The 576,716-nt window shown below is 35.7% G+C and overlaps 7 protein-coding genes across 18 annotated transcripts; 3 read left to right on the top strand and 4 right to left on the bottom strand.

Annotated features, from left to right (window-relative positions):
• The first annotated feature begins 152,961 nt into the window (after positions 1 to 152,961).
• On the top strand, positions 152,962 to 175,175 carry LOC149788037 (uncharacterized). Its single transcript, XM_089973507.1, has 4 exons — positions 152,962 to 153,100; positions 153,981 to 154,074; positions 159,576 to 171,216; positions 175,065 to 175,175. Exons 1-4 carry the CDS (start codon positions 152,962 to 152,964, stop codon positions 175,173 to 175,175), a joined length of 11,985 nt encoding a protein of 3,994 aa, XP_089829633.1.
• A 36,805-nt stretch (positions 175,176 to 211,980) lies between these two features.
• On the bottom strand, positions 211,981 to 229,359 carry LOC149788036 (uncharacterized). 5 transcript variants are annotated; one of them, XM_089974323.1, is made up of 2 exons: positions 229,196 to 229,359; positions 211,981 to 215,581 (listed from the first exon to the last, which is right to left on the bottom strand). In XM_089974323.1, exon 2 carries the CDS (start codon positions 215,559 to 215,561, stop codon positions 213,450 to 213,452), a length of 2,112 nt encoding a protein of 703 aa, XP_089830449.1. In that variant the 5' UTR covers positions 215,562 to 215,581; positions 229,196 to 229,359; the 3' UTR covers positions 211,981 to 213,449. The 5 variants fall into 5 exon arrangements, with proteins under 5 accessions (XP_089830449.1, XP_089830450.1, XP_089830451.1 ...); XM_089974324.1 differs by lacking the exon at positions 229,196 to 229,359 and adding an exon at positions 227,687 to 228,514; XM_089974325.1 differs by lacking the exon at positions 229,196 to 229,359 and adding an exon at positions 226,244 to 226,568.
• A 3,134-nt stretch (positions 229,360 to 232,493) lies between these two features.
• Positions 232,494 to 281,439, top strand: LOC149788035 (uncharacterized). 5 transcript variants are annotated; one of them, XM_089974319.1, is made up of 18 exons: positions 232,494 to 232,580; positions 236,588 to 236,654; positions 237,605 to 237,743; positions 242,876 to 242,938; positions 246,850 to 246,928; positions 248,339 to 248,507; positions 250,111 to 250,181; positions 252,727 to 254,404; positions 255,025 to 255,600; positions 257,286 to 257,417; positions 259,874 to 259,955; positions 264,585 to 264,708; positions 267,027 to 267,125; positions 270,399 to 270,637; positions 271,150 to 271,282; positions 273,428 to 273,519; positions 274,895 to 274,974; positions 281,272 to 281,439. In XM_089974319.1, exons 3-18 carry the CDS (start codon positions 237,611 to 237,613, stop codon positions 281,344 to 281,346), a joined length of 3,825 nt encoding a protein of 1,274 aa, XP_089830445.1. In that variant the 5' UTR covers positions 232,494 to 232,580; positions 236,588 to 236,654; positions 237,605 to 237,610; the 3' UTR covers positions 281,347 to 281,439. The 5 variants fall into 5 exon arrangements, with proteins under 5 accessions (XP_089830445.1, XP_089830441.1, XP_089830444.1 ...); XM_089974315.1 differs by having other exon boundaries at positions 257,280 to 257,417; XM_089974316.1 differs by lacking the exon at positions 232,494 to 232,580 and adding an exon at positions 233,563 to 233,669 and having other exon boundaries at positions 257,280 to 257,417.
• Positions 281,440 to 283,607: 2,168 nt separating this feature from the next.
• LOC149788034 (importin-9-like) lies at positions 283,608 to 371,130 on the bottom strand. Its single transcript, XM_089974314.1, has 25 exons — positions 370,986 to 371,130; positions 362,784 to 362,932; positions 348,809 to 349,010; positions 348,391 to 348,479; positions 343,450 to 343,536; positions 342,232 to 342,351; positions 337,328 to 337,428; positions 336,270 to 336,328; positions 332,986 to 333,137; positions 330,787 to 330,885; positions 329,497 to 329,603; positions 328,831 to 328,970; positions 324,526 to 324,604; positions 318,875 to 319,103; positions 311,836 to 311,914; positions 309,146 to 309,294; positions 304,366 to 304,494; positions 301,519 to 301,591; positions 300,293 to 300,495; positions 298,069 to 298,235; positions 296,760 to 296,893; positions 295,452 to 295,579; positions 288,326 to 288,425; positions 287,812 to 287,888; positions 283,608 to 285,733 (listed from the first exon to the last, which is right to left on the bottom strand). The coding sequence occupies exons 1-25, from the start codon at positions 371,116 to 371,118 to the stop codon at positions 285,617 to 285,619; spliced, it is 3,102 nt and encodes a 1,033-aa protein (XP_089830440.1). The 5' UTR covers positions 371,119 to 371,130; the 3' UTR covers positions 283,608 to 285,616.
• Positions 371,131 to 371,324: 194 nt separating this feature from the next.
• LOC149788033 (dolichyl-diphosphooligosaccharide--protein glycosyltransferase subunit 1-like) lies at positions 371,325 to 394,929 on the top strand. The gene is made up of 10 exons (XM_089974313.1): positions 371,325 to 371,677; positions 374,041 to 374,105; positions 374,859 to 375,168; positions 380,088 to 380,294; positions 383,902 to 384,094; positions 387,109 to 387,208; positions 388,934 to 389,072; positions 391,207 to 391,326; positions 391,844 to 392,089; positions 394,125 to 394,929. The coding sequence occupies exons 1-10, from the start codon at positions 371,429 to 371,431 to the stop codon at positions 394,305 to 394,307; spliced, it is 1,812 nt and encodes a 603-aa protein (XP_089830439.1). The 5' UTR covers positions 371,325 to 371,428; the 3' UTR covers positions 394,308 to 394,929.
• Positions 394,930 to 398,815: 3,886 nt separating this feature from the next.
• LOC149788032 (uncharacterized) lies at positions 398,816 to 454,926 on the bottom strand. The gene is made up of 7 exons (XM_089974312.1): positions 454,773 to 454,926; positions 443,503 to 443,645; positions 429,688 to 429,908; positions 427,121 to 427,323; positions 425,773 to 425,916; positions 423,956 to 424,096; positions 398,816 to 420,861 (listed from the first exon to the last, which is right to left on the bottom strand). The coding sequence occupies exons 1-7, from the start codon at positions 454,881 to 454,883 to the stop codon at positions 409,360 to 409,362; spliced, it is 12,465 nt and encodes a 4,154-aa protein (XP_089830438.1). The 5' UTR covers positions 454,884 to 454,926; the 3' UTR covers positions 398,816 to 409,359.
• Positions 454,927 to 471,706: 16,780 nt separating this feature from the next.
• LOC149788031 (neuroglian-like) lies at positions 471,707 to 573,505 on the bottom strand. 4 transcript variants are annotated; one of them, XM_089974308.1, is made up of 27 exons: positions 573,428 to 573,505; positions 571,933 to 572,001; positions 569,435 to 569,540; positions 565,677 to 565,896; positions 563,025 to 563,175; positions 560,416 to 560,544; positions 556,615 to 556,717; positions 554,634 to 554,821; positions 550,694 to 550,825; positions 548,905 to 549,066; positions 548,280 to 548,461; positions 546,946 to 547,042; positions 545,204 to 545,491; positions 536,009 to 536,379; positions 534,529 to 534,763; positions 532,415 to 532,554; positions 528,903 to 529,131; positions 523,395 to 523,523; positions 521,487 to 521,669; positions 518,893 to 519,012; positions 517,212 to 517,370; positions 512,904 to 513,044; positions 506,795 to 506,888; positions 505,462 to 505,491; positions 493,216 to 493,233; positions 476,661 to 476,867; positions 471,707 to 473,956 (listed from the first exon to the last, which is right to left on the bottom strand). In XM_089974308.1, exons 2-27 carry the CDS (start codon positions 571,988 to 571,990, stop codon positions 473,710 to 473,712), a joined length of 4,119 nt encoding a protein of 1,372 aa, XP_089830434.1. In that variant the 5' UTR covers positions 571,991 to 572,001; positions 573,428 to 573,505; the 3' UTR covers positions 471,707 to 473,709. The 4 variants fall into 4 exon arrangements, with proteins under 4 accessions (XP_089830434.1, XP_089830435.1, XP_089830436.1 ...); XM_089974309.1 differs by lacking the exon at positions 493,216 to 493,233; XM_089974310.1 differs by lacking the exon at positions 505,462 to 505,491.
• Between the last annotated feature and the right edge of the window lie 3,211 nt (positions 573,506 to 576,716).

Genomic DNA, 576,716 nt, shown 5'->3' with positions numbered 1-576,716 from the left:
GAGTCTCAGAAGAGGATGAAGAGGAAGAAGTACTGCAGGTATCAAAAAGAGCTTCGTTGACTCACCATTTAAAATTCCAATCTTGTTATTATGCCAGCCATAAAGTGCAGTGTATTTTCTTGTCTGTCTGCATTAGCAGTTTTGTTTCTGCACTGTAACTTGAATTGTCCACCATCTGTAGTTACTACATTTTTTGGCTGGCTTGCACTTGGTGTAAGGAATAACTCTATTTATTTCAGGGTCAAAGGTCAGGGTCACTGAATAAAAAAAGAATTGTGCTTTCCTTACCATAAGCTGGGTTATCACTCATCCATAGTTACCAAAATTTGTGGCTAGCATGTACTTTCAATCAGGAAGAAGCTTATTGATTTTGGAGTCAAAAGGGCAAAGATTGAGGTCACTGACTGACAGAAGAAAAAGTTTTTCTCTGTATAGTAATAAGTTCTACATCACAGACCTTGACTGAACTTCAGGGATGGCTTGCACTTGGGGTTAAGAAGAACATTGTCGATTTAAAGATCATTGGTCAGTGTCACTGTGGCTAAAACTATAAAATTGTTTGCACACAATAATATCATGTCTAATTTATCATACCAGCATTGAGTTCAGGGTCAGAAGGTCAAATGTCATTGTCAGTGTACTGAAAGAAAACTGGTTTCCACACAGTAACATTTGTTCTATATCACATATATGGTTCAGGTCATTAACTTGTGTTGTCCACCATCTGTACTTACAAAACTTTGTGTATAGCTTGGATATGGGGTAAGGAGCAACACTTTTGATTTTAGGGTGAGAAGGTCAAAATCACTATGACCAGAAGATCCTAAAATTGTGTCTGCACAGTAACAGTAGTATTCCACCATCTACAGTTACAAGTCTTTGCAGCTATCTAAGAAAGAACCCTATTGATTTAGGGGTCAGACATCAAGGTCACTGCAGTGTGACAGTAAAAATTAACCAAACTTGGAATAAAGATGGACCCTATCAATTTTGGGGTGAAAATGTCAAAGGTCAAGGTCACACTGACTGAAAGAAAATGTGGTTTCTGTGCAATAAATCAAATTCTCCATATTAACTGTTGCCAGACTTTATGGATGGCTTGCATTTGGGGTAATAAAGAAATATATTGAATTTAGGGTCAAAAGGGTAAAGGGCAAAACCACTGACTGAGAGAGGAAAAATGGCTTGCACACACTACCTCTAGTTCTCCACTGTCTACAGTTACCAAACTTATTGATGTCTTACACTTGATATGAAGATAATTCTTCATTATTTTGGAGTCTGAAGGTCAAAGGTTCAGGTCATTGTGGCTTTAATAAAAGAATTGGTTTGTGCACAATAACTTTAAGTTTATCATCTTCTGTGATTAAATAACTTTGTGACTGGCTTACTCTTGGGATAAGGAAGAAGCATGTCAGTATTGAAATAAAATGTCAGGGTCACTGTGGCAGAAAGAATAAACATGGTTTGCATAGAATAACATCACTTCTATATCACTAACTGGGATTAAACTTTATTAATGGCTTGCAAATGGGATTATTTTGGGATTAAAATATTAAAGACAAAGGTTAATGTGACTAATAAAAAAGTGGTTTCTGCACATAAATGTCAGATATCTACATAGAGTGCTGTTAAACACGTGGGTAGTATATAATGTGCCATTCTATCTTGTTTAACTGACAACAGCCTGATTAACTTGGAGATCTTCTTATATTAAGTAGAACTGACAGGCACTGATACATGTTCATGTTCTGGTGGTCTTCGTAATTCCTAGTCCACTTATCATTAGTAAACCATCAGATCATGCATAGTATTTCTTGTTTTGTTCCAAGTGATGTCTTTGGCTTAAAAAGTGTGAAAGTTGCAGTTTGTTTTGTGAAGTGAAAGGTCATTAGAACAATAACAATAAATAATAACAATAATGATAATAATAATAATAATGACTTTGTTTAAAGAACAAACTAATTTGATCAACTGACCAATTTTCCCATATTTGTACAATTGTGGTGTCTTTAGACTGCAAGGCTAAATAAATACTTGATCTTTTGCTACTATAAAATGGGTATAAGGCATTAAAAATATAGTAAATATAGGATTCATAAAAAGATTAGAAGTGAACCTGTGCAAGACATTACAGGTGAGTCCATGAAAGGACATTGTTTTAAAGAGTATTACTAATTACACAAAATCATATAAATGATTGTTTCTGTAGATATTGACAAAGAAGCATCTTAAAACCATTGTTTGAGCCAGCTGACCATATATAGAGCAGAATGGCTTCAGAAAAAACAAAATTCTTCTTACAAAGCTCTGAATTTCGTTTAGGTTAGTGTAAATTGTTGTTTGAGATGGATCTTAGTTCATGCATATGTTCTTTTCCCGAAATGTAAAATTACTTTTAAGATAATCAGAACCCAACCCATGTAAGGATTTGTAAACTCCTTTTGAAGTTGAGTTCCCTGCTAATATGGAAGCCATTCACAGGTTTTAAATAAAATTGTTGATGGTGAATCTAAATTAACATGAAGAAAAACCATAGCTGCTCTTTTTTGTTTATTTCAGTCATCTCTCTTGATTTTCTCTGTCACTGTTACCTAAGACAGAACTGCAGTATCCCAGATATGGCATGATATATGCATTATGGAATATTTTCTGTTCTGTTGGAGCCAGAATTGTATTCTGTTCAAGAGATAAAGCAGTGCGTTTAGTACTTTTTATGACCTTATCACTTGTTTTTTTTAAAGCTGAAGATATTGCCAGTCAAGATGCCAGGTTAAGCTCTTCATTGTGCAGACTGTTCTGTATCTGTTTCTTTTAACATTACTTTCTTCTTCTTAGCTTTTACATACTCCTGACTACCTATGATCATTGCTTTTGACTTGACTGCATTTATTTTTCATTGTGTTCATGCCAGTTATTTTCTCTAAGAATATTATGATTCAGTACTAAGCACATGGCTAGATGATCTAATGTTATGGTTGAGTCATTTACAAACATGTTAGCCATGGATTGCTCAGTGTGATATGGTAAAGTGTTGATGCACAGTAGAAAGAGCAATGGTCCAAGAGCTGATCCACCTTACTTTATGAGTTTCTTATCTGAATGTTTATTTAAAGTAGCTTCAAGATAGGACTGAAACCATGTTAAATGTTCATTGTTAGCTTGATGTATGCTGGGTTTTGTGATTAACAAGAAGTCAAGAATACTGCACCTACCAGGTTATCTTGATCAAAAGCTATTAACCAATCATCCACTTTCTGTTACTGTTGTGTGATATGAATGCCCTTTATGAAAGCCTCATTGTCATGAATGTAGTAAATTAAAAGATTCCAGTTAGTTTCTAAATTCATAAAATTACAAACATATTTTTCTAGTATTTTCAAAAGTGTTGATAAAACTGATATAGCTAAGTAGTTATTGACTGCTCCGGTGGCCTAAGTGGTTAGAGCATCCATGTCAGATGTGAGACGTTACAGATTCGAACCCCAGCTGAGTCATACCAAAGACTTCTAAAAACAGTACTAACATCTGCCTCACTAGGCACTCAAAATAATAGGCTAGTTTTTTGACTGGTCAGCTTTGTATCAAGATAATATGACTTGGTGGGATATGATGTTACAAGTCTGCAGCATGATGCCCCAATGCTAGACATTATTATAAACTGCCAAACTGCAGACATCATAGTGATATTACTGAAAATAAATTGTTAAAAATCCAAATCACACACACATGCACACACTTATTTATATCAGAAAGATCTCCCTTCATTTGTATTGGAGTTACTTTTGCCAGCTTTAGACTATTTGGAAAAATGCCTGTATTAATACTCAGATTGAAGATGCACATAAGTGAGGGTGCAATAACTTGCTATGAGAGTTTGATTAATATAGCAATTATATAATCTAAACCTATAGATGTTTTGAAGTCAAGTTATCAGATTCATTTAAAATGCATTCTAGACTTATTTGAGGCATTTTGAAGAACTTTTCTTTGCCAAGTTTTGAGGAAATATGCAGTTAATTCATCACTTGAATTTTTTTTACGATCTGTGAGATTTACAAGTTTTTGTCTGTTTCTGTTCACAAAGTAATCATTAACTCATTCAGCCCCAGCACTGTTATCAGTGTCAATGCTTCTATGCCTCAGCAGCACCAAGCTGTGTCTAGCTGCTTGTGCCCCAGATAGTTTTTTATCTGTTTGAAAAATTTTGCAAACATCATGCACATGTATTCACTCTTACCTTAATTTCTCTTCTCATATAAATACAAAAATCCACGAAATTTTCACCAATTATTCCAAATGAATTTGTCTACACAGTGATGTATTATTTTTCCTATTTGTCCAAGTCTTTCACAACTTACCTATGCACTATTTACAAAATTATGTACCAATGTGGGTATGTGAGAAAGCTTGCCAGTAGCTTCTCGTGGGTCAGTGGTTCTTTCCGGGATTTTCTTGGGTTCTTCCTCCACCATTAATACTGCTTGCCATGTATAGCCTATCGTGTGCTGAAACATGGCATTAAACCCTACAACAACAACAACAAAATTATGTGCAAAATGTTTAGAAATATCATGTCATCAGCCCTTAATTTCATTGAAATAAACCAGGAAAATTTAATTTGTGATATGGTTTGAAACATTTTGCACATAAATTTACTTGGCATTGTTCACATCCAGTTGTTGGTTCCAATCGAACTTTGTTCAGTGAACACATTTTGCAGGTTTTTTTCTTTGGCATGACCACTGGCCAGTGTTGACCTTGCTGAATTGGGGGTTGAACTTCTACTTCTCTTTTCCACTTACCTACAAATCCTCCAAGTAGTTGATGTGCAAGCTTCATTCTAAACTCCAACTGGGGTCTAGCTCATTCCCTGTTGTTTTGGTGATGATAGTATGGTTCCCCGAGTCTTTCATCAGCAAAAATGAATTTACTATTGAAATGTTGAAAAGGAAAAGAACCCAGATACTTCCACCATTTCAAGGACTTTCTACCAGTGCTGTAAGTTGCTCGCATTCGATCTGCATGGTCTACTCCATTCATGTACATGTTGTACAGTTTGACTGGGAGTGGACATGGAATATCCTTGATGGAACCATCTTTCTGCTTCTGGCTAACATGTGACCTTACCATCACAGTTTGTACACAGTACAGTGATATTCTTATCATGCCAAACTGTAATTCTCATGTCTCCTTTCTGTTTAATTATGCTTTGGCCCTGCTCCCTCAGCTTTAATTTGTGTCATCCAGATGGAAGACAATTTCGATTTGATCGAACTGTTCCGCAGCTTTACATACCTTTTTGTCGAAACTGAAGAAATGGGTCTGGAGATGTAAAAAAGAAACTGTCGGTGTAGACATGGTGTCCAAGATGAAACAAAGGTTCCATCAAATCAAGAACAACTCTTGTAAGAGATTCAATTCTGGATTGTTATCAGTCCTTCCAGTATAAACCTGAAAGACCCCAGCATATCCATTATGAGAATCCACTCAAACCCATAGTTTAATGCCTCTCTTGGTCAGTTTTAAAGGCACATACTGCTTAAACCCCAGTCATCCTGAAAATCCAATGATTGCTTCATCAATGGACACCTCATGATGTGGGTTGTATCCTCTAGTGCATGTGTTGCAAATATGCTCTAATATTGGTCAAATGTGGGCAATCTTGTCATGACCAGGTGTTTTTCGAGGTCGGTTGTTGTTGGTGTCAGTCAAATGAAAATATTTCTGTAGATTTTTAATCTTGCATGCCTAATTTTCAGTTTAATGCAGGAAGGATGGAAAAGTTTGTCCTAATACTAATACATATCTTGGGCTTGTGCTGGAAAAACTCCCATAACAACATGAGCCCCAATCAGAGCTTTTATCTCATCTGGTGTTGCTGGATACCACGTTTTGTTTGGTGATACCAGTATGCCTTTTTGGGCATATGCATTGGTTTCGTTTGCAATGTCCGAGTACAGTTCTTCTGAAAATAACAAATGAAAAAAATCAATTTCTCTTTTCTCCTTGTCCGTGTTTGTTGTAGGTCTGGGATTTGGTCCACTAAAATCATTGATTTGGACAGACCGAAGATGATTGCTCCAATCTGCTATATCAGCAAGAAATGTATCCTCATCACTACCAGCATCCTCTTCTGATGATTCAGTCTTGGAAACTTCTATGTCCGAATCTAAATCTCGCAAAATATCCAACTGCTGAGCATATCTTTCCTCTGCTTGCTTAATATTTCTTAGATCAAACCTGAGAAACTCCTCATTTTTGTTCTCATCGTTATCAAAAATCACTCTTATGTCTGCCATCATTTTTGATTTCTCATGAACAGACCACATGTAGTGAAACTGCTCTCAGATGGCTTCTGAACAATTCAAATTTCCACAAAGTAAAGTAAACTCATATCTGATTGGTTTAATAGATGTTTAGTTCTAGGAAATAAACATTTGTAACCAATCAGAGACGTTGTATCTAACACACATTCACCACGACTGGAGATGGGATCAGCCATTGAATGCAGTACACAAACCATGACTGCAGGCAGGATCGGCCATTGAATGCAGAAACCAGATCATATGTACAGACGGGATGAGGGCTGAATGAGTTAAGAGTGCAATTTTTAGGGCATCTTATTGAATATTGCCATTTTCATCACAGATACATGTAAATGGGAGGTTATTGACATATTTGCTTTTTAAGCTGTTGAAAAGAGTTTTAGGGTTTTCATAATACTGTCTGATTATTCAGTGGAATTGTAAGTTTTCCTTGCCTTTTTGAATCATTGACTTGACTCTGTTTCTCCATGATTTATAATTGTTGATATCTTTTAATTAACTGTTCATTGTCTGGTGACCGGGCTCCAGTCATAGAGTACCAGGCACTGGTCAGTTCCTAGGTTACTGGTGAGTGTATGGTGATCATTGACCTGTCAGTTTATCCTAATGACTGGTCAGAACTGACCACTGGTCATCTCATACTGGTTGCCGATATTTCACCTGTCATTACTTAATGCATAAAGTACTGTACATGTATGTGAAAAATCTATGAATCACAAATATGGATTACATGTTAGAAAATTTATGTATCTTTGACATCCTGTTAGAAAACACAAATAACTTGTATGTAAAAAAAATTGTTAGTCCTCGTTTGATCTATATCCCATTCCATTGTCAACAAACACGTGTCACTAAACAATTCACTGAGATATTCATTGTTGTCAGTAGTATTGCTTTATAGTTGTTCACATGCCATGTGTACATGGTCTAGATTTTGGTCAGCTGGAGACATCTATCATCTTGCCGAGGCTACCAAGGGGATGAGGCTGTTAATAGGGAAATGAAAACCAGTGAACAGATCAAAAAGTTTAACAAATATCTTTGCAACCAAATATGAATGGTTTCAAAAGATTTGAAATTTAATTTGCATTTTATTCCACCTTTGGTAACATTTTTCCTGCAAAATAGAAACTTTCAGTGCACAATAAAAGGATTCCAATCACTTTGGAAAATGCAACAGTCGATCAGATTCCATTGTTTTTATTTAAGTTTGGTGCTGACTTCGTTGATGAAAGGTGCTTTGTTTTTATTGAAGATAGTAGTTGGCCTGCTTTGATAAAGGGTGTTTGTGTTATAAAAGTCATTGCTAAATGCAAAGGACAAAACAAGTGCAGGTTTGTGGTGGTAACATCAAATAATTGTAGAACATTGATTGAGACCGATATTTTTTTCATTTGCTTAGTATTTTTACAGAACAATCAGTGCTTCAAAGGTTATCAGTTTTCTTTAAAGTTTCAGCAAAACTATTTTCTTGGGTACATTTTGTATATAAAAAAGAGACCCACCCAAAACAAAAAAGCAGTCATTTGATCAATTGTAGCCATTCCTGTTTATGCCTTTGGAGGTTGATCGATTGTAGATAATCTGGACTATCTGGGTGTATCACAGCATACAGTATATATTGTATATACAAGTTTACATTGCCAAACAATGTCGCTAAGAAATTATCATATGGTATATTTTGTTGTTAATAAGTTAAATAAACAGCAATTTGCGATATTGGCAAAGCCCAGCACCATCCCTGATTTATCCTTTTAAACTACTTGTTGGATTGCCATGACTATCTGGGTGCATCACAGCATACCCAAGCCAGGTGTCTGCATAAGCGGATTATGATGTTAAAATGCACTGTTAAGATGCATTTGTCAATAGGAACAAACAATTTGTTTACATAACAAGAGATCAATTCCAGTGCATTTTGTATCCATGTTAGCAGCTTCCTTTCATTTTGCCTTTGAATTTTTCCACCCCAAACCCAAGATTGAAACTGTCTTTGCATACTATTATTAACACCCAAGATTGTGTATACATGTTTACACTGCCAAAAAATGTCGCAAAAAAATCATTATATGGTATATTTTGTCACCATTAGGTTAAAAAAATAGCAATTTGCTACATTTGCGAAGCCCAGCACCATCCCTTGGATTGCCATGCAACTTGCACTCACATTCATTGCATGGTATATTTGGTCTTAGATAAAAATGGTTCTACTCAGACATCCAGTATGAACATCTTTTTAATGCTACTACTCCTGAATTGATGGTTATATCAATATGAAAATGGTTCCAAAGTCTAGTATCCATTATGGCTGCCGTGGCAGCCATTTTGAAAATCTTGCTATCACTACTCCTGAACAAAAAGTCATCTTGATATGGGTTTTCATCAGTATACTTATTATTATGTACAATTAGTCATAATGGAAATAGCACTGATCTGATGTCTAATATGGCGACCACAAATTCTTACTTCTTTTGAATGGGTGGCCATTTCTACATGGGGGTTTTCACCTGAAGACTTCTTAGAATATCTCCTTGGTCCTAAATTGAAATTGGTGCTGATCTGATGTCCAGTATGGCTGCCACAGCAGTAATCTTAAAAATCTTTTTATTGCTGCTTTTTCAGAATGGATGGTCATATCAACATAGGATTTTAACCATATTCTTCTTTCAAAGTTTGTAAAATGGTGTTTATTTGTCCTTTTTACTGGTCTGACATGTTTTGAAGTTTGAAAAGATCCATCTGCTGTAATATTTTATGTCATATACACAACTCACACTCAGTGCTGGATTTAGGACAAATGAGGCCCTGTGCTAATTAAGTTATGAGTTGAAAAACATTTGAAAAATTCATCGTAAAAAATTTTTGTGCCAGGAAGATGGGGCCCTCTGGCCAACGGGGCCCTGTGCTTAAGCACACCTAAGCACACTGTAAAGCGCTTTGCTAAACATCTGGCACCCTTTTTTTTTTGTAAAGGCATAGACTGGTCTGCTAACTAACAAGCTTGTCAATAAATCTGTGAGGCAGAATTCATATTTGAAGAAACCTATCTGTTTTCTTGGGAATAGTCATATACAGTTGCTGTAAATAACAAACAATGAAAGTACTTATATGCAGCAGTCATCTTTTTAAGGATATTCTCAAATTTATATGAGTAGAATTAAAGAGATGATAATAAAAATGGGAAAGGCAACTTTATATTTTTTATTTAAGTTTTTAATGAACCAAAAAGTGTAATCCATGTATAGGTGAGCATAAAACGTAATTTGGTGAAAAAAAGGCATAATGCTTACAACTTGAAAACAAAGTGAATGCTGCATTATCAAGCACTGGCAGAAAATTTGTATACATTGAATGGGTACCCTATGGCTCATTTATTACCTGGGTAATTATGAAAGGGTGGGTACCCATTGACAGCTTTAATCTAGTTGGTTATGATCAAAATGGTGCCAGTCAGACTTCCAGTGTGCTTCCACAATGGCCATCTTGAAAATCTTGCTATGGCTGCTTCTTCTAAATGGCTTGTCATATAAATAAACATAATGTCTTGTTGGTCCTAAGTAGAAATGTGCAAATGCTTCTCCAAAATTGAAAGTGGTATCAAGATGGGGTTTGCACAAGAACACTTCTTATGGTCTCTTATTTCATCCTGTGATGTCTTGTTCATCCTAGAAATGGTACCAATGTGATATCCATGGCAGATGATTGACAATCTTGTTAATGCTGAAGAATATCAGAGATGGTTTGAAACTCTGGTTAGTAAAAGGAAGAAAATGGTCTCATCTTCAGTTCCTGGATATTCTTTGAATACTATTGATGTTATTCTTTTGGATATTGTCTGAGTATTTTCGGTATTCTGGTGTTGTAATCGGGAAAGGAATTTACCCTTTTATGGTTGTTGCTTTGGTTCAAGTGTCTAAAATGCAGCAAGAGGTGAATTCTGGTTAACACCACCATATTATCAAAATCAAGGTCATCTGGAAGGCAGGCAAAATGGGATAGATTGAGAGAAGTAAGTAGAATAAAAGATTTGAAGATTTGGGATATAATTTAGACAACTTGCTTCATTATATTGCTGGTTGAGAAGTTTTGGGCACACAAAACATTACCCATGAGAAACACTAGACGTTTGGCCTGATGTGTAATACTAAAGTCCTAGATAGACAAGTTGGCATAGATGGTGGTGTTTAAGATATTGATTATTATGATTATAATTTTCTTAATTCAATCAAACTTTGCAACAGCCAGGGCAGAGAGAAAGAATAGAATTGTTTTCTGTTGCATCACCTAGTTGTAGCCAATCCGATTTAAATGAAAAAGATGGTAGTTATGGAAATACGAACTTCTAAGTGTGTTGACAAAAAAATGTTAAATTCCTTCTGTGACATAAAATTGTCTTAAAAATGTTTGGACATGATGTACTGATCAAAAACAAATCTGAGGGTAAGAGCATCAGCCTACATAAAGTTGTGAATTTCACATGGGAATGTGAGGAACAAGAATCTATGAGCATATAAGGTTGTGGTTAGACCAGAGTTTCCTGTTGATATGAAATAACTATGAAACATGTTATTAGGGTCTAGTCAGGATGTTTCTCTACAACAAATGCACATAAAGAAGTATGGTAAAAATTAATGTTGAGGAATATGTCAGACAGTCATTATTTTCTTGTTTGTTTCAACCTTATTTGGTCAATGCACAACCAGGGTTGGCATCATTGCCAACCGTTGTTAGCAGCAAGGTTTTTTGGCTTTACTGTTTCAAAACTGCAGCAAAATGAACCCAACATAGATGTCCTAGTACAGTTGATTAGCATTTTCACCATGTCCAGATGCTGATGTGCAGGTGCATTTCATCATGTTCGTAGCAAGTAGCGGATGGTGTCATGCATAAGCAGATACAACATTAGATAAGAATCTTAAATGAGGCTTACGAGGTCTAATTGATCCCAAATGAAAATGTCTTGGTTCAGACATCCAGTATGACCAACACAGGAGCCATCTTGAAATTTGTGTTAATACTACTTGTCCTGTATGGATCAGATCCCATCAACATGGTGTTTTCACTAAAGACTTCTTTTGAGGCTTGGTTCTAAATGAAAATGGTGTTATTGGGGTGTCTAATATGGCTGCCACAGGAACCATCTTGAAAATCTTGATATTACTACTCCTCCTCAATGACTGGTGATATCAGCATCGGGTTTTCACTACATTTCTTACCAGTCTAGTTGGTCTTAAAATGGTGCCAATATGATATCTAATGTTACTAATGTTACTGGCATAGCTGTCACCATAAATATCTTAGTATAACATCTTCCCCTGAATGAAAAATCATACTGAGGTGATTTTCATCAAAATATTTAATTTGATATCTAGTTGACTCTAAATGAAAGTGGCGCTCAGCAGACATCCATTATGGTTGCAACAATGAATATATTGAAAATCTTGTCACTAATTTTCCAGAATGAATGGTCATAATGGCATAAGGTTTTCCTGATGGTGTTTAGTGTGTTCTAAGTAAAAAATGATGCTAAGCTTTCAACCAATTTGGCAGCTGTAGCAGCTGATTCAAAATCTTGTCACTTAAGAATATCAGAGATGGGTTTGGCACTCAACAGTTAAAGAAAAGAAATAGTCTTGTCTTGATTTAATTGAAATTCTTTTCAGGCAGTGAAGTGTCAGTCCTTTTGAGGGCCTCTTGTTTGTGATTAAAAGACTTAACAATTGATAAGAATATCTACTGAAACTCTATCTTGGTGAATGTTTTAAGACCAGTGAAGGGTTTGTAAAGTTAATGTGATGAAATTTAACAACATTCCTGGCCACAGCTTCAAAAGTATTGGTACCAACAACTTGGCCATTTGTTAAAGGAGAAGTATGAAAGCAGTTGATTAGACCACTTATATTATTTTAAATCTGCACAATAAATGTGAAACAGGTATGTGAAGTTTTATTGTTACACAAGTTGAAGATTAAAGGGAAATAGCTGTAGATATGCATGACTTTTTTATGCTGCATTGTCCAGACTTGTTGAATGAAGATAGTCAATTTAGGTCATGAAGAAAAAAACATAGACAATGCTTTATTAAGATTGTTTATTTCACAAACTATGCCTTAATTAGGCTGTTGATAATGAGACTGTTTTTGCTTGCAGTGGTTTCAAAGAGTCACATATTGCTGTAAGTTTAAATAAAAGACCGGTGTTTATCATTGGATAGACAGTTTCACAAGGAACAAAGCATGGTTAAATAATCAAGAGGATATTCCATCAAGATATTAGTATAAGAAGTTAGCAACAGACTGTACGTCAATACTGTTAGCAACAGACTGTCAGTCAGTACTGAGAAAGATTGTTGCAACCAGTTAATGTTGCCTTTTAGGCAGACCAATTTCTGTTTGTTTATAGTCTGGTACTTTCACCATCTGCATAATCTTCCATCTGAACACACCAACATATTACATGTACAAGCTAGGTTTGCATTGGTTTTATGCTGTGAACTGATCAATCAAAAGAGCCAAATATTATTTGAGAGGTGCTTATTCTTGTGCACTCAGCCATCTGTGTGTTGGCCACTATCACAGTTTCATCTGTTAAGTGTAATTGCACTGATAAACTGTGTTATTGGATGTTAAAAAGCTGTCACTTCAGTACCTATCTTTACTGTAGGATGGATCTGCCATTCTTTGAGGTGCAAGAACAACATATTCTAATGAAAATTTGAATGGAACAAATTAGCAACAACAGTACATGTTTTCTTAAAGTATAGGAGACGAAAAAATGATCACAGTTTTTATACAAACACCAGCTGAAAGGCATAAAGAATAACTGTGTATGTGTAACTTCATTATATGGAAGCAGTCGTTCTTGATTATTTCTGTTAGATGGATAGTGATAAAACTAAAATGACTCAATAGATATGTCAATCTTTTGACAGGATCATCAGCATCAGTCAGGTGAACCATTAGACACATCTGGTGGTGCAGAAACAAAAGAGAGGAAAGTTTTTGGAAAGGAAGATATTGTGGGGAAGGTATGGATATTATTGACTGATACTGTTCAATTGAAAATGCCTTGAGTCGTTAAGTTAATGCATTATTTCTTTTCTTAGATGCACCAAGTCTGTACATATATGGTCTTTGTTCTGACAGATTATTCACTGACTGTGTTGCATGGTTTCTAAACCCAGTATCATGATAAAAGCTCAAATAGTACTGGCAACCAACCCTTTTATATGCATATTCAACAAAACTTTTTAGTTTGTCATCTGGTTTACTCCAGTCTATTTAATGTTCATGGTACTGCAGTATATAGCTGTTGATACATGAATGTGTGATTCCCTTTTGTTAGAGCATGCAGTTTTTACAATCTTGATTTTATTTCCTCTGTAAGTGCCTCGGGATCCCATGAGATGGAATTGGTCACGTGATGAGCCAGTGAATGGTCCAGCATCAAGGAGTCAGTACTTTGTGTTTTTCTAGAGGTTTAAATTTTCGCAATTCCAGTAATTTACAGCTGAACTTTCATGCAAATTTGAAATTAGCACGGGGCAGAAACTTTCTCTACCATTTTAAAGGCATTATACAGTCATAACTATATCGTACCTCATTGCTTCATCGTTTTTGAGTGTCGTCTCTTGCACAGCTTTGCACAATGGCGGAATCATGACAAAGCCAAAGGTATCCTGTTATTACGGGGCATGGACTATTGCAAGAAATATTGCAAAATAGAGCCAAGCAGCATTTAGCTGATAAAGCCAAAGATTTCTCCATCACAGTTGCAGCAAAACGCAATGATTCCCGAAGGGGAACAACTATGCCAAATGATAGCCCTTTAGTGGCATCAAAATCAAGGAGAAATCCTGTATCTACAGATAAGGGGACTACGCCATTACTGACAAGAGTTTGTCACATGACTGAAATCTCGAGATTAATGTGCTCATAAAAGGATTTTTTAGAGAACTTTTTCTACGTAGGCCATGTTTGCTAAGATATGGCATAACCTGGGTTGTGAGAACTGTGCTTCAGCATGTGGAAAAAATGTTTCCCTTGGGGAACATTTCTTTGAAACAAGTGACTCAGAAACTAGTAAACATGTTGGCCTTATTGGCCAGAGATACCAGACTTTGCATGTTATAAATATTGATGATATTACTATTTTTTCTGATAGAGTTGTTGTCAAAAATAGGGACCTTTTGAAGCAAAGTAAACCTAGTCAACATCTATCAGAAATTACTTTTTCTGTGTATCATGATAAAAGACTATGTAGAGTTGAAACCTTACAAGAATACATCAGTAGAACTTCTTCCCTTCAGGGAAATGAGAAAAACATATTGATAACCATACAACCTCCTTTTAGAGGTGTTGCTAAAAGCACCATAGCTAGATGGATCAAGACTGTTATGAAGGAGGCAGGGATTGATACATCCATTTTCAGGGCCCACTGCACTAGAGCTGCATCAAGCACTGCTGCAGCTAAAATGAAACTGTCTTTGCATACTGTTATTAAGACTGTAAGATGGAGTAATGATTGCACTTTCCGCAAGTTCTATCATAAACCTGTATCGGATAGCTTAGATTTCAGCAGTGCTGTGCTTGGGAAGTCCCAGCTACTACAAATTTTGATTAAATCTCAGATGCTTATATATTGTTCTTTATAATTTTATCTAGTATCACAAATATACATTTTACTTTATTTTTTCTTCATTGTTGTGCTTGGATGCATAAACTCTGAAATCTCATGGGATCCCGAGGCACATAAAGGGGAAATAAAATTTCACAATTAAACACGACTTACCAAAGTCGCAGTCTGATTGGGATTTTATGAACCTGTAAGTGTCTGAGGGATCACATGCCCACCCATATGCAAATTAATTATGTTCATGCATATCCCACCCTATTGTTGTTCTCTGAGGCATCAAGCTTAAATATTGCTCTAAAGACTGGCTCATCACGTGACCAATTCCATCTCATGTGATCCCTCAGGCACTTACAGATTCATAACATCCCAATCAACCTGCGATTTTGGTAAGTCTTGTGTAGGTGACGCTGTACACTTTCGTATTTTGCATCATTATCATCATCATCAGTCTCATGACCTAGTGTGGTCGTTGAGGCACTGTGCTGCTGAACATCTGACCAGTTCCCTCCACTTGTCTCGATCATGTGCCAATGCCTGTGTCTCCGTAAAACATTTCCTGGTCCATTCTGTGATGTTGTCAGTCCACTTTTTTCTCTGTCTACCTCTCCTTCTGCCACCCTGGACGCTGCCCTGCAGGACTATTGTGGATAGACTGTTGGCTCTAGTGACATGGCCATACCATTTCAGCTTTCTCTTTTTGACAGTGGTGAGGAGGTCCTCATATTGGCCTACTTCGCGCCTGATGGTGTTACGCACTTCTTCATTTGTGATGTGGTCCATGTAAGAGATGCCAAGGATGGTTCTGTAGCATCTCATTTCAAGTGACTGGATTCTTCGTTGTAATTCTGCTGTCAGGGTCCATGCCTCACATGAGTACAAAAAGACTGAGATGACTAGAGCTTGCAATAGTCTGATTTTAGTTTTCAGACAGATATTCTTGTCTCTCCAGATGGGTCTTAGCTTTGACAAAGCTGCCATTGTTTGTGCTGCTCTTGACAAAATTTCTGCTCTTGATCCCTCTTCAGTGATTATGGAACCAAGATATTTGAACTGGCTCACTGTTTCCAGTTCATGTCCTCTGACTTTAATCTTGGCTGAGATTTGTTTGCCACTATTTGTCATCAGTTTTGTCTTCTCAGCGCTTATCTCCATGTCAAATCTGGAAGATATTTCATCCAGGTTCTTCACTAAGGTGGCTAGCTTGTCTTCACTGCCTGCCAGCCCATCAATGTCGTCTGCAAAGCAGAGGTTGGTGATGTTACGCCCTCCAATGCTGACTGTCCCACAGTGGTTTTCCAGGGCTTCGCTCATGATGCGCTCTAAGTAGATGTTGAAAAGTGTGGGTGACAGGAGACAGCCTTGACGCACTCCCACTGTTGTCTGGAACCAGTCCCCAACAGCACCTTGGGCAATTACTGCACTGGTAGCCTTGGCATACAGCTGCTTGATGGTATTGGTTAGCTTTTGACCCATGTTATACTTCTTCATTGTGGCCCACAGTGCCTCATGCCACACTCTGTCAAAGACCTTTTTGAAATCTATGAACACATGATAGATGTCTTGTTGGTGTTTTGAGTACTTTTCGCACAGAACCCTGAGATTGAATATTTGTTCTGTTGTGCTTCTTCCACTCTGGAACCCAGCCTGTTCTTCAGCGATTATTTCTTCTGACACTGTATTTTGTACAAGGTTAGAATTTTAAAGAAACATAATTTCCCTGGCTTTCCTCACTGGTTATACTGGCTATTTAAAGATAACCTTGTATATCTTAGCTATAATTGAAAGAACCTTTAATTCCCTTTATTTTGGTGTATGATTGATGGGTGTAATATGGGTTATAGAGTATCCATTATGAGAATCTGCTCAAACCCATAGTTTAATGCCTCTCTTGGTCAGTTTTAAAGGCACATACTGTTTAAAGCCCAGTCATCCTGAAAATCCAACGATTGCTTCATCAATGGACACCTCATGATGTGGGTTGTATCCTCTAGTGCATGTGTTGCAAATATGCTCTAATATTGGTCAAATGTGGGCCATCTTGTCATGACCAGGTGTTTTTCGAGGTGGGTTGTTGTTGGTGTCAGTCAAATGAAAATATTTCTGTAGATTTTTAATCTTGCATGCCTAATTTTCAGTTTAATGCAGGAAGGATGGAAAAGTTTGTCCTAATACTAATACATATCTTGGGCTTGTGCTGGAAAAACTCCCATAACAACATGAGCCCCAATCAGAGCTTTTATCTCGTCTGGTGTTGTTGGATACCACGTTTTGTTTGGTGATACCAGTATGCCTTTTTGGGCATATGCATTGGTTTCGTTTGCAATGTCCGAGTACAGTTCTTCTGGAAATAACAAATGAAAAAAATCAATTTCTCTTTTCTCCTTGTCCATGTTTGTTGTAGGTCTGGGATTTGGTTCACTAAAATCATCGATTTGGACAGACCGAAGATGATCGCTCCAATCTGCTATATCGGCAAGAACTGTATCCTCATCACTACCAGCATCCTCTTCTGATGATTCAATCTTGGAAACTTCTATGTCCAAATCTAAATCTCGCAAAATATCCAACTGCTGAGCATATCTTTCCTCTGCTTGCTTAATATTTCTTAGATCAAACCTGAGAAACTCCTCATTTTTGTTCTCATCATTATCAAAAATCACTCTTACGTCTGCCATCATTTTTGATTTCTCATGAACAGACCACATGTAGTGAAACTGCTCTCAAATGGCTTCTGAAGAATTCAAATTTCCACAAAGTAAAGTAAAATCATATCTGATTGGTTTAATAGATGTTTAGTTCTAGGAAAAAAACATTTGTAACCAATCAGAGATGTTGTATCTAACACACAATCACCACGACTGGAGATGGGATCAGCCATTGAATGCAGTACACAAACCATGACTGCAGGCGGGATCGGCCATTGAATGCAGAAACCAGATCATATGTACAGGCGGGATCAGGGCTGAATGAGTTAAGAGTGCAATTTCTAGGGCATCTTATTGAATATTGCCATTTTCATCACAGATACATGTAAATGGGAGGTTATTGACATGTTTGCTTTTTAAGCTGTTGAAAAGAGTTTTAGGGTTTTCATAATACTGTCTGATTATTCAGTGGAATTGTAAGTTTTCCTTGCCTTTTTGAATCATTGACTTGACTCTGTTTCTCCATGATTTATAATTGTTGATATCTTTTAATTAACTGTTCATTGTCTGGTGACCGGGCTCCAGTCATAGAGTACCAGGCACTGGTCAGTTCCTAGGTTACTGGTGAGTGTATGGTGATCATTGACCTGTCAGTTTATCCTAGTGACTGGTCAGAACTGACCACTGGTCATCTCATACTGGTTGCCGATATTTCACCTGTCATTACTTAATGCATAAAGTACTGTACATGTATGTGAAAAATCCATGAATTACAAATATGGATTACATGTTAGAAAATTTATGTATCTTTGACATCTTGTTAGAAAACACAAATAACTTGTATGTAAAAAAAAATTGTTAGTCCTCGTTTGATCTATATCCCATTCCATTGTCAACAAACACGTGTCACTAAACAATTCACTGAGATATTCATTGTTGTCAGTAGTATTGCTTTATAGTTGGTCGCATGCCATGTGTACATGGTCTAGATTTTGGTCAGCTGGAGACATCTATCATCTTGCTGAGGCTACCAAGGGGATGAGGCTGTTAATAGGAAGTGAAAACTAGTGAACAGATTAAAAAGTTTAACAAATATCTTTGCAACCAAATATGAATGGTTTCAAAAGATTTGAAATTTAATTTGCATTTTATTCCACCTTTGGTAACATTTTTCCTGCAAAATAGAAACTTTCAGTGCACAATAAAAGGATTCCAATCACTTTGGAAAATGCAACAATCGATCAGATTCCATTGTTTTTATTTAAGTTTGGTGCTGACTTCGTTGATGAAAGGTGCTTTGTTTTTATTGAAGATAGTAGTTGGCCTGCTTTGATAAAGGGTGTTTGTGTTATTAAAGTCATTGCTAAATGCAAAGGACAAAACAAGTGCAGGTTTGTGGTGGTAACATCAAATAATTGTAGAACATTGATTGAGACTGATATTTTTTTCATTTGCTTAGTATTATTACAGAACAATCAGTGCTTCAGAGGTAATCAGTTTTCTTTAAAGTTTCAGCAAAACTATTTTCTTGGGTACATTTTGTGTATAAAAAAAGAGACCCACCCAAAACAAAAAAGCAGTCATTTGATCAATTGTAGCCATTCCTGTTTATGCCTTTGGAGGTTGATCGATTGTAGATAATCTGGACTATCTGGGTGTATCACAGCATACAGTATATATTGAATATACAAGTTTACATTGCCAAACAATGCCGCTAAGAAATTATCATATGGTATATTTTGTTGCTAATAAGTTAAATAAACAGCAATTTGCGATATTGGCAAAGCCCAGCACCATCCCGGATTTATCCTTTTAAACTACTTGTTGGATTGCCATGACTATCTGCGTGCATCACAGCATACCCAAGCCAGGTGTCTGCATAAGCGGATTATGATGTTAAAATGCACTGTTAAGATGCACTGGTCAATAGGAACAAATGATTTGTTTACATAACAAGAGATCGATTCCAGTGCATTTTGTATCCATGTTAGCAGCTTCCTTTCATTTTGCCTTTGAATTTTTCCACCCCAAACCCAAGATTGAAACTGTCTTTGCATACTATTATTAATACCCAAGATTGTGTATACATGTTTACACTGCCAAAAAATGTCGCAAAAAAATCATTTTATGGTATATTTTGTCGCCATTAGGTTAAAAAAATAGTAATTTGCTACATTTGCGAAGCCCAGCACCATCCCTTGGATTGCCATGCAACTTGCACTCACATTCATTGCATGGTATATTTAGTCTTAGATAAAAATGGTTCTACTCAGACATCCAGTATGAACATCTTTTTAATGCTACTACTCCTGAATTGATGGTTATATCAATATGAAAATGGTTCCAAAGTCTAGTGTCCATTATGGCTACCGTGACAGCCATTTTGAAAATCTTGCTATCACTACTCCTGAACAAAAAGTCATCTTGATATGGGTTTTCATCAGTAGACTTATTATTATGTACAGTTAGTCATAATGGAAATAGCACTGATCTGATATCTAATATAGCGACCACAAATTCTTACTTCTTTTCAATGGGTGGCCATTTCTACATGGGGGTTTTCACCTGAAGACTTCTTAGAATGTCTCCTTGGTCCTAAATTGAAATTGGTGCTGATCTGATGTCCAGTATGGCTGCCACAGCAGTAATCTTAAAAATCTTTTTATTGTTGCTCTTTCAGAATGGATGGTCATATCAACATAGGATTTTAACCATATTCTTCTTTCAAAGTTTGTAAAATGGTGTTTATTTGTCCTTTTTACTGGTCTGACATGTTTTGAAGTTTGAAAAGATCCATCTGCTGTAATATTTTATGTCATATACACAACTCACACTCAGTGCTGGATTTAGGACAAATGAGGCCCTGTGCTAATTAAGTTATGAGTTGAAAAACATTTGAAAAATTCATCATAAAAATTTTTTGTGCCAGGAAGATGGGGCCCTCTGGCCAACGGGGCCCTGTGCTTAAGCACACCTAAGCACACTGTAAAGCGCTTTGCTAAACATCTGGCACCCTTTTTTTTTTGTAAAGGCATAGACTGGTCTGCTAACTAACAAGCTTGTCAATAAATCTGTGAGGCAGAATTCATATTTGAAGAAACCTATCTGTTTTCTTGGGAATAGTCATATACAGTTGCTGTAAATAACAAACAATGAAAGTACTTATATGCAGCAGTCATCTTTTTAAGGATATTCTCAAATTTATATGAGTAGAATTAAAGAGATGATAATAAAAATGGGAAAGGCAACTTTATATTTTTTATTTAAGTTTTTAATGAACCAAAAAGTGTAATCCATATATAGGTGAGCATAAAACGTAATTTGGTGAAATAAAGGCATAATGATTACAACTTGAAAACAAAGTGAATGCTGCATTATCAAGCACTGGCAGAAAATTTGTATACATTGAATGGGTACCCTATGGCTCATTTATTACCTGGGTAATTATGAAAGGGTGGGTACCCATTGACAGCTTTAATCTAGTTGGTTATGATCAAAATGGTGCCAGTCAGACTTCCAGTGTGCTTCCACAATGGCCATCTTGAAAATCTTGCTATGGCTGCTTCTTCTAAATGGCTTGTCATATAAATAAACATAATGTCTTGTTGGTCCTAAGTAGAAATGTGCAAATGCTTCTCCAAAATTGAAAGTGGTATCAAGATGGGGTTTGCACAAGAACACTTCTTATGGTCTCTTATTTCATCCTGTGATGTCTTGTTCATCCTAGAAATGGTACCAATGTGATATCTATGGCAGATGATTGACAATCTTGTTAATGCTGAAGAATATCAGAGATGGTTTGAAACTCTGGTTGGTAAAAGGAAGAAAATGGTCTCATCTTCAGTTCCTGGATATTCCTTGAATACTATTGATGTTATTCTTTTGGATATTGTCTGAGTATTTTCGGTATTCTGGTGTTGTAATCGGGAAAGGAATTTACCCTTTTATGGTTGTTGCTTTGGTTCAAGTGTCTAAAATGCAGCAAGAGGTGAATTCTGGTTAACACCACCATATTATCAAAATCAAGGTCATCTGGAAGGCAGGCAAAATGGGATAGATTGAGAGAAATAAGTAGAATAAAAGATTTGAAGATTTGGGATATAATTTAGACAACTTGCTTCATTATATTGCTGGTTGAGAAGTTTTGGGCACACAAAACATTACCCATGAGAAACACTAGACGTTTGGCCTGATGTGTAATACTAAAGTCCTAGATAGACAAGTTGGCATAGATGGTGGTGTTTAAGATATTGATTATTATGATTATAATTTTCTTAATTCAATCAAACTTTGCAACAGCCAGGGCAGAGAGAAAGAATAGAATTGTTTTCTGTTGCATCACCTAGTTGTAGCCAATCCGATTTAAATGAAAAAGATGGTAGTTATGGAAATACGAACTTCTAAGTGTGTTGACAAAAAAATGTTAAATTCCTTCTGTGACATAAAATTGTCTTAAAAATGTTTGGACATGATGTACTGATCAAAAACAAATCTGAGGGTAAGAGCATCAGCCTACATAAAGTTGTGAATTTCACATGGGAATGTGAGGAACAAGAATCTATGAGCATATAAGGTTGTGGTTAGACCAGAGTTTCCTGTTGATATGAAATAACTATGAAACATGTTATTAGGGTCTAGTCAGGATGTTTCTCTACAACAAATGCACATAAAGAAGTATGGTAAAAATTAATGTTGAGGAATATGTCAGACAGTCATTATTTTCTTGTTCGTTTCAACCTTATTTGGTCAATGCACAACCAGGGTTGGCATCATTGCCAACCGTTGTTAGCAGCAAGGTTTTTTGGCTTTACTGTTTCAAAACTGCAGCAAAATGAACCCAACATAGATGTCCTAGTACAGTTGATTAGCATTTTCACCATGTCCAGATGCTGATGTGCAGGTGCATTTCATCATGTTCGTAGCAAGTAGCGGATGGTGTCATGCATAAGCAGATACAACATTAGATAAGAATCTTAAATGAGGCTTACGAGGTCTAATTGATCCCAAATGAAAATGGCTTGGTTCAGACATCCAGTATGACCAACACAGGAGCCATCTTGAAATTTGTGTTAATACTACTTGTCCTGTATGGATCAGATCCCATCAACATGGTGTTTTCACTAAAGACTTCTTTTGAGGCTTGGTTCTAAATGAAAATGGTGTTATTGGGGTGTCTAATATGGCTGCCACAGGAACCATCTTGAAACTCTTGATATTACTACTCTTCCTCAATGACTGGTTGTTCTTAAAATGGTGCCAATATGATATCTAATGTTACTAATGTTACTGGCATAGCTGTCACCATAAATATCTTAGTATAACATCTTCCCCTGAATGAAAAATCATACTGAGGTGATTTTCATCAAAATATTTAATTTGATATCTAGTTGACTCTAAATGAAAGTGGCGCTCAGCAGACATCCATTATGGTTGCAACAATGAATATATTGAAAATCTTGTCACTAATTTTCCAGAATGAATGGTCATAATGGCATAAGGTTTTCCTGATGGTGTTTAGTGTGTTCTAAGTAAAAAATGATGCTGAGCTTTCAACCAATTTGGCAGCTGTAGCAGCTGATTCAAAGTCTTGTCACTTAAGAATATCAGAGATGGGTTTGGCACTCAACAGTTAAAGAAAAGAAATAGTCTTATCTTGATTTAATTGAAATTCTTTTCAGGCAATGTAGTGTCAGTCCTTTTGAGGGCCTCTTGTTTGTGATTAAAAGACTTAACAAGACATAAGAATATCTACTGAAACTGTATCATGATGAATGTTTTAAGACAACTGAAGGGTTTGCAGAGTTAATGTAATGAAATTGAACAATGTTCCCAGCCACAGCTTCAAAAGTATTCTTACAAACAACTTGGCCATTTATTAAAGGAGCATTATGAAAACAGTTGATTGGTTAAATCAGACCACTTTTATTATTTTTAAATATGCCAAATGATAGCCCTGTAGTGGCATCAAAATCAAGGAGAAATCCTGTATCTACAGATAAGGGGACTACGCCATTACTGACAAGAGTTTGTCACATGACTGAAATCTCGAGATTAATGTGCTCATAAAAGGATTTTTTAGAGAACTTTTTCTACGTAGGCCATGTTTGCTAAGATATGGCATAACCTGGGTTGTGAGAACTGTGCTTCAGCATGTGGAAAAAATGTTTCCCTTGGGGAACATTTCTTTGAAACAAGTGACTCAGAAACTAGTAAACATGTTGGCCTTATTGGCCAGAGATACCAGACTTTGCATGTTATAAATATTGATGATATTACTATTTTTTCTGATAGAGTTGTTGTCAAAAATAGGGACCTTTTGAAGCAAAGTAAACCTAGTCAACATCTATCACAAATTACTTTTTCTGTGTATCATGATAAAAGACTATGTAGAGCTGAAACCTTACAAGAATACATCAGTAGAACTTCTTCCCTTCAGGGAAATGAGAAAAACATATTGATAACCATACAACCTCCTTTTAGAGCTGTTGCTAAAAGCACCATAGCTAGATGGATCAAGACTGTTATGAAGGAGGCAGGGATTGATACATCCATTTTCAGGGCCCACTGCACTAGAGCTGCATCAAGCACTGCTGCAGCTAAAATGAAACTGTCTTTGCATACTGTTATTAAGACTGTAAGATGGAGTAATGATTGCACTTTCCGCAAGTTCTATCATAAACCTGTATCAGATAGCTTAGATTTCAGCAGTGCTGTGCTTGGGAAGTCCCAGCTACTACAGATTTTGATTAAATCTCAGATGCTTATATATTGTTCTTTATAATTTTATCTAGTATCACAAATATACATTTTACTTTATTTTTTCTTCATTGTTGTGCTTGGATGCATAAACTCTGCAATCTCATGGGATCCCGAGGCACATAAAGGGGAAATAAAATTTCACAATTAAACACGACTTACCAAAGTCGCAGTCTGATTGGGATTTTATGAACCTGTAAGTGCCTGAGGGATCACATGCCCACCCATATGCAAATTAATTATGTTCATGCATATCCCACCCTATTGTTGTTCTCTGAGGCATCAAGCTTAAATATTGCTCTAAAGACTGGCTCATCACGTGACCAATTCCATCTCATGTGATCCCTCAGGCACTTACAGATTCATAACATCCCAATCAAACTGCGATTTTGGTAAGTCTTGTTTAGGTGACGCTGTACACTTTCATATTTTGCATCATCATCATCATCATCATCAGTCTCATGACCTAGTGTGGTCGTTGAGGCACTGTGCTGCTGAACATCTGACCAGTTCCCTCCACTTGTCTCGATCATGTGCCAATGCCTGTGTCTCCGTAAAACATTTCCTGGTCCATTCTGTGATGTTGTCAGTCCACTTTTTTCTCTGTCTACCTCTCCTTCTGCCACCCTGGACGCTGCCCTGCAGGACTATTGTGGATAGACTGTTGGCTCTAGTGACATGGCCATACCATTTCAGCTTTCTCTTTATGACGGTGGCGAGGAGGTCCTCATATTGGCCTACTTCGCGCCTGATGGTGTTACGCACTTCTTCATTTGTGATGTGGTCCATGTAAGAGATGTCAAGGATGGTTCTGTAGCATCTCATTTCAAGTGACTGGATTCTTCGTTGTAATTCTGCTGTCAGGGTCCATGCCTCACATGAGTACAAAAAGACTGAGATGACTAGAGCTTGCAATAGTCTGATTTTAGTTTTCAGACAGATATTCTTGTCTCTCCAGATGGGTCTTAGCTTTGATAAAGCTGCCATTGTTTGTGCTGCTCTTGACAAAATTTCTGCTCTTGATCCCTCTTCAGTGATTATGGAACCAAGATATTTGAACTGGCTCACTGTTTCCAGTTCATGTCCTCTGACTTTAATCTTGGCTGAGATTTGTTTGCCACTATTTGTCATCAGTTTTGTCTTCTCAGCGCTTATCTCCATGTCAAATCTGGAAGATATTTCATCCAGGTTCTTCACTAAGGTGGCTAGCTTGTCTTCACTGCCTGCCAGCCCATCAATGTCGTCTGCAAAGCAGAGGTTGGTGATGTTACGCCCTCCAATGCTGACTGTCCCACAGTGGTTTTCCAGGGCTTCGCTCATGATGCGGTCTAAGTAGATGTTGAAAAGCGTGGGTGACAGGAGACAGCCTTGACGCACTCCCACTGTTGTCTGGAACCAGTCCCCAACAGCACCTTGGGCAATTACTGCACTGGTAGCCTTGGCATACAGCTGCTTGATGGTATTGGTTAGCTTTTGACCCATGTTATACTTCTTCATTGTGGCCCACAGTGCCTCATGCCACACTCTGTCAAAGGCCTTTTTGAAATCTATGAACACATGATAGATGTCTTGTTGGTGTTTTGAGTACTTTTCGCACAGAACCCTGAGTTTGAATATTTGTTCTGTTGTGCTTCTTCCACTCTGGAACCCAGCCTGTTCTTCAGCGATTATTTCTTCTGACACTGTATTTTGTACAAGGTTAGAATTTTAAAGAAACATAATTTCCCTGGCTTTCCTCACTGGTTATACTGGCTATTTAAAGATAACCTTGTATATCTTAGCTATAATTGAAAGAACCTTTAATTCCCTTTATTTTGGTGTATGATTGATGGGTGTAATATGGGTTATAGAGTATCCATTATGAGAATCTGCTCAAACCCATAGTTTAATGCCTCTCTTGGTCAGTTTTAAAGGCACATACTGTTTAAAGCCCAGTCATCCTGAAAATCCAACGATTGCTTCATCAATGGACACCTCATGATGTGGGTTGTATCCTCTAGTGCATGTGTTGCAAATATGCTCTAATATTGGTCAGATGTGGGCCATCTTGTCATGACCAGGTGTTTTTCGAGGTGGGTTGTTGTTGGTGTCAGTCAAATGAAAATATTTCTGTAGATTTTTAATCTTGCATGCCTAATTTTCAGTTTAATGCAGGAAGGATGGAAAAGTTTGTCCTAATACTAATACATATCTTGGGCTTGTACTGGAAAAACTCCCATAACAACATGAGCCCCAATCAGAGCTTTTATCTCATCTGGTGTTGTTGGATACCACGTTTTGTTTGGTGATACCAGTATGCCTTTTTGGGCATATGCATTGGTTTCGTTTGCAATGTCCGAGTACAGTTCTTCTGGAAATAACAAATGAAAAAATTCAATTTCTCTTTTCTCCTTGTCCATGTTTGTTGTAGGTCTGGGATTTGGTCCACTAAAATCATCGATTTGGACAGACCAAAGATGATCGCTCCAATCTGCTATATCAGCAAGAAATGTATCCTCATCACTACCAGCATCCTCTTCTGATGATTCAATCTTGGAAACTTCTATGTCCGAATCTAAATCTCGCAAAATATCCAACTGCTGAGCATATCTTTCCTCTGCTTGCTTAATATTTCTTAGATCAAACCTGAGAAACTCCTCATTTTTGTTCTCATCGTTATCAAAAATCACTCTTACATCTGCCATCATTTTTGATTTCTCATGAACAGACCACATGTAGTGAAACTGCTCTCAAATGGCTTCTGAAGAATTCAAATTTCCACAAAGTAAAGTAAAATCATATCTGATTGGTTTAATAGAAGTTTAGTTCTAGGAAAAAAACATTTGTAACCAATCAGAGATGTTGTATCTAACACACATTCACCACGACTGGAGATGGGATCAGCCATTGAATGCAGTACACAAACCATGACTGCAGGCGGGATCGGCCATTGAATGCAGAAACCAGATCATATGTACAGGCGGGATCAGGGCTGAATGAGTTAAGAGTGCAATTTCTAGGGCATCTTATTGAATATTGCCATTTTCATCACAGATGCATGTAAATGGGAGGTTACTGACATATTTGCTTTTTAAGCTGTTGAAAAGAGTTTTAGGGTTTTCATAATACTGTCTGATTATTCAGTGGAATTGTAAGTTTTCCTTGCCTTTTTGAATCATTGACTTGACTCTGTTTCTCCATGATTTATAATTGTTGATATCTTTTAATTAACTGTTCATTGTCTGGTGACTGGGCTCCAGTCATAGAGTACCAGGCACTGGTCAGTTCCTAGGTTACTGGTGAGTGTATGGTGATCATTGACCTGTCAGTTTATCCTAATGACTGGTCAGAACTGACCACTGGTCATCTCATACTGGTTGCCGATATTTCACCTGTCATTACTTAATGCATAAAGTACTGTACATGTATGTGAAAAATCCATGAATTACAAATATGGATTACATGTTAGAAAATTTATGTATCTTTGACATCCTGTTAGAAAACACAAATAACTTGTATGTAAAAAAAAAATTGTTAGTCCTCGTTTGATCTATATCCCATTCCATTGTCAACAAACACGTGTCACTAAACAATTCACTGAGATATTCATTGTTGTCAGTAGTATTGCTTTATAGTTGGTCGCATGCCATGTGTACATGGTCTAGATTTTGGTCAGCTGGAGACATCTATCATCTTGCTGAGGCTACCAAGGGGATGAGGCTGTTAATAGGAAGTGAAAACTAGTGAACAGATTAAAAAGTTTAACAAATATCTTTGCAACCAAATATGAATGGTTTCAAAAGATTTGAAATTTAATTTGCATTTTATTCCACCTTTGGTAACATTTTTTCTGCAAAATAGAAACTTTCAGTGCACAATAAAAGGATTCCAATCACTTTGGAAAATGCAACAATCGATCAGATTCCATTGTTTTTATTTAAGTTTGGTGCTGACTTCGTTGATGAAAGGTGCTTTGTTTTTATTGAAGATAGTAGTCAGCCTGCTTTGATAAAGGGTGTTTGTGTTATTAAAGTCATTGCTAAATGCAAAGGACAAAACAAGTGCAGGTTTGTGGTGGTAACATCAAATAATTGTAGAACATTGATTGAGACCGATATTTTTTTCATTTGCTTAGTATTTTTACAGAACAATCAGTGCTTCAGAGGTAATCAGTTTTCTTTAAAGTTTCAGCAAAACTATTTTCTTGGGTACATTTTGTATATAAAAAGAGACCCACCGAAAACAAAAAAGCAGTCATTTGATCAATTGTAGCCATTCCTGTTTATGCCTTTGGAGGTTGATCGATTGTAGATAATCTGGACTATCTGGGTGTATCACAGCATACAGTATATATTGTATATACAAGTTTACATTGCCAAACAATGCCGCTAAGAAATTATCATATGGTATATTTTGTTGCTAATAAGTTAAATAAACAGCAATTTGCAATACTGGCAAAGCCTAGCACCATCCCTGATTTATCCTTTTAAACTACTTGTTGGATTGCCATGACTATCTGGGTGCATCACAGCATACCCAAGCCAGGTGTCTGCATAAGCGGATTATGATGTTAAAATGCACTGTTAAGATGCACTGGTCAATAGGAACAAATGATTTGTTTACGTAACAAGAGATCGATTCCAGTGCATTTTGTATCCATGTTAGCAGCTTCCTTTCATTTTGCCTTTGAATTTTTCCACCCCAAACCCAAGATTGAAACTGTCTTTGCATACTATTATTAATACCCAAGATTGTGTATACATGTTTACACTGCCAAAAAATGTCGCAAAAAAATCATTATATGGTATATTTTGTCACCATTAGGTTAAAAAAAATAGTAATTTGCTACATTTGCGAAGCCCAGCACCATCCCTTGGATTGCCATGCAACTTGCACTCACATTCATTGCATGGTATATTTAGTCTTAGATAAAAATGATTCTACTCAGACATCCAGTATGAACATCTTTTTAATGCTACTACTCCTGAATTGATGGTTATATCAATATGAAAATGGTTCCAAAGTCTAGTGTCCATTATGGCTACCGTGACAGCCATTTTGAAAATCTTGCTATCACTACTCCTGAACAAAAAGTCATCTTGATATGGGTTTTCATCAGTAGACTTATTATTATGTACAGTTAGTCATAATGGAAATAGCACTGATCTGATGTCTAATATGGCGACCACAAATTCTTACTTCTTTTGAATGGGTGGCCATTTCTACATGGGGGTTTTCACCTGAAGACTTCTTAGAATGTCTCCTTGGTCCTAAATTGAAATTGGTGCTGATCTGATGTCCAGTATGGCTGCCACAGCAGTAATCTTAAAAATCTTTTTATTGCTGCTCTTTCAGAATGGATGGTCATATCAACATAGGATTTTAACCATATTCTTCTTTCAAAGTTTGTAAAATGGTGTTTATTTGTCCTTTTTACTGGTCTGACATGTTTTGAAGTTTGAAAAGATCCATCCGTTTTTTTTTTGTAAAGGCATAGACTGGTCTGCTAACTAACAAGCTTGTCAATAAATCTGTGAGGCAGAATTCATATTTGAAGAAACCTATCTGTTTTCTTGGGAATAGTCATATACAGTTGCTGTAAATAACAAACAATGAAAGTACTTATATGCAGCAGTCATCTTTTTAAGGATATTCTCAAATTTATATGAGTAGAATTAAAGAGATGATAATAAAAATGGGAAAGGCAACTTTATATTTTTTATTTAAGTTTTTAATGAACCAAAAAGTGTAATCCATATATAGGTGAGCATAAAACGTAATTTGGTGAAAAAAAGGCATAATGATTACAACTTGAAAACAAAGTGAATGCTGCATTATCAAGCACTGGCAGAAAATTTGTATACATTGAATGGGTACCCTATGGCTCATTTATTACCTGGGTAATTATGAAAGGGTGGGTACCCATTGACAGCTTTAATCTAGTTGGTTATGATCAAAATGGTGCCAGTCAGACTTCCAGTATGCTTCCACAATGGCCATCTTGAAAATCTTGCTATGGCTGTTTCTTCTAAATGGCTTGTCATATAAATAAACATAATGTCTTGTTGGTCCTAAGTAGAAATGTGCAAATGCTTCTCCAAAATTGAAAGTGGTATCAAGATGGGGTTTGCACAAGAACACTTCTTATGGTCTCTTATTTCATCCTGTGATGTCTTGTTCATCCTAGAAATGGTACCAATGTGATATCCATGGCAGATGATTGACAATCTTGCTAATGCTGAAGAATATCGAGATGGTTTGAAACTCTGGTTGGTAAAAGGAAGAAAATGGTCTCATCTTCAGTTCCTGGATATTCTTTGAATACTATTGATGTTATTCTTTTGGATATTGTCTGAGTATTTTCAGTATTCTGGTGTTGTAATCGGGAAAGGAATTTACCCTTTTATGGTTGTTGCTTTGGTTCAAGTGTCTAAAATGCAGCAAGAGGTGAATTCTGGTTAACACCACCATATTATCAAAATCAAGGTCATCTGGAAGGCAGGCAAAATGGGATAGATTGAGAGAAGTAAGTAGAATAAAAGATTTGAAGATTTGGGATATAATTTAGACAACTTGCTTCATTATATTGCTGGTTGAGAAGTTTTGGGCACACAAAACATTACCCATGAGAAACACTAGACGTTTGGCCTGATGTGTAATACTAAAGTCCTAGATAGACAAGTTGGCATAGATGGTGGTGTTTAAGATATTGATTATTATGATTATAATTTTCTTAATTCAATCAAACTTTGCAACAGCCAGGGCAGAGAGAAAGAATAGAATTGTTTTCTGTTGCATCACCTAGTTGTAGCCAATCCGATTTAAATGAAAAAGATGGTAGTTATGGAAATACGAACTTCTAAGTGTGTTGACAAAAAAATGTTAAATTCCTTCTGTGACAAAATTGTCTTAAAAATGTTTGGACATGATGTACTGATCAAAAACAAATCTGAGGGTAAGAGCATCAGCCTACATAAAGTTGTGAATTTCACATGGGAATGTGAGGAACAAGAATCTATGAGCATATAAGGTTGTGGTTAGACCAGAGTTTCCTGTTGATATGAAATAACTATGAAACATGTTATTAGGGTCTAGTCAGGATGTTTCTCTACAACAAATGCACATAAAGAAGTATGGTAAAAATTAACATTGAGGAATATGTCAGACAGTCATTATTTTCTTGTTCGTTTCAACCTTATTTGGTCAATGCACAACCAGGGTTGGCATCATTGCCAACCGTTGTTAGCAGCAAGGTTTTTTGGCTTTACTGTTTCAAAACTGCAGCAAAATGAACCCAACATAGATGTCCTAGTACAGTTGATTAGCATTTTCACCATGTCCAGATGCTGATGTGCAGGTGCATTTCATCATGTTCGTAGCAAGTAGCGGATGGTGTCATGCATAAGCAGATACAACATTAGATAAGAATCTTAAATGAGGCTTACGAGGTCTAATTGATCCCAAATGAAAATGTCTTGGTTCAGACATCCAGTATGACCAACACAGGAGCCATCTTGAAATTTGTGTTAATACTACTTGTCCTGTATGGATCAGATCCCATCAACATGGTGTTTTCACTAAAGACTTCTTTTGAGGCTTGGTTCTAAATGAAAATGGTGTTATTGGGGTGTCTAATATGGCTGCCACAGGAACCATCTTGAAACTCTTGATATTACTACTCTTCCTCAATGACTGGTTGTTCTTAAAATGGTGCCAATATGATATCTAATGTTACTAATGTTACTGGCATAGCTGTCACCATAAATATCTTAGTATAACATCTTCCCCTGAATGAAAAATCATACTGAGGTGATTTTCATCAAAATATTTAATTTGATATCTAGTTGACTCTAAATGAAAGTGGCGCTCAGCAGACATCCATTATGGTTGCAACAATGAATATATTGAAAATCTTGTCACTAATTTTCCAGAATGAATGGTCATAATGGCATAAGGTTTTCCTGATGGTGTTTAGTGTGTTCTAAGTAAAAAATGATGCTAAGCTTTCAACCAATTTGGCAGCTGTAGCAGCTGATTCAAAGTCTTGTCACTTAAGAATATCAGAGATGGGTTTGGCACTCAACAGTTAAAGAAAAGAAATAGTCTTATCTTGATTTAATTGAAATTCTTTTCAGGCAATGTAGTGTCAGTCCTTTTGAGGGCCTCTTGTTTGTGATTAAAAGACTTAACAAGACATAAGAATATCTACTGAAACTGTATCATGATGAATGTTTTAAGACAACTGAAGGGTTTGCAGAGTTAATGTAATGAAATTGAACAATGTTCCCAGCCACAGCTTCAAAAGTATTCTTACAAACAACTTGGCCATTTATTAAAGGAGCATTATGAAAACAGTTGATTGGTTAAATCAGACCACTTTTATTATTTTTAAATATGCCAAATGATAGCCCTGTAGTGGCATCAAAATCAAGGAGAAATCCTGTATCTACAGATAAGGGGACTACGCCATTACTGACAAGAGTTTGTCACATGACTGAAATCTCGAGATTAATGTGCTCATAAAAGGATTTTTTAGAGAACTTTTTCTACGTAGGCCATGTTTGCTAAGATATGGCATAACCTGGGTTGTGAGAACTGTGCTTCAGCATGTGGAAAAAATGTTTCCCTTGGGGAACATTTCTTTGAAACAAGTGACTCAGAAACTAGTAAACATGTTGGCCTTATTGGCCAGAGATACCAGACTTTGCATGTTATAAATATTGATGATATTACTATTTTTTCTGATAGAGTTGTTGTCAAAAATAGGGACCTTTTGAAGCAAAGTAAACCTAGTCAACATCTATCACAAATTACTTTTTCTGTGTATCATGATAAAAGACTATGTAGAGCTGAAACCTTACAAGAATACATCAGTAGAACTTCTTCCCTTCAGGGAAATGAGAAAAACATATTGATAACCATACAACCTCCTTTTAGAGCTGTTGCTAAAAGCACCATAGCTAGATGGATCAAGACTGTTATGAAGGAGGCAGGGATTGATACATCCATTTTCAGGGCCCACTGCACTAGAGCTGCATCAAGCACTGCTGCAGCTAAAATGAAACTGTCTTTGCATACTGTTATTAAGACTGTAAGATGGAGTAATGATTGCACTTTCCGCAAGTTCTATCATAAACCTGTATCAGATAGCTTAGATTTCAGCAGTGCTGTGCTTGGGAAGTCCCAGCTACTACAGATTTTGATTAAATCTCAGATGCTTATATATTGTTCTTTATAATTTTATCTAGTATCACAAATATACATTTTACTTTATTTTTTCTTCATTGTTGTGCTTGGATGCATAAACTCTGCAATCTCATGGGATCCCGAGGCACATAAAGGGGAAATAAAATTTCACAATTAAACACGACTTACCAAAGTCGCAGTCTGATTGGGATTTTATGAACCTGTAAGTGCCTGAGGGATCACATGCCCACCCATATGCAAATTAATTATGTTCATGCATATCCCACCCTATTGTTGTTCTCTGAGGCATCAAGCTTAAATATTGCTCTAAAGACTGGCTCATCACGTGACCAATTCCATCTCATGTGATCCCTCAGGCACTTACAGATTCATAACATCCCAATCAAACTGCGATTTTGGTAAGTCTTGTTTAGGTGACGCTGTACACTTTCATATTTTGCATCATCATCATCATCATCATCAGTCTCATGACCTAGTGTGGTCGTTGAGGCACTGTGCTGCTGAACATCTGACCAGTTCCCTCCACTTGTCTCGATCATGTGCCAATGCCTGTGTCTCCGTAAAACATTTCCTGGTCCATTCTGTGATGTTGTCAGTCCACTTTTTTCTCTGTCTACCTCTCCTTCTGCCACCCTGGACGCTGCCCTGCAGGACTATTGTGGATAGACTGTTGGCTCTAGTGACATGGCCATACCATTTCAGCTTTCTCTTTATGACGGTGGCGAGGAGGTCCTCATATTGGCCTACTTCGCGCCTGATGGTGTTACGCACTTCTTCATTTGTGATGTGGTCCATGTAAGAGATGCCAAGGATGGTTCTGTAGCATCTCATTTCAAGTGACTGGATTCTTCGTTGTAATTCTGCTGTCAGGGTCCATGCCTCACATGAGTACAAAAAGACTGAGATGACTAGAGCTTGCAATAGTCTGATTTTAGTTTTCAGACAGATATTCTTGTCTCTCCAGATGGGTCTTAGCTTTGACAAAGCTGCCATTGTTTGTGCTGCTCTTGACAAAATTTCTGCTCTTGATCCCTCTTCAGTGATTATGGAACCAAGATATTTGAACTGGCTCACTGTTTCCAGTTCATGTCCTCTGACTTTAATCTTGGCTGAGATTTGTTTGCCACTATTTGTCATCAGTTTTGTCTTCTCAGCGCTTATCTCCATGTCAAATCTGGAAGATATTTCATCCAGGTTCTTCACTAAGGTGGCTAGCTTGTCTTCACTGCCTGCCAGCCCATCAATGTCGTCTGCAAAGCAGAGGTTGGTGATGTTACGCCCTCCAATGCTGACTGTCCCACAGTGGTTTTCCAGGGCTTCGCTCATGATGCGGTCTAAGTAGATGTTGAAAAGCGTGGGTGACAGGAGACAGCCTTGACGCACTCCACTGTTGTCTGGAACCAGTCCCCAACAGCACCTTGGGCAATTACTGCACTGGTAGCCTTGGCATACAGCTGCTTGATGGTATTGGTTAGCTTTTGACCCATGTTATACTTCTTCATTGTGGCCCACAGTGCCTCATGCCACACTCTGTCAAAGGCCTTTTTGAAATCTATGAACACATGATAGATGTCTTGTTGGTGTTTTGAGTACTTTTCGCACAGAACCCTGAGTTTGAATATTTGTTCTGTTGTGCTTCTTCCACTCTGGAACCCAGCCTGTTCTTCAGCGATTATTTCTTCTGACACTGTATTTTGTACAAGGTTAGAATTTTAAAGAAACATAATTTCCCTGGCTTTCCTCACTGGTTATACTGGCTATTTAAAGATAACCTTGTATATCTTAGCTATAATTGAAAGAACCTTTAATTCCCTTTATTTTGGTGTATGATTGATGGGTGTAATATGGGTTATAGAGTATCCATTATGAGAATCTGCTCAAACCCATAGTTTAATGCCTCTCTTGGTCAGTTTTAAAGGCACATACTGTTTAAAGCCCAGTCATCCTGAAAATCCAACGATTGCTTCATCAATGGACACCTCATGATGTGGGTTGTATCCTCTAGTGCATGTGTTGCAAATATGCTCTAATATTGGTCAGATGTGGGCCATCTTGTCATGACCAGGTGTTTTTCGAGGTGGGTTGTTGTTGGTGTCAGTCAAATGAAAATATTTCTGTAGATTTTTAATCTTGCATGCCTAATTTTCAGTTTAATGCAGGAAGGATGGAAAAGTTTGTCCTAATACTAATACATATCTTGGGCTTGTACTGGAAAAACTCCCATAACAACATGAGCCCCAATCAGAGCTTTTATCTCATCTGGTGTTGTTGGATACCACGTTTTGTTTGGTGATACCAGTATGCCTTTTTGGGCATATGCATTGGTTTCGTTTGCAATGTCCGAGTACAGTTCTTCTGGAAATAACAAATGAAAAAATTCAATTTCTCTTTTCTCCTTGTCCATGTTTGTTGTAGGTCTGGGATTTGGTCCACTAAAATCATCGATTTGGACAGACCAAAGATGATCGCTCCAATCTGCTATATCAGCAAGAAATGTATCCTCATCACTACCAGCATCCTCTTCTGATGATTCAATCTTGGAAACTTCTATGTCCGAATCTAAATCTCGCAAAATATCCAACTGCTGAGCATATCTTTCCTCTGCTTGCTTAATATTTCTTAGATCAAACCTGAGAAACTCCTCATTTTTGTTCTCATCGTTATCAAAAATCACTCTTACATCTGCCATCATTTTTGATTTCTCATGAACAGACCACATGTAGTGAAACTGCTCTCAAATGGCTTCTGAAGAATTCAAATTTCCACAAAGTAAAGTAAAATCATATCTGATTGGTTTAATAGAAGTTTAGTTCTAGGAAAAAAACATTTGTAACCAATCAGAGATGTTGTATCTAACACACATTCACCACGACTGGAGATGGGATCAGCCATTGAATGCAGTACACAAACCATGACTGCAGGCGGGATCGGCCACTGAATGCAGAAACCAGATCATATGTACAGGCGGGATCAGGGCTGAATGAGTTAAGAGTGCAATTTCTAGGGCATCTTATTGAATATTGCCATTTTCATCACAGATGCATGTAAATGGGAGGTTACTGACATATTTGCTTTTTAAGCTGTTGAAAAGAGTTTTAGGGTTTTCATAATACTGTCTGATTATTCAGTGGAATTGTAAGTTTTCCTTGCCTTTTTGAATCATTGACTTGACTCTGTTTCTCCATGATTTATAATTGTTGATATCTTTTAATTAACTGTTCATTGTCTGGTGACTGGGCTCCAGTCATAGAGTACCAGGCACTGGTCAGTTCCTAGGTTACTGGTGAGTGTATGGTGATCATTGACCTGTCAGTTTATCCTAATGACTGGTCAGAACTGACCACTGGTCATCTCATACTGGTTGCCGATATTTCACCTGTCATTACTTAATGCATAAAGTACTGTACATGTATGTGAAAAATCCATGAATTACAAATATGGATTACATGTTAGAAAATTTATGTATCTTTGACATCCTGTTAGAAAACACAAATAACTTGTATGTAAAAAAAAATTGTTAGTCCTCGTTTGATCTATATCCCATTCCATTGTCAACAAACACGTGTCACTAAACAATTCACTGAGATATTCATTGTTGTCAGTAGTATTGCTTTATAGTTGGTCGCATGCCATGTGTACATGGTCTAGATTTTGGTCAGCTGGAGACATCTATCATCTTGCTGAGGCTACCAAGGGGATGAGGCTGTTAATAGGAAGTGAAAACTAGTGAACAGATTAAAAAGTTTAACAAATATCTTTGCAACCAAATATGAATGGTTTCAAAAGATTTGAAATTTAATTTGCATTTTATTCCACCTTTGGTAACATTTTTTCTGCAAAATAGAAACTTTCAGTGCACAATAAAAGGATTCCAATCACTTTGGAAAATGCAACAATCGATCAGATTCCATTGTTTTTATTTAAGTTTGGTGCTGACTTCGTTGATGAAAGGTGCTTTGTTTTTATTGAAGATAGTAGTCAGCCTGCTTTGATAAAGGGTGTTTGTGTTATTAAAGTCATTGCTAAATGCAAAGGACAAAACAAGTGCAGGTTTGTGGTGGTAACATCAAATAATTGTAGAACATTGATTGAGACTGATATTTTTTTCATTTGCTTAGTATTTTTACAGAACAATCAGTGCTTCAGAGGTAATCAGTTTTCTTTAAAGTTTCAGCAAAACTATTTTCTTTGGTACATTTTGTGTATAAAAAAAGAGACCCACCCAAAACAAAAAAGCAGTCATTTGATCAATTGTAGCCATTCCTGTTTATGCCTTTGGAGGTTGATCGATTGTAGATAATCTGGACTATCTGGGTGTATCACAGCATACAGTATATATTGTATATACAAGTTTACATTGCCAAACAATGCCGCTAAGAAATTATCATATGGTATATTTTGTTGCTAATAAGTTAAATAAACAGCAATTTGCGATATTGGCAAAGCCCAGCACCATCCCGGATTTATCCTTTTAAACTACTTGTTGGATTGCCATGACTATCTGCGTGCATCACAGCATACCCAAGCCAGGTGTCTGCATAAGCGGATTATGATGTTAAAATGCACTGTTAAGATGCACTGGTCAATAGGAACAAATGATTTGTTTACATAACAAGAGATCGATTCCAGTGCATTTTGTATCCATGTTAGCAGCTTCCTTTCATTTTGCCTTTGAATTTTTCCACCCCAAACCCAAGATTGAAACTGTCTTTGCATACTATTATTAATACCCAAGATTGTGTATACATGTTTACACTGCCAAAAAATGTCGCAAAAAAATCATTTTATGGTATATTTTGTCGCCATTAGGTTAAAAAAATAGTAATTTGCTACATTTGCGAAGCCCAGCACCATCCCTTGGATTGCCATGCAACTTGCACTCACATTCATTGCATGGTATATTTAGTCTTAGATAAAAATGGTTCTACTCAGACATCCAGTATGAACATCTTTTTAATGCTACTACTCCTGAATTGATGGTTATATCAATATGAAAATGGTTCCAAAGTCTAGTGTCCATTATGGCTACCGTGACAGCCATTTTGAAAATCTTGCTATCACTACTCCTGAACAAAAAGTCATCTTGATATGGGTTTTCATCAGTAGACTTATTATTATGTACAGTTAGTCATAATGGAAATAGCACTGATCTGATATCTAATATAGCGACCACAAATTCTTACTTCTTTTCAATGGGTGGCCATTTCTACATGGGGGTTTTCACCTGAAGACTTCTTAGAATGTCTCCTTGGTCCTAAATTGAAATTGGTGCTGATCTGATGTCCAGTATGGCTGCCACAGCAGTAATCTTAAAAATCTTTTTATTGTTGCTCTTTCAGAATGGATGGTCATATCAACATAGGATTTTAACCATATTCTTCTTTCAAAGTTTGTAAAATGGTGTTTATTTGTCCTTTTTACTGGTCTGACATGTTTTGAAGTTTGAAAAGATCCATCTGCTGTAATATTTTATGTCATATACACAACTCACACTCAGTGCTGGATTTAGGACAAATGAGGCCCTGTGCTAATTAAGTTATGAGTTGAAAAACATTTGAAAAATTCATCATAAAAATTTTTTGTGCCAGGAAGATGGGGCCCTCTGGCCAACGGGGCCCTGTGCTTAAGCACACCTAAGCACACTGTAAAGCGCTTTGCTAAACATCTGGCACCCTTTTTTTTTTGTAAAGGCATAGACTGGTCTGCTAACTAACAAGCTTGTCAATAAATCTGTGAGGCAGAATTCATATTTGAAGAAACCTATCTGTTTTCTTGGGAATAGTCATATACAGTTGCTGTAAATAACAAACAATGAAAGTACTTATATGCAGCAGTCATCTTTTTAAGGATATTCTCAAATTTATATGAGTAGAATTAAAGAGATGATAATAAAAATGGGAAAGGCAACTTTATATTTTTTATTTAAGTTTTTAATGAACCAAAAAGTGTAATCCATATATAGGTGAGCATAAAACGTAATTTGGTGAAAAAAAGGCATAATGATTACAACTTGAAAACAAAGTGAATGCTGCATTATCAAGCACTGGCAGAAAATTTGTATACATTGAATGGGTACCCTATGGCTCATTTATTACCTGGGTAATTATGAAAGGGTGGGTACCCATTGACAGCTTTAATCTAGTTGGTTATGATCAAAATGGTGCCAGTCAGACTTCCAGTGTGCTTCCACAATGGCCATCTTGAAAATCTTGCTATAGCTGCTTCTTCTAAATGGCTTGTCATATAAATAAACATAATGTCTTGTTGGTCCTAAGTAGAAATGTGCAAATGCTTCTCCAAAATTGAAAGTGGTATCAAGATGGGGTTTGCACAAGAACACTTCTTATGGTCTCTTATTTCATCCTGTGATGTCTTGTTCATCCTAGAAATGGTACCAATGTGATATCTATGGCAGATGATTGACAATCTTGTTAATGCTGAAGAATATCAGAGATGGTTTGAAACTCTGGTTGGTAAAAGGAAGAAAATGGTCTCATCTTCAGTTCCTGGATATTCCTTGAATACTATTGATGTTATTCTTTTGGATATTGTCTGAGTATTTTCGGTATTCTGGTGTTGTAATCGGGAAAGGAATTTACCCTTTTATGGTTGTTGCTTTGGTTCAAGTGTCTAAAATGCAGCAAGAGGTGAATTCTGGTTAACACCACCATATTATCAAAATCAAGGTCATCTGGAAGGCAGGCAAAATGGGATAGATTGAGAGAAATAAGTAGAATAAAAGATTTGAAGATTTGGGATATAATTTAGACAACTTGCTTCATTATATTGCTGGTTGAGAAGTTTTGGGCACACAAAACATTACCCATGAGAAACACTAGACGTTTGGCCTGATGTGTAATACTAAAGTCCTAGATAGACAAGTTGGCATAGATGGTGGTGTTTAAGATATTGATTATTATGATTATAATTTTCTTAATTCAATCAAACTTTGCAACAGCCAGGGCAGAGAGAAAGAATAGAATTGTTTTCTGTTGCATCACCTAGTTGTAGCCAATCCGATTTAAATGAAAAAGATGGTAGTTATGGAAATACGAACTTCTAAGTGTGTTGACAAAAAAATGTTAAATTCCTTCTGTGACATAAAATTGTCTTAAAAATGTTTGGACATGATGTACTGATCAAAAACAAATCTGAGGGTAAGAGCATCAGCCTACATAAAGTTGTGAATTTCACATGGGAATGTGAGGAACAAGAATCTATGAGCATATAAGGTTGTGGTTAGACCAGAGTTTCCTGTTGATATGAAATAACTATGAAACATGTTATTAGGGTCTAGTCAGGATGTTTCTCTACAACAAATGCACATAAAGAAGTATGGTAAAAATTAATGTTGAGGAATATGTCAGACAGTCATTATTTTCTTGTTCGTTTCAACCTTATTTGGTCAATGCACAACCAGGGTTGGCATCATTGCCAACCGTTGTTAGCAGCAAGGTTTTTTGGCTTTACTGTTTCAAAACTGCAGCAAAATGAACCCAAGATAGATGTCCTAGTACAGTTGATTAGCATTTTCACCATGTCCAGATGCTGATGTGCAGGTGCATTTCATCATGTTCATAGCAAGTAGCGGATGGTGTCATGCATAAGCAGATACAACATTAGATAAGAATCTTAAATGAGGCTTACGAGGTCTAATTGATCCCAAATGAAAATGTCTTGGTTCAGACATCCAGTATGACCAACACAGGAGCCATCTTGAAATTTGTGTTAATACTACTTGTCCTGTATGGATCAGATCCCATCAACATGGTGTTTTCACTAAAGACTTCTTTTGAGGCTTGGTTCTAAATGAAAATGGTGTTATTGGGGTGTCTAATATGGCTGCCACAGGAACCATCTTGAAACTCTTGATATTACTACTCTTCCTCAATGACTGGTTGTTCTTAAAATGGTGCCAATATGATATCTAATGTTACTAATGTTACTGGCATAGCTGTCACCATAAATATCTTAGTATAACATCTTCCCCTGAATGAAAAATCATACTGAGGTGATTTTCATCAAAATATTTAATTTGATATCTAGTTGACTCTAAATGAAAGTGGCGCTCAGCAGACATCCATTATGGTTGCAACAATGAATATATTGAAAATCTTGTCACTAATTTTCCAGAATGAATGGTCATAATGGCATAAGGTTTTCCTGATGGTGTTTAGTGTGTTCTAAGTAAAAAATGATGCTGAGCTTTCAACCAATTTGGCAGCTGTAGCAGCTGATTCAAAGTCTTGTCACTTAAGAATATCAGAGATGGGTTTGGCACTCAACAGTTAAAGAAAAGAAATAGTCTTATCTTGATTTAATTGAAATTCTTTTCAGGCAATGTAGTGTCAGTCCTTTTGAGGGCCTCTTGTTTGTGATTAAAAGACTTAACAAGACATAAGAATATCTACTGAAACTGTATCATGATGAATGTTTTAAGACAACTGAAGGGTTTGCAGAGTTAATGTAATGAAATTGAACAATGTTCCCAGCCACAGCTTCAAAAGTATTCTTACAAACAACTTGGCCATTTATTAAAGGAGCATTATGAAAACAGTTGATTGGTTAAATCAGACCACTTTTATTATTTTTAAATATGCCAAATGATAGCCCTGTAGTGGCATCAAAATCAAGGAGAAATCCTGTATCTACAGATAAGGGGACTACGCCATTACTGACAAGAGTTTGTCACATGACTGAAATCTCGAGATTAATGTGCTCATAAAAGGATTTTTTAGAGAACTTTTTCTACGTAGGCCATGTTTGCTAAGATATGGCATAACCTGGGTTGTGAGAACTGTGCTTCAGCATGTGGAAAAAATGTTTCCCTTGGGGAACATTTCTTTGAAACAAGTGACTCAGAAACTAGTAAACATGTTGGCCTTATTGGCCAGAGATACCAGACTTTGCATGTTATAAATATTGATGATATTACTATTTTTTCTGATAGAGTTGTTGTCAAAAATAGGGACCTTTTGAAGCAAAGTAAACCTAGTCAACATCTATCACAAATTACTTTTTCTGTGTATCATGATAAAAGACTATGTAGAGCTGAAACCTTACAAGAATACATCAGTAGAACTTCTTCCCTTCAGGGAAATGAGAAAAACATATTGATAACCATACAACCTCCTTTTAGAGCTGTTGCTAAAAGCACCATAGCTAGATGGATCAAGACTGTTATGAAGGAGGCAGGGATTGATACATCCATTTTCAGGGCCCACTGCACTAGAGCTGCATCAAGCACTGCTGCAGCTAAAATGAAACTGTCTTTGCATACTGTTATTAAGACTGTAAGATGGAGTAATGATTGCACTTTCCGCAAGTTCTATCATAAACCTGTATCAGATAGCTTAGATTTCAGCAGTGCTGTGCTTGGGAAGTCCCAGCTACTACAGATTTTGATTAAATCTCAGATGCTTATATATTGTTCTTTATAATTTTATCTAGTATCACAAATATACATTTTACTTTATTTTTTCTTCATTGTTGTGCTTGGATGCATAAACTCTGCAATCTCATGGGATCCCGAGGCACATAAAGGGGAAATAAAATTTCACAATTAAACACGACTTACCAAAGTCGCAGTCTGATTGGGATTTTATGAACCTGTAAGTGCCTGAGGGATCACATGCCCACCCATATGCAAATTAATTATGTTCATGCATATCCCACCCTATTGTTGTTCTCTGAGGCATCAAGCTTAAATATTGCTCTAAAGACTGGCTCATCACGTGACCAATTCCATCTCATGTGATCCCTCAGGCACTTACAGATTCATAACATCCCAATCAAACTGCGATTTTGGTAAGTCTTGTTTAGGTGACGCTGTACACTTTCATATTTTGCATCATCATCATCATCATCATCAGTCTCATGACCTAGTGTGGTCGTTGAGGCACTGTGCTGCTGAACATCTGACCAGTTCCCTCCACTTGTCTCGATCATGTGCCAATGCCTGTGTCTCCGTAAAACATTTCCTGGTCCATTCTGTGATGTTGTCAGTCCACTTTTTTCTCTGTCTACCTCTCCTTCTGCCACCCTGGACGCTGCCCTGCAGGACTATTGTGGATAGACTGTTGGTTCTAGTGACATGGCCATACCATTTCAGCTTTCTCTTTATGACGGTGGCGAGGAGGTCCTCATATTGGCCTACTTCGCGCCTGATGGTGTTACGCACTTCTTCATTTGTGATGTGGTCCATGTAAGAGATGCCAAGGATGGTTCTGTAGCATCTCATTTCAAGTGACTGGATTCTTCGTTGTAATTCTGCTGTCAGGGTCCATGCCTCACATGAGTACAAAAAGACTGAGATGACTAGAGCTTGCAATAGTCTGATTTTAGTTTTCAGACAGATATTCTTGTCTCTCCAGATGGGTCTTAGCTTTGACAAAGCTGCCATTGTTTGTGCTGCTCTTGACAAAATTTCTGCTCTTGATCCCTCTTCAGTGATTATGGAACCAAGATATTTGAACTGGCTCACTGTTTCCAGTTCATGTCCTCTGACTTTAATCTTGGCTGAGATTTGTTTGCCACTATTTGTCATCAGTTTTGTCTTCTCAGCGCTTATCTCCATGTCAAATCTGGAAGATATTTCATCCAGGTTCTTCACTAAGGTGGCTAGCTTGTCTTCACTGCCTGCCAGCCCATCAATGTCGTCTGCAAAGCAGAGGTTGGTGATGTTACGCCCTCCAATGCTGACTGTCCCACAGTGGTTTTCCAGGGCTTCGCTCATGATGCGGTCTAAGTAGATGTTGAAAAGCGTGGGTGACAGGAGACAGCCTTGACGCACTCCCACTGTTGTCTGGAACCAGTCCCCAACAGCACCTTGGGCAATTACTGCACTGGTAGCCTTGGCATACAGCTGCTTGATGGTATTGGTTAGCTTTTGACCCATGTTATACTTCTTCATTGTGGCCCACAGTGCCTCATGCCACACTCTGTCAAAGGCCTTTTTGAAATCTATGAACACATGATAGATGTCTTGTTGGTGTTTTGAGTACTTTTCGCACAGAACCCTGAGTTTGAATATTTGTTCTGTTGTGCTTCTTCCACTCTGGAACCCAGCCTGTTCTTCAGCGATTATTTCTTCTGACACTGTATTTTGTACAAGGTTAGAATTTTAAAGAAACATAATTTCCCTGGCTTTCCTCACTGGTTATACTGGCTATTTAAAGATAACCTTGTATATCTTAGCTATAATTGAAAGAACCTTTAATTCCCTTTATTTTGGTGTATGATTGATGGGTGTAATATGGGTTATAGAGTATCCATTATGAGAATCTGCTCAAACCCATAGTTTAATGCCTCTCTTGGTCAGTTTTAAAGGCACATACTGTTTAAAGCCCAGTCATCCTGAAAATCCAACGATTGCTTCATCAATGGACACCTCATGATGTGGGTTGTATCCTCTAGTGCATGTGTTGCAAATATGCTCTAATATTGGTCAGATGTGGGCCATCTTGTCATGACCAGGTGTTTTTCGAGGTGGGTTGTTGTTGGTGTCAGTCAAATGAAAATATTTCTGTAGATTTTTAATCTTGCATGCCTAATTTTCAGTTTAATGCAGGAAGGATGGAAAAGTTTGTCCTAATACTAATACATATCTTGGGCTTGTACTGGAAAAACTCCCATAACAACATGAGCCCCAATCAGAGCTTTTATCTCATCTGGTGTTGTTGGATACCACGTTTTGTTTGGTGATACCAGTATGCCTTTTTGGGCATATGCATTGGTTTCGTTTGCAATGTCCGAGTACAGTTCTTCTGGAAATAACAAATGAAAAAATTCAATTTCTCTTTTCTCCTTGTCCATGTTTGTTGTAGGTCTGGGATTTGGTCCACTAAAATCATCGATTTGGACAGACCAAAGATGATCGCTCCAATCTGCTATATCAGCAAGAAATGTATCCTCATCACTACCAGCATCCTCTTCTGATGATTCAATCTTGGAAACTTCTATGTCCGAATCTAAATCTCGCAAAATATCCAACTGCTGAGCATATCTTTCCTCTGCTTGCTTAATATTTCTTAGATCAAACCTGAGAAACTCCTCATTTTTGTTCTCATCGTTATCAAAAATCACTCTTACATCTGCCATCATTTTTGATTTCTCATGAACAGACCACATGTAGTGAAACTGCTCTCAAATGGCTTCTGAAGAATTCAAATTTCCACAAAGTAAAGTAAAATCATATCTGATTGGTTTAATAGAAGTTTAGTTCTAGGAAAAAAACATTTGTAACCAATCAGAGATGTTGTATCTAACACACATTCACCACGACTGGAGATGGGATCAGCCATTGAATGCAGTACACAAACCATGACTGCAGGCGGGATCGGCCACTGAATGCAGAAACCAGATCATATGTACAGGCGGGATCAGGGCTGAATGAGTTAAGAGTGCAATTTCTAGGGCATCTTATTGAATATTGCCATTTTCATCACAGATGCATGTAAATGGGAGGTTACTGACATATTTGCTTTTTAAGCTGTTGAAAAGAGTTTTAGGGTTTTCATAATACTGTCTGATTATTCAGTGGAATTGTAAGTTTTCCTTGCCTTTTTGAATCATTGACTTGACTCTGTTTCTCCATGATTTATAATTGTTGATATCTTTTAATTAACTGTTCATTGTCTGGTGACTGGGCTCCAGTCATAGAGTACCAGGCACTGGTCAGTTCCTAGGTTACTGGTGAGTGTATGGTGATCATTGACCTGTCAGTTTATCCTAATGACTGGTCAGAACTGACCACTGGTCATCTCATACTGGTTGCCGATATTTCACCTGTCATTACTTAATGCATAAAGTACTGTACATGTATGTGAAAAATCCATGAATTACAAATATGGATTACATGTTAGAAAATTTATGTATCTTTGACATCCTGTTAGAAAACACAAATAACTTGTATGTAAAAAAAAAATTGTTAGTCCTCGTTTGATCTATATCCCATTCCATTGTCAACAAACACGTGTCACTAAACAATTCACTGAGATATTCATTGTTGTCAGTAGTATTGCTTTATAGTTGGTCGCATGCCATGTGTACATGGTCTAGATTTTGGTCAGCTGGAGACATCTATCATCTTGCTGAGGCTACCAAGGGGATGAGGCTGTTAATAGGAAGTGAAAACTAGTGAACAGATTAAAAAGTTTAACAAATATCTTTGCAACCAAATATGAATGGTTTCAAAAGATTTGAAATTTAATTTGCATTTTATTCCACCTTTGGTAACATTTTTCCTGCAAAATAGAAACTTTCAGTGCACAATAAAAGGATTCCAATCACTTTGGAAAATGCAACAATCGATCAGATTCCATTGTTTTTATTTAAGTTTGGTGCTGACTTCGTTGATGAAAGGTGCTTTGTTTTTATTGAAGATAGTAGTCAGCCTGCTTTGATAAAGGGTGTTTGTGTTGTTAAAGTCATTGCTAAATGCAAAGGACAAAACAAGTGCAGGTTTGTGGTGGTAACATCAAATAATTGTAGAACATTGATTGAGACCGATATTTTTTTCATTTGCTTAGTATTTTTACAGAACAATCAGTGCTTCAGAGGTAATCAGTTTTCTTTAAAGTTTCAGCAAAACTATTTTCTTGGGTACATTTTGTATATAAAAAGAGACCCACCGAAAACAAAAAAGCAGTCATTTGATCAATTGTAGCCATTCCTGTTTATGCCTTTGGAGGTTGATCGATTGTAGATAATCTGGACTATCTGGGTGTATCACAGCATACAGTATATATTGTATATACAAGTTTACATTGCCAAACAATGCCGCTAAGAAATTATCATATGGTATATTTTGTTGCTAATAAGTTAAATAAACAGCAATTTGCAATACTGGCAAAGCCCAGCACCATCCCTGATTTATCCTTTTAAACTACTTGTTGGATTGCCATGACTATCTGGGTGCATCACAGCATACCCAAGCCAGGTGTCTGCATAAGCGGATTATGATGTTAAAATGCACTGTTAAGATGCACTGGTCAATAGGAACAAATGATTTGTTTACGTAACAAGAGATCGATTCCAGTGCATTTTGTATCCATGTTAGCAGCTTCCTTTCATTTTGCCTTTGAATTTTTCCACCCCAAACCCAAGATTGAAACTGTCTTTGCATACTATTATTAATACCCAAGATTGTGTATACATGTTTACACTGCCAAAAAATGTCGCAAAAAAATCATTATATGGTATATTTTGTCACCATTAGGTTAAAAAAAATAGTAATTTGCTACATTTGCGAAGCCCAGCACCATCCCTTGGATTGCCATGCAACTTGCACTCACATTCATTGCATGGTATATTTAGTCTTAGATAAAAATGATTCTACTCAGACATCCAGTATGAACATCTTTTTAATGCTACTACTCCTGAATTGATGGTTATATCAATATGAAAATGGTTCCAAAGTCTAGTGTCCATTATGGCTACCGTGACAGCCATTTTGAAAATCTTGCTATCACTACTCCTGAACAAAAAGTCATCTTGATATGGGTTTTCATCAGTAGACTTATTATTATGTACAGTTAGTCATAATGGAAATAGCACTGATCTGATGTCTAATATGGCGACCACAAATTCTTACTTCTTTTGAATGGGTGGCCATTTCTACATGGGGGTTTTCACCTGAAGACTTCTTAGAATGTCTCCTTGGTCCTAAATTGAAATTGGTGCTGATCTGATGTCCAGTATGGCTGCCACAGCAGTAATCTTAAAAATCTTTTTATTGCTGCTCTTTCAGAATGGATGGTCATATCAACATAGGATTTTAACCATATTCTTCTTTCAAAGTTTGTAAAATGGTGTTTATTTGTCCTTTTTACTGGTCTGACATGTTTTGAAGTTTGAAAAGATCCATCCGTTTTTTTTTTGTAAAGGCATAGACTGGTCTGCTAACTAACAAGCTTGTCAATAAATCTGTGAGGCAGAATTCATATTTGAAGAAACCTATCTGTTTTCTTGGGAATAGTCATATACAGTTGCTGTAAATAACAAACAATGAAAGTACTTATATGCAGCAGTCATCTTTTTAAGGATATTCTCAAATTTATATGAGTAGAATTAAAGAGATGATAATAAAAATGGGAAAGGCAACTTTATATTTTTTATTTAAGTTTTTAATGAACCAAAAAGTGTAATCCATATATAGGTGAGCATAAAACGTAATTTGGTGAAAAAAAGGCATAATGATTACAACTTGAAAACAAAGTGAATGCTGCATTATCAAGCACTGGCAGAAAATTTGTATACATTGAATGGGTACCCTATGGCTCATTTATTACCTGGGTAATTATGAAAGGGTGGGTACCCATTGACAGCTTTAATCTAGTTGGTTATGATCAAAATGGTGCCAGTCAGACTTCCAGTATGCTTCCACAATGGCCATCTTGAAAATCTTGCTATGGCTGTTTCTTCTAAATGGCTTGTCATATAAATAAACATAATGTCTTGTTGGTCCTAAGTAGAAATGTGCAAATGCTTCTCCAAAATTGAAAGTGGTATCAAGATGGGGTTTGCACAAGAACACTTCTTATGGTCTCTTATTTCATCCTGTGATGTCTTGTTCATCCTAGAAATGGTACCAATGTGATATCCATGGCAGATGATTGACAATCTTGCTAATGCTGAAGAATATCGAGATGGTTTGAAACTCTGGTTGGTAAAAGGAAGAAAATGGTCTCATCTTCAGTTCCTGGATATTCTTTGAATACTATTGATGTTATTCTTTTGGATATTGTCTGAGTATTTTCAGTATTCTGGTGTTGTAATCGGGATAGGAATTTACCCTTTTATGGTTGTTGCTTTGGTTCAAGTGTCTAAAATGCAGCAAGAGGTGAATTCTGGTTAACACCACCATATTATCAAAATCAAGGTCATCTGGAAGGCAGGCAAAATGGGATAGATAGAGAAGTAAGTAGAATAAAAGATTTGAAGATTTGGGATATAATTTAGACAACTTGCTTCATTATATTGCTGGTTGAGAAGTTTTGGGCACACAAAACATTACCCATGAGAAACACTAGACGTTTGGCCTGATGTGTAATACTAAAGTCCTAGATAGACAAGTTGGCATAGATGGTGGTGTTTAAGATATTGATTATTATGATTATAATTTTCTTAATTCAATCAAACTTTGCAACAGCCAGGGCAGAGAGAAAGAATAGAATTGTTTTCTGTTGCATCACCTAGTTGTAGCCAATCCGATTTAAATGAAAAAGATGGTAGTTATGGAAATACGAACTTCTAAGTGTGTTGACAAAAAAATGTTAAATTCCTTCTGTGACAAAATTGTCTTAAAAATGTTTGGACATGATGTACTGATCAAAAACAAATCTGAGGGTAAGAGCATCAGCCTACATAAAGTTGTGAATTTCACATGGGAATGTGAGGAACAAGAATCTATGAGCATATAAGGTTGTGGTTAGACCAGAGTTTCCTGTTGATATGAAATAACTATGAAACATGTTATTAGGGTCTAGTCAGGATGTTTCTCTACAACAAATGCACATAAAGAAGTATGGTAAAAATTAACATTGAGGAATATGTCAGACAGTCATTATTTTCTTGTTCGTTTCAACCTTATTTGGTCAATGCACAACCAGGGTTGGCATCATTGCCAACCGTTGTTAGCAGCAAGGTTTTTTGGCTTTACTGTTTCAAAACTGCAGCAAAATGAACCCAACATAGATGTCCTAGTACAGTTGATTAGCATTTTCACCATGTCCAGATGCTGATGTGCAGGTGCATTTCATCATGTTCGTAGCAAGTAGCGGATGGTGTCATGCATAAGCAGATACAACATTAGATAAGAATCTTAAATGAGGCTTACGAGGTCTAATTGATCCCAAATGAAAATGTCTTGGTTCAGACATCCAGTATGACCAACACAGGAGCCATCTTGAAATTTGTGTTAATACTACTTGTCCTGTATGGATCAGATCCCATCAACATGGTGTTTTCACTAAAGACTTCTTTTGAGGCTTGGTTCTAAATGAAAATGGTGTTATTGGGGTGTCTAATATGGCTGCCACAGGAACCATCTTGAAACTCTTGATATTACTACTCCTCCTCAATGACTGGTTGTTCTTAAAATGGTGCCAATATGATATCTAATGTTACTAATGTTACTGGCATAGCTGTCACCATAAATATCTTAGTATAACATCTTGCCCTGAATGAAAAATCATACTGAGGTGATTTTCATCAAAATATTTAATTTGATATCTAGTTGACTCTAAATGAAAGTGGCGCTCAGCAGACATCCATTATGGTTGCAACAATGAATATATTGAAAATCTTGTTACTAATTTTCCAGAATGAATGGTCATAATGGCATAAGGTTTTCCTGATGGTGTTTAGTGTGTTCTAAGTAAAAATGATGCTGAGCTTTCAACCAATTTTCCAGCTGTAGCAGCTGATTCAAAGTCTTGTCACTTAAGAATATCAGAGATGGGTTTGGCACTCAACAGTTAAAGAAAAGAAGTAGTCTTGTCTTGATTTAATTGAAATTCTTTTCAGGCAGTGAAGTGTCAGTCCTTTTGAGAGCCTCTTGTTTGTGATTAAAAGACTTAACAATTGATAAGAATATCTACTGAAACTCTATCTTGGTGAATGTTTTAAGACCAGTGAAGGGTTTGTAAAGTTAATGTGATGAAATTTAACAACATTCCTGGCCACAGCTTCAAAAGTATTGGTACCAACAACTTGGCCATTTGTTAAAGGAGCAGTATGAAAGCAGTTGATTAGACCACTTATATTATTTTAAATCTGCACAATAAATATGAAACAGGTATGTGAAGTTTTATTGTTACACAAGTTGAAGATTAAAGGGAAATAGCTGTTGATATGCATGACTTTTTATGCTGCATTGTTCAAACTTGTTGAATGAAGATAGTCAATTTAGGTCATGAAGAAAAAAACATAGACAATGCTTTATTAAGATTGTTTATTTCACAAACTATGCCTTAATTAGGCTGTTGATAATGAGACTGTTTTTGCTTGCAGTGGTTTCAAAGAGTCACATATTGCTGTAAGTTTAAATAAAAGACCGGTGTTCATCATTGAATAGACAGTTTCACAAGGAACAAAGCATAGTTTAATTATCAGGAGGATATTCCATCAAGATATTAGTATAAGCAGTTAGCAACAGACTGTCAGTCAGTACTGAGAAAGATTGTTGCAACCAGTTAATGTTGCCTTTTAGGAAGACCAATTTCTGTTTATTTATAGTCTGGTACTTTCACCATCTGCATAATCTTCCGTCTGAACACACCAACATATTACATGTACAAGCTAGGTTTGCATTGGTTGTATGCTGTGAACTGATCAATCAAAAGAGCCAAATATTATTTGAGAGGTGCTTATTCTTGTGCACTTAGCCATCTGTGTGTTGGCCACTATCACAGTTTCATCTGTTAAGTGTAATTGCACTGATAAACTGTGTTATTGGATGTTAAAAAGCTGTCACTTCAGTACCTATCTTTACTGTAGGATGGATCTGCCATTCTTTGAGGTGCAAGAACAACATATTCTAATGAAAATTTGAATGGAACAAATTAGCAACAACAGTACATGTTTTCTTAAAGTATAGGAGACGAAAAAATGATCACAGTTTTTATACAAACACCAGCTGAAAGGCAAAAAGAATAACTGTGTATGTGTAACTTCATTATATGGAAGCAGTCGTTCTTGATTATTTCTGTTAGATGGATAGTGATAAAACTAAAATGACTTAATAGATATGTCAATCTTTTGACAGGATCATCAGCAGCTGCAGTCAGGTGAACCATTAGACACATCTGGTAGTGCAGAAACAAAAGAGAGGAAAGTTTTTGGAAAGGAAGATATTGTGGGGAAGGTATGGATATTATTGATTGATACTGTTCAATTGAAAATGCCTTGAGTCGTTAAGTTAATGCATTATTTCTTTTCTTAGATGCACCAAGTCTATACACATATGGTCTTTGTCCTGACAGATTATACACTGACTGTGTTGCATGGTTTCCAAACTCCATATCATGATAAAAGCTCAAATAGTACTGACAACCAACCCATTTATATGCATATTCAACAAAACTTTTTAGTTTGTCATCTGGTTTACTCCAGTCTATTTAATGTTCATGGTACTGCAGTATATAGCTGTTGATACATGAATGTGTGATTCCCTTTTGTTAGAGCATGCAGTTTTTACAATCTTGATTTTATTTCCTCTGTAAGTGCCTCGGGATCCCATGAGATGGAATTGGTCACGTGATGAGCCAGTGAATGGTCCAGCATCAAGGAGTCAGTACTTTGTGTTTTTCTAGAGGTTTAAATTTTTGCGATTCCAGTAATTTACAGCTGAACTTTCATGTAAATTTGAAATTAGCGTGGGGCAGAAACTTTCTCTACCATTTTAAAGGCATTATACAGTCATAACTATATCGTACCTCATTGCTTCATCGTTTTTGAGTGTCGTCTCTTGCACAACTTTGCACAATGGCGGAATCGTGACAAAGCCAAAGGTATCCTGCTATTACGGGGCATGGACTATTGCAAGAAATATTGCAAAATAGAGCCAAGCAGCATTTAGCTGATAAAGCCAAAGATTTCTCCATCACAGTTGCAACAAAACGCAATGATTCCCGAAGGGGAACAACTATGCCAAATGATAGCCCTGTAGTGGCATCAAAATCAAGGAGAAATCCTGTATCTACAGATAAGGGGACTATACGATGTTACTGACAAGAGTTTGTCACATGACTGAAATCTCAAGATTAATGTGCTCATAAAAGGATTTTTTAGAGGACTTTTTCTACGTAGGTCATGTTTGCCAAGATATGGCATAACCTGGGATGTGAGAACTGTGCTTCAGCATGTGGAAAAAATGTTTCCCTTGGGGAACATTTCTTTGAAACAAGTGACTCAGAAACTAGTGAACATGTTGGTCTTACTTATTGGCCAGAGATGCCAGACTTTGCATGTTATAAATAACAACAACAAATACCCAGGATGTATCAATGTGACTGATGTTATGTGACTGAAAAATGTGACTGAAAAATGTTAGAGAAGAGGGCTTTTGTTAAACTTAAAAAATTGTTGCACTGGACCGTTATTATGGGACGAACCATGGCAGGTCAAGGATAATACAACAATCATCATTTATGGACTTTATTCGCGAAAGTAACTGTAGACATGTACACTAGTCGAAGTGACTGCTATGCACAAATAATTTATCAATTTCTTTTGTGCCTATTCTCATCCTTACTACTAATCCACACGAATTTAGCTGATTTGTGACCAAAAATTTAACTGCATATACATTTTTCATACAGTTTTCTGTAATAATGGCATGTAATATATATTTTTTTGGTGCTTAGATTATGCTTTTTGCCACTTATATTAGTAATAATTACACTTTCAGCTCATTTTGGGGTTGGAACATGTGAACCTACAGCTTCACATTTAATACAATTTCCTTTTGATTGTATACTCAGGTAACCAATCGTTAGGAATGATGGGTACAAATTAGAAATTTACAAAAAAATTTGACATCTCTACTTCTGGAACAGTCCTCAGGGAGATTTCTCTAAAACTTTTAGGATACATTTTTCCAAAATATATACATTTACAATATATTATAAAGAAATTCAAAATCTGGTTTCCAATTTTTATATTTTAAAAAAAAAATATATTGGGGGTCAAATTTTTGATTCTGAAATGCATATGTATCATGTGTATTACATCAAAATATTTGAAGCGTCTTATACATACCCTTTACTGGAGTCGGAATTTCCTCTAGCACAGCATTGGGATTTTGTCTGACTTCTTCCTGCTGCTGTCAGTGTTTTGCACTTCTTTCAAATGATTGCTAACTTTGTTGTGTTGATTAAATTTCATGATCTTCAAGAAGTTTAATCTGTAATAATATCAAAATTACTATAATTGATCATTTTTTTTATCTATGCAGAACAGAAAGAATCATGTAACTGAAATGTACATGAGCCATGATTTTGAAATAAATTCAAGGTGTGAAAATTAATAAGGCTAACTTATCTGATATGTAAGACATGTGGAATTGAATCCTGAGCCAGGTGAAATTTGAGGCGAAATGTTTAAATTAGTGATGCCTTAAAATATGCTTTAGCTTGACACCTAGAAAACTATTTGGGTTTCCCCCTCTTTCTCAAAAGACACTTGTAACAGAATATTTTTATGGAACACAACAGGCATAATTTTAAAGGATCATTATTGATCATCATTTAAAAAATTAAATGGAATGATGTACTTTTACAGAAATTTTTATTCTATATCTTGAACCACTCTTATGGATTTCAGTGTATCCATATGGAAATGTTATGGATTCCTTATGTACTCCGTATGGAAAATCTCATGGAATATTCAAATTAGTCCATGAGATCTGTAAGTTTTCAGTATGGAATAAAATTAAAATTCCATTGGATTTGGCAATAGTCCATATTGAATTTGTGAATAGCCCTTAAGGAATTGGGAAATATACCATATGGAATTTGTAAATGGTCCATATAGAATTTGTAAATAGTTCATATGGAATTTGGTAATAGTCCATCCCGTATGAAATTTTCCAGGCGTACTTAAAGTGGGTTTTAGATGGGTTTTTTAAGCGCTTTCTGCCTAAACCATAAAAAATCTGCTTCATATTGCTATTAAACTGCCTAATGATTCTTAGACATTATTGGGAATCAATGATAAATATTCACAATAATTTTTAAAATGGATTATTTTGACAGACATTATCAAATAAGATTTAGGTTTTTCTTGTCCTCATTTTCTTTCTTGCATACAAAATCTAATCCATGATGGCATCACTTAAGTCTTTTTCATTTCACTGAAAAGTTTGGTGAGATTTCACAAATATTTCAACCAAAACTTTCATTGAAAATGGGGCGAGATCTCAATAAAATTTCACTGAAATATTTGTGAGGTTTCACAAAAAATTTCAGAAGGTTTCAAATTAATAATGAATATGAATTAAACAGGACTTTATTAACCAAGGTGATATTAAGTGTGCATGAAAAAAAAATACAGATGCTGTAAATATATGACATCCAAAGCATGAGATATGGGAGATAATAATAATAATTATAATAATGACTTTATATAGAGATGGTAACTCAATTAGTTACAGAATTAATCTACCTTGAGGCCTTCTATCTGTTATGTACAATATATACAGCATATACAACATGATGTGAAGAATCTGGCTCGACACTAAATAATTAAGTGATTTTAAAAATCAAAGTATCAATCTTGGAATATATGCACAGGCATCTGTGAACACATAAACATATATAAAATATAAAATATTAATCTGCATTGAAAAATTCAACTATGAAAATAATGCAAAATTACAGAAAAGCATCCATTTGAGACATGAAAAGAAGAAATGCTAGGAGCCTGCTATATGACACTTGTACTGCAGACTTGATTTTTGATTAATGTACAAACTATGGTGCTGTTGTGGTCTCTTGAATTAGTCCTTGTTCCATAAGCACTCGTGACAAACGTGTATCATGGTATAATTACTCTTATTTTACACTGAATTCCAACACACCTAGAATATTTTGACAATATACACAATGATGCCTCATGATATTGAAAGATGTTTCTATGTGTGGGCCAAGAAAATTCCGCAAAGTTATGACGATCTTTGATAGACATGGGTATTTGGCAACAATTCCCACCAGATCTCATTGTCCTCCTTAAATTCATTCTGGAAGTTAATCAGTTTTGAGTTATATAACTTCGAAATCATCCTGGTTCAATTCTTTGTCATATTTAGCATGTTAGCCGCTATTGTGAAACTCTTCATGGCACAAAAAGCAAAATGCTAGTCCTGGCATTCAGTTTTCGTACAGACTGACTAGTTACATTTCCATCAGCTTTGCATTCAAGCTATTCTCATTGCCGCACATTTTTCAAAGGTTATTCAATCTCATATCCCACTCAAAAATTCGAATCGCTATATTTAGTATTCCCATCAGTTTCCATCACACAATGATTCATTGGGCAATTACAAAATTTTGACCAATCAGAAAGCTCTTTACAACGATCATCCTTTAAATAATAAATGAAACAAATACTTATTAGAAAGCTCGTTGCGGAATGGGACCGGATAGAGCATTATTTGAAAAAGGTTTTGGAGACGATATTAAAAAAGGGTCCGTTCAAGGAAAATCAGATTCAGGTCAGGAGAAAAGCGAAATTCTGATTTAAAACAGAAAACAAGAAAACTTGTTTGAGGGCAGTTAAATCCACTTTAAGTTAAACAAAAATACAATAACAACAAAATTTGAGGGGCCCCGAGTGGCCGAGTGGTCTAAAGCACTCTCCATTACAGATCACTTCCATCTCACCTCTGTCTGCACCAGATCGAGTCTCGGATTTGGCCTTTGTGGGTATGTGAGAAAGCTTGCCAGTAGCTTCTCATAGGTCGGTGGTTCTTTCCAGGGTTTTCCCAGGTTCTTCCTCCACCATTAATACTGGCCGCCATATATAGCTATCGTGTGCTGAAAAATGGTGCTAAACCCAACAACAGCAACAGCAAGAAAATTTGATAAAGAAATATAACAAGGAAAGTTGTGGAAAGAAGTTATTGTCCCCAAAATAAACAATACAGTTACAGCTATCAGAAACAGGAAATACAAATGCTGAAATCATTCAAATTGTACAAGAAACAAAAAATATATTTTATTATATCTTATTGATATTTTTTACCGAAATGTCAGTGATATTACAATCACAAAATATCACTATATTTTCAGAATATTTTGACAAACTCTCAGTGAAATTTCAATCAAATTCACACTGATATTTTCAGAAATTTTGGCAGTCAGTGAATTTTCAATCACAAAATTTCACTGATATTTTCAGAAATTTTGGTAAAATCTCCTAAAATACCATAATTTTAGTGAAAAAGGACATTTGAGTGAATGTCAAAAAATGTTCACTGATTTTGCTGAAATTTCAGTCACATTTTCGCTAGGGTATGATTTTTGATGAGCATATTTTAAAAGGAAGCCAAAAAAATTACTTTTCAGAGTAAACATCGGATCAAGCCCAAAATCCACCTTGCACCAAATTTTCTAAGTACAAAGATTCATCTATGCTTGTACTACCAGATATTAATTTTCTGATCATGTTTACATTTTCTCTACTTTTTTGGTCATGTCTTTGTCTGTTTTTAAACATCTGTGGAAATAAATTAAAGAAAACTGACATGCATGTGTCTTCAAATTTATTTGAGTATATATTCATCCTTCCACATCAGCTACACTGACATATACATGTACTCTAACTCCCACCAATATTTGTATTTGAATCAGATAGTTTAGGTTATTAATTCTTCAGAGAGTATTTTCCATGATGCTATAATACATGAGCCTGCTTTCCATATGGAAAAAAGTGCTTATGGATTAAAGTTGCAACTTTATTCCATATGGAATTTTCACTTGCTATGAAGTACTTATGGAATTGATATGTAATAAATTGTCTGATTCCACAAGTTTTCCAGTCCATATCTCTTTCATATGAATTCCTGAAGTATTCCATATGGAATCCATGAGAAATTTCTGTATGGGGAGGCAAGTTCCTCGAAAAAAAAGGTTTCTGTTTCATTGAAGCACCCAAATGAACAATAAATAAATAAATAGAAAAATAAATCAATAATAAAAAAAATAAAAGGAAATAATTTACTACAAAGTGATTTTATTTTATTATTTTCTAATTTATTGGCCAACACTTTCAAAAGTTTCTTCTGACTTGAAACCTAAGTTATGGCCATGGGTATGCAGGGGACATAGTGCCAACTCTTCTGTTTTGTATCAAAATAGTGATCTTGTTTGGCTGGGACTTGTTCTACTTTTGTGATGGTTGATAGAAGTATGCAAATTCTGATGTTGCAGTTGTAGATCTGTCCTTTTAATAATGAGCATGTGCAAAACACTAGAAAATAATGGCAGAAACAACACACACTTCAGTGCCATATTTTCCAACTCCTGGGGTTGTAGCTTTAACCTATTTTGTTGTGCATTTGCATATTTTCTAAAGAAGTAATTTAAAATGCTCAAGCAGCTTTGTCTATTATTATTCAAGATGTTTCACTGGGGACATCTAAAATAGCTTTTCACAATTTTCTCCTTGTGTCTTTTCTTCACATCAGTAGTGAATCCAGAAAAGGGGCAGGGTTGATGTTGTCACATAGTCCCCCCATTAAAATGGCTTACTTTCAGGTGAAATACAGGAATTTTAACTATCTGAAATACAATGAATCACCTGTTCTAAACAAATCCTGGGAAAAATCCTGCATTTTCCCCTGCTTCTTGTATGGCTGAGGTACCATACCACCAAAATAGAGTACAGCAACATACACCACTTCCTTGATAACTCGTGCCCTGATAACTCGCGAACCTGCTTATAATGTGGGGTCAGGCATAGATCCCATTTTTTAAACCCAAAAATACCCCCAAAATGGATCCCTATTTGTTGAACTCGAAGAAAATCGTGATCAAAATTGGTAACGAAAATTTTGATACATCGCTTGTTTTATCGTCGAAAACGGAAGATAGGACCTGGAAATTTTAATAAACATCATGAAATATTAAATTTAAAAAAGGTCATATAATTTTTTACATTTTCTTTCCAAACAACATTCATAGTACACCACAATTAACGATATGTAAGGAAATTTTGATCAATGAAAATGTCACTTATTGTTAAAAAAATGTCTCAGTGAACTTCATACCAAGAAAGCTACAGGACTTGATCAGATTGGTCCACGAATCATTAAATCTTATGCCTCTGCTATTGTAGATAGTATAACATTCATAATTAATTTAAGTATTGCAACCTCATCTGTCCCCAAATATAGAAAACTGCAAAAGTAACTCCTATTCACAAATCTGGTTCTAAGGATGATGCTGATAACTACCGACCAATCTCAATACTACCAAACTTGTCAAAATTGATTGAAAAACATGTCCATGACTCATTCATGTCATATTTAACCAAACACTTGCTGTTACACCCTAATCAATCAGGCTTTAGACAGAACCACTCCTGTGAGACTGCCTTGATCTCCCTAACTCATAAATGGCTTCAAGCACATGACCAAGGTAGAATAATAGGATCTGTATTTGCAGATTTCAGGAAGGCTTTTGATATGGTGGATCATGAAATCCTTTTGAAGAAACTGAAAATCTACCAGTGTGATTAAAGAACAATTAGATGGTTTACTTCTTACTTAAGTGAGGGAACACAACATGTTTACATAAATAATATTCTGTCTGAACCTGAAACAGTTAGATATGGAGTACCACAAGGCTCAATTCTAGGTCCATTACTATTCATTTTATTTATTAATGACCTACCACTTTTACTAAGAGACTCAATATCATCTACAGATCTCTATGCAGATGACACAACATTGTCAGACATCCAAAACACAATGCATGAACTCGAAATTTCTTTACAGAATGCCTTAAACAAACTGGAAAACTGGTGCACATGCAATGGCGTGGTGGTAAATACTGGTAAAACTAAAATATTACTTATCTCAACACGGCAAAGAAGGACAAATCTTGATAGTGATGAACTATGTCTGACATGGAAGGATACAAATTTGCAAATGGTCTGTCATGATAGACTACTTGGTGTTCTGGTAGATAATAACCTATCATGGACTGAACATATCAAACATATCAGTAAAAAAAAGTCAATTCAACATTATGGCTTCTCAGTAGGATAAGACATTTTCTTCCTGAAAGGCACAGAAAACTATTTTATAACAGTTACATACAACCCTATTTGGACTACTGTAATACAGTATGGGGTAATTCAAATGATAAAAACATAGCAAAGCTGGCACATCTTCAAAAAATAGCATTTGGGCTAATATCAATCCAGAAAGAAAGCAAGGAAAATTTAGCTGGTAGGTTAAAAATATTACCTATTAAAGACCGAATCTGTTTGAGAAAATCCAAATTAATGTACAGGATATCTCATAATAGTGCTCCTGAATATTTACAATCACTATTCCAGTATAGGCTACCTGGTAATACTCCCCACCTGCAATCCATGTCTACCAAACAGTATAAAATTCCCAAACCAAATAAGGAGTTATTTGAAAAAAGTTTCCAATACTCTGGAACTCTGCTCTGGATTAGTATTCCAGTTGAGATTAGAAATACCCACTCTATTTCCTTCTTCCAAACCCAATATATCCAGTGGCTTCAGAGATGCAGCTAAAATAAATAAATTCCTTTGTATGAGGGCCTCAAGGTTGATTAGTTTTTAGCTAATTGTGTTACCCTCTTTAATTAAGGTCATTATTATTATTATTATTATTATTATATACTTATGCCGAGTGGAGACTACTTTAATAAATAAATACAAATTAAATAATTTTTTTATCAATTGAAATTTGTGTTCTGGTTCTTTCATTTAGTTCCTTTTAAGTATAATCATCACAAATGCAATGTGTCCTCTTGTAATTAAACATAAAAGGCATCAATCTACCGTAACAGCTATGTCCGCGAACGTTTCTCTGAGAACCTAATTAAGTGCCGACCATGTTTTGATAACTGACTTGTGGACGTATTTGTTGTATTGCTGCACTGAATTAAAAGCTGGCCTCCTTTGTATTATCATGTTAATCATGTCTTTTGAATAAAAAATAGTAAGGTGGAATAAAAGAAAAGTTAAAAGGCACGAAAATCCTGCAAGCTTAAAATCTAGTGGTCCCAGTCGTATGTCGGGTGAACTCACTTCATTTGATCAATCGAACACTGTTATAAATTTGATTGTGTATGTAACATAAACTACCTTAAATTAAATGAATCTTTCATAACTGTGATCAAAGATAACAAAGCAGCCGAGTGAAAGGAATACTTCGTAAAATAAAGAACTTGATTTCAGATATGGAGCATTGTAGGCATGTGAGTTTCAGAGAATTCTTCAACTGGCACTTAGAGATATCCTCAGGGATGATAAGAAATTTCATTATTACTTCCAATGAAATCACGACGTCAATATTGTAATAATTTAACAATACAAAATTTGAGTTTCGACATAGATGATTGTCTCATGAAATAAATATCGTGTGTTTTTCAAGAAAAAGATTCTTGTTTGGTGGTATATCAACAGTTAAACTAGTTCCCTGCTTATGGACTCCTGATTTGGCAGGATACTATTAAACACCGCTACGGGAACCAGACTCACCAAGAAAACAAAACAGAGTGACATAATACACAGATTTTTCGCATACATGATCAACTTCATTAGAAAAAGCACGTTATTAAAAATGATCGACGTGATTGTAAAATGAGGATTCAGTCATTAAACAGCCCAGTTCCCCAATGCCACTCCCCTCCCCCCACGGATTTCTCTATGTCAAAGCGATATTTTTTCAATATTGGGAAGTATCTCGGTAACTCGCGCCTTGTTTATAGTGCGGTCTGTTTTTGTGGACCCCATTGTGCGCGAGTTATCGAGGGAGAGGTATACATGGACACAAATAAGACCATTTACCTCATTTGCAAAACAACATAAGCATTTAATTTAGTAGAACATTCCAATTAATTTGACAGTCTTCAAAATATATTTAATTGTTATTATTAACCATCCTTTAAACAGATCCTAAATGTTAGTTTTACTATCCACTTATTATAGCAATAGCAACATGCACAGAAAATTCCTAAAAATTCCACTGCCAAGGTCACTAAGATACACATACTCAAAGCACCAAAATTTCACATCATTGTCGCATGGGTTGATGGTAAAAGCAGATAAAATAACCCTCTTAAAGTCTAGTCTTTTATTTTGAAGATGGCACCAAAACAGTGATATGTGATTGATACATCTAAGCTTGAAGTAATAAGAGAACCACACATTATATGCACATCTCATGCCCTTCTCCCTACAAACCATCTTGACCTTGGAACTACAAACATGTCAGCTGCATGATAAGGTTTGGTGCTAAACAGAATTTCATGAAAATATATTAAGTGGTTGAAATATGATAGCCTAGATAAGGAAACAGGTTAGTGACTTCCTTTTTTTTACTTTATGCTTTCGGGCAGAGGGTATGACTATGAATACATGAGAATCTATCAAGTCCAGATACATAGCAACCTAATGTTGCATGAAAATACATTCATTGGTTCAAATGTTATACCTGGAGGTGAACACACACACACACACACACACACACACACACATATATATATATATATATATATATATATATATATATATATATATATATATATATATAATGATTCCCTGGCTGTGACCTTTACCTTGAAAATGAAGTCATGGCTATGTTCTCACTAATTACAATATATAACTGAATAAAGTTTCATTAAATTATTTTCAGTAGGTTAAAAGGGATTTTAAAAAGGACCCTCAAGAAAATGTACAAGATAAGAAATTTGCATTTTCCCTTGCTGTGAACTTTACATATTTGCAGGGGAGCCAATATATGGCATGTGACACACCATCTAGTCATGATATATGCAATGGCAGAATTGCATGAACTCTCTCCAGCTGTCATGGAGTTATGGCCTAGACAAGAGAATGTTAACAGAAGGACACATAAATATAGCATTAATATAATTTTTTCCAATGTAAGATGGGTGTAAAGATGTATTAACAGTTACATTATAATTCAACATGACACCAGAAGTGTTCTTACCTTGACCTTGACCTTGGTCTTCAGAAATGGCATAAAACATGGCTTGAAATACGCTGTCTATCAGGATTCATAAAGAGCTACAGCCTGGATAATAAAAAAAGCACATTGAATACCTTAACATTTAACAGAACTAAGGGTTTTAGTTTAATACTTGGCATGTGACTCTAACTTTGTGGCTAAAACTATGGAAATCACAATATGTCAATATGTACATATTGTACAGTGTTTGATGATACAACTTGTAATGTCTAAAGCAACAGCCTGACAGCACAGGAAAGTAGCCTTGAGATGACTGTCCTTAATTTGCAGATAGGATCTTGGTAGTGGAATAAGATACAATTTATTTTTTTACTTAAACAGCTTCAGAACTACAGCACAACCATGAAAAATGACACTGACCTTCAAGTTGGATCATGAAAGTGTTATGTGACATAACCTTAGGTAATGATGAATTAATAAACCCAATTTCATCTCAATATCCTTGAGAATTTGAGAGCTAGAGCTTTGACACAAAAATAGATAATGTTGATCTATGATCAAAACATCGATGAAAATATCAGTAAAAATAAATGACACATTTAGAAGTTATCAGTTAAACATACTTTTAATTAAACTACCTTAAGTGAATTGTGAATTACAGTCTTATATAAAAAGTGAGTAAGTTTCACATGTGAGTTTGATTTTATGATGGGACCATGTTATTGATACAGAGAAGACTAAGGTAAACTCAATAGACCTGCAAGCTATGCTTTTACGGGGGAACATTTTGTTCCATGATCTTGTACAAAGCTTCTGTGTGAAAGCTGGATATTCTCAAAAATATATTTGCTCAAGACTTGGCTTTACAGATAGATCCATGAAAGTGCCGAGTGTCAACATTATGTCATGATGTACTGCTATTCCAAGTTTAATGTATATTATTGCAAACAAACGTTTGCAGGTTACAGTTCCAAACAAATAGAGTAATGTCCACCTCAGACCTTCAAATCAGATCCATGAAAGTGGCAATTTGACACCCTTGTCTTATGTACACATTTACTACTGCTATCAGATTCAGGGTAACAAACAGCACACTTAAAGTAACTGTAATCATGACTTTCAAGGAAGAATAGCAACACACTCACTAGTTCTGATAAAAACAGGCATCATCCAGCCATTAGGATAGTTTCCTACACATTGATTCCACATTTCTTCAAGAAGTATGTGGGCAGTGTCAGGTTTACAGTTTAAACACTGGATCATTGCTTTTGTAGCCATCAAATTCAGTGCAATTCTAGAAAAATACAACAAAAGGTCTAGAATTAAGTAAATGACATAGTATAACATATTACCAGGCTTCCAGTCTATATGGTTACTAGTATGGCTTGATCCAATTGCAAATTTTTCAAGACTGTAAATGTATATTTCTCTTTTCATATCCATTCAGTGTATATATTGTGAAAGTAAGGACAGTTTCCAAGTTATGAGCCAAGGGCAAGTCCTCTACTCCAGGAGTATGAAACAAGATATATGTTGGATGTCTTTGGTTGTCCATCATTTCCAATGAAGATGCAATTGTGCTGCCCACAGTGACTATGCATGTGGCTCCTGAGTCCAAAGCTGGAAGAACACAGGATGTTAAAAGTTGGGTGTGAGAAGTCTGTACATGTGATGATCTGGGATGCTGCGATGTGCCGTTTTTCTCTTATGGCTGTAAGTCATTAGTGTCAGTCATCCTCCACCGCTTCAAGAGCCATTGTGATGAGTGTGCACCATGTAGATCAGTCTTTGGCTAAAACTTCGAGCTCGTTGGGTTGGATTCTGCACCATTTCAGGTTAAACTTAAGGATGTCTTTGTACCTTTTCCTGGGGCACCCTCATTTCTGCTTTCCCAGCTTGAGTTCACCGTTGAAGAGTTGTCTTGGTATTCTGGTCTTCTTCATTCAAATGACATGGCCAGACCATCTGAGCTGGGCTTCTGCAGCATTGCCTCCATGCTAGGAACACATGCCCTTTTGAGGACTTATAAGTTGTCAACGGATGTGCATGATTGAAGGTTGCTTCACATGCCTGCAGTACAGAATCCAGGTTTCACAGCCATAGAGAAGGGAGGTGAGGATGGCAGCTTTATAGAGCTTGATTATGGTGGGCATCCGAATGTCTTAAAGACTCTGACATGAAGTCTTCCGAGGGCTTGGCTTGATTTTCAGATCCTGGGAGTAATTTCCTTATCCAGCAACCCATCTGAAGACATTGTGCTTCCCAGATAAGTAAAGCTCTCCACATTCTTCAGCTGTCTCCCCTCGATCTTGATGGTGGGTTGCGGTGGGTTTGTATAAGGAGCTGGTTGAAAGAGTACCTCTGTTTTATCCAGGTTTGATGTCAGACAAAACAGCCTGGATGCGTCAAAAAACTTATTCACAATGGTCTGTGGGTGGTTTTCCTTGTGTACCATAAGTGCACAGTCATCTGCAAACAGAGCTTCAAGAAGTAGTCTGTCCTGTGTCTTTGTTCTTGCAGAGAGCTGACGCATGTCAAACAGGGATCCATCAAGGTGATACTTGATATATACTCCAATGTCTAGGTCCTTTACTGCTGCATGGAGTGTGACTTGGGCAAAGAAGTGGTTGCACAGCATAGTTGCAAGCATACAGCCCTGTTTCATTCCTGTCAAGTTTTTCAAAGGACAAACTGTGTAGTTTTTCAAAGGACAAACTACAGGGCTTCTTTATTAACAGAGTCAAAAGCCTTGTTGAGGTCGATGAACACTGCATGGAGATCCATGTGCTGTTTCCATGCATTTCTCCTGTATTTGCCTCACAGTGAAGATCATGTTGACTGTGCTGCATCCTGGATGGAATCAACACCGTGATTCAGGTAGCAGTTTCTCTGAGATGGTTGTGACAAGCCTGTTCAGGATGGTGGGGGCAAGAATCTTCCCAGCAATGTAGAGCAGAGAAAATCCTCTATAGCTGTTGCAGTTAGCTCTCACACCTTTATTCATGTATAGTGAGATGATGGTGGTGTCATGTAGACCTGCAGGTATCTCCTCCTTGTACGAGATGGTGGTGAGGATGTCATGGAAAGCTGCAAATGATGCGATGGCAAGAGCCTTGAATACCTCTGCAGGGATTCCATCTTTATATGGTGCTCTGTCACAGTTCATCTGTTCAATGGCCTTCTGGGCCTCCTCATCAGATGGGGGCAAGTCCAGCTCTTCACAGACTTGTCTTTGGTGGATTTGTTGTAGTGTTACTCTGTTGACAGTGAATAGGCAATTGAGAAGCTGGCTGAAATGTTCCTTTCATCTTGCTTTTATCCCTTCTTTGTCTTAGATGGTTGAGATGCCATCTTCATGATGTACAATTGCATATATTCCCTTGTGCCCATTAAGTGTATATAGCTCTAGGCTGGGGATCTTGACAATTTCTGTGTTTTGAGCCATGGTCATGGAAGTGAGGGGGTCACAGCTCAGGTTCTGCACTAGATATATCTAATTTTGTCTCCTCATGCCATTCAAACCTAAATATAGTTACAGATTGGAGATCTCAACAGTTTCCAAGTGATGACTCAAGAGCAAGTCTTCCTCTACAAAACGTGTGTACTGGAAATTTGTTTAATTTCTTCTTATGTATTTCAACGAATGTATGGTTAAAAGATCTTGACTGTTTCCAAGCAATGACCCAGCAGCAAACCTACAACCTAAGGGTTATGATCCATGGTCTGTGTTGGATATACCAGTATTACTAGTTCTATATCATGTCCATCAAACCTATATATGGTTATTAGGGGGAGGATCTCGACAGTTTCCAAATTGTGACCCCAGTCAAGTTTACCTGCAGTGGCCTTTCTTGGGGCAAGACCAGAGATTGTAACCCAAAAGTACAATGCATATGGTATAGCACTGGCCGTGACGGTGACCCAAACCAACTTCAGAATTCTACTTACAAGACTTTAAATCTTTAGATTTTAACAGAAAATAACTATTCTCAGAAACTGGTCCCTTCCCAAGTTATAATGACAATTCTAAAACCACACACAGGGTCTTGTCCCAAAGTTTCAAGTTTGTGTCTTTAATAGTGATGGAGATAAATTGAATTACTAATGAAGACAGACAGACCTGATGTCATAATCTCATCCTTTTTAAAAGTTGTATGGCTATAATAGTCACGTTATTTTTTATACTTATTTAAACATTATGACTGTCAGTGATTATTATTAAAAGGTTTCAAATACACTTTGACCCCACTATAGCATGCTCCATTATAATCAAATTTGGATATAACAAGATTTTGGAGTGGCTCCCAAAATTTCACATAATGTATTTTTCTCATATGCAAACATTTTTGTTTTCTTTTTTAAATGTACGAAAAGTAACATTTAAAAAGTTTATTATCATTTTGGGGAAGAGATCGCATATAAATTCTAATACAAAATGATTGTGGCATGGCTCATGCAATTTATATACATGTATTTTTCTCGTATATGAAAAAAGATTTTTCTTCTTAAAAGTAACAAAAAATAACTTGTAGAAAGTTTATTCACTAGTGATCACACTGGCTTCGCCAATGGCGATTTTCTTGTGTGCATCATTATTGGCTGTTTAAACTTTTATATACAACCTTGGATTTGGAGTAATGAAATTCAGAGGCACCATGAAAGTAGCCACAAACTTTATATTAAATGCCCTGGAATTTTTATTTTTGTTAGATAAACAAATTTTTTGTTCATATGGACAAACCATCTTAACAGTGCAGTTATATCATAACCCACTTATTGTGACATCTGGTTTGAGTACTGCATGCTGTGACATCTCCTATTTTTTTATATGATCTTTATTCTTGACATTATAACTAATCAAGGTAAAATAGTAATAATAACATTAATAATAATAATAATAATAATGCTTTATTTCTAGAGGGTGACTCATTAGTCAAGGGCTATTATCCCATGAGGCTCTCTTAAGGAGATTATAACAATGCACATTATATGAAGATAGCAATAATTACTGTTTATTTTAACTTGTTTAGTATTAAAATACTAAATTCCATTATCTATTAAAAACACATACATGCTCATGATATCTCTTCTTAAATACTCTAATATTTTCAGCAGATTTTACATGTAGTGGAAGCTTATTTCACAGAACTGTACCATACATAGAATCCTTCATCATGATATTAAACTCATCTCAGTATAAGCTAAGTTCAAAATGAGCCTGAATGGGCAAAAGGGTTGTGGATTATGACATATTAGAGTTACTGCCAGTCATGTTGACTTGAATACTTATGAAAAAGCATGGTTTTCAAGGTCCTTTACATGATATGATACCCAAGAGAAAAAAATAAATGAATAAAGAATATAAACTAAAACAAATTCATGAAGTATGATGCAATGAAGAAGTGTTGCGTAAAGCAAGTGAATTAGAGTTTTAAGAATTATACAATGTTAATGACATTAGAAACAGTCTCTGATTATGTAGATAGCATGCAATGCAGTTATGCACTTAATTTAAGGTCAAAAGAATGAATAAACTTTCATTCTTCACATTACTTTCAGTAATGATGGCTTTATCCATTAAATCAAACGCATATCCATTCCTCCATCACTAATTTATGTAAAACTATCACTGTGCTTTAAATTTGCTGCAAACATCAATTAGAAATTATGCTATCAACTAGATCATTAATAATCAAGCATTTGTAGATTTGAGATGCCTTTCTTTCTCTTGTGTCAACTTAAAGTCATTTCCCAAAGGTTGGAAGCATTTAGCTCAGTGTCTCTGTTGTGCTTTCTGTTATTTACTCTTTCTCCATCACCTTCATGAAATTAATCCCATCTGTTTAGGCAGTTTTTCCACAAAACATTTCTACTTCTGGTTCTTGGGTATTCGTCATATTGCATTTGTTTACATGGAATCATCAGCTTCTGTGGTAAAAGCAGTGGTTCTTTGAATATATATACCTTATTCCTGTGCACTATTTATAAACAAAAATGCAGTCAATATTTTTCAAAATCTGAAAAGTTTGAATCGATTTTCTATGTGTACCCAAATGTTTACAGTACATTATGAGTCAGACAGTTGTGTTTTTGTACAAGGACTACAATTCCATAACTTTTATGTGGAATTTTAAAATTTTCATATTATGCAGTAGTGCTTCTTTAAATCAAGTTGGAGGAGTTTCATCTTCATAGGGATGTATACACCATCTATAAATGTCCAAAGTTTCTTTTTTTCTTTGATGAGAAAGTTTCTGACGTTTAATTGCAGTCACTTTGTGTCTCAACACACTTAGACATCCTTCATATATTCCTGCACAGATTATGATGGCGTGCATTCACATTGCTATAACCATATTCAATAGGTGCAGATCTGGTCTATGATAGAGAATACTCATGTAATATTGCTGTATACTTTATGCTATATTTGGTACTTTTTTTGGTATTGTTTAATTTTACCATCCACTTCATGGTTATATAAATGAAACTTTATCGATTTTACCCGCATAGACTGTCAATTTCATTTCCTACAAGTGACATTGACTTATCATGGATATTATAGCATCCACTTCATAAGTATCAACAATGTCGCTTCAGTGCACTTTCATTGGCATGCATTTAGTATTTTGGTGTTACATATTCAATACAGTGATGTCCATCATAACCATATACATGTTGGTCCATTGTACATATGGTGAGTGAGTAGTATATGAGTTGCTTGGCACATTTATACATTACACCGTTCCTGCATTATTGGAATTTCTCCATGTTTTCTAACACTTGCCCAGTCATGCAGGTCAAGTCAGATTCACCAATCATTCATTCATGTACATGTATATAGTCTTGTGTGGTGAAGTAGTTGAATGAGGTGTTATTGTCAGGAACTGTGATTTTAATTATTGTTAGAATTTGTTATTGTTAGAATTTTATAAATGTCGGGACGCCATTTAACTCAACCCAGGAGTATATGTAAACCACTGTTATTGTTATCGTTTGAGTGCATTTAGTATTTTGGTGTTACATATTCAGTACAGTGATGTCCATTGTCCATGTACATGTTGTTCTGTTGTATGTATGGTGAGTGAGTAGTATGTGTTGTTTACATTGCACAATGCCTAATATGCAACTGCTGATTACAGATTTAGACCATGGGAGAGACCAGACTAACAACCACTCTCTGTGTGTTGCTTACTCCGTGTGTTATTTTATGAATACATGTCAGACTTACATATTATAAGGACAGAAGTCAATGGTGGCAATACTAGGGTTACTAACATGGCTGATTATCCTGTACCGTATCCTAACCTCATAGGACAACATCATGCCAGACAAGATGGCACTGTTATAACCAATGCAATAGTCCACATCCTCAAATGATCATACATCCACCAAAAGAATGAACTTCATCCCGTTTAATGACTCGTGTAGTGCCACTAGACACTTCCTGTGTACTATGCCTTGCTTAGTGCCTCATTACCCAAGAAGCTATTGTCATGAACAGCAATCTAACCTGCACAGTGCCTATAGGCACTTCCCATGTACAATGCCCAGTATTTACAGGCACTCTTGTGGATCAGTCAAACCCACATAGTATTCCCCTTACGATGGCCAGCTTGGTTCCTTAGTATCCAAAAGAAGTCACTTTACTTGTCCTCAAGACCTTGCCAATCCCAATAATGGGATCTAACTCATGCTGTGATTGTAGTGAGCCACTATCCTCGACATTTCTTCTCCAGCTACTTTGCAGATAGCACAAGAGAATTGGCAAAACTAGCTTTATCCAAAGATGATGAAAACTTGCTCTTATTTCCCTCGTCATTATTAGATCTTCTATGATGCTTGAAAACTTGGCCTTAGTCACCTGAATTGAAGAAGTTTTCCACCTGTTCTTTCCTCATTTCTCTACAACATGTACCTGGTATACAGTTCAGTCATCAGCTGATTATTGACTAACAGAAGAATTTTTCAGTTGCTTACACAGTCTGGCAGTGTTACTGATATTTTGTACTGCTTACATCATCAATTACAAGTCCCAGTCATCAACCGTTGCTGTTTCTTACAGACACCTTCCCTGAAAATGTAGTTGGTGGTACAAGCCCCACACACCAGTTTTCCATTTGGATACACAGCAGATAGTGTATTATGTCATGCATGTAGACTAAGTGATTGATCTTGTATCTACAGTGATCTTTCAACAAGCTTATAATCTATTTCTCTGAATCTTACCAGACATGCATCAAAGTCTGTTTATAGATTTACCTGTATCTTAAACATAGTGGCCCAATATACACTGGCCAAGGCCATAACAGCTGCTGTGAACTTGCAACTATTTAAATGAAATACAATGCACTCTACCTCCACCTTTCTTAAAGACTATGATAAGGTCAAGCTACCCTGAGTTACAACCTTCTTCAATGATCAGGTTGATGGGATCTGCAGAGAAGTCACCAAGGTTACCTTCTTTCCCTCCCTTGCAGTTTCATCTGCAGCTTGGGTATTTGTATGGTATTCAGCAGAAGATTGCAGAGACATTCCTAGAATACACGCCATTGGGAAGCAGTCCGAACAAATTTACAACTGTAGAAAAAAGTGGACCAAGAGGCAGAGAGAAGGCAATCATTTTCTCCAGTGTTTCTCTCTATGAGACCCTTCCTGTCTCAAAGGACATAATCTTCACACTGCCCCTATCACAGATGCCAGTAGGGGGAAGGCTGCCATAATTTGCTGCTGAATGGGGGAGAGTTGTCATGATGTATGAGCCCTATACATGGTTCCTGAGTTATTCCTTATCACTTTCAGTGCACCTCCTCCTTTGCTCAGTGACACCCAGCAACAAATGTGGTACTCTTCACTCAGTTTTTGACTAAGCTAAGTAAAGTCGAGCAACTTATTTGTGCACCTTGGTTCATGATGGAATGCAACAACTGGTTTCATATTCCATCCAGTAGGGGGACTATGCAATCAATGTAGTCTTGCAAGTGGCATGACTTCATGTCACAACTCACACAGCTTCCAGCAGGTGCATGTGATTCACCTACAAAGACTTTATTCTACAAAATAGCAGTCAAGTTATATCTTGGAGCAAGACATGATATCCCTTATTACTCTCCTATTCATCCTCAGTTTTCCTTGGCAACAATGACAACACCAACCTCATACCATTTCAAGATTTTGGTTATCTATGTCTGGAGCTTGATGCTCAAGTCAACAGAGTACATCTGCCCCAGGAATGAGAATTGAATTACTACTATGGTGGCTTCCTTGCTTTTATGGAACAATCCACCTCCCAAAGAATTTTTCGCCTGCTGGTTTGCTCAATGCGGCAGCAGAAACGTTAGTCCTAGGTCACCTTCCTGAGCTCCTAATACAAATGATCATGTTGTCTGAATGGAGGCCAGACCTTTGACCATTGGACGAACTTTCACAATCTACAAAATATGAGGTTCCATCTCAGAAGCAGAGAAACATATCAGACTCCAGATGGGGATACCTTGGCTCGTTCAACCTCCAGCAATTACAATTTGTATGGATGCGAACACAGAGGACTGGGGGGAAGCGGGCAAGCCTCCTTCCATCATTAGAGGATACCACTGGAGCATGGCCTTCTCAAGATCATTATTGACATATCAGCATCATCTAGATGAAAACTGTTCGAAAGCTTTTCATTGGTGGCTGGAGAACCTACATGGGAATGTAGTTCTTATTCTAACAACTCCACTATGGAGACTAGTCTCAAATGGAAGCAAGTCGCTAGACCTTCGTATTTTTGGTTGGGATTTTATAAAATGGTGTTTTGGATGACAAATCTACTTCCAAGTTCAACATATCCTTGACGGTCTAAATGTATTAGTGTTCTAGTCCTGCAAGAACCAACTAGTACATACGGTGACTTCATCCCATGATTTTCACTCAAAAGGTGGCCAATGGGATCAATTAATGCTGGATTTATTTGTGGCAAGATGGAATGCAAAACTTCCAACTTTTGTCTTGCTAGTCCCAGAACAGAAGGCCCAGACAGTCAGTAGTCTTTCCATAGATTGGAATAGCCTAAATGTATATGCTTACCCTTTGATACCTCTGAATTCAGACATAATACAGAAAGCAAGAGAATAGGAATGTTGCCTCACTCTGATTGCTCTACACAAACGGGAAATCTTGGACTAACAACCTCATCAATTACACAACAAAATCTTCAGGAAATCTAGATATTCCCTCGTGTGCTCAAGCAATGGTGTTTCAGTCCAGGATCCTAATGCCTGGACAGTTGATGCTCTTTCTGTTGACCAGAATCGCCTAAATGTATATGTTTACCCCCAACACCTCTGATTCAAAAGGTGATACAGAATGCAAGAGAATCATTGTCAACTCCTGACAATTGCTGTTGTGCAACAGAAATCTCCAGCAAAAAGAATATGTCCCTTATCAACTTGAGCAACCACCATGGCAGGTGTTTCATTCCAATCCAGAGTTCTTGAACCTGCATATCTGGATCTTATTAAAATAAATACATCCTCAGAACAAACAGTTCTCACAACCAGTGGTTGAGAAATTGCTGAAGCAAGATGCCCTTTGCCTTTAAGGCATACAAAGGCAATGGAATAATTCTTAGTGTGCTCATGAGCCGTTGCATCAAGAGAGATGACACCTCTTGAGACCCCTCACAGAGGGAAAGGACAATATATCAGCACATGGATGTAGTGGGTTCCACATCTCAGAAAATAACTCCACACCGAAGGAATTTGCTTTGCATATTGGCTCAGAAAGTTAGGAGAGTTGCCACAAAAATTGCATGTGAACAAAGCTGTTCTCTGTTATCCATGCTGTAGGGTGGAAATCTGAGTACACTTCTCCAGCTTTTATCTCAGATATTTCATCAAAAAAGGCTCAACTTGATCTTGTGGGACCTATAACCTTGGTGCAACAGGTTATCTGGCTGGGTTATTTGACAGCTTCATAAGGATGTGGCTTTAAAACTTATGCTGAATTTGTGGGAGAGAAAAGTTTTCCCTTTTGAAGCCACTCCCCGACATATGGAGTCTATTTTCTATCATTCCCATTTATATATATATATATATATATATATATATATATATATATATATATATATATATATATATATATATATATTGGCACAGATCAATTAACTGTTACATAAACGTTCAGTAAATTTAGTCCTGCTTTTTACCAAGCCCATTTCAGTCAGCTCTCTCCAAAGTGCTGCTTTGTCACATGTCTAGACAAGCCAGTTAGCATGAATTGGCTCAAGAGTAGATGTTTTTAGGTCAACCGAGACCTGATTAAATTGTACATCTCCACTGTCCATATCTTTGCAGATTATGTTTTGCTTATTTCTCCTTCAGCATCAGCCATCAGTAACATGGGCATTCATCAGAACGTTACAGATCCAATTTTGAACAAGATCAAGGTCACCTTGCAGCAAGGGGTTCCCACGGCGCGATTTTGGCAGGATTGTTTAGAGCAAGAGAGATTTACAATCTTTGGCATTATTGAGGCACCTAATCCTTAATTGTTGAAAACGTCGTGCTTTGATAGCTGTATTTAAGAACACATGAGTTCTTAAATACTTAAGATTACAATAATGATATTAAATATGTTAACTCAGATGTGTGGAAAAAGATGTAGACATTTTCTTTAAGATATCTGCATTACGCCAGATGTTAGCAACGAATTACTTAATTAATCAACTTAATAACTGCAGTTCACAAATACATGTATGCTGAAATGAATGTCAGTGTAATCGTTTACAGGGATATATACATTGTTTTTAATTTGTTTTGGTAACTAATAGATCCACAAAGTTAGTTATGCAAGAACATGTACTTCTTACCAAAATGACAAAAGTTGAAATGCACAAGAATTGCTTCACAGTGCTTCACACAAATTGTGTGATATATAATAAACAAACTCAGTTTCGTCTGTGCTCTGGTCAGCATACTAATGTTGCATTTATTATTTTAGTAAAACATTTACTGTTTAAATTTTTTTTAAAAGACTTTTGTCACAATCCTACATGCCTTGTTGACACAGGGGCTGACAGAATTTGAAACATTCTAGAAGAGAACATTAAAAAAGACTCCTAAGTGCAAGAAATTCTTTTTTTTTTATTTTATAATAGTGCATTTCGCAATTTAAAATGATTGCAACTGTAATTCTGTAATTACTGCAGATATTTCCATTTGCTTAACAAATTAAGGAATATAATCTGTTTGTTCTTTAGAAATTGAAAACTACATTTGAAAGCCATTTTGTGGTAAAAGTTCTTTGTTATTAATTTATTCAGGAATCTTTCTCCAATTCTAAGTCCAAAATTTCTACCATCCACAAATTTCAAAGTCCTGTTCACCCCCATTCTAAACCCAAATTTTTGTCTTGTATAATTTCAAAAGATCAATATGATGTCTCAAAAGATGACTGAATGTTGAGTTACACTTCAGATGATATAATTAAGTCAGACTGAAATCTTATTGAAATCATGCCTCATGCTCTTTTCTGCCTGGAATATATCAATTTCAGCATGAAACCAATTGGTTTCTGCCTGAATGATGGGTGGTTTCCACCTCCTTATTACTTTCATTTCAACAGCTGACATTGAGAGGGGATATAGTTCACAAAACAAAATTGACACTGGTCTTAACATCAAAAACAGTGAATAACTTGATGAGTATTCAGATACAAGGGGACCATATAGACCATTTCCCATTTTCAGAGGCTTGAAGAAGCAGAGTGATATGAAGCAGAGAAGAATATACCAGCTCAACTAATTTGGTATGCAGATACCTTAAATATTTGTTGTCATCGAAATCATATAAAGTCATTAAATGCTCATTTTAAATTAGGTATCCATGTACCTTATAATAATGTCACTCATCAGATCCTGTTCAGCATAATGCTGAATCTCCTCTCCTGATCCCCACCCCCCCCCCCCACGGTAGGTATGGGGGACCTCTCCTCGTAAGAAAATTCTGGCAGCATCTCTGCAGTTATCCAACTCGCCCAGTTTTGAGTGACTGGGAATACCATTGTCATCTGATATTGCCAATCTATGATAGTGATACCCACAAAGAAAGAAGCAACTGTGGTTTATCCCTAATGGAAAAAAAGCAACTTCAGCTTAGAGTCTGTGAAGTTAAGAAATTCAAATGATGACATAAAATCCACTTGAAAGCATCATACAAATTTGATCTGGTTAAAGGATGATAATCTACTGAAAGCAGGTGAAATTGAGTTCTCTTGAAAATTGCAAGGGAACTCAGAACCACACTAACAAGTGAATAGTGTAGGTTATTGGCAACTATGAGAAGAGATGGGTAAGTTCCAAAAACAACATAAATCTTAAAGAAACGGTGAGACGATAACAAGTAAAACACTTAACTCAGAAGACTGATCACTTGTAACTGAAGAAGTGCTAACTGGAGTAATGCAGCAAACAGCCCTAATCTCTGATTGGCTTTTAGTTTATACCAACATTGTGCGCATGGCAAAAGAAAGTGACCTTAAAGAATGTCCTAACTTAAACTGGTGCTGCTTGGAAATCCAATATGGCTGCAACAGAAACAATCTTGAAAATATATTTGTCACTACTTCTGAATGGATGGTCTTATGAACATGGGGTTTTCACTGAAAGACTTCTTGTGATGTCTAGTCAGTCCTAAATGAAAATGGTCCTGATCAGATGTCTGATATGGCCACCATGTTAGTAGTCTTGAAAATCTTGGTATCACTGCTCTCCTGAATGGTAGGTCGTATTGGCACGAGGTTTTACCAGAAGGCTTCTTATGACGTCTAGTTGGTCTTGCATGAAAATGGTGCCAGTCTGACATCAGATTTGACTGTCAGAGCAGCCATCCTGAGATTTTTCCCTCAACTTTATGTGAATGGATGATCATATTGGCATGTTGTTGCTAAAGGACTTGCTATGATGTCTAGTTGGTCCTACTGTATTTGCAGGCCTATAAGTCAATGCAAAGTATAAGTCGAATCAGCAAATTTGGCAAATTTTCAATCCTTCATCCATATATAAGTTGATGCTGAATATAAGGTGAGGCCAGATAAATACCTTGGATTGTGTTTTTCACTTCGTTCCACACAGCATTGCAAATTTTATCCTATCTGTAACTTAGTAACCATTCCCATCAGGGTCATTTAATGTAACTAAAAGTACGTAATTTGTTTCACACAAAGTATTTTAAAAGTTATTATCTACTTTTAGCTCTATATAATGACGCTGACCCAAACATTTATTGTGTTACAGAGAGTATAACATTCATGATGCGATGCTGTGTGGAATTAAATTATAATAACTTCCGGTTTCATAAATATTGAAAGTATCACTGTATGCTATTTCAGATTACCAGCAATAGGGAAATTATATCAGTAATACTAAAATGCTTTTTCCAGGTTGTTTGTTGGGGGGGGGGGGCAATACAGAGAGAAGGATGCATATGTATTCCATGGCATTTTTCTTCTTGCACCTTGTAATCAAAATGAGAGAGAGAGAGAGAGTTCAGTTCTTTGTGGGATTTTTTTTTAAATTTAAAAAAATTGTATACCTTATTGCCCCTGTGTTGCTGAAGCTTTTGTCAAAGAGAAAAAACATTAATGAATGAAACAGTAAATGTAAATTATGAAAATACATACCATACTCCTTCAGGGTTGAAATATTCACAATAGTTATATCCATATTGGCTCCATTAGGTTAAATCCCAAGAATAACTATTATGCATGCTGTCTAAATTTCTTTGCAAGTATAACCGTATAACCACCTCTCCATTCCCAACAAATAAGATTTTGGTTAAAGTGAATGTACTCTGCCTTTACTTTGGTGGCAATTGTTTTTGATCTTTGATCATGCTAGATGTAGCATGTAATTACTGTCGGTCCCATTGTCAAGTTCAGAAATGTCACTGGTTGAGAAATTTACACAAGTAACCACCTAGCATTTCCTTTCATTATATGGTATGGTATTCATAATATCCATGGGTAGCCTCATTTCCCTATTGATAGCCTCACTAATCTGATCTGGTTTTGTCGAATCTTGACCTCAAACAGGTATTAGCTTAGAATGACTGAATACGGCCATAACATATTTAATTAGCATATAAATACCACTACAAAGTCATGTGGTTCTTTTAATTGGAAGTGGCAACAAAACTAGAGGGAATTGCTTATCTAGTGGTATTAATAATGGAATATGGTACTGCACTTGTACATGAGTAAGATCAGTCATCAGGTAAGTGAACAATACAGATTTACAATTGTGAAGTCATCTCTGTCTGCCTGTCTCTCTCAATGGGGCATACGTGTTATTTGATCATTAGGTGCAACAAAAAAGTTGTGATGGAATATGTCTTTGTCATGGTTATTCATCTTCTAACTTGTCGATTCTAACGCTTATATATGTAATCAGATGTAAACTACGTATATTACAAACAATGTACATTACTGGTGCTTGATGTTTTAGCGCAGTTACATCCGATCTATGTTAATTTTTAATACTGACAATTATGTAATTGTTTAAAATACTCAATGTGGGATCCTATATTTTTTCATACACGATCTCTTCCCCAAAATGAAATATTTTTTACTCATTATTTTTTGTACTCTTAGAGAATTATTTTCCATACGAAAAATACAGTCTAGATGGGATTTTCACTGAAAGTGTTCTTATGATGTCTAGTTTGTACTGAATGAAAATGGTGCCAATCTGATGTCCAATATGGCCACCATGGAAGCCACCTTGACAATCTTATCACTGCAGTCCCCCAATTGAACAGCCCTCTGACAAGCGGCAACTCACTTTATATGACCAGAATCTCATGGCACTAGCAAGTTTGTGTTCTAAAGTTCCCCTCATTGATAGCCACCCCTCTAAAATGGTGAGTGGTTTTCATACTAGTGTAAAAACTGTCAAATTTACCCCTTGCAAGTGGACACATCATGGTTGTTGACTAAAGAAAATCTCAGTAACATTTGTTGATTTCTCAACGTCATTGACATTGGTTCTAGTATGCTGATAAAATAAGTTTAATCCATACAAAGAGGTAAATAATTCATTTACTCTTACTATTAAATGTTTCTCGCATATTAGGTTTTGTTACTTTGTAAATTTCAGTCTGTTATAATGTAGGTATCAGAAAGCTGCCAGTAGCTTTTGTGGGTTGCTGGTTCTTACTAGGGTTTTCCCAGGTTCTTCCTGCACCTATCATACTGGCTGCCATATATAGCCTATCTTGCGCTGAGAAGTGTCGTTAAACCCCAAACGAACATTACTGCCAGAATTATCAAACAAACAAAAGTCAACTACTGAGAAGTACATTATTGTTCAGCACCTGCCAGTGTGACATCCAGTTGCCATATAGTAAAACGGTATGCTTTTGTGAATTCTACCAGACACAAAAAGAAGATGAAAAGGTTGATCACCTGACATGCTCACTTTATAACCACTGAGCATTTGTGTGTGTTTGTGTTATTTGGATTTTTAAGGTAGCTTTTAACAATTTTTCAGTCATATCGCTTTGATATCTGCACTGTGGCAGTTTATAGTGATATCTAGCACTGGGACATCATTCCGCAAACATGTAGCATGATGTTCCACCCAGTCACATTATCCTGACACCAGGCCAACCAGTCCTAACACTAACCTCTTAATGCTGAGTGCCTAGCAAGGCAGTTGGTAGTATCATTTTTGTAAGTCAATGGTATGACTCGGCTGGGGATCAAACCCACGAGTTCCCTCATCCAAGGCAGACGCTCTAACCACTAGGCCACCGGAGCGGTCTAACCACTGAGCATCTTGTTTGATAACTACAAATTGCCATTGAAGTAATAAATTAGTCTGAGTCTTGGCTTGACCAACATGGTATGTGAGAATGCTTGCCAAGAGTTTCCCATTAGTCAGTGGTTCATCTCAGACTGTTCTCAATTTCTTCCTCCACATAATATACTGCCTGCTATGTATAGCCTATCATTTGCTGAAAAATGATGTTAATACCCACAGACCATCTATTTAAGTGGCATAACATGTCTCAATGTGTGGGTAATTGTGGCCATAATGGCCTGTTGAATACTCACCCATCTGCTTATTATGTACCTGTTGTATTTGCATGGATTGATGTAATTTGGTCAAATGTGTGGAACTGGGCAGAAAGTTACAGTATTTGTAGGGGGAAAACAGATTGCCCCTTTCCTCCTCTTGATCCCAGGATGATCCCCTCTGTTCCTAGGAGGGACTGGATGACCTGTATTGGGAAAGTCATCTTTTTTTGTTGGGCAAGAGCCATGAGTGACCTCAATGGTTCAGCGATCAGCAAAAAGTCAAGGATGCCTGATGTGGTAGATCCTTGGACCCTTACAAGTGAGGAAAATACATTAGAGCAAGTTGTACCTTGTCAACAGCGATGAGCAGCACCTTCTCAATGTGGGAGAGTTGCTGTTTCCAAGCAGAGATGTGTCCATAGGTAAAAGTATACCAGTAGTACTGTTGAATGATATAAGTGAGTCACAGGTTACCAATTAAAAGGAAGAACAGTAATCTTGTTCTGCTAGATATTTGTTAGTTTGTTGGATTTTAATTGCGTGACCAGTAAGTGATCACTAGGCACAAGGTAGAAGTCAGTTACCTGTCATTTGGCTATGATTGCCAACAAAATGTTTTGATCCTAGGTCTGGGGACAGGGAGTAGGTTGACACCCTTCTTGTCTATATATTACCATCCATTTCCTATGGGATTTGGAGTTGGTCTTTGCTCGCCTCTTCAGGGACCCCACTATCACCTTCCCTATGTTCAACAACACTACCCAGCAGTGAATCATCTTTCTCCCTAATGCCCACCTTGTTGGATGTCTTTGTCTTTGTTTCAGGTATGAGGGACATGACAGGCCTTAAACCTGCGAAGTCCAGCAATAGATATGTGGCCCTGCACTTTCTCACAAGGCTGTGAAGAGGGATTAGTGATGTCATTCAATTTATGGTACAACTAGTAGATTGCCCTACTAACCCCCAATGAGCATTTCTATAATGTTGAAAACTATTCACCATGACACTCTGTACTGGAAAGGACAGTACTGTCTCACCTGAGGAACAGAAAGAAGAAATAATGTCCTTTCCATTCTAGCAGACTCAAATGAGTTCCCAGAAGAACCAACTGCAGTGGTTTGTTCCCTTTTCTTTAGGGTCCCCTGCTCCTTCCCACCTGTCAGGTCAGCTGCTGTCAGAGGAGGAACCTGCATGTTTGATAAAGTGATGAATAATGTTTGCTCTCTTTAACCCCTCAGGTTTGTGTCCAAGGTCTTCTTGGCCTGCTTGAACTTTGCTCTAGTATGGAGTGGCTTTTTGGGCCTGTTCCCATTCAGATTGTCTGCTGCTTCCACACTTGGTGATGGCTCAGGAGCTTGAACATAAATTTTCCTGGGGTCAAGAGTCTGGCAGATAGTAGAAGTGGTGGTTAGTCTCTCCTTATGTACTCAGACTATTGGGCTCTGTCTCCAGTTATCAAGTGCATTCTCCGACTTGTCACTCCAGGGTACCCCCGCCCCAGACACCTTGAAGTCTTGGTGTGTTACAAGAGGTGATATCAAGTGCAACTTGTACTCATCTCCAAATAAAAGCCTTTTAGGCCTTGAAGCTTTAGTCATGCTCCCTAGTAATTGTACCTCTCACACTGATCTCTTTTCACCCACCTCCTTTAGGAAGAGTCTTTGTGTCCCTTGGTGTTCAGTGCATGCGGTGGCTGTGCCAAAAACGTCAAGGCATGCACAATCCGTGTCAATTATGCTCTCTTTGTAGCTTCTCCACCTCAGCAGAGATTCAGTTTTGAAGTTGTCCATGGTCGTACTGGATCACATCAAGAATCTGTTGAGGGCTACACCTTTCTAGGCTGAGATGCCCCATGGTAGTCTTGTCCTCTCCATAGTATTGCAGTTTTTGAGAGAGCAGCAACCCTATCCTTGCCGTGACTCTGGACCCACCAAAACTGGCTACCTATGGGACCTCCCAAACATAATCTGCATCAATAGACTCACTGTCAGCTCCATTTCAAAGCTACCTCCCATATGTCTTAGTTGATGAAGCTGTCATAGAAGACAGTCTTCAGACTCCTTTCACTTTCCAAGAACAATGTAATTAACCCTCCTGCAGTGCCTTCCTCATCCCAGCATCCCATCGGGTGCCATATTGGCCCTGTCTTCAGAGACTTCATCAAGCATCTCAGATAACATGTGGGTCTGTCAATTATGCTCTCATTGGAGCTTCTCTGCAGAGATTCAGTTTTGAAGGAGGGTTACTGGCTTCATTTTCATCAATATCCTCTATCATGTACACCCCTTCTGTTTCACCAGTCCAGACTGGTTTAATTAAGACAAGAGGTACATACCCTTCTGCAAAAAGATGCCGATAAGAGGGTGGAATACAACCAAACCCCAGGTTTCTACTCTGGATTTTTTTAGTGTCCTAGAAAAGTTGAAAAGTTGAAAAGTTTTACTTTGTCAATCTCTCTTCTTCAAATAAATGCTTGCAGGAAGAACATTTCAAAATTGAGAAAACAGCTTTGGTAAGGAACACAATAAGACCCTTGACTGTGCATACTCCATAGATGTCCAGAATGTTTATTTTCACATCTCCATCTTCCCAACTCAAGAGAAATACCCCAGTTTGTCTTTGTCAGGAGATGTTTCACATTTGAGCTCTGGCTTTGCTTTCACACCCAGAGCCTATACCAGGGTGATGGTGATAATAGTGGCTCACATGAAGTCTTAGAGGTCCCCATCCTCCAGTATTCTGACAACAGGTTGATGCACAATTTGTTCTCAGAGATTCTCTTCTGAAGTACCTTTGCCTGTGCTGGTCAGTGGTGACTCATCTCACTCTGATTCCCAGCTTAGAGAAGTTGGATCACATCCCTTCTTAGGACTGCATACATGTGAGTGAATTTCTTCACCAATCGAGATGGATTGTGTTCCACCACACATAATCCTTAAGATTCTAGCACTCTAGCAGGTTTTATGGCCAAGAGTTCATCAGCTGGGATTTACCTCTCTGTCCTGGACAATGTAAATGTGGCTGCAGAATTTGTTCCCAATGGAAAACATAAAGTATGCCCTCTTCAGTTCCTGCTCATAGCAAGATGGGGACTGCACAAGCACCCAGTATCAGCTTGGATCAAGTAGGGGACTGATTTTTGCCACCACCAAAGTGGCGTGATTTTGATCATTTTCTGTCTGGAGTCATGATTCATGCTCCTGCACCCAACTCTATTCTGTACAAAGATACATTAGATTCAGGATGGAGTGTTCTTCAAGAGCCAAAGGGTTAGTCATTGAGGGACTGTGTTCTTGGAAAGAGGTAACCCTTCATATAAACAATCTACAAATAAGAGCAGTCTTTCAAGCCTTCCAGATTTATATCAGTTTCATAAGGCACCATTGCTTTACAATTGCCTCAGGCAACATGTCAGTTGTAACATACCGTGGGAGTTAAGGATGTACACACACTCTTTCTCTTTGCATGAAAGGTTGGTACATTCTAAGATGGGCACTCTCCTCAGAGATCACTCCCAAAGTCTGCCATATTCTGGCTAAAAGGAAAATCCAGGGAGACAGCCTGTCCATATAGGATTTAGTCCTCCTTAAATGGTCTCTGAACAAGTTGGTCACATGGTACTTTTTAAGCTGGGGTAGAGACTAGTAATGGACTTGTTTGCTATGAGACTGAACAACATGCTCCCTCTTTAAGTTTTTCCAGTGCCAGATCAGAGAGTCTAGGCACTGGATCTTTTCACCTAAAATGAGATCATCTGCAAGCTTACACTTCACCCTTCAACATAATTCTGTAGGTCCTCCACCAAATCAGGATCTTCACATCTTGGTTCATCCTGGTAGCCCCATGTGGCACAAATGGCCATGGTTCACAAATCTGTTTAAACTATTGGTAGACAAACCCAGGAGATTACCACAGAGAAGGGACTGACTTTTGCTGCACAGGGAGTCCACCAACATAATCACCCACAGAATCTCCATCTTGATGTTTGTCTATTTTGAACAATCAATTTACCAAAACCAATTTTTGAGTAAGATTGCTGACTGCATTACTCAGACTAGGAGGCAGCCAACTTCAAAAGCTTAAAATGGTGTAAAGAATCTTCTGTAAAGCAGGAAATGCATTGATATTGAGCTGTTCTTCCGTTTTGAGGAAAGAATGTTTCTACCATCAGGGGCTATAGAGCAGCCCTATCTAACACTCTGAAGTTCTCAAAAGGTTCCACAAATGGGTGGAACCCTCACCTTTGGGATTTTATCATGTATCTTGGGCTTTAGAGAGCTCATTATCGCTAGGAACACATAAATGGAACCATTGGTGTGTTTGTTGGGCATTATTAAAACCCACTTATGAACCATTGAGTAATGCATACTTTGAAACCCTTACCTTTAAGATTATCATCTTGCTTTCCTTAGTGTCACCAATAAGATGGAGTGAGATTAATGCCTTGTCAGTGGAAAAGGCTTGCTTGTGGTTCAGTGGAAACTAATTCAGTTTTTCTTCTTTCTGCCAACCTGGGTTTCTGGCTAAGAAATGTTACTTTAAGCAGTTCCAGTTCCTGTTCAGACTCCTTGGAATCTTAGCTCTATCATTGTTGGTGATGATCAATGTTGGCTCCTTTGGTCACTAGTATTGAGATTTCATTTGGCTTCCTCAAAAGGGAGAAAAGACGGTTAGATTAGTGACATTCTCCCTCACAAGGGTTCATCTGATGATTTGGCTGCCACCATTTTCAGATGGACTGTCCTCACTCTCAAACCTGCTTACAAATCACTCACTGGGAGGGACCCTTTTTTCATGGGAATTAAAGTCCATGAGGTTAAGACTATTGTTGTATCTTAGGCCTACTTGAATCACTCCTCATTTGATGACATTATGAGAGCTGCCTTCTGGTGCCCCCAAACCATCTTGTCAGCCTTCTACTTTGGCTCTTTGGCATGCCAGTATGAAGAAATATATATTGTTTTAGTCCTTTTGTGACAGCACAACATGTACGAGCTTGCAGAAGCAGACATTCCTACCTTAAGGGTAAGTGTACTTATTTCTTATACTTGTCAAGGACATCAATCTCTTACCAACTATAATATTCAGGAATTCAGTAGTTTTAGCAGGTAATGTATCATAATATAGTTTTTGGTGGGTAAAACTGATTTTAAATGTGTAATATTTTCCTGATACTGTGTAAAGATTCCATATACCAACCTTACTCTTCTGTCTTTAGTGTCCTTCCAAGTCCAAAGAGGCAGATATTTTGTATGTTGGCTATGACTAAGGAATTAAATGTAGATCATGTTCATTTCAAGTGTGTGCCTCCAATTGCTAAATGTAGGAGAAACTATTAGATTGGAAAGTGGACTTGGCATCCTGATGAAGGAAAGCGATGCAATGGTGGCAGGGAAGTATTATGCAACTGAAATTAGTTTCATCTCCAAAACACTACATTTAAAAAAAATGTAAATATGAATTATTTTACTAACAAGAATCTATCAGTGAACATCAGTAATGACAGCTACAAATTAAACCATATTCTAAACTGACGTGTTACTACTGTGGCTGTCGATTGTGACTAAAGGAAGTTGAGTTGTTAGTTAGAATTGTATGAAGATTCCCTGAATGGAAGAAAGAGGATTAGTAAAATAAATTCTTTTACAGGGTATGTATCTAGGTTTCAGTTCAAATATATTCATGATAGTGTTTGCAAATGCTAGGGTCATTAGATGTGTTATATTGAGAACTAGGATTGTATGGCACTGTCAGAAAATGTTGATGGGAACATACGTTTTTGGACATTAAAAATTATTATTTTCTGCTGTCCAAAACTAAATGAGAAATATGTTAAGTTTGTCATAGTTCATAACAAAAGAAGTTTACACCCAACCTCAAATTTCTACATCAAGGCCGTGACAAAGTGCAATTCTCTTGTACAAATAAAAGCACTTCCATTTTTGTGCTAAATTTGAAGAGCATTGTTCACATTGCATGTCACAGTGGCCATCTTAAAAAATCTTGTTGCTATTCCTTCTGTTATTTGGAGATATTAACATGGTGTTTTCATTTAAATACATGTTATTATCTTTAGTTGGTCCCAAATGAAAATGTTGCTGATCCGACATCCAATATGGTGTCCAATTTGTAGAATATCAATCTTATTGATATGCATTCTAAACAGAAAGTTGTATTCACATGGAATTTTTACCAGAATACTTCTTATGATGTCTCGTTGGTCCTAAATGTAAATAGTGACAATTTCAACCATCTTGAAAATCTTGTTATTGGAACAGATATCCATGTTTCTGCCATCTTGAAAATGGGGTGGGTGGGAGGAGCATGTGCGTGATCTAGGTTTTTAACATAGCTTTAAAAATTTTAGTCATGTTCCTACAGTGTCTGCTGTGTGGTAGTTTATAGTAATGTCTAGCGCTGGGGCATCATGATGCAAACATGTAGCATCATGTCCCACCCAGTCACATTAGCCTAACACCAGGCCGATCAGTCCTAACACTAACCTCTTAATGCTGTGAGCCAAATAAGGCAGCTACTAATACCATTTTTATAAGTCTTTGGTTTAACTCGGCTAGGGTTTGAAAATGGTGACCAGTATCTGAAGTGGACACTCTAACCACTTAAGCCACCAAAGTGGTTGAAAATCTTGTTATAGCTACTTCTCATAAATTGATGGTCATATTAACTTGAGGTTTTCACCAAAAGACTTTTTATGATATCTAGTTCCTATATTAAAACAGTGCCGATCTTATGTCCAGTATGGACTTTTGAAATAGCTATTTTGAAAATCTTGCTGTTGGTAGTTCTCACATGGATGGTCATATTGACAAGGGGATTCCACCAAAAAAAAGACTTTGAATATTTATTTACGCATGAATGAAAACGGTGGCAATCATACACTCAGTATTACTGCCATAGAGGTCATCTTGAAAATGATGTTTTTGGTCAGTAATATCAGAGATGGTTTCAGCACTCTGCGGTTGGAAAAAAGAAATATTTTTATTGTGGATTCCTGGGAATCCTTTTCAGCCAGTATAGTATCAGTCCTTTCAATGAAAGTTTGTTTAGATATTCCATTTGAACCCATGGATTCTATTGCTGGATTTAGCTAGCTCTGCTTCCTTGCAAACTGGGTAGACATTGAATGTATCCACCTCGATGAAAAACAAGCATCGCAAATCTAATACACAAATAATGACACAGTCTTTAGATTATAAAACACTAATAAATGAGAAACTCCTATATTCTTAAATCTTGAATTTTGGCTGGAATTGCCCATGTCTACATTTCCATCTGTCCCATATATCAGGAATTTTGTCCCCACATTATACAATAAAAGACTGACCCAATAATAGCAATTTCAAGCTTGGTATGGGTTTAATATCAACAGCACCCATGCTAAGCTTGATTTGTACTTATTTTGTCACGTCAAAATTTAGTTGGGTTACTTTCCATTTTTATTGGAAGCTGTCCTTGCATCTGATCCAAGGTTTTTTCATTTATTCCTTATCAGAAGGGCTGTCCATGTCTTTAAAATATACTTTTAGTTCTTATGCAGTCTGTTCAAATTGCTAAAAAAAAAACTTAAATAACCCAGAACTTCATCCGATCTTCTGGAACTCAAACATTTTTGTGCTTAAAAAACTACCAAACAGTATAAAGTTTGAAATTCCTGAAATGAGTCTCGATATTGTGTTGAAATATATTCAAAAAATGGTTTATTGTAAAGCTACAGGACTTGATATGATTGGACCAAGGCTACTAAAGGTAGCTGCACCTGCAATTGTAGAGAGCATAGCTTTCATTTACAATGAAAGTATTAGGTCAAATAAATTTCCACAAACATGGAAAACTGCCATATATTCATAACAGTACGAAAATGAAGTTATTGCGAGTTTACATCTGGGATTAATTAATCTGGTTCAGTTTATATGAAATAGGGATAGAGAGGGTGTAATCTTTATATGCCTGCAAATGTCAGTTGGTAAAAATTAAAGTAATTTAGTTTCCTCATATACTTATTATTTCTTTTAGATACAAATCTCATGATTCATAAAATATCTAACAATTATCATATCGATTGAATTTTATTTTGTTTTGCTTTCGAGATGCATATTATGTTTAATTCACCTGTATTGAAATGTTTCTTTAACTTGCAACATATTTTGTCAAAATTTGCTTTTACTGAGTTTCAACAAGTATCAATATACAAGATTTGTTGACAAACTGCAGTCAATATATGGCATGCAGTCTGTTCAGCAAATTTGTATATAGCGGCACATTGCTTCATCTATGTCTCACATTTTGTTTACTAATTCCAGGAAGAAACTTGACCGGTCTCATAACTTGTGCAGTGTTAAAACCCAGCAAACAGTTTAAATTTTGATATTACTGAATGTGACAATTAGCGAATGTATGTTTCATTCAATTTTATTCTCTTTTATACATAGCAAAAACTTCGCCATATGGTGTTGTTTTTGGGGTTTTTTTTAAATTTTGGGTAAGTGAGGAAATGAGACACAGCACTCAAGTGCTATGACCATTGGGTTTCAACATCTCACTTTAATTATCACAGATGGGACAGAAAGATCACAGGGAACTGTTTCTCAAAGCCCAATGAGTTAATGGATGACCTCTGCTGTGAGCAACCACCTGTCATTTCCAAACACAATCACACTGCATGGATCGATTTTATTATATAAATGCTCAGTCATGAGCGACCACCTGCTGAACATGACCAGCGACCACAATGTCTTGTCCAAATATGCATTTTGACACTGCTATGAATGACTGTGGTTTAAACATAGGTAAAACAAATTTAGGGTTTTATAAAGGAAAACTATTTTCATATGCTAATGCATGTACACTGGATCTTCAGATGTTAATGAGATTCATGTTTAATGATAGAAATATATCCTTATTGCTATGTGATTTGTATTCAGATAAATGCATACAACATTTTAGCAAGAACTATTAATAAAGTGATTGCAGTTATTATCATTTAAATAGTTATGAAACTGGACATTGGAAACTGGTCTTTTTGTACAAACCTATTATGGGAGACCACGTATCTTGAGAGACCATTTTTTGTTGGCAGAAGGCGAGGTCTCTCATAATAGGTTTTACTGTGTATATATATTAGTAGTAGTAGTAGTAGTAGTTAGAGTAGTAGTAATGTCATCTTGATTCCTAGATCACATCAAGTTGTCAACATAAGAAAATCCAGATCAGTTCAAGATAAAAGCACTGAGTCATCCAGATTTTGTGATGTTGACAACAAGATGTGACTTAGCACTGATTGAACCTTCAGTTGTACACATGTCTGTACCAAATGTCTTGGTTAAGGTTCAGCCTTGCTATTCAATGTGGGTCATACTACATCAAAACAACTAATTTCCGTACATATAATTTCATGCAAAGATAAGGAAAAAACCTCATTAAACTTCAATATCACCCCCCTCCCCAAACTCCAGGCAACCTTTCAAAACAATTCAGACTTAGTATATTGTTTGTGAACAGTTGTTTAGAGGCATTACATATCTGCCAAAATTTTGTACATTGTAAACCACAAAAAGAATGCAAAACAGCTGGAATCTCTCTCTCTCTCTCTCTCTCTCTCTCTCTCTCATTGGAAGTTATGCCATGTACATTGAATAAAAAGTCAAGACACATGTTTATTCCAATGATTTTAATCATTTTGTTTGCTTTTCCAAGCCATGCTGTATAGGGGAGGTAACTTTGTCATGCTCTGTACTGATTTCATTCACAGAATATTGACAGTTCTAATGGCACTGAAGTAGCATAGCCATAGAACAGGATCCACAGTAGGACACAATTGTAGTATTGCAAGTTTTACAACACAAAGTTGCTAAATTTCAGTTCTAATTTATGTCTCATTATTCAGTTAAAGGAATCACTCCACTAATCAAGTTCCTTGTATATTTCCTTCATTTGTATACACAATCCACAGAAGCCGTGTTCTGTTTTATCACCTGTGAATATTGGTGTGAGACAATAATTATTATCATGTGAAACAAAGAATTTTGTTTCTTTAGTAAACTGAATGTTAAGTTTAAACATTATTCACATAAATGTATGAATTTTTTTTGTATTGTTACAACAATAATAGAATATAAAAATAAACCACACCAAAAAAAGAGACCACACCAATAAAATTGTCAGCAGTTAGTTTCAATCCCAAGAATAATCACTGTGAATGCTGTGTAATTTTCTCTATAAGGAAAATAGCATCTTCATTCCCACCAAGGAAACTTACATGAATAAATACCTAACATTACAGTACAATATATTTACAAACATTAATTATCATCATTAAATTAAAAGAAGGAATGAAACAAAATACCATTCAGCATATGTGCCCTAAAAAAACTAATTCAGAATAAATATGTTATTTAGTAAACAATGTTGATTGCCATATGAGTTGACAACAACAAATAAGGTGTGATATAAAACATGGAAAAAGTAGCAGCCATATGTAGGGTAGCTTGAGACTCAGCCCGTATGAAATTTTCCAGGCGGACTTAAGGTGGATTTCAAAGCGTTTTCTGCCTAAACCATAACCGCTCATATTAAGGATACTTAGGCGAATTTCAAGCGGACTTCAGATAGATTCAGGGCAGAATTTTAGGCAAAATATGCAGATTAGTTGACTTAAGATTCTTCTTAAATAAAAAGAAACCATCTAAGATTTCTGCCTGAAATAAAAATCCACCTGAAATTTGGTAAGAAATTTTCCAGGCAGACTTAAGGCAGATTTCAGATGAGTTTTTTAAGCATTTTCTGCCTAAACCATTAACTTAAAGAAGCTTAGGCAAATTTCAAGCAGACATTAGGTGGTTTTCAGGCAGACATTTAGGCAAAATCTGCAAATTAGACCCAAGATTCCGCTTAAACAAAAAAAAACATCTTAGATTGCTTCCTGAAATAAATATTCACCTGAAATTTCCACCTGAAATAAAAATCCGCCTAAGGTTTCCATCTAAAACAAGGTTGCCTAAAATGTCCACCTAAATATCATCCAATAAAAATTCTGCTTCCAGTTTCTACTAAACAGCATAATGATGCTTAGAAATTATTGGGAATCAGTGATAAATATTCATAATAATTTTTAAAATGGATGATAAATTTTATTTTGACAGACATTATCACATAAGACTTAGGTTTTTCTTGTCCTCATTTTCTCTTTTGCTTACAAAACCTGTTCCGTGATGGCATTATTCATGTCTTTTTCATTTCACTGAAATTTTGGTGAGATTTCACAAAAATTTTGGCCAAAATTTTCACTGAAATTCTGGCGATATTTCACAACAATTTTGGCCAAAACTTTCACTGAAATTCTGGCAAGATCTCACTAACAATTCATTGAAAGTTTGGTGAGAGTTTTCTAAAATATTGTTGAGATTTCACTAAAGTTAAATTGATCATTATATAGTATTTTACTGAAGTTTCAGTAATTTTTCACAGATATTTCAAAAGGTTTCAAATAAACAATCGATATGAATTAAACAGGACTTTATTAACCCCAGTAATATTTCAGTGTACATGAAACAATAATAAAGCTATTATAATAATATGACATCGAAGAGATATGGGAGTTGTACTGCAGACTTTACTTTTGAATGTACAAACTATGATGCTGTTGAGACCACCTGAATGAGTCTTGGTTCCATAAGCAGCCATGACAAACATTTATCATGATACAGTTACTGTTATTTTACTCTGAATTCAAACACAGCTAGAATATTTTGATAGTATAAACAATAATACCACTCACGCTTTTGAAGGATGATTCTACTTGTAGGTCAGTAAAAACTCCACAAAGATATGACTATCTTTGATAGACATACCCTAGGTGTCTTGCAACAATATCAATAATTCCCCACTGGTGATCTATACTCTATCAATCCGTAAATTCTGGAAGTGAATCAGGTTAGAGTTATATAACTTTGAGATCATCCAGGTTCAGTTCCTTGTCATATTTAACATGTTAGCCGCTACTGTAAAGCTGTTAATTGTAGTTAAAATCTTATGGCACAAATCACAAAATGCTAATCCTTCAGTTTTCATACAGATTTACCACTTTCATTCCCATTAACTTGGCATTCAAGCTATTCTCATTGCCACACATTTTTCAAATGGTTATTCAAACTCGTATCCCACTCAAAAGTTTGAAACACTACAGTATGTTTGGCAAACATGCTCATTCCATCAGTTTCCGTTATGTGAAGATTCATTGGGCAAGTACCAAATTTTGACCAATCAGAATGCTCTTTACAACGATCATCTGTTAAATAATATACGGAACAAATATTTATTCAAAGGATCATTGTAGAATGGGACCAGACAGAGCATTTATTTTTCTTAAAATTGATAACAGGTTTTGGAGACTATATAAAAAGGTCCATATCAAGGAAAATCAGATTCAGGCCAGGAGAAAAGCGAAATTCTGCTTTAAAATGGAAAACAAGAAAGCAATCTTGTTTGAGAGCAGTTAATCCAATTCAGGTTCAACAAAAATAGAAAAAGAAAAATAACAAGGAAAGATGTGGAAAGAATTATTGTTCCCAAAATGAACTATAAAATAAATACAGCTATCAGAAACAGGAAATATAAATGTTGCTGAAAATCAATGAAATTGTATAAGAAACAAAAAAATAAATCTTATTAATATAGAATAAAGGTTGTTTTTTATAAATCAGTAAAGTAATATTTCTTATTGATATTTTTTGTTGAAATGTCAGTGATATTACAATCACAAAATTTCACCATATTTTCAGAAAATTTGGCAAAATCTCAGTGAAATTTCAATCACAAATTCGCAGGGATGTTCCAGTTAAACATATATCCTCCCTCTTGGGGATGGTACTTCAAAATATCTTCTGTAGGAGGTTGTTTCAAACAATTTTGATTCTGACAGTGGAAGGTTGGTTAGGAAAATCACTTATGTTGTGGGTTGTGTTAACAAAATGAGAAATCGCTGGTGGGGTTGTCAGAATAAAAAAAAACGAATATATATTTAAAATCACATCGAACCCCCTCCTAGCAGTCTAACGTGAATAAAAACATTGGGTCAGAAAATAATGCCAATACACGCGAGTGCACCTAATTTGTATGAATTCGCATAATTTTAAAGCAGTGATATGCATTCTGCAAATTACTTCAATAAAACATGTGCTTTGCGCAGTATGCAAGTTTTATTCAACTTTTAACTTAAAAGTACATTTTGCAAAGTAATTCTTTTGGGGGGGTATCCCTCGTCTGATCTTTCCAGACCATTCAAAGTAGCCACCCTCCCTAACTGTAATTTTACCCATAGGCTTAATGTTTTTGTTAAAAATGTTTGCTATATTCTTTAAGTTTTTAAGTTTTGTGTATTTTATTAATAAATAAAAAATTAATTTTTTTTTGGTAGGGAATTTTATGGGTAGTGTGTCTTGGTTGTATACGTTATTGTCCTTTTGGATATTTTTTTTAATACTTTTGACCAGTTTCTGTTTCATTAAGACTGTCCATCTCACTGATGTCATACTTTGTTTCATCTAGTTCCTCATCGCATGATAGCTTATTATCTTTCTTACTTTGTCTTTCACTTTCTTCTGATGTTGATTTTGATAAGTCTTTTTCAAATTCCTTACTCATAAATAATCTCACTTTCTTCATTCTTCTCTGTTCTTTCTTCTGTTCATTTGTTAGTTTCTTTGGAGGGTTTTCTTTTTGTTTTTATTGTTCTTCTTTTATTACTTCATTTTGCTTTCTTTGTTGTTCTCTTATTTCCTTAGTTGTTGATATTACTTGCTTTTTTTGTTGGTTCTGTTGTTTTTCATTTGTTTCTGTTCGTTTCTCTTTCAATTCATGTTGTTTGCCAATTGGTTGTTGTTGTTGTTTGCTCTTTTGTTGTTGGATCGGTTGCCGGATCAGTTGCTGGTTCACTTGCTGTCTATACTCTTGTGTACCTTTTTCTTTACCTAATGGTTGCTGTTGTTTGTGATTTTGTTTTTGTGTCATTTGCTGTTTATATTCTTGTTTCTCTTTTTCTTTTCCTTTCTCTCCTGCTTGTTGCTGATTTATCTATTTTGGGAATATTGTTATCTCGCTAATGGGGTGTGTCTGTTGTACTTGCTGCTGTTGTTTTGCTAGTTCTTGTTGTATTTGACACCTCTTGGACATGTGCCCCACTTTCCCACATTTTTAGCATTTCCTGTGTAAGTTACATCCTTTGTACCACGTTTTTTCTAAAAAACCGTGTAAAAAGAATACTTTCTTGATGGTACATAGTTTTTCTCTTTCAATGTCCAGTATTCTGGTACTGTTCTTTATTGTGTATCCAGGGATGGTGTCCATTCTCGCTCTAATTACTTTGGTTTGGAATTTTTTTTGGAAGTTTTCTAACATGGCTTTCAGTTTAATTTCTGTTGGTATCTCCACTATGTATAGCTCTCCTGTCTTTTTTTTTATTTGCCTCAGAAATGGTTCCGTTTTTTTATAATGATAATTGTTTCTCCTGTAATTTCTATTTCCCCATATGGCATAATTGGTTCAGTCCCATTTGGTCTCAGTATAAGACCTCTATTCCCATTCATATGCAAACTGTCTGCTAGGTCTATAAATTCCCTGTTCATTATGCTCAAAGCTGCCATCACCCTACTCGTTGTTGATTTTTGATCTACTGGTATTCTTGTTGTATCTATTTCTTGTGTTCACGTTTCAAGTATGATCCTTCTGTTGTATCATTTCTTTCATTGTCAAAATAATTTTCCAGTTCGGTCAGTTCTCTGTTTCTTGCTATATTTGTTTGCTCGTGCATCTCGTGCACTGAGTTTGTTTCAGCTTAAGAGAAAATTTAGTTGTATTGTTTCCATCCTGAATTCTTCATAATTTGTATCTCATATTGTATGTGTTTATACTTTTATGAATAATGTTCCATTAATTCCATTTACTCTTGTAGTAGTAAAGTTTCATCTCACATTCCTGTGGAAGTATGTGCAGTTTGTTTAGTTCTTGCCATGACAGACCTTACTTCTCAAGTATGAGTGTCGTAATTTGACCTGCCAGTAGTGGTCTCGCAGCACTTGATGTGACATCCAGATTCAGGAAGGCTAGTGTTAAAATAGCTGGATACTTCAGATTGACATGAATGGCTGTTAAACTAAATTTGATTGGTTCATTGGGCCCTGAAACATGCATTTTATGGAGTTTTTACAAATGCATGCTTCTCATAAGGGCCACACAGGAAACCAAAATGGCTAAATCACAACAAGTTTTTGTCTTCAGACAACGTTTTCAGTTGGCAAATACTGGCTGGTGACAGCTATGATGAAAATGAATTTCACATATATCAGTCTGTTGATCACTGGGAAAATATCACTGGAAATACTGGAAAGGCTGCATATCTTGAGCTGAGATACATCAGCTCAATTCGCAAATATCTTTCAGTTGATGCCACTAAAACACTTGTGTGTTCATTAGTACTTTCAAGACTGGACTATTGTAACTCAATTCTGTCTGGTTCATCTCAATATCTGCTCCAGAAACTTCAAAAAGTTCAAAACGCAGCTGCTCGGATCATACTTGGAGTACCACGATCAGAGCACACCTCCCCGCTGCTCTGTACCCTACACTGGCTATCCATTCAATCCAGAATCAAACACAAAATTTGTTCTCTGTGCCACGTTTCACTGTCGGACTCTAGTCCAACATACCTATCCAACCTCTCCCATGTGTACACACCAGCAAGATACTTACGCTCCTCTTCTGACAATCGTATACTCATTATTCCCACTATGAAAACAAAGTCATATGGACAGCGTTCTTTTGCATACCAGGGCCCAGCAACGTGGAATGAATTGCCCACTGAACTTAGACACAAAGACACAGTGATCACATTCAAGAGGGCTCTCAAAACTCACTTATTTCAACTATAAGAACAAACCTAAAGACTGAATAATGTTTCCTACCTTAAGTATTCTCAGCATGTTTTGTAATGTTTTCTAATTTCATGGTGTTTGTTTTTGTAATCATAGCATTACATGTTTTCTATCTTATAGGTGTTGTCTAATGTTGTAAAGTGCTTAGAGCTTCTAAAGATTAGGTGCTATACAAAGTCCTCATTGTTATTGTTATTATTATTATTATTATGTGATTTTGAGCCCGAAATTGATGTTAAGTGCGAGTCCAATGTACGTGTTGGATGGACAGGATGCCAGTTATACTTATTCAATATACCCATCACAGGCACTTGATTCGGGGGTAAACTAATTTGTACACTCACCAATTAACACTTGTTAAGTGGTGAGTGTACACATTAGTTTTACCCCAGAATCAAGTGTCTGTGATGTAACCCATGTCTGAACAATGTTGGACTTAAAACCCTAATGCAGCATTATGGAGGAGAAAAAATATGGCAGGAAAGCACTGATTCAAGGAAGTGAAATTCATGTTAGTGAAAACTTTTCTTTTTAAAACAGAGATATCCAAGAGAGAATACCCATGGGGCCATATGTGTGAGATGCTGAAAATTGCACAACCATAAACAACAGTAACTTGTTCAAGCTAGTTATGCATATGTGTTTCAGACAGCAGGCAATGAAAGGAGTTCACAGCACAGAATAATATTCATACACAGATGAGGAGGATCATATTAAATTCAGAAACAGTTAACAGATTAATGCTCATAGGGAGCATCAGAGAATCCCCATCCTGTACAAAATTTTCCACATGGATTGGATATGGAATCCATACGTACTTTTACAGAAGTATCCATGTGGACACTTTTATTCTATAGCTGAAGCACTCTTATGGATTTCAGTGTATCCATATGGAAATGTTATGGATTCCTTACATACTCCATATGGAAAATATCATGGAATATGCAAATTAGTCCATGAGATCTGCAGGTTGTCCATATGGAATAAAATTAAAATTCCATATGGAATTTGGCAATAATCCATATGGAATTTGTGAATAATCCATATGGAATTTGGCAATACTCCATATGGAATTTGTGAATAGTCCATATGGAATTGGCAAATATGCCATATGGATTTTGTAAATGGTCCATATGGAATTTGTAAATAGTTCATATGGAATTTAGTAATAGTTCATCCTGTACAAAATTTTCCAGGCATACTTAAGGTGGATTTCAGACAGGTTGTTTAAGTGCTTTCTGCCTAAACCATACACAAATCTGCTTCAGATTTCTATTAAACTGCCTAATGATTCTTAGACATTATTGGGAATCAATGATAAATATTCACAATAATTTTTAAAATGATGGATCATAAATTTTATTTTGACAGACATTATCAAATAAGATTTAGGTTTTTCTTGTCCTCATTTTCTTTCTGGTATACAAAACCTAATCCATGATGGCATCACTTAAGTCTTTTTCATTTCACTGAAAAGTTTGGTGAGATTTCACAAATATTTCACTAAAATTTTGATCATTATATAGTATTTTACTGACGTTTCAATAGTTTTTCAGACATTTCAAATTAATAATGAATATGAATTAAACAGGACTTTATTAACCAATGTGATATTAAGTTTGCATGATTTTTTTTTATACAGATGTTGTAATTGTATGACATCCAAGGCAAGAGATATGGGAGTTAATAATAATAATAATAATAATGACTTTATTTAGAGAAGGTAACTTAATTAGTTACAGAACTAATCTACCTTGAGGCCTTCTATCTGTTATGTACAATATATACAGCATATACAACATGTGAAGAATATGGCTTGACACTAAATAATTAAGTGATTTTAAAAATCAAAGTATCAAGTCTGGAATATATACACATGCATATGTGAACACATAAACATATATAAAATATAAAATATTAATCTGCATTGAAAAATGCAACTGTGAAAATAATACAAAATTACAGAAAAGTATCCATTTGAGACATGAAAAGAAGAAATGCGAGGAGCCTGCCATATGTCACTTGATTTTTTATTAATGTACAAACTATGATGCTGTTATGGTCTCTTGAATTAGTCCTTGTTCCATAAGCAGCTGTGACAAACGCTTATCATGATATAATCACTCTTATTTTACACTGAATTCCAACACACCGAGAATATTTCGATAATATACACAATATTGCCTCACGATATTGAAAGATGATTCTACGTGTGGGCCCAGAAAATTCCACAAAGATATGACGATCTTTGATAGACATCGGTATTTGGCAACAATTCCCACCAGTGATCTATATGTTGTCGTCCTTAAATTAATTCTGGAAATTAATCAGTTTAGAGTTATATAACTTCGAAATCATCCTGGTTCAATTCCTTGTCCTATTTAGCACGTTAGCCGCTACTGTATAGCTCTTTATGGCACAAAAAGCAAAATGCTAGTCCTGGCGTTCAGTTTTCATTTTCATACAGACTGACCAATTAGTTCCCATCGACTTTGCATTCAAGCTATTCTCGTTGCCACACATTTTTCAATTGGTTATTCAAACACGTATCCCGCTTGAATCGCCATGTTTAGCATTCCCATCAGTTTCCATTACGCAAAGCTTCACTGGGCAAGTAGATTGTTTTGACCACTCAAAAAGCTTTTTACAGCGATCATCCTTTAAATAATAAATGGAAAAAAAATACTAATTAGAAAGCTCATTGCGGAATGGGACTGGATAGAGCATTATTTTAAAAAAGTTTTGGAGACGATATTAAAAAAGGGTCTGTATCAAGGAAAATCAGATTCAGGTCAGGAGAAAAGCAAATTTCTGATTTAAAACAGAAAACAAGAAAACTTGTTTGAGGGCAGTTAAATCCAGTTTAAGTTAAAACAAAAATATAACAACAACAACAACAAAATTTGATAAAGAAATATGACATGGAAAGATGTGGAAAGAAGTTATTGTATCCCATGGTATTTCTGTTACTTGAACATTATCTTATAGTGTCTCCAGACAGCAATGATGGTCAAAAAAGGCATACAACCATTGTTGAAGGACTCACATTACTATGGATATGAAAGAACGAGAACCATACTATTAATCAGTGAAGATAAAATGTAATACATATGGGTTTGACTGATTGGTTGATAATGAAAGTAAAATTTGAGTAAAATGAATCTTTTGAGAGCTTGTCTAACTTGTAACTGAAAAAAGCAGTAACATTGTTTTATGAGCATAATTTCCGTCCCATTACAGATTTGAGTTTAGAAGACTCGTTACTGAATCTGCAGTAACTCACTCTTTGATGTAGTATTGAAAGCACACATTTCAAATTTGTGTAGATCCAGAAAATGGTGTGGCTGTTATTGCTTTCTTTTCACAAAAGCTGTCATCATAGATGTGTCTATGCTGATACAAATTTGATCATGAGCACTCAAAATTTTAAGTTACTGAATTTTAATATCATGGTGTTTGCACAGGTTTACAATGGGAACTGAACTAGTACAGCGAGTCCTGAACTTTTGAGTTTTGTGCTGCAGAAACAACATGGAATCTAAGCAGAATACATCCAGAAATGTAGAGGTTTTCTATCTTGGATTTAGTCTCCCCATTGCATTTCACATTCATATGCATATTCAGAAACAATTGCTCAATTCAAATGCATCATTGCAAACGTTTCTATAACAAGAGAAATTAGCCAGGGTACAGAAACTCCAAAACATTCCTGCAGGTAATATGACAACACTAATTTCATTTTTAGAGAGTAAGATGCAGAAGAAATGAGGAGCTGTGGTAGCTCACGTGGTTGAGCTTCACACTTGTAATCCAAGTTTCACAGGTTCAGTACCTGCCCATGCCAGTCCAGGTTGGCTGCCTCATTTTGTCCCTGGAAAAGGCACTTTAGCTCCCATTTTCTTGCATGATATAGTAATTCGTGGAGAGAAGTCACACAAAGAGAGTATGACCTTGCATGGAGGAGGTGGAACATTTAGTGTTCTGTCAGGAAAAACAATCTCTATAATGCATGTGAAGAAATAATTGTGACATACTTAAGTTATCTTGCATTGCTTGGTAAATCCTATAGTATTGTAAACACTCAAAAGTCCACGCTATTACAAACTCTAGAATTACTAGGTCAGAACATGTGTTCGAAACCAATTTTAATTACAAGATTTATGAGAGGTTTTTCATAATGAATCAACCTCAAGCAAAGTATGCATTCACTTGGGATGTTGGAAAAGTGCTCAAACAATACATAGTTTGCCCTGAAAAATGTAGATCTTAGTTGCTGTCATTTAAAACACTGGCTCTTCTAGCACTTTCCACAGCAGAAAGGGCACAAACACTAATTGCCATGAATATCTATAATATGTGTATATCAAATAAGGGGGTTCATTTTTATTTCTCTTCCTTACTTAAAACATCAAGTCAGAGAGAAAAGTATTTGTTTAAACATCCCTCATTTATTGAGTTCAGTACTTTTAAATCCGTTACAAGTAGCACATTAGAAAGGTGGTTAAAAGTGGTACTTCATCTTTCAGGCATTGATATTCATTATTTTAAAGCTGATTCATATTGTTTAGCTTCAGCATCTGTAAGAGAGGTTGTTCCTTTCAGGAAATTCTTAGAGCAGCAGATTTTACAAATTCTACTTATGGGATATAAATTTAAATTTGTAAACGAAATGATTGTTGAATATGCATTTTTTTGTTCTCTTTCTTTAAACATGCAACTTTATACATGCAAAGCCAAAGGTTTACATAAAATAAAATAATGGGCCCCCATCCAAGCATACTGTAGATTTGATGGGGGGGGGGCATTATTAGAGTACACAGGAGGCTGAGCATGTATAAACTCACTCAGTGATATGTTCCCACCCTGCTATGATGAGGTATAGTCAGCAAAAATTTGGTTGACTATGTTACATGAATTTGTTTATCTTTAATAAGTGCCTGTCAGCCTGTCAAGCACGCACCTGGGTGAAAATGCTACTTTATACATGTTCAGCCTCCAGCTTACTGTCGCAGAATTGTAACCGAGTGGGTTTTTGGACGAAATGAACAAGCCAAACACAATGTAAGAAAGATGGAAATTTATGAATGAGTTAATAATGATAAATATATGATGCAAAAATACAATTGAAAATAAACAAAACAAATATTGAATAAAATGAAGTGCAGATCCAAGAACCCTCATGGGCTGCACTTACCCCTTAAACAGTATGTTGTTCAACAAGAACAAAATTATAAAGATTCAAAAATAGTCTTTGAAACAACTTAAGATTCATAATAATCTTTGACACACCTAAAGATTCACAATAATCTTTGACACAACTAAAGATTCAATCTTTGACACAACTAAAGATTCACAATAATCTTTGACACACCTAAAGATTCACAATAATCTTTGACACACCTAAAGATTCACAATGATCTTTGACACACCTAAAGATTCACAATAATCTTTGACACACCTAAAGATTCACAATGATCTTTGACACACCTAAAGATTCACAATAATCTTTGACACACCTAAAGATTCACAATAATCTTTGACACACCTAAAGATTCACAATAATCTTTGACACAACTAAAGATTCACAATAATCTTTGACACAACTAAAGATTCACAATAATCTTTGACACAACTAAAGATTCAAAACAATCTTATCACGACTAAGATTCGCAATAATCTTATCACAACTGAGATTCACAATAATCTTATCACGACTAAGATTCACAATAATCTTATCACAACAGACAGCGTTGTTCTGGAAGCTCCAGATGACTCCAAGAAACTTTAGACGGCTTCGTACAGCTTCGGACCGCTCTAGTTATATTCACAATAACATTTCATATACATTCACGGCTACAGACACGGTCAGCTACCATAATAGACAGCTACTATAACAGTCAGCTACAAACAGTCAAAATCATCTTCAAACACAGTCAGAAACAGCTTCCAACACAGTCAGAAACAGCTTCCAACACAGACACAACTGCCAACACAGACACACAGACGCACAGACGCAGCTACAGATTCACATACGCATCTATAATAAAACCAAATGGGACATAATAGTTTATGCACAATTTCTATATATATGATATTACTTTTAAAAATCTGCGTTGTAATAAACATTATTACGCGATAACACAGTACAAACCGAATAAGCTTCGCCTATCAAATAAATAGAATGTAAATTTAACACTTACCCCTATGGCTGGAGAATAAAATAGAGTGTATACTCCTTGACGTGATCCAAAAAATGACCAGTGTGGTTTTTCGTGATTCGTCTTACTTAAATCCATAGGAGAGTGAGTACAAGTCGGGGTAGATACCCGTGCACCTCATGTTAGTCATGATACCCGACACAAGTAATCTGTGGCTAGGTACATGTTAATACAGTCGCTTACCTGGAAAAACACATTCACCCTATATGACGTATGTATGTACAATGAGAAATAGTCTAATTGTTTTTAAGACAAAACCAAGTTATTTCTTTGCCTTATTCTGTGACACTTACTCTAATAATAATGCCCCCATCTGTCATATCCAAAGTATGCTTGGTTGGGGCCCATTTATTTTTTGTAAAATTTAGAAAGACCAAAAAAAGAAAATCTTGAAGGTTTTATCTTGAATTTTAGCTTATGGGAAGAGCTTAAAATTGTTCATACCCAAAATGAAACTGAAACATGAATTGTGACAAGTAACCATAAGACAGTCATAGGTCTGTAATGAAGTAAATAATGTTCACAGAAGCAGTACTGATAATATTCTTCTGTTTAATTATTGCAGAAGGTTAATACCAACCAAAGAGTCACTGCCCAAAGAGTCCAACAAACTGGTGCAGTCACAGGGGTAGAGACAAGTGATCGTGTAAGTGTACAATTCATCAATTTGGTTTAAATTTTTTTTTATTTCTGTGTAAGTTGCAGCATGGGCAACAACACACGCCTTGCAATGGAAAAGTAATGTCAACACATGAAACAGAATTTCTGATGACATTGGGAAATTTGTTTTTAGCACACTTAGCTCTATGTCCAAAAGGAGCTTATGGTATGGCCGTGTGTCTTTCATGCATCACCTGTTGCGTATTTATCATTGTGTGATGTTTGCTGTATATCATCCGTCAACATTTGCTATTGTAAACTTCTTCAAAACTAATTACTGTACCAATTTCAATGAAAGGACATGGTTCGATAAAGGGCCGATTTTGATTCCTGGTCAGATTCCTGTAAATCTTATGTAGATAAAAGAGGCACTTCTTTCTTCCCAAAATATGTATTTCTTATAAAGGATCGCTTTCAAGAAAGAAAATCATATATTAAAAAGCCACTGGCATTTTCCTCTTTGTGGAACATTTTTTCATGGTTTATAGGCAATATGGCTAACAGCCCTTATGAATCCCAGCAGACTTCCAAAAAGAGATACATGTAAAAGTCAACATTTTCACATAGTATGCCTAATTGTCAATGATAGTATGTAGATATGTCATTTTGTTTTGAAAAATTATCTAAATGATGTGTATAGTTACGTTAAGTACAATTGTTTACCTCTGACACCTATTTTCATGTTTGTTTAAACAGTTATATTTATGTTTATGTTTAGAAATGACTATGCATGTCAAAACCTTCACTTGATTGCCATAGAGTAATAGTCTGTGCATTTCTTTACCATAAATAAACACCCAAAGCCACACAGATCGTTACACAGTAGCAATAGACATAAGTTACGACAGTGTATAGTCAAGAATCAAAACCAAAAGTTCAGAACATCAGTGATCAAAGCAGTTTCGTGTATGTATCAGCTGGGGAAAGCTTACATTATACTTTATTTTATTACTAATTTGATAAAATTATTCCTTATATTGATTAGTGATCACAAAATTATAAACTTATGTATTTTTTTGAGCAAGAGAGAGAGTAGTATTACTGAGGCATACAGCATGTGACACTTGTGTTTTTTATATAGTACAATTTTTCTACAGATCGAAGCTATCAGTTTTGATATATTCATTGTAAACATCATGAGTGGACAGCAGCCAGTTTCTTATACTATTGTGACTGTCTTGCAATAAACCCCATTTGACAGAATACTCTACTGATTTTAAATTAATTTTTGCCTATTCACGTGACCCAGCCCATCCAATGGAAACTTACTGAATGTTTTCCAGAAACGATGAAACCCCATTAGCCAATGAGAAATTAAGCTTATGGTGCCATTAGATCTTATTATTAATAACTGTCAACACATACATAAAAATATCTATTTATAGATTCTGTTATTTGCATTCTTAACAGAGCTAGGTCACGTACACAGATTTATAGCAAACGATATTATGTACAATTTACAATCATGAATAAAAATTAAAAAAATTAAATAAAACCATGTACCAGAAGTTAGAACAAATATAGATATGCATAACACTGTTTGATACTTTAAGACAAAAAATCTAGCCATTTTACCTGTATACCATCAATCTCCGTCAAAGAAACGATGACAATACAGTGTGACCAGACTGTTATAGACCGAATCATGTTGTAACCAACAAAGACAGTCAGTGTAAGAAAATGAATAATTGACCTAAAATGTGGTTTATGTGTGTGTGTAATAAAATTGGGTGCAAAAATACGTGCTTTTGGTTAAATAAAAACAAATTAGTTTGAAAAATACTTGTATATTGACAAATTACATTTGTGTGGTACAATCCATAATCTGTTAAATACTGTACATGTATATAATAAATCCATGAATTTGAGTATAGATCACAAATTGTTATGAACTTCATGTAAAACTCACATCCTGTTAGAAAATACAAATAAGACATATATATATAAAAATTGGTACTTCTCGTTTTGATCAATATCCGATTGTCACTAAACAATTCACTACAGTCATCTTGCCAAGGCTACCCAGGGCACGAGGCTATTCATAGAGAAATTTTAAAAAAACATGAACAATTTTAAAAGTTTAACAAACTTCTATGCTAGACACCTCATCATCAATTAACTTGATGGCCAGATACCTATCATTTCAAAAGATTGGAAATTTTATTGGCAGTTTAATTTATGCCAGTGTTAGTAATGACTGGAAGCATACATTTTTTTTCCTGCAAAAGGAAATTTTCATGACTCAGTAAATGTGTTCCTGTCACTTTTGGAAAATGCAACTGTCCATCAGATTCCATCGCTTTTATTTAAGTTTGTTGCTGACTTCCTCTGATGAAAGTTTCTTTATTTTTATTGAAGATTGTAGTCGGTTTTCTTTGATGACCTGTACATGTTATTGAAGTTACCGCTAAAGGACAGCCTTGGAGGACCAAACAAATGTATGTTTCTTATTGTGGCGACAAGATCAAATAATTGTAGAATATTGATTGAGACTGACTTTTTTTCCATTTGCTTAATATGCAGAAAAATTGGTGTTTCAAAGGTAATAAATTTTCTTTGAACTTTCAGCAAAACTATCTTTTCTGGGTAAATTTTAAAAAGAAAATGAATTAGCTGTCACTTGGTCAATTGTAACAGTTACTGTTCCTGCCTTCAAAAGTCAATTGTAGCTACATGTAGTTCCAGCAGCATGGCTATTGGATAGACCAAAAATTTGGTCTGTGTTTTCTTTCGTGTGCGTTTTTTTGGGGGGTTGGGTGGGTGTTGTGACATTTCTATAGTGGAGTGATGCTGCCTTCCATCGGAAATGTAAAAAATAGGCCAACAGACGATGAATACACAGATGTTCTGTTCTGACAGGATTGCTACAGAAAACATGTGTTCTGAAAGATTTAATTCTGTGAGTGAAAAGGAGAGGAATTTCACTTACCATCCACATACAAAGGTCAGTCTAAATAAATATATTAATAACTAGTGAGCGGCCAATAGTCGGACACTCTTTCATCCGAAAGATCCATTATAAGATGGTGCTTATAGTGCTTCATCCGGTTGATCTCTGCTACCAGACGAGGCACTATCAATGTCAAAAAAATATGCACAGATCTCACAGCATACAGTAATCAGGCCAGCTATCAGAGTAAGCAGATTATGATATAACAATGCACTGTTAAGATGGTTTGTCAATATGAACAAAGAATATGTTTATCTAACAATAGATAATTTCCATTGCATTTTATACAAGTTTGTGGTTTCCTTTCATGGTGCCTCTGAATTTCTTCACTATAAACCTAAGGTTGTATATACCAATTTAAACAGCCAACAATGTCACAAAGAAAAATAATTTGCTAGATGGTATATTTTGTCGCCAATAGGAAAATAAATCTCAATTTGTAACACTGGCAATCCCAGCATGGTCTCTGAATAAACATTTTACATGTTATTTTTGTAATTTTTAGAAGAATAAACTATTTTTGTGTACAAGAAAAATGCCTGCATATGAAAATGCAGGAGCCATGCCATGATTGTCTTATATTAGAACTGATACATGATCTCTTCCCCCAAATGATTATAAACTTTTTACATGATACTTCTTTTGTACTTTTAGGAAAGAAAATAAATATCATGTATGAGAAAAATATATGTATATTAAATTTCGGGAGCCATGCCACAATCATGTTATATCTTAATTCGAGTTATAAAGGAACGTGCCATAGCTGGGTCACACTGTATATATAAACAATGAAGTCACCTGGTGAGGTTACTTAGGCTAATAAATACAACCAAATTTTCGATTGTATGGGTTTAGTTTTCTTTTTGTTTTTTTTTTCTTTTTTTTGTTAATGAAAGAAAATCAACATATTTTATACACATCGTTGCACTAAAAGTAAACAAATTGTACAGTAATCATTTTCTTCAATTAATATTTCTTTGAAAACTGCTGCAATCAATAGGGATGAAATGATACACCTGTGCCATGTATCGATATGATTCACGATATACATCCTGCAATACGATACTTATCAATACACATATGAACTTGATGGTCTTTCCATCTTTGGAAGGCAGTTGGTGCCCCTTTATGTATGTTGACATAACAATTGTATTCCAGTATGCAGATTACATCTAGAGATATAGTTATCATATTTATATGCAATTCTCATCGATGATGGGAAAACAAAACTACTTTCTTACAGACAAAATGTTGGTTGTCAGTGAGTTTTATTCAACGTTTTAGGTTATTTAATGGTGGCTCCATTTAACTCACTTTAGCCACCGGACCCTTTGTTTTGCATGGCATGAATGCTTTGAAAACATCTTATTACCAATTTCATGTCTCACTTAAACTTGGAAGACATTACAATGTAATCTTCAAAACAGAAGAAATAAAGCAATTTCCTCGTGCTAAGAAAATCTCATCTAGAATAAATACAGAATGGGAATGCAAATGAATACCAACAAAATCACATTGTACTTCCTGCAAATGCAAAAGACTGCTGCGGGCACAGGTACTTGTGTTTGTTAGTAAAGAAGGAAAACTATTGACAAAACCCTGTCCTAGTCTTAATTTTTTTAAAAGTTTACACAATGTGATAAACCTGAGCGGTTTAAAATCTGCTCCCTTGCTGATTCTCTGATAATTTGTTTAGTTCATCAGCACCTTCATTCACTGGTTAAAAATATCTCAGCATAAAAAGAGAAATTCCAGATTTGTTCCCCGTGTAAAATTTAAGGAGATGATGCTGCCAGGATTTTATCTTAAGGGGGACTTCACCCTTTGTCACCGAAAAATAGGGAGTCAGTAGGAAAGATGAAGTTGGAGGAGTAAAAGATCATAGTTTAACATTTACCTAATACTTCAATATCTGTCTCTCTTTCTTCAGCTCCACCTTTTTAGTGTTCTCCTAAAACCAAAATATGTTAAAGATATCACTTCTAGTTGTATAAGTATTAATATGTTGATTATTTCAGAGCATACTCTTAAGTTTGTACGAATATTTTTCTGTGCTTCCTTCTGAAGGGGCTTATGCATAGCTAACTTTGACATCTTGAAGCCATTGGGGAACTGATCTTTGTGATTATTATTTAAAATTTTCCAAAGCTCACATATTTTATTTTGGATAGTACATCTGCTCCAAAATAGGCTTTTTCACTAACATAAACTTACTTTCTTGAATCAGTAGTTTACTGACTACCTTGCCAGATTTCTTATCTGTTCCATAAAGCTGTATTAGGGTTTTTAGTCCATCAATGCCATAGTCTGCTTGTGCAGAGAGAGATATTCAAATAAATATATTTAATTCTAAATTTAATATTTTAATTGTTATTTAATCAATTTATCTTAACTCTTAAATGGTTTTGTAGCATATGATCCACAGGGCTAAATTGATTGGAAAAAAAGCAAAATTGCATTCTACTTTAAATTGTCTGTATTTTAAATATGCTCAGTATTCTGCCCTTTCTACATTTTTTTAATTTCAAAATATCCCTGAAAGGTAGACTGACTCTCATGTTATCTATTTTTCTCCATCCAACATGTACATCTGACTAATATTTAACACCATTTTTGAGCTCAAAATCTCTCACTAGCAACTACATTAACAATTTCCCAGCTCCAATAATCCAATATAATTCATAACATTAAAAATTGGTGTTATATATCATCACTATCAACAGCCAGTATTTGCCAAACAAAATGCAACTTAATTTGATAGGTAATGAAAAAATACACAGAGATTTTATTTCTTACCATTATTCCATTTTTAACAGACCATTTAATAAAAAATAGTATATTTGGCTGCTTCTTTTTATTGCCATGAACACATTACTCAGTGCACCTCTTCTGTATTTACATGCTTCTCATCCAAATATTCCAATTATTATTTTTGCTAAAGATTGCCTCAAAATGCAAATAAAAACAAGAAGAGAAAAAAATACAATCATCCATACAAATAGTAATCGACATTTGAACATCAGTTTTGTTCAAAGAAACATAAAATTGCATTTTGTGTTACTGTGAAGTGACATCATAAAACTGTATGACAAAAATGGCAGCTGGTTTAAGTGATGCATTTTTCCTTGACCACAAACAAAAACATGTATACAATATGCATATGTGTTTGATGGTTATGAAAGTATCTCTGTCAAAAAATAAAATGTGTTCTCAAATGTTCGGTTTTTGGGGACTTCAGAGTGGTGAAAATCTGGCAAAAATTGGAGTGTTTGATTGCACACAGGCCTACTTAAGAACCAAATTCACACACAGTTTTATTATATCATGTACATGTATACATATGTTGCAATTGATATATAGTAGATATGCAGGGATGGTCCTAGCTTTTAGATAAGATAAGAAGATAAGATAAAAATTCTTTATTTCAGACTACATAGTCCATACATCTAAATTAAAATATAGATATTAAGTAAAAACATTGAAAAGATAAAAGAACATATATATCTTATGTACAAGTATACAGATACATCTACACAATGGACTGTGCCCTGCATTGTTAAGAATGAAATTAAGTGGAACAATTACTGATTAATTTGTTCCATCTGCTAATATGAGAATTTAAATGAATGTCTTGGTTCCAAAGAGATTTCAAAATACAGTTCTTACTACTAGATATTCTTGTCATCATAGAGAATACATACTTTCTCATTAATTCATCAAAACTGAATATATTATAATTTACAAACATGCTGGAGGTACTGTTCCATCTAGGAAGACCTAATAGAAAACGAAGACTATTATTATAACCAATAACTAGTTTTCTTTTCATACATTCACTAAAGTTTGTCCACTGAGGAGCACAATACATAGTGCAGCAATAAGATTTGAATAATCTAATTTTGATATTCAATGAACAATTCTTAAATTTACATAGAAGCATGTTTGTTCGAGTACACAAAAATCGGTAATAACTCATTATATCTTCATTATCTGACCGATTGGATTTCAAAATATGACCCAAATATGTATAACTGTTGACATACGTAAGAGCATTGCCGTTAAGATGTACAGGGGGAGGAGATGGTAATTTGAAAAAAGTTGGCTGAAAGACCATGCATACTGATTTTTTGTATTATAGATTATATCATTCTCAAATGCGTATTGTTCACATATCTTTAATAATTTCCTTAAACCTGTGATAGAAGGACTTATCAATGACATATCATCAGCAAAACTAAAATTGTTAAGAAACAACACATTTGGTGGCAGACGTAAACCCACATAACACTAATCCAGCTTACAATTTAACTTGTCTATATATATATTAAATAAATAAGGGGAAAGAATACACCCCATTGGTTACATGGAAAGTGTTGGAAATTGCAATTCCCCGTCGCACATAATACAACTGTTTGCCATACCATTTAATTAAAGTATGAACTGTGTAGACAGGTATTTTAATATCAATCAACTTTTTAAATTATGATTTAATTCATCTATATATATATATATATATTAAATAATAAAGGGGAAAGAATACCCCCCTGCCTATATATATATATATATTAAATAACAAAGGGGAAAGAATACCCCCCTGCCACACCCAATTGGCTACATGGAAATCACTGGATAGTACACTTCCCCATCGCACATAATACAACTGTTTGCCATATCATTTAAATAAAGTATGAACTGTGTAGACAGGTATTTTAATATCAATCAACTTTTTCAAGAGTGTCCAATGATTGACCCTATCACATGCCTTACTAGCATCTAAGAAGCATGTAAACACTGGGCTGCCATGTTCTACATAATAGCTGACAGTTTTCTTAAAGGCATATAGGCATAAATATGTTGAATGCTGCTTTTTAAAACTAAACTCATGATTATTGGAGATTGTGACTTCACATATATTCTTTGCAGTATGATGCATTCAAATATTTTTGAAATAATAGTTGTAACAGCTGTAGGTTTATAATTATTTTCGTCCACCAAGTTACCAATTTTGCTTTTTAGTAGCGGTATAATTGTAACTTTTGTGAAATCATCTGGTACAAAGTTATGCACAAACATACAATTAAATAAAATCATCAATAGCACATGAAGTCTAGTATCTGAAATTTGAAAATGTTCCACATATAAAAAATCTGATCCTGGACATTTACCACCTTTTTGCCTTGTTATTGCACTTTGAATCTCAAATAATGTGATTACCTCAATACAAGCAGAAGGAGTATTCAGTGCTGAAAGCACATGCTTTTTAATTGATTCAGCTTTAACACTATGGAGTAAGTCTTCAAAATGATTTTTTCACTTATTGCATATATTATTCTGACCATGGTTAACATCGATGCAAATTGGTAGTTTATTGGAAGTTGTCGTAGTATTTTGTTTAACTTGCTTCCAGAATTCACGTTGGGAACATTTTCAGATTTTTGTGTTAGCGAGTCTGCTCTATGTTTTATTTCCTCCTTCTTGCATAATCTAAGAGCATACTTAAATTGTGCTCTTGTTTGGTGCATTTGGTTACTGAGATGGCCATGACGAGGTTTACCATTATCACACCACATAAGGTAAGCCTCTACACATCAACATCATAGAAATGAAGACTGTCATCAACGCCTTTCACTTCTGAAAAGATCAATTCTCAGGCAGAAACGGTCTTCATTAGGTCCAGCAGCTCAGATGTGGTGACCTATCTCTTCAAACAGAGGGACATCAAATCAACTGAATTGTGTGTTCTAATTTGTCTGTTTCTACATTGGTGCGATTATCTCCATATCAATGTACAAATCAGATTCACATTCCCGGCAGACTCAGTGTCTTGGCCCACACTCTATCCAGGAGAGGTCAACTGTCTTTCACATGAAATGGTCTTCATCAATCAGTCTTCACTCGGATTTACACACTTTGGGAGTGTCCAATGATCTACCTCTTGCGATGAGGTGGAATCACAAGTTACCCACCTTCACTTCTCCCATTCCAGACCCAAAAGTTTGGGCCGTGTTTGCTCTGTCAATCATTTGAGAGGGGTTCTAGGCATTTGCCTCCCCTCCCACAGTGCTCTTCTTCTGCACGCTCGCCTTTTATTAGGACAGCCTTGCGAGACAATTAAAACCTTCGATTGTGGAGAGAATCTTTAGAGGAGAAAGGCCCTCCACTCTCAAGGCATGTTTTCAGGGACCAGTGCCATACCAACAATGTTGTCCCTCTGCGTACCTCAATTTCCCAAGTGGCAAACTGTTTTCTCTGGCTCTTTGAGGAGAGACAGTTGGCTCCAACCTCTATCAAAGGCTACTGCCCCATGATATTGGATACATTCCGGCATCATGGCAGACATAATTTTGGGCATGATATAGACCTATAGGATATTTTAGTCCTTTTTGGTTTCAATTGATCAAAATCCCTCACTGTTTCTGAATGCAACCAATCCTGAGTTTTAACATGGCTCGATTCAAATTGATTAGAACCTCTAGCCCACACTTCGCTAAAGTCACTATCATACAAGTCATGTTTCCTGATAGCTTTAGTTTCCGCATGCAGGATAAGTAAGTTGCATGCTCATTATGTCAACCCAAACTCTCTTCAGTTCAGATTGGAGGGTTTGTTGGTTCTTTTGATACAACCAGGCTTTGTAGCCCAAAATAGATTACCGTCCGTCAGTAACCAAGAATTATCACTCACTCTCTCTCTCTTAGGGTTCCCACGCTACTGGGAAATCGGGAAAAAGTAGGGAGAAATTATAATTTTTTCCTGACCGTGAAAAGTCCTTGAATTTCGCAGATATTGATGAAAGTCGGGAAAAACCCGGGAATTTTCCACCAGCACTTGACACCCGAAACAATCACGTAATTGAGTTGTAACTAAACTGATTATGAGTTAAATTTATTGAGTTCTAATGGTCATTTGGGTGCGTGCAATAAACATATATGCTGAGTAAATCCAAATGTTCAGTGGATTAGATTCATCTAGTAGATTTTTATTTTCAAAGTGAGCTTGATATCCGTATCTTTCCTTACATGGAAGGCATGAAAACCAGTCTAGCATCATAAGAGGCCAACATGGTAGTGGCAAAGCATAGCCACTTACTGGATGGCCTAGCAAACTTGAAACATTGTTAGATCAAGTGATACATGCATGAAATCAATAAGAAAATTACCTATTTTCGCAGAAATTGTGACTGTTGTAATCATTATGTCTTTAATCTACTGAAGGGCAAGATAAAACTACAGCGTTGATGAATTGTGACCTGGTACTCGCAATTTGAATTGCTAGTCGCATGAATACACAAATCTAACAACCCACATTTTGAAATGTTGTAGAGAAAAAAAGAAGAAAAAATATTAAATGAAAATTGTATACTGGTTGTAATAAAAATACAAAATCAAAATGACACAAAATTTTCCATATTTATATATTCCAAGAACAACTTCTTGAGTTTTGTTGTATGACGTGACTACCACGTTGACATGTGCTCTCTGCTTGATAAATCAGACTGGCCAGATTGCTAGTTTTTACAAAAAGTTTCAGACTTTCATTTAATATAATTGAATTTCTGTACAACAACATTAAAAGGGAGTTTGTTGTTGATATCACGTGACTATTGGACTTCCGATGTCGTCGTTCGAGATTTGTGAAATCATGTGACTAGTAATGCAAATGGCGAGTATAGGGTCAGGTTTCATCTATGCCATAGTTTCGTCTAGTCTGTCAGCAGATTAAAGACATAAAGATTATAATACTTGCCATTTCTGAGAAAATAACTCATTTTCCTATCGATTTCATACAGGTATAAGTCGATATAACATACATTTAAATTTTCTAGGTCCGCTGGTAAGTGACTATCATATGTCTCTACCACATGGTGGCAGCAAATTCCAAATTTTCTATATGCAGTAGCAATTACCCCACACCCAAATGTCCAAATATGAAAAATGGAGTGGGAATATTCAGAGGAAACCCAATCAGAAAATGGACTGCTATTCGTTTTAAGCCAAATTTGTAGTCCAAATTGTTGAATCTCAGAGCTGAAATGAGAAATTGTTGTCCCGTGTATTATATATTAAAACGATACGAGCCTCTGTATCATTACAGGTTTGGGGACTGATTTAATGAATTACAAGAAGACAAGTTGATTTTACAGAAAATTCAGTCCTTGTTTATACAACAGTATATAATTTTGAAGGTTTTTTGTCAAAATTTAAATCAACCCTTTTGAATTTTTTTTAAATGATGGATTTTTAAGCAGATCATCTTAAGGGGATTAGGTTGATTGAAAAATCTTGTTTGGGATTTTATTGGCACAGATAAGTTCAGGGTCAAACTCTTTTCGTTACAAGACAAGATTCTAGTTATTTGTGTTTATTGTTTTTTATATACTGTAATAGGAAATGTTTACTTTCTATAAGATGGATATATATACCAATTAACACAGCCTGTTAGCTTCACTGGATTCACTGGTAAAATTTTGTAGGTAAAATTTCAATATTCTAACTGCATGTTAGAGTCACAGGGCAAGTGACCCTAGCTTGTGTTGCTTACGTAAGTAGGAGAATGGGTTATTTTTCACAGCTATTCTTCCCTAGAAGGATACACGTGGTAGTTGTCGGATGCTCAGCATCCCCTTCTCCTATTACTCATTCTCCTAAAGCAGTGGTTCTCAAAGTAGGCGGTACCACCTCCTGGGGGGCACTGGGATTACCAAGGGGGGTGCTAATGCTGAATAATGCTTTTTACAGTAAGGGGCGCTGAGGATAACCAAGGTGGCAGTGGCCTGAAAAAGTTAGGGAACCACTATCCTAAAGTATTGTGATTGAGGAATTCATTTGAAGGAGAAAGCAAATTTTTAAGTAAATTATGTTTTTCTGAGAATACTTACTCAATCACATTACTTCAAAACCCTCCCAACCAACCCACTATGCAAGCATCCTTGTTAGTATCTCTCTCAGCTTAAAACTAGCGACACCTAGCAGTGCCAAGTGGAGGTACTGGGCAAGAATTATTGCCCTGGTCATGAAAAGACAATTTTCATCTTTTAGTAGGGCTGAATTCATGAGGTAACAGGCTAATATTCCTAACGTAATGTGATTTGGTAAGTGTTCTTGGAGAAACGTAATTTACTTAAAAATGTGCCTTCTTCTTTGAAGTGATTCTGGGCTGTTGGCATTCAGTTTCTGTTTCAATGTGGTCTTCCTCTATGTTCGATCAGTTTAAAAAGAGAATAGTAATTGCAAATGACAGTTTGTTGAAGTGCCCTATGCCAACCTTCCACTGAGTTGTTTTTACACAATAGACTATTACCTACAAAACTGTACACGTTCCACATGTCGATGGTGAAGACAGGGCTAGCTCTGCAATTTCCTCTCCCACTTCCAGTATAAATTTCCTCACAATAGTCCATGAGTGGTGTCATTTCTTGACTGGCAGCTTTCAACGATATGCTTGTTGTATTATCTGCCTTGTGTTTGAACTCCTTATGCTGCTCATCCCCATATTGATGGTATCACTCTTTATGTTGATTTTTGCTGGATCAGGAAGCATGATTGTGTTTGGATGATAACAGGACATCATCATTCAGTATCTTCAGCCTTCCATGCCAGCCATCCTTCATTCAGCATCTCCAAGATGTACTCCCATCTGCATTTTCTCAGTCTTCGCAATATTTATAACCATCGACCAACAAAATAGCCTTGGCTTTCTGTGAATCATTCATGTTTAAATTGTTTTCAAAATAATGGCAGTTTTATGCACTAATTAGCCTTTAGACTTCATGATCTGTTGTAAAAGTCAATCAGGTCGTGTATCTGCACATACTCAAATTTTAATTGTTCCAAAATTGACTACTAATATACGGTAGTTCAACCAAAGCCTATTCAATCCTGAATGTTGAATGCTCTGCACCTTAAATATCATTTTTTTTTCTTCAACATGCATAGCTTTCATTGTGACATCACAGCATGCAACATTCAATCCTGTTTGTATTGGATCACCTTTTGTTTGGCCTCATTCAGAAATGTCCAGAAAATTTACCATTGATTTTGCTCTAAATACTTCTCATTGCATGTAAATAATGACGTTCCAAAGAAATTTGGATGTATGAGGTTCCAAATAAAGTGAATAATTGCCATTTAAATGTATGTGCAATCAAATTCAATCAAATAACATCCATTACTGAAATAGTTGGTTCTGAATGTCTACAAGACCTGTATAACTTTTCTTTAATACGTAATTAACAGGTTTCATACAAGATGCATCATCTTTTGTTTTCATCTCAGTCTACATTTTTTACAATACCTAAGTAACCTAATTAATGGTCAGGTTCTGTGTGTACTGTTCTGTTTTCACAGTGCTCTTTTGTCATGGTAAAATTGATTGAGCTCTTTTGTTGGTGCGCTTTTGTCAGGTGTCCTGGTAACCTCTTCCCCCTCGTTTTCCACAAGATTGTTTTTAGGAACTGTTATGGTTACCACACTGTATCATACCCAAAGGGGTTAGGGTACATTCGTACTCAATATAAATTATAACTGGTTATGAGCAAGTTTTGTACACCAAGTGGAGCAGAGACCCACTCTAACATAGTAGGAACTGCATATTCCTTCCCTTAATTATCAAACAATAAATTCAGTGCTTTTCATTGTTGTACAGAGGTATTTGTTGATTTGACTTGTTACATGTTTCTCTCTTGCAGAGGTCCTAGGGCCTTACTTAAAGATGATTAGATCTTCAGGTCAGAAGACCACTCTGGGGTCTCAAGAGATTATGGGACCAGTATCTTTGGAGACAAGTGAGGCTCCCCCAGAAGGAGGAATAGAATGTTGAAGAAGTGGGTAGCCTTGCCCCACAGGGGAGGAGCAGTGGAGCACATCTCAGCTTACTCCATCTCAGACTTTGTTTATGTGGGGATGAATTTCCTAATAAACCAGAATTTGGTGTGGGTCTCATGAAACTCAGTAGAATGAATCCTGGAACTTCTACATGTGCTATGAGCCAAGGTTCATTGTCCACACTCCTTTACCCTCCATACTGGGAGCCTTGAATATCCTTGCAAATCTAGTTCCCCAAGGATATCTACAGATGTGTCATCCAGTTTCTCCTTCTCACAAGGTAGAAACGACAGAGATTCACTCTCAGCACTGAATCCATTAGGACCAGACTTTATCACCACCTGCATTGATAGTTGAATTGGGACAGGTTCATGACTGGGTTCCCATCCATGCACCCAGCCCTGTCTTCTGTCTATCATGCATCAGATTCCCATCGGGGGTCTCATTAAGTCAAACCAGAGGGTTCAGTCCTCAAATTTGATTACACAAATCAACCCATCACATCATTCTAAAAATGAAGGTCCTATTTCTAGCTTCACAAGGGTGTATCAATAGAATGAGGGGTCAATGTGTCAGTCTACTATGATAACACATCTGTCATAGCATATCTCCATTGTCAAGGAGGCACACATGCCCTTTCTCTTACATGGAGGTCTGTAACCTCCTCTGCTAGGCTGCATTGGAGAATATCACATTTCAAGTTTGCCACATTCCAGGCAAGAACATATTAGTTACACTCAGTCAAGGACAGGCGAAACAATCCTTACAGAATGGTCTCTACACCAAACTTTCCTTTCTCACACTGGGGGGAAAGCATCTGGTGGACTTATTTTCAACCATGCTTAACAACAGACATCTCTTTTACATTTCTCATCTCAGACCAGAGAGCATGAGGAGTGGACATATTCAGCTTTCGATGGGATCATCTGTTCATTTCTGCTTTTCCACTGTTCTGACTGCTACCACAAGTTCTACAAAACATCAAAAGTTCCACTGCCCATATTAATCTCTTAGTCCCACTGTGGCTGCAATGATCATGGTTGAGCAATCTAATAAACCTCAGCTGATGACAGGAGTCTCACTCCTAGTCAACAGCCCTCACATTTTTAACTTCACTCATGGCTTATCTCTAGCGATCTATCTGCTTGAACAAATTATTGGGCCAGGTTGCCTACTGCATCATTGAGGGCAGGAGAGATTTTGCATCCAAGGTCTAGAGGCCCCAGGTGGCCAAGTGGTCTGAAGCTCACCTTTACCTATCACTACCGTCTCATCTCTGTCCATGTGGGTTCAAGTCTTGGACTCAGCCACTGTGGGTATGTGAGAAAGATTGTCATTAATTTCCTATAGTTTGGTGGTTCTTATTGGAGTTTTTCCAGGTTTTTCTTCCACCAGTTATACTGGCCACCATGCATGCCTATCATGTGCTGAAAAATGGCATTAAGCCTACAACAAAAACAACAGTGTCCAAGGTCTATGATGCCAGGTGGATAAGCTTCTGTGACTGGTGCAGTAGGAAACTAGTCGATCCTAGCTGATCCTCAGTGAGTTATGTTGCTGATTTCCTTGTGTGTTGTTTTTTAATACAGAGGAATATTTGGTATTGACTATCAATGGCTACAGAACTGCCATTTCCAACACACTGGAATTCTCTCAGGGCATAGTATTTGGTTTAGATTTGCATCTTGCCAGTCTCAGTAAGTATTGTGCATTGCAGAGAATAGTCTCCCACTCTCTTATGTTCAGATAGAAACTGTTTTGTGTTTTGTGGTCTTTTACCAAGATTCTCAATAAACCATTTCATGAAGCTTCCTTCCAGAACCTTGCACCCAAGGCTGTGTTTTTACTCCCCTTGGTGTCTTTGAGAAGATGGAGTGAGCTTCATGCCTTGTCTATCGACACATGTTGTCCCTGGTTTAATGGCAATGGATAGTTCCAATATAAAATGATAAGCTCTGCCAACTTGATTGCTGTTGACCCGGCTCACAAGCTATTGTGAAAATGGCATATCCAGTAGCATTTAACGAAAAAATCTTCTCAACAATATTTCTGAAACTTTCCTACCTGATTCTTTCAGATCAGGCATTGGAGTAAGGCTTGAACTACACCACATAAGGATATACTCTTAAAATTATAATTTTCTATGGTGAAAATCAGGTCAAAGTTGCAACATGTTGGTGATCAATGAGGATGAATGAACATCCAGATAAACTTCAAGGTGTCATTTTGCTAGAAGAAGACAAAACAACAAAATCTCTCTGTTCTTGCAAAAAGTTAGGCTTGCTTATTAATTATCAGAATGTCTAGTATGGCTTCAATACTTTAAAAAAGTTTTAAATAGCTTTTGTTATGTATTTGCACCCATGAAATATATATTGTATATTTATAATTATCATATGAACATAAAACAAGAATTTTTATATTGACAATTAATAATTTAATTTTGTTTAGTAAAACAAAATATTAAAGTTACAATAAATAAATACAGACTTTATACAGAGTTGCCTGAGTGACTGAAGAAAACGTTTTACATTCTTTACACCTCGTTAACATGTTTCCTTAGTTGGAAGGATAAAATGTTTCATAAGGGTATCATTGATAAATATATATAATTTATATCAGATCCATGTAAAATGATCATTTATCATAATCTCTTAAAAAAGAAGGAAATAATGACACATCAAAGTAAGCAACTACAGCCACATTGATGGGATATATTTTGCATCCATTTCAACCTTTGTTCGCTAATTAGTGTGACTTGTTTTATTTTACTTCACTAATGTCATTATATAACATTTTGCAGTGTTTTAAAATCAGTAATTTGTAAGAGATTAGTTTTATATAAGTCAGAAGGACAAACATTATATAAATTGCAGGACATAGCTTATTTATAGTCCCATGCCTAATAAAGACTAAAGAAATATTTAATTACAGTTTCACCTCTTCATAAATTTTTAATATTTTTTAAAAATCTTCCATAATAAAAATTCTATTCAAGATAATTAAATTTAAAATTTAGAAATAATTCATATCAAAATCCAACTTTGTAATTATAGTTTAATAGCAGCAGTTACTTATCCTGTCATTATTGCTTAGCTAATCTGTTTTCATGCCAAAATACACCGTCCATATGATGTGAATACATCCTCCTACAGAGTGGAGAAAAGTCAGTATGATGTTTTGACTTCTTACACCTATGGTCATGCGCAGAAAATAGAGTACCTTACATATCATTCATTATCACAAATGTCATGCTGTACAGATTTCAAGACAAATTGTGCCAGTTGACAACTAAATTATACCAATTAGTGGTCCATTGCTACCTCATAGGCTTTCTTTAATCATTCCACCTTGGAAGATACCAGGAAAGCAGCTTTTTGGCACTCCCATACTACCTTTTCCTCCTTGTACCTCTGCTCATTAGTGCAACAGAGTGCAGGCATTTTTTTTCTCTGGGTTCCATTGTCATGGCACAGGATGTTACTCAAAGAGATGTAGATGTTTCCCTCTATTTACATTTATTGTCTCAGTTTTTGATCATTTAAACATCAGCCTACCCACCATACTGACAATTTCAGCTAAGCAATAGCAACAGGATAAGTAATTACTGCGATGAAAATGTGGTCTTTGGAGGGGTAAAGCTAATTTTATTTATGCAATACTGACCTGTTGTTATTGCCGAATATCCTCCTCCCACTCCACTCCCCCACTCTGATATTTTGCATAATTGTCATCATGTGAAAAGATGACACATAAGGTACTCTACCTTCTGCCCATGACCATGTGACAGAGTGTTGTGCATTTAAGGTCAAAAGGTCATATTGAATTGTCTCCACTCATTGGGAGGATGCATTCAGGTTATACAGACAGTGTATATTCTGCATGAAAATAGATTAGCTTAGCAATAGTGACAGGTAAGTATTTCAGATGTGGATGTCTCCCTCTATTTACATTTATTGTCTCTGTTTTTGATCATTTAAACATCAACCTACCCACCTTACTGATAAATAGCAATAGCAACAGGATAAGTAATTGCCGCTATTAAAATGTAGTCTTTGGAGGGGTAAAGCTAATTTTATTTATGCAATACTGACCTGTTGTTATTGCCGAATATCCTCCTCCCACTCCACTCCCCCACTCTGATATTTTGCGTAATTGTTATCTGTGAAACGATGACAAATAAGGTACTCTACCTTCTGCCCATGACCATGTGATAGAGTGGTGTGCATTTGAGGTCAAAAGGTCATATTGAATTTTCTCCACTCTGTGGGAGGATGCATTCACATTATTCGGACAATGTATATTCTGCATGAAAATAGATTAGCTAAGCAATAGCGACAGGTAAGTATTTCATAATTAAAATGAGTTTTACCCCTGAAAAACTGCATATATGAATAGGATTAGGACCAATAAAGAATTTAAAGTAGAGAGTGGTGTTTTGTCAACCTGACATCAGTTACAAGTAAATGCTCAATTTTGATAATTTAACAAAATCATCACTAACGAAGCATAATGCAGGATTCCAGTATTCCAAACTTAATTAAAAGGATACAAAAATACCAAAGTACAGTGTGACCCCACTATAGCATGCTCTGTTATAACACAAATTTGGATATAATATGGTCGTGGCATGGCTCCCAAAATTTTATATACATGTATTTTTCTCGTACATGAAAAAAATTCTTAAAAGTACAGAAAAGACATAAAAAATTTGTTATCATTTTGGAGAAGAGATAGCGCATGAATAATACAAGATGATCGTGTTGTGGCTCCTGAAATTTTATATATAATTTTCTCATACGCTAAAAAATAATTTTTTCTTCTTAAAAGTACAAAACATAACATGTAAAAAGTTTATTCTGGGATTGCGTAGGGCTTAGCCAATATCGCAAACTGCGATTTTGTTTTCCTTATTGGTGGCAAAATATACCATCTAGCAAATCTTTTTTATTGGTGACATTGTTGGTTGTTTAAACTTATATATACAACCATTGGCTTGGAGTGGAGAAATTCAGAGGCTCCATGAAAGGAAGCTGCAAACTTGATATAAAATGCACTAAAATTTATTTATTGTTATATAAACAATTTCTTTTTCCATATTAACAAACTGTCTTAACAGTGCATTGTTATATCATAATCCACTTATGTTGATATCAAGCATGAGTACTGTATGTTGTGAGATATCTGCTTTTTTGGTTGTTGACAGTTCTGGTAGCAGAGATTAACTGGACGAGGCATTATCTCATAATCTATCTTTTGTTGGATTTTCAGCTGCTTGCTAGTAATTAATATATTTACATAGACTGACATTTGTGTGTGGATGGTAAGTAAAATTCCTCTTTTCACTCAGAATTAAATCCTTCAGAAAACTCACATTTTCTGTAGTAATCCTTGTCATCAGACCAGAACACCTGCATCTCTATTGTCCGTTGACTCTTTATTAAATTTCTGATTCATGCATGGAAAGCAGCATCACTCCGCTACCACAAACGTAAAAAAAAACAACATCGTACATGTTGGTCTATTCAATAGGCAGGGAGGAACACTAGCTACAATCGACCAAACAATGGCCAATTTCTTTCTTAAAAGTGTACCCAGATAAAACTGTTGACTGAAATTTCAAAGAAAACAGATTACCTCTGAAGCACCGATTGTTATGAAAATGTACTCAGCAAATGGAAAAAATATCAGTCTCAATCATGCAATACATTTGATGTTGCCACCACAATAAGAAACGGGCATTTGTTTGGTTCTCCAAAACTGTCCTTTAGCTGTGACATCAATATTGCATGCACCCTTCATCAAAGAAATCTGACTACAATCTTCCATAAAAACAAAGAAAGAACTTTTCTTCAAAGGAAGTCAGTACCAAATTTAAATAAAAGCAATGGAATCTGATGGATTATTTCATTTTCCAATGTGACTGGAACATGTTTATGGATTATTCTCCTTAATTTGCCGTGAAAGTTTCCTTTTTGCAGGGAAAAGGTTTATACATACGAACACTACCAACAGCAGCTTAAAATGCAAACTTTTACCGACTTGGGATGTACTGAAAAGTAAATGTGTTTCATCATTTATTATGTGATTGTGTTGTTTTTCAACTGAATTCAGACCTATATGACATGTGAAAAAATTATTGAATATTTTAAATATGTGTGTTTGCATATTTTTGATGGAATTACTTGTATCGTGGCTTCAATGTATGTGATGAGATTCGTGGGTAAGTACATGGTGTTGATACTCTAGTCATGCTATACATCAGACATGTATATATAAACAGTATACATGTACATGTAACAATTCGTGGTTCTCTAGATAAAGTCAAATATTATATATGCCTTCTCTGTTTTCACTACAGGTGTATTTCCCATTTAATATGCATTACTTTAAGATGGTAACTGTGCCAATGAAGCACATATTTTACCGCCCACATTTATTACCTCCCTCCCCCCACAAATCTTTTTGGGTACATGCATCATTTTCTTCAGCTAACTGACCTGGTTGCTTATAACACGGTTGGGTTCATTGGCTCCCAGCTACTGTTTTATAGTGGGGTCACATTGTAATAAAAATGCAAAAATAAACAAAAAGTATAGTTTCTTTGTTGCAAATAATATTATGTCTCGATTGAAATATAGAATTAAAACAAGCATACAATTAGCATAAAATTATATTTCAACATTTTCACAGGTACAACAAATACTATCGTTATTTAAAAACAGTTTTGTGTAGTTATATATGGAATATAATTATAAATAATGCATTACTTCCAACGCAGACATTTATCCATGTTGGTGTTTTGTTTGGGAACATTTTTACAAAATCCCTCTTGAATGTGTGCGTGTGTATGTGTAATTTAGATTTTTAATGTAGCTTTAACAATGTTTCAGCCATATCACCATGATGTCTGCAGTGTGGCAGTTTATAGTAATGTCTAGCACTTGGACATCATGCCACAGACATGTAGCATGTCCCACCCAGTCACATTTTACTGACACCAGGCCAACCAGTCCTAACACTAACCTCTTAAAGCTGAGCGCCAAGTGAGTCAGCTGTTGGTGCCATTTTTATAAATCTGTGACCTCCCGCATACGAGGTGGACGCTGTAACCATTTAGGCCACCGGAGCAGTCTGCCTCTTGAATCCTTTCATAATAACAATAGCTTATGTCACATGCACCCCAAGCACAATGGTGAACCATTTTTCTGATAAATTTTCAATGATTTTCTCCGTAATCTTTCAAATTCATTTGCAGTGTAGTAAGAGTAATCAAGTATGATTTCATGTTTGTGAGCAAATATGGTGGATAGCAACATGTAACTATGCAATGAAATTGATACTCATTTTTGATTGCTGAATGTGCCCAGTTTTAGTGACAGGTTGGAACTGTCCATTATGAATCTGTTTCTCAGAATTGAAAAATTTGAATATTATTAGTTGAAAATCAATTGCCTTTGGTAAATATAAAGATTCACAGTCCTGGTTGAATCTGTTCCATGGAAGATTAAGATGGGCTGTTATGTCCTATTAGGTCATTACATTTCTTTCTCAGTGCCTATCTAAAGGGAAAAGAAAGGGTCAATTACATCTTTTCCTTTTACTTCCGCTCTTAACATAACTGCAGATGCATTTTCGTCTCTGGGATGTTGGGAGACATTAACATATAGTAAAAAGGATCTCTCCCCTACTAATGATCAGTACTGGTACATTTATGTTTTCTGTTTTTGAACAATTAGTTATAATTAGTCATTCTAGTCCTGCTAAATATTAGATTTTCCTAATCTGTATACTTGTTCCACAAGAGTTTTATTGTGTAATCGCTTAAGAGCTGTCTTGCCAAGATTAATTCTTCCTGTAGCTTCTGCGGTGTAATTTGCCTGTAGGGGTGAGTGTGGTTTACACACATGAATAGTTGAAACTCATTTTGCAATTCATTTCACAGTTAGAGAGCCCAGGTTTGCTAAGTGGTCTAAAGCACTTGCCTTTACTGATCACTACCATCTCATCTCTGTGGGTTGGAGTCTTGGGCTCAGACAATGTGTATATGTGAGAATGCTTACCAAAAGCTTCCAATGGATCAGAGGTTCTTACCCGAGTTTCCTGGGTTCCTCCTCCACCAGTTATGCTGGCTGCCAGCTATATCTTATCTTGCACTGAGAAATGGCTTTAAACCCCAAAGCAAAACATTTCTCAATTCATATGCTCATAGTATATGTGCCAATTTATAATATACACATCCTTTTTATTTCCTTATATGGAATAAAATCACTAGTTTGTGCTGGCCTCAAGGTGGAGTTCATCTGGCCTAACAACCAAGTATTTTTCCTGCTGCATTCCAACAAGACTAACCTCTGTGTCTTTACCCTCCTCCTCACCACCATTACTCAGTCTCACCAGTGGGACCTCCATTTATTTTATTTTAAACTCACCTTGGAATAAGCTGTGGAATAATGCACATTAGTGGTTGTAGCATGAAGGAATAGATATTTAATTTTATTCAATATTGTACAATTTGTTATATGTTGATCAATTAAAAGATATTGATTTGCTGCTAATTTTTATCTCAGAATTACTTTGTAGAGATTGCTTTTAATTTTTTGTTAGAGTTTTAAATAATGATGATAATGCAGTGAAATTTTGTTAGAATGCAAATTATTCAGGGTCAAATTAATTGGAAGATATTGTAAGGGAATACACATTGTAGATTGTAGAAAATGTCATCCATGAACAATGTATATATGTAAAACCTGCAGTTTGGGAGATGCGAGTGTGTTTATTTCAACATTACAGGTTCTTTGTTTATGTACATGTGTGTATGTCGTTGTTGTTGTAGGGCTTAACGCCATTTTTCAGCACAAGATAGGCTATACATGGCGGCCAGTATTAATGGTGGAGGAAGAACCCGGAAAACCCCGGGAAAGAACCACCGACCCACGAGAAGCTACTGGCAGGCTTTCTCACATACCCACATTGGCCGAATCTGAGACTCGAACCCACGCAGACAGAGGTGAGATGGCAGTGATCTGTAACGGTGAGCGCTTTAGACCACTCGGCCACTGGGGGCCCCCGTACATGTGTGTGTGTGTGTGTGTGTGTGTGTTTATATTGATTTATAATGGTGTGTGTGTGTGTACTATATATATATATATATATACCATATCGCCAGCGTACAGTTTGATGCGGAGTATAAGTCGAATGAGTAAATTTATTAAATTTTCCATCCTTCATCCATATATAAGCCAATGCTGAGTATAAGACGAGGCCAGATCAACACCTCGGCTTTGTCTTTTTCACTTCGTTCCACACAGCATTGCAAATTTTATCCTATCTGTAACTCAGTAACCTTTCGGGTCTGGATCATTAAATGTAACTAAAAGTACCTAATTTGTTTCACACAGTATTTTAGATGAGATGTGTTATGTACTTTTTAGCTATACATTATTACGATGACCTGAAACTTTATTGAGTTTCAGATAGTTTATTGAGTTACAGATAGGATAAAATTTGCAATGGGTGTGGAATTAAACTATAATAACTTCCAGTTTTATGAATATTAAAAGAATCACTGTATACTATTTCAGATTACCAGCAATAGCGAAATTGCATCATTAATGCTACAATGCTTTTTCCACATTTTTGGGGTAAGAGAGATGCCTATGTATTCCATCACATTTTTCTTCTTGCACCTAGTGATCAAAATAAAAAATGGCCCAATATATATGAGAGAGAGACAGAGACTGATTCCAACTCTTCATGTTTTTTTTTACCTTATTGTCCCTGTTCAGTTCAAGCTTTTGCCAAAGAAAGAAAACATTAATAAATAGTAAATGTAAACTATGAAAATACATACCATACTCCTTCAGAGTTTAAATATTCACAATAGTTATATTGATATAGACTCTATTTAGGTTAAATCCAGAGAATGACCATTTCGCATTCTGTCTTATTTTCTTTGCATGTATAACAACCTCTCCATTTCCACCAAATAAGATAAGTGCATGTACTCTTCCTGTAGACCGCTCCGGTGCCTAGTGGTTAGAGCATCCGCGTCAGAAGTGGGAGGTCATGGGTTCAAACCCCTATCAAGTCATACCAAAGACTTACAAAAATGAGACTAACAGCTGCCTCGTTAGGCGCTCTGAGCATTAAGAGGTTAGTGTTAGGACTGGTCAGCCTGGTGTCAGGATAATGTGACTGGGTGGAACATCATGCTGCATGTCTGCAGCATGATGCCCCAGTGCTAGACATCACTATAAACTGCCACACTGCAGACATCGTAGTGATATGACTTAATTTTTTTAAAGCTACGTTAAAAATCCTAGTCACACACACACTCTTCCTGTACTTAGACAGCAATTGTTTTAGATCTTTGCTCATGCTATATGTTACTGTAATTGCTGTCAGTCCTATCGGCAAGTTCAAAAGATGTCACTGCTTGAGAAATGTGCACAAGTAACCACAGGGTATTTCCTTTCATTATATGTTACCATATTCATAATACCCATGAGTAGCCTCATTTCCCTATTGGCAGCCTCACTAGTCTGATCTGGTCTTGACCTCAAAGAGGTTTTTAGCTTAAGAAAACCTGACTACAGCTGTAGCATATTTAATTACCATGTAAATACCACTACAAAGCCACATAATACTTTGACTATGGAAGTGATAGCTAAAACTAGAAGGAATTACTTACCTAGTGGTATTAATTGACAATGAAACATGGTACTGCATTTTTGTACATGAGTAAGATAACAGACATCAGATGATTGAACAACACATAACAGATTAGCATACGGTCTCTCTCTCTCTCTCTCTCTCTCTCTCTCTCTCATAATGTGGCATAATTTTTATTTGATCATGAGGTGCAATAAGAAAATTGTGATGGAATATCTGTCTTTGTCATGGTTTTTCATCTTCTAATTTGTCAATTCAAATGCGCATATATCAAATTTAAACAATGTGTACTACAAACAACGTATAATACTAATGCATGTTGCTTTAGCACAATTGCATCTGATGTACGTTAATTTTTAATACTGACCATCATGCATTTGTTTAAAATCCTTCTTTTATATTTTTTCATACAGAATCTCTTCTCCAAAGTGAAATATTATTTTACACATTATTTTTTGTACTTTTGGTGAATTGTTTTCCAAACTAAAAATTATCTGACATTGATAAAGCGATTTGGTTGAAAGAATCCATATACAAGTCAATTCAGAGTATAAGATGAAGCTAAGATTTTCTGATCAAAAAGTATCATCTTATAGTCAGTCAAATATGGTGTGTGTGTGTATACATACATACATACATATGTTGTGTGTTGCTTGAATTTGAAGGTGCCTTCACCCCTGGATGGTATGTTTTACTGTATCAGCTCCTACTCTTTACTGACCAGCTGACAGCTGATATGATGTGCATGGTGTACCACACTCAGGTTCCAATTGCCTCTTTTGCTACGTCTTTTATATTTTTAATAATAGAGGATTCATTTAAAATGACATATCTTTGTTGAATTTATCTGATATCTTTTGTAGAACAATTTATCTGATATCTTTTGTAGAACAATTTATCTGATATCTTTCATAGAACAGCTCCAGAATCATTGTGTTCTTTCCAACTGCTTTTTATATTTATATGAAGAAAATGTTGATAATGTAACTGAACTGTAATGTAAGTGGCTGGACATGCACTTGGGATGTTTTTGTATGATCTACAATGACTAAGAAAGTATCCAGTGGTTTACAAACTTGAAATGGAGTTTCTTGACAAAAAATGTTTCAGATCAAAATTTTTGTTTACAGATATATTGTTCAGAGGAAATAATGTAGTTTAAAGAATAGTTTATCAGCTTTATCAGTAAATTCAACTGCCACTTCATCTTTGTCCTCATGGGTTCAAGTCACTGGCTCAGCCATTGTCAGTATGTGAAAAAGAGTACTAGTAGTTTGCCACAGGCTAATGCTTTTTACTGGGGTTTTCCAAGGTTCTTCTTCCACCAGTAATAGTCTACCATGTGCTGCAAATGGCATTAAACCAACAACATCGTCAACAACAACAAATGGTCATCTTGACATGGGGTTTCCCTAAAAGAGTTTTTATGATGTCCAGTTGGTCCCAGATGGAAATGGTGCCAGTCTGACCTCCATGGTTGGCCAACTTGAAAGTCTAGTTATCACTAACCATCATGGATTAATGGTCACATTTACACCAGAAAATTATTTATCATGTCCAATTAGTCCTATCCAAAATGGTGCTGATCTGATATCCAGTATGACAACTTTGGCAGCCATCTTGAAAATCTTATTAACACCTATAATTTAAACAGAAATTTATATATACATGGGGTTTATGTTTTCACCAGTTGTTTTGTTCTTCCTAAATTAAAATAATGTTGCATACAATATGGCTATGTGGCCATTTTTAGAATCTTATTATTGCTACTCCATCTGAATGGATGGTAATATCAACAGGTTGTCTTCTACAAAAGACTTGTGATATATGTTTGGTCCTGAATGGAAATGGTGCTGAGCTTACATACAAATTGTTTCAGCAGTTGGCGGTTAAAAGAAACAACAAAAGGTCTTATCTCAAATTCGTTGTTATTTTTTCCAGCCAGAAGAGCATCAGTCCTCTAAAGGTATTCATGTTTTACTATAGTCTAGACTTGTCTCTATCATTGGGGAAGAGGTGGGATATGCATGAGGTGGGGTATATTTACATATCAAATTGCTCACCATTCCTGTGCTTATTCTTTTCCACGGTTTCTAATCAGTTAACTTCTGTTTGTGATTTCCTGTTTATTTATATACATTTTTGCTGTTAGAGCTAATATTACTTTATTAACTTTACATTTACATGAAAATGACTCCATTAATAATTCAGTCGTTCATCAGTAAGTTTTACTGTTTTTCTTTTATCTTAATTCTGAGCTGACTCAAATAGGTCAAGATACATTAATGAATACTATTAATTCAAGGCTAGGGGGGAAAAAGTTATTGATACATCAGTGATGCATGTCAGTACAGGGGGTGAAGAATCAATAGAAAACCATGCCCTGTGCAATTTAATTTAATCTTCAGCAGTAATGAATGATCATTAGTCATTTGTCTTTTTAAATCAAGGATTCATCAGTCTTTCATGGCGCCAGACACTCATTTCTGTCAGTAAACAAGATCTGTTGTCGACACCCCATCACCTTCACATGGTGACTAACTCGCGTGATTCAAATTCACCCTACCTTACCAATTTCATGCCAGCTATTTTCATCCCATCAGCATGTTCAGCCACTTATAACCTATATCAAGGTAAAGGATACATTCCAAACTTGTTCACCTTGTACAATTTAAGTACTGTACTCTTCATGTAATAGCTACTTTTGCTACATACATAGAATATAATACAGTATGATGGTAGAGACAGTTGTTGTTGTTGTGGAGTTTAATGCCATTTTTCAGCACACAATAGGCTATACATGGCAGCCAGTATTAATGGTGGAGGAAGAACCCAGGAAAACCCCGGAAAGAACCACCGACCCACGAGAAGCTTATACTGGCAAGCTTTCTCACATCACATACCAACATTGGCCGAATCCAAGACTTGAACCCACGCAGACAGAGGTGAGATGGCAGTAATCCTTAACAGAGAGCGCTTTAGACCACTCGGCCACTCGGGGCCCCGATGGTAGAGACAGAGGGCTGCCATGTTGATCCATAGTTTATATACTAAAGCATGGAGGCACACAGGAGGTTGAGTAATCTCAGTGAGGTCATTTCACAAGGATTGAGAGTAGATTAGTCCTACACCATTTTGAAATGCAGTTCAAACACTGAGACAACATTTGTGTTGCATCACTAAAACAGAGTGGAAAGTTAGTCAGTGATAGTGAAGGTAAAACAAATATTTAAGCTCAGCAATTTCATTCAGTCTTTATTACTGAGAAGGACCATTCCAAGCTGTAAATAAGGTATAGCACTGTACCATCCTTTGACCAACTGCATATGACAATCAACTTCTTAACAATATTAATTATTCAAAAGCTTCCTGGCCAGATGAATTACCAGATATTGCTCTGAAAAATTGTGACACAGTTGCCTGCGTGTCATTAAACTCCATGTACATGCAATCTTCCAAAGTCACACAGTGCTGATTCACCTCGCATGTTTTTCTTGCTAAAATCAAACCCATCACTAGAATTATGCATCATATCTCATTGGATAATTATGGGTACTGTATGTTACAATGTCCTACCTACTGATTTAACAACCTGTTATTTTAGATCATTGGAATGACATGTCCATCAGTTTTGGAACCTTACATTTATGTTACATTATATTTATATATTGAATGCAGGTGAATCAAATCTTTGCATCAGATCCTGTGAGACAGCATCAGTATTGGAGAGAACCACATACACCTGCAATGCATGAAGGTGATGTAGTCAGAGGCTCAGGTGTTATTCATGAGACAAGTAGTTCCAGTGATCCATCTGGTCAGGTATACATCTACTATAACTGTTGATAATGATGGAATTTGCCCACTATAATGTGGAGTGTGTTGTATTATGTTGTACATCCATTCATCCATTTGCTTACATTTGAGGCAAAGAAGAGGCCCAGTTAATTTTGGTGTCTAGGGTCAAGGTCATTGTGACTAGAAGAAAAAATGGGATTTGGAAGCCTCCAGGTTATATGTAATGGTTATAATAAGTGTAATAAGAAAAAAATGGTTTGTACACAGCAAGTTTAGATCATAACTTCACCAAACATCAAGGTCATTTCTACTAAGAGTGTCCTGTTCATCTCTACATAGTGGATTTGTCAGCACTGGATGTATGTATGCACTGAGTCTTTATGGTATACCCAGAAAGGTACCACAAGCAGGCTGTATCTTCTAAGAAACTTTCCCGCGTTGTCTCAGAGTTCAAAGTCTTCCTTCAAGATTGTCCACATTTTGTGACCTCACAAGAATAGGCAGGGGGACAAATATTCAGAGAATATTTTTATTGATGTCTAAGATTGTATAGTATGTTTCTAACACAGGTTATCATTTTTATCTGTGACATTACTGAGAAGCAGATGATAACAAAAACCGTAGTAAGTAAGCTTTTGTGATTGTGTAAGTTCTTACTTTAAAATATTCAATTTGAAAGAGGCAGAAATGCACTGTAAGGTTTTGTGTATCATTTGGATACCGTCCCTTTTTGACGGTGGTGTTTGTGCAGGGGCATCTTCATTTGGTCATGTTCATCCATCTGTTCATCCTGAGAAGTTCATTAGCAAGATAACTATTTAGTGCACATAAATTTAAAATTTTCTGGAATGTTTGTATTCCTTTGTAAAAGGGTTAATCAGATTTTCATTCCATTATATTATTTGTTCTATTTTTATTTACATATTTTTGGACTTGGAGTAAGGCTTTTACTAAAACCATAGCACAATTAAGCAAGATCTGTTCAAGGTAAACTGTGAGGAAATTTGGTGGACTTCTGTGCAATTTGTTTTACAAATTTTGAACTTGTTGCCTTTTCATTTAGAGAACACAAAACTGAGATCATTATTAGCTAAGCTTCTTAAGATCAGAAAAGCTCATGGCAGATTGAGTTGTGACATGTATTAAGATATAAGTTGTACTGGTAAAGCAAATTTTAATGATATAATACCTGTCACTACTGCCAAATTCCAGGCCTCCCCCCAACCACTGTGATGTCCCACAAGTGGTGTGAGTCCTTAAAATGTAGACATTACTGCACATGAGATTTTCATTTTCTGCAGTGATAGCATATGTTTTTCAGGCACCAGCTGCACAGGCTTTTATAAGTATGGATCACATGGTCATTGAGTTATAACAAGTTATAGTCTTGACTTAGACCAAATCCACCCCCACCTCCAAGCATTTGTTGTCAGCCTCTAAACATCCAGTGTTCAATCCGACAGGTTTTTAGCCTAATACAGGAAACAAGCCTCCCTCATCCAAGCATTTGATGTGATGGATGAGAAGGATTCTTTGAAATATTAGACAAAAACTGGAGAATTGAAGTTACATATTGCTGAAAGTATTGACTACCTTACTGTATTTATAGATCACAAGATAAAACCAGTTTTACCACATGACCATGTGATCCATACTTATAAAAGCCTGTGCAGCTGGTGCCTATTGTCATTACAAAGAGTTAGAGAATATGTTGTCCAGATAACCCAAACATAGTGGGTAGGTAACACCAGGGTTGGATCTTCAGTCCTCCAGATTTTGGCTATTATTTCAGAGAATCCTCTTCATCCATTGCATCAAATGCTTGGATGAGGGAGGCACATTTCCCATATTAGGCCAAAAGCCTGTTGGATTGAACATTGTATGTTTAAAGGTAGACAACAAATTTAAGCTGGGCCATAAAGAGATAAAATCAGGATAGTCATCTCAACAAAAAGTATATATATATATATATATATATATATATATATATATATATATATATATATATATATTATAAAATAAACAACACCAACACGTAGAATGTGTTTTTCAGTGTGATTTGGTTGATAGGTAATTCTTGCTGTTTCTTGTTCCATTTCCTTTTCATGTCTTGGTTGTTGGTTATTTTATGTGTGATTCTTAGTTACTGCACGTTTTTTTTTTACATTGATGAAGTTAATTTCCTCTGCTGATTTATGTGGTTGTTGATTATCTCTTTTTGATTTTTCTCAAGTTATTTCCGATGCTGATCTTTCTCTTTGGCCAGGAAAATTGTTTTTCTCTCTGTAAATTCTGTAACTTGACTTGATAATAGTTTGTCTTTTTTAGATTCAGTTTTTTTTAAAAGTTTCTTCTGAAGAAATTAAAGAAAAAATAAGCCAATGTATTAATCAAATCTCTGTACACAATTGTGCCATATATGATGAACTAGATATCTTCCCAAATAAAATACGCACACCTCAGTTTTATATTTTACCAAAAATACATTAAACGGTTGATAAGTCACTACCTTTAGGATATCCAGGTAGACCCATTATTTCTACATATAACTCAGTTACAAATAATATATCACAATATATTGATCATATTTTACAACCACTGATGAAATCACTACCTTCATATGTCAAAGATACTTTTGATTTCATTACCAAATTGAAATCTTTATCGAAACTAACTGAAAATTCAGTCCTTGTTACACTTTATGTGGTTTCACTCTACACAAATATACCACACAGTGAAGGTATCGAAGCGTGTAAATATTATCTTGAAGAAAACGAATATACATATAAACTATCAAACGAACATGTTTGTGATTTGATAAATCTTTTGCTCGAAAGTAACTTTTTTCAATTTGGTAATACAAATTATCTCCAAAATATGGGAACAGCAATGGGTAGTCCTATGGCACCTGCTTATGCATCTTTATTTATGGGAAAATTAGAAAATGATTTTCTAAATAAATGCCTCTCAAAACCAGATGTATGGTTAAGATTTTTAGACGATATCTTTATGATTTGGAGTTATTCGTTAAAAGACCTTTATTGTTTTATAGACAGTTTAAAAAAATTACATCCAACAATAAAATTTACATTCAATGTCTCTAAAACTAAAGTATCATTTCTGGTCGTAGATGTCGTGAAAAATGAAAATAATGACATTACTACCATGGTTCATGTTAAAAACACGAATATTCATCAATATGTTGAATATTCTTCATGCCATCCTAAATCATGTAAAAATGGGATACCATATAGTCAAGCAAAAAGATATAGAATAATTATTTCGGATGACGCTGTTTTTAAACCATCTTTGACAGAGTTAGGTCAGCACTTTTTAAATAGAAATTACCCTATTGACATCATTAATACTGCTTTCCAAAACGTATCTTCTCTTACACAACTTGAATCTTTACAATGTAAAATCAAAAATAGAATGAAGATATCATTCCTTTTGTTATTGAATATAATCCAAGTTTGCCTAATATAGGTAAGATTATCAATAAATATTGGGATTTATTAAACTTATCATGTAAAGCAAGTGTTAAATCGCTACATGAAAGCAAACCCACACTTGCTTATAAAAGGACTAAAAATCTTAAAGATTTCCTAACTAATTCTAAATTAGAAAAAACATCATATAAAATAGGATCATCAACTAAATGTAATAGACCTAGATGTTCACACTGTTCATTTATTAATGAAAATACTTCTTTCAATAGTAATAATACGAAAGAAACTTTTAATATGCGTTGTGATACTAATTGTGCAACATCAAATGTTATTTATTTGATAACATGCAAAAAATGTGGCATCCAATATATTGGACAAACCAGTCAACAACTATCTAAACGTATGAACCAACATAAATTAGATAGAAAAAATTATATTGATCAATCATTTTCATCTCATGTTGCCACACATTTTAACAATTTCCCATATCTTGCAAGATGTCTCTTTCCAACTGGTTGTTAAAGTTGATTCTGAAATGGAATGTCTGCTAAAGGAAACCTATTGGATTCACTGTCTTAATACGATATATCCAAAAGGTCTAAATTCAAAAACACTATATGACATTCATTCATTTTTTTATTTTTTTTATGAATTATGTCCCCTGTTTACATATAGATAAGAATATTTTTATATTGTTCTACTTTGCAGAAAAACTTAATTGGTAAAAGTATAATCTAATATCATAAAAATAAGTTTACTAATTCTTTAAAAATGAAAGTACATTTTTAAATTAATTCTCAGTATAATATGATTAATTATTTATAAAATACTTGATAGTAAGCATTATGCACACCATCATTTTTTATTATATAAACTGAGTTCTGATAAACTATTTAACATTTGTCAAGAATATATCAAGATATAATTGTTTTAAATTTGTTTATTTATTTATTTTCTATATATGTAATAAGTGTGCATTATACATAATACAAATATGGATAAAACTGTTTATCTCTATTTAGTCATAAATCTTACATATATATATATATATATATATATATATATATATATATATATATATATACACTCACAGTAGGAGTCCAAGTAAATAGTGAAATCCATATCAAAGTCACATACATGTATTCAAATTACATTACACATGCAAATTTTCTTCTTCAAATGTTTCCCATCTTGTTTTGTTGCTGGAGCACATCATTCATAAATGTCTTTTGTGACTGGATAGTATTCCTGAAGCAGAAATGATAGAAAGTATCTGCTTTACGCCAATCTACAGTATCCAAATTCTGCCTCAAGCATAAACCTGCATAAAGGACTGCTGATGTTGATGCCACAGTGAGCTTTAAATACTGAAGTATTTATACCTGCCATCTCAGGAACATTTTTTATCCAATGTGATATTGCTGAGGTGGCTACAGGTTAAAAGGTTTTAAATGGAATAAATACTTGCCTTGATCTACAACAGTATCTGGTTATTTTTAATGTACGCTTTGTGAGTTTTAACAGGGCTTAGCCACTTTTGCCTATATGGCTGAATTGTAACTTATTTCAGAGGTTTCTATGATCTGAAGTCTTCATAGCACTGGGACAGTAAAGATGATATGATCCTTCTAAACAACCAAGTTATCCAAAGTAAGAGTTTGAACTCCCTGTGCAGATGTCAACGCAATCAAAAAGATCGATTTGAAAGTTAATATTTCAAGTTTAGAGCTTGCAAAAGGAACAAATTTAAAATTGTCCACAAAATCTAAAACTTTAATATCTCAAGTAAAGGTGTATCTGGGTTTTGGAGGTCTGATATGAAAAATACCTCTCATTACTCTACTGATGAAGTTATTATCAATTAAATTTAATTCCCAATACATGCCAAAGTCTGTGCCATAATTGCTCTATATGTGTTTAAAACACTATTAAGATGGCCCTAGCCTACAAAAAGAAACAAGTTATTAATAATATGGTTCACAGTTGGTTAAATGGAATTAGCCACAAAGCCCATTTTTTCCAAGCCAAGTTGTTGCATTGTTTGTTAGTCAATGATCTCCATAATACGGTTGACAAAGTCTATAACTGTTTTTGGAAGTCCCTAACTTTCCATTGCAACCATGATACAATACAAATATCAAAGGCATTTGGTGTAGCAGTGGATGACTTTCTTGACTGAGAAAAATAGAGCAGATTTCTCTCCTTTGTTAGAGGGGCCCCGCGTGGCCGAGTGGTCTAAAGCGCTCTCCGTTACGGATCACTGCCATCTCACCTCTGTCTGCATGGGTTCGAGTCTCGGATTCGGCCAATGTGGGTATGTGAGAAAGCTTGCCAGTAGCTTCTCATGGGTCGGTGGTTCTTCCCGGGGTTTTCCCGGGTTCTTCCTCCACCATTAATACTGGCCGCCATGCATAGCCTATCGTGTGCTGAAAAATGGCGTTAAATCCCACAACAACAAAAAAAATCTCCTTTGTTAGAAGGACTGGTATCTGACATATTTGTTGTAATAACATTGGGAACCAACTCTGCATTGGCCAAAGGGGTGCTACTCTACTTTGGTGAAAGCTTAACTGTGTAGCAATATTCATAAAAATCCTAGATCGAGAACAAGCCTAGTTCGAGCAGAGGTTTAAGGAATCGATTTACATCTGTGTGCACAAACCGACACTGAACAGGGATGGGGTGCCGTTACAACCTGCCACATATCTAAGACCATCTGTTAACAATGCTCACCATTCCATCGAGTGATGTTGACAGTAACGACGAAATCTTCATGTTAGCTTTCTCTATTTGTTTTGTGTATGTAATTGAAAAGTTCAGTACAATATCAAACAATGATTGACTTGTTTACTTGATTTTGAGAAATGTTCCCTATGACCCTGATAGAGCTCTGAAAGGAGTGAAAATATATGGTGAGAAAACTGATCTGTATTCTCCATTTGCAAGAACTGTAACATTATCATCCCAACCAAGCAAAGATGTATCTATTTCCATGTAAGCCTCAGGCTTTGGTTTGGTGTATATGTGCCCCAGTCATCCTGTGAAGGTTTGGACCCAACACTGACTTCCCTCTTTACTTCCAGAAGATAATATCATGAGTTATCATAATTGCCATTTGCTGACTCCAGAAAATGTTTCTTTCCCCCTCTAAACTTCTGTTAAAAAAAGAGGGCCTGGCAGAACTGTTCAAAATGAAGATGTATTAAGAAGCCAATGTGATGCAAAACCTCTCTTATTGTACATGCTGAGGAGGATAAAACCTTTTTACAACTGCATTATCATGTGAACTTTCTCTGGTTGCAAAGATATGGTTAATTCAAAGAACTGAGGATGAAACCCAAATAACCTATGATCTTAGTATGTGTCAGGATTTACATGGCAACCTCCGTTTTGCATGAAATGCAACAGAAGTTGTAAATGGTCCTCACAAAAAGATACAGCATGATTCCTAACCAGTGAATCATCTATATTGTAAGAGGACATAATTCCTCTATCCCAAGAAAAGCAAAAAGGAGTTTCAAAATTGTAGAGAACACCCTGGGACTATATGCCAGGCCAAAAGATAAATAGATGGACTTGGACTATTTCCCATCCCAAATAAAGAATCTACATGGATTGATACACTGAATTAGGCATCTTTGAGATTTACTGAGAATAAATCACTCCTTGCCATATAGAGTCAAGAATAATATAATAGTTTCTTCTTGAAAATGATTATTTTACATGCTTGTTCTGATGTTTCCAATTGACCACAGGCCTAAAAGTACCATTCGTTTTCTTAACAAGAACAATGATAGATATTAATTGAGAGTTTTCTTGGATTGATTTGATGGTAGCACCTTTTTGCAAAAGGCCATCAACTTACGATAAATTAGCTTCTCAGCTCTTTTTTTTAAAAAGGTATTGGATTGGGTAGTGCATTCTGCAATGTTATAGAATGGAATTCAATTCTGTAACCACTAATGTTTTGCAAAATCCATGGGTCAGAGGTGAGAGTTTGCCAAAATTTCCATTTAGCAAGTATTGATCAACAAGGACTATTTACCTTTACATTTTCAATCCAGATGTGTTGGTAGTTGCAGTTGATGGCACATTTTTCTTCAGCAAGGCTGGTAATGGTGAGGATCATTTTTTGATTGCATATTAAATGGTCCATAATTTTATTTAAAACTCCTGCCAAGAGAATTCTTGTGAACCTTACACTTATGAAGCTTGTCATGCTGATTTCATGTGCTTTGTGATAAAGGCATCATCTCTAAATATATTCTCTTCTGTCTGGAAGATTGAACCCCCATAGAGCATAATATTGTTTTTGGCATATTAAGTTATAGTAAGGACCTGTGTGACATATGTCACACTCAAAGCATTTGACAGAAGAGGTAATTGAGTCAGTCAAAAAATTTCTGCCAATTGCAAAGACATGTTTCTATATTTGATGGCTTGAGCCATCTGTAATGTGGCACAGGCCATGAGATTAGCACTAAATTAAATGAAGATTTGGTAAAAATAAATAACTGGTGTGAACACAGTGGTATGAAGATAAATGCAGCCAAATAAAATCCATGATCATAGATAATCAAGCAAGAAGAAAAGCTGAGAAGAAATTAAACTGTGATAAAAAGAATGGATATACAACTGTCTGAAAAAGAAAAACACTTGGTCTCATGATAGACAATATCTTGTACTGAAAAATATAACATGATACAGTCATTAAAAAAGTTAACTCTCTGCTTTATCTCTTGAACAGAATAAAATCTTATCTCCCTCAAGAACAGAGAAAGATATTCATTAATGTATGCATCATGCCACACCTAGAATAGTTTCATTCTGTCTGGGGTAATAGTGGTACAGAAAATCAAGAACGATTACTTAAAAATTTCAAAACCGAGCAGCTAGAGTTATTTTTAATGCTGATTTAGATACACCATCAACAAATCTTTTTAAAAACCTAAAATGACTTCCATTTCAGCAGAAAACTCAGTTTCAAAAGGGTTTACTAGTCTAAAAATCATAAAATGGTTTCGCTCCTGATTATCTTAACTGTAAGTTTAAATTTGTTGAAAATATGCAGATTTATGAAGTAAAATCCATCTCAAACAAAAATTTATATTTAATAAACCAAATTCAGAGTTTATAAGAAGAGTTGTACTGTTTCTGGAACCAAGCTGTGGAATTCCATACCACCCTATATAAAGTCAGTTGACTCATGCTAGCTTTTAAAATTCTTCTTGGTCAACATCAACAGAAACAATCTTTTGTATGATTTTGCTTAATTCAGTACTACCTTTCTTTAAAACATTGTTGTATCATGTACACACCTACAGTGTTTTACACATAGTCACTAATACTCTTTTTATGAATCCTGGATGTACTCAAAGCCTCGTGCATATTTTATTGTAGCAGTAGATCAGTTAGCTAATTTTTAATAGCATTTGTTGTCTGAAGACACCGCATGTGTAAAAATTTTGCAGTATATATAAATATATGTACAAAGGTAACTGTAGAAGGCCTCATGGAATATTCATCAGCTGACTAAATGAACTTTTTCTTTAAATAAAGTCATTCATATTATTGTTATTATTTGTAGTAGTATTACTGCTGTGGTTGTTGTTCTCGACCACAATCATTAGAATTTGTTTCTCTCCACTGTTACATTTGATGGCTTGCCTGACTCTCAGTAGCTGATGGCCAGGTAGGGAAAGGAATTTTAATGCTTTGAAGGATAAATCTGCGTGACATTCAGTGATGAATGCTAAAGGAAGGGGGAAGGACTGTAGTCATCATTGGTACAGTATGAGGCCACATACTAACCAGCCCAGCTGGTCCAAACCATTTATTTGGTACAGTATGAGGCCACTTACTAACCAGGCTAGCTGGTCCAGACCATTTATTTGTATGTGCACCTGACTGAAGCAAACATTCTGGGTTCGCCTCCTGAGGTTGATAGTTACAATGAATTTGTCTCCTCCTGTTACATTTTGGGCTTGTCCCAGTCTCAGTAGCTGGTGATTAGGTTGGGTTCAATGACTCAGAGTGGTAAATCTGGGTGATATTCAAGGACGAGTGTCAGGGTAAGGGCAGACAAGTCTAATGGTCTTGGTATGTGAGACCTAGATGGTCCAAACCTTTTAGTATAGTGGTATGCGCACCCGACTGTTTGACAAACTGGGTTCAGTTCAGGTCCACAAGTTAGAATTTGTGTCTTCCATCCTGTTACACAAATATGATGCACAGCTTTAATTCATTTTAAGTTTTGGTGCAGTTTGTGAGAAATTAGCATAAATCCAGCCTTTGTGCATCCTTAGTTTACTCTGGAATTCATTTCAAATTAGGTATTTCCTATAGAATTTACCTAAACTATTGAGATTTTCCTCTTCTTTTCATTTCAGATTGTTGAGAAGCAGTTATATCTTTACTTGCCATTTGAACCAAAAGTTATACATGCAAGGGTTAAATATAGTGGCAGTTATAAAGAACTCACTTTTAATGCATCTACTGATGTTAAGGGCCTATGGGAGAATGAATTTGAATTGAATCTTGGTGGTTTAAATAGCAGTATAATATGTGAAATAAAGGTTAGTAAAAAAAAATGGAAAATATATCCAACAAAACCTCCATTGTGTGGTACTTTCTGTTTGTCTGGTTCAGTTATTCAGAGGCTGATCTGGGCTGGAACAACTACAGAAGAAGTTGCAGCTCATATGAAGCACATAGCAATATTGTGTAAAGGTGATGTTAAAAGTAGTTGTATGCAGATTGAAGGTATTGGATATATTGTTGCAGCTAAAACTTTTGAAGAGAAAGTGTCCATTGTTACAAGCATTGAAAATGATGTATTATGTGATGAGAAATACCTTGTACTTGCTATTTTGATTGCAAAAATGGCAAATGATAAAAACATGGATGAATTTGACAAAAACATTTTAAAGTTTCTGTCAGAGCTGGGCAAAACTGTTCCAAGGTTCTGCCATGTTGTTTGTTCAGTTGCAGCTACTGATCTTCCATCATCAAGTGTTAAATGCCTGAAGAAGTTATCTTACTGGGTTCTCAAAAAAATTCATGGTGATGACTTTTGCCTAGTATTATGGAAGGTCAAGATCCCACTCCTGAGTGTGGATGATTTCTTTCTTAGAATTCGTCAGGATCTTAGCATTATTAAAAACGAGAACAAAGAGTCCGTGGAAATTGTCATGAATTTTTGTTCACAGATTAGAGACAGGATCATGAGAGAACAGTGTCAAAACGATCAAGAAATACTCTTAATCATGTTAAAAAAATTGTCATTACCAGTTCATACGCAGATATATATGGAAGTATTTAGTCAATACTCTGAAACAGAAATAGATGTCGATAGATGTGTGAAGAACTCTTTATTGAGTAGAATTATGGGCTATACATTAATGTCGAAAAATATTGATGATATTAAGAAACTAAAAAGTCTGTGGAAGCTTGTCAAAAAAGCAAAATTAGGAGAGGAACAGCAGTTGATATTAAAGTTTGAGGGTCATGTACTTGAGCTCTGGCAAGCATCTTCATCTCGGCATCATGAAGATATTTCCAAAAGCTGGTGTGATCTCTGTGAAGATGAGATATTGTTTGCTGATGGTATAAATCAAAAAACATTACTAAATAGTATGGCCAGATCTCCAAGGAAAGCTATGCATGGATACATGCTTCATCTGGCCCAGATGGAGAAATTCAAGCCTGGAATTAATTTGTTCACAGTACAGATATGGTTTGACACTGCTATCAATGTCCACAGTAAAAGTGTTAGACCTGTGGATAATTTGATCTCATGGTATTGCAGTCTGGGGCATGCCTTACATCTACTTGAAATTCCCAAAGAAAAGAATGAGTTGGGAAACTGTATGTACAAAAAGATAAAAGCTGGTTCTTTGAAAGCATCAGACCTCTTAAAATGGGAGCGTGTGACTGAAATCTCACAAACATTAGGACCTGATAAGTCCGTTATCTCAGTTATCAAGCAACATGCAGGAAAGCTCTTGAATGAAAAGCATGGATCAGAAAATCCAGAGAATATTTTGTATGAAATAGGAAAGAGCGACAAGAGTGGATTATTGTTACGAGAAGAGTAAGTAGCCTCAATCTTCTTTTGATGCTTATTAGTTGCTACTGCATAAATCATAAAACTTAACTAACTTAAAATGCACGATTATGAGCTTACCACAATAAAGGCCATGCAAGCTTATTATGTTTATACAATACATTTGTCAAGTGACAGCATTTGACATTATTAACTTCTCAAAAACCTACATTACATCTGGGGCATCCTCCTTAGCAATGGTGTGGCTTCCTTAGCAACCTTGTTTAAAATGTATACTTCTATAGAACTTTTCTTGGAATTTTATTCAAAGTTGGTATGAGAGTTTCTTAAGACATACTCTAACTAAATTATGTATGGATGACTCCTGTCTTCCATGTGAATTCCATAGAAGCTAGGTTACAGAAAAGCTATTTTTACTCTGTCTATACAAGGTACAGAGGAGCTTGGCATGCTGCATCAACAGTCAGGCTGACCAAGTGAACAATTTTGTTTTTCCTGTTGCCTCCACTTCTAGGCATAATACCTTTATGCAAATTAGTGTCTGTCCTTGCATCTTTTTAAACTGGAAAATAGGTGACAGTAATAAACTTTTCCTACACTAACCACTTTCTTATTCACATATCATACCCACTGTTAAAGATTTAATTTCTTGCCATAATTTAAGCTGTAGGTGTGATATTTTCAATTAACTTTATCAATATATTACTATGCTGTTTTGGTGAAAATAAGCAGGTCACAATGACCTTTTTCATAAAAAAAAAGAGTTAATCTACAGGTTCACTTAGTGCAAAAGTTATAAAGTTATGTCTTCCAACTTAATTCCAACTGCAGGTCTATTATGTTCATGAAACAGTAGTTTCTTGCATTATTCTGAACCATCCAATGTGGATGTAAATCTCATTGACCTACCTTTTTTCACAAATGACAGTGTTGTTTGCAAGTTAATCCAGTAGGATAGGTTAGTTTTCTGTAGTAACATCAGCTGTAAGCATTATATCTTAATATAACTTGATCAGATAATTGGATTTTGCCTAATTGAGAACCATGCAGGGGAAAATAAATGTAGGTGACATTAACAGTAGTATATGTAAAATGAGGTATGGCAACACTTTTGTGAGTACCGCTTCGATTGCCTAATGGTTAGAGTTTCCGCCTCAGATGCGGGAGGCAGCTTGTTCAAACTCCAGCCAGGTCATACCAGAGATTTATAAAAATGGTACTTAAAGCTGCCTCGCTAGGTGCTAAGCATGAAGAAGTTGAAGTGTTAGGACTGGACGGCCTGGTGTCAGGATAATGTGACTTGATGGAACATCATGCTTCCTAACTGCGGTGTGATGCCTCAGTACTAGACATCACTGTAAACTGCCACAGTGCAGACATTGTAGCAATATGATTGAAACGTTTTTAAAACGACATTAAAAATCCAAGTCTCACACACAATTTTGTGATCTCCCTGGTGACCCTCTGAGATTTTACTTAAGGTGACATCATCTAATAGAGAGCCAGGGGAGATCACTTTGTGTAGTCATTACCTATACTGTTTACGTTAAATAAAACCATGCTGGTTTACTGAGTTAGACTACTGCCTATTGTTATAATGATAATGGAACAAACATTGGAGCAAAGATTAAAACAATTTCTTGGCCATTACAAGAACAAGCAGAAAACTGATGAATGGTATCAGCTCATGGAAACTACCATTGGTGGTTCAGAATAGCTTCCATGCTGAGTTGTTGATCTTTTTCCAACATGGATGATGTGCTCGATAGCAAAATTATCTTCCTCTTCCTCAATGTTACCATGTTGTTGGTGTGATTTGTTTGAGCTGATGATCTGAGAATACACTGAGCACAATCTCAATGGTAAAATCACTTATAATGACATTTGTATCAAGGATATCCCTGGCTTCTGCTATTTACTTGATGGTTATATTATCACCAATAACAACATTGTGTTATTGGAACTTAAACATCCCTTTAGCTGTCAAGTCAACATGCTAGCAGAGTATTATTTACCTCAAATATTATCTGGCTTAAAGGTTTCTCTGGTAGCTGATCATGGTTTACTAATCAAAGCAGTGTTAATTCCACAAGTGTAGGATGGACCAATGGAATTTTAATTCTTATTATGATAAAAAAAGTTCACTACTGGGATAATAGTCAGTACAAGGATCCAATTGATATCAAAATCATCTTGTTTTTCGGTCAGGATAAAATGATTTTGCCCAGCGACCTGGGATCATCTGACAAAGCTGGTTTGTTAAAAATCCTGTCATCAGATCTGACCATGGAGTTCACGATGTTTTTACGTCATGATACCCTACCTATGGTTTTTTGTGATGTTATTGATTGTCACGAGATAAAACATCCGGACAAGGGCATCATGACCATATTGCTGTTTAAATTAATGACTGCCATGTTTCAACACATTGGTAAGATTCTGTAAAGGAATGTAATAGAGCAGTAAATAGAGCTGATTTATGATATGGTATGTTTTGTTAGAAAAAAGCAGATAGCATAAATAATGGTCCAATGGAGAACACACTCTGTATTTAAAAATTATGCATGTGATGAATATGGTAATTTCCAACTCATCCAAGCTGGAAAAAACTGCTGCCACAGCATGTTACCAATGGTGGGTACTCCAATATCATGGTATCAGGAGCACAAAGAAAACAAGTGGCTATTTTTTAATATCAGTGTCTTTGAAGCTCACAGAGGAATCATCCCATACGGTTATGTGATCGACCATGTGAATGGAGACCCATTAGGTAATTGCTTGGTAAATCTTGACATTGTGACCCAGTCTAAAAATATAATCAGAGGGAGAAATAATGGTGGTGAGAATTTAAAAAGAGCATGTTATATAATTGTGATTAATATGGAGACTGATGAGCAAACCGAGTATCCATCAATATATAAAGCGGCTGAAGATCTTAACATAAATTTAAGAGTGATCAAGTTTATTAGTAAAGGAAAGTGGAGAACATTGCTATCCAAATTAAAAAAAACATTCCATTCACATTTTGATTTAAAATCTAGTGAGAATATTTCTGGTCGTACAACTTCGGATAACATGCAACAGACACCAGCGACAACTTAGTGATCATGTTGTTTCTAATTTTCAGCTATTGAATCAACTCATTCATGACAAAATCAGTTCCTCAAAGATAAGACCTGATTTGATTGGGAATTTTACTGCATGTGATATATTCCTATTTCACGGGGCATTTTTTTCCTTGTAATTTGGTTTTAAATTTTTAAATGTGGATTTTTCAATGAGATGATCAGCATGAACAGCTTTGCAGTGTCTCCTGTGGATATGATTCCCATTGTGGTTAAGGTGTTATGGTCATCCTGGCCAGTATCCTTTTCTAATAGTGATCAATTTTCTTAAGCATGTACTTTTCTGTAATAATGCTTGTTCAATTCTACCGGTTTCTACTTGATTTCATGGTCGAGTTACTGGCTGATAAAGTTGATGATCAGCTTCATCCTTTATGCTTCTGCACTGATTAAACTCTGGAAGCACACCTTGAGTTTGAGCAAATGTTCCATGAAGAAATTTATCAGACTATCAACATTTAGTATGCCAGCTGCTACCACCACTTTGCTGGTATCACCTGATTGTCTTCTAAATTCAGATATTTTAGGTATTTAATAATTTAATTTAATTTTGTCATATCCTCTAACATGTCAGGAGTGAATTATAAATCAAGCCTGGTTAAGTGCAAATAAGATACTGCTACATCATGTGCATTGCAATGTATCTTTTGATAATATTTGTGTATCTCATAAAAAGCAACACTGATTTTTTCCACATTCAGGTTGTTTTTTCCTATATGCCATAATAATGCAAGATGAACAGCCATGCAGACGTTTTCCTGATCAGATCTAAATACTTTTGCATGTTAAGTGTTCTGCTGATAATCTCCTCGCATAGTTTAAGTTCTGATGCCTCTGATTCAGCAAATATTTCCATGTAATATCTTGTTTCGGAATATATTTACGTTTTGTGATAAATAACTGTAGCATTTTGTGTGTGAGATTAGTGCTTAATTATACATCAATGCATTGACGTCTGGGTCAACGTTCCCATCATCATAATATGCCCAGTTAGAAAGTGCAACAAGCACATTAACCAAATGATTTTCATCGCCAGCTAGTCCTCGTCAGGGGTGTTATTGGGTTTCATCTCTTTTCATGATGATTGGTACTTCCTTTTAATAAATCTTAGTTTCCACGAAAAACGCTCACTTGGAAATTAGATTTTTCAGCACACGACAGTTTTTTAAATTCTTTTTCACAATATAATCTTTTCAGACATTTCTGCTCATCTTTGTGCTTTTTATCATTGGCAGCTTTCATACAGTGTCATTTTATCTTTTTGGTTGCCAGGATGGCCTCTATGATTTTGTGATCTAATTCTGACACAATTAGGATGATGCTGTCCTTTATTTCCCTGGTCAACACAGTTGATTCTCCATCATTACAAAATGTCACAAAGGCATTCCATTTATCAACAGCATCTAGTAAATGTTACTGTCTCATTTCTGCCACTTACACAATTTTTGACAACGTCACCATAATCAGGTCCAATAAATTTGTCTGGACTGGTTTTTATGTTCACATGCGCTTTTCTTAATTTCCTGATGGTGTTATGTGCCACTTTAGGTACAGATAAGAGTTCAACGAGATTTTGAGTGATACCAATGATTCCAGTCATCTTGCACACAATATGCTGTTTATGGCGGCCAATATGATTTGTGGAGAACCACCAACAAATGGGAAGATACTGAAGCTTTTTCGCATACCCACAATGGCCAAGCCCCTGTGGACAGAGGTGAGATATCGGTGATCTGTAAAGGTGAGTGCCTTAGACCACTCACCCACCAGGGCCCAATATAAGAAACAGACTGGCATAGGCAGCTATTGCTGGCAACACCAGCCTGCAGGCTGGCAACCTGGACATAGAGGAAACATTGGTCTGGCAGCCCTAAATAGCAAACACAAAATGCATAAAAACTACAAGCTGATGCCACAGTCATGACCTTGCAAGAATGTGTTGGTTGCCTGGCCCTACCTGCAAGCAGTGCTGATGAATTTGGAAAATTACATTGATGCTGCTCTTGCAACCTTAGAAGAATACTGCTATGAGGTGAGAAGAGTCTCCAAGACAGATGACTGCATGGCTGGTCCCCTGGAAATGATACTGAACAGGATCATTTTCCATGGTGGAACCTGTAGGCACTCAAGATGTGTCATGATATTACAGTTTGGTGAATGCCATGCATCTCCCAAACAAAAAGGGAAATAGCAAATTTTGTTTACCGAAAGATAAAAGCTGGTTTGTTGAAAGCATCAGACCTCTTAAAATGGGAGCGTGTGACTGAAATCTCACAAAAATTAGGACATGATAAGACAGTTATTTCTGTTATCAAGGAACATGCAGTACGGCTTTTAAATGAAAATCATGGATTGGAAGATCCAGAGAATATTCTATCTAAACTGATGGACAAGAGTGGATGACAAGAGTAACTTAAATCTGCTGTTGATGCTGTTGCAGAATATATATGAACAGCACTTACTTAAATATGCATAAGTATCATTTCACCTGAGTAAAGGCCATGCAAGCTTAATATCATGGGGTTATTCATCTCTGCATCAAATAACAGCATTTGACATTCTTAACTTCTACAAAATCTATATTGCAAATGGGTCAGCCACCATAGCAATATGGCTTTCATGATAGTCTTATGTAAAATCTGTACTTAATTTCTTCCACAAAACATCTGAAACAATTTTTATACCAAGTTTCTTCAGTTGTACTCTACCAAAATTATGTAGGACTGTTTCTCCTGTCAACCATGTGAATTCCATATAAACTAGGTTCAAAAAATAAAATTTTACACTTCATTGCTATACCACCAGTTTACAATCAATGGCATTCACCATCAGTGATCAGATTAACCAAGTGAATTTGTTTGCCTATTGCTTCTGGCACTAACCTGGAGATTGGTTTGTGCTCTTGCATCTTTCCAAATTATCCCAGGGGAAAATAGGTCACTAATCAACTTTACTTGCACTAATCACTTTCTCAGTCATTAAAGTTAAAATTTCTTTTCATATTTTAATTGGTAGGCATATATTTATATAACATTAGGATATTACTCTGTTGCTATGGGACAACTGCAAGGGAAAACAGGTCACACTGACCTTTCTGAGGTGTATACAAGGTTCACCCCAGTACAGAAGTTATGTCTTCCAGGATTGTTATTGTTCATGAAACCAATTGATTCTTGTGTTATTCTGAACCACGTCATGGGATGTTGGCTATAATGACCTACTTTTCTTACACTCAAGACAATATTGCTTGCAGATGAACCTGCTTAAAATTTAAGCTTTCTGCAGTAACATCAGCTGTAAGCATGCTATCTTGTAAACTTATTCAGATAATTGGTTTGCTCAATAAAGAACGACTGCAGGAGAAATAAATGACAATAGCCTTCATCTGGTACATAATTTAGTTATTTTCAGGCTGAGTAGCATAACAAGTTTGCCCTGGCAGATATCCAGCCATAGGCATATTAATATGCTCTGTATAGAACATGGTCAGGGTGTTCTAAAGATCATTGCTAGCTTCCCCAGGTGAAAGTAGTTCACAGTGACCAACTGATTTTAATAATCACTTTGTTATTTACAGGTTCCATTACCTCAGTCTTTATGTCTGACTTTAGACTGTTTTCAGTGCACTTTATGCACTTTATGCACCATCAATTCTCCCTCCCCCCACTAAATGTACATAAATTGTATTGTTTCTTCTTCTGTAATTATGTTATGTACATTTCTCATTTGTAATTGACCTTTGTCCAAAATCAATTTTATGGTGTACTTGACATGGGAACATTGATTTTGGAAACAACATAATACATAGCTAATATTTTCACGTGAGTATAAATTAAATATCAGGCTCATTATCAGTGGAGGTAAACATGTTTATCTTAATCAGAGTCAAAGACATTGGTATTCCCCCTGGTATAGCTGATGTTTGGCACGTTTGTTATTATAATTTTAGTAATGTACCTTAAGTTGTTGACAACTTACAATGTTCTATAAGTGAACTATTAACCCTCATCCTGGTCTTATATTGTGCCTTAGTTTTTTTGTATAATGTTGTTCACTTGAAAAATTATTCATTCTTGCCTTAACATCTGAAGCAGAATAATTTTTACACTGCTGTATTCAGTTTTCGATTGGGTGGATTTATTTATTCAAATTATTATTTACTGGAATTACATTGTTCTCAGTAATATTCTTGAACACAAACATTAATTGGGAATTATAGTGAATTCAGACACAAATATTTTGTATTATAGTATTGTGATGCATCCAAAGACTTAGTACATCATCATAATCCATGCCACTAGCACTTCAGCACATTCAAGACTACAGGCACATCAACACATTCAGTATTGGAACTTGTTTGGAATAACACTTGAATTTAATTGGAACTCTATTAATTTGAACTTTTGATATAACTTTTACAAATTTGTCTGAAATAGTTCAGAAAACTTTCTTTTGGAAATTTCAGTTCACTTTGTTTCAGAATTTTCTACATCCCTGATAGTTTCACATATTTGGTAAATAAAAATGGTGTCTGTAGTGAAACAAACATGCTTTCATAATATTATCTAGAGAACTTTGTTTTGAATCCTACTGAGGAGGGGTTAGAATTTTTAAAAATAGAATTACAGCTAAAAGAAGCTGGAGTAGGAGTTAATACCTGTTCAGTTACAGATGTATTACGCAGATGCAAAGAGAGAGGGAAAAGAGAGACAAAAGCAGAAAGAAAATGAAGACAGAGATGCAGTATAAATTAAAATAATTAGGACTTGCAAGTAAAGCAAGGTTTTGTTGTTATCAGAAATATCAAGTTAGTATCTCCTTTCCAAGAAAAAGAAGTGGATAAATATTTTCTTCATTTTGAGAAAAATACTAAAATTAAGAAATGGCCAAGAGACCATAGGTCTCTATTCTTACAAAGTGTACTTTTTGGCAAAGCTCATGAAGCCTACACTTCTCTGTCAGTGTAGCAAAGTGTTGATTATAATCTGGGGTAAAGGGAGTGTATTTTGAAGGGTTATGGGTTGGTACCTGAGGCATATTGGCAAAGGATTGGGAACTGAAAAGGGAAATGGACAGACCCATGTTGAATTTGCAACAGAAAAAGAACAACTCTTTGATGGGTGGTCTTCAACCAAGAAAGTTGGTAAAGACTGTGATAACCTCAGACAGTTCACAAATTGTGTCCATAGTGACCTTATGACCTACCTTGATGAGCAAAAGATCAAAACTTTACAAAATGCTGCTCGTAAGGCTGACAATTATTCCTTGACTGACAAAGTTTCTTCTGTCAGTAAGTATTCTTCTCAGCAGTTTTGGGAGTTAAAAAAAAAATTTCAGTCTCATACCACCACTTCTAAATCTCAGACTGCACAACTTTTAGGAATCAAGTCTCTGATAGGACTAATCTGAGATCTCTTTCTTCGGTGCACCTATTGCTACAGGTTTACATTTTGTAAAATAAGCAACAGAATCAAGCCAGAATTATTTCAAATGGTCTTATTTCTTAAAGATCAAGGTCACTATGCTGTATCAAAAGCAGTACGTTTATTGGGTCAAACAAAATCTAGTCTCCTATGGAGAATTATGAACAATTTATGTCAAAAGATTCTGTATCACTTATTAGTGATTCTGCCAGTCCTATCCCTATTAAAATTTTAAGGGTCACAGGAAGAGCATCTCATTCTTTTATTATCAGGTACTTTGCCTTTTTATGAGAAGTCCTCTTCCAGTGAGAGTGTTCTTATGTAGAATGTGGCTTAGTTAACGTTCCTGTCCACTGTGTAAATTTGTCATCATTCTTAGTCTCAGGACCCTTGACAGTTGGAACATTGCTGTCTCTACCCATAGAGGATATTCATTTATTACTATTCAGTGACCTAGCTTGAAACTGACAGGCCTTTTTTGAATCAGAAAGTCGATCCTAATCAAAATAAAATTCCTGATTTATTCCCAGCTTGTGCAGTTACTAAAGCTATAACAATGACAGCTCATGAAAATGTTGATCAGGAACTTAATCTTTTAGCTGGCACATTTATTGGTCAGGCTTTTGATGAGATCACTTTTGCGCCTGTTATTGATCAATCTACATGAATTGATCAGCGTTACAACAATAGTTGTCTAGCCCTATTTCTTTAACTAAATTATTATGTATTAAAAAACTTTTTTTTAAAAGTTTGATATTTATTGAATTATTTTACTTGTAACCATTTGTGCGCGTATTATTTGCCGAGGCAAATACTTCCAAATAGTACCGAAAAATGGGATATTCGGCCGAGGCGAATGTCCGAGGCGATTTCCGGTTAGGCCCTACTTACTGTGAGGGTGCAGTCCTTTTCTGCAATGAACATTAAACCCACAAGACACTTTCCATAAAATCACCATATTTTATCACACAAATCAAACTCAGCGAGGCATTGTTCTGGTCTCCCTGTCGATACACCATCTTGCTCCCACTAAATAGGCACCTTGCTGCTGCTTCCCCATGAAGGGATTATCAGTGGCAGTTCTTCTGTGTCATTACTTTGGTGGTGAGTGTGGGTTCAGATGGGCTCTAGCATTTCAAGGTCAAAGCTGTCTTCAGCCTTGTGTTGCTGTTAGGCAAGCAGCTATGCATGTTTATTACAAAAAGGGCATGTGGCCTCCAACAGCACCAATCTTTTTATGACTTTTGGCATGTCTAGCCAGTGGAAAAACAAACTCGACCTAGTCCACTCTCTCTCTCTTCAACGTGCTTAATGTAAAGGGAACTTGAGGTACTGTCGTCATAATTAATAACCCGAGCAGTATAGACCAAAACCAACTACATATTATCATATTGCCCAGCCATTATAGCAGCATTGTCATTGTGCCTGGCACCACTGTTTACAATGAATTAGAGCAGGAACAGCAGTGATAGTAATGGCAACAGTACAATAATGAAAAATCTGGGTTAAGCCCCATCATCAAGAAGATAAGTATGGAGCTTGACATCAATGAATGTGATGACATTTGGGATGTTTGCAAAGATTTGAAAGATCTTTTACTGACTGGAAAAGATGGGACTAAATTGGCCTACTGGGGCAGCCAGAATGCAAACACTGCCATTATATATGTTGGTACATGTACTGATAATTAATTGCTACTACCCTGTCTGACCTGTCCACTGGGAACCACTTCTTTGTGCCGCTATGTGCTAAATGATATCGTGTCATAGTACTAGTCTGGCATTTCAGACTGCCTTACATTTGAGCTACGCCAGAGCACAACGGGACCATCAACACTATCAGCAGTACTCTCTGGTGTTTGACATTATGACTCATGCAATTCATGCAGACACGATCTAGTAGCAGTACTTGGAAACAGTGGTAATCTTGTACATATGAGTGCTACACTGTTGCATGGTGATGTTAGACAAGAGAGAAAATATGTGGACTGCCGAGGTGAACACAGCAGCACAAACATTGAAGGCGATAGTAGTGCTTTTCAAGAATGTGACACAAAACAGTGATTTCACATGCAATAGTGAATATTTCCACAACACCTTATTTACACCTGTCAGTGAGATTCAAGGGCATTCAAAAACGAGATCTATTCCCATTGGCAGGAACATACTAACAGTGGGAAGAGATGCTGAAAGTAATAATGAGAAGTCCATACCGAATCACAGCTGCCAAAACTGGTTTGCCCGTGACAAGAGTATGATGTCGACAGAAGACTCCACTTGTCAGCAAGTTGCATTGAAAATGAGAGCAAAGACATAAATCTGCAAATCAAAGAAATGGTCCATGTGGTAGGCATGTTGGACATATACTTTCATACCATCATATATACCTAGCTCAAAATACAAAATGTCCAGTTTGTATCTAACCTCTTGGCAGGTCCCACACCACTCTGCCTTTCAGGTAGCCTGCATGAGTAATTTAATAACTTAACAACCACTGTGCATTATATTCATCTTCTGTCATGGCTGTGGCAAACTGCATCTTTACCCCATAGCAGGTCATGAGGTTGTCATAGTTAAAATCTTCCATGAGGAGCTTGCGCAGCTGAAGGATTGCCTGCCTCAAATAAATGGGTTGTCACATTCCAGGTTGGTCTTCTAGCAGGTTGCCATTGGAGCCTTTAAAGTGTTTACTTGCACCAGCCATACCTTTATAGACTGGTCCATGACTCCAATGCAAAGTTTGTTATTATCAAGTATAGCTTACCATCCTCACCCTCAGGTTGCAGGAGGTTCACTCAGATTCATTGTTTTTTGTGTTCCATGTTTTTTTTTCCAAAGAAAGATTTGTTCATCATCTGCAAGACGTCTTTTTCAAAGTCAATCTTCACTTTATTCCTTAGATCAGTTTTGAGCTGAATATGTGTTAACATCAGATGCACTTTAGTCTAACTTGGCATGCTCTATTGCATTAACATTTTCTCTGGGGGCCAGCACGTATCACTGTGCATCTTGATGTTTCTCAGGATACTTGAGGTCTATTTCGAGAATGTAGTGCTTATCCTGTGTTTCCACCTTTATTTGTTGTGAGATATGGCAAGCCAATACAGTTTTCAGACTGCCTCATGGCCAAGCCAAAGAGATTGTTGGTGTTTAGGTAGGTTACAGTTTCTTGCTTTCCACTGTTGTAGTCTGGCCACGTTGTGTTGCTTTTATATGGTGCTAACTTGCCATCAAAATGACATCACAGATGCTCTTTTTGGCAGACAGATGCATGTTGATGTATGTAAACAGCTTGTCATGAGCATAAATAAGTCTTGAGGAGGGCTTTCCACTCATTATGGTTGCATTGTAGTAATGGGCTATTTGAGGCAGTAGTATGCAAGGTATCACAGGATGAGTCAAAGATGTCTGCCAGCAGTAGCACATCAGTCTTCGGGTAGAGGTCATGGTAGCTTCCACATACACACTTTGAATGATGCTAGACTGTTTTTTTTTGTGTGTATCTGGCTGTACAATGCCACCTTTTTGGCAGGAGCAGCAATTTTTCAAACTTCTTGCAGCTGCTGATATATTCAGATCACCATCACACTCCTTATATTGTTGGTAAACTGCAGCTGTCCCACTGACAATACTTTAAACTTTTCCAGTGTGTTTGGTATGGCACTTGTCTGCACTTTTGAGGTTAATCCGATGGATTCCATGATAAGGTGACTAATGGAGCCATACAAAGGTATGAATCATCACTTGCATGTTTGATTTTCTAGGTAGATTCGAAGCTTGAGGTTACATGCTCTGTGGCAGTACCACCATACTTACCATACCTACCAGATCTCTTCTTGCTCCAGTTTCAGGAATCAAATGCATGTCATGATAGCCTCCTTGATGCAATATTTCTTCTTACACAAGGGACCTGATCAGGACATTTTTGTCTTTGCTTCTGGCCATCTTGTAGATGTGACCTTGCACTGGCACATTTAGTGCCTTGAAATTCACATCTATGATGCATGGAACACATCTAACAATAGTGGTTCTGGAAGGCTAGAATGTTCTTGTCTTCTCTGGCAGGATGAAGCACAATGGCATTTTCCTATACCAAGGCATTCTTTGCACTGGATTTCCAATAGACTGGCCTGGCTGAAGATAATGAGACAACAGCAGCAGACATTCTTTTATTCCTTGTGTTTGTTGTGATTAAATATCATGCTTTTTATCCATTGTTACTCTCTTCTCCATTAGACAAAAGGAGCATTTTACCAAGTGTGACCTTATCTACTTGCTGATGTGCAGCAGACAGATGACCTTTTAACACCCAAAAACACTGTGATTTCTGCATTATGACATTGAAACTTACCAATGTCACTCATCTTCCATGTGCCAGCAAAGTCGAGGTTGCCTAGGTGCTGGTGGTACTTGCCTGGCATGCCAACGTTCCTATCATCTGTCAGGTTTGAGTGGACAGAATAGCTGTCAAAACAAGGATTGTTGGTGTTTTTAACATTGATGATGGATCACAGTGGAATACACTTTTGCATAGGAATAATGATCCAGCCTCAAAACAGGTACTACTGGGACACACCTACTGCTAGATTGAATGTCTCAAACATTACAAAATATCTAACAGGCCCCTCGTGCATATATGTTTTTATGTGTTGAATTGTGGCAGTAACACTGGTCAGGAAATACACAATAACTTTAACTGTTCTTTCTAGTTCAACTTCATCATAGATGTTCTGCAGGCCTTATGATGCTTTCTCCATCAATACAAAGCTTAATTTAAGTCTGCCAAGTGCCTTGAGCACAATGCTGATAGTGTTATATTTACTAGGCACCATGGCATTAAGAAATCTGCCTTGAACACATGTCCTTCCGGTATGGTAGAAAGGTAGTCTTTGACAATCGTATTGGTTCTGCCCTGCCTCTCTACATAGATGGACAGAGCCAGAACAGAAAATTAAACTGTGCACTTGTGAGAAAGAAACTGGCTGTGGGCTAGAAAAGTAGTCCAAACCCTGTCCCAAGGAGACAAAACTGTCTTTTAGGCTGAAACTGTTTGTTGAGTCATTAAGCAGCTCATCTAACAAATCGGCAAAGTTATCCTGTGGAATATGCTGATGGGATTAAATTGGTTGTAAGGCTAGCTGTTGATCCCTGCTCACCAGTAATGCATACAGCACATCATATTCACTGAGTTTTTGTAATCATTTGATCAAGCAAGTATGGACGTTCGAATAAGGCTCATTAACAGTCATCCATTAGCCACTATGCCTTTTTGTCTTTATTATGTCTGCACCTGAATCTGAATTGTCATCTGTTTTGTATACACCTGAAACATTCAGTAATTGGCTGCATGCCTGCTGAGCTAAAATATGCTTGAAAATCTGAATGGTTCATTCATTAACTTCCTCCATTACTAGTTTGAACGTCTTTTTGGCATTGGTTGTAAGCTTTGCTACATATTGTTTGCCTCTGCATTGTTTACTAGGGCCTGTTTCTGTGTTGCAGCCTTATTACTATTGTTTTGTACTGACAAAATTCTGACACTTAGCGTCACTTATCTGTGAAACTTGCAGTACTTGCTAATACATGAAGCCTAGCACAATTACACAAAGAAGTCATATGCAATTATGTATGCACCATATTTTTGTGCTGAATGCAAAACCAGTATATACTCCATCACATTTTTATTTCGCATAAAAGTAATTCTCTTTTTGCAAACCAATCAATTATCTACTGTGTACACAGGACTGTATTGTAAAAGTCCCAGTCTGAAGCTATCTTATCTTGTAAGGGGGGCAGCAAGTTGCCAAGTGGTCTAAAGCACTCACTGTTATGGATAACTACCATCTCACCTCTGCCTGCTTGGGTTCAAGTCTTAGGCTTGGTTTACTTAGGTACGTGAGAAGGCTTGCCAGTAGCTTTTCATCGGTCAGTGGTTCTGCTTAGGTTTTCCAGGGTTCTTCCTCCACCAGTTATACTAGCCACCATACATAGCCTATCTTGGCTTTAAACCATACAACAACAGCAACAACATCTTGAAAAGGCCCTAAACCTATGCCTTGTTCTAAGGGTTAGTTATTGATAACTGATGGAAGAAGAATCATTCTGTAGGGAGGAAGCTGGTTCAAGTCAACACTTTAAGGGCTCCTTGAGTGACAGAGTGGTCCAAAGGTGGAGGCTTATGCAAAACTCTCATTTTACATCCAGTAAAGATTTCTTACGATGTCTGTATGGTCCTATATGAAAATAATGACAAGCAGACATACATTGTGGCAGTTGAGTGGTCTAAACCGCTCACCTTTTCAGATTATTGCCATCTCACCTCTGTGTGCGTGAGTTTGAGTCTCGGGTTCGGCCAATGTGAGTATGTGAGAAAGCCTGCCAGTAGCTTTTCATGGGTTGGTGGTTCTTTCCGAGGTTTTCCTGGGTTCTTCCTCCACCATTTATACTGGCCACCATGTATAGCACATTTTGTGCTGAAAATTTGCATTCAACCCTACAACAACAACAGTAACAATGTACATTGTGGCCACCATGGCAGCCTTCTTGTAAATCTTGTTATTGCTACTCCTCATGAATGTAGAGTCATATCAGCATGAAGTGTTTAATACAGATTTCTTACTTGGTCCTAAAATTTCTGATCTGACATCCAATTTTGCCACTGCAACAGCTATCTTGAAAACCATGTTGTCACCACTCATGTTAAGTAGAAAGCCATAATGACAAAGGATTTTCACTGGAAGACGTCTTAACATAACATCTTTGCATGCAAAAGAAATGGTGCCTATTTACTGTTCGATATCATCTATTTGGGATTAAATAACTAGTTTGGAATTACTGTGAATTTGAATTCATTTAAATACATTATGGATTATATCACTGTGATACATCAAGTATGTTAACACATCAGACTATTCCAGACTTTGGCACATCAGCACTATATATAGAATATCATTCAGAACACCACTGGAACTCATTTGGAATACTCTATACTTTTTGACTTGTGATAAAACTTTTAAGATTATTTAGGATTTCATTTCACTTGTTGGTTTTTGCTCATTTGTGTTACATAGTTTAAGATCCTATAGTCGTAAAAATGTGCACTTCAGAGTCAGGGTCACATATTATAAATAGATTTGGCCTATGCATTTCATTCTAAATCAGAATCTTCATACTTTTTGACCAGTTTCAATGTTATAAGCATGTGTGTTATAATCCTTCTTGTTAAGAAAAGCCGTATTTATTTGAGCCTCCATAGTTTCAGGTTCTGCCTTAATTTTACTAAAATAGATTTTGCCATGAAATTCAATTCTTGACAATAACTGATCATCTCTATAACCAATTTCATGCAGACTTGGCACATATATTTCCCTCAACAGCTCAGCTCCTATGAAATTTTAAGCTAGCAAGAAATCTACAATGAGTGATGACTGTGCGAGTACCAGTATTATTTAACTTCAGGGCCTAGTGGTCTAAGGTGCCCACCTTTACAAATCAGTCATCTTCCTTTGGACTGTGGGGGTTAAAGTCATCGGCTCGGTCAACACGAGTATGTGCAAAAGTTTGCCAGTAGCTTTCCAAGGGTCATCATTTCTTTCCAGGGTTTTCCCAGGGTCTTCCTTCATCTGATATACTAGCCACTATGTGAAAACAAAATGGCATTAAGCCCAGAACAACTACTTAGTCATGTTTATAGAGGACTTTGTATGTGTAGTGCTTGCTTACAGAATGAAAGGCAGACACATAATGTACCATTTACACTACCTTTGTTATATAGTGTAAGTGAGGAATGCCTTGTCAAGATGTGATGTATCTGTACTATTAAATATTCAGTCAAGATTTATAATGTACTGCTGTTCTCCTACATACCAGTCATTATAAACAGTATTTGTTGTAATCACACTGGAGTCGACAATGCTTTCTATTTTATTGAATCCTTTATTGCAGTGCATATAGTTATCTGGAAAAATAAGCTTGTGCCAATAAATCCGAAAATTTAACACCATAAAACAGGTGTCAACTTTGTTACATAATGAAAATATAGACACAATAATTTTTCAAGCCTTTGAATCAGGAATACATTACATTATTTGTGAAAACTGTAGACAAACCAAAGATTTTTGATCATCTGTATTCTATTATCTTTGTAGATGGCAGGCAGATACTGTGACCACCCTGCTGGAACTTTTTCCACCCATTGGCAACTCTAATCAGGAGAAGTTTATGTCTCTGCTTTCACATCATGCCTTTTGGAAAGCAATTTTTAATATGAAAGGAAAATATCTAGACAGAGTTCTAATGCATGAATCTTATAAGTTGGCACGGAATTCGGTTAGAGTAATGAGGGAAGCATTTAGTACATTTAGTGTGAAAGTAGCATGTGTAGAGCAGCTTACCTCAAATTCACTGGAAGAAAAAGTTGCAATATTATTTATGACAGATTCATTTCCAAGGGAGCAGTTTCATTCTGATTTCAAGCAATGTAAAGAAAATCTGAACATGGAGAAGGTGAATTTAGATGTTACCAAAAGTACCATACAAAGTGTCCTGAGGTTCTGTCCTCAAGCAGAAGATTTATGTAGTAGACTGGACACAATAAATGAAGAACTGAGGGCTGGTCAAGTATTAATGAAAAACTTGAAAAAAATATGGAACCCATTTCAAGATTTGCCAAAAGTTTGCACAAAGCTGAAGGTACCTGTTAAGTCCAAGTTATTTTGGAAAACCTGCAAGAAAAATGGAATTATAAAGTCTACAGAACAACAAACATTGAAAAGTGAAAGTCCTTCTTCAGATGTGAATGAAGGAAAGAACAGAGATGTTAGTGGGACAGAGGATATTTTGTCTCAGTCATGTAAAAGTTCCATAAATTTTTTAAATTTATTATCTGAAGAAGGCTGTGATCTTTACAGCAAATTTTGGGAAAATCTCTTTAAAGGCATTGATGTATGTCTATCAGACATCCAGGAAATAGACGGGACAGATATTTCACAAGAGATTGAACTCATTGAAGAACATGAAGGACAACAGTTGGATGCCACAAGCAAATTAGCACTTGTTAATTACATAAATGTCAAGACAGTTGAAAATACTGTCAAAGCAATCATGTGCTCAATTTCTACATTTAATGTAAAAGTAGAAGCTGATGAAAAATTGAATAATGCCATAAAAGCTTTTCAGAGTTTGTCCAAAGGTAACATTTGTAGTCTTTCATTATTTGATGTGCATAATGCTTTGATGACAGTAAGAGAAGCTTCAGACACCTTGCTTAGTGAAGAGGCAGTGGCTATGTTTATTGCTCTCAATAACGCTTCATGCTTGCTTAGTTTCCTCAGTGAGGTTGTGGATGAAGACCTTACAAATTGGATAGATGCAGTTGAAGAAGTCTTTGAGACATATGTGAAGGAGTCAACTGTATCAGGACTGATTGAAGTCAAAAGATTTCTTCAACCATTCCTTGATAAAGATAGTAAGCTCAGAGAAAATCCAAGAGAATTTTTTGGTACATTTTCTGAGAAGTTACAATCATTCAAGCAACTTGTAGGAAAGGCCGAAGATTGCATGCATAATTTGCATAGTCTTAAAGCTCTTTATAAGAATATAGCGAATAGAAGTGAAGGGAGAAGAGAAATTATTAAAAACATAGTTGGGCATGGAAGTTTTAATTTCAGTCTTGAATATCATCAGTGTATACTGACTGTTAGATATGGACAGAAGGACAGTATGTCAAAATATTCAAAGATTAGTTTAATTGACTTAAGAAGTAGTGCTCTGTTACTGATGCACACAGCAAGAAAGGATGAATCAGTTGAGGAAACAGCAGACAGACAAGAATACTTGGGAAAATTTGTGACTTACATTGACCTTAGTCTCGAAATTGCTGAACTATGCACAAGACTTCATGAATCTGGACACATTAGGTTCATAGAATTTAAAGAGCAATTAGAACCAAAATACCTTAATGACAGGATGTTAAATCTGAAAGAGGAATTGCTAGCATGGCAGAAAGATATCAAGGAATGTAGAGAACAATACTATTACATGAACTTCTTAAATGGAAATCAGATTCAATCACTGTATGGATACCTAACTAACCATGTTGAAAATGAAAAGGTTGTTAATACCTTTCTTAAGTTTATCCACCCACTTGCCACTGTTGAAGGAATCAGAAGTTATTTCTTAAGTGTAGCATCAGAAACTTCTCAAAAATCAGTTTTGATGAACATGGGAAAGGCACTTGAACATGCTTGCCAGAACCTGAAACCAGTTAGAAGGGCGATAGATTTATTTGAGTCTGCAGTACGCATCACAGAGTCTGTTCAAAAAGGGAAGCTACTAATAGCATCATTGGATGAAAATGATTCGGTGGTGAAAGCAGTTCTTGGCCTTTACCAGATCAATTCAAGAGTAATGCCAGAAGCACACCAGGTTTTGTTCTGTCGGTATGAGACATCATGGGATGAATTGGAACTAATTCTTCGGAGATGTTTAGGAGCACAAAAGTTTGGCTGGGGTGACAGTTTGTTCTGTCTTGCAAATATAGAGATGTTATCAAATGAAAAACAGTTCCAGCTAGTAGATGCACTTAGAAAATTACCAAAAGAAGGGGCATTTTGTCTTGCATTGATTTTTCGAGGACCAGAGCATCACCCATTCCTGCATGAATTTTCTGAATGTGTTACTCGAATTCAGCCCATGACACCAGCATCTTTAGAAGTGTGCCTTCAAAAGATGTGTCCAGATGTCTTTACAGTTACTTCACATGTTCCTGGGTTAGGAAAAACAGAACAGATCAAGAGATATGCAAATGAAATCAATAATAAATGTATTACCGTCCATGTGAGTGGACCTTTCAGAAAGCAAGCATTGGTTGAAAAATTATCAGAACTGAAATTCAACAAAGGTTGCGTTCTTCACATTGATGTTGGAGATACCCCTAGCACAAAGGAACTTGATGTATTTTTCTTTGAACTATTAGTCCTCCAGTATGTATCTACATGCACTGCATCAGTGTTTCTCACCACAAGTATGGTTCGCATTGAAATTGCCAGCACGATGAATAACACTTTGTCAGATGCCCTGCACACAACAACTTCATTTAAGAGACAACACCTGGAGTGGAGAGGGTTTGAAACTCTACAAGTTAGCAGTGAAATTCACAGTCCAGTACAAGTCGTCTGCCATTATTTGGATGCATTGAACAATGGAACAATTGACACAAGGGACATCATTTTCAAAGGAACAAAAACACTGAAGCCACTTTCACCAGAGAAGTGTAGATGGCTTCTTAAGAAGACTTTTAGCATTAGTAAAGATGAAGTCTCCTACACAATAATTAATGTATTTGTTCAAGTTCTTGCTGATCAGTTGAAGAAACTGTCATGCAGTGGCTTTTTTAGCATATCCAGTCTTTCCATTATGGTGGGCAGAAAAAGTAGAGAGTCTGTAAAAACAGCTTTGGTGAAGGCTATGATTCATTTATCAAAGGATTTTTCTGCAAGATCAATCAAGACATGCAGAGAATGTCAAATAACAACTTGTCAGGCAGCTTCCTTTATAGACAGAGTGGAGGGCATGATTCGATGGGAAAATAGCAATCATCTGTTGTTGTTATTCCATAATCAGGATATTCAGACTTTGTCTCCTTTGTATAGGGAAAAATCTTGTGTTTCTGAAGATGTTCAAACTTTGTTTCAGAGACAAATGAACAGAGAACTCCTAGATTATGAGAAGATGAGCCAGGATGAATTAGGAGATATTTTAAAGAAAGTAACTGGATCAAACTCACTTGTCGAACCAAAGAAAGAACTTCAAGAGATGGCAAAATATTATGCTCTAACACCAGACAACTTATTAAAAATGGCTGTTATAATGCAGAGGGTTTGGGCTCATATTCCAGTAATTGTGATGGGGGAAACTGGTTGTGGAAAAACATCACTGATTCATTATCTTGCAAATATGTGTAATATTAAGTTTAAAGTAATGAACATCCATGCTGGGTTAGAGGAAACTGATATAATCACAAGGGTACAAAAAGTTAATAGCAAAGCTTTAGGTTTGATCAAAACAAAACGTCAGGTTTGGCTTTTTCTTGATGAAATCAATACCAGTGGTCATATTGCACTTATTGGTGACATTATATGCCACCATTGCTGTTTAGGAAGAATGCTGGCACCAAATTTAGTTATTATGGCAGCATGCAACCCATATAAATTGAGACCACGAGAAACAATTCACACAGCTGGACTAAAAGGGAAAGTGAAAATGGATGACCTTTCCAGACTTGTTTACAGAGTTCACCCACTCCCAGAGACTATGGTTGATTATGTCTGGGATTTTGGAAGTTTAAGCAAGAAAGATGAAACAATGTACATTTTCCAGATGGTATCTGGAAAGTTGGGATTTACCCCGAGAACAGAAGAATTCCTGGTAAATGCATTAGTAATATCTCAAGATTTCATGAGGAATGTAGAAAAAGTCACTTTCTGTGTGAGCCTAAGAGATGTACGTAGATGCAAAGACCTTGCAGTGTGGTTTAAAGATATCCTGAACAAAAAGAATGGCATGAACAAATCACACAGTACTGATAAGGTAGAAATACATGCCATAGTTCTTGCTCTTGCACATTGCTACCATTCCAGACTAACTGATTCCAAAGTGAGAAAAGGGTACAGAGAGGCATTATGTAGTTCATTTGAGAATTTTGGTGAGAAGGGATACACAGAGAAAAACATTAAAGATATTATACGAGGAGAACAGGAAGACATACTTGACCGAATGAAATTACCCCCTGGGACAGCTAAAAATACAGCTCTTCTAGAAAATGTCTTTGTTATTCTTGTCTGCATTCTCAACAGAATTCCAATTTTTGTTGTTGGCAAACCAGGATGTAGCAAATCTCTCTCAATGCAAGTGATCAGGAGTAATTTAAGAGGACCTGATTCTGAGAATGAATTCTTCAGGTCATTGCCTCAACTGTATTGTGTATCATATCAAGGATCAGAGTCCTCAACTTCAGAGGGTATTATTAAAGTTTTTGACAAGGCACAGAAATACCAGGAGATCAATTCTCGGGAGAATGTCCAGTCCGTAGTCATTCTTGATGAAATTGGACTAGCTGAAGTTTCACGGTTCAACCCTCTAAAAGTTCTACACAGTTTGTTAGAACCTACTGTAAAATTATACCCAGATGTGGCAGTTGTAGGAATTTCCAACTGGGCTTTGGATGCTTCAAAGATGAACCGAGCAATACATTTATCTAGACCAGAGATGGACGTGGATGAACTTTTTGATACTGGTGAATCAATCAGTAATTCTCTTGCTAAGTCAACCGAGACCACTTTTCCAAGAATATATGCAGGATCTAAAAAAGATCTTAACATTCAGGAGGAACTAAAAGGCATTGCTAGAGGGTATTTTGAACTTGTATCCATTCAGAAGCCTGAAAATTTTTATGGGCTCAGAGACTACTATTCCTTAGTCAAATACTTTGCTAAGGAATTGATAAAGATGAAAGATGATGAAATCAATCAAAATGAAAAAGGCCAAATCATACTGGAAGGAATACTTAGGAATTTTGGTGGGCAACCTTCAGAAATGGAGCTGATATGGAAATGTTTTAAAAAACATATAAAAGTCCTCAACAATCTGTATGGTCATCAGAAAGTACCTGTGTTAAATTTGATTAAAGAAAACATAGAAGATAGGTCTACAAGACATCTTTTACTTATCACAAAAGGAGATTCAGTTCTTGGAATTTTAGAAAAGCAGTTGAAAGATCAACACAGAGAACATATGACAATATTTGGGAGCAAATTTGAAGAGGATCTCACAGATGATTACAGCTATCGGATCCTGAGTCGGATAATCCTGTGTATGGAACAAGGGCTTGTCCTGATACTTAAAGACCTGGAAAATATATATGGTAGTTTGTATGACATGTTGAACCAGAACTATACTGTTGTAGGAAACAAGAAAAATTGTCGGATTGCCCTTGGTCCATATAGCAACCCTATGTGTTATGTCCACGATGATTTTAGGTGCATAGTCCTTGTGGAGGAGAAGGAGCTTAAAATTTCAGATCCTCCATTCCTCAACAGGTTTGAAAAACAGTGCCTTCAGTACTCTGAGATATTGGATGATGAAAATAAGAAAGTAATGTCAGATTTAGAGCAGTGGATTGCATCAGTTGCTTTGATTCCTGGGAAACATTTTTCTCCAGAGGATATATTTCCTATTTATAGCAGGGACATGGTCCCTTCCTTAATTCTGCATATATCACCTTCAAATCATCAAACTATTCAAGACAAAATTAATGCATGCAAAATGACACTACTAGAGATCATGAAACCAGAATCCATTGTTCGCCTTGGCATATCAAAATTTGGACAAAATTGTTCATGGGAAGATATGGATAGGTTGAAACAATCATATTTTGCACTGCCAATTCATGATGGGTTAGAATCATTTCTCAAGTCAGAGATTGGACAGGATAGAGATAATGTTGGCAAAATGATGATTGTATTTACCAACCGAAACATACATACTGATTTAAAAAAGATTGTTCCAGATTTTGCATGTCAGATTGAAAAGCTTAGTGCTTTTAAATCAGAAAAACAGCTGACAACACAACTGGAGCTATTTTGGCAAGTTTCAGAAACAAATTTACTTATATTGCAGAGCAAGGCTGATTCAGATGGTGAACACATCCTACTTGCAAAGACCATTATGGAGAAATTTCAGACTGAATACCATAGAAATAAACCAATAAAAGCAAAGCATGTTTGCTTGACAATTCATCTAGAAAGACACGCAGATAAATCAAGTGTAGTGCCTCAGATTGACTTTCTTGCTAAGTGGAAAATAGTCATGCTCGACATGTTGGAAAAACCAAAAACTAATCTTCCAGAGCTTATCCAGTTAAATTTGTTGAAAACAATTACTGGAATTAAGCAGGAACAGTTGCATGAATATATCCGTCAAAAGCTACCCACAGCATTTACAAGCATAAGATATGGGGCAGTTGGGAGGGACATTCACAATATCTCAAGAATGATTGCCAAGATAGGAACCAGTCTAGAATTTAAGTCTCATTTGGAAGATGCAATATTGAGATATGTAGAGCAATTCTCATCTGATACAGAAGACTGGCAGGTGTCTGTTGCCTGTGATACAAACAAATTGTATATTGCCTCAAGTTTTATGGATGCATTGGAAACACATGTATTTTCAGTCATTTTCGATCCATTAGTCATGCTGCTTTGTGAACTTGAAAAACACAACCTGCTAGATTCCTTCTTTATAGAAGACTCATCCAAAGAAAAGAGACAGCTCATGTGGTATAGATTTTTCAGGAACAGCCAAATGTTCAGTATTGATGAAACTCCTTTACCAACTGGACCAGAATGCTACTTGGTCTCAACTCCAGCTTTGAAGCTTCACATGCCATTCAGTAAATTGTTTTTTGAAAGAATAGAGGATGAGAGGGAAAATTTGTCAGAATTAATGAAAACTACTCACATGTCAGAGGAAATAGACAATCATGAAGAACTTGAGTATGACAATGTGCAGAATCCAAAGAGCCACTTTAGTCATAGGATGCTTGAAGAGACTGTAGATTTAGAGTATGAAAATTGTCAGATGGACTATGTGCATGATTTCTGTACATTAGTACTTGCAAAGCATTCTCCAAACAACATTAGTGATGAAAATATAAATACAATGCTTTGGCTCCTCAAGAAGAAGTCTAACATAGTAGGTGCCAGTCTGGTTGAGGCATGTCAGATGGTTCATTCAGCTTACTGGGCAAACCCTGATTTAATCATGAATGAATTCACACTTATTGAAACTTGCAGGGAATTAGTGGATCTATCAAACATTCTTCCAGAAATATTCACTCAGATTTTTCCAGTCAAAGCTGAAGAGGGCATAGATGAACAAAATTCTGATAAGACTCATTTAAATAATATGCAGTGTGCAGAAGATACGTTTAACAAGGAAAATTTATCACATCTTTTGAAAGAGGAAAACATTTACTCAGAAAATGAATTTACAAGTCATTCTTCACATCTGAAGGATACTCAGATGAGTGAACAATCAAAACAACCAGATGGTGCACCATCCTTTGAAAATAATCTGGTTGCAATATTGTGTAAAAGAATACTGCCATCCGGAGAGATGTTTGAATCAGAAATGGGCCTTGAAATGTGGAACAGAAAAGTACAAAATATCTTGTCATTAGCAGGACGTGTCTCAAGAAATTGCATTGACTTGTATGGGCTCAGATTTTGCAGTGATCTGACTTCTATAATTCTCATTCCATACAAAATGGATAGTTCCTGGCTTGTCCAGTTCGGGGATTTGCTGCATAAAAGCAAAAATGTCATGGATTTTGCATTTACAGGGAAAGTAAGTGAAATGTTGACCTCTTTTGATGAGTTAAATGTAAAAAAAGAAGATAGACAGAAAATATTTTGTCAGTTTGTTATCCGATATCTTCAGGCAACAAAAGATAGTGCAGGAATCTTAGATTGGTTGCTTCAAATGGTAGCAAGGAATCAAATTCCTGATAATCAGCTATCATACCTAAAAAGCCCTTTTCACTGTGCACTATGTCTCCAAATTAATGAAGATGAAAACGAGACTGAAAATATATTTGTCAAAATAATTGATGATGATGCTCTCCAGTTAGTAGACGATAACCAGTTTCTTTCCAAATTGAACAATGGCATGATGAACTTTTTTAAAGATAGTCAACAGGATTTTGCACTTGCAACACTTCTGGTTGATATCTTTGAACAGGATATATTTGGATCATTCCTTTCTGATATTCAGGATGTTGTTACAGACTCTGCACTTGAACGTCTCAAGAAGGCTGAAAGAATCATCAGTGAGGAAGAATTTTCTCTGCAGCAGCTTCTAGGAATAGCTTACTATAGGAAATGTGTAAAGATAATGGCAGTTACATTGCAAAAGGAAGACACTGGTGATCATCAGTCTATCCTCCAAAAGCTTGATACTTGCTTGAAAAGTCACAAAAAGGATGTAGAGCTTGATAAAAAATTGTCCATACAGTTATTTTTCCTTAAGGTCCTTAAAGCAGGTCATGGATTTAACAATATGAAAAAGAAAATCAAGATTATAAAGGACAAATATACATTTTTGTCACCAATTCTGAAAGATTACTTAAAAATGGATTCTGCTGACAGTCTTCCTATTCAGTTACACAATCCTGGACTTCACAGAGCTGGCATAGATGCATTGAAATCATTAGATGACAGCAGAGATAAATTCAGAAATATTATTAAAGAAGCAGTTAAAGACAGTAGCAAAATGTTATCATTACATTCAGTGTGCATGCAACAATTCTACTTAAAAAGGACAGTAGTGGAAGAAACAGACAGTTCAAAGAACATTGCAAAAGAAATAGAAATATTATGTAAAGAGAGTAACATGGATAAGAACAATTTAAGACTTATTCAATGTTATTTGGGACTAGTAGACTTCAAGATAGGTGTGCTTAATCTATGTTTAAAAAGTAATGAATCAGAAATACAGTTTGCAACACTTGTTACCCAACTAGCATCCCTTGCTTTGTCAAAACTTACTCACTCCAGTTTCTATGTTAAATGTGTTCTAAAGCTTAAAGATGTGTTAACAAATTTCTTTCCTGGGATGGAGAATGAACATTTTAAGCTTGAATCTCCCCCGTTAGTCATTGTCAAATCTATTCTTGTTGGGACATGCACCAATCATCACCGATTTGCCATTTCAACACATGAAGAATATCAAGAACAGTGTGAAATATGCTCAGGCCAAGTTGTAGACATAGATAGGCCACTGACAAAGACCTTTTGTTTCTCAGGTCCCAATAGAAATAATACTATTCCAGGAAGAAATCTCACAGCTATGTCAAAAGGTATACTGCAAATGATTACGAGTTCTTTACTCACAATGTCATTAGCATTAGGGCTGTCTGAGCAAGATGACATCAGAGATGTTTTGCATGTGGTGGAAAAAGACAACATAGACACTTATCTGTACAAACATATTGAAAGTACACTTAGGAATCTGGAAGTTCTTACAGGATTAAAGCAGACAGAATTGGACTACTTTCTGTACAATCTTATTACAAGAGCCCAAAATCTTCTGTGGAAAGATGACCTGTATTTCCTAGAGGAATCAGAGCGAAATGATTGGGAAAGAGAATTTACAAAAATTGTCAGCATCAGTATACAGGATACCTTTTCTGTAGTAAGTGATATGAAAAAAAGTATAATGACATTAAATGGATTGGATAACTCAGCTGTTGAATATGAAGTTCAGGAGATAGATGAAATAGGATGGCTTCCATGTCTCTTCAGGTTAACTAGAGAACCATCCCTTGAGAATCTTTCCTTCAACTTGTATGAGAGAAATAAAGTAGATTCCTTTCCATTTGTGGCTCTTGTTCTAAGGACATTGCCTCAGCTTCAGTTCACTAAGTACATTAAGCCCATAATAAGTTGGCATAAGGCATGTTTAATGTATCTGAGTTTCAAAAAAAAGAAGGCCGACTGTAAGAAGCCAGATTATACTGTTTCTGTTTTTGTCCATGAGGAAATGGAAGAAAAGCGGCAAGATGCTTTGAAAAAGAAATTTGAATCCTTTAAGGAGGCATGGGAGGAAATTAGGGAGAATGCAGCATTGGTTAAATGTTTGCCAAAGATGGAGAGAATACATCTAGGAAGCAAACTGGAGAACTGTCTGATACTGGACCAATCATCTGCCATGTACAGGGTTCTTGAAATTCTGGTATCAATGCAGAACAATTTTCTGGATGAGACACTGGCACTAGCAATAGAAAGTTACATTCCAGCCCTTGATTTTCTGTGCAAAAATACAAAGAAATCTGTCATTGCATGTTTTCCATGTGTACCTGTTGCTGATGCAAGATCAAGTAATATAATAACATTTGAATGGACAGATAACTATCTTCAATTCTCACAGTGCAATCTTCAGTATGGTCATGGCCGGGATATAGCCTATGACTTCAGAACAATTGAAATGGAACTGGCAAATACACTTTTATTAGGTAAATCCTACTTACTTCTCAAAGAAACATTCCCAGTAATAATATTTAATGATGAACGATATAAAACCTATGTTCATATGATTCAGGAGTTGAAAAATGCCATCCCACAGAAAATGCTTCCCATTGGTATTGAGAAAGAACTACATGATAAAAAGGAAAATAATCCTAAGCAAATAGCTGATCTTCTGAGCTATCTTGGTATGATTATGTCATTGCTAAGAAGAACACATGGGAGACCAGATATGACCATAGCTGAGGCCATAGGTGATTGGGACTATTTTCTGGCACAGTCATTTTCAAGGAAAGTACTTCATAGCTTTGAAAATGAACTTTGTCTATGCCATATTGTAGAGATGAATGGAGTACTAGAGCAACTGAATGCTGGTGGAATAATTGAAGACCTGGATGATAAATACAGGGTTAAGCTTGAGGAAAACTTTAAAAGTATTGTAGGAAGCTTCCTTAGTAGAAGTTTAGCAGAGACTGTCCTCAAGGCAGAAAAAAGATTTGTATACAGATGCTTATATGATGAGGAAATGGAGCCCACAGAATCCATGCTAACACACATCAAGGACCACTATTTTTGGCCATTGGGGGCATTAAAGGATGATTCTGTAGAAGATGGATCAGGAAGAGTTCTGCTGCAAAGCCTCTTTCCAGATGAGATTCTAGTCCAACATATATATTACTACATACAGTTCCTGACTCAGAAAATTGAGGTAAGATGGATCTCCTAATGAAAAATATGTTGCAGTAATACATAACTGGTGACTATTAGTGTCACTGTCTGTAACCTGCTACAGTTCTGTAATAACAGCAGGCCCAAGAGGACTAATATTTTAACAGTTGACCATTTTACTAAGCAGGCTTACCAGTACATAATAAGCTATCTCCCAAACATATAATTTTTATCTCTTGGTCTTAAAATGTCAACTGTATTCTTCCCAAATCATTTTGAAAGGGATTAAACTTCAATGTAACTGTGCTATTATCAGCTGTCATATTAAAAATGATAATTAAAAATAGTGCCATGACAATTATTCATGCAATTTTTTCAGACTCAGTAGTATATTTATAATTATTATTCTCGTAACTAATGTGACAAATAAACAGTGTCATACGATTTTTCAGAAAACATTTTTACACTAATAATGTAATAGTTTATTATCCTTCTAAACTGGTACTTTAAATTATTATTCCTGTAACTAACACACAAACACAAATTGTAAGAAAGATGTCTTGTGACCCTTTAATTAAGCACTGAAGACTTTACTTTAGAACCAGTTGTTAGAAAATATATTTTTACAGTTGCCCTGTGGTTACAGGGCATTAGAATTGGGACCACTGTGTTACACTAAGATGGTTGTATGAAGTCATTAAAAGTGTATGAATGCTAAGAATGTTTCTAACTGGGGGATTCCAGCATGTATATAGGTTTTGGTTCTTTATCTCATATTTTTGAAAACAAAATCTGTGATCCTGTTTGGTACCATGATGCATGAACTGAGATGGTACAATGTAAAACCCACATCAATCAATCAACATTAATTTAGTCAATTTTTTAATTCAAATCCTAGACTTGTTAGTTGTTTTGGTAATGACAAACATTATTCATTTTAACAAACTGTAAAAATATGTTCTGAATAAATATAGACAAATTTCTAAGTGCACAGTTAAAACAGACCAAGTCCATTTCCTAGCTAAAAAAATTCTAAGTCTACATTTCCGAGTTATGTCCAAGCTAAAAAATGACTAAGTTCTTATATCCGAGGTTTTTCCAAGCCAAAAATATACTAAGTTCTCATGTCCAAGGCTTTGTCCAAGGTATTTCCTAGGTTTTTTTATTTCCTAGGTTTTTTTAATGTACAAGATAACGTCAGAGGTTTCCCAGGTTTTCCTAGGAAAACCATGGAAAAACTTCAGATGTCCAAGGTTTTAGGCCAAAATTCCAAGTATAACCTTGGAAAATGTACAGCTAGGAACCTTTTATAAAATCCTAAGACATGCTAAAATGACCAGGATGTGGTCACAAGTTGTCTTCCAGAACATTCTATGTTTGTAAATAAGACTATACCTTGAACTCAAATATCAATAAACAAGTTATTTATTTCTTTACACAGATGACAAAACACATGGGAATAGTCAGGCCAAACCTCTACACTTAGTTACAGACAAAGGTTGAGCACACAATACAAATTACATGTAAATATACATAACACATATCAGAACATTTACAGACCATGACAGCTGTTTTGGGTTAAACACCATTTTGCAGCACATGGTGGCCAGTGAGTCTGGTGGAGGAGTAATCTGGGAAAACGCCAGTAAAAACCACTGGCCCATGGGAAGCTACTGGCAAGCTTTCTCACACACCTTGTCTGAGCTCAATTCTTGAACCTACATGGACATAGGTGAGATATGGGAGGGATCAGTAAAAATGAGCACTTTAGACAACTCAGCCACTTGCATTCTTTATGATACTATGCATTCATCTTGTTCATTACTTAACATTTGGGGCCCCAAGTGGCCAAGTGGTCTAAAGCGCTCTCCATTACGGATCACTGCCATCTCACCTCTGTCTGCGTGGGTTTGATCCTCTGATTCGGCCAGTGTGTTTATGTGAGAAAGCTTGCCAGTAGCTTCTCGTGGGTCAGTGGTTCTTTCTGGGGTTTTCCCAGGTTCTTCCTCCACCATTAATACTGGCCACCATGTATAGCCTATCATGTGCTGAGAAATGGCATTAAATCCTACAACAACAACAACAACAACAACTTAACGTTTTTGACATCTGAGTTATGTAAGCAATAATTCCAAGTTGCATCAAAATTGGATCAGAAAAATGGCCTCCATTGATAACATGGTTAGCCAGTCAAATGCAAGATCACCTCATTAATACACCTAAATCTCACTCATTATTGAACTCATTTGAGATATTGATGATATAAACCCATATTACCCATACTACAAGTATGATTGAAATTGGATGAGAAATATGGACTCCAGAGTAGGAGCATGCAATTGTTGAGGGTTTAGACAATGCATGATCGAAGCTGGGCCATATCATAAGCTAACATGACCATAATGGCCATGTTAGCTTAAAATGCTTGCTAATTTATATTTTGTAGTGACAGCTATTCCTTAAAGGAAACACATTTGGTTTGGTTTGATGTTTTATGGCACAGCAACACAAATTCAGTTATTCAGTGTCATTAGAACTGGAGTCAACTGAATTGCCCAAGGACACAGCATTGTGGCCAACCTGTGCTGATCCAGTGTTAGTATCCAAACCCACACCCTTTCAATCACAAGTCCAGTATGTTACCCACCGAGCCACTTGCAGTTCCTGCCTCCATTAGTCACTGGATTGGGCCTAAAAAAAATACAATTTTTTAAAAGAAATTAATGGACAATACATGTCCCCATCCAATAAGCTAGCCGAATGATATTAGACCAACTTGAGTCTTTTTTTATTGTAAAATAATTATTTTGGATGAATTCTGGGGAGCCATCATCTAGGCTCTGCCCGACCTTGTTATTGAGCTTTGTTTATTTGTTTTTTCAGGTCAACTTAAGAGGTATAGGAAATACCCCTTGCCTGTGTTGCTGGGAATGCTAAAATTTAGAGCCAATTTTAGGGTTCTTTTCTCACCATTTCTCACCTAAATTTTGTAATTCAGTGGTTAATGGGCTGAGCTTATGAACAGAAGGTGTGGAGTCAAGTCCTGCTCAAACCAAGCTATAGTAAAAGTCATACAAGTCATGCATGCACATTAACTTATTTTAAATTAAATATGAATTGTTGTTTTAAAATTTAATAAAATTTTGTTTAACCAAAGTCTATTCGATTCTAATTATTAAATGTTGTGCACTTTTATTGTCACTAAGAAATTTAACAGCAAAAATTATTGATTGCTATGGATTGTACACTGGTGGCCAGTTACTGAACTGGGTCAAGAAAAGAGCATGTCGAGTCTAATTATCACAGTATAGGGTAGTATGAATTTGTTTGTCAACATGTGTAACATTCATTGTGACATCACAGAGTGCAATATTCAATCCAGATTGTACTGAACCACACCTTTACACTGACATCATCCAATAATGTCCATGTACTTTAACATTGATTTTGTCATATGTATTTCTCGGGGCATGTGAATAATGACCTAAAGGATGTATGAGGATCCAAATGAAGTGAGTAATTTACCACTTAAACGTATGAAGAATCAAATTCTAAAAAATTATGCCCACTTATGAAATAATCGGTGTTAAATTCATGCATGACCAGTATGACTTTTACATATGACTTTTACAATAGGTCAGTCACTATACTGCATCTTTGAGCATGTCATTTTACTAAACTGCCTCAACACAGTATAATTTTTCATGTGTTGTTTACCATTAAGTACCAGACTAAACAAACTCTCTTTAACTTCATATGTGATGTCAGTGCTTTTTGTTCTATTTTTATTTTTGTTTGTCTAGAACAAGCCTGTTTGTTTTTGCATCTTTGTTATATAGTATATCACTTTGTACCTAATGTTCCTTTTTACTTTTTCTGTTTGCACAGGATCTGAAGAGAAAAGAGCAAAGCACCTATGGAAAAATTCACCAGACCAGTTCTGGTAAAGGAGGCAAAGAATTGAGAAAACAGCAGAAAAAATTTGCAATGAATTCATAGAAAAGCATGGCTATATTGTTTTCTTAGAACTACATGTAATCACATGCATAAACTTGTTAGTTTTTAAAACAGTATTTTTCTGTTTTGTACATTATTTTCAAAACTTATCTAAGCCAGAAGGGGACATAGGCATTGACACATTGCAGTAATATGCAAACATATTTCGGACACTTGTTTCAGCACACTCTGTTGTTCTCTGAATATAGCTGCAGTACATGACAAAAAGGTCAATATATATATACTAGAATGCTTCAGTTTTATTCGGATGAATTGTCATTTGCATCCTGTTAATACCAAGATATTTTACTTTATTAATTTTTGGAGCGTGATAGGATTCACGAGACAAAATATGTATTTTAAAGATTGGGCTGCTTTTCTTGTATTTCATACTTTTCTTTTAAACTTTTGTATTTGTTATGTCTGTTTGGATTTAGTGAGGAAAACATATTTATTCTGGATACGTACATTTTGCTCATTTGTGAAAATATTCCATGTTAAATTCACTGCATAAATTATGTACAGATACCTTGTTTTACATGCATTAGATAATTGCTGCATATTTTATATAGAGATAACATTCTGTAGGCATTGGATACTTTAACTTATGATATAGTCTCTTTTGCTCTAGTAAGGTTTTTTTTAAACAATTATAGCAAAGGCATTCTTGGCATGTAAAAAATCCTATGGTTGATTGTGACATGTAGTAGATAATTTAAGATTAGATGGTGACAGTAAATAGTTTGTGTTGTTGAGTAGTATCCAAAACAAAACTGAAACATTTTTTTTCCTACTGGACATGAAAAGTTTGCATCTTTTAAAATCTTATGTTCTCTTGATATACTGTTTAAATAGTCTCAGCTCAGGTTGCATAGGAATGAATATGTACAAAGGTTGTACTTAACAAATTGAATTATTTTTGTATTGTGTGTAAAATGTTTGCATCATTTAAATTGTTATGTGCTTAAGATACACTTGATATATAGTTTCAGCATGGTCTGCATGAAAGATGAACTTTACATTAATCTGGCTTTTAGCTTTCATATATTTGACAGTAGTAAATGAATGAAATTACTTACATTATTCACGTTTTAGTCTCACTATTTACTGAATATACTTCATTTGGGTTTCAGTTAATGACAGTTATTTAGTGGCTAAATCACCATTGAGAAATGGACTTATTTCATTTTATTGAAAATTTGTATCAGAATTAACACTGAAGACTAATGGGATATATTAACAAACACTCAATATGAATTTCTGCTTTCCAAGCTTAATATTTAACTACTACTTGCATGTTAATAAACATATTACATTTGCTGTATTAATCCATCCAAGTTCATTGTATATACTTTGGAAGACACATGTAGAAGTGTGTGTGTGTGTGTATATATATATATATATATATGTATGTGCATTTGTTTGACTTTCATTAAAATGCATATTAGAATTTACTATATTATGATTGAATATCTGTACACATATGCTCACATATTTCACTTTGCATACATAGGGATCATAAAACTTGGTGAGACAATGCATCTTGCAGACCTATGCCAATATATATTTGTGGTGCTAAAGATATAAAAGTCTGGATAAGTTTAACAAGCACATGTAAAGATTGTATATATTCAAAATTCAGCTTCTCCCAGTGATAGAGCAACTGGACAAACCAACAAACATTTTGATTTCAACACTTTTTGTTACATATACTGCAGTTTTGTGAAATAATATTAGAGTTTGAATATTGCACGTTTGCATTGCATTCTCATTATAATTGTTTCTTTACTTCACTTGGGTAAAAGGGTCAGTTGTTTGATTGATTGGCAACATTTTATAAGAAATTGTACTAATATAAATCCCAATCATTTGATATTCAACACTTCATGCTTGTATAGTTAACAAGATGTGCATTGATTTTATTTTCCTTATTTTACATGTAAGCTTGAATGATTTTTCTGATAACTTTAAAAACTTTGAAGAGAGCATAAGTATATTACACTAGTTTAAAGTACTTTTTTACCTTATGTCCTTTGGATATTCACATTTCTACTGTATCTTCTTTTAATTAGAATTTTATGGATTTCTTTTGCACAGTAAAGAATTAACATCACACTGTTATTTTGAATATGTTTCATGATATTCAAGTTAATCTGGAGATTATGTCATTAAAAGCTGTGCTTGTATTTAAAATCTCTGCAAACCAGCCATCATAATAATTAAAATCAGTAATTTTAAGTTCAGAACCAAAGAACTTGGCTTTTTCTCCCTGAATATCATCTGTCACAGGAATATTCTGTGTTCTGATGTGAGAAAACCACAAAACTAATATGTCTCCATATCTATGTACACTGCCATTTTCTGAATTTTCTTAGATGATTCATAATCAAATATATCATTGTCCCATTTTGCACTCTGATTAAGAATATCAACAACAGTTTGTCTGTTGACAGGAGACAGCCATACAGCAGCAAAGTGGTTATCTTTTTGGAATGCAGCTTAGAATGGAGGTGAAAAAAATTAATGTTACCTGTTACATTTGACCTGGTGGGTGATAGAGGTGAAATACCATTACCTTAATGATATTTGTACATGGTATATGCTTGGTGGATGGAAGCTGGCAAGGATAGCAGTTGAAATCAAGAATCTAAAAACAAAATGATTGGGACATGGCAATTTATGGGAAAACGTTGAGGATTGGTAAGAGATCAGGAAGGGGTGAGAAATCTAGGTAGCAAGGTATATCCATATGGTCAGTTATAAAACAATTATAGTTACAGGAAAACTCCACATGATAACAATTCAAAAAAGTTTTCTGACAAAAGCCAAAGTACAAAGCTATTGTCTGCTACCTAAGCTTTAATATTTTGAGAAGTCCTTGACAGATTTTGATAAAATTTTCAATTTATGTTATAATGTAATCTTAGTTGTTAACATGTATCATTTCAAACTTCATTGTCACATAAAGTTAAAATCCCCTCTCATTATATTGATTTGATACAATTAGTGTTTTGGTAATACAGATGATATACAAGTATCTTATAGTCACAGGGGTTTATGAAAATAACCGTTCATAAATTAAGAGGTATAATACTTATCCATGCAATTTTTTAAAAAGTTCTTTGATTCTTTTCTCAATGGAGAAAATATTGGTTGTTACAATAGTAGCCGTTACTAAAACTAGAAAATATTTCCTAAGAAAATGCTTAAAAGAATTTGACCAATTTTGACAGAAAGTGTTCTAGTATAGTGGCCTTTTAATACCAGGCAAATAATGTCAATGTGCCATCAGATATTGATAAAAGTATATAAACAAGCCTCGAAAAATTTTCTTTTCTTTATTAACAAATGCAGACGAGAGCATTTGAAGAAATTTATGTAGAAAGCATCCAACTGATCCAAATTGTATAGTCAAATGTTGTAGATATTGTCCAGGTTAGCAATTTCAGGCCTCTTGTTTTGCATCATTTAAGTTATATTCAAATATCTTGTATTCTATTTAATATTCAGCTGTAAAACTTCAAGTTGTATTGGATTTATCATGCATTAATTTAGTGTTGATCATAGTCAATACTCCTGATACAATGTTGAATACTGTTTAATACTTTTGGAGTGGCTCTAGTTGTCTTTCTATTTTGGTCCCTCTTGGCTACCAATGTGTTTCTTGCAAATACACACCAGAATATACAGTGGCAACTACTTAGATTTAGTACATTCTAAATATTCACTAGATTTCTCTTCATTACTAGATCATTATTTATTGAACGCACATCAATAGGTACACACACTTGCTTGAGAATTAGCAGAATATAGACTGAGATTTTTTAGACAATGTACATGTATATACTATATATTCATTCAAAGTTTTGATTTGCCAGATCTTTTGTTATTAAATGCATGTACAAAGACGATTTAATATATTTCCTTGGGATTTACCAGAATATATGTAGTAAACTATGTAGACTTTGTAAATACTGTATATTTACTACTTTTGTTATCCATTTCTGTATTTATGAAAGGCGTGTAAAAAGAAATACACTTGCTATGGAATGTCAATCAAAATATACACCAGTGGTATCAAATTCAAACCACCCTGAGGGCCACGTGATGGCATTTTCAATGGCCCAAGGGCCACACCACTTTCGCTATCTCTCATGATACCTTGTGATGCCAATCATTTTGTGGGACACATGATACAGATTGTTTGAGACCCCCATTATACACTGAAGACTTTGTTGACTATATTATGTATATACTGAATATTTACTGCAATTATTTTAACAGTGCATCTCTTAAATGCTTGTAGATAGTTACAATAACCTGCTTTGGAATGACTAGAATATACACTATAGACTATGTATATATGTATTATTCACTCTACTTTTTTTATCCTACAAGAGTTTTAGCTATTAGATGGATTTTGAAAGGATGCATTACATTTCTGTTTGGAAAAGAAAAAGTTGAATATCCACTGAAGATTATGTATATACTAAATATTTGCTCCATTTGTTTTCCTTGATGGATCCTTATTTATTATATACATGTAAATATATATATTATACTTACTTTGTAATGACTGATAAACTAAAAATAACTCTGTAGACCATGAATATAATGATGATTCAATCTGCTTTACAACCCAGTTGGATCCTTAATCATTAAATGCATGTAAAATGATACAGTTCACTTACTTACTTTGGAATAAACAGACTACAGTGAGGTTAATTATTATTATATATATATATATATATATATATATATATATATATATATATATATACTGAATATTCACTCCATTTGTTTTACTTTACTGGATCTTTACTTATTAAATGCATGTAATAGAAATACTACACTTTGGAAAAACATTTTACAAAATAGTGTATGACATGTCTGTATGACTCATTCAAGTGTGATGTGAATAACTGGGTCACTTTTGTCCTTCATTTGCCTCTATCTTTTTTCCCATTCCACAAGACATTACATCAATTCCTTATTCAAATGTCCATGTATTTACTATTCAACACTTTATGCTTGTATAGTTAGCATGATGTGTATTGATTTGTTTTTTCATAGCATGTGTTTGTTTACCAACTTTGTGGCCACTTTGGACATTTTAGTTTGTGTGAATGTTAAATATTCTTAGTGTTGGTATATTTATGTTGTTTGAATAGTAAATGTCTGAATTGAACAGTTTTTTGAAAAGGTTTATAAGAATAAACAGAGCTCTTAAAGTTAACATTATTGTGAATGTAGATGACTTAGAAATTTCTCTGTGTCTTATGTTTATGTGGAAGTACTATTTTTATGGAGTGAGAATTATTAAATAATCTTATCCAAAGCTATTTTTGAATGAGTTTAAAGCATTGTCATAGTTTGATTTAAAGAGTGAATGTCTGGCAAAGGAATCAGTATGGGTTTATGAAAAGAACTATTAATCAATTAACAGGCAGTATTAATTATTAATGCAATTTTTGTAAGCTGTAATCTGTCTTTATTTTGGCATATGAGAAAACATTGGCACTTGTCATTACTCAATTCTAATGGCTAATGAAACAGCCAGCAAAGTAAACTTCCACATTAAGAAATTTGCACATGAGAATTTAATTGTCACCTTTCTTTGTTCATAAATAGTTTTCCCCTGCAGTAAGAAAATTTAAATCCACATATTTTCACTTATTTAGTTTGGCATAGTAGAAAACAAAATGGAAGTTGCAATGCTAAGTTTGCATTACTTAGTGCTGATGAATATTGAAACAACCAGCAATGTACATTTTGTACAGTAAGAAATTGCACATATTTCAATGATGAGATTTACATGATGAGTTTAATGAATTTAACTTTGTCTTTATGTTTCTTCATAAATGTATTTGTCTCCTACTATAACAAAATAAAGGTCTACATATTTTTTACTTTAGCAAAAGGTGTTTTACTAAATTTTGTATCAATTCCTATGTTATTTGGATTTATGATGGATCTTTAGAGAAAGGTTTGCTATTGCCTGAAACTGCTACTATTATAATGTTATGAAATGCATAGGCAAGCCTTGGTTTGCATTTTACTTTACAGCCACTAGAACTTGTACAATAATAATGTTCTGAACTGCACAGAAGAAGCCTTACTTTGCATTTTATTTTACAGCTAAATGCAAGTTCTCAATTAACAATCCTTGATTTTGTACACAAGACATTTATAGTCTTAAGACTGGTTCAGATAGAATTTCAGTTGGTAACAGTTTGGTACTTCATTAAGCAGAGTTGTTTCCATAAATGGTTCATATTGTCTAGCTTCTAATACAAATTAAATCTTGACAAAACCATTTTTTCCAAAAAAGAACATGCTGCTTGTTTGGAAAACTACATCTGATGAATATTCAATTCAGATGTTCTTTTTGAAGTTAATGTGACCCATATTCTTGGCTTTTCATATTTTTTATGTTTTAAGTAATAATAGGGATATGCCTTTAATCTACAATGGCATATTCTCTAGTAGTAACTTTGAATATAAATGGTCTTAAAGTTACTGTGTAACAATAATAATAATAATTATTGTTATTGTTATTGTCATTATTTTTATTATTATTATTATTATTGATTGAATTTCTATCCTGCTTATCACTGCTTTTGGCAGTTTGTTAAATATTTTATTGATGAATTTTTGATAGCTAATTATCAAGATGTTATAAAATATTCTAAGGTACAAGTTGCCATTTGTTTTGTATTATTGTAAGATTTGATATTTTGTTCCATCATTTGTCATAAATTCTGGCCTGTTTCATAAGTGAGTACTGGAAGAAAATCTGAAAGAATGTTTAAAAATAGTCAGGTCTTTGAAACATATTTTTCTCCATACATGTGACACTTTCATGATTCGCATGAATTTTTTATGACCAATGTAAATGAATTTATGATATAATTCTACCAGTGTATCCACAATATATGGTATGACAGTAGTACATACATGTACAATACACGTTTATAATACATATGTAGAGCTCATCCATTGATCCTGCCTAAATTTCACTGGTCCTGCTAAAACCAAACAAAAGTCATTCCATTTTTATTCCTTAAGATAATTCAAAACCTACAAGACTCACATATTTGTGATTGTGCTTTCTCACCATCATGTGATTTCCTGTTTGGTGGCAGCTGCACAATTTTGTAAATACTTATATATGTTTACAATTATTACTGGACAATGTACTAAATGTTTATGATATAAATATTGAAATTTTTTAGATGATAATGCTGGATTATTTGTAGTACACCAGGATAGTTTCATGTGTTGGAAGAATGTTTTGACAATAATCCCAGTAATGTACATAATGAGTTGTCTAACACCTGCCCATTTGTGCTGCAAGCATTTATTGTACCTCATCCAGTGCTGGAGTTAGTTGGTACTCCACTAACACAATAAATAGATCAACTAACCATTCAAGAAAAAAACTCACAACCATGAACGCTTTGAACAGCAGTAAATTTCATTGCTCCTAAGGATTAGTGACAGCCTGATTTTAGTGATCCATCACCATGGACAGCAGATTATCACCAATTTCAAGCCCTGGTATGTCTTGATAATTATCATGCTATTTTCATTCCCTTATGAGAACCTTGTGTGACAGGGTTTGACTAAGATCTGCCAGTTAATGTCAGATCAGGGTCTTATCAGGATATATTATTGGCAAAGCACAAATCCTTATCTGCAGTCACAGTTACAGATCGAGGTCATTGAGCTTGTGGATGGTAATTTACTACATACAAATAATAAAGGAATGTGTGATTTACTTTTATTAATATCATAATAATAATAATAATACTAGTAACAGTACTGTGTTATTGCTTTTATGGAAATTGAAATGTGAGCAATGTTTCTCCGCTGAGTAATGGTTAGCACTGCTGAAAAAATTAAGCACATTTATAAATAAATATATTAAAATTCAGTTTTTTAATTGAAAATACAAACAGTAAGATTGATGTACAGTATTTCTAGTATGATTATATAGTGGTTTACAGTGAAATACAATACTATGTTATTAAAAGATTTAAGTGACTAATATCACCCTTATAAAGTTTTCCCCACCCCCTGTTTTGCGGTTTAAAATAGTAAAAGATTTTATATCAAGATGTCAACCAAACTTTGGATACAGATGTGTTTTTTCACACTAAGATTAAACTGTACACCATTTTCAATCTGTCAAGCAACATTATTGACATTAAATGGGCTATGACAGTGTTAAGAATTTATAACTGATTTAAAAAATGACATTAACATCTTATATGCCTGTGTTTATGGCAGACATGTTTGTATATTGTTGATTTTTTAAATGTTAATATATGTACTGAATGATGTACCACTACCATTTTAGCCAGGTTTTTTTTTATGCTGTTGATGCACAGCACTGACATGACTTATAAACAAATTTTCAACAACTTCATCAATTCTAACATTTCTAACCAAACAATGACAAAATGAGTGCTATACATTGCTCATTTGGTGAAGTCTTAATTGTATTTGTACAAACATTTGTTAACAAAGTGAACATTTAATAGTGAACTTCAACAAGTTGCTGTGATGTATGTTCCAGCTCAAGAATGACAGAAGTTTTTACATAATTATTTGAAATTAAAGTGTTTTAAGGATACAGTGTATTTTGTATGTAACCAGAAAGGTAGCCATTTGTGAATACTGTTGTTGTGTATATTCATCATGGACACGGTGAAATTATCTTTCTTTCCAATCAAATCCCAAAAGCCTGTAATAAAGCAAAAAAGGATAATCACATTTATTTACAAAACCATGGCAGGAAGGTAGGGTGCTGAAAAGGTGCATGTGCTTTGTTTTATTAGTTTCTTTTCATAATACATGTCAGTTTTTAACTTGTACATTTAATAAGAACAACTACTTGCACAATTTTTATAATTATGCTATTTCCTAATTTTATATTCTTAAAATTTTTCTAAAATTTAACTTTAGGACAATGTTCACAAGTTTTAATGATGCCAGTTGCTGTGTGTATTAAAGAAATAGATGCTTGTATATTGCTCTGTACTTTCTTATTAAGGCATAGTTTTAAATGGCATAGAAAAGGCAAAAGACGAGGGAATGTCTTAATACAGGAAACTTTAGTGTAATGGTTTCTATACATTAAATTACATATAAATATGACATTTATAATAGATCCGTATACTTCAGAATCACATGGAGTCCATTAAGCACACTTCTAACATTTGAAAGATATATCCAGATGCCAGATGACCAGTATTTCTTTTATAGACACTGCATCTGGCTGATTTGCACAGGGCATTGTTAACATTACTGTATTCCTTCAAGTGATTGTACATATGACAAATTTTTACATACATTTTCAATATTTCTCTACACCTGGTAAAGCATGGCAAGAGAGAGATATTTTGATCTGAGCTTGTCACATATCACTTCCTAATTAGTGACAAAGACGTTTATAGACCTTTATAAAATAATGCATCAAACTGCACAATCTTAACAGCAACAAAATATGAAACAGTGAAAATAATCTTAATGTTTCATAGTAAATAATAAATTAATTAAAAAAACATGTACTGGTAAATATTAATGAAATCAATATACAGATATTTAGTTATCAGCTGTATAGTCTGGATGGTAAATGATAAAGAAGCTCTGAATGACACCTGTGATGGACTATTAGCTAATTAACAAGATGTGGTAAATTGGTGATATAATGACAAGCATTTGGAAGAGCACAGAGGGAATACAGTAGTCATTATTTTTGTTTAAATATGTTGTGTATTATATATATATTATCAGTGTATTCATTAAAATGCACTTTGTTTTCCAATGGTTCATGCTACATCTCTTGACAATGTAAAACAGTAAATCAATTCAGATGATGTCAGGACAACTTAAGATTTTAAAAATGATGGCAATGAGATCATCCAAGAAATCTAAATTATCTCTGCCACCAAAATAAACTGATTAAAAGTAATTGTCTCTACTTCAGTAGGTATTAGAGTAAACTCTGAAGTTACATTAAGTACAATGTTTGTATTTTATAAGTCATTGTGAAAATGATCTTGATTCCTGATTTCCCTTCCACCAAGAATGATACAAAGAAGAATAAAAAATATTTGAAAAAATGTCACATGAATGAATTAATTTACAGAATATTAAAATGAAGAGATTTTGACAAGATTCAGATTTTTTTAAATCAGACCACAATTTGCCCTTGGAATATTTTGTGTTGTTTAGTTGTAGTGATTATATTGCTTTTACTATTAATCAGTTTGCAGATAATCTGGAAAAGTATCCTTTAGTTACAAAATTTACTCAAAATCAGAAAGTTATCATTAGGTCAACTATATTTAGATACACCAGGTAGGTGGGTGCTCATAGCTTTGATTTTAAAGGTACAGTCGGTACTAAAAATATACAGAACAACCCTAGAAAAATAAGTTTAGATGCCTCTTGACCAAAGAACCACATAGCAAATAGTTTCTCCATTTTCATCACACTAGAATGCCACAGTAAACAGGTGATTAGCCTATTAGAAGAGTTAAGGTTCTTGTGAACATTTTAGCAAGGATGTTTTATAAATTTACAAATCTTTCCTCCAGAGCATGATAAATGTTTTGTAAGACAAATCCAATGATAATATTTTTGTTCAATCAGAAATTTCCGAGGAGAAAAATAGAATATAACATGGCATCAAGACAATTTCTTGTAAATAATTTTGTGTTGGTGTTACAGCTGTGGTACCATATTCATAGACAATAAACGTAACATCAGAACAAAAGAGATTTTTCTAGGCATTTCCCCCAACCCCACATGAATACTGTAGACAGGTCACCTACTTAAACAGTAAAATAGAATTCCAACACAATTTACTTTTGTTAAATTTTTTTACATCATAACTAAGCTTTGCACTCATTAAAAAATAAAATATCTATAATAGTGAAATTATCAATACACATAATCTTAAAATTGAAAACTATTTGATTCTATTCAAACTGAAATTTTGAATATCTAAATATGCACCTTGAGGCTGGCTGCTCTCTTTTTATTTTATAGCTTTTTATTGTATTATTTTCTTATTACGCTTTTATATACTCGGAATACACTAAATAAAATGCTGAAAATTATGGTTTGTATATTTCCTTTTTTTAATAGTAATAAAATATTCTTACTCACTCTCTCTCTCTCTCTCTCTCTCTCTCTCTCTCTCTCTCTCTCTTGTGTCTCATAAAACTCCATGGCCTTTCTACAACAAATGGAACAAGAAAACAAGACATGGTTGCAATGGGTCCAGCAAACTTGGAAAATAATTTTTTTTATTTTTTTTTTTAAAACTTTTGATTGAAATAATAATTTAGCTTGAGTATAAGTATGACTTTTCACAATAAAGACTTGGCTAGTTTAGTACAAATGCCAAAGTCAGGGACAGTAAGTGTATTACTTCACATTTGTATCTGATATCTTGAAATACATCACAATCAAGCTTCACAGGCAATGAAAAAACTGCTGAACAAATTCTAAGAAAGTCACCTATGTGACAACTGTGTCATGTAAAGTCTCTTAGAAATGAAGCGACCATCTCTGTGGGCAACAGCTATCTCATAATTTTATTATCAATGTCATCCCTGAATTCTTTATTGTCAAGTCAAAATTTATCACATTGTGCAGTACCTGGTATATAGGTACCGTATATATTTTACAAAACACAAGGCCTCAGGGTGGATTAGTTCAGTAACTGAGCTACCTTCTCTGATTAAAGTCATTGTATTATAATTAATAATAATAGTAATTTTATTTTTATTTTTATTATTATTATTATTATTATTATTATTATTATCCCTATAATAAACCACAATAAGAAATCAGTATCTTCTAATTAAAAAAGTTGTTTTTCTTGGTACATATCCCTATAGCTACTCTTACATCAATGGCCAAGTAATCCTGAAACTGTGCTGGTTTTTGTTTTGGAAATACATGTACTTGCATAATAGTATCAAAAATTTCTGCAATTTTCTTAATTTTATTTCAATAAATAGAAAATAAATGAGTTTAGAATTGTAATGCAAGACTGGATAAGATTTAAATAAACCCAATCTTTTCACCTATTTTCACCTACTCAGCTGAGCGTTTTAACTTGTATTAACAAATTATGGATATTTGTAGGCTTTAGACATCAAAACCAGATTCAATGACTAATACCAAAAGTGATGGGCCTAATCAATAAAGCATTCCAGCAGTTCAACAAGCTAGGACCAACAAAGGGTTTGTCGCTATAGGTCATAGTATACACAGATATGACAGATATTAATACCACAATAAAATCAGAACTCCCAGCCCTATTTTTCAAAATTATGAGTTTGATGGGCAATTTGGTCAACATTTTCTTAGCAGAATAATTATACTTAAAAATAGAAAAAAAGTCTTGCAGAGGTGATTTAAACTTGCCACTATAAATGGTATACACTAATGACACAGCCAAAATTATGGTTGGAGTTACAAAATTTGATTGAATTTATTCTCCTGTTGATTTTTGTTTGCTTATTTATAAGTAGAGCATTCACACAAATGTTGATTGCAAAGACACTGATCTACCTGTCCATTATATGCCAGCAAATCAATGTTTATACCATTTGTTGGAACTATAAGTGTAACAAACACTATAAACCATGATTCATTGGTGCTTTATGTGTCAGCAGATCTGTGTCTATACTATTTGTTGGAATCATAAGTACAACAAACACTACAGACCATAATTCATTGGCACTTTTGTGTGGTGGCAGATCTAGGTCTTAGGTGTTCACAGTTGGGTACATACTACACATGGATAAATACAGTAGTCAGATTTTCCTTTACTAATAACCATGTCTGATAGATCTCGAATGGAGTAGATAAATTGCAGAGTAGTCCTGAATCTTTTATATTCTGGAGTAAATATGTTCTTAAACAATCTCTTCCATTCACCATCCACCCACCCACCTCAGGCTGCAGGTGGCTGAGAGGTCTAACACATTGTTAATACATTCCTCACTATGACAAGGTGATGACCTTCTGCTGGACAAATTTCGTTTATCTATAGACAGAATAATAATACACTTTTCCTAAAATTTCATCCTTCAACTATTTTCACCCATTGCTCCATTAGGCAGTTCTATCAGTCAAAGATTTTACTTGACATTTTCCCATGGCTGCTTTGTTCAGTGTCTTCCCAGAATGGTGAAGAAGATACAAACCTGCTGCCAGACCCCTTATATGTATTCCCAGCATAAAAGAATGCTTCCAGTATTTACTATAAATTTTCAAAGTGCAACAAAAATATTCATTTCTTATTATCACTGAAAGATTACCTTACCGCAAAAACGAAATCATAAAAGTGCTGAATTTGTTCATTGCCTATATTGAAGATATTTTCTTGTCATATGGGTGTCACTCTGTTATTTTTAAATGACTTCACTTTAATAATATTTCAGTAATTTAGTGTTTCTGAGTGTATGCTGCAGGAGTTTTAATTTATTCTAAACAGTCAAAACATTTTTTGTCAATCTACCACGTTCTTCAATAAATTGTGGTGCATAACAGAATCTACTCCCTTGGCTAGCACAGATGTGTCTGACAAGAAACTGAGCCTTGGCATCTGTCCGTCTACGGGAGACGATGGCGTAGCTCCAAAGTAAGCTTTTGTTTATCCTTTTTTCTAGCTCTCTTTTCAGCTTGTTTTATTTTTCTCTCTTCCTCTGCGTTTTGAACTCCCTGCCTGACAGCTAGACGCCAGCTGGAATGGTTGTTTGCACAGCTCTCCCAGTCGTTGACATTGATGTTTGCCGTCTTCATATCCTTCTTGCAAACATCTTTGTAGCGCCGATGTGGTCGTCCAGTTGGTCGTGCACCTTCTGCTAACTCCCCATATAACAGGTCCTTGGGAATGCGGGCCTGGGTCCATTCTCTTGACATGGCCAAGCCAGCGAAGGCATCTCTCGCTGAGAATGGAGAACATGCTGTTCATGTTGGCGCGTTCTAGAACCTCTGTGTTGGGTACTTTGTCCTACCACTGGATTTGCAGAATGCGCCGCAGACATCTCAGGTGGAAGCTGTTTAGTTTCCTCTCGTGTCTTGCATAGGTGGTCCATGTTTCGCTGCTGTAGAGAAGTGAGCTGAGCACGCAGGCTTGGTAGACATGCAGTTTGGTCTTCTCGGTGAGGTTGGGGTTGTTCCAGACTCTCTGGTTAAGTCTGGCCATCACTGCTGCTGCCTTGGCAATCCTGCCATTCACCTCAGAATCAATGGAAAGTGAGCTGGAGACGTTCGTTTTCTTCAAACTGATGGTCAGTCCAAATTCCTTACAAGCACGGGAGGGGCGGCGTACCAACTGCTGAAGTCTGTCACAGAATTAGGCAAAGAAATAACTTGGTTTTGTCTTAAAACTATTCGACTATTTCTGGTTGTACATGCGTACAACGTTATCTAGGGTGAATTTGTTTTTCCAGGTGAGTGACTGTATTAACATGTACCTAGCCACAGAGATTACTTGTGACGAGGTAACATAACTAACATGATATGCAGGGGTATTCTACCCTGACTTGTACTCACTCTCCTATGGATTTAAGTAAGACCAATTTTTAAAACCACACTGGTCGTTTTTGGATCACGTCAAGGAGTGTACACTCTCCATTATTCTCCAGCCATAGGGGTAAGTGTTAAATTTACATTTTCATTTGATATGCGAAGCTTATTAGGTTTGTAATGTCTTATCGCGTAATAATGTATTTATTACAACGCAGATTTAAAATATTGAATTACAAGTAACTGTTAGAGGTTAAAGTATTATCATATATCTAGAGATTATACAGAAACTATTATTATGACCAATTTGGTTTTATTGTAGCTGACTGTGTTTGTAGCTGACTGTGTTTGAAGCTGATTCTGACTGTTATTGTAGCTGACTGTTATTGTAGCTGAAAGTGACTGTCGCTATGATTATGTCTATGAAGTGTGATTGTCAATGTGACTGTGAATATGACTAGAGCGGTTTGAAGCTGTCCGAAGCCGTCTAAAGTTGCTTAGAGCTATCTGGAGTTTCCAGAACATTTAATGCTACGTGCTGTCGATACGTATGTATGTATGTACGTATGTCTGTGCTACGGACGTAGACGTAGCAAATTAGAAAAAGTGCTGAATGCTGTCTATATGTGTAACGTATGACTGTACTCGTGGTGGATTCATAAAGGGTGCGAGCGGTCGATAAGAGTGTGGACCAAACCAAGGAATCGTGCGACTGTACAAGGGGTCTAGAAGCATATGTTTGGATCAATTGTTGTTCCATTGCATTTTTTGTATCCATAAGATTATTTTGAATCTTCGTTATGTTCATAAGATTATTTTGAATCTTAGTTGTGTTCTTAAGATTATTTTGAATCTTAATAGAATTCATATTCGAGATTATGTGAATCTCTTATTGTGTAAAATACTGTTTGAAGCGTATATGCAGTCCATGAGGTTTCTTGGATCTGTACTTCATTTTGATTTAATATTTTTGGTTTATTTTCGATGTATGAAAATTGCGTAGAGTGATTTGAGTAAATCGTATGTTGAGAGCGTGAGAGATTCATTGTATTTTTACATCATATATTTATCTTTATTAATTCATTCATAAATTTCCATCTTTCTCACATTGTGTTTGTCTTATTCATTTAGTCCAAAGTCCATCATCCGTGTGTGATGTCAAGGCTGCATCGTTGGCGAAGAGCAATTCACGGATGAGTACCTCTGTGACTTTAGTCTTACCACGGAGACGGGCGATGTTGAACAGCTTGCCGTCAGCCATGGTATGGATGTACACTCCCTCGCTGCAGTCCTTGAATGCGTACTGGAGAAGCATGGAGAAGAAGATGGCAAAGAGCGTCGGCGCAAGGACACAGCCTTGTTTGACTCCGCTGATGACTGGGAAGGCTTCAGATGTTGCGCCATTGAAGCACACGGTGCTGTGCATGTTCTCGTGGAACGACATAATGACAGCAAGCAGACGTGGGGGGCAGCCGATCTTCTGCAGGAGTCTGAAGAGTCCACTCCGACTAACCAGGTCAAACGCCTTCGTCAGGTCTATGAAGGCAATGTAGAGGGGCATCTGCTGCTCGCGACACTTCTCCTGCAGCTGACGTAGTGAAAAGATCTTGTCTAAAGTTGACCTACAGGCTCGAAATCCACACTGGGACTCTGGGTAGACGCGGGAGGCTAGGATCTGCAAGCGTGCCAAGGCAACACGGGCGAAAGCCTTTCCGACGATGCTGAGGAGGGAGATGCCCCGGTAGTTGTTGCAGTCGCTACGGTCTCCTTTGTTTTTGTACAAAGTGACGATGTTGGCGTCACGCATGTCCTTTGGGATGTATCCCTGTTCCCAGCAAAGGCAGAGGAGTGTGTGTAGGGGCTGGAGCAGTGCTGGTTTTCCGCTCTTGAGGACTTCAGGCGGAATGCCGTCGCTTCCAGGAGCCTTCCCACAGGCAAGGCAATCGATGGCTTTTCCGAGGTCTTCCAGGGTGGGCTGTGTGTCTAGCTCCTCCATGACAGGCAGGTCTGGAATGGCGTCCAGGGCAGTTCCAATGGCATTGTTTTGGGTTGCATATAGCTCGAGATAGTGCTCAACCCATCGCTGCAGGGGGGGGGCAGTCTTGTAGCTGGGGGGGGGGACCTGTCGCCTTCTTGATATCCTCATACATTCCTCTTGCATCCCCGGTGTCGGCAGCTGTCTGTATACTGTTGCAAAGGTTCAGCCAATAGGTGTTGACACAGCGGCGGGCAGTCTTCTGGGCGTTGTTCCTTGCAATCCTGAGGGCTTGTAGTGTTCTGGGGCTAGGTGCAGCCTTGTAAGCCAGGAGGGCTTTCCTCTTTGCCTCTGTCACGGGCTCCATCTCCTCCCAGTTTGCCTCATACCAGTCGACATTCTTTCGCTTCCTCTTCCCGTAAGTTGTGAATTTACACAGAGTCACGGATATGGGACCACTTGGAGTCAATGGTGTCATCAGGTGTCACTTTGGTGAAGGCTTCCTTCAGTTTGCTGATGAACTGCTGTGTTTTCTCTGGGTTGCTTACACAGCAGGTGTTGATGCGTGGGTGACCCTTCTTCTTGGCGTGGTGCAGCTTCTTGGGTAATATTCGCACCTTACTGGCCACGAGGGAATGGTCCGTGTCGCAATCGGCACTGTGGTAGCCGCGGGTGAGAAGGACACTGGCCAGTTCTGCACGCCTGGTGATGACGAGGTCTACTGGTGCCAGTGGCGTGAACGTGGGTGTCTCCACGACACCTGGTGAATCTCCTTGCATTTGAAGAAAGTGTTGGTCACACATAGGCTGTGGGAGCAGCACATCTCCAGCAGTCACTGACCATTCTCGTTGATCTTGTCCCTTCCATAAAAGCCGAGACAGGTGGACCAGACGTCATGGTCGGCTCCACTCTAGCATTGAAGTCTCCTAGTAAGTAAAGGCCTTCATTGTTGGGGATACTGGATATTCCCTGATCCAGAGCCTCATAAAACTTGTCTTTCTCCTCGTGGGTGGATCAGAGGGTTGGGGTGTACACGCTGAAGATGTTGACCGGGCCTAAGGATGTTGACAGCCGGAGGGCAAGGATTCTCTCAGTACCTGATGATGGAGGTTCAATGAAGGCGATTAGCGTGTTCTTTACGGCAAAGCCTACACCATGGTGCCTAGGTTCATCTGAGGGCTTTCCCTGCCAAAAGAACGTGTAATTGGCTTCCCTGATGGTGCCGCTGTCAGCCAGTCGGGTCTCCTGGAGGCAGGCAATGTCGATGTTCAGTCGGGAGCGTTCTCTGTCAATGACGGCAGTCTTCCGTGCATCGTCGATCTGCTGTAGGTCAGCGGTCAATCCAGGACACATGGTCCTGATGTTCCAGGTTGCAAAACGAAGAGTGTGAGTGTTCTTATTTCTTCTTTTAGTCTTTCCTGGTGCGGAGTTTTGTGGCCCACTTGTCGAGATGGTTCTCTAAGCTCCACGCACCCAGTGAAGCAGGCAGGCCATGGCGGGCAGCACCTTACTGACTGGGGGCTGCCCAGCTTGAGGCGGGCGGTAGCTGTCCAGTGAGACCTGGTGATCTCTCCCACCGTCAGAAGTAACCCCTGGCGCCAAGCTCTACGCCAATCGAGCTTTGACTTAGAACCGGTAAGCTGCTACTTCTCGTGTTGTGCCGACGCCGTACGACGACGCTGGAGTGTCCTCTCCAGTGGAGCTACGAAGCCTGGGCAGGGTGGTATGGAGAATCAGCTGTTGTCCATGCAGCAGATCCCCCTCTCCACGCAGCTGGTGGACCCAAGGAAACGATGAATGCCGATACAGCTTGACACCAACGGCGTCGCAGGAGTTGCCGGAGTGACGTTGAAGTCAATGTCAGACAGCCTTAGGGACTCCGTCTCCGGATTTTCTGTCGGGGTTTACTCCCTTAGCCTTTCCCATGAGTGGGTATAGCCACAAGGCAGCAGAGGTTTGGAATCGGAGTTTTTCCTTCTCCTAGATGAGCTACCATCCAAGGTTTACGAGTCCCATCTACCCGAAGCAACTGGTTTTAAGGCGTCAGTGGCCCGCCTTCACCCCTTCTCCTGTTAGTGGAAAACGTAGTCTGCCGGACTTCAAATCTAAGTCACTCGCGAAGGCCAGGAGCTGGATTTTAGTTGACAGAGGCAATCAGAGACGCAAACCGTGTGGGGCATTTTTGGAGGATTGGTGCGCTTGTCTCCCACTCCCACCCCGGGCAATGTCAACCTTAGACCACAACTGAGCACCAAATGCAGTCAAAAGGAAGCTGCAGTAACCTACCTGCATCGGAACATGCACCAGATATGTAGTGGTATCAGCAAACAAGCATTTTTATACCTATGCAATCTTCTTGTCTATAGGTGAAGCAACTTTGATTGAAATAGACAGCAGATATATTTTTTTACAAATTTAGTTTCTATTATTTTTGGTCCTATACAAAGAAAATGTTTTATTAGTGCCCGTTTGATGAAGCTTGCAAAGCCCTACAGTAACGCATCCATCTGGCTGTCCAACTATCAACAATTTGTTTTCTGCAGGTAACTTTACTTGCAATGATGCGCAGCTTTATGTTGATAAGATCTCAAATGACTTCCATTCATAAAGCTCATCGGTTAGGTGAGTTATGGCCCTTGATTGCACATCCTTCTAACTTTCAATTCGGCAGCTTAACTTTCCCAAGATTTCTGGATTGCAACCAAATTTTGTATGCAGATGAGACCTTAAATAACTCGAATTTCCAGCATTCATTGACATCATTTAATTGAGTTATGCCATCAATTATTTGTTCTCAATATTTTGGCTTCCAAATAAATTTGTTAAGGTTTATTAGATTTCAAATAAATTAGGAATGAATCTTCATATTGACAAGATCATGACTGAGTTTAATTTCCAGCATTCCACAATATCGTTTACAACAGTCATCCCCCTCCCCTGATTGCCTGTGCTACTGACTTTAGTTTTCTGTGGCATAACTTTAAAAGATTTGTTGGATTTCAATCAAATTTAGCTTGTAAGACCTTAAAAGAGTTGTATTTCCAGCATTCTATAATATCATTTACAGGGATTACTGACCTTGATTGCCTGTAATCCAAACATTGGTTTCCACAGCATAACTTTATCAAGGATCATTGGATTTCAACAAGGATGAGTATGTGGCTTTTTGTTGTTGAACCCTTGAGTGAGTTTAGTTCATCATTTACAGGCGTTATGATAACCTGATTGCCCATCTTCCTTAATTTGGTTTCTGCAGCATAACTTGATGAAGGATTTGGGAAGGGGGGGGGGGGAATTTCACCCAAATTTAGCATACAACGTTATGTTGGTAAGATCTTGAATTGGTTTGATTTATATCATGGAATGATATCATATACAAGAGTTATGGCCCCTGATTGTCTTGTCAGACTCTCTTTGGTTTCCTACCACAAGTTCCTGTGTTTTAAACAATGCCGACCAACTGGACACTTGTAATGCACCCACTGCTTATATCTCTAGTTTATTCTTGTCATTTTGTTGGCAACATGCCTAAGGTGGCAGCTGTATGCCTGCCATCTTGCTTGAGTTCATAAACCATGACTAAATATACTGGTACTTCATGTTGCAGTTTTATTTTTGTTGTTGTTGTTGTGGGGTTTAACGCCATTTTTCAGCACACGATAGGCTATACATGGCGACCAGTATTAATGGTGGAGGAAGAACCCGGGAAAACCCCGGAAAGAACCACCGACCCACGAGAGGCTACTGGCAAGCTTTCTCACATACCTACACTGGCTGAATCCGAGACTCGAACCGGCGCAGATAGAGGTGAGATGGCAGTGATCCGTAACGGAGAGCGCTTTAGACCACTCGGCCACTCGGGGCCCCTTTATTTTTGTAAAACTGAGGATAATTTTTGGTTACACCATGGTTAAGAGTAATGATTTTATTTTATCATCACCGGTGTTGCAAAAAGTTAACCATGCTTCTGGTCAGAGTCACCAAAACAGGTCCCTGGTCTACAAAATTCTTTGGGAGGAATACTAGCACTGACATTAAAGTTTGAAACTTAGAATACATAAAACTAATACAACACATATAATGTACAACAAACCTCTGGAATGTAACATGTACCTATTTAGAAAATGGAACATTATTAATTATGTTCTGAAAAACTTGTATAGTTTAGTGTTGTCATCACTGGGGATATTTTTCTAATGAATAAAATGATTGGAACCATGATTTGAATTAATTGTTAATTAGTGACATTTAGTTATTATACACCTAATTTCATCAAAGTATTGATGAAATTCAATAATGTTACACTAAATCTTAGAAACAACAATATAAAAAAATCTCAGTACATATAGTCAATACCTAAAATTAAGACATTTTGTTGCAATATTTCTCTTAGAGATACCTTAAAGTACACACATTTGCTGTCTGTTTTAAAGTTTGATAATATTCTATACTGCAAACCAGAGATCCAGCTATTTTACCCAGAAAAATATACAAGCTGACACTGAACATACAGGTAAAACTCAAATGTATTTTGTGACTACAGTGCACGGCTTCCCTTAGGTAACATGACATGTAATGTGACTAAAAATAACAGTATCTATCTATAAATGTGTTGACGCAGTCACACTCACTATTAAGCAGCGGCGGTGCGTGGTCAAAGATAAAGTAAAGACTGTAGCGATAGGACAGTCAGAAGAGTAATGATAGGAAAGGCAGAAACAAGTAAACAAAAAGTGTCAGTATACGTTTTCGTCAATTCATATTCAGCATGGCCCGGCTACCGTAGCGGCGATAAGATAATGAACCTCAACCGACATTGCCCTGAGAATCTTACTTGTAGTTCATTAGAATGTGATTTTGGAAAACCTGCCTTAAACGTAAAGACCACCTCTTGTAAGGAATCGCCGTTTTTTAAGTTTCCTAAACCAGATTAATAAACCCGTATGAAACGGTCACCTCTCTTTATAGAACATATTTATTACCCTGTGGGCTGCTGCTTCCTACAGGTTTGGCTGCATTCTAATAATGGTATATCTGTAATATTAATATAACGTTCTTTTTGATTGGTTTCGTGTGAAAATTAAAATAAAATGTTTTTAAAAAATGTATTGGTTGGATGTCAAAATTTAACTTCAGAGGTAAAATCCAAAAGACATCATCACAAATGTGAAGCCATTACAGACGCAGCGTCAGATATAATTATGTTATCAAGTTTTTATGGATAATAGTCTTGTACTGTCAAATCTTTTTCAATAAATTGATCTTTTCATAAGATTTTAGTCTTTGAATTGTTTTATTAGCAACCATACAAAATATTGGAGATCTACATTTCTATCTGCCTCATACAATTCATAAATATATAAATTATTAAACTATTCCTAACAGCATAAGTAGAGAGTCTCGAAAAGTTTGTGGCTTTTGTGTATCTATTGGCTATGGTACCTAGCATCACGCCCTATAAAATTTCAATAACTGTAGCATAACTTGAGCAATCGATTGTCCAAGATTTATTTTACGGTTGAATGAGATCTTTCTCTTCTTCACGAGCTGTGATCTTTATTTAACTGTCAAAACTATCATAAAGATCGCTCGATGATATTTAATGTTCGATATACAAACGTTTTGGACCCATACAGTATTTGTGTTAAAATACAAAATGGCAATTTGAGAACACAATTCAAGGACAGGAATACATTTTCACCTTTTCCGATTGCGATTTTGACATATAATGGAAATATAATTTTTGTATGAAAGATACATATTTTTTTCAATAATTGTCCATGTTTAAAGTTTCAAATTATTCATATTTTTGAAGGTCAAAAAGTGTTTGGAATAAATTCTGACTTAAAAAAAGAACATTCTTGCTAATCATAAACTTGCTAATAATCTTTTATAAAGATGGCTTAAATATTCTTATTTAAGGTAGTAAGTCTTGTTCTTCAATAGACATCTTTATAACTCAAACGAATCGGGTTGTTTCCACTTCTTTTGTATACTTTACCTATGCAAATTAACCTCATGGAATCTCCCACGGCAATATCAAAAGAACTCGACAATAACTATTCTCGGCCTATTAAGTCATTTGTGAATAGTAGTTTCTTATCTCTGACCGTCTCACCTTTTAATCACCTATCTGGTAATCAGCTATATAATCAGTCTCGAGGGTAATTTTATATGGGCACTTAGAGCAGGACTGTTAACTCCTTATACTAAATTCATCCTTTGGAAATATATAGGAAATCTCTCTCTCTCTCTCTCTCTCTCTCTCTCTCTCTCTCTCTAGAAAACATAACCTTGTCGAGGAGTTTGGAAGTCCAAAATCGTGATTTTCCCGTGACACCTCGTGCTGTAAGTAAGGTATGACATACGATTTTAAATGCAGATAAATTTACATGGTGTATATTATTGAAATACATTTGAATTTTTGCAACATGAAAAGTGTAGGTAATTTATCCTTAGAATGTATGTGTTGCTTTACCTAAAGCACAGAAACAAAACAAACCACGGGCATGCATTTTCTATCCTGGATGAGAACGCAGGCACTTCTTACATTCTGTCAATCAAGGGTCATATTTCAGATTTTTTTCTTCTTCTCAAAACACTGATGATATCTATGACAACAATTATTACAAGATCCTCCATAGTATGATGCCCGATGGACCGTCTTCAGCGTATCGTGCCTGATGAGCACAATTTAAAAGCTGCAACAGATAATGATATTACTGATACAGCTCCATCCAAATCAGGCCAGGCGTCAAGACGCGCGCGCGTGTGTGTGTGTGTGTGTGTGTGTGTGTGTGTTTGTGTGTGTTTGTGATTTGTATTTTTAACGTAGCTTTAAAAAAAATCGTCATATCTCTACGATGTCTGCAGTGCGGCAGTTTATTGTGATGTCTAACACTATGGCAGCATGCCGCAGACATGTAGCACGATGTCCCACCCAGTCACATTATCCTGATACCAGGGCGACCTTTCCTAACACTAACCTCTTAGTGCTGAGCGCCAAGCGAGGCTACTGTTAGTAAAAATTGTATAAGTCTTCGGTTCGAACCCGTGACCTCCCGCATCCGAGAAGGACGCTATAACCATTAGGCCAGCGTCAAGACATAAACAGTCCGCATGAATTTCTGCATGTGTGGGGGAGTACCTGTCTGCTACCAGAAAGAGAGCACTTGATCCTCTTGCTTTCAAAGACTGTTGCTTCTCTGTGACCTTGACCTTTTGGCTCGTTAACCCACTTCCCATAAGATATAGGCTAAGCCTACGAACTTTGATATTCTAATATAAAAAAATATTATTAGACTTCTTCCTTACCACAATTGCAAGACATCCACAAAGTTTGGTAATTGTACATAGCGAAAAACTCAAGTACATAAATGAAATTGGTAACAGACATATAGCAACACCACGACGTAATATGTTTCTCCTTATAGTGGGCATAACAAAGTTGAGTTTGAATACTTCTATTTTAGGGTTTAGAGAGATTATAATATATAAGTTGGTAAATTCTTAGGGGATTTATTTTTGTGGTCTCATTATGAGGCCCACCAATCCTAAAATTCATGCAAAGAATACATTATTTATTAATAGACACCCTTTACCAAACGACTGAAATGGAAATAAAAAAGTTCAAACATATGAAATTTAAAAAGAAACTGAATGACAATTATAAGAAAAAAAGTTGTCAGTACTTGTTTTTATTACAGATAACAGAAATCAAGTTTCTAAAAATTGGTAAAGAAAGAACCTTCTCTAACTTACTTCTCAGTGGAAGATTTCATACAAATGTGTCAACCCGGATACACATCATGAAATGGAAAATAAAAAAAAACGCTTTACAATAAATTGTAATCCACATAATATTATCTAGCAGTATGTTTTATTCGAAATCTAAAGGAAGTACGATTACCCCAGGATCTGAATAGGACAGGATTATCTGCAATCCCCCTATTTGTGCATTGTATAAGAAAACTCCCTTTGTAGCAAGTGATTGCCTGACCATTGTATCTTACTGCACAGTATCTAGCGAAATAAGCATCTTTTTCTAAATTTACGTTTATTTCAAAAGAAACAGTCTTCAGTATCTTGTTTATTCATATAAAGGGAACAAAACTATATACTTTTTGTATCATAATTATTATCAACTACAAAGGAGATTTCGTAAGTTTTCATAACATATTAATATGAAAAATACCTTCTATGAGCAAGGTAATTCTTGACATGGGAAGCATCCTGTATGTGACGCAGAATTGGCCCATATCAGACTGATAACATAATAACCTTGTCTGAGAGGTACTAGAGTTCAGAAATGCCTTTGGGGCAATTAACATAAAGCGGGATTGACCAACGAAAATATTGTCGTGTCTGTCTGAAGCACACTAATACGTAGTTAGACATGCCATTTAGGTAAAATAACTTGAAGTGAGCTTAACCTGGCTACCCCAAAATATTGTTCTAATTCACACCAGTAAGTAGTGGAATATGTGTTAGAGTGCTTTATAGTGTTTGCTTTAGATTACGTGATAGAGTCATAAAGGACGTAAAGATAGTTGGAAATTTTTTTTTAAACGGGCACAACTGTGCAGAAGCATGACATCTATCTTTCGACAAGGTTAAATATGAAACTGTATAAAATCGGTTTACCTGTCTAATAAGCCACAATGTGGGGGGGGGGGGGAGAGAAAATTTTAAATTTCACTTTGTTAACTTTAAATGCATTTACCTGGGAGACAAACATTTAAATACATGTTTGGGAAAATTACAAAAGGAGCAAAATATATTCAGTTGTTACTTGTGTCCACTTGCAAAATATAATGAATGTGAGCTATAAAACTGTAGAATCAAGTGCTACATTTCCCTAATGAAAAAAGCAAAAATGCAAACTTCTAAACAGGTATATCCACAAAATATTATGACACCATAATTTATACAAGTATGTTTGGTAAATAACACTGATGTATGGTTGATAGCAGCAACTGCAGATGTAAAAATGACATAATGAACTATCAAGGCCAATAACTAGGTCAAAATTGTTGAAAGTTCACATGGTGAGGCTATTAATGGGGGGGGGGTGCTTTTATAAGTTGCACTACCATAAATTTAAAACAACATTGCAATTCTGATCTGTATTTGCAGTACAATTGATTGTCTTTGTCATAAATTTGCTGCTGTTATAGGTTGACAATAATGGCTTTGAAACAATGAACATAGTTCTGTGTTACATATTTTAAATGTTTGAATGATACTGAAAAGGACTACAATACAATGAGCACCATAGCCGTTATAATTTGGTTTTGTTTGATGTTTTACAGAAAAATAATAACAGTATGTTATTTATTGCCAAGGTAATTGGAGCAAAGTGTCATGTCGAAGGATACGTCATCACAGCGGACCCTTGCTGGTCCAATGCTAGGCTTTGAACCCACACCCTTTTGGTCAAGAGTCTGGCACACAAACCACTAAGTCACTGCACATTCTGCCTCCATCAGTCGCCTATTACGACATGTGTGAGGGTGCGTTACGGGGTTCATTTGGTAAAATAAGAGATTGATTTTTTAAAATTCATTTTCGCAACACTAGTTGCTGACAAATTATTTTCCAAGATAAAGTTCATGTGCTAAGTATTGCAAAAGTTGTGATCATGTTACTAGGTCATGATGGATAGGCAGGTGCGCAGCAAGTAGAAAACTTCTTACAATGGAAACCGTGTTATTATATAAGTGTATATAGTCCTCGATATGTACATGTAAATGCTCTGCGAAATAATTAAATATCTGTTTCATAAGAAAAAACTTTCTCTTCTTCTTTCCTGCCACATGAAACTTAATTAAAATCCCTTACTTTGAAAATCGCCTAGGAAGAAATACACATCCTACTTCGTGATTAAAATAAAAGTTCTCTGAGTTGCTATTCAATTGATATACATTTTTATTTTTATTTCATTTCATTGCCAATATCAAAAAAGAATTTTGTTTCTAAATAACTAAACCAAAAACAATCTACATAATGGAAGCATCAACAGATAACAAACATGATTCAAAAACAGAAAATAATCATAGGGTACTTACTCAAGAAAATAATTGCAACAGACAATAACTTAGAAACGACAATCAAATAAATGTGGTTGTTCTACGTTATCTGAAATAACTTACTTCATACAGAACAGCACAATATCATATTACTACAGTTTTGTTATGTACAATGTCGAAATCATCAATCTCAAGGATTATTTTCCTTTTTATCGACAGCTATGATGGAATTTAAAGCAAATAAATAAAATGTTACTTGAATTTTAGAGTTCAGTTGCAAAAAATAATGTCTCCCTAGATAGCCTTGACCTCTGACTCTTTCATTGAGAAATCACCAGGGAATCTCAGGTACTAGCATGATCTAGTCTGATTTGCCGTTAGGGTGTTATTCGTGTGATAGCATTTATAAATGAACAAAGCAAGTAACTCGGCTATGTTATAATTTCGATCTTTTCACCCTACCACACTTATTACAGTTCAACATAACCGAGAGAATGGATTACTCAGGTTGATGTTTGAGAGAAAACTTTTTTTTTTTTATATAAATATTATTATTATTCTTTCGGTCAATTATTAGACTGTTATAATGCTCAAACAGAGTCTATTTGCATCTACATTATTTTTTCAAACATAAGTATTTCACTCAAGTCCAAAACAACTTAGGCCCAGGGTATTTTTTTTTAATAGTACAGTGGAGAAAAAGGCACGTTATCCATTGAAGAAGAGTATAAAAAATGATACATTTTATGCCGAGTCCATTTTAATAGATTTTTTTATGTAGAAACTAGTAGGGCAAAGTTGATGCTATATTATTGACCAATCGGTTTACATTTGATCGAAGCATGCACTCTTGAACTAAGGTTACTGTATCAAAACCATTATTTTCTTGTAACCTTAACATCACTGTAACCTATGACCTTTAGTCCCTACAATCTATAGGTTTTTTTTATTACCCTAACTGTGACCTTGATCTTTGGAAGCTTCCGTTGTTGCTGATGTTTTGTAATGCATCTACAAGCTCTCGGGACCCGCAAATGTGGCCCACACTGTAGCAGTTTGATCCCGGTCTAGAATTAATGGGTACTGTGTGGCAGCTGTTTGTTAAGTACAGTGTGCAGACGATACCATGCGCAGAGATAATGAGAAGACGTTCAATCGTACTCGGGAACCAAAATTGGGATTGTCGCTCATGAATCTCCTCCAGATACCAGGGTTCATGCACTTGTTGGTAATTGGTAGAAATAATTTCAGAACTTTCTGTACGTTTTCCAGATTGATTTGCAATTTTTCAGACGTATTGGTATTTGTATTCGAAGTGTGTGTAAATATAAATGAGCATGTGATATCCGCATCGATCTAAACTAGTATCTACAAATCAAGTGTGTTTGATAGGTTATACATTTTTCGCCAGGCACAGTGAACCTGTATGAACCCATCCAACTCCGCGAAAATACATATGGAAGCAACATATGAATGTATTTAGCAGCAACAAAATGAAAAGACAACAGTCTGAAATTCTATACTTTTTTCCAGACATTTATTGTAAATCTTTATTTTTGCATACTTTTTCCAGGTCTGGAAAAAAAACAACATTCTTTTTCCAGATTTTCGATACTTTGCATGGACCTTAGATTACTTGAGGTCTACTTCCGAAAATATAGCCCATCGGTGAATCACGTGAGAAGATGGTGATCTCACTGACAAAGTTAGCGGGATCTGCGCTGTGTTCCTCCAATTAAAACTGCCAATTGGTAGGCTCAGCATCATGGTTCGGCCATAGAAGTTTTTGTGACAGTGTTGGTTGTCCATCTGTTTGGCTTTCCACTGTCATAGTCTCACAGATATTAATAGTTCTAAATAAAAACAATTCTCACGGTAACTCATATGGGTATGTATACCATATACCAAAATATGATCTGACTCTTTATTGTTACATAAGGTAATTCGGTAGGTGAACCATATATGCACGAGTTGCTCATATTGTTTTATTGACGCACAATAAGTACCCGAAGTGAATGAGTGGCATGTCCCATATGAAAGCTACTACCTTTATAACTAAAGTCCTGATTATTTCAAAAGATTTCTGCAGATAGATGTTTTTATAGATACTTAGTAGAATCCACCTGGCAGGTTAGTGTGATTTTTAGTTTTGTTTGTATCAGTATGTATTTTGTGAAATTCATTTATTTCAGAATCGTGTACAATCATTTATCGTTTAATTGTGAACATGTGTATCTCAGCCATTATGAGATTTGTGTTTGTTAATATTGTTCTAGACTAATTTTAATCCAGATCTGAAAATGTGTTAATAAATATGTAGTGTCAGGTTATATCTATGTTCTAATAATGTAAAAGAAATATTACTCAAGTTATGTAACTTAAATGTAATCTACTTTATGATACACTAGAAAATATTCTATTTGGAGTTTTAGGTTTGTGTCTTTCTCCGATTCTACCGATAAATAAATGCAAAGGAACCAAAACAAACACAGTCGTCATTATTTTCCTGAAATATAACTAAATTGTATCCCGTAGCAATAGGTTGCATCCAATGGGTTGTTCGCTTTTGCAAGATGGTGACTCATCAAAGAAATGCCACCAAGAATTCCCTGCTCAACAAAAAAGTGAATGATAATATATATCGACAGCCCCAGCTTAACACCAGTCTTTTTTCATCAAAAGCATCCGAGCTTATTCCAAGAGAGCTGTAATAATGGACAGTATCGAAGGTGTAGTGGTAAAGTGAAATGTTATGAAATGCCTCAACATGTCTACCAGCAGATGAACATTAGTATTTATGTAGATGCAATGATTTTGTCCCAGGTTCCGGCATCCGAATACCTTCCATGTGATCGTTGTCTATTTCAAAAATATATGAACAGTTTAGCTGGCTGTAGATTAACTCCACTGGAGGAATCTTCGTTTCCTCAAACTGCTCCCAAGTGTTTATGTATTCGTATGGGTAGACGTCCTTTTCGATTTGGAGGTCAATGTCAGCACTTGGGTTCCGTCTGCTGAATGTTTTGTTGTTGCTAGAAAAGTCCCCTTTTCTGACCTGGCTAGGTTGTCTAAAATGTTTCAAGGCTGATCTCCATAACCTGCAGGTTGTAAATAATCTGCATTTGCTTACGTGAAACTGTGTGTTTTGTCCATTTTGTTTGGAATGGCGTTATGTTACAAGACGATCTCATTCTAATGCCCTCCATGATCAGATGGCCATCTCAGCTGTGCATATTATGACTCACAGCAGGATCCATTATTTTTTGAGGGCACATACACGGTTTGAGATTTCTGGCTTGATGCGTGGCTCCTCTATGTTCAAAGGATAACAGCTGTCTCGCACACGGTCATTGTAAAGTTTCTTGCCGTAGACGTGACAGTCATTGGCATTCTCAAAAGCATTTACTGTCCTCTTTGTTCACCACCATCTCTGACTGGTTTTGGATGACTCTTCCAGCTCATATTCAAAGCTCTAGATGTAAGTTGTCTCAGCCTCATTACCACAGTATAACACTGACTCCCTGGATACTCCATCACAATGGACGACCATATAGCAGAAGCTATCTGAAACCTGGACAATGAACACTGAGTGCATCAAAATCCGCATAGATGATGTATGGAGCACACATCTAACATTGGTAGATCTAAAAAGCTATCATAGGGCTTGCACTGAGACCTTAACTACTATAGTTTTCTTGCGGGCGCTCAAATTTGGCAATATCACTAGCCTTGACAGAAAAATAATACCTGAAAAGTCAAGATAACCCTTGTGCTGCTGGTACGTTTTGGTTAGTCGACATTATGATTAGCTGGTACATATCTGATAAAATAACCCATTTGAAACAGCGAGTATCAGAGATTTAGGAAAAAAGTATAAAGAGACCGCTTTGGAATAAATTTTAGCACTGCAGTGTAGCTCCAGCCTCGAAATATGTTAAACTGGGACACACTAATGCAGCGGGCATGTGCCCATCCAAACCCCTCGCGCGTAGAAATTTCAGTGTGATTCATTTTGACGGCTTTACATTTGCCTGCATTCTGCTTGAGCTCGTCACTACGCAATACTACTTTATGGTCGGTGTAATACCAGTCCATCACTTTTGGGGATGGCCCATTTCAGTTTGTTATCATAAGCATTTTCTAGGCTAGTCGTGCATTTCGCCAGCTGTTCTATTAGAACCAGGCTAAACTTTTGGCCATCAAGGTCCCTGACCGCCCTTAAACGAGACAGCGCATATTTTTAGGAATGATAGCACAGTAGTGTTTTTGTTGCAATCATGTTGACAAATACCCAGCCTCTCTATAAAGTTAGGTAGCTGACGTAGCGTACCAATCCAGCTTGGTGTTGGAATATGTATCTGTGGATGTATAGATAAATACTGCTTTAGAATTCTGTTTAGTGCGTCATCGGTTAGCTCGATCTGAAGTCATCAATCTGTCTCAGCAACCGCCTGCAAATTCGGCGTTGTGTTCAAATTGGCACTTGTCGCGCAAACCATCTGGATGTCTGAGCTGGTTAAAGAGCTTTGTTTTCAGAATCACTGCGTTGTCTGCCCTCTCTCCAAGAGCTCGCTCAGACGTGTGATATCTGACATAGTGCTGCGTTATGTCAAGCTTTATACATATCAGTCCAAGTCTATTCAGCTTCTTTTGCTCACATTGATTGTTATACCTTATACCCAAGCTATTATCTGAATGGAGTTTATGTTGTTCTACTTACATTAAGCTCTGTAGCATAATGTCTAATATCTTTAATGGATTTTATTCTGCTGCGCTTATGTTAGGCGTTATGCATAACATCAAAATGGAGTTTGCCTTGACTGACGCTCACAAATAACTTCTTTAAAATGTCCCTTGTTCTATGTTCTGCTCTCTTTTGTCTTCTTGTTACACGGTTGTCTCTACACATCGCACATATCCTCTAATAAATCCACATTCCATCTCCACACTTCCAACACGGGTAAACTCTACATCATATTCTGAACTCTGCCATAACCATGCCACAATACTCACTAACACAGGTTTTCGGAAAGAGCTCTTTGTTTCCTAATTTCAGACAAGCCCGCTTATTTTTGCATTGAAACACCATATCTATGTAAAGTGTTATGTCCTTTTCTACATATTTATTTAAATAGAAGACCCACCCCACAACACTTTCGATGATCCTGTTTGATGATCTGCGGCATTGGATATTGAAAAAAATAGTGGTCTTCTGAGAGTGTTGGTAGCAGCAGTCACTGGGGGGGGGGGGGGGCAAGTCCGTAGTGGGGTGCGGATGGATACAAATAAATCTAAAATCGCCCTTTGATATCGACTATTTGCCATTAATGAATGTTTTTTATCCTTCCATTGAATTCCCTCTTCTCATCTGGACCCTCGTTTTTCCCACACAAATTTTGCAGCTTCTAAAGACTGAAAGTATAGACTGTATAGGACTACCAATAGCACAGGTGTATTGAGACCTTTGAAACCTTCCAGTTCCCTAGTCAGTAGTGATGGTGGTGTCTGGTGATGCAGTACAGCTCTTGTTTTGTCCTGGTATGGTCCTAGGTGAACTTTCTCGTCAAGCTGGGGCGAATTCGTGTTCCACTAGGCATGATAGACAGAATCCTAAATTTTTTCATTGTTAGAGGTTGTTCAAACCTAGACCTTGTTGTCGACTCGCTGTTACAAATCACTACCAGAGACACTGAACTCCAACAACATCTTAATTGTGTTGTTTATTTGGGGCGTGGGCAAACTAAAAATCGCAGAAGAATCCCCATCAGCTCGGATTTCCCTGAAACCAGATTTTCATTGCCACTTGAATTAGGGCCAGTTGAGACCATTTCTGCCAGGACACCCAATGCACACTCCTAAACCCCACTCTTATTTGTACAATAACGTATCACATTTATCCTGGGGTCCTCACTTTGAGCCGGAAGGTCTAGTTCTTCAGGACGTGTGATCCCGTGATGCTACCATCGATATATATACAATTGGAAATGCAGGCGGTATTCTTAGACCTACATGGGTGCATTAACCAAATAAGGAGTTATAGTGAGATTATATCATATAAAAACAAGTCGGTAGTAGCATACCTCAGGCGACAAGGACGCGTGTATATGTTTCTCCTCTTTACATGTAGGTTTGGAATCTCATTCGATTGACATTCTATGATACTGTCATGGTTGAATTTTGTTCTAGTGATTTGATTCATTGATCATTGTATTTTTCAGCTTCTTTTACCATTCTGTTGAAATGCTGAAGACAGATTACTATTTGAACAAATAAAAAGACTGCCAAAATAACTACTCAGCCACCTAACAATACTACTGATCACATCAACGAGTGTGCTTTGTTTGATCTCCATGAACCTGGACAGCAGAGGAAATATTTTTTATTGATCAAACATGCAAATATGAGATACATGATGGAAAGCTAAAGCTTATCTAAGAATGAACAAAAAAAGTTGGATCTTTTAAGATGGCCATGTTTATTATTAATGACATATTAGACGTCACGTTTCTAATCTATTTTCCTTGTACAACTTCACCGAATAGTCAAAGCTACTCCAGACATGGCAAGTATTGCAACACATGTCCATGGTTAAAGACAAATATATCAAAATATTAGAAAGCAGCCAGTGCACATTGCAATTTTTAATCTTTTTCACGAAATAATTTATTTCTCCATTGAATTATACTGACTTCTTGAAATATGGTTTCTTAAACGTTATCAAGCATTTAGCATTGAAAATGGAAAGCTCATCTTAAAGTACAGAAGTCCTGTTAAATATTAATCTTACTAGCATCTTTCCATTCATTTGGTAAAATATAAAACTTGTCTAATGGAGAATTTTCCTGATCTAGGGCGTCAAAGTATAACTTGCGGAATACGAAAATGACTTAGAAATCTTAGTAGCTCCGTAATTTACTAATATCTGATGTATCATTTGCTCATTTTCGTCCCCGTTTTCCAACTATTTATTAGTCAAGCTTTACCCCATTTACCTTTTTGAATGTTCCATTTACTTTTGCTATGTTCAATTTTTTTACTGTTAAATTTCAAATATTTTTTACAGGATAAATGGGTCAGTTATTGTCCTTGAAAAATTGCAAAGAATAAGTGTCCACATGGGACGACCATTGTTCCTATGGGACAACATCACTTGAGGTGACTTTGAAATCCTGTTTCCAAACGTGACTCGCCCATCTTCTATACTGAAAATGACAAATGACTCACAGTACAGCTCTGCAAGGATTTGATGGTCCTAAATGATTAACTCTGGACAGTTTGATTCTAGTCTTCAAATAAATATTTAATGATCCAGTCAATCTTACTAGTCGTTTTAAAGGTTAAAATTTCGTAAATAAAGTCACATTTGCAAAACTATTCAGAAATTCTGGTTGCAAAGTTCCCCAAACCTAGAAATAAAATATTTGAGAAGTGTGCATAGAGTCTTCAATGATAAAACATATTTAAAATCCATCAACAAGTTGATGACGTAGTTGGTTAAAGAGTGTCTCAGAATCTTGGGAACAGACGTCTGTCAGCTAGCAAGCAGAGATAAAATTCTCAGGATAAGCAAATAAACGAGCTGTTCTTTCTTCATCCACAAAAGAGGGATTCATTGGATAGATTAAATAGACTCAGAAACGCAGAGGAAACAACGAATCCTGGAGGGAAAAAAAACTCCACTGTCAGAGGCACAACATTAATATCATCACCAGTTACGTTAAGACAACTAATACGAGTCCTATGGAAATGGATTCCAAGCTTTTGGACCTTCAGGTGCAGCATTTAGCAAACTAATACTTATCAAACAATTGGAACTCAATTATGTGAATTGCTTGCTGTATTAAAAGAGTACATTTCCTGCAAATGAAGGGCAATTTGTCCTAAGATTGCTTCCACGATAATAGAACAAAAGCTTCGAGGGTTCGAAAAATTTGTTAAAATTGTTAACATTTTAAAACAAAAACTCGATTATCTTGACGGTCATTTCCAAAGGCTTCTACACAAAATTGTATTAAAAAGTACTGAAAAAAGTTGTTTCGTTCCTTTCTGATATGTTCCTAGTCTTGTCCTGACTTGGTTTGTTCCTAGCATTATGGTCAGAGGTGTAAGGAAAGCGACAAGAAGAGTTTGTAAGGTTCGTAACCTATGTCAAGCTCGCATGTAATATTTTCTTGAATTTGGTCTCATTTAATTTTCCAAAAATTAATTTAAGTAATGGAAATTAATTTTGCATTTGGATTTAAGGCAGCAAATCATGTTGCAAATATTATGTTAGTACGGTAGTATTTCAGTATGAATGGGTTCTGTCGTACATCTCTGAAAATCAAACAATAAGGAAAATGTGCTCGGTAGAATTGTTTCTGTTGTTATGCAGTAATAACAAATTGTTCCAGCAATGTTCTTGTAATCACGAGCACATATTGAGGTTGAATCAGAACAGATAACACATGAGAGCACGATAGAGCAGTATTTTTAATTGAACGGTGAATAATGGTATTCTATTTGTTGTGTCAGAAAAATAAACTATTTAAAACTGAACCATATAAACTGTCACACTGCAGACATCGTAGCGATATGACTGAAACATTGTTAAAGCTACGTTAAAACTCCAAATCACACACACACACACACACACACATAACCGATGAAGTCGTCTCCGTTATTACTGTATACGGTAATTTGGCTACGTCATTCTTCCCACGCGCATTTAACAAGTCCACGTGTCATTCACTTTGTACTTACTTCCGCGTCACATTTCTCGGTCACATCATTATTACTCATGTACTCACTTATCGTAATAGATAACATACATGATTAGTATGCATGCATTCACTTATTGCACTTATATAACTTTCATGTTTGGTTCCTAAGCAACATTTCAATACACTCCCTTTTCATAACACTCTAGAGGGGGGCTTGTTTTTAAAGCCCTTCACTTGTGTACAAATACAACCTAGTATGACTATTTGTCAGAGATAAACGTGCGCTCGTGTTGATTCCTTACAATTAGTACATGTTATCAGTGGATGTAAATATTTGTGTTCTTTGCGATTGTCTGAAGGAAAAAAATAGAAACCGTGGGCTATCTTTGTTTATTATTATTGTCTGTTGAATACCAAAAACGTAGACCTGAATTAGGTGCAACTGTTCCAGATACATTTATTTAATAAAACCTTATTTTGTATAGGTCCGTGGGGATCGTATGCTCTTATACTCGATTTATGCAATATAACCCTTTTCATGAACTTTACATGTGCTCGAACGCTTGCTTTGTTTGATAGAAGCATGCAGTTTAAGCCCATATAGCACAACTACATTGGAACAACCAAGGGCGCCCGCACATAGGGGCAGGGGGAAGCAAGTGCCTCCTCCCCCTAATTTCACCTCTAAACATGTTTTGGCCAATATCCGTAAAACTTAATAGCTGACCATTACATTTTTGTCCCTCCCCCAAAAAAAAAATTATGAGGGGGGGGGGGCGCCCCTGGGACCAGCGTAGGCAGATAATCACATGGTGTGCATTGGGTAAACGATACTGGACAAGCCTCGAAGCATTTTTGTATTGCAGATGTTGGAAAGGTACAAGAAGGACCAATATTATTCAGCGTATGTAATTCCTACGCAGGAAAACCACAGGCTAGGCTAATGTTATGTTGTTGTAATGTCGTCGTAGGGATATATGCTTTGAACGAACGTTTGAATAAGTTTTGCCAAGTTTAATATTGTCTACCTGTAAAATAAAACATATAACTCACCTTGAAATTAGATTAATAGAACCCATACGTGGAAAAGAGAACTGGCTTAACAGGTTCAGTATGTGATCCTTTCTTTATTGTTTTTTTTTAAATATTGGGGGCGAGGGATTTCACACGACTACTGGAATATTTTTCATATTATATGATGTAAGTAGATTTGGTTTTTGGTGAATTTAGGATTGGCATATTTACACATTTTGGAATCATATTCGGAACAGAAATTGCCAGAATGTAAAATGTAACGTGACATCAAGCATGACTGTCAACATCATTTGGCTCATGGCCTTCCATAGGCCCAGTGGATACTAACACCGTCTCCAGCGTGTCTAAATTGTCCCAACATCCTTGTGCTCAATAGCCCTCTTTTGAACCAACATGTTGAGCTAAAGCTGGCACGAAGGATCATCATAAATATTATGATATTTGGCCGATATTCGTTCAACATTTGTTACATTAGGACAACAGTGGGCCAATAAGCAAATTTACAATTACACAGTATCATTTATTATTATTATTATTGTCGACAACATCAGCAAAGTCTGTTCTATCCTTACAATTCTTCAGAACAAATCTTGAGAAACATTTAGAGCTGAAACAATTTAATTGATTATTGATTTGTTATGGATGATCATTGAAAACGCTGAGAATAAACATAATCAAACGAGTCTTCTTGTGAAGTTCAATTCTTGGAAAGGACATATAAAAAACATACACTTTATGTCATTCGACATACAGAGTCAATAAAAGCTAAATTTCCCTAGCTGCATAACGTGGGTATGAAGACAAAAAAGATTCCACACAACCCAGGTGTCACGAGAACAGGAATAGACAGGTGTCATGAGAACAGGAATATACAGGTGTCATGAGAACAGGAATATACAGGTGTCATGAGAACAGAAATAGACAGGTGATATCGTCAATGAATTTTAAATTTGATGAGCTTAGAACAAATTTATCATTTTTAGTTGTGTTGGCATATCGATGCGACATGTACAATTTCGCTGCGTAATGATACTTTTTATAGCTTGCATAGAAAAACACTGTCAATACTTTATATGGCATTTATTACAAAATTTGATCAAAACTGCCATCCAATGAACTCAAACTTTCTCCAGTCACCTGCAGTTTTTGTGATGTTCAGTATAGGTCAGGAATTTTGGGTCTGGAATTTAATCCTAAGGTCTTTGGCAAACTCCGCCATAACGCACGATGACCACAAATAAAGAAAAGAAGAAGAACAATTCCTTCAACCATTCACAACAATGCACTGAATGGCATCTTAAAATACATAATACGAGTCAGCATATCCATTTATTTGGGTGCGCTTTCCTTCAACAGTCTGAAATATTTGTTGCAGATCACTTTAATCTCTGTGTTACACATCAGCAGTGTGGCTAACATCTCAAGTCCAATGATCTACAATACAGATCTAAAGGCTACCATCGAGGGTTTTGTTCTTATATATTCTGGTGACGCAGCTAATTTTAATGATGTACAGTATAAACCTGATTGTTGCAACTTGATTCATCAATAGCAATGTCATCAGAGCATGTTGATCTCAACCTAACGTAGATCTGTGTATATCTCATTTGATCAGAATGGCCCGAAACATCTCACCTGCAGACGCGTGGACCCTTTACATGATGTTCGCGTGTAGTACGTCTTTTATCATTATAAGATATAGCGATTCTAGCATTTTAAATTAATGAAATTTCTTCATTTTTATTTGGTATAATTCAGAGACTTGATGCTGACAGCAATAGCAGATGAGTAGGTTCAAGTATCTAAAATACCATAGTCTTAGTATACGTGTAAGAAACTAATATGTAAACTAAATATAAAATTGGCCGGAATCTGTAAGTGAGATTGCAAATGAGTAAGTCCTACAAATACAAACAAGAGGCTCATACGACACAGTGTGTATACTCATTATCCGAAGTAGTCGTATTAACAAGCTTTACTCGCTTTTCAAATCTGTATCAGATGATTCTCCGAGAAGAATCTGGTTAATCTCTTCTTCATCAACTTCTTCTATTATAAGGGAATGTTTTGTTTTGAGAAATACAAGTCTGTTATGGGCATGCTCGGTGAATTCACGCATGTTTAATTCATTGCTCAAATCGCATGCAGACTGCGCATGTTCAAGTGCACGAATGGTATTTCCTCTCCGAAACTGGTAGTCCGACTTAGCCAAAAGGTAGTGGACTTCTAAAATTTTCGGAATGGCGATTTGCGAATTTTCAAGCTGCTCGAGCAATTCACTCGCTTGTTTCACGTCCTCTTTTGGTGGACTCAACACCTCCATGGTTAGTCCATTATCACCACAACGCAATAGTAGAATTACTAGACGACACAGAGCGTATCCAAATCCAAAAGGACCGTCCTTTCCTCCATCTTGTTGAAAGTTTGTCAGGGCTTTTTGAAAGCTTGTCTTTGCCTTCTCGTGCAACCAGGTATATGTATGAAATGACTGTTCCTTTCGAAAGTTCAGCATTGCTATTTGGGCCGTTAAGTTGCGAGCATCATTCATGTATAACCATCCTGCAGCCCTGCCAGTGCAACCAACAGGATCGGTCTCGATCATCATCTTGGCATCATCTAGCGTTTCTTGCAGCTTTTCTAGCTTCTTCTGTGTGATGTACATTCGTGTTTTTGCAGTGAATAGTTCCAAAGTAAAGTACTTTGGATTACTGGTTTTAGGGGCGATCTCAAGCGAAGAGTTGATGTGTTTCTTTGCAGATTCGAAGTCTGTTCTAAACAGATCTCTACTGGCATGGAGATATCCCAGTAGGCACTGCATATCCGGTTCTCGGTGATATTTTGTTCGAAGGTCTGATGACAGCGATTCGAATTTTTCAAAATTTCCTTGGTTGATCATAGTGCTGAGAAAGTTAAAAGTGACTACAAGACGTTTGTTGGGTAACTGAAACGGAGCAACGGCTCCTGGATGGATTGTCAATATACTTGACACTTTAGTCTCGCTTTGATCTGTAACTGTATTTTGATAGTTACACGCTGTGTCAACCTTGGTGCCTTTCTGTTTTTTTCTCAACTTCCTTCTCGATTTTAGAACATTTTCATCTATATCTGAGTCTGAAGACATTGCAATGATAACATGAGCATGTCCCTTCTGTCTATCTTTAACGGCATTTTGAGATCTTAATTCTCCGTGTAATTTTGAGTTTAGAATAGGCACGGCTCCATCAATTTGGTCGTGTTCCGTCTCACTTTCTCGCTCAGAATTCGTTTTGGTGGTGTTTTCGCTACTTTGTACCAGTGAACGTTGTTTCTCAATCGGGCTGCCATCCATTATTTCCTGTACATGCATACAGGACGAAGTCTGATTTGTTTCCCCTGCACTTTTGTCTATTACATCCAAAATATAGGTATACTTCTTCTTCAATGAGTTCTTAAAAACAGGAACAACTCTTTCGTTTTGACTGGCAGCAAGGAGTTGTAGCATTATTTTACATCTCTCTTTACGTGTAGAACCTCCTCTGATTCTTTCAAAATCGTCATCGCCAAGAATCTGCTCTTGAAAATGAAGGTCAAAGATATCCACTGGTTCAATGTTATCAAGCAACAGACAGCAATATCTTCTGCAAAGGTTCGAAAACTCAGAATCTTCGTCCATTTGAGGAATGAAAGCTATACACTTATCACAAACACGTAGCACTTCTGCAACGTTTTTAACGTCGGCTTCTTCGTCATCCGACAATACGTCTCGAGACTTAACCTCAGTTTCTTCATTGTCGTGATTGTTCCTCCTGTGCATCGTACTCTCAAAGTCTCTTTTTCCAGCACCGAGTATTTCGTCTAGATTGGGGTATAAGTTGTCAGCTCTAAGCGCCCTTCGAAAGGATCCGTATGCAGACGGCCCTCTCTTCGGAAGCATCGACAACAGAAGCTGGCATCTTTCCCTTCTTGTTTTACCGTTTGATATCAACTCTACATCGTTTTCAGTCAGAACTCCATCTTCTAGTAGGTACTCCAGTACATATTTTGGCTCCAAGTCTGCGACTAGAGCAACTTGGCTTGCGCGTAATGACCTTTTGTCTTTTGGGTCCATTGCTGGTGTATAACTATGTCCTGCAAGGGAAACAAACAGACCAATTTCATACGAAATATTAAAATTAGAACTTTTTGTTCAAAAACAACTAACGCATGATAGGTTGTAAGTATATCAAAGAGGGTAAACCTTGCTCCATGGCTCTGCTCAATAAAGAAATATGGACGTATCTAAAACATTTTATACCCCAAACAAGAAGTAGATCAAGTAAGAGGTTACTGAAGCAAAAGTGCCGAGTTTTTATTGATGCATGTTGTATAACAAATGTTTTCTTCCATATTTTGATGGAAAACAAATAATTTTTTAAAGATAACTTTTTAAAAACACTCGCAGATATAAATCTCTGACATGATCAAATACATCGTTAGGTGCAAACACCTTTTAGCGAGCAACTGCATCATTCAAAAACGAAAATGGGTAAATTGAAATGTAAATAGAAAAAATATGTCATTCATGATCCTTTTACAAGGTATGATATAAAATGCTGCAATATATTACATTTTCATTGATATTCGGAATACTTCGGCTATTTACGAAGCAAGGATTCAATGAGAGATTACGAATGATCCAGCTTTTTATCATTCGTAACCACTCAATCAATCATATAGTCAATACAGTCATAGAAATAGACCCGGTGGTCCGAATAGATTGTGTTTCTTCTTTTTATATAGATATGTCTGGTGAACAAAAGATATACTTTTTCTGTAAATTACTACTCCGAAATACATCGAATGCATAGTTTTGTCTCGCAGAAATAACTGTGGCAGTTCTGAATGGGAAATTTGTGAATACTCTGTCTTCGTTAATTCTAACGATTAATTTCGGGAATTCGATTAAAATAAATTTTACCGGAGAAACGCACTGTTAATCTACACATAATGTTCAACAAAGAGCTTTAAAACTTTATGTTTTGAAAATTTTCTCGATAAATGATATGTTTCAGACGGATTGACGCTCTACTTGTCGAAAGGACTTTCCACGAATTCATGAGAAGTCCATTTCTACTTAATTTCATGCCCTGAAACCATCTTTGATATTGTTGGGAACGAAACTATTTTCTTACCTTAAATATTCACAAGATATTAGCAAGTGCAGGAAAAAAATCCTTTTTCATGGTCTTTGACCTTGACCTGATATCACAGATTAAAGATCAGTGAACATATCTCACACAATGTCAAGAGATAACCATTCGAAAATTATAGAGAAATATTTTAAAAAATTGTGCTGTTTTGGGGAGCTTTGGGGTGACTAAGTTTTTGACGTGATATCGTTTAGTGTGTTCTTCAGATATCTGAACAAGTTGTACTACCAGATAAATAATGAATTCTACTATCTTATCATACCCACAAGCCTGTACAGCTAAATACCTAAGGCAATACCTTTGACCTGCAAATCAAGATCAAAGTGCAGACTATCAACATCTTCATTTGAATGCACCTAAATAGCATGTCAGGTCCAAATTCCATCTGTTTAGGACATGTAGCCATAACAAGGTTTTCAAGATGGCCACCATGCCGGCCAGATGGAATGTCAGATTGAAACCACAAGTCTGTTTCCGCTCTATATTTATCAAGTACTTCTGTAAAAGGGACAGGTATATAACGTGAAGTTGTGTGCATTTTCAACAAGTACAATGCAGACAATATTGGCATGCCTCTATGTTGCACTGATGCACTGTGACTGGAATTTCCTTATATGTGATATTAAGGAAATAACGCAGTGATTAAAATAGACAGCTGATCGAAATGGCTGATCATCTACTCTCCAGAAATGAACACTATTTGTTTTCAGTTATTAAAACAGGGAACAATAATTTGCCAGAGCACACACTACTAATTTCTTAAGATGCAATAAATGAATTATATACGAGATTTTTTCTTCTTACACTGTACCTCTTTGGTCCAGAAAGTGAAATGGCCAAGTGGAGGCAGTAGCCATTAGAGGGATGCACATCTGGGCTAAGACCAAGCTGTATACTCTATATCCCAAATTACACCCTTCAGTCATGTATCAAAATATAGGGAATTAAAAGTTATTTTAACAATATTCAAGGTATACAAGGCTTTTTAAGTACAAATAGCTAGGGTAACCAAGGAGGAAGTCCTTTAAAATTCTTTTTCTTTAAAACCCGATGCAAGTTCTATAAGTGAAAACGCCGTAATGATACGGCCATCTTATTTGTGAGGAATACTAACAAAATGTTCAACATGGTCACCGTGGCGGCCATATTGAACGTTCGTGAAGCACCATTTTATATGGGGTCAACTAGACATCACAAGCAATAATAGTGAAAACCGCATATTAAAACGACCATCATTTCAACAAGATTTTAAAGACCAATGTCAGAACGTGTATATTGAATGTCAGATTAGTGCCATTTTAAAATATGACCAACTGGACATAATATGAAGTATTTTAGTAAAACGACATGTTGAAATGATGCAAGTTCAGGAGGAATAAAATGATAATAACACTTTCCAGATGATCATTGTGGCTGCCATAATCGATGTCTGTGGCCATCCCTTGCAGCAAACATTTACATCTTGGATAACTATACATTATAAAAAGTCTTTTAGTGAAAACCCCATGTCGATATCTCGATCCTTTTAGAATGAGCAGATATCACAATATTTTCAAGACAGATGTAATGTAAACCATAGTTGATGTCATATAAACATCATGTTTTACTATAGAACAGCTGGACTAGACATTATAAGAAATCGTGTATTAAAAGTCCATATCGATATGACCATCAAGAAGTCGTGTATTAAAAGTCCATATCGATATGACCATCAAGAAATCGTGTATTAAAAGTCCATATCGATATGACCATCTGTTCATGATAACAATTTATTCAAGCTTGTGCCAATCCAGCCATATTGGATGCCTGACAGGCATTCTGCTACAGATCAATACAAGTGTTTCGATGAAAACTCCATGTTAATATGATCATCTATTCAGAAGGCGTATCTATCCATGTTAATATGATCATCTATTCAGAAGGCGTATCTATCCATGTTAATATGATCATCTATTCAGAAGGCGTATCTATCCATGTCAATATGATCATCTATTCAGAAGGCGTATCTATCCATGTTAATATGATCATCTATTCAGAAGGCGTATCGATAACAATATTTTCAAGAGGCAACAAGACCAAACATACATCACATTACGACAGTGAAAACCCTATGTCTATATGACCGTTCGTTCAGCAGAAAAGGGATAACAAGATCTCTGAAAATGGGTGCCATGACGACTGTACTTAATGTCTGAGGGGTGTCATATTCATTTAGATCCGACTAGAAATTGAGGTGAATGTGTATGCGAAGTTTTGTGGCAATCTTCCAAGCAGTTTACAAGGAGTGGAAATACACCTGACGAAAGTTCATCCCAAATGATAGTATAGCTATAAAAAGTACAGCTAAACAGAAAGTAAAATGTGTTCACGCCGTGCCATAACTACGAGATGCTACACACGACTGCGTGATTTACTTTTATTCCTGCAGGTACTATTGCCACGCCTCGATGCTTCATGGCGCGGTGACATGATGATGTATTACATTTATTATTGCTTTCTCCTTTATGACCTGTCAACCTTGTTGAGTGGAATATTATTAGAATCCTTTACATATGTACCTGTAGGTTGGATAATCAGTTCACAACGTAACGGATGCAGAATAGTTTTATATTGTACATTTTATGATACAAAAGTCTTGCACTTTAAAAATTATATTGTTTAATGCCAATGAATGGTCAAGCGATGATTGAAATCGATGGGTTCTTACCATTTCGTGTGCTTTCTGACATACTGACGACATACGCCGAAGACTTGAAACCAGGCGGACAGAGGCAGGGCTGTCCGCAGTTATTTTCGGGGGGGGGGGGCAAACATGTAGTGGTCAGCTATTAAGTTTTACGGAAGTAGGTCAAATCATGTTTAGAGGTGAAATGGAGGGGGTGCCAGTGCCCCTTCCTCTTTCGTGCGGACGCCCATGGACAGAGGTGAAACGACATTGTTCAGTAAAGGCAAGCGATTTAGATCACTCTGTCACAGTGTCACACAGGCCCGGTCATGTATGTATGTATGTATGTATGTATGTATGTATGTATGTATGCATGTATTTACATGTATTTTAACGGCTCACTAGCACAATCACGTATATAAATACAGATGATTTTACACCGGAAAATAAGATTTTACGAAGTATGGATGTGAGAAAGTGCCCCAATTCTCAGCTGATTCGGACACAAGATTCAACCCAAAACACCACACGACAACATTTCGCTTTAGAGAAAGCAAAACAAAAACAAAATAAGCATAGACAATGTGTATATAAGTAACATTGTTTCAGTGGAATATTTAGTAATTAGTTAATATGTTACTAATGTATCAAACTTTGGTCATTCAACACCATTATAGATGACCGGTCACATTAACGTTATTCATAATTAGTCTCATTTCCATGAATATATTACATCGCGAAAAGAAACAATACCAACAAACAAAAATAACTACAGTAACAGTAGTCCTACAATGTCAGACCTCGACCCTGATATATATGTTTTGGGCATCCATGTCTTACATCGTAGGACTACAGTAACAGCAGCAACAAGAACAACAATAACAACGATAACGATAGAAAACTTCTTGTACAGCGTATTGCAAAAATTTCTTATTTTCAGCTAAGTCATACTGAAGCCAATTGTATTTTTTTTTGTAAAAGTGTGTGTGTGTGTGTGTGTGAGAGAGAGAGAGAGAGAGAGAGAGAGATACCTTGATAACATGGATTACACGTTAACTCGCAAAGTTAATCTGGTGTTATGCCTAAGTCGATGTTTATAACATTCGAAATATAAGCACGTGTTATTATTATTAAAATGGAATTTCCAACATCTGAGTCATGCCTATATCTTAAAATAACAGATACATGTGTACCATACCCATCACGATAAGAGACGGACTAAGCTTGGATTTAGCTGTCGACGATCGACTCACTGGCCAATCATATTCGTCCCGTTTCTGCACTACAAGAATGAAATCCTCTTCAATTAAAGAAAAACATTATGGTCATCCATAAGTATGCACAAATATCCCATGGTTTATGTGACAGCTGTTTATTATAATATGTCGTACATACATTTATACTCGAGTGTATTTATTATTAAAGTGGAATTTCCAGTACGAGTCATGACCTAAAATAACATACATCTATGCTGTATCCAGCCAAGGATATGAGACTCATTAAACTTGGATTTATGTCTGACGATCGACACTACGGCTGATCAAATCCGTTACATATCCACACTACACGAGTTAAATCTTGTTCAATAAAAACAAAAAAGAATGGACTTCTATAATTAGACACCAATATTCAACATTTAGGTCATACAGCTGTTTATTATCGCATGACGTACACACATTCATACTCTCACAGAGATAAATAATCCGTGTATCAAATAGTAAAGTGTTGTTTCGTTTTGTTTCATTTCACACAATACTATGAACCTCAGCCTTTGCAAAACGTGTTGTGTGGAATACTAAAAATTGACTGTAATACTCAGACCTATATGTAGGTCACCAAGTTTGGACATGCAAGATATGTTGGTTCTAAATTCCTATTAGGTATAAATATGTTCAGTGTTTACAGCTAACCGAGCTCTCCAGCAGACGTTTAATTACTACCACTTTAAAAGCAGATATATTGATTTGATAAACATGTTACTATATTTAAAATTTCCAATAGTTAGAAACATAAAGATTTGACATTTAATTTTTTTTAAATAAACAACCGGCTCATATGTGTGTGATTACAAAAATATATTTAGTATCTTGTGGATGGCGGTGACATCCCGTGTTCCATGGGGAGGGGGCGTGGAGCAAGACCCATGGAAGGTATTACAGTTTAAGTGTTTCCGTGGATAATGTCAGCTGGTCAGATGTTATAAACATATGCATTATTTTAGGCATGCATTACTGCCCCATAAAGTGTCATGGAATGCAAAATTGATTGCCTCGTGAAATATCCCGATGTCGTGGATTGGAAAATTGTCTCGTGAAATGCTCTGATGTCGTGGATTGGAAAATTGTCCCGTGCACGGCCCCATGTCAAGTATTGGTAAATTGCCAGGAATACACGTAGGACTACGAGTCGTATAGTGTTATTACATGACGTAAATAATCAAGACACTTTATTATGTTGATTCAATTTAAAAGTGAGTTATTTTTAACTAATATCACAGGATACATAAATAGTATACAGGTCATCAGAATTATGAGGTATATATACTTTGAATGACAGCAATTATGAATTACATATATTATATATGCTTGTGTTACAAATATTTCATATATATAGTCATATATGCCTCACATCAAGATTTAATCTTTTCAACACATCTCTAGGTTTAAAGTCAGTGGCCCGTATCTGGGTTATTTGATCTCTCTCTCTCTCTCTGGGGTCCCGAGTGGCCGAGTGGTCTAAAGCGCTCTCCGTTACAGATCACTGCCATCTCACCTCTGCCTGCGTGGGTTCGAATCTCGGATTCGGCCAATGTGGGTATGTGAGAAAGCTTGCCAGTAGCTTCTCGAGGGTCGGTGGTTCTTTCGGGGGATTTCCCGGTTTCTTCCTCCACCATTAATACTGGCCGCCATGTATAGCCTATCGTGTGCTGAAAAATTGCGTTAAACCCTACAACAACAACAACTCTCTCTCTCTCTCTCTCAATAAACATGATTTTTCAAAGAGTTGAGACATTATATATATATATATATATATATATATATATATATATATATATATATATATATATATATAGTCTTAATGCCAACTCTTTGAAAGGTCATTTTATTTTGAGAGAATATATATATATATATATATATATATATATATATATATATATATATATATATATATATATATATATAATGATTGTATATCAAACTCTGGATACACTCTCTAGAATAGTGATGAAGTTCCATTTATTAATCAATAACGAAAATAAACAAAATAACGAGAAAAATATACATATTTCATGTTTTGTAAATAAATTAAACCTGTTACAAAATTTCATCGAAATCCATTCTCTCTCTCTCTCTCTCTCTCTCTCTCTCTCTTAAAGCCCCATTGAAATAATGATTTGAAAGGATTGCATTAAGCCATGATTACAAAAGGCAAGCGTGGGTTCAGAATGGAAAAATTTATGATCGAAAAGCTCGCCCATTGCAAAAATGCGAAAAGAACTTTTCGAAAACTTCGCAGAGATCGATGAGTTTGCAGAGGAAGATTAAAACCAGTTTTAGCAAGCTATAATTTTACCCCCCAAAATATCAAAGACTCCTTGAAATGCAATTTTGCCATATGGCTTACCGTGACTGTGTATATATTATATATCAGTGAACATTATACTTTGAAATTTTATACCAACCCACCCGTCCCGAAGTTAAACAATATGTATAAGGATTTCCACAAGGAAGTTAGAGAAATCGTGGGAAGACGGAAAGATTCCTCCTATAGTGGAGTCACATTACATCACACTTGATAAGCTATCATCTGTATTTTGTAATGTTGGATCTAGAAAGGGCAGGTGAGTAACTAACATAAATTATGAACATCTTACGTACGCTTGAACTAAGCTTGGTAACTCTTTTGAACTCTATTTTGATATATATTTATGCTCCTGGTCAACCAAAAGAAGGTCTGATGGTGACGTTTTTAAGTGAATGAATAAAACAAAAAATTATGGTCATAATTATCGGGCAATAATGCGTCATCCAGTTAATTTTAAGGTTTTCAAAGGACTTTATTAATAAGAATTCATAATGATTTTAAGGTTTCTGAGTTTTCAATTAATCTTCTGCCAGGGGATACCTTCAGAAAGTCTGGGTTGCAACATGACCTCCCGTTTAGTCCATGATCTAGTTTATGATTCTAATGAAGATCAGAGGCAAACTGTACGCGGATTTTCTAGACACAGAGAAAGCTTTTGACAACAGACGATATGATGGTTTATTTTACAAATTATGTCATACTGGTATCAACACCAAAATATAGAAAGTGATAATCAGCTTATTTTCAAATATGTATAACAAAATTGTTCTTTCTAAAACAATTTATCGAAGATTTCCTTTATTAAAAAGAACACGCCAAGGTGGGCTATTATCTCCTTGGCTTTACATTGCTAATAAATGAAATTCTTGACGTATTATCAACGCGTAAGCATATTTTTGCATTTTTTGATAAACGTTGCCGTGTTGTATCAGATAGTGTGCTTCTTTTATAACTTTAGAACTCAAGCTTGGATCAGTCACCTTAAATGTAACAAATACACCATATGGTGGGAATTTGGATGTAATTCCACATTAATTGTATTGAACGAAAACTCATCCAACTAAAAAGGAAATAATAGGCAATGGTTCCTGGGTTTGGAGAGTGTTAAAGAAACAGAGAAATGTAAACTCTTAGGTGCTAACGTGCTAAAGTAAAGTAGAATGGATGCTGAACTGTCAACATAGCAGCATGTAAACATTACACAGATTTCACTTCCGGATCATCACCAAAGCCTTATTACTCATTGTGCACTGTCGCCGAAATACACACAGACAACAACACCCTGAGCTCATATTACCAAGAATAAACAGTTACCTTTAAATCCCTACCAAAAATGCATAAATAAAACTCTTCTATCACCACCAAAATGTGACAGGAAAAAATGTTCTAAAAATAGACTAGAACTACATTCTTGGGTACTGAACTGGAAGTATTAATTGTGACCTAATTCCACCTAAAGTACCGTTCAGAATACTTCGGTTATGTATGAATTAAGGATGACCGAGAAGTTGCAAATGTATCCAACTATATTTTCAATCATTGATTCTTGTTCAGTTTCATTCGCAACTTCGATGTCGATGTTACAGATCATAATGTATGTTGATAGTTTCCATCTGGACCACTCTGGCTACCTAAGAAATAAGGATTGACCGAGAAGTTACGAATGATATAACTACCTTTTTCATTCATAACTTCTCAGTCAATCCTGCAGTCAATCAAATGGCATAAATAGCCAAACTACTTTGATTAGGGGTTTATCTAGTGGAGGAATTTACCGGCGAACAAAATGTACGATTTTTCTGTGAATTACAGCGTCCACATATATCAAATGTGTCTTTTAGCCTTGCACAAAAGCCGGGATGGATCCGGATGTTCAATCGTAGAGGAAATCCAATCGTAGATATAGCAGAGGTGGTCCGAATATATTATGTTTTCTTCGTTTTTGAGAATAAAGTTTTAGCGAAAAAATAATTGTGATTTATCTGTAAATGACTGCGCGGACTAACATCTGGCGTCTCTTTTGTCTCACAGAAATAGTTGAGTATGTTCCGATTGCACATGTGTGTGCTATAAAGAAAACCCCAAAAAACAACAATAATGTTTTTAATATTACGCTGTAGAGAGAAAATTGTTTACTGGTGTATAAAAAAAGCAATCGGCCCTTAATATCACAGTTATATAACAGTATTTCAATAATGTAGAGCGCCACATTACAATAAAATTAACACTGTAAAAATAAATAAAATCCAGCAACCAAGATTGAAAGACGAAACTGGATTAGCATCAGATACTGTGATACTGCATCTGGCTTGAAGAATCATTGTGTGGTAAAATAGTACTTATTTAATATAAGTCAATAACGTAGTTACATATCATTTGCGCTTTCTATCGAATGCTATAAAGACAAATCTTGCAAACTGAGATATTATGACTGGGTTCTTAATTTCCGGTCCTAAATAAACCGTCTGATTAAGACATTGTCTAAAGTTGAACAAGAATACTGTTTCATCTCCTAAATCCTGTGCGTACGAAATAGAACCAATTCCATATCTGAATAATGCGTCTTTAATTTTCGTAACCGGTGTCATTTATCAATTTTAGTTTCAGAATAATATACCACTGAAACTGTGATATTGCACTTTTCTTTCTACAGCGTAATATTAAAAAAGAGAAAAGAAACCATAAAGTATTAAACACGAAATACAATTGTTAACAAGATTGTTTGAACGCAGTTAGCGAGAACATTTCTGGTGTTAAGGCAAATTTGAATAGACAATTATTTATTCTACACCCAGAGGATGTAACATGAGCTAGAAGATTAGAGTACAGAAGCTGACATCATATCATTAAGTATATATTTTAAATGAGTGATTGGAGTATAGAACACACTGGATATCATGATGGTGCCCTGTCATAGGATATCATGATGGTGCCCTTTTAATGAATATCATGATGGTGCCCTGTCAGTGGTATCATGATGGTTTTCTGCCAATGATATCATGATGGTGCCATGGCAGTGGATATCATGATGGCGCACTGCCAAATGTTTCTTGTGTACTTTTTCCTAAGGGAAGCAACAATAATGATACAAAGAAGATGAAAATTCGCAATACGATCATTGCTATTAAATGAGAGCTAGCAAATCTTTTAATTTGTCTGAAATGTGCCCAAATTCCAACATAGAGTTATAGAGAGTAATCAAGACTAACCTGATCGCAGTGCCGCCATGCTTAACTTGTTCATAGTTTACATTATCGTACCCTCTGGCCTATGTAGACTGAAATTCCGTCAACCATTTCAACATAATACGGAATAGTATTACAAAATATATGAATCCGCATATACACTTACTTGCACATTACTTTAAACAAATCTTCAAATCTTCTTGCAACTTGTTGGTTTCCCTCTTTTGCGCAAAACTAGTATAAATAAAAGCAGAGTCTGCAGACATACGTAACGACGGATCTTAACCCTACCATCAGAATGTGTGTTCTGATCCCTTTTTTATGATGCAGGTAACTATATAGTACGATGAATCAAAGCCCTCCAAATCTTTATTTATACAGATGGAAGATTTCGCCCATCAGTATCAACACATATTGGAGTGGGGTGGGGTTGACTTCTCAGACTACTAATTATAATAACATATCATTGACTAGTCTTTTTCAAACATCTGTGTGTGTGTGTGTGTGTGTTTCCAAAGGCTCAATTGATTTTATCAAATCCCGGTCTATGTCCAATACAGCTAAACGGAAACACTAACGAGTGTTCAGGCTGACTCATGTCTACGGGATGTACCACTTGACAACATTAATTATCTATTTTCCAGTAAGCAATATTGCCAGGCTCCGACGTTATATGACGTGATGCGACATGATGTAAAATGATGTACGACATTTGTTATTGTCTTCTCCTTAAATACATGTCCTTCTTGTCTGTTGGAATGTTACATGTAAAATAATCATTTACACATGTTGGCCCATAAGTGCACAACGTAATGATTGCATGACACTAAGAGGCCGGCCATTTTTCTTTTGCCTCATACCAAAGACTTATAAAAATGGTACTAACAGCTGCCTCGCTTGGCGCTCAGCATTAATGGGTTAGTGTTAGGACAGGTCGGCCTGGTGTCATGATAATATGACTGGGTGGGACATCATGCTACATGTCTGCGGCATGACGCCCCAGTGCTAGACATCATAATAAACTGCCACACTGCAGACATCGTAGCCATATGACTGAAACATTGTTAAAGCTACGTTAAAAATCCAAATCGCACACACACACACACACACACACACATTTATTTCCATAGCTCATTCATTCCCATTCGTTTTCCGGTCCTGTAAAGACGCCCTTACTTCGTAGGGGTGTGAGAAAATGTCCGAGCCGACTCGATCACTGTATAAACCAGGCCAAACATGGCCCTACCAAACAGCATATTAGGAAAACAGTTCCCTTGAACGAAATCGGAGCGGAGGAGGGATGCGAACCTGTATCAATGTCATTACAAGTTTCGACACCTTCCACCCCACCTCCATTCATTTGTCTGTTGATGAATACTTTTAATTTCATATGTCATGAGGCGCTGTGTTCATTGGATGATGTGATGCAAAATCATTCAGAGCATTTCAGACTCGCCGCTAATGGGTTCACCCGTAGCAGTGTGGATAAATCTGTTGCTATGCATAGGTGCTCGACACGAGCTTGATGTTGAGAAGAAAGAAAGAAAGAAAGAAAGAAAGAAAAACAAAACAATAATCTGAAGGAAAAAAATCAGAGTGACAAAAATACCTTAGATTACACCCATGATCCGTTCTGACATAGGAGTCTCTCTTTCATCCTATATAAGAGAGAAGGTACGTAACTTCCAAATACTTGGTTCCACTCATGACCCTCGATTTCCTTCTGCTATTTCCGTATTTAAAGGAACACGACCATACTCTGTGGTTTGTTTTACTCCTGAGATATGTTTCTATTCATCAAGCCATCATTGACTTTTCTGTGTTGTACCAAACTAAAGTTACAGGCCCAGAAACGTGCAATTTTCGCGAATTTTGCCTGCCGGGACAACACCGCGTTCACGTGACAGCCGGTGAAAAGAGCTACATATACCATGTTTGCGACTCTACGTTTCATCCCTTCTTTAATTACAGAACAGTGGTAGATGCAAAAATAAGGTTTTACTTACTATTAGCTCGATTTGACTTTTTAAATCCTGTTCCATGGAAGAATTAGACATTGTCTTCTTCACTGCACACATCGTATACAAGCGACTCGCATTTTCAAAACATTTACACTCTTTCGCACACACGTCAACGGCGAAAAATAATTGGCTCAAAAGGTTATACTTTAATGCATACTCTCATTAATTTAACACATTCAAATGATTTCTTACATGATGCGATCGTGTTATTGCCTATTTTTGCCTGGATACAAATAGTCTACATCATGAAACGGGTCTCTGATGCATGTATGTTATTTAAATACTCTGTGCATTATGGTACTCTATGACTTGGGTTCCAACTGCATCTTGCTGCATTGCTGTGATAACTGTGGCACTATTTCTTTTAAACCAGTTTATGCCGGTCCGTAACGCTTGGGTGCGATGAGCCTAACAAGGTGTAAAACTCCATCCCTCACCGGATTTGACAATTTTCCCCTAAGATTCAGTTGCTAAACAATTACCCTTTTCCTATGAAGTTATCAATTCATTGTGATAATTAATAGTAATAATTAAGAGTAAGGAATATATTGATTCTATTATATTTTTAAAATATATAACTTATTCAGAATTCAAAGTGACTCTCTTTTTTTTTGTCCTACATGCCCACCATTACTGCGATTATTAAATTTGTGCCTTTTTGTCATGTGGTTTTCCGGCACGTGTGTATTCGTGACCGTTTGTCCAGTGACATTCTTTTCGTTCACCCGCCCCAGCGGCCCCTACAATTTGGGGGGGGGGGGGAGGGGGTTCATGAAGAGGGCCCAGAATCTCAAGTCTTGATATTACGGGGAGGGAGTTTGCTTTATTACGTGGCAGCCATACGAACTGTAAAATTCAGAGCGACACTTTCACTAATTAATCATGGATACATGTTAACTTGCGAAGTCAGTTTCATGTTACGCATACAATTATTAGTAGTTATAAGATTTACATCAGCGAAATAAAGCGAAAATTACTGGAACAAACAGAAATATCTATATCAGCAGCGGCAGCTTTTTTGTTTAAAAGGGTGTGTGTGTGTGTATGTGTGTGTGTGTGTGTGTGTGTGTGTGTGTGAGAGAGAGAGAGAGAATTACCTTGATTACGTGTTAAATGGCAAAGTCACTCTGACGTTATACTTAAATAAGATCGTTGGGAACATTCCAGACGTCAACAAGTGTATTTATTTCTTACAAGCTTAATTTCCAGTATCGAAATGCCGATGTATAGTCATGCCTTATGTCGTAAATAATAGATACATGTATACAGAGTTCAGTCAGCCATATCAGTGGCATTAAAGGTACACCGGATATTTCATGAATTTTACTTCGCATTTATTTCTTCTGTTTTATTCATAATGTGGAAATACGATACAATCAAGCCTGTATTCATTGTAAAAAGACTAAAATCATATTTAAAGAAGTTAAAGTTTCTACGTATGCTGGACTTTCCTCTTCTAAATATAGAGTTTGACTACGGTAATGAGGTCACGTGACAGATAACGCAAATAACAGGTAGTGTTGATTCTTTGACATTATTATCTGTGGTAATACACTATCTTTTCCTGTCGCCGACAGGATGAAATAGTTTTAGGTAATAAATTCAATTTATGCGACCGCCGCTAGAATTAAATAGTTTTAATACTTATTAATGTATTATATATTGCAGCAGTTTTGATAATCTGTTTTGAAGCATTACCCGTGTGTTGCGAAATGGGATCGTTGGGGGTAATTACTTGACTACTTCAAGTTTATGTTATAACTCTCTCTCTCTCTCTCAAAACAAAATATTTCAGACATGAGTTCTTTTATATTTATTTCAAGGTAAACATGGAATTACGGCTGCCATCGATATGTATTCAACAAAATTTGACAATTTTGTCGGCGATGATGAGATTCGACATCAGTAAGATATGTGTCTCCAACAAAAATGTTATGTAGATCTATTTGTCAGTGAAATGGTCAATGGCGACTAAAACACACCACTTGTTATCAAATAATATGCCCGTTTCCTCTTTACCATTGTTTTATATGTCTCTGAGACAACAACTGTATCCTTTGTAGAAAATAAAAAAAGTTATAAAGTTAGGGACATTATTAAACTTTTCATTCATTGAAAATTATAAAGTATTTTATTAATTTAGAGATAGGGTGAATTCTGACATCAAAATCAGCGCAATAATCTAGATCATGAAGTGCAATTCCATTTAGACTGGTTTTGAAATAAAAGTATGTCTTATGTCGCATTTATTCAAAATGAATAAATTTGTCATAATCGCTAAACTTAAATACGAAAATATTAATTTTCAAAGGAATTTACTGGATGTGAAATCTGAATGGATTTGTATAAGCAAAGGACACTGTACAGCTTCGACTCATTAGCTTTGCCAGTTAACTGTGCCGTTTAGAATTGAATCAAGCTTACTCATATAAAACTAGAGTTGTTAATGACGTTCGATTGTTAGTGAGTAGGTCGCAAGATCACATTTCTCTAACCGTCTTTGTCGGGCTCTCCACGTCAGAATTTATTTGTGTGAAATATGTGAAGAGTTTGAGGAGTATTCCAACTGGCAGGAACTGAGAATCGGACAGGCAATATCACACAATATTTATTTATTTATATTATGTTCTGCATGAAGAAAGGATGTGAGAAAATCTTGGTTTCCAAAGCAACCAGATAATTAAAAAAATATTGTTGTCGTCTAAAAAAATAACCAGTTTTGGTCAGACTTTCCAGGAATATCTGGACAAGTTTTGTTTTTGATGTCTTTTAAAGGGTTCCAATTTATAGTTATTATGCACGTCTGAGAGCGGGGCCGGTAGAAGATGAATGCTACTTTCATGCACTGTGACGGAAATTTCTTTACATTTTTACATGCGGTAAATCTTAAAATTATGAGCTATCTAAAGCAGAGAGCTATCAAAATGTCTGCTCTCATGTGCTCGAAAATGAGCTTGAACTAGTTCAATGTAAACAAACATATGTATTAAATAACAAAGGGAAATAACACCTCTCTGCCTCAGCCCATTGGTTACATGGAAGGAGCTGGATATGCACTTCCCCAATGCCCATAGTATAACTGTTTGCCATACAGTTAACAAGAGTATGAACTTTGTAGACGGTTATTTGAATATTGAGCAACTTTTGAAAGTGTGTCCAATGACTGACCCTATCAAATGCCATACTGATTATAAGAGATTATGACATCACATTGTTGTAGTAAAATACATTCATATATTTATTGTAATAATTGTCGTAAGAGCTATAAGTCCTTCATTATTTTTGTCCGTCAGGTAACCAATTTTCCTTTTCAGCAGCGGGATAATTGTAGCTTTTGTGAAATCACCTGGAACAAAGATATGTACAAACATATTACTTAGTAAAGTCATTAATATAATATGAAGCCTGAAAATTTAAAATGTTCTATTTATAAACATATCTTGGACATTTGCCCTCTGCTTATCTATGGCATGTTGGATTTCAGATCATGTGATTAGTTCAATAAGTTTAGAAGGAGCCTTGAAAACTGAAAATGTCATACTCCCATTTCAAATCGTTGTTAATATTCTCGAGTAAGGCTTAAATGTGATTTTTCACCACATGATGCATTTGCTAATTGATCCATGGTTCCCATCAATGCAAAGTGTCGTAGTATTTTTGTTTACCTTGCTTCCAGAATTCACATTGTCTAAATTTCAAATTTATTTGCAATCATGTCTGCTCTGTGTTAATTCTTATTTCTTATGTAGTCTAAGAGCATATTTAAACGAGTTTGTTGAAACGTATGCTTGTCACCTTGTCGGTTACACTTGTGAATTTAAGTTTTCAGTTGCACTTGTGCAGTATCGTTCCTTGCGTGTGCGTTCTATATTAGTCCATCCAGGTTAAATTCAGCAAGTGGCATCTCGAGGGACTCGATTGAATACCTAGAAACCACCACCACAACCACCACAACAACAGCAGCAATACTGCTACTCCTGCTACTGCTGCTGCTACTCCTACTACTACTGCTGCTACTACTACTGCAACATCCAGGACTAAAATAGTAGGTATGTTTGTTTTAAATGATTATAATAATAACAATAATAATAACGATAATAATAATAATAATAATAATAATAATAATAAAGTCATCATTTCTATATAATGATTATTATTATCGTTATAATCGAAGATGAAGATTATTGCGACGAAAATATGAACGAAAATTACGACAATAAAGCACTCATAACAATAACAGCGATAAAGCCGTAAACAGCGCAAACATCTACATTGCACATATCGCTCTGATTTTCCGGATTGTGTTTGTTTATTTGAAAATATCCGTTATTTAACTACTTTGGTTAGTCAATGAATTTGTTTAAATAGTAAGTTACAAGCCAGTCTTTAATCATAGTTTTAGAAACGCATAGAATATTTCAGATAATATCTTATGCGCTTTATCAACATCCCATATGAAGATTATAGCCATGTGGAAAATGGGTAACAGTGCTTTAAACATTTATTTTTGAGGTTCTTTGATATTGGAAACCTAATATAAACAATTTATAGTGCCATTACCTTCGAGCATTTTTATATAGGCTTTTGATTTTGTTAATGTATATATTTGGACAAAGAATTAAATATATTTTAGAGACCATCGTAAGGTCCCTAATCTGGAAAAGCCAAGCAGAAGAGTGATACTATACACAGGGGCTCGTATCGCTGCTTTCATGTTACCTGTCATACATGTACTGTATAAGAACTACAAGGGAGGACACTTTCCTCCTTTCACGCGCGACCTGTTTAAGAATAAATGCTGATATTTAAAGCTACATTTCACGTAGCGTAATAAATTTGGTGCCGATGTTTAGCTCAGGCATTCGACTTTGTATGCGTATCCGAAGTTTGGCTTACTATCATACCTTAAGGAATGCCAGACCGTTTTCCCACAGTACTGCTGGACATGGCCATGATCGCGCCTGCTTAACATACAAGAACGGCACGCTGAATGGAATACTGCCTTCTCATTGTCCAATAGTCCTACAATGTAAGACATAGCACATGTTGTTTTTATTTAGTGCTATGTCTTACTATCCAAATAATGGCCTTGTATAACGTGTTCCTATGTCAATGATATCAGAATGAGTAGTCAAAGTTTCAGGAACATCTCGCACACTTGACAGCCTATATTGACACTCTTCCACTAATTTATGTGTAGTTAATATACTTACTGTGCTGTCTTTTTCCTGGCCGAGTGAAAATATGATACTAGCAGATGGATGCATTTTCTGGTTCTGTTGACGTACATTTGAATTTCTTGCAATGCAACGGTAGTCGAGGTATGCTGAAGTAAGTTCAAGTAGGTTCATGTTGGGGATGTTTCTTGAACGGAACAAACCATTACTTATAGTTCCAATAAACATAATATATTTTTTATTCATTTTGTTAAAGAATAATATTTCAACTTAACCTGATTTTGGCATTACTGGCTTTCATCGCTTTCCAGCCAACTGAAATGCAGGGCAATGAAACTTGAAAACAGGTCCATTTCTTGTGAGAATGTGAATTTATTAGAGAAACGACATCAGAGTAAGTAAAGTCTGACTAAAACATTACAACTTTACTTTGTAGAAAAGTGTCATTATTTTAGTTGTCAGTTGTGTGAAATATTCCTGAAAATTTGACTTTCATAACGATGTTAGTCAACATCAAGACACACTACACAGTGCCGTTAGTTAGGCTGTAAGACCTTGATGCCCAAAACATAAATATCAGTGTCGAGGTCTTACATGTAGGACTAATTGTTCAACTGAAAATAAGTTACAAATAAATGCAGGACATCATTTTCTTTTAACTAGTGAGAGGACATTCTTCCATTCAACGGGTTTTAATTGCATGTTAAGCGGGCGCAATTAGGGCCATGTGGAGCAGTAGCATGGGATAATGGCCTGTCATTCCTTAAACGTACCATATTAGTCAAATTGTGGATAGGGATACACAGTTGAATGCATGACCTAAATATGGATACCAAATTTATTAAGCTATTATTTGGTCCCGTGAGAAAAGAGATAAGTGTCCTCCATTGTAGTTATTATATAGTACATGTTTGAAATGTAAATTATAAGCAACAATACGAGCCCCTGTGATATGATAGTATTCACACAAACTCCCTTTTGTTGTAACTCCCATTGATTTTAAAGCAAACAAGCACCAAAGATATAGATATAAACAATGCAATTATTATTGACATTTTATTAATCAATTTATAATCTCTGACCTGTCGCAAGTGGTCAAAATTCTCCAACGTAAGACATATTTCCTGATATCTTTGTTGTTTGGGTCTACATTTTCCTACTTAAATAATTGGCTTTGGGTAACGTGTTCCCCAGTCGACTGTTGTAAGTTTTTGTGATATTGTTGTATTGATTATAAATTAGATAGGCCATGTTTTTTTCATTGGTGTAGTTTTAGGTTAAAAGGGGAATACCTTCTTCTTATTATTTTTTTCCTGTTTGACTTTGAGTGTATTAAGCAGAAGCTGAACACATCAGTGATGCCTTGTATACCATGCAAAATTACAAAGCCACATGAGTGATGCCTTGTATACCACCCAAAATTACAAAGCCACTTGAGTGATGTCTTGTATACCTTACAAAGCCACATGAGTGATGCCTTGTATACCACCCAAAATTACAAAGCCACATGAGATCGTAAAAAGACAGAAAATCACACAAAAAAGTCACATATGGATATAAGACAGAAAGTTAGAGGGCAAAAAGTCTTAGTAGTGTTGGACATGTAGGACAAAAAGTTGCAGAATATAAAGTGACATTCTGTAAACATTACTGCATAAGGTTACAATAAATTGATGGCTTCACAGAAAAAGGAAAGTTGGACAGAAAAAGGTAGTTTTAATAAGAATATACAAGTAAAATCTTGGTTTCAGTCTATATTTACTTTTAAGTAATAAATACAGCAGAGTACCAAGAATTATTAACCAATGAAATTATATCATTCATGAACTTTTTGCATTAATATTGAAGATTTCAGCAATGTGATTATTTTGTTGCTGCTATTTATAATCTTATTTTTGTTGCAAACTGTTAGAAAATATCTTGAAAATATTTTAAAAAACATACTGTTGATACTTTATTTTATTATGTCAAAGCCCCAATGCTGCCGTTTATAAAAAAAATGTCACCATTCCTCCAAAGTAACTCAAGCTTAGAAGGAAGGAATTGAGTTGTTAAAAAAGCTATCAGACACAAACCATTATGTTTAAATGACATTCAGTTATTCAGTTTAGAATTAAGAGGTGCCACCCCATAATTCAGTCAACGAAGTTGTTGGTAATTCTGATCTTTTCTGGAGTGTTCTAAAACTAGTGATGTGATACATTTGACAAAATCTGTTAGTGACCAATCTAATAACAACATTAACATGTGGCACACAAATTGATTAGAGAGGGAATTAAGATAGGCATGCCCATTTAAAAAGAAGCAGATTTGAGAAGAAAAAGAGTTCATTAAATTAAAATCAGATTTGAGAAGAAAAAGGGTGCATTAAATTAAAATCAGATTTGGGTGAATACTGGTGATCAGCAGGGGCACTGAAATAGATATTGAAGGGAGGACTGCTTCGGTGGCCTAGTGGTTAGAGCATCTGCTTCAGATGTGAGGAGGATGTGGTTTTGAACCCCGGCCAATTCATACCAAAGACTTATAAAAATGGTACTAACAGCTGCCTCACTAGGTTGGTTGGCCTGGTGTCAGGATAATGTAACTGGGTGGGACATCATACTATAATGTCCGCGGCATGATGCCCCAGTGCTAGACATCACTATAAACTGCCACACTTCAGACATCATAGTGATATGACTGAAAAATTGTTAAAGCTACATTTTAAGAAATCCAAATCAAGGAGACATTGAAGAGTGAACTTGGGCAGAAGACAGTATGACATATGGTGTTAGCGTCTTATGTTTAAAATAGTGACATCATCAAATCTTGTGTGCCAGTTTTTGACTGAAATTGGTTTACCCACAGATGTTCATAAATTGGATTAATTTGAAAATTGCATGGCTCATAATGTTACGAAATGTCAATATTTTCTGGTCTTAATGGAATCCAATAATGTTTGTGACTAATATCTTTCAAGATCTAGTATTGTTTAGATGATTTGGCACACATGACCTTTTGCACATAATGGCAGCATTGGGGCTTTAATATTTCTATGAAGAAGATTGTGGTAATTGAGTTGTATCCTATAAAAAATCTTCAGCATTACAAAATTCAAAGTTTGGCTTGATTTCCTTTTCCTACTACATGTCTCTCATAATAGTGCAAATTCAAGTTGTGACTTTTTCCTTGGATTTTCTGTCTGTGACTTTTTATCTTATATTCTTTTGTGAAAGCTATAAAACCTGTCACCAACAGCATCTGTAAAATATCTTTGCATTGATTGCTCTTAAAATTGGACTTATTTGTTTTTTCTGTGGTTTTAAACAGGTAACCCTGGTTGAAGTTCTAAATCTACTCTGCACAGGAGGTGGGAGAGGTTTCCGGTTCCAAGGATGTAAATCCAAATTTTATTTCCTATTGTGACACTTTGGAGTTAAGTTATAGTAGGATCATCACAAATATTGTCATTGTGTTCATTTTAGTTTCAGAATACTGGTTCATCTATTCAGTGTTTGAAATGTTTAGATGATTTGTTTAAACATGACCAGGTTGGACCCTAGAATCAAATTAGATCTAATTAATTCACATATTTAATGTCCTTGTAGATTTGTAATGTTTGGTTTTATGAGAACAAAAAACATTATGCACTTATTCTGAAACATTGAAACTCACCATCAAATGTACTTGAGTGACCCCCTCAAGAATATTAGAGATGGTTTTATCTCTTATCAGAAGAAATTATTTTATCTTGAATTCTTTGACATTCTTTTTGATAGTAGAGCATCAGTCCTAAATGAAAATGATGCTAATATGCCTTCCTTGACTGCTGTTTTGAAAATCTTGTTATTGCACATAAATATCATATTACAGTATCAACAGTTAGCAGTTAAAAAGTGGAAATCTTGGATTTTGGGGTATTCTTTTATTTTGGTCAGTAGATCATCAGTCTCTTTGAGGGACTCTTTGTTTATAAATCTTTTGTCAATCTGCCATAAAATATGGCCATCATTACTAAAATATTAAACTTTATAATAAACAACTTTATAAAAAATGCAAAACAAAATTGTACCAACTTGAGCTGATGCTGAAATGCCATTATATACGAGTGAAGATAAAAAAACTAGAGAAACATTGAAACAGTTGCTTGGATAATATGTTCATTGGCTTTGGGAGAATGTTCTAAAGAAGGCATCCTGACCTTTACTTTTTGCCTAACTGCACTTGTATTTGGTATCTGTTTGCAAGGAGATCAATCTTAAGCCACTTGTGTCTCTTGTTTATGTGTTTGGTTGGCAAAAAAAGAAAGCAGATGGTAAATATTTTATTTGATGTTTCTGTTTTCAGTAAAGAATGACAGTTGAAAAGAAAAGAATATTTATTGGTGGATTGTTTCCTTCAATATGTGAGACTGATTTAAGAGAACGCTTTTCACATTTTGGAAAAGTATCCAACATAGAAATCAAGACAAAAAAGGGAGACAATGGTAAGAAATGTTGAAATATATTATTCTTAAACTGATATTTCCCACAACAGAATTTCAGAATGAGAAGTCCTGGGCTCTTCACTCATGTAACTTAAGAGTTCCCTGCCTATATCAAGGAGTCCCTGGCATAAATTTGGAAGTCCTCCACTTTCAACAGGATAGAAAGAAAAATGAAAAGTACATACTCATTATTTTAATATCAGGATTGAATTCTTATCCATTTAAAATATCACACTACAAAGATAATATGTTTTCAGTAAATAAAATGTTTAAGTTTAAACATTATGCACATAAATTTATAATTTTTTCCCCCTTCAACAATATTAAAAACAAAAAATAAACCACAAGTAAATTAGAATCTCCATTCCCACCAAAGGAACTTTCATGAGTAAACACCTGACATAACACTGTACCTTGTAGACAAATGTGAAGTACCATCACTAAAAGAAGGAGTGAAAAAATATACCAAGCAGCATCTGTGCAAAAAAGAATTTATTCAGAATAAATATACTAGTAAACAGTGTTAAATGCCTTACCAGTTGATTGTAAGGAAATAATGTTGGATATAATGTGAGCTTTATAGAAAAAATGGTTGCTACATGCATATTACCTAACTATATGTAGCTTGAGACTGCAGATTTGAACTGTTGTCAAGATGAATTCACACAGTTTAGGTACTCATACTAAAATATTACCAATAAAATGGAACTTTTAGTTATTTTCTTCTTCCATTTCTTTGCTTCATAATCTTCGCAAGTCCATTTCCCTAAATGAAAACAGATTATGCAAACTCATTTTTGCGAGTAAGCTTACTTTTCAGCAAACGTTGAAGCAGTTTTCTATTGATACTAAAGTGCCTTGTAGATGTCACACGTAGCTAAATTGCAGTTATTAATATGGCATACCAGTGATTTGACAATATTGTTCTAATCTTCCAAGGAAGCTCTGATTACATTCATGAGTTATATTTGCGTCATCACCAGTTTTAAGTTAAACACGGTTACAGCAAAATATGGCATCATTTATTAGCTAATCAATTGCAGGTGTTCATATATACGCTAAATATAACATGGTTTCTTTGAAGTATGTCAGAGGGGCAGTCCTTTTCACAAGATAATTGCAGTGATTAGGATTAACTGTTAATTAGTCACACTGGCTTCTTACCTGTTTACTTAAGTCTAGTCTTTAGCTATTGGTTGTTTTCACAAACACCACAATTGTGTAAACAAATACCCACAATGCATTGCATGCACAGCTTGCGCTGCCATTTTGGGTTCCTAACAAACCTTTGTTAACATCAGTCTACATGTATATTCAAGATAAAGATCTGATTTAATTGTCAATAATTATATTTACTTGATAGAAATGATACATAGATTATATTGGATATTAAGAGTCCCTATAGCATGAAAGACAAAATAAAGCTGATATTTCCCTGGCTTATATCGAAAGACAGAATATTGAAGTTGAACCATAATCACACATATTACTACCAAACAGAAATTTAGTTATTACTGACAGACAGTAATGTGATTTTTTTTAAAAATTATCTTGTATCATGTCCCCAAGAATGTCATCTTGAATGAGTATTTTCGGATAGCGATCTTCTTGATACAATATCAGTTACGGAATTAAAACTTAATAGCATGTGTATTGTGCTAGAACATTTTTGTACAAATACTTTTCATGAAAGCAGGTGTTTGTGCCAAAGACAGCTGACAAATCAATTTTAATTAGTGCAGTCAAATATTGTATTTGTGGTGGAGATCATGGACAGAGGATGATATTGAATGAAAGCGAGAACTGTTTAAAGATGTTTCATCTTCAGTGTATTAAAATGAAGCACATGTCTACTCACCTGGTAGCTAAAATTGCTTAGCAAGATGCTTAAGTGCATAAAGAGTTTTTTCTTTTCAAAATTATCAGAGTTTTTTTTCCAACTAGCATCACCATAAAACAGGTAGCAAATTTCCTGCACTTTGTATTTTAAATGCTGAAATATACATTAACAAAATCACTGAAAACTCCAAAGAATCAATAAAAGGAAAGTTCATTTTATGCAGCAGTATTAAATATGATGAAATTTCAGGTGTGAGATAAATAACTGGAAACAGAATCAATTCAGGGCTCTCAGGGACCTGCGTTTCCGGGTTAAATACGCAAGACATTTTCAGAAGATGCACCATTCCTTCCATTAACATATCCCCGTGATGTGCCTCATTTTCCCCCAGGATGCACCTGTATTCATACTTTGGTCAGCTTCTGCCAATCTGCACAATCTGTTGTTTTCACATCATGTCAAAATGTGTGCACTTTCATATCCACCATATTGATTCCCTAGCCACGTAAGCTGACACCTAACAAAATTGTTCTTCCCACATAATTATGAATGTACCTATCATTTTGTATGTAAGGATATCCTAATACACCACATTCTGTTGTGTATGTCAACTGCAAGAGACAGAACTTGTGACTTTGTTCCTATTTTCTTCCTTTAAACACTGACATTTCAACCATCTTTGTTATTCTTTCAGTAGCTAATAGAGCTATCAATAAACAGATGCATAAGCAAATAGATAAACAAGCAAGTACAACATGTAGTGATTTTCAATTTTCTTGGGCTGAAATCAATCATTTGCTTATTGTTCAAGTTAAAATGTAAATCATTTATATGTAATTTCATCTGTAAGCATTTACTCTGTTTTTACATTTGACGTGTTGGCATCTGTCATGTTCCGGTTACTCCTTCTAAACATTTGGTCATATTGACATGGGGTTATAACTTAAAGCATTCTGCAATGTCAGGTTGGTCTGAAATAAAAATGGTGCCTGTCGAATATACCCTTAGACATCCATTATGGCCACAAGAGCAACCATCTTGTAAATGTTGCTATCACTCCTCATTCTGGACTTATGGTTGTATTGACATTGGGCTTCCACCAAACTACCTGAGTAGATGGGTAACTACATGGAGTTTTTAGTACAAGGCTTCTAATGTCTAATTGGTATTCTTCTTAATGGATGATCATACTGACATGTGGTTTTCAATAAAACATGGTGCAAATATCATCTTCCAAAAATTTGACAAATCTTATACAAGCTACTTTACCAGAATGGATAGCCATCCTGAAAATCATGTTAGAGTTACTTCTCCTAAATGAATAGTCAGAGTCACATGGGCTTTCTCTAAAAGACGATGATATCTATTTGATCCTAAATAAAAATGGTGCTGATCCGACTGCCAATATGCTTGCCATACGAAAACCTTGTTATTGCTTTTTCTAAATCTAACATGCTATATGGCCAGCATTCTGGCCATCTTTAAAATTTAGTTATAGCTACTTTTCTATTGCAGATTCTGAATTATAGTATGATCAGCACAGTGGCCATCTTTAAAATATTGTCATAATTGCTTTTTCGGATCGACAGTACGGCCACATTGTAGCCATCTTTAAAATATTGTTATAATTGCTTTTTCTGAATAGATCTGGCATACAGTATGGCCAGCATTGTGGGCATCTTTAAAATCTAGTTATAGGTACTTTTCTATTGAAGATGTGTGAATTATAGTATCACCAACATGGAGGCCATCTTTAAAATTTAGTTATGACTACTTCTCTTAGGGGGTGCTCACCAGTTATTATGTACTTTTGAGAGATTGACTTATGTAAATTGAAGTTGTTTGCATTGAAAACGTGCACAATGGAGAGAATGTTGGCATACCTCTATGCTACATTAATGTAATGTGGATGATATTTCTTTGAATATTGTACTTTTGGAAATTGTACATGATCTAAGCACACTGCTAACTAAAATGACTGCTCACTTGTGCTAAAAGATCAGCCTGAATTAGTCTAAAGTACACTGTCCATAGCAGCTGTTAAAATAGGGAAAATGAATTTTGCCAGACTAGACAATACCAGCTTCTGAAAGTGCAATGAATGAATTGCCAAATATATAAAATGTTATTGGCTCTTTTTTATACAATTTACTTCTGAAGTTCAGGAAGTGAAAATGACCAAGTGGAGCTAGCACTTTTTTGAAAGGTGCACATCTGGTGTAAGGCCAAGCTGTATACTCTGTAACCCATATTACACCCATCAATCATACACCAACATAAAGGGAATTAAAGGTTCTTTGAATTATACCCAAGATATGTAAGGTCTTTTTTTAAATAGCCAGTTTAACCAGTGAGGAAAGCCAGGGAAATTCTTTTTCTTTAAAATTTGTACCTTATGCAAAATGTGAAACTGTAGAGCGCCACCTTATGCAAATGTCTGACATACAGCATGGTGGCCATCTTTAAAATCTAGTTATGGCTACTTTTCTTATGAATATGTCAGTAACATGAGGATTTCATTAAAAGACTTCTTATGATGTCATTTTGTTTCTAAATGAAGGTGTTGGTCAGACCTCAAGGAGTCTGTAAAGCTGTAAAGGCAACTGTCTTGAAGATCTTGTTGGTCTGACCTCAAGGAGGCTGTAAAGGCAACCATCTTGAAGATCTTGTTATATCTGCTTGACTAGATGGTTATATAGGCATGAAGTTGTCCCAAAATGACCTCTTAATTCTTAGTAGGGTTTTTCGTATTTACTTGTGGTTTTTATTAAAAGGCTACTCACTATTTGTAGTTAGACCTAAATGAAAAGGATGTGAATATGACCTCAGAACTTTGTCAGATCAGCATCTCTATAATGTTCCTGTATTAAAATAATGCTTATACAATGACTGCCTTGATAGCAGACTTGAAAACCTTTACATGTTATTTTTGGTAACTTGTTTCTGCCCCTACTGTTGACTGACTTTCATGATAAAGTGACCAAGCAGTTTAAGACTGCTAGAATAAATCTTATTGTGTGCTTTTTAAAATTTAATTCTTTGGACCAAGGATATATTGACCTATCTGCAACTTTTCTCTATATAAAATGCCATTGTTTTGCGGGAACCAAAAGGGCAGAGAGTTTCAGCCCGTCTGGTTCAAAATGACTAGATCCTGCTGTATTTGTAATTATGTTTTTAAAAATTGTTATTTCCATTTGATTTCTAAAAATATATTTTCATAAACATGTATTACCATTTGAAGTTTAGTGAACTTGTTTTTAAACATAATACTTCCTATTTTTTATTGCAGGTACACCTAATAAAACATTTGCTTATTTGGACATCACATCATCTGAACAGAATATAAAGAAGTGTGAGTATTGCAGAAAGAGTTTCACTTTGCAAATAATTTGTTAATAAAGACAACATACTTTAGTACTTAACATAAATTTTAGCAGGGTTCGCATGGTCATTAAAGGTCATTGAAAGTCATTGAGAAATGAACACCTCAGTTCATTGCCTTGAAAGTCATTTTTTCTATGTTGTGTGATGATTGGCAGTAGGGTTTGATTTTCTATCACCTGCTATTAATTCCACTATTATCATAAATATGTAATAATGGTAAATCCCGAACAGTTTTCTCCTTAATAATGCATTATTCAAAAATACCTTGAGCATAGCTACATATAGCCATGTAAGGGTTCAGTTAACTTTAGTATCCAAAAGTAAAATTAGGAAGTAAATATATTTATTTGATCAAAATACCACTGTCAGAACCAGCAGACTATGGCATTAACAAAATTAAAATCCTAATATAGCATTATTGAACAGATAGGAAATCTAGCACAGTAGTAAGTAAAGCACCACCGATTCAAGAAAGTGAAATGTAAGCAGAGCTTATGTTAGTGAAAAATCTTATTTTGGAGTCAAAGTATCCAAAACACATTACCCATGGGCAATGAAAAAATGTACATAAAAAACATAAGGGACAGCTTCCAGATGGCTAAGCTTGTTATGTATATGCCCTATCTGCAGGGACATCTCTACACAGATTAATATTCATACACTGGTGAGGAACAGATTAAGCTCAGAAAAATCAACGGATTAATGTGTATACAACTAGAGGCAAAGATTTTGGTTTCATTAGGACTCTAACAGAGTGTAGCTGGAAGAAAGACAGTGTTAGGTATAGTGTGAACTATGGCCATTTCATTCTCTCCCTCCTTTTTGTTCTACTCCCCACTTATTTTTGTAACAAGTGTGTAGCATCCCCTCCCACATTTTAGATAAAATCCTGGCAGCATCTCTAAAGTGAAAGCACTGGAGTTGCAGCTGGAGAAAAGAGTATAGAAGCTAAATGGCAATGGTTAACAATTGGTTACAATAACTGTCTTTTTAAATATAATTTCCTTTTCACATTACATTTGTTTATTTCTGTATTGTTTTTGTATTTGTTTCTTGTATTTAAATTCATAACTGAAGCAGAACACTTGATACCATGAGTAGTCATTGAAAACTGAAAACTGGTATTTGAAAAGTCACTGAATTTCAGCTTTTCTGATTTGTTTGAACCCTGGTTTAGTCTCACACTTTTATAAGAAAGGATTTGAGATTTTGCGATAATATTTAGATTTCTGTTTGACAATCTTGTGATTTTGTGATAATATTTAGATTTCTGATTGACAGTCTGTTAAATATATATATACTCCTTGTATACATCATGGCATGAGAAAATGTCCACATCATGCTGAGTTGCACAAGGGATAATGGATAGATGGATATTGAAGTCCTTTAAATTTCCGTATACCTGGAAATAAAGTATTGGCATAAATTACTGCAAATGTACGATTTTTCCTTTAAATTCAGTTATTTAAGTAGGGAAAACTTGTGTAACTAGCAGGCATTTGTTTGTTCATCATAACTTGGCCTTTCTTGGTGACTTTCATTAATGCATGTACCTGGCTACAGTCTTCATTAAAAATAATGCATGCTTCATCATAGGAACTCGGCACCAAACTTGAATAAAAGCAATGGCATTGGATCGATTGTTGCATTTTCCAAAGTAATCGTTGATTGGAACATATTTATTGTGCTGTTAAAGTTTCCTTTTCTGCAGGAAAAATGTAACTTTTTATGCTTATGATGGCTACCAAAGGTGGCATAAAACGTGAATTAAATATATGGCTGCCTAGGAAGTTGAAGGTGGGGCAGCTCACAAAAATATTTGCAAAACAGTTTTCACTTGTTGACAGGTTTTCATTTCCTTATGAATAGCCTCATCTCCTTGGTAGCTTCAGCATTTGTTGTCTCAGGCAGATCAAAATCTAGGCCAAGTTTAGTACATGTAGCATCTAAACAGCAACTATAAAGCAGGGTGCTATTGGTGACCATGAAAATCAGTGAATTGTTTAGTGACACAGGTTTGTCAACAATGAGATATAGGTCAAATGAGGGCTACTATTTTTTATTATAGGATTAAATGATCATGGTTGGGTATTTATTGATGTGTAAATTTTACCTAATCACTCACAAAGTAAATAAAGTCCGAAGGATGAATACCCAACCATGATCATTTAATCCTTATAATTCCAATTTACTTCCTTTCTAACATCAGATCAGCAGATTTAATCAACTAAACATTCACTTTTAGGTACATGGAAGTTTTCTTTCATTAGCCTCTTAACTGCGATATAATACATAGCCCTATCTTCACTAGCCAAGATTCATACAGTGTGAAGGGGCCCCGAGTGGCCGAGTGGTCTAAAGCGCTCTCCGTTACAGATCACTGCCATCTCACCTCTGTCTGCGTGGGTTCGAGTCTAGGATTCGGCCAATGTGGGTATGTGAGAAAGCTTGCCAGTAGCTTCTCGTGGGTCGGTGGTTCTTCCCGGGGTTTTCCCGGGTTCTTCCTCCACCATTAATACTGGCCGCCATACATAGCCTATCATGTGCTGAAAAATGGCGTTAAACCCCACAACAACACAACAACAACAATTCATACAGTGATATGGGGAAGCATGTCATAGCAGGTCATGCCATCGATATATTGCTATGACCATTACTTTAATATATTTAAAAAATGGTTGTTGCGGTTAAACCAGGAATACTCCTTTTTTTCTCTCGAAAATTACGCTTGCGTATGACACGTGTTGTTATAGCATTTCAATCTTTCAAAAGCAAAATCGGGTCCAATTTTAGTGTTATCTCTTGACATATGACCCTGACCTTTAATAATCGCTGCTGTAACATGTTGTTGAGGTGAAATGCAATATTTTCCGAAGATTGGCTTCTAAAGCCTGCCATATGTCTTCTTCAGCAAAAGGGGTGAGTGTTGGAAGGTCTGAAGGTCTGTGGAATTACATTGTTTTAACTTCTAATGGTCTATTTTAATTTGTGGCTTGTCATTTTTTATCAGAAATCACAGGAGTGGTTGTGTTGGATCTTATTGTTATTATGAGGGTGTAAGGCGTTGATACAGATAAAACTTCGCATCAAATGATCTGGAAACAGGGAAAGAAAAGTAGTCTGCAGAATTTATCAATGTGTAAAAAATTCCAGATCAGTATCACATGACTGTTTACATTCAATCAAAACATAGAAAATGCAATCAATTCATAAAAAATGGAATTATATCATTAATGGGTTGTTACTGATGCATGAATTTTATAATATATAACTTGTACTCGAATTCATTGCTTTTTTTTATGTGTATATTATTTATTGATTTATAGATCATATTGCACAAAGGTAGCACAAATGTAAAAAATCAATACATAAGTGTGATTAAAACTGGTTTTGCCTTCCTTTAATCAAAATTATGTTTGTTTATTTTTTCAAGGTCTAAATCTTATTCACTGATGACAGGTCACACCTAACAGATGAATTTCACTTGTATTCGTGTGAAATTTGATTTGTTCAGCCTCCCCCCCCCCCCCGCCTTTTCCTAACAGCCTCTTATGTCAACAATATTACATTGGGCCTGATGATGTCATTATACATGGGTAGTACTGTATTGTTATATATTTTATACCTTGTGATATTAAAGACTGGAAAAGCATATTTTAGAAGAAACAAAAGAAATGTTAAAGCCCCCCACACACACACACAATATAGTTTTCCATATTCAGTCCTAACATCAGTTAATCTCAACATTCAGATCAACTGGTCTTCTAAATTCTCAGCCCAGATTTGTATAAAATGGCAACATATATTTGATGAAAGCAATCACTTCATTCGAAGCATGCCATGTTGTATGGTACATAATAATGAATATTATTGTTTCAGGCTTTACCTTGTTTAATAAGACCAAATGGAAAGGACAGGAATTAAAGCTTGAGGAAGCAAGAGAAAGTTTTTTGACAAGGTAATCTGTATGGCAAACTTGAAATAACATTTATACTATTATTATTTTTTATTCATCATTTTCATACACTTAGATGAAAGCAAATACATTAACTCAGGTGAACTGTATATTCTTAATAAGGTGAAACCTGCCTTGAAAGTCCACTCATTTTGCTGCCAAAACTTGGAGTTTCAAAACAAGTACTCTCTCATTGCATGTCAGTTTATTATATGACCTGGATTGGAAGGTTTGATACCAGTCCAGGCTGACCCAGGTCATCAGCCTTGGCGTGTCAGTGGAAAAGGCTGTTAGCTTCCAGATTTTCAACAGGATATAGCCAGTGATACAATTGAATAAGCCCACCAGTCAACCAAGAAATTATCTGTTTACATTATTTTGGGGATGAAGTAGTCCTATAATTTATTCTTGTGGTAAAAAAAGTAAGAAATTATGTGAATAACTAATGACTACATCAATTTCGCTCAAAAAACCTCCATTTTTTCAGTTTTGATACTATTTTCATTTGCAAGTGTTTAGAAATTGTGGGAGGAAAGTTAGGTATGGTGGCAAGTACCTGTTTGGCATGTAAGGCATCATTATGCCAGTGTCATCAGTTTTCTTAGTCTCATGAAGAATTAAATTTTTGTGAGTACTTAGATTTTGTGGATATATAAATTATAAATTATTTGCTGGGTATTTCAGTTTGTAGTTTGAGGCAACTATATAAAATGTACCAAAAGTTTGGTAACCCCAGAAAAATAGTGAATTCAACATATATCAAAGATTTAGAGCATGTTTTGATCTCGTTTATAAGACTTCTTTTTATCCAACTGCTGCCTTTGTATGATGCCACATTATTACAAACTTCATACATTTCTCTAACAGCCTGGTTAGTCTTTATTGACATGCATGTCTGGCACATTGTATGCATGAAAAAGCATCTCAAAAGCAGATTTATTTTCTCTGTACAAATATTGGGCTGGTTATATAAAACTTTACTAACCTGTCATAAAGTTTTAGTTGTCTGGGATAACTTGGTATGGGTATTGTATTCCCCAGATTAATGCAATGTTTATATTTTGAATATTTTGTTCAGATTAGCTTGACTGACAACTGCATGACATATTTTGATTGTCAGGTGGTATATATCTACAAACTGCTCTCTTTTGAACAAGTATGGGAATTCCTGTACTTTTTACCTCTTATCACTTGATATATTTTTGAGGCAACCAGCCAGTTACTGCAGTGCTGTTGGAGTTTGAGTTAGAAAATATATTGTGAAAATGATGCAATTATTGTGAGACAGATGTCAGTAATTGGTAGAGATTTTACCAGATATCACCCAATTATACTGGCCTGCCAAGTTTGATTGTACTAGCCAACATATTGACAAGACTTGACTGTATGAACACGTCTTTATCTAATTGGTAGGCTTGAAGCAGAGAGGCAGGAAATCAAGAAACAGGCTTCTCAAGATTCTCAGACTTCCAGTTCTAATTATTCTGATAATCATGTAATTGGGCCATTGGATAGCTTACCTGGTGTGAAGGATTATGTCATGAAGGGGGCCAAACCTGGCACACCTATACCTGGAGAAAAGGTAATATTTTCAAATGTATTTGATGTGTTGTTGCTTTTCACCTATTTGTGCACCCTTCATCAAAGAAAGCTGACTTCAATTTTTCAGTAACTACAAAGAACTTTTTTTCAAAGGAAGTCAGTACTGAACTTAAATAAAAGTGATGGAATCTGATAGATTTTTGCATTTTCCAACATGACTGGAACACGTTAAATGTGCTGTGAAAGTTTCCTTTTCGTAGGGAAAAAGTGTATGCTTATGAACGCCACTAATGACGGCTTAAAACGCAAACTTTTACCGACTTGGAACATACTGAAAAGTAATTGTGCTTCGTTATATGATTGTGCTATGTTTTTCCATTGAATTCAGACCAATATGACCTGTTACAAAATTATTGAATATTTTAAAGCTGTGTGTGTGCATATTTTCGATGTAAGCACTTGTGTTGTGGATTCAATGTATATGATGAGGTTCGTGGGTGAGTACACGGTGTTGATACTCTATTCGTGCTATACATTAGACATTTATATATAAACAGGATTCACGTATATGTACCAATCTGTGGTTCTCTAAATAAAGTAAACAATTATATACGTCTTCTCTGTTTTCACTACAGGTGTATTTCTCATTTAATATGCATCAATTTAAGATGGTAACTGTGCCGATGAAGCACATATTTTACTGCCCACATTTATTACCTAACCCTCCCCCAGTTTTTTTTTTTGGGGTACATTTTCTTCAGCTAACTGACCTGTTTGCTTATAACACGGTTCGGTCTACAACGCGGTTGGGTTCTATGGCTCCCAACTACCATGTTATAGCGGGGTCACACTGTAATTATGATACAGTGGCGGATGTACCCCCATTGTTTAGCAGCCTTGTGGTACAATTCCCCCAGCATGTCCAAGCTTGGCTTTTGGGTCTGTAAATCTAGGCGCTTGGGGTTATTAATAGATCCAACAGATCTACCCTTTACTACCATACAGCCATCCAAAGCCATTTGGGATCATTCAACCAGTTGAGTTAGCAGTCCAACTGTTAGGCCATTCCAACTATCTCAACAAGGAGATTTTTAAGGAAAGATCCATACATGTCACTAGGCATATGGCTTCATCTTTTGACCACTCTGGTGGACTAAGTAGTTAGGGCTTCTGCCTTGGTCACGGGTTCAAACCCCAGACAAGTAATACCAAACACTTGTAGAAATAGTACTTGCAGCTGCCTCACTTGGCACTCAGCATTAAGAGGTTAGTGTTCGGACTGGTTGGTTTGGTGTCAGAATTCTCATCATTCTTAATCATGTTGATCTAACAGCCGGCATGGCCAATATTTTGGCCGTCTTGAAAATCTTATTACAATTACTTCTCCTGGATGGATAGTCATAATAACATGAGGTCTTCGATGAAAATAGTGTTAGTCAGACAGGTATCTTGGAAAATGTAACTCAAGCATAAGACAATAGTTTTGTTACCAAATTTAATTTGTTAAAGTTTCTCAAGAATATAAAAGATGGTTTCAGTACACTACGTTTGAAAAAATGGACTTGTCTAAGATTCATGGAAATTAATTTTTGAGGGACTCTCACACAACCTTACTGTGAAATAAAATCTGTCTTTTTTTTCAGAACTGGATTGTAGGAAAATACGGAAGAATTCTTCCAATTGTTTATGTACGCAAGAAAGACAGGAGGAAAATATCCTTTTATTCATTAATCTTATAGATGTATAAGTCATGTCCGACTGCAGACTGTCTGGACTCTGATCTGATATAACTTAATATGCCAACAGACCAGGGTCTATGTTGTTTTACTGATTTAGTCCTAACAAACTGCATACACCCAGATCTGCCAGAGCATTATTTTTTTACTTGTACCATACAGGTTCTGAAATGGCAGCTAAACATGGGCCAGTGACAACATTGCAGCCCATGACATCAGCTGTGTTAAATTTATGTAGTTTTGCATGTCAGATTAAGCTTGGTGGAGAGATTTCGGATTGCATAAATGTAGGTGAAATACTTGGTTCCCAGAACACTTTTTTGTATATGCTTTGAATTTATTTATTTTGGTGAGTATCTTTTTTCATGGTTTTGAGGAAAATCTGTTGGTTTTTAAATTCATGCATTGGTGAAGGGGTCTTGTTGTAATAAAAGTATTATTGTTCATTGTGATCTTACAAATAACCATAAAATCCATGAAAATTCATACCTTATGAAAAATTGGGAATTCACAGTATTCCTAAAATCTTTTTTTGTATTTTATAATGCTTTTGCATACACTTGAATTTTATGACAGGCCGTTATAGACTCCTGTGATTGTTACATTTTGTTATTTAGCTCACACGGCCATCAGGCATGGTGTTGTGTCCATTGTGTGTTGTATGTTGTACGTCTGTCAACAAATGGCTTGTTACTCTGGAGTCAGTATTTGGGAGCTGATTTTAATCAGACTTTGAAGATGGGTTTATATTATCAAAATATTGGACAAGTTTGATGATGAGAAATAACCATGCATATTCATGATGTGATTTTACATCTGATTGGCTAATCATGTTACCACTCTGGAAGCCTTATTTCTGATCCAGTTTTGATTAAGCTTGGAATACATGCATGTATCATTAAGTCTTCAGATGAGTTTGATTGGCTGAACTTGTTTGATATGATGCTAATCAAACATGGAATATAAGCCTGTATCACCACGATCTCTGGGTCAGTAAAGAGCAAGGTCCATTCATGCTGATAAGGTGATATTGCATCTAATTGGTTGGGGGTTGTTATCCCTCTGGAAGCCATTTTTGATCATATTGCAATATGGCATTGGTAATGAGTGTAGTTATCCATGCTTTGATAATCGTACATCCTGAGCTTGTTATCAGTCTGGCGGCTATATTTCTATATGATTTTGATCAAACTTGGAATGTATGCTTATCTCATTAAGATCTCATCTCATAAATGAGAAAAATTAATGCATACTAATGAGGTGATCTTGCATCTGATGGATAGACTGAGCTAGTTTCCCTTCTGAAAACCAGATTTCTGATCAGACTTTGATCATTCATGAAATATATGCTAATATCTTCAGGATCTCGGATGGGTTTAGGTGAGTGAGATCCATTGATATTATTGAGTTAATCTCTGAGTTGCTGAGCTTGTTACCACTCTTGTGGCAATGTTTCTAGTCTGATCAAACTTGGAATATATGCTTATATGTGCTTATAGTTTCAGAGCACAGGTAAATTTGATAATAAATGAAATGAATGCATGGGTTGATCTTGTATCTTATTGACTTTGCTTGTTGCCACTCAGAAAGCCATATTTCTGACCCATTTTTGTCAGACTTGAAATGTTGGTTAATATTGTCAGAATCTTTTGGATGGCTTTGGTATTAATGATGTTATTTTGCATCGGATTGGCTGGTCTTGTTAACACTCCGGGAGCCATATTTGTTATTGACTTTGATCCAACTTATCTTGAATCATCAGGCTCTTGGACTGTCTTATTAATGAGTGAGATTGATGCATATTAATGAGTGAGATTGATGCATATTAATGAGTATCTCCTCCGTCAGATTGACTAGGCTTGTTACCAGTCATGAATCCATATCTTATCCAGGTTTTATCAAACTTGAAACAGTAATTTGTATCAAGATCTTGCATTGGTTTGATATTGTTGATGTAATCCTGCATCTGATTAGATGAGCTTGTTACCACTCTGTTGGCAATATTTGTGGTCTGACTTTGTTCCAACTTGGAAAATATTCTTCTTTCACCAGGCTCTTGGACAGTTTCACTAATCAGCAAGATTGATGGATATCAGTTTGGTGATCTTGCAGTGTAAAATTGAATTCCCCTTGGTAGCAGAACTGGAAGTCACACTGAGTAAAAACAAACCTTGATGTCAGCACTAGGGGGCAAGTTAAAAATTTGGGGATCTTGGATGTACAGGTGAGGGTAACTGGAAATACTGTCTTGATTCTGACTGACTCAGCTTGTTACCACTCATGAAGCCATTTGGTTTATTATCATCAGCATCTCAAATGACTTTAATTATTTGCAAAAAAACTATATATTAATTATGCTTTCATCTTTAAGAGAAATGTTATCAAAGCTAAAATCAATATGATATACTTTGGGAGGTAATTTATACAGAATGTGTTCATAAGCCTGCTTAGTGAAAAGATCATCTGTTATGTTAGTTATATGATGCATATTGTGTGAAATTGTTTTCCTTAGCATTGCTACATTATGAAAGTAGATCCCTCAAAATTCACACACAACTTGAAGATGATAAAACCAGAGCAAAATGAGGAGGAGGAGGCAGGTGTAATCAACCCAGACAGTTTGACCTGGAAACTGGATGATCCAGCTGACACAGAAATAACCAGGAAGAGGAAAGGAATCTTTCCTGAATGGAAGTCAAAACATAAAATTCTGAAGCATTTGGACACTGAAAGTCATCAAAATAAAAAATCTGATGACTCTGACTTTGAAATAGTTGCTATGATGCCAAAAAAGAAATTGCTGAAACTTAATTCTTCGAGTGCTATGGCTGACTTTGATATGACGGACTTAGTGCACAAATCAACGGAGGATGTAGATGAAGATTCCTACTCTTCAGCTGATACAGATGAAATAATTTCAACGTCAAAAAGGACTAAAGGAGACTTAAACAAATCAAACATTGATTTTAGCAGGTCATTCACTACATCTACACCAAATTTCCAGATGAATGGTATGGAATTGAAGTCTGACTCAAAACCAGATTGTTTCAAGGATAGTATGGAATTAAAAGCAGATGCATCGGTTGCATCAAGTAAAGATGAGAAGCGTGGAAATATGGTTTCTTTTTCAAACAAATTAAAAAATTATGAGAACAGAGTTGTCTCCTCTTTGTCAAGTGCAGTTGAGTCATCCACCAAGGTTAAAGATTTCAAGACTAAGAAATCAAGTACAAAAATACCATGCAGTGAAAATGAGAGAAAAATGCCAACAATGCAGGAGTTTAAGGGAACTAAAAGTCTGTATGACAAGGATATTACAACCTCCGTTGTATCTGCAAAAGTGGAAGAAAAAAGAGACACACATATGTTGTCAGGGACAGCCTGTAATGTGAGTGCAATCAATTCAAGTAGACTGGTTCCAGATTTTCATATTTCAGTGCAGACTTCTGCTTTGAGAAGGAAAGACAACAGTGATTCTGACCATTGCTCAGTAAAGTCAGATGACACTGATGAGATCATTAACTCGAGTAAAAAAGCTAGTCAGGTATGTTCACCTTTAATAAATAAAAGTATCCCTAGCTCGCAAAAGATGAGTAGACCCTCTTTAATTTTGACTGATAAAACTGTCATAGATGAATTTGCAGGTGGATTTTTGGATATGGATACAAGGCAAATTGTTTCAGAAAATGAAGATACCGATGATGAAGAAAGTGACTTTGAGGCATTTGCCAAAAAAGAGCTGAAAAAATTTGAAAAAAATAGGACAGGTGAGACTTCAGTATATAATAAAGGACACTTAATGGATAAAGCAATAGTAAAGACAAGAAGTAAAGAAATGGGAGCATCATCCTCATCGGTTACAAAATCTGACAAGGATAAGAAAGTTGTTCATCCACTGAACACAGGGAGAGATTCACTGATTGTAAATGATACAGTGGAGAATACAAAAGTTATGCCTCGAGAGAAAAAAAATATGGAGGGTAAAAGGGACACATGGGTAGAGAAAAATAAAATTATGGAGGTAGAAAGGAAACACAAGATAGTAGAAAAACAACAAGATGCAGAAAAAAAGAAGGATGATAATAAGGATCAAATTTTAAAACAGAAGAGTGATGACCAAAAACGACTAGAGACAGTCAAGAGGAAGCAGAAGGAGATTGAAGCACAAAAGATGTTGATAAAGAAGGCATTGTCAAGTATTGTAAGTATTTTGAACTGTTGTATTTTTTAGCAGTGCTAATTTTTCCAGAGTGTGTTATTCTATCATGTATGTTAAATAGAGAAAAGATGGACTCATGGTAATTTCAGTATCTTTTGGGACAGAGGGACAAGATGGGGAAGTATATTGTTTTATATGCATCGCTGCCTTATGTCGGTGTAGTTTTAAAATGTGTACTTGACAGAAAGTTTCATTCTGCTTAAGATATATTGTGTTTTCCAAACTTTAGAGAATCATGCAGTCTGCTGATCAATCCAAAGTCTTTATTGGTGGTGGTGGGCTACTTTATTACTTGTCTTCTGGCAAGCAGAAGATCAATATTCAAGCCCAGAGGCTGTGTTCTCCATATCCCAGTTCTATTTGTATAACCCATTTTCTCTGTCACATCGATGGCATTGTCCAAATGCATCCATCATAATATGATGTCATTAAACCTTCGCATGACAACTGACTTAAGAGAACTTACTTGTGACAGCCAGACCAAGATGAATAAAGTTAGGATCACAAATCCCCCAAATTGTATGTGCCAAATGCGGGGGAAACAAAATCAGTACACCCGTGATGTATTAACCTAATATGTAACAATGATTTGTATTCTGCAGGATCAAAGTTCAGGTGGTAACAAGAAAATTGTCTTCAGTTCTGACAGTGAAGTGGAAAGCAGTGACATGGATGATGTAAAGAAATTTTGTTCTGAAACTAGTACGCTTGTGTCAGGAAAGCTGCAGTCTCTTACAGGCCATTCCGATGACTCTAGTTCCCAGTCTGATACAGACTCCAACAGTGATCAGTCCGAGTCTGATGCTGAAAAGAGGAAGTCATGTGACCCATCTTTTGAATCGGAATCTGATTCAGATAGTGTTGATTACAAATCTGAATATCCTAAATCTGACAAACAGAAGGAATTAATCAGACCACATGAAGAACATGATACATCAACATCTGAAACTGAGTCAGACGGTGAGAGTTCAGATTCTGAAATCAGTCAGTCTGATGAAAATGATACTGGACATGAAGAGATAGAGCGTGATAATGATAGTTTAGACTCAAATGTTGGATTTTTATCTGAAGAGGAGTCTGAAAACAGTGACAGTTCAGATTCAGATATAGCCAGATCGGGTTTTGATGAAGATGTTGAGAATGTGGCAAAAGGGATGAAGATAAATCATAACAAGCAGGTAGAATACGTTTGTTAACATTAATAACTGCATTTTTTATATATAGTCTTTCATATATACATTCATGTATTAGGTTTAATGCCACATCAGCACATCAGCATAATTCTGGCTTTATATTACCTATTATAAATTCTCAAAATGTTACTGTAAAAATTGCTAAAAAGACCCCTGGAAGCTAAACCTTTCCCAATGAAGGTAAATATTTACTCCAACAGGATAAAGCCTAACAGACAATTGCGTGTGTTTCCAGCTGGCTGACCAGTACTGTTTCTCATGCCAAAGTAGCACTTTTTTCCCAATAGGAAACATATTTTTTTGTTTGACTCCACAGAAAAGGTAAAATGTTAAAATAATGTAAAAGGTTAATGCAGCATGAACAAAAGATGAAAAAATTCATGTCGAATCCTTACAAAATAGGGAGCATAAAGGGTCAATATTTGTTATATAAACCATTTTTTTATATTAAAAAAATCACTTTTTCTGGTGTACATTATGTAAAGCTTCTTCACAAATTTCACTTTAAAATCTCTTTAAGAGAACATGTTTTCTGAGCAAGTCATCTTGACTTGTGAAACTAGATCCAGTACTAGCATGTGACATTCCATCTCTGCTAAAGGTCTGAATAAATTAAATGGCTTCATGTACATCATACAGTGGGAAAATTATGTTGTTGTCTGGAAGGGACAAAGGAAAATAATAGTATATAATGTGCTACTAGTGCAACAAAGTTAAATATATTCACATTTTGCTTTACAGTTTTGCCACCTTAACTTTTTAGATGGCAATATCCTGCACTGTACTGTCATATTTTCCTTGGACCTTACATTTTGTAATAAACATTGTATCAAGTGCTCAAGTAATTAATGAAAACATTAACATGTTTGAATATCTGATGAAGCTGAAATTAGCTGCATCATGGAATTGTCATGCTGCCACTTTCATTATTCCCCCATTATGCACAAGCGTTTCTTATATATTATTATTATTATTTTCTGAATTAATTTTCTTGTAAAATTAATAATTTATTGATTAAATGACAGATATTGTATTTGCTTAAATTTTAGTCCTTTTATTTTGTTAATTCAACCTTGAAATAAATTAAATTGTCACCGTATATGTGCCATCATCCTTGAAGATATGATACACTAGCAGATGTCAAAGACATTAATGTATATACTTGTTTATAAGTTGAGTCCAACTGCAAACAGCACAGACCCAGATCCACCATTGCATAATGTGCTGGCAAATCTGGGCCTGTGCAGTTTGTCAGGAGTAATTAATAGAACAAACAGTACAGACCCTAATCTGCATGTGCATTATGCAGCCTTGGTGTCTTTGGAAAACTCACTTGACTTCCATTGACTTAACATGTCAGAGCCAACAATTTGTCAAAAAAGCTGTTAAAACTAACACAAAGCATATTGATGAGTGTAGGCATGCATCCTCTTAATTCACTTTAAATATTTATGTATCGATATTTGTTAAAAGAAAGCTAAAAATTAAAAAGGTTTCAATGTTATATTACTAATCAAGCATATGACATGGAATCGTAAAATTAATTCCAAATCCAACCTGGTATCTCTTTTCATATTGCAGACCCTATGCTATTTTTCTGCATTTTTTAAGTAGTTGCATGGAGATATATTTTACTGCAGTAAAGCAAAATTTGTTTTTTAAAGGAACAGATGGGGACACAAAAGGTCTCCTTGTTTGACCATTCTTCTGATGCTGAATCTGATGAGGATGAAGAAGCAGCCAAAAGAGACCAGGACATGTTCAGGTTGAGGCCTGAATTTGAAGGAGAGACAGGGAAGAAGGTATGACATGATATTTTATATAAATTGTTGTGTCCTTATTTAATGTGCCATTTCCATTGATAAATTTTTTTTTTAGTCACATTCTGTGTCCAAAGCTTGATATAATAGATTGCAGGGTATTTCTCTGCAGTGCATTGAGAAACCAGGACTCATATTTTATGGCCATGATAAGAAGACGTGAACACAAAGTTCTGTATTTTTTTAATAATGTTGTGTTATTCAAAGATGACGTGGTAACTGGGTCACACAAAAAGATAATTATTTACTTTCTCATTTTTGCATAGAATAATGTTAAATATATTTTAATACTGTTTTATTTTTGTAGTGAATCAGTATGTGAAAAAGTCTTTTAAGATATCTGATAATTATTTGCCTGGAAATTTTAAAAAATATTTTTATTCATTGGTTTATCGAGTGTCCTAAGATATGAGTAATAGAAATTGGTGCTTCTTTTTAATATGTACCTACCATATATACTAGCTTATAAGCTGAGACCAACTGCAAACTGCACAGACCCAGATCTGTTATTGCATAATGCATCATCATATCTTGTTCCATGCATAATGAGTAGAACAAACAATGTAGACACTGATCTGCTGGCACATTATGTAATGGCTGACCAGTAGTAATTTATTTGCAGTCGAACTGGACTTACAAGTGAGTATATACAGTATATATATTTTATACCATTTGGTACAGTAAGTCCCATCTTTAGAGACCATCAAAAACTGTGTTACTTTGTTAATGATCTTGATATTATACAACAAATATAGTCTCTGTAATATGAATCTGGTCTTAAATGACAAGTGGCCTCAGTAAGCAGTGGTCAGCACAGGTTTATCATTAAAACAAACAACTTAGACCCTGATATGATGGTGGGTCAGGGTCTGTGTTGGTTACAGTTTGGCCCAAGTTAAAAGCAAGTATATACAATGTATGATAATTTATTTAACTCATTCGGCCCCAGAGATTTTTGTCGTTTTCACCTGAAATGCGCGTAGGAAAGACATTGGGGGGCTATTTCTGAATACATTGTAATACATGGTTGTTGTTGTTGTTGTTGTAGGGTTTAACGCCATTTTTCAGCACACGATAGGCTATACATGGCGGCCAGTATTAATGGTGGAGGAAGAACCCGGGAAAACCCCAGAAAGAACCACCGACCCACGAGAAGCTACTGGCAAGCTTTCTCACATACCCACATTAGCCGAATCCGAGACTCGAACCCACGCAGACAGAGGTGAGATGGCAGTGATCCGTAACGGAGAACGCTTTAGACCACTCGGCCACTCGGGGCCCCTTGTAATACATGGACTTTCAACACATTTTCTATGAGACTAATGCCTAGTTGTATTATAGACATAATTTTCCATTTTTTATTTTGCTTGTGCATGAGCAGAAGGGTAAAAGTTAGGGTTCTTTTTTTTTGTTCTTTTTTTTGTTGTTGTTTTGTTGCCTAATGGACCCATCATTTTTGTATGGAGACTGCTCTTTATTCCGAATGCCCACCTTATGCTAGTTTTTGCAAAGGTTCATCTGTCTGAGTGCAGTTCAGACCAGTCTGCCTTAGATCTGAGGCCAAAAGATCTAAAAAAAAATCCGGACACAAAATCGCATTCCGACCACAAGCGAATTTTGGGTGAAGGAAAAAAAGGTCCAAAAAATGAGTTTTTTTCCCTCTGTATTTTGTAGTGCAGCTAGAATTTCAGATTATTTGGTATCATTTTAGAGCAATATATGTTTGCTTTTTTGTAATACCAAATGACCTTGATGCTGCAGAGCTCGGAAATTGGGTACAACTTCATCATGCCTACAGACGGGATTGGAGCCAAATCAGTTAATCAGGTTTATGGAAATTTCTTAGAAATATTCAAAGAATGGCTCTTTTTGTAACTTATGTGCAATATTAATGCACAAATGATGAAATAAATAAGTAATATTCAGATTTGGTGATGTCACCAAAATTCTCCCATTAACTCATTCGGCCCCAGAGGTTTTTGTCGTTTTTGCATGCAATGCGTGTGGGAAAGACATGGGGGGGGGGCTATTTCTGAATACATCGTAATTCATCGACTTTCAACAGATTTTCCATGAGACTAATGGCTAGTTGTATTAGAAACATTAATTTCCATTGGTTATTTTGCTTGTACATGAGCAGAAGGGTAAACGTGTAATTTTTTTGATTTTTTGTTGCTTAATGGACACATCATTTTCGTATGGTGACTGCTCTTTATTCCAAATGCCCCACCTTATCCTAGTTTTTGCAAAGGTTCACCTGTCTGTGTGCAGTTCAGACCAGTCTGCCTTAGATCTGAGACCAAAAGGTCTAAAATCCGGACACAAAATCGCATTCTGACCACAAGACCACCTGCTCATGAAGACAAGATTTTGCACATGTTTTACTGCAATACATTTTCTGTATAAAAAAATAAGTAGCATTTATTTTCCTGTTGTAGCTGATGAAATTGCAATCAAGGTACAGCAACGATCCCAGGTTTCGTCTTGATAAAAGGTTCAAAGAATCAGATTCAGATAGTGGTAAGTTGGAATTAATTTAATATTTAAGTGAATCCTTAGACATTTTAAGTCAAACAATTTTAGTGTTTCTCAAGTTGTTTGAGAGTGACAGAGTCTCTACCATATTCCAAACCTTTGTTCACTGCTTCTCTTGAACGGATGACATATTTACATCAAGTTTTCATCAAAATACTTCTAATGATCTTTGATGTGTCCTAAATAAAATGGTTCCAGTCTGACAACCAATATGGACACCATGGCAGCTAATTTGAAAATCTTTTTATCGCAAATGAGATACTTTTAACATAAAGCAGTTAAAAGGAATAAATGGTCAATTCCTGGGTTTATTTTTGGCCAGTAGTATTTTCATAGGTCAGCATCTTAAGTTTTCCATTACACTTTCTTTTTACCTGTATAATTTAAGAACTGTTTCAGATTAGGAAATGAAATTTGATATACCTTATTATTAGGTCATGGATTAGTGTTAAGAATTTTCCTAAATACTTTTTCAGTATGAGATTAAGGATGAAGCTTGTAATGTTTATTGTTATAACACATTTGTGGTGAAGAATGCTTTCTTGCAGGTCAAGATCACAGGTTAATATATTAGGTTTCAGTAAGAGTCTCCCATCAACTCTGTAACTTTAAAACTGTAAATTAATGAAATTTGGTATTTTTTGCTGCTGCTCTGGTCTCTGAAAAGCTATTGGTTCAAGTCCTGATTTCATCATATATACTTTAGTGACCTCGTGTCAGTGGTTTGTGTTCAGACTGTGCTCATTTTGTCATCAGAATAAGTTGAGAAGACAGTTTTGTGAATTAGGTGCTGCTCAGGTAGGACATTAAACACGCCAAATAACTAGTGGTTATTGTGGTGTGTTGTCAGTCTTGCTTAGGGTTTCTGAAAAACAGTCATTTTTGAAAAACAGCTGTTTACTGTTTTCAGTTTTCAAAAAACAGCTGTTAACAGCTGTTTTTACTGTTTTTTCCATATTTTCACTAATTTTACAGTCAATAGCTTATTTTTGTGATGAACACCATTTTATTATATATCTTTCGTGATAAGTTCTAAATCAATACATTTTTACTTCTTATAATAATATTTCAAGAATACAAGTGAATTAAGCGACTTGTCTGAGAGACGCGATCTTAATTTTGTACAGAAATTTGTACAGACCGAAAAAACTCTTTCAACGTCCGTTGATGTCGGTTTAATGGATAGAATTGCGTTGTACAATTTCTGGAGATTTTCAGTGCGCTGGCCAGAGTTCCTGAAGAGCGTGAATTCGGACTTGAGCCATATGAAACTGTCTTGCCCTCCGACTGCAATTCATGATCCATCTTTTTGAAGCAACAAATTCAGTTCATCTTGAAGAGACAAGTTCACACTTTCAGCATCATTTGACGACTGTTCGACGACATCTTCTACATCGTTGACTTCAAATAGACGAGACGCTAGATTTCCTGCGAAATTTAGCAAAGTTTTTGACGGGGCGACAGATGGATCTTTGAGACTGCGCAGGAGGTTCATGACATCATTGTTCAATCGCTCTTCAACGCAACACTTCAAATTTTCCATGAGCTTGGTACTAATGTCATTATTCAGGTTAGAGAGCTTGTTGAACATGAATTCTAAAATTGTGTCAGCACTCATCAACGTCGCGTCTTCTTGACTTAGATTCTTAACAGCAAGTTTCACAGGTTCCATTGCCTTCAGAAGAGTTTTGAGAGCATCAAAATCCAATGTCTCAATGTCCGTTAGAAACAGTAAAACAGAAAAAAAACAGCTGTTTACTGTTTTTTGATTTTGGACGAAAAACAGCTGTTTTACTGTTACTTTTAAACAGTTACCAGAAACCCTAGTCTTGCAGGAGAAAACAAAAGAAAAATCAGTATTCACTTCAGGTATGACTCATTCTTTCATGTGTTGGCCATTATGGCAGAGTGTATTGTGCTATGATTGGCTGCTCAATTTTCCTATTCATCACAATACCTTCAGTTATACAGGATTTGCCATGACAAAACATTGTGGATACCTTGCACTTGGGCAAGGAATAACCCTATCTTTTGGTCATGGTGGTGTTTTTAAAAAAAGGTCAAAGGTCAAGGTCACTAAGAAGAAAAATGGTTCATACACGTTAATTTGAATTCTGCGTAAATGATCTGGATTAAACATTTGTGGGTGATTTACATTTGCATTAAGTTTTTTGATGTTGGATTCAAAAGGTCAAAGGTCAAGGCCACCATGATTGAATCAGGAAATTGGCTTTTTTGTAATAACTTTAAACCTAGATCCTGAACTGTAATAAAAGTCTGTGGCAGGCTTGTACTTGAGGTATGGTAGAGGGCTGTTAATGTTTGGATCAAAAGGTCAATGTCATTATGGCTCAAAGAAAAATGATCTTGCACAGTAACTTCTATTTTAGAGTAGGTTCCTTGACCAAATTAGCTTGTAATTAGGGTAATAAAGCAGCTTATAGATTCTAGAGGTCAGAGGTTGCCACTTCTCAGATTAAAGATTTTGGAGACACATACCTGGGGAGTGTAGCTTTAAACAAAATTTGTTGTGCTGTCTAATTCCACTTGCCCAACAAGTTTAATCCTGTTATTTTACTCTCCACTCAGGGACTTGAATACTAGTAGTTTCTGTTTCACCATCAGTATGAACACTTAAAAATCTTAATATGCTGTTCAGTTGATGCTTGTTTTTGTAAAGAAAAGTTAGATAGCTTTTGTTCATACTTTTCTCCATCAGGACTAATTTTGTCTTTTGAAAGCATAACGTTTCAGTACTGTGAATCCTGAGAGTTAAAGAAATAGAAGCCTATCCATGCCATTTATCAATGGAATCAGTGGCCAGCACTTATGTGATTTGAATGGATTAAAATTATGATCACTGGATTGTCGTGGATTCCTTGACAAGTCACACAAATCCACAGTTATATATCCATTGAACCAGTGACAAGTACAAAGCATGTGCAAAAGTCAAGATATGAAGTGCACTAGCAACTACACCACTCCCTCAGTAACTTGTGCCCTGATAACTTGTGAACCCGCTTATAATGCAAGGTCAGGTTTGGATCCCATTTTTTTAAAACCTGAAATTTAAAAAAATGACCCCTATTCGTTGAACTTTAGGAAAATAGCTCTGAATTAAAAGCAGGGCTCCTTTCTATTATCAAGTTAATTACCCCTTTTTGTATAAAACAAAGGAAGTGGAATAAAAAGAAGTGTTAAAAAGCATGTAAGTCCTACATGCGTAAGATCTATTGGGCCCAAGTCATATTTCAGGTGAACTCATTTCATTTGATCAATTGAACACTGTTATAAATATTATTGTGTACTTAATATAATTAGACTACCTTAAATTAAGCTACTCAATCATAAATGTGCTCAAATATAGCAAGGCAACCAAGCAAAATGAATATATTGTAAAAATAAAGAGCTTTGTTTCAAAGATATAGATCATTGAGGAGAAGCGAGTTTCAGAAAGATCCTGATTTGGTACTAAGAGCTATCCTCAAGGATGAAAATTTTCAGTATTATTTGCAATGAAATCAAGGCATCAATATTTTACTAACTGAAAAGAACAAAGATTTCGTTTGACATAGACAATTGTTACACAAATAGATGAAGCAATTTTTTTCGACAAAAATAATCTTTTTTCTTGGTGTATCAACAGTTAGTCTGCTTCCCTGCTTTGTAGACTCCCTTCAAACTCTGCTCTACCATAATAAGCAGAGAATCAGACTAATCAACGACAAAATTCAGTAACTTAATACACAAATGTTTTTGTGTACACGTGAAGGTTCTTGAAACTAGTTGGAATAATGTTAAAGATATTTCAGATGTTTGGCATCTTAGCAATATTTTTAATTTACACAGAATAATGAATAACTTTATTAGAAAAAGTGCTTTGTTTATGGTTATAAAAGGAGTATTCGGCTATAAAACAATCCAGTTTCTTGCCCCCCCCCCGATGTAGTTTTGTTAGTGGAGATTGTGTGCAAGTTATCGAGGGAGAGGTGTATGTTTTTTTCTTGAATGAAAATAGAGTGCTAATTATAACTGGCCAATGTAATACAGATAACAGAAACATAATTGTTCCCATTGTCCTAAATCATGTGGGGGGTCTTTTTATGTGTGTAAAGCTTTGTATACAAGTGTATGACACTGTTACTTTGGTGGTTTGACCTACTGACAGGGGCCCGGGGGTGGGGTGGGGTGGTCTAAATATCAACCATGTTACCAGTATTGATCTAGAAGATAAACATATAGTGTTCCGTTGCTTAAGAGTTTGTCAGACCAGAAACTTGTTTTATATGTTGGTTTATTTGTTTTTAGCTGTTTTTTTACAAGTCTGACAATCAAGTTTAAAAATGAGAGGAGTGAATCTAGAATATAAACGGCATTGGCTATTCATTTTTTTTTATAGAATTGCCCATGGTCATAGTAAGGCAGATAAAAAAAATAATAGCTTCTGAACAGTAATTTTAGTTCAAGACTGCATACCTTGACCTTTGGTTAGAATCACTGAGACCCTTTGGTTCCTATTCTCCAGTCGGCCATCTTCTGCTAGTTGTAAAAAGCAGAATATTAAATGGGGGGGGGGACTTTAGTGTGCTATTCACAGTATTCTTGTGTTTTCAGAAACACTGAAAGAGAAGGATGAAGAGGATGAAACAACAAAGTCACTGAAGATTTTGCAAGATGTTCTGGGAGACAAGGCCAATATAAAAGTGACTGTTGAAGAGAGAAAAAAGAATAAATTTAAGTAGGTTTCTAACATGAAACCAAACACAAGAAAGTAACAGCTTTAGTATTGTTTGATACTTTGATTCCACTTTTATTGTCTAGAACCTGTACTAATTGTAAATAATTGTTTTAAGCTGTAAGGGTTAGGGAAATAAAACATTTCTAAACCATAAGATTTTGAGAAGAATGGATATCTTGCTTATCATGCTTCCTCAATTGCCATTTTTCATTTTATGAGTTTGATATGGAAACTATATGCACACCTATATTCCATCACATACCATTATCATTATTAGTATTGTTTGTTACATATTTGTCACACTTGTATATTAGAAATGTGTAATATTTTTATTCATGGTAATAGTTGTAAAACTTGTATCATGTGTGGGATAGGGAATTATTTCAGGCTGGGCCTACCATTTGATCCAGATAATGTGAAATGCCATTGTTGATAAGACATGGATTTAATGTCTTGCCTTTCTGTGAAGAAAAATGAAGATCATAGCAATGCTGATATGTTTAGTGTATCCACAAATTGTATCAACAGAATGACAATATTATTTTGAAAGCTGCAATTAAACTTTGTATGTGAACCCATTCATTAAGAAAAGTCAAGATTCTGTGGAACCCATCTTGCTCTGAGCAGGAATTGAACCCATTCCACATTAATGGCACCCATTGCCTAGCTTTTGTGTGTGTGTGTGTCTATATAGACACAGGATAATGATGCAACAGATGTCAGTAACATCACCTTGCTGCAAAGTACAGAAGTAAAGTTGTAATATAAAGAGATAGAAAGATACTCTATTGAAATTTTCAGTACTGAGTGATATGCCCCTTAGCGTGAATTACATGGAAATTCGGCTTGGACCAGGAGCATAGATGCTGTTAATATGGTTAAGGACCTCCTCATATCCTGCATTGCTTCAGTGAGGCCATTTCTATTATGTTTTGTAAGTTCCTTCAGAGTTGGGTTTTCAAAGTTCTCCATATATTTTCTATGATATGTATAACAAGTTGCTGACTTTGCCAGTTTAAACGAGTCAATGCATTTGCTTTTTTCCATGTAAAATTGTAAATGAGCATTGTCATTATGGAATATAAATTGTCATTTTCCAAAAGGATTTCAAATCGCTATCAACCCAGTGTAGCTTCCCCTACACCATGCTACAGGTATGCTCAAACTTTTTTCTGACAGTAAATGTTTTCTTTACTGGCTTTCCAGGCTGGATGTTTCTAAACATTTTTAATATTTAAAAATAAAAGCTACCTCATTCTTGTAAATATGTAGTTCATGTATTAACATTACGCTGATACAACCTCCCAATGATCTCCCTGAAAATCTTTATTTGGATACTTCTAAAAGAATGCTAGTCATGTGGTTTTCACTAATACACTATGGCAATATTTGGTTCAAATTCTAATGAAAATGGTCCTCATATGACCTTCAAATTAGCTCCATAACTGCCTTGAAAATCTTGTTGTCACTAATCCTCTCGTAAAAATGATGACATGTATGTATGGTTTTCGTGAAAACACTTCTTGTAATTGGTTCAGAATGAAATAGTGAAGATTTGACGAACAACATACCCATACTTTTATGAAGGAGTTTTGACCTTTGGGGCAAGTGAAGGTCATTGCTTCCATATCTTTTTTACTTCACTGAGCTTATGAAGACAGTTCAAGTTGCATATACAAGTGATGTTGACCAGACTCTTATTTAGTTGCATTCCAGTGAACAAGTGACATTTATATAATTTAGCCAGTTTCTAGATATATCTTAAGAACACCTTTATTGATGGCTCTTCAATCAAATTTGGCGTGTGAGTATATCTTGACATTAAGTTACACAGGTTGATTGATCTTCAATCCATAACATTAGGTTCAAGGTCAAAGGCCATGATAAAGAATTTCTGTTAGCACTTTCAAGTATATTTTGAATATGGAAACTCAAACATAAGAAAATTTGATATGTTGCAGTTTTGTAAGACTATCAGAGATGGTTTCAACACACAACAGTTAAAATGTGTTAATGGTCTTGTCTTTGATTCCTGAAATTATTTTCAGCAGTAGAGTATCAGTCCCTTTAAGCGACTCTTGTTATTGCAAGCATAGTACTAGTCTGACAGATCATGGTCTATGTTATTCTTTCTTCTTGTGATTTTAAATAAGTTGTGTAGGCCCAGGTACCTTATGTAGATGCAGTTCTGGATGTATACAGTTGAGAATTGGACATGCATTATGGTAAAATTATTTACCAGATAATTTTTTGCAAATCATTTCTTGGTAGAGATCATGTGAAGTTACCTCCATTTTATTGTTTGCCTTCTTTTACAGAGATGTGACAGCCCTGCATTTTGATCCTACAAGAGAGGATCACAAACATTATGAAATCAAGAAACTTGAGGGAACTCAGAAGGAGATGCAGTCAGAAAAGTATGCATATTTTTATCTAATGAAATATTCATGCTTCAGTATAGAATCTGATTTGCACATTGATAGTGGGACCTGAGTAATTTGGCCATGAAGGGACAGAAATAAAGACTGCATTAGACAGTAAGCATAGCAGACATATCTGATCAGATTTCATGTTATGAAGGTTTTATTTTGCCCATGATTGTATTGAGATTAGTTTTTCCGAACAAGATTGATAAGTATCATATACACTAGAGTCAGACTGTACATACCCAAATCTGCCATTACATAATGGAGATGTAGATCTGTGCAATTTCTTTTAGAAGTAATCAGTACACCAAAACAACTTAGACTCTGGTCTGCTGGTGCATTGCACAATGGGAGATAAGGGTCTCTGTTTCTTACAGTTGGACTTGACTTATTAGCAGACTGCTCTGGTGGCCTAGTGGTTAGAACATTCCCCTTGGATGCGGGAGGTCATTGGTTCAAACCCACAGCCGAGTCATACCAAAGACATAAAAATGATACTAACAGTTGCCTTTCTAGGCGCTCATCATTTAGAGGCTAGTGTTAGGATGGGTCAGCCTGTTGTCAGTATAATGTGACTGGATGGGACATCATGCTACATGTCTGTGGCATGATGCCTCAGTGCTAGACATCACTATAAACTGCCACACTGTAGACATTGTAGCAATATGACAAAGGTACGTTAAAATCCAAATCACACACACACACACACTTATAAGCAAGTATATATGCTATTAAGGCAGTCACCTTCACAACTGGCTAAAAAATAATTGTATGTTAGCTTTTACCATTTCCTAACTATCCTTTATCTATACATAGAAATACCATCCAGTTTTTTGTAGGTTTGACGAATACGTTGCCAGTCTGGGTTATGCACTACCCGGAAAAACCTGGCTAGGTCATGTTTTATGAGGAAAACTTTGCCCCCACCCCCACCCCACAGTAATAGAGAAAAACAATAACCAAAACCCCATTGTTTTATGGTGGACAAAAATGGGGGTGAGAGAGGGGGTGAGGAATGGGGAAACAGGACCAGAATGGGAGCTGAGAAACCCGACTTTGATAAAACCCAACCTGGCCTGGTAGTTCTCAGTTGGGTACCTTTACCTGGATCCAGTACCCTCTGCCTGGCAAAATTTCCCATCATGTCCATCCATACTTGAAGTAAATGAAATATAATGCAGTTTATGTATGTTTCAAATACATTGTGCTTCTACATTATTGACAGAATGTTTATGTAACGCATAGAGGTTGAGTATTGTTTAAAAACACAAGCTGTAGACAATTGTCTGCATCAGAAATTGAAGTTGTATAATTCTTGAACAGTAAATGACATAACATTCAAGGAGTTCAAAATGTAATGTCTTTAGAAACCTAAACTGAATGTTTTATAGCAAGTGACTGGAAGTTAGCATCGAGTTAAGATCCTTAGCACCTGTGCAGATAAACACTAATGAAAACATGGTAGAATTTTTGTCATTAAACATGACCACTGACCGTGAGCATTGATTGACAGTGAGCTCTCCTGATTAAGAAAGAATAGTTTGAATTTGGAAAATCTTGAATAGAGAGAACCTTTTGAGTCAGCTTTTGTAGTGGAATAAATATTGTTTTCAGAAATGGCAAGTCCATAATGGGCCATTTGCAGTAATGAACATAAATGGCCAGTTTATATGTTATTGGCTATATCATGCTGAGGAAATGATAACTATGTTCCATATATACTCGCTTATAAGTCAAGTCATACTGCAACAACAAAGATCCTGATCTGTCATAGCATAATGCGCCTGCAGACCAGGATGTTGTTTGTTCTATTGATTACTCATAATAAACTGCACAGACCCAGATATGCTGGCACATTATGCAATGGGAGATCTGGGTCTGTGCAGTTTGTATTTGGACGTATTATATATGGTACCGTTTACAAGGACACATGATCCAGCCTACCAGGGCCAACCTGGGCAGGTATCAAACTTGCAACCCTTGGATTACAGATTTGATGTTCCATGAACTGGTCTGCTGTGACTTGGGGCCCCGAGTGGCCGAGTGGTCTAAAGCGCTCTGTGTTACGGATCACTGACATCTCACCTCTGCTCCGGTTCGAGTCTTGGATTCAGCCAATGTGGGTATGTGAGAAAGCTTGCCAGTAGCTTCTCGTGGGTCGGTGGTTCTTTCCGAGGTTTTCCCAGGTTCTTCCTCCACCATTAATACTGGCCACCATGTATAGCCTATCGTCTGCTGAAAAATGGCGTTAGACCCCACAACAACAACAACAACAACTGTTGTGACTCCCCATTAAACCTTGGACTCCTTGTACATGGAGATTTTATTATGATCAGTAGCTATTAGAAATGAACCCCTGAAATTCTGTTCTTTCATTATAGCAGGGATAACTGTACAACTAATGAAAGATATATGCCTGACAGAAATTAATTTCAAGGATCATTATGTGTCAGTAATATTCCATATCTCAGACAACTTCTACTCAGCACACTTACAGTGGAGCACATCATTGCTGAGTATATTAACTTCCACTCAGCAGGACAACAGTTTGTTTTGTGTCAGCTTGACAAAGAAACTGTTGTCAGTGGAGAAATTTATCAATTTTCCAAAGAATGTTTCTATAAAAAATGTTCACTGTATTTGAAAGATTCTTTATTTTTGTATCTGTCTTTAATTTTATGTCCTTGTAGAGAATTTGTTACATCTTTAACTCTCAACTTGTGTCATTTGGGAATACAGTTTTTATACAGATTGATTTTTTTATGGTGTTTTCCTAGTTTTTTAAATTTTATCTACACCTATTTTCTTATCTAATTCTGACCAGGCAGTTTATTGCCAGGATTGTGTTCATGTGCCATCCATCCATCCACCCACCCACACAAATACACACACACATATGTACGTACACATATGCATGCATGCATGCCTACCTACCTACCTACATGCATGCATACATAACCTTTTTTAAATAGAAATGTTACTTGACAATGGTCAGTAGAGACCATTTGAAAAACGTAAATGGGTAAGTTGTAGCAGATTTGTTTGCTTTGTTTGGTCTTGCTATGTTATTTTTGAAGGAGGGAGGGAGAGAGAAAGGGAGAGTTTGTGAACTGTTGTATATTTTATATTAAATCTATACATTATTAAGCTTCATAAATTATGTTGATCGTTAAAATGAAATCATTTGACTTGTTCCATAAATTCATGAACAATTTAGCATTATTGTGAGATCATTTGTAATGGGGAAAACTCCGCTTATGCTAGGAAAAAGAAAAAGGTGAAGCAGGATTCTCAGCATCTGGATGATGCTGAGGAAAAAAAGAGTTTGGAACCTCCAGTTGGCAAGGAAAAATTCTACCAGGTATCATCATCCCTCACTGAAGCTTTCAGCAACAAGGACAACTCCACTCAGTCAGATAATAAAGGTTTTTCACTTCTGGCCATGTTTGGGAGCAAGAAAGATGATGATGAAGAAAACCAGCAGGGTCACTCAGATATTCTTGGTAAGAAATTCTTCATTTTTACCGTCATAAAAGTTGTTTGTAACACTTGTTATTTGCATGTATTGAGGACATTATTGAGTGGTTATTGCATAAGGAATGTATGAATTGGATGGTAATCAGCCTGCACCATTGCCACTAAGTAAGTGTCTCAGTTATCAGGCGATTTTCTAGACAGTTTTGGATATTAGGCACTTATATAAAATATGTGCGTTTCCAGGTCATCCAACCATCCCAGTATTTCATTGCAGACTCTAGCACTATTACCTCCCTTAGCTTAGTTTTTAAAAAAATGTAGGTTAAGTAAATCATTATCTGAAGACAATCACACATTTTTATATAAAAAAAGAGAAATTATGTCACTTGCTTTAATTTTTGTTTTCGTAATATTTTCTTTAAAATGTTTTCAGATATTAATTAAAATGTTCATTGAGCTGGTACAAAGTTTTCATAATTTTCCTGCACAGAGTCCAGAATGTTGAAATTTGGAAAATTATTAATACCTTTATTTTTAGACCAAGAGGGAACCAATAAAGCTTTGAAGATTAAAACCACTTACCTTTGGGAACATTTTGGTGGTGATGATGATGGTGTTAGAGATAACTCAGATGCTGATGATGACATTGATGAAAAGAGCAACAAGGCAGTGTAAGTTTCTTTTCTAAAGGTTTGTAACACCAGAATGAAATATTACCCGTTTGTAATTATCCTGGAAAATTTAAATGGAAAAGGTAAATGAAAATTAATAAACCACAGTGACTCCATGGTTAACTTGTCATACTTGTGATGGACGGAGAGCAGGTTTGAATCCTACCATTAGATCAGTCTGAGTTGGCTACCATAGTGTGTCTCTCAGCAAATCACTTTAATCCAATTATCTCTGCACTAAATAGCCTCCATGTGTTGATATGCTGTTAAGCAGCACATCAGTCCATTTTAGGCCATATTGAACAAGTATGTACAGTAATTTACAGTGTTTGTGTCTGTTGCACTTCTATAAAGTAAGTTTGGAACTGAGCTCAATTTCATGTGGTCCATTTAGCACATTTTTCTTTGATGCCCTCTAAGCTTTTTATGTATATCATCTGTAAATGAATGCACTATACTGTTGTATTCTTTCATCTTCTCAGAAATGTTTCATCACTGAAGCCTTTTTCATCAGATTGCAGGGTTTTGGGTGACTCAAATGGTCCAAGGCTATGGCATTTACAGACCACTCATAATTCACCTCTGTTGACGTTGATCCAAGTTTTGTCTCAACCAGTGTGGGTATATGAGATAGCTTGCCAGTATCTTCCTGTGGGTTGGTGATTCTTCTTGGCTTCTTCTGCCACCATGTTTAGCCTACCATGTGCTGAAAAATGGTGTTAATCCCCACAAAACCAAACAAGTTATCTTATTACAGATGTCTTACTTGTTACAGTTTTTCTTTGTAGAGTACACTAAAGTAATCTAGGTTATGTGGGAAAGCCTTCCAGTACCTGGGTTTTCCAGGGTTCTTCCTCCACCAGTTATACTGGCCACCATGTATAGCCTATCCTGTGCTGAAAAATGGCGTTAAACCCAAGATCAACAACAACTTAAGTAATATAAACACATTGCTAAAGTTTATGCCTAATATTACAAATATTTGGATTTCTTTGGTGATATTCATCTTATTTTTATGGAGGGGGTGTTTCTTATATTTATGTTTATTAGTTGGATCCAACAGCAAACTGCATAGACCTAGATCTGCTATTGCATAATGTGCCATAGATCTGGACTATGCAGTTAGGAGTAATCAGCAGAACAAACCACAGCCACTGATATTCTGATGTATTATGTACTAGCAGATCAGAATCTGTGTTGCTTGCAGTTGGAGTACACTTATGAGTGAGGATATATGGAAAACATTTGATGAAAGATGTTACGAATATTTGTATTAACTATTTGATGTAAACTTACAATGTTCTGAATTTCAGTTAGTGGTACATGGAAGAAGTTGACCATCAAAGATAGGTTATTTTCATTTTGTTTTCTGGTTGCCTCTGTTATAGAGAGCGCATGAAACCAATTTTTTACCCATCGAGAGAACTGTATTGTCAGTAATATTTTTACCAGGCAGCATGGGCAGCAGTTTAATATTGCAGACACTTTGGTGTGTAAATGCCCATACATTTGTGTGTCTTTCCATCCATACTCTACATTAAGGTCACTGTTGAAGGTATTTATTAGGTTCAGCGTTGAAGATTTTATTTTGTAGCAAAATAAAAGGCTGACTTGACAAAAGTGAGTCACTTGTTCTAACACATTTTATATTTTAAAAAATGGGGGGGGGGGGTCTTACACTTTTAAAAAAATTTGGGGGGTGGGTGGAAGGTGATAATTTTGTTGGTTTTAATGACTCTTTTAACAAATAATTGACTATAGCATCCCTAGGGAATATTAACTTAGTGCCTTTCACAAGGACACACGGAGACACCTGACCCATACTGACCTGGGCAAGTATCAAACCCATGACCTTTATCATCTAAGTTACCACACCTTCTCTGGGGAGTATTATATTAGTGATGACAGGTAAATCTAGTTCAATAAATATCAGCATTTTGCTGAATTTATACAAGATAAATATTCCTTAAATGGAAATTCAGAAGACAAAAATTCTTACAATTTCTTAAGTTTGATGGTACATGAAAAATTGAAGGGTACATAAATTATGGGCAGTTTGTATAGGTAAGTGGAATGTTCATAAAATATGAAATAAATGTGTACGTTTTAAAAACTGATGTACTTGTACATGCATGTTTATTTTAGTGAGGAGGAGAGCAAGAAACAGGGCACAATACCTATAACCTCTGCTGCAAGTAAAACATTTTTCTTCACAGAAGACGATGAGAGACTGAAAGGTGGGTTCAAACCATTAAAACTACATGAATGCATCCTTAATGAGATAAAACTCTAAAATTTGTACATTCCTTCTTCACCTTATACCAGGATTAATTACACCTTTCGTTTGTACACACATTAAAATTACGTAAACCCCAAAGTAAAATGACCTAGATCTCCTGTAAATATTGTCCATTCAGATTTCTAGTAGAGGTTACCCAATTTCATGTGGTAGAGACTTCAGAACTAACATCAAATATATAAATAATTTTCAGCAGAGTTTCAAGATCTCAGCAATGCTTGCTTTATGGTATCTCTGCATCAGTTTTATCTAAATAGAAATCACAGTTCCATTAAGCATCCATTTTTAGCTCAACTGTACAAAGTAGAGGAGAGTGTGCTATACTCCCAGCATCATCATTGTTGAGGTCTTTGGCATCATCCACAGTTAAGTTAGCAATGTTTTGCTTTACTGCCAGTTTTAGGCACTGTATCTTCAAATTACTTGCTTTGATTGTTCTTTGCAGCATTCTGATTCACTACATTGGAAATAGGTAGCTGTTACCTATTTCTCTTTGTATACCAGTGGCATGTTTATTAAGGTTGCACACAAAAAAGTTATGTCTTTTGAGCAGTCTCTAACTGTAGTGATAATATTTCTTGCATCATTCTGAACCAATAACAGGGAAAGAAGGTCACAGGAACATTTTGTTTTTACACAAAAGACTTTTTGTGTGCTTGTTTACCCCAAAGTAAATTTTTTTGTCTACCTGGCAAATCTACAGCCATAGGCATCATACGTTTATGGTGTTTCTTGCATTGTGCTGATCTACCCCAGGGTAATTTAGGTTACAGTAACCTAGTGTTTTGATACTAATGACTATCAGAGATTCATACAGTTTAAAATTTCTGTTTTACTGGAAAATCTTCAGCTGTAGGTATGATATGTGTATAGTAATGGTGCTCTTGTATTATTCTAAACTGTCCCAGATGAAAAGTTGGTCACTGTGACTTGTTTTTCAGAACAAATGGAGTTTTTCAAAGGTCAGTTCCCAGTGTACAAGTTTGGTGCTCCAGGTGAAACTCCCAGCTTTATGCATGTTATCTAAGTAACACTTAACACATGGTATTCCTTGCATACTTGTGCCTCCTCCATTAATGGACACTAATTGTTTGCTGTAAGTGGGATATTTCCAATTGTCTCAACACTGGTGTACAGACAAGCTCTGTTGTCTTCATTTTTTAAATACTTTTAAGCAGATAATGGTAATAAAGCTACCACTTGAACCTTTTTTGTTTGGTAAAAGTTTTGATTTATTACAAATTACAGCCATTTCAGCCTTTGTAAATCCCACCCTGAGAGCTGTTTATTTTTGTTTTATTCTTTGCTTCCAGAGGGAGCCACATTCTGTAGGATGGATAGTCTTGAAATTGTCAGAGAAAAATGGGAAGAACAGAGGTCACAGCTAATAGAGGTAAAGGCTTTAATGAAAAGAAAAAAATTCAATAACCTCCCCCCAGCTTATTTGAAATAATCCAGTGTTTTGTAAAAAAACGTTAATGTAAAATGATAACTTTAGTGTAACATCACTATACATATACTGCATTTGAGAGATGTCGTTGGTTTAAGCTCAGAAGGATGGTGGTTTGTTTCTACACTGAAAAGGAAATTTAACACAAAAAATAGAAACTGAGTCACTTTTTATCAGTCATCAATTTCCTTTTTAGTAGCTTATAATTATTAAACTACCAACCGGTCTGGTGGCCTAATGGTTAGAGTGTCCATTGGATGCCAGAGGTCACAGGTTCAAACCCCAGCCGAGTCATACCAAAGAATTATAAAAATGGTACTAACAGCTGTCTTGCTAGGTGCTCAGCATTAAGAGGTTAGTATTAGGACTTATCGGCCTGGTGTCAGTATAATGTGACTGGGTGGGACATGATGCTACATGTCTGTGACATGATGCCCTAGTGCTAGGCATCACTATAAACTGCCACGCTGCAGACATCATAGCGATATAACTGAAAAATTGTTAAAGCTAGGTTAAAAATCCAAATCACACACATTATTCTACCCTTGTGTTGTATTTCAGGATATGATTGTCAACAGGCACACTGTACCTCGGCCATTATTTCTTCCTAGGTCTTATGCAGCAGTTTTAGATGGCACCTACGCCAGTGAGAGAGGCGAATTTTGTACACGATTGCTAGTCAGATGCTTCCAATTAGCTCAAAGTTTTTGCCTTGTATGCACAGTTATACCTGGAAACATGAAACTTGGAGTACTACAGCCTCATCACAAAACTTTATCACTGTAACCCATATTTCATGCTTCACTAGCTTTGGTTAAATTCAGTGTTTTATGTGTCAAACTTGTTTGATAGAGTTGTGGTGGTTCAGATGAGTGTGTGAATCTCTTTTAGTGCTGCAACCCTACAACTCAAGATGTCACTGTGACCCGTGTTAAACATTTTGCTTTGTTTTTTGCATTTAACACACGACCACATGGGTTTATTGTACCCTTTATTCAAAGAATAATACATTTTGGTGATGGAAAGTGTCTTGAGGAGTACTATACCCTCATCATATAAGTATAACACTGTACCCCATATTTATTGCTTCACCGACTGTTCATGCTGGAATCACCGGATTTTACAATCGTATGCATCTCTATTAGATTCACACCGTATCAGCAAATAAAGGTAAATGTGATCTACATTTCACAGCCTTCAGTTACATTCCTGCATTAACTCATGACCATACAATTGTTTTATATGTACATAGAATTTTTTTATATGTACATACAATTTTGTAAAGAATCATGAAAGTTAGTGACGGTATGCACACCTTGTTTGCAAAAATTTAAAAAGAGGTCTCACTGATCTGTATTTTATTCTTCAGTGAATTTGATCAGTTTTTATCTCTGCTGTGATTCAAGTGGTCAAGTCATACCAAAAGACTTACAAAAATGGTACTAACAGCTGCCTCACTTGGCACTTAGCATTAAGAGGTTACTGTTAGGACTGGTCGCCTGGTGTCAGGATAATGTGACTGGGTGGGACATCATGCTACATGTCTGTGGCATGACGCCGCAGTGCTAGACATCACTATAAACTGTCACTCTGCAGACATCATAGCGATATGACTGAAAAGTTGTTAAAGCTACGTTAAAAAATCCAAATCACACACACGCACACATTGTCCAGTTATCACATCCTTTTTGGTTATACTTTGGGGCCAATCTATAGTTATTACATATTTTCCAGCTACATCCTTTTTGGTTATACTTTGGGGCCAATCTATAGTTATTACATATTTTCCAGTTATCACATCCTTTTTGGTTATACTTTGGGGCCAATCTGTTATTACATATTTTCCAGGTATCACATCCTTTTTGGTGCTTCTTTAACAGTATATACTCACAAGTCCGATCCAGATTAAAACTGCACAGACCCAGATCTGCCATCATATGATATGCCAGCAGTTCAGGGTCTATGCAGTTCATAAAAAATAATCAGTAGTACAAAGATCACAATTTTGCTCTTTCAGCGCATTGTGTGATGACATATTAGGGTCTATGCTATTTACAGTTGCCGTGACGTGTAAGGATGTATATAGTGATAGACTGAATTTCACTTGCATTTTGGGGGGAAAGTTTGCAAAATTTTGAGGTGCTGAATCTAGTTTTAACCCCAGGTTTTTCAAAGTATAAAGAGATATCCAATATTTTAACACCTAAAATAAGTATGGTTGAAACTCAACGACTATATGTTGTATCTTTTAGGAGTCGATATGAGTAGGTGGTGTTGAAATTCAGATATATTTGTATTACTTTCCATATATACTGTATATTACAGTATACAATACTGTATACAAGTCAGGTCCAACTGCATGCAAGACAGACCCTAATATGATATTACATAATGTGTCAGCAGAACAAGGTCTATGTTATTGGTGGTACTGACAACTCATTACAAACTGCATAGACTCGGATCTGACAGTACATTACACACAGAGGGTTCTTTTTGTGGCCTTGTTAGGTGTGACTTTATTAGTTATTGACAACATTAAATGTACATATTGCCCTCATTTTACTGAAATTCTGATTTTAAGAAAGCCAATTTTTTTAGTAAATTATGTTTCTCATAGAATACCTGAGGCAAGTAATTCCATACCAAGAAGGAAGAACTGTTTAGATAGATAAATGTTCAACTTTTCCCATTTGATCAGAATGCCTAGATGACATAAAAAGGAAATGAGATGGTTCTTTTCTTTGACTAAAATTGAACTTAACATGTTTTTGGATAATGTTGTCCAAATATACTACCATGGAGTTTGATGCAGTCATATGGAACAGGGAGACTTGCGTGTACTAGTTAGTTGTCTGCAGGTGTTAGGCACACGAGCGGATGGTGAGAGAATGGAGGCTTGGGTGTAGAAAATTTTATCAGCAGATTGATAGTGTTGGGATCTTGACATCTTCTCATTTCCATCTTTGAAGGACATTGGGACTTGATTTATGATACGGTTGTTGTGTAGAGAGATTATGAGGCAGTTCTTTGAATGCTTGTCACTGTATTTCTTCTTTCCTGCCAGCAAACAGTAGAGGCAATCTGAAATGAGCAAGGTAAAGTGTAAACATGCATCCAGGTTAGTGGAAGCCATCAAAGCATTTTTGTCATTGCATAGTGGGCTGCCTAGTTATCACCTTGAATATTCTAGCCAGAGACTCCCAGGTGTGGTCAGTGCCAGCCTTGTCTGCCAGCTGAAAAATCACGTGATGCCAAATCCAACAATGAAGATGTTGCCAAGATGTTGTGAATGAGCTTCAAAGTGGCATACACATCTCCTTGATTCCTCTTCTGATAAGTAGGCAATGTCATGTTGACCACAGCTTTGTTTTTGTCTGGAGATCTGTAGAATCAGTATGAGTTCTATACCAGCGAGATATAAAGGATGCTGGTATTTTGGTCTCAAAAAAAAGGCTTTTGAATTGCCAGAATCAATTACCTTTGCAGAAAAACTCTAATTTCCTAGATTTTTACTGACTGTGATAGAAGGAGAGGTAGACTTCCTCTTTCTAATATTATTGACTGAGGCCTTGACTTTTTATGCTGGTGTAGATTAGGGGATGGTGAACATTACGAGTTTGACAACACCCAATATGTGAGCCATCATCAGGTTTATCCCCACACTCGTCCAGGTTGTGGTCAAGATCTAAATCCATATAATGCATAGCCAAAGGTATAGACAAGGCATGGCCTTCTTCTCTAAGGCTGTCATGGTACAGAGGGTAAGCCACGAGTAAATGGCTAGCAGTATCTATAGAACATAGTTGTCTGGATGGCACGGACAGCATGTCAAAATTCAAATCTGTTGTAGTCAGTTGTATAGCTGGTGGTGTACACAGTGGTATTGCTGTTAAGTAGTTATGATAGATGGATCTATCAGTAAGGTTCCCAGCAAATTTAACATTCCATTAACATTTAACTGCGCTGCACTAATCTACACTTGATACAGGCAAAGCACGAATCACGTGAATCCCCTTTCAGTCAGTTTTTTTTATAAAGGCAGAAACATTAATTATGCCCAGTGTGAATAAATTCAGAAACTGTTTTTCAGGACATATATATCCAAAACACTACTTTCCACAATTCATGCATGTTGTTCCATGGACATTTCTGTTGATGTATCAGCAAGGTCTAAACCATAGTGAACAAGAATATGCCGGTTATTTCAGTATCACTGCTTTCTGTGGTATGTGCGGTTAGCAGCAAACCATGCAATATTTCATCAACCCTATTGTTTTTCATTTGCAGTTCTTTGTCATTGTTATGTTCTAACATGACAGTTGTTGTTATGGTGTTATGGGGTTTAATGCCATTTTTCAGCACACGATAGGCTATGCATGGTGGCTAGTATTAATGGTGGAGGAAGAACATTGGGAAAACCCCAGGAAGAACCACCAACCTACAAGAAGCTACTGGCAAGCTTTCTCATATAGAGACATTGGCCGATTCCTTGACTCGAACACACTGTTCTATGGGTGTTAAATAGTGTGCAAGAACACAAATTATTATATGCTCAATGAACTTAAACATGTTTCGTGGACTGCAAAAAAAACCAGCTGTTTTGGCACATTCCGCGTTGATACAGTGTTACGGATTTAGGCTAGCTACATTATATAAAAGACGGACGATTATGTCCTTACAAATAACATACAAGTGACAAGGCATGTACTGTCTTCTTTATCTGGTGATAAGAATGGCAAAATAAAATATACTTTTTACATCCTGAATTTCCTCAAAATGTTTTTTCTTAATTCTGCAAATCCGAATTATATGAGCCTTGTCATAGGTTTTCAATCTGGATTACACATTTCGAAAGTGTGCTGTAATTTCGATGATAAATGCAGTTGCATCCTCCTTACTGCACTCAAAATGAAATACATATTAAATTCCATAGCGTCTTTTTGAAAATTGCAATTGAAAGACTTCATATTTTTCCCACGTTATGATTTCAAACATTCAATGACAGAAACAGAAACACATTTGCAGACGTAAACACGCTTCTCCTGTGCTACTTCAATCCAATGTATTTCATGTATAATTTGCACCGATGTATCCAGTCCAAAATCACAAACTCTGTCAAATCAAAACAAAATACCAAAATATATTCACTCCAGATCAAATGGCAAAGTCGTTGCAATGCGCATTTATTCACAAAATGACTGCAAATTTCAATTTTAACTAGACACGCCATTTTTTTTTCAAAAGTTATGTCGACCGCGCGACTAAGTTCAAATTTATCTGGGCAGAGCTATGTGCGCATTAATAATGATGTCATTTTGTAATGTCAAATCTGCGCTTGTGTATTTAGTTTGGAATATGGCATTCATTCATTTACATTGTTTCTTGTAGTGTATTTTGTTTATATAATTAAACCTTAGAATAAAAAAATGAGCATATAATAAAAAGGTTACTGCATTTGTATGGGAAAATATGAACTCGTTTTGTCAGAAGGATATACTGCACTCACAAGTTCGTGCAGTATTCCATCCAAAAACTCGTTCATATTTTCCCATACAAATGCAGTAACCTTTAACTATAAGTATGTATGTATAATATATCCATGAGAACAATATGGTCAGAAATGCAGAGACTACATCTACATAGGTGAAAAAATTTCACATAATTATAGTGAAAATTTAAAAAATAAAGTATACCATCTATTGAATAAGATGTAACAAGTGTGAAAATAATATAGTCCTCAGTAGATGAATGAATACAACACAAAACTGAAGTGAACTATATAGGTCAAGTTCACAGTGAAAACTTCTAAACTAGTGCAACCTGTATATGGCAAGGGAAGGTAATGGACAGAAGTTATTGCTCTTGGTACAGAAAGACAAATTTTTGTCTTTGGGAGAGCTGGATTCTGGAGGTAATAGGGATTATATTCCTTATGTTTTTGTGATCGGGCAACAGAGAAACTAATTTACTGCGTTATTGGATTGTGTAATGACTGTCTTCCATTTCATGTAGAAACATACCTGGATGAACTATACGTAAGGGTGTCATAATCCTAAATATTGCCATTTGACCTCTCGTTTCCTTTATAATTTTACGTCATGAGCCTTTGTACTAATGTTGAGTTTGTAAAATACGAGGTCAGACGTTAACATTTTGCACTAATGCATCCATTGTTTTGCCAACTTACAACTGGGAATAAAAGTGCATGGAGAAAATGACACTTCAGTTGTTTCTTTCCAGGTATACAAGACAAGGTGCAAACAGCAAAGAAGAAAGTCCAGAAATGGCATGAAACCCAAGAGATTTGGACGATGATTTTTAAATTGCATGAAACCAGAGATGTGGACGATAATTTTTTAAAAACTGTAATCCATAAAAGGAAATAAACGCAAGTCATTTTATCATGAATTTGTTGTCATACGACTTATTTTCACTTGCTTTAGCTTCAGTGCACACAAAATCTTGACTTTTACTTGGTCAGGTACACTGGCAATCTGTACCTTTACTTGGTCAGAAACACAAGAAACCTGTACATTTACTTTGTCAGGATTTGGAACTTTAAATTTACATTTATTTGCAGTTAAAAAATTGGTCAGTTTCTTGATGTCAGGTTTTTACCAAAATACAATTGCAATTCTACTAAAACACCGATTTTCACAGCTATTCTGCAGATAATTCTCCTATTATAGGAAACTTTGCATAATAATAATAATAATAACACAAAGGGGGGAAACTTGTGAATGGTAGCTGATGTATGATGTTATTATAAGGTGTAGAAACACTCAAAATTGAAAACATGTAATGATTTTGTATCACTTCTTTGACAATGAATATTCAAGGAATCTGTTTATACACCATTATTTCATCCGCTGGTAAATATTCTTTGTTCATCACTCCCCTTCCAAAAGCCTTTTCAAACTGAATAATTTACTGGACTACACACACAAATCTGTATACAGGCCTTTGAAACTCTATCAGTATGGTAATAAATCTTTGAAAGAAATGGAAATAATTTCTTTCCATATATCTCTGTGAACTGCTCTACACTCATGAACAAAAGAAAAACAACTGAATGGAGAAAACAAATGAAACTTTGTGCTAAACTACATACATAAAAAAATAGTATTTAATTCACAAAATATTTCTACCAGAAATTCTAAAGAATTGTTACGACTCTAGGTTTTTCACTATTTAACAGAAAGAAGTGAAAATTTCAATACCAGAAATGTACTGGTCCTCGAAGAATCATATTGTAACTCCACATTACAACAGAACATCTGGCCAGTACATGGCCACTGTGATGGTCCTTTTAACCCCAATCAATAGGTATGATTGGCACCAAACAGCATGGAAGTATGGCAGTGCAAATAATCAAACTTTGGCATATACCACATGCATCCCAACTTACAGGCCATGCTCAGGCATGTTGACTTGCCACATTGGTCTCCTTAAATAAGTGGGGGCACTCTCTGCAACTCCAAGACACTATTGGAGGTTGTATCACTTTTTGCAGTCTCTTCAAATTTATTTTTATAAAGTGTCTTTGTTAACTTTAAATGAAATTACAAGAACAACCAAATTATTTGAAATAACCAGAATGTGTTGACTTAATGGCTTAACACTGAAAGAACACTTTATCTTTGGCACATAGTCATCCTTGTTGATTGGAAATTAAAAGAATGATGAAAATACTGGAAAACTTAGTGTTCAAATATAACAATGACTCGTGCAGTGTGTGTAAATAAGTAACTAACAACATCAATGATACCATCTTGCAGCACATGATCAGCTTAAAATGAAGTCCATAACTGCAAACAAATTCACAAATATTGATAAAACTTTTAAATAATTACAGTAGCATATACATTAATCACTGCCAGCATTTTAGCTGGATGGATTGAAATCACAAAAATGTTGAAGCATTCCTGGAGGCACTGCAGTAATGCTTTGACAATACCCAGTGAAAGCTTCAAACTGTTGAATGCCTGGTTGTTGGGTTGCCACCGAGCACTGGGAAATGGAGCCAATAGAAAAGATTTTTTTTCTCCCCATATATATATATATATATATATATATACACACACACACCCACACACAGCAAAACAATGTTCGTGTTTTTGGGAGAGAGGGCATGGATCAGGGAGAGAATAGACTTCATTTTCCAAATGCTGATGTGATGACAGACTGTATTTAAAGGGGGAATATTCCTACAGAGTATAATTAACCTTGGCTTGGCCATTTTGCAGAAAAGCTGAAAATAGGTTTTCCATGTGGCTGCTTGGGGAAACCATCCCAGATATAATTTCAACAGAACATCGAAAACTGGCTCGGCCATTCTCTCAGAGTTGAACCACACATTGCTGGGGGCACCACCCAAACCAAATTTTGGCATAACATTTCATGAGAAACATTTCTACCATGTTTGATTAAAGTTGGCCTAGCCAGATCTTGAGAAGTTTAAAATAGTAAATGATGACAAACTATGGATGATGCAAGACAAATAATTGGACTGATGGAAAGTCATACCAAAACCTGACCAGGTCTGATAGACACATGGGCTAAAAATGATAGGAAACTTTATGGTGAATATAAAATTTATTTACAATATTGATAAAATTTTACAATATTTGGTATTACATGCAAAAATGCAAGTCATAAATACACTGACCAGAATATATTGTATTGGGGAACATAATTTTTAAATAATCCATACTTAAAAAATCCAATATCTGCACCTGAAATCCGTCAATCTATAAAATAAACTGACCTATTTTAAAGAAAAACAAAAATTTGATACCGACCAATTATTGATCGTAACTGACTATCTTAACCTAAATTTATCTCACTAACCTGTCTACAGAGCACACTCAACAGACCATTATCTTTGTGTACCCTTTATACAAGTTATCAAAATAAATGTGAAATTAATTTTAACAAATGGTTTCCTTTAACAGCACTTTTCATTGCATGGAGCTGTTTGCTAAATCAGGTTTCACTGTGTATTCATGCTGTTTGTGTTTGCAACAACAAACTAAACTGCAACCATTTGATCAAAGTAAACCAAAAGTTTGCATCTCCGAGGTCTTGTGTTCAATTCCTGGAGGGGGTAACAGCAAGGATTAGTGTTCTCATCCAGGGCTGGTTGTATTATTTTAATTCTCCAGCTTCCTCCACAACCTCAAACATGGCGAATACTTTATAAATTTGTAAAAAATAAATTAGCACAATTACAACATAAAATATTTACTATTTGTTTTACAAATAATCTTTTATTTGGTCTAAATAGCTGACCATTTCAAATATTTCTTCTATAAAGCATCTGTGTCAATTTAAAATGCTTCTATCATAAATAAACTTGTGTCAAACAAATAATAAAAAATGGATGCAATGGCCACTGAAAGTAACTATCCAAGGAAAGTTTCTGATGAGACCCTCTACACTGGGAATCTTTCCCTGCAAAGAATAAATTGTCTGTATATTCTCAAAACATTTGAGAAAGAACTGGGGGAAAAAAGCTTTAAACCCAAAGTTGCATAATTCTGTATTATTGCTTTAATATATTAAATATCATCAAATTTTAAAGTTTAAAAAAAAATTAAGTTGAACAATTCCTACACCTACCAATGTGATGTTTGAAATGTTGTTTGGGGTTTAACGCCATTTTTCAGCATATGATAGGCTATAGATGATGCTGAGTATAGCTGGTGAAGGAAGAACCAGGGACAACCCCAGAAAAAAACAAAATGATCCATGGGAAGCTACTACAAGCTTTCTCACATAGCCTGAGAATCAAACCCATGCATACAGAGGTGAAATGGCAGCGATTGGTAAGTCGTGTGCTTTATACCAATTGGCCACTTGGAGACCCTATATTAGAAATGTCAGTTTTAATAAATTGGAATCAGAACCTAAAAATAGGAATACTCTAATTTTTATATAACAATTTGTTTTTGTTAAAAGCATGAAACCAATTGAAATGTTTCCTACACTCATCCTCAAATCCCAATGTGCCATGCTCAAGTCTATAAAGAAATTAATTAAGGCATAGTATTCATCCAATGTTGACACCTTTTACGTCGTATGTATTCTGTTGAAATTTTTGTATCATGTCTTGTTGATTTCATCGAGATATAATCTATTTTAGTTCGAGATCTTCATTTAACAACTGATTTTGTGGGTACGAGTACTTCAGGAAGCCTTCACCTATATAAAATGTTAAAAGCTTGGAAAACTGAAATCTGATATGTGATTATAATAGCATAATACGAGGTTAAAAGTAGGGATTCTAAAGGTTATCTCATACGACTTTAATACCTGTGAAGTTAAATGCTCAACTTTTTAACCCACATTTAAGGTCAATGCAATACATGCAATATAATGAAGTTTTACAATCTGCTGGAAACACGTTTTAATATAACATGTTACATGTCACTTTCTTTAATGTGTTCACAAACTGCAATTTATTTTCCTCAAAGTAATTTATTATAGCCATATTTATCATTTTTTTTAAAAAGACAACTGGTAATTTTACTGACTGCTCCACTGACTGAAAGCCCCCATGGTTGAAAAACGAGTCATTTTAATTCTAAGCTGTTATGTTAATTGCTCTCAAAACTTGTCTCTCTGCATCCGTGTGGTGTGAACTGAACATTGTATAACATGGCTGACGGGAAAATGTCTGCAAAAACTCCGTCAAATATACCTGAGGAAAGAAGAAAGATGTCTGGATTTTAAACCTGATGAGTTTAAAAGACTGTAATATAAGCCAGATAAAACAATTTTTTTAAAAAAATTTTAAAACTCAAAACATGCATGGTTACAACTAAAATAGATAATTAATGAAAATAAAAACATATTGTATAGTAACTATTGATAAGTCTTAAAAAGACAACGTAATCATCAGCAAATGATCACTGATTATCTGTGCAAAAAATAAAATTATGTTTGAGGATGGCAAAGTTCACAATTAATTATTCACAGGATTAAATTTCAGAGTTTTTGCAAAACTTCTTGTATTTTCAAGCCCTAAAACAAGACCTTCAAATCTTTATATTTTTTTATCTTATGGTATAAATGAAACTTGGCATTCCTGTCTCATCCATATTAAATTTAGTCCATGTGTGATGAAACTAAATCTCTAATCCTTAAGTGTACATAATGGATAATAGCATACACCAAGGTGGTTGGACTACATCTGACAAATTGCATCATAGTAACCTCATGGACTAGTGGACAAATAACTTTTTAGTCTACCTTAATTTCTGGAGCCCAGACAAAGCACCTGAATAAGAAACTGGCAGCTTTGAGGTACACCTACAATGATCCAATCAGCTGTTACTTCACTTACTTGTAATCTCTGAGAAAATCCTGAACATTTGTTCTCTGAATTTTCCTGGATCAGTCAAGAATATTTATTGCATTAAACAGAAAGTAGCATTTTAAGTTGAACTGATTCTGGAAATCACTTGCAGTAAAATGTCCCCTCATTTCATTTAACTGCAAGTTTTTGTATAGAAAATATAACCAATGATGACCTGTTATGCAGTGTCCAGGTTATTGCCCAACACAAATAAGATGTAGTCTTGGTAGTGGATTTCATAACATATATAGAATAAAGAAGGAAATATATAAAGAACTTAATTTGTGTAGTAATAATATAAGACTCCATGGTTTCCTTGTTATGAGTCAATAACAAGTTATAAGCTCCACTCTTCAAATACCAAAAGTAAAACAATCAATATTATGTAGATGCCTAAATGGCTAGCTGAATTCAAACACAGATATTCTGATGGCTCATGGGCTCAAATCCTGGCAAAGACTGCTACATTTAAGAGTTCACCATTTTATGATGTCTGTCATGCAGCATGGGCAAGGGCAGTACTGGATTCCCAACAATGCCCTCCAAACTGGTGTATATTCATATCAATAGCCCCAACAGACCTAAGTTTTATCACACAAGTGGGAATATTTATAGATCATGCGATAAAAAACAAGTTTCCATGGAACTTTCTGTCTCATCTTTATATAGCATGATAATGCTGATGTAGCTTTCTGCAAACACAGGCAAAATAAAAGTCCAACTCACCCTCCCATGTTTGTACCAATTTTAAAACTAAAAGTATCGATTATATAAAAGTTGGCAGGGTGAACAATAAGCCTGTTTACTGTCCTTTTACAGTTCCATTGTCAGTGATACACAGAAGGTAGAGTGTGTTGTCTGCATTCAATATTTGCAATGTCCAGCTTTAAAATTTCTATTTTAATTTTTTTTTTTTAAAAAGATTGAAGAAGAAAAAAAGTGCAAGTGGTGCAACTTTTGTGAGCTTGGTTTTAATTGGATATAACCCCCTGATTTATAGAAATTTATCAATTATTTGGCACTAATTGCAGACAATCTCTAAATTTTTTTTGAAATATGTTTGTAATTAAATTATGTTAGTAAAAGAAACCTGTTTGGTCTGAAATGCTTCTGTTAGGGAGGTAGAAACAAATGGGGAAATGAAGATTATAGCATATATAGTTACAAGATGTATGTATATAATCACATTATACGTTTCATGTGAATACAGTACTGATGCAGAAACTGCACAACTTTAGAAATTTAAAACAAAATAGCACTTGTTGAATATGTCATCATATGCAAAGTTATACGTATGTCCCACCATTCAATAGCTAGACAAAAATCATTGTTTTTCAGCAGTCGGTTTAATGAGACATTTTAAATTGGCACTATTAATATTGAATTCTAAAAAGACTGAAAGCTGCTGAGAAAGTACTAACTTGCAAATCTATCTGGTTAGTGGGATCTGCCAAGGCATCTGGATCGTCCTCCTCTTCTTCTGCATTGGCACTAAATCCTGCCATGACAAAAGGTTTGAAATGTAATACCATCAACTGCAAATTGTGACCTTCATGGGATCTTATATATATATATATATATATATATATATATATATATATATATATATATATATATATATATATATATCACTGTAAATATAAAATATGAGTATTTTAAATCAGGCCTCATTCTTCTGTTCTGACCAGACTTTTGAAACAACTACAACATTAGAAATGTGAAGTTTTTTTTATGTTCTCTAAGCAAAGAACCCCATGTATATCATCTTGGTGTCTTTTCAACACAATTAGACTCTTTTGGTGATAATATCTGTAACTAAAACGAAAGACAGTAAATCTGATGCTATATTACTCCTACCAGATCTAACTTCAAGGCAGCTTCATTCTTATCGATTCAGCAGTTTGTGATGAAAGAATGATATGAAATGCTGTTTACCTTGAAATTCTCCATCAAACTGGTCGAGGAGACTTGACAGTGTCTGACCCTCAAAGTGCACCTCTTCATCTCCATCATTGTCATCTTCCCAACATTCATCCTGTCATCATGAAACAAAGAATTTTATATTAGACAATCTCGGACTTCCTGCATTGCAAACTACCTTGCCCGTGTATTTTTGAGCTGTTTTATAATGAAACAATTTTCTACCAAATTATATCTCTGTATACAAAAAGCTATAAGTCACATATTTACACACCATTTAACCATTTTACTATGCAGTCTTGTAAGAGCACAACTTTGGTAAACTACCTCCTATGCATCTGTCTCATACTGATTTTCTTTACTTCACTTTATCAGACCTGTTTATCCTTTCCCTGCTCCATCAGTGGTCCAAAAGCAGTCTGTCTGTATTTTATGACAGCTGTCAGTAGCAGAGCTATAAAGCCAAGAGTTCAACAGTAAAAAGAGAAACTTCATCCAGAAATACTAATACCTTTAATGACGATTTCAAAATAATAGTTGTTTATTTTACCAAGAAAAGAAATATCTTTTCCTAAATCCAGTATCATTTTACCTTTTCTAACTATATTCTTAAATAGATTACCTTCTCTGCTGCAATTTTGCTGTCTTAAAACATTTTCTTTAAATCTTAGTTTAATGAATTAGCTGTTTTCAACAGCAAGTTTAACTTAGCCAAAAACGGACTTATCACCACTTCTGCACAGTTATGTGCATTTCCTCACTGTCAGACACTGTGCTTTAAAGAACGAGAACAAAGACTTATACGAGTCTTTTATTTCAAGAAAGTAATGAACTCCTTTGTTAGACTGTTTTATAAATGGTTGGATATCTGTATAAATCTTTAGAAACTTCTGGCAAGCAAATGACTTTTTGACTTCTGCCAATTTTCTTTTGACATGACGCTGGTCTGTCATTTTTAAAAACTGCCAATTGCTCCCTTCAGACAGTTTGCATAAGCAGTTCCTTAACAATGATCAACTATTTCTTTTAATGAAAAGAAATTTTAGAGGTGGAACAAAATGTTTATATGCAATTTTTTTGCTGATTCTGCAATTTTCAGTAGTCTTGCCTAAACAATCCATGCTAATTTTTTTTTTTTGTGGGGGGACTTCATCCATGCATGATTCAAGTACTTTACTGTCAAATGAATATAGCTACTTGTATGCATTCATTTAGGGCCAACTAGTCCATGGTACGAATGTGTGCATGTGAAGAAACCTGTGCTAACAGACATATGGACAGCAGGCAATTCCGTAAGTTTTTCTGGTTTATGACCCATAGAGTTAAGAACTTGGGGACTAGTTGCAATAGTGTGATGTGATATACATTGCATTAAGCTAAAACAGAGATGCTACCAGGATTTAACTTAAAAGGTGTTATATCCCCCCATGTCACCAAAATGGGGGAGGGACGGAGGAGGCAATGACCATAAAAGTTAATATTTATCCAACACTCTAATATCCATCCCTCTTTCTTCCTGCTACACTTTTAGGGCTCTACTGAAATCAAAATGCATATGCATTAAACTATTGATTGTTTCTTAGCTTCATCTGTTGTTTATTTGTCTATGAATACTGTTCTGTGCTGAGAGCCCCCTCACCATTCCTTCATGGTTTGTTGTCTTAAGAGGCAGATACATTGATAACTTAGCCTACATGCTCTTTATGGTTGTACAATTTTCCACAGCTCACAGTATTGTCTCTTGGCTATCTCTGCTTTAAAAAAGATTCTTGAATAACCCATTTTTTATAGTAAATATGTTTCTTCAAAAATACTTACCCCATCATAATTCGATAGAACTACCACTACCTCACAAATCCAGCAACTGTGAGAGTCAGAGTCACTACATTTAGCTCAAGGGTGCTTAAAGCCATTTGGCTGTTGGGCGGAGTGATCTACCTTTACATATATATATATATATATATATATATATATATATATATATATATATATATATATATATATATATATATATATATAAGACTTGGTGGTAAGGCCTAAGCATCATCAGTTATTACTGGAGTGGAAGGCACACTCGCTATGGATGTAACTTAGGGGAGACTGGGAGGGCATTGTGTATTATGAATGAGTAAGCATTTTCGAAGAAACATATTTTACTATAAAAAAATTGGTTTCTTCTTTGAATACATTACCCAATCATAATACCTTAGGCGAATAAGTAAGAGATGGAGGGAGGTGTATCCTCTTACCCCGAAGATAAAATGTCTGATCCCCTAAGGTATGGGATACAGTGTCTAACTAGCCCAACTGGTGGAGACTCCATCTGTCAGGATGTGGCATCAAAAGAAAAGAAAAAAAAAAATCCCCATGCAAATCCAGTGGAAGTCGTGAAGCTGCATCTCAAGAACCTGTCTATTGACCTGGAAATGTGTACTGTTGAGCTGCATATATAAGTCCTACCATATCAAATTAGGCCCTTTGGGATGACAAATCTTTGAGATAAAAGCAAGAAAATGTGGACTCTGATCTCCATCAAACAGCTTGAATGATGATGGTTTGAAATCAGTTCCATTTGAATGCTAGGCTGGTGGCAACTGCCCTAACCTCATGAGCCAAAATGTGTTTTTAAAAAATTCAGTGAAATGGGATTTTTTCCCTGTATGTTGAGCAAATAACCCACTTGATCCAGGATGATATATTTTGAGCTGATATATCGTCTTGACTTAAGAGATAGAAAAAGGTGTTATCTCCCTCTACACACTGGCTCCATTCGATTAAGTTACCGCTTCAAAGATCTGACAAGGTCTTGTAAGTGGCGTTCAGCTGAGGTGTCCAGATGAGACAGGTTTCATGAGAAAAAACTGGTTACCCGTGGAAGGGCAATGGTTCTTGGTGATGAAAGAGAATGCTGTCATAAGAAAGTCTGGCCCATCTTGTCAAAATTGCAGGCAACTGGGGTCTGAGGACAGAGACTGTATTTTATTAATTCTGCCCGTCAGTGGCATGAGGAAGCAGGGCTTGTTGGAAAGGTGCACCAGAGATGCCCATGCAATTGGTTCAAAAGGGTTCTTGTTTAGCCTGGCTAATACCCAAGACAGGTTCCCCATGAGGCGGAGGGATAACATTAGGCTCTGTATACTCAAAGTTGCAAAGAGATCAGATACATCCCTGTTTTGTCCGAAACTTCACGCCTATGACAAAAGGCATCTGCTTTCGTCATACTCTGAGCTAATTTTTGCTCTTTGAAGAGCCAGAGGATGAAATTAGCTGTCTTCTATATCGATGCCTGGATATGTACTTTGCACACCTGTGGGTACAAAGTGCCATTTGCTTTCATATACTTTAAAGTGGAAGGCCGTTGCATCTGAGCTATTCTCTCCACTACTGGTTGCGAGAATTGTTTTTGTCTGAGAGCATGTTTGCTTCATCACTTGGAATCAGGTATTGGTGGTTGGTGTAAGAGTTATGGTTGGTCCAATTCAACATAGGGCGTTCACTGCCTAAGCTCTTGGGTCTGGGACAGGAGAGACACACACAAAAAAAAAATAATAAAGAAGGGACAAATTTGCCATACCTTATTGTCACAAACAGGCCTACCAATGGTCGATTCCATTGGGTACAGATCTGCATGAGAACTGAGGGATGGAGAGACCATTCCTTCTGTACTAGTTGATTGTTATGTAACAAAGGGATGGTCAGTGCATTAAGGAGTCCCAGGATATGGTGAACTTTAAATTCTTGTCGATAACAACACCACTTCAACAAGTCACACACCATGATGCAAAGGTCTGGGGACTGGGATCCTCCTCGTTGCTACATTATAGTATAGAGATAATCCTTGTTGCTGAGAAAAGACACCACTGTATATGTCAGACAGAATGAGAACTCCCTTGACCTCTTAAGTCTTCTGGCCCAAATGAAAAGTGAAAAGCTTCACATTGGCCGTCTTGAACTATTGATATGTAGATGTCTTTTCTGGGCAGATCATACACTTTTAGTGTCCCAAAATGATGGTAGTGGGCGGGCTCACCTGCCTTTCATACTTGCGTCAGTACAGCCAGTAATCTTGAGTGGGTGGATGCGTAGATGCATACCCCTCCATGAGCCAAGTTAGGCTGCTCCAAGTACTGCTGATGGTGCCTCGAATAGGTGCAGATGTTGAGAGGATGGTCCAGTGGGTCAACGTGAGGACTCCATTTGTGCAGACCAACAGTAGCAAAGCAGCAGAAGGTAAATGAGGGCCATGATGTCTGCTGCCACATAGAGCAATCCCATGCGGATAGAATTCCTCAAAAGAAAGGGGCTACCATGGATCATTTCAATGCCTGATCCAGAGGAAGACAAAGTATGTTGCCTATGTTCTCAAGTCCATACCTAAGTAAACGAATTGTTGAGATGCTACTAGGTCAGATTTTTCCTTGGTAATGAGAAGTCCAGATTGGTAACATGGGTTAGAGCTCACTGATGTTGCTGCAGGATGTTGTCCTAGTAACCTGAGGTTGCCACCATAGAAATGGTCTGGGTATGCACCTTTACTTGATTTGTCAAACGACAAGTAGCAACAAATGGTGTGCTCTGAATCGATATATGATGTTGTATGCAATTCTCAGGAGCCTATGAAGAGACATGAAGGTATGTGCCCAGAGTGAAGGCAAAGTCTCCTTTGTGGATATCATTCAAAATGCACTGATGGGATCTGAGGGGCATTAAAAAGGATTGAGGGTGTTTTGGCTGATGATCAGATATAGTCATTTTTCACTGGGGCCAAGAAAAAGGTATCAAACAAATGATAGAACCATCTTGGTGTTATATCCGCATGGTAATGGATTGGTGGACATTTGATAGGACAGCATTCAGAAGTTCGTTTCCTATGAGTGACCCGTGGGTCCTTTGTAGTCTCCATATTATCCCTGTAATGATGATGTGGATGCGGAGAAATGAAACAGGTCTCCCTGATGGCTTGTTACTGTAGTAAGGACATTATGCAGAGTGGTAGGGGACCAAGTTCGTGTTCTCAGCTTGAGATTGACTCCATGTATGTCTTAGGTGTTCTGCATGGAGTTTTAAGAAATGGTATGGTATGTTGGTTTTGAAGATAACCCGGAAAAATAAAAGTCCCACAGTGAATTATGTTAATGATATTGTGCACTAAATCTGAAGTGCAAACAACGGCCATCCAATCCATGCAGACAGAGTGTAGCTATGTTATTCCCAATGTGGCAAGATCACTGTCAGTGCTGGGGTACCAAATGATTAGTTGGTGGGAGTGTAAATGTAGAACAGCCTACAAACTGGGACAGAAAGTCCATAACTCTGTGAATGGAACTAAGTCAGAACTGTCTGTTCATTGTAAGAGCAACAGATGCTGGAGTACTGGTGTATGTTGATGATGGATCTGGAAGAGGACATAGCTCTGGGAGCAGAAACACGTCCTCAATGGAGGTTGGAAGGCAGAAACTTTGTGCCTTGTGTAGGGTAGAATTGACGATACTGGTAGAATGATCAACATCATCCGGTTGTGTGGATAGGGCTACAGTCCATGTAACACATTAAGACTTACCTAGCGAAGAGTGATGCAGTCTATCGCTCACTAAACACGCAGAACACACTGAATTAGAAACCACAACTTCAAGAAAGTCGCCTAGTAAAAGGGTTCTTAAATGGCAGAGTGTAGAGAAATTGCGAGACATCTATTGAGGTAGAAGGATCTACACATAGTATCATGCCAAATAAGTATTGATTAAGCCTGTAATGTTGATGATTGGCCCTTTGTGATCTCTAGTATATGGCCTAGGCTGGTCGCAGCGGGAAAAAGCCAAAGTGTGAGGAGGATGTTAGGATCATCATGGTATATTTGATCCATGTAACCTGTCTGTATGTCTGCTAAATGAGAGGGAACTTGGCTGTTTGTTAGCCCTGTCCCACTCAGTAGGAGGAATCATGTCGGACCCCAAGGAGACACGGTTACGGTGGAGTTCCAAAAAAAGATGAGGCCTGTGGAGGTGACTGGGGTGCCAGAGCAATTTCCAAGCATGTCAATGACCAGCGCTTCGTGGTTCAAGGTTAAGTCAAATTATCACCCTTGCTCCCATAAAGGTCCATACTGCAGAAGAAATCAGCATGCAGACTACTGACACCTTTGGTCTGAGCTGTATGTTGTTTGTGCTTTGGCCATAGCTCTAATCTGTATGCCAAAATAAAACAAAATGGACAAAGTTGTAGCCCTCCACCTGGTCAAGAACGCATAGCTAATTCATTAAGAGTTTGACACAGAAATTAATGTCTAATAAGGTAAGGAAGTGTACAGGTAAACTATAATAACAATGTCACCTTTTTTCAAACTTGTGTGCCTGCATGTTATGTTGCATACCACGTGACAATACCACTTGTTTGTGGGTGCAGAGCTATACAAATAATGGTTACCTGGAAACAATTGCTAGCAGACAATTTCAACAACTATGCTTATCTGTAGGGAGGTCAAGGATGGCCTATACAGGTAGAATCACTGAATCATGGTGTTCCATGACTAAATGTACCATGGTAAATGAACTGACCTTGATATACAAAAATATTGGATATATATATATATATATATATATATATATATATATATATATATATATATATATGGTTCTTCAGAGCATAAAGGCATGCACACATGTAAATAATGTAGCATGAACTCAGACATGGGCTACGTGTGTGTGCGACTAAGCATTCAATCAAATGATATAACATTATGCAGATAAACATGATTCAATATCCGCATCCTGCTACAAGAAAGGTCAATAACTCCAACAAATCTCGTGGGAGCAAAGTGATTCATTTATATGTGCATGTTTCGTGTGATGATCATGATAATGATAAAGGTTCATGGCCATCCATCAAACACTGCAGGCTAGTTGTTCTTGGAGTTTGTGTCAAAACAACTAAAAGACAAAAAAGGCAATAACAATACAACACATTACGTCTTTTGGTGAAAACCATATGCCAATATGACCCCGAATTCTTCTGGAGTAGCAACAACAAGATTTTTCAAGGTGGCTGCCACGATGGCAATATTAGAGTGTCTTTGAGCAAACAATCCAGATAGCAGCATTGAGATAACTGGCCTTTTACTGTATGGCAATACGTCTGTACAAACCTCATCCTCCAGGTCATCTCCTGCTGAGACATGAGTGGACAGATTGCTTTCCATTTGATTTGACAGTTCATTGATCAGAAGCTTGTAGATCTTGACAACCACTGGTAGTGTGGTCCACTGGTCTGGACCTAAAACAAAAAATGCATCTGAAGACAGAAAAGCTTGCAGACACATTTTATGCCGACATAAGAATAATATATCTGTTAGTGCCTATAATTACCCATGTTGACCAATGGAGACAAACCAACTGGTGGAACATACACTGTCTTGCATTTCAATTAATGGAAACTAAAAATAAACTCACATATGCACAGTATAGCAACACATTACTCTTACAATTATGTATTCTTGTATAGTGTCCATGAAACTGACCTAACAATAAACATAGTACCATAAACAGTGCATTACACACCATTTTTCTTCTTTAAATATTGGTAACCTTGACCAGTGAACTTTTGACCCCCATATTGATTGGTGCATGTCTTGTTGCAAGTTCGCCCATAATTTGAGCCATAAAACATGCTATTGGTGAAAACCAGTTTCTTTCTAAAGTCCCATTGACCTATTAGCCCAAATCAACAGATGTTTTTCTTATCACAAAAGCTATCTACAAAGTTTAATCAAGACATATGGTACAGAACTCAAATAGTATGGTGAAAAATGTTTTTTTTTCCTTCCTATATTCTGAGTTACCTTGACCTTTGCTGCCAAATGAAAGGTGTCTTTCTTGTCTCACATGTAAAAAAACTCCAGATATCACATAGAAACCATTTTTATTATGATTTTGATCTTTGACCTTTGGCTGCTGAGTAAGCACTTTGTTTGGAATTTTCATAGAATCACTTGCAGGCACTGGTGTGAATGTTGACTGACTCTTTACTAGTCTGAACAGAAGAGTAGATATCACATTTATTATCATTACATTTAAACCAAATTTTTAAAATATAAATCTGAAACACAAACAGTACCTGATAAGATTTCTTTAATTGGTATTTCTCGCAAGGCAATTTTTCATAACGATTAATTATTCACATTTAAAAAAACATTATTACAAGTTTTACCACTTGTAACATGTCTGTTATTTTGAATGAAAACATACATATATAAAACAATTTGTTATGCCTTTTATACTTATGTGTAATTATTACAGAAATCTGCATTCCCCTTCTAGAATGACCACCCCTCTAATAAGGCCACTTTTCAGCTGAAAATGGGATGCCCTTATAAAATGGGAATAACTAGCTGAATAAAATTGAAAAATACGTGAATTGTGCAAAGCATATGTGATCCCTATTGAAAGTCCCTTACATTGTGCAGCTTTGGATCTGGTCTTAATGCCATTTGTTTGTGGAATAATCTGATCTCCCTTGACATTTATTTCCTGAAGCCGAGTGTCATTGTGGCTCACAGCATACAAAAGCAGCTTGCACAGTGCAACAGCTCTGGAAAAATAGAACAACTGTTTAATTTTCACTCATAATAATCACCACAAAACTTACGATATTAAACTGAAAATAAAATATTACATATGAAAAAATTAATAAAAACCTTCAAGTCGTGATCTATCTTACCATCAAAACATAGCTGACAGTTTCATTGGCAAGACATGCACAGCAAAACTGTTCAGATTTTTTATTTTCATTTACATTTTTGTCCATAATAAAATCTGTGGAAGATGGGATGTGTAATGTTGTGGCCATAATTAATACTGTAGATACTCAAGTAGAAATTTAGTTGTTATAGTTTTAGGATTTAACATCATTACTGAACACAAAGGGCTATACATGATGGCCAGTATAAATGGTGAATGAAGAACCGGGGAAAACCCTGGTAAGAATCACTGACCCACAGGAAGCTATTGGCAAGCTTTCTCACGTCTACACTGACCGAGACAGAGACTTGAACCCATACAGACAGATGAAAGATGGCAGTGATTGGTCAAGGTGAGTGCTTTAGACTGCTAGGCCACCTGGGGTTACAAGTCCAACTGCCTACACAGACTAGCTGTTATTGCACTATGCAGACCTACCAACCCTAGCAAGACCATCTCAGTAAGACATGGAGGATGGGAGAATTTTTCCTCCCTAGATTCCTGCAAGGTTAAATTCAAAATTTTCAACATGATCACGAAATCTGAGAAAATTTAATCAGGCAAAAATGTATCCATATACAATATGTAGCCAAAGTTGAAAAGGGCAGTGATGGATTTAAAGGTCACATAAAAAGTATAATGTGAACATCTCTCTCATTGCAAATAATGTGACATCAAAAGTGCTCACTTATAAATATGGTACAACTGCAAACTACACAGACTGTGATATGCTGTCACATAATGTGCCTGCAGATCTTGGTCAATGCAGTTTGCCAGGAGCAATGAACAGAATAAACAACACAGACCCAGATCTTCTGGCACATTAGGCAACAGCAGATCAGGGTATATGCTGTTTGCAGCTGGACTTGACTTATAAGCAAATAAATACAATAATGTCAACCCTTCCTTTTGACCATAAAATTGCCTCTGAATAAATCTGACTACACATAGACAATAAATACATTAATTCATTTATTTTATGACTAATAACTGCTCTTGGTCTCTGTAGGAAGCAAAGCATCTTACGTGACTTTCCGCTCATAGGCACCAAAAAACAGGTGTTGCCTTGAACACCATTCATCTAGAACAAATTCTAATGCTGGTTTTCCTGTTGGGTCTGGAACACTGGTCAGGAAATCTAGTACTGCTTCTATCTGATCATGCATCAGGTGGGCAAACACCATCACAAGACTCTACATAGGTATAAAAATAAAAAATAAATTAATTTCATGGCGGTTTTAATTTCCCTGAATGTCATCAACTGCATTTTCAATCTTCTGTTGTAAGTATCAAAGGTTTATCTAAGAAAGAATAATATTTATGTGGCATTCTGTGGGATATACCCTTTGTTCACAACTGGACAAATTAAACCAATAAATCAATGCTACAACTGACCCAAAAGAGTGTCAAAAACCTGCCAACCCTGATGAGTCGGCCTCAGTAAGGCAGTTGATTCTTTTCTGCAAGTTTGATCAGCTTTTAGTAAGGTTTAAAACAATATCATAAACTGCTATTGTAAAGCTTGAAAATGTAATTAATAGTTCAGTATTCGAAACAAGCAGCGAAAATAAACATTATGTTCAACTGAAAAGTTTCTACAGTACGCTTAGACTTTATTTACCACTAGCACAGTTGCACAAACTCAAGTTCCAAACCCTATGCAGCTCAATAGTTTGTTGCTATCTCTCAACGTAATTCATATCTTTTTCCACTTCACATGACGACAGCAATCATATCTCCTGCCACAAGTCATACTCAAATTGGCAGTGATGTCCAATAAACGTAATTATGTCAATTCCAGCTTTTATTCATAAGACCCCGAATATTCATTTTTATTCTTTGTTGTTGATTATTAACAGTTTTCAAAAGGCTTATTTTCCCTTTCATTTTAAACATGCATCTCCTACTGGACGTAATTTATGAGAATTTTTTTTAAAATCAACAGTTTCATCATGCAGACACTTCCGATGAACAAATAAGTACAGTTTAAAATGTCTGAGGTGCTGCTGGTTCCCTGACTAATTTCATTAATTCTAATAAGAAACCGGAATCCGAATCAAACACGGATGAACACATTTTCAGGATTTTTCAGCAATGATCATTTTTCTGTGGATTTTGCTTTTATGCCATAAGTTACTATTTTAGGGGTAATTTTTGTAAGACTTATGGCAAAATTGTAAGGGTTGGCAGGCCTGTGTCAAGGTGAGGATTAGGTATTATAAAGCTGCAGAAATGTAAAAAGATGCTGTTTACAAAAATCTGAATTATCCAGATATCCCTGAGGCAAAAAGAAAAGACGTTAAGATCCATCATGGATCGAGATGGGGGGAGTTCATCTAATTTTTGTCCATTTCACTGATAACATGAATTTCAATAAGGTTAACATAAATGACATCATGGATAATATTTAATGTTCTGAAATCCCGAAGAAAAAAGCTGGGATTGAAAAGGTAGACAATCACATTTACTGGAGTTAAATATTATGTATGTGTATCACATTTAATATTACAATTATCTAATTTTTTGGGAATTGCCAGCCCTATTATAGGCCACTGCAGAGTTTGCACCCAAATGTAAATGAAAACAGGAACTATTATAACATTTAATATAAATCAGCTTGTAACTCTGTACTGCATTAATGTTTGCAATTATTTCAATATTTGCTGCATGCTGGAATACATAGTAAGATTATACAAAATTTGCATGAAACAAGTGAATAAGAAATATATTTCATTGAGTGGGTGAAATCCACGAAATCAAACATTTCCATTATTTACTCTTTCAAACCAAATTTTCTGTGTTATTATATAATCAAATGCAATGGCTATCAATATGTATAATCGACTGAAGTAACAGACTTTTTACTGGATCCCACGAGAAGTGAGCAGTTTAACCTCATGTTCTGCTGCGTGTTGCGAGTATCTGCACATAAAATAAAAAAGGTAACATAATTCTCCTCCCGAACTTGAAGTAAAATAGCACATTAAAATAAAGAATTTGCACTTTGTTGGATTTCAACTCTGTTCACTTCGAATGAAAGGCATCGATAATTACCACTTGACTATGTAAGCATCCAAGAATAAATTTAAATTTCCTGGTCATAATGTTATTAGACTGGTCAGTGAGGAATGATACTATTTCACTGCAGCAAATTATCAAGGTTATTTTCCTCAGAATATCCAGTAATCCATGTCCTAGTATAAAATAAATATATAAAATCTTCCTGAGTTCATATTGAGCATCTAGATACCTGCATGACACTGAGAGTTTCTGTTTGATGCATCTTGCTCAGAACAGCTCTTAGAATTAGGTCCATATTTTCACCAAGATGGGGGCCCACTTTGCTCAACACAACCGCTACAAGTCTGCCCACAAATGAAGCAGTAAATTCGGATATTTTTGGATCCAGCAGCTTTGAGATTACTTGCATAATATAGCCCAGTCCGTTGTTACCTGCAACAGGGTAAGTGTATCAATTTTCAGTTATACACTTTAGTACTTATTTTTCCAAGTAACAGGTGCCCAGCTCGATCTGCCCGATTTTTGGACATATTAACCAGATAAGAGTCTGACGGATGGGTTGACACAACTTGTAATAAAAGTGGAAGACAAATCCTAAAATGCTGACTAGACAGAATCCATTTCATGAAGGTATCTCAAAGGGTTCAAAAGTATGATATGCAGACAAGCTTATCCCAGTATGACAAGTATGTTTTATTAATGCTTACAGACATTTTATTTTAAGGAACACTTTTAGGATATGCAGAACACAAAAGATACTCATGTATCTAAAGCTTTCTGTCTACTCTATCAGAATGTTCAAGACCTAGAGCTATATTTACTAGATGTTATTATGTCTGATACTAGCTTTCACTGTCTGATACCAGACATCAGTCTCTCTGATACTAGATGTCATTTTGTCTGATACTTGATGTCTGATACTTGCTGTAATTGTCTGATACTAGCTGTCATTCTGCCTTATATTTGATTTCTGATACTAGCTGTAATTCTGTCTGATACTAGCTGTCATTCTGTCTGATCCAAATTCTGAACATGGCATCACTAAATCAGTAGTAGAGAATATTTCTGGAAACGCCAACATCAACATTAATGGACAACTGAAAATCCTCCTTTTCCAAACAAAACATCAATTGCAATGTTTCCTATAAACAATATCTGCTGCTCTTCTCATTGCAAGCATAACACTCACTGAAACCATCTGAACACATGTTTGTCAGTTTGTGAAAGGCAACTGCCATGAAATCGGGGGGGGGGGGGGGGGGGGGAACCCCCGTCTGGAAATCTTTGTTTTGAACAATAAGATTGGGGAGAGCTGTGGAACACTCTCCCAGAAGCAATTTAAGGAGTGTGACAGCAAAAAGAGTGATCATGTTCTTCAAAACACAAGTCTTGTAATATGGCTGAGAATTACAATCGTGTTCAACTTTGTTTATGTATAACAAACATTTATGATACCTTGATCATCATGCCACTGAATGATCTGGTCTAGACCTTGGGATGCAAATGCTCTCAAACATTCACCTCCACTCTGAAAGAGACACGATACAAATATTTGTAAATCTTTGAGAAATCCAATATTAGAAATTGCTTTTACCACAGATTTTATATTTTACAATTTTTTTAAGTTAATGATGAGACCTACATGCATCATTATTTCACTGAACAATTTACTCATCAAAGAGAACATGTTAGCTATAATCTGGAGATGAACATAACAAAACAAACTGGAGATTTGTTGGTGAGAAGGGGCCCGAAATATACTACAATATAAAGCAATGTTCAATAAACCCAAGTAAGTAGGTCATGTTGACCCAGTTTTTGTGCAGGATACAGATCATTAGATGCGTCCATATTGCAACGTTAGTACTTACAAGTGAAAATGTAGTGGAATCTGATGCTGGACAAATTAAGTCATGAAGGAGGTCACAAGTTTTGATGATGAAAGTTTTGTTTTAAAGGATGAATGGAAAGAATAGTTTTAGACCAAAAAGACATTATGGACAAAGGATGGAGAGAACACTTACAGCCAAGCCTGACTGTATGGACAAAGGATGGACAGAACACTTACAGCCCAGACTAATAGTATAAAGGACGAAGAGAAACGTTACAGCCCAGCCTGACAGTATGGTTAAGAGACGGAGAGAATAAAAATCACCCAAACGTCGTACAAAATCTTGAAGTATCAATTTGAAAACCCATTCAGCAAAAAGTAGTAAAAACAAGATTTTTGAGATGGATGCCAGGGAGGCCATAATCATTGTCAGATTGACACCATTTTCATTTAGGTCCAAGCCAACCTCTTCAGAAATGTTTCAGTAAAAACCTGTCATTATGACCATATGTTCAGGAGGAGAAGCAACAAAATTTCAAAATGGCCACTATGGAAACTACATTGGCCATCAGACTGACATGTTTTTATTTAGGACCAACCAGACATCATAAGAAGTCTTTCTGTGAAAAAGTTGTGCTAATGGATGTTAGATGAAAAGCCACTGCACAAACACACAAAATGTAACTTAAGTCAATGAAGTGTCAATATGGGTCACAGCGACCTATTATTAATTTGATGGCATAGCCAGGAGCTAAACACAAAAACCAGTAAAATATAAAATGCAAGTCAGTGAAATTCTTGCTTGTTTGGGTGCGATGCTAAAAAAGATGCAGTCAAAATGAGAGAAATGCAAACAACTTAACGAAGAATACACAACTAATGTATATTGATGACCAAAGTCAGTCCCCTTCCCAGAGGTGATATGAAATCCCCTCCAAACCACTGCCTAGAACCTCAGAAGAAAGAATGATTGAAATTTAGGTCGTTCCATTAAAACATACATGGGACCAAGGGAAGGCACTTTTAAAGTGGGGTACACACCTACAGATGCAATTTAGAATTTTCTTATCATTTTAATATAAACTCCGTGAAATCAAAGTACCCTGGCATTTTTTTAAAACTGCTTTCCCTGGGTACCATATATGTTTAAATGGAACAGCCCTTAGTGATACTGTAGAGATGTATTTATTTGTACAGATACCAATGCCGACACTAGGTGAAGTATAATAGCTCTCTATTTAATGAGGTAGAGTAAAAAAAAACATTTTTTTGCCACAATGTGAAAAATGTGTACCCATGAAAATAAATAAATTCTTACACTGTAGGTCTGCCAGAAAGATAGCTGCACATTTATGATCGGGAAAAAACCCATATCATCTGTACATTAGAGGACCTAGCATTGTTGTGTTTGTAGTTTAATTTAATGTTGTACTATCTTTTATCGACTGCTGTATTGTCTTTTGATCTGCTATAGCCCATTTCATAACGAATTTAACCGAGTTGTTCCATAATTATCAGAATAACTTCCCCGAGTTACTTTTTACTCCAGCCAATCAAACGCTGGTGGGTACATGTACATAATAAAATGGTGCCCATTGTTGTTTAGAAATATTTCAGAAATAAAATTAACTAAATGACTGAAATTTATATGTAAATTGTCCACAGACTTTCAAAAAACAAATCTGATAAACTCATATGAAATGCATTTTATTATAGTGACATTTCGGATGCACAGAAATAGTTTGAACAACTTCCTCTTTGATTGCCAGGATTAAATTTGTTTACTTTGATACCATTTCCTCACTTACATGTACATGTCCAGCTGTAAACAGCTCAAAGCTACTCTCTCGTATGGGTTTGAAATCCGCCCTGGTTTCCAGAAAATAAGACAAGATGGTTCCAATATTAAATGTCGTCAATATCTGCAGCAGCATCGCTGCTGAATATACATTTTTCAACTCGATAAACGATGTTGAAGTAGTTACCGAAGTTGATGCTGATGCTGAAGCGTTAGCCATATTTTGCCCACCACCTATTACGGTCAGCTGACCACCCGCCAAGTGATAAAAATTCCGAGCAAATTACTAAGTTTACCGAAATCTGCATGAAATGGGCTATTGTATTGTCTTTTAATCTGCTGTTGTATTGTCTTTTATCTAATGTTGTATTGTCTTTTAATCCGATGATGTATTGTCTTTTTATCTGCTGTTGTGTTGTCTTATATCTAATGTTGTATTGTCTTTTAATCTGTTGTTGTATTGTTTTTTTAATCTGCTGTTACCATTGGCACAGTAATGTCTACAAGTATACTGTTACATTATAAATATGTACTGTGTGTACTCCTCTGTTGAAATATGAAATACTGTTGTGTTGGTAAAATAGTTTGTACAGAGCAAGTGTTTTATGTATTTTACTCAAACCAACGAGGTTAAATAAAATTTCTTGGGATGGCCATCTATATCATTACTTACTTGCATTGTTGAATTGTCATCGGTCCGAAGTGTACACTGCACAACAGCAGGGAAGGCATTGTGTACCAGTCCATCAGACAAAGGATGCTTACTGCTTCTAACAATGGTTTGCAGAACATCAAGGGAAACCTGGAAAAAATTACAACATATATTCAATATACAATGGTGAGAATGTACACAATTCCTTTATTAAAAAAGGAAGGCCAGCCATTTCCAAATATAAACTATCAGTGTCTTCTTAGTGGCACTGATGATAACCAATCATTACTTTTCATCACTCTCTGGCACATGATGACACTTATCTAAGTTATCACCTCCTTAGAAATATCTTCCCTAAGTCAGAGGTCTCATTTAATTTTAAAACATGGATGTCCAGGACTCCTCATTTGGGAAAAATAGGAGTCTCACCAGCAAAAGTTGCAGTCCCCTTGCAGAAGCAAATTGGGCATGCCTGATGTGGCTAAATTTCCAGATGAGAAGAACCAGTGGTTGCCACTAAGTTTTAATTTTGTAACTTCTGTACACCACTGACATATAGCTCTTCTTTTTCCATTAGAGTGAGACTGAATTATGCCAGGCCAAGGAAAGGTCTTACTCCAAATACTAAGCTAGGCATCACACACTTTCTTACATTTGGCTAGAGTTCCATGCCAACTGTCAGTTCTAGCAACTTAGCACTCTTCTGAATTTTATTACAATCTTCATCAGTTTGCCATTTAACCCCAAAATACTTATCCAAATTTGCAAAGAGCATTTTTTCAAACTCTCAACATGTCTTGATTTTGAAGTCACATGCACTACTTATTCGGCAATACATGGAAACGAACACAATAATGAAAGATAAAATTTTGATGTACTCTTATACACATGCACATCATTTCTGAATTCAGTCATTGTAAATTTTCCCACCACTCAGGCAGCTACTGAAGTCTTTGAACTTGCCACCAAGCTACAGTGCCATGTTCTTCTGATGTACTCTTACAAATGACACCATATACATCTATGGGTCTTTCAGCTACTGAATTTTCTCAATGTAAATATCAGCATAGCTAAAATGATCAGTTGATCAACAAATTTTCCCACTCAGCAGGTGGTTGAAGCAGGAAAGGAAAGCCTTTGAAATTGCAACCCAGCTATTATGTGTGTACAGAGGACTCCTGCATAAGCGATTTTCTGCATCCCAGATAAAAAAAATTGCATCCAAATATGCATGAATAAATGTTTCTGAGACCTCTGCTAAGTGATGATACTTTCAGGCAGAACAAAGGAAACCATTATTTGGACTAAAATGTTTCATCATTTATAACTGACAGATGGATTGGGCATAAAATCCCATCAATTGTCAGTTACTACTGAAGCAAAAAAGTGCATGCTCGACAGAAATGTAGCTGCAAGGAGGGCGTGGGATGGTGTTGTGCACAGGCAGGTATTATCAAAGAAACATATTTCACTCCAAAAATTGGTTTCTTCTTCGAATATATTACCAAACCATAACACATGTAGCCTCTGGCTTGGCCAACATGGGTACGTGAGAAAGCTTCCTGTGGGTCAGTGACTGTTCCCAGGATTATTCTGGCCTCTTCCTCCACCAAATGTACTGGCTGTCATGTACATCCTTTCATGTGCTAAAAATGGCATTAAATCCACAACAATAATATATAACTTTAGAAAAATAGGTAAGAGGTGGAAGGAGTTAATCTCCTTACCCCAAAGTAGGTGCTTGTTCCATTTTCCTATTATATGTGAATGTTTCTTATCAGATTCAGGTTAGGGCAGCCTTAAGAAAAAATTGTTCACTCCCCCCAATCTAGTAGTAAACTACATTGTTACGAAGCTGCAGAGTGACCTGACTAAGTAGTCTATTGTAACATCAATATAATTTCCACAAGGTCAAGTGAACTCATTTGGATGAAATGTCTTCGTAGGTACAAGGTGAGAATGTCTCTGACCTTCGTGACACAGCTTTAATTATGTCTGTCAGTGGGATTTGTTGTTGTTGTTGTTGTTGTTGTAGGGTTTAGCGCCATTTTTCAGCACATGATAGGATATACATGGCGGCCAGTATTAATGGTGGAGGAAGAACTCAGCAAAGAACCACAGACCCACAAGAAACTACTGGCAAGCTTTCTCACATACCTACATTGGTTGAATCCGAGACTCAAACCCACGCAGACAGAGATGAGATGGCAGTGATCCGTAATGGAGAGCACTTTAAACCACTCGGCCACTTGGGGTCCCTCTGTTAGGGGGAGAAGTTTGGTTCAAGTGCTTAGCTGGTACCAGCTGCGTTAACCTCACGAGATGATAAGCACAGGAAATTCACATGGTTTGGGGGTAGTTTTTAGTAGGTGAATGGATAACCCAATGAATCCAGAATGTAAAATCCTAAGCAGAAATATCCTTCCTTTATTGAGTGGCAAGAACAAAAGAAATCTCAATTTTCTGATCAGTTATACAACCCAAATGTCCTAAGTGGAAAGAAGGCTCTAAAGATGAGAGCAGTTACAAGATAAAGTACTCATTACTTGTGAGCAGAAGCCGGTTGTTAGAAATAAAACCTGAAACTGTCATGTCAGAAATTGAACCACCATGCCAAAACTTTATATATAGTTTGGGTAAAATAATAAGAAATGTATCTCACTTATTCTACTTGCAGAAGTACGAGTTACGGGGAAGCAGATTTTACATGAAAGGTAAGCGAGTAAAGTTCTAGGCAATGGTTCAAAGGATTCCTTGTTCAAATGTAATGACCAAGAAGGAATTCCTTCTCTTTAATTCATAAATACTTTGTGTGCAGATTGATGGAGAGGAAAAATTGGTTAATAAAACACGATTGTATATTTAAGGATGTGTTTCCTATTGCAGTTTTTTAAAAATTATGCTATGTAGGTATAGTTTTCAAAAACATATTTATTATAATGATTAGTGTGTATATATATATATATATATATATATATATATATATATATATATATATATATATATATATATATATATAATATACTTGGCACCTCAACAACTGGGTTAAACCAGCTCAATTAGAAGCACAAATCAATTTCAGGATTTATTTTTTTTCACCAGTGGGGTAAAGTACTTGGGTAGGCAATGAAAAACAGATGGTCAACCAACTGGATATATTCTTTTCCTGCCTTATATATAAACAGTCAAAAAATACTGACAATATAGACTGGATTTCATTTTTGAATGGCATAAAATAGATAACTTGACCTAGTTTTCAAGAGATATTGTAGTGTTCAAGATGCATCCCTATCATAAATAGGTAATTTGTTCAGCATAGTGGGGGCTGCTAAATTAAATATAATACAAGCTCTAATGGAATATACTGTATCATTTATTTTCGTTGGGCCTAATTTTCGTGGTTTTGTAATTAAAAAAAGGCATTTTCGTGGGTACTTAAATTCGTGGTTTTACCTGTCAAAGTTTGCATATTAGTAGGTATTTAATTTCATGGTTTAACCTCTACAAATACCCAAAATAAAGAATACAAAAGAATATAACTATGCCGATGCAAATGACTGTCACTTTAATGTTTAAATCAATACTACCACCTGTATAAGCACAAATCAAAGACCTGGCAAGTTCAATACTTACACCTTATTTTTGACCAAATGAATAACATCAGTTGAAGCCGATGCTGCCAATAACACTAATACCATACTTCCATCTCTATGAGCATAAATAAAACATCTGTCAAGATTAATCACTTTCGTCATGTTTTTGTTTGATTGCTCAACATCATTGGAAAACACAGCCGATCAATTATTAAAGAAGAATTAAAGTCACGCTTCCACGAGTGATATGCTAAACAGGTCATGGATGCCATTAAGGAAAAAGATGTTACTGGTGACGATCAGTGCACAGTATTAGTAAACCTTGCAACCTCATTAATCGAGCCAATTCACGCTGAATGAATAATTGCAGCTCACATGACAATGAGTGAAACATTGGACCAAATTATCAGTGGTTTTGAGAAAGCTGGACTTGTTTAATACAGCAATTTGGGGTTATTTACCTGAGAAGCATTTGTGAGTACCGTGAGACTTGACTGACACGATGTTGATACAGTGGCTTTGTCCAAAAACCTGTAAAGTGTGAGCTTTCATACTCTGCTGTAATTAGTGTATATAGTGTTTTATTAATAACAGTTTTTCAAAAAATGGTTATAGTATTTTACAGGATTGTTTTTCTTTTGGATTAAAAATGCATGGATAAAATGAAATGTGCTTTCAGAAGGATTTAAATGTTTTGACAACAGCTGTATTCAAATGAAGGATCGATCTGAATAAGTATTAAATTTAATTTTCATATACTGTTATTTTGTATTATCTTGTCTTTAATTTTTAGTATTACTATGGTTCGAATACTTTATGCTTTTTCTTTTCTATATTTTCTCTTTAGCCTTACTTACATCACATATTAATGTAAGGCAGGGAGTACAAAATTACAGCTATCGGATACCTTTTTGAACGTGTACAGTGAAACAATTTAAAATGATTTATAATTTGTTTCAAAATATTAAAATATTAAAAAAACAACCATGTAAAAGCTAATATTACCAGATTACAGTATTGACCTTGATTTATCAAATACCAGTAGCTGTGTTAATCTCTGGGAATAAAACTCTGTAAGAAAATGGGGGGGGGGGGCATCATCCTACGTAGCTAACTTTTTGTTGGGGATTTACAGTCATGGTTCTGGGCAACAACGAAAACCATGAAACTTGGTCCCCCATGTAAACTGATGATACCTCAATACTTACTGATGGTAGTCCAAGTGGCACTTTGTCTGATGTTGCCTGAAGAATACTAACTAGAGTGGGCAACAACCTTTGCTGTAATGCACCCATACAGCTCTCATTTTCCGCAAGTTCTTTAAATATATCTTGTACAATACTGACTATCACAGGATCTAGAAAATAAAATTTAAAGTATTCATGTATAGTCTTCTCATACACTCTGTAATTCCATATTTTAAAAAAGTATAAAAAAATCATTTCATATTGGGACAGACATGAATGGCTTCTTGTCATGTGGAAAATCCTCATCTCTTTCTAAAAGAGCTGAGCAACTTAAGCTCTCTAAATATTCTAAGGGAATGGGACATACTCTCCACACTGGTAAGTTTATAGCAGATGCCTTGAGGTGTAAAGAATTAAAACAACTTGTGAAGCTTCAGCAATCAATGAAATACCCGCACGTTTAATTTATTATTATGGCTAATAAACTAAAAAACTTAAGAAACCGTTTCTTTTAGTTAATATCATGTCAGCAAGTCATTATGAGAGCCATAAGTTATTATGACATAAAAGCAACCATGGGCTTGAGGACATTTCAACATTATTTTATTATCTTTTTCTGGGGCACATCTACCTTGATAACACATGTACAATGGGATCCAAAACATGCAAACAACACTATAAAAGTGGGCATCAATAGTGAGGGACCATAACAAAAAAATTAAGCAGATGCCATCCCACCGGATATCGAGAAAATGTGTGTGTGTAATGGAGCTGTCTGATGGCTTAATGCTCAATTAGTCATTACGGTCTATGTAAATTATCTTCATTTTCAAGATATCAAACCTCTTCAGAAAGATTATTGACAATATTACTCCAAGACATTTCAACAACCATAATATGTATGCCAGAAAAGATTGGCTTTTAAAGAACTAGGAACATAAATTTTGCAAAACAACCAACATCAAAACTCTACATATTTTTTGTGCTGTTGGAAAAATACTGATGCAATGATTTCATTGCAACAGTGAAACTTCTCATCCTTGAGGAAATCTCCAAGTGCCAATTCAGGAATTTCGAGTTCACTACAAACTCTGGAACTTGCTTCTCCATTATAATCTGCATATGTGAAACAATTATTGGAGCATGAAGAAAGAGTTAGCATTCACAAGTTTTTCCTTCAAATACTCAAGCAAAGAGCAAATGTTTGCACTCTAAAAAATCTGTAAAATACCTAATCTTAAATAACTGATGAAATTGAAAAAAAAAAAACAAACCCACACATTTGATACATTGCCGCATCTTCTGATAAATATCATATTTTCAAATCATAACTTGAGCCAGATTGTGAGCAACATATACTGAGATTTAGCTTTGCATAAGGTGCAAGCAGATCAGTCTATGCTGAAGTGTGGGATTTGTACTAATTTATCAAAAACTTCCATGCAATCATGCATGCCTAGTTCATTTGTTTTAATTTCACTAACAAATAAATCAGCCTTATAATGAAGCCAAGCCTAACACGAGAGATTAAAACTTCAAGACTAGTTCTAATATTCACATTCACAAAAACATCAGATTGAATCATCGATCAGGTTAGTGAACCAGTCAATTGTACTTGGTTGTCCCAGAGTAAATTTGTCATATTCAATACCCAACTGGAACACTGGCTATCGAGTCAAGACCATACTGATCAAAGGTAACGGCACGCAAATCAGTTGTCAAATCTTGTACACATGGTGAGCAGTCGACTTTTCAAATCTGATTTATGACTAAGAAAGCTGCGCTAATAAAGGAACAACTTTTTGTTCATAACAAATGAAAATTCTTGCATACAATTTGTTTTTCATGTCCATGAAATGCACAAAGTCTTATAAAAAGATCATCTATTACCCTATTTCAATTTTCATCTCCATGCAATGGAAAGCAAAACCAGGGCCTGGAGAAAAATGAAGTTAAATAAAAACACATTTTCAAGCATAAGACACTATTTTAAGTGTTGACAAAAGAATAAATTAATAATGAAAAACAAACATGCCAATTTGCAACTTCAAGAAAAATGAAAAATTTACATCAGGAAGAACACTGATAAGATCACTTTAACTCGATATTGGTCCATTATTTACTTTACATTTTGCACATCATAATTTTTATACCAAGTTTAGGGATGGCAGTTTTGACAATCTTTTACACAGACTGATATCTGTAAACTCTGTATGCAGATATAGTCAGGGCAGGCCAAGTATATCTGGCCCTGGTTTCAGTTACATTCTCAAAATAATTTCTCCAAATGGATTTTGTAACTTAATGACTAACCATTTTAAAAATGTAAATCTGAGTAAGACATTTTCCGGGATGGCACTGGCTTTTAAAAAGTTGTCGCCATTTGCATAATAAATGATGAACAAAGTATTTGTTTATGCAACAATAGATTCGAGTGCAATTTTTATATCAAAATTTGCAGCTTCCTGTCATGGTGCCTTTGAATTTCTCAACTCCAAACCCAAGGCTATATATGTTCTTTGACAGCCAAAAATGTTGTTGCCAAAAAGATTTTTTTTTTTTGCACTTTGTGACATTGGCAAAGCCCAGTGTGATCCCTGTATTTTGAGATGACTAATGAAATGGTGGGAGGGATGTTAAGGGGGTGGGGCTGGAGAGAGGGGGATGTTGTACATGGACATAGAGTATATGGATATGTATTGATCACTAACCTCCACAATATTTGAGGAAGACAGCAATGTTTAGAGGAGTAACTTTAGATTCACAGGATGCAGTAAAAGATTTATCTACCTGGAAATAAAAAAACAATACATTTTAGGATGAAAAACATTCAAATTAAGAAAAAAGATAAGAATCTTTCCTTATCCCCAATAATTAATTCTATTTTGAATCAAGCTGTTATAAAAAAAATGTCCAGATACTGACACTGGATTCATATGGAGTACATGAGATAAATAAAGCACACAAGAATTAAATGTCTGAGAATATGAAACCTTACTAGACAGGACATTCGATGGACCATACATTTTTTAATTTATATGCAAGTGTACTTCATCGAGGTTTAAAATGGCTATAATGATAAGGACCCATTGAAGTTCTTTGGAGCAGATGCTATCTAAAATGAAGTGTTTGTAAAGGAAGGTTACCCAGTCCTGATAAAAGAGATGGGAACATTCAGCAGGATTTAGGAAAAAAAGAGGTCTCCATCTAACATTTCATCAAGCCTGTAAACTGTGTAATGATGTATCCATCTGTCTGTGACTTCCCAAATCACTCCATGCTTGATTTGTGTGTAAAACATGTATGACAACACTGCATACCAAGAAGAAACAAAGAGGCCCAAGTGGACCATTTCACTAAGCAGAATAATGCTGTATTGTAAACATGCAAACCTGCATAAATTATCTCAGAAACTTAATATAATGTTGATTTGACCTAGAGGATCCTGAAAAACTCTTTCTGATATATGACAAAAAAAGCTTACCTGGTCAAACAAACTCTTCCAACATTTTGATAAAATAAGATGATTTACCAATTTTAATAAAATCTTATCAGAAATATAGTTGCTAAATCAGCCAATCTGATGAAGTGTCATGATAAATAACATGTATGAATTCTGCTTGCACTCGTACTAAGAAAAGATCTGGATAACAAACTTATTTACCAAGTTTTATCAAAATCCATCCCAAAATAAACAGATGCTCACTAGAAGCTGTTGGCAGATACACCACAATGTATATTAGTACAGGAATTAATTCTTACAATTCCAAAAATTGAAAAAGCAAATTTTAAATTTTTTACAATACATCAATATATTCAGTCAGAGATGATTCATCCAATTACAATTAGCCTCCTCCATTTGATAAAGTAGAGACAATACTTGTTTTATCTGATACATCAAAAGGAACCATAAAAGTGAATGTCTCTCTCCTTTCATGCCCATGTGACCATGACATGGAATGGTAATAAATGCAATACACGTCAAAGAGAACCATAAAAGTGAAGTCTCTCTCCTTTCATGCCCATGTGACCATGACATGGAATGGTAATAAATGCAATACACGTCAAAGAGAACCATAAAAGTGAAGTCCCTCTCCTTTCATGCCCATGTGACCATGACATGGAATGGTAATAAATGCAATACACGTCAAAGAGAACCATAAAAGTGAAGTCCCTCTCCTTTCATGCCCATGTGACCATGACATGGAATGGTAATAAATGCAATACACGTCAAAGAGAACCATAAAAGTGAATGTCTCTCTCCTTTCATGCCCATGTGACCATGACATGGAATGGTAATAAATGCAATACACGTCAAAGAGAACCATAAAAGTGAAGTCCCTCTCCTTTCATGCCCATGTGACCATGACATGGAATGGTAATAAATGCAATGCATAACAAAGAGAACCATAAAAGTGAATGTCTCTCTCCTTTCATGCCCATGTGACCATGACATGGAATGGTAATAAATGCAATACACATCAAAGAGAACCATAGAAGTGAAGTCCCTCTCCTTTCATGCCCATGTGACCATGACATGGAATGGTAATAAATGCAATACACATCAAAGAGAACCATAGAAGTGAAGTCCCTCTCCTTTCATGCCCATGTGACCATGACATGGAATGGTAATAAATGCAATACACATCAAAGAGAACCATAGAAGTGAAGTCCCTCTCCTTTCATGCCCATTTGACCATGACATGGAATGGTAATAAATGCAATGCATAACAAAGAGAACCATAAAAGTGAATGTCTCTCTCCTTTCATGCCCATGTGACCATGACATGGAATGGTAATAAATGCAATGCATGTCAAAGAGAACCATAAAAGTGAATGTCTCTCTCCTTTCATGCCCATGTGACCATGACATGGAATGGTAATAAATGCAATACACATCAAAGAGAACCATAGAAGTGAAGTCCCTCTCCTTTCATGCCCATTTGACCATGACATGGAATGGTAATAAATGCAATGCATAACAAAGAGAACCATAAAAGTGAATGTCTCTCTCCTTTCATGCCCATGTGACCATGACATGGAATGGTAATAAATGCAATGCATGTCAAAGAGAACCATAAAAGTGAATGTCTCTCTCCTTTCATGCCCATGTGACCATGACATGGAATGGTAATAAATGCAATAAATGTCAAAGAGAACCATAAAAGTGAATGTCTCTCTCCTTTCATGCCCATGTGACCATGACATGGAATGGTAATAAATGCAATGCATGTCAAAGAGAACCATAAAAGTGAATGTCTCTCTCCTTTCATGCCCATGTGACCATGACATGGAATGGTAATAAATGCCATGCATGTCAAAGAGAACCATAAAAGTGAAGTCTCTCTCCTTTCATGCCCATGTGACCATGACATGGAATGGTAATAAATGCCATGCATGTCAAAGAGAACCATAAAAGTGAAGTCTCTCTCCTTTCATGCCCATGTGACCATGACATGGAATGGTAATAAATGCAATGCATGTCAAAGAGAACCATAAAAGTGAATGTCTCTCTCCTTTCATGCCCATGTGACCATGACATGGAATGGTAATAAATGCAATGCATGTCAAAGAGAACCATAAAAGTGAATGTCTCTCTCCTTTCATGCCCATGTGACCATGACATGGAATGGTAATAAATGCAATACACGTCAAAGAGAACCATAAAAGTGAAGTCTCTCTCCTTTCATGCCCATGTGACCATGACATGGAATGGTAACAAATGCAATGCATGTCAAAGAGAACCATAAAAGTGAATGTCTCTCTCCTTTCATGCCCATGTGACCATGACATGGAATGGTAATAAATGCAATGCATGTCAAAGAGAACCATAAAAGTGAATGTCTCTCTCCTTTCATGCCCATGTGACCATGACATGGAATGGTAATAAATGCAATACACATCAAAGAGAACCATAGAAGTGAAGTCCCTCTCCTTTCATGCCCATGTGACCATGACATGGAATGGTAATAAATGCAATACACATCAAAGAGAACCATAAAAGTGAAGTCCCTCTCCTTTCATGCCCATGTGACCATGACATGGAATGGTAATAAATGCAATACACATCAAAGAGAACCATAGAAGTGAAGTCCCTCTCCTTTCATGCCCATGTGACCATGACATGGAATGGTAATAAATGCAATACACATCAAAGAGAACCATAGAAGTGAAGTCCCTCTCCTTTCATGCCCATTTGACCATGACATGGAATGGTAATAAATGCAATGCATAACAAAGAGAACCATAAAAGTGAATGTCTCTCTCCTTTCATGCCCATGTGACCATGACATGGAATGGTAATAAATGCAATGCATGTCAAAGAGAACCATAAAAGTGAATGTCTCTCTCCTTTCATGCCCATGTGACCATGACATGGAATGGTAATAAATGCAATGCATGTCAAAGAGAACCATAAAAGTGAAGTCTCTCTCCTTTCATGCCCATGTGACCATGACATGGAATGGTAATAAATGCAATGCATGTCAAAGAGAACCATAAAAGTGAAGTCTCTCTCCTTTCATGCCCATGTGACCATGACATGGAATGGTAATAAATGCAATGCATGTCAAAGAGAACCATAAAAGTGAAGTCTCTCTCCTTTCATGCCCATGTGACCATGACATGGAATGGTAATAAATGCAATGCATGTCAAAGAGAACCATAAAAGTGAAGTCTCTCTCCTTTCATGCCCATTTGACCATGACATGGAATGGTAATAAATGCAATACACATCAAAGAGAACCATAGAAGTGAAGTCCCTCTCCTTTCATGCCCATGTGACCATGACATGGAATGGTAATAAATGCAATACATGTCAAAGAGAACCATAAAAGTGAAGTCTCTCTATTTTTACGTTCATCTAATTATGACCTGGAGTGGTAATAACATTGTAATAATTAAGCAAGGACAGCACAGTGAACTTCTGGCTGAATGAAACCCGCCTCAAACAAAACCCATCAAATGAATCAATATGTATCACATAACTCTACAAATCATGCAGTATGGAAAAGATTGCATGAAACTGAGACCTAATAATAATGAACACTTATTGATACATTATATATACAAGGGATGATCAATGTGCCAAACATTTTTCTTACTGTCTGACCTAAATACAACAGATAAAAAGCAAATGATAATCTTATAAAACTACAAGAATTTTACATTTATTGTGACATGTATAAAAGCATCTACCAAATATAAGTCTACTTCTTTCAAATTCTTGTTATTTACATTGTGTAACATTTTCATCACTAATTCATTTTTATGAATTGGGCTAGCTGAACATCTATCTCATGGTGATGAAGTTTAGAAGTTTACTGATAATTTTAGTATGTGCATCAATATAATACCTCAAGTTTACTTATTTTCCTTATTATTCTATCACCTGAGAACGTGGATTTTTCCCATGCTTTTCTTCCTTATTATTCCTCTGGGACGCTTTGCGAGAGGTTTTCCCCTCAGACTACTCTTACTTTATTTCTAACTGAAAACGTCTCTAGAGTGATAAAAAATAGGCAAAATAAATAACAAATTTGGACTTGCATTGAAAAATGGCACTACTGCATTGTTAGATAAACTCTCTTTCTTTTGAGTCATGTCTCTTTCGCCAATAATCATAATTTTGTTATGGGGGTGGTTTTGGGTTCTGCAGTTATTAAATAAAAACTTGGTTACTGGGTTCCTGAACTTGTGAGCTTAGACTATTTATCTTGCACATCCTTGGATGTTTATTTTTCGAATGTAGTCTGACATAAATACCCCATTACGTCCTAATCCTGCAGCTATTCCCAATTAAACTTATTTTATACAAACTTTCCAAATGATTTCATGTCTGCACTGTAACTGAACACGTGAATTTTCACACTTTTCTAAAACTGACATGTCACGACATGAACACATACTGGAACCAATCTGAAAAATCTGGAAACCTGTTCAGCAATGTCTAGAAATAGTCCACAGAAATCCCTAAACCTTACATATTCAAGTACAGTAAACAAAACATTTCCAAATATTTTTTAAAAAGATCTTTTTTGTGAAACTGAGAATTTTCTGCACACAAAGAAGCCACCAAGCAAAATTAAAGTTGATAGAAATTAGTCAAACCTGTCTTAAAGGTCAGATTTAAAAACAGTCACTTGGCTACAATGGCCATTCTAATCACATACATCCCACCACCCCAAGCAAATTTCCAACATAAATGTAATGTAATGGTCACCTGTATCCTAGCAATCAATGGTTTGTCACTGCTTTAAGTGGACTGTCTATGTCCCTTGTTTACTTTACAGAGATATGTCAGGTATTATAATGAAAAAAGAATGATTTCAGAGCCATTTCCAACTATAATGAATTTAATATTATGTGCAGATCTTGGTCATAATAAAACCCATGGAACATCCTGATGATTTACCAAATGTATTCGTAATCTAACACTAAAAAGATACAGTATCTAGAGAGGTAAAACACTGAACCAATCAGATACAAGATCACTTCATTAGTATGCGTGGGTCTTACTTTTTACCGAACATGTCCAAGATTTTGATATAAACATATATTCCAATCTGGACCAAATCAATCAGAAATATGGCCTCTGGAAAGGAACATCAGTTTATCCAAAGCAAAATTAACTCATTCATATGCACAGACCTTGTTCATAACTGAACTTGTTAGATATTTATCATATAAACCTCTGGTCCAAGCTGATCAAAATGAAATGGAAAGTATGATCTTCCAAGTGGTACCAAGCCATGCTGACAGATGTACAACAGACACATTTGGTGTTATGGTCAGACAAGCTAAACATTTGTATAAAGCTGAAAACTGCCGCAACCCCGAAACTGTGATAGGTCATTTACATATGCATAAAATTATGCTAACAAAACTTGATTTGTCTGTGCTAAATATTTTGTTGTGTAATAATTTGCTGCAAATAAGTTTTCTGGGATGTACGGATGGATGTCCATGACCAAATCAAGGAGATGATTGAAAGTTTTGAGAATCACTGTAACGACAATGACGCAATGGATTGCTTTAATGCTTGTGTGTTTTAGGTTTTTAACGTAGCTTTAGCAATTTTTCAGTCATATTGCTATGTCTGTAGTTTGGCAGTTTATAGTGATGTCTAGCACTGGGGCATCATGCCGCAGACATGTCCAACCCAGTTACATTATCCTGACACCAGGCCGACCAGTCCTAACACTAACATCTTAATGCTGAGCACCAAGCGAGGCAGCTTCTAGTAACATTTTTATAAGTCTTCGGTATGACTCAGTTGGGGCTCGAAAACATGACATCCCGCATCCAAGTTAGATGCTCTAGCCACTTAGGCCACCAGAGTGGTGATTGCTTTAATAGTGACTCCTATGTCCTGCTGTCTGCTAATATAGCATCAACTAAACTGCTATCACAGAATTTATGCCAAGAGGTAAGATCAACTAGGCCGCAGAAGCTCATGCCAAGTACATTTTTAAAGGGATTTTAAAAAAATAGAAAACCTTGCCGGCATCACATCTGACATATTTCACACACATACAAAACTTAAATGAAATCTATTTAATTTATAAATTGTTTCACATAAATATTATGGACAGACATACAATCAATGCTCCCTGCCATAGCAATGAAATCATTAAAAAAGGGGGATAATAATAGTACAGGGCTATAAAGTGATAACAGTGAGGAACAAGAGTACTTCAAGCTAGTTAATACTCTCAGTCTTACCAAAGCACAACTGATGATACAACTTACTGACAATACTACTGAAAGGGTTTCTAGACAAAGTGCCAGGACATCTGATGAGAACTGGGTTGCCACAGTAACCAAGCCCTCTGTAATGCTGGGAAGGAATGGCACCAAAAGCTGTGTGTTGTTTGAATTTTTCAAATGTTCGGCATAGCTGTACACTGCTCTTATTGCCGAAATCCTTATCACAGGGGGCTGAGTGGGATGTAAACCACCCACTGTTGCTTGTATACACCTGGAAAATAAGACTGATTATAGATGGTACAAGTCACACAATGAAGAGGATACAGTAATCCAGCTTTAGAAATATAGAAATGCACAATCGTATTGTCATACATATCCCTTACATCCCTAATCTCCTCCTCTCTAACCCTCTAAAAGTGCAAAAGTTCAGTCTGGATCAAAATCATTGGACTGGTTCAGTTTAAAGTCAAAAAGCCAAAAACTTGTCTGCTTTTTAAAAAATTTTGGCCTAGTCTTACAAGTTCTCAGTAAAACAAGTCAGAATTACAATTTCCTAAAACTTTGTTGTGCTTTCTCCACCCTAGATGTCCACTGCAGTGTGAACGATCACTTTTGCTAACAAACTAGAATCTATAGTATAATGTCTGATTACCATACCCAAAGTGCAAGCCATCAACAACGTTCAGTCAAGGAGATAAACTGGAGTCTTTTTTATAGAGTAAATGTTAATTATGTATTAATTACTTGTTACTATTGTACTGTACTGCATTTCCAGGTTTCAAAGTTTCATTTCAAGCCATATAAGTGCCTCTTCCAATTAATATTGGAGCAATGGAATTTTCTAGACCTTAAAGAACAAGAACTAGTGACTCCTGCATCACAGCCCATGTCTGAAATCCTATCCTTTTTTGACTTAGATCTGTACGTACATGACCATAGAGGGGATGAGAGCATGTAGTCCTTGCAACAGTAGTGGGTAAGTATAACACAATACAATTAGTTTTATTCCCCACTCCCAGCATATTAACAGCAGAAACAGACCACAAGCAACTATTGCAACTTTGAATTTGCCAGTCAGGAGGGAGGATAATGGTTTCAACAAATAGTCATAAACTACTGTACTACCCCATTACAGCAGAAGATATCTCAACTCTATGCTGGCAAGAGGATACATTATATTTGTGCCTTTGCTCTGGTACACCAAAAATCAAAGGTAAAAAAGGAGATGGTAGTGTTAGACCACCAAAACACAACTCTCATAGTATCATCCAAGGAGTGATTCAGTTAGGCCCAAGAAGTGGTGATAGCCTTGACTTCACGGGCTTCAATTCCCATAAACGACAAGTCACTTTCAGAGGCAATGACAAGGTTTCTCAGGGTTCACACAGAATTTTGAATGATGAATTCAAAGACTTTTCCCAAACTTTCAAAGACCATGCAGATTTCCAAGACCTATTTTTGCTAACATTTTCTAGACAACTTATGATATATGAGAAAATAAAGAATGCAAAATACTACAATATTGTTTAATGATGAAATTCAAACTATAATTAATTTCCTAATTTCAAAAGAAAGATACCAGGAAAACTCTACTACATCTGGATCTAACAACCTTGGACAATTTTATTTGTAATTCTGCTGGAAAGAAATTAAAATGTTTGGGTTTATTTCAATTTTCAAAGACCTCAGGGTAATCTGCTCGATTTTCCCAAACTTTCAAGGCCTTGAAAATGCCACCTCATTTTACCCAAACTGTCAAATACCATAAGAACCCTGTTTCTTAATAGTGAAGACAATCCACCTAAAAATAGTAGATGCCAAAATCTGAAGAACATTGGACGTTTCCTTCTCCCTTTAGTAAGTAAAACCTTAAGACTCTTACTGGTCATCCCCAGCACAGATACAACTGTGTTTGAGGATCTCAAAAGGAAGTGAAGCTAGTGAAGATAGCCAACTATTTTAGCCAAAAATCCATGCTAGCAAAGAATACAAGTCTGAATTAAAGCGTAACATCAACCAACCCATTTCAAAGACAATGCATGAAGCCAATACCTTCTAAATGATGCCAAAGAGAGAAGGAAAACTAGAAATCTTCACTCAACAGTTCTTTAGAGGATTTTACAAAGTCCAAAGGATGCAGGAGTGATTCCATCTAAGCATTATTGAGTTGAAGACTGAAGCTCAGTATTCCTTTTTAAATCAGAAAGATAAAGGATCCATCCCAATAGTAGGACTTGCGTAGAACCTGAGTGTTTGACAGAGCTGCTCTATATCCCTTAATAGTGGACACTAACCATTCTTTCTGTACAAAAAGAAAAAGAAAATGTGCATGTAAACTCGATATGGACCAGCTAGGAATAACATATTTCCTACTGCATCAATCAATGAAGATTCTCAACTCAGGATTGTAAACCCTATAACTGGACTGTCTTCTAGCCTGGATGATACAGTTTGCAACCTTGCTTGAAAACTGGTCATGGTGGAGTGATTGCTTGAGATGCACCAAGCATGAAGGTGGAGAAAATGAGGCCGGGTCTAGAGTAGAAACCCCCTTTTGTTGTGACAGCAGGTTTCTCCTCAGTGATACTCTTCTGGGCTTGTCTAAAAATGGACAGCAAGTCTCTGAGCAATGATTGTTGAGGACACAAGAGGACTATCAGGATGAGCTGAGCAGTGGAGATCCCGACTTGGTGAAGCAGCTGCGGAAACAACCTGAAGGGGAGGGGGGAGGGGCATACATGAACAGACTTTAGACTCATCTACTGTCCAGGCCCTCTAAACCAGGTCTGGGGAGACACAAATAGGGGAGCTTGTTAAATATCATTGTGAACTAGTCCATCATTAGTCTCCCACATAGCATAAAAAGTGCATCTGCTACCAATTCATGCAGAGAATGTATTGTGATAACCACAAGGCACCCCTTGGACAAACTAGCTGTCCTATTCATACAAAATGCTGTTATGTATATTTGCTTTGTTTAGTTTTTTGTTGCATTTGTTATATGCTGTGGCTTATTTAAAATTGAATCTTGTTGCTGACCTTGTCCAAAATAAAGTTTTTCGTCTACCTGACCAGAATCATTGATTTCTTTTCATTCTGTAAGCCATGCATAGTTTATATATCTCTGTGAGTGTAGAATAAATATTATTTTTTTAGTCTGAGTTATGGACATTACACTTATCATGTTCTTTAGAATAATTTTAGTAACAGACCACCTAATTTTAACTTAGATTGTTGCAGGAACTTTTAGCTCTCATCAGAGTTATTCTTTTGTGTCTTAGATTTTTATATATATAATATTGTTTCATTGAACTTTTTTTAAACCCTTTACCTCATGCAAGCGCCATTGGACACCTCTACTCAATTCGCATGGAAGCGCCCTTTGATGCCTCTACTCCATTCACATGGAAGCACCTTTTGACTCCTGCTGTAAACATCAGCCACTTTAAGCAAGTTTTCGTAGCGCCACCTTGGGAGAAAAACCCCCATTAGATACTACATTCATTTTTGCGAATGACCATTACATCAGATCACGTGGTCACTGTTTATGCTCTGGTCGAAATCTGCTATTTAAAGTATTCTCCACTCTCCAAAATGGAGTTTGCGGATTTCATTCAGTACTTACAAAGTTTTCACGATTAGAATCACAACTATGAAAGATTCAATAACTTAGGTAAAGGCTCTGATATTGATATAGGCAGCAATTAGTTTTTAGAAATCATCAAATTCAGATGACTTAGTGATGTAGATGCAGACGAAAAACTTGTAAATTTCAAGTGTGAGAAATGGCAGCTACAGTTGGTCACGAGGCTTCACTGACTTGATGGTGAACGAGTTCTCTCAAGATTTTTAGGCACATAAAAAAAATCTTCCGTGAAAAATGATTAAATAACTATAACAATCGGACTTTACCCAAAAAAATTTCCAAACATAATAGACGTGTACCAAAAATATAAAATGGTTACAATTGCTGTTAAATGTAACATACATTACACTGCTTAACAGTTAACAGGCAGGCCTATGTGTATGTAGTCGAATAGGTAACATGTGCTCCATTTATAGTGCACTGCACTGGGTAACTATGCTCTGTAAGGTAAAGATCCTAACGCAGAATCGGTCTTGTTGTGTTCAGTATTTGATTTGGCTGGAATTTATTTTATCTAAATTATTATTCTCTGGAATTACAAAGTGATCAGTAATATTGTTGGACAGAGGACATTAACTTGGAATTACAGTGAATTCAAACAAGGACCTTTTGAATTGTATTATTGTGATTCACCAAAAGACTATAGGCACATCATTACGTTTTAGGACATTAGTACATTTGAGACTACAGGCAAGTCTACATCTTCAGCATGGGATTTAAATTAAAAAAATACCACTCAAGTTTATTACTCTATCCATTCGGACTCGTCTTAGACATATTAGGACTATAATTCAAAATACTGTTAAGTTCTTTTGACAATTTTACTTTTTATTCTTCTGAAGTGTGTGAACTTGTTCCTTTTATCATTTCAAATTGGACTTTTGAACAATTATGGGGGCCCATGAAAGTGGAGGATGTTTCCAGAATGGAGGTCAGTATTCTTCTATTGTGGTTGTAAAGTGCCACACATTATCCAGGATGCTAGGCCAGACATCTGAAACAAGGGATAACCAAGCTACAATTGGGATGTCCAAAGAGGAACACCCTTGAGGAGAGGATGCAGGTCTTTTGGCTATGGACCCTTCCACCTTGGGGAAGGGGGAGAGTCATAGGACTTTCTCCTTTGACTTATCCAGTTGCCTCGTCTAGGAAATGATGGGAAGTTTGAAATGAGGCTACTTTTGTGGACTGCTGGGACTTTTCTGTCTGAAAAATTTTGAAGGTCCCAAAATGCATTCAGGTTGAGGTTACTTCTTGGCTTGTTTCAAGGGCAAGGATTGACTGCTCAAGTCCTGTACTGTTGGTTGGTTTTAGATCACAAGAAGCTCTGGAGGGGATGAGACACCTGAAAAGTGTCTCCATCTCAAGTGGCAAGACCTTCGAAGTCTCTAAAGCAGTATCTCTGCAGAAGTGAAGACAAGACCATACTTACACCATTTTGTTCTGAGCTTCTCTGTCAGTTTTTCCATTTTTTCTGTTTTTATTGGGGGGGGGGGGGGGCGGAAGTAACAAAATAATGGGTAGGATATACTTTTACCCTTGTACCAGCAGAATACAAATACTGCTTGCAAAGGCATGAAAAACCCCACAAAATTTTAGTTTTAATTAAACACTCTAGACTACTGGTCCAGAGAAAATGAATGCTCAAAAAGCTAATATGAATGCTACTAAGTATGTTTTAGACAAAAATGAAGGCAATTTTTGCAGAGCAAAATGCACATATCTAAACAAATATGCAAGTCAAAGTAAAATAACATATGGGGATTTGGAATACAGCCTGTGACACAGGAGTCAGACTGGCTATTGTTCTTTCAGTTTTAGAACATTCCGATGCTCCTACAATATTTATGGTTTGATGAGGACTTTCGGTGCTGAGTAGCAATCCAATAGTAGGATGTAATGTATTTACCACTATTAAACTAAAGTTACTGTGCAGACATGAAAATGGCAACAAATGGATCGATAAACAATGTCATAATAAAAACATATATGTTCTATCTTTGGCTGGGTATATAAATAGCATGGGGTCAATAAAACTCTAACTCACCGTTGCAACAATTCATGAGGCATTGCTTCTGCATATCTACTGGCTGTCCACAGACATCTCCCAATTAAAAAGGGAGACACTTAAAAATAAAGAATAATCTTAATACGTATATACATATATTCAAAACACTAAAAGTCATTTGCAAACTCGTGAGATAGGAACAAAAAAAAACAAAGAGCATGAAGAGACTGATTCAAGCTGTAAGTAGAATGGTCCTAGCAACCACAAATGTTATAACGCGACTATAAAATGACATCAACAACTTCTAATGAAAATTATGTAGTTTTTCATGCTAATGCATTTTAATTCGCACATAATCCATTTTTTTTATTGTGAGATTGTTGGTTTGTACATAAAGACATCACTTTACATGTGACTATAGTATTCATATACCTTCCCATTTGTTTTGTAACACTGATCATTTTCAAAAGCAAAAAGCATCAAGGATAAAAAAAATACACAAAACTTAGTGATTTCCTTCAACCCCCAGCACTGTCAACTTATTGGAGTTTCCAAGCAAATATAAGCTACCAATGTAAACAAGCAGACAGACTGCTTACTGTCATTTTTCTGTTTCTAGAATAGTCCATTTCAGTAAAATCCATGTCATCTGTGTCCAATATTTGCAATGTCGAGTTTTAAAATATCTAAAACAAAAACTAAACAAATAAAATGGAGGAACTCTTGTATACATGTGCTCAAAGAGTTGTACCTCCAAAATTTACGAAATTATTGAGGTTATCAGATTTGTTGCTTGAAAACACACTCACCCATACAAATATGGGAGACCATGTTACTAAGAAACTCCTGTTTGATTCAAAATGCCAACAAGTTAACAGTGTTTGGGGCATCCCTGGTGATGATCAGGTTAGAACTTATAAACCAATGAATGAAAGGACTAGATTTTATGGAATTTGTACATCTCTGGAGCCTTTTGTTTTCAAAATTGTTGGGGTGGTGGAGGGGTTTACAAATAGGAATGGTGTGTAAATACTTAAATAATTCAGTCAGCAATGAAATTACTTTCTGCTGATCCACTGTAAAATGTAGATATGGGCAAATCTTTATTAACATAAACAAACATCAGAAGAAAAGTTAAATGCAATTTCTCATCAAATTTCAGGCAAAATGTACGGAGGTAGTTAGAAAAATCCCAATAGTTAATTTCAGTGGCTTACGAGAGGTATCAACAGATGATGTCTGTTAATATTTCTATCCGATAAATCTTATATAAAGACACTTTCAAAATATATCCCATGCTTTTTTTAATTTGCCTTAACTTAAACATTTCTCCTTTGACTATCTATGAACACCAAATGGTACACATGGCAACCTAAAATTTTAATGGTGTCCAAGTAGATAGTCTGACTCCTACTCAAGTTCAATAGGTACATGGAGCATTGTTCTATTTTCATGCTTGGAAATAAGTTGCATAGAACTTACATATTTGCAGTATCTAAAAATAATGTATACCTGCACTATAAAAATAATTTATTTACATGCAGTATTTAAAAATAATGTATATACTTGCACTGTCTAAAAATAATTTATATACTTGCACTGCCTAAAATAATTTATATACTTGCACTGTCTAAAAATAATTTATTTAGATGCACTATCTAAAAATAATTTATTTACTTGCACTGTCTAAACATAATTTATTTAGATGCACTATCTAAAAATAATTTATATACTTGCACTGTCTAAAAATAATTTATATACTTGCACTGTCTAAAAATAATTTATATACTTGCACTGTCTAAAAATAATTTGTTTAGATGCACTATCTAAAAACAATTTATATACTTGCACTGTCTAAAAATAATTTATATACTTGCATTGTCTAAAAATAATTTATATACTTGCACTGTCTAAAAATAATTTATTTAGATGCACTATCTAAAAATAATTTATATACTTGCACTGTCTAAAAATAATTTATATACTTGCACTGTCTAAAAATAATTTGTTTATATGCACTATCTAAAAACAATTTATATACTTGCACTGTCTAAAAATAATTTATATACTTGCACTGTCTAAAAATAATTTATATACTTGCACTGTCTAAAAATAATTTGTTTAGATGCACTATCTAAAAACAATTTATATACTTGCACTGTCTAAAAATAATTTATATACTTGCACTGTCTAAAAATAATTTATTTAGATGCACTATCTAAAAATAATTTATATACTTGCACTGTCTAAAAATAATTTATATACTTGCACTGTCTAAAAATAATTTATATACTTGCACTATCTAAAAATAATTTATATACTTGCACTGTCTAAAAATAATTTATATACTTGCACTGTCTAAAAGTAATTTATTAACATGCATTGTCTAAAAGTAATTTATTTACTTGCACTGTCTAAAAATAATTTATATACTTGCACTGTCTAAAAATAATTTATATACTTGCACTGTCTAAACATAATTTATATACTTGCACTGTCTAAAAATAATTTATATACTTGCACTGTCTAAAAATAATTTATTTACATGCATTGTCTAAAAATAATTTATTTACTTGCACTGTCTAAAAATAATTTATTTACATGCATTGTCTAAAAATAATTTATTTACTTGCATTATCTAAAAATAATTTATATACTTGCACTGTCTAAAAATAATTTATTTACATGCATTGTCTAAAAATAATTTATTTACTTGCACTGTCTAAAAATAATTTATTTACATGCATTGTCTAAAAATAATTTATTTACATGCACTGTCTAAAAATAATTTATATACTTGCACTGTCTAAAAATAATTTATTTACATGCATTGTCTAAAAATAATTTATATACTTGCACTGTCTAAAAATAATTTATATACTTGCACTGTCTAAAAATAATTTATTTACATGCATTATCTAAAAATAATTTATATACTTGCACTGTCTAAAAATAATTTATTTACATGCATTGTCTAAAAATAATTTATTTACTTGCACTGTCTAAAAATAATTTATATACTTGCACTGTCTAAAAATAATTTATTTACATGCATTGTCTAAAAATAATTTAAATACTTGCACTGTCTAAAAATAATTTATTTAGATGCACTATCTAAAAATAATTTATATACTTGCACTGTCTAAAAATAATTTATATACTTGCACCGTCTAAAAATAATTTATATACTTGCACTGTCTAAAAATAATTTATATACTTGCACTGTCTAAAATAAATTTATTTACATGCACTATCTAAAAATAATTTATATACTTGCAGTCTAAAAATAATTTATATACTTGCATTGTCTAAAAATAATTTATATACTTGCACTGTCTAAAAATAATTTATATACTTGCACTATCTAAAAATAATTTATATACTTGCACTATCTAAAAATAATTTATATACTTGCACTGTCTAAAAATAATTTATATACTTGCACTGTCTAAAAATAATTTATTTACATGCACTGTCTAAAAATAATTTATTTACATGCATTGTCTAAAAATAATTTATATACTTGCACTGTCTAAAAATAATTTATATACTTGCACTGTCTAAAAATAATTTATATACTTGCATTGTCTAAAAATAATTTATACACTTGCATTGTCTAAAAATAATTTATATACTTGCACTGTCTAAAAATAATTTATATACTTGCACTATCTAAAAATAATATTGTGGACACTACTATAGAAAATTTTGAGAAATAACTAGTTCTGCATTCAGCTACTTTCTAAAAAGTTTCCTAATCTGCAGGCAATACTGTACTATTTATTAGCACTGGACTACATGATTACTGTAGATTTAGTCCTATGTCCCCATATCTTTACAAAAATCTTCCTTTTGTCATCATGTTTCTATATATTTTAAGAAGCAATTACAACTGATTTCCTTTTTTTGCATATTTGATACTTAGATGCAAGTATTAAGGTCTTGCCTTGCAATATTTATATGTTTCATCTTCATGTCTTACAACATGTCAGTTTTCACAATGACATGAATGAATATGAATGATTTAGGATGATCTCAGTTGTAATTTTAGCCACTGTAGTCACAATGCATTGCTGATACGTGTCTTTACATGCTGAGAGAGAATGAGATCATGTCTCAAAGACTTGTCACAAATCCAACTTTGCACAGGAGACAAGATGGAGTATCTATTGGTAATTACTTCATTTATTATGCAGATTACTTAACACTTATTACAGAACAGAATGAACATAATTATCCTGGGAAAGATATGTCCCCTAGTATTTTCTAGTCCTCCAGAACTTAAGGACAGGAGAACGCAGCACTCCCCCACACTGGGATTCCAATGTGCCATGCAGAATTTACCTGTAAGATTCATATCTGATAACACAACAGTCTCTAGAAATCCTTGAATATTGAATTGCACTTTCCCTGACTTGATAGAATCTAACAACAAATCTCGTGCAGATCCCATGGCAAGCATACAGGACTCGTGTACTTTCCACCTGCAATGTCAGATTATTTTACATGAAAAGCTCATTTGAAATGAATTTTATAATAAGAGTACAGATGATTCTAATACTCAAGTATTCTAATATTTATATATTGATAAGTGTCATAAATCTTTTATAAAATAAGCAAGGATCTATTTACCACAGTTTGAACTGCAGTGATGTAATGCTTAATGAACTATATATAAAAAAAAAAAACCAAATAGCACATATATTATAAACTGAACTGTGCTCAAAGGCCTATGGCATTTTTTGTAATCTTGCATGGCATCATTTAGTGATGCTACAGATATAATGAAGATGAGATACATATTGAAGAAAATCATTACAAAGTCTAAAAACACTTTTTAAAATCCAAGTCCTGTGTTTAACCAACCAGTGGAAAAATTTTTCTTGGGGTATTCAGCCAATAATGCATTATCAATTACTTTGTCTAATCTCATGAATAAAGGTTATTAGAAGCTTTTTTCTTAAATCTGCAATTAATATCAAGTATATTTGTAAATAATCTATAACTTACCAGCTTTCATGTCCCGAGTTTCTCTCAATGTTACTAGTCTGCACATGTCTGGTAATTGACTGACAAAGGGCAGGGGCACTCTCTGCCTGAAACTCACTAGCTATGGACTGAAACATCCGAAAAGTAAAGGAATTAGTGCTAAAATGAATATTCCAATAAGGACAATATTTGGTGAATATCTGAATTTGAAATTGGTATGTGTGCGATTTAGATTTTTAACATAACTTTAACAATTTTTCAGTCATATCATTATGATGTCTGCACTGTATCAGTTTAGTTTATAGCGATGTCTAGCACTGGGGCATCATGCCACAGACATGTAGCATGATGACCCACCCAGTCACATTGTCCTGACACCAGGCTGACTGGTCCTAACACCAACCTCTTAATGCTGAGCACCTAGCAAGGCAGTTGTTAGTACCAATATTTTTAAGTCTTTGGTATGACTTGGTTGAGGTTTGAAACTGCAACCTCCCGCATCTGAGGAAACTCTCAATTTGAAATTTGTAACCAAATATTTGTTGAATCATTTACATATGTACATGTCCACATTTGTAATGTGCCTTGATAGCTTTTCAAACAAGATGACTCCCCAATATGTAGTGTTACTACATACTACTGCTTCTTTTATTTACTGTGGTTTCACACTTTTTACACATCCTCATAACACTACTGTTGAAAAGTTCTAATGATGCAGATGCATGGACAAAGTTTTAAGATGATCATACGGAATTGTTTCAATTAACACTTGGCTTGGTGTTGTTTTGCTGCGGTGACTCCATTTGAGGATGAGCATTTGTATGAGAAATGGTGTTTGGGATTGACCTTGACAGATGTTTGACTTAAACTCATATTGGTGATATAGTGTTGTTCAAACCCTGAAGAAAAGCTAAATCAAGAGTACATGATTATTTTATGAGGTTTTTACAATCCAAATGCTAGTAAAATTAAACAAATTTTTCTCATTTCATCATGTAAAAGCAGTGCTTATGAACCTCAATGTCACCAATTTTTAACTTTAACCAATCACCAAATTTGATAATTCCTCAAAAACAGTCATGCGAAATTTAATGTTTTTTGTTAGTTGAATGATTAAGTCATTTCTTTTATACTAAATGGTTCAAAGTTTAGTAAAGCTGCAGTTATATGTGACTTTTACAAGTTCTTAATTCTGACCATTCTTAACTCAGTTGTCCACATTTTCCAATCACTGTACCTTATTCTAGCACGGGAGGTAAGTAAGGTAATCTGAGTCCAGCATGGACCTAAAATAACTGATAAAAATATTACCAGAAGCAAATCTTGTGCAGATATGCGAACTGAGTACGAGAAAGTATCATCATCTTCATCCTCCACAAACTGATCTGGATTTGTGCTCCACATTCTGCCCTGAAAAACAAAGGTTATGATTTCCATTTAGATATGGGTTTAATGGAACACAAAGTCTCAAATCTGAAAATCATGCCATACGATATTTTACACAAAATCTTCACATTAATGTGTGTGTGATTTAGATTTGTAACATAGCTTTAACAATTTTAGTCATATTGCTACGATGTCTACAATTTATAGTGATGTTGAGCACAGGGGCATCATGCCACAGACGTGTAGCATCATGACCCACCGACTTACATTATCCCGACACCAGGCCAACCAGTCCCAACACTAACCTTGTAATGCCAAGTGCCAAGCAAGGCAGCTACTAATACTAATTATATAAGTCTTTGGTATGACTCTACTGGGGATGCAACCTGTGACCTACTGCATCCAAGGCAGACACTCTAACCATTTAGGCCACCGGAGCGGTCTAACAATAATGTCAATGCTGGTATTGTTTATGCCAGAGAAAATGATATAGTGCAAAAACTTAAGCATAACATGACTGACAAATCTTGTGTCAAAAGCTCATGGGCTACCTTAATGCTGGATCTGTGCCACCATATGCTAAATTCAGGTAGCCCGTGCGATAACAAGACCTTTCTCTCTCATTTCTTTTATGTATGAATGCTAAAACAAGACAAAAGGAGAATACTGAGATCCAGTTGCAAAGACAATGGAACTTTTAATACGAATAATTGTATTCTATTGTCTTTAAATGGCAGCAGATCTACCAGGTTCTATACATGGTAACACTGTGAACTTCCTCATTCTGAAATTTCCTGGACATTGACCAACACAGTTATAGGTAATATGGTCCGGATCAACTGGTACTACCAATAATAATGTAAATAATAAGACCAATGTAAAGTAGCTCAAAATTGTCACAAAACTTAAAACTTTAAGTAAACACTTCTTTCTAAGAAGGCAAATAGGAACCACTCAATATGATATATTACTGTTAAAACAATACACCGAACCCGATACAGATTTGGGTTTCTCATTAGGCGAAACAAACTATGAACTATGACGCATACCTATAGCATTAATTTATAAAAATACTACTATACGTACCACCCAACTGTTTTAGTCCAAATCTGCATGTATTCATCATTCTGACAGAGATAATGCCAAGGAAAATTATAATTACATTGTTCTGTGTCCCGTCTAGAGAAGGAGCTAGAAGCCCAAATGGGTCTGACATGGTTCAGCTTGCTGATATCTGCCAAACGCAAGAGCAGTTGGCAAAGAAATTTGGGTTAGTAGGATGCATTATTTAGAATACCTCTCAATGCTGTGGACTGCATATGCCATATGCCATGAGAAAAACTATTAAGATTTTCTCTAAGCTTGCCAGGACACTTTCTGTCAAAGGTGGTCAAATTCTCCTCATCAAGTTTATTTAGATAGAGTTGTGCAAATGTTTCTCTATGTTTAGTAACAGCAGTCATATTTCAGAATTTGTATAATTTGAAAGTCCTTCAAGCAAGGATATACATTTTCGTCCTACTTTGTCAAATTTCACCATATATTAAGCAAAATGGGCTTTATCATAAAATCCATGAGTTACAATGATTTTGTTTAATATATGGTGCCATTTTTTTTAATATAGACTGGACCACTATGTATGTATATAAAAATATAATGCATCTATGACACATGGTTTCACATTCAAGAAACCCGTTTTCTTGGAAATGTTTTACATACAGTTACTATAAACAGAAAATAAGGAAATTAGACAGAGATCTAACTGTGGATAAATGTGCAGCAGCCAATAATCACTCAACAAGATTGTCTTGCTTGTTCCTGCTGTCTTTGATCTGAACTTGAAAACTTGTTGGTTTTTTAATTAAATAGGTACTTGGCTGCCCATTTTATTACCAAGTTTATTATCAATGGGGGTGGTGGTGGTCCAGAACAGCTTTAGTAGTCAGTAATTCTGTTTTGGACAAATCTTCAGAGTGAACTTTTACTTTCTAAGTTAATAGGACAAAGAGAAAATACTTATTTGTTCCTGTCCAGGATAAATGTTAAATCACAGGTAACCTAAGTTTGCTCAATAGACTTTATTCATTTTATCTGAGTTGATCTGTAAGACTAAAAATATCTTACCTGGTCTTCGGTAATTTGCATGTAAAGGATCACATAAAAGAATATCTCATCCACAGATTTCTTAACAGTACTTCGGAATTTGGACACTTCGATCAAAGCATGAACAAACTCAAATACACTGTACACCAGATTCTCAAATCCCAAAACTTCACCTGAAAAAAAAAGTTTCAATTCATCAACAAGATCCTTAGATCATAATCACTCTATCAATCCATTAAAATATATTGCTAATGGTGGTATCACTGGATTGTAAAGCTGTTTTGACTGAATGGAGTAGTACTCCTTATATATAGAACCACTACATTATTCTGCAGATAACAGTCTCAGAAACTGAGCTAAAATGCAACGGTTACTCCAGGTCACTGGACCATGAAATATAGGTCAGTGACCTAGTTTTGACTGAAGGTATTCCTCATTATTCATTTGCATACCAAGTTATATGACACTAGAAAATGTCTGAAAAACTGAGAAATACATAGTTTATTGGTCCCATGAACACATAATATAGACCAAGGAAAGCTAGTTTTAACTACAGTGTGTAATACCTATTAGTATAATACATTCATGTGCCAAGTTATATAACTGAAAGCAAAAGTGTTTGAGAAAGTTAATTTAACACAAACATACCCCAAATGTTGATAAAAGATGAATTGTCAGAGACTGACAGACCAACAGTCATCAATTCAAATGTCAGAATTGCTTTATAATCCAGCCATGAATAAACCAAGACATCATTCATACTTTAAAGCTAAAATACGCTGTTCGAATAGTCAACTTTCATTAATCTAGCTTAACGTAATACATGAGAAACAAAATACAAGCTTGTGTAGCATAAATACACCCTCCCACACTGCAAACCAAAGTCCAAAAGGTACAGAAATATATGAAAAAATCTCAAAAACTACTATGGCAAGAAAATGTATATAGGTAATATACTTATGCATACAAAACATGCCTACCAATCTTCATTTGATTGTCTTAAGTGATTTCTGATTAATCATGCCAACAAGAATTTCTAAAAGGTAAAACTTGAAAAAGTTAAAAAATGTAAAGGAAAAAAAATAACAACATGAAATATTGCAGGAAAATTTAATCAGGTCACCAACATACGAACAAAATTAAGTCAATCAAATTTCACTAGTCAACCTCAAATGGTTTTTGTTTACTCGATTTTATCAAAAAAGTCCAAGTCCAAAATGTTAAATTTTTTAAATTTAATTTGTGTAATCATCTTAAAATCAAATCAGATCATCAACATAGAAGTACAAAAAAGTTTACTAAATTTCATGTCAATTCAAATGGTTTTTACTTACAAGTGCTAACAAGGTTTAATGTCAGAAAAGTTTGTATTAGAAGTTCAAAAAGGTGTTAAAAAAACTGGACTGTTGTTGTAGCCCGAAATCTCATTATAACATCCATATATGAATTGAAACACATTAGCATTTGATGGTTTTGCAGCAATCTTGCTATTAAACTTTTTGAGATGGATTCAAGACTGGACAAATAGATCAACTTAAAATGGTGCAGTATTACTTCTTTAAATGGTGCAGTATTACTTATAATAACATCTATGTATCAGATTACATTACTATCAGGCAACAGTGTCTAAGAAAATGAGCTGAATGCAAATGATGAATACATGTCACTTTAGCATGCCACATAAGCTACAGTGACCTAGTTTGGAAGGAATGTTGTGGTACTCCTTACAAGTCATCTACATACCAAGTAACTCGACTGACAAAGAGCTAGATGTAAACAAAAATGTTCATGTCCAAAAAGTAAAATACACACACAAAAAATAAAGTCTGAACGTTTCATGCAGTTAGATACAATTTCTAAAATCTTCAAATGAGCCAATAAATATATAAAACAATCATTCATTGGATGCTCCAAGTGAACAAACAAGCAAGTTACCTTTCATCAAGCACTGGTCATCTGTGAAATACAACTTTTCTTAACAAAGAATAATTATACATGCTTAACATATGCATTCATGTTTGTATTGTTATTCACACAACAGACCTATTTAGTCAGTAATCCATTTTTTCTTTCTGGGCAATTCAAAATCAAGTGTTAAGGCTGAAACTGAACATCGGTGAATTGATTTATTTAAGGTAGAAGATCATTTCTATTGTCGTAACAGAAGGAACATTGCTTGTCAAGTTCCAAAACTTCTGAATTGTAGCCACCTTGAAATCCTCAAAAATGGGTACCTCCCAAATAACAGTAATTTATACAGTACATAAAAATAAAACCTTCCAAAATTCAAGTGACTGCATAGTACAACTTCTAAATTATCTACTTCATATATATAACATCATGCCTAAAAGCAACAAGACAAATACTAGGCCTAATGCATGTTCTCCTTATTCTTAAGTTATTCAAGCACGACATTAGTATATCTTTAATTATTCCAACAAATATGCTTTATATCCAAGCTATTAAATGTTAATTTCAAACTGCATGCACAGACTATATGCATTTCAACCCCTCCCTAACTGGATCACAATTTCATGTATTCAAAACTGTATCCAAATAACCTTATTGTAAAATTTACTATAGATATGACAGATGATTGATTTTTGTTTGATATTGTATGGCACAGCAACACAAGTAGGTTCTTTAGTGCTGAGGCAGAGTAAAGTGCCATGACCAAGTAATCACCAGGTTTGATGGTAGGAAATGAATTCACACCATTATGGTCAAGAATCGGGCACACTGACCACTAAGCCACCATGACTCCTTTGGCCATATGAAATAAGGATAATCATTTAACATTTCGAAATTGTATCAAGTTTACGATTGTATGGAATGAATATTTGCAAAATACGAATTATCAAAATACTTATTTATTAAAAGCCTGGTCTTTACTGACAGTAAATTCTTCATCATAAAAATAAATTGTTTATATATTTTCCCTGTAATGACATTCAGAAAACAAAACCCATTTCCAAAACAAGTTTTCCTTGTAATTATAACCAATTTTCAATTGGAATGTGAAAACCCGAGGATTCATTATCATCTACTAAACTTCCTTTACTAAATATGACCATCCTCCACCAATCCATGTATATGGAGTAAGGTTACAAGGAAGAATCCATATAAGCTATCCCTTCCTTTCCTGGGGGCTTTATCCAGGGTCTAAAATCTTCATTTTTCATCTACTCACCCTCAAAGAACATCACAGCAAGTACCAGGTTACCAAGTGGATGAATGGATGCACAGATAACAGAACTAAAGACACTGTTTAAATAAAAAAGAGTTACTATTAAAAATAGTCTTACCATCTGAATCTGTTGGGTCATGAGCTTCATCTGTATTGTTGACTACTGTTCGTACGTAACTTAAGCCTGTTAAGTAATTAAACTCTTGCCATCTGATTTTTATATCATGATTATTTATTGGTAGGTCAGAAATTATTTTTAAAAGCTGCATATATGTTCTCCTCCCCAAAACAATATGTTTGATCTAATGCATAAAAAAAGAAAGGGACGGTGCAATTACTGGCTTAAAAGTCAAGTCCAGCTGTAAATAAAACAGATTGATGTGCCACTGCATAATCTGGTTTGTTGTACTGATTACTCCAAACAAACTGCATATACCAAGATCTGCTGGCCCATTACACAAATGCAGATCTGGGTCTATACAGTTTGCAGTTGGACTTGTAAGCAAGTATATAATGTAGATATAACTTGATCAATGTAATAACTACTATCATACATATTGCGAACTATTTGAAATCATGGAACCCATTTATAACATACCTGGATTACAAACTTCTTCTAGAACAGATTGGTCAAATTACTTGAAATCAAACAAATTTCATTGGCCCTCAGGGACTTGCTAATACAAAAAGTTCCACTGTAATTTGGTAAAAGGTTTGTTTTACTTAAATGACGAGCTACGACTCTGCTGAATAAGCAAAATACACACACACAGAAATACACACGCTGAGTTCATACTGCATAGAAAGTATGGCTCACAATATAAAGGATGATCATTCTACTCTGCTTCAGTTTAATAACAAATTTAAAAATTCCAACAAACACTCAATGAAACTGACATTTTCTGTATCAAGTAAATGAAATCATCTATGTAGAGTTACATATCTTAGTCTTAGCTTTGCACCAGCCCAGCTAACGGAGGAGCTAATTTCCCATAAATGATCCAATTCAGTGTAGTATGGCCTACAATAGACAAACACAGCAATAACTGAAAGGAAAACTCGATTAAATAACATTAAATGTGTATCATCAATATGTACTGTGTAGCAATACTATATATTGTGATATGCATAATATCGGAATGAGCTGTCATTACTCGGCCCTAGCAGAAAGGATACAAATCTGCGCTTTGTGTGAATATACTCCATACAGGGGGTAGAATCTGTCCTATCCAGTTAGACATCAATTTAGGAAAACTCTTCACCAATGTTGTCACTGCCTGTTGACGAAGAGTATACTGTTACTAAAAATAGTCAAAATATTAAACATATTGTTGAATTCGTGTCATCTTTTTGTAGACAGTCAATCCTCCAAAATCAAAATTTAATTTTGTACATAAATATTGTGCACTTTGGTGTTATTACTGAAAATCAATTTCTTTTTACAAACTAAATCAAATGTGATAAGATCAACATGTTTGCAAATTGATAAGTATATGAGAATATTCTCTAACAACAGTATTGGCTCTTTCTTGTGTCATCTTAATAATGTGCATCCATGTCATACCTGCCAAACCCTTTGAAAAGTCTGAGCTTATCAAAGTGGCAAAAAGAGATGTTTTTGTTGTTGTGGGGTTTAATGCCATTTTTCAGCACACGATAGGCTATGCATGGCAGCCAGTATTAATGGTGGAGGAAGAACCTGGGAAAACCCCGAGAAGAACCACCTACCCACGATAAGCTACTAGCAAGCTTTTTCACATACCCACATTCTCCAAATCCTAGACTCGAACCCATGCAGACAGAGGTGAGATGGCAGTGACCGCGGAGATGTAATCTGAGCATAAGAAGTATAATCTATATACAGTTGTTTCGTTTATAGGTTTCAACTTTTCTAGTTTTGATGAAGAAAAAAGATATTTTTTCTGGGCACTTAAATTTATGGTTCTGCCTGTCAACGTTAGGCATTTAATTTAATGGATTAATGTCAAGAAATTCCTCAAAGATTACGAATGAACAGAACAATAACGACAACAAATGATGGTTGATTCAATGGCTAAAACTACTTTGCCTTTATGAGCACAAACTGAGCACCTGTTAAGATAAATCTCTCAACATCAAAGGGACTTGACACAACCAGTGACAAATTTTATATACTGCACATACTTTAACTAGGTTACAGACAACTTTTAAGTCAACACCACAAATCTTGCAATGAAAATGATGATGTGCCCACTCATATTGTTTTAACCTTTTTTTTAAAGAATTAGTGACTGTCCTTTTTCTGATCCAATAAGATTTCAAGTTTAAAAATACCCCTTTTTCAGTCATTTAACATCCACAGGTCACATCAAGAAAGCTTGTTTCGCTTAATATCTTGTGCCATTGTATTTAAAAGTACAGACCGGTACAGTAACCAATTCTCCTCATTAATGTAATGAATCTGCAAGACAATTTCAAATTGAAGAAACCTGTGTTTTCTTGGGAATATGTTATACAATGCTAATATAAACAGAATAGCAGGAAAGTACATGTAGGTCTACAATGGACAAATGTACTCTTACACCATTTTTGCACAGCAGCCTTCTTTCCTTGGAATATTCTCAACTTTATATGATATGTGGAATTGAAAAAGATGATAATAAAATCGACAATCACAAATATTGTTTCATATTCTTTTTCTTCCGATGCACTAAAGAAAAGCGTAATCCATTTACAGGTGAGCTTAAGATGGAAATGGGTGAAAGAAAAGCATCATTATTGTGCCAAAGGCATAATGGTTGGCATGTATGCTATGTCAATGTATAGTGCAGGTACCTGTATTGTATGCCAAGTGATACTCTTTCAAATTTCATAACAGACCAGTGAAACTTTTACTCAACAACATAAACGTCAAACCCATGAATGCAAAGTAAAAAATACAGCTGGCATGGTTAAAGATGAGGGCTATTCCAGTAAAATATACTCTGATCCCAGGAAGGCATGTTTTAATGTGGAAGAGTCACCATGGATGCAACTTAGAACTTTGCATCATTTTTGTATGAACTCCCTGAGTAATTAGAGTACCCTGGCATATGTTTTTTTTTAAAGTATCTACCCTGGGTACCATGTATGTTTAAATGGAACAGCCCTGAGCAACTCAATGCCACCCAAAGAATGCCACAGGAAGTGCACATGCAATTATTGACAAAAGCCAATGTCATCCTTCTTCAGTAGCTTCATTACACTTGCAAAAAAACCCCAACAACATGGTATGTTAAATGCAAAAGTTTCTGATTTCCATCTTGGAATACATATCTACATAAATATTGCAATTATAAAAACCTTAAACAGATCTGTGAAGGAATATGGTACATTTTTTGTAAAAACTATGTCCATTTACTATTTCATTAACATTTCTTCTTCGACAGAATTTTCAGCTAAATGGAGACATTGTTTATTTTTATAAGGTATTTTGGGCAAAATGGCATGAAAAAGGGTTGAAATCTCTCTCATGAAAATGGAAACCAACTACATTCAATCATCTGATAAGAAGTTATTAGGTCATGATTTTTATAATCATGAGCTGTCAGATTTAAAGATGTGCTGATGTAGTACCAATGTCCAGGTCATAATTATAATTTAAATGATTAAATGTAGTTTAAGTAATACACAGTGCATCATTCTCTGGCCCCTTGCTGGGCCCCTCTTTGTCTACTATGGTTTCTCTGCCCAGATATGATGTCATTGCAGCCAATATGTGAATAAGCTAGTAACTAAGTTTAGATACGTTGCCATGTTGAAGCAATCAGATGACTGAGTTGGAGCATGTGATCAAATAGGGCACTTAGGGCATCAGTCATATAGCAGCTGGGGTACCTTTAGAGATGTGTTCCTTCCAGTGCATATAATTTTTAACATTATTTGGAAAAGAACCACCCGCCTCCCCTCCTTTCACCAAGTTGTTTATTTGGGTCATTTCTTACATAGTTTACCTTTTCCAGCTGTTCAGGGTGGGTGGGTGGCCTCTGTCAAATTGACTTATGTTAGTTGTCATGGCAATCCTCATGATTAGACTTATCAAGTTTCAGTGTCCCTATACACTTTGTATCAGCTCGTTGCGGCTCCACATACAGATGTCAGACATTCTTTACAACTCTACAAACTCCCCAAGTCTCTCTTCTTGAGGTATTCATATAGGAAAAATTGCTTAGATTGGCCATTGCCAAGTTTCATGCAGTCACAACTTTGCTTTTGACCCCCAATTTGTGTCAGTACTTAAATGTACTCTTGTAAACGTTACTATTCCAGAACAAAATTTATTTGCCTACCCATAATGTTTAGAAATTTGTTTCAAAATTACGTTCATCCACTGGCATGCATTTGTAAAATGTCACTTGCCCTCATCGTAAATAAGATAAGGTGAATTTTTATAGCCCAAATATTGTACAAAAGAAGTCCTATAAATGGCACATTACATTTCTGCCCTCTGTCTAATGTTCACCAATGTAGACACTTTGCACACTAAATTTAATGCTTAGAAATCATAGATTACCATGCACATAACCTCTGACCAATCTGCCCCCAAATCTCTTGGTTTCTTTCTTACTCTAAAGGCATGTCATCCACAACGTTTGATCAAGGAAAATCCTTTTTCTTTAAAAACCACAATGAACATGACCACTGACCCACACATTAGTATGCCTCTTTCATATCTAAAGTACAAGCTCTCCACATTTTTCTTTCAATGTGACCCCAAGTTTTTGAACCCGAAATCAGGGATCATCCTGGGCTTTGCCAATGTCGCAAATTGCGATTTTTTTTCCTTATTGGCGACAAAAATATCCCATCTGGCGATTTTTTTGGTGACAGACTTTTTGGTTATTTAATTTGTACATACAATCATAGATTTTGACGGGATAAATTAAAAGGGAGAATGAAAGGACGCCACAAACTTGACTAAGCAATGCAGTCTGTTACACAAACGATCCTTTGTTCGTATTGACAAGCCCATCTTTACAGTGCATTGTTACATCATAATCTGCTTATGCTGACATCTGGGCTGAGTACTGTATACTGTGATACAGTCAATCATGCTACCGAACTATACCTACAACTGACCGACTTCTGAAGATGCGAATAGAACAGTTACAATTAACTGAATGGCTAATCCTTCTGTTGTTTTTTTTTATTTTTACATAAATCCAATACAATAGTTTTGCTGAACCTTCATAGAAAACTGATAACCTTTGAAGTACCGACTATTGCGTATAAATACAAAGCAAATGGAAAAAATCTCAATCACAATTATATCTGTCGCCAGTGCAGCATTTTACTCATTGATCTTTTCCTTTTGCCATCAATCCGTGTTATGGCTGCAGAGACTTAAACTCTGAACGTGGATTCAGTAAGATGAACCTCATAAAAACTGACATCAGAAATAAACTCTGCATCTCATCTCTCGAGAATTTAATGAGAATCAGCATGTACAGATGTGAAAAATTAGACTTTGAAACTGCATTCAACAAGTTGGCAGCCCTAAAATCGCGACGGATCTTCATATAACACTTTGTAACATTTTGTTAATGCTTATTGTAATTAGAGTATTAACTAACCCATCTTTTGTAATTTTCATTGCCTGTTACATTAATAGACTAAATTAACACTTCAAAAAATGTACACTACTTGTTCTGGCGACAATTTTTGAAAATTGGCGACAAAATATTGAGGTTGGCGATTATTTTGGCGACAGCTTTTTAAAAGCCAGGACCATCCCTGGAAATGATCTTCTTTACCCAAAATTCAAGCTATCTACAAATCCGGTTCAGGTCTGATATGTAAGCCTGATGTCACTGTACAAAAGCTATTTTCCTTCTGTCAGGAATCGTGACCTTCACCTCTGACTTCAAAACTGATAGGATTCTTCCTATCCCCAAGTGCAAGCCTTCCACAAAGTTTGGACAACTTGAATGTTATGCAGAAGCCATTTTTCTTAAAGTCAGTGACCTTGACCTATGATATTTTGACCCAACAACTTATTGGTTCCAAGTGCAAGCCAATCACAAAGTTTGTTAACTACACATGTAAATCTCCTCATGTAGTACCTTGAGAACCTCCATCCTGAGTCCACTATCTGAGGTAAGTCCATCTGGTACTAACAAGGCATGCACAAAGGCCTCCGTGAACTGTGGCAAAATTGGAAACAACAGTCGTTTGGCAACCCCCTGAAAATAAATTACTATATTCAAAGCTTCTTATTATATACTAAAAATGCAAAATATAAGAAATTTCGACAACCTTTATCCATTACTTAAAAGCAAATACACAAAAAATGTTAGGCAAGGTCTGAAAAACGTGATGGTCTGTCAATTGTTATGCCCATCTCACTTGAAGAATGAGATGATTTAAAATGAAACATTATTTAGCAGATATCTCTATAACAATTTTTGGTTCCTTCCCACATTTTTGTTAATTTTTGTCTCTATACAAAGGACACCTATTTTAAAGGACAGTTTTTGCGGCTCTTCAATGTCTGTATCGACAGGTTTCAGTGTGCTCATCTTTTACCCACCTAACTGGCAAGTCTGCAAGTGTTATGAAAATTGGCTGACAAAAATTTGTTGTATAAATTGGCCACTCTACCATATAGACTCACTTATAAGTCTAATTGCAACCTGCATTGACCCAGATCTCATTCGATAATGCACCAACAGATATGGGTCTGTTGTTTGTTAGCAGTAATCAGTAGAACCAACAATGACCCTGATCAGCCAGTGCATTATACATTGCAGATCAGGGTATATGTTGTTTGCATTATACAGTGCAGATCAGGGTCTATGTTGTTTGCATTATATACTGCTGATCAGGGTCTATGTTGTTTGCATTATACATTGCAGATCAGGGTCTATGTTGTTTGCATTATACACTGCAGATCAGGGTCTATGTTGTTTGCATTATACACTGCAGATCAGGGTCTATGTTGTTTGCATTATACAGTGCAGATCAGGGTCTATGTTGTTTGCAATATATGCTGCAGATCAGGGTCTATGTTGTTTGCATTATACACTGCAGATCAGGGTCTATGTTGTTTGCATTATACACTGCAGATCAGGGTCTATGTTGTTTGCAGCTGGACTTGGCTAATAAGCGAGTACATATGGTAGATATGTACACATGTACTACCAAATAAAGTCAATCAAAGTTACCAATACCAAGAATTATTAACAAAAAATTACGTCAAGGATTTGTATTTCTGCATGCCATTTTCTTCCATCATAATTAAAGTTTATTAAAAGCTAAAGAAATTACAAGAGTCAAGTTACCTTCTGCAGTTCTGCCATGGTTGCAATCATGCCAGCACATATACTGAAAATTCTGACAGCTCTTGAACGTGTTCTTATTCCGTATGTCTGCAAAGAGAAAATTTACAAAATGAAGATGAGTGACTTACACTTGCTGCTATAATGAATACAAACACAAGTATTAGTGCTAACCTTACCATTTATTTTCAACAATTAGTGTAATAACAGAAAAATTCTAATGCAGGAGACAAAATGAGTTAGATACACTTGACCTTGAACCTGAATACAAGGACTCCAAATGTGGAATGCAACATATCTTCTAGTCACAATATACAGATATACCAAATTTAATTAAAGTTATACAGCTCATATGTTACACAGCATAGAAGCAAAAATATTCCTGAAACCTAGAATAACAGCGTATGACCCCCAATGTTTTATATGCCACACCCACTAATTGTGATGCATACATTTAACTAGTTTCATCTGTTAATGGAAAATGGCTCTTAAGTTATATAAAGAAAATGAAATTATGATGGAAACGTTTACGATACTGACCCATGACTTTGATGTGTGGTACATTTTCTAGTGATTAGGACCAAGTTTCATCCCTAAAGCTATTCAGAGAAAAGGAAAGTATGATGAAAACTTTAAACAATGATCTGTGACCTTGACCTTCGAAGTTAAGACCTCCAACGTCATACACAATACACCTCCTAATGATGATATATAAATATAACTTTTTACTGGTTAAATTCAAACAGTTCTGAAGTTAAAGACAGAAATGGAAAGCATATTAGAATAATTAAAATATGCTGTCACCTTGAACATGAAGATATGATCCCCTACATGGTATATGACCCCCCCACCATGATTTATCCAAAATTTTCACACAAACTGGGTCATCTAATTCCCAATATGGAATTTTCATATGGTGGAATTTTCAAAGTATCTGCCATGTGTGTGTCTTTTTTTATACATCAGATTCAAGAACTGATGCCTTATGTTTAAAAAATGTACTGAACCTGGAATACCAGGGCCAGGAAACTGTCACACTTTCTTCAGAAATGGGGAGGGGGAAACAGGACATGCAACATTTTAAAGAGGCAAAAGAGAATAGTAAACGGTGCTTGCAATTAATGAACTAGTTGCGCCAAATTATTAATATAATTTGCTTTGATTGCTTTGCCACCTCAACTTTGTTATTTGCATTCTTGTATCATGTTTTCTTTTATCACAATTTAAAGCTTTATAACAAGCTCAAGTTAAAATATGAATATCTGAACATTTAACTGAAATAAGCTGTACAATGGAATTTTCCATTGCAGACCTAGCTAATTTAACTTTAGAACTGGCATTTATTATAATAATTCCCAATTATTTTGTAATCACCTTTCAAATTGACAAATTGTGCATCTTCATAAATGTATTCCTTGTTATTATTAATTCTACCTCAAAATATAAATTAGATCTTTATTACCAAAACTGCCTTCAACCTGAAAAATATTCCACTAGCAACAGATAAACTACCAGGCTAACAGAAACCATGACATTTTTAATTACCAAATAAAACATATAACTGTTACAATCTAACAGTTTTTATTGCCTTTAACAACACTGGCTAATGTAATCTCCAATATCTGCATGGATGGATTCACACTAAATTAAAGCAGTTGGCTTATTTACTGATACTTTTTTACCAGATGAAAATGCATGCCCAGTGGGTATACAGTGGTCAAGATGCCCAGCGGGTATACAGTGGTGAAGATGCCCAGCGGGTATACAGTGGTGAAGATGCCCAGCGGGTATACAGTGGTGAAGATGCCCAGCGGGTATACAGTGGTCAAGATGCCCAGTGGGTATACAGTGGTCAAGATGCCCAGCAGGTATACAGTGGTCAAGATGCCCAGTGGGTATACAGTGGTCAAGATGCCCAGTGGGTATACAGTGGTCAAGATGCCCAGTGGGTATACAGTGGTCAAGATTATGAAGACAAAGAACAAAACAAAAAAAAAAAAAACAATTATGGGAAAAAACCAAGGTGCAACACTGAAAAGCACGCATGTAACAAACAATTATAATGATAAAGATCAAATTTACATGTGTTTCTCTTCATTATTGGTATAGTGATCATATCTTATGATACTGGTACAATGTACCCATGTGAATTACATGCAACTGAAGAGACGTTACCACTAAATTTCAAAACTGAATGTCAGCCATTTAAATACTTGCAAAATGAAGCTGGGGAAATAAAGGAATAACTAATATGCAATGAAAGTTAGGGTTCATACACCTTTGGTGTGACAAAATTCAAGTACTTTTCAAGGACTTGATCCAATTTTTTCAAGGACCCAGATGCCCAATGCACTTTAGGTATATTTATAAATGGCCATTTAAAGGATTAGTGAGAATGTTGTAATTTCCTGACAAGGGGCTTCCTAATACTTGTACAATAAGCTTAATACTTTATAATAGTGAATAAAAAAAAATTAAAAAATCTTAGGAAAATAATAACATTTATTTCTAAGAAAAACAAATGAATTCTGATTTTTATATGAAGAACAAAAAACCCCAACAAAACCACCTATAGATTATGAAGCAAATAAGGTACACTAGGTTCAACAGTTCTTTAAATTCTTAACTCCATCCACACTACAAGTATAACTATTGTAGATCAGTCTGCATGCATGACAGTCACAAATAACCATATAAAGAATAAAATACAATGGATGGATAAAATTAAAATAGTCACAATCTTTTCTTTTAATTATATACTCAAATATATAATTTGCACACCTGAAGTTGTCCGAGTCGGACAAAATTGATTTCTGGAATAACTTTGACATACGATATGATGCATTCATGTGGCATCTTAAAACAGACCACTGTGAAAGTATGCTGCCTGTTGCTACATATAATTTTTTTTATATCTGCTGTGATTGCTCATAGAAATTTTACAGGTATGTTTACACAGATTAAGTACACTGTGTAAAAAGCAGCCTTTCTGTTAATAGGAATATTGTTGTAATTTACACCCAAAGTTCGGTTGCGATGCTGAAGTCAATAATAGACTTCAAAGTTTTAGATCGTACACAGAAAATCAGAAGCTTGGAGGTACAATAAGATTAAATTGTGACCATTTTTGGTGTACATTTTTCATTATGTTTTGTTTCGAGAGTTTGAACAGCTGATTCACAATGATTTAAAGCACAAAGATGTACTGCTGATGCAGAAAATAAATCAACAAAGAATGACAGTTAGAAAAGATTCACATTTTTTAAAGGCTCTCTCTTTAATCAGATCCACGAACAATTATAAATATCTGATTGGTCACATGTTGTAAATCACCAAATAGCAAACAGTTTTATTTTGATTACATGACATAATGATATGAAAAGAAACTTTCATACATTTGTTTGTCGATTAATTTTATATTTTTCATGACTGAGGTTTATTTTCAAGTACTTTTCAAGGTAAAAATGATGTTCAAGTACTTTTCAAGGTAATAATGATGTTCAAGTACTTTTCAAGGTAAAAATAATGTTCCAGTACTTTTCAAGGTAAAAATAATGGTCAAGTACTTTTCAAGGTAAAAATGATGTTCAAGTACTTTTCAAGGTAAAAATAATGTTCCAGTACTTTTCAAGGTAAAAATAATGGTCAAGTACTTTTCAAGGTAAAAATGATGTTCAAGTACTTTTCAAGGTAAAAATAATGTTCAAGTACTTTTCAAGGTAAAATTGATGTTCAAGTACTTTTCAAGGTAAAAATGATATTCAAGTACTTTTCAAGGATGAATCAAAATTCAAGTACTTTTCAAGATACCATGCAAACCCTGAAAGTGTCTCGCTGCTCAACTGCAAAAAAGTCACAGATTAAGCACCTGATTATAATGGCTGATGTGGAAACAAATGCTTACATGATTAGATTCAGTTTCCCTACTATTAATGAACACTAATAAAATTACATTCATGTGAAACTGAATGTGCAAAATTTTCGCAAACTCTCGGGGGGGGGGGGGGGCGGCACAAAATTTCAGGCTGATTTATGGTGGATAAAACTATGCATACCTTTTAATGACGTATAAATAGAGCAAGTTTTGCCCATTATCTCAAACCACTTTTAAGTTCTTGACTAGAATGGAAGACAGAAAATGCAAATTATTGCACTGTGACAATGACTTTAAAAATAGGATCCCCAATGTTGTACACAAGACACCTTTTATTGAAGTACACAAAGTTTTATCCCTTATCTGAAATGGCTTTAAAGCTAAAGAGTGAGAAGGAAATGTGTGGGAAAACTTAAAATATTGACCCACGGCTCTGATATTCATGCTAGCCCTTCCCCCAACCCCAATGCAGTTAATGATACAATAATCAGTTTCATCCCTTAATCTCGATGGGTTGAAGGTTAATGTGGGCAAAGGAATTCAAAATGCGATGGAAAACGTACCGTCTGTAGTGAGTCATGACCTTGACCTTGTAAGTGTACCAAGTTTCATTCCTCCAATGGTGTAAATGTTATGTGAGCCAGAAAACTTAAAATACTGAACTATGACCTTGACCTGGATGATAGGATTTCCAATGTGATATACAACACATTTTCAAATGATGATGCATTAATTACAAAATTTTCTTTTTTTTATAGCTCAAATGGCTTTAAAGCTACTAAGCAGAAGCAAATGTGACAGATGGAAACATGAATATTATGTCCATAACTTTTCATGAAAAGATGGGGACAATTAAAAGCAAACAAATGAGAAATAAGTAACCTGAATATCCATTAAAAAAAACACACGTAAGGATCTAAACAATGGCTCTATAAAAAAATGCTCCAGTCTCATCCTTAATGGATCAAACTCATGTCTCGTACAGATAAAGAAAATGAAGACACAAATTCCTTATTTAGACAGATTAAAACAGTTTAGCTCCAGAAAGAAAAAATATCATTGATTTATACCTCTGCCTGAAGAAATATTTTGTACATTTCTGGTAGAATAACTGGAGCAACATGTGTCATCTGTGTGTCTGTTACGTCTTGTGTGAATTCTGAAACAAACCAGAAATACAAGTTCTTAATTACAGGTAACTAAAAACTGGAGTCCATCAAAAATACCAATGCTCTACTAGCCAAAGAAATTTATAGAAATCTCTAAAAAGCCTGTTTTTTTCTCTCTCATGCTTTTTTTCTTCTTAACTGCAGAGTACTGAAACCATCTATTGTATTCTTGGCAAACCTGTACAAATGTCTTACATCCCTCACTTATTCCTATGTTACTTTGAAGAAATACTGTATGTTACAAGAAAATAAAGAATTCTATTGAGTTTTTCTGCTGGTAGAATCTAGCAATGTGCATATAAAAAATGCCCCATTTTACCTGCAAGAACTCTCATCACACCATGCACAGCATTTGGGTCCTCGCTGGATAAGGTCTCCATTAGAACATGAAAGAGGTTTGGCCAAGCCTCAGGCCAATCCCAGTGAGCAATGGCCGAGATGGCATAGGCCACACTGGATCTTACTTTACTTATAGACTCCTGGAGTCCAACAGGTAAAATATGTCGAATTTCAGCTTTTGCCTGAAAAAAAACAACAAATTAATATTTTTAAAAAACTCAGTAACCCATGAAAACATCCACAAATTCTAATGACATGTTGGTAAATGTTAACCGATTATTGTATAATGTGTAGAGAACTACATGGATAAAGAAACAGGGCAAGGTCTGCAAGATTAATTTGCCATCACAGCATGCAATATATAGCCTGTCCCCTGGGAACTTGCATCCAATTACAGTGGAACCCCGCTATAATGCAATAATTGGGGCCCAAAAAATTGGATCGTGTTAATGCGGGGTTTTACAGGATTTTACTTTTTTCAGAGAGTAACTCATTGGCACATATATGTGTAATCATGTCTAATGTATATGATGAATAGGGTATCAACACCATTTACTATTGTGCCGTCATGGCATTCAGGTCATTTATAATGCAAGTAATTCAACTGAAAAATTGACACAGATTTACAATATTCAATAATATTTTCCCAGATCATTGTGTCTGAATTTAATGGCTAATATACAGCATGAACAGAGTATCAACACCGTTTACTACTGTATCGTTGGGGCTTGAAATTAATCCATAATATATGTAATTCCATTGCAAAAACTGCATACATATTTAAACTATTCAATAATTTTGTCACACATCATTATGTGTCTGAATTCAATGTGAAAAATTAACAGCAAAATTAGGTTAAGAAAGACGCAGCATGTGTACGGTTCATTACGTTACAGGGTATATGAACGGTATCTGTACAAATTTCATACTGCCAAAATTTTCTCATATGCGTTTCCGTGTACATTTATCCATTGCAAATTTCCAATAATTAACGCTTGTACGCCTATTTGTTTGAACGACTACAGCAAGAATAATTACCAATCAACACATGCTTTCAGTGTGCATGTAACTTTTACTTCAGATTTTGTGAATATTGAAAGAAACGTGTGAAAACTACTATACTAATCATTGCGCAAAGTGCAGAGAACGACTTGCGTTTGTGAACAAGCTTTCCCATAACGGTATAATATTTTTTAATATAAAAAATAGGAAATTAACGAGTTCATAAACAAACACCATACCCATGTAAAACCAGAGAAGTGCAGTAGGCCTGCAATGGTCATGAGTCACTTATATATATATAAATATTAAGCTGAACACATGTACAATTTCATACCCTTTCAATTTCCAGCTAATAAAGCGGACCATTATTTACTGGTCAACTGATTGTGTCTAATAACAACGCCAAGCCCAGCAAACATATTTTGGCTTTTGTTTTTTGATATTTATTCAATTGTGAGAATCTTTTATCAACTACCGCATTGTCTGCTGCTTGGTTGTGTATGCAGTTAAAGAAGAAACACATGTCAGCTATTGTTTCAGCAACGATTGTATACAGAATTAATTGAAGACAATCACAAAGACGACTTACTGGCTTTACTCATGGATCAGTAGTAAGTAACATTTCCAATAATGTTTATTTTGGCATAACACTTCAAGAACCTGGTGAAATTCTTAAATTTCAGAAGCCAAGCCATGATTGTATTATATTCAAATTCATACTCAGGTACGAGAAAAATACAGGTACATGTATTTAAAATTTCCGGAACCAGACCATGATCGTATTATATATCGTATTATAGTCAAATTCACACATGATCTCTTATTCAATATGACGATAATAATTTTTTTTGCCACAAAGTGCATAAAACGAATTGCGTTTGTGAACGTGCTATACTCATGGACAAGTAATAAGTAAATTTCTGATGTTTATTTTGGCATAACACTTCAAGAACCAGGTAATATTGTTAAATTTCAGAAGATACGCCATGATTGAAATTCATATGCGAACTCTTCCCCAAAATGTTAATAAACGTTTTACACACTAGTTGTACTTAAAAAAACAATAATCCCAGTACGAGAAAAATATACATACATGTATTTAAAATTTCAGGAACCACTTCACGATCATATTAATTACGCGATCTCTTCCCCATAATGATAATACATTTTTTTATACACTATTTCATGTACTTTGAACAAAAAATTTTTTCCATTTGCGAATGAATATAAGAAATTTTGGGAGCCATGCCACAACCATGTTATGTCCGACCCACGAGAAGTTTCTGGCAAGCTTTCTCACGTACAAATATTGGCCAAACCCAAGACTCGAACCCAGGTAGACAGAGATGAGACGGCAGTGATCCGTAATGGTGAGTGTTTTAGACCACTCAGGGCCCCAACAGTAATGGTATCTTGTTCATTAATTAATGCAATATATATTTACACACACACAGACACAAGACACATAAAGATAACTAAAATTTCAATAAATTTCTCAAATATCTCTGGTACGTGCAATATGACTTTCAGGCTTGAAGTATTGAATTTCCAAACTTCCAAACATGTAACCCTAGGAATTTAAACACTGAAAAATGTATAAAAACTAAGTTTATAAACCATGATGTCAACTTGATGTTCAAAACAAATGTTATACTTTCAGAGGAACTTTTGAGAAGGAATAATCTTTCATTAGGCGTAAGCAGTCATATCCTATACAACACAGTATAACATTGTCATTTATGTGTGGATAATGACAGTTCTGAGAGGTACCACTCTCAGCTTTGTAATTAGAGTGCAGATTTCACTCATGTTTTTATATATACATATGTAAATATTGGATTTATTGTGTGGGATTCAAAACAGCTTACATGACTAGGATTTCTTGTACGAGTATATTAAGTGGAAATATATGAATAACACACTATACGAGGTAAGCTGTATTTTATTTCACTGAATTCTAGCAAAAAATAATGAAATAATGAATATAAATGTAACCATGTTTTTCTGTAGTCAGCCATGATGATGCTCTAGTATTCGGCCTAGCAACCAGCCTCAGTAACTGATATGATAGCACTCAGCTGTAGTGAGACTGTACAACAGCTGTACAGCTGCAGTAGCTAAAGGGTTAATAAAGAATAGATGTACACTGATTGTGGTTATTTTTCTTGAAATTCTGAAACTGGACCTTGGAAACTGTCTTTTTCTAAAAACCTGCTATAAGAGACCACACATTTTGAGAGACTGCTTCGTGTTGGCAGAAGGATCGGTCTCTCATAACAGGTTTTACTGTATTGGTAGAGTAAGTTAGATAGCAGAACAGTAGCTGCACCAGATGTTAAGCAAAATGCTTTACAGTGTGACTTATGAATGCAAAATGTTAGAGCAGATGGATTTTTTTGAACTTCAAAATATGTCAGATCAGAAAAAAGACAAATTAACACCGCTTCACAAACTTTAAAGAAGAATATGAGAGTAATGTAACACAAGGCTCAGACTGAGCACATGAATGTTCATTGCAAAGTTCTAATTCATGATCATCTAGTTCTAAAATGTAGGATACGCTGCCTGGATATCTTTGTTTTGGAGGGTGGGATGTATTACTACTACTCAAATAATGGCCTTATTTAGCGTGTTCCCAAATCAACCCACAGGATATCAGTTTTATACATATATATTTAAAGAATTACAAATACTTACAAATATATAAAACTGACAAAGTTTAATACCTCTTTTCTGGAAAGGGTCATTTTTCAATGTTGATTTAATTTGTTCATCATCAGTTTTGTAAATTTCTCATACTAACCTACACAGCCATAAAAAGGCGACACATATACTCTGGAAAAAACAATCTGGAGACAGTCTTACAAGGATGTTATGGTATTAGTCAGACTGATATGTGCTGAGCTGAATGTGACTTGTGTACCCTTTGATGTCTGCCACACAGTAAAGCAAAAACGTGTTCTTTTCTGGTCAATCGACTGTCCCTGTTTGTCATTACTAACCCCTTCATTTGTTACCCCCATGTTAAAAGAAAATCCCAAAAATGATTTGTGCATCTGAGTCGGTACTTTGAAGCACTTAGTACATTATATATTGTAATCATTATAATATACATCATGTTACTGCCCCTTTTAGCTTTTGAGGTCCAGTACAAGCATTCTTTTAGCAAGACATTGGCCTTGAGTGTAAACAGTAGTTTATAGGCTGTCAAGAAAATAAACCCTAATTTTCATGGACCATTTTCCAAGATATCCTTAGTCAATGAAAAATATCAACAGTGGCTGATGGAATGACAATTCACTACAATCAACTAGCCTAGAGAATTAAACAAGGCCAGGGCTTGTATGTGGAACCTATAATCAAGGCACTGATATCACATGTAACCATGACCCAATGGTCAAATGGACAAGCAAGCATGTCGCAAAACCATCTTAGCTTCATAATGATTCATCCCATGTGTTAACAAAATTAAGATATAACTATTGGCACTATGTTCATTTAAGACCAACTGGATACCGTAAGTTTTCTGCTGAAAACCACACATCAATGACATGCTGTTCAAGTGGAGTTCTGATAATAAGATTTTTATGAGAATCTTTCACCATATTAGATGCCTGATCAGCACCAGACTTGCAATTAGTGAAAAGAGGGATAAGTATTAGTGAATTTTGAACACAATTAATGAAAAATTATACCATGACACTAGCTTCATCCACTTTGATGGTCTGTGCTGCATTATACGAAAATCCCAAATTTAATTGCAACCTGATTCACTGATATGTGCAAATTTCCCGCTATTTGTCATGATACGATGCTGTGGCATAATTTAACTTCCTCAACTAGGTTATAGTAAATTTGTTTTCAAAACAGTTCAGGCTTCTTGTCTGGTGGTTGATCTTTGTGACTAAAATTGCTGCAAATTTTCAACACCTAAGGAGGCACTAAAGTTTCTTATTTTTCCTCACAATAGGAAAGATTGTGATGTGTGATTTGGATTTTTAATGTAGCTTTAACAATTTTTCAGTCATATCGCTACGATGTCTGCAATGTGACAGTTTACAGTGATGTCTAGCACTTGGGCATCATGCCGCAGACATGTAGCATGATGTCCCACCCAGTCACATTATCCTGACACCGGGCCGACCAGTCCTAACACTAACCTCTTAATGCTGAGCGCCAAGCGAGGCAGCTGTTAGTACCGTTTTTGTAAGTCTTTGGTATGACTCGGCCGGGGATCGAACCCACGACCTCCCGCATCCGAGGTGGACGCTCTAACCACTAGGCCACCAGAGCGGTTACACAATAGGAAAGAATCATTCACTGTCACTGTTGTTGATCCCCAACTGAGAAACACAGGTTATATTCAGCAAGAAAACTCATAAACAAATGAAACAATGCTTCAGGACTCGAGTAGGTGGCTTAAGGTACTCCAGAGCTGAAATCTGCTAGGGTTGCTCTTAATTTTCCAAATTATCTATATGCTTTTTGCTGTAGTACAAGTCACATGGGTCATGTATGAGCATTTCCTCATTTTAAATTAAAGATAAGTTCTTATTTAAAAATTTAACACTAATTTTCTTTAACCAAAGTCTACTGAATCCTGATTATTGAATGTTCTGCACCTTAACTGTCATCAAGAAAATTCAAGACGAAAATTACCTAACGATATGGACTTTTACAATGGTGGCCATCTAGTAAACTTGGGTCAAAATAAGAGCAAATCGAGTGGAATTGTCACAATCAAGGGTAGTACAAATTTGTTTATCAATATGTGTAGCTTTCATTGTGACGTTTGTACTGGATCACACCTGTAGATTCTTTTCGTCAAAAATGTTGACATACTTTAACATTGATTTTGCAATGTGCACTCTCTCTGGGCATCTAAATAATGACCTTCCAAAGGAAAAAGGGCATATACTAATCCAAGTAAGTGAATACTGACCACTTAAAGGTATGTAGAATCAAATTCTAAAAAATGACACCCATTACTGAAATAGTCGGTGTTGAACACCTACAAGACCAATGTGACTTGTATTATAGTAGAGCACTTTTTCACAAAAATATGATAATCTTTCAGTACCTCAAACATTACAACACGCGAAAAAGCTGTCTTCATTTAATGCTTGTTTACAAAAAATTAGTTGCATTGAGTATATACATGTACCATTAAAAACAAATCAGTTAAGCCCCAGTCTTCTTCACGAGTATTTGTAAAACTTCTATTCTAAATATAGACTATACACTTTACAATGCTTACAAAAACTGTAACAATAAGGACAGGATTAGCATAGCTGCCAACCCTCCAGGCTCGCAATTAGTGAAAATAATTAGTGACTTTTGACATTAATTTGTGAAGCGATATTCGAGTCTGGGAATATCTGTCAGAACAAATGTTTAGCATGGTCTCCAGTTGATAAAGGTAGATTGTGTTAACAGAAAACTCACAAACAATGCTTCAGCGTTGGTAGCTTGCAGGTCTTCCACAGAGAGCTGAAATCTGTTGCGAGTTCTTAATTTAATCAACCTCTATGTGCTTTTTACTACCAAAATGTGCTTCCTCACATCATCTCTGCCACCATGCCCCATGCTAAAATTTGTGGCACAACGCGTGCAAAAAGCATGATGTATATCGGTGTTTGGTGGCAGAATGCACAGCCAATTTTTGGTGAATTCCAAATTAAACTTCACTTTTTGTGCAATACATTTTTTTCCTTTGTTGGTGAAGACATTTTTAAGATGCTGTGCCAAATGGTAATTCAAATCAGTGTCTGCAGCACATGCGCAGAGCAAAATTCTGGCTAGGCCCCAGTTTCTCTCAAAAGCATTTGTAAAACTACTCTTATACATATACATTAAAATATGAAAAAATGCTTGCTACTGGGCCAACTGTACCAATCAGCTCTAGTTTCACTAATAATGCGAATAACTGTTCCCGCCCGTTTTGGCAACTGCAAATATCAAAACAACTAAGGCTTAACAGTAAATCGGTTATTTTATTAAAGATTTAAAATAATTGAGAATTGGGGAACTATTGATTTTTTGCATGCGATGTGAATCTGTGAAGCGCTAAAAAAGTCTTGAAATTCACACCAAAATCGTGAGGTTGGCAGCTATGGGTTAGTAGCATATTTCATTCAAAATTTTCAAGGTTTCTTCAAGCTTTTTCAAAACTGTGTTTTTCAAGGTACATTATTACATTAATTTTACAGGCTACATAAATGAACTGTATGTAAACACAAGTTAATACTTACTATTACTCCATATGAAGATCATTTCTTGCAAATTTATTTAAAAAAACAAAACAAAATAAAACATGAAGTTAATAGTATGATTACTGATATCTTCCTTTTTTCTTCACTCATACCCATAAACAAAAAAAAGTAAAGATATTTTTTAAATATATTATTGCCGATTTCAAAACAGCATATGGATATTTTAAACTATTTCATATTACACCTCTCCCCTGATAACTCGCGCACAACAGGGTCCACAAACATAAACTGCACTATAAGTGAGGCGCAAGTTACAGAGGGACCTCCAATTTTTTTTAAAAGCACTTTGACACTGAGAAAACCTTAGGGGAGAGACAGCGTTAGGGAACTGGGCTGTTTAATGACTAAATCCTCATTTTACAATCACGTCGATAATAATTTTTAATAATGCGCTTTTTCCAATGAAGTTGTTCATTATTCTGTTTAAATAACATTTTTTTCCCCTCAAAATATCCAACATATGAAAGATCATTCCAACTGGTCTGAACAACCATCACGTGTACACAAAAAATCTATTTATTACATCACTGCTTTTTGTTTCTTGATGAGTCTGGTTCCCGTAGTGGTTCATAATAGTATCTTGCCAAATCAGTAGTCCACAATTTGGGAATTAAACTAACTGTTGATACACCAACAAACAAGATTCCTTTTTTTCCCCACAAAACACGCGACATTTATTTCATGTCTACGCAGAAACTCAATTTTTTATTGTTCAATTAGTACAATGTTAATGTCATGATTTCATTGGAAGTAATAATAAAATTTCTTATCATCCCTGAGGATATCTCTAAATGCCAGTTAAAGAATTCTCTGAAACTAGCTTGCCCACAATGGTCTGTATCTGTGAAATCAAGCTCTTTATTTTATGAAATATTCTTTTCACTTTGCTGCCTTGTTAGCTTTGATCAGTTATGAAAGAGTCAGTTAATTTAAGGTATGTTTCTGTTACATATACACTAACGTTTATTACAGTGTTCGATTGATCAAATGAAGCTAGTTCACCCGACATACGACTGAGGCCACTCGATTTTAAGTTAGTCTGATTGTTTTGCCTTTTAACTTTTCTTTTATTCCAACTCTTGCGGACATAGCTGTTACTGTAGATTGACGCAATTTACGTTTAATTACAAAAGGACAAATTACACTTATGACGATTACACTTAAAAGGAAATAAAAGATGGAACTAGAACACAAATTGCAATTGATAAAAATTTATTTAATTTGTATTTATTAATTAAAGTACTGCCTCCACTCGGCGTAAGTGACATTTTCATTGATCAAAATTTCCTTACATATCATTAACTGCAGTGTACTAGGAATGTCGTTTGGAAAGAAAATGTAAAAAGTTATCTTTAAATGTGATATTTCATAGTGTTGATTAAAATTTCCAGGTCCTATCCACCGTTTTCAACGATAAAACGAGCGATACATCATAGTTTCCGTTACCAATTCTGATCACGATTTTCTTCAATTTCAACAAATAGGGATACATTTTTTTTTGCATTTTCGGGTTTAAAAAATGGGATCCACGCCTGACACCACGTTATAAGCAGGTTTGCGAGTTATCAGGGCACGAGTTATCGATGGAGTGGTGTAGATATATTAATATTTCTCTCAGCTTAGCTGTATTCTATATTTTTAGACTGACTGTGTTCATTGCAATTAGCATCTGTCCTATTTCCATTCAATCCCAAAGATGAACCAGATTGAACTAATTTCATAATTACGACTATATACAGTTTCTATTTTAAAACTTGAATCTCTGTGTTCACAGACATACCTCTTTTGTCAAAAATGATTTCATACTGAAGGCTTCTTGTTTTGCCTGTATTACCGTATTTACCGCATATGTTGAGACACAACAAAATCATTATTTTTTTTCCTGTCCCAGAACTTATGGTAATTTTTTTTATACTTTGGTCATATGTCCCAAGACTTAAGAAATGAAATAAATTTGTTGCATTTGTGCTTGCCCCCCACTGCACAATGCAATAAAATAGATAAATAAAACGCTTAATTGATAATAAAAAGAAAGAAACTAACCTTGTGTTGTTATCATTTATTCCTTTTTAAAAAAAGGAGCATTAAAGAATAAAATATTTCCACAAAATCCGTGTAAGTGGCATAGGCTTCCATACTGCAGCGTGTATCAATTAAGTCCGATACCACACACCATGTTGTTCACTGACATGAACATTGAGAAACAACTGTGTGTGGTTGTGCTCAAAGGTTTGAACATGTTATCCGACTGAAAACTGCAGCCAACAAAATCGCAAACAAGAGGGAAATAGTCAACCGATATCTTGAAGATGCCATACACGTATGACACGGTGTTGGGTGGAAAATAATCAAGATTAAATTATATCCAGGTCTACTATATGACAGTATATATATATATATATATATATATATACTATATATACAATATAGTGATTCATTCGCTGGCTCGGCCATGTCAAGAGAATGGACCCAGGTCGCATTCCCAAGGACCTGTTATATGGGGAGTTAGCAGAAGGTGCACGACCAACTGGACGACCACATCTGCGCTACAAAGATGTTTGCAAGAAGGATATGAAGACAGCAAACATCAATGTCAACGACTGGGAGAGCTGTGCAAACAACCGTTCCAGCTGGCGTCTAGCTGTCAGGCAGGGAGTTCAAAACGCAGAGGAAAAGAGAAGAATAAAGCAAGCTGAAAAGAGAGCTAACAAGAAGGATAAGCAAAAGCGTACTTTGGAGCTATGCCATCGTCTCTCGTAGACGGACGGATGCCAAGAACAAGAAGTATATGACAGTATGTTGCAAATAAAAATCGTCATTTGAAAACACATTCACTTGAATGTAAGTGACAATCTTTTCACCAACTCGGGCTACAAAATTACCCTTACTATTTACCTGCAGACATCAATGCTCCTTTGTATTAATTGTAACCACACTGGTCAAACACATAGAAACCCTGGCGGTGAATAAACATGACTGGCAGCCAGCAGAAAACTTCTTTGAACTTACCAACAGGACATCAAAGACAAAGGTTATTATTATTACAAAGCAAGCCGACGTTGAAGCCGACTTTGGACTCTGAAGCCGATATTTTTTAAATGATATCAATGCAAAGGTTATTTTATTGCAAATCAAGCTGACCTCGGAAGCCGACTATGGATTCTTTTAAATGTGCCGATTTTTTTTTATAGCTTTGAATATACAAAGACGGACGAGATATGGAAGCTAACTTTGGTTCCTTTTCACCACTATTCACGAAAATTTTGAAAATAAAGTGAAAGAATGGAACAGTTTTTAAAGTTACACAATATAGTGATTTGTGCGCAAACATCGATGACCCAGCATCATCCAGAAGATCTGGAGAAAATAAATCATGTGATGAATTCGTGAAGCCCATAAGAGAAACAGATCATTTCACTGACAATATGATCATTAACATGGATGAAACTAGAGTGTACTTTGATCGCATTCCTGGATGGACTGACGATAAGATGGGCGTCAGAAGTGTAAGAATTAGCAAGACTAGTGCAGATTTTTAAAAATCTAACTTTTGTCCTTGCAGTTTCCGCTTCAGGTGGTGTGTTGCCTTTAACAATTTTTCACAGTATGAGAAAGCTATACAATAATATTCATATACCAAAAGAATAGATCGTATGTGTGCAGGAGATGGGTTGTGTTGATGAGATACTGCTGCAGTGGATTAAAGAGTTTTATCTCAAGTACAGTTTTATATTTTTTTAAAATAAAATTTCAGATAGAGTGCAATTTTTGAATGATTTAAAAGGTGTCCCACAACTTACGACTCTAAAAAAAAACAACGGTGTCCCAGAACATACAGTGCATAAAATAATTACTTTTAAAATTAATTTATGGTGTCCCAACATATATACAGTAAATGCCATTACAAGAGCTTTTTTCTTCTTCAGCTGCATGTGACCGTGGAGCACTCTCTCCCATTGACAGCAAATCAATATCCATCTGGCATAATCTGCATTTTGCAAAGTTATCGAGAAAGATCTCATAATCCAAACTATGTATTTTTCTTCATCTAACCACCAAAGTTGGAATCGATAGCCAGATGTCGAAGCGAATGATTCAAATTTAAAACACTGCTACATCTGGGCTTCATACAATCAGAAGTTCAAAATGTACAACTGCACAGTGGCCAGTTGTGGAAAAATTTCCATTCCAGCACAAACTTAGCAAGAGATTGGCCCCCCCCTTCTTTTTATTTAGTTCTGTAAAACAAATAGTATTTATTAATTCCTTTTGGTTTCAAGAAAATCAAGGCTTTTCAGGACACTAAGACAAAATTTTGAATTTCCAAGGTGTTTTCAAGACCTTGAAGGAACAATTCATTTTTTCAAGGTCCCCTACAGACCCTGATTGTATACAGTTCTATTAACATCATGACTACAGAACTGTTATTGGAATCTGCTACCACTACTGCTATCTTTACTAGCACTTTTTTAAAAATTCTTTATTTAAGCCGATTGAGAAATCGCAAATTCGTGATTTTTTGGCGTGCAATGTGAATTGTTATTGAGTGTCGTGAAATTCATGCCAAAATCATGCGGGTTGGAAGGTCATGGCATCCATACTGAATGTCAAATTGGTATGATGCTTATATATGACCAACTGACATCAGATCTTTTAGTGAAAACCCCATGTTAACAATACCATCCATGTAGGCATAGCAACAAGATTTTCAAGATGGCCACTGTGGCAGCCATAATGTATGTCCAAGTAGTACCATTTTCTTTTTGGACCATCCATGGGACTTGTATATGTGCAATGTTTAATGGTAATCCTTCACATGGTTTAGAAGGAATAGCAACAAGAAAATTGTGCTAGTGGACAAATGGACCAAAGACCATCCAATAAGCTCTTCTATGACCAGTAGAGCAAAGAAGTTGATTATTACAACACCAGTTGATCCCTCAAATGAATTCTGTACTTTACTAATTTTGTGTCTTGCTCCTGTTTCACTCCATTTCTCTCACATGGTGCATATTCAGCCGGTCAATCGCTTGCTCCATTTCAATATCTGGCAGAAATTCTTAATGCTTGGATGTGGAAAACTTTTTGATGAAGGGACAAAACAAACCAATACCTTTTATGACCCTAAAAATAATTTGATTTCTTCTAAAACTTTAATGATTTTCTTCTGAAAAGCAAAGGAAGTTCAACAGCTTTTTATTCATAATTAAATAATCCGGTTAAAATTCCCTGTCTGGTTCCAAAATAAGCCTGTGAGAATTCAAGATGACTTGAGTACAGACTCTTCATTCTGGCTTAATACATGTCCACAGGCACTAATTCCCTACACACCTGATGCCTTTCCTGTTTTTCTGAAACCATAATCTCTATCTCTCTCTTCAATTCACTAAACTGGCTCTTTGAACAGTCATATTTCACAGACACCATTTTTTTCTTCTATTTTTCAGATAATAACATTTAGCCCAAGATAATGCCAGTATGGTACAAGGTGTCACTCAGGCCATCATCCCTCCACTTGTACAAATTATTAAACTGCACTAGGGTGTGCATTAACCATTTTACTGCATAGCATCTGTTTCTATGCATGTGCCAAAACCACAAAGTGCAATAAACAGAACACCTGCTGTCTAAATGACTATGCAAACGGGCTTGCACAAAACATTTAGAGCAGTTTAGTATACATCAAATCAACATGAACTTAATGAATATTTGTTATTTACAGATATGTTTAAGACTTAATCTGGTATTTATGGCTGTATAATTGTTTTATATGCTTAAAATCCTGAGAGAATTCATTCACCATGAAATTCGTGAAGCTGTGTGACCATGCACAGCTGACTTTTCTTATCCTCTAAATCTAAGGGCTGTCTACATCTGTATCACCAAATCATCTAAATTATCATAATCCGTGTCACCTATACACATACTGGAGATATCAGACTTATTGAAGCCTGTATTCCAAGCATCCAAACTAATAAAAGTTCTGGGAAAAAAGTCAGCAGCCTCCATTTTGTAAAAGAGAAGCCACCTTTGTTATTGTAAGCAGCAGACTACAAGTATATTGTAAGCTAGCTACTACAATGTGTGACATCATTGTAATTTTCCTCCATGCCTATTGTTCCTAAGAGGACTCTCCCTGAAGGATATGCTACTAAAACCAGCTCAAAATGGCCAATGTTTACTGTAGGCTTCAAAACGTCCATCTTTGCAAATGGTGCACAGGTACCCAAATGCACCTGTATAGACCAAGGCATCAAAAGGTGCCTCTACTGGAATGCTGTAAAGTGTCCAAACGTGGTTATGCAAGACAAGGCACAAAAAATTTGTTTCCATTTGGCTGACTGTCCCCGTTTTCCCATTGCTGACCCAAGTAAGAAAAAAAAATCGCAAACATATCACATTAAATATATATGTTTTAAAAAAAGCCAATGTGCCTACCCTAAGTTTAAAATGAGTACAATAAAAAACATGGATTTTTTCTGGGCCTTACAGGGTTAACATACAATGAAAAGATGAAAAAGTGAGGATCAATGGAAAATGCATCTTCACTACATTTACAAATTTTAATATTAAACCTTTACAATAAAACTTTACCAGTCATGCCACCCCCATGCGACAAATGATATATCTCAATCAAATTACATATGCAAGGAATTAAGTGTTTTATAAAATTTTACTCACCGCATCTGAGGTTTCAGGTGGGCGGAACTTGTCAGACTGCTGAGTCCAATGTGCCTCAACATACTGCTTGAGAAGCACAGACGACAACTGACGTATAGCAAGTGGCCCATTGGGATCCACAGTCAACTCTGCCAAGTGAACACCAAACTCTAGAACAAGATAAACTTCAAATCAGTCAATGTAACCAAACAATGCATGAAAAGAGGTAACACATTAGGAAAAATAATTCTCTTTGATTTCTCCTGAAAGAGGTTATATATGATTTCAAAACTAGAAATGCTAACAAAGCAATACCATACTATTCATACTGGGTTATCATCTGGCAGGATCAAAATTCCTGCACCAATTTTTTAAAAAATCTTCTAGGAGATTTCCCAGAGATTTTAAAGGGAAAATGACAAATTTCAGTACTCATTTTTGAAGTCTGATACTTTGATTAAAGACTCAATACTACAGTTGAAGGCATGTGTGCACACATTTCTAAGTTACAAGATTCAACCATGGCTAATAAATTAATATGATGATCATTGCAAAATAATTTTTATTGCAAAGTTGCAGTGGAAATATAATGTATTTTCTCAAACAAAATTGTTAGTTTAGCTTTTTAATATCAAATTCCACAACATTTTACGACAAAAAGTAATTTTCATGGTTTCCAGGATGTTTTCATTTAATTCAAATTTCCAGTTCAATTCCAGGACCTCCTTAGATGATTCCTGCAATCTTTAAAAAAATGTAATTCCAAGACTTTTCCAAGACCTTTTTACCAATTTCAAGAGTTGTTGTTGTTGTTGTGGGGTTTAACGCCATTTCGCAGCACATGATAGGCTATACATGGCGGCCAGTATTAATGGTGGAGGAAGAACCAGAGAAAACCCCGGAAAGAACCACCGACCCACGAGAAGCTACTGGCAAGCTTTCTCACATACCCACATTGGCTGAATCTTAGACTCGAACCGCCGCAGACAGAGGTGAGATGGCAGTGATCCGTAACGAAGAGCGCTTTAGACCACTCGGCCACTCGGGGCCCCCCAATTTCAAGAGTACCAATTACATAAATGTATGACCTTTAATACTTACTAAACATAAATTTTACAGCTGGCTTTTGGCATACTTCATCCAATAAGATAGGTCATTCTCTTCTGAGCACCATGAGTGCAAAGATTGTAAATGGCGGGAAGATACCTGGATGTAGTCTGACCTTGAAGTTTATGGGGAACATAATCTAACAAATCCATTATTGAAATTAGGTAGGTTGGTAGAATTTTTGCATCGGCAAACGAAAATGCAAAATAACCAACTTCTATGACTTTTCCAAAAACTGTGAATGACTTAAGAAAATTTCAAGACCCTTTAAATGCTTTTCTGCAATTTACAAACATTTCCAGAAATTCCATGATGGCAAGAACCATGTTCTTAAAAATCAAGAGGGCGTGGGAACCCTGGAGGACAACATGACTGCAACAACTATGTAAATATGGTGGTAAAATGATGCCACCTGGAGAAAACAGCATACTTAGATAACTGCATCACAATTAATATTGCATTTTCTGCTATCTTTTTCCCACAACTTTACTTCAGAAAGTAAAAATTTTATGAAGTACAAGGAAAATATCTGGAATTCTATGCCAGAAGAAAAAGGGGCACAGGGCCGATGACATGACAAGGCAGTCTGCAGCAGATGCCTCAATACATCAATAACATTGCAATGAAACACATCTGAATTGTCGTACACAGATTGCTTATACCATGCCTTTTACTAATGAATTTCAATCAGCGAGAATAGATAGAAGGGTATGATCCAGTCAATGAGATTGTAAATTAATGCTGAGACGATGTACTGAGATTGATATGACTCTAGAACCAAAACAGCCTTCCAGGAGTAATGTATTCTAAAAGAATATTTGCTGTGAAGAGCATCAAGTAATATTTTTCCAAGGTGGAGGGAGGTCACTTTGCCTACATACACTGTGTCCCTCATGGGCCATGCAAAATAATACATTTCAGCCTATGTGAAAGAGGTCACTTTGCCTACATACCTAGTGTCCCTCATGGGCCATGCAAAATAATACATTTCAGCCTATGTGAAAGAGGTCACTTTGCCTACATACACTGTGTCCCTCATGGGCCATGCAAAATAATATATTTCAGCCTATGTGAAAGAGGTCACTTTGCCTACATACACTGTGTCCCTCATGGGCCATGCAAAATAATACATTTCAGCCTATGAGAAAGAGGTCACTTTGCCTACATACACTGTGTCCCTCATGGGCCATGCAAAATAATACATTTCAGCCTATGTGAAAGAGGTCACTTTGCCTACATACACTGTGTCCCTCATGGGCCATGCAAAATAATACATTTCAGCCTATGTGAAAGAGGTCACTTTGCCTACATACCTAGTGTCCCTCATGGGCCATGCAAAATAATACATTTCAGCCTATGTGAAAGAGGTCACTTTGCCTACATACACTGTGTCCCTCATGGGCCATGCAAAATAATACATTTCAGCCTATGTGAAAGAGGTCACTTTGCCTACATACACTGTGTCCCTCATGGGCCATGCAAAATAATACATTTCCAGGGATGGTCCTGGCTTTTAAAAAGCTGTCGCCAAAAAAATCGCCAACCTCAATATTTTGTCGCCAATTTTCAAAAAGTGTCGCCAGAACAAGTAGTGTACATTTTTTGAAGTGTTAATTTAGTCTATTAATGTAACAGGCAATGAAAATTACAAAAGATGGGTTAGTTAATACTCTAAGTACAATAAGCATTAACAAAATGTTACAAAGTGTTATATGAAGATCCGTCGCGATCTTTGGGCTGCCAACTTGTTGAATGTAGTTTCAAAGTCTAATTTTTCACATCTGTACATGCTGATTCTCATTAAATTCTCGAGAGATGAGATGCAGAGTTTATTTCTGATGTCAGTTTTTATGAAGTTCATCTTACTGAATCCACGTTCACAGTCTACAGTGCTGACAGGTGACACCAGTAGTCTCTTGGCAGCCCCCCCCCCTCCCCTTATGGCTAGCTTCACAAAGCTTGAAGTGAATCGCTTCCTAAATCCCAAGAATGATCACTGAATGCTGTATAAATTTTCTCGACCAGCAAACTAGGATCTCCATTCCCACGAATGAAACTTACACGAATCAACACCTGGCAATATTGGACCGTATATATAAGCATAAATTCACACCCAATTTAGGGATTCTTTCACTCCTGTATTTTGAGAAATAAATAATTATTATTAATTATGCAAAACTGTTTTTTTTTTTTTCTATTTCTTGTCGCAGAGTTTAAGTCTCTGCAGCCATAACATGGATTGATGGCAAAAGGAAAAGATCAATGAGTAAAATGCTGCACTGGCGACAGATATAATTGTGATTGAGATTTTTTCCATTTGCTTTGTATTTATACGCAATAGTCGGTACTTCAAAGGTTATCAGTTTTCTATGAAGGTTCAGCAAAACTATTGTATTGGTATATGTAATAAAAAAATAAAAACACAACAACAAAAGGATTAGCCATTCAATTAATTGTATCTGTTCTATTCGCGTCTTCAGAAGTCGGTCAATTGTAGGTATAGTTCGGTAGCATGATTGACAGTATCACAGCATACAGTACTCAGCCCAGATGTCGGCATAAGCAGATTACGATGTAACAATGCACTCTAAAGATGGGGTTGTCAGTACGAACAAAGGATCGTTATATTGATTCCAATGCATTGCTTAGTCAAGTTTGTGGCTTCCTTTCATTCTCCCTTTTAATTTATCCAGTCAAAATCCATGATTGTATGTACAAATTAAATAACCAAAAAGTCGGTCGCCAAAAAAATCGCCAGATGGGATATTTTTGTCGCCAATAAGGAAAAAAAATCGCAATTTGCGACATTGGCAAAGCCCAGGACGATCCTTGCATTTCAGCCTATGTGAAAGAGGTCACTTTGCCTACATACACTGTGTCCCTCATGGGCCATGCAAAATAATACATTTCAGCCTATGTGAAAGAGGTCACTTTGCCAACATACCTAGTGTCCCTCATGGGATCCCCTGCTACATTCATTTCACTAATTTCTCTCCCCATGTCAGTGTAGTAACAGATACAGATTTCTTGAAAAGGTCTGATTGGGAATTTTATACTTAGATTGTGAACAATTTACTTTTTGGCACTATGAATTGGGTCAATTTTGGGTCCAGAAAAATCTGTGCCAACCCTTGGAAACCTGCCACATAACTGTGAGAGTTAACTTTGTACACGAGGGCTTAGTATTTCATAATTATGTTCTTGAAATCAATGTTCACTTTGTACATAAATGTTTATTGTTTCATAATTATGTTCTACCAATCAGTGGGATGCAATCAATTTTGTAATGACCCCTGGTTCTTGATCCTACAGCCAAGCAGCTGACTGCATGTATTAATGCCAAATGACTTCACATATTCATAAAGTCCATGAGTACTGAATTAAAAAATATTACGAAAATATCTGTATTTGCTCATTCATAAATTCTAGGAGATTGACTTTACTTTATTATGCCTATGAGGTAATATTTTGGTGGGCTTAATTATCTCATTATTGAATGGTGTAGCATTGGGAGTTCACATTTTGGTCTATATGTATAGGTTTACAGAAATTAACCTACCAGGATAGATTCAGTTCAGCTGGTTATGGAAGCACAAGCTTAACCCTAGCTTTAATCTGAGAACATTAATATAGTTTATAAAATTATTTGATCACTGACTTTATTCTACATCTCATCCTGCTCACGCGTCTACATAGTCATTTTGAAAAAAATTCAAGTGGAATCTTAAGAAAAAGAAAATTATGTTATGAATTATTGCAGAAAGCAAAGTTTTAGGCAAATTATGTTTATCTTACAATAATGATTGCACTATGTCATGACAAGAAAAACACACTGAAAAACTTGTGTATATAACTATGTGTCCTCATTTTGTACAAATTACAAGTGACAAACAAGCATAATGATGCAATTATTTCATTTTACAGCATTTTTAGCTTAAACTTTTAGTGAAGGTTGACATGTATAAGTAATCTGGAATATAATGAACATACATAATTGTACAACATTATATGTGGAACATACATAAGAATAATTTTTTTCTATTTGACAAATTTGAAAACATTTTATTATTTAATCTGATATGTGCTATTTGCCAGTATTAATGGTCAGGTCTACACGTGAAAAGCAATATTATATGTCAACTAACCATATTTTGTTTAGAAACTATATTTGTTAAGCATATACCTTGGACACCAAGTCCCAACTAAGATGGCAAATGATCTATAAATAGTCAAATAAATTAAATAAAATATCATGTCATGTTGAAATTCCATAACTTCATAAAAGCTGTAAATACAGTGTATTCCCTAGGGGTGCAAGACTGAGAGTCAAAACTCTCCTTGGTGTCAAAACTGGGGGTTAGACTAAGTAAAAACCAAACTTTGGTATCAAAACTGGGGGTCAAATTAAAAATTTGAGGTTCTATGAGTGTAAAAGGGAAACACTGAAATGGAAGCAAAATATATAAATGGGTGGAGGAAAAATATGTATTTTTGTCCGACGGATCTGCATATAACAAGAGATAACACAGATCATGAATTTTTGTGTCCTTAGTTATTAGTGTTACCAAAAACACTAGTCCAGAAGATATAGTCAAACCAGCATAGTACTTGCTACATGTAGACAAGCTTTGCTGCATCAGGTACAAGTATAAAAGCCATTACTAAATGCTAAGATAAATGTAGCTCTGATAATACAAGAACAGTAATATGGTATGTTGGTCACAAAAGGCAGCTGGTCAAGTAATCGCCATTTTTGTTTACAGAATCAACCAAGCCTACATACATATACTGTAGAAAACATCCCTTCATCAGAAACATCGATTCTAACATTAAAATTACTACAAACAATGATCCAATTCAACTATGTTACCTTTAATTGAAATAAAACTTTGCTACGTGAACAAGGTTGGTGCTCCCATGATTATAGTTACTTTTGGTTCTGCATATTAAAACTTTGGAACTCTGCAGACATGAACAATATGCAAGTTTCTGTAGTAAAATGGTAATATTTAGAGAACTATTTAAGCATCAATATAACAGGTCCCCATCTGAAACAATGGATTTCACATATAACATTGTGGACACAAAATACAGTAAACTGAAATTAAGTCTCAGTTTCCAAATATGAACCTTTATTATGGGTTGCAGCTGTGTAATAAAAGGATTTAGCATGTTTCATTATCTATGGGCTATTATTTTGTTCATGGTGTCTTTGTTGTAATTACACAGGACAATAAATAGTACAGTTTGGTGGACACGTTACATGTGTGACTAATATTTCAGTCTTAAAGTTTGCAAAATTAAAAAGGTATGTTTTTGTGGCCTTCGATTCTGTTAATTTGTCTTTTAATAAATTCATAATGGTGAATTTTCTTGCCCTTTACTTTCCTAAAATTACACAGAGCTGCTTTAAGAAAAGTGATGATGATATAACAAAATGGTGGTATAAAAATAGCTCACATTTTTTATTTTGTTCTCATCAATGGATGAAAAAAGTATGATAGCTGATTATGCCTGCTGTAGGTATTATAATTATTACTGCATTTATATATCTGCATCTGGCTGGGCTATGTTAAACTTTTATCTTAATTTTTTTCATTGTAATGTCAGTAGCAAAGGTACCAATGATCTCAGCCAAGCAAGCAAACATTCCCATGTAATTTACCTGAGAAAGGTTTAATAACTTTATCATTAACCATACTTCTGTGAAAAACAACTCTACTTAGGTAGCAGAGTTTAACTAGTTTTGTATCTGATACGTGCATTAATGGATTAGACTGAAGCTTCAACCAGATTGAGATTGAGGCTGCAACAACGTAGCCAAGGATCACTTTGAGGCTATACAATAGCTAGAAGAAATTTATTTTTGGAGCCCAAAAATTTACGTGCATTTAAAAACTGCTATTGATGAAAACATTTAAAACTTGCTAAAAACAAACGAAAAGTCAAACTACCCTAATTATTTCATTTTTGGTACACCACCTCCTGAAACTTTGCAGGGTGAAATTTTTTTCTCTCAGTAGTTACAAAAAATTTAAAATCATTAGCTCCCCATAATTGAAAAATTAAACCCCAAAGTAATTCCCCTATTTGTATTCACTATATGCACTTAGTCCTACAACATAAGACACATCACTCAATATTTTTGTTCTGGGAGGTGATGGGTCTTACTACTAAACTAAAGGCACTGTGTAGTGCGTTTTTGATGTTGATTGTGTAATGAAAGTAAAAATTTCAGGAATATCACACAACTGGCAACCAAATAAGACGTTTTTTTACAAAGTAAAGTGATAATGTTTTTGCCAGATTTTACTTACCCTGAGGTCTTTTCTCTAATAAATTCAAATTCTCATAAAGAAATGGACAAGTTTTCAAGTTTCGTTTGCCTACATTTCAATTGGCTGGAAAGGGATAAATCAGGGAATGACAAAATCGGGTTATGTTGAAATATTCTTTAATGAAACGAACAAAAATATATTATGCCTATTGGAACTCAAGCAATATTTTGTTTCGTTCAAAAAAACAAATCCCCCACATAAACCTACTTAAAAATACTTCAGCATACCTAGACTACCATTGCATTGCAACAAATTCAAATGTATGTCAGCTGAACATGAAAATCCGTTCATTTGCTAGTGTCATATTTTCATTCCGCCAGACAGCACAATAAGTATATTAATTATACATAAAGTCTGGAAGAATGTAGATAAAGGCAGCAAAGTGCGAGATATTCCTGAAAATTTGACAACACATTCTGGTGACAGCCGACATCTGAACAGGTTATACAAGGCCGTTATTTGGGTATTAAGACATAGCACTACAAACAAAAACGACACGTTCTATGTCTTACATTGTAGAACATATATACACTGAATAAACAATTCTTTTAGAAATACTTTTTTTGCACATAATTTGAGCAAAACCATAAAAAATAATTATATATAATAAGTTGTAATTTCTGCTTTGAGCTTCAGAAAGACACCATATGTATGAACATGAGATAAAGTTTTAAATTTAGCCTGTGATGCTTAATGAGTCCCTGGGTTCTGTAATGACGTGGGTGGGGTAGGGTCTCAATGAACCATGTTTTATCATGTATTTGTTTAAACTAAACACCTTCTGTGACTTCCAGTGCCTTGACTTGTTCCTCTCCCGCAGCCCTAACATCCTGAATTGGAGAAAGGATTGCTGTCAGACTTTCTACTAAAGCTTCTTTCAGTGACCGGCTATGGTCACTTTGAGCAGCCATGATATTCGTGCAGAAAATGGCGGGAAATTGTGCCAGCAGATTCGTATTTTAAAATGGTATATGAATGTTTTGAGACTAAAAATTCCAAATAGTTAGTGATAAATATATATAGTTTGTCAACTAGATATATTGTATCTGCTATATAGAGCAATATTTATTTGTACGAATGTGCTATTCCCATACACCGCTTTACTTTCCACCTCAGCATCCGGTTTACGACAACAACTTCCGGTTTTATTTTGGAAGCCGGTTTGAAATATATCATCTGAAATTGAATCTAAATAATCCTTGGTGTTTACATAAGGGAAAAATGCATACGCATGCATATCTGGTCTTAGCGGTTTTGTTTTTATTTTGCAATGGAGCAAAAGTGCGACAAGACTCAATTAATGGAGATTTGGTCCTGTCTAAAGTGGAGAGGAAGATAGATATTACTTCCCACATAGTTAAAGTACACTCGGTTGTAACTGTTGAAAATGGTGGCACATCATCAGCCGGCTTCTTTTTATTTGCATTGGATCCATCTTTGCAGAACTACATATCCTACGTTGGTGCCACGGTGAGTTTTGTCTAACTACTCGTCATTTATGCGTGAAAAGATGAAGCACCTGCTAACACCATTTCTCTATTCCCAAATAATGCAAGGTATCTCTCTTCTAACTCTCAGCGCTGGATGGCTCCCCGCTAACTGTCTTGTAGTATCGACGCATTTAATCACTCCAAATTTACTGTCTTGTCTAACTGTCTTGTAGTATCGGCGCAATTAATCACTTGTAGTTCACACTACCGTAAGGAAGACTTCACAATTTTCCTCATTTGTACAATTTAACACAAGAGTCTAACGTTTTATCAATAAAGTACGACGAAATCAATGACAACATGAAATCACCTTTTTGGTACTATAAATTAACACAAGGAGTGCAAGCATGACACAACCCTATGCTCGATTAGACTTTTCTTTCGCATCTTTTATCGCTTCAGGATCGCAAGAAGACTGAAACATTACACATAGCCATTCAGAAGACAGTAACGTACCAACATATAACTCTCAGACGACCATTGCATGAATCCAATCGGCAAATTAACCTCTATTTTCACCATTACAGTCACAAACCCTTTCTACACAAATCCATCAGACGGAAGTAGTGCATTCTACCAAAAGCTGCATAACATCATGAAAGTAATTTTGCAAGATAGAATATTTAACCTGCTTTTTATTTCAGTTTGTATCATATGATAATCTGATATAAATTTCCTGGTCAGAAATATTTTAGATAGTAGAAATAACGGTTGATGACATCATCACACTTCAAATATTAAAATGGACTTGGTAGATTGAAAAATGTGTTTGAGTGACTTTCTATAAGTTGCCACTTGGTAATATTATGTTGTTTGTACTAAGGTTTTTCCATAACAGAAAATAATAGTGAAGTAGAAAATATGATACTTGTATGAGAGATGCACTATTTATTTTGATGATGATAACGATAGAGAGAAACAACAGTAGGAATGGAGAAAAGCTGATACTTTATACCACTGATTAACCATTGATGGTGATGTGTTTGTGAGAGAGATAGACACACAGATGAGACAGGTAACACAAAATATTATAATTATCAGGATTAATGTGTATACAATGCCAGGACAGTCTGAACGCTATCAGCAACTGTAGATAAGAGCATTCATTATTTTGAGCAAATTCAACTAATTGATTGATTCCGCATTATTAAATTTCCCTAGTATTAAAAAATAACACGGATTCTGTTTTGTGTTCGGTACGATTATTAGATCCTAACATATTTACTGCAGGGTAGAAACTGGTAGAATGGGCTACTTTTGTCTGATGGATTTGTGTAGAAAAGGTTTGTGACCGTAACGGTGAAAATAAAGGCTTATTCGCCGGATTGGATTCATGTGATAGTTATGTGTTGGCACGTTACTGTCTTTTGATTGGATATGTGTATTTTTTCATTCTTCATGTGATTTTGAAGCAGTAAAAGACACATGAGAAAAGTCAATTCAAGTGGAGGGTTTGGTTACATTTGCAGTCCTGTCTTAATTTATAGTACCGATAAGGTGATTTAATGTGTCAGAGATTTTGTCGTACTGATAAAACATCAGATTCCTTTGGATTTAAATACCTTGCAAATTTAATGACATCCATTACCATAAGATTCTCCTTTGCTTCATGTCATGTATAATTTAACACAGGTACTTGATTGCAGGGAAACTAGTGTGTACAGTCGCCAATTAACACAAGGTAACTAACTTATTGCAGGTAAAACCTTGATGACTCCATTGTACGATTTTGATACTATCTGCGGTTAATGTCATGTATAATTTAACACAGGTCCTTGATTGCAGGGAAACTAGTGTGTACAGTCACAATTAACACAAGGTAACTAACTTGTTGCAGGTAAAACCTTGATGACTCCATTGTACAATTTTGATACTACATCTGTATCTGCAATTAATCACTCATATCTTGCACCACTGTAAATAAGACATTCCATATTTTTCATCCATGTACCATTTAAGTACATTACTGATTTTGAAGGACCATTTTTACATGGCCCGAATTTCCACTGACCCTTCCCACCACATTTTAGTCTGTTTAGTCTGACCCATGCCACCCCTTTTTTTGATATTTAACGTTGATGTTCAGGTGTAGGGTCAGAGTCCACTGCCTATCACAAAGTTGGAATTCGCCTACACTATTTGGTGTCGGCATAGGGTAGCCGCTTATTAGCCAGCCTAGCAAACTTTAATGACATTTCATCGAGATATACCTGCATTAAATCAATATGAATATTATTTATTTTCTCATAAATATCTTGCATAGCATTCATTATATCTTTAATATGCTGACAGATGAGATTTAACTACAGCATTGATAAAATTCCTTGATTTTTTCTTTTACAGGTTAAAGGAGAGGGTGATAAAGAGACCCCACTAACAGTTGGCCAAGCTACAGTTGATGGGCATGGGTATGCATTAGAGCTGGGTATTGCTAAGTCAGTTTGTATTGTGATAAGCTAAACAAAATATGCAAGTTGGTACAGTCCATAACAATTTTTTTACCAGCGAGTAAGAAAATAAAACAAATTCAGAATTTTTCTGCTTTTATTAAGTGAAGAAGAAAAAAATTAAGAGAAAAAACTGCTATTAGAATTCTTGAAATTACGATAAACATCAAGAAAATCACAAAATTTGAAGCTGTTGTGCTAAAACTGATAAGTTGACAACCAGTATAAAAGTGTAATTATTAAAGTACTAAAGTAATTTAACAAAAGTAAACTCACTTCTGTTACAGTCAAACAGACTTAGGACTGAGGAAAGCACATTCAGCATGAGTAGTGATTCAGAGATGCAGTTTAGAGTTTTGTATTCTTTTCAAATGATCCCTTTGAGTAATTTGAATACCCTACATTCCCTAGGTACAAAAGAAACACTTCTGGATGTTGTAAATCAAAACGCGTCTGACCTTTAATTATGTTATCATAAAAATGTTTGCATGACCAGTGAGTGTTGGTCAGCAAGGATAAAGCTAAGTCACAAACACCCTCAGTGTGGAAAAGCATTGTGTACAAGTTGCACGTGTAATTTCAAGGTAATTATCGTGCAGGGCATCGGTGTAGATTCAAATAAAGGCTTGCAGGGACAGTTTATTTACATGCTTTTATCAGTGTGGCCCTGTAGTATACAATAGCTATAGTTGATTTTGTCACATTCCTTTGCAGGGACAAACAGTTCTGGCGAGTGCAGCTACCGATGGCACTCCTGACTGGAAAAACCATTGCAGTTGCAGTGGAGGCATTGTACACCCATGCATTGCAGCCTTTCCCCACCGAAATTGTCCAGGGGGAGAAACAGTTTGTGGTCTTTTTGGGAAATCTTTACTTCTACTCACCTTATAAAACTACCACGCAAACTACTATAGTCAAAACATTTTCATCAAATATAGAATCCTACACCAAGACGAAACCAGTTTCTCAGAGTGATAACACTATTACCTATGGGCCCTATGAGAATCAGGCACCATTCTCAGAGGTAAATTTCTATACATTGCCTTGTTTTATGTGTTGGCAAAATGCAGAAAACATTACCAATCAATTGCATATAGTTACCTTTGTAACATGGGTAGCAAGAGATCTCTTTGATTTTAAGACACTTCAAAGTTCTCCCCTGTTGTTTCTGTTTATATTACTGTATGCATCAGTACCATAGAAAAAAAATGAATTTTTATTAAAAAAAATACAGAGAAAGACAATCATTTTGAACACCATATATACTCACAAGTCCAACTGCACATACTGTACCATTTGAGCTTGGACTATGCAGTTTGTTAGAATATCAGTTGGGGTGAACAATAACCAGTGCCACATAACGATACCATTCATGATATACAGCTTGCGATACAGTGCATATCAATACACATATGAATTCGATGAACTTTCCATCTTTGAAAGGTCGGTGGTACCTTTTCATGTATTTTGACATTCTTGGTTATATTTCCGGTATGCATACTACAAATAGACATATAGTTGTCATACATTTATACATAATTATCATTGATGAGAAGATATCCGCATTACTTTCAAACATATTGGTTGCTGCGAGTTTTATCCAACATTTTAGGCCATTTAATGATGGATCCATTTAACTCCCTTTGTTTTGTACAACATGAATGATTTGAAAACATTATTACCATTTTTGTGTCTCAGTTACACTTCTTATCTTCAAAACAGAAGAAATAATGCAGTTTCCTCATGGAAAGAAAATCTCATCTAGCACAAATCCAGGCATTGCGAATATGGTTGAGTTCCAACAAAATCTGTCACATTTTATTTCCTGCAGATGCAAAAGACTGCTGCATCCACAGGTACTTGTATTTGTTAGTGAAGAAGGAAAAAAATTGCCTACACCCAGTCCTATTCTACAATTTTCTTTTAACCTAACACAAGGTGATAAACTTGAGCAGTTTGAAATCTGCCCCATCGCTCATCCTATGCAAATTTCATTTATTAGATCAGCACCTTCATTCACTGGTTAACCCTTTACCTCATAGAGCATAGTGACAAAGTGCAGCACGCTATAAATAGAACACCTCTTACCTAGTCAACAGCACACGCATAGGTCTGCCTGTGAACTGTTAAGCAATGTAGTGTATGTTACGTTTAGCAGCAGTTTTAACCATTTTACATTTTTGGTACACATCTATTATATGTGGAAAAATATAAGAGTAAAGTCCGATTGTTATAGCTGTGTAATTATTTTTCACAAAAGAATTTTTTATGTGCTTTAAAATCGAGAGAGAACTCGTTCACCATCATGTCAGTGAGACCGCGTGACCAACCGTAGCTGCCATTTTCCATACTCGAAATTTGCATGTTTTTCGTCTGTGTCTACATCACTAAGTCATCTGAATTTGATAAGCAATAAAAACTAATTGCTGCCTACATAAATATCAGAGCCTTTACCGAAGTTATTGAATCTTTCATAGTTGTGATCCTAATCGTGTAAACTTCGTAAGTTCTGAATGAAATCTTGCCTGTGAACTGTTAAGCAATGTAGTTTGTTATGTTTAACAGCAATTTTACATTTTTGGTACACATCTATTATATGTGGATAAATTTAAGAGTAAAGTCAGATTGTTACAGCTGTGTAATTATTTTTCACGGAAGAATTTTTTATGTGCTTCAAAATCGAGAGAACTCGTTCACCGTCATGTCAGTGAAGCCGCGTGACCAACTGTAGCTGCCATTTCCGATACTCGAAATTTACAAGGTTTTTATCTGCGTCTACATCACTAAGACATCTGAATTTGATAATTTATAAAAACTAATTGCTGCCTACATCAATATCAGAGCCTTTACCTAAGTTAGTTGTTATTCTAATCTTGAAAACTTCGTATGTATTGAATGAAATCTGCGACCAACATTTTTGAGAGTGGAGATTATGACCCAGTTACTTTAAATAGCAGATGGCGACCAATGCATGCATAGCGACCACGTGATCTGACGTAATTGTCATTCACAGAAATGAATGTAGTATCTAATGGGGGGGTTTTCCCCGAAGGTGGCGCTACGAAAACCAGCTCAAAATGGCTGATGTTTACAGCAGGCGTCAAAAGGCGCTTCCATGCGAATGGAGTAAAGGCATCCAAAGACACTTGCATGAGGTAAAGGGTTAAATATCTTTGCATAAAAAGGAAATTCCAAATTTGTTTCCCATGTACAATTTAAGGAGAAATGATGACATGATTTTATCTTAAAGGAGACCTCTTATATCATAAAAAAAAAGGAGAGGAGGAAGAAATGGTCATAGGTCGATATCTATCTAAACTTTAATATCTGTCCCTCTTCTTGCTTGACTTCTTATAGCTCTACTGAAGTCAACATCTTTGACAGATGTTACCTCTTGTTGTATAAGCATGAATCTGTTAATTAATTCTGAGCATACTCTGCTGCTCTTTTCTTTGTATCAATATTCCATGCTTCCTTCTGAAGGGAAATATAGATAGCTATCCTTGTCAGATTGAATATGTTTGGAAACTGATGATTGTGATTGTTTTGTACAATTTTTAGTGATCACATAATCTTTTGGATACATCTGCTTCAAAATAGGATTTTTCACTAACATAAATTTCCTTTGTTAAATCAGTTGTTTACCGACTACTATGCCAAATTTCTTATCTTTTCCATAATGCTGTATACGGGTAGTTAGTTCATCAATGCTTGTGCAGAAATATATGTCTCTATTTCATAATTGCATTTTTTCAACTCCTATTTTTTCAATTTCTCTTAACCCTAACAGGAGGCATGTATATGGTTTTGTAGCATATGATCTTAGGGCAGATTTGATTAATTAAAATGAAAATTGCATTTTACTTTTGAATTGCCTGTATTTTAATTAGGCTCAGGTCTGTATTTTAATTAGGCTCAATATTCTGCCCTTTGTACATTTAATTTCGAAATATCACTGATAGGATCATGTCGTCTATATTTTTGTTTCGGCTCAAAATCACTCACAGGTATCTCCATTAATACTTTCCCAGCACCAATAATCTCATATACTTCATGACTATAAAAATTATTGTCATCACCACTATCATCAAGTATTTGCTGAATTAAATCATAATGAACCACATAGGGAATCATACATTTTGGGCTTTCTAGGTAGCCGTATTTTAAACACGCATTTGTAAAACTTTCTTCATGAATGGTTCAAACTACACCACAATTTTTATTCTTTTGGTTGTTCTAATCAAATTTATTTTAACAACCATTCATATCATGTTTAAAGAACCCAGACATGGAACAGTTGCTAGCCAAAAAAAAAGATGTCTTGATAAGAACTGTTAAATAATTTTTTTTTTACTTCAACGAGCACATCTTCATATGTGGGACTGTTAACGAATTTGTGGGAGTTTTTGCATTTCACTGTTCTTCAAGCGTGCAAATTTGTACAAATTTTGCACAATTTGCACAATGGCATACATTGACAGAATCTGTACTTGACACATCTAGTGACTTTCCTGCAAAGTCTCTCCATTGCTCTGCTAATACTTCCTGTTTGTCAAGCAGGGTGTGTATGTGTGATTTGGATTTTTAACATAGCTTTAACAATTTTTCAGTCATATTGCTACGATGTCTGCAGTGTGGCAGTTTATAGTGATGATAAGCACTTGGGCATTATGCCGCAGACGTGTAGCATGATTTCCCACCCAGTCACATTATGCTGACACCAGGCCAACCAGTCCTAACACTAACCTCTTAATGCTGAGTGCCAAGTGAGGCAGCTGTTAGTACCATTTTTATAAGTCTTTGGTATGACTCGGCTGAGGATCAAACCCATGACATCCCACATCCAGGGTAGTCACTCTAACCACTAGGCCACCAGAGCGGTGTCAGTCAGAGAATCAGCTACATTGATTTCTGGTTGGTGGTTATTGTTTTACCTGGAGTGGAAAAAGCAATAACAAAAAATGAGAATTCAGTGTAACCTATTTCAACGTGCAGTGCACTGGTAATGTAGTTTTCAAATCGACCAAAGGAGTCAAGATGTAATTCAAAGTAGAAAATTCGTGTGAAAGTGGTTCTTAAATGAGGAGTAAAATACTTAAGTAAACATGTGGAACACGTTTGGAATGTATAGTTTATGCTGAACATACATCTGGGTTAAGATAATTGGGGGGGGGGGCAGATTATGAACTATGTCACTTTGTACTAACTTGTAGGTGGCAAATGGGTATTCTCAAATATTTTTGTTCTGTTTTTACTAATAAACATGAGTGCCTGTGACAGCAAATGCTGTTTCAGATGTAATGTAGTTTTAAAGAATAACAAGGCAACTACTTATTTATTCATGACTGCAGAAGACTAAAATAACATGCATGTGATAAGTATCATTTTGTATCGATTCTCCGTCTCTTGTATTGATATGTGTATCATTTCAGCAAAAGTATCGATATATTGATGAATCATTTCACCCCATGTAATCGGTAGAACCAACAGTATAGATCCTGATCTGATGGCACATTAGGCATTGGCATGTCTTTGTTATTTGCATTTGTACTTGCCATATAAGCAAGTATAAAATGGCATTGTCTGATGAATAGTTAATATTTTCAGCATTGTCAGTGATATTCACGAGGAACTACTATAGATACAAGGAACATTGTTGTTACATATTGGTTACAAAAATTAATATTGATAAAAATTTGAATTGTGTTTTTGCAAGAAATGGATTTTTTTTTATTCAGCAAAAGTAGGTAGCAATTTAATGGCAGCTAATGCTGTGTATGCAACATTACAGTTTTGTCTTAAAAGTAATACACAGCAGTGAAGCACATAAACTAATTTGCAGGTACTTATTATGTTCCACACAGGATGTGTTGATGATACTTTGTAAGTCTTGGTACCTGTGTAGTTGTGAATGAATGGGATGAGATTCTTATTTTTCTCTAGGCTGAGCTCAGAGTTCACTGTGAGAACAACAGTCCATTCCTGACAGTAACAAGTTTGGAGCGAATCATTGAGGTGTCTCACTGGGGTAATATTGCAGTAGAAGAACACATTGAGATGCGCCATTCAGGGGCATTGTTGAAAGGACCATTTTCTCGCTATGATTACCAGAGAACTCATGACTCCAGCGGATCCATCAAATCTTTCAAGGTTTGTGTGGTGTAGTTTGTTAACACTTTGTGTCATGTTTAGTGTATGCTCAAATGCAGTTTGCATTCTCTGTTCTAGCCAATTGCTCTGGCAGGTTTCTTTGCTCTGTTGATTTGTTTTTTGTTGTTGTTTTTTAATTGAACACAGATCTGCCAGCAATTCAGGGTACAAGTTCTTATGTCAATGTGCTTAATCCGATGATATTTTTGGGAGGTGCTTTTGCATGATTTGTTAAGTTTTTATTGGTGTTTTAACAAGCCTGCCTTGACAGTAGCTTGATATAGTGATCACTTGTATATCCATGTGTATGCCTGTCAATATGTCCGTCCACACCATAGATTAAAGTCAGTGTTACAGTTACTAGATTAAACCCAGTATTAAAGTATTTACTTTATTGCTAAGTAAATGGCTGGCTGGACTAAAAGTGGGTTTGTTTATTTGATATCTGCATTTGGTGTAAGAAAGAACAGTCATTTTGGGGATCAGAAGGTCTGTTTCTGCGACTGAAAGAAGGAAATTAGTTTCCACATAATAACATTAGACCAGAAAAGATTATGTGTGTGATTCAGGTTACACGACCAACTGTAGTGTTTAGCCTCCCACGGTAACGTGTTTGTTCACCGCGTTGCCAGCCCAATCTGCAACAATGACTTTTTGTACCAATTTAGACTTTACTAAAGTAGCAATCGGAATACTCGGTTTTATTGGCTCATTTGCTTGTAAAATGGACAGGCACAGTGGTGAACAGTAAACAGCATGGCATGTGCAAGAATTGTCCCTTCCACTCTACTCGCTTTGAATTTTAATAACTGCTGTCACAGCAATGGTGGCAATTATTTATTGTCTGTCAATCATGATTGGACATTCATGGACCTGGACTGAATCAATTGAACCTGTGCAGTCAGTGATAAGAAATAGATTCAAGAAATTAAAGGAAACCCCATTCAACACTATGGATCCTGTAACAAAGGAGGAAACTGAATTGCTGTCGAGGCATCTAAGGGAGCTTTTTCCAGAGCTGGCTCTTGATAGACTCCAGAAGGCATATACAAAGAAATGCCAGAAATACAATGATTGGAAGGAGATGTACTGTAAAGAAACCCAGTATGCTTTCCAAATACAGAAGTGCAGTGATGTAAACTATTGCTTGAAACCCCAAATTGAGGAGCCTGAGAAATGACATTGGTTGCCTGAACCAGTGCTGGACAAAAGCAGAATGCATTACCAGATATATGAAACCCTTAGGTATAAGAATACCACAGAAGCAGATAGACCATTTTTAAATTTGCACAAAACCACCCCACCAGTCAAAACGTGCAAGTCTAGTAATATTGCTGAAATTGAGCCAGAGTCCAGCACAAGTACAAGCACCAACATCAATAACACTACTTCTGTAGATGTTGAAAATACAGATATAGCAGCAGTCTTGGAAACTGAAACACCTGCTTCATGTTATGTACCATTGTCAGCTCGGGCAGTAAGGGCTACAGCTGTCTGTTGAATGCCAGAAGCCGAGGGTTGTGTATGCTAAATCCATGTTAGGTCAGAGGAGAGAAGTTATGTTGGCAACTACTCTTAGTGAATATGGATACTCTTCTGGATCTGCCTTGTTTCCGTATTTGTCAGAAATTCCATAATATTAAGGCCAACCAAATTTACAGTGTGCAGCACCCATTGAAATCCCTTATTGTGTTGCAGACCTAGGCCGAAAATACCTTTGTTCATTCTGTGGTTGTAAAAATGCAGAAATTGATTGTGCTCTAAGAAATAAATACAAAACAGTTTTACCAATCTTTTTGGATTGCAAAATACTTGGAAAAGCTCCCATCACTCAAAGATCTTTTGGAAAACAAAACAAACAACGTACATTTTATACACTTGTTTAGGATTGTGTGCAGTATGTCCTTACACTGTCTGTCTGTAAACTTTTTTGTGTCACCTCCTAGACAAATGCTTTCTCCACCAAACTTGGTAGGAATGTTAACCACAAAGTGGAGGTATACATATGGCAAAGGTATCCAGCTCCCAACTAATTTTGCAAGAGGTATGGTTTTGTACTAAATATGGATATAAAGGTCTCGATATGTGCCTCCTACTCCTCCTAGACAACAATAGATGCTCTGCTGATCGAACTTGGTAGAAAATTTCAAGGAGGTTTAAGTCAGATTAATTTTTGTAAGAGTTTGTAATTTTTTATTGTATTTAGACTATAAGGATATGATTTTGTATTTTGTTCTCCTAGATGACTTATGCTATGTTGATAGAACTTAGTATACCACAATGCATGTTCTCTATCACCTATTTTTTGTTATGTTGTTTTCTGGGATCCTTTTGTAAAACAGTATCTTCAAACTTGGCTATTTTATGAAGTTCAGCTTCAAAAGTGGTATATACTCCACTCCAGTTCTTATTCAGAAGTCAACAGCATGGTATGTATTAATTATAACATTTATAGAAGAGAATGTATTGCCCCATTAGGTGGCTCTCTTGTTATTCCATGGCAGATGTATACATTAAAACAAATAGCCAGAAAATTAAAACAGATAATGGTGTTGTTTGAGAGTTGTTACCATAAACTCCAGAGGTCCAAATCCACTTGAGCATGTTTGTGAGAAAGTTGCCATTTGTTTGCAGAAGGTTCTTGGTTCTGCACTTGAAAATGGACTAAAAAGTACCTCGGGTCTTCTTCCGTCAACAAAACTTGTTGCCTTAGGTACATAAATACATAAAGAGGCTTCTTAAAGGTGGTACGTTTACTCGCAGTGAACCTTAATTATAATACACATACCTGTATTCGTGAAGAAGAAAAAGGCTACCGACCTATCCTACTTTTCTTGGTTATGTAAACCTGAATCACTCATCAAATATTTTTTTTTGGCCTTAGTGCTATATATCAGACCTGGATAAAACTGGGGATGGCTTGCACTTGATGTAAGAAAGAAGCCTGTCAATTCTGGGTACACAAGATCAGGGTAATTGTGACTGTAAGAAAAATAATAGTTGTTGAATGTTCGAGAGAAAGTTTCTTGAGCAAACTTTGTGGATAGCCAATAAAGAAATCTATAAATTTTAGGGTCTAAATGTTAAAGGTCATGTTAGATCAGATAAGAAAACAATGGTTTCAGCACATGAAAGAATGAAAAGTTGAGGTTTTTGAGACCTATTGGTCAATAATCTCCAGTCTGTCGTTTCCTACTAGTGCATACATTTGTGACTACTAAACAAGGCCCAGACATATAATTTGCCATTTATGGTACTCATGTTTTACTGCAGTAAGGTTATGTAGTTTCCATACAAATATAGCTTTGACTACTTTATTTTTTATACATAACTCGTCCACATTTCTGAATACTTGTGAAAATCATTGCTTAACATGTTTGTGATGGCAAGGGATTACTGCAGTGTTTCCAGTGTTTGGTGATCTCTGTTTAAAAGAACAATTGAAGCTTGTTTTCCATGCCCCACCCTGACATTGGTAGGGGTATATGGTGTAATGCTTTTAACACCTTGAATAGCTGTGTTTAGGTCATTTCAGATATTATGGTGGAGCACCTGTCTACCATAAACACATTGTTTTATATATTAAAATTGTTTATTTTATGAACAGACCGTTCTGCCTGCCACAGCGCGAGATATTTACTACAGGGATGAAATTGGAAACATCTCAACAAGTCATCTGAAAGAAACTGATGAAGTGGTAGAAGTGGAACTGCGTCCTCGCTTTCCCTTGTTTGGAGGGTGGAAGACCAAGTACTACATCGGTTACAATGTGCCAAGCTATCAGTACCTTTTTAATAAAGGTATATAACACAGTTTTATAATAATATTAAACTATGCAGTGCATAGTACACAGTCACCACCATCCTGTATGCCTTACCTAAGTACAGAACTTCACTGCGAGATGTGTTTGTAAATTTAAGATTTAATTCAAGGAATTGAGAGAATATAGATTAGATTGGCTGTCAAGATACTTATCACAAACATGTGAAAAATTTGTTTAACAATATTAAAATGTAATTGAAAGAACCTACGAAACAATAACTACCTGACGTTTTTAGAACTGAATGAAAGTGCATTTTCGCTGAGACCTAAATATGGCAATATGTATCTGTGATTATTGGTATTACTGCATTTGTGAAACTGTCTTGATGTGGGGCCACAGTGGTCCAAGGTGCTCACCTTTGCAGATCACTACCCATCTCATCGCTGTCTGTATGAGTTAAAGTCTTGGCTACCAATGTGGGTATGTGAAAAAGCTTGCCAGTAGCTTTCCTTGGATCGGTGGTTCTTCCTACACCAAATATACCGTCCACCCTGTATAGCCTTTTATGTGCTGAAAATGGCACTAAAACCCCACAGAAACAGTCTTGCTGTAGTAACAAAATATAATCAAGCACAGTAATAAAAGAAATTGATAATGCATTGAAACTCCATGACAGTTATCACCCAAAAAAAATGAATGATTGAAAAGCAGAATGTATTGGTTTGTTTTTTGGTTGGCACTTTTAACATTATTTGCTATTTCATAGAGATAAATAGGAGCCAAGTGCCATTCCCAAGAACACACTAAGTCAGATGAACTGGGTGGAAATTAAACCTGCAGCTGATTATAGGTCCAAACCCACACCTTCTGAGCTACCTCAATTCCACTGAATGATTTAAAAATTTATCATAATTTCACTGCAAGTTTTGCACATAGGTACAATATAGAGGATCATGGTTTATATAACATGCCAGAAATTGAAGAAACTACAAAATGGTGTTTTAGGCAACTAATATTAAAAAAATGTAACATATAGTATAGCACGCTTATGTATTGTTCTATAATATACAAAAGCAAGGTAGATAACCATATCTTATTGTTGCTTACCATATTTGTTGAGGAGACAATGTTGCACTTCTGTTGCATTAGGTCATGTATTCCAAGAAATTTCATTTCTGTTTATTTACTTGTGAAAAACTTCAAACCAAAGTTGGTACTAGGTCCAGAAGACTGGGTTAAGTTTGATTTTAACTTTTCTGGCAAGCTTTTATGGAATTGTGGCTCTTGTTTGACCAGAAACTTTGATCTTCAGTTTCATTTATGTTTATTACCCTGTGAAGGACTTAGTCACTAAATCAAATTTGGTAAGAAGTTTACATTTTAAAAAAAGACTTGCCAGATTATATTTTAAATTTTTCAGCAAGATTGTATTGAAGTGTGGCCCTTGTTTGACTAAAACTTTGCCCCTTAATTTCATTTCCATGCAGTAACTTTTGTAGGGCTACATGTATTGCAAAACAGTTTTGGTATGATGCATATATTACATTGAGATGGTCTGGGTTAAGATTGATTTCACAATATTTTAGCAAATGTTTATGGAGTTGTAGCTGTAGTTTTACTTGGAACTTGACTTTCAGTTTTGTTTCTGCTTAGTCACTTTGGTGTACTTTGTCGATTGAAGTTAAATTAGATATGAGGCATTAAGTAAGGCTTTGGGTTTGGTTTGATTTCCACTGTTTTCTGGAAACTCTTTATAGAGTTATAACCCTTTATTGACAAAGTTTCCCTTCACTTTTGTTTCAGCTGAATTACTTTTGAAGGACTGAAAAATATTCAGGTAGCTACTTGTCCAGCGGAGCAAGTGTTTTTGGAACATTTACTTAAACTGCTCCAGTTTTATTCTTCCTATGTTGTATGCATGATACTGAATCTTCTGAAAAAGTGACTTGCTTTTCCTCATCTACCAAGGTTGAACACATTGATTTTGAAGCCCTTTCTTTGAGATATCCCAGGTTAGGTTCAATGTCTTCTAGCTAAATCTTATGAAATTATGGCCAGTTTGACTTTGATCTTTGTCTGTCAGTTTGGTTTTTACACAATAACATTGGAAGTACTGAATTGACTTAAGATCAAAACAAGTTGGAGTGAGTCTTTTTGTAAAAAGACGTTGGTCAAGTTCAGTTTTCCATTTTCTTAGAGTTTTCCAGAGTTGTGGCTCTTGAAAGTCCAGGCTGTTTAATTTCTGCTCAGATAATTTGAAGGACTACATGCATTTAAATCAAAGTTTGTTTGAGGTTTTATTTTAAGAAGCTCTTAGTTGCCTTTATGACTGCTCTGGTGGCCTAAGTGGTTAGATCATCCACCTTGGATGCAGGAGGTCGTGGGTTAGAACCCCAGCCATGTCATACCAGAGACTTACAAAAATTGGTACTAGCAGCTGCCTTGCTTGGTGCTCAGCATAAAGAAGTTAGTGTTAGGACTGGTTGACCTGCATGTCAATGTGAATGGGTGGGTCATGATGCTACAGGTCTGCGGCATGCTGCCCCAGTGCTAGACATCATTATAATCTGCCACAATCCAGACATTTTAGCAATATGACTGGAAAATTGTTAAAGCTCCATTGAAAATCCAAATCACACATACACACGCACACACTCTTTTATTCATCCTAAGTTGAAGCCTTTGTTAATATTACCACGCATTTGAGAATTCACAGAAAGTTCAGCAAATATTTGTCAAAGATATACTTTTGTGGGTTATAAATTCAATTGTTAGCTCACCTGACCAGAAGGCATTGTGAGCTCATGGTATGATCCTGCATCTGTTCTGAAGTCCATCATTCATGCGTCAATTATTGCTTGTTTTGGACAGTCTTTGATTCCTCTTGGAATACAAAATCATGAATGGGTTTCAGTATATAAGTAGCCAAATTTGTCTCTACAAGGAAACGGGATGATCTATTGTTAATCCTGTTTGTCTTCAGACCCCTGAAGCAGAGTTTTTGGAATAGTGCCACAATAACTTGCAATGCATTTTTTCTTCTTCTCTCAGGTGATGATTATCTGCTGAAGATGCGATTTGTGGATCATATATATGATGACATGGTTGTGGACCAAATGACTGTCAGGGTTATTTTGCCAGAAGGCTCCAAGTAAGGTTTCTTTTTAGTATTTGATTGGTTGTCACTTTAAACCCATGTTAGTGTAAACTGGACATGGTAGTCACTTCTCAGCTGCTGTGGCAGCATTGGTAGCTTCTAAAGATACTTGATTCAAATTTTTCATAACCTTAACCCAGCAGTAGATTCAATATCATACCTGGCATGAATTATTATAAAGCCTAGACAATGTTATGACATGCTCATTCAACCATTTTACCATGGGCTCAAGATCATAGTCGTAGAAAATTTGCATTTTTTGGTTTGGATTAGTGTTTTTTCACTTTGCTTGTTTGTATTTTGTAAACGCCTTTATTGATTCTTGTCATATATTATCAAACTAAAAAATTACATTCTTCAAAGTCCTGTACCATATATCAATACTGACTTTGTAAGTTGCTTGCATTTGTGACAAAGTTTTTTTTTTTTTTTTTACTTGAAAGGTCAAGGTCACACTAAAGAAGGAACACTTTCAACACAATACTGTATACTGTATTGCATTTGAGATAAGAAATATACATATTAATTTTGTGGTGGAAAGGTAAAGGGTCAGTGTCACTGTGTCTAAGAAAAATTGTTTTCTGCACAATATCTTGACTTCTTTAAGATATACTTAGAAAAGTTTGGTAGATGCCATGAATTTCGAGTCCAGAAACCAAGTCACAAAGACTGAAAGAAGGAAAGTTATCCTATGAAACTAAAGTTTTGTACCTCCTGCCTTGCATAAACGTTTTAGACAAAGAAGATTCCCATTCATTTGGGGGTTGAAAGGGTGCTAGTCAGAAAGATACCACGAATAAAAATGATCAACACAAAATAAATCCTATTCAATAGTTTTTTTAACAGCTTGCATTTGAGAAGGAAAAGCACTCATTGATTTTTGGTGTCAATAAGTCCGAGGTCAAAGTAAATGCAGCTAAATGATGAAAAAGGTCTCGGCTATAAAAAAAATACATTATTTGCATGTAAATTCACCAATCTTCGTGGATAACTTGCTCTTTAGGTGAGAAAGAAGCCTGCTGATTGTAGGATCAAAAGATTAAAGTCATGGTCACATTGGCTGTAGGACTGCTTTGGTGACCTGGTGGTTAGAGCATCCACCTCAGATGCGAAAAATTGTTAAAGCTACATTAAAAATCCCCCAAAACAGGCACACATATTGGCTGTGAGAAGAAGAATGGTGTATGTATAACAGTTTGTTCTAGACCAACTAATTGACTTTATGATCAAAGGTAATGATGACTTGCCTGTTGGGGGGGAAAAGGGATTTGCTAGATCATTGATGATCAGTCGATAAACTCGTGACTCAACCATACCTTCAGGACCATTAGACATGTGTGCATATACAATGTACCATTGTCAGTACTGTTATTTCATGTACTTATATTTCCCAATCCTTTTGAAGATGAGACCATTCAGTCTGACATGGCCTTGCCTCTCTGGATGAATGCCATGGTCAAAGAAAATTCGTGTTGAAGATTTTTTGGTTAAATATTTTTAATATTTAATTTTCTTTCATTTCCTGTTCCTCTGATGGATTTTCTTTTCATACTTCGGATGAATCATAATGCCAAGCCAATTTGTTTGACATCATGCTGGTTTGGTGTTGGGGGTCAAGATCATGTCTTTTACAGCACTGCTGTTTTCTTGGTTCTTAACTCGCAGGTCTCTAACCATGAAGAATATTTCTGATAATATTAATCTTTTATTAACTTACAGAAATTTTGACCTAAAGACACCATATGATGTGGTACGTGATAAGGACCAGGTACACTTCACTTATTTGGACACAACAGGACGGCCGGTCATTGTGCTCTACAAAAGTAATCTGGTGGAACAACATATACAGGACTTTGAGGTACAAAATATTGACATTCTTATACTGCATTATCTGATTGTGTATATGGAGACAGATAGTCACTCATTTGGCAGAACACCAGACTTGTAATCTAAGGGTCTATAGGTTCATTACCAGCACAAGCCAACTTGCATTGGCTGCTTACGTGTGTACCAGCCAACATAATGTGCATAAACATTCACAATCAGCATAGACCCAGATCTGCCCTTGCATAATAACCTGATAGCAGATCAGGTAGTGATCTTCTCATGAACTTAAAGATGTATTATGATATTGGCACTCTTTATTATTGTGGTAATATTACACTGTTTTTTTTATATATGAAAACAAGACCGTGGCCAGGGCCACTGGTGCAGCTCACAGAAATTACTTTTCTTATTCCACTGACCATCACATGTAGACTATTGCTATTTGCCAACTTGTCACTTGAAATGTGTTTGTGCAGAGGACACAGCATTACCTTTAAACTGATGCTATTTATACATGACAAAGATGTCACTTGAAATGTGTTTGTGCAGAGGACACAGCATTACCTTTAAACTGGTGCTATTTATACATGTCAAACATGTCACTTGAAATGTCCTTGTACTGATGATACAGCATTACCTTTAAACTGATGCTATTTATACATGTCAAACATGTCACTTGAAATGTCCTTGTACTGATGATACAGCTTAATGTGCAAAACTAGTGAACATACTCTGTATTGCAAGGAGTTGGAAATGGGTTGACAGTTGACATAGCATGTGATTGTGTGGGGGTAGCTCAAATCTATATGATAATGCCAAACTGTACTTGTAGCCAGTATCATCTCTGCACTGAAACAAAGGATGATATTTTGTGATGGCAAGACAGGATAACAGCCTAACAATTGGGTTTTGAGATTTTTATTCTCTTGGTGATGCAAAATGTACAATCTAAATGAATCTGCTTGTATATGATGCAAAGGCGGGCAGAGGTCTGTGTTGTATGCATTAGGATATGATAGAGATTTCCACACACAAAAAAACAAAGTGAGTAAAATTGTTATCCCCTCTCAACGATTGTGTGTCAGTCCATCGTGAGAAGCACAAAAGCCACATAGACCGATACAAGTTTACAGGCATGTTTGTATACATGTATCGATGATCATTTTACTTGTTCAGAAATTGATCATTTCTAATTAATTTTCACACATTTTTTAACTTCTGTGGACTTTGACTTTTGTATGAAAACATTGTTAGCAAGATTGAGCAAATACCACTCGATGTAACCAATTAGAGCAACTTTGTGAATACATGTATTATCTAATATTTTATTTTCAGGCTCTTACAGCAGTTTATACAATTTTACATGTTTTTGAAGCTTTATTACCATGTCCTTTGGTCTGCATTCGGGTCAGTTACAAATACAAATCAAGTCAAAAGCTAATTAATGAAGGCAGTGTATTAGATGATTGAAAGGTTTAAGGCTGGTTCCTAATTCTTATTTTATCATTTACAAAAATTTGCCCTTAAATCATCTACAAAATAATTTTCCTACTCACAAGCAAGGAAACTTCAATCATAATATAGAAATAAGCCTTTCTTTGCAATAAATCTTTATGCTGAACTAGTTTCACATTTTATTTCATTTCATTGGTAAAACATAACTGATTAACACATATCTCAGGGTTGTGCTAATGTGTATATAGGATGTGTGTTAAATTTGGATGAAGATAAAAAAAATAATAGACACGATGAAGTTGCAGTTTTCATGACAGATGGAATCAGCAGTACTGAGGAAATTTCAAAAGAAAGTATTCTAGATTTCTTGGCCCTGTGTTTGTGCATTTAGCTACGAGGAAAATACGCAAGTCTGGTGACCAGTCTTGGGCCCAGTTCATTCTCTTGTTGCAGATAGTGCCTCTTTTTGGTGCATGTAATATGAATAATTATTTGTGCCCCGCAGCATTTGACAAATTGCTGTGAAACTTCAAAGTCATTGTTGACATGAGATCAACATATTGCATGCATACATTCTGCCAGAGTGATTGCGTTTTTCCACTTGCAACACCCAAAGGGGTAGGGCATCAGTTTCTTATTTTTAGTTTTCTACATTCTTGTCTTGTGTATGAATCTTTAAGATAATACAAATATTGTATTGTTCATTGCAGCTTCGTTACACATTTCATCAGTTGCTTCTCCTGCAAGAGCCTCTGCTAGTGGTGGGAGCATTTTATCTGCTCTTCGTTCTTGTCATCATCTATGTCAGGTTGGATTTTTCCATCACAAAGGTAAGCAGAGCTTTTAGAGTAAAACATCTGTACAGTTGTCTTATCAACATCTAGACCAGTTTAGTTGTTGTTGTTGTTGTTGTTATAGGGTTTAACACCATTTTTCAGCACAAGATAGGCTATACATGGCGGCCAGTATTAATGGTGACCAATTTAGTATATCCTGAGCTTGCTATCTGGCTTTAATATCGTGATCATTGATTCAGTCATCAATCAGATTGAATCCTTTTCTTTTGACAAGTCTATCATGCCAAAATTGTGTCATATGTTTGTTTCTTAATCATTCTTATAGAACTAACGGATAAGTGTGTATATTTTCCAAAGTGGAGACTAGAGCAAGAAAAGGATATTTATACAGAAATGTCTGGTATTGGCCTGCTAAAAATACCAGTAACATCAACTTTCCCTATCAAGTTAGCAACAATTATTTATTTTAAATTTTTGAAGCTAAACAAAATGGTAACAAGTGTATTTTCAGTCTTGTATGTAAAGGTTATCTAATATTTTTTCTATACAGGATGAAGTAAAGGAGAGCAAAATGAGAGTTGCCAGTCTAGTGGAAGAAGTGCAAAATGCTCAAGATCGTCGCAGTGCTCTTTATCAGAGTTATGATGATGCAATCAATAAGTTCAAGGCCAGCAAGGAAGCTGGGGCTCTGGCTGCTGCTCGTAAGAAAATAGATGGTGACTACAAGCAATTGACACAGCAAATCCAGGGAATACAGGCCCAGTTAAAGGTGGAGGGATCTGATGCTGCAGAAAAGGTAGAATTTTCATTTCTCATACCATAGAGAATATATGACAAATTATAAAACCCTTGTTGTTTGTTTGTTTTTTGTTTTTTTGTTCTGCATGGGGATTTGCTGTGCTGTACATTGACAAAAGATGAATGGAATGCAAGCGATTAAATTCGAATTGCTGTCAGCAGGGTCAGCTTGATTTGGCCCCATCCATCTGTCCACAAACAAGTCTATCTCAAGAACTTGTTTGCAAGATTCAGCTAAACCACCCATTATAGGCAAAATAAAATTTGGCTATAATATTCCTATGTATATGTAGATAATTTGATGGAAATTTGGCTAAAATATTTGTATTTGTAGATATTCTGATTAGATACAGCAATTTTTATCCCCCCCCCCCAGCTACTTGTAACTTGTGAGCATCTCAATTTGGGCTTATACATCCATAATGAGAAGTTTGCTAGCATTGTTGCACAAATCCAGTTTTTTTGGGGTCTTTGTTTAAAGGGTCAAAGATTCGAAGAGGAGGGTCACTCAGACGTAAAATGGTTTATGCACAAAAATTTAAGTTCTCAGCCAAGCACCTTCACCAGAGTTTGTTGAGTATGTTCATCTTGACTAAGAAAGAAGCCTGTTGATTTGGGATTTGAAAGGTCAATGGCCAGTGAAACAGGAACTGAAAGAAGAAAAATATTTTTCCATGATACACTTAGATCTTAACCACATACAGTGATGAAAGATTGTTAATCACTGCCATCTGGCCTCTGCGTGGGTTTGAGTCTCATGCACTACTAATGTTGATATGTGAGAATGCTTGCCAGTAGCTTCCCATGGGTCATTGGTTCTTCCAAAGTTTTTCCCAAGTTCTACCTCCCAGTTATACTAGCTGCCATGTATCGCAGATCATCTGCTGAAAAATAGTGTTACACTCGCAACAACATATGAGGTCATGGTAAGTCTGGAGAAGAAAATAATGGTTTCTGCAGAGTAATTTTTGTTCAAGACTGCATGCTTTGACCAAAAGTCTGGGTCGTTGAGACTCTTTGGACAAAATCACCCTTTTCAACCTTGTTCTGATAGTGCCTGCATAGAAGACAGTCATGAATGGGGAGACCTTTTTATTCATTCACAGTATTTGTTGAACAATTTGGATGTGTACTTTTTTTAAAAACCAAAACCTTGTTAGAAAGATACAAGCCGGTCAAGGTAGTGAATAAAATATTGGTATTAATAAGTAGTGCACATGACTAGAGTTTCAGGCCATTATGGTAATCATACACTTTTATAAAACATATCAGTCTTTCAGAAGTTATGTATGCTGGATTTGACCAAGGGAACAGATTAATGACAACAAAATATCTAAATCAACATTGGGATTCTCTGATAAGAAACACTAATTGTACTAAATAATTGCTTCATTTTTAAAGAAAAAACTCAGCAAGCAGTTGGTGACTTGCTAAAAAGTAAAAAAAAATGAACACAAAAACTATGCGTTTTACAGATCAAAATTATAAATGATAACCATGGCTTTGTACTAACACACAGCAAAAATGTTGAGTAGCAACTTAAGCTGTTGCAAAAAAACGTCCTTCCCATACAACTTGAATGGCTCTGTATCAATGTTTCCTTGTCTTAGTAGTATGAAGAGCGCTGGCCCACATGCATCTGAAAAAGTGTTAGGCCATGTATCTTTAAAGAGCGCTGGCCCACATGCATCTGAAAAAGCGTTAGGCCATGTATCTTTAAAGAGCACTAGCCTACATGCATCAACAAAGCACTGGCCTGTGCATTTAAGTGAAATGGACATCTGTATTTCTGGCTGCATTTTAAGAAAATATTTTCTAGGATTGTATCAGATTGTAAAGTTAATTGGTACTTCAGTTGATAAAATAACTAGAACTGGCATAAAATTCAAAATGTGAAGATATATTTATGTTGACTTCAAGAGTCAAGATTAAGTTTAAGGTATGTAGCACTGACCACTGCTGATCCTGATAAATGTCAGAAATTGTTTGGACCACTGATACATATTTAGATGATTTACTATACTATGTTGCAGGTGGCTGAGGTAAATAAACTGGATCGAGACTACAAGGACTTAATCAACTTGGCCGTCAGTCTAGCAGAGAAACTGGTGGCAGGCAAGCTCTCCAAGGCCCAGTATATTGAAAGTGAGCAAGCTAATTCTTCCAAGCGGGAAGAAATCCTTAAAAAGATGGAAGACATATGTGCAGGCCTTTAATTGTTTTGTTCCAGAGTCATCTTTATAATTTAAAGATGAACATGTGAAAATTTATAAAGTATGAATTAAGTTTTAAATGAATTGTGAAAGGGTGAAAATTGGTGACATAAGAATAACAATTGTTACATTAAATGACCCATCAGGTTTAGTGAATGCAATTGGCTTGAATGATGCAGCTATTCTTAGCAGATAATTTCCCTCACCCAAGTCAATTGTTGATGCAGATTTGTCATCATCAAAAATTGATGTTCAGTTGTTCATGAATGCTTCCATTTCTTTTTTTCTTCTCACAGGATGAAACTTTTTTTCAAAAAAAACATGGAAAAGTTTGATCACAAAAGATCTTAATGGTCAATCAGCCACAGACTGCATTGTATCCAAAATTCAAATTCAGTCATGCTTTCTGAATTGTAAAATTATATTGTACTTAGACATAAAAATTGAAGCCGTTGATACCAAAATATCTTTTTTCAGCTGCGTTATGTCACATTGTGTCATGCAAATAATTTGCTTTTGTTGTTCATGAAAAGATCGGCTTGGATTCCTAGTTTCCGATGCTCTGAAATTTTTGGACATTATAGTAAATATGTATGTTTCACATAATAAAGCTACACAATTGGAAGTGAAGGGCTTTGTTCTTTCAATATAAAAAGAGGTTTCTATTTGTTGAAATTTTAAAGAAAGGATTAAATATTTATTTAAAATGAGGTTTATGTATTAAACATAGATAAGGCCCATGAAAGGCACTTACAAATTTTAAACAAACCAGATTGATGCAATTTCAATTTTTTTTAATATCTGACATTTTAAGTTGGGTTATTCATAGTTTCCCAGTAGACATTTTATTAAAATTAGCCCTAGTTAAACTAATATGGGTTCAAACCCCCACCAAGTCATACTAAAGACTTATACAAATGGTACAAGCAGCTGCCTCAAATGGCACTTAGCATAAAGTGGTTAGTGCTAGACTGGTCGGCCAGGTGTCAGGATAATGTGACTGGATGGGACATGATGCCCCAGTGCTTGATGGCACTATAGACTGTCGCACTGCAGTAATAGTAGTGAGATGAATGAACAGTTTTTCAACACTACATTAAAAACAAACAAAAAACACACACACACATTGCATTTACTCACTTCTGACATCATTGTATGTAAACTTCATGGGCATATTCATTATGATGGGTACTTGCCACAGGCCAAAGTAGGTCAAGCTGACATAGTTTTCATGTACCAGCAATTACTTTGCATTTACCTCAGATCCTTGTACATTTGTTGGTTGTCAGAAAATTTTACATGTATTAGGAATATTAATTACAATGACTGTTAAGGCCACAATGGTCTACTTTATTTCTTCCTACAATGAAGACTGATCTGGTGGCCTAGTGGTTAGAGTGTCCGCCTCGGATGCGTGAGGTCATGGGTTCGATTCCCCGGGCGAGTCAGACCAAAGACTTACAAAAATGGTACTAACAGCTGCCTTGCTGTGCATTCAGCATTAAGAGGTTAGTGTTAGGACTGATTGGCCTGGTGTCAGGATAATGTGCCATCATCCTACATGTCTGCGGCATGATGCCCCAGTGCTAGACATCACATAAACTGCCACATTGCAGACATCGTATCGATAAGACTGAAAAATTGTTAAAGCTACGTTAAAAATCCAGATCACATCACATAACACATGCTACAATGACACAATGCAAGTTTTTTTTAATTAAGTCACAGCAAGGCAGTTCAGACATAGCCATTCTACAGAATTCGTATTAGTTAACCTAGCCATAAGGACTAATGGTAGTGACCTTACTATACAGTCCTGTGTCAGTTGTACATCTCATCTCTTGCTATCAACAATTGCTATTTTTAACTTCTCAAAAACCACTAGACTAGTTTGAACCCAATCTGGCAAAGGCGGCACTCTACAGATATTGCATGAAAAGATTATGGTTATATTCTTTGCATTTCCAATATGCACAGTTGAAAAAATGTTGGTATACCTCTACCGCTCTGGTGGACTATGTGGTTAGAGCATCTGCCTTAGATGTGGGAGATCATGGGTTGGTACCCCAACCAAGTCATTCCAAAGACTTATTAAATGGTACAAGCTGCTGCCTTCTTGGCACTCAGCATTAAGAGGTCAGTGTTAGAACTGGTCAGCATGGTATCAGGATAATGTGACTGGGTTGGACATGATGCTACATGTCTGCAGCATGATGCCTCAGTGCTAGACATCACTATAAACTGCTCCATTGCAGACATCATAGAGATATGACTGAAAAATTGTTAAAACTATATGAAAAGGCCAAGTAAAACAGACACAGTTTTCCTTACATATTTTACTTATCTCTGCACTCACATGACCAAAATGACTTCCATGCACTCACACAAATCTGCCTGAACTAGTCCAAAATGCACAAACTTAAGCATTTACTGAAATGAAGATTAATTTTGCCTGAGTTTACCAGCTTCTAAAAGTGAACAATAAATAGTTTTTAAAAAGTTAAAGGCTCTTTTTTTTTAAAAATAATAATTTTACCTTTAAAGTCCAGGTAGCAAAAGTTACCAAGCAGGTTTTTTTAAAGTGCACATCTGAAGTAAGCCCAAATTACATGTACATCCAGACTTAAACCAAAATAGAAGTTCTTTTAATGATACCCACAATGTTTTTTTTTGTTTGTTTTTTTTAAATAGCTAGGAAAACCTGAGAAATTCTTTTTCATTATAAACTAATCCCTATGCAAAGTATAAAACTAGAGAGTGCTACCCGAGATCATTCTAGCATGAAGTTTTCACATCCATCCTTTTTTTTTTTTTTTTGTTTGGATGGATGGGAGCAGCAGTAGCTTGGTTGACAGAGCATCAGACTTGTTGACCAAGTATCATGGATTCATTACCTGCTTGGGTCAGCTGCCTCATTTTGTCTGGGGAAACATCACAGTTCCCATTTTGATGCAGTTAATATTGTGTAGAAAGTGCTGTTTAAGCCAACAAATTCTTTTAACAAGATATTTAGCCATTTTGTCCTTTTTCCTTGTATTTGATGTCCCCATCATATGATGCTATAATGTCTGATGCCCACATCATTTCCACGCAATAACTCTAGTTATCCACCATCTGCCATTACCAAACAGAAGTATATTTCATTTTGGGGCAAGGAAGAAACCTACTGAATTTGGATTTAAAAGGTCGTAGTCAGAGGACCAAAAGAGGGAAAACTTTCCACACAGAATGACTTGTTACTAGATGCCCTGACTGAACCTTTTTGGCCTTGGATCTAAATTCGACAGATCTTACAGCACATGGACAGATGAATAGAGTTCTACATGACTTCACTAACTAAACTTTGTACTTGAGACAAGATGCTTACTGATTTTGAATTAAAAGGGGCTTCATGAAAGGAAATGATTTCCACAAAATGGACAAGCCTTGTGCCACATACCAAGTCTAAATCATGTCCACTTAAAAAGGTAGATCTGTTTCAAAAACACTGAAAAAACTGCACCACATGCTTTGAATTAACTTTTTAGATGACTTTAGACAAGACACCTATTGATTTTAGGTTCAAAGGTTAAATTAGAACAAATTCATGGAAGTACATTTTTTCCACAAAATAAAGTCTTCATGGATGTCTTATTTGAGGCAGGGAAGATTTACTGATTTTAGATTCAGAAGATACAAGATGAATGTTACAACTCGCATTGAACTGGGTATTTAGCATAAAAATTACACTTGTATTTAGTAATGGCAGCCATATTTGATTTTGGATCATCATCGATGGAACAAATTTAAAAGACCATGACGGGGTGCTTTCGAGCTCTGTTGAGCAGTTAACTGGTTTTTTTTCCTTCTGTTTTTAGTATTACCAGCCAAACCTGATGTGTATAAAATTGAAAGCCATCTATTCCAGGGTGCTTTCTGTTAGAATTATTTTTGTGAACTCCAATGTTGGCAGGGTCATCCATTCAGGAGTAGCAATAAGTTTTCAAGATGGTCACTGAGGTTGTCATATTGAATGTCCAGGAGGAACCATTTGGGAGCTGCTGTAAGATTTTCAAGATGGCCACAGTAGCTGCAATTCTAACTGTCCAAGTACCATTTTCATTTAGAACCAACTAAACTTTGCGGGAAGGTGTGTGATTTGGATTCTGAACGTAGTTTTTTTTTTTTAAATCAGTCATATCACTATGATGTCTGTAGTGGGGCAGTTTATAGTTATGTCTACCACTGGGACATCATGCCACAAACATGTGCATCATGTCCCACCCAATTACATTATCCTACAATTAGTTTCTAAGGAATAGCAACAGCAAACTGTTGCCAATGGACAACATAAGCTCTTGTGGTCTATGGGAGCTATATATAAAAAAAAAGGGGGGGGGGGCAAGTTTCATGGCAAACCATCAGAAAAGTGATACCCAAGTTTCACCTATACTAAAAAAGGCATAATAAAATTGCTGTAAATACTGTGATAAAAGCTGATTTTTCCAATTTAAATGAAAACTAGAGACGGATGAATTTTAACGATTTATTGTGAAAAACTTCCAGAGTGATGTCGGTCCACATCAATGCATGCAGTATATGAACATTAAGCTGCATGTTCAGAAAGTAAAAAATTGCAGCAGCACATGAGGCAATAATTTCACACATATTTATAAACATATAAAGTAAACAAAATGTACGCTATATTTACAAGGACCTAATATAGGAATACAAAGGAAAAATTTAAAAGGAATGACAGATAAACACATCATTAGCATACTGTATACAAATTGTAATTTGCATAAAGGCTGTTCCACTTATTTAAACGGGTTTAATGCATGTACCCAGGGAGGGCAGTTTTTCAAAAACTATATTCCAGGGTATGCCAATTACATGTAAAACTAAATATGAAAAGAATACAAATTCTACACTGCACCTATGTACAGAAAGTGCCTTCCCTGAGCCCCAAGTATGTTGTACTGGAACAGCCCTAATGCAAATTCAAAGTTTATCTTTCATGATGAACATCTTTATACATGCATTTATAAAACTACATATTAGTATTTACATGCTGTAGAGTTCTGCCTGTAAATGAAAAATTTTCAAGTAGTTCTTATTGGGATTATTTCAAGAATAGATGCATAATACTGCTATCTTTGGGATGTTTCACATAATTAGAAACTAAACAGTCCCACAAGTACCAGGTTTACTTGTGTGTAATGCATAACAAACTGCATAGAGCCAGAGAAGTTGCACTGTTTGACAGCAGATGTACTGTTAATTTAAGGATGTCTGCTTTTTCTAAAATCGACACCTGCTGCTCAGCTCAAAACAATATGATCATTACAGTTTGTTGTTGTCCAATTTGACCACGTGTTACCTATTTGTATATAATAATTTCAGAGATGAAAAATCTAGAATTGTGACTTCTGTCTCTTATTACCTGATGAAGACAAATATTAACAGAATTTTAATAATCACACAGTCCCATTAAAGAAAAAGTCTGCATGTGAAGGCCATGTTAAAATCATTGTTGTAAAATGTGACCTTGACCCCAAGATCAAAAGGTAGATTGAACATATTGCAGAATGAATTGTCTTGGCACCATGAGCTTTTCTAGAAATATAAGCATATGAAAAAACCAAAACCTTAAAGCAAATTTTCTCTTACCAATGTCAAAATATCTTGCAGTCTTAGGTATTAAAGAAATTCATCATGGGATTGAGAAAATGTAACCAGATGAACAACCATAACTTTTATGAAAAATTTCTGTGACCTTGATCCAGCAAACGTTGTATAGAATGAATAGTTAAGAATATATTGATGGATATTTAGTTAATCTGGACAAAAGAAATTCTCTATGACCTTGACCACAAAGTAAATAGGCAAGTCAAATGTGTTTAAGAATTAAATGCCTTGGCTACATGATGATCGATACCACATATTAAGAAAAGTGATTTAGGAAATGTTACCAGATGACAAAACCTTCATGTGAGATTTTCTACAACTGACTTAAATCCAACAAAATGGGGTAAGCATGCATGTGAAATAAAAATTGTCCCGACTCAAAAATGATTCATCCCAACTATTATGAGAACTTGTCAAACGGGTAAGGAAGTATATGCAAATAAAACTTTCAACCAAAACCATAACAAAATTTTTAGAAAAGTGACTGTTATGTCTTGCTTTCCACAAACATCAGCTCTACAAAAGTACACAAAACCATGTGAAATCTTTAATGATTTATGGTCTGCCTTATAATGGCCACACAGGCTTCCTGTTGGGGAAAATCCAGTGTGATCTGAATATCTGTGTAGTACTAGAGAACAAAAAAATCAGTCAATAAGAGAAGTCTGACCTTCAACCTTTGGAAATTTGAAGAATATTTAAGTAGGCCTATGGAAATCATGTTTATTATTTTCATGATTATAAGTATGTATTTGCATCTTGGCACAAAATGACAATATAGTGTCATTTGTAAAAATAAAGACTTGCTCAAAAACTTCCGTATGACAAGTCACAGCTGCTTTTTCTTGTATTTTTCTCCGTAATAACCTTACTTGGTGATTGATATTCAACTTGAAACAGTGCATTAAAATGCACACCAGCCCATACAATTTTTGGAAAATTTTGGTTATGTAGAAATAATAAACATTTAAATAAATCATCCTTAATGTATGTATGTCAGGTCCAACTACAAACAACAGACCCTAATATGCCATCGCATAATGTGCATGCAGATCTGGGTCTATGCTGTTTGTTCTACTGAATATTCTTAACAAACTGCATAGACCCAGTTATGTCGGTGCATAATGCAATGGCAGATCGGGGGGCATATTAAGTTTGAAGCTGAATGCCACTTGTATGCGGGTTTAGATCTTAAATATAATTTAGAGTAAAGACTTGTCTACTGATGCATTACAGTGGAAGATATGGATCAACACTTGAAATATTGAGTATGCTTATGCACAAGTGGATAGGACACTAATCTTGGCCTGCCAAGACCATATCTACACAAATATGCAACAGACATTCTTTTGGAAAATAATTTAAATTGACACACCCTCATGAATTTGTTATATCTTATGAATATGTTCTGGCCAAAAATGAGGTTGGGATTATACCAAGCTAAAGTGAACTTTCAACTTTATTTCTCAGTTATAAATTTTGCATTGATGTTCTGGTACAGTTTTTTAAAATAATTTATTTAATCTGCCTTCCTCAATGATCACTGTAGCACCCATATTTTGGGGCACTCCTTTTCATTTTGCTTCTTCTCCCCGCTTTCTACTGCATAGCAATTAATGTCTAATTGGGCTGGTTGATGGGATCCAAGTTTTTCACCTTCCTAACAGCACTTCATTAAATGATTGGAGTTCCATGTACTTGGAACATAATCTACAGAAATATAATGTTATATGAAAAATGATTCAACCTGCATTAGGCCTACAAGTTCACGATTCAATATCAGATATGTTTTGTGGAAATTTACACTTGTTTATATTTTAAGGTCACTTGTCACAATAAAAACAACAATTCAGCATTTATTTTCATAAAGGAAAAGAAAAAAAAGGATTTACACATATATATGTGATATCAAGCATGTAGTCAAGATTCACATGTCTGATGCTATTTGTAACTTTTCACCCCTCACTCTTTCCTTATCTGTAAACTATGCATGTGGTCTCACATAAACTGCAAGTGGTTACATGATTTTAGTTTCCTGGATTCAGACCTAAAAAAAACCGAATTCAATTGGTAGAAGTTATTGATAACTTTCTGCATACAATACTAGATGGAGAGAAAAATGTATACCATTTAAGCTAATTATATAATTACCATATATAGTCACATACAAGTCAGATCCAGATCTGCCATCACATAATGCATTGGCAGATCTAGGTCTATGAAGTTTGTGAGGATTAATAATATGAACAAACAACATGGTCAGCAGTTTGACCCAATTTATAGGCAAGTATATATGGTATTGTTGCCAACAGACTATTGTAATGAAAGCAGATGAGCAAAATACAAGTCATCCATTACAACTGAAAATATCTTAACACCATACAGACCATGCTCAATGTATTGGTTTGTTAATGATGAAATATACTTTTATAAAAATGTATATGATGATCTGTATAATTCTTTGAAAAAGTTTAAATCACTTGCAGAAAAAGAAACGAGTCCAGATAATCCTGCTCAATGAATGGTAAAACCTTTTGAAACAAAGAAAATGAATATAAATTTTGTAGCAAAACAATATTCAAGACAAATCATCACTGTGTTGAGGTTCTACATGCAATTTACATACAAACTTTATAAATTGTCAAACAAGAGACTGATGTAAAAATTCTCTAAACTTAAGAGCAATAACAATAATACAGTACTGTATATACTTGAATACAGTCAAATCCAACTGCAAACTGCATAGACCCAGATCTGCCATTATGGATATGGGTCCATACAGCTTATTAGGACTAATCAATAAAACAGACAACACTGAATTTGATCTACTGACAAATTATGTAACAGTGATTCGGTGTCTATGTTTGCAGTTGGAATCTATTATAATTAAGTGAGTATATACAATAATAATAAAGAATACGTTTAATGAGGGCAACATAATTAGCATACAATAAATGCTGATCTCCCATGTGGCCCTATAAAAATGAATTTACAGCATTTACAACAGTTCATATACTGAACTTGCTACTCCTTCAGACAACAGTAACTATACTACATACAAGCAACACATGTATAAAAAGCTGATGTATATTGACATCTGAAGATGAAAAATGAATGCTCACTCTATTTCACTCTATTTACATGTTACAAACAAAAATAAAGGTGAAATATATAAAAAGAATGGGTGGCTTGAACTTGCATAGGAATATACATTTATACCTCATCTACTACAGTAGAACCTGTCTTGAAAGACCACCCCTCCTGCCAAAAAAAAGTATGGTCTCCCTACACAAGTGCTCTCATAATAGGTCATAATACTATATAATCAGAGAATAAGGTCTCTCAAGATGGGTGGTCTCACATAACTGGTCTTTCAAGACAGGTTTTACTGTAATTAATACTCGGAATTGTATGCATTATAGGTTTTGCCAACACATCCCTGGCTATATAGTGCTGTGAAAAATCGTTAGCAAATATAGCAAATTAATGCACCTTGTCAGAATTCTGAGGAAGACATCTTCCGACCAGAAATAAATATCTGCCACAAGATAAAAGAATGAGATGTTGCAAAAAAACTCAAAGAAAAGGCATTAAAAAAACAAAGATAACAAGTGTCCAGCATGGAAACAAGAAGACCTTTCCAATCCACAAATTTAAGTACCAATTAAACTGACATTTTTTTTACAAAACAAAAATTTTGATTTAAAAAAAAAAAAAATTTATGCAATATACATGTATACTCTTGCATTCTTGTACAAAAAGACCAAAGAAATAATGATCCTAGAGTGCTCTACAGGCTTTTGAAAATGGCTGGCCTGAACCATTTTTAAAAAATAAAAATACTTGAAAGTCCAATATATAGGAATAGGTCAAGAAAACTAGGATCTGGAGGTAGCAACTTTCACTTTGCTAAATGAGACCTGATAATCTTTCCTTATCTCTCCCACAAACAGTAGGAACATTTGCTACAAAGCCTAATTGGACCAACCTGTATATCCTCCCCAATTCAGAAATTTTGGTACCAATGAAAGCCTGATAGCATATATATTTAAAAAAACTCACAGTAGGCGATCTGCATGCTTTGTATGGAGAATAATTCCTTGATACAAAGTACGCAAATGGCAAGAATATTGTACATCTAATGTAGAAAGGACCTTAATAAATATTCTAACAAAATGTCTAATCACCAGGCCATGTATTCTAGTAGAGCAATAACTACTATAAAAACAAGTACCATTTTATTATAATCATCATGAATGCCATATTGGACAGTTCATGACAAGGATTGATATATTCAATACAGTGTTTTGCTACTCACTGTACTATACAATAATGCATCTTTATTGCAAAATCCTCCTCAAAAAACATTTCCAAAGAATCATCAAGTTACAATGCTTACACACAAAAAAAAACTTTGCTACTGTAAACTTTTTCTGTTTTTTTTTAGTGGTGCCATTTTTTTTTTATAAAAACCACAAAGTTTACTACCAACTGTACAATGCTTTGCTGTAAATGCCATTCATGCCAGAGGCATGTTCACAAACTGAAGTACCCACAAAAAATTCAACTAGGTGTTAAACCATGAAAAATTAATGCCCACAAATTAGACAAGTTTTGCCATGTTTATGCTGGCAATACAGAAACAACTGGGTCTCAGATCTCTTACCAAGCTGACATATACCCGTCACAAGCTAAAACATTTGCCCAAGAAATCATGGTTGATGGGATGTTTTAGTAAATATTTTAACTGCTGTTAATTGCACATGCTATGACCATAACTTTTAAGTATCATTATATTTTGTATTGCAGATCTGATGCAGACTGGTAAAAATTTTAAATGCCTTCAAGGTCCGATTTTTTGCCATCAAATCTGATAAATTTAGAAAAAAGATTTTAAAGGTTTTTCTGTTTTAAGTATTGCTGGCCTTATCTGACAGCGGATTGGTATCATTTTTACAAACTGTAAAGCCCTATATACTGGAATGTTTTTTTGTCAAACTAGGTTTAGTGCTTTTCAAGATGAAATGATCAAAAAGTGTTTTTACATTTCTTAAGGCACCATATTTCACTGCAGATCAGCATCTTTTGTAAATAAAAAGTTTGTGCTCTTTCAAATTTGGTCAAAATCAGTTTAGCATTTTATTTACAAATCATTAAAAAGTTTGTCATCCTTGACGTTTGCTTTGGTGTCAGTTCAATAAAACATACACATGACTTTTCAAAAATATGTTGTTGTTGTTGTGGGGTTTAACACCATTTTTCAGCACACAATAGGCTTTACATGGCGGCCAGTATTAATGGTGGAGGAAGAACCCAGGAAAACCCCCGGAAAGAACCACTGACCCACGAGAAGCTACTGGCAAGCTTTCTCACATACCCACCTTGGCTGAATCCGAGACTTGAACCTACGCAGACAGAGGTGAGATGGCAGTGATCCATAACGAAGAGCGCTTTAGACCACTCAGACACTCAGGGGCCCCTTTAAAAATATTAACACAGAATCGTAATGGATGTATATTTAAAGGTGATGATAATGCCTTTGCTACTGCTACCACAGAAATCAATAATACTGTAACTAGTATGTCTAGCCGTTCACAAGCAAAGACAAAATTTGCTTTCTCCGTCACCAAATTTTTTTTTAACAGGACACATTACTCTACTTTCGTTTACCTTGCAACTTTTCATTACAAAAGGTTTCCACAATCTCCATGCTAACTGGATTTAACTGCCTTAAGTTCAATCAAAACTGAAGAAAAATTAAGTACTGGAAAACAAAATCATGCCTTCAGCACAAAGGGGAAGAGTATCTAGTCAAAAATATGTGCAAGTTTGTCATCTTGTTAAACAAGTGAATGAAAAACTTCAACTTCACAGTTTAAAGATTTTTTTTTTTTTTTAAATCTTGAAAATTTCATCAAAATCTAATCACAATTAACACCAAGCAGTGAAAAATTCAGCCAGCTAAATACCAGTGTTTTTATGCTTGTTTTGGGATTCAATGCCATTTCTTTTCACAAGACAGGCCAGATATGGTAGCGAGTACAGGTGGTGGAGAAAGAACCCAGAAAAACTCCAGCAAGAACCACTGATCCATGGGAAGCCACTAGCATCTTTCTCACATACCCACAGTGGTCGAGCCAAAGACTTGAACCCACGTGGACAGAGGTGAAATGGCAGTGATCGGTAAAGGCGAGTGCTTCAGACCACTCTTAAGGTACTCAAAAGCAAACAGTTAGGACATCAGCAGCAATACCATAAGCTCTTCTTGTCTTCCATAAAGTGAAGTACAAGTTGTAGCAACCAAATTTGTAGTAGAAATTAGTTTTTGAAATACCGTTGTCGATACTGATTAAATGGTCATTTTATAGTAGGTACAAATTATAGGTGTTCGTATAAATCACAGAAATCCTCAACTCGTGCTTAAATGATGTCATCTTTGAAAGGTCTTTTGAATAGGAGTCCCAAGTGGGCTCAATAAGTCACCTGGCTGACATCAGCTACATTGTTTATACATCACCATTGAGATTCTTTTCAAAACATCTCCTAGAATGTCCAAAAGTTTTAAAGTATTTTTTGTTATGGGAATTAAATTTTCTACATATGTTACTTTGTTTATCACACAATAAATAGGTAAAAACACAGGAAAATAAATACTTAGAGTGCCACTAAAGCTAAGGGATACTACTCCATCTGGTAAATTACCTACATCATATGTTCTCTGATCCATCCATCCCACTGATTTCTTTACTTCTTATTTTCATGAAATATGTGCACAACAAATGTTTGAATGCAAAAAGTGCTATATATTTTATTTGTTTTAACATTCTGCATTCCTTGATAGATTCATGGAGTTCTGTGGCAAAATTCAAGGAGTTTTTCAACAAATTCAAAGACTTTTCAGGATAAAGCCAACCTTTTATTTTAAATCTAAGGAGATTTCAATCAAACCCCTCAAATTCAAGAATCTTTCAAGGTTGTGCAAACCATGTGCCCAAGAAACAAATGGAAGAGCAGACGGTCAAGAAATCGGAGTCAGTGCAGAAAGTTCTTCCTATATTATCAATTACGAAAACAATTGTTTCAAGGTTTTTCTACATTTTGTATCTTCATTCATATCTAACTTCAGATCAGCATAATTTATCCAATACTTAAATGACCGTGATACTATGAAGATTGTAGAACATGGTCCAAATTCTGCAGAGTGATTTTAGTATGTACCTGGTATATATAGGGTACGAGTATAATGACACATTAACACAATCCTGGCTATGGGGAGCAGAGTAAATATAGCCATTACAAAACATATGGCATACAAAACAAACATAAATGTAAAATATGGTAAACATTCTTAAAATACAAAGTCAAATGTTGCATATACCTGGTACTCTTTAAAAGGCCCATGACCTACTCTGCATGACTATCATCGATGTATACATCTCGTGTCAAAAAGTTGCCTCTGGACAAGAGTATATTCTACATCTCAAAGCTCACATAAAGAGCAGTAACGTAAGAAGTAATTTTTATTTTCTTAATAACACAGCCATATATGTCAGCTGATTGGCATCGTTTTGTACAAAATTAAAGTCCCGTTTGCCTGGATGCTGTTCTGTCAGACTTTATCTTTTATTAGCAGTTTTTGAACAAGTTGTTTCAAGCATCTTCTGTTTAAAAAATTTTTTTATAGCAATGGTAGCCATATTAAATGAGATCAGAATAAGTGGCAAATTAGAATTTCCAGAATCCATGAGGACCTTTTCCTTTATAAATGCAAACCATTTCTAATATTTTTAGGCAATATAAAGACTTTCATGATGGCTATACTGGGATGTCAGATCAGCACCATGTTCATTTAGACCAACTGGTCATCACAGTAAGTCTTTAGGTAAAAAACATATTTCCGTATGACAATCCATTCAGGAGTAATAGTGACAATAATTTCAAGATGTCCAACACAGTAACCATAATGGATGTAATGTTTAAGAAACAGTTACATTTAGGGCCAGTCTGATATCGAAATGATGTTTGTGGTGAAAACCTTTGATATGATAAGCCATTCAGGATTAAATGCTATAATAGGATTTTTAAGATACCCGTCATCGTGCCATATTGGACACTAGACTGGCATCCTTTTCATTTAGGTCTAACAAGAAATCATAAGAAGTCTGCTGGTAAAAGAAACATGCTAATATGACCATCCATCCAGCAGAAGTAGCAATAACATTTTCAAGATGGCCACTGTGGCCATATTGGGTGTCAGAGTGACACCATTTTCATTTGGACTCCTAAGAAGTCTTTTAGTGAAAATCTCATGCTGATATGATCATCCCCATCCAGGTGAAGTATTTTTGATAAGATTTTCAAAATGGTCACCACAATGATGTCCGTGAGGCATGGTTTTCATTTAGAATGAACTAAACTATGGAATGTTCATGGCTGTGAAGTTTTATGGCAATCCTCCAAGTAGTTTAGGAACAGTAGCAACAACAAACTTGTGCCAATGATGGATAGATGACCGACAGAGGATGGAAGATAGATAACAGGCTATCCCATAATATTTTCTGGTCTCTGACCAGTAGAGCTAATAAAGGCCCTTCATCCCAAGATGCTCTCTGTAAAATCTGTCAAATTCTGCTTGAAGAAAAGAAAACCTTTAAAAGGTTTATTGTTTTACAGCAGCCATGTTAGTTGGTGGTTTGGCATCATTTATACACAATTTAAAAGTATTCTGTCAGGATCCTTCCTGTCAAATTTGGCTAAATTCTGTTATGTGTTTGTGAAGAAGCCATTTAAAAGTTTTTATATTATTAGTAAATGCAGCTATATTTGGTAACAGATTAACAAGTCTGTACAAATATTGAAGCTCTTTATGCCAGGATGCTGTCTGTGAAATATGAACAAATTCTGTGCTCTTGTTGAATGGTTTTTCAAGTTTTAGTAAAGGTGGCCATATTTTCATGGTGGATTGGCATCATTGGTATAGATCTGAAAGCCTTTAATGCCAGATCCACCTTGGCACTATTGGTCAAACTGGTCCTGGGATTTTCTTTTTGGAAGTTTAAAATAGCAACTAGACATACATATGAAACACAACTGATGCATCACTATACCATAAGCTCACTTGGTCTTACATCAAGGCGTGTTAAAAACTAGAATACTGACACTTTCATTTTACAGTTTATACTGATATTTTCACAGTGACTGATTCAGAATGAAAAAGGTGCCCAATACAAAAGGTTGGCTGGTTGATGCTACTGATCCCTATATCAATTCTGGATAATAAAACTTTATGTTAGATCTGTTTCTACATCTCAAATACATGTACCAATACAAGACACTAAGATTAGATATGAAAAGAAGAGATCAGTATGCAATGAATGCTATAGTACTACTAGTGTATCTTCCTTGACCTGGTGAATGAAAATGGAAACTTCTTAACATCTGGTTTCTTCTTTTGAACTTGCCATTTTGAATTACTGGAATGTCTTTGTTGATTTCGCTGCTTTCGGATTTCATTGAGTGTTTTGCAGATGTAGTTATTCAAGTCCCCTGCTTGCACAGATTTCTCCCTACTCCAGTCTTGTGCTGTCCCTTCATGTGCTTCTTCTTGACTTAATGATGAACTGCGTAATCGTAATTTGTCTTCTTGAACTGTAAGTGCACCGGAATCCATCTTGCTTGAGCCTTTTTTGCTCAAGTCAGTTGCTGTGACCTGTCTGTCATTTTGCACTACTATTGTCGACTTAATGGAGCCTTTCTGTATTTCCCACACCTTTCCTCCATGATAAATGTGGCGAACAGGTTTCCTCGGCATGTAGTATTTAGTACTTGTCTCCTTATGCACTGAACTAGGTGATCTGTCTGATTTACCAGGTGCTTTTTTTTCCATTGCTAAATCATCAGAGCATGATTTATCTACCAGATCTGCAGTCTTTTGTACTGATGTAGAAGAACTTGCTCCTGCATCATTTCCTCTGACGTCATCTACTGAACAATTTTTACTTACATTTGATTTTGTTTGAGTTTTAGAATCTTTCTGCTCTCTGCTCGTCCTTTTCTTGCTGACAGAGGAGTTTTTGGGACACTGAACATCTCCATCAGACATATCCCAGGTGAAGCCAACACTATTGTGTTGTTCTCTAAAGTTCTTCAATCGCTCTGACTGCAAGGATACTTTATCAGAATCCTTCCCATCACAACTGTTTTCAGAATCTACTCCTGTACCATCATTGGTATAATTTGCAACATATGTTAAAAAGCTACTCATGTAGGAACCCTTTGATTTTTCAATGTCAGGATACTGAATGTTGGACACATTTTTGTCCAGGTCGGGCAACTGGTACCTGTCTCCCTTTGTTACTCCTCCTGTCTGTGTTTCAGAAGCGTTGTCAACAATGGCAACTTCTTCTGTCTGTGTTCCTGTGCTATCTTTAGATGGGCTCATTTCATCATCTTTTGCATCCTTATTCAAAGATTTCATTCCATGATCAGCCAAGCTTTCATCTTGTTGATTTAAGTTCCTTGAACAATCCCCATTTAGAAGATCCATTTGTATGTGCTGTGACGCAGCTATGCTCATCTGACTATACATATAATTTCTCCTTCTTGAATAGGTGATAGGAGAGGAGGCAAATTCTTCAAAAGCCGAGAGAAAGTTCCTAGATGTTGGGAGTTTACTATGTAATGAATCCTTCTGAATCACTTTCATTTCCTTACGATTCAAAGGCTGCACAATACCACCCGAATTCCCCGAGGCAAACTGCCTAAATGCGGTTTCAAAAGAAGGGGGATTGACAATGCTGCTCTCTGTGTCCTTATGACCATCCATTTCCAAGTCTTCAACTGTGTCAGCCTTCTTTGTGCCCTGCTCCTCATCCACTTCGGCAGTTTCATTACACTTCGAGTCAATCTTACCTTCATGTGATTTTTGCATCTTTATCTTCTTTGGTGGATCTTTCTGATCATTGATAAAGTCATTCCCTTTACGTTTTCCCTGATGCAAGTTCTCACATTTGTCTTCTTTAATAGCCACTGTCTTAGATGTATCCTTTTCAGACTTGCATTCCACTGGACTCTTTTCCTTAACCTTCAACGCGGTTGTTGGTGGACTTTTTACAGCAGCAAATTCTTCATCATCTGCTGGCAAAAGGACAGACAACCTCTGCAGGCTTAATTTCACATACCCACTTTTACATAACTGTTCCATTTTCACACACTTTTTGGTGGAGTTACTCACAGAAGAATTCTGTCCAGATGTCTTTAGTCTTCGTGATTTGGCAAGGTTAAGCTTAGCTTTCCTTAGGGAGGATCTACTCTTAACAAGGCATGAATTCACAGTTGCCTTTTTTTTCACTATTTGAGCAGCCAATTTTCTGGATCTTCCTTTGTCCTCTCTCCTCAAAGAGAATTTTCTTTTAAATATATAACTTGACCCTGATTTTTTAATCTTTGCAGTCTTTCCCTGTTTATCACTTTTTTGGGGGGATACAATTTGGGCTGACTTTTTTTGTGAACTAGACTTGAGATCCATTTTCAACCTTGTCTCACTTTCTTTTCCTATGTTAGGAGATTTGTCATTTGAAATTTTTTTGGTATCCTGAACAGTCTTTTTGACACTTTCTGTCTTCAATGTTTCTTTTTCAACTATAGGTGACACTGACCTAGCAGATCTCTTACTCTTCTCTTTCGTACGTGAGTTCATGCTATCTGGAGAAAAGGAATTCTTTTGTGTTTCAATTTTCTTTTTCTTTTCATTATCCAAAGCATTGTTCCCAGAATCTAACTGCTTGGATCTGGTTCTTCTCTCTTGTGCCTGGCTTTCAACTTCACCTTTAGATGTTTCAACTTTTGCTAGAGAAGACTGAGTTATTTTTGACCTTGTTATTCTCTCTGTTTCTGAGCTTGTGTCCTTGGAAGCTGTATCATTCTCACTGGACTTTTGACCATTGTGCCTTAATAGAGATGAATTTGATCCATCAGAAAACGAATGTTTTCTCTTCCTACTCTTTTCTAAGGTACTTTCTCTACTACTCTGCCTCTCTTTCAAAATCAGGTTCTTTCCCTTTGATACTTTATCATCACTTCCATCAGAACTATTAAGTACACTGTCCCTCCTTATAGTACTACGCATCCTTGAGGAACTCTTGTCAGAAATGTCTTTCTTATCTGTCTCACTAAGAATGTTGTCTGCTGAATTACAGCATAATGGCATGCTGTTTCTACTTGAGCTCTTAATATTTGGCAAGCTTTTTGTCTGATCACTTTCAACACTGGTTGATTTGTGTCTGTCATGTGAGTTTCGTGCATTCTCAGCCTTTAACAAGCTGTCATTTCCTACAACCTTGCTTTCAGTGTCTAGCTTTGACCGCCTTGTTGAGACTCTCCTGATCCTCAAGGAATCGATGGTTCTTTGATCACCTTGGGTGATTTCACTGTTTGAATAGAGTGAAATATTATCCTCTGAATCAGAACCTATTGCTGCCTCTTGTTTGACTTTAGACCTTGTACACATTCTTTTAGAAGAACCTAAATCATTATCAGCTTTCAAATACAAATTTTCCTCTTTCTTTGGTGATCTGGATATTTTAGCCTCTGAATCAGATGCAAATTTAACATCAGAAATAGGCATTTTGTCAACTGATGCTCTTAATTGTCTGGTTTCAACTCTGTTGTCTACCTTCTGAACTACATTTTTCACCTCATCCACTTCCTTGGGCTCTGTTCTGATTTCAGCCTGTTCTTTGGTGGACTGATTTAAGCGGACACTTCTTCTAGTTGGCATTATGTCTTCTTTCACAGAATCCTCATGCTTCTGATCTTCATCATCCTGTTTACAGTACTGATCTTTCTGAGGTGTCTGATGTATACTTGTTCTGTTTTTTTCCTCTTCAGTCTCTTGTGATTCCTTTTTCTGCCTAATGTCAGAATCAGAGTTGTGTACACCAACATCTTGATATTTTTTCCTTGATCTTGTCTCTCTTCCAGCATCTAAATCTGTGACAGAGTTTCTCTTAGGACCATTCACTTCTTTGTTTGGATTGAGCGGATACTTCCGGGGACGTCCACGCCTTTCTACACGCATTTCTCCATTTTTGAACATTTTCATTTTCCTTTCCTTAGTTTCAGGAATGGAACATATAGGACTAGTTTCAGGAATAGGACATCTAGGACCTGTTTCAAGAATGGGACATCTAGGACTAGTTTCAGGAATGGGACATCTTGGACTAGTTTCAGGAATGGGACAGCTTGGATGTCCTTGTCTTTCTATTTTCATTCTTTTATCATCTGTCTTTTTCATTTTCTTCTTAGGATCTGAAGGATACTTTCTAGGGCGCCCACGTCTTTCTACCCTCTCTTCTTTCTCATCTGCCACCTTATCAGCAAGTCTTTTTGTTTGGGTGACATTCTGGGATTCCAAACATATTCCCTCAGTAAAAGCTTTATCCCTGGTTACTTTTAATGCAGGCTTTTTGACAGATGACTTCTGTCCCTTAATATCCTTCCCTGAACTCTCCTGTGTTGAAACTGTAATAATGGGACGTTTTCTATGTGATCCTGTAGTAAAGCGAAGACTTTTCCTGGTTACTTTCTGTGCAGCCAATCTGCTCTGCTTTGATCTGGAACTAGTCTTCCTGATCTCATTCAGTTTGGCAGCTAATCTACTACGTTGATCTGCTGCATGCTGTTTTCTATTCACACTCTCCAAAATTGTTTGGGTATGCTGAATCATATGATTGAGAACACCAATGCATGTTGGAAACATTGTTTTACAGTACCTGCATATAAATCTGTCTGGCCTGATGAATCGGAATGCCTGAAGATGCTTGAAACCAATGTGTTTGATCAATTCAGTCCTGAGATAGAATCTACCTGCACAGCTGGTACACTCGTGTCTTTTCTCCTTTGGGGTTGAAACTGGCTGTCGTACCTTTGCTCGTCTCACTAATCTTTTAGAAATGGCTTCCTTATGTGGATCATCCATCTCTTCATCTAAAAACTTTCTCCTTTTAATCAACCTCTTGTCCCGGAGACCTTTCAATCTCTGCTTACGAATCTCCTCTGAAGACAATGTCTTCATTTTCACTTTCTTCTGGCTCTTGTTCTTGCACACAGTCTTACCTTTTGCCACTTCATATTTATCAGCTGTGACATAATTTTGCATGTGTTCTGAATATTCCTTTTGACAATATGTTGACTTGCTCATATTCAGCAATGCTTTAGCATCCACACTGGCCTCTTCTCTGCTGTCATTATTTTTTGATTTGTCCTTCACATAAGTGCTTGTTATTTCAATATCTTCCAAGTTCTTGTTTCCTTTTTCTTTACTACTCTCACATGGGCCAATATCTTCTGAATCTCTGAGCATTTCTGCCTCTTCACAATGCTCAACCTGTTCGATATGCACTGAGTTCTCTCCCTTGTTATAAACGGACTTGTTCTCTACAACTTTCGCTTTTCCATCCAAGGAATCATTAACTGAATATACATTAATTCTATCATCTGTGGAAGATAACTTTCTGGGGCTATCCCAGTCTGACACTTTAAAGATATCCTTTTCAGAATAAACTCTGGTGCTCCTAACTTTGGGTACTTTTTCATCTGCAGGTTTAAAATCTTGCTGTCGAGTGGTGATGAGTGTTCCATCCTGGTCCTTTATTTTTCCTTCCTCATCTACACTTGTCAACTGTCTAGTGGTCAATTCTCCTACCTTTACTTCTTCCAATTCATCTGCACTGTTACTAGGAGAGTGTCTTCTTCCTGAAATGGGAATCTCCTTTTCAGGCAATTCTGACATTTCCCAACCCAGATTCTGAGAAGGAAGTTCTCTTCCTGAACTGAACTTTTTCAGTTCAGTGCAGAGCTTTGAAACATGTTCATGAATATCATCTTTGTCTTTGGATATCTTTCCACACATTTTGCATGTAAAAACAAGTGTAAGCCTAGCAACATTACTCTGACTTTCCAAGTTTTCCACCCCAGCAGTGCCAAATATCTTACAGTTACTGATGTGCTTCTTCGCAATCTTCTCTGAAATGGACATAAAGTTGCAATTTGAACATGAAAACTGTGTTTTGAATTCAAAATCTTTCACATCTGACATCTGATACTTCTGAGAATGCTTGCATACAGTCACTACATGATTCCTAAGTTCTTCCACAGATTTAAACAACTGTTCACAGATGGCACACTTATTCACATGGCCTGCTGATGAATTTGTCTTCATTACAACCTTCCCACCTTCATATGCCCAATACTCATTCAAAGTGTTTTTCTGCTCTGAATCAGAAATATTTTTTAATCGATTCTGTGCACCAGAATTTTCCGTTCTCAATGCAAATTGGTGACTGTTGCTGGGTGTTTTAAAACCTATGATATCAGATATTAAGTTCAACTCTCCTGTTTGCTTCACTACTAAGCAAGACTCTTGGCATTCAGAAATACATTTATTTTCTGGAACATGCATTTGTTGCAAAACATCACAATCACTTGATGATGCACTTCTGGAATCTGAAGAGTGTGCTGTCAAAGCAGACCCTTCCCTAAAGCTAACCAATGTAGAAGATTCTGAATTTGGTAGTGCTCCTTGTCCTGTCTGAGACTGCTCTCTTATTCCTGTTGAAAGTTGAGTCACATCACAGGCACGCAGATTCTCACCATCCTTCCTGTTCATCTCTTCTGCAGAGCCACTATCTGAATGCTGAGAACCTGATGCACCTGCAGCTATTGTCAAGCAAGGTGTGAACACCGAAACCCCTTGTGAGTGCAAGCCCCGATTTTCCTCCATTCTGCATGACTTTTGATTCCATCCTGGAATATTATTCAAGAATCGTTCTGAATCTTTGTCATTTTCTTCAAAGGAAGTTTGTTTTGTCATAGAGCAAGTATCTAAGTGATGGTTCTGAGTGCCACAGGTTGAAGAAGGCACTGAATCAGCACCTATCAAGCTTAAGACTGGACTAGGCAAAGTTTGCTGGTATACTGGTTGGAAATTGTTGTGTATATGTTCACTGATTTGTTGCCTGCCAGACTGTTGAAATAATAGTTTCCTCAAGAGTCTATCATCTAAAAGTTCTGACCCATTTTTAATATGGATGCCTTCTGAAGGTCCAGTGGACACCGCTGTGTTGCCTCGTAACAAAAGTGACTCAATCAAAGATGTGCTATATGGTTGACTCCTAGCTCTGTTGCTGGAAAACGAGCCTGAGCTACCATCAATGAAACATGAACCTGAAGAACTGGTAAAACTGCAACTAATATCTGAAGCAGAGGTTTGTACAGCTGATGTCTTTGATGAACTGACAGCATTTTGTCCATTGGCTGAGAAAGTTCCCTGATGATGTGTAGCTGGGACGGAGGTGGTTAAGCAATGGACTACTGTTGTGACAGGAAATGATGTTGAAGCTGCCATACTGGTTACCACTGAAGTAGTTGGTGAAACACACGTCTGCACAGTACAGGACTTTCCTGGTACAGGAAAAGCTCCACTCTGATTGTGTGTGGAGATTTTATTCAATGAGGATGAAGAATAACTTTCTTTGACAGTAGGTAAACCACTTGCAACTGAATATGTCATTGAGCTTTTCTCTTGTGATGCAAATATGCTCAATGCTGGAAGTGGAGAGAAAGATACTCTAGAGGATGGTGACGCACATGTGGTAGAAACTGATGTATTCTTGCTGGACACCACTTGTCCATCCCCTTTCTTGACTCCTGCATTAGCTGTGCTCCAAGCGCTAGTCATGAATGCACGCGGAACTGGAATCTGAGTGACAGTAACTGAGGCAGATATCTGGGCCTGGTCTTCTGGTCTGGAAGACTTGACAGGAACTTTTGGTGCAATCTGAAGTATACCAGACACTGCTGTCAAAAAAGAAGTTACATTTTGTGATATCTCTCCAACACTACTGGAAGATGCAACGCTGGTCATTCCTAATAATCGTGAACTTGTTCCATCTGTATTCGTACTAGATGCTTGGTACTCATATGAATTCCCAACTGATGTGCTAGAGCTGGAAACATTTGCACAAGGAACAGCTCCAGGTTGTAATACAGGTGAAGGTACAGAAGAGGAAGATGAACTAGTTCTACCCGTCTGAACTCCAAAGACTTTGTTTTCTAACAATAGTCCAAGAAGCTTTGGTTCACAAGCCTGAGATCCATTTGCACTTCTAATGTAGTCTGTTTTTTGCAAATCAAATGAGCTATTTAATGGAACTGAACTGGGGCGCTCAAGCTGTACTGGAAGGTTCAAAGCACTTGGAGATGATAATGTTGCATTTTCATGTGTACTTTTCATAGAATCTGAATGCGCTGATACTGCAACTCCAGTGTTGGACTGCACATGAGATGTACCCGACAATACATTTGTCTTACCTTTTGCTGCTCTACTCTTGACTATAGCTGCTGGTTTTTTGTTTACATTTGGAGGCTTAGCCCCTTTTTGTAATTCTTTTGCAAATTTTTGCGAAACAATTTGTTCAATAGCTTCAGACACGCTTTTGCCAGATCCAGCAAAATTGTCCTTTTTTAAGAGAAGCATCTTAGTCTTATCTATCAATGGTTGATTCACACCCTTTGGCAAAATGTATGATGTTTTACAGACAGCAGGTTGCATCCCCATTTTGGGGGTTCTACCTGTCTGACCAAAATCATTCTGCTGGTGGGTAAAATGTTGACTGTTCGTATGTGGAGCAGAAGATCCATCCAAACGAGTTGGAGTACCTGGACCCTGTTCTATGATACTGAGAATCTGCTGAACGACATTGGCATCCAATTCTGGTGTTGGAATTTGCTGGATAAAGGTTGGTGTGGATGCATTTTGTACATTGATCACATTTACAGTCTGCTGCATCACAGAGCTTTGAGGAATTGTCAGAATTTGTCCAGGAAGATCTACATTTCCAGTGTCAACTACAGCAGACTGCTGACTGAATGGAGAACATGAATTCTGAATCTGAATCAATGGCTGTTGCTCAGCCCACCGAACTGAATCTTGGACAATATCCTGCCTTTGTAAAGTCTGCTGAACCAGTGGTAAACTAGCAGTTTGAAATGTTGATTGTTGACCTGTAAACTGAACTGATTCCTGCACAATGCCCTGATTTGGCAAGGAGAGTTGGTTAATCACTGGTTGTTGGCCAGTCAACTCAATGGGCTCCTTCACAACCTGTAAGTCGGGCATGGTCTGCTGACAAAATGGTGAGCTGGCAGTATGAACCTGAATTTGTCCATGTTGATCATTCATCTGAACAGAATCCTGCATATTCGAATGCCTTGGTACAAATGTAGTAATTACCTGTGGCGAAGCAGAAACATTGGCAACTCCTGAAAGAGTCACAATCTGCTGTGTTCCAAGAACAGACCCATGTGAATTAACCTGGGTGATATTCTGCAGCATTGACGGAGTAGAAACCGGCATGCTTGCAATGGATGTCTGTTGAAAATAATTATGAAGACTTGCACATGTAACCGGTGAATCTAACAGAGCAGGCTGAGTATTAAGTAACTGCTGAATATCTATGTTTTCATTCATAAGTCCAGAGAGATCAGGAAGCCCAGCAAAGCTAGTGGCATTGAATATGGACATGGGCTGCACAGGACTACTGTGACTCAAAGCCACTAGGTTGAAACCTGGAGAATCGGTAACACATATATTATTTGATAATGCTGGTAAGCCAACATTGGGTTGTGCTCCCATTCCAAAGGTACTTCCATAGCTGTTACTACATGAGCTAAGTGCTGTATTCATCTCCATCATCTCCATAGACTGGCTCCTATTCAATGTACCTGTTGCCTGGTCAATGAAGCTCCTTTCAATGGAAACACCCACTCTTTCTTTGGAGCTTATTTGCTGAATTATAGGACTAGATGTGGGATTGATGAAGGTTGGCAGAGATAGGCTTCTGTTGTATCCACCAGTTCTAGATTGACTGGTTTCTGTTTTACCACTCAACTGCTCATTTGTGTAAGAATGGCCACTTTTGGCTACTACTGATGTTTTCACAGCAATACTACCAGTGGTTGTGGTTCCTACAGTTAATTCTGAATTCTGATGCGAAGGGTTTTTAGAAACAACTGGAATGTTTGATACAACAGTTCTAGGCACAGAAGAATCTTTGTCAAGGACCGTCTCCGAAATTAATTCAGATATTGTTTTGAAAAGGGCCTCCTTATTAATAGTCCCAGTCATGGCTCCCTCTGCTACAGATTTGGGAACGACCATAGAAATCACAGGTTTCAACAAACTGGAATTTTTATTCCAACTATCCTGTAAACCTTCAGAAACATGCTTTCTGTTGCTCTCTACTTTCATTTTGGGCTGCAGCTTATTTGAAAATCCAGATGCCTCTATCATGCTAGCTATTTTGACAGGATCTGTTTGAGTCAGTGCAGGTCCTTTTTCTCTTGCATTATTAGAATTCTCAATAAAACTTGGTGATGAATTCTGTAAGTGACTAGTACTTGGGGAAACAGATGGGGATGAACCAACAGACCTTTGCCGTGACACAGTTTTCTTCCTCGGGCTACCAGAAGACTTTTTTGGTGGTTTTTCACAATAATTTGATGCTTCCCTGGTTGCAGTTGCTGCTTTGATTAACTCCATCACATGTTGACGATATGAATCAGGACTCATTTCATGTGGCTCTCTTCCTAATGCCATTTTGTGAGCAGTAGAGAGGCTTACTAAGTCATTTTGAAATCTATTTACAGGTACAGATGAGCTTCTCACTGGTGTATCATTCACAGATTTTGTCTGATTTGTTAAACTAAGCAGAGCTGAAATTTGATTTGGATCTAAACTTCTTTGCATACTTCTACCTAAGGCATTCATTTTCTGTGAATTATGTGTTCTTGAGCTGTCCGTTGCAATTCTGTTGCCGTCTTGTGCTGAATCTGTCTCCTCTTTTGATTCATTCCTTCTAGACTTGTGCTTTAACTGCAACACAGAAATATCATGAGCCAACAGCTGAGCTTCCATACTACCCAATGGTCCTTTATTGTCATCAGTCAAGTTGGCACTTTCTCCAAAACTCTGCAGAGTGTAATGTCTACGTAACATTTCTAATCCCACATCACCAATTTTCAATGCAGAAAAATCCAAACCACTTGTACCAGGGACTACTGATGCATTCCATGCGCATACATTTTGCTCTTTTGTCTGCAGATGCAAATCTCTCTTTGCCATGTTACTTCTCTTGGACACTACACTGGTATCTTTGGACTGACTCTTTTGTGGCATCTCTGTTATCTCTGATGATATTGCTGCCCTTACTGCGCTTTTAGCAGAGCCCAAAGTCTGTTTTTTACCAGTCAAGTTGATGAAATTACAAATATTACGCTGCATAGCACTTTCAGGCATTGGTGACTGCTGTGATATCTCTTTAACACAAGTGGACGTACTAGGTGTACTCAGACCAAAACTCAAAGGTGTGGTCATTTTAGGACTAATATTTGCCCTCATATTCTGTTCTTGTTCCATTTTATACTTTCTACATAGTGGAATGAGTTCTTTCCATGGAAGCTCAGGGTTTAAGTAGAATGGTCTTAACATATTCAGCAATCTCTCTACTTCATAGACTGTTGCTGGATTGATCTTTCCAATATTTTCTGACTTCTTTTGCTTTTTTATAATCCAGAAAAGTTTGTTAACTAAATCAAATGCTCCTTGTGTTGGGTTCAAGGCAAATGCTGTTAACACACTGATTTTGGATATCCGAAAGTTGGAGTCCATGAACAGATCAGCCAGACGATGACATGTCTTAGAAACTGCAAACTGCCTTTTTCTGACCGCCTCCATATCGCCTTCGACCACCTCCTTCTCTAGGAAGCCTTTGTCGATGTTTATGGCATAGATGCACAGATCTACATAGAGCTGGAAGAATGTAAATCCACACTGCAAACAAACATAGAAAGGTCAGTCAGTAACAGCCTATGTATTCTCTTTTAGATGGTAATTAGCAATGTTCATTGAATAGGTTACAAACCAGTCTGATGAAAATCAGATCTCCACATGCCTGTACTACACAAAGGTCTGACACCAGGGGTTCATGTTCTGGTGACTATATTACCAGCCAATTGAACTAAAACTTTCATGATTCTTAAAATCAAATGAGAAATATATAACCATATATCAAATACTGCATAAAAAGAAACAAGTGCACCCACTGAGTACAAACTTGCCCCTGAAGAGGGACCTTCTATTTAAAAACCATTTATTTTTTCTGACGGTTCTATTTTGTATAGGGAGAAAACTAGTAAAAAATGCAACATTCAGAGATGCCCTTTTGAGGTTAATAAGGCAGAAAATCGTTTTTTTTGGTGCTAAGCTCTGGTCACAATAAGCCAGAAGCAACATTTATTTTGCTCCATTTAACAGGCATTCATGTAAGAGTATTTAAAAATGCCCTTGAATGTCACCGAGTTGAGGAAGCCAGTGCATATATTTTACAGTTCAAATGTGTCAGGATTTGAGCAAATTTCCAGCTGTGTATGTCAAACACCCACACTGCTTTAAATTTATTATCCGAGTTCTCTGCAGACCAAAATACTCCACAAAATTTTAAAAAAGCAGACAAATATTAAAAGTGCTATAAGGGCATAAAAGTCTCATTAGGTCATCATCATCTTCATGAACACTTGCAAACCAAATTTTAATTTCTACCTCCAGAGTTCAATTAAGGATTCAGTGACATGGTGCCAATCGTTCCTTTATATTTTCAAAAGAGATCTGGTCTAACTTCAATGGACCAATAGTTCATGTGTTTGAAATACAAAATATTGAAACAATAAGCACTCAATTCTTTACAGTAATTTCTAAGCAATTTATAATTTAAGCTTTTAATATTAGATATTTTTCATTATGAAAGGGTGCATGATATCTTTCCACATTCAATGAAAGTAACTGCAACATGAAACCTTTTCTACAGCAAACATCTAACGACATTTATATCAGAATCACTTCATGTGTCTCTCAAATGTGGTAGCTACTAGAACTGCAACTACTCTGTATCAATATTTATTACATTAAGAGTCAAGGATACACATTTTGACTTTAGTAGCATTCTTGGCCTGGTTGAAGCAAGCTATGATGCCTAAAGTTAACACTGGTGTTTCTTAATACTCTAATTTCTTTCCAAAAGTTCATTTTATTCAGTTTCAGTAGACCAGATGAAGTGAGGAAGCCACTTTAGATGAATGACATGCTAGAGACCAGGGTAAGATTGCCTCATGAAGCCACTGACTTGCACAAGGTATGGCAGTTTATCATTTAACAGTATGAAGTCTCTGGCAAAAGTGAAAGTAACCATCAATCTGTCAGTAAAATACACCTCCACACAACAGGACATTGCAGGTAAAAGGGGTGATTTCACAACCCAGAATATAATGGACACAGATACAGTCATAATTTTTACCAATCACTGTTACACTATGCCATGTTTACATATTTATTGTATCTGAGTAGGCCATCGCTTTCTTGGCACCAATGGCACAAAACACAGTCTAGACTGAACCCTAAACCTCAAGTGGCTTAGTGCTTGATTGTGCTAACAAAGTTTTCATGAAAACAATTCATATTTAACAATTTTCAAAATGCGACAAAAATTCAACAAAAGGCCCATGTTGGATTGAGATCACTCATCTGGTTGGCATCTATCTAGCAGCCAAATGCAAGAGCAGTGGAACTAGAAAGCTGGGTCAAGAAGATACTTTCTTCAGAAATTTCTTTGAATGCCAATTATTGAATACATTGAAAATGACTCTTTCAAACATTTTTTCTTTCTTTGTATCTTTATGAATGGCACTTCAGTACTGTTTGTTCAATACTGAAAGGCTCTTATAAGAGAATGCTTTCTGTAAAAATTGATCCTATTCTATTTACAAGTTTTTGTAATAAACTTATTTGAATGCTTTTTTAATTTTTAGTAAAGCAGTCATATTTGATTATATATCAGTATTATTTGATATTTTTGAATTCCTTCAAGCTAGGATGCTTTCTGTCAAATTTGGTCCAATTCCACTAAGCAGGTTTTTGGAAGTTGATAATGGTTTATCTAAGGGATTTCTGAAAGGTGGGAAGTCTAAGGTGTACCGCTGATCCCACATCAGACTGAAGGTGTCCAACGCCTATACACTCTGGTCTGGAACTAGAGATGCTTCATGTGGTAATTTTGTTGCTAGGCTTTGCTTAAAACAAGTGATTCCCTCCAAAGAAGTCTGACAGAGGAATTTCCAGACCTCTAAGCAAAGAGAAGATGCATGAGAGCCTACTTGATATCTGAGGTATGCCATGAACAATGTGTTGTCCATGAATATGACACACAACACATTGCCTGGAAAAAGGCCCATATTTCTAGGATGTTATGTGCAGTGAAGACTACTGCTGAAACAATAAGCCCTGAAGGAAAACCCTACCTGGCTCTAGCTGTCAGTGCATCCCAGCCTGAATCTGAGGTTTGTTATGCAGGAAAGATTAGGGTTCTGGGGCATGCATCAAAACTCTGGCCAGAAACCTTTCCTGAATTGGCCACGGACTAAAGTGGTGACAAAATATGGATCCCAGTGGAATTTGGGCTAAAAGATCTCTGTGAGGTCTACAAAGTGCTAAAAAAGCAGACAACAGAAAGGCCTCATCTTAAATCTTCCTTGGAGAACTAGATCTCACTCCTGCATTCAGGGTAAATATGTATTACCATTATTAAATCAGATCAGGAAAGATGGACATGGGTAACACCAGTTATGCCTGGAGTATAAAAATGAAGAGTAGATATAGATTTTTAATTGAAAAGCTTGTGAAAGGAACTAATTTACAGTACTAACTCTAATAACTGCAGAATATAATGCTTAATTCTTTTTTCCTACAAATATTGACTTATTATGCAACACTGACAAGTGGGCAATAAAAATAATATAAATTTGTCTCATTCTATGCCTGTGTATTATATCTATTTGGCTCCAAAAATCAAATGATTCACAAATGTTATACTAACCTCTTTCTTTACTGTATCTATTAGTGTTCCAATCTGCTCTGTGACTCTGGAAACTTTTGCTACAGCCCAGATGCTGTCCAAGAATTTCTCCTGATCCTTATCAGCCAGGTACTGAAGACGGATCCATAGTTTAAGTAAATCCTGAAATACAAAATCAAGAAGGCTGGCTGTTTGTTTGGTTAGTGTGTAACAGCACATCAACACACTAAAGTCTACTTAGTGCTGAGGAAATAGGAGCAAAGTACCTTACCATGAGATAAACCAAGCTAGTCTTGGCATTAGCTGAACCCACTGCCCACAAACTTAAGTCTGAAATGCCACCCAAGGGTCAGCAGAAAAGCTTATCAGTAAAAAAAAAAATCTTGCAACATGTATTGCCCAGTATCAGACTGGGATCATGCTGATTATTCTAAACCTCCAATTACATACTTTTACTAAGAATTTCCTTGCATATTAAATCTTACTTTGCATTTTATGATTCTGGAGATGAATTGCCTCATCAGTTCAACACTTGACAGCAGTTTCAGCATGGCCTTAGGTTCATAATGACCAGGAGATGAATACTGTTGGTAGCCATCAAATATCATAATTATATAATAACTGATGGCCAGGTGAATAAAGACATTCTGAGTAATAAAAGGCACCTCTATGAAACATCCTTCACATGTGTATAAGGGTTGAAAAACCTTGAAGGATCTTAAGTTGTGCTCTAGAAATAAAAATGTCTACAGGTACACAATGCAAATATTGACAGCTATTTCCCTCCCCCAATCCCATCCCATATGTAACCAATTCTGGTCTTATAGTTTTGAGGATGTCCACTTTGTGAATCTATTATCAATAGCCTGATGCAAAATGTAATGACAAAAATAAATGTACACCAAGACAATGCCATGAAAAATAATATTCACAAATGTACACATCCCACTCAACTTCAATTAATATTTTGTTTTCTCTCCCTCAAGGGAAAAAAAGATGAATTTACCAAACCATAACTATATATGGTTTCAATTCCATTTTATTTTCACTGTAGATGTGGTAGTTGTTGTTGTTGTAGGGTTTAATGTCATTTTTCTGCACAAGATAGGCTATATATGGCAGCCAGTATAAGTGGTGGAGGAAGAACCCTGGAAAACCCCGGGAAGAACCACAGACTCACGAGAAGCTACTAGCAAGCTTTCTCATGTACCCACATTAGCGGAGCCTAAGACTCAAACCCTCGCAGACAGAGGTGAGATGGTAGTGATCTGGAACAGTGAGAGCTTTAGACCACTTGGCCACTCTGGGCCCCAAGATGTGGTAGAAATAGGCATCTTGCATAGAGTATGTATATACTGATCTGGTTGTTCCACCTGTGCAAATCCGCATCATACTACTGCCACTCTCTCAATGTATAAACTGCTCAATCGGATAAAAATTGCATGGATTTAACAGTCCACTCACAACAGCTGACTATATTTTTGTGAAAGTGACAAAAGTTATCAAAGGCAGACGATGTAATGGTTTGAAGTTTGCAAGGTAAGAAAGAAGAAAATAATTATGAGCAAGATTGTAATTGTGCCGGGTAATTATTTTAGAAAGACTGAAGGTGGGCAGCAATTCAGAATGGTCAAATTTAGGTTTTTACTGATTAGTATAAGATCAGAATCATCTTTCATGGTACTCTTCATTTTTTAAATTCACACAAAAACAAACAAAAATACAAGTTGGACCTGTGGCAGAATTATTTTAATTATTCTACTAAAATTTAATTTCGAGTGTCTCATGTTTATAAAGAGATTTAATATGTAAAGGTTTTACCATACTGTGATACATACCTGTGTGCAACATTTTCTCTCTGGCCTGACCCAATCCTGAACAAGAAAAGTCTGTGCCAGACGGACACAAAGTTCCTGACAGTTGTCCTTCTTCTCCAATGCATTAATGATTCTTATTCCTTTGTGGCACTCTATCTTGCTACACTGTAATAAAGAATACAATAGCATACAAATTTTGCATGAAGATTCTTTACACCATTATGAAGATGGGTGCTTCTGAGCTAAATTATAATTTCTTAGCTAAAGTAAAGCTGTTTTATAATATAATTCTACAAGCTATATAGTTAATGCAACTTCAGACAGAAAGATTACACCTAACTCATAAGAAAAGCAAACTGGAAAATGCATGTGTGTGTGTGATTTGGATTGGTTAACGTAACTTTAAACAAATTTCAGCCATATCACTACAATGTCTGCTGTGTGGCACTTTATAATGAAGTCCAGTATCACGCTGGAGACATGCATCATCATGTCCCACCCAGTCGCACTATCCTGACACCAGGCCAACCAATCCTAACACTAATCTCTTAAAGATGAGCACCAAGTCAGGCAAATGTTAATATCATTTCTTTTATAAGTCTTTGGTGTGACTCGGCCAGGGTTCGAACCCGTGACTTTCAGCAACTGAGGTAGACACTCTAACAACTTAGAACTTCGGAGTGGTGAAAAAGCATGTTGTTACTCAATTATTAAATCTGAATCAAAAGAATCTCTTAATTTTTTGCACCATCTTTCCGGGACAAAAAAAACTCCTATTACTCCCAATTTCCAATCAGTTGTTCTATTCCTCCTATTTTTATTACAAATTTGCTGGAGGCCTCGGGTGACCAAGCAGTCAAAGGCACTCACCTTTACAGATCATCAACATCTCATCTCTATCAGCATGGAATCGAGACTCAGGCTTGGCCAGCATGGGTATGTTAGCTTGCTAGTAGTATCCCATTGTTTGGTGGTTCTCCCCAGAAATTTTCTGGGTACTTCCTCCACCGGATATACTGACCACCAGGTACGGTCTATCACGTGCTTAAAAATGGCAATAAACCCCAAAACAACAAACTGCCAAATCATGATACAACAGTTAAGAATAAATATAAAAATACATGTATCTGTTGTTTACTCTTAAAATAAGAGATTACAATGCTTTGCTTCTTCAGTGAAAACACCATGCTGACATGATGATCCATTCAGAAGTAGTCATAATAAGATATTGTGGTGGCCATAATGGATGTCTGAATGGAATTATTTTCAAAGCAGCAAAACAATATTCTGCTATTACTAGGGTAGGAAGAATAATGAAGTTGAAAATGCATGGGATAAAGAGTTTATAATACTGATCCAAGTGCCTAACCTCCTCTTGAAGTCTTTCAAACTGCTGTTGCTTGTGCAGAAGGAAAAGGTACAGCTGTTGGACTTTCAGATCATTTGTTAAGTCCGGATGACGCAGTGACCAGCAGCACAAGTTCAGTGCAAACTCCTCACAGTTCTCGTCTATCATCATCTCCACGCGCAACTTTAAAATTTCTGGATCTTCTCCCAGTATATAGTTCAGGCCTGAAACATGATGCGAAATTGAAAATCTTTGTCACCAGAGGAATGAATACAATAAAATACAAACATTTTCATAAAACATGGATGGCTCTCCATAGTGCTTGATAACTGACCTAACACAAAACTTTATCAAGCTGTCATGGATGGAGAAGACAGATCATGAATAATGGAGGAATAATTGATGAATAAAATTTAAAGGCCCCATTCCCAGTAACTGGACAATTTTAGTTTTGAAAAATAAGTACTTGGTGGAATTTGTAATGCACATGGACACGGACGTCATGCCTGTAACATCCTTTTCTGGACAACTTCTTCAAATTTCCTTTTAGAGCAGATTAAAAATAAATTTAAGGGTTTGTCTCTAATATAACCCAGAATTAGTTATATAATTTTGTTCCTGTTTTGTTGAGAAGTTGCCCTTTCTGTAGAAAAGTGGCAGCAGTAGTTGTATTTTCTGGAACACACAACGGCTTTAACAGAACAAGTCCTGAATACTAGACATGACTGGTAGCCAAGAAATTGATCTGCTTATTCATCAACCATAATTTAGGCTGCATTATAATAATTTTGTTACAGGTAATATTGGATTAAAATTTTGACATCAAATTAAAACTCTGTTCTGTTCTAAACAACAGAACTATTGTGCAGCATATTTACCTAAAACAAAAAAATGATATAGTGGCCATAGTAAAATTCTCTTTATATATAAAAACTATGAAATAGAAATGTATAAAAAAAACATGACTCAGTTCACAAGTCATTAGCATTTTTAACCAGACTACATGCCTACCTTGGCAGATGAATCTGTTTTCAATTTAAGCAATTCAAAGCATAAACTGTGTAATGGTCATTACAATCTTGATTTGTCACTATTATAAAAAAACAACAACAGCTATTTGTTCTAAATAAGTAAGGAATACATATCTGTCACTGTGAAAATGTTGGAGCCATTAGCTCGATGATGATGCACATACAGTGAAGAATCCATATACTTATTATGCTTAAAAAACACATTGGCAAACTGCATGGGTACAGTATATGCCTCCAGCACAAAAAGTCTTAAAGTAGTTTTTTAATTTAATGTGACCATGAAAATGGCAACCAATGCATGTAACACATGAAATAGTATAAATTGTTGGAATTTATGAGGATTGAGAGTCTTAAGTATAAAATTCAATCACTGGTCCAAAGTACCAATGGAAAAATGTGAGGAGAGACTACACAAACACGCAACATGTACAATTTTTCAAGATGGGCTCCTAACCAGTGCAAAGTTCGAATCTCGCTGCTTAGACATTTATTGAGATAGTAACTTGCTGCCTTGACAACACAATATAAATAATCCAAAATAAAACAAAGAGTATGTTTCAGCAACCTTTATTTTAATTATTTTAAGCTGTGACTGAGGGAGAAAAGTGTCAGTTAACATAAGAATCATAGGGCCTGAATGTCAGTGTCATCCATAATATTTACCTACTATTACGGCAATTCATTAAAACTACATGACTAGTTACCTACCAGGTTTGTGTGCCAGAGAGAATGATAGGTATTACGATTTCTATATAATCAATTATTATATAATTAATGGAGTGAATTAACAGGAACAAAATCAGGATGTAAGGACTGACATATAAACTTAAATTTCCCCCTCAATGATCTAACTTCTCTTTTTTCCCCCATTAAAACGGGGGAAAATAAAACCGCATTCTATGTCTGGAAATACATTAATGAAGGTACATATAATAAACTGTTCAAGGTTTATGATAGCCTGAGCAAGGAGTGCTTGAAAATCAGCCCCACCCATCCCCCAATTTAATAATGGATGCAATTTAGAGAAATCATGTTTGGGAAAATACTATGTCCATATGTTTGAAGTATAAAATCATTTGAGGTTTTTTTGTGTGACATGTCATGACATAGCAGGTGTACATATCCTTACCTATCCATGGTATATGGTGTAGTCTTTTATGATGTATTGTTTGTTAAATCTATTTAATTGAATTAACCACATGGCATGGACCATGCAGACACAGAGTAACAACAATTACTAATTATTGCTAGTCCATACAATAAAAGACCATTGTCTGGCAAATGAAGTTACAGGCAACTAACGATATATTTAACTTGAGGAAAGGATGAAATTGCAAATTTACAAAAGAGGTTCCCACCGAGCTATTCTTGGAGAATGCAGCCCACTGTTGTCATCATACCTTAAGTAATGTTTATCAGCAACCCAAGCTCTCAATAGTACAATTATATGCTTTAGGACATTCAGTCCTAGGCCTAAGACTGTTTCTTTACTCCCAGGAAATTAAATGTGTCCCTGGACTTCACTTTCAAAATCATAAAATAAACTTTATGTCAAACCTTCAGGACTCTCATCCTCTTCTTCTCCAGACATGATACGACTCAACACTGGATGAGTCCAATGTGTTTTCATCAAGGACAGTAGCAGATGGAAACGACTGAATCCCAAATCCTTGAGGAGCTCGTGGACTGATTGGACTGTCGAGGTAAAATTCTGGCGGTTGCGATCATTCTCATCTAGTTGCTGCCACTCAATGTTTAGCACTGTCTTGGCACAAAGGCTATATAAACAAGAAATGAAACTGTCAGAAAACAGCAAAGCCTGTCAGCACACATTTAAAATGTTCTGCATGATCAATACTGAGTGATGATGAAGACAAACTAAGTGATTGATGAGGGTAACAGTAACCTCTTTTCTCTGACACGATGTTGTGTGTGCGTGCGTGTGATTTGGATTTTTAATGTAACTTTAAAAAAATTTCAGTCATATTGCTACAATGTCTGCAGTGTGACAGTTTAAAGTGATGTCTAGCACTGGGGCATCATGCCACAGACATATAGCATGATGTCCCACCCAGTCACATTATCCTGACACCAGGCAGACCAGTCTTAACACTAACTTCTTAATGCTGAGCGCCAGCGAGGCAGCTGTTAGTACCATTTTTGTAAGTTTTTGGTATGACTCCGCCGGGGATTGAACCTTTGACCTCCTGCATCCGAGGCAGACACTCTAACCATTAGGCCACTGGAGCGGTCTGACTGACACAATGTTGTACCTCACTAGATATATACTTATATCCTGTTACTTAAACATCAAAGGTGTAAATAATCTATAAAGCATAAAAACAAGTTACATTAGCCAACCATGACACTGCAGTATGGTAATCCACAAGCAAGATGCACATTATCATGTATTGTAAGTGTAAAAGTCACCATTTTCAGAAACTTTCCTAAACATTAAAACTATGCAAGACCACTTATATATATAAGAACCTCATTTTAGTTTGAGAGTTACTCTTCAAGATGGATTCATTTATTTTCATGACCATGCAAACAATGACATCCCAAAAATCTGATCTATGTAAAAAGTGTATTATGACTACTAATACGCAAAGTATGTCACACTGAACTACTATTTGTATGGTGTAGGTTGCATGTAAAATATATTTTCATAATTATACAAGCAATGTCCCAGAAACTGATCTAAATGAAAAGAAGTCAACATGATAACTGGATTATGAAAAGTAGGTCACAAATGATATATATTTAGCATCATAAAGGTTCATGACTGTACAAGAAAGTGTCCCAGAAGTTGATCTAGACATAAAAGTGTACACATTCTTACTTCAAGCATGTGAAGTCAGTGACCTACATCTAGAATGGTGGTGTTATACTCCTCAGGATGCATGCTTATATAAAGTTCTATGATCGTACATGCAATACTGTTTGATAAATTGACCTAAAAATAAAAGGTGTACAAATGCCAATGCTGCTGACATGACAAACAACAACACATGAAGTATAGCATAAGCTTTCCTGCACTGTGTGCAGGCAGGCAAACAAAGTGAACAAATTGTAAAAGTAAATAAATCAAACAAAGAATTAGATAAATACATCACTCCACAGTTTCAGATATTGCTTGGCCCCTACAGAAAATCTGAAAACAAAACAAAATCAGTTTTTCTTATAATACTGTAGTGTTAACCAGAAAAGACTGCCACACAACAGTTACACTTTTGCACTTTTGTTTCTTCCACACAGAAATATGTTGTCAGCCAGGGCCTTCAAAAACAATACAATCAGGAGACATTCTTTATGTGCTGATAAACAAACTCTTTGATAACATCCATTATTTATATGCAAATAATTTATTTGCTTATTAACTGTTGCAGCTAATACTAGAGAGCTTATTCCAAACTTGCACTAGAATTTTTCTAGTCAGAGTTGAATGTTATAATGGAGAGGAGACTAGTGTCACAACTGGTTTTAATTCAACAAAGGTGCCATGTGTAATCAACATAATTCTACACAATCTGAACTAGTCATAAAGAATTTCAATGCTGTGGAAGATTTGTAACCTGCAGGTTGAGTAAGTCTTTCCATGTAGTTATTCGTGGAAAGTTCTTTGGGACTGCAGAAAATTGCTTATTAACTTTTCAAATATATTTTATTTTACACTAGTGTATTTTATGCTTATGATGTCCATAAGCTACACCTTGGTTAATTTTCTGGGGAGCATTTTCTCTTACTGCACCTGGAATGAATTTCCCATACAGCTCAGTCTAGTAAACAGTAACTATGAACTGACTGAAATTTCACGATGATCATTCGTTGTTGTTAAGTGAAATTAATCAATGACCAATTAATTTGTCCACAGTCTTGCCAAATAATTAATTTTTCCATATACCCTCCTGCCATAGGTAATTTAATATATCTAAAGTCTTAAATACTGCAAATGGTACAGAACTTGATCTCAACTATTTGATTAATTGGTCACATCAGTGAAAGTGACCAAAGCCTGAAAAAGCTGAAAAATTTAAGCAGCACTATTCATTAATGATGACCCCCATTAGATGATGCATAATGTTTAGGTGACAATGAAGGTGACAGGAAGCTAACCATGGTCTGCATTCTAAGCATGTCCTCCTCATTATATATTTAAAAGCTGAAGGAGAGGATACAATGACACTGAAATAGAAAGAAAGTTTAACAAAAAAAATTACACTGAAGTAAATCTCACAGACGGACATCATACATATATATAGGCATGCATATCAACGCCACAGTGATTGCTGTATGAAGTTTTCACAAAAGCAGGCCCGACTCACATTTCCTGAAAGCTGTTTTCAATTTGCTTAATTGATACACAAATCTCAATAGAATAAGAATACAGATGACTTGGAGAGTTCAGGTAATAATATATTAAACAGAACCAATGGGATGAACGTAACAAGTGAGATAGAAATAAACATGTTAATTTTCTGTAATTGCAATCAATATTACTCTAAATACATGAAATCTTAATTATAAACATGTTAAGTCTTCAACTCTTTCGCTCATTATAGAGCACTGATGACAAAATTTAAAGACTATTTCAAATCATTCTGTAGTATATCAAGTCCTACATAAAAGCTGTCAAACTATATTGGGAAGTAACCACTCTAATCATTTCCACTCCAGAAAAAATGAGTTCTGGCCCTTTACTTGCATTTCAAAATGCGAGACAAGCTAATACAGAAAATGTGCCACATTATCAGAAGCACAAACTGTCATTCAAGTAACATCATACATGCCAACCCTTGGCAAGGAAAAAGTGTAATCCAAGTGGACAAAAAGAGTAATCCAAGTAGGAAAAGAGTAATCCACATATAATAAATATTTGATGAGTATCTGTACAAAATGATATTTACTCCTCATGTCTTTTAACATCAATTACTGATTCAAATTTTCATACATAGTACTTTGAGCTTTAAAAAGCAGCAGTCTCTCATAATGCATTTCAAAACACTTTGTACCAGCTGAGATTATGAATGTTTTGCACACCAGTAGAGCACTAAGTGATGGGTTACAGAGCCTGGATCTGTATTCAGTTTTATTTTTGTTAAAAATACTGAACAATCTCTCACAGTCAGCATTATAATGGTAAAGAACCAATATTCCTTTCATAACTTGACAGAGAAGAGGAAATATATCTTCCAGTTATTAGGTCTTTTAGCTGGGAAATAATGTGCCATTGCACATCAACTCTGTCCTCACGAAGTCCATTGTCAGGTAGAATGCCAACTTGATACTTCAGTTCTCCTTCTAATTTATCGGCAGGCATTCCTGCAGCATGGTGCATTATATGACAGGGACAACCTGATATGTACACTGATGAGACATTTTTCAAAATACAGAATGCAACTCCTTTATGAATTCCAGTCATCACTGATGCAGTATCAGCTGAAAACCCCATACAGTTCTGCCAACTTATGTTTATTCAAAGCATTATTAGGCAAATAACAAATGTTTTCCCCAGTGGAATCTACTGTTAATTCTCTTACACCGGTCACTGGCTACAACTTTTTGTCATCATAATCACTGCTCCTGTCTGCTGGAATACTAAACAGCCCAATTTTCATGGCTTCTGCAATTGTAAGTGAATTATCTTCTGCTAAACACCAAACAATATTAGATGATTTTGTTCTTGCACATGCATATTTTCTGCAATTTTGGAATCAAGAAACATCTGTTTTAACAAAGGACTGATGTAGTCTTCTACTGCTAGGGGTAGTCCATATTCTATTACGAACTCGGTAAATAATGCCTCTGCATTTATAAAATTTGTGTCCATAATTTAGTTCTGCTATAAAAATAAGAACTTACCTAAGTATTGGATTGGAGTTAGTTAAATGAGCTAATTCAATGTTTCTTTGTTTTTACCACCATGACCAATATTTAAATCATTTCCACACAGCCTGCAATAGGTGTGAAGCTGCCATAGAATGGAATGCTGTATTGTGTAATTCATGTAATCATCTTTAAACTGATTTTTCATCTTTTCTAATCCATCTGTGTAATTATTTAAAAAACATTTTTGTCTAACATCAACTAGAATAAATCTGATGACCATTAGGGTTTAACGCCATTTGTCAGAACACAATAGGCTATACATGGTAGGCCAGTATTAATGGTGGAGGAAGAACCCGTGAAAACTCTGGAAAGAACCACTGACCCACGAGAAGCTACTGGCAAGCTTTCTCACATACCCACATTGGCTGAATCTGAGACTCAAACCCACGCAGACAGAGGTGAGATGGCAGTGATCCGTAACGGACAGCGCTTTAGACCACTCGGGGCCCCAACAGGTTATGTACCAGATATGAATTAGAAAAAAGAATCTGTGAGCAAAGATTAAAAATTAGAAAACCCGTCTGTTCTTTCCTAAATAAGCCATAAAGCTGCTATAAATAGAAACCAAGGTCAAAAGTTCTGCAACAACTGTTTGTTATTATCAATTTTATCATTATTTCCAATGTAATGCTTTTAAATAAAATCTATAATATTATTGTAAGTGAAGGAAACTTTGTTGAGCCTTGAAGTAAGCACAAATGTAAACAAAAATCATTTTTTTATGATCACTGCTATAAAAAGAACATAATACTGTTAGGAAAGTACATGCAAGTCTATGGACAAGCATACTCTTATGTCGTTGTTACACAGAAGCCATATTTTCTTGCAAACAGTCTGAAAAATTAATGGGATGCTAATAAAAATGAGAAAACAAATTAATTTTTGGGGGAGGGGGATAGAACGAAAACACGTAATTCGAATATATTTATGTTGAGGCATAATTAAGTGAAAAGTGTAATGATTATGCCAAAAGCATAATGGTTGGCATGTATGCAACATTGTACTAAGGTCAGATATTTTATAAGATGTGTCTGTCCAACCAATTTTCTGGGGACATTAATAATTTCCCATAATCATTACTTAAAAAATCTGATAGCCTGATATCCAGAGCCCATCTAATTTCAGATCAGGCTCCTCCTGTATTCTAATATAGGTGCAATGGGCTTGCAGACAAAAATCTAATTTGCATGAGAAAACATAGATCACGCTAATGAAATGAGGAAATTCACTACAAGATGTCGGAAGACAAGTAAATTATTAACATTTACCCCATGTATGCCCTTATCCTCACAAAGATCATCTAATTATCAAACTTCTTTCGAAAGCATTAAACTTTGAGTACAAAGTGAAGCATGTGATCTGTGAACAGGAAACATACATGTGAATATTTACTAAAAAAAACTTTTGGATATTTGGATATTTATGTGCCAGAAACTGGCCAGAACCAGTCTAGTGGGGACTGGAACTGTGTCAGCAATTGTTGCAATGGTGTAATAATGTGTAGCCACCTAATGGGATTAAGGCTAGCATGTATATATGACAAGCTGTTAATGATCTTGTATTGTAGTAATCAAGAGAATTTAGGCCAAATGCAGGATGTTTCAGCAGTTAATAAAGTAATAAAGGGATCAAATGCAGTCATGCTGGCTTTAGAGTATTTGAACATAAAAATCATCTGACCTTTTGGTTGAGTTGAGATAAAGACTAAAAACTTTTTGGGTCAAAAATACTTGCATATATTTCTGCTTTATTTCATGGTCTCGCTATTGCATTGTTCAAGATTTTAAAGTATCCTGTGCTCATGTTTACACCAATTAAATAATGGTTAAAGAAATAAAGTTGCATTGATGAACAATATCAAAAGTGTTAACAGAAACTATATAAATCAAGACACACATCAGAACATAAACACCACTCATCCACTGAGTAACAAGGACATTGTCAGAGCAATTAGACAATGGCTGACCTGGAAAAAACATGGCTTTGCATTAAAAAATTTTAAATTCAAATAATCACACACGTCAATTCATTACGATTTTGATTTTATTTTTTCATATTTGAAGTGCAACAATAGGAATGATGTGTGAAAATTAATATTGAAAAAGGTGCAATTTTCATCACATGGAAATTGGAGTCTGAGTTTCTGGAGTTTGAATCAAGTCACCAGTCCTGGGACTGGCTAAAAATATTTTTTCGCTAAGCACTGCCATCATAAATATGTATGTCAACAGTGTTTGAATTTAATGCCCAAGTTTTTTTTGAATAGCCTGGGAAATTTTAAGGTTCACTTTCCCAAGACATCTATAAATCACCTTCTTTTGTTTCCATTGTGATGACTCCATATAAACGTCTTTCTCAGAACAGCATGCTTATTCTACTACATCATAAGTAATTTCAGTCATTGACTGACTTAGGGAACTAATTGTCTAAGCACACCATGTTTGGTCGTGCTAATTCTTGCAATAGACAACTCCATCATAAATCTATAAGGCATACACGTGGTAAGTGAACCTCTAAAAGAATATATAAATGTACCTGTCTAGGATTTCATTTCCTGGCAATGTCACTGTACTGATTCCTCATGCAATTACCAGTCTCTGACTAAATCACAACATACCATATCAGAGCCGGTTATTAAGACTGTATCAACCAGACACTTTAAACTCTTTACTATTTGTACTCAAAGAAACAATAAACTATCAAATGACAATAAAATAAGGCCAGCATGCAAACATAAAAAAAAAAAAAAATGCATACGCCATTTTGGGCACAAATTGGACATTTTTTATAGGTCACTGTGCCTCCATTTGAAGAAAATATCTTGTTAATTAATAACTACACAAGTAAAAAAAACTCAAATGTGAAAGACATAATATTAATTCAAATGGCATATTAAGAAGACAATTAAAATTGAAGGAGTTGGGAAAGGCTTATTAACTTGCATGTTACTATGCTCATTTGGCACTAACAATCACAACAATTACTAAAAACATCTAACATGACCAAATTTTCAGAGGTTATTTTCATTAAAACAATAAATTTTATGACTAAATATATTAGCGTTCTCAAACAATCCACTGTTACACATTAACACCTGGAGCTTTCTGTCATTTTTGCCTGAAAATCGAGTAGGAAACACATTTTGAAAGCTATTTCTGAATAGACTCGAAAACACCAAATGCCCAGTCATCTTTCAATAACATACTGCCTAGTTGTCTTAGAAACATCATTTTTCACTGGCTATTTGACTTGCACATGAGCGGAAAGGCAAAAGTTGGCCTTTTTTTTTAGCTAAACGGAGACATTATTTTTGTATGGAGACCACTCTTTATTCCAAACGCCCATCTTATCCTACTTTTTGCAAAGGCTCATCTGTCTGTTTGCAGTTCATACCGGTTTGCCTTAGATCTGAGACTAAAAAATCTAAAATCGGATCCTGACCACAGGCGGATTTTGGGTTTTAAAAAAGTTGGTCCAAAAAATGAGGTTTTTTAATCTTATTTTGTAGTGCAACTAGATATTCCAGATTATTTGGTATCATTGTAGAGCTACATCTCTCTACCTTTCTATAATGCCACCCACTTTAGTGTATCATGCATGGCCATGACGCTACAGAGTTCGGCAGTAGGCTACTACCTCCTGCCCCGTAAAGTCGTCGCTCGGGGTTAATGTGTTAAGACCATTTAAAATGTCACTGATGGCTGCTAGTTTAACGTATTGATAAGTATCTCAATTTCAGAACAAAGCTACTTGCAAAAGTTGCATTGCTACTAAATTTACAGTCACATAAAAAAATTACTGGATCTACACATAGAGGCACTAGATGAATTTGTGAGCAGTTACTGGTGTAATGGGAGCTGTAATGATACTGATACACATCAGAACTGCAAAATTTTTTGTATCAGTATTTTCGATTGATATCTGCCCTACTACCGCGGTCTCCTAATATATACTGCATCACGTGTGACAATAGACCGACATAGTAAGAACTGAAGATGACATATCACCATAAATTCAAATTTTAAAAAAAAGAACAATTAAAAAGCAGTATGAATCATTAATAAAAGGACTGAAGATTATGGTGCTGTTTCTTTGTGTACCATTGTAATGCATGGATGGGTACATGACTTGGCCATGAAGACCCAGGTGGGTTTTGCACCACCTGGAAATACCCAGCCAGGCTGGGTTTTAATACAAAAATTTGATCTTAGGCCTAAAAAAATGTGTTTCCAGGTGGCAAATAGTCTGTTTCTTTTGCTGACCCTAGCACTTGTTCCCCCCTCCATACACTTAAAAAAAAATTGATTTGTGCATTAAACTGAACCAGTTCTGAATTGAAGCACAGTATATAATATATACTAATCTATATTAATCAATTTAAAAAAATACCTACCTATCCTAATATTAAAACCAGTGCAATAGGAAACACTCATTTGGAGGGGGGTCTTACCTGGTCAGGTCTCCACACACCCCATCCTGAGCAGAAATTAAATAAATTTAAAAACACTGTTTTATGATTGACAACAATTGGGGGGGGGGGGGCGTCAACCCAAATGGGAGTGGGGCAGATAGAGGAGAAAACCCAACCCGGTAAAATCATACCTGGCCCATACATGCCAACCCCTGATGAGGAAAAAGAGTAATCCAAGTGGACAAAAAGACTTAAATATCATTGGCAGTTAATAAGCATGATCATACTTTTTCACTGTCTCTTGCCCTCATGCAAACAAATTAAGACTCAATACAATGTATTTTCATCTGACATTAAGACTGATTTTAAAACAATGTCAATTCATGATATTATGTTTGTAATGGCTAGGCAGTGCAATAATCAAACACACTTGTAGGTCGAGTCCAACTGCCAACAACATAGATCTTTATCTGCCATATCAAAAGTGCCCGCAAATCAGGGTGTTTTGCTTCTTCTACTCCTAACAAACTGCACAGACCCAGATCTGCCTGCAAATTATGTGATGGCAGATCTGGGTCTGTGCCGCTGGAGTCCTCTTGCAAGTTTATATAGTACTCATATAGTCCCCATTCAATAACCCGTACCTTTTTACCATGCATTTCCTTTTCTTGTAATTCTTGTGATTCATTTTTACTTCAGTTTTCCCCCAATAATGATTAAAATAATAAACATTCACATTTAGCGATAATATGGTCCTGCAATGCAGTTTTCCATGATCCACACACATACTTCTCCTCTCCTTCATGTCATATCTTTTTACATGTAGAGTGATAGAAAGATGATCCATTGGACCAATTAATTATTCATTGGGGCACAAGTTTTTCTCTCTGACATTGATTTTTCTATCACACCAGTCAAGTGGAATAACCTGTTGTCATTTGATTCAACCAAAAGCTCATTACATCAAATAAGCAACGTTCACCTGTAAAACATCACTCTGTTGATAATATGTTATGCCACTCTTTAAAATGAACCAAAGAGTTTAAATTTTAACATGGCAAAATTCAATTAAATTAAATACTGAATTTGATCTCATTATTAAATGTACATTTCCCCAAAACATTGTATGGTCCAATAATTGTTGTCATTTCAACAACATAAATAAACAGTTAGAACTAAGCATTCTCAAGTTTAATTACCCATTATAATGCTGTGATTGAATCTCGTACAAAATTGTACATTATCTACGTATGAACTATATGGTGCAAATACGTGTGTGTGTGTCATTTGGATTTTTTATGTGGCTTTAAAAAAAATCAGTCATATCACTATGATGTCTGCAATGCAACAGTTTATAGTTATGTCTAGCACTGGGGCATCACGCTGCAGACATATAGCATCATGTCCCACCAAGTCACATTATCCTGACACAAGGCAGACCAGTCCTAACAACCCCTTAATGCTGAGTGCCAAGTGAGGCAGCTGTAAGTACCATTCGGTATGACTCAGCCACAAACATAAGATTTCCAAGACCTATTTTCTCTAACATTTTTTATACAAGTTATATGAGAAAAAAAATGAATGCAGAATACTACAATACTGATTAATGATGAAATGAAACTGAACGGGTCATGAAAAGAAAGAAACCAGGAAAACTCTAATAAATCTAACAACCTCAGAAAATTTTATTTGTGATTATGGAAAGAAATTAAAATGTTTGAGATTATTTCAATTTTCAAAGACTTTTAAAGACCTCAGGGTAATCTGCTCGATTTTCCCAAACTTTCAAGACCTTGAAATAGCTACCTCATTTTTCCCAAACTGTCAAAGACCATATGAATCCTGTCAATAAATTTTTTTGAAGTAAAAAGAATATAAAAACCCTCCTATTTTTCTGGAAAACCCATGTATTTGTAAAATTAATGAACAAACTGATATATGCGATACTGTTTCACTTTTTTCACGTTAAGAATGTGATTATCAGAGCAAAATATCTAACAGTTGTCATTCTTTCTAAAGAGGTAGCACAGAAGAATATTACTAATGTTTCTGAGATAGTTTTTTTTCTTTTAAAAATAACACAAACTTTGAAAGATATAAGTGTACAAGTGCACCTGTTGGTTTCACTAATGCAGGTTTAATAAGCAAAAACTCAAATTTGCACGATTCATGCCAAATATAGTATTAATAAAGTTTTATGTTCATGCATCATTGGCATTGTGTTCATGGTACATATATCTCAAACTTGAAAACAGTGTCCAATAATGGATTAATTTTGATGACATCACCAAATTTGAATATTCCTTACGTATTTGACCATTTGTGCATCAATATTGTACATAATTTACAAAAATAGCCCTTCCCTGACAATTTGCAAGAAATTTCCAAAAACCTTGTTCCCTAGTGCCCCACTTTTCCTTCTCTCTCAATAAACTCTTTAGGCATGCTTGCAGGGTCATAAACAGTAAACCATGCCCAGTAACCTCACCAAGGTCATGAACAGTAAACCATGCCCAGTTTCCTCACCAGTCATAAACAGTAAACCATGCCCAGTTCCCTCACCAAGGACATAAACAGTAAACCATGCCCAGTTCCCTCACAAAGTTTCAGGAAAGGATATTTACATTTTTTGAGTAGATATATGCAAACATTTCACGAGTCAAATGGAAATATTGTACTGTCACTAGCAGCTTCATCACATGTGACAATTACGAAATGTTTCAATTTTATGACTGAAATACTTCCATAAAAACTACTAACAAATTGTAGATTTTCTTTATACAATGTATTTTTTTAAAGACAAAAGTTGCTGACTTGCATGGATTTTCTTCATTCTATGCAAACAGCTGCATTACTTTCATTGATAAAAATGGTTCCTAAATTTACAATAATTTTGGGGCATCAATGTTTTACAAATTTAGTTTGTACAGAACACGCTTCAGAGTTTGTATTTGTTAAAATAATGACTGTATTGTATGAAAATTATGATATTTTTAGTCTTGTTAATGCATTTCATGATAGACTGATACTGTTTGGGTGTGGCGAGTAGAAACAGCAGTTTTATCTGACAGACTTCTGAGCACAACAACAGCTTTAAACAGAAGATCTTAACTCATTCGGCCCCAATCCCGCCTGTAGGCGTGATGAGGCTGTACCCTATTTCCGACCTCTGCAGCATCAAGGTCATTTAATATACACCAAAGTGGGTGGTATTACAAAAACAAGCAGACAGATATAGCTCTACAATGATAACATACAATCTGGAAGTTCTAGTTGCACTACAAATACAGAGAGAAAAACCCAATTTTTTTTACCCGTTTTTTTCCTCACCCAAAATTCTCCCATGGTCGGAATGCGATTTTGTGTCTAGATTTTAGATCTTTTGACCTCAGAAATGAAGGGTCCATTAAGCAAACAAATAAAAATATATACAATATATATTTTTTTACCATTCAGCTCATGTGCAAGCAAAATAGCCAATGGAAAACGATGTTTCTAATACAACTAGGCATTAGTCTCACGGAAAATATGTTGAAAGCCGATGTATTCAGAAATATCCCCAAAAATGTCATTCCTACTCACATTTCAGGCAAAAACAAAAAAAAACAACAAAAAAACTGGGGCCGAATGAGTTAATGATAAGTGCTTCGTTTTGTTCATTAATAAATTCAAACGTAAATTTTGGTGTGGTCTTAACAATCTTGCAGTCTAGCTCAGCAGCAGGTGCGGTATCCATTTTTTAAAAATAATCAGTTAATTTTGGTTTGCAATCAACACTAATCCATGCCTGATTTATCAATCATTTTTAAACGTGATTGTGATGCTAGTTAAAATTGCTACTTACAATTTTTTAATACTATTTATGATCACTACTTTGTCAGGTGGGGTGTACTGTTTGTAGTAGAAAATTTATATATGTATAATACTGTATGAGTGACACAAAGCAACAGGTCATTAAGTTCAGTCACTGACAATTTCCATGATTAATGTAGAAAACTAATACCTGAAGTCTACTTTATCCTGTTTGGAGTTTTTTTATATATATAGCCATTTCTGGAGGGCACCTCAGTGATTATGTAAATGTACCTTAGATGGTCTACAGTTAACACATTTAACAACTGTTCATCGGGGCCCCGAGTGGTCTAAAGCGCTCTCAATTATGGATCACTGCCATCTCACCTCTGCGTGGGTTCGAGTCTAAGATTCAGCAAGTGTGGGTTTGTGAGAAAGCTTGCCAGTAGCTTCTCGTGGGTCGGTGGTTCTTCCTCCATCATTAATACTTATGCCATGTATAGCCTATTGTGTGCTGAAAAATGGCGTTAAACCCCACAACAACAGTTCATCCCAATGTGTGGAGGGGGGGTGGGGTGGGATAAAGAGATACCATCTGAAAAACATGCATAAGGGCAGATGGAGAAAGCAGTTCCAAAAGAGTGTCACAGTGGGGGAAAAAGTGGTATCGCCACTGTGGCAGTATCATTTTTCTCCCTTCTGATATATTTCACTATTACATTATATCTGAAGAAGAAAAAAAACCAATCACATGAGCTAAATGCAAAACTTAACAAAGAATGTATAATTTACATGCAAATTCAATGTTGGCACCCACCCCACCCAAAATGTTGTCCAGGACCTAGGAAGAAAGAAGTATTGTTATTCAGTGATGCTGCAAATATATGCAGGGGTCATGCTACCATATATATTGCATTTCTTGCTTCACGTCCATTTCTACCTGTTGAGTTCCTTTCACTTCCTGTTCTGTCCAAAAGAAGTCACTTCTCCCTAAAATTCAAGGCTAGCTTGACCCCTGTATATGTATGCTTTTATCTCCATAAACACCAACAGCAGTACAACAAATCTGCTCTATTTTGAAGAGGTGACCTAAAAAAGTCAAGTTTCAATACCTACCCAGAGCACTATAAAAATTATATCATTCAGACATTTTTAATGTAAATTAATTATATTGCCTTAACAAGAAAAGTTTGTAAATAAGGCTGCTGTTACTAATGAAATCATAAATAATTCATAAAGATAAATGAAAATGAAACTGAACAATATGTTCAATAACTTACATGAAGATATACTGACAGAGTTCATGGCGTTCAGGTACTGGTGCAAGGTCTTTGTACGAGGCTGCCAACTGATTTAATGTCACCCATAACATCACAATACGATCCTCAAACTTTTCTGATGTCTTTTCTGTTCTCTTCAAAATCTGGGGAAAAAATGGAGATCAATGCTTACTGAATTCACTATTTAAGAAATACAAATATATGCTAGAAATGAAGTTTTAGGGGAAGGGTGAAGTAAAACTAATTTTAATGCTTACACATTGCTATTGTGCAGCTTCTGGTTTTTCATGCCAAAAACCCCACCAACCACTCATGCACCTGGTCTAAGACATACATATAAGGTCATCTTTTTCAGCGACAATTCCAATAGAACATCAGTCAGTTAGGTGTACTCACCACCAAGAAAGGGGTCCATGTTAAAAAATATTGGGTGTCCCTCTGCCTGCACTTGTTGTGTGCAGTGCACCATCTGACTAATGGAATGGAGCAACAAGCTCCCCATAATGTTAAATGCATTTGACATAACCCTTTTGGAGGAGAAGTGGTTGACTCCTGGAATTCAGTCTCTCCTTCTGAAGGGGACATACAAACAGACAAAGATCGAACAAGCTGAGGTAAAAGAAGGCGGCAATATGGGAACACCAAAATGCTGCTGTAATGAAGTCCTCCAGGGGAATTGATAAAGGTAGGCCCCTGAGGCAGCAACTGTCTGAACTTCATGGGCTCTAAAACTCCCAGTTGACAAAGGAGAACATGGATCTGTCATCTCCATTAAACACGAGACAGCTTGTGTCAATGGAGAGGCATGAATCTCACTGCACCTTCTTGCAAACGCTAGAGTAGCAAGCATGAATGTGAGGTCCTGAATGAAAGCCACACTTAACAATTCATAGGGAGCTTTGGTTCAAGATAATAACAATACAGATTCCATCTGGACATATAACAACGAGAGATCTCTGCAACAGACGAGCAACTAAAAACAACACTTTTTCTATTGTACCGGTCACAGAAGATTCTCCACCCAAGATCGTAAATCGTGGATGTTGAAGCTCTCCTGCTTGAACAAGGCAGCTGGTAACCCTGCCTGAAAACTTGTAATAGTGGATAAATTAACCGAGACGAGCCAAACATGAAGATGGAGAATGAGTTGGCTGTTGAACAGGATGAAGCCCATGTTGCTGACAGAAGATCCTTTCTTTGGGGAAGAGATCTATCAACAGATCTAGAAGATCGCTCATCCATGATCGTGAAGGCCACATTGGGGCTATGAGAATGATACAAATAGTGCAAGTTCTAACTTCATACAGAACCTGAGGTAGCAGTCAGAAAGGTGGAAAGGCATACATGAACAGATGATCCCACTGGAAGCTGAATGTGTCCACTGCCCATGCTCTGGTTGGGGGGATGGAAATATGTAAAAAGAAAGTCTGTTACTGATACGTATGGCAAACACGTCCACCTGAGCTCTCCCAATAAAGAGAACAGTGAATTGGTTGTAGAATACTTATAAGTCCATTCAAGGAGGTCTGATTTGCCTGACCTGGACAGACTTTCAGTTAAAATGTTCTTCCCTAGAATTTGGCAAATTCAGAAGGTGATTTTCACATAGATGGCACAGTAGAAGAGGTTCCAGAACTCCACTGAAAGAAGGGACACGTGTGCCTCAGTTACATCTGAGATACACTATGGCATGTTTTTCTCTAATGAGATGATGACAACTTGAATGCTTACTGGTCGATGCACTCACAACACTTGAAATACAGCTTTTATATTGAGTTATAAATGCAGAGGGTCATATCACACGACTCAAAAGACCCTGAAGAATTATGTCCTCTTGCTATAAATGTGCATATCAACCTGAATCTTATACATTGGAAAACATGAGTATAGGTCAGGTGCATGCATGGGCACCCATCAGGAATCTGTCCCAATATTTCCTCCAGTGCAAACTGTGATGAAAGTCTGGTCCAAGAGGAATCTGAGTTAACAGAGAATCTCTGTGTGGTTTTTCCCTTATGAAAAGGAGAAACTGTAGTGGGCACTGATGAAAGAATCCAAAGGGAACCAGAGGATGATGTTCACATTCTGTCTCATCATTATCCTGAAACTTCTAGAATACATAGAGTCCCTATTCTCTATGACAAGAATGGGAAATGGCACAGTGCTGGTATCTTGTCATTTCCCCTCAAGGGTATAGTAATGCCAAACCAGTCTCCAGCTCAGTGTTCTATATGTACACTCACCTGGCTACATGCAACTCTGTGTATGCAGTAGGTAAATGACTGATGACCCATTTTATATATTTCCTTTTTGTTTCTCACTGCAAACTTTTATTAAGAAATAAAGAGCAGACACACATGCAATAGTAGTTGAATGTGTATGATCTGGATTTTTAATTTTGCTTTAACAATTTAAGTCATATTGCTATGATGCCTTAGTGTGGCAGTTAACAGTGATGTCTAACATTTCAGCAGACATGTGGCATCATATCCCACCCAGTCAAGCTATCTAGACACCAAGCCAACCAGTTCTAACACTAACCGCAATGCTAAGCACCATGCAGGCAGCTGCTAGTAATATTTTTTAAAGTCTTTGGTATGACTCTGCAAGGTTTTGAACCCGTGACAACTCTCATCCAAGGGGGCACTCTAACCACTTATGCCATCAAAGGGATCACAATAACAATCAAGGTTCTTCCATCTCTTGTCCTATGCGAGTGCAGACAGTATTAATGTGCTGAAGAAAACAATGACCAAACCAACAAGATTTTCTTCTGATTCGAGAGAAAGGAATACACAAGCATCTCACTGCCCTTTAACGTTAGGCAGACTGTACTGTTATTCTTTTAACAAAAGGATTTAACCATACTTCAGTTGCATATTTAAAAGTAGGATGGTGTACTCAAACCCCTAAAGGGTGAGATGCACAAGATAACTCTAATTTCCCTGAATTCCAAACAGGAGAAAATGTTACTAGCACATAATTTAAATCTACATTGATAAAGATGACCTTCTACACATCTCCCTCGCTTTGTGCATGAGTGGATTACATTATATGGACAATTCTCCCCTCTATGGGAGGAAGTATTCACATTAAGTGGATGGTGGGTTTTTTTGGCACAAAAAATATAAACTAAACAATAACAATGGGTACTGTATTGCTGCTATTAAACTGTGCTCAAACATCATGGATGCCCCACAGCAGTGTGTGTTTGTGTGTGATTTGGATTTTTAACTGAAGCAGTCTCACACAACAGTGTCTAAAATGACCTGATAACAAACTTCATCCAGGATGAGACAGACAGTAAAGGTAACGCTCTATCCCTCATTAGGTCAAGTGAGATGGTTCTGTAATATATTTATGCCAATAATATTCTTAACACAAATTGGTACAATTAAAATTTCAAATAGCAAGTTGTATTTTTAAATTCTAAGTAATGCTCAAGTCAGAAATTCTTAATTACGGTAGGTTAAGACTTGAAACAACTAAGGAGTTGTGGTGGTGCAGTTGGTAGAGAGCTTGACTTGTTATTCAAGTGTTGCTAGGTTGTTACCCTACCAGGTCAGACTAGGTCAGCTACATGTATTTCTATGTTCTTGGGAAGAGCACTTAGCTTCCATTTCTTCTGCATGATAGAGCCAATAATGTGTTAAAAGTGGTTAAAACCAACAAAATAAATACTGAAACAGTTCACCTACTGTATCTGCATCACATCTTGGGACAAGAAAAATATATATTTTGTACATATTGCAAACATCTAATTTCCAATACTGCAACAAGATTTTAAAAATTCTGTTCTTCAAAAGTTTGCAGTTAGGTGTGAAAAATGCTGACAGGTTTGTTATTTTACTACTTTTAATCAAATTTAAATCTGAGTGCATTTCTGGACATTTTAAATTCCCACAATCAATTCCATTATTAATCATTCTACCATCTAAGTACATGTATTGATATTATAATTGAAAAGATGTTACAAAGCTTACAACTCAAAGACAAAGATTTGTCCCAGAACATACAGTTCAAGTAAGTTACTTCAGAAATTAATTTATGGTGTTCCAACATAAAAGATGCCCCATCATATATGGTAAATATTGTATCTGTTTAGTTTATTCCTAGAATAATGATCAAACTCTCAGTAATTATTATAAATTAAACCTATAGGCTTGTTTGTAATGGGGGCCCCGAGTGGCCGTGTGGTCTAAAGCTTGCCAGTAGCTTCTCGTGGGTCGGTGGTTCTTTCCGGGGTTTTCCCGGGTTCTTCCTCCACCATTAATACTGGCCGCCATGCACAGCCTATCGTGTGCTGAAAAATGGCATTAAACCCTACAACAACAACATGTTTGTAATGAATTTCCTCCTGATTATGTAAGATGAACTTGACCAAATGTGTGATAATCCAGGTTTATCTTCCAATCTTCAATCAAGGTATAAAAACTAATGCTGGAAGTACTTTAATGCTTTGGCTGTCTAAAAGTGACCAGACGAGGGCTCAATATTGATGGTAATCTGCTAATAAGAGATCCGAAAATCTACATCACTCAAAATCCTACCCTCACAAATCCAGAGGCTATCACAAGTTCACCAGTTATCCTGTCTCATGTGCATCTAATACAACATGGGATGCCATTCCCCTTTCCAGGTTAAAGTACCTGTTCATTGTCTTAATTCAGTACCTGTCAACATCCTGCATTTGAAAGTTCAGTGAATGTCTGAAGGAGAAATAACCATGTTTTTTCAAACATCTGGTAAACAAGGGTGCTAACTGCCAGAATGATCACCCACACAACAAACTAGCCTGGTATTCTATCCCAAGTTGTTATAAGAAATACCAAAATACATTCAAAAACCCAAAATACACATTTACATGTTTTTGGTGTATATGTCGGTTCACACCTTGATATTATAATTTGTAATTGTATTAACAATAACAAAAAGCAAAACAAACTTTGATTTAAGCAATTTTTTATTTCTGACCAATTTCTACTGCAGTTCATGTATGATGTCACTCAGTCATACTTGATTTTACTCGACTGGACAGGTATGATAAATGTCAAATGGGTCAGAACATGAAATATGAGATTATGATAGGCCTGAATGTGTATTTACATATTTTTTGTATATACTTATGTGTTTAAATAAAAACTTAACTGACACATAAAATAAAGTAAAATATGGAAATACCACATATAAACATCCAGCAGAAGGCAAATTTTGTAAGGGTAATTTCCTTGACACAAGAAAACTTAATTGTCATTAAAATCAGAATCTGGCATTGAATGCATTCCATGTGGCTTAAAAAATTCTTTTTCATTTTCAATAATGACAAAAAAATCTCTAAAAGATGTTGTTGTTGTAGGGTTTAATGCCATTTTTCAGCACAAGATAGGCTATACATGGCAGCCAGTATTAATGGAGGAGGAAGAACAAGAAAGAAACAACAACCAATGAGAAGTTACTGGCAAGATTTCTTGCATACCCCATTGGCTGAATCGGAGACTCAACCCCACGCTGACAGAGGTGAGACGTCAGTGATCTATAACGGAGAGCACTTTAGACCACTCGGGGCCCCCTCTAAAAGATGATGAATAATGGGAAAACTCTGTTAGAAATTTGTTGGATACATCTGCCAGTGCCAAATCATATTTTCTGTCAGACAAGGAATATCTGAGCATGATTTTTTAAAATGGGAAGTTGTCCTGATCCATATGCACTATACTCAGTTCAAAAATCAACATTCGTACAAGAAGAGGGTAGCATGGCTAGGAGAGAGGGTCTGCTAAGAATTTATCATATTTTTTTATGTGTCAAAATCGAATACACCTTTCCCTCGATATCATGCACAACGGGGTCTACAAACATAGACCGCACTATAAGCAAGGCGCGAGTTACTGAGGAATCTCCAAAAGTTTTACAAAATTGCTTTGACATCGAGAAAACGATTGGAGGGGGGCGCAGGGGAGTGTTAGGGAACTGGGCTGTTTATTGACTAAATTTTACAATCACATCGATAATAATTTTTAATAACGCGCTTTTTCTAATGAAGTTGGTCATTTTTCTATTTAAATAACCTTTATTTTCAAAGTGGCCAACATATGAAAGATACTAGATAGTTCCAACTAGTTGCAACAACCATCACATGTATGCAAATAAATCCGTGTATTATGTCACTGCTTTTTGCTTTCTTGATAAGTCTGGTTCCTGTAGTGGTGTTTAATATTATCCTGCCAAATCAGGAGTCCCCAGAGCAGGGAACTAGACTAACTGTTCATACACCACAAAACTAGATTCCTTTTTTTTTAAAACACAAGACATTTATTTCGTGAGACAATCATCTATGTTGAAACTCAAATTTTCTATTGCTCAATAATCACAATATTGTCGTGAATTAATTAATTGGAATTAATAATGAAACTTCATATCATCCTTGAGGATATCACTAAGCGCCAGTTCAAGAATTCTCTGAAACTCACTTGCCCACAATGATTCGTATCTGTGAAATCAAGCTCTTTATTTTACGAATTATTCGCTTGGCTGCCTTGTTATCTTTAATCACAGTTATGAAAGAATCCGTTAATTTAAGGTAGTTTATGTTACATACACAATAACATTTATAAGTGTTTGATTGATAAAATGAAGTGAGTTCACCCAACATACGACCAGGACCAAATGATTTTAAGTTTGTAGGATTTTCGTGCCTTTTAACAGCAAAGCCCAACAAAAATAAATTCCAGAACGACTGCACATAAAAGGATTCCTTCAAAAATCTAGCAGAAGTTGAAAAACCAGGGCCATCCAGTTCCTATGAGTGTAGAGTTGAACACTAACGACACTTGCATTACCTTCAAACCTCTTTGAACTTGATTGAATTTATATTCCAACCGTAGCTATTGCAGCGTTGTGTTACAATATTGAAAAAGGGGTCATTTTGGGCACATCGAATTGAGTCCAAGCTTGCAGAATTTCAGTATAGGCTTATGAGTTTTTTTAAGTCACCAGCCTTTGGCCTGTATCTCTAAAAAGTTTTCTTTGTGCACTTAAGGTTCTATTAAATTGTCCGAACATGATGGGATGGAAACAGGGTTTTACCAAAAACGTGATTCACAAAGACAATCACTTCTGGGGTTGGAAGTAACTGAAATTAAGATCTGTCAAAATACAAGGCAATAAAAACAACATAGAAAGGATTAAGCTGAGTAAGTTTTTTCAATGCTTACTTTAAAAATCATTTAAAACCCCATTATTTTTGTACAAATTATTTTACTAAATTAACTTTTAATTATATGAGTGAAATAGATCCAAAAGTTATCTGGGATATTTTATCCGTTGGCACAAGAAGCACAGGGCTATGCAGTGTTGTTTACATGCTGGCTAAATATGCCTTAGCTTTGGTCATGTTCTTCAAGTTGACACCAATATGCCTAGAGCATTGGCCAGGTTGTTCCAGCTGTCACCAGATGGAGGGCAAGATTCAACAGAAGAGGTCAAATTAGTGAGGCCAAGAAGTAGGAAATAAGGATATCCATACAAAAATGAAAATCTGTGAGCTGCATATATGAAAGCCATTGTCCAAACAGTGATCACATGCATCTCTTAATTGTACTCACCAACAAAGGTAAAACAGAGGTGTGTAGCGTAAAAATGATTCATAATAAAATAATTCTGATGAGAGAAAAAAATCAAATTATTATAAGGAAACCATGCGACAATTGACCAATGGTGTGTGGTCTTCACTTTAGCAGGTACCGAGATATATTTGCTGGATAAGAAAATATCAAATGGCTTCTGAACTAAAATTACCAACTTAACAAGTGGCACTCATTAACAATGCTGTCTAACAATTATGTACTATAAAAGCCACAGTCCAGTTGTTAATAAACAGCAGTAGATACTCCTATGACGGCAAGAGATTATGCATATCAATCATTATATTTTCTCACTGATAGAAAAAAGGGTGGATCGATGAATAAGAGTAGGCCCTATTAAAAAACACTCTTTGAAAGTGACAAACGATTATACTCAGTAATTATATCTTTATTTCTTGATCTCCTGTTTCATCATTTGATGGCCTCAGAAGAAAGTTCCCGAATTACGTCATCAGTAGCCATATCTGTGGTATGCTGTCAGATTAATGCTGAATTTATATGGTGTTTAGAAGTTGAAATCATTGAATCTCAAGATACCGTTACAAAAAATACATACATAAACTGAACACAAATCAGGTTTTCTGTTAGTATCTGTAATTGTAATTTATAAGTTGATTTTGCTTTAGGTGCCTTGTTCAAAATGGTCAATTTTGGTGATAGCATATAGGAGAAACTGCCAGGCTGCACATTGTCCTAGTAAAATAGGCAGAATATCATCTCTTGGAGACCTTATCAGCAAGCATCTATAATGCTTTTACATAAAGTTAAATGACTTGTTCAGGTAAGATAACTCAGGTAACAAATAGCTATGTCTTTCATATGAAATTAAATCAAACATACACTCAGCAAATACTGCATTGGTCATTTTACTATTTCAATTGTAAATGAATATTTTTTCAGAACCAACCAAAATGTGAACTTCTCTTCTTGATTTAAATAAAAAAAATGTCAAAATATGTGCCTAACAAAACTAATAAAGGAAAGGAATGATCATAGACCTTTATGTGTGATTATAAATAGTGATATGTTTATTTCTTAATCTCCTTTTCATTATTTGATGCCTCAGTAAAGATATTACCTAAAGTTAATCACCAATTATAACATCCTTAGCAAAACAATACCTTGGTCAATGGACACATCAAATATCTATTTTGGGACAGGAAAGATCAAAGTGAAAAGTAAGAGGAAAATTGACTTTCTGCCAAGTAAATTGCTACTTTTGAGGCCACTGACTATATATACATTGACTTTATGGCTTTTTTCCCCATCTTTTTTACTGAACAAGCTTTGAATGGCTCATGTATTTTATTTTACTTACATTTCATATTTTTGATCTGACATTGAGAACATGTAGACTTTAAGTTTTAGTTAACTTGAAATTCAAACACAATCTACTAATAAAAGGCATGATCATATGAATTGAAAATTTTTAATATGTCAAGCTTAGTAAAATATTTATATAATTGAATAAGCAATAAAGTAGTCAGAATTTCGAGCTTGCATTAATTTTTTTATATTTTTCTTGTCTTTTCTTTATGCTAATGCACAAGTGTAAACATTCACATTTCAGACTTAGCTTTAGGACTGGTCCTTGGCTATTGCAGACCTAGACCAGCGAGTCAAAAACAAAATTTTCAAGCACTGATTATTTCTGCGAGTAACCAACATTTAATTTGTATGTACTTTTTTTTAAATACCTCAAATTATAAATGGGACATGCTTTTCTGCCTATTTTCATGTAAAGAAACGTGTTATCTTGTGCACATTCAGCTTATCATGCTGGTTATCACAAGTCTTGATCAATCCATGTTTCATCAAGGTTATCGGAATGAGATAAAGCTAACTTCTTCATTTCGATGATCAGGGAATCGCCTTTCAGAGCTACAAAGCCCCCACAGGCAACTTTATTAATTCAAATATTGATGAACTGTCACAAAATGTATCAATATTAATGACAACCAATTCACTACAATGACAATCAGCAACATGTCAATTTGGCATCATTGAAGGCACCTGCTGGCCACACAATTCAATTGGTCAACGAACACCTGATACTTTCAATATCTTTCCTTTCATGATCACAACAGTTTATCTGGAATGGTGATCAATGCTAACAGTGAAGTGAAGAAAGTATATTCCCCAGCAACGATGCAACCCTATACCCTGCAATGGAGCAAATGAAACTACAAAGCCAAAAGGATAACTTGATTAAATATGTACCGAGTTTTGTTTTCAGTTATTAAGCCCATGTACAGTTAAATATATTGGTATGTTTCTGATAATATCCCATCACCAATGACAGATAACATGAGATTCTCAAGGTAATTTAAATAAGGCTTGCTATACCATATTTGGAATTTAATGATATGCTATTCAATGCATACCATATTTACTTTGATCTGTTTATGTTTCCAAATAAGAATGCAATGTTCTTATATTGCACACAAAAACAAAAAAAAACAAGGGTAGAAACAAACTAATTATTAGATGAACTAATATGGCAGTAAATTCAGCTGAAAGTTTTGAATGAATATAAACACTCTTTTATGTGTATTCATTATTTCTGTTACTGAAGAAGAGGAGCATTTATTTTCTTTCAGTATATGTATAGAACAAATTTAAACATTTTGTCAATATGCCTCATTTTCATACCCCATCCACAAAGTAGTGACACAATTATTGGTACATTTTCCCATGCATCTCTTTTCTTCATATACAGCTCTTTTATCACCTAAGTAAATATCATGAACTGAGTATTCTCCATGAAATTTTTATTTACAAAAAATATCATTAACTTTACACAAAATTCTTTCATACAAAAGAAATGTTTTTAAACAAGTTTCACATTTTTTCCATCATAGAAAGACAGTCTAACCTATGCTGGTACAATAACTTTGCCCGATACCACCGATCAAGGACAGTGCATCATACCAGCCCACCCTTCTGCAACTTTTCCAACTTTATTTCTGACTGAAACCCCTGCATTGTACTGAAATAATCTAAGTATGTTAATTATTTACGAAGAAATCTTTAAATAATACATAAATAGCTTTATTTAAAGATTTAACACTATCAGTACTGCACAATAAGGCAGGCAATATTTAGTTTTATGAATGACTGCAACAGTTTTAAACATCGTGAAGCCGTACTGGGTACACCTCAATATACCCGGATGTAAAAAAAATAACCAACAAAAAGCTACAAGGCTACACTTATACTGATAAAGATGCATCAAATATTTATCTTTTATTGGAAACACGAAAAGACGACGATTAATTTGAAATAAAATATTTAATCGCAATAATGAAATGAAAGTGTTGCGTAGTACTTGCTCTGTGCACTGCTTTCGTTATGATGGCCATTTAAGTTCGGGCAAGCAGCATGGCCGTCTCAATGCACAATATATTTTAATCAAGAAATATCAAAGTGCCATTTCTAGTAAAAAATAAAAAACTGCACATTAATGAATATTATGTCATAATAATCACTTAAAATCGCAGAAGAACATCGCAGTTACCACTTCTAAACAGCGTGCGTGCGAACTGTCACGTCACTAATGGAATCGACCATTTCTCAGGCGGAAGATCGAGAGGGGGTGCTGGTCCTTTTAGAAACCATTTTACTCACCTTAATGAACATATCCACAAAGACGATGGTAGCAACCTTGGGATCAGAGTTCTGACCCTTGTATTTCTCAGCCACATCTCGCAAATCTGCGAGTAAGACTGAAAAATCCATCTTTGAATAACGATGTTTCCTTTGCCTACATGTGTAGCGACATAAACACAAGACAGTGACCTAGATTGCGCCCTCTACCGTACCGCGTTTGAGATGCCAAGGGGAGATACTCTGTTTTGACTTTACGTACTTACCGCTATCCTAGCACGCCCAATACTTAAGTAACACAATAATATCTAATGCACAACGTTGGCGTCTTTTCTTTTTTTTTCTTTCTTTTCTTTTTTTTTTTTGGATAGCTTCATTCTGGCACAGAATGTGATTCTGAGTCCATTCCTCTCTTGTTTTTCATTCGTCACTCACTTCTACTTTATTATTTTAACATTGTCAGTGTTGGCTCCGACTTTCATTATCATCATCATCGCCTGCAGTGTGCATATTTTACTTTATATCACATACAAATTCAGTAACACTATTAATTAATTACATATTAATTAATTACAATTACAAAAGAGGCTTCACTAGATTGCAATATACGTCCTCTTCCCCGCTCCCTCCCCCGACATGTCCTCCTTTTCGATCCTTAAATCAATATAGATCAATGATACGGATACACCCACTATCCAGAGTGCCTCTTTTATTTTCTTCTTTTTTTTTTGGTAACCATATGCTTCATCCCATTTTATATATTTATTTTACTTACTACAGTAGGTGCAACAAAATGCCAACGAGTTTTGACTTAAGGACATTTAAGAGTTTTAGGTGGGAACCGGTCAACTCACCCCACTGCCAACTCGCCCCCCCCCCCCGCCCCCAACTCGCCCCCACTTTACGACAACTCGCCCTCCTCATTATATCAACTCTCACAAGCCAATTAGCCCCCCCCCCATTTTATGTCAATTCTTCTCCACTTTCGAGTCAACTCGCTCCCACCATCAATAACAACTTTAACAATAAATATAATATTTAACACAGTCACAAATTGCAAGTTTATTTCTTCATTCACTGCTCTTTAATGGGACTTGGACAATTCACATATGACAATTCTGCCCAACATGGCTACTTATTTTACACAGCGTGCCACTTTTTTCCGGACTAATTACAAAATGAACGAGCACGTACCACCACTAAGAGAGTAACACTGTTAATATCAAGATTTTTGGCTGCCCTCCGCGTGCCACAAAAAAAAAAAAAAAAAAAAAAAAACTCTTGACGCGTTATCTTGCGGCACGCGTGCCCAAGGTTGCCGACCCCTTGATAATCTAATGATGAAATAGTAGCAATAAAAAAATTCGTGTACAGAAGATACCGAAGAAATCGAAAAAGTCGTAAGACGTACCTTTGCATAAAAAGTTATTTTAAATGAAGAATAAAAAAGATACTCTATAATGTACATAAGCAATAATAATAAACTAATTCAGTGTTTGTGTGATGTAGACAGTACAATATTAAAAGCATTAGGAAACGTCATTGAATCACTGCTATTTCTAGCGTGTCTTTACTTCTGTTCTGAAATATGGAGTTCAAACGTAAAATGATTGGATTTTACTAGTAAATACCATTTGAGAAGATTATAAATTGTTTACATGTATGTGTATTATAGTGTTCTTTTTCGTCGTTTCTTAAAACTTATATATGACCGGTTTTAATGCCTTGCTCCTCGCTGTTGTAAATTATCGGTACTAATGATTTTTATTATAGTATGTATGCAAAGAAAAAACATTAAAAAATTGCTGGTACCAAGCCACACCAGTTTCTCACTACCGGTAGTAATCATTATTTAAAAAATTATGAATTAATACCAGTTTAGTCAATTCTACAAAAAAAGAAGAAGTCTTGTATATATTTCCGTTCCTTTGAGTAGTTGTATGTTGTTAAAATCAGAGCAGCAGTTCTCAAAAATCTTAGGACCTAATTGTTTAGTTAATTATGCATTTCTTTTACATTGTTTGTTCACTGACCTTGATCACCCGCAACAGCTTAAACATGTATGACTGTAACGTTTATCAGAGAAGAAAATGTGCTTGTTTTAAACTATTTGTGGATCAACGTGCTCTTTGTTGACATTCATAAACATGATATATGATCGTTTTTATTGCCTTGCTCTTTTTTGTTATAAATGGTCGGTTATATTTTTTTCTATTACAGTCTGAGTACAACACAAAAATGAAGGGGAAAAAAAGAAAAAAGAAAGAAATTGGTATCTTATCAGAATGATTTTCTTTTTAATGTGCTATACACTTGTTTCTCGGTAGTAGTTAAAACGTTTATATGATTAAATCAATATCAAATCGAACGAATTCTGGAGAAGCAGCAATATATATGTGGGGCTTGTTGACACCTCATAGCCTCGTCCCAACATCTTTGGTTAAGGCGTAGAAGTGACACCCTGTTTTCCTAAACGTGTTGTGTGCTATGGGTTTCCCTGTCCACCCACTAATGTTTTATAAGCGTTATTTGTCTCCAAGAATAATAAAGGAAAATATGAATGTTTTCAGGGTTGCTTTGTGTTTTGTTCGTCAGATTTATTGAGTTTTCTTTTATCCTTTATAAGTTTGGATGGTTATACTCCCTTCCCTTTGCTTGGGCTAGCAGTGGGCTTGGTTTCTATCCCTCCTCATTTGGAGCCTAGGCGAGTACGAGATTCCCTAGGGACTATGTTTCTCTGGGGCGAGTTGACTGGAAGTGGGGGCGGAGTTGACTCCAGAGTGGGGAGAGTTTGCACAAGCGCTTTATATTTATAGGGCAAGTTGACTCCAAAGTGGGGGCGAGCTGGTCTAAAGTTAGGAAGAGTTGCGGGGGGGGGGGGGAGTCGAGTTTGCAATGTGGCGAGGTGACTATAAACCGTTTTTGGTCTGAAATCAATGTCAAACCTGGTGACAGTACCAAGCTTGATACTGATTTCATACCGAGTTTCTTTAGATCTGAAATCATCCTCCAGCTTTGCGCGTTTGTTTTATATTTTTTTTTATATTCCTCGTTTAGAATTAGAGGGTTTCTGCTCAGAAAGGTTTGCATTGATTCCAATGTGATTAAAATCAGATCTCCAGTCTTACGCGGAGATCTGACAGACACCGATCGATCAGAGGTTATGTCTTGACCATGTGGTTCACATATTTTATCAGAACGTTCACTACGTTGACAGATCTAAAAATATAAACATCATTCGGAACTTGTAGTTACTAACGATAACTCTCCCTAACACGAATTTGTAACGCGTTATCTGATAGGCTACTAAAGATTTATAAAGTGGACTGGGAATTCCATTCATCACCCAATCAGGAATTTCTATCAGTGTCTGGCAGTTCTCATGGTAAGACTGTGGAGACCCAAGACTAATCAGGTTTCATTGACTCAAAAAGGTCTGAAATTACAAAATCAGGCTTAGGCTCTGAAAATCAATCTCAGACCATGTGAGTTCAACAGGTGTAAAATTTATGGAGACCTAGCGATATTTTGGGAAAAGTGTTGTCAATATTCGCCGCGTACAGTGTACCAGAAAAAGTGTTGAGCGGAAAATTCGCATATGTGTGAGGTCTGACCAGGCTTACCAACCCCAACCCCATTCCACCCAACTCCAACTTTCCAACGTCGCACAATTACACGGGAAAGCCTATGCCAGCGAATTTGAGCTTGCCACTGCTCGCGATACTTTCCGGGCCGATCAACATTGTAATTATCTTACGAACACTCAGACGTAACCTGTAAACACATGTCATGGCCTTCTGCACCTCCTAAAGAACATTATTAAACCGCCTGCTTACCTGTTTTCTATTCGTTTCAACTTTCGTGCCATGTTTGCCATACAGCACGATCGGATCGGCTGATCAACAACAACGCAAACCCCACATTCCAGCACGGCCAGATCGCATACATTCCTGTCCTACGTAGCATGGACCCGGCACTACATGCCCACACAGTGTTTCCTACATAGGTCATGTTCCTCCAGTGCATATCAGGTCTGAGGAAAGCATTACACCACTTTGCTCATATTTCGTTGATAAAAAATAATAAAAGAAAATGTGCGCTATCCACAACGAATTCTGACAACACGTTTTCTGAAAAAAGGTCGCTAGGTCTGCATCTAGTTCGAATTACGTCAGTTATTTGAAGTCTTGCAGACTGTCACCAAATGAATTAGGCACTTTGTCTCAGCAAGAATTTTTGCCATTAAAGGTTTTACTATATTCCATCATTACCACTGTAGAATAATTTGAGAAAGAAACAGACGAAGAATTTGAGAACTTTTTCGCACACACAAAGCATAGAGAGTAGGATTTGGCTGGGGAAAAATATTAAAAGAGACAAAGTTGATGCTGTCAAGTTAATGTCTTATTGTTCTCATTTTAAAAAAAAAAACACAAACGAACCTTTTCAGAGTCACATACGTCTCTTAGAAAAGAAACACTACCCAATGATTGCCAAGTCAAGTAAAAAGTAAAACTTTAATCCTTTTCCCATGATTCATTTGTGTGCGTGTGTGAATGTAGTGAAGTATCTTATCCATGCTAAAAGAACAAAGACGAAGAGGCTTTTACTCTTTTTCTTTGATATATTCCATGGATATCGCACTCACACTGAAATAACACATCACAAAAGTTCCCTTTCTTTCTATTTTTCTTTCTTTCTTCCAGTGTCTGTCATTTTATTTTTAAATTCACTGGTATGGGTTCTTTCTCGGTACAGCCTTCTAGTTGTATTGTTGTCTGGAATTTCTTGACGGGTATCGTTTCTTCTTCTTTTTCTGGTTATAAAAAACACTCATCCTTTCCTTGTTATCTTTTGTCCTTAGAACACTGAAAACAGAGATCTCTTTTCCTCTCAGTGATAACATGCATCTTTATCTTTGTCCCTCATCTCTCCAGTCTTTTCTTTTCTTTGAAGTTTTTAACACTCTGGGACCTAGTATGCTTTCTCTTAACAGCCCTAACACATTACTTGACTTTATCTCGTTTGGAATAGTCCGTAATCTTGTTGGAAGTATGTTTTCGAATGTCTCTGACGTTTGGGTCGAATCTGTTTTTACTTTTCCATCTTCCTTTTCACGACCGGAAGGCAGAACAAATGTACACTCTAGAGGCGAGAAGCTCTCTCTGTATGTAAGGAAACACGTGGAAAAGTAAATCAAATCACATTCTCGAATCAAGATGAAACAATCACACTTTGCTGAGAAGAAACCTGAAGAACCCAAGAGACGACGACGACTTACGGTGTCGCCTCATACTCTAACTGAGGCGTTGGCACACGTGCATGCAGGCGACTTCGAATAAGACACGAGTGAGCCTGAACCAGCACTCTCTACTTGTACCACAAGACTGAGAGAATCAAGGTAGTCCAGTCAAAATAATGGGTTGAACCAGGACAAATTACAACCGAAATTAAACTAGTTGCATTTCAGTTAGAAGGCTGAAGGGATTCACATATAAAAAGTCCACCAATGTCCCATGGTAGGAACACTGGCTGCCAATAAGTAGCCATACATAGTTAGCTAATAATTTATCAGTAACATTTCTATTAACAATGCAGTTTGTGAAAGATGCATTTAGCATAATATGGTTTGTGATTCATCGTTTGAAATTTGGAATTTCATTAACTTTGCAGTACATTTTATATTCTGTTCATAGCATTCCATGTATCGCATTTACGCCAATTTTGTGTTTCATTGTGACCTTGAAACGCTACCTTGTTTCAATTGTACAACCAGGAATCTTGCTGTTCTTACGCAAAAGTTCAAAGATCTGAACGTAATGCAGCAGTTTCTCACATTATTGAAGTACCCGGATGCACAATAGGGCGTTTCGCACAATTTATAGATATTAATCCTGACCATAATCCAGTAACATTGCATAGAGAGAATATATTCTAGGTAATGGATATACCATACCACCAGGGATGAAAAGGGGGGAAAAAATGAATCCCCAAATACAGGTGAATGCAAGGTACATACATGGAGTGCTTTTTTAAAAAAAAAAAAATTTCTACAGGAATGAAGCATGACGGACAAGCTGATCTACGATACACTGAAGTATGTAAAGTTTGAATCCTTTATGCAAGCAGTTCATAAAGGAGACCAGTATGACAAGTTATCAGTTGTACTTTTTTTACCTATTATAGACATGGCTCCGAATCATATATCATGTATGAGCTCGGCCATGTAGTTTGGTGTGTCCAAGAAAAATAATTACAGCTTGGTGCGCGTTCTGACATTTGACCAGACCCTTTGGTGAAGGATAGTGCTAATCAAGCTAGAAGAAGGAAGTGAAGATGAAGTCAGGGATATTGCTTTTGAGGTTAGGTGGTCCGCGTATTAGTATAAGCTTTCTCTGAAGCATTGGACACGTCGTGACAGGTTCTGGTTTGCATCAAGCTCTGAAAGATGTATAAGCCAGTACTGAAATTAGACAGATAGTAAGTGGAAGGGCTATGGTAAAAGGTTTTATTGCGGACTTTCTCGTGGACACTGTTCTTCATGCATTACTTATTCGTGATACTTTCAAGATACCTTTACCTAATGTGGATCATCGAGTGGCAAAAGACGATTAATCTGAGATTAGAGCTGATGAAGAACGCAATAGTGACACCACCTCTGACATGGTAACATTTGAAGAGAAAAGTAAAGTCATAATGAGACCGATAATATAGAAACAGAAGATGACATTAGCAAAGACATAATTAACATTGAAGAAATCTACAATAAAATCTTGCACCATGTGTTATTAATATTCATAGTGTGTGTTAATTTTTATGATTATAGATCGTAAGGTTCATTTAGTTTTATATTTTAAAAAATCCATCTACTACGTTACAACTATGGAGATTTGCATGTAGATGAAGTGAAGAAACATTTATCAGTCATTATTGTGTACATAGTCCACACAATCTGCAAATTATTAAAATATGGTATAAGTGAATCCAAAAGGACAATTTGTTTGCATGTTGCTGCAGTATAGTGTTACGGCACAAACCTAAGTAACAGAACAAGTTTTGCAAAATGTAAAAAAAAATATTTCTCTAAATTATAAAATCATCATTTAAGAGGAAAGTAAGGTATTATTGATTAAATTTTAAAAAATCTAAACATTTCTACACAATTCCAAATGAATCGAGTGTTCCGATTGAATTCCAGGTCTTCGAATGTGATGATGTGCCAACAGTCTTCATGTATCACATTGACATTGTTCAGATCAATAATTTAGTCAAGAGTCAATGAGCACTTTTCAATTCCAATGAATAATAAAAACTAATATTTTCTCTCAAATTATATCCAGACACAACATTAAACACATCTGCAGACTGACAATAAAACAAGAACATAGGAAATGGGAATTAATTATCCACCTCTACACCTTGATATACACCCATACGGTTCTAACGCGCAATATTTCCTACTCGATACGTGACTACCCCCAAATCTCCACGTCGCAGTATTCTACCACAATACTGGTGTCTTATTTCCACTATCACCTAATGATTTTAGTGACCAACAACATTGGTCCCTTTCATTGGTTGCTGGCCCGTCGAAACCGGCAAGTGATAGAAAACATCCTGATCGAGCTATTGCTTAGCCACAATTCATACCAAAAACGTAGTAAGCAACCATAATAGCAGAGTAGAGAAATATATGGAAACTGCAACTTCAGTTATCAAACCGGCCAACTTGACAATTTCAATAAGGTCGTCACGATGCGTAATTCCACATCCCGATTTCTTCGCAGCACAACATATTTCCTGTTCTCGATCGGACAGAAGTCTTTCTATTTCAGGCCATGATGTTCGATCTGGCCTTGATGCCCAGGATCTTTTCCAGAGTCATAGAAGTACACTTGAGATACTCGGAGATTCTGACAATCTAGTAATTGGAAGACTAGCTATTGTACAACAGAAACAAACAGTCCCCATGCAACCACATGACCCTTTGTTAGTCTGTGGTAACACAACTGAGACATATTTAAAATCGAGAGAAATCAGAACATGTGCCCTCTCAAGATTTCGTTTACATAGGAACGAATTTCCTTACCTCGCATGGCCGGGTTCGTGTTCCCCTAGAGAGGATACACAAATTGATGGAACTTTTAGGGACGTTACATGCAAAGACTTAATTGTCAGCTTGTCTCTATCTCTCCCTTCTAGGAAAACTTGAAATCCATTAAGACCTGGTTTCCCTAGCGAGGCTTCATTTACGTCCTCTTCAGTTTCTCCTGTTGGCGGCTCGCAAACCCCCCTGGGATCATCTCTCAGTTCAAATTTCTCTTGATTCGACGATTCAGTCGCACCTAAAGTGATGGTACAAACAAGATATGTTTCGGAGAGGAGTTTCCCTCCACGCCTCAGTATCTCACTCTTATCTGTACACCGACGCGTTAGATACAAGTTGGGTGCTCATTCAGAGCCAGAGGAAGAACTTATCCATGAACATTCGTCACTAAAAGATGGTCTCATCCACGTAAACTGTGTTCTTCGCCCAAAAAGGATGTACAGAACACGTTTAGGACATTGAATCATGATATCAGACAACACATCAGTGGTTGCGAAACTCAGACAACAAGGAGGTACTCATGAAGGAGTCATTCCCCCGCCACTCTCACTCGCGGAGGTGGAATTGCTGCCATCGCAAAGAACTCCATGATCAAACGTATTTACCACACCACAACCTTCAACTTCTACCACATCTTTTAAACTAGTCCAAAACACACTCACATTGGAACAAAGGTCAGTCCATTATTTTTTCTGCCTCTACCGCCCTCCTCCTAATAGAAAAAACAAGCTGACTGAATGTCTCTTTTTTCCGAATCTCCTGGAGTATGGAAATTCGATAGGTGGCAACCTGATTGTTCTTTGAGATTTCAACTTTCACTTTGACTGTCCTGGAAACCCGTACACATCAAAACTCAAACCGTCAGTTAACCAACCCACCCATAAACTGGGTCCCATTTTAAACTGTATTCTTCATAGACCTGATGATAATAATCCACGGTCCTCCCTGGTACCCAACGAACTTGCATCAGATCACCTCTGCATTATATGCCATCTTGAGGTATCAGTCCCTAACCCTCCACCATTATTTGTTAGTAAGTGAAACCTCCGTATGATGAATAGAACAAAACTACTGCATGCCATCCAAACAAGCCTAACAACTTGCTTACCTCCTACAGCAGAATAACTCGATAACTGCCTGCGTTCATTGCTTGACAAACATGGCCCAGTAACCAAACGCAGAGTATCAATTCAAAAGTGTTCTCCGTGGTATAGCAGTGTTAGGGACCAGATTTGCACTGCTAAAAGAGACCGCCGTAAAGATGAGAGGCTTTGGCTTTCCAGCAGACTCACTATTCATAAGCAAATCTATGAAGCCGCTAAGAACGTCACAAACATAGTCCATGCAGAGAAATCAGCCCACTACACTAATAAGATCATGGAAAGTTTCAGCTACAAAGAGCTCTTCTAGATTACTAACAAGCTAATGTCAAAGAACAAATGTACACCCCTTCCATCTACCTTCTCTCCAGTCGACCTTCCTGACCTGTTTGCAAACTTCTTCCGTGACAAAGTACAAGCCAATAGAAATAAGCTTGGCAAATCAATTTCAATTTACTCGTCGTCACCATACAGTTGCGTTACAGAATTTAGCGGCAACCGTTAGCATTTGAACCTGTCTCTATGGATTTAGTACGTACGATCGTAATGAAGAGTGCACCAAAGTCAGGTGAACTTGATCCAGTTCTAACATCACTGCTGCTTGAGTGATTAGATCCAATATTGCCTTCACTAACTGATGTTTTTATTACCTCTCTCTCATCAGGGAACTTCCCCTCATTTTTCAGAACTGATATTGTAAAGCCTCTGCTGAAGAAACCAGCCCTCGACCATAACGATTTATAGAACTACAGCCCGGTTTCTAATCTCTCTTTCATGTAAAACATCTTAGAAAAAGTCGTTCCATCCGAACTTATATCTCATCTGAATTCAAACAGTCATTTTAGCAATGTACAGTCTGCATATCGCCCTTACCACAGTACTGAAACTACTCTTCCGAACGAATTACCCACTGAACTTAGACACAAAGACACAGTGATCTCATTCAAGAGAGCAACAGAGAGGGTGAACAGACCACTTGCTGGAAGGTCCATTTTTGAAAAATAAAGCTTGCTACGAAAACGAAAAAAATAAGGTCAATAACATTAAACTGAAGCCTCTAACTTACCGAGAGTTTCTCTAAGTGAGTTAGTTTTTTTGTTACTTTATCTTTGTTGTTTTTGTTTTTGAAAATGTTGTTTACCCACCGTGACACTCATTTGTGGTCGCACCCTTTCTGCTGCTGTCTTTTTATTCAAAGATTTTATCAAGACCTATATGATATCGCGATCGAGGATCATGTAAATGTATTGTTATAAATCCGTGTGAGGTAGATTGTGCTTTTTAAAAGAAGTTTTTGAACTTAATAGATTGTGCTTCTGAAAAGAAGTTTTTGAACTTAATCATGGCCATATCCCCACTACACCAAGTCTGATGATTATTTCGCAGAGTATGTGTATCGATTCCATTAAACACAACTAAAATATTACAGTTATCTCTGATCACTTTAGGTATTTGTGTATATCGCTCAGTAACATAAATCACATCAGTAATTTTATGTCTGCCTCAGAAAATATTCTTGCTGGATTTGATTGTTTGTCCAGCATTACATCATCGTATACCACGAGATTATTAATAAATCCATCATGGTCATCTACAGACGTGGCTTCATCAATATTGGTGATAAAATCAATAATGTCATTACCATCTTCATCCAACAATTTTTCTGGAGAATTATTTCCTGCACGTTTACCTCCGATCAGAATTTTTAATCGGTCAACATCGGCAAGAACACTGTCAGGACATCCTAATCCACCTCCGGTTTTCGGTTCAGAGCTTTGCGTCTCTTTAAACAATTCAACAAGTATATCTTTTTTTTATTGTGATTGTTGTTTTCTTTTATTTAATTTATCTTGAAATATTTTTTTTTCTTTACCCTGTTTATCAACAGGATTAACACCAGTATGAGCAAAATATACTTTTTTTTAGACCAATCGTCTTTTGTCAAAGATCTATATTAAGAGTTTATATATCTATCTCGTTCTTCATAATGTATAACACTATCTGTTAGTTTAGAATAAGTATTCGTTTCTTTAATAGCTTCGAAACCCTCAGATGTAAATTTACTTCTAACTTGTAGTTTTCTTTCTCGTTCTTGTTGTTCTAGATATAAGTTTTCTTGTTGTTCTGTTCAGCTTCAGTTAAAATTTCTGGTTGAGGTTGTTTTTGTTTTTGTTTTAAGTTCAGGAGGTTGAGCCGATCTTTTAGATTTAGTATAGCGCTATAACTCTGAAGAATAATTCTATATTTCATCTAAATATCCAACATAATCAAGTTCAGAGTCCATGGCTTGCTTGTTGAATTGTTTATTTTCGAAATAATCAGTTTTCTTTGACACCAGCTTATCAGCATATTCAGATTTTAAATGTCTTTATAACTATATCTCTCAGCGGCAAATACAGCTATCTGAGATACTTTTTGATATCCTCTGACTATATTATTAGTTTCTCTGGTAAATTTATCAAACAATTTAGCTTTTTTTCTTTTTTGTTTTTGGTTCTGGTTCTCCAACAACAGCGCCTTTAAGTTCTTCTTCTTCAGTCTGAGGAGTCGGTGGAGGTTGAGCAGCAACTATTTCGGCTGGAAGATCCCTTAAAATCTTTTTTGTTGTTGTTGTTTGTTTAGTTGTTTGTTTTGTTCTTCTTGCTGTCTTTTCAGTTTGTTCAACCGTTTGTTTTAATGGCGGAAGATGACCTCCATTAGCTTCTGCAACTCTTTCAATAAATTTTGTAACAGGTTTAAATAATCGTTCTATATCTTCTGCATATTCAACTTGTTTCTTGTCGTCCTTGCAGTTTTTGTTTGAGAGCATCACGAACAGGAATCTTCTCTAGCTAATCTACTAGTATAAGATTCCATTATTGATATAATAATGATTTAATTACTCACACAATTATAGCAGCAGAGAGGGTGCGACCACAAATAAGTGTCCCGGGGGTTTAAAAACTTTTGACAAACACAAAGGACAAAGATAGAGCAACAAAAAGCTAACCCAATTAGAAAACTCGCGGTCAGTTAGAGGCTTCGGTTTGACGTTATTGACCTTATTTTTTCGTTTTCGTAGGAAAATTTATTTGTCAAAAATGGACCTTCCAGCAAGTGGTCTGTTCACCCTCTCTGCTGCTCTCTTGAATGAGATCACTGTGTCTTTGTGTCTAAGTCCAGTGGGTAATTCGTTCGGAAGAGTAGTTTCAGTACTGTGGTAAGGGCGATATGCAGACTGTACATTGCTAAAATGACTGTTTGAATTCAGATGAGATACAAGTTCGGATGGAACGACTTTTTCTAAGATATTTTACATGAAAGAGAGATTAGAAACCGGGCTGTAGTTCTATAAATCGTTATGGTCGAGGGCTGGTTTCTTCAGCAGAGGCTTTACAATAGCAGTTTTGAAAAATGAGGGGAAGTTCCCTGATGAGAGAGAGGTAATAAAAACATCAGTTAGTGAAGGCAATATTGGATCTAATCACTCAAGCAGCAATGATGTTGGAATTGGATCAAGTTCACCTGACTTTGGTGCACTCTTCATTACGATCGTACATACTAAATCCATAGAGACAGGTTCAAATGCTAACGGTTGCTGCTAAAATTCTATATCACAACTGTATGGTGATGACGAGTAACTTGAAATTGTGTTCCCAGGCTTATTTCTAATGGTTTGTACTTTCTCGGGGAAGAAATTAGCAAACAGGTCAGGAAGGTCGACTGGAGAGAAGGTAGTTGGAAGTAGTGTACATTTGTTCCTTACCATTAGCTTGTTAGTAATCTAGAAGAGCTCTTTTGCAGCTGAAACTTTCTGTGATCTTAGTACTATAGTGGGCTGATTTCTCTGCATGGACTATGTTTGTGACGTCCTTCTTAGCAGCTTCATAGATTTGCTTATGAATAGTGAGTCTGCTGGAAAGCCAAAGCCTCTCATCTTTACGGCGGTCTCTTTTAGCAGTGCAAAGTTGGTCCCTAACACTGCTATTCCACGGAGAACACGAATCGATACTCTGCACTTGGTTGCTGGGCCATGTTTGTCGAGCAATGGACGCAGGTAGTTATCGAGTTATTCTGCTGTAGGAGGTAAGCAAATTGTTAGGTTTGTTTGGATGGCATAAATTAGTTTGGTTCTATTCATCATACGGAGGTTTCTCGTACTAGCAAATAAAGGTGGAGGGTTAGGGACTGATACGTCAAGATGGCATATAATGCAGAGATCTGATGCAAGTTCGTGGGATACCTGGGAGGACCGTATAATATTATCATCAGGTCTATGAAGAATCCAGTCTAAAATGTTACCACATTTATGGGTGGGTTGGTTAACTGACTATTTGAGTTTTCATATGTACGGGTTTCCAGGACTGTCAAAGTGAAAGTTAAAATCTCAATCTCCAAGAACAATCAGGTTGCCACCTATCGAATTTCCATACTAGGAGGAGGGCGGTAGAGGCAGAAAATAAATAATGGACTGACCTTTGTTCCAGTTTGAGTGTGATTTGACTAGTTCAAACGATGTGGTAGAAGTTAAAGGTTGTGGTGTGGTTAAGACGTTTGATCATGGAGTTCTTTGCGATAACAGCAATTCCATCTCCGCGAGAGTGGTGGTGGAATGACTCCTTCATGAGTACCTCCTTGTCGTCTGAGTTACGCATGCACTGATGTGTTGTTTGAGATCATGATGCAATGTCCTAAACATGTTCTGTACATCCTTTTTGGGCGAAGAACACAGTTTTAGTGATGAATGTTCAAGGAGACGTACTTTCTCTGGCTCTAAATGAGTACCCAACTTGAATCAAATGCGTCGGTGTACAGATAAGAGTGAGATGCTGGAGCATGCAATAGGAAATCCTCTCCGAAACATATCTTGTTTTTGCCATCACTTTAGGTACGACTGAATCGTCGACCCTATAAAAAATTTAACTTAGAGAGGAGCCCTGTGGTGTTTGCGAGCCGCCAACAGGAGAAACTGAAGAGGACATAAATGAATCCTCCCTAGGGAAACCAGGTCCTAACGGAATTCAAGGTTTCCTAGAAGGGAAAATACAGACAAGCCGACAATTGTTTGTAACGCCTCTAAAGGTTCCATCATTTTGTGTATCCTCTATAGGGGAACACGAACCCGGCCATGGGAGGTAAAAAAAAATCATTCATATGTACACGAAATTTTGAGAGGGCACATGTTCTGATTTCTCTCGATTTCGAATTTGTCTCAGTTGTGTTACCACAGACTAACAAAGGGTCATTTGGTTGCATAGGGACTGTTTGTTTCTGTTGTACTATAGCTAGTCTTCCAAATACTAGATTGTCAAAATCTCCAAGTATCTCAAATGTACTTATATGACTATGGTAAAGATCCTGAGCACCAAGGCCAGATCATGACTTGAAAGAGAAAGACTTCTGTCCCATCAAGAACAGGAAATATTTTGTTCTTTGAAGAAATTGGGATGTTGAATTATGCATCCTGAAGACCTTGTTGAAACTGTCCAGTTGGCTGGTTTGATAACGTTCCGAACTGAAGTTGCAGTTTCCATCTACTCCTCTACTCTGCTGTTTTGGTTGGATTTGGTGGCTAAATGATTACTTGATCAGGATGTTTTCTAAAACTGGCCGGTTTCGATAGGCCAGCAACCAATGAAAGGAACCAGTGTTGTTGGTCACTAAAATGAGGCAATAGTGGAAATAAGACCACTGAATAAGGTCTCTGAATACAGGGGTGCAGCCCTCATCTGAGTTTAGTTTAATGCAACATCTCAACGTGGATGAAGAAGCTCTGCTGACAACACCATCACCATAAACAATGCGTGTTGCAACATCTTTTTGACACAGCTTCTAATAGTCACTGCAAGGCAATGGATGATAATGATTCTTCCTTCAGTAAACTGAGAAGAGGTCAGCATGTAAAGCTATAATCTCTAATAATCTGGCCTTGACTCGAAAGTTTATCCGAAAGGCAAGCAAAAGAACCCACTAAAATGTCCACTGATGAAGCTTCAGCGTCCAAGTAAGGGGTTTTCAATAGCCAGGCTCGAGGTTAATATTATGGGTTTCAATGTGACAAAAGGGACAAACCGTCCTTTATTCTGTATCGCTGTTTCTTCACCTCTTTTTAGACGTTTCACAACTTCTTCGCAAACCACTGGAGAGTGAGGAAGTAGCATTAAGTCTGGCCTGGGTATAACTCCTGATAGTTTCTCTAAACAAGAGGGAATCTTGGTGCAACTTGATCACTTTGGTTTTAGGCATGTCGGGGGTAGAAGGCAGTAGAATGACCAAGTCTCCTCCTCAATCATGCGAGATGATGATGGCGATGGATTTGGAGAACTTTGAAAGATAGGGTATACCCAATCCTCCAGAATTTCATTAAATTCTTAATACTCTATTAGAATCAGCAAGGCATCATCTTCTGATTCCAAAGCTTGGTTGAAAACAGGAGAAATGTAGCCCAAACAATCCCTCTGTGGGAAAGGCTGGGAAGTAGAGACATTATCTATTTTGCATCTCATCATAGGGAGCGACAGAACTGTCCTCAAAGTGTTTCATGACAGGAGAGTAAGAATTCTTCTCATCTCTCTTTGTTCTCTTAGTGGGGGGGGGGGATTAACCCTCACTGACTTAACTGTGTGTTCTGCAAAACCTGCAATGGTCATTGGACCTCTTCACAGATACATAAACACCCATGGCAAAGGTAGTTCTCTCCCTCAAGAGAGGGGAGTTCTATATACCAAAAGGGTTGAAAGGGAACATGGGAAAGGAAGGGACATTGGTCCAATTTCATAGCTTGGATCCTGTGGTATGACAACTAGGTAGTGTAGTGAATGGGGTGGGAGTGGGAGTGGGAGTGGGTGAATTCGAATCTATCACAAGCACTTGAGCTAAATTTGGTATGACTTGCAGACCTATACCTATATCTAGTCTGTCTGTATATGGTGATAAATGACTGGTCAAACACCTGTCACTTATAGTCAATGGCGATCTAGATTTGAGATTATTTCCCTCAGAGCAAAGGGAGTGAAAATCTGGCTAAAACCTCTTGAGTTCGCATGATTTACTCTTTGCAAGACTATGGAGATCTTTTCTCTCCCCCAAATGGGAGAGAAAAGGGTTCTCCATATTTGGGCTCAGTGTAGGTATCACGGTACCATTTGTTTTTCCATATACCTCAATGCTAATGTTTTGTGAAATAAATATACTTTCTGTCCTACTTGGGCATGCATGTCACACACTGTCATATAGAACAATGCTAGATTGTCAATTTGACAATGACATAACCAGGTACTCCATTGCATTTAAGAGAGATAACTCTACTGGAACTAGACATGGGTAAGAGTTATCTAGTCACAACAAGCACATTTTCAGCCATGTGTACCATATTTTAAAAAAATCATAAAAAATACAAAATATGATCTAGATAGAAATTAACACAAACTCACATGTTGCCAAGAGGCTCAACTTTTTTTTTAAGCCAAACAGAAAGTACAGCTCTTACATAATGCACCAATCACAGCTAGTGTTGTTCTTTAATTCTGAATACAATGTTCCATACACCTTAAGCTCCACCCACCTGGACTTGCACAATTGGTACCGTTATACCTGTAACCCCATATGGGGGTATTACTGTGTTTGCTTGTGGAACAATGTTACTCTGCCCTCATACTAAAGTGCTTGAAATGCTTAAATATAAACCTTGTTATGGAAAGATGGTGGAGAAACAATGCCAACACTAAATGCCCCCACCAACACTGTGGTAGAAAGAAGAAAAAATGTCATTATTATTTAAAATTTTATTTATAAAACAGCATGTTCCAAAGTACACAAATCATAAATCTCTCATATGTTCTTGAAAACTGAATATGTATATATGAGATTTGATAGAGAAAACCAGACACTACATACACTTGTAAAAGATTATCAATCTTCTTTTTGATAATCTTTTATATGACACTATACATATATTACATTTCATGATTTCGGAATGAACAGCGTAAAACATGATCAGATTTTCTCAAAATGAGGTTGTAATTTTCATAGACACTAAACACATGGAATGAATTTCAGATGTTTTGATACCAATGTTTAAAATAGTAATTTTTAACATGTTTAATAAGTTTTGTGCCATATAATCATTTCAAATTACACTTTAATGCAATTAATGTTTTATACCAATTAAGCAAGCTTTAGTTTGAATTATTTTGGAATGTTTGTCTTTAAAAATGCTTAACAACATTTTTTTAAAGTATACTTATCTCCAAAACTCAAGTGTATTAACAGATTTTGCCACAAAAATAACATTTTTTATAAAGCATTAGTAAAAAAATATGTATTGTATGTATAAAAAAAGTTATTAACATATTAACATTGTAAATGATACACCATACATCTAAACTGACTACAAAAGGCAAAACAGCGCTATACGATATGGTACACAGTATCAGACTATTTTAAATGGCCATACCAAAAGGCACAAAAAAGAATTTTTTCAAAGAACTTTTCCCTGTGATATCAAACCAAATTATTTTTACCTTTAATTTTCAAGCAATGATGTACATGGGCAACCAATGTTTGTATATTTACATTCACTGATATGACTGGACATTCATTTGACTACAAATACAAATAAAATTGATACCTGTACAATTAAACCTACAAAGGTGCGACCTGCATCTTTATGTAAATATTCTTTAACCAGAATAGAAATTAGAGAAAACTACTTGTATATGAAATATGATATGTTATACTCTTTCACTTAGGAAACAAAATACATGTACATAAATGATATGCAATGAATTGTAGAAATACAATATATATACATATATAAGTGAGTAATGAATGTAGAGATACAGCGGAACAAGTGCACGCATACAAGAACTGATTTAGAGTATAATTATTGTTTCATCCACACTTATAAGCAACAAATGTTAAGTTATTTTGACATAAATATTTTCTACCAGTCTGGAAGCAGCCAAAACAATATTAGACCAGTCAGTTTGCAGCCAAAACAATATCAGACCAGTCAGTTAGCAGCAAAAACAATATTAAACCAGTCAGTTTGCATCCAAAACAATATTACACCAGCCAGTAAGAACCCAAAACAATATCAGACCAGTCTGTAAGCATCCAAAACAATATGCTTTTTATCTGGTCATGCAGGTTTTTACTGTTTTTGAACCAAAGAAATGTTAATGTTTAGGCATACAAATCAGTTGATGAGCATGCTTATGATACAAGTCTACTGGTCTCGAACAGAAACGAAATTCAACTTTGTACATTTTTATCTAATTGGTGAATACAAGTTCAGTTGTCTCTGACAAAATAAATTCATCCTTTAGAAATACAATTCTACTGGTGAAATGTTAACATTTTTCTTACATTCCTGTACTTACACTGATAATCTTAGTGCTGTCCATTTCGTAAAGGAAACATCCCTGTACAAATGCCACATCAATTTAGCAAAATAGTAATGTGAAATTTCAGAAATTCTAAGTTTTAGTATACTTCCTACTACCAATGTGGAAAACATGATAAAAACAAAATCAACTAATTAAAGTTGAATATTACAACTCATTTAAAGACTACCAAAAACATACAAAGGATAAAGGAAAACTTGGTCGAATGTTTATGTTGTAGTTATTTAGAAAAAACGTAATTATGTACATTAGAGAAATATGAATGAAACATTTAAATCAACTAAGTTATCATTAGATGTTCCATAAAGCAGGTCTGCTGATACAAAATGTCAATAGGTAAAACAAATGTCATGCTGGCTATTTGTTCATACAAATGTTGAAGCGGCTTTAGCAGGGGCCATTTTTACACCAACAGGGTTGCCTTCATCATCGAACTTGGTTGGCTCTTGCTGATAATCCTCGTACGGACCTTGGAAGCTGTCCGTTTCACTGGGCGGTCGCCTCTCATAGCTTGGGGTGCGATCATAGCTCGGTGGGCGGTCATACTGGGGGCGCCCTTTTACATCATCATCGAAGCGATCACTGTACCTATCATCATCCTCATCGCTGTATCTGGAATGCAAACAAAAATTCAACGCTCTAAAACTTATATTTGTTTGTCAACAATACATCTTTAAGCCAGCAGGTCCAGCTTCAGTTTTATATGTGCCCAATTATAAATTATTTTTCAATAATATTTAATGTCTTTTTTACAGTTTTAATTTCTTGAATCATACACAGACAATGCCTGTATTTAACAGGATTACTTATGATCTGGCAAAAGTAACCTAAACACTTAACAGGGCTTGAACATTTTTAATTAAGAAATATATATGTCATATGACCATAAAGGCAGTTAAATATGCCACCTGCACCAGCTACTTGAGGGTATATAAACCTCACAATGATTGGACATGGTGATAAGCTGAACCAGTGCATCAACCAAGCCATTCCCTGTGATGAGTTACAAGAATAACAAAACCAGTAAAATGTAAAAATCTAGCATTCACTTTTACCCCTTGATATGAACCTTGTAATTTTCCAATGAATTTGCTGAAAAGTCGAGAGATATCTCTTTAATGTGAACTACTGAAATTATCTGTATATTGCTTAAATTTACATTTGCGAGATCAGAATAGAAATTTAACCCCTTCCCACTAATTTTGATGTGCATTATATGCATATATGAATATACTAGTGGTGTTTTAAGTTCTTGATGTTGTTGTAGCATTTAACGCCATTTTTCAGCACACAATAGGCTATAAATGGCAGCCAGTATTAATGGTGGAGGAAGAACCCAGGAAAACACCAGAAAGAACCACCGACCCATGAGAAGCTACTGGCAAGCTTTCTCACATACCATATTGGCAGAATCCAACTCGAACCCACGCAGACAGAGGTGAGATGGCAGTGATCCGCAACGGAGAGCGCTTTAGACCACTCGGCCACTCAGGGCCCTGGTGTTTTAAGTAACTAGTTGTCTAAATAATACTTTTAATTCCAATTTATTTATAGGGAATCCACTTTCACAGATTTTGTGGCAGGGTCTATTCTAGAACTAAACATGGGGGGGGGGGGGAATTCACCCCTCCATTTGATAAAAAGAGGAAAAATTTTGAATACAGGAGGGAGACTTTAGGAAAAAGAAAAAGCTGGACTTCAATAAATAATACAATTTTTTTTAGCATTTGGTTGATTTTTTTGGTGCACTTTTAAAATAAATATGCAAGAATCCCATAACTTCAAAACCAATTGATTTGGTTGCTAAAAACCATAAATAGACAAAATGAAGAGCAATCCACTGGGAGAAAAAAAAACCCAGTACCATCCCCACTTGTCCATGAATGTATTAACAAAAATGTCAGTTTATATCACCATAATTCACACTCATAAAATATAACTGAATTTACACTATTCTCTTAGGCAATCTAGTCTTATTTTGCCATTGGTTTGAATATAATCAATTCTTACAAGCACATGATCAAACTGATACTGGTCTCTAAGGCATTTCAACATTATTTTATACTACTGAATTGAACCCATAAACTTCTAACAAATATATTGACACAATTCTCTTACACTTTCCAGCTTTATTGTATTTTACTATTGAGTCTAAACACTTCTTAAAAGTACATGATAAAAAGTACGCCATTTTCTTATGCACTCCATCTTTATTTTACTACTGCTTTAAACCAATACACTTCTTACAAGTACATGATGAAATTTACAAATAAAGCACAAAGAAATGAAAGCATGAAAGAAAGAAAAAAGCAAAGAAATAAAGAAAGAAAAAAGAAAGAAAGAATGAGTGTGTGTGATTTGGATTTTTTTCCATAGCTTTAAAAACAATTCAGTCATATCACTATGATGTCTGCAGTGTGACAGTTTATAGTGATGTCTAGCACTGGGGCATCATGCTGCAGACATGTAAAATGATGTCCCACCCAGTCACATTATCCTGACACCAGGCCAACCAGTCCTAATACTAACCTCTTAATGCTGAGCACCAAGAAAGGCAGCTGTTAGTTCCACTTTTATAAGTCTTTGGTATGACTCGGCCGGGGATCGAACCCACGACCTCCTGCATTTGAGGCGGATGCTCTATACCACTAGGTCACTGGAGTAATGTAATGATAGCAAATAAAAAAGAACAAATAAATAGGAAGATAGATGGAAGTATAAATATTGTGATTTATAAAATGATAGCAAATACAAAAGATCAATAAATAAATGGGTAGATACAGAGATGGTAGAATAAAGAATGGTAGAGAATAAAACAATAGTTAGACTGAAAGATCAGAGGTTGGATATACAAGGTGATTTGCAGAATGATAGAAAATAAAACAGATAAATATACAGGTAGACTGAAATAGCTGAATGAATACATAAATAAACAAACAGGGATTCTGTGGAATGCCAAATAATCAGATGAAGATATATAGATTTAAAATTGTTAATCTAAATGTTGAAACATTAATGATGTTGTCATTGCCATTGCCAACAGGAAAGTGATACCACATATACTTTCTTATTTATTGCATCCAACTGCAAACAACATAGACCCCAATACACCTTTGCATAATGCACCAGTAGATCAGAGTCTACTACCAACAAACTGCATAGACCCAGATCTGCCAGTGCACTATGCAATGGCAGATCTGGGTCTGTGCAGTTTGCAGTTAGACTTGACTTACTAATTAGTAATACTGTAAAAATGTTGTACCATTTGCTCATGAGGCAATTATGAACTATGTACTACACCATATTGCATGATAACCTGTTGTCATAATCACGAGAATGTCTTTGGAATCCTCCTTCATCAACCTCATCATCATCATCATAATCTGAGTAACGTTTGGGATCCGAGTAACGTTTGGGATCTGAGTAACGTTTGGGATCTGAGTAACCTTTGGGACCTGAAGACTGACCCCCTTTCTTATCAAAGTCCTCATACTCTGGCGGTTGTTTCTTCAAGTCATCAAAGCTGCAAAAGAAGGTAATATTTCAATATAATGAGATTTCACACTGCAATAATAATAACTAACAGTAAGAATAAAAGCCACAATTAAGATCAGGTAATGACTGTGAAATGTTCTTCTGCAACCCTACATGACACACTTTCCATGGCTGAAATGTAACTTCATAACCTTACATAACACAATTTTCATGACTGTGAAATAACCACCATAACCCTATATGACACTTCCATGACTGTGAAATATACCTCTATAACCCAACATGACACACTTTCCATGACAGGAAATAAAGCTCTGTAACCCTACATGACATTTTCCATGATTGTGAAATATACCTCTGTAACCCTACAGGACACATTTTCCATGACTTGTGAAATATTTCTCTGTAACCCTAAAAGACAATTTCTCCACGACTGTGAAATATACCTACATAACCCTAAATGATGCATTTTCCATGACTGAAATAAACCTCTGTTAAACCCTACATAACACATTTTCCATGACTGTGCAATATACCTCTTTAACCTACACAACACATTCGCCATGACTTGTGAAATACACCTCTGTAACCCATAAGGACACATTTTCCATGAATGTGAAATATACCTCCATAACCAAACATGACACATTTTCCATGATGGTGAAATATACCTCCATAACCCAACATGACATTTTCCATGACTGTGAAATATACCTCCATAACCCAACATGACATTTTCCATGCAATGTGGGCATGTGAGAAAGCTTGCCAGTAGCTTCTCGTGGGTCGGTGGTTCTTTCCGGGGTTTTCCGGGTTCTTCCTCCACCATTAATACTGGCCGCCATGTATAGCCTATCGTGCTGAAAAATGGCGTTAAACCCCACAACAACAACAACAACAACAACATTTTCCATGACTGTGAAATATACCTCTGTAACCCTAAATAATATTTTCCATGATTGTGAAATATACCTCTGTAACCCTAAATAATATTTTCCATGATTGTGAAATATACATCCATAACCTTAAATGATGCATTTTCCATGACTGTGAAACAAACCTTTGTAACCCTAAATAACATTTTCCATGATGGTGAAATATACCTCTGTAACCCTACATGATAAATTTCCATGACTGCGAATTTTATGTATGTAACCTTACATGATGTACTGTCCATGTACTGTTAAAATGCATGCTATTTTAATTATAGCAACTAAAAATTGTCAGTAATCATGATTTTACAAAATACATGATAATAAATGAATTCCTTTCTGATAATCCAACAGACTTCTTAAATAATGTACAGAAGTGGTCCAATTTTTTTTCTAACACACACAGGATAGGGACATGTAGATTTGGTAGCAGCACTTGCCCCATGTAAAAAAATATATATTTGCCTTGAAGAGTTTTTATATGCAATCTAAAACAATTAACAGGCTCCTTGGGCAAGTAGCTGTCAGAGGAAGGTAAGCAATGTGAGATTAGGACAGGTCTCAGGGATAGTGTTATCCTGTTTTAGGACAGGTTCAAGGGATAGTGTTATTCTGTTTTAGGACAGGTCTCAGGGATAGTGTTATCCTGTTTTAGGACAGGTTCAAGGGATAGTGTTATTCTGTTTTAGGACAGGTTCAAGGGATAGTGTTATTCTGTTTTAGGACAGGTCCCAGGGATAGTGTTATCCTGTTTTAGGACAGGTCCCAGGGATAGTGTTATCATGTTTTAGGAGTACCTGACAGTTTCTACAATGTTATTATTTATGTAGGTGAAATATCAACTTATTTATTACAATTTTGTAGAAAAATCAAAATATAGTAAGAAACATACATTTTTGAATAGGATAAATTAAGCTGTTTGAAGAGATAAGAAAATTGTAACATTACTTCAATTTATTTAACTATTTTTATCACACTATAATGTGAATTCCTTTTTGTGTATCCATTTTCATTGCTTTGCAGGAAAAATTGTTTTTGTATGTACCACCCGTCAAATCCAAGTGCAAACAACATAGACCCTGATTAGCCATTGAACAATTCACCAGCATATCAGGGTCTATGTTGCTTGTTGTGCTATCACTCCTAACAAACAGCAAAGATCCAGATATGTGAGCGCATTATGTGATGGTATATCTGGGTCTGTACAGTTTGCAGGTGGAATTGAGTTACATGTGAGTACATCTGGAATGTAATTTTATGGACTGGGGAAGGATTTAAATTCTTCTCACAAACGGATATTTATTTGTAGGGTCTTTCAATTCATGGTTTGAAACATGCAAGTAATAAAATAAAAAATTGGTACCCACAAAAAAATAGTGAATACACATTAACTATTGTAATTGCTAAAGTTATATTACTTATTCAGATTATGTCAGAAATAGATTTTTGTATAAACAAACACTTTTCTAACCATAAACATATAATCACTGAGATAAAGTAGAGGCAAATATGACAAGCTTACTGCTTCAAAAACTGTCATAGTTAGCAAAACAAGCTTTTGAAGTTCAACTTGTTTCAATATACATGTAACAGCAAGAGGCCCAAGTGTGCCTCACATCATTCAGCTAGCTGACATTTCCATAAAAGCTAAATGCAAGGGAAGCTGGCCAATCAATCTGCTTTAATATGATGTGTTCTGATCAATAAAGCTTGTTATATGTTTTGGGAAAAGAATGCAGATCAGTCTCACATGTGTAAATGCTTTCTGTCAAATTTGGTCAAATTATATTTATTTTTAACAGGTTATTTAAAAGTAATCTATTTCAAGTCACAATAGCCAATCTGAATCAGAATCACTTGTGCAAAATTGATAGGACTTCATGCAAGAACGCTTTATATAAAATTTGGTCAAATTCTATTTAGCTTATTTTGTTGTTGTCTTTCTTCTATTTTTTCATAACGGAAGTCATATTTGATGGCAGACTGTCATCCTTGCTCATTGTTTTAGACTGAGTTGGATAAAAGTTTCTAGGTTGTTAGTAATGGTGGCAATATTTGATGGCAGATAAGCATCATTTATGTAAAATTAAAAGGCTTTTATGTCACTGGGCTTTCTATCAAAATGGGCTAAAATTATATCTATTGTTTTCATGGAGAATCAATTTAAACATTTTTCTTTTAGTAATGACAGACATTTCTGATAGTGGATCAGTTTAATTTATACAAACTTGAAAGACCTAAATTAATCCAGGTGGTTTATTGTCAGATTTAGTCAAATTCTATTCAGCAGGTTTTGAAATGTCATTTTAAGGTGTTTCTGTTTTTAGTAATGGTATCTGTACTTAATGTCAGATCAGCATAATTCATACAAATTAACAAAGTTTTAATGACCATGTTTTCTATCAAATTTAATCAAATTCTGTTCAGTGAAATGGAAGAAGTGTTTTAAAATTATAATAATGCTGATTATATGGGATTGTGACCACTCTGGTTGCCTAGTGGTTAGAGCGTCTGCCTTGAATGTGGAGATCACAGGTTCGAACCACAGCAGAGTCATAAATAATGCTTATAAAAATGGCACTAACAGGTCTTCAGCATAAATATGTTAGTGTTAAGAGTGGTCAGCTTTGTGTCAGGATAATGTAATTGGTTGGGACATGATGCACATGTCTGTGGCATGATGCCCCAGTGCTAGACATTACTATAAACTGCCACACTGCAAACATCATAGTGACATGACTGAATTTTAAAAAAAAGCTACGTTCAAAATCCAAAACACACACACACACACACACACACGGGATTGCAGTTTAACTTCATTTCTATACATCCAAAGTCTTACAATATACCAGAATGCTTTCTGTCAAATTTTGTTGTACAGTTTTGATCTTTCATACTATAATGCTTTTGTTAAAATTCAGTCAGATTCTGTTCACTGGTCTTAGACAAGACATCATTTAAATATTTATCTATGTTAGTAATGGTGGCCATATTGAATGGCAGATTGGCATCATCAGTATCAGATTGAATATCTTCATGACAGCATGCTTTCAATCAAATTAGGATGTCCTTTGTCAAGTTTGTCTAAAACTGGTCCAGTAATTTTTTTAATAAAGTTTAAAATAGCAACTGTTGATGGATAACACACAATGGACAAAAATGCTATACCCTAGCTCACATGACCTTACATGCTGCAGATGAGGTAAAAATTAAATTATAACTGCATGGTACCACAAAAAGACTGATTTCATGAGAGTGAAATATCAAGAATTATACTACATGTACTAATAAGGTGATAAAGCATCTCTTATGGGAATCATTTAATGGTGAAGTATATTCCCTTCAGCCAATTTGCTTGTATCTATGATGGAAAACTTAGGTAACAGAAAAAGTTAGCAGCCATGAAGAGAAGACTGAAATTTTCACCAAAAAAAGGGGGACACATTTATGGCCAGAATATTTATTGTGGTGTGACTCAAAATGACCTAAATTTGGAAATTCTGCAACAATTACCAATATTCCCAAATTGGAAACCTACCTGAATGTGCAATATACCATCTATACACACTTTGAAGTCACGCTGCAAACTTAACATATCCAAATCTGCCATCATATAATACACTGGCAGATTTAGGTCAATGAAATTTCTTAGAAGTAAGCAGTAGAAATAATCAGATCACATTCAAGCTGAAAGGTGACTACTCAATTAAGTTTTATTTTGAGTGTGGTTCATCCAAAAATGCTCTGCTAACAACAAAGACACTGTTTACAATAGTTTGTTTTAAAAACAGAAACAGAGGTGGTCTCTTATGGGTATGCAAACTAAATACTGGATCCCTTCATCATGAAACATTTTAACATAAAATGTAAGGTGAAGAGTTGTCTTTCATTTTTCAGTATCAGAATGAAAGTAAAACGACCAAAATTTTTAAAAATGTTTAGTTTCCTCCACATTTGTATACAACTTAACCCCAACTATGGCTCATCAATTTTGGGAGAGTTAAGTCCCATCAGTTTTTAAGCTGTTCTATAATTACTAGGACAGTGACATTATCTGATTAAAGCAACATGCTTCAAAGAACAATATTGAAACTGGTCTGCAGGGCCATCTCAAGTCTGCAGGCAAGCACTCTCTTCAGGGCCCTCACTGACAACAAAATACAACAAACTCTGCGAAATAGTGCCCTCCAAGCAGGGCACTTCAGGCAGTTTTTTCTATTACCCAGCCCTTGTGACGGCCCTGCTAGACTGTTTCACAATACAAAATATCAAAAAATGTAGATTACCAAAGACAAAGAAACTAACAAATAAGCCTATCCCATTTAAGACTTTCATGAAAATGCAAAGATAAAGGCTGGTCGCTGACATGAACTTATACTGTCTCTACCCAATTATAAGTCAATTACAACTGCAAACTAAACTGACACAGATCTGCCAGTGCATAATGTGATAGCTGATCTGGGTCTGTGCAATTCTTTAGAAGTAATCAACAGAACAAATAACACAGACCTTGATCTGCCAGTGCATTACATGATGGCAAACAAGGGTCTCTGTTGTTTGGGCGTGACTTATAATCTGACATGCACAGCACCTGCTTATAGGGTGCCCCTAACTGAAAACTGCAATCTGAATCTAGACTTACCCTCAAATAATGCATCAGAAAAATCAGGCTTTATACTGTTACTATGAAAACCAAAGTAGAGTATATCAATGATTATCCTGACCCTTTGGAGAAATGGATTTTTCTCTGGCTAACTGGTTGTGTGATAAGTGATACATTTTACAATATAAAGTGCAGAGTTTTAGATAGGCAGTATACTTATGCATGTTACTAAAATACAAAGACATTTTTAAATGTGTTAAAATTATGAAAAACATTTTAGTTTCAAGCATTTATTCCAATGTTATAGCATAAGCAAACTTCATGTTTTGGTTTTATTTTAAGTGCATTTGATCAATATAAACTATGCATCCAGCTAGGACAAGTTCTGGAAGTTCTATGGATCTTTGAAATAATAGCACCTGACTACTGTTAGAGGAGTCACTAAAATAGAGCTAAATAAGCAAATGCACCCATTATTAGTCTTGGTCACTAAGTCATTTTGAACAGTTTGACACCATTGAAAACAGGCATGGTTTCACATCCTACAGACTGAGACGCAGTCTGGTATTTAAGTTTGTATTTTGCATTGTTCACAAAATAACCCAATGGAATTTTAAAATTCAGTTATAGTTCCAAAACACAAAGAAATGTACTAAATTTTCTAAATTCTTTTTTTCTAGAGTTCTGAAACTGTGCATCTAGATGACACAGTTGATCTAATTGACTTAAAGTTCTGGAAATGTGACGTCTGCATCTAACTGCAGAATGAAAGGTATAAACCAAGATATGTTGACCCAGAATGCATCTGGAAATCTGACAGGGGCTGAAGAATATCTAAAATACACTCGCACAGTCAGCCAAATATTGAACTGTTTTAATAATAAACTCTTATTCAAAGGCAATCAAAGATAATTTTAAAAAAATATTTACAATAGATGATTTGCGAAATATTGCTTTTATGAAATTATTCTGACTTTTATGCACCAATTGTAAATATATATAAATTGAGAACAATCTGCACTCTTCTGGTAAGCACTTATTAATATTAATTAGTGTCAATGCTTATATTTATTTGATCAAAATAAATGGAAAACAAACTTCTCTTTCAAAGCATTGGACTTTCAATAAATAAGCAATATTCTCTTCAGAACACCCTTCTGATTAGCAAAAAAAAAAATGGTTACTGATGAATTAGTGATAGGGCAAATGATCAGATAATTAAATTTTCATTTGTCATTTCAAGCTGGGTGAGTGAATTTCAAACCCTGGATCTGGGTTATGCTGGTTCCAGCTGTGCATCCACTGTACAAGAGAAAATATGGGTTACCAGACAGTTCTTGACAGGCATGCTAGAGATGTACATTTTGGGGTACTAACTTTTCTAGACAGTCATATTACAGCTGTATATAGAAGAATGGATTAGAAGACAAAGTAAAATAGTAAAATATATGAAAAATAAGCAAAAGTTGGAAAGTAATAATACAAATTACAGAACAAAATGTTAGTTAATGTGCAGAAAGCAAAATTAGACTGAAATGAAGAATGTCAATAAACATGTCAAAATGGATAAATAAAACCATTTTCAAAAGAATGCTATTCATTTTGGACTTTCTTCATGCTTAAATTCAGTACTGGATTTTAAAAAAAAAGATTTGAAGAAAACAAAACTGCCAGAAACATTTTCCTCTTTTTCATACATGCAACTATTTCTGCATCTGGAATACTTTAGTTTAAATGGATCTTCATGTAACAAAATTCATTTATACTCTGCATTTACCAAACATGGTCACTTATTGGCTGGATCCAACAGCAAACACCAAAGACCTTATCTGACTGAGCATTTATGCAACACTGCTGTTTTGTTCAACTGATTATTTCTAAAAAAAAACTGCATATATCCAGATCTGTTGGTGTATTATGCAATGGCAGATCTAGGTCTATGAAGTTTGTAGTTGAAGCTCACTAAAAAGCAGATACAGAAAGGTGCATGTTTTTCTGATGGGGTCTTAAATCAAACATACACATTGTGTGTGTGTGTGTGTGTGTACATGCACTGAGTTTAAGGGCATGTCAGCCTAACCCTTGTTATTTGGTGCCAATTAAGGATGTTGAAACTGTGTAAAACAAATAAAAAATAAAATACTGATAAAACATAAAATCCTTCAAATTTAGAGTCAAAATGTCTTACATAAACTATATTCCCTCGGAAAATGTAAAACATTTTCTTCTGTGACACATCATACAATTTCTTAACTGAGTTCACATAAAAAATGTCTGCCTTTCATGCTGGTAGTCTGTTCAAGTAACAAAAATGTGTTCACTGTCAATGGACATAGTCAAGGTAAGATAGTCAAGGTAAGGACTGTGGTTGAGGTTCACTTTTCAGGAGGTATGCAAGAGTCAAATCAGGTCATTGTTTTTTGTATGATCAGCAGTACATACCACCTAATCTCTATGACTCAATCAATAAAAGGGATGTCAATTTCAAATCATGGATTTGATGTTCTCAAGTTTTTTTGTGGAATTTTTATTTTGCATATTTTGGCAAGTATACAGAACATGCTCATTTGTGGTATTCTTAAAGTTTACAACATACCCCAATCTTCTGTCATAAAATGCAGTGGCAGCTAGATCTAGATCAGTGTCCAAGTTCTTTTGTTTTACTCCTTACAAATTGCATAGACCCACATCAGAAAGCCCATTATATGAAAACAGATCTGGGTCCATACAGTTTGCAGTTGGACCTGTTTCTAAGAAAGTATATATAATACAAGTTCCATCTTCTTAATCTCCCTACACATCCAACCTCTGTATAAAGACCTGCCCTCGAAGACAACATTTGTTTTCATTACTGTTGGGGAGACAATGCTAAAAAACTCATGCTTTCAATTGAATCCCCCAAAATCATTTGTATGTAACTGCATCTGTCAAAATTTCTCAAATAAATGTTTTAAACTAAAAACAAAATGTGTACTTCTTGGAGTGTCCTTTTATTGCAGTGTCCTTTATTGACAATACATCTCCATAAATGTAATGTTCACAATGGTTGTGGCAGATCTCTGTTTTTTTAAAACTTATTTCTGAAATGTACAAGCAGGGTCTATTTGAGGACTAATGGTTGTGCGATGTGCACTTATTAAAAAATACTGCATTCAAAAATCAAATGCATGAAAATCACACATATTTTCAAGACAAATTTTTATTTTTTCATCAAATTTCTCATATATTTAGAAACATTTTCTGCAAATAGAGGGATGAATTTTCCCTGTAATTTTTCAGTTCTAGAATAGACCCTGTACAAGTTAATTTAAAAAAAATACAGACATGCATGCAAAAGCTGAACTGATCATCAGATCTGTGACTGTTCTACAAGCCATGATCAGAAAGCTTATGAACTGAAGCAAAGCAATGATAGCAGAAATTACAGCAAGGAATTCTGGAACTTGTTTCAAAATGGCACCATGCATGATAACAAGCGCATGAGAAAAAGGCTTCATGGAGGACAGCTGTATGAATTCAATGGGTCAAATTTAAGTCATGTTTGTGAAAATCCATGTTACCACTGCAGCCAAACTGTTAGTCCAAAAAGTTACATACACACTCACATGCATTGCCCATCCAATTTCTTGCCCTTTGATCTCTTACCAACATGTTGCTTTTTGCCAATAAATTGTCATGCCAGGATTTTCTTTTTTCTTGAATTCCCAAGTTTGCCTGCCCCTTTCCCTACCCAACATGCATAATCCATGTACAACTATACTTATAACAGCATTTTCTAAAAGATAGCTGCAACTAGTTGTATGTCATGAGGCAATGACTGATGTGATCAGGCTTGTAAACTGTGTAGCAAGCAGTAACTATTGATCTTGTTGAATGAATTAACTTTTTAATATAACAATTAATTATAGCAAACAATTTTTATGATCAATGAGATTTGTAAGATTTAAATTTTTAAGATTTATGGCATGTGCTTTAATATGACAGCTATTGGATTCTTAATTACCTTATACACTCATTTAGAAGTCAAGCCCAACTACAAAGAACACTTGATTCTAAATCTGCCCTCACATGATGTGTTAGATCTAGGTATATACTATTTGTTCTACTGGTTACTTGAAGCAAACTGTATATACCCAGATCTGCTGGTATAGTGTGCAATGGCAGGTCTGCTTCCTTGCAGTTTGCATTTAGAAAAGACTTGTAAGAAAATAAATATGGAAAATAAAGCTGAAACTAACTTCATTCAGGACTGGAGTTATAATTGGGTATATATAGTAGATAAACTAAAACTGACAGAAATTATTCTCGAATTTGTACTAATTTTATTCAAGACTGAATTTATATTTGAATGTTTAAGTTCATTAATTATTCACATATGTATTTTTGCATCATGTTATAGGTTAAGCCCAATCAAATACAAAAATGACATCAAAATGGGCAAAAAACTTCAGTGTCCTGCATGTTTTATACAGAAGTAAATGCAAATACTATTTGCAAAACTGGAACTTCCAGCACCTTTCATTTTCCTACTTGTATACAACTGATGAATAAATTGATGAAATATAGTGGGTGGGGGTGTGAATTGGATTTTTAACATAGCTTTTTAAAAAATTCAGTCATATCACTATGATGTCTGCAATATGGCAGTTTATAGTGATGTCTAGCACTGGGCATCATATTGCAGACATGTAGCATGATGTCCCACCCAGTCACATTATCCTGACACCAGGCTGATCTAACACTAACTCTTAATGCTGAGTGCCTAATGAGACAGCTATTAGTACCATTTTGATAAGTCTTTGGTATGACTTGGCTGGGGTTCAAATCCGCGATCTTCTGCATCCAAGGTGGATGCTATAACCATAAGGCCACTTGAGCAGTATATATACATGGATAGATAGAGGGAGATAAATAATTTTGAACTGCACTATCAATTTGAGTATTATATAAAATAATATTTATTTTGATAATTTATGAAGAAAGATGTTAGGATACCTAGGAGAATCATAAGAACAGATTTTTACTATCACTGATGCCAATATTGGAACATTGGTCAGATCCATCTAAAACAATTTAAGATCCAGATCTATAATCATATATTGTGCCAGTATAACAGGGTTTCTGCCGTTTGTTTTACGGACCAGTCCCAACAACCACTGCCAGAAGGTCAGGGTTTCTGCTGCTTGTTTTATGGACTAGTCCCAACAACCATTGCCAGTAGGTCAGGGTTTCTGCTGCTTGTTTTATGGACTAGTCCCAACAACCATTGCCAGTAGGTCAGGGTTTCTGCTGCTTGTTTTACGGACTAGTCCCAACAACCATTGCCAGTAGGTCAGGGTTTCTGCTGCTTGTTTTATGGACTAGTCCCAGCGAACTGTGCCAGTATAACAGGATTTATGCTGTCTGTTTTACTGACTAGTCCCATGAAACTGCATGGATTCAAAGCTCCTAGCGCACTGCAGTGGCAGATCTGGATCTGTTTGCAGTTGGCTCCAGCTTCCACGCTAGTATAGTATGCATTTCTGCCTTGTTATAACGTCGTAGTCGGGGTGAAATGCCAAATCCTACACTATGTACTGTATTGCGGTATATTGGGATTAGTGAAATATAATATACTAAACTTTGCAAAAGAAAGCTAACATTATGTACTGAATGGAGTTGTAATGATAAATGCAATATGTTAAGAGTTGTGAAAATATACTAAACTTTGAAAGAGTTAGTCAGCAGAAACTATTTAATAATGGTGTTTTGAAAGAGAAAAGAAGATGCAAAACTAAGTTTCTCCTTGTTGTCTTTTAAATCTTATTGTCATACACTAGTATGATTTTAGTCATGGGGTCCATAGTGGTACCAGATTATATACATATTCACAAAATAATGAGGCAGATCATAACAGGGGAGTGCTGTGTAGGAAAGATGATCATTTTGAGCAGATGATTCTTCCAACAGAAGAATGAAACTGATTGTTGTCTTTGTACAGTATCATGTTGATATGACCGTACAAAGTTTTACAAAACGGTAGCAGCTTCAAAACCAGCCTTGGTATTTGACATTAACTTGTTGTTGTTGTTATAGGGCTTAATGTCATTTTTCAGCACAAAATAAGCTATACATGGCAGCCAGTATTAATGGTGGAGGAAGAACCCGGGCAAACCCCAGAAAGAACCACTGACCCATGAGAAACTACTGGCAAGCTTTCTCATATACCCATATTGGCCGAACCCAAGACTTAAACCCACGCAGACAGAGGTGTCACTAACATTATTTTGTGAATAGGGCACATCTGTAATAAAAATCTTGCAAAGTCAAAGATTTAAGAGCAAAAAGCTCAGTGACAGAGACACCTATATATTCTAAATCCAGAAAATTTTGGTTCATAATACGTCTTTCACCCCTCTTAGGGAATCAAAATATGCCTTTCACCACTTTTTGGGGTCAAAATATACCTTTCACCTATTTTAGGTCAAAATACTGGTTTCACTGATTTTCTGATCTCTAGCAAATATTAACAGAGTTGGATATGTCATAATGGGTATACAAATGGAGAAAATGCAAATGTGATGACAATGATGGTAGTGAAAGATCATATATGAAGAGCATGCAAGTTTTTGGTGTTTATGACCTTAATACTGTATACACCTCATAAAAGACTATAAGATTCTGTTTATACGCTAATATTTTAGTACGTGTGCTTTCTGAGATAATAAAACGGGTGCAGAAGAAAAAATGAACAGTATGCAGATATAACATTTCAAATGCTGTGGAATAAAGTCATTTATTGGCAACAAATGTTGAAATTTGGCAAAATATTGAACAGCAGGAGCACAAAAAAGGGGTCCCAAAAACCAGAGCAAAATGCAGCTGAAACTAAAATTTGCCAAAACAAATCACAACTTTTTTTATCTTGTGTATTTTCCACAACTTCTAACATTCCACATCAATATTGCAAAACAAAACAATCTGCTTCCAGAGATGGTCCGATTTCAACATTTTACGGATTATAAAAGAATGTTTTTTCTCAAGATGTAATAAACTATTTTTCAATATCTAAAAGTGAAACCTATCAATTGTATTATTATACTGGCTATTTCCCTTTCAAAAGATTGGCATGTCCAATAACTTCTTCAAATAACTTTATTTTTATCTGTTGTCTACAAGAGGGAATAAGATATCTGAGGTAAACTTCTCAATCAAGACATCAGTTATCTGAATGTCTCTGTACAAGAAAATTAAATTAACTTCTGCAATCATTCTTTGAAGTGATTCATTGATATCATTGAAACCTCAGCTAATCGGTAAGAAATGAGTATATACAGTTGTGAGTTTTCTAAACATGAAAAGTGGATACCTGTTAGCTAGATTGATAATATTTTGTTTCAGACAGTCTAACTGGCTCCGAAAGGGATGCAGATAACGATAAAGAAGAACATGCAAAGATTTTTCATGAATGATTGGGAATGGGATTTGGCATATCAAACTGGAGAAACTGGAAATATAATTCACACTAGTTAATTGCTAAAATTGTCAATTTTGGTTCCGAGAAATTTTATAGAGGAATGGTGAGCAATTTAATATATGCCATCTCCCACCCACCCCTACCCCATGATGGAGAAAAGTCTTGAGTGAAAAAATGGAAATGATACTGTGAGTATAATGTATGGTCAATGTGTATCTTTTGATAACAATAATAAATACCAAGTTTCACCCCAAAAAATGCAATTTATTCATCAATGACCACAATACTTATAAACTTTCATGGCAATCTGTCAGAAATGCAGTATTAGTTAGAAGAGAAAATGGGTAATAACTGTAATAAATATTTCCATATTTGACAACTTTCTTGGCAATTCATCAGAAATTACAAAACTAGTTGTACGAGCAAGATTGTGTCATACTACGAAGCAAAGGGGCAATAACTATAAAAAGAATTGTCCCAGTGACCTAAAGTTTTGTTGTTGTTGTTGTTGTTGTTATAAGATTAAACGCCATTCCTCAGCACAAGATACGCTATATATAGCGGCCAGTATAAATGTTGGAAGAACATCAAGGGAAACCCTGAAAGAACCACCGACCCACGAAAAGTTACTAGCAAACTTTCTCATGTACCCACTTTGGCTGAGACTGAGACTTGAACTTACGCAGACGTGAAATGTCCGTGATCCGTAATGGTGAGCGCTTTAGATCACTTGGTCACTTGGGGACCTTACCTAAACAGTTAATCTGTTTAGTGATTAATATCCTTAATCTAAATTCACCCATACAATTTTTATGCATATAGACACATTAGTGTCTAAGAAACTGAAAGAAAAGCAAAAATAGAAGCAGGTACTTTAAGTCATTGTGACCCATTTTCCCCTGAGGTGAGTATAACCCTTCAAGTTTATAAAGATATTTAAATGCATGATTTGTAGCAACCACGAAAGAAATCCACAAAAATTTCCAAAAATGATATTCCACAAATAAAAGTGAATTTACAATAGAGAATTGTTAGCTTACGATCTTTAGCAAAGTCAACAAAACAGAGGGTAAGTCCAACTACAAAAAATGCACAAACCCAGATCTGCTGTCAAATGAAGTGCCAGCAGATCATGGTCCATGAAATTAATTTGTAGTAAACAGTATGAGATGGCAGATCATGGTCCATGCAATTAATTTGTAGTAAACAGTATGAGATGGCAGATCAGGTCAACAATGTTTGCAGTTGGACTAAACTTATACATAAGATTGTATGTACTATTAGAGATGTCTGTGTTTTGTACAGGAAGTAAAATTTCATGAGCATGGTCTCAGATTTAGAGGTGAATGTAATAGATAATGTAAAACTGTTTAAAATTTATTTATGAAAACTAACTACAAATTAATATATTTTAAAAACTTGATGAAAAAGACAGATACGTCAATGTAACCTCATGAACTATAGTCATCTTGCAGTATCCTGATTCCACACCCTATCTGACGCAGTGCCATAAATTCCCTGTTGTAGAGTTTCCTATGTGCTATTAACACTGCTCTGCAATAAATGTTTTTTTAACAAGTGATGTAAAAAGTGAACTCTCCAACAAGGGGTTGTCTGGTTGAAAGTATGCCAAGAGGATAGGGAATATATCAATGCTAATTGATATGCTTGGTTTTCTAAAATGACCAATCTTTGAAATAAAAGGAGCCTAAGAAGGTATTATACTTCTGAAGAAATGAAAGTCAACTCTTAAGTGTGTTGAGGGCTTTAGGATACTTCATGTTTACATTTATTTGTAGGTTTTTTAACAAGTCTGTCTTTTTTGCAATTCTTTATCTTTACATTTTCAGAACTTTTAACTGACACCATATAACCAGTATGGGATGACATGCCATTACACCCTAATATATACATTTATGTCTATATTTATTTAACTTTAGAAAACAGTTTTTGAATTTCCAGATTTATACAGATATGTTTCTCAACCTGTACTTCCTTCAATTAGTCTCTAAGAAAACAAATGAGTTTGGAACAAATCAGGATGGAACACTAAACATGTAAACTGGTTACATTTTAAGTGCCTCTGCCAACCTGTGTGATTGACAAAGATACATGTTCTGCCAATAGGCCTAATAAACAATCTCCTGGTTTACTACACAATGCTAACTTTGCAAGTTTTATAAATGAGAAAGGCAGAGTGAAAAATTACTGATGAAAACTAAATGCAAAAATGTACCGCAATTATGGCATACATTATTAAGTGAAAGAGGGGCTGAGTTACTTTGGGTGACACCAGAGAGGCAAAGAATTGTGGGTAACCTTGTGAGTGCAGTCTTGCTTTTAAAATGTGTTGTGGGCAACAACAACAATCAAAGAAGCCATATCTCGAGAATAACAATCTATTTTGGGATATCCAGTTAAGGAAACTCCAATGGCAGAATTTCACAATTTCTCTTAGACATCAGAAGACAAGGGAGATAACCAACCAACCAAACCCCACACAAAAATTAAGGTACTTAGTTATTTTACCGATCTGTCTTCGTGTGAATTAAAGTTGCATAAAACTCTTTTAACTCTGAGGTTAAAGTTGAGATTTGTGCTCAAAAGATTTTGAGAATATTGGACAAGTTGTCTTAATGTTAAATATTTGAATATTTTCCTCACCCTTTTATTGTTGAATTGACAAAATGTTTTATCTTTTATTCCATCATATCAGTGTAATGATTTAATTACAAGAAAATAATTTTAAATATTGCAACACAAATCCACTGTGCTATACCACACAGTTCATAAAACCATTGTGTGATGACCTGTGACAACAATCAACAGTAAGTAAAGATCTCCAGGTCACATGGATGAGTGTGTATGTGTGTGTGATTAGGATTTTTAACGTAGCTTTAACAATTTTTCAGTCATATCGCTATGATGTCTGCAGTGTGGCAGCCTGTAGTGATGTCTAGCACTAGGGCATCATGCCACAGACACAAAGCATGATGTCCAACCCAGTCACATCATCCTGACACCAGTCCTAACACTAACCTCTTAATGCTGAGCGCCAAGTGAGGCAGCTGTTAGTACAACTTTTATAAGTCATTGGTATGACTCGGCTGGGGATCGAACCCTTGACCTTCAGCTTCAGAGGCAGACACTCCAACCACATAGGCCATTGGAGTGGTCAGAAAGAGAGAAGAAAAAGAAATGGATGAGAAAAATGAATCAAAAGTACTTGTAAAATGTTGAAATCTGGACCTGTGGTTTTGGTTCATATGGCTTAGCCTAACCATTGTCATTGCCTTAATGAAAACAATTGATGGTATTGATGGGACTTTAATGGGATTGAGCAAGATTTTGATAGCAGTCACATTATTGGATTCAAAACTCTTACCTATCAGATGTTCCGTTCCTGAAAAACATATATAATAAATGCTTCTTTTCATTGGATACTACTGTGAAGTCACTTATATTCATGGGATATATATATATATATATATATATATATATATATATATATATATATATATATATATATATATATATATATATTCATATTTATGGATTTAATACTTTCTAAACACAGCAAAATTTAGCCATTACCCATCTTAGGGAACACAGCAGAACCTGCCTGCTCTTGTCCATGGACTTTGAAATTGACAGAAAGGTCAGTTTTTGCTAAACCATGAAAACTGAAACTCCCCAAAATTCAATGCAACTACAAATGTTCCTTGCTATAATGTTGATCAGTGGAGCAATAATATGTCAGATGACAAGTGTGGTCACCCTATAAATGGAAGAAACACACAGAAAAATAGAATTTAAAGGTGTAATCCAATCAATGATTGAAACCTTGTTGTATCAGAGGCAGTTTTATATATGATGATTTAAGAATCAACCAATGTGCAACTACCAGTATAGGTCAGACATATTTTAAAATCAGATTTATAAGGCTGCCTCATATCAACATTTCCTGATAGCGTATGTTTATTGTGTGCCTACAAAACATTACAAAGAAAAAAACTGCAACAAATTTAACGTACAAAATATTCTTGATTCAATTAGAGCTGTCACATAACTTGATCTCTAGCCTACATACCCCAAAATAAATAAGAGATTGCTTTGACCCAATTAGAACCCACATGAAAAGTTCAAGGGGAAAAAAATCTCATGCATACGCAAAACCAGACAAAGTAAGTGACCTTGGCCTTTGACATTCTGATCTTCAAGAAGGAACTTCTTGTTTATCCAAAAGTATTCCACTTTAAATGAAGTTTTATGACAACTGTATCCAATTAACTTTAATACTAATAATGCAGAAACCAAAATCAAACTTTCCTTTCAATGTACCTGATCTTACCTTTGGAATTTCAACTCACTATGGTGCTATTTCTGCATAAGTTTCATACCTAAGATATTTTATAAAATGGGCCACAAGAAATGCAGTAACTGTGTAGAAGTCCCAATATCACCATTTCAACTCAAAAGAAGTTAACTTTTGACTCTGAAAGCACTAGAAAGCTGATATTGTTTAAGTGTAGCCTCCAATGATCCAACTGAGATGCAAAATGGATACAGAAAATCTGACATAAAATCTGACATACTATCTATAAACCCAACTCAAAACAGAATTTGCCCTTCAATGACCTTGATTTTTCATCCTCAAATCAAACAAGTACTAACGCTTTAAAATGCAGTCCACCTAAGAAGACTAATGAAAATCTCTGCAAGAAACTTGACAAATTATGCTGAAACCAAATATACTTGCTTATAAATCGTCCAGCTGCAAACTGCACAGAACCAGATCTGCTATCGCATAATACGATGGAAGATCTGGGTCTGGGAAGTTTGTTAGGAGTAATCAGTTGAACAAACAGCACAGACCCTGATCTGTGGGCATATTATGACAATAGATCAGGTTCTTTGTTGTTTTCAGTTTGACTAAACTTAGTTACAAGTCTAGCATTCCAACCAATCAACCATCCTGGTTCCTGACTAGATTAGTCATGTGATATGTTGGCTTATTCGACAGCCCTGAGCCTGCTGGGCATTTCAAATGTAGAACTAAAACGCTATTCAATATCTACCTACAACTGCTGTCACATGTCATATGACCAACAGTCCTGTTGTTGTTGTAGGGTTTAACACCATTTTTCAGCACACGATAGGCTATACATGGCGACCAGTATTAATGGTGGAGGAAGAACCCGGGAAAACACCCGGAAAGAACCACCGACCCACGAGAAGCTACTGGCAAGCTTTCTCACATACCCACATTGGCTGAATCTGAGACTCGAACCCACGCAGACAGAGGTGAGATTCCTGAGAATGAATAATGTAGCAAGTGTGTAAGAACAAAAAGTATGTTTAAAATTGGGTGTGTATGTATGTGTTACACTTCAAAATGTAAATTACTTTTAGTTTTAAATGTAGATATTTGTCTATAACATTTAATAATGTATTACCATATTTACATAGAAATAGATGTAAATTTCTTACAAATGTAATAAAAAAAGTGAAAAATGATTGTATTCCAGAGAGTAACATAATATTAATCAATCACCCTGCCACAAAGTAACTGATTACATTCTAGAAAGTAACATCATGTAACAAATTGCCTGGCCTCAAATTGAACAATTGTAACTGACTGTAATTGTGATCAAACTTTTCTGAAGTATTCAATCAATTACAATGAAAGTGATTGATCCCAGGTCATTTTATGAGCAAGTAATGAGCACTATCAAGAACCTGGATATGCACCATGTTAACAGAGGCATCCATTAACCATCAGAGACTGACAGAAAACCTTGACAAGTACGTTTGCTGGAGGAATAGCTAGAACATAAACACCAACAAAAAAAAGAAAATGACATTCTGCACTACACAAGTACTTATCGCATTTATAAATGCAACATATCTAAGGCCATGTATGAAAGAACTGGTCTTGTTCCTTGTACCTTCCACATGTTCAGTACTAAGTTATTATACTTTTAAAAAATGTGTCAACCTTTTAGCATATGACGCAGTTTTCATTGCAACCGAGTTCATCATCGCCATTTTTACCATAAGGAAAAAAGACAATGGTTTTATTCAAAATTATGTTGAAGATCACTTAATAAATCCAGAGTAAAAAACCATCTCATATCAAATTTGTAACCTTCCACTCCTGTAACTAACAGTCAAAAGCTCCAATGGTATAGCATTATGTACAGTATCAAGAAGAAATACTCCACATCTCCAAAAAAGTACTTCAAAGTACATATACCTAGATTCAGGGCCCAAAGTAGCCAAGTGAAATAAAGTGCTTGCCTTCACCAATCACTGCCATCTAACCTCTCTGTCTGTCTGGGTTCAATTCTCTGGCTCAGCTAATGTGGGTACATGAGAAAGCTTGCCAGTAGCTTCCCTTGGGTCAGTGGTTTTTACCAGGGTTTTCCCTAAGTACTTCCTCCATGAATTAAACTGGCTGCTACGTATAGCCTATTGTGTGCAGTAAAATGGCAGCCATGAAAATGCAGACATGGCTATGGGTCCCATTAAATTGGTAAAATTCTTTTACATCATGGCTACTATTTCAATTTAATTTAGTTCTTGACAGAAAAGAACCAATTATGATGAAATTTCTCATCATAAATACTTTCTGTTTTTTTATGCCGTATTAGAGCATGTGGAACAATCATCGGTACATGGCTCCCTCACTTATAACAACGGCCACTTTGATGGCTTCCATGAAAACCATTAAAAAGCAGGAACAGTGTATGTAATGAAATGATCCTGTAACTTAAGAAAATAATTTCATGGATGAGATTTATCAGTCATTTCAGGATCTGCAGATCAACTAAAAAACAACTTAAACAATTAACATGAACCCAAACAGCTAAATCAATTATTCCTTACAAATTTATATTATAGTACAACACTTATCACAGGATAATTTAAAGACGATACAAAGTGTCAACAATGAAACAAGAATCCCTTAAAAGGACCGATACTAAGGCCAATAAGAGTCTGTGTGTTGCATGATTTTAATTTTTTAATTGCCAAGTGTTTACATCCATCCGATATATTCCTGAGTTCATACAACTTCAAAATCACGCATTCTTAACACCACTGTAAACAATGACATAGAAACATGGAGAGTAAGAATCACGGTCTATTCAATCTAATATTTATTTCAAGGGCAATCATACAAAACTGTTCAGTGCTACCTTAAGGAAACTCTGAAAGTCTGTCAAATCTTCCCTCCTCCAACTATGTCAAAACATGCTTGATTATGAATCATCCTATGCCTACATTTCAATGCTGCTGCCTATAAATCCACCTAATGAAATATAAAAGTCCATTTCATTTGTATTACCCATGTATGGGAAATCTCAGCTGTATATTAACACAAAAATCTGTCCCAAAACAATCTGAAATGCAACAATAAAGATGTCTCATGCAGTCCACTGGATACTAAGTCTCTTACTGCCACATAAAATATTGAAAAATTTTTCATAAAATGTACATCAATAATGAAATTCCTTTTTTTATTACTCTTGTTGCTAGCAAGAAGTATAGTGTACCTACTGCATTTTTTTAATAAATCTAAATGAAGAAATGGGATAGGGGTGTTGTTGTTGTTGTAGGGAAAAAAACTGATTAATCTGATTAAACTTTTTCCAAACAAAAAATAGCACAGTAAGAGTAGTATCAACAAACTTCAAGCACGAAATTAAAATCTAAAGAAGTAAGACGCCATATAAATTGTCATTAAGGCAGCACTAGATAGTTTCTGGCTACAGTTACAGTTGAGGATACACTCAATCACCTTTGAAGCTACCCACTATCCAAAAAAGGCACCATAACCATCAACATGTATATATTTCCAAACTTATTAGTGAATGGAAAAACCAAATCAGAAAAAGACTAGCACGAAAAAGATGATCCTTCTAAGCCAACCCTTTGAGTCACCAAAACCCCTCCATTGTAATACATAAAAAAATCCCTAAAACTTTTGATCTTCAACCCCATAAGAAAACTATGTAGAATAAAATCAATGATATTTCACATATATGGCAGTGTGTGTGTCTGTGTGTGTGTGTGATTTGGATTTTTAACGTAGCTTTAAAAAAATTTCAGTCTTATCGCTACGATATCTGCAGTGTGGCAGTTTATAGTGATGTCTAGCACTGGGGCATCATGCCACAGACATGTAACATCATGTTCCACCCAGTCACATTATCCTGAGACCAGGCTGACCAGTCCTAACGCTAACCTCTTAATGCGGAGCGCCAAGCGAGGCACCTCTTAGTACCATTTTTGTAAGTCTTTGGTATGACTCATCTGGGGATCGAACCCATGACCTCCTGCATCCGAGGCGGATGTTCTAACCACTAGGCCACATATAAGGCAGTGACAGATTCCCATAGTTAATGATCAGTAGAGTGGATCACAATGAACTGACCAATTTCCTACAAAATCTTTATGAAAATTTCAGCTAATGTTCATTAACAGAGCTAATTGGTCTATCATGTATTCATTCTGAAGGCAAAAACTTAATCTTAAATCCGGCTAGCAAAATTGTGTTTCTGTACATGAATCATCCCCTTGTACATACAATATGAAATCTTGCACTCATGACACCACTGCAAATAATGAGGTAACATTATGGAGATGCAGCATGGGTGTTTCTTCAACCCCAACATTACCCCTTGACCAATATGATCATTAAGTATCACCTCAGACAAAACCTCATGTCAATGTCTGTTGAGGAGGAGTTATCACCTAGGACAAAACCCCATGTCAATGTCTGTTGAGGAGGAGTATCACCTAGGACAAAACCTCATGTCAATGTCTGTTGAGGAGGAGTATCACCTACAACAAAACCCCATGTCAATGTCTGTTGAGGAGGTGTATCACCTAGGACAAAACCCCATGTCAACGTCTGTTGAGAAGACTAATGATAACAAGATTTTCAATATGAACAAACTGTTGGCCATGCTGGAGATCAGACTGGCACCTTTTTCTTTAGGAACAAATAGATATTGTAGGTACTCTTTTAATTAAACCCCATGCTGATACAACTATTTGCTCTGGAGGAGTAGTCATGACAAAGTTTTCAAGATTTTCTTGTAGGACCAAAAATGGGTAACTTTCATCCACGATCATCCAAGTAACAAAAGTCTTTCAGTGAAAACCCAATGCAAATACAATCATCTGTAGAGAAGGAATAGTTATAACAAAATTCTCAGACATCTTGAATGTCTGAGGGACATCATTTTCTTTTAGGACCTCAGCATGAAACTCGGAGCCAAGTTTCAAAATTCTCCTCTAGTAGTTTAGTAGTCGTAATAATAAACAACAGCTTATGGACACCATATGCCAGACACCAAACAAAAGATGCAAGATGACTGCCACAGAACCATCACTTAAGCTCTACTTTTCTTTGATCAGTAAAGTTCAATGTATCTTCTGTATTACAATTAGGGAGTGAACACTAAAGCTGTCAAGGGTACCTGCCCATCCATAATTATCCAGGTAATAAATGTAGCTAAAGTACTTGCAAAACAAGTTTCCAAGTTCAGATCAAAGATTATATCTGGCAAAATCAGGCTCGAACAAGACACAGAAAATAACTAGTATAGGTCGCAGCTCATGTCATGTGACGCTGATCCACTGTAGACCTCCATCGACTGATCTTGCATTTTCAACATGTACAACCATTTAGCTAAATACATTGAACAATTTCCTTATTTTCTATTTATAGTAACCGTAATGAAACATTTAAAAAAAATGAAAGATGGGTTTTTTGAATTTGAAACTATGTGCTACAGGTTCATTATAGTTTGATACACACTTAAGTAGCAGACCAGTCTTTACTGAGAAAAAAAATATGACGCCAAATATGAAGTAAAATGAGCATATTTGATGTGACTTGTGGATGTTATAAAACTAAAATATGTTAGAGGAGAGTGATTTTGTTAAACTGAATTACATGTTACATCAGGAAAAGAACAAATCAATAGCACTTTATACATTTTGAAAGAGGAATTCACCTGTGATGTAATACAGCATTCAAAATTTGTGGACTTGACATTATAGCCTTTCAGTGAAAGTGAAACATGATGTAGACTAGTTAAAAGGAATATTATCTATCAATAAAATTTATCACTTTGTGTCTGTATTCTCTCACTGATCCATATGGATTTAGCCAATCTGTGATGAGAATTTTAACTAATTGCAGATCCAAGTGTAAGTAGCAAAAATAAATGTATGTTTTTCATGTTTCTGTAATTATGGCATATATATATATATATATATATATATATATATAGATTACTCCTTTTATGCTCAGACTACACCTTTTTGCCACTCATATTAGTAATAATTACCCTTATACCTCCTCTCAGGAGTTGATAGGTATGAACTTACAACAAAGCAGTTCAAGTTCATATTTAATACAATTTCTCTTTGATTGGGTAGCAGGGTAACCAATCATTAGGATCAATGGGTACCCGAGTGACTTTTTGTAAAATTTTGACATCTTTAGTACAGACCACCCTTTGACATCAAATTATGGAAAATGTCTTGGAACACTGTAGCTATATCTAATAACTGAGTCAATTCTAAGCATGCAACAACTTTTAATACTGGAACAAACTGTGTGCCTCTAGCTGTTGAATCCAGATTTAAGGCATTTTTAAAATCACTCATTTGAAATGCCTTTGATCTTGGTTTGTTTAAATTTTAAATTGTTTTTTAAAACTGGGATTGAAATTTTATTTTCTGAGGAAGAATTTCACCTTTTTATCTCAGTATATGAACAAAGAATGCAAACTGACAAATATAATTAAAAGAATGTAAAACTTATATATAAAAATTGTTTAAAAACTATGAAGATGAACAATACAAATACCGCTGAATTTCTGAACTTGAAAAAATTAAAATTAATGTTTTGATTTTCATGAAATTCTGCTATTATATCTGTCCAGACTCCACATAAACTACATGCTTTTGAAATCTTGTCATTCAAATCCTACGTACCTCATCATTTATATATTTAATCTAAATGCAAGCATTTTACAACCAGATATTTCACATTTCCTGAAATACAGGGTCAATTTAGCCAATGGCCCATAGGTCACAGGCCTGTGTGTTTCAAGGACAGTCAGTTAATTTTAATATCTGCAGTACTGTGAAAGTAGTTAAAATTTTCTTAAGTCAATATTTTTATTTGATTGGAGCTGCTGATTTGTTTTCTGCAGCACCAGTTGATTTCCATGTGAGAGTATGCCCTAATGGGCAATGGAAAAATCTGTGTCAAGTTGACCCTTGATATAATAATAATAAATTCCTTTTTATATGTCTTAAAACTGCACAATGCACATGTATAATAACAGAATATTGCAAACTATCTCCCAAGACTTCATGGAACGCTAAGACTTGCCTACTAGCCCAGTATACATGTATATTGTACATGACAGTCATTTTAATGTCAAAAAGGGCCAATTTAAGATGTGCTTCTTGAACTGAATCTGGTCATTGGTGTGAAAACATGGTTGTTGTGACCTACTTTGATACCCCACAATATGGATGTACTCAGCAGTTTTCATTAATATTTATTCAGTGTTCCCACACTTCTGAAACATAAATCAAAAGATGTTTCTTTTATAGACCCTCATAACACCAGTTATATGACCATGTATATAACCATCACTAGAAACTACTGCTATTGAAACTATAATGCAACTTAATTGAATATACATAGTACAAATGTATACTTTCTATGTCAAATAACATATATTGGTAAAACTTTTTTATTTTTAAATAAAATTTAAAACTTTGACATAAAGACCTTAAAATAATTAATGTTTGTAAGAAACAAAAGGACAATTGTTTTAAAAAAATTAACTTATATTTGGTTGGTGTACTAATATATATAACTACAATGTAAGATATACACCCATCCTGGTATCCATGTGGGGGAGGTTGGTACAATGCAACACTAGACTGGTCTTCGCACCTTCTACACATATGGTGCCAACTGCTGGGTAAACAGACTACTTGACACATCCAAAAAACTGAGTGCTTGGACTGACTATACAAATCTGTCTAAGCCAATTACCCAAATGAACCATACAACGTTTGGTGCTCAACTGATTGAAGAGTTAAAAAGAAAATTCCAGTAAAGACTAGGTAAATTTAAATCATGATCAGTGTAATTTGTGATGTCATCATGTAATTCCCAATTTTTCAATATTTGCAATATTATAGGATTTTTCCCTGGTGGGAACAAACGTATTCTCTCTACCAACATTTTCCTTAATTTCCTAGTAGCATGGGAACCCTACATGCAGAATACAGAATTTTCAGGTTATAATTTGCCTTGACCATACACTTGAAACAAAATTCCACAAAGAAATGACAAAAGCACCATGCTGCAGTATTGAAATGAACTTGCTCCACAGAAACTATTATTTTCTTAATAGATTTACCATGACCATGACCTCTGACCTTTGGACAATAAATTCAAATGACAGAAAGCTTGTTTCAGGGCATAATGTGCAAATCAAATTTAGTTTAACAACCATTTATGTCATGCCTAAGTGTCCAGATGTGGAAACAGTTGCCTGCCTGAATGAAGACATAACGCGACAAGAGCTATGAGACTCTTCCAGCAGCTCAGCTTGTGACATGCACATCAGTTAAACAAAAACTTCTATACTGTGCAAGGTAAACTTTTATATATGCAATTTTAAACTAATTTGTGGTATGTCACTATCTCCAAGTTTGTGAAATCATACAAATTTTGCACGATTCACACGCTTGCACACCCTGGAAGCATCTATTTCAATCTGTAATATAGTTTAAATTTAGATTTTACATGTGTCTGTTATATTTTCACCCTTAAAAAAGAATTATAAACATTTTATATTGTTTTACTGTACATGTATTTACATGGTATCCAACAACCTTAATTTCCACCCACTGCCTTAGATAAATAATTATGTTGCAAGATATAAAAGGATAGACAGAAATGAGAAAAATCATAAGGTATTCAAACACTGTTATTATTTAAACAGAAAGAAACAGGAAATTATACTATATATGAAAATTAGATTTAATACTTTTTCAAATCGATTAATCATTCAAGTAAAACTGTTGTTGAAACATTGAAATCCTCTTGAAAGCATATCTGATTTTATCTATGCATGTTTAACTCAAATGCAAAACATATCAAATACAAAACTATCCCTTGAGGCGCTAATTAAACTCTGCACATACACTAATTGTGAAGTGTATTTTTTACATAGCTTTAACAAATTTTCAGTCTTATCACTACTATGTCCACAGTGTGGCAGTTTAGAGTGATGTCTAGCACTGGTGCACCATGCCACAGACACATAGCATTATTTCCCACCCAGTCACATTATCCTGACACCAGGCCGACCAGTCCTAACACTATCCTCTTAATGCTGAGAGCCAAGCGAGACAGCTGTTAGTACCATTTTTTATAAGTCTTTGGTATGATTTTGTCAGGGTACGAACCCAAGACCTCCTGCATCCAAGGCAGACACTCTAACCACTAGCCCAAGAGCGCCCACTAACTTTGACAGAGTACTGAAGCTCACACTTCACAGAGTTTCGGACAAATCACTCAGTCCAGTATGCTAAAAAAAAACATGGATATTCAGATCTAATCTTGTACACATTTCATGTGAGCCACAATTATCCATTCAACATCAAACAGCTTAATTGACAATGTTTTTAAATACTGAAGATAGTTTGTAAATGAAGCAGTGATTCTACTGTTTGTCAGTTTAATCAGTTAACAGCATTGCCACATTTTCATGGGTTATGAAAACATAAGATGCTGACACTGCTTCCTAACTGCATTGAGCAAGGGGCAGCTGGTCATGTGTTTGCTTCACATATGTAATGATCACATTATTCAAACTGATGGGGTGATTTATACCACTCTTAAGCCACTGTTAATGACATGGTCATCAGAAAATAATTGATGATGCAAATTTATGGACTGTTTTGAGGACACATGTAATTTAGCAACTGGTTAGTAGTTTAGTGTTTCTGGCTATGTCAGCTCACTTTGATGTTGCGTGTAAGTGATTTGTCTTGACAGGTGCTTGATCTGTGTTCATGCTACTAGTGTTTCCCTCCACCATTAATACTGGCCGCCATGTATAGCCTATCGTGCTGAAAAATGGCGTTAAACCCCACAACAACAACAACAACAACAGCTACTAGTGTTTCACAACTTAAGTGACCTCATTGGCTGTCTTCAAATTTAAAAAAAACAACTTTATCTGACCTATTTTTAGAGGTTAATCCTTTAAATGAAATACATACTAATGTGCTAGACTTTGACTGTCAAAATCAGGAATTTAAGTACCCCAGAAATATTTCTCTCCAAAACTACAAAAATAATTGATATTATAGTATATCAATTACTAAGTTAAAATAACTTGCAAATTTGTTTCATTTCAATAATGCCTGAATCTATCATGCTTTCATCGTTTTTGCAAATGATGTCAAACTATGACGTTACAACGGAAAATAACTGTCATATGAAAATATTACAACCTAATTATGGAAAATGTCCAATAATTTAATGATGGACAAAAATCATATGAAAAACTACACAAGCAGGAATTGAATATGTCTAATAATTGAATAGATTTTATGGGATAACAGTTTTGAATGTGAAGATTTGAGGACTTAATGGTAGTTTTATTGAAGTAAACTGAGATTAACCATCACCTGTCAGTCAATCTAATCTAACAGATCCCTGTGACAGTATATATAACTAACATTAACAACCTATCAATCTTCAAGTACTAGACTGCCACTGCCATACTGACAAGCATCAAAACCGTATGATAAATGTAATTTTTATGGCATCAAATCACACTTTACATTGATCATTACATCTCTTTTGCAGTACAATTTCTCAGTTTATAAGTTTTTCACAGTTTTAGATTTTGAAATCTGGACATCAGACATGTCAGAAAATTATATTTTTAATATATCAGACATGTAAATTCAGTCCAATGACTAAGATGTCAAATTCTGTGAAACATTCTGTTGTGACAATTTCTAATAAAGTTTATCTAGGTGAAGTAAATCCAATTTCATAGGCCTACTTGGAAGTCAACACAATCAGATTGGTGAGTGGGTCAGGTAAGGTCCACACCGATATGAGCCAATCCTGGTCAAGCAGGGATTGGTACTGTCCAATTTGTAATTTAACAAAATGTTCTTCGGTGCATAATTTTCATATTGTGATGAAGCAAGGAAAGAGAAGAGCTCTGCCAGGGGCGGTAATCATTCATGCAGCCCAGCTAAAAATATTTACCGTAATTCTCCCATGATATGCCCATGTTTCATGATAATCCCATCCTCCAATTAAAAAGATGGTGGATAATCCATCAATTTAAATCTTTGCAGCCACCACTCAATTAAAATAATGTGGCCACCATGTATCTTAAAAAAACTGTGGCTATCCCCCAATTTTAAATACTGTAACAAAATATTATTTAAAAAAGCTTTTTTCCCTGTGATATGCCCATCCCCCGCAACCCCCTTTAAAAACTTGTAAAATATGGGACCCCCTGGGCTTATCATAGGACAAATACTATACCTTGGCTTTCTTGTTTCTAGCAAAGTTGATCTAGAAAAAAATGGGGTTTCAGATTCATTATTGTGAAATCACTTGTCATTAAAGGACACGTGGTTCTTAAGTTTTCTATCAAACTAGGTAACAAGGTCCAATTAATGTTTCCTATAAAAAAACAAAAAACAGTATGCAACAGAAATTTCCCGATATATATAAAAGGTTTTTAATTACATGAAAGCACTACAGATCCATGGATATGAAATGAAAGAGAGAATTTTATTTAAGCCATAGAGAAATATGAAGCAAAAATATGAAACTGATCTCCAGTATAGAAATCAACATTTTATAAAGTCAAATAAATCACAATATTGATAGCCTGTCATACATTCTAACCTCTTAAGAAAATCAAAACAATGGTAGGAGCCATAGATGAGATCTGCATTCAACTTAAATATAAATTTAGAAATTAAACTTTTCTTCACATCATTTGGAGCAGGTAAAAGAAGGTTTGATTAATCAAGATACTGTTCATTGGTCTGTTTTACATGGATGAATTGGCAATTTATATCCTTTTTTAACCAAACCATAATTACAGTTTTATGTGTATAACACTCATAAGAATTTTTCTGTATTGTAAGTTATGTATTTTGATGTTTTGTCCAATAGTGTTGAGTCAGGACCATAATTCAAGCTCCACTACTCAAACACTGTAACAAGTAGTATTGACTTTTGCCAGGCATGATATAAAATTAACAAATTTGTGGCACAAAATTTTAAACCATGTTTGACTGATGGAAATTTAACTGTGCTTGATTCAGTAAAATTAAAACTATGACAACTACCATTTTTTGTATTCTCTGTTAGCAGATCATTGAATTTACCCACTGCATGTTTTGTATAGATATTTTGAGATTATACTACCTGTAGTTAAATTAAGTTTCATCTGAGTTAATCACACCTACTACCAGATTTCTAAGTCTACTAATTAGATCTTAAGCAATCTTTGGAACATTTCACAAGTAAAATAACTACATATGTAAATACTTCAAAGGAGAGACAACATTTTTGTTGAGCCTGCCTTTACTTAAGCTTGAAAGTCAAAATGCTTTTGAACACCAAGTCCAGTGCAAAACAAAAAAAAAAATTAACATTGAGCCTAATCTAGGGTGTGGATAATGTACAGACAGAAGAACAGACAAGCATGGATGCAAAACTGACTGTCATGCTAGCTTTTGTCTGGACAGGCTCAACACAAAATTAGACATGCAAACACTGGCTGATAAGGTTGAACCAAAACAAAAATGCAACCTGAAAAAGATGGAAGATAATTTAAATACACTTTATTTAAAAATCGTACCTTTCACCACGATAGTAATCATTATATTGTCCTGCAGATTCTCTGTCAACGTTCGGGTCACTCTTCTTCAAGCGTGCATCTTCTCTTGAAAAAGCTGAAGAGGGAGAAAATATTTTCAAGTATGTAACAAATAAAACTGAAAAATATGTTGCTGAACAAGTGTCATTAACTAGACAAAATTTAGAAATTCAGTAAAGGATTTGATTCACTATATTCTCTTTTGACTATCACCACTATATGAAATAATACTTTTCTAAATGTACTATATGGTTACTTCACATGAAAGTTTTGTTTTTGATATGGGTATTAGTCTCTGCTGTGTTCTAATGTAAAATGAGGATAATGTCACCTGCAGCACAAAACACCAGCACTCCAAATATGAGACATGCCCTGTTTGTGTACTTATGTGTATTCAAAGGAAGTTAATATTCTCTTTTCCATTATAGTTATATCATAATAAAAGTTCATTATAATATGAGGAACATTTTCTTATTCATTATAAAGCCTTCTGCATCAGGTATGACTGGTTCTTAATTGGGAAATGTTTTCTTCATGAAATTGTTCAATTTATACCAATAATTTATTTTAGCAATGTAGTTTTAATATTATTAGAATATTTAAGGAGGTCAAAGCTACTTTTGAATAACAAGCCTGTAACTGTACAGAACATGTAAAAATTAAGGTCCATTGTGAATAGATGGAATATCTATCCTTAATCTAAATTATTTCATTATCTATAATCAGAACAACAACCATAAACATAGGTTTTTTATTAAGAATTCAAAAATGAATTCTTCTACTCTTCATCTCTGCTGTCATTTTTCAGTCATTTACAGTTGGAATGATTGTTTGTGATTTCAAAATTATATGTTTAGCATTTTGAATCTATAGTTTATGTACCAGCCTTTCATACTGGTGCTGAAGTATGTTTATTTGTGTGTCCACATAAAACTCCTGAACAACATTTAATCCCCCAAAATGTAGATTATTCTGAATATTGTCAATTTAACCCATTTTATCCTGTTTACCAATTTCAACTGCAGTGCCTGATTCCTGAGAAGCAATTCTAAATACATTGTGGTAAAACAGAGCATCATACAGCAGCAGCTGCTGAAATTGTGACTACCTTCACCATGTTTACTAAAAATGTTGTAACAATGTTATTTCTTTTATAAAGTATATAAAACTATATATCTCTGAAAAGGTAATACAATTTGCAAAACACAGTGATATATGTTTTGTTATCATTTACCATTGTACATGCTCACAACTGTATTTTGAAATATGACTAGAAAGAAAAAGAAAAAAATTAAAAAACATGCCAAGATGTTCAGTGAATCTTTTGTCCACGAAAATTAATGAAATGCTCCTAATATTATGCAAATAAAATAAAGATAATTCAATTTCTAGTATTTTGGTCCAAATCTGAAGTTTCTAGCACTGTTAGTTCAAAAGTTATAATAATTTTACTAAAATTGGACAACATGACACAAGGAACAATTTGTTTACTTCCCATTCTGAAACGTACTTCAGCATGCAGTTTCTCATGAAAACATGTCACAAATTAATCCTAGAAATCTTTCAACGTAACGATTTGTTTCATCAACAAGTTTTTTCCAGATTAAATCATCCCAAAGTAATTCAAAATAATGTTTTGCATCGGCTTCTCTTGGGTGTTGCTCCTTCTATCAATTTAAATCTTGGCTTCAACTGAAGTGAAAAATCATCCCGGACCCATTTTTCTTGAAAGCTTTCAAAGTCAGCTTCATTCTCCAAATCGCTGTTGAAAAGTGCATGAAGCCAAGCATCATCTCTTTCATGAACTTTATTAAATTCTAACCCATCATTTAAGTTAATATTATCATTGGAATCATCCAAATCCTTAACTTATGTGTCGCTACCCTTGCTATCAACATTCATGTTTACATCAGAGTTGTCGTCCATCATTTTATCGATCGATTTTCAAGTCAACAATTTCTTTTCCAGTTGCGTTTTTTTAAAAAATTTTACTTTGCATGTGTGCTTTAACCATTTCCTGTGTAGGTGAAGAAGTACACATATATGTGTGATGTATAACACGTGTTTCTGGAGACGCTACACACATACGTAGTAGAGTATGACCGTAGTTGTATTCAGGATAAAATGGGATACTACGACTGCAGGCGTATTCAGGATAGAATGAGGTATTACGACTGCAGTCGTATTCAGGATAAAAAGGGATAATTCATGAAGCAGAATTTTCACACCAAAGTTTGTAATAATTCCATTAATTATAGACTCAATGGCATCTTTGCTTTTATACAGAAGGTTGTTTCAAGATTTTCACATTTAGTCAAATTTTATTTTGGAAAAGCCATTTAAAAATTATATTTTACCAAATATACTCGTGTAAAAGCCCGTTTGTGTATAAGCCGACCCCCAAACTGAACAGGCATAAACACTAAAAAGTGCATGACCAGTGGATAAGCTGACCCACAACTCTGAGACATCTAAAGATACACGAGGTAAGTTCTAAATGCATTTATTTACTCAAACTTATATTTTAAAACAAAAATACATGGATACTTATCTTGAGTTTATCTGCATGATTATTAAAAAGAAATGGTAAAAACTTGTTTGAAAACTAATTTTGTTAATTTTCTGTTTCCTTATTATTTCTGCCTAATTTAGATTTGTGTCTATCTTGATTGAACAATGACAAGAATTTAGCAATCGCGAGTTACTGTAATACTACCTCTCCCTTTTGACTTAATTGTTTGTTTATGCACTATTGCATTGGACATTTATATCAGTGCACTGGTAATCATGTTTTTACTTTGCTGTGAAATTGTAAATACCTAACTCATTAAAATGTAATCCCAGTATGACAACACAATGTACAACAATACTGTTCAATTCAACATTCACAATTAAGGCTACTGAACATATTTACATAATGGCACCACCACATGTACATTGTAAGTTTGATTATGCGCTGAATTAAGTACATCCCTTGAGTTGAATCATGGGCACCATTGCGCTGAACTCTAATGATATCTCCAAAATACAAAAAAGAAGTTTCAGAAAAAATGCTTAACATATTGTAAAAACTGAGTTGTAGTTTGCTTTGATGTAAGTGACCTTACACATACCTGTCAATTTTCACGCTGGGAGGTAAAAAAAAAAAAAACAATCCCGATTTTGGGGGCAGTCCACACCTACCTACTGATTTCATATCTTCCGATTTTTGCAGAGAACTCCAGATTATTACATTATGTCTTCAATGTTCATTTCTTCTAAACAAGAAAAGTCCTACATGTACTGTTTCATCACCTGTGAATTATTGTTATGATGAAATAATTACTTTACTAGAATGAATTTGCTTCTTCACTAAATAGAATGTTAAGTTACCAAACATTATTCATGTAAATTAATGATTTTTGTTTACCTCTACAACAAAACAAAAAAATATTTAAAAAATAAACCACAACAATAAAATTGTCCACAATTAATTTCAATCCCAAGAATGATTACTACGAATGCTGTAACTCCATATGCTATAGTGCCATTCCCATGAAAAAAATTTACACAAGTGAACACCTGGCATTTTTATACCATATAAACCAATGTTAATTACCATCGTTAAATGAAAAGAAGGAATGAAAATACATACAACGCAGCAAGTGTGTCCTCAAAAAACTAATTCAGAATAAATGTTTTATAGTAAACAATACTAAATGTTTTACAAGTTGACATTAAGGGAATAAGGTTATATATACGAGGGGAAAATACCACGAGACTGCCTATTTAGGCACCTTTAGTTCAACAAAATTGGGAATCCTTTATTTGCTAATCAATTGCTGGTGCTTGCATAACACAAAATAGTTTAGAACGTGGTTCTTTGAATTACTACGTAGGGGCAGTCATTTCCTCAAAATAATTACATTGATAGGGATTAACTTTTAATGAGTCGTGTTGGCTTTCTTGCTTGTTTATTTAAGACTTTATCTATTGTGCAGTTTGACCACAGCTGACCAGAATATGAAAATAGGGCACGTACTGGGGGAAAATAGGGCACGTCACAGGGAGAAATGGAGAGTCTTTTTGCGAATTTCAAGCACATTGGACCAGAATGATCAATCAATATTTAGTGAAAACAAGGCTTTTAAAATGCCACAGAAAACCTCCTGATTTTAGGTCACGATCTCTAGTTTTTATTCAGTCTCCCTACTTGGCTTCTGAAAAGTTCATAGGCATGCCTTAACCCTGTTTTACAAAACTACAGTAATCATGCTAATATTATGGAATAAAAGGCAATTACATAATCAATGTAATGGTATAGTTTTCAGTCAAAATTCCATCTTAACACAAGCCAGTTTTGGGGTTTAAATATTAACTGGACTGTTCTGCTGTCGCAAAACTAAAGACAAATTCGCCAACTATCAACATAGGGGATGCTGAAACATCAAGCTTTCCACTATCTGGAAAGTTATGATATTTGTTCAGCTAAAACACAAAATTAAAATTGATTCATGTTGATCTTAGTTGATCTATATGAGAATTTTAGCCTTTATTATTACCACTCCTCGTTAACATGTAAATTATGCTGGCTATATGCCTTATACATTTAAGCCTGCGGTATTACCTCCATTTGTAGGATTGCTTTAATCATTGAAAATGAGTAACTCGTGAGCGCGTGATTAAACTTAAATGAAACAGCTATTAAGGACAAGCTGAAGTGTTATCTGGAATAATACAATTTGGTCAAAACAAGGAATAAAGCAAAATCTGCATCTGATATGTTTGGGAATAAACAAGGATTTAAGTGACGCTATGCACGCCTTGCACTGTGTAAGTACTGTACATTATAGTACAGCCTGATCTCCCAGGTAACCTCAACTGGCCTGCAAATTATGAAATCTGTATTTACCTTTATATTTTTTTTGTTGGAGAAATCAGAAAATATGCACATGCAAACTAATAACAAAAACAATCATAGTACTTTATAACAGTTTAATAATTGTTAGGTCACTGAAAGTTTTTTTTTACATGCCCATATCTTAGGAAATGGAAAAAATTATTGTTTCGTGTCCAAATTTTTACCACCATTACAGTAGTAACAAAAAGACATAAAAACTAAAGTTTAGACACTGGCCCACGGATAAGCCGACCCCCCCCCCTTCTTCTAGGCTTTTATATTTTCCTAAATTGTTCAGCTTATACGAGAGTATATACGGTAGTAATGGTGGCCAAATTACATGATGGCTCAGCACCATATCTGAAGAATTTAAAAGTCTTCTTGCCTAAATGCTTTGTCAAGATTTGTTTGAATGCTGGTTAACAGTTTTAAGTAATTGTAATACTGTTTCTCTTTTCAGTAACAGCCATATCTGACAGTGGATTGGCATAATTTGTGAAAAAATCTGTGAGCCCTTCATGTCAAGATGCTTTCTGTCAAATTTAGTCAAAGCCTGTTGAGCAGTTTTTTAGAAAAAGCTGTCCAAAGATTTTTTTCAACTTTTAGTAAAAGAAGCCATAATGGATGGTAGATCAGCAACAATATCAGTGTATGCCTTGTCTAAAATGCAAAAGCCAACTACACTGTTTTGCAATGCATAAGGAATAAAACTTGAGTAGTTTTTGGACAGTTTTTTTTCAGCCCTTATCTTGAATGAAAGCCATCTTCCATATTCTCATATGCAAGCCAACCACAAAGTCTGTTCAATACAGGTGATAAAGAACTAACGATAGCAAAACCATATTTCAACCTAACCACTGTGACCTTGACCTTTAATCTTTTGATGGAAAAATTAATAGACGTCTTTCACATCTCAAAACACAATCCATTTGCAAAGCCTGGTCAATGAATCTGATATTTCAGTTTGCAATTTTGACCTTTCAATTGACAGATTTCTTCCCTACCTGAGATGCAAGCTACTTGCAAAGTCTGGTAATGACAGATGGTGAAGAACTGGAGTTATTGTGCAAAAATGAGATAGGGAACAGGCAAATGGAAGAACATAACAATATTATATACCTACCTTAAGGTGGGTGGGTAAAAAGTGATACATACATCTGCCATACACTCCACAGATGATACATTAAACAATGCTTCTTCTCCTAAACTTACAAGGTTTTGGTGGTTCATGTGTGACATTTCTCCTTTGCTGGTGGATAATCCAAACGACAACGCAGCAGGTAATAATTATAATCACTGCAACCAACATGCCCAAAAACCACTTCCAATTGGCAACAAGAGCAAAAGCCGAGGCTGAAAAGAAATCAACAGTTAAAATTAAGTATGAAGTATTCCACAAAGTATTTATTCTAAATTTTGCTACTATTTTCATTGTACATTACGGGTTTTTTTGCTCCATTTTTATCTAAAAGAATCAGCAATCTGGGGCAATTTATGTCTGGCCAACATGTTTTTTTTTATCTGATGAATGGCATCAAAAGACAAAATAAAAATATGACAAAGAGAATGAAATGACACAAAAGCAAACAAGAAAAGAGGTTTGACCACTGGCAGTTGATGTTATATATCCAGGTATAAATTACTATTACCAATCATCTACATCCTCTTGCTACAAATAGCATATACAAAACTCATGCTCACACTACAGACTCTGAGTTACAAATAGCCTATACAAAACTCATGCTCACACTATCCGTACGAAATAATTAGGCAGATTCCACCTGGAACTTAAGCAGACTCCAGGCGGAATCTGCCTAAAATGTTAAAAATCTGGTTAATACAAAGGCAGACATGGAAAATTTGAAAAGTCAAAGATGAATCCATCTAAGAGTCCATCTAACTCTAAGATGGACTTTTGCCAAATTCCTGCTATAAATACATCTTTAGGCATAATTTTGGACTTGGTTGATTTTCCACCCACCATCCAGGTGGAATTAGGAACTTAGTCACTGGCATCTGTTATATGAAAGAAGGAATCTGGACTTAGTTTATTTTCTAACCAACATCTAGGCGGAATGAAGAACTTAGTCATTTACATCAGTTATTAAAAGAAGGCTTAATTAGGACTTGGCTTTTGTGTGTCTGTAAAGTTAAATGACCGAAAATATAGTGATACTTTGTGATTGTAATATTACTGACAGTTCAATAAAAATATCAATAAGATATAATAAAATTTATTGTTTCTGGTACAATTTGAATGATTTTCAGCAGCATTTATATTTCCTGTTTCTGATAGCTGTAAATTTTTATTGTTTATTTTGGGCACAATTTATAACTTCTTTCCACAGCTTTCCTTATTAAATTTCTTTAACAATTTGTTGTTGTTGTTGTTGTATTTTTATTTAACTTCAGTTTTCATCTTGTTTTCCGTTTTAAAACATAATTTCGCTTTTCTCCTGACTTGAATTTTCTTGATATGGACCCATTTTTTAATATCGTCTCCGAAACTCTTTTTTAAATAATGCTCTATCCGGTCCCATTCCACAACGAGCTTTCAAATAAGTATTTGTTCCATTTATTGCTTAACAGAGAATCGTTGTATAAAGCTTTCTGATTGGTCAACATTTTGTAATTGCCCAATGAATTGTCGCGTAACAGAAACTGATGGGAAAGAGCATGTTTACTAAACATGGCGATTTGAATTTTCGAGCGGGACGAGAGACTGAATAACCATTTGAAAAATGTGCGGCAATGAGAATACCCTGAACGCATATTTGATGTGAACATAACTTGTCAATCTGTATGAAAACTGAACACCAGGACAAGCATTTTGCTTTTTATGCCATAAAGAGCTTTACAGTAGCGGCTAACGTGCTAAATAGGACAAGGAATTGATTCGGGATGATTTTGAAGTAATATACAACTCCAAACTGATTAATTCAGAATTTAAGGAGGGACAACGTGTAGATCACTGGTGGGAATTGTTGCCAGATATCCATGTCTATCAAAGATAGTCATATCTTTGCGGAATTTTCTTGGCTGAAAAGTAAAATCTACTTTCAATCTCGTGAGGCATTATTGTGTATATTATCAAAATATTCTTGGTGTGTTGGAATTCAGTGTAAAATAAGAGTTATTATATCATGATAAACGTTTGTAGCAGCTGCTTTTGGAACAAGGACTAATTCGAGAGACCACAACAGCATCATAGTTTGTGCAATCAAAAATCCAGTTTACAGTACAAGTGACATAAGGCAGGCTCCTAGCTTTTCTTCTTCTCATAATCAAATTGTCTCAAATGGATGCTTTTCTGTAATTTTGCATTATTTTCATGGCTGAATTTTTCTATGCAGATTAATATTTTATATTTTATATATGTTAAATGTGTTCACAGATGCCTATGCATATGTTCCAGGCTTGATACTTTGATTTTTAAAACCACTTAATTATTTAGTTTCAGATACTTCATATCATGTTGTATATACTGTTTATGTTGTACATCACAGATAGAAGGCCTCAAGGTAGATTAGTTATGTAGCTAACTGAATTTACCTTCTCTAAATAAAGCCATTATTATTATTACTGTTGTTATATTAGTATTAACTCCCATTTCTCTTGCCTTGGATGTCATATAATTACAACATCAGTATAATTGCTTTCATGCACACTTAAATATCACCTTGGTTAATAAAGTCCTGTTTAATTCATATCCATTATTTCTTTGAAACCTGCTGAAATGTCTGAAACACTAAAAAAAAACTTCAGTAAAAAACTATATAATGATCAAAATTTTAGTGAAATCTTACACAAGTTTTAGTCAATTTTTTTGTGAAACCTCACAAATATTTCAAAGAAATTTGAGTGAGACCTCAACATAATTTCATTGAAAGTTTTGGTCAAAATATGTGTGAAATCTCACCAAACTTTGAAATGAATATTACTAAGTGATGCCATGTTGGATTAAATTTTGTATGCAAGAAAGAAAATAGCATTGCCCCTTAGGACAAGTAAAACCTAAATCTTATTTGATAATGTCTGTCAAAATAAAATTTATGATCCATTTTAAATATTACTGTGAATATTTATCACTGATTCCCAATAATGTCCAAAAATCATTTGGGAGTTTAATATAATTCTGAAGTATATTTTTTATGGTTTAGGCAGAAAATGCTTTAAAAAAACCCGTCTGATATCTGCCTTGACATTTTCATTATTGGATGGGGTTTCTGCAGGTATTTCCACGTAATTAGGCAGAAATAAAGATTCCACCTAGTAACAGTAATTTCAAGCAATATTCCACCCTGAATCTGCCTAAAAGTGATAATAAGGGGAATCTAGGCTAAATAAGCGGAATAAACAGATTCTGCCTAGTAGACAGAATAAACAAATTCCACCTAGTAGGCGGAATAAACTAATTCCGATTAGTAGGTGGAATAAACAAATTCCACCTAGTAATAGACAGACTAATTTGCATATTTCAGGCTGTATTCCACCCTGAATCCGCCCTGAACCCACCTAAAATTTATAATAAGTGGAATCTAGGCTTTAAGTGAAATCCGCTTTAAAATTCCACCTGGAATCTGGTTAAGGTCAGGGCGGAAGTTTTCGTACAGGTACAGAGTTACAAATAGCCTATATAAAATTCATGCTCACACTACAGTTACAAACAGCCTGTACAAAATCCATGCTCACACTAGAGTTACAAATAGTCTATACAAATCTCTTGTTCACACTACAGAGTTACAAATAGTCTGTACAAAATTCATGCTCACCCTAGAGTTAAAAATAGCCTATACAAAATTCTTGTTCACACTACAAAGTTACAAATAGCCTACACAAAATTCATGTTCACAATAGGGTTACAAATAGTCTATACAAAATTCATGCTCACACTCCAGAGTTAAAAAAAGCTATACAAAATTCATGCTCACACTAGAGTTACAAATAGCCGATACAAAACTCATGCTCACACTACAGAATTACACATAGCTTACACAAAATTCATGCTCACACTACAGAGTTACAAATAGCCTATACAAAATTCATGCTCACCCTACAGAGTTACAAATAGCCAATACAAAATTCATGCTCACACTACAGTTACAAATAGCCTATACAAAATTCATGCTCACACTACAGTTACAAATAGTAATTAAAACACTCACAGTAGTATGCAGTGAATGCTGTGTTAACCATTCTTCCCAGAAGCCTTTCTTAACTTAATTCTTACTGAACAGAACTGTAATAATATTTACTCTATAACATTCGCTTCTAAGTTAAGCCCAACTGTAACTGTATAGTCTCTAAACTAACACTGCATGATGAGCTGGCAGATCTGGGTCTATTCAGCTTTTCTAAGAGTAGTCAGTAGAACAAATAACACAAACTCTGAATTGCATACACATTATGTGATGGCAGATTAGGGTCCATGTTGTCTGTAGTTGGACCGACTTATACCCATGTATACACAGAATGCATTCTGACCACCTTAAAAAAATATTTATTGTCTCAGATACTTACCAGTACCAAGAGTGTTTACTATTTTAGTTTCACTACTGACTCGATTCTCTCCATCAAATGCCACTACTCTGACTTCATATGCTGTACCAGATTGCAGACCTGTGATATTTTTCCAGTTGTACAAAACTTCATCCGTGGTCTGAAGCCAGTCAGACTCACCTGAAATGTCACGATTTTATGAAATATTGTGTAACAAAAAAAAAAAGATATTCCATAAGTATTTGCTTAAATAACCTTTAAAAAAATGGCTGATCACTATGCATGGCATCAGCAATTTCACATCCAGTGACCTTGATTCTTGATCAATCAATCACAGACTCAACAAAGCTATGCCCTTTCTCAACTGTATTGATGCAAAAGCAGTTGATAATAATTGAGTGAGGGTGACGTGAGAAAAGACATTAGGGTTGTTCCAGTAAAATACACTTGGGACCCAGGGAAGGCCCTTTTTATGTAAAGTCATCACTGATAGATGCAATTTTTAATTTTGTAAAATTTCACATCAATTCTTTGAACAATCAGAGTTCACTGGCATATATATTGTAAAAAGTGCCTTCCTTGGTTACCAATTACCTTACATGGAACAGCCCTAATCAAGTCAAATATTTTTGCTCTTGTTACATTACTTTTACCTGTGTATTCAAGAATCAACATGGAGGTACTGCTGCCCATGAGCAGACTGCCTATGAAGTTCAGTGAAAATTGGATCAAGGAAACATAATTTATATAGCAGAATCAATAAATTACAATGTTGGTACACAATCCAGTCAACCACATTGGCTCCTTTCTCCATTTATCACCTCTTAGAACAAGCAGTAAAGCACATCTGGCATACTATTCATTCCAGTGCCTGCATGGGGTATGTATGTATTGAAATCTAGGCTTTAGCATTTTCCTATGCCACAAAGTTCTAGACAAAAGACTAAAGCAAACTAACCATTTGTTGCAAAAACCACCTTGTCTATTGACAGAACAATAACAAACATCACCTTGTCTATTGACAGAACAATAACAGACATCACTATTGCTATATCTCCCCTCCCCAACTCTTCAACCATCAGACTGGGGAGGTGGGATAAACACAGAAGGTTGAATAACATTATGTGCCAACATGTTATTAATAAATTACTGTCAATTATTCATAAATTATATATCTAATGAAAATGGGCTTGACATCAAATTGATTAATTTTTCTTTTGGTTTTGTTTGTTTTAACATCACAAATACATATTATTGGTACATCATGCTAAGTGCCTTTATCAAGGAAACACTAATGCAGCCAACCATGACTGGTCTGGGCAGGAATTAGACCCATGACCATTTTATTACAAGTCTAGCACTCTACTAGTTGAGCTACCATAGCTCCCCACATCAAACAGAATCCCTTAACTGCAAAATATTGAAATTACTCAAATACATACTGTTAAGGTGTTAGATATTGTGTCAAAATGTGACATGTTTGTGACATTGTTGTAACACGACAGTGTGACTATAATACATGTGATTATTAGGTGCCATTAATCAAATATCATATCAAAGAATAATAAAAAAATAAAAATTTCATTTTCACGATTTAAATTTTTTTATTGACATAAAATTTAATCCAATACATAATACAAAAAGTTTATTGTTCTTTAATTCTGCAGTAATTTTTAGTGTGTTACAGAATGCAGTTTGTTACCTTCCCTCCTGTATTCTGCATAGAAAACTGTTCGACCACCAGCTGAGCTCCCAGGTGTCCATGTTATATTGATCATTGTCTCTGTTACATACAAAACACTGAAAGTGGGTGAACCAGGTGCTGAAAAGGAAATATTGGCACTGTATTACTAAAAAATATGTACAATGGTCCTACCATAATGCAGTCATACAAGTGTACTGTGTGTGCTACAGGCAAAATGTGTACACGGGTCCTACCATAATGCAGTCATACAAGTGTATTTTTACAAGCAAAATGCATACACACATCCTACCATAATGCAGTCATACAAGTGTACTGTGTGCTACAGGCAAAATGTGTACACTGGTTCTACCATAATGCAGTCAAACAAGTGTACTGTGTGCTACAGGCAAAATGTGTACACGGGTCCTACCATAATGCAGTCATACAAGTGGACTGTGTGCTACAGGCAAAATGTGTACACTGGTCCTACCATAATGCAGTCATACAAGTGTGCTGTGTGCTACAGGCAAAATGTGTACACTGGTCCTACCATAATGCAGTCATACAAGTGTATTTTTACAAGCAAAATGCATACACACATCCTACCATAATGCAGTCATACAAGTGTACTGTGTACTACAGGCAAAATGTGTACACTGGTCCTACCATAATGCAGTCAAACAAGTGTACTGTGTGCTACAGGCAAAATGTGTACAATGGTCCTACCATAATGCAGTCATACAAGTGTATTTTTACAAGCAAAATGCATATGCACATCCTAACATAATGCAGTCATACAAGTGTACTGTGCTACAGGCAAAATGTGTACACTGGTCCTACCATAATGCAGTCATACAAGTGTACTGTGTGCTACAGGCAAAATGTGTACAATGGTCCTACCATAATGCAGTCATACAAGTGTATTTTTACAAGCAAAATGCATACACACATCCTAACATAATGCAGTCATACAAGTGTACTGTGTTACAGGCAAAATGTGTACAATGGTCCTACAATAATGTAGTGTACTGTGTTACAGGCAAGGCTGCCTTGTACTGGAGGCCATTATAAACAAAACAATGTATTACACCATATATACTCACTTATAGAGTCCAACTGCTAACAAAAACACTTATCCACCTTTGCATAATGCATTGGCACAGCTTGACATACAAGTGAGTATATATAGCATGTTAAAAATGAAAACACATTATAAAAGGTTATAATAAGCCAAAAACTATAATTCAGTGAAATAAAGCTAATAGAAATTTTAACTGTAAAATTAATTTGGTAAAATGAAATCTATGACCATACCCATATAACATCATGGACAGTGTTATACTAGGCACGTTGCTGTGACATGCTTATGTATTTCCATCCAAGTATGGAATCTATCACCATACCCATGTTACATCTGCAACAGTGTTATACTGCAGCATCTTACAGAGACAGAGCTCAGTATTTATAACAAAGTACAGTCTTAAGTTAGACCAACATGAAACTTTCTCATAATCCCCATGCTTTAGTGTTAGAAATATTATGATACGCTCTGTCTGTCCATCTGCCTGCAAGTCTAGTATGAAACTTTTGCATTATCCCCATACTTTAGTGTTAGAAATATTATGATACGCTCTGTCTGTCCATCTGCCTGCAAGTCTAGTATGAAACTTTTGCATTATCCCCATACTTTAGTGTTAGAAATATTATGATATGCTCTGTCTGTCCTTCTGCCTGCAAGTCTAGTATGAAACTTTTGCATTATCCCCATGCTTTAGTGTTAGAAATATTATGATACTCTCTGTCTGTCCATCTGCCTGCAAGTCTAGTATGAAACTTTCGCATTATCCCCATGCTTTAGTGTTAGAAATATTATGATACGCTCTGTCTGTCCATCTACCTGCAAGTCTAGTATGAAACTTTCTCATTATCCCCATGCTTTATAGTGTAGGGAATAGTGATGTCCATCTCGTACTAAACCAACAGGTGGAAATTCACCAATTAAGAAGGTTGCAAACTTAAGATGGCTCCAGCTGCCCATCTGTAATAAGGGTACACGTTTTGACTCCTTCTCTCTGAGGACAATGGGGAAGGGCATGCAACAACTGCAACTAGCAAATAAATTAATTTTTTTTAACCAAGCTTTTAGCATGCAGTCACAGCAGATGGATGCATATATAACAGACTTTTTATTATGTCCTATGAGTTATAGTCCACATATCCATCCATACAGAGAGAAAGCGTGTGTGAGAGAGAGAGAGAGAGTGTGTGTGTGAGAGTGAGAGTGTACGTGTGTGAGAGTGAGAGTGTATGTGTGAGAGAGTGAGAGTGTATGTGTGTGTGAGAGAAAGAGAGAGACACACAAAACAAAAAATCACAAGCATGTGAATTTGCCATGGCAAGCCATGGAATTTTGCTCTAGTTAAAATTGTCAAATAAACATTTTTAAATGTGTATGATTGACAATGGTTCCATGATCAGTTATTTTTAAAAAAATATTTCACAAATGAATTTGTATTTTTGTTTTAAATAAATTGGCCATCATTTCATGATCTATGGGTGAACATTTTTATGAAATTTAAAAAGAAATTGTTTTATTATATACATAAGCTTACGAGCTATCATGGTCGTCATAGCCTCTATGAATGTGCTCTCACCACGTCCATTCCTAGTTCTGGCCCAAATATAAACACGATACTTCCTGTTTGGAAGAAGTCCATTAAGGATAGCCTCGGTCACATAGGGATCATTCAGTTGTTCCTCTCTATCATGTATGGCACCCAGCAGTAAACCATCCACTGTGGACATTTCAGAACATATAAAGCTATTTATTTTACTTCATACAATTTCCTAATTACACATATACATGCACATATTGTAAAAATGTCCACTAATACAATATTACTTTTGTTGGTAATAAAGGCTATAGCACATGAGAGACAGAAAACTGTAAGCAAAATGAATTGTTGCCAATCATGAAAACTGCAACACTCTTGGACACTGCTCAGTATTTCAATACAAGCACTGTCGGCACCTCTCCTGCATTTCCATACAAGCACTTGGTAAACAACAACTATCTGCAAATTCAATTCACTGCATCACATGATGAGAATATTCCCTATAGTAAAACAGGTTCTCTGGAAATTTTTGTCACAGCATGTGCTAGTGTATTAAATGAATCCTAAACAGCCAATCAAAAATGAAGACAAGAAAAATTCCTCAAATTGTAAATGGCTCCCATTATCTTTGCAGGTAAAAACAACAAACCCAGACTCAGGCTGATTTCTGATGTTAAATTTGGTACAAAACCCCTCTTAATAGTAATGAAAAGATGCCCAAGTGGGCCAAAGATTGGTCACATGGCTGACATCTGCCTAGTAGCAAAATGCTAGACCAGCTGGGCAATGAATCAGGGTAAATAGGATTGCTTGTGAATAGAAATTTCTGCCACTGATTATAGGTGATGAAAACAATTGTTTTAAGGTTGCACTATCTTTTATATCTTTATCCATATCTGATGGCACATCATCATCATTTGTCAGATAATTGAAAAGCTTTTATGTTAAGATATCTTTCAAAGTCAGTCAAATTATGCTGAGCATTTATTTTGTTATAGGGTTTAACTTCATTTTTCAGCACAAGATAGGCTAAACATGGCAGCCAGTATAAATATTTTTGGCACAGTGTCATTACATTTATTAAGACACATCTATAAATCAGGCTGCACATTTCTGGGATGAGAATGTTGAATAATGGAACAAAATGCAAACCTTTATACTATATGCCCTGATTCAAAGTGGAGCATGCAAATTAACCTCTCAACTTTCTGGCTTGATCCAAGTGATTTAATATAGAAGAAATTTTACTTAATATAACACATTAGCTCTGTATGAGCTATTTTACCTACAACATAAACAAAACTAGTAATTCATAATTAAAAAACTGTTACACAGATAATGTATATTTATGATAAAATAATACAAATCAATAGTACAGTGCCAACAGTAACTGCAGATAAAAAAAACAATATAACAGTAAATCAGATTCAATTAGATAAAGTTTTTTGTAATACTTATAAACAGATCATACGATGGAGTATAATTAATAAATTAAGAACAAAATTTGGCAATTGTATTGTTAAAAGCATGTACAATGTCGATGATAACTGCAGATTAAAAGGTAAGACAACAGTATACAGCATGAAAATAAAGACATACATTGTACAGAAAATATGATGTCGGGTAATTGAGGGATATTTTATGTCCTCTAGTTAACTTGCAAAATCTCAAGGCAATTTATAAATGTAAACATACAATTCTGCTACATTCAAAAGCTATTAAACCCTATAAAAAAAATTGCCTCTGGAACCTCTATCTGGGACCTTTCTGCTTTTTCAGTATACAGAAATATTTCTTTTCCCCTCTAAGCCTGTGTGAAATGAGATAATAAGCCAGTGACAGAGAATGAACAATAAACGAGAAAAAAAATAAGGAAAAAAACCTTAAAAGTGAATCATTTTGTACCTGTCTGGAAGGCAATGTCAAATCCTGTCAAAATTCCATTCAGATCTGCAGTGTTTGGTAGATTCCAATCCAGCGTAAAAGCATTGCTGCTGCGAACACGGGCTTCAAAGTTCAGTACTGGACCAGGAACTAAGGAAGAGATTTGAGAAGAAAAAATAATTGTAAAAGAATGTACATTGTTACTGGAACCTACCATTATGATAACATAATAGAATGTTTATTTTCTGTAAATATTATGTGCTAAAAGCTTTTAGCAACATTCTCTGAACATTCAACACCAGATAAAGGATCCCAAAATGATGCCATAACAACTAGAGTCAATGAAAACTCTAATGGCTGTAGGACCAGCATTTTATTATTTTAGTTTTCCATTATTGGAGTTTTTAAATCTGCACGCAAAAAGTGTCGTTTATAATGCACAAATTATTAAATCATAAGTCATGGTGAAAATTCAATTGATTAACATTTTGAATGATCATACAAAACAAGGCCGCAACCCGACTGCTAAAGTTACGGATAGAGTAAACCAACAATTTTACTGAGAGATTCTGACAGAGCTGTTTGACAGCAACATCCAAATTCAAATAATAGCCATTGATAAACAAACTGCCCATCTCCATCTACAGTAGTCCCCTTCTTATAAGGCCACCCCTAATGCAGCAGGGAAGTGGCCTTATAATGAGGGTGGCCTTTCTAGAGGGGGATGACAAATGCAAATAGTAAATACATATGAAGAAAGTCACAAATACATTTAATTCAAAAACACTTAATATTTTCATTAAAATATCATATGCATGTTGTGAAATAAATGTAAAACAAACTGTGTCATCATTTTCAAAAGAATGCTATGAATAACCATTGATATAGTTTTAAAGCTGTCTTTATAATTATGTTACAGATCACATCATCTGTCACTTTGTTGGTAACAGTCTAAAACACAAAGCAGTCTCATCACAATTAAAAATATCCTTGCTGTCATATTCCCCGCATATGTCGTTTAGTCTTTTGTTCCAAGCTTCGACAATTACATTATTAACATCAGCTGATTCTCCACTAAGGACAGAACACTTAATATTGTGTCGCACTTGAAATCTGTGCAACCATCTGTTACTTGCGGTAAAGTCGTCATATCCCAATTCAACTGACAAAATTGTTGCTTTTTCTTGTATTCAAATCAGGATACAAACGTCTCCTGGCTCAAACAATCTTGCTTTCTCCGTCTATTTCACCTTCCCACTTCTGCAGAATTGTTTTATTATATTTCACGATATTGTTCAGCTGAGTCTTTCCAACATCATTTTTGCGACACCCTCCCCCCCCCATTCAGGCAGGTGAATTAATTTCACTTTCTCTTCTAAACTGAGAATTTTTCTTTTCCTCGATGACATGTTGATCTTTTTGCAGTAAGTTTTTCATGTTGCCAACTACAATACTGATAAAACAATTTTGTATGCATCTAAACAAATTGCCATGTGTTTTTAAACGAAGTGATCTTGTCACGTGATTCATTAGTCGCAGTCTGGTACCCTATTGTTTTTATACATTTCTTTACACTAAGTGAGAGAAGCCAAAACAGCTACGATATGTACCAATAACATCACGCAGATTTGACCTCGCGGCTGTTAGGATTCGTAATTTTGACAATTATTGTCAGTAGTAATAGCCACTAATTATCAAAATGAACAAGCTCAACATCTTACTAAGGGAAGCCATAAAGGCTATCAAACCATTTTCCTGCTGACTTGGGTATTGTACATCGATACTGCCACTTCTCAGCTGTTAATACTGTTCAATAATTGTAATCTTAACAATTATCAGAGTGACTAAACTGGACATCTTATGATAACACAGCAGTAAGGCTAATTGGATTACATGTATTTACCCGTTTGTATGGATTAAAATTTGAGTCTTTCTGTTTTTTTATGGAATAAATTTGGCTTCTCGTGAGGCGTAAATGATATAATATTAACCTTAGTGGTACATGTACTTTACTCAACACTTCTTTCAGTAACGAAAACCTGACATTGGGAAACAGAAATCGGATTACTTAACACAAGTTATGAATAAAATACTGGTTATGGATACATATTCAAATAAAATGCGGCCGCTTGTGAGGGGTAAATTTTATATTATTGCACTAATATGCTGGCCGCTGGTTGCGTTAGCCAGATGGCCTTTCACGAGGTGTACTTATGAACACAAACTCATCAGTGCTAGCGGATTCTGGCCGTAAGGAGTGGGTGGCCGCTGGTCAGGGGGGCCATTCAAGAGGGGGACCACTGTATTGTCATAAAATTGGTTTAGTTTTTTAAACCAAGTTTTTAATTTTAATTTCTTTTCATAATTCCTCATCCCCATGAAAACACGCACCAATAATATGAAACATCATATGTAACATATATTTATAAGTTGAGCCCTACTGCAGACAGCTCAGACCCTGATCTGCCATTAAAAAATGTACCAGCAGATCAGGGGCTCTTTTGTTTGCTAGGAGTAATCACTAGAATAAACAACACCAATGCCGATCTTCTGGCACATTATGTGACTGCAGATCACAGTCAATATTGTTGCAGTTGGACTCTACTTTCAAGTAAGTATAGATGGTATCAAGTCTCCATGGTTCAATATAGTACTTAGATGCTCTTTACAAAGCATCCCTGACCAAAAGTGCCTCAACCAAGAGATGATTTCTGAAATACTAAGATTCATCTCCTGCCTGACTCTTCTATTGGCTTTGGGTAAAAATCGATAGCCTGCATGGTACACAAGAAGTTAATAGTGACTGTATTCTCAGCTAGATTTGAGACCTGCAATTTGTACGTTGTTGTTGTTCTAGGGTTTAACACCATTTTTCAGCACAAGATAGGCTATACATGGCGGCCAGTGCAACTGGTGGAGGAAGAACCCTGGAAAATTCAGGGAAGAACCACCAACCCACGAGAAGCTACTGGCAGGCTTTTCCACATACCCAAGGTAGCCGAGCCTTGGACTCAAACCCATGCAGACCAAGGTGAGATGGCAGTGATCCAGAATGGTGAGTGCTTTAGACCACTATGCCACTCGGGGCCCCAATTTGTAGGTTATTAGGTCAGTTTTCACTTTCTATGCAAGTGACAGACTTGTAAACTCCTGATTAACAAAGAATTAAAATGATTTTAATTTTGATAATTTCTTCCAGTGTTCTTTGTGGTGCATTTGTCTAGTCCTGTGGCCAGTTGGGTACAGGTGCATTTTACCATCAATGTCCATGAACAAAGATCATGTCATAAAAAAGACCATGCATCAAACTGAAATTTTGTTTAATTAACATCATTTAGGAAGGTATTTTATCCATATCTGTATGGAAATTGGCAGAGTGCCTCTATTCCAGCCTCCAACTCACAATTATTTTACAAAGTAACTCAAACTGTGTATGAGCAGCTGTTCAATAACAAAATTACTCTAATGTCATTAAAAATATAGGATACAAATTATTTGCACTGCAATATAAACATGCATGATAATATCTGCTAATATAACTTCTATAATCTAAGGTTCAGATGTAACTGAACTGACAGGAAGGCAGCATTTCAAAATTCCTTTGAATGTCTGCAAATTCTGCATGCTATTTATCTAACTTCAAAAATCCTTCAATTTTGATCATTTTGGACCAAGTGGGACTTGTTTTCAATTGTTAATTGGGGTAAGATCCTCAAATCATTGACCTCCCTTAAGATTCTCCTGCCCAAGATCTACCACTGCAAAGTACACCAGCAGATCACAGCCTGCCTTATTCACTCTACTAATATATCAGTCTGCCTTATTCACTCTACTAACAGATCAGTCTGTCTTATTCACTCTACTAACAGATCATTCTGTCTTATTCACTCTACTAACAGACCAGTCTGTCTTATTCACTCTATTAACAGACCAGTCTGTCTTATTTACTGTACTATCAGATCAGTCTGTCTTATTTACTGTACTATCAGATCAGTCTGTCTTAGTCACACTACTAATAGATCAGTCTGTCTTATTCACACTACTAATAGATCACAGTGTTTATTATTTACTCTACTAACAGATCAGTCTGTCTTATTCACACTACTAACAGATCAGTCTGTCTTATTCACTCTACTAACAGATCAGTCTATCTTATTCACACTATTAATAGATCACAGTCTGTCTTATTGTCTTATTCACTCTACTAACAGATCAGTCTGTCTTACTCACTCTACTAACAGATCAGTCTGTCTTATTTACTCTACTAACAGATCAGTCTGTCTTATTCACTCTACTAACAGATCAGTCTGTCTTATTCACACTACTAATAGATCAGTCTGTCTTGTTCACTCTACTAACAAACCAGTCTGTCTTATTCACTCTACTAACAAACCAGTCTGTCTTATTCACTCAGTCGATCACAGTCTGTCTTATGCACTCTACCAGTCAATCATTATTCATTCTACCAGCTGATCAGTCTGTCTTATGCAATTTGCCAGCCAGTCACAGTCTTTGTTATTCACTGAACCAGATGATCACAGTCTTATTCTCTCAACCACTTGATCACAGTCCATCTTATCCACTCTACTAGCTGATCAGTCTCTTATTCATTCTACTAACCAATCACAGTCTGTCTTATTAACTCTACTATCTGATCACAATCTGTCTTACTCTATTAGCCAATCAGTCTGTCTTGTTCACTCTACTAGTCTAATCAGTCTTATTCACTAAACTAGCAGGTTACAACCTGTCTTGTTCACTTATACTTTCAATTGAACATTGTAGCTTTGATCTGTTGGCTCAATATACACTGACAGACCTGGATCAACAGTGTTTCCAACTGGTAGTAACCTTTTTAAGTTTAATGAATTTTTATCAAACAATTAACTACTCACTTCCAATAGCTTTCATAATAAATATGATCTTCACTTGCACATTTTACATAAAATCTTAACTGATGTGATACATTTATTCACTTCCTCAATGGCTTGTTCTCTCAGTTCTTTCATATGACAGGAAAATAATCAGCAAATATATCTGCTACATTCCTATTTTACGATCACAACGAATCATGTCAAAACTTTCTTGCATGTTAAGATCTGAGGATGAGAAAATGCAGTACTAATGAATTTTATTAAGATTTCTGCCGGTAGTCACCATCATTCAGGAAAAATATATCTGAACGGTTGGAAATAGCTTTCAAGTAGAGAAAAATTCAACATGACAAATATTTTTAGGAAACAATCTTCAATGCCTGCAGAAGACTGCCCATCCTCTTCCTGAGTGACAGGTCAGAAGCTAGCTCCTGGTGAGTACAATGATAATACTCACCGTCTGCATCTTGGCAGTCCCAAGTTAGATTTTGCATGTAGCCACCCACCAAGGTCACTTGATGGTTTCTGAAGTTTCTTACACCTAAAAGACCAGGCTATCATCAACATCTGAGCATATATAAAGTACATAAGCTTCTAACAATAGTTATATAAAACATAAAAGTTTAAACTATTAGACTGGTTGTTAAAAACATACCTCCTTCTGCAGTCCTAATTGTCAAAATTTCACTTGGTGGGCCAACATAGAAATTGTTCATTACACTGATTGTACATTCAATCTGGTTAAATGCTGGTAAATTCTCCAGGGTATAGATGGCGGTTTGGGTTGATCGCTTGAGGCGTTGTCCAGGTGTAAGGATCTCATCCACTAGAACATCAACTTCTCGGAATGTGCTAACTTTCTCATTTACAACCCAGAAGGATATCTGCACAAAAAATGTATATATCTAATATAGAAGGTCTAAAAGCCCTATAAAAATGACCACATTGTTCATTAACAATTATTTTTGCTGCATTGCTGTAGTCATTCAACAAAATAGGTGTCATCAAAGTGTTAATTAGTGGGTATTTACAATAATGTTTCACAAAAATGTAAATCTTTATCTGTCAAAGAGAAGCTTGTTGCCGTGGACAGGATTAAGTCTGGTGTTAAACAAACACAACTCAGTAGCAGGAAGCAGCTGAAAATTGATCAGTTTAAAAAAAAAATATAAAGTACACTACAATTAGATATTTAATGTGCATTTCAGTATGCATCTAATTCAAAAATGTGAGCTTGACTCAATTATTTTAATATTCTGATTCATAGCAGAGAAAATTCTAGCAGTATGAAGGTTACATAGACATTGTTTATTTTCCAAGCTGTGTGTGTTTGCACTGAATTGTGCATGTGTGCACTGAATTCAGACACATAATGACTAAATATACTTCTCTGTGCATATTTACAATGGAATTATTATGGATTCACTGTTATGGATGCAATGGGATCGGTTCATGAGAACACATTTTACAACAGATATGAACATTCTGCATATCTAGCAATGTATGGGCCTCTGAATAAATTAAAATATTAAATATGCAGTCTCTGTTTTGACTATTTCTCGTTTAATGTACATTGATTTAAGATGTTAACTGTGCCAATCAAGCACATAGTTTTGCTCCAATTCCTGTTACTCCAACCTCCTTTTTTGTAGAGCCTAGTGGATAAACATGCATCATTTCCTTCAGTTAACTGACTTTTTGCTTATAGCAAGGTATGGTACATATCACAGTCCTGCTCTGTGGACCCCACCCATCATGCTATAAAAGGGTGAAAATCATGAAATTTGTCTACCAAAGAATGAATGAATGAATGAATGAGTGAGTGAGTAAGTGAATGAATGAATGAATGAATAGGTAGCAGTAGTAGCAGAGCTGCCAGACTCGCAATTAGTGAAATGTGTGATAAAAATTAGTGCAAAATTATATCATGACACTAACTCCATCCACTTCAATGGTCAGAACTGCATTATATGAAAATCCTAAAATAAAATGAAAACATATTATTTACACTGATTACATGTAAAAATTTATTTGCAGCCAAATTTACTGATATACACAGACTTCATGCTATTTTTCACAGTATGATGCTGTGGCAATCTTATACTTCCTCAATTAGGTTATAGTAAATCTGTTTTCAAAACAGTTCAGGCTTCTTGCCTGCTGATTAATCTTGGTGATTAAAATTGTTGCAAATTTTCAGCACCTAAGGAGGCACTAAAGTTTGTCTTATTTTTCCTCACAATAAGAAAGAATCTTTCACCGTCACTGTTGCTGATCTCCAACTGAGAAAGGCAGGTCATGTTCAACAAGAAAGCTCAAAAACTATGTTTCAGCATTGGTAGCTTGCATGACTTGTGCAGGTGGCTTAAAGTATTCCAAAACTGAAATCTGCTGGGGGTGCTATAACAGTGTGCTTTTTCATATTCTTATGCCACATGCCACAGGGGCTTGTATTGTTGCTTACAATTTATCTGTCATACATGTACTATATAATAATATTACTACATGGTACATTTATGATAGGCAAATTGTAAGCAACAATACCAGCCCTTGTGCACATACCCAACTGTAATATTCACAGCACGCTACTGTGTGAAAAGCATAACGTACATCGATGTTTGATGGCTGAATGTTAGGCCAAATTTTTGTGTATTCCAATCTATACTTCACTTTTTGTTGTGAAAATATTTTAACTGCAGTGTAACTTAATTACAAAATGGTATTAATCCATAAGACGAAATGTCAAACGGTGAACAATTTGTGGTGTTAGAGCATGCGTGGAAAACTGTGAACTCTTAGCAAATTATTACACTTGCTAAACTTTCAATATCTAGAGTTGAGAAATTCATGCCAAAATCATTCGGGTTGGAAGGTTTGGTAGTGGCGTAACTGGTGGATGAAAAACCTGTGAGGAACCACTGATCCACAGTAAGCTAGTTGAAAACTTTTTCATGTAGTCTGCTAAAATGGCAGGGAAATTCAAATTGCATAAATACACTTACATACAATGTCTACCAAATTTCATGTTTATCTCAAGCAGTTTTACTTAACTATGCTAAGAAGGTATTTGTCCAAAAAGTCCAAAAATGTCTAATGGAACTACTATAATTATAACTAAATTCCTCTGACATGCTTTAGTAATCAGTTACTTTTTTATCTGGGTAATTAGAGTACTTTTACATTCTTCAGAGGTCCTGAGTGGCTGAATGGTCTAAAGCGAGTACTCACCATTACGGATCACTGCCATCTCACCTCTGTCTGTGTGGGTTCAAGCCTTGGACTCTGCAAATGTGGGTATGTGAGAAAGCTTGCCAGTAGTTTCTCGTGGGTCGGTGGTTCTTTCCGGGGTTTTCCCAAGTTCTTCCTAAACCATTTATACTGGCTGCCATGTATATCCTATCCAGTGCTGAAAAACGGCGTTAAACCCTATAGCAACAACAACAACTTCTGTTCAGTCTGTCACAACTCATAATTCTCATTGGTTAATTCACGTTTTGCACTGAACAATGTTTTTTGCACTATGAGTTCAATGTAACACACAGAATACAATACTGTAAATTTGAAAACAGTTCTTTTTTGGTGTCCTTTTTTCATCTCCTTTATTCTAATTGTGCTTTTAGGTTGCAAGTTGCTATCAGTTGAAACTGTGACAAATTGTAATTTAATTTAAAAGTAATTATTACTTGGCACTGCTTCTCCAGAATTTATTTCTGTTGTTGTTGTTGTGGGGTTTAACGCCATTTTTCAGCACACGATAGGCTATGCATGGTGGCCAGTATTAATGGTGGAGGAAGAACCTGGGCAAAACCCCAGGAAGAACCAGCGACTCACGAAAAGCTACTGGCAAGCTTTCTTACGTCCCCATATTGGCCGAATCCTAGACTCGAACCCACGCATGCAGAGGTGAGATGGCAGTGATCCATAACGGACAGCGCTTTAGACCACTTGGCTACTCGAGGTCCCCCAGAATTTATAATAAATTACACTTACGGATTAGTTTACCTTTTTGCAGGTACTGATTAATCAATATAATTCATTACTGTACTACAGTGTCAACACCAATTAAACAACTTGCTTAATTCTTGAGCATTGGCTGAGATCTCCCAAACTCAAAGAAAAATGGTAGGCCAACAGCACTTAGAATTACAGATTATTGCACTCTCTTACCTTGAATCCTCTAAGTTCTCCTTGAATATCTCTCATTCTTCCTGCCTCTGTCAACCATGCACTATCCCAGTTCCATTTCAGCTTAGTAGTTGTTGATCCTGTCTCAGTCACACCAATTTCAAACACTCGAACTTTTGGAACTGCACAAAACAATTGATATAAAGGAGCCTGGTAATTGCTGTGAAGGAAGTGTTTTAGTAAATATTTAGGAATATTTACCCATTATAGTATCACCAGTAAATAACCTCTGCCATGTCTGAATCCAGTCCTCCATTAAAGAAGAAAATGTGTATCTGCTGACATGATACACTATACCCTGGCTGACCATTCCTACCACTAACCTCGTAATGCTGAGAGCCAAGTGAGGCAGCTGATAGTACCATTTTTATAAGTCTTTGGTATGACTTGGCAGGGGTCCCTGAGTCCTAGTCTAACCATTTAGGCCAATGAAGCAGGCAAACAGCGAGCTAAAAATATTTCTAAGGATACTGTTAAAGCTATTTTATTCACAAAATATTTGTAGGTTATATCCAAATGATATCTTTTACAACAAAACATAAAATACTTTCTCATGTATAACACATGCCAAGTGCAAACAGGGTAGAATCAGATCTGCCAAATCATTAGACACCCGCATAGTCTGTTGGTTACCAGAATTTTTTTTCAAGCAGATGGCTTGAACCCTATCTGCCACATCACTCTGCTCAAACCCCAAAATCAGAGAGGATACTTAGTCACTGTCATTAGGCATGCTAGTATGGGCAACAAAATCAGAGAGGATACTTAGTCACTGTCATTAGGCATGCTAGAATGGGCAACAAAATCAGAGAGGATACTTAGTCAATCTAACTAGGCATGCTAGAATGGCCAACAAAATCAGAGAGGATACTTAGTCACTGTCATTAGGCATGCTAGTATGGGCAACAAAATCAGAGAGGATACTTAGTCACTGTCATTAGGCATGTGAGTATGGGCAACAAAATCAGAGAGGATACTTAGTCAATCTAATTAGGCATGCTAGAATGGCCAACAAAATCAGAGAGGATACTTAGTCACTGTCATTAGGCATGCTAGAATGGGCAACAAAATCAGAGAGGATACTTAGTCAATCTAACTAGGCATGCTAGAATGGCCAACAAAATCAGAGAGGATACTTAGTCACTGTCATTAGGCATGCTAGTATGGGCAACAAAATCAGAGAGGATACTTAGTCACTGTCATTAGGCATGCTAGAATGGGCAACAAAATCAGAGAGGATACTTAGTCAATCTAACTAGGCATGCTAGAATGGCCAACAAAATCAGAGAGGATACTTAGTCACTGTCATTAGGCATGCTAGTATGGGCAACAAAATCAGAGAGGATACTTAGTCAATCTAACTAGGCATGCTAGAATGGCCAACAAAATCAGAGAGGATACTTAGTCACTGTCATTAGGCATGCTAGTATGGGCAACAAAATCAGAGAGGATACTTAGTCAATCTAACTAGGCATGCTAGAATGGGCAACAAAATCAGAGAGGATACTTAGTCACTGTCATTAGGCACGCTAGAATGGGCAACAAAATCAGAGAGGATACTTAGTCACTGTCATTAGGCATGCGAGTATGGGCAACAAAATCAGAGAGGATACTTAGTCATTGTCGTTAGACATGCCAGAATGGGCAACAAAGTTACGGAAATCCTGAAAGTACTAGGATTCAAACTTTATTCTCAATAAAGATACAGAATGGCAAACATTTTGGACTGATAACTTGATCCTGGTCTTCAAGCTAAACAAATCTGGTGAATAGATGTCATCAGTCTGTACTAATTCCAGCAGAGTGGAGAATATAGATCCTCAGTTTACGCTGATCCCTGCTAAGAGGAGAATACAAGTCCTCTGTTTAAACTGCTGAGTGGAAAACAGAGGTCCTCTGTTCTTGCTTATTGCAGCTGAGTGTTTATCATATATGTGGCAGATGGAGTCACCTAAACTTTTATACTGCATATAATTATGTTCAAGTCATATTTAAACAACATAAACCCAGACATGCCACTGCATAATGCCCCAGCAGATCAGGGTCTATTTGCACAGATCCATATTTAATATAAATTCAATAAAACACAAACTTACTTTCTTCAAATGAGTAGAGGGTGTATTCTACTGGGTCTTGCATGGACTCTCCTACATTGTTCTTCGCCTTCAGGGTAACAAGGTATGGGGTGTATATCTTGTTGGGGATAGAAATGTTGAACTGAGATGTGGTCCACCTGGGAATGTTAAACACCTGGGGCTGTGTGGTTCCTCTCTCTTTGATAGTCAAAATGTACTGGAAGCCTTCACTGTTGTGTTCTATTTGTGTCATGGGCTGAAAAAAGGTAGATAGTCAATGGCATGTTTTACACAAAAATAGCAACAACCTGTTTTATTGTATGTTGTCTATGTCACTTTTAACATTTCTGGCTATACCATGCAGAAGAATTGGGAGCCAAGTTTCTTTCCCAAGGATACACCAAAACAGTTGACCTGATTTGCCTGGCCAGTTATCAAAACCATGAGTCTGAAACTCTAAGTCGAACTCACGAATCTGAAACTCTGAGTCAAACCCATTAGTCTGATACTCTGAGTGAAGCCTGTGAGTTTGATACTCTGGACTAAAACCTGTAGTTTGATATTCCATCGACTAAGCTACTGCAGATCTTAGCTGTATCGATCTGAAGATATGGTATGCCGACATTCTGCTTCATATTGCTTTTGAACCACTATCTCTTAACAGACAATTCTCACCCTATGTGTCATAACTTGTAAGGACAATCTAGTTATTTAACAGACTATACAGTGCATTATAGCTAAATGTAAAGAGTGTGGACTCCTCAATAACTAGATCATTATTAATGAAAACATGTTTATCTTAATCTCAGTCTGAAATTACTAATTCAGCATTAACATCTTTAGCAGAATCAGTGTTACTTTTGTGTTCAGTATTTCAATTGGGATGAATTATTTATTCCAATTATTATCCACTGAAATTACAATATGGACATCAATAATATTCTTGGACAGAAACATTAATATGGAATTAGAGTGAATTCAGATAAGAACAATTTGGGATCATATTATTATGATACATCAAAAGACACTTAGTACATCACCACAATCTAGGCCACATGCAAATTAGCATATTTAAGACAACCAGAACACCAAGACCTTCAATATTGGAACTTGCTTGAAATTCCAATGGAAATTCAGTTGCAACTTTATACATTTGGACTTGTGATAAAACTTCTGGGACTATCTGGGATTTAATTCCCAATACTGTTAAGTTCTTTTCAAACTTTTCACTTTGTATTATCAGTTGCATTTTCCAAAACTTACTATTACTTATTTTAAGACCACAGAGTCCAAACAACATACATACATGCATGCATACATACATACATACACATATATATATCTTGAGAGAGAGAGGTGGACTTAAAAGCATTCCGACTACATTTGCTTAGTACTAACACTTACTGGTGTACTTTCAATGCTCAAATTCAAACTTTTCACTCATTCTCCAGCAAATATTTAAGCCTATTGCATCCTTTACTATCCCTATATGTGAACCTACCGTCCACTCAAGTTTCAAAAATCCTCGGCTGTCTCCAATGGATCTCACATTAACAGGGTTCCTCTCAGGCCGAGCAGGATTGGTTCGGCAGACAGTTGGCGTCTGAAAACTTGGAGCACTCTGACCTATTTTATTTGTAGCAATAACACGGAATGTGTAGTTAGCCCAAGGTGACAAAGGTACTGTGGCAGTGTTTTCATTTGCCTTGGCTTGGTAAATGGATATCCACTGATCTTTGTTGAATGTGGTGTTAAACTGAACAACAAAGTAGTTGACAGGGGCATTGTTGTCCATTCCCTTGATCCATCTAATGTCAGCACTTTTATCCCTGCATCTTGTGATTTCAACACCTGTAGGACTGTCTGGTTTGTCTATAAAGGTAATCAAGAAAGCATATGTTGGAAATTTCTTATATCCCGACCTTTTTAGGGAAAATCGTAAGTTCATCCAAACCTTCTGTATACCATATGTACTCACCTGTAAGTCCAGTCCAGATACAAACTGCACAGACCCAAATCTGCCATCGCATAAAGCACTTACAGATCTGGTTTGATGCAATTTGGAGCAATCACTAAAACCAACCATATACCAAACTGTGCAGCTGCAGATCAGGGTGTATATTTTTTGCGGTTGGACCAGACATAAGTAAGTGTATTTAGTATCTCAAAATGCACTGGTTTACAATCATATGATAATCCCAGGGGTCCTACCTTGTAAATTTGTTAAAATTTGAGGGTGGGCCTATTATTTTTCCCAAGATTTTCTTAGAGAACAATTTTAACAGTGGTGGAGTGACTTATTATTAAATGGTAGTTTATGTTAATGTAGCCCAAAACTCCTCAACTCGAACTCAGTTTATCTGAAAATAAAACTGCATAAATGAGCTGTATTTTAATATATGTAGGAATATGTAGGAAGAGTCATCTATAGTTACATACTCCGTTTCCCACTTATGCTACCGAATGGTCCAGAATGCCCAATTTTACACTACTTTTAATCCAGTCCATAAATTTAAATACTGTGCTTTTTGATAACATACAAAATACTGAATGTGGAAAATTCTAAAAAGAAAAGGAACCCCTATGCAACTTTCTTAGTATGTATACCATGTTTGTTTGAAATACATTAACAATGAGATGTGTACAACAGAAATGAAAATGTTTCAAGGACAGATGGATGCAGAGCAATGGCATCCATATTATAACCAAAAAGGGATACAAAATACAACGTAGCTTAAAATCTGTGAACAATAAAGCAAACAAGAAAACTCACCTAGAACTACATATAAAAATATTTGCCCGATTCTTTTATAATCAATTTCATTTTCAGTTACTTCTAAAGAGAATCTTTCCAAGTATAGATTGTTTGTAACGGCAAATTTATAAATACATTTTTGGGGCCATTTATGGTAATGCACATATCTACAAAACTGGAAAAGCTTCAAGCCTTTTAAATCCCCATGTATAAAATAACTTTGGATATACCATATATAACCACTTAAAAATTGAATCCACAGTCTCTGAACATAATGTGCTGGCAGATCATGGTCTAGGTTCTTTGTTCTACTGATTAGTCCAAACAAACTACACAGACCCAAATCTACCAGGGCACTATGCAATGGCAGAGCTTGTTCTATGCAGTCTGCAGCATGATCTGGCCTGTAACCTCACGACCAGTTTTGGATGTCATCATAGTAACATAATAAATTTGGCTGAATAAGCTGTAGTATTTATTATTATAACAGAACCTATTCCTGCTAGTGTTTCTCACATAATATTCCAGGGTTCATACAGATCAGGAGAGCTGAAATTCAGTGATTTTTTAATAACCAGTTTCCAATGACTGTCATGGTATCAAGTGTTCTGCTTTAGTTACTAATTTAAATACAAGCAACAAACACAAAAACAAAACAGAAATAAATAAATGTAATATAAAAGGGAAAATATATTTAAAAAGAAAGTCATTGTAATCCAGATATTAACCATTGCCCTTTAGCTTCTATACTTTCTTCTCCAGCTGCAGCTCCAGTGCTTTCACTTTAGAGATGCTGCCAGGATTTTATCTAATGGGTGGGGGTCGGGGTACCCAACTGTTATGAAAATATAGGGGGAGTAGAACAAAAAGGAGGGAAGAGGAAATGGCCATAGTTCACTATATACCTAACACTTTATTTTTAAAAGATGTTGAGTCCAGTTGTATACACATTAATCTGTTGATTTTTCTGAGTTTAAACTGTTCCTCACCAGTGTATACACATTAATCTGTGTAGAGACGTCCCTGCTGAATGGCCAAATATACAGCGAGCTTAGCCAGCTGGAACAAGTTAAACACTGTTCCTTATGTTTATTATGTACATTTTTTCGCTACTCATGGGTAATATCTTCTGCATACTTTAACTCAAAAATAATATTTTTCACCAACATAATCTCTGCTTAACTTTCACTTTCTTGAATCGGTGTTTTACTGAGTATGCCAGATTTACTATCTCTTCAATAATGCTGTATTGGGATTTTAAGTCCATCAATGCCATAGCCTGCTTGTTCAGGCAATGGTATTTTGATTAAATAAATATATTTGCCTCGTAATGTGAATTTTAGATTATTTATTAAATTTAACTGAACCTTTATAAAACTATATGTAGCTATGCTCAAAGTATTTTGAATAGCACATTTGTAAGGAGAACTGGTACATTTCTGGAATTTACCCTCATTATTACTTTCTTTTTCACTCATAAACTTAAGATATTATGCCAAAAGATGAATAAAATTTGAAATCTAAAAAATAGCATGAAGTCACAATTTTCTGGACTTTGGAAATATGCAAACATGTCAAAAATATAAACATCTTTATAGTACCATAAATTAAATAAATGTGTGATATCCCTACCTTTATTTGTGTGAATCAACAAGACAGTGAAAACAAATCCACATGTTTTCTCTATCAAGGACAATTTGGTGGTAAATTGTCTCCAATTGTACATTAGAATTAACCTTGCCCTGAATTAATCCAAAAAGAAACTATACTCCAAGTAGTAAATAAAATATCCAGACAATACTATGAAACACTCCTCAAGAATAATGAAAAGTTAATCTGGGTTCATAAATCCATAGTGTCATAACACTCACCAAATGAATAGTCCAAATGTTTACACCTCTTATGCTGGTGATCAGACCTTATGGGGTGTTTTCATCGACGTCATGATTGAGTACGCAAATACCCACAATGCAGTGCGATCACACTTGCGCCACCATTATGAGTCCCTAACAAACCTTTGTCAACATTAGTCATCATGTATATTCAAGATAATAATCTGATTTAACTGTCGATAAGACATTTACTTCATATATTAAACTTGAAATTAAGTGCCTTATAGAACGAAAATAAAACTAAGGCTAGAAGTTCCCTTGCTTTTATCGAAAGACATAATAGTGAAGCTGAACCGTAATCATGTATATTGCTATAAAATAGAAATGCATTCTTGTTTTACAAACAGACAATATTTACATTTTTAAAAAGTGTGTCGTATCATATCCCTAACCTTGTCATCTTGAAAGAGTATTTCCGGACAATGAATTTCAGGATACAATATCAGTTATGAATTAAAATTTTACAGCATGTGCTTTATGCCAGAACTTTTATGTACAAATACTTTTCGCGACAACAGGTGTTTGTACCAAAGACAATTGACAAACCAGTTTAATTAGACTGGTCAAATATTGTATTTGTTGTGGAGATTGTGGACGTAGGATGATAGTGAATGAAAGTGATAACCGTTCAAAAAGACATTACATCTTCACTGTATTCAAACGAAACACATGAAAAACGGAACATGACTTTGTGTCGAATGTCAAAACTAAGTATTCCTGAAATGCTTTTAGAAATATTAAACTATATATTTACAATTAACTTTTTAACTTGAAAGATAACCAAATCATTGATTTCATCCCATAAAAATTAAAAATTATTAAATGTTTCTGCTTGTTTGTGTATCCATTTGTTTATGTGTTTGTTTATCAATAGATCTTTTTGCTTATGAAAGAATAACAAAGATTGTTGAAATTTAAACATTTTACTTGAAGAAAACAAGTAGAAAAGTCACGCATTCTGTCTCGTGCGTTTGACATGCACAACAGAATGTGATGTATTATTATATTCTTACGCATAAAGGGGCCCTGAGTGGCCGAGTGGTCTAAAGCGCTGTCCGTTAAGGATCACAGCCATCTCACCTCTGTCTGCATGGGTTCGAGTCTCGGATTCAGCCAATGTGGGTATGTGAGAAAGCTTGCCAGTAGCTTCTCGTGGGTCGGTGGTTCTCTCCGGGGTTTTTCCGGGTTCTTCCTCCACCATTAATACTGGCCGCCATGTATAGCCTATCGTGTGCTGAAAAAATGGCATTAAACCCTACAACAACAACAACAACTTACGCACAAAATGAGACGTGCCTTCGTAATTATGCAGGAAGAACAATGTTATCAGGTGCCGATTTGAGGGGCTAGGGGCTCAAAATGGCGGATATAGAAGTACACACCTTTTGTGACGTCATGTGAAAACAACGGATATGGTGTGCCAATTCTGGCAAAAAAGCTGAAATCCATTTACAAATGACATCAGTTCTGATTACATGTGTGACCCAATCAATTCAAAGAGCAATTTCAGTCAAGGCACATCAGCTAAAATTCTCAATTTTAACACTTTTCTAGCTCCAATAGTCTGAAGTAATTCAAAGCTTTAAAGTAAATTGCCATCACTATCAGTAGACCTATTTGCCAAATAAATTATCTAAGATGAATCACGCTGGCATTCAGTGCTTTTGGATTGTCATAGGTAGGCCAAGCCTGTATTTTAGACATGCATTGTTCAAACTATGACAATGTCTTGTCCAGGACTAAATGTGACAATTAAACTTAGTTAAGTCAAAGAGTGTTAATGACATTATGTAAAAAGGTATTATGCATGATATCTGATTACATCATGTAGATTAGGATAATGTGTGTATGTGTGATTTGGATTTTTAAAGATGTCTGCAGTGTGGCAGTTTATAGTAATGTCTACCCGTACGAAATAATTAGGCGGATTCCACATGGAACTTAAGCAGACTCCAAGCGGAATCTGCCTAAAATGTTAACAATCTGGTTAATACAAAGGCGGACATGGAAAATTTGAGAAGTCAAAGATGAATCCATCTAGAGTCCGTCTAACTCTAAGATGGACTTTTGTCAAATTCCTGCTATAAATACATCTTTAGGCATAATTTTGGACTTGGTTGATTTTCCACCCACCATCTAGGTGGAATTAGGAACTTAGTCACTGACATCTATTATATGAAAGGAGGAATCTGGACTTAGTTTATTTTCTAACCAGCATCTAGGCAGAATGAAGAACTTAGTCATTTACATCAGTTAAATAAGGCAGAATTAGGACATGGCTTTTGTGTGTCTGTAAAGTTAAATGACTGAAATATAGTGATATTTTGTGATTGTAATATCTCTGACAGATCAATACAAATATCAATAAGATATAATAACATTTATTGTTTCTTGTACAATTTGAATGATTTTCAGCAGCATTTATATTTCCTGTTTCTGATAGCTGTAATTTTATTGTTTATTTTGGGCACAATTTATAACTTCTTTCCACAGCTTTCCTTATTAAATTTCTTTTTCAAATTTGTTGTTGTTGTTGTATTTTTGTTTAACTTCAATTGGATTTAACTGCCCTCAAACAAGTTTACATCTTGTTTTCCATTTTAAAACGTAATATCGCTTTTCTCCTAACCTGAATTTCCTCGATATGGACAATTTTTTAATATCGTCTCCGAATTTTTTTTTAAATAGTGCTCTATCCGGTCCCATTCCACAACGAGCTTTCAAAAAAGTGTTTGTTCCGTTTTTTGTTTAACAGAGGATCATTGTATAAAGCTTTCTGATTGGTCAAAATTTTGTAATTGTCCAATGAATCATTGCGTAACAGAAACTGATGGGAAAGAGCATGCTTGAGATTCAAATTTTTGAGCAGGACGAGAGATTGAATAACCATTTGAAAAATGTGCCACAATGAGAATACCCTGAATGCAAATTTGATGGGAACATAATTGGTCAATCTGTATGAAAACTGAACGCCAGGACAAGCATTTTGCTTTTTGTGCCATAAAGAGCTTTACAGTAGTGGCTAACGTGCTAAATAGGACAAGGAATTGAACCAGGATGATTTCGAAGTTATACAACTCCAAACTGGTTAACTTTAGAATTTAAGGAGGGACAACGTGTAGATCACTGGTGGGAATTGTTGCTAGATATCCATGTCTATCAAAGATAGGCATATCTTTGCGAATTTTCTTGGCTGAAAAGTAGAATCTACTTTCAATCTCGTGAGGCATTATTGTGTATATTATCAAAATATTCTTGGCGTGTTGGAATTCAGTGTAAAATAAGAGTAATTATTTCATGATGACCGTTTGGTTTGTTACGGCTGCTTATGGAATAAGAACTAATCTGAGAGAACACAACAGCATCATAATTTGTGCAATCAAAAATCCAGTCTACAGTACAAGTGACATAAGGCAGGCTCCTAGCTTTTCTTCTTCTCATAATCAAATTGTCTCAAATGGATGCTTTTCTGTAATTTTGTATTATTTTCACAGCTGAATTTTTCAATGCAGATTAATATTTTATATTTTATTTATGTTTATGTGTTCACAGATGCCTGTGCATATGTTCCAGGCTTGATACTTTGATTTTTAAAACCAATTAATTATTTAGTGTCAGATACTTCATATCGTGTTGTATATACAGTATATGTTGTACATCACAGATAGAAGGCCTCAAGGTAGATTAGTTCTGTAACTGAATTCCCTTCTCTAAATAAAGTCATTATTATTATTATTTTTATTATTATTAACTCCCATTTCTCTTGCCTTGGATGTCATATAATTACAACATCAGTATAATTGTTTTCATGCACACTTAAATATCACCTTGGTTTAATTCATATCCATTATTTCTTTGAAACCTACTGAAATGTCTGAAACACTAAAAAAAAAACAGTAAAATAGTATATAATGATCAAAACTTTAGTGAAATCTTAAAAAAGTTTTAGTCAATTTTTGTGTGAAACCTCACAAATATTTCAAAGAAATTTGAGTGAGACTTCAACATAATTTGAATGAAAGTTTTTGTCAAAATATTTGTGAAATCTCACCAAATTTTAAAGTGAAATGAAAAATACTTAAGTGATGCCATGCTGGATTAGATTTTGTATGCAAGAAAGAAAATGGCATTGCCCCTTAGGACAAGAAAAACCTAAACCTTATTTGATAATGTCTGTCAAAATAAAATGTATGATCCATTTTAAATATTACTGTGAATATTTATCATTGATTCCCAATAATGTCTAAAAATCATTAGGCAGTTTGATAGAAATCTGAAGAATATTTTTTATGGTTTAGGCAGAAATTGCAGGTATTTCCATCTAATTAGGCAGAAGTAAAGATTCCGCCTAATAACAGTAATTTACATATTTCGAGCTATATTCCACCCTGAATCTGCCTAAAAGTGATAATAAGGGGAATCTAGGCTAAATAAGCAGAATAAACAGATTCCACCTAGTAATAGACGGACTAATTTGTATATTTTGGGCTGTATTCCACCCTGAACCCACCTAAAATTTATAATAAGTGGAATCTAGGCTTTAACCCTTTACCTCATAGAGCATAGTGACAAAGTGCAGCACACTATAAATAGAACACCTGTTACCTAGTCGACAGCATATGCATAGGTCTGCCTGTGAACTGTTAAGCAATGTAGTGTATGTTACGTTTAACAGCAGTTTTAACCAGTTTACATTTTTGGTACACATCTATGTGGAAAAATGTAAGAGTAAAGTCCGATTGTTATAGCTGTGTAATTATTTTTCATGGAAGAATTTTTTATGTGCTTCAAAATCAAGAGAGAACTCGTTCACCGTCATGTCAGTGAAGCCACGTGACCAACCGTAACTGCCATTTCTGATACTTGAAACTTACAAGGTTTATGTCTGCATCTACATCACTGTCATCTGAATTTGATAATTTATACAAAACTAATTGCTGCCTACATCAATATCAGAGCCTTTACCTAAGTTATTGAATCTTTCATAGTTGTTACTCTAATCTTGAAAATTTTGTACGTACTGAATGAAATCCGCGACCGCCATTTTGGAGAGTGGAGATTACGACCCGTTACTTTAAATAGCAGATATCGACCAGTGCGTACATAGCGACCACGTGATCTGACATAATTGTCTTTCGCAGAAATGAATGTAGTATCTAATAGGGGGGTTTTCCCTGAAGGTGGCACTACGAAAACCAGCTCAAAATGGCTGATGTTTATAGCAGGCATCAAAAGGCGCTTCCACGCGAATGGGGTACAGGCATCAAAAGGCGCTTCCATGCAAATGGAGTAAAGGCATTTAAAGACCCTTGCATGAAGTAAAGGGTTAAGTGAAATTTGCTTTAAAATTCCACCTGGAATCTGGTTAAAGTCAGGGCAGAAGTTTTCGTACAGGTAGCACTGGGGCATCATGCCGCAGACACATAGCATGATGTTCCACCCAGTCACATTATCCTGACACTAGGCCGACCAGTCCTAACACTAACCTTTTAATGCTGAGCACCAAGCAAGGTAGCTATTAGTACCATTTTTGAAAGTCATTGGTATGACTTGGCCAGGGTTGGAACCCACAACCTCCCACATGAGAGGTGGATGCTATAACCACTTGGCTACCAGAACAATCGCCGTTTAGAATAGTGGAATTGCAAGCATAATGATCGAAAAACAAACAGTACTTCCAGTCATCACCTTAAATTGAGGTGTTCATTTCTCTATGACTTTCAATGACCATGTAAACCCTTTATTAAGAAGTAAACATTCTCTATGCATCATAACTAGTTTACATTAAATACTGCAAATCAGAACAAATGAAACGGAATCCTCATAATTGCTACAATTTTGTGTAATATAATCAAGACTATTTTCATCAGAAAAAAACCAGATTAAGGACACCTGATTATGAAGGATAACAATTATCAATCTGTTACTTGCTTTAATTTTCAACCTCTATATCAAACAACTTTTCATAAAGGACAAACTTTTTTCCATGTTCCTTGAGCGTCCTTTACATGAAGGTTTCAATGTAGCTTTTTACCGGCATAGTTATTACCTTTGACAGTAAGAATTGCAGCTGCCCTTGCTTCATCCAGACCATTAGATACAATACAAGTGTAGACTCCAGAATCACGAACAATTGTTCCCGAAATAGTCAGGGAATTATCCATAAAGTTTTGCGACATCCTCTGATCTTCTGTGGAGATTTCCTTTCCATCCTTCTCCCATGAGACTACCAGATTACCTACTTCATCTGTATCTGTTGACCCAGAACAAGTGAACTTTCCTTCATTTCCAGCAATAATTTCCAAATCCAAGGGAATGTTCTCAATGCGAGTACGTCCTGTATAAAAAGAGACAAGACATTTTTAAAGTACAGTCAAATACATATATATATAAGCATAAGATATGGATAAGTCTGTAGCAGGGGATGGCCAACTAGAAAAAGCTAACAGGCAAAAAGACATAAAAAAAAGGCAATTGTCAGATTATCTTTTTATTTGCAAATCACAAATGATTAAACAAGACTTGTGTAACACTTTCCATTATCAGGTCTGATGATAATCTACCTGCATTGTCTCTTCAGTCAGGACTTCCTTTGAATATTTGGATTGCCATGTGATAACAAAGTATTTTTCAAATTACTCCTGCTACATATATATATACATTTAATCATGTACATACATACACCATTGACCTAAACAAATAATGGGACACTAAAAATTAATTACTTTTCACCCTGTCTAGATGTTTGTGATCAAAGGAAAACTATCAATCTTCCAGTGAATACTATCCAAAAAGCTAACCCATTTTATACTAAAGCCCAATCAGACAGGCACTTGTGTAGAACTGATGTGCATGACTGCTTTGTCTCCCTTTTTTAACTCTCCAGCAGTAAATATAAAAGAATCCTGCAATCACATGTTATCTCAATGTAAGATTGATTTTACAGTTATCAATTTGATTCATTCATTAATGAGGCCATAAGTCTCAAGGCAAATGGCCAGTTTTCATTTATATCATTACCTTTATTTAAGAACTTCTTGAACATGAGCTGTGGAGTGTGTCAGCTGCCTAAGGAGAACACTTTAAAGTTTTTTTAGTTGACAATTAGGGAAATGAAAGCAGTTTCATGGCTAGTCAACTGACTACCCACCAGTTTTGAGCACAGGTAAAGTATTCCTATGTACAAGTTACAACTTGAAAGTGGGGAGGGGGGTCTGGCTTTAAGAAAAACTTGCTTGGTGTCTGAAAATTTTTGTATTATTTCAAATTATTACAAATTCTGAAAATATTGTGTACAAAAACTTTGATGATCCAACTATTTAGGTTAATAATGACACACATTCAGACGTACACACCAGGGCCCCAAGTGCTCTGAAACACTCACTTTTACCGAACACTGTCATCTCACCTGTCTAAATGGGTTCAAATCTCAGGCTCAGCCAATGTGGGTTTGAGAGAAAGCTTGCCAGTAGCTTCCTGTGGGTCAGTTATTCTTACCTGGGTTTTCCCAGGTTCTTCCTCCACCAATGATTATTCTGGCCACCATATATAGCCTATCATGTACTGAAAATGGCATTAAATGCAAAACAAAACAACATACATACCAGTCAAGATACAGCTTAAAAGTACATATACTTAAATTGGCCTAGATTTTGGTCAGCTTAAGACAGCTATCATCTTGTCAAAGCTACCCAAGGGATTCTATTATTCATATAGAAATGTAAACATGTTAACAAGTTAAAAAGTACACCAAGGTCACAAATCTAAGCAAATGACTCTAAGAAGACATACTTTTGACCTGCAGCTCACAAGTAGTTGAAGTAACGTTGGACTTGTACATATTACTGGCCTGGCATTGGTATATCCCAGCATCTGCTAGAACCACATTCTGAAAAAAGAAGAAGCATTTACTCAAGCCACATACCAGCAATAAATGCAGTTTTTTCAATGGTGCATACTGTGGGACTCCCTCACTTCATTCTTTTACATACTATTGCAATACTTTTATTTTTACCTGTGGCAATGCAAGTCAGTAAGAACCAAGGGAAATCTTGTTTTCGATTTATAACTCAATTTTTAAACATGTAAAAAGATAATGCCACATGGGTCCAAAGAAAACCACAACATTTTGAGAAATCCCTGATCTACCAACTCTTTGATCCAAATGGTCATCAGCATCCACACTAAACTAAGAATAAACGTTTCAACTATTATTTTTCACACTTTTATATGAAATTTCGGGAGCAATGCCATGATCATCTATTAGAATTCATACTTAATCTCTTCATCAAAATGATAGCAAACTTTTACAAGTTATTTATCATACTTTTAAGAAGAACATTTCTTTGGGGTATATGAAATTTCGAGAACCATGCCACTATCATGTTATATCCAAATCTGTGTTATATATATACAAGATGGGACTCAAAGATATTACACAGGTTTAAATCTCCTGGAGAGTAAGGATAGATCTAGCACCCCAGTCTGAGTTTTTCTTTACATGGCTACTAAGTACATATACAGTGCAAGTGCATACAAACAGAAAGACAGATAGATGGATACTATTCGGATGTCAATATTTTCCAGTTAAAATCCAGGGGTTTAATGTATAGGCATTGTGGATGTACCAAGACAGAAATGTCAAAATGCAAATCTGAAGTTGACTTTACCCAGTATATATATGTATTATTATATAGTGGGGATTTATAAGCCAGGGGCTAAGTCACTGGAGTTTGGGACAAAACCAAGGGCCAATGTCAGCTGTGTATCATGCCTGAAAAATCACTTCCTGGATTGTCTATTCCATATACGAAATGTTTTATAAATATATTTTGGTATTATTTTCACTTTTTAATTATATAAACCTTCTGACACCTCCCTAAAGCCCAAGTGGGTCAGATCTATAAACAAAATGCATGTCACCACTTTATATCATGTTCACCAGATTTTGTAAATTTCTGTCCAAAACACTAACTGTCCTAGCCTGCCTGGCACACGTACACATGAATGGTTTAATGGAGGCAAACACAATACCGCTAAATGTTTTTATTTTAAACATGTTATGCACATATTAAAAAACACTGTGCATAGTCTAAGTTTAGATTTGGACACTGTAATTTACTAACCTCTATTGTAAGACTCCCCGATTCCTGAATGGTGTATCGACCACCTGTAATAAGACTTGATCCTCGGTACCAAGTGATGAGGGGATCTGGTTTGCCACTTGTTTTACAAGTAATGTTAACAGTCTTTCCTTCTGCAACCTTCAACATGGGTGGTGGTGGCTCAATTATTGTAGGAGCCTCAGCTATAAATGATGAAATATTGTTAATTTCTTACCCAAAAATTCTTTCTTTTGAATAAAGTTATTAAAATATCAAATTGAAATGCAGTAAATTCTTTATAATCCAACTTATTTTTTACCAACTATTGCTAAACTGTACCTTAAATTTGCTTGTCTTATTTCATGATCTTTCTCACTCATCAATTAAGTCCAATAACTTTAAATCCCAATGTACAGTTTTCAGAATACATGAAAACAACCACCCACCACTGCATCTTTGGAAGAGTTCACTGGGGTTAAAACAATAAAATACCAAGAGGGAAGAGCTTAACTGGTAATCAATCTGAACAAAATTGTGTTACACTGCAAAACTCAATAACAAAATCTGGAAGCAAAAAATGTCATGACGCAAAAAATCCAGATTGTGTCACACACACACACACTAAGAAAATGGATAAAAAGCCTACCTAAAACATTTAAGTAGACATCAGAAAACACATAGCCATGTTTGTTGCTGGCATTACACTGTATATTCATATGATAATCCAACGTCAGATTCACAAAGGTTATGTTGTTATTGTTTGGTTTCTGGACATGTGGACTGCTATATATTCTTGGATCTCGCACATCTGCAAAGAAAGGAAAGAATGGAGTAAAATTATTTCTTCTTTTGAAAAAATTTAAAAGCTTGATATAATAAAAACAAGAGTAGAACCCATAAAACTGCATTTTTAGATAGTCCAATATTTTTCTTGTTGCAATATATCTTCAAAGAAAGGTTCAATGACTGACGTTAAAGTGCTGAAGAGCAGAAATTGATACACTTCATGTCTGTAGTAATCCATGTGAAAAAAATCTTATTGTGTTGTAAAGTTGAAGTCAATACACTTCAAGTCTGTAGGAATCCAGGAAAAATCTCTGTTGTCTTTAAAAGTAGAAGTCAATACACTTCAAGTCTGTAGGAATCTAGGAAAAATCTCTTTCGTTATCTTGTAAAGTTGAAGTCAATACACTTTAAGACTGTAGGAATCCAGGAAATAAAATCTCTTTAGTTGTCACATCCTTCAGTTTTTATGCATAAAGTCTAATTAAAATTAAGTGATTTTTATCTGAGTGATCAAGTTCACAAACTATCCAAGTTTAAAACAGATATCATTACTTTTGACCAAGATGCAACTTTCACTGACTAATAAATCTCTAACACATGTGAGATCTGGTTAAAATGAAACTATTTACTAATACTGATATTTGAATATCCAGGCTGTATCATACTAACAACTTCAAAAGCTTAAGAGCACAAAACAAACAAGAAATACACTGATATATTAAAGTGTCAGAGGCACTCCAAAACGTTAGTCTGGTTACCTGACCAATTCCAATGAATCTAATAGGAAAACCAGGATCCAAACCAAACCCCAGACAAGCAAATGTCCAGATCCAACTCCAAGAATTATATTTTCACATTTTTGGGTAATATTCACTATTCATTAAGGGTAATTCCAGTGAGGCTTATGGTAAAAGTGTAAGGATTTGCAAGTCAAGATATTTTGTGAACAATGGAAAACAAATTAACAATACCCGTGTCAGAATCATGATGATTTTGTTCACACATAATAGTACGCATCAAATGCCTTTGTGATCAAGACCAATTCAGCATGGATTTGATAATGTGGCTCCATCTGAGTGTTATAATACTGATCAAGTACAATGACTTCAAAACTAAATGGAAAATCTTACTCCAGTAGCATAGTTTATATTGACTCAATGCATCATAAACAAAGACTGTAAAAAATAAACTGACAGCTTGGGGCTATATGTTGAAAATTGAACTGTTCATGTTATTCTAACATATAAAATTTATTTCTGTTTAGAGTCAATTTGTATAAAATCATAAATATACTTCTTACCTAAGGCTCAGAGTTTCTTAATAACGTTGGCTGGGTGCAAAGAAGTCAGATCCAACTGACTCAGACCTGCCAAACTTAATGTGTCAACAGATCTGGGTTTATGCAGTTGGTTGGATTAATCAGTAGAACAAACAACATGGACCATGATCTGCCAGTGCACTATGTGCCATCAGATCAGGGTCTGTGTTACCTGCGGCTGGACCTAAGTTATAAGCAAGTATATACAGTATCTGGTGTTTACAAACAAATAAACATGGATAAATTAAAACATGTAAGGGTTGGGTGATCATAAACACTTACCCTGCAATAGAACACCAACGAGGTACCAAAATTACTCATCAACACTCACCCTGCAATCGAACTCCATCAATATACCAATAGTAGTCTGGAGTAGGAATCCCTGTGGCTGTACAAACAAATGTCGCACTCTCCCCAGTACCCACTTCTGCATCCTTTGGTTCTTTTACCCATATTGGTGCAGCTGGAAGTAAATTACAAGACTGCATGTGCCCACATATACTCACCTATAAGTTGAGTCTAACTGCAAATTGCACAAATCCAGATCTTTCATCACATAATGTACCAGTGTGTGACAGAATATCAGGGTCTATGTTGTTTGCAGTTGGACTTGACATGTAAATGAGTATATACAGTACAGAAATTTCTCTCAATGAACTGACAATCCAACCTTGCATATTAAAAGCATGCTTCCATTCTCTGCAATGTAAAGTTCATGAACATATTTTATATAGCAAAAGCCATATGCCATGAGGTACATTTTTTTTATTACATATAAAAATTTACTATATTAATCCTATCACATTGTTTCCTATCTATATAATTATATTTTATATCACAATAGGCCGGTACATTACTTAATGGAATACAGCTAAAATTCTATGCAGTATCACATTAAGTTTATACACCGAGGTAATGTCATTCAGTCACACCTCAAGCTTCAAGCATGGCTCTGTCACAAATCTGTAAATTATGGGTTGGTTTACAAAAGAAAAGTTTTCCTTGTAATGCCAAGTAAGACTGTCACAATTTTGTAAACTTATGATTGGCTGATGAAATTTCATAAGACATAATAATGATGACGACGAGATGATGTCATGATAAACAGTAAAGTCTCAGTGCGTCATTGTGATTAGTGTGCCTACTCTTGACCGAAAAGGTGTGGGTCTGAATCCTAAATCAACCCCAGTCAGCTACTGTGATGTGTCCTTATCAAGGCACTTTACTCATTTCCTAACCACTACACCTACTTGTTTTGCAGTGCTGCAAAACACCAAACCAAACAGTTTCACCGGATGATTGAGACACACCTCCTACATTTACATCTTTTCTTTGGCTGACTGAGACACACCTCCTGCATTGGCATGTGTGTACAAACTGAGGTTTAATTGTATCCTTTAATGTTTATAATGTAATTTTGGTTTGAATGACTGCAGAAAATATGTTTGGATAAATCCAAGATAGGACGAAATGTCTTTTATGAATTCTGCTTCCACCAAATTTGACCAAAGCATGCTCTATAGATAAATGTTTCTGTACATAAATTCTGAGATAAGGAGAAATCTTTCGGACTTTTCCTTTGATCAAGTTTGACTTTTGCTTTGATCAAGTTTGACCAAAGCAACTTCTAAAAGTGATCAATGAAGCTCTTTTTGCTAGACCCAAAATGGCATACATCTTATAAAGCAATGTTTGTCAGGTGGGTTGAATAACAATAACAGTGAAACGATTCCTGGAATCTTAAACTATGTTTATTAGATTTAAAATTCATAAAACCTGCTAAAAATGCACTAAAACTAATCTATTTACTACAAGCAGTTTATTCATGCATTCTCTCATAATACAATGGTCCCTCATCTTAGTAAGTATTTGGCTGCACTTCTAATAATGCAGACCCCTTATAATGCAGACAAGGTCACGTATTCATTAAATCAAACAAATTCTGTTTTATCACAGCTATAGAATTAAGTTTGCTCTTACTGATTTTTGGATTATGAGACCCTATAAGATGATTTTACATTATTTTTTATTATTTATAACATGATTTCATGTTAGTAAAATACTCTATTTTTGCGTTTGAAAGCATTTTCAGGACACAATCTTCTCCGAATACCTCAGAATATAGACTCCCTCATTTATAAGATAATTCACTTAAAAAACTCCCATGAACAGTATTATGAGAAAGCTGTGTATAATTTACTGATGCCCACATATTGGTGTTATAATGTCAATGCTTTTTTTTTGTGGGTATCAGTTGTCATGGTTGTGCTGAAAATGATAATGTGTTGACATATAAACATGAATTTATGGAAGGGTACTCTTACTGTATAAACAAACAGATCATTGCTTGTTGGGGTTTTAAATTAGTGGACATATCACTGCTCGTAATGGCATTTTAAATTTATAGACAGATCATTGCGTGTTTAGGTTTAAATTTCCCTTTGATTGGGTACCTGGGTAAGTGATCATTAGGACTGACAGGTACCTGATATAAGTTTTCTCTAACAGTGACAGCTTTAGTATCCATATACAAAGTAACATGACTCTATGGCCAACTGGACTTGCATAACTGACCTCCAAAAATTTTAACAATCGGGTTAATCTAGAGTGTGATCATATGTAAGGTCAGATGGATGAATGGACATGTACACAGACATCAAATGATCATTATGGCAAGCTTTTGACAAGATTACATGATAAAAAATATTCAATATGCCAGCTTTAACATAACATGGATGAATCATTAAACTCATCTCAATGTACCCACATGTCAAGTTTGGTTAAAATATTTGCCTGAACTGTTATGTTTACAAGTCTTTAGTAAATCGGCTACCCACGTTTTGAAAGTCTAATCTGCATTCTGTCAGAGTATTCTTGAGGGAAAACAGAAGTCATGTTTGATTAAAAAATTCCATCATGAACACATGATCCTGCTCACATGCCATTACAAATAAAAATCTCTATACAAAGCATTAAAAATAAAATGACCCATCCATACAGGTGACTAAAAATTTGACTTTGAACTTGGTTCCAAGGTCAAGTAGGACTGGTTCCCAAACTTGTCCTTAACAGTGGTGAGATATACAGGGTAAAAAGTTTAAACAAACCCTATTTCTAGTTATTAAAGTCATGGTATTTAGAAGCAAGTACCAACTGACTAATTACATCCTAAAAACATAACAGCTCATTAATAAGACCATCCATATACCAGTATGAATAAAGACTTTTTAAGATGGCAAGTCTAGATGTCTTGCTGGATATCAGATTTGTATCATTTCATTAACAGGTTTTAAAGATGGCAACCCTGGAAGCCTTGCTGGTTGTCAGATTTGCACCATTTCATTATAATTAATTACATTTCAACAATAGAATTTTGAGAAAATTTCATGTCAAATATAAATGGTAGCAATTACAAGATATTTAATATGTTCACTTGACAGTCAGATTTTCGTTTAGGACAAACTTTATTTTCATGTGTAATCTTTCTGTGAAAATTATATGATGAATATCCATTTTTATAAGAGACAACTGGGACTGTCAAAATGGCCATCTTGGCAGCTATGCTGGAGGTCAGATCTGCACCCGTTTCATTTAGGAGATACCATAGGAAATAAATGAGTGAAAAATCCATGTCAATCTAACTGTCCATTCATCTGGAGCAATTATCAAAAGATTTAAAATATAGTAGTTGTGGAGGCAATGCCCGAACTCATATTGACGCCATTTTCAACCAAGACCAACTATGTATCTTTAGAAGTATTGCAGTGATAAACCAATGTTAATACAACAACCAATTTAGAAGATGCAACAACTACCTTATGCAAGAAGCATGGAAGTACAAACCTGATGTCAATAAAACCATACCTTCTGGAGTCAGAAGCAATTACAAGCTTATAAAGAAGACTGGCACAGATCAGCACCATGGTGGTCATTTTAGTGTCTAAATCTACATCTCTGTTTTAAAACCAATCAAATATTGCAAAAGAAGCATCACGCGGATGTGACCATCCACTCATAAGGATTATTAAGAAGATTTTCAAGATGGCCATCATGGCATCCATATTGGATGACGAAAGAGTGTATTTACATTTTAGGACCAAGAAGACCACAGATTAAAGATTTAATGTATTTTAGATGGAGTAGGACAAGCAACTAGTCACCAGAGAGATAATAAAATGTAAAAGCTCTTCTGGTCTTTAACCAGTAATAATAATAATAAGAGTAATAATATTAATAATAATAATAAGAAGAAGATAATGAAGAATTATTACATTCCACTGAAATGTAGATAGATTTGGTTGCCCTTTGGGTGGTTTCCAGATTGATCCCCTCACACTCATAGTTTCCTTGATCGGTTAGCTGTACATTGGTGATCCATAACTCCTGTCCGAAACTCTTTATTGAAGCTCTATCAGGAAGTGTCCCATTCACCTTGGACCAGTAAACTTTTGGTGTTGGACTGGAAGAAAAGCCGCATGCATTAAAGTAACTGTAGTAACTTTAAGATCTGCATGTTTTTTTGCTGAATTTTCACAAGAAGCAGAGATAATCAATAGGAATTTGTAGCCATAAGGTAAATAAAGGCCCTTCTAAGTAGGGAATACATACAGCACCAACAAATATTCTACAGGTGTTTGTGTTAATGAGCTACACAAATTACTTAACCCAGGGTATGTGTGAGTGTGTGTGATTTGGATTTTTAACGTAGCTTTAATAAAATATTCAGTTATATTGCTACAATGCCTGCAGTGTGGCGGTTATAGTGATGTCTAGCACTGGGGCATCATGCTGCAGACATGTAGCATGATGTCCCAGCCAGTCACATTATCCTGAAACCAGGCAGATCAGCCATAACACTAACCTCTTAATGCTGAGCGCTAAGCGAGGCAGCTGTTAGTACCATTTTTTAATAAGTCTTTGCATGACTCGGCCAGGGATAGAACCCATGACCTCCTGCATCTGAGGCGAACGCTCAAACCAGTAGATCACTAACCCAGTGTAATAACTGATATTAAATTGTAAAATTTGAGGGTTATTTTTTTTAGGTTTTTATTTATTATTTTGTGCAGTCCAAGACACAAACTAGTTACAAGATTATTTTCAAAGTAAGCATACAAATTAAAATTTTTATAAAGTAAGCTTTACGCTTCTAAATAAAAGGAAAATGAAGTGAAAATGAATAAATAAATAAAAAATCAAATACCTGCAAGTGGTAAGAAATTAGTGTGCTTTCTCAACTGCTAGGCTAGCCTAGCGAAAACCATGTATAAAAATGCATTTTGTGGGGTCAGGGTCGAGCCATTCATCATTTTTCTAAATTTTTCATTTGTTTAAATACAAATTTAGATTTCATTGAAATTTCTTTTAGGTATTTTTTCAGCATTCAAGGGTCAAAATTAAATTTTAGGCTTCTTTAGGTTTTTGAGTTTCACTTCTAACCCGGTTAACCTAAGCCTGCACAATTAGCATAAAATGTAGTTGCGACTTTCTTTGCTTGTAATAGTCAGCACTAAGAGATGTATCCAATTATTAATTTTAAGGACTGCAAAATGAACAGTACCCAAGAAATAAAACACGATTTAGCCAAAGTCACAAATTTGTAAAATATAGGTCACAGATACCTATTTTTGTTGTAAAAGTGCAGTACCATAAAAATGCAAAAGATTAGTGTGTGTATGTGTATATATATATATATATATATATATATATATATATATATAGATACATATAGATACATATATACACACACACACACACACACAAAAGTTGTAGTTAACCAAAGCCAGTTAAACATGAAATATATGTCCCAATTAGCTTTTCTGTTGAAGGTATGGTATTAGCAAACATACACTCAATCAAGTTTTATACCTCTGCCAAGAAGAGTGCCAACAAAATGAATTTTAACAAATAACCTGAGTGAAGTTACTACAGTGTAAAAATTAGGTCAAGACGACTTTTCTTTGTAATAAGAGTGCAGCATTTTTTTAGATGCATCCCCTCACCAAGTTTCATCGTTCTAGGTAGGGCAATAAGTAAATAGCATGCAAATTACATATGTAGTCATGCACAAGAAAATCAGCTGTTCACTGATAACCAAGTTTAATCAACTGATTTGAATTTAAGGGGATGGGGGGAAATAGTGCATTTTGTAAGAGTGAACATTGGCTAATAGGCACTTGGATGATCAGTGATCTAATGAACTGAAGTCTCGATGTCTGTTATTGCAGACAATGCAATATAAAGGCAACTTACTTTCCACCAAATATACACTTTATCTTCATGTCAGTTCCAGCAAGGAAAAATTGGTTTGAAGGGGAAGTCCACAGTTCATAGGCTGGTATTCTCAGTTCTGATGCTGGTAAAATGAAAGGAAATAAGCAAAGTATATAAACTGGAAGTTAATCATTCTACCTGAGCCTGGAAAAGTCCTTGTCCACCTGCCATATGGGCAAATTAAAAAATTTGTATATCTAAAAAATGTTATTATTGCAGGTGGGTGGGGGTGGGGGTAAAACTAAATATAATGATGCAATACTTACTTGCTACTATTGCATTGCTCTCCTTTAATGGGACCGTAGACCCCAGACCAAGCTAATTATTCCCTCCCCCAATTATTACTGGAGGCCCAGAATTGAAAAGAAACTTATCCCAGTCTGACGTGTTAGTCACATTAGCTAACATATTTAACACCATACTCTTTTGACTTGGTCCACAAGTATAGAACATCAAAGCAGGGTGGAACTTTTGCAACAGTAGCATGTAAAGTATTACACAATTAGATTTAGTTTTAGCAGTCATACATTATCTGCTACTATCACATTGTTGAATTTAATGCTCAGGAGAAAGCTGATAGATTCAACAAATCTAATGTAGACACTACTGTACTTGACAGTTGGTGAACACTATTATAACATGGTAGATGGTTGGTCCACATGTTGTACCATCAATATAGGGTCCAACAAAAAGATGCCTTCACGCAGATTTGCCAAATATCATAGGTGACTGGAGAAAACAGAAGTGTGAGATTGCCAGAAGCAGTGATTCAAATAGGTTAAAGTTATACCAATAGCTCTAAGAAAGGCACTGCGTCGGCAAGAATGGGTAGACTCTCTTTACAGTGAGATAGTGATGACAAACCACATATAAATCACGGCTTCAGAAACACCAGAGAAACCCGTCCTTCTCAGTTTAGAAGCCAAGAGGCACGGACCATGACAGGTTCTTGTTGTGGTCCAGCAAAATCTTCAATGTCTCCTAGGCACTGTCCATGCAGAGGTGAAGAACCTTCAGGGATAGAAACAACATGGACAGCACAAAACACATCTTCACTACAGCATCTAGAAAACATTGACATGCCTCTGTAGACATCGATTCCTTTATCAAGAGACTGAAGCAGGCTACTGAAAAGATTGGCATGCAAAGCAATTGTCACAAGAGTATGGGCTTTTAATAGAAGGCAATCCCATGAACCAGAAAATATTGTTAGAAGGTCACAGAGTGAAGTCCACAAATTCTGAATGCTGTATCGCTGTTGAATTTCTCTTTCAAAATTTGTAAAAATGCCATTGATTTGTTCTTTTCCTGATGAAGCCGTTCTTCAGTTTAACAAAATCCCGCTCCTCTAGCACTGTCATATAACATTCACAAGTCACATCGATAAAGCCCACTTCACTTAATATTTGCAGTGTTCAGAGAACATTTTTTTAGACACAGGCCAGTCTGGTGACTTGAATAAACTAACAAGCCCTATCTGAAATTCCACAAGCCCGGACTCCTATTTCCACATGACTAAAATGTCCCCTTTTTAATATTGTCACACAACATTGCAAATTTTTACAATTCAAATATACATTCAACAGGATTCAAAGGGGTTTGAAGGTAATGCAAGTGTTATTAGTGTTCATCACTACGCTGCTGTACTTCACAAAGGAAAACTCCATTAACCAAGAATTCTGAAAATTATTTTTGTTGGGCTATACTCATAACTAAATGCTTCCTAAATCAGTTTCAAAACTAAATTACACTTGGAACACTATTCCACAAATGAAATGATCATGTGTTGCATTCTATATATGTAGTTTCACTTCCTGATCCTACCTTTGCAAATTAGCACAACGGACTCAACCACTCCAACCTTCAATTACATCTCACTAGCTACTGTCAAGCGATGTTTAAAAAAAAGCAATGATTTGAAGGAAAAAAATCATAGGACCCTGTCTATCATACTATAAAAGAAAGCATGATAGACAGGGTCCTACGTATGAACAGGTCATGGGGTAATCTGAGGTAGTTTTATTACTCTGTATGATTTTTTCATTCAGATTATTGCCTTTTTTTAACATCATGCTTGCTTCAAGCACCTATGGTTTATACCTGACCTCTCTGCCTTTAATTGATGCTATTTAAACTGCCCAAGGGATAGTTCTGCATCAGCTCCAGTCTTGACTCTTGACCGTTTATACATGATACATGTAATGGGCATAGACTGAAAGTGGTGGTGGTTTTTTTGTTTGAAGACTACTGAAAATTGCATTTTCTTGAAACATGACCATGTCAGGGGGCTTGGGAATACAAATTGTAATTTTAGCATGACACACCATGCTTCAATCTGAATAAAATCAGGTCTCTATTTCATGTAAGACAATGGTGATCTGATTTACATTATACAGTGTTATGGCAGGAATGTCAACATCTTGAAAATACATGTACACATTTCATCAACATGATCAAAATTTCCACAGGCAAATTGAGACATTTTTCGACAAACCCAAATGGGCACCTCACTTACAATACTGGATGGGCTCAATCTAAAATTAGAGTCAGGCTATCAGATTTTTTGAGCACTGATTTGGATCCATGTTTTTATCAAGTGTGTATCAAATAATAATGAATCTGTAACACATGGGTTCAAATTCAAGAAACCCATCTGTTTTTTGGGAACTGCATCATGTACAGTTACTATAAGCAAAAAATAAGAAAACTGTTCAACGTACATAGCCAAATAGTCACACATGCAGAAAATACAAGATCAGCAGATGGAGGTCTAACATGGTTAAATGCCAAGTCACACAACACAAGACTCGAACTGTACTTGTTATTCTATATCTCACTCATTCCTGACATCAACAGATATAACCTCTGATCTGAACTTGGAAACATGTTTTATTAATTTTTTTACACAAACTACACAAACACTTTACAGCTAGTTTTATTACACAGGTAATTATGAATAGGCAGGTACTTGAGTACCTGCTGACACCATTAGTATTCAGCCTAGCAACCAGCCTTAGTAGCCTCTGCAGTTGCTATGGTAACAGTCAGCAGCACAGAGGCTGCAGAACAGCTTAGTAGTTGGGTTAAACAACTGAATAAAACTTTTAGACCAAATTTATCAAAGTTTGGTTTTTTACAACTCATTCCTGACAAAAGATGTTATGCAAAGAAATATTTTCTCTAAGCTTCAAACCTTGTCAGAAAATAATGACTAACTTTGATATAATTTAAAAAAACTGAGGCATCAAATCTCCACAGTGGATGACACAATCAAATCTCCAAACTGTGAATGACACAATCAATCTCCATACTTTGGAAGACACAATCAAATATCCACACTGTGGATGACACAATCAAATCTCCACACTTTGGATGACACAATCAAATCATAACACTTTGGATGACACAGTCAAATCTCCGCACAATGGGGACAATAAAATCACCACACTTTGGATGACACAATCAAATCTCCACACTTTATATGACACAATCAAATCTCCACACTGTGGATAACACAATCAAATCTCCACACTTTGGATGACACATACAAATATCCACACCATGGGTGACACAATAAAATCACCACACTTTGGATGACACAATAACACAACATTGGAACTAATTAGTGTTTAATGACACAGCAGCACAATAATGGCTGTATGGTCAACACCGAAAGATGGATACCTATGTCTCTTTAAGTGCTAATCTAGTTCAACTTAAGTTGCTTCGTGAACATTTCATCCCAATATTAACAACAATAAAAGCAGAACCTTTACTTACTCCCAGTGACTTCTATAACATTCTCTGGACCAATGGCATTATCTCTCATGAAGTAGTTTATAGCCATGCATGTATATGCTTTTCCATCTCTGCGATCAGCAGGTATTACATTTGTAATGCGCAGCCTCCCTGAAAAAAGGTAAGTACAGCATTAATTCTGAAACCATCACTTGGTTTAATTATTCCCATGCTTAAGCATCAGGAATATTGTGACATCTTGTGTCTGTCTTTCTCCAGAACCACGTGGCATTCAATTTCACCATTTTTAAGAGAAGAGCAGGCAATGTCCCCCTTCTTTCAAATACCTGAGAGGGAGGGGTCCAAATCATGCCTGCAGAAACTGTAATTACACTCACATTCTTAAATATATTTTGATCAAACTTTATGCATGCAGTCACTGCAGTAGAACACAATACTAATTACAAATTCTGGGTCATGATACAAAAAACAGAGTTAAGGGTTTTGGTTTAGGGAACATGTCAAGAAATCCAGAACCAGGACTTATTTAATTTTTCCTCAGGAACTTAGATTTTGGCCTACTCAATAAAGGCAGAATGTACAGTGGAACCCCGCTATAACGCGATGATCGGGGTCCATAAAATCGGATCGCATTAAAAGCGGGGTCGCGTTAATGCGGGGTTTTACAATATTTAACTTTTTTTCCGAGAACATATACGTGTATACATGTACAATGATCAAAAGTCGGCTTATCATCAGATGAATATTAACTGGAATGCATTAATTAAGATATATTCAAAATAATCTATGGCTAATATATTTATAGGTTATTACTGTGCATTAAAAACATTTACTAATTTTTATTTGTTTGAACGATAATACAGATTGACCGATAATACCAGACTATCGCTATATCATGAAAAGTGTATCAACACCGTATGCTACCGTGCCGTCGTGGCATGCAGTTCATCCATAATGGATGCAATTTCATTGAAAATCGTACAGATTTAAAATATTCAATAATTTTGTAATAGTCTGAATTCGTCGTGTAAAATATAGGATGAACAAAATATTGAAACCATTTACTTGCCGTCTGATATCGTACGGTCATTGCATGCAGCTATTCCCGGGTCTACATACGGTGTCTGTACAAATTTCATACCGCTAAAATTTTATCATATGCGACAACTGCAAGAATAATTAACAATCAACGCATGATTTCAGCGTGCAAATAACTTTTATTTCAGATTTTGTGAACATCAAAAGAAACATGTGAAAACTGCTAAATTAATCGTTGCGCAAAGTGCAAAGTCAGTTGATCTAGGGCATACAGTTTCTCTTTAGCAGAAAACGACTTGCGTTTTTGAACTTGCTTTTCCATAACAGTAAAATATTTTTTTATATAAGCAAACAACGTACACAGATAAAGCTCGATAACTAAGTAATGAAGGCCTGCAATGGTTACGAATCACTTTTTATATAAAACAAAATTAAGCTGAACGGATGTACAATTTCATACCCTTTTAATTTACAGATAATAAAGTGGATATTATTTACTTTCAACTGTTTGTTGTTTGATCACACCGCCAAGCACAGCATACATGTTGGCGGCTTTCGTCCTTTGATGTTTATTAAATTGTGCGACTCTTGTATCAACCACAGCTTTGTCTGCTGCTTGGCTGTGATTGCAGTTAAATAAGAAGCCCATGTCGGCTATTGTTTGAGCAACGACTGTATACAGAATTCATGGAAGACAATCACAAAGACGATTTACTGGCTTTACTCATGGATCCGTAATAAGTAACACTTCCGATAATGTTTACTTCGGCTTAACAATTCAAAAACCTAATGAAACCAGTTTTCTCTTCTAGAGCAGAATACGGAGCTTCACCACAACCTGTTCAAATTGATAAATTTCAGAAGCCAAGCGTTGTACACACTATTTCTCGTACGTTATATATCGGATCACTTCTCCAAAATCACTTAAAGAACCTGGATAAATTGTTAAGTTCCGATCGTTTATTATTAAAAGTCATACGCGAATTCTTCCACCAAATTATAATAAACGTTTTACACACTATTTGTCGTACGTTAAACAAATATTTTCACGGTCCGATAAAAATACACGTAAATGAATTTCAAATTTCAGGAACCATGCCACGATCATATTATTTTAAAAGTCACAACTAATCTCATGCCCAAAATGAATTTAATTTTTTGTTTTATTTTTTTACTTTTCTCCAAATTTTTTTTCTCCATGTGTGAATGAATATACGAAATTTCGGGAGCCATGCTACGACCGTGTTATATCCGAATTCGCGTTATGGCGGGGCGCGTTATAGCGGGGTTCACTGTATTTATCTCAAGTGATGAATCAAAATCCGAATGAGATTTTGTATCAATGCTACAATCTTTGTAACTTTCTGGCTGAAAATTCCTAACAAGAAGGGACCTGGCTGCTTCTCTAACCCACAATAAAATGAAACACTTCACAAATTTTAACTAAAATCTGAAGTGAACAAAACCAATGATGGTGATGTGAGATACAGCAAAAATAGAAATGCCTAAAATGCAGTTCTTAAAGTGCACAATATAGTCTTACTGAATGCAACTCAAAACCATTGAGGTGCAAAGCCAGTGCTTTGACCTACCTTCTATATCCATGGATATTCTGCTATCATAATTAATGGCTGTCCATCGTCCATCAGTTTCCTTAATAACCCAGTAAACATCTGCTTTTGGGTAACTCAGGGGTGGCACACAATTTAATGTTGTGGCCATCCCAGCTTGTACTCTGGTAGTCTGAAAAGCAAGAGATTATTATTATTATTACTACTATTATTTATTATCAATATTATCACTATTACTTAATATTATTATTACTTATTATTATTATTGCTAAGACTTATTATTATTATTATTATTACTATTACAAATTATTAATTATTATTATTTTTCAGAAGCTTCATTACACATGCTGATCGCAAAACATAAAAAGTTGGTCACATACTTTTTTCTTGGACCAATTGCTTTGGCAAACTGACTGAGGCAAATGTTCTTGCCCCAACAAACTATATGGCTGAAAAACTGGAATTTTTTAAATCGAGATCAATAATCAGAAATATAAAATTATTTAGTTTTAGTATTATTCTGCCTTTTGACAATCTTTTTCATACAAACCGCTTTTATTCTTGCATATTCTTTCACTTTCAACCAGACCTTTTTTTTTAAATTATGTGTTTATACACAAGATAATACTGTGTTTCTTCTTACAACTCAAGTGAAATATAACATATGTGCCATTCTAATGAAATATCTGACACATATACCATTCTAGTGAAATATCTGACAAATATGCCACTCAGTATATCGTATGGTAGGATTTCCATTACATTATATAAATTTATTGCACAAAACACCTTTTAAAAAACACATGCCCCAATGCACACTCAAAATAAAAAAAATATAGAATGAATTTTAGATTGCTATGATACGAAAATACAATCAGGTCACCTACATATACATACAAACATGCAATTAAAATCCAATAGTCAACCTCAAGTAGCTTTTGCTAAATAGTTACAAAGTGGATTTTGTCAATAAAGCAAAATCCAAAACAAGTTCAAAAATGTCTTTAAAAAAACTGATTTACCGCTGTAATGGCCTGAAAATCAAATTAGTTTATCTAAACAGGAATACAAATAAACATGCCAAATTTCAGTGGTCTACATTCAGTGATTTTAAATATAACAAGATTCCTGTCCAAAAAGTCATAGAAAAGGTGTCAACATAAATATGCCCAATACATTCAATAATATGCCCACCCTATATTTAATAGTCTTTTACGTAGACACTATTATAGTATGGTTTACTATGGAGATTATTAACCTAAGGTCAAGGTATGTGCTCTTCAACTAATTTACTCTGCAGAAGCCATTATTTATTAGTTGAAAGTATATTCCTAACAATCTTTGGTAAAATATCCTTAGAATGACTGTGGTTATATTTTGTATCGGTACATGAATATGATGAAAAACGCTTTAATGCAATCATATGTATGGCCTAGACATGTGAACAGGATGCTTTTGTCAATCTTCAACCAATAAGAAACTCAGCAGTAACTAGAAAACTTTAAACAGGCTTTCTTTGAATAAAATATTCCTCATCAAAGGTTCTGAAAACATGCTGTAGTTGTAAAAAAATTCAACATTAACAGCAAATCAACCTAATGCATACTGTAAGCCTGCCTGATAATATGGTGGGCATATAAATTTACAAAAAACTGCAACTGCCTACCGATTTAATTGAATACCCAACTTATGATCATGATAAAGTATGTCAAATTTTAGCTCTTAAGTTTTGTAGATTTTGTGCTATCACAATAAAACTGATTTTTAGATGGTCACAGTATATGCAGACAGACAGCAAAACTTGAAGCCCCCTGCAGCTGTTGATTCAGCCTATAATAATGAGACACACTGTTGAAAGATTTAAATCTTTAAATCAAAACATTTTATGAGGAAGTCTATTTAAAATTACTTACAAACAACAGTGAATTGCATATTTTTTATGGATTGTTTTCTACCTACATTCCAGGCACATTTTTGTACTGTATAATGTGGAACAATGCTTTACTGTGGCAATGTATAATGTGGAATCCTGCTTTACTGAGGCACTGTACAATGCAGAACCATGGTTTACTGAGATATATTATAATGTGGGACCATGCTTTACTGATGCACTTTATAATGTTGGGCCATGTTTTACTGATGTACTTTATGTGGGACCATGTTTTTATCGAGGCACTGTGGGACTACACTTTATTGAGACACTTTATAATGTGGAACCATGCTTTACCGAGTCACTTTAGCATATGGGACCATGCATTTACTGAGGCAATGTATCATATGGGACCATGCATTTACTGAGGCAATGTATAATGTGGGACCATGATTAGCTAAGGCACTTTATAATGTGGAACCATGCTTTACCGAGTCACTTTAGCATATGGGACCATGCATTTACTGAGGCAATGTATAATGTGGGACCATGATTAGCTAAGGCACTTTATAATGTGGGACCTTTGTTTACTGAAGTAGTTTATAATGTGGGACCAAACTTTATTAAGACACTTTATAATGTGGAAGCATACTAAAATGAAGTACTTTATAATGTGGGACCAAAGCTTTATTGAGGCACTTTATAATATGGGACCAAGCTAAACAAGAATTGTATAATTTGGGATCACTGTACTGATGTCTATGGGAATACCAATGTGTGGAAATACATCCTTTTGAAATTACCTTTCTTGGCTCAGGAGCAAACTGTCCCAGTTTGGCCACCCTAAGATTGACTTTGATACTGATAGAGGTTCCATAATTATTGATAGCAAAGCATTGGTAAATGCCTTCATCCTTGTCTTCAGGTCTATTGAACACAATAGTACCCTGATTTGGTAGCTGTACCACTCTGTCATCTTGACCGCTAGGGTTGAAAACTTGCCCATTGAACTGCCATTTGTAGCTAAAAAACAAACACATTTCCTCAATTAAATCCATATTTTATTATGTCCTTATAAGTTTTTACGAATTTATTTTAAGTAATTATATATTTTCTGTCAATGCTGCAGTCTTGACAAGTGAAAAATACATTTCATACATGAAAATACTGATTTCCCATCATGCAACACAGCTCTAAAATAATGTCCCTTGCATTAGGTATATTAATTCAACAGATACATTTTGGTCTAAATTAATGAAATATGTATGACCTATGCAAATTTTTAAAAATAAATTACCAAAGTAGATGCACATATTCTTCGATGCTGCTTGCTACATGCTACATATTTCTTCTCCCCAACACAAATTTCTAGTAAATGTCAAAGTAACACATTTCTAGTAATGTCATAGCAACCCACATTTCTAGTAATGTCAATGTAACACATTTCTAGTAATGTCAAAGCATTTTAGCCATTAGTTTAACCATCACAAACATATATTATTTGCTATTTTGCTACTATATGAATTAAGCATCTTGAAAAAGATCTATTTGCCTATAAAACAAAAGGTGTAAAAGGAATTTATCCATTAGTTTAACCATCACAAATATATATATTATTTGCTATTTTGCTATTATTTGAAATAAGCATCTTGAAAAACATCTATTTGCCCATAAAACAATAGGCTGCGTTGATGAGTAGGGGGAAGAGGGACAAGTCAGTGCTATATGTGAAACCTTTAGCCAGACTCCAGATTAAGAACTAGGAATAAAAGAAAATAAATTTTGGGGGGTAATTTTACATCAGAATCATGCCATCTTGTGCTACAAAAATACAAGAAATAAATATTCCTTTAGGAACTGCATGATCAAATATACATTCTAATTTTAATTAGGACAAAAAAATCACTATTTATTTAAAAATGAAACAATATAATATTTATTGCCAAGATTTCCTAAAGGCCAGTTTAAACAGAGCTCTCTGCAGGACACTGAACATGAAAGCATAGGCTCACATTTCTCTGAAAACTGGGTAAATTGTGCCCGAGGCAATGATGATGGCCCCACCAACAATTTTCCTGCAGTTTAATTTTTTACAGATATTTTGGTGCCCCAAGACCTCTGGTGGCTGGGGCAACCATCCTATCTGCCCCCTTTTAGTACACTACTGACTGGAGATCCATGAAACATCTACCATCACCATAAGAGCTCTGATGTTTTCATCATATTTATTACGGATGAGAAAATATTTTCTTCAGCATTTTGCCCCAAACTCTGCCCCATCCCTGACAGAGACCAAGGGGTCATAAATCAGTGTGTTTTTATTTTTATTTTTAATGTAGCTTTAACAATTTTGCAGTCATATCAGTATGATGTCTGTAGTGTGGCAGTTTATAGTGATGTCACATTATCCTGATAGCAGGCCGACCAGTCCTAACACTAACATCTTAAAGCTGAGCATCTAGCGAGGCAGCTGTTAGTACCATTTTTATAAGTCTTTGGTATGACTTGGTTGGGGTACGAACCCATGACCTCCTGCATCTGAGGCAGACACTTTAACCATTAGGCCACTGGAGTGGTCGTCAAAAGTCAGAATCTGACAAATATCATGCATCTTTCTGCTATGCTTGCATATATAAATTTAGTTAGAAAATATCACTGTAAATGCAACTTTTGTATCCTTGACTTTAAACACACACCCCACATCCTTGGGGCAGGAGCCAAATATGACACCAATCTCATGGATGTTTCCAGTTGGGGTAACAGAACTAGTTTTGGAAAATTCCATAGTTTAGGAAACAGAAGATATCACAATTTCCTGTAGGCATTTTAAAGACAATAAATATGATATTCAAATTACCCTAAATGTAAGTATGTTTAGTTATGCTACAGTAGAAATTTTGTCTCCTGAATTGTTAGATATTTTTTTCTTAAATTATTTCAGACAGCATCAAATATTTTATCATGAAAACATCCAAAGTTGAAAGTTTACTGCTGAATAAATTTTAAAGCTGTCTAGTTAACATAAAGCATGCAACAGCTGTACCCCAAGCAATCTGAAAATAGTGGTAGAAAAAGTGAAATTATCATTGATATTATCACTGTCATTTTATTCATGCATAACACTATGATATCATACAAACTTAGTTATTGCGAAATTTTCAAAATAAGCTATCTATTCATACTGTTTTACTTAAAATCACAAAAAAATAATTTCCTGCATGATGGTGATACATTTATTGTCATAGAAAAGACATTTCAGAGGGGGATATTTTGAAAACCAGCAGAATTCCAGGGCAGGTGCTTTATCGTAACAGGCTGAGCTGAGCAATGCATACTGTTATTATTTTTCAAATACACAGAAAACTATTTTTATTAGTTGTTTCCACTTGACCCCACTATAAAGAGATCCAAATTCAAAATGTACAAAACCTAAACCTATTGTCCTCTTGTAAATCAATCATGTCCAAAATGTACTGTCAGTGAGTCAATGGTACAATATTTTGCACATATAATTAGACTAGTTTATTTCTATTCAAATTAGGCATTATAGTTCAGTTATAAATTTTGAACTTGAATGAATTACCTCCAAACAATGATGTCAACAGAAGACCATGTAACAAAAACTGTAATAGATCAAAAAATAGAACTTGTCTGAGCTTGATAAAAGTCATGCTGATTTAGCAGGAGTGGGCAAAATATGGATCCAGTATGTGACCTGGTTTTGTCCATTAATTTACATCACAGTGTTTGGCATTAAAAATCCTGTATCCAGCTTGTACCCTGGAGAAAGTTGCCCATGCATTTGATAGAGGCTCAAGCAATAGCCTGGTTCACTGTTCTTTTCATCTTTTGTGTATCATTTCTTAAACATCTTAAAATGAGATCATGGATGCAATGTGCACAATTTTGTTCTGTTTGCTTCTAATCTCTAAAACCATCTCAACACCATGCTAATAATCCCAATATACAATAACATCAACAAAATTTTGTTAATGAAGCACAAATGAACTGTTACAGTGACCTACTTTTGGTATGAAGTCATCCAGATACATTAATGAACAAAACTGTACGACTGCAACCAATAATGCACAAAAAACTGACCTAAATACAAAACTTCACTGTCACTGAGGTATGTATGGTATACAGATCACTGTAATCTAGTTTAAAAAGTAGGAGTTGCAATCACCAACATGAATTTACAAAGCTGCCGAACTCTGCAACTGATGATGCTCGAGAAACTGACCTAATCACCAAAACATCTACACTCACTTGTAAAATAATCCAACTCCAGAATGAACAAACCCAAATCTGATATCATATAATGGCAGATCTGCAGTTTATTAGGAGTAATCAGCAGAACAAGCAATATAAATCCTGATCTGCTGGCACATTCTCTGATGGCAGATCACTGTCTATATTGTTTACAGGACTCAACTTACATGCAAGTGAAGACAGTAACCATAGTTTTTAGGACACAACGATGGACAGATGCAAAACACTTAATGCCCCTTCCAGATTCATATTGGTCACATAAATACTCAAACAGATTAAGAATACATACATTGGTTTTGGAATTCCATCTGCAATGCATGGAAGTTCTACGGTCTCTCCTGGCTTATAATAAACATCATTGGGTGGCTGGATAAACACGCTAGGAGGTCGATTTACTGCAACAGGAAGTGGAACATGATTACCATATATACCTGCTTATCAGATGAATCCAAATGCAAACTGCATACACCCAGATCTGCTGTCACATAATGTGTGGCCAGATGCAGATCCAGATCTATGCAACTGGACCCAGCCTAAATACATACACAGAGTTGGAGAATTTGCTTGCCCTGCAACCTAGAAAAAGTTCAACTTTTGCTGGTCAAATAAAACTTTCTTTCTCTTGTCCAAAATTTGATAAATATGAAAAAACAAAATCAAGACATTTGTTGAATTTCATGAAAACATACATTTAAAACAAGAAGACCAATCATGGGACTAATCAACCCCCTGCAGATAATGCAGAACTGTCAGAAAGGAGGCACTATCATATGTATAAACAATATATTCTCATGTATCAATCAGATCAAAATTCTGAGAACATAGACCCAGACCTGCCACCACAAGCTGCAATGCAAAGACAAAAATGAGTCTATACGGTATGTAAGGACCAATCAACACAAGAAACAACATGCTAGTATATACTCACCTATAATATCAGGCCAAATGCAAAATGCACTGATCCAGATCTGCCAGGGCATTACACTATGGCAGATCAAGATCACAATATTACCGTCTTTCCAAGGTCATACTTAAGTTATGTAGTTATCCAACATTTCTGGTACTTCTTATTCTCTTTTCTTAATGATATTTGCAACTGCACTCTCCCTTGTCATCATCTACTTTCTGCCAATGCATCTTGAAAATACTATTTTCACCACACAATGCACTGAATATTTATCAACAATATAAATATTAAAACATTGCTTTCCATAATTCTGGATTACATGTAGAGTTGGCAAGTGCAACCTTTTCCAACTGGTCATTATTAGCCTTATGTCCTATACATTTTCTTATTGTCAAGAACAAAATTAACGATTCAAATCAGTACGCCATGCTAGTTAAATGTGTTAACGATTCAAATCAGTACACCATGCTAGTTCAATGTGTTAACAATTCAAATCAGTACACCATGCTAGTTCAATGTGTTAACGATTCAAATCAGTACACCATGCTAGTTCAATGTGTTAACGATTCAAATCAGTACGTCATGCTAGTTCAATGTGTTAACGAGTCAAATCAGTACATCATGCTAGTTCAATGTGTTAATGATTCAAATCAGTACACCATGCTAGTTCAATGTGTTAACGAGTCAAATCAGTACATCATGCTAGTTCAATGTGTTAATGATTCAAATCAGTACACCATGCTAGTTCAATGTGTTAACGAGTCAAATCAGTACACCATGCTAGTTCAATGTGTTCAAAGACTGCTTAGATAATAATCACACTGATTCAGTTGATGAGTGGACAAGTGTTTTAAGACTTGTCATATGTGACATGAGCATTTACTGTATAAATTCCATAAACACAATAAATAAATCAATCAACCGTTACAAGCAATGCTGGCTTGTTTCTTTATATACATCCAACACGAGACCACTTGTTAAATGTTATCCTAGCAAGTGGCAGTGATTTTCACTGTTCCAGTGGATTAGCAATGGCTGGAGTTTTAGATTTGGAAAATCAATGAACTATCAGATTTAAGGTTCTGCTGGGCTTAAAGTGCGCAAAGGGAATCCCAAAAGGTCATGAAATTAGGGGTTCTTTTACTTTTAAAATGGCTGTAATTTTTGTCCAGTTTATTTTGGTAACTGGCCTATCAAGCACACAAAAAATACATTTCAGATTTGAAATTGAAAAAAAATGTTGGGTATATAGGTAGGCATGTGCTTTGGTCATCTGACTTGACTTGACAAATAGTATTCGCCCCATTTTTTTATTGTCTGATCACATTTAATTATCTGAACAAGAAAGCCACTTTAATGGGTAATCTGAAATATACATACATGCCTGCTTCCCAAGTACATGTAACAGTTACATGACAAATCCAGATGCTAGAATCCAGTAATTGGAACAAAACAACCGAAAATTTCAAATGAACAAATGAGCTAAAGTTGCAACTGCTAGGTTAATGGATCTGACAGAACAGCCTGATGCAGCCATTAAATTCAAGATGGTGACAGGAGGTAGTGTTGTGTTATTTTAATGGATTTACAAATGTAGGATTTGATTGGAAAATGTTTTGTACAATTTTTTACTGCTGAAAGGCCCCTTCAAATGATTGTAATGGCCATAAGAAATACCAATAAGTGTCAAACATGGTCGCAGATTTGTCTGCACCAATTGCACAATTTATGAATAGGTGAGATTAACCCCATATTGTCCATCAGTATTAGTACAGGTCTGGGGGGTAATTTATTTAACCAGGTCTAAGGAAACTTAAATCAGATACCACTGATTTAAATCCTTCGTTATTAACTTCTAAAATTCGTAACTATTTTCATACCTGCATATACACATGCTAAAGACAGAATGAAAACTGCAATATGCTTCAAGATATCCATTTTCCTTCAACCTATAAAAAAAAGAAACAGTTGATATGACTGATGAAATATATGTCCATTCATAGCTTGTCAAATACAGACCAGATACAATTCAGGGGAATTTCATTCTTGAATTAAGCATCTTAGCCTACCATAGCATGTGTCACATAAGAAACGCTACCACCATTGTCAAATAAGATGATTTTCAGAAATCATTGAAAAAAATAAAACAAGCTAAAACTAACAGAAAATAAGAGAGTTTCTTGCCCACCATGATATGTGCATGTTAACCTGAAACCTGTATAAACTGATCTGCTTATTGCTCATTACAATTATACCAAGAAAGAAAGTGGTTACAAATTTAAATTAAAGACTTGTTAATGTTTGGAAAACTAAATTACCAATTACCAAGAAGAAATAACCCAACATATTTCACACAATGAAAGACGTGAACAGAGAATATGAATATATTCCACCGTTTATTTTGTGGATCATCATAATGTTTGAGCTTTAAAATTGTTTCATTATATTAATCATTAACAAAATATTTGCACAACTGTGCCATTGTTCTTATCATAAAATGATACTTATGACCAGTGTAGGCATTCCTACCTTTCTGTGGGGACAAACTGTCATGGCTGTTAAAGACCAAGAATGCATTTTATTTGCAAACAGTGTGCAGAAAAACAGATTATGTTCAATTATTCAAACTTTAATACCAACTTTGCTGTACACTGCATGAAAGTTAATGGACAAAATTGTATGGAATATGTTTCTTTTAAATTATTCTTTTACATACTCACACTGTGTTGAAGGGCAGTTAATTGAATGATAATGACAGATCACTATTACCCATAATTTTTAGCCATTTCTTCAAAATCAAAGTACCATCACCCACCTGCCTGTACTGACTTGTACATTACCAATTGCTAGGATACGATTAGCATCTATATTTTACAATAACTTATGGCATAACCTGGGCTCAAGAAAAACTAGTTGTATTCATCAGAATCAGGTTTATACACCACACCAACGCACTTGATTTGTTTATCAAACGTTAATATCACAGGAAGTTCTCAAAGAACGACTACAAAAGCCTTGACAAAAGCGTTGTAGTCTAAATACATCTAACCAATGTTGATTATACGAAAACAAGTTAAATTAATAAACCTTTCGGTTACGAATCGTATCTGAATGTGCATGCCATTAAAATAAAGGTATGTTGCTTTCAAACAATGCCATTTTACATTTTGTTTACTCGTATGCGTGACCTCGATTTAGGCCTAGGTAGATTTAGGTGACAAATGTGCCAGGTCGTCTAAGGACATCGAATCGGGTAATACAAGTCAAAAAATATTGTTTTCCGATTCTGATACGCAAATTTTATCAAATTAAGAGCTATTAAAAGTGTATATGTGCTCTATAGTGAATCTTCACAAAAGAACACCTGTAATTTACCTGTGACTCTTCAAGTTCAAATCGCCATTTTTAATTTAGCTGGGTCAAACACTCATCGAAGTAGAATTTACCGGTTGTATATAATTTAAGAAAATTCCTACACGGTTAACTTAACGAAATATATATAATTTATTCTACATTTTCTGTTTTATCGCTGGTTTGGCAAGGAGATATATTTTTTAATTCACATATTTATTACATAATTTAGTATTTTTTAAGCATGCTAATATTTATTGCAATATATTCTAGTTCGAAACGGTAAAAGAATTATTCTTACAGATCCACCAGTAAGGGAATGTCATGACTGGTCCTCAAATCAACATACATGTACAATACCCAGGTAAACAAAAATATTACCAGAGAGGACGAGAAAGTAATGACATGTAACATTAGCTGTTACTGATATAAATATGCATGAAATGTGTGTAAAAGAGGGAATCTAATTTATTTGTTGCATGGAATATTTTCTTGCAAGGTGCGTTGTTAAAGGTACTTTTAGACCATTATTTGTACATGAAGTGATGGTGCTGTTTGGTATAGGACAGAAAAGTAGTATGCTTGGCAGCACATACGAGAACGTTTTTATGCTGACATAAAAAGATTATTTGCTGAAAGCTGAAGTAAAAGGAAGAATGTATTGAAAGAAAACATAAGTAAGTACCTTGTAAGTATATAAACAAATGTATTCCAAAAGGAACACATTGATGAAATAAAGCTGAATGGAAGAACTTAACATATTTACATAACAATATCATGTAAATATGAAATATAAGGATGCATATTAAGAATGAAAAAAATAAGTCAAGACGATTAACGCTCATTATCCAGAGAAAACGGTCTCAAATGTAATATACTGATATATTTCTTCCTTCCCTATCCATTTGTCAATTGAATTTTAATGATTCGTGTGAATTACAGATATTCAAGTTCCCTCCATCACATCGCTCTCTCTCTCTCTCTCTCTCTCTCTCTCTCTCTCTCTCTGTAGCCGAATGGACTCAAGCGTGATCTCGCTTTTACAGGTCACTCACACATCTGACCTCAATCGTTGTCAGCTCGAGTCTCGGCTCGATCACGTTGGTCGGTGGTTCGTCTCGTGTTCTTCTTCCATCAAACATACTGACTTCAATACTTAACCTATAATATACAGAAAAATGGCGTTAAACAGTTATACCCTGTCGACTTGTCAGATTTGAGAATAATGCCAATAGACCCGTGATTTGCAAATTGGCTTCAAGGATAAAGAAATTTGAAATGCCGAGGAAAGTAACAATGTTGAAGGTATCATAGCTAGTCATAACGGAAGATCTCACAAAAGAAACATTAGACTGTCTGCATAATATAAATGGATTAGATTGTGCTGAAGAAGCAAAAATATTTAAATGTAACCTTTTTCCAAAACTCTAGAATGGTAGAAAACTCAGAATTACAGAAAATGATGATTTGTCGAAACTTTTCACCTGAATTTAAAAGGCTAATCAGTTTGTGGTCTGTCGGTGTTTAAGACCGTTTGATATTAATTGCGCTGACTTTTATGAAACGTTTTTTTTCTCGACTTATCAAACAGGGATAGTCAATGGAAATGTTTTATTTTGTAATTCATTTTATTTATTCAGAAATTCGAAGAATGACATCTATCTGATGTCGTGATAAGGGACTTTTACAAAGCTGGCTACATTATAATCAGCGTCAGTCTGGATCTGATATTATATATATATATATATATATATATATATATATATATATATATATATATATATATATCCTTATAGATATGCATGTATGTGTATGTGTGTGTGCGTGCGTGCGTGCGTGCGTGTGTGTGTGAGTGCGTGTATGTGTGTGTAAATTACCTCTAAGACTGGAAGAGTGAATGCAGGTAATCCCAAGTTGTACAATGTAGTTAGTGGCATTTTGTTATTACATGTAGATGCATCATTAAACTACTTATGTAGTGATTGACATAGATATTTGTTACAAACATGTCTATTTTTTGGAGGCCCATTATACATTTAAAGTATAAGTTTTAATACTGTATATTACATTAACAGCATTTCCTTTCAGCTAGAATCTTTGCTGTTCCCGTTGACCATATATAATGCAGATAGACAACATTATATAGGTAATTTTTGTCTCACTAGCTTATATAGATCATTTCTTGGTCTCACTACTTTACTCATGTGTTTCTTTTTTATCTTCTCTTCTATAACTTTTCGTTCGTTTTATTTTGTTGCAATACATCTCTACTTGTAGCTGAACAGTTTCCTGTATGTCTGTGCGCTACAATTAATAAACTGTTTTAAAGGCGAGTGCACCAATGCCTGTCTTCTGTCTTGCAAGAAGACACTTAACATAGAGTGTACCTCTGACTTCAGTTGCTTTTTGCTTTTGTTTTTGTTTTGTTTTCTCTTTCATTTTCGTTTTCGTCACTATGATAGTATCAGATACAAGGTTGACTTACAAAATTAGTTACATACCATTTAGTATTAATGTTTGAATATTGTTGTCTGGTTTAGTCTAGCAGCAGGGAGGGCGAACAAGCTCTAATTGGTTCACCTGTATTTCGCCAAAATACGACTTCCTGGGAGATCGCAAAAATCGTAAAAAAATGCGATATTCAGAAGACAACTCCGTCGATGACAAATTGGCTTACCTGTTATCGCTGATAGGTTTTTTTTTTCTTCGATTCAACTTAAGAAAAAATGCGCGATTACACTGGACAACAAATTTTTACAAAAGTCATGTTACTGAAATAAAATTAGTCAATTCTTATCAATTTTTATGTGCTGAACACGAATATGACAGTCAAATTGCAAAATTGGCTCTAGTTTTTTTGTAATCTGCAAGAAATTAATGTTTACATAACGAAATGCATTCCAATAGTAAAAGGTCAACTGTAATAGCCTACCTATAAAAAATCAAGTCATTGACTACATCTTAGATTTCTTCGCCTGTCTCTTGTACAGCTGTTCGGGAGCATCTCTGAGGAGTGTCCAGCAGTAGTCAGCCAGCATTGTAGTGGACCATTTTCCCTGGTATCTTTGTTCCATTGTTGCGATATCTTGATGAAAACGTTCGCCGTGTTCATCACTAACAATACCACAGTTGCTAGGAAAGAAATCCAAATGGGAATGAAGGAAGTGAATCTTTAGAGACATATTGCAGCCAAGTTTCTTATACTTCATCAACATGTCTTCTACTAGTTCCTTATAGTTTTCTGCCCTAACATTTCCGAGGAAGTTTGTAGAAACTAGGCGAAAAGCATTCCATGCTTGTTTCGCGTCACCTT

This window comes from Sinohyriopsis cumingii, chromosome 11 (assembly GCF_028554795.1).
Source record: "Sinohyriopsis cumingii isolate HCF-2022 chromosome 11, ASM2855479v2, whole genome shotgun sequence".
NCBI classification, from domain to species: Eukaryota; Metazoa; Mollusca; class Bivalvia; order Unionida; family Unionidae; genus Sinohyriopsis; species Sinohyriopsis cumingii.
This window is presented reverse-complemented; position numbering and strand designations above follow the sequence as displayed.

Excerpts from the sequence above, each read along its gene's own strand:
- LOC149788037 (XM_089973507.1), top strand. The coding sequence starts at position 152,962 with ATGGAGCTTGACATCAATGAATGTGATGACATTTGGGATGTTTGCAAA. Across the intron at positions 153,101-153,980 it reads CACTGCCATTATATATGTTG|CAGGTCATGAGGTTGTCATA; the intron begins GTACATGTACTG and ends TTTACCCCATAG. Across the intron at positions 171,217-175,064 it reads TCCTGACTCAGAAAATTGAG|GATCTGAAGAGAAAAGAGCA; the intron begins GTAAGATGGATC and ends CTGTTTGCACAG.
- LOC149788035 (XM_089974315.1), top strand. The coding sequence starts at position 237,611 with ATGACAGTTGAAAAGAAAAGAATATTTATTGGTGGATTGTTTCCTTCA. Across the intron at positions 237,744-242,875 it reads GACAAAAAAGGGAGACAATG|GTACACCTAATAAAACATTT; the intron begins GTAAGAAATGTT and ends TTTTTATTGCAG. Across the intron at positions 270,638-271,149 it reads GGGTCACTCAGATATTCTTG|ACCAAGAGGGAACCAATAAA; the intron begins GTAAGAAATTCT and ends CTTTATTTTTAG.
- LOC149788034 (XM_089974314.1), bottom strand. The coding sequence starts at position 371,118 with ATGGCTGCTCAAAGTGACCATAGCCGGTCACTGAAAGAAGCTTTAGTA. Across the intron at positions 349,011-362,783 it reads CACCTGAAACCTCAGATGCG|GCAAAAGCTGAAATTCGACA; the intron begins GTGAGTAAAATT and ends GTTTTTTTTCAG. Across the intron at positions 319,104-324,525 it reads CCTCATGAATTGTTGCAACG|GTGTATACAAGCAACAGTGG; the intron begins GTGAGTTAGAGT and ends CTTATTTTCCAG.
- LOC149788033 (XM_089974313.1), top strand. The coding sequence starts at position 371,429 with ATGCATACGCATGCATATCTGGTCTTAGCGGTTTTGTTTTTATTTTGC. Across the intron at positions 371,678-374,040 it reads TATCCTACGTTGGTGCCACG|GTTAAAGGAGAGGGTGATAA; the intron begins GTGAGTTTTGTC and ends TTTCTTTTACAG. Across the intron at positions 380,295-383,901 it reads GATCCATCAAATCTTTCAAG|ACCGTTCTGCCTGCCACAGC; the intron begins GTTTGTGTGGTG and ends TTTTATGAACAG.
- LOC149788032 (XM_089974312.1), bottom strand. The coding sequence starts at position 454,883 with ATGGATTTTTCAGTCTTACTCGCAGATTTGCGAGATGTGGCTGAGAAA. Across the intron at positions 427,324-429,687 it reads AGAGGATGAGAGTCCTGAAG|GCCTGAACTATATACTGGGA; the intron begins GTTTGACATAAA and ends ATCATGTTTCAG. Across the intron at positions 420,862-423,955 it reads TAGATACAGTAAAGAAAGAG|TGTGGATTTACATTCTTCCA; the intron begins GTTAGTATAACA and ends GTTTGTTTGCAG.
- LOC149788031 (XM_089974308.1), bottom strand. The coding sequence starts at position 571,990 with ATGGATATCTTGAAGCATATTGCAGTTTTCATTCTGTCTTTAGCATGT. Across the intron at positions 554,822-556,614 it reads AAGTGTATATTTGGTGGAAA|TCCAACACCAAAAGTTTACT; the intron begins GTAAGTTGCCTT and ends CTTTTCTTCCAG. Across the intron at positions 550,826-554,633 it reads TATCTACATTTCAGTGGAAT|CTGCACCAATATGGGTAAAA; the intron begins GTAATAATTCTT and ends ATTTACTTCCAG.